Here is a 475,352-nt window from a genome sequence, read left to right as displayed (position 1 = left end):
TTTACCTTCCTTACTCTTTTTTTTTTCTTTTTTTTTTTGTATTTTTCTAAAGTTGGAAACGGGAAGGCAGTCAGACAGACTCCCGCATGCACCCGACTGGGATCCACCCAGCATGCCCACCAGGGGGGGGTGATGCTCTGCCCATCTGGGGCATCGCTCTGTTGCAACCAGAGCCATTCTAGCGCCTGAGGCAAAGGCCATGGAGCCATCCTCAGTGCCTGGGCCAACTTTGCTCCAATGGAGCCTTGGCTGCAGGAGGGGAAGAGAGAGACAGAGAGGAAAGAGAGGGGGAGGGGTGGAGAAGCAGATGGGCGCTTCTCCTGTGTGCCCTGGCCGGGAATCGAACCTGGGACTCCTGCACGCCAGGCCGAAGCTCTACCACTGAGCCAATGGCCAGGGCCTTCCTCACTCTTTTTTAACATCCATCTGTCTAACAGCATATTCTAAGTGCCTGTAGTAATGTTCATTCCATCCACAGATGGAAAAAAATTGATGGAACTGTGCTTGTAATATTTATTTTATAAAACTCATTATACCTTTGAAGAATTTTAATTCCCTCCTGTTTGTTACTTCAGTAAGCAAAAATAACGTGAAGAGAAAATGTACTAAACAACCAATTACTATAAGTTCAGCAGAAGCAGAAAGGGGTTTTTCAAAGATGAACATAGTATGTTCGGAGAAGAGAAGTCACCTGTTTCTAATATATCAAACACAATGACTGTTAGTCTAATCAGCCTGCCTCTAAAGCAGGGGTAGTCAACCTTTTTATACCTACCATCCACTTCTGTATCTCTGTTAGTAAAATTTTCTAACTGCCCACCGGCTCCACAGTAATGGTGATTTATAAATTAGGGAAGTAACTTTACTTTATAAAATTTATAAAGCAGAGTTACAGCAAGTTAAAGCATATAATAATAATTACTTACCAAGTACTTTATGTTGAATCTTCGCTAAGTTTGGCAGAATAAATCTTTATAAAACAACTTACTATAATTAAATCTGTCTTTTTATTTATACTTTGGTTACTCCGCTACCGCCCACCATGAAAGCTGGAATGCCCACTAGTGGGCGGTAGGGACCAGGTTGACTACCACTGCTCTAAAGGAATGGGATCCTACTCCTACAGTGAATAGATGGTTAAGAATAATCACACAGCCAATGATGCTCGGAGAAAAGCAAAGAAAATTGCAAGTGAGTGCCAAGACCAGCTTGACAATGGGTGTGCACGAAAGGAAGGTGCTGCAGGACCTAAGAAAAAGCACACAAGACACAACATAGAGAAAAGATAGGTACAGGGGCCTTCCAGCCTCTAGGACTGAGAGCCTCACTGTATTTATTTGTTTCTTTACTCATCAAGCAAATTAGCAGAGCCTGGGTCAAATTAGCTTAGAATAGATTCAAGTGCAGAGAAGGATGATTAATAACTTTCAGGTACGCAGGGAAAAGGCCATAGGGATCAGCTGTTTCCTTTAAACAATCTTATCAGTGCTCACTGGGTCAGTGTTCTGGCCCCGCAGGACTTGGCATTCCAAAGTCCGCACCAAAGACGTGTTTCAGGGCAGCATTCTGTGGCCATTTTCCTGCCAGTGAGGGTGCTAATCAAGAGGCAACATGGAAATATCTTAAATACTGGTAACAGTTTTATTGCTTTTTGTCAGGTATTATGTAATATTTTTTCATTAATATTTTAAAGCTTATAACCTAGTTTTGTGTACCTTTTTATTGTTATTATTTAAGTATTAAATGCATGAAATAATAAACTACTTTCGATATATTTTTTCTATACTTGAAACAGTTATTAGGTCAGAGAACCGGTTGTCAAATTATTTGAATCCCACGACTGGTTGCAGGCTTGAGTGTGGGCTCATCTGGCTTGAGTGTGGGCTCACCAGCTTCAGCGCAAAATTATTGTCTTGAGCACGGGATCGTTGACATAATCCCATTGTTGTTAGCTTGAAGCCCAAAATCACTGGCTTGAGACCAAGGTCACTGTATTGAGCAAGGGGGTCATGGACGAGCTGGAACCCCCCCCCCCAATCAAGGCACATATGAGAAGCCATCAGTGAACAACTAAAGGGCCACAACTACAAGTTGATACTTCTCATCTCTCTCCCTGTCTCTTTTTCTTTCTCTAAAAATAAATAAACCTAGAGAATTTATAAATAAACAACATCCTGATGTAAAAGGGGTTAGAACCATGTATAATGAGGATGTTTGAAAGAGGCATATTATAACTTTTTCTAATAAATTTGAAACTAACAAAATGGATAACTTTTAGAGAAATTTAAACTGCAAAAGTAGTTCAAGAAGAAATAGTAAGTACAAAGCCAGATGATTTTACCGAACATTTATAATAAAATTTAAGGAATACATCATTTTAATCTTACATAATTTTTTTGGATTGTAGAAACAGAAGGAACACTCCTTAAATCTTAGCATGAGGGTGAGATAATCTTCATATCAAAATCTGAAAAGGACAGAATGAGGAAGGAAAACAACATTCTCTCACGAACACAAACACAAAGACCTGAAAAGAAATGAGCAGACTGAACCCAATGATCTATAACAATGCATTATGACCAGTTGAGTGGGTCCCAAAATGCATGTTTGGTTTAATGTAAAAAAAAAACCCCCAAAAGATTTATGGAATTAATGGCTGTATTTCTAAGAGACATGGCAAGAAAGAGATGAAACATAATGGTTTTAACTGAAGATAATTTAAGTATTTAAAGAAGGATTAATGGAACCCACAAGGATAGTAGGACATTTGGAGACCACCAATAGCCAGAAATCTCTAGGCCTACAGGGCAAGGAGAGGAAATGCCCAGTGAGAGAAGGGTATGGAAATGGACTTACCTAGTAGTATTTGTAGCCACACGGGAATGTAACCTCTGCCAGAACTAGAACAAGTCAGAACTGTGACAACCATTGTCAAAATTGTGATGATCACTCTGGAAGCTGGAATGAGAATGAACTGAAGAGCAAGTAATGATGGACAAGTTACGAGGCTGTTGCAATAATTCAGGTGCTAGATGATCTTGGTATTGGGAGCAATGGAGATGGTGAGACATAGCATCATTTATGTTTTGAAGTCAAACAATTTGATGACATTGGATATGAGTTTAAAAGAAGAGGAAAGTCTATGATGACTAATCTTTTTAGGTTTACATAACTAGAAGGATAGAATCGATGCTGAGATGAGGGAGACTAGGAGGAGCAGGTTTGAAGAAAAAAGTTCAATTTTGAATATGTTGATTCTTAGATGCTTTTTATACATTCAAGAGGATCTGTTGAGTAGACATTTGGATACAAGTCAGGAGATCAGGAGATGTGAATTCAACATTAATTTATGCATGGTTCGGAACTCTCCAAAATAAAACTTGAATTCATATGTGTCCCTTTGGGGCAGCCAAGGCTTCTCCTTGCTGCAGAGATCCGCACTTACCGTTCACCTGCCATACTTCTTGTTCATCATTGCTGAGGCAGTGATCCAAAGCATCTGGTGATTGATTATACATGATCCTGGCATTATTTATACTACCTGGCAGAGCAAACAGATGCCCAGGCAAGCTTCCTGGCTTTATGAATGATAGCAGCAGAGCATTCCGCCCCTTTCCCCTTTTTGATTGATATAGCTGATGCTAACACCACATTGAAGAACTACAAATAATGCAGGCAACTTTTCAGAATCTCATTCTCATTTGCCAGTGGAAACTGAATGAGGCAAAACATTAGTAACCTGTTATTGTGCATCACATAATACTTTGGCTTTGCTAAGGAATTCTCAATCCAGTGTAATTTATTTAGAATTTCTGAGGTTGTTCCAAAATCACTTTCCTATTTTAACCTCGGTTTGCAATTTGAAAACTGAAGAGAGAAGAATTTCTTTTTTCCAGAATAAGAATTGAAAATGCTTTGGAACATCTTTGTTTTATTCTACCTCACAAACTTGAAGTGATTAACCTTGCATTGTCAAGTTTTCTTTGGATTCCTGTCAGTGAATAGTAGGACTTAAAAGTCTTAGCATTGTGCATAATTTTACTAAGATACCTAAATTTAGTGGTGTGATTCAAATAACTATTTCTCTGCCCTAATGACTGTTTTAAGAATAAAAAATGATATACCGTAATGTAGTTTATTTCATGCATTTAATACTTAAATAAGAACAATAAAAGAGGTATATGAAACTAGATTATGAGTTTTAAAATATCAATTAAAATATATAAAATATTAAATACCTGACAAAAAACAATAAAACTGTTATTTAAGATATTTCCATATTGCTTCTTTTTTTTTTTTTTAAAGACTTTATTCAATTTTCAGAGAGGAGGGGTGAGAGGGAGGGAGGGAGAGAGAGAGAGAGAGAAGGGGGAGGAGCCAGAAGCATCAACTCCCATATGTGCCTTGACCAGGCAAGCCCAGGGTTTTGAACTGGCGACCTCAGTGTTCCAGGTCGACGCTTTATCCCCCTGCTCCACCACAGGTCAGGCCCATATTGCTTCTTGATTGGTGTCCTCACTTGCAATTTTTTTCGTCTATGGATGGAATAAACGTTACTACAGGTGCTTAGAATACACTGTTGCACAGAGGAACGTTAAAAAAGAGTACGGAATGTAAATTTGTGATTTCCACATTGGGCAGCTGCCCAGGCACCCACCTTAGAGGGAACCCTGATTCCAAGTGTCATTTTAACAACTGTTCGCCGAACTCAACAAAAAATTAGGCACATCGGTTCTGCTGAACCAGTGTGAACCGGCTGAATCCCACTACCTAAATTATCTGGGCCATTGGGATACATGGCCTTGCTGAAGCAATATGCCATTTCAGTTCTCACAGAGGAGGAAGCTGTGTTTGGCTCCGGTGGTCAAGTTTTATTTAACTATGACAAACAACTGGAAGGTCTGTAATTGGGGAAGACAGTGGTCATTGAAGGCAGCAAAGAAGCAGATGGCTGAATGTTTGCTGTTCTCCCACACAAATCCAACTCCTCCCATAGCTAGCTTCACCTCTCTCCCTCCTGGGAGGCCTTCTGTTCTTTTGGTTTTGAATCTCACAGACTGAGGCTGCCTTGCTCAGGAAACTTAAATGAAGAGTACAGTGGTCCCTCCTCTATCACGGGGGTTAGGTTCCAGAACCCCTTGTGATAGGCGAAAATATGCAAAGTAGCGACCTTATATTTATTTTATTACTTAAATATACTTTAAGGCTTTATAAATCCTCCCCACACTCTTATAAACCTTTACCACACTGTTATTAACCTTTCTCACACTTATTTTACCGCAAAAATAATAAATATATAAAAATACCTATATACTGCAAAATCCTGTGATATAACAAAAAATCCACGATACAAAATTAGAAATATACAATTTTAAAATCCACAATACAGTGAGACCATGAAAAGTGAACCGTGATATGGCGAGGGACGACTGTAGATCCACCCCAATGGTGGAGTCGGGTTTATCCATGGCAAGAGGGTACCACCAGGCAGGGAGATTCTGCTGTGGGACACAGACTTCCACACACAACCAAACTGTTCCCTGAGGGAGGGGATAGCGCTGGCTTAAAGACACCACGTGCAGTGTGTTTTCACGGTGAAGCTGTGGAATCATCGGCAAGGCCCTTAGCAGGAATGGAATAGTTCAGTGTTTGAGGGAGCCAGGGTTCAGTTTGGAAGCCGTGCATGCATTTCTACATGACGCAGCTGTGATGGGACTTTTCAGGCTGTGGGGCTGGATGATGGTTTATCAGGCCTGAGAGTAGGGTTTTGTTTTTGTTTTCTTAAGAGTTGTATTGAGCCTGTCCAGGCGGTGGCGCAGTGGATAGAGCATCGGACTGGGATGTGGAGGACTCAGGTTCGAAACGCTGAGGTGGCTGGCTTGAGTGTGGGATCATCTGGTTTGAACACAGCTGACTAGCTGGAGACCAAGGTCGCTGGCTCGAGCAAGGGGTCTCTCAGTCTGCTGAAGCCCCCACCCCCCTGTCAAGGCACATATGAGAAAGCAATCAATGAACAACTAAGGAGCTGCAATGAAGAATTGATGCTTCTCATCTCTCTCCCTTCCTGTCTGTCTGTCCCTCCTTGTCCCTCTCTCTGTCACACACAGAGGCACACATAGTTTTATTGAGACAATTCACATACCATAGAACTCACTCATTTAAGGTGAAAATCAATAGTTTTAGTATTCACAGAGTTGTGATTTTAAGCATTTACTAGAGAAACTTCAATTGTAAGCAACTTGAAACCAGCTGCACTGAGGGGCAGGAGAGAGGGAAAGAGAGGAACTCCTGCCAGCTGCACTCTCCTATTTAGTAGCCTTGGTCTCCTTCCACCTGTTCCCACCATGCATCCACCTTTATGTAATCTTTCTTCAGAGCTGCTAGGTTCTCTGGGCCTTGGAGAACTCACAGTGCTTGTTCTGTGTATACGAAATCAAACTTAAATGGTCCAGGCAGGCCCAGGCCTCGGCGAGGACAGTCGTGTCACTTAGCACACAAATGGCTCTACTCCTTAGGTCTCCCTCGGAGACAATGCTGAGGGCTGGCAGTTAATGCCTACCTTAAATTCAGTCGGGCAACAATCCACAAACTTGATGGTGTACTTGGTCTTGGTGGTGACAAGGGCAACACTGCTGTCTTTTGGGGCCATGTTCCTTCTGCACAACATGCAGCAGGCCGTGTACTTGCCACATACACGGAAGTTCATGCTTGTGTGGCAGCAGTGCTAGGCTTGCTGGCTGGTTTACTGGCTGCAAGCCCTTTGCCTGATTAGTGTGAGCACATGGCAGCATCACGTATGTATGGTCTATGTATGGCTATGGGTGCTTGTGCTCAGGAGGATTGCAGATGGCGGATTGCCTACCTGCCACTGTGAGGGGCCATTTTGTGGTTTGCCTGAGAGGCAGTTTCCTCTGCCTGTGGGCTTGCCCGCCATTGTGAGACTTTATTAAACGAAATGGGCCAATGCTTTCTGGCTCCGCAGTTTCTCAACGGTCTGCCCGAATCCAATGTGCACCTGCCTGGCCTCGGCCAGTGGCATTACAGTCTGGAATTCCATCATGTCACATTCTGGGTCCTGTTGAATCACCTGGAGGCAGTGATGACCAATTTGATCTGCCCAGTTAGATGATTGATTTAGTTTACATGGGCCATTTGATATCCAGGTTGTGCTGACATCTGTCGTAGATGGCTTCATTGTCACCATGAAGGCATAGTCAGAACGTTCTAGGGTCACGTGGGTAGTCAGGTGGGAGCTGTAGGACTCCACTATGCTGTGGAAACAGGAGTGAGGACGGAGATGGGACTGGGTAAATGGCAAATTCGAGTTTGGACTTCGTGCCATATGTAATGCCAGTGGCCAAGGCCTGGCAGGTTCTTGTTGGATCTGGGCAGACGGTAGAGGAACCGAGGAGCCGGCAAGTGTCGAGCCATACCCGTTTATTGGAGGCTGGCGAAAATAGGCTAGCTAGTGAATAAACAAAAAAGAAAAAGAGCAAATAAACAAAGAAAAACCTGCCTTTCGCAGTGAAGGGCAAGGGAGCAGGAAAACTGCATCTTGCAGTGGTGGGAGAGCGATCTGGGAGAATCGCCCCTGAGGGAAAGCGCCCCTAACCTTCATAAACCATACACAGGTGGCGCTGCCATGTGCTCACGTGCTAATTGGGCAAAGTGCTTGCAGCCAGTAAACACACAAGCAAGCCGAACACAGCTGTTTTCCCCTCACCGTAGTCCACTGAGAGCAACTCTGTGAGCAGACAGGAACCCAGAGCCAGTGCTGCTTCCCAAGCGCCCCCATGTGCAGAACACTGTCCACGACTAGGTCAGTGATCTTGCAAATGGTATAATGGCGTCTGATTATTATTGGCCGCGTCTTTCTTCCCAGCAATCATCTCCTGGTGGAAGAGCTGTTTGTAGGTCGCTGTGCGCACTTCATCAACCACAGCTGCGCCAGGTCCACGAGCACTGTTCCGGGCACTTGCTTACCAGGCCCAGGCTTGCTGAACAATGTTTTGAACCAGTCATCCCACCGTCACTGGTTTTGCCATACTGGTATTTGACCATCCGGCTGATTTCCATGATCAAGATCATACAAGCCCCAACAGACAGGGCAGGCAGGATACTCACTTGCTCCATGTGGACAGATTCAGTGGCACACGGGGGTTCCTGCTGGGCTGCTCACCGCAGCCACCTCCTCTCAGTCCAGCAGGACTCACCCAACTCTTTATTTTTTTAAAGCCAAATCTAATTTAAATTTATTCCTTTTCTCAAATGGCACCAGATTAACAAAATACGCAAGTGATTTTGAATGGTAATGTTATTTTTGCCTCCTTAAGTGCTCATATTAAAGATGTAGCTAAACAACTTCATAACATTTTGTTCTCTGGTTAGAGAATAGTGACTCTCAGCAGAGAGGACATGGATACTATCAGTATCTGTATAACACCTGACATTCCAGATATTTTCAAGTATCTGGATGCTTGGCAGATATAGACATAAAAACTGGATGACTAGAAGCATTTTAAGTCATTCTTCTTGAATACAGAGCCATCATTCAATGAATAGCAGCACCTCTTTTATAAAGGCACAAATCCGTGCAAAGTTTTTTACTAAGTTTTACCACCAGATGTCAGGCATTCACTGCACTGGTAATAACCACACTGGAGAAATCTTTATGCGGGATCTATGTATAATAGATGTCTTTCATCTCTTCTTCCCTCCACCCATCTTTCACCCTTTCCTGCAATGACTGTCAGTCTGTCTAACCAATCAATCATCTATTGACCTATCATCTATTTATCTACTTGTAACGCCCATATCTAATCTATGTAAATAATGAAACAGTATTTTTAGGAAAATAACAAAGAGTTTAAGTATTTACATAAACTAATATCAAAATGACACTAAAATGTCTTCTAAGCTTTGATCTGGAATCCAGGATTTTTTAGGCTGGTAACCTTGGGACTAATGCAGTATAATCAGCCTTTGTTTCAGAGCAGACTTTCAACTGTCATCTGAACTTTTGCTTTTTGGAACTTTTATTAGATTCTTATTACTCTAGTATTATATTCTTTTTTAGAAGAGTATCCACAACATATTAAGAAAACTATGCAATACTTGTTTTTTTACAAAGGTTTTGGGGTGATTCAAAAGCTAAACTATTGGAAAACTATGCAAAGAGGATTTTTTTTTGCGTAGTTTCTATTATGCAATAGCTTCTATTTTAACTTTGTTCTATATCAGTGGTAGTTAGCCTGGTCCCTACCGCCCACTAGTGGACATTCCAGCTTTCATGGTGGGTGGTAGCAGAGCATCCAAAGTATAAATAAAAAGATAGATTTAACTATAGTAAGTTGTTTTTATAAAGGTTTATTCTACCAAACTTAGCAAAAATCCGATATAAAGTACTTGGTAAGTAATTATTATTATATGCATTAACTTGCTGTAACTCTGCTTTATAAATTTTATAAAGTAAAGTTACTTCCCTACTTTATAAATCACCATTACTGTGGAACTGATGGGAAGTTAGAAAATTTTACTACTAACAGAGATACAAAAGTGGGCGGTAGGAATAAAAAGGTTGACTACCCCTGCTCTATATAATGCCTTCTTGAACTTTAACTACCTTGCAGGATCCTTCACTCCAAACTTTGTCTGATGGCTGGCTCTGCTTCCATTACAGAATTCAACACAAGGAGTTTCTGCTTTCTTTCCTCTCTAGATTGTGAGTTATTTGAGGTTTGGGAGCTTAGCAGGTATCTATTGACAAAAGAATTTTATTCTTTAACCAAGACTGCAGTCCACCACTAGTGGCTTATTGGTTGACTTCTCAGTGACCATTTTCTTCTATTTTTCTTTCTATCTGAATTTTGTTTATGAGTCTAGCACTTCTCTAGTAGAACCATGGAACTTAAAGAAAGTTGATGCCACTTAAGCTTCATGCATGGATCTGAGTGGTCTAAAATACTCCCATTCCCTTTCCTAAGGATTAGCTCAGAAATGACCACGTGATGCATGTGAGAAAATTCTCTTAGAGGGTTCAAGGGAAACTTTCATCACTACTGAAAAAGTGAACTACAAGATGAACTAGTGGATAAATCTTTGCCAATCCATTGTCATTTATGAAAAAGAAAACACTAGGCCCTGGCCGGTTGGCTTAGTGGTAGAGCGTCTGCCCAGCGTGTAGAAGTCCTAGGTTCAATTCCCGGCCAGGGCACACAGAAGAAGCGCTCATCTGCTTCTTCACCCCACCCCCTCTCCTTTCTTTCTGTCTCTCCATTCTCCTCCCACAGCCAAAGCTCCATTGGAGCAAAAAGTTGGCCCGGGTGCTGAGGATGGCTGCATGGCCTCTGCCTCAGGTGCTAAAATGGCTTGTTACAAAGGAACAATGGCCCAGATGGGCAGAGCATCGCCCCCTCGTGGGCATGCTGGATGGATCCCGGTTGGGCACATGCCGGACTCTGTCTCTCTGCCTCCCTGCTTCTCACTTCAGAAAAATACAAAACAAAGAAACAAACAAAAAACCCAAAACACTATTGTTCAAGTGTTTCCACTTCCTTTTAGGGGTTTGATATAGATATGGGGAGGAGTAAGGGAGCCTCAAATTTACAGACCCCTACCAGAGGCATCTTTCATAGCACATAGAAGGAGCATGCTAGAGAATAAAACCAACATCGAGGAAAATAGCATTGGGGGAAAGAGAGAGCTGGCATTATCCTTTGTGTCACTAGCTCTTTTTTTTTTTATAAATAAATTTTTATTTTAATGGGATGACATCAATAAATCAGGGTACATATATTCAAAGAAAACATGTCCAGGTTATCTTGTGATTCAATTCTATTGCATATCCATCACCCAAAGTCAGATTGTCCTCCGTCACCTTCCATCTAGTTTTTTTTGTGCCCCTCCCCCTCTCCCTCCTTCCCTTCCCCCTACCCCCTGTAACCACCACACTCCTGTCCTTGTCTCTTATTCTCATTTTTATGTCCCACCAATGTATGGAATCCTGCAGTTCTTATTTTTTTCTGATTTACATATTTCACTCCATATAATGTTATCAAGATCCCACCATTTTGTTGTAAGTGATCCGATGTCATCATTTTTTATGGCTGAATAGTATACCGTGGTGTATATGTGCCACATCTTCTTTATCCAGTCTTCTATATATTTTTTTACAGTGATTAAAGCCTTTAAGCAAACTCTTGGCCAATACAGCAAGAATCCATAAAAGAGTAGTGTCCTTGACATGTGCACCAAGTCCAAGTTGGCCCCATCACCATGCCAAATCCCTGAGAAATGCAACCCAACCCCAGTTCAGTCTGTTAGGAGCTGTCACCAGGATCAGGAGTCCAGGAAAAATCCACATCCAGGAAAAGTCCACATGGCACTGGAATTGTTGTCACAATTCTATACTTTGCAGCTCACATCCAAGTCCCAATGACCGCTGCTTCTACCTGGTAATGATTCAAGTAGACTGGAAAAGCCATCTGCAGCATGTGTTGAGATGGAGCCTCTGTTCTCCTCTGCCTGGAGAGATGAGACCAGGTTGCTTTTCCCTGGAGCTCTGCGACTGTGGCTTGGTAAAGAGAACCTTGGGATACACTAAGCTGGGTGGCAGAGGTAGATTCATAATAGAAGTTGGCAAAAGAAGGAAAGAGAACTCTAAATTAGGAGTAGGTCCCAGCCTGAAATACAAGTGGGGCATTGAGGTAGGAGGAATAAAGGAAACACTATATATTAAACAAAGCAGCAGAAAATAGGACTATCAACACCCACAACAGAAATCTTCAAGGGAAGAATAAAAAACCTGACTATTCAGGCAAGATATAGTTTAAGTGGCCCTTGTGCAAATGAGATCAGTTTACCTGCTTCTTGGAAGAAATACCCTAGGCTCATCCACAGTGTCGTGGATGGGGCCGATGGCCCTGGGCACCTTCAGCCTTCAGTGGCAAACCCCAGCATTCTGGGCAAGGTTAGGTCATAGGTGGCTGGAGCAAGGCTGGAAGAGACTAAACCCTCCCTTAGAGGAGCGAGGGGGAAGCCTACCTTCCAGTGTCCCTGTTTCCTCACAGCAGAGGCATGTAAGTCTGGCAGGCTTTAGCTCAATGACCTTCCTTTCCACTATTGAAGCAGGACCCAGATGGCATCCTATGAGACCCCTTTGGGGCGTTGGAGCCTTTAAGGGCATATCCTAAAAGCTGGTAATTCCCCTGATCTCTATTGGGCTTTTTCTGCCTCTTGGTATCTTAAAGGCCATGCTCAGAAGATCTCGCTGAGGGGTTTGAGGATCCCATTCCGCCTATATAAATCTTTTCCATATATCTGGAGCTATTTGGATAAAGACAAAACAGTGTTATTAGCTGGATCAAATAAAGAAGGTAGTAGTTTGCAGGAGAAAAAGATTTGGCGTCTCCTGTTCATCAGCATTCAAAGAAATTTAAAAAATTTTTAAGTAAAAAGCATGATGTGGTAGACCCGTAGGAGTTCCATGACAGATTGAGCTGGGTACACTTTAATAATACCTTGACTTTAAAGATTGTAAGAATGACAAAATACAGTAAAGGCTTTTGCTCCATATGTAGGAGCATTGTCAGATTAACCAGTTTAGGAAATCCAATAATAGAACAATGCATATAGACAATGAGCTATAACATGCTTAGCAGCCTCTCCTGTTCTGACAGAGGTTACTATAAATCCAGAATAGGTATCCACTGTAACGTGGACATAGGACTATTTGCCAAATGAAGGTATATGAGTAACATCCATTTGCCAAAGTTGTCCTGGTAGGGGTCCTTGAGCGTTAACTCCAAATGAAGGGGCAGATTGTAGAATAGGACCCCTTGGACAGGATTTCCCAATCTGCCATGCTGCTTCCCAAGAAAGTTGAAACTGTTTACACAGGGCTGCAGCGTTCTGGTGATGAATAGTATGAGACTGAATTGCTCAATCTGTCATGGTTGCTCCAAATAATTTTCTTTTGGGTAGCTTGATCAATAAGGGCATTCCTAGTCCCTGTCCGGTTGGCTCAGTGGTAGAGCGTTGGCCTGGTGTGCAGGATTCCCGGGTTCGACTCCCGGCCAGAGCACACAGAAGAAGCGCCCATCTGCCTCTCCATCCCTCCCCCTCCCCTTCCTCTCTGTCTCTCTCTTCCCTCCTGCAGCCAAGGCTCCACCGGAGCAAAGCCGGCCAGGGCGCTAAGGATGGCCCCGTGGCCTCTGCCTCAGGTGCTAGAATGGCTCTGGTTGCAACAGAGCAACACCCCAGATGGGCAAAGCATCCCCCCCGGTAGGTGTGCTGGGTGGATCCCGGTCGGGCGCATGCAGGAGTCTGTCTGACTGCTTCCCCGTTTCCAACTTCAGAAAAATACAAAAAAAAAAAAAAAAAAAAAGGGCATTCCCTTGTGCTAAAGCTCCAGGGAGCATGGAGTGAGCTCGAGTATGTCCTATAAAACATGGAGCTCTATGTTGACTTACAAGTCTTTGAAGAAGGAGGAACTGCTGAAATAGTTTATCAGCATTTGTCCCTAAGACAGCAGTCTTTATAATGGAAACACCATAAGTAAATATTTGCTGTCTGTATATAGATTAAAGGGGGAATATGGCAAATGCTGAAAAGCCATGATCATGGCATATAATTCTAGTCTTTGAGCTGATTTATTTTATTTTTTTTATTTTATTAGAAGCTGAAAACGGGGAGAGACAGCCAGACAGACTCCCGCATGCGCCCGACCAGAATCCACCCGGCACGCCCACCACGGGCGAGGCTCTGCCCACCAGGGAGCCATGCTCTGCCCCTCCGGGGCGTCGCTCTGCCGCGACCAGAGCCACTCTAGTGCCTGGGGCAGAGGCCAAGGAGCCATCCCCAGAGCCCGGGCCATCCTTGCTCCAATGGAGCCCCGGTTGCGGGAGGGGAAGAGAGAGACAGAGAGGAAGGAGGGGGGGGGGTGTGGAGAAGCAAATGGGCGCTTCTCCTATGTGCCCTGGCCGGGAATCGAACCCAGGTTCCCCGCACTCCAGGCCGACGCTCTACTGCTGAGCCAACTGGCCAGGGCCGTCTTTGAGCTGATTTTAAGTTGACAGTTTCAGTATAAAGTTGTCTATTGATTTGCAGGAGCGATTTGCCATTTAGTGGAATTTTCCCAGAGCCATTGTTGTTGATCCTTTGAAAAAAAGAACAACAATAATTTTGAGGCTCAAAACCTATAAGCTGTAAGGGTCGTCTATGCCCCTTGATAATCCAGGAGGCAACAAGATCAAAATATGGAAGTGTATTCCATGGGCTATTAGATGGTTCAGTGTGCCCAAGCTGTAGCTGCTCTTGTACCAATTGAGCAGCTGCCCTAAGTTTCTCCTGAGAAAGGGGCCATTGGTCTATCCATACAGGATTATCCGATTTCCATGTAATTGGGTCTGCACAATGCATTATTGGGGTAGCAGGAGCTACCAAGGCCCCTATGCTAAATTTTGATATCCTAATCCACACCTTCTGGTATTGGGTGCCATTTCTATGGGGGTGAGAATTCCTTGCTGTTCTTTCCCTAGTCCCTTGGTGGGCAAAAATCCCCTATCAAGCATCTGAGTACTGACTGAGCCATTAGGACTGACAAGCAATGCTCCCATATTTTTCAAAACATCTCTACCCCATAAATTAAATTAACTGGCCATCCAGGGAGCACATAAGGCTTAAAAAATCCAGAATGACCTTGTTAATCTTACCAATGTAGAAAACTAGAACTTTGTTGAGATTTATTCTGCCCTATACCTTGTAATTCTGTACTAGCTCTTCTTTAGAATATTTTTGAGTCAGTAAGCCAATAAGTCTCTCTCTCTCACTTTACACTAATACAACCCAATGAGATGTGCGCTTTGATTGGGGAAGCCTATCTGAGCAACTGGAAAAATGTCCAGAAGCTGAGAGGACAGTAAGGGCATGGCATTTTAGAAGGAAACGTGCTATAGGTTCCTCATGGAGTGGGACGATGTGGAGAGCTGGGCTGAGGGCAGGCGTGGTAGGGGTGAGATAAGGCTATGGAATAAAGTCTTCTTGGTGTTCACTTCTGTTCTCTGAATTGAAACAGAAACCACAGAGCCTCACAGAAATTCTTACATTTCTGTGAATCTTTTTAAAAAATTTATTGATTTTTAGAGAGACAGTGGAAAGAAGAGAGGTAGAGAGACAGGAACTTAGATCTGTTCTTCCTGTATGTGCCCAACCAGGGCTTGGACCAGGAAACTTCTGTGCTTCAGGATGACACTCTAACCAACAGTATTATCTGGCCAGGGCAAGATTTTGGTGAATCTTATGACTGTTGGTAAATACACTGCTCACAAAATTTACGGGATATTTCAAAATAAATATAAAATAATAAAATATCCCCTAATTTTTGTGAGCAGTATATAATAGATTTTAACTTCACACCAAATTAAACCTTCCCTTTGAAAAACAAGGTTGAGGCCCTGGCCAGGTAGCTCAGTAGGTCAGAGTGTCGTCCCAATATGCCAAGATTGTGGGTTTGATTCCAGATCAGAGCACATATAGGAATCAAACAATGAATACATAAATAAGTGGCACAACAAATTGATGTTTTTCTTTCTCTCTTTACCTTTCTCTCTCTAAAATCAATAAATAAAAATTAAAATGAAAGATGAAAAACACGGTTGAGAGAATGAAAAGATAACTCACATGCTGGGGTAAAATATTTGCAAATTAAATATCTAAAAGAGGACTTTTACCCAATATATATAAAAAAAACAACACTCCATTTTCCTAAGAATTTGGACTACCTTGAGTTAGTCCATATATAATAATTATTTTTTGTCCTGTTTGATAAAGTCATTATTTTTACTTTGATTCGTAGACCTCAGTAAGTGTCTTATATATTAATATATATATAATATATATATATTTATATATCAGACGCAGTTAAATTCGAATTCCTCATCATGATTTTGAAACACTCCTTGTTGCGCTGACTGGGAGATCCAGCCCATCTAGAACTGCTCCTGTAAACTACCGAGTCGAGTCCTGTTGTTAGTCCCCTAATGTGACCAGTATTGTCCCTTAGCCCTCCCCTTCCTAACTCAAATATCACCTTCTTAATAAAACTCAGTGCTCTTCGATCAGGTTTTATAGCGTTTTGCATATGCGCACCTTATGCTTTATACTGCAATCATTTATAAGCTTATTTTAGCTCTCTTGCTAGATTACAAACCCTGGAGGGCAAGACTGTACCTTTTTTTTTAATCTTTGTATTTTGCACATCATGAAGCTCAGTCAATGTCTGTTGAATGAATCATTTGCTTTTCAATTTAATTTTTATTGGATTACTTGGGGATATATTTTATTACAGATGTGAAAATTGTAGTTTTTTATTTTAAGGAAAGAGCACTTTTTTTTTAATGGAACCAAACTAGACTCAGAACAAGGCTTGAGAAATGTGAAAGTCTTAAAGATTTGTGTGAATTGTATGGCATCTAGGAAATAGAAAAATGCAAGAGAAAAGAAACCAAAAAAATCTAAGTGCCAGAAATGAAATCAATGTAGAGAGGCATTGGGATTAGTATAACTAGACTAGTCAACTCCTTTTTTTGGCTATTACGTAAGAAAATCCATTAATGTATGTTATGGGGTACCCAGTCAGGCATTACATTTGTTTTCCTCTTCTTTAATAAATAAAAATGTACATACCACTAGAACATAAATCCTAGTAAAAATGGAGTATTTTCATTCAGCACTGTGTCCCCAGAACTTAAGAGTTTTTTGCTTGTTAGATATTCAGAAGTGTTTATTAAATGACAACCAGGTGTCAGAAATTACCTCTGAATCATGGAAGGACACTTCCCTGACTAGGTCAATTTGGAACACTTTGGACTCACTCACCAGGGACTCTCTCTTAGAAAGGGGTTGAGGGCAAACAGCCAGCCCCAGTCTCTGGTTAGGAAGGGCTAATGGATTATTCCTAATAGCCAGGAAGTGAAAACAATGTCTACTGACTGATGAAGAGATTTTAAAAAATGTGGCGTACACATATAAAGAATACTGTTCAGCCTTTAAAATGGAAATCCTGCCATATAAGACAACATAAATGAACCTGGAGTACATTATGTTAACTGAAGTAAGCGCATCACAGAAGGACAAATTCTGTATGATTTCACTTACATAAGGCGGGAGAGGGGAGTTGCTATTAAACAGGTATAAAGTTTCAGTTATACAAGATAAGTACTAGAGCTCTGCTGTACAGCATTGTGCCTATAGATAATATTGTATTGTACACTTAAAATTTTGAATAAAGATCTCATCCTGTGTTATTACCACAATTTAAAAAAGGGCAGATGGAACTCTGAGTTTTGAGGATTTAAGAGGAAAAACTCCTGATCTCTAGTGTGGATTATAGGGAGGGGAGGCAGGTGATGGTTCTGTGTCTATGAAGCACAGGTATGTGGATCAGCCCTGACCTAGGACTCCCGGGCCTATCAGTCCCAGAGAAGATGGCTGCGTGTGGGACCTGAGTTCCCAGCACTAAAACCTCCGGCCCTCAGAGGCTAGGGAAAGCACTCCGGGAGGGTGAGCTGGATTGGGGAACCCTCCAGGCAGCAGAGGAGCAAGAGCTTTCTTTTGGGTGCTTTCCAGAACAATCTTCAACAGCAAAATCATGAGGCAGCATGGATGAATCAGACTTGAATATGCCCCCAACATCTGCAAATGTGCTGATTCCATACCCCCATATTCTTTTGAGATCTGAGGTTTTTCTGACAATTTTAGAGAAGGAAAGGAGGGGGAAGCCAACAATCGAAAGGCTGGTAATTGACTCTTGCCAAAAAGAAGGGTAAAGACTTGAACAATTAGCTGGGAAAATTCAAGGTATTTGACTGTATTTGTACCATGAGTTTGAGGAGCATGCTATATTGCTTACAAATAAAATGAGGGACGTATTGCATGCCTTTAGTAGATGCTGCCAATATCTCTTGGGGTAAGAGTAAGACTCAGTCATTAACAGAAGAATGACAGCTAATGAAGGTGAAAGAATAGAATCAGAAATTTGTCATTATTTACATAATCACTACTGACGTGGTAAAAGGGGCATAAAGGAGTAGTCAGAGGACAAATGCATTCTTCTTTTGAGAAGGAAGATCACAGGAATTAAAAAAAGGTGAAATTTCTACTTGGGGAGGGCATCTAAGTGAAATTTTAATAAGACTGTAAAGTAAACATGGGAAGTGACAATTCTTTCAATCAGATTCTCTTTGGTATCAATTATAAAGGAAAAGAAATCTATGTTAAGTTAGATAGTTCTATATAACACAGCTGAAGGATATTTTTTTTGCAAAGTAGCCTGCATTGTTTGCATGATTAGTCAATCAAATCACTAATATCCCAAAAACTACGATGCCTGAATTAAAGCAAAAAAAAAAGATCAGCTTCTTACTAAATTGCATTGCTAGAATATGAAAAAGGTGTTTTAAAATTAATTTGCAGTCATTGTAAGAGATGACTAGTCCTATAAATACATGGGAATTTGAACACAACTTTATAAAAAAAGAAAACTATTGATCTGCACTAATGGATTCATTTATGTATATAGTTTGAGACAGTTTTCCTTTTAGCTCTGATCACCTTTTATTAAAATATTTACCTTCTGATTGGTAAATAGGCAAAACTCCTTTTGAATTTTAGAAGAAAGCCTGGTTTTACACATGTATGTAAACACTTAGGTTGCTTTTTAATTTGTCTTGGCTGCATAATAATACCATTTTAATTTTAATATAATACAACATTTCTACTGATTGAAGACATTGAGCAGATTTCACTGTATCTGTAGTTTGTGTAATATGCAAAAGTTGTATATACAACCCTGAAATATGCAAAAATTGCAAAATACACTCTGACAGCTAATGCTCTGAAAACACTTTATTACACAAATTACATTCAGATTCTGAAAATAGTGTTCTAACAGTGTAACCATCTAAAAATAAGACATCCCCAAAACACACCAACTGAAGAAGATTAAAAAAAAGAATTTAAATAGAGACTTTTTTTTTCTTTCCCTTGTTGCAATATAATGCTAGTGATTTTAAAAAAATAGAAGGAGATTTAGCAGCTTTGTCATCAGGCTGAGAACGCTGAACAGGAAAGGCACCAAAGAAAGACATTGGCAATGGAAGCGCTATTGGGAAAATACTGTGTTCAAGCAGGGAATGGGGTTATTTACATCTCCAGAAAAAGTCTCAGAAATGTGAATGAGCAAACCTTCCATCATAAATCAGTAGTGTGATGGAAGAAGAGGACTGTTTCTCTATTCTAGGTTCATACAGAAAGACAATGGCACTGTTATGAACTTTTAGGAAACTCAACTAGAAACAAACCAACTAAACTAAAGTGAAGTAAATAAAGTGTGTACAGTCTCACATAGACCAGTACAGTTTACAATTAAATACACAAACTCTAAACGTGCTAAAGGGAAAGGAATCGGGCATTCTTGGTAAATCTCATCACACTAATCGCAGGTTTTCAGGAGGAGGAAGGCGTGGGTGCGGGCAGAGGCGCCGAGTACTCCTCCTCCGATTCACTGCCGTCGTCCTCGTCTTTCTCCTGGTCGCTCCCCTCCGTGCTCAGGCGGTCAAACCCTTTTCGACTGTAGCCTTGATGGCTCGCGAAGAAATTTCCCAGGTTCAAGCCTCCACTTCCTTTTCCTGAGCAAAGCAAATGACAAAGACTTGAGATAAAGTTTACACAAATGATTTGCAGTTTCTTTGTAAATTCTTAAATGGCAAACAAAATTGGAAGGTGGGGATGGGAAAGGGTAGAAATTAGCAGAAGAGAAACAAAAAAGACGGACACACAAGAATGCCTATCTAGAGTCATAAAGATATTACTCCACATAATTATTGAAATACAAAAGAAAAAAAAACGAAGCGTCCCAGGATTCTGTATTTCTGCAGGATTATTTCAGATTCACTTTTCACCCCCTGCTTTTTCTAGCCTCTGGGGAACTGGCTTCCCACAAGCAGCTCTTCATTTCTATGACTTTATGAAAAGGTCACTTTCACAATGACAAGCACTGACATGCTGACAGGAGTGACAGAAAATTTGCTGAAGACAAATGAAGTCAGATAAAAGGCAGGGGAAGAGTACAGAATGGCAAGATGGAAAATGAAACTGAGAAATCTGCAGCCAGAGCCACACACTTTGGTGTAGATTATAGTTTGCATTCTGCATTGAATGCTAGGGTATGCTATGCTGCACACAAGGGTTTCGTGTTCAGAGAGAACATACAAATTATCTCCTTGCTCTTGAAAAGACATGAGCTGGTTGACGGTGAACCAGATGTGAAGGATTCTAAAAGGTCACAGGCATACCTCTAAGTTTTCCAAGCACTCTTCCTGAATTTGCCTCAAGTTTGTGTTCAGAATCTGCTAGAAAAAGATGGCATATTTCAAAATGAGTCTCAATCACCCTCCTCAAACCATGGGTTCAACTTTCAGTACTCAACTTACTAAATTTCAGTAAGGCACAAATGCCTGGTCTGTATGCAATTCCAAGGGAACAATGGGAGGTAACACTATTGTGATACACGCAAGGGATACAGATGGGTTTGTCTCTGCCTGTGTCTCTTACAAGCAGGAGTTACTTCTCTGAACTTCAGCTTTCTCTTCTGAGAAAAGAGAGACCAAGGACAATCTCTATCTATCTATAAAGTTTAGAGGGATACTGCATGCACTGTACTTAGAACAGTGCCTGGTAAGTATACAGAAAATGTTCGATAAATATTACTTATTTTTATTAGGACAAAAATAAATTACTAGTAATTTGTAAAACTTTGGAAATTTTCATTAGTACGACTTGGAAATATTTGTCCTAGGTTTTAGTCTTTCTATGAAGAACAGTACATGCCCTCATTCCTGTTTATATGACTTAAGTGAAAGCAAAAGACTTGAAACCCTCAGTATTTTCAATCATACAAGGTGACCCGGATGTTCCCCATGGGGCTGCCCATCTCTGTGAAAGATCAACTTTCTTTCCTTACAGGAAGCAGAACTCCAGCTGGACTTCATCTTTTCTGCTGCTGTGTATCTCCCTATACTCTCTGCCCTGGCCTCTACCCTCCTTCAGAGCTGTTAGGGAAGCAAGGCTCTGGTTCCCCTAGGAATTCTTAACCAGGAATGGAGGCAGCATTACGGAAAAAGTTGCAGGCAGATAACAGAGGGGAGGTAGCATAGTAGGTGGGGAAGGAAGTAGGTAAGAAGGAAAGAAGATCTAGTAAGACTGTTAGAAAGCCAGCACATTGGACTGTAAGTTCTACAAGGGTGCGGGACACTCCTTAGTTGGTTTTTCACCCCCCTGAGCCTACTACAGTGTCTGATGTGGAGTAACATAAAATAAAGGAGTGCTGAATAAATGGAAGGTCCTTTATGAGGGCTACTAAAAACCTTCATAGATTGGATAAGATCTATCGAGAATCAAATGTTGAAAAAAACGTGAGGCTGATTTCCTTTCAGGATTAAATGTGTCAGATTGAAACACATAAAACTGAAGTTTTTCTAAATAAAACATGATTGCACAATAGTAATTTCATCTGGTTCAACCTGGTCTCGCCGCCCAACATGCTCGTGTGAACTCGGCCTTCTGCAGCAGCGCCATGTCCCTATGCTTAACTGCAAGTAGGAGAGGCCAGACTTTCTTGACTTCCCACCCGTTCCTTCACCCAGTGCAGGGTTCTTACCTACAGTCCCACCACCGGCCCCATCGCCACATTTTGGATTTCTCTTGGTGAGTATTTATCACTGCACTTACCACCCTTGGTTATCAATTTTATATGTCGTCCCCTTTTTTATGCCATCTCTTTTTTATGTGTCATCTATTCTGTGAGCTCCATTTATTTCTCAGTCATTCTTCCAACAATTAGTTATTGAACCGTCAGTGCCAGGCACTGAGATTTGTCCTGGGGATCCATTAGCAAACAAGTAAATCCTTGTTTACTTGTTCTTTTGAAGGTACCACCTAACTCCACCAAGATAATGAATACGTTTATTTATTTTTGCCCCTGCTTACTAAATTCCCTCCCCATAAAAGGGGCTCAACAGATGTCTTTCTGAGGAAGAGTTAACTGTATTTGTGAAGAGCTTCACTGATTGTAGATGAAAAGTTAAAAAAAAAAAAGTCCTAGAAAAATTCCCTTTCACAACCCATTAAATCGAATCCTCTGGTTTTTGTTTCTGTGTCAGGGCTTTGCCACGGGCACTGAATTCCTGCCATGGCCACCTTGGCCTGAAATAGAATCAGATGCTGTCTCTCGATCAAATGCTGCCTCCCATCCTGGTCCATGGATTCCTTCCCAGACGTGGCTGTACCCTCTCGATTAGGACATGAGGGCCCAGCCAAGGGACTCGTCCGAGAGGTGAGAACCACAGGATGAATTATACTGGTTTGAAGATGTCCCAAAGGGAACTCAGCTCCTGGTTCTGTACTATGACAATTACTTATTAAAATACTGACTCCAGTTTTGGACCCTGTCTTTTATGGTCAGGAAGGACTGATCTGCTAAGGTATGATTATTAAAAAAACTGCCTGGTGGTTTGTTATAAAAATATAATAGTTGGTTTCCTGAGAATGCTCAGGTTTTAGACAAGTATATTTTTTGACTTCTCATGACTTTTCCTACTTTATTAGCAATGATTATTCTTCAATAACAAGCACTTACTAGGTACCAGGTACTGACATAAATGCTTTCTGTACATTGTTGCATTTAATCCTCACACAATCTGAGTTATTAATTCCCACTTTTACAAACGAGGAAACTGTGGCTTAGAGAGATTAAGTAACTTGCCCAAGGTCAAGGAGCTAACAGCTAGAGCCAGGACGGCAGGTGGGGAGAAATACAACTCCCAGATAACTGATCCCACTATTTTGAGGACTGGGTCTGTTTCTAACAGCAGTGATCTCCTCCTCCCTGACCTTTCAGCTAATTTACCATGTCTGTGCTTATCTATCTAGTATGGAGACATTAACTGAGCTTAAGCCAGTTGCTAGAAGTCAATATTAAAGGTTACATTTTAATCTAACAATCCAAATTTCTGAGGCTCCATATATATTTTCTGCTGTAATGGTAACTACAGACAATATCTGAAACAAAGACAGTAACGTCATAAAAGGCAAAGAACACTTAAAAGAAAAAAACACCTAAAAAAAATCACAATGGAACTTTGAGAATAGTAAAGCCAAGCACTTTTTCAAAAGTGGGTTCCAAGATCAAGGGGCTCATTTTACTTGCCTCCAAAGGCCCTTGATTTTTTCCACCGAATAAATACGGCAATGGCCAGCAGGAGGGCCACCGGAATGACCAGGAGGGTTGTAATGAGAACAACGGGCACTCCGGAGTCGGGCTCTTTGATCAGTTTCTGTTTCTCTTGCATCTTCTGCAATTCTGAGGAGGTGGGTTTGTTCTCCATTTTGTTTTCAACAACTGCCTCGGATTCTTCAGGGAAAGAAGAGTTCACAATATTCAACTGACTCAAAGATTCCAAAACCTTCCCACCCACCTGCACCCAGTCAAGTCAACAGCTGCTCACAAAGAACTAGTTCAGTCCAATGCGTGTGCAGTTCACGTTTCAGTGTCTGAAGCTACCAAGCTGGCAGCACATATTGTGATTAGCAATTTTCACGGAATGGTTTTTCACCTTTAAATTGGTTTTCTTTGGTTCTATGTTTTATTTCATCTTAGCTATAATTCCATATATATATCTCCTCCTTTTACATTTTTTCAAAGACAAAATTTTCAAGCAGCATGATGTAGGTGACAGAATTGGTGTATAAACTGGAGTCAAGTGAATCTGGCCTCCAATCCCAGGGGCCTGTGTAACTACCTGTGTAACTCTGGGCAAGTTACTTAAATGATCTGGGCCTTAGCAACCTCATGTGTAAAACTGTGATATGCTTCCTTTATAAAACTGCTGAATGTAAATGTTACCATAAAGAAGTGCCTTAATAAGAATTTGTTTCCTTGTGTCTTTAGTTTATGAATCTCTTTCATGTTCAATGAGTTATCTGTACATCATACATACAGTTGCACACATTAATTCCAGAACTGCAAACTGGAAAGAGGATGTGTGTCCTTATCAGTTTCTTTTCTATAATCCTCAGCAAACTGTGAGCGCACACAGTTGCACTGTATACCCTTTTGTTATTGATAAAAATGGCTTAAACAACTATTCTGTGATATTAGCAGGTGTTAGGCAGATATCAGACCTAAAGTACTGTTTGGGAAATTGATACAATAAAACTATATAAGCTGATGCAGAGATCTTAATAACTATTGCCTTGAAAATGAATTGAGCCTTGAGACATTCTTGCCCTTGAGAAGCACAGACGTTGGTACAGAAATGCTGCTGTGCAAAGGCTGGAAGATACAGCTACGTTTGCCAATGTTCACAGCGTCTTGGGGTGCCCTTCTACCCCATGAGACATAGTGAATCATACAGCCGTCTGGAAATTTTGACAAAATGGCAGGGATATGTAGTTTAACGTTGTCAGGAAAATCTTTGGTTAATGTTTAATATATGTAGACACAGCTTGGTAGCTTGCTGGACACTTTTCCAAGGAAGCATTTCTCAAATTACTTAAGAGACTGTAAACACAATTTATGATATGCACAAATAGTGGGTCCCAGCTTTGTGTTTCGATGATCTGAGCCAGCCTCCATGATACCTATTGAGCACTTAAAGCTGTATCAGGCATTGTTCTCATTTAATCATCACACCAAGCCTATGAGTAGGCACTATTATTATCACCATCCTACAAATGGCCTGTCATAGTCCTCATTTCCTTCCCTGTACTATGGTTAAGGAGAGGCCATTATTTCTCTTCTTTTGTCAAATGGAGTAGCTCTTGAAACTTCAACAGGAGACAAGGAAAGGGATTGGTTCATAAATCTGGATGGTTCAAATTTAACCTTTCTAAGTCTCAGTTTCCATGAGGAATATAAATGTGACTCTTAATCTTCCTCACCACTGTCTTGTATTTTTCTTTATTACTGTAGAGAAGGTATACTAGTTGTTCAATATTTAAGCTTATTCTAAATTTAAGCAGGAAAATAACCAAAAATAGACAATAGGATTTAAAAAACATAAGCCAAAGATGTAGATTGGCAAAAGAGAACTTGTTGTCTTGGAAGAAAGGTTTGTTTCTTTTTGAAGGTGACTGTAACCACAGAAATTACCTAGCATTCCACCAGCCATGAAGGATGGTTACCTACACTTAAGATGATGGCTGTGCCAGATCACATCTAGTTTCTTTTATTAGACAGAGCTAGGATTGGCTCCATTAGGAAGAAAGTTGGTGACAGCCTGAAAGAATTAGTTTAGGATTCAAAGAAAGTGTGCTGAGAATGATGTAATGAACTTGCTAAGATACACATATTGTACTTTAAAAATTCTTGATTTCCACCCCCCTTCGGGTGCTTTGAGTGTCATTATCTTTTACTGGGAGGCCGAGGAGGGGTAAAGGCCATACTTTTGGTGGGATACTGGCAAATCTGTTTTATTCCTGGTAACTTTATTTGAAAATTTAAATTCCTTTCTAAGTTTCTTATCATCACAGATTCTTTTATTCCCACAACTCCCTGAGAACACAGCACTGTTTCTGAAACTCTGCTCTGTGACCATTCACGTTTGGGATGAGTGTCACCAAAGGTTACTCATATTTGGAAATTGACAATAAACATGCATCTAAAGAGCTATGACATCTGGGATGGTGTTCCTCCCTCCCTTTTGTAAAGGGTGGTTTAAATTAGGCTTCTGTATTTTGATGAAAGACAAACTCTGGAGATCTAGCATGATTGATATTCTTTTTTGAAATAAAAAAATAATCTTGAAAAAGAAGTTTAATAAGAGTCATACAGGTTCAAAAAGAAACAGAACAACTTCATTTGAACTTGGGTATTCCTAAATATTAAAAAGGAACCGTCGTGACAAGACATTTCAATAAAATGTACTATTTGAGCTGCTGCATTCTGCCACAGGCTGGGAGGTTTTCCAATCAAATGGACTCAGCAGTGTACACCGAGGAGAGACCGAGTGAACCACAGAAGAGCACCGTTCATCCCTCACTGGCCAGCAAGATAAGATCAGTGTGGTTGGGCTGTTCTCAACAGGCCAACCAATAGCCAACCAGCACAATCTAGAATTTATTGGTGGGATCTATCTAAACAGAAATGCTATGAGGCCACTTTGAAATTCCAGAGGATTCAGAGAAATCTACAACCCTCTCCGACCTATACTTCTTGGAAGAATTTATGGTGAATGAGTTGGTAGTATTCATCTCTCCTCAGTAGTATAGTAACAGTGATTAAGAGCACAGGCTTTGGCTCCAAACGGACTTTGGTTCAAACCTAGCTTTACCACTTAGTGTAGTAATTCTTATCCTCACTCCCTCATATGTAAAATGGGGATAATGCCAATTCTCACATGCTTGGTGTACGGATTAAACTTGATAATTCTGTATAGCTCATTATTTGTGCTCCAAAATGGTAGCTATTATTAATAATGTCCTTTCAACTTATCTTTATTTCAGGGCAAACAGAACTTAGCAATAGTTCTATATATTAGGATAAAAATGTAGGGGATTAGGATCTTCTTTATTACATGAGTGTGGAATGAATGTCACTCAGGAGTGTCACCTGGGTAGAATCTCTACAAATGCCAAACAACTGCTATTTATTTATGTTATAATATTATCTTACCCCTTTCAACCTTGAGCCGGCTACATTTTCTTATCTGCCTATATAAAATCCCTAAACTCCCTCTTGGTTCTTGCTTCTTTTCATCTCCTTTTCACCTGCTTTCACGAGAAAGGAAAACAAGTAAACCTACCATTAAGTCTGAATATCTAGGTGAATCATTTGTAAAGCAACTAATAACAAAATCACCTTGCTACTGAAACTTAGGAACATCTCTAGTGAGGTACAGATATATAGTAGAAAATGTACTAATATATATTCATCCTAGGCAAGAGAGAAAATAATTTGACAGGAATTCCATATGGGCCAAATGGTTGCTTACCAGTAGCTTAATCCCATCTGCCCATCCCTGATACTATACACTAATGATACACTTATTTGTACATATGTATGTGTGTGTATATACACACTCTCCTTATAGGCTAGAAGTCCCCTGGAGTCAGGCACAGTTTCATTTCCCTTAAATCTCTTCTAGTGCCTTACATGCAGATGGCCCTCAGTAAATGTTGGGGAGCTGAATGGTACTAAGCTAGGAGCTTGGGAAGCAGCTAATCTTTTAGGCCCTTATAGTATTAACTATCAAAGGTATTTTTCACCCCTTTAACTGAGAGCCCACTAGAAGAGGCCTTTTCCAGTATGCTGAACAGTATTTTTCTGCTTGCCTGAGGTACATATACTTTTAAAAGTTATTGATGTTTTTTCTCTCTGAATGTTTCTGGCCCATTTGTTATAGATTTCTTACATCCTAAACCACTTTTCTTCAGCTAAAAGTAGTGGATTTGCTCATTATTACTATTCCATTCATCAGAAAAAGCAGTAGCAACATGTAGCTTTAAAGGTTCAGTACATAGTAGAAGTTTCAGATAATTTACCAGATTTTCTTTTTAGTTTAATTTTTAAAATGAAATAAAGAGCCATAAAATAATTCAACACAATTAGCCTTGGGTTTCACAGTCATAAGAGGAATCTGACCAACCTTTGATTTCCTGGACCTCAATGCCAGCCTTTTTAACTGATCGATGTTCCATTTCTGTAACACAGCACAGCAAAGAAACAGAATCAGAATCCCCTCAAAAAACATTGGAAAACTTAATTTTTATAATAATTTACTCAATAGAAAATATTTTCTTAATTCACCAAATTTGGTATCATATTAGAAAAGAATTTAATACAAACCACTAATACAGTGCCAGGTCTGTGAATCCTGGATCAAATCTCCTAGGGAAAACTGAAATAATATTTCTGGGTCTTCATACTTAAAATGAAATTTCCTTATGGAGTTCATAACCACTGTTTTATTTCTAAAATATCAAGTAGTTCTGTTTTCATGAGGATATCTTGGAGATAACTAGTTTGCCAGGTTTGATTACCAATCTTTTATCTGACATAATGGATTTGAGGAGTTAAATATTAGAATGCAAATACACAAGACACTTGTTTAGCCTCTGATGGCAGTCTTACTGTTCTAAAGGTACTACTTTCCCAATTTATTATTTGGCTACAATCTGAACTATGCCAAGAGCTTTTCTATTTCAAAGCTGAAAGCTGTATTGCAGTGCTTCTCAATCAGGGACTGTATCAAGACCACTTGGGAAACCTTTCCAAAATGCACACGTTATCATTCCTCTTCCTTCTATTGATCTCAAGTGGGGTCTGGCCCTGTATATTTTGAAAATCCTCCCCAGGTGACTAGGATATGCATCTCTGTTGAGTACCAACCACTAGGGTGGTATAAAGAGCCTACGACTGGAATCCTAATGAACTCAGGTATCATATTCCTACCTGTCAAGGGAAGATCCTGGCTAGATTTCGGAAAGTCTTTTACACTTTGAAAGGTATTTATTCATTTCTATTTTGAAAAACCTGGAGTTAGTCATGCAATTGGGAATCATCCATCTCTCTTTGCTTTCCTGTCTGCCCTCACATTCTGGTTTCTCTTCGAGAAGTCGGGTGGTACGGAACCACAGCTGCACAGGGGATGTGAAGTTAATGCTGGAATGGAACAGTCTATGGGCACCTCTGTGCACTCAAGCCTGCCTGGATCTTTATTACAAAGATAGCAAACGTTGCTCAAAGGATAATTCTGAAGACAGCAGTAATCAAATTTACTTAGGGGTCTCAGATCTCTCTGGTATCTGATGTCTTTGTTATAACTTGTATTTTTCCTTTGTTATAATTTGCATTTTTTCCTTGTTTTGGTTAGCATTTCCTATCTTCTTCAAGCCTACATATCCTTATTATTTCTCAGTCTAAAACTGCCTGTTGCAGTTTTTGATACTGCAAATTTATCATTTGTAATTCTTTTCCTTAACCCCATCTTCTCCTATTGTTTGGACCTTGCCATATTTTAGAAGCATTTCTGGACATTGAGGTTTGTGGTTTACTAAGCATTCAGTGCTCTTTAATTTAGAAAGCTTATGTTTTTTAGTCTATATCAGAGGCTAGGTTAGTGTACTTTTTAAGAACTTGAAATAATGTCTAAATTGCAATCAGAAGATCAAGCCCCATACTACCTGGCTTGATCTTGATAGGGGAACTCTTTTGAGTTACATGAAAATAGCAGTTCAGAGTTCTGAGTGAGTTGAAGCACAAAGGAAAAAGGCCGTGTGCGTTTTGTTTGGGACAACACCCGCCTGACATGGATGCTGGCATTCCTACATGCTCAGCAGCCGGGGAGAGCCGAAGAGCCACTTGGTAAGTGATGCCTGTGTGGAAACCAGGCAGCCCCTCTGTCTTGCCAAAACTATCTCCCTCCCTCTGGAACTGAGCTGGAATTAAGACTGGCTTTCAGTATAACAGACATTACTTCAGGCATCAAGAATTTCCTGTGGAATATCTGTGGAAACAAGGGGATAACTGCCAGTGGGGGGGAAGGGGGGAGAGTTTCTTTCCACTAAAAGAAAAAACAACTTAATTCCTGAAATGAATACAAACATATCTTTTAACAACTACCACTTAACCCTTTCTAGCTCCTATCAATGAAAAGAGAAGGAAACACATTTTTTTTGACATGTTATTTTTTTCAGCAATAACACTGAGGGGGAAAATATGCATCCTAATAATGTAAAAAGCATACTTTCGGTTGAGGTGAACTTCCATACAGTGTTGGTGTGAGCATCTCCAACGTACACAGTCCCATCTGCAGAGGCGGCGATGTCATGAGGCATGTCAAAGTGCTGCCCAAGGAGGAAGCACACGTTAGGGTCAAGCCTGTACTTGAATTCTCCATAAACGGGTGAAAAACAATAAGCATATTACTCAAATCATAAACAAAACCAAAAACAACCATGAATTCCCATCAGAACAACTCTAGGCCAACAAGAGCCACTCATGCATTCTTGGGCACTGACTCCGCCAGGCACAACCCTATGCATTGGGAAATGCCAAGAGACCCTACCACTGACTTTCAAGTCTTTAAAAAGTATATACAAGTAGGCCCTGGCTGGTTGGCTCAGCGGTAGAGCGTCGGCCTGGCGTGCGGGGGACCCAGGTTCGATTCCTGGCCAGGGCACGTAGGAGAAGCGCCCATTTGCTTCTCCACCCCCACCCCCTCCTTCCTCTCTGTCTCTCTCTTCCCCTCCCGCAGCCAAGGCTCCATTGGAGCAAAGATGGCCCGGGCGCTGGGGATGGCTCCTTGGCCTCTGCCCCAGGCGCTAGAGTGGCTCTGGTCGTGGCAGAGCGACGCCCCGGAGGGGCAGAGCATCGCCTCCTGGTGGGCAGAGCGTCGCCCCTGGTGGGCGTGCCGGGTGGATCCCGGTCGGGCGCATGCGGGAGTCTGTCTGACTCTCTCCCCGTTTCCAGCTTCAGAAAAATACAAAAAAAAAAAAAAAAAAAAAAGTATATACAAGTAGATGATTTGTTTTACAGTGTTGATTACTTGATGTTGCATTATCTACCTATTCATTTATATTTATTTTACTTTCATATTTCTTCTGCCTTTTAAAGATTATCAAATTTGCCTATTTCAATCTATACAAGTAAAAAAACTGGGTATTAATTTTAGTTATACCTATCAAGCTATCATGTACTACCTTAAAAATTAGTTATACATCACTGACAAGAGAAGTCATTTCAAAGATTCAGAGGATTCAGATTATTTCTAAAAGGCATTCCTGGAAATAGGCAGCACTGTGGGTTTTTTAATACCCTGAAGCCCAGTGCTTACAACATTTTCAGTCAACAAAGGAAACTCATTGAATGTTATCTCCAAGTAATTCTTCAGTTTAGCTGTTCTCTTATGTCTTTCTTCACAACATATTTCCATTTATTCATTACCATCTCAATCCGAGGACAGAGGAGGCAGGACAGCACTCGGTAAAAACCATACTCTCAGCTGTACTCAGGGTCACCACGCTGGTTCCTGAAGAACAGCCTAACATGCTGTGCTGCTGCCACTTCCGTCTGTCTCCTGAAGCCTGCAAAAGGGCCACGTGTCCACCAGCTGGCTAGGCACACGTGGGTGATGGCCTCACCGTGGAGCAAGGAGGCCACCCTGAGAACACAGTTCTCAAAAATACGTCCAGTGAGTATAAACAGGAGCATTATCCCGACTGTGGGCTTATCAACCAGCATCTGCCCACCTGGGTTTGCTGAGTGCAAAGGGCACTAAATGAGGCCAACTGTACTGCGTAGCTCACTTTCAGAGGTGTGGAATACATGCTTTGGAGGTATTATTCTGCTTTAAAAATCAGCAACAATGTGTAAATTTGCCACAATGAAAAGAAAAATGAGCCAGCAGTGCCAAGGAGGCTCAGTCTCTCATACTATCAAATGAGCTGTGACAAATGTGCATGAGAAGGACAGAGAGCCAGAAACCAAAACACTGCCTTGCTGAAATCTCGCAAGCCTGTCATTAAATGTTCATCTTTATTCTGGGTTCACTAATGGGTGGCAACTGGCTTGCAAATTATAGGCAGTTCCTATTCTATACCAAAATATGTTCCTAAAAACTGCTTTGCAAAACATATGGTTGTAAAGTGCTTCATTTTTCTTGATAGGAAAAATATTATAATAGGTTGGGGAATAAAGGTGAAGGAGGAGTGTGTAAATTGCAGTATGTCATCAGTTCAGGACTACAATAACAATAAGCCTCTATCCGTGGTTCTCAAACTGATACAGGCAGCGAAGGGTTCTGTTAGAAATACTCTGGGACCATTGGAAGGGGTCCCAGGAGGCTGAGTAGAGGGGACTTTGGGACCTCTATTACTACTGTACTCAGAAGCACTCAAAAGGTAACCTTTTCAATGAACTAGTCTATTGTTCTCCATCATCTGAAAGAGAAAATTATGTTGGAAGCTTTAGGTTTCAGAGTTGAAGAGATTTAAATATCTGCTGATAGAGGCTTTGTTAACCCTTCTTTTGAGGTACCCCCCCCCCAGCGAAATAAAATAGATAAGCATCCCCCTGGACCAGTTGGTGACACATAAATCTGCCCTCAAAATCTGTTATTTTGTCTTAAAAATTCCTAAGGATTTGTGTTCTCTATATCATAATTCGTTTGTTGAAACTTATTTGATATTAAGTAAAATAGATCTCTAAGAAGTTGCACCAAGCTTCCATTATGGCTGAAAACAGCCCTTGGCACACTAATAGATGCCTCAGGGTATTAGAGGTTAATCACATTTTACAGTCACAGGCTTGGGTCTGAGGTCCAGGTGTGCTAATTCCTGCGTAGCTTTGGGTAAGTAATTTAATTCATGTGACCCTTTCAGCTCCAATATTGCTAAAGATTGTAATTGTAATCTCTATCATTAAGCTTGGATAAGTCACATAAATCTGGGCCTCCTGGAGTGTTGTATGGAGGGGTGGGGTCCTTTTCCTCCTTTTCCACAGGAGCCGCCTTGCCGGAGAGAGAAGACAAAAGGGCAGCCCGAAGGGTGTGTGTGGAAGTAGACAATGAGAACCATAGTCTTCCTGTGATTATGGTGTTAAAGGGCAGTTTGGGGGACAACTATGTGCCTTTGCCCTCGTAGTTTTTGACACCATTTGATAGAACCATCTTCTTTATTATCCTACTGTCTCAGCTTCCCTGCTTAGACATAAAAAATGATCATACATTCAAGACAAAGATATTTCTAAAAACAATGTAATAGTAAAAGAGGGAGAACTGAAATATACGAGGAGGGAAGAAGCACAGAGATACACAGACATTATGCAAAACTTGACTTTTGCCCTGGCTGGTTGGCTCAGCAGTAGAGTGCCGGCCTAGCGTGTGGAAATCCTGGGTTCAATTCCCTGCCAGGGCACACAGGAGAAGCGCTCATCTGCTTCTCCACCCTTCCCCCTCTCCTTTCTCTCTACCTCTCTCTTCCCTTCCCACAGCCAAGGTTCCACTGGAGCAAAGTTGGCCCGGGGGTTGAGGATGGCTACATGGCCTCTGTTTCAGGTGCTAGAATGGCTCTGGCCACAATGGAGAAACGTCCCAGATGGGCTGAGCATCACCCCCTGGTGGACATGCCGGGTGGATCCCGGTCGGGCACATGTGGGAGTTGGTCTGACTGACTCTCACTTCTAACTTTGAAAAAATACAACCCCCCTAAAAACAAAAATACCTTGACTTTTGACTTGAAGGAATATTCTCTTACACAGGAGTCAATACACCTTATTACTTCCTTCACCCACACTTAATCTTTGTGATGATAATCTAATTAAATGAAAACTCTGAGGGATTCGGAAATTGATTTCAGTTTGCTGAGTGAATACAGAACAGATTTCTATGTTCCGGTATAATATCAAGCCTTCTTTATGAAAGGAAAAACAAATTGTACCGTGGAGTTAGACTCTCAAGTTTGCTGTACTGACCCATATACTATCATTCTTTCATCACTGAATGTCTGATGAATGCTGATGTTTAGGCCCAATGCTATCTGAAATTTTAATTCAGGGCTCTTCACATTTTTATGAGAGTAACACTCATTTAGAACTGAGCCTCTTGCTTACCATTTAGTTTTGATTTCTAGATGCTTATTTGAATTGAAAGTTAATATCCTGGTTGATATAACACATTATTGTTAAAGAAAAGTCAAGGTGCCTGACCAGGTGGTGGGACAGTGAACAGAGCGTTGGAGTGGGATGTAGAGGACCCAGGTTCAAAACCCTGAGCTCACCAGCTTGAGCACAGGCTCATCCAGCTTGAGCGCAGGCTTACCAGCTTGAGCAAAAGGTCGCTGGCTTGAGTGTAGGATATTAGACATGACCCCATCATTGCCACTTGAGCCCAAAGGTTACAGTAGGCTTCAAGCTCAAGGTCACTGGCTTGAACAAGGGATCACTGGCTCATCTGGAGTCCCCCGGTCAAGGCACATATGAGAAAGCAATCAATGAACAACTAAGGTGCTGCAACGAAGAACTGATGCTTCTCATCTCTCTCCCTCCCTGTCCGTCCCTATCCGTCCCTCTGTCTCTCTTGCTAAAAAAAAAAAAAGTCAAGGCAAAGTAATAGTGAAGACCTGAAAGAAAGTTAAGCTTCTCACTCTATTACTAGATAAGAAGAAGTTAGCTAAAGGGGCAAAGCAATGAAGATCGGATAATCAGTAAGGATCTGAAACATCAATGAAGTAAAATTTGTTATCACTGTAATTAATTACTTTCTGATGGGCTACTATGATTTGTTATTTGATTGTGTGTTGTTTTTCAGGTGAAATACTTCTGTGAAAAGTCTTATTTCTTATATATGAATAGAAACCCAAACAGGAACTTGTACTCAAATCTTTAGTTCAGATTCTTTTTTTTTTTTTAAATCAGATTCTATACCTTGCTAAACTCCACCTGAGGGAGAGGCCATGTTCTGGTTTGTTCACCAGCATATCTTAAGTATCTATCAGAATGCTTGACACAGAATACCTACTTATTATCTTGAGAATGAATTCTGATAAATTCCAGACTAGCTGTCAGTATTCTAATAAATAAATTTCTAAAATATTGAGGCATTTAAAAGTATCTGTTTAAACTCTAGCAAATTTGGTATCTTAAAGAATACTGTAAGAGTTATGAGTATGGAGATACAGTTTGTCTTGTGGCTTATGATAATTATATTTTGATCCAAGTAAGGCAATAAATCCTTACATGTTTTGAAAAATAACTCTTATTTGCAGCATTTTAGCAGGCTGCATCCTCTAAAATTGAGATACTGCGAGCACATTCAGGCAGTAAGTGTGAACATCCTGGTAATTATACTGCAGAGAAAGTAATTGAGAAGTTGGGCTGTGGGCACACTGGACCCTAGTCACTGTGCTTAGAAAAGGCACTGTTAGAATAAACAGTAGCAAACCATTTGTGAAGCCAAAACTAGCCTTATATCTCTTACCAAGAGCAAGTCTTTATTTAGGACTTGAATAAATTCTAGGAAGTGCTATTTTCAAGTCTTGTTGCTCAATGTAGTCATAGTATAAAAAAAGCAAAAAATATTAGTGTTGGATCTAAGAGAACTATAGAAATACAGTTTAACATATTGTGGTATCTTTCCTACTAGGCTGGAACCAGAAAAGACTAACGCTTTTGGTATTTTAACTGCAGTGCATTTATTTACACCCGCCATTGTATACAAAATCTACTAAGAACCTTAGAGCTAAATTCAAGGTTAATTTGCATCTGAAAAAACTGATCAGATGGAGGACATTTATTCAAAATAAAACATTCTTATAGAACATGCCCAGCAACCTACCTAAGAAAGTGATTACATCTCCTTAAAGTTTTTAAAAAATTATTCAAGTACAAATTAAATGCCACGGTTTGTATTTTAGTTTTTTCTCATGAAAACTGATGCCTAGACTTCATATATGAATACCTTGCGCACTGGCTTGAAGATGTCTATAATTTCTCCATTGGAAAAGTTCATCACAAATCCTTGTACAGGTTCTTGGTTCCCAAAGTAAGGCTTCCCATTCACTGCAAAGAGCAAACCTGTGACAAGATATTCAAGTTAACCTTTCTTTAAAATGTGGATAAGACTAGTTTTCAAATATATGCATGTACAGTTACACAAACAATAACATAGAGTCAATCTGGTCTCTACAATTGGTAACCAAAATAAGAATTAAAACACTTAGCAATGTCTCCTTCTGAGTAGTAAGATTGGGGCAAAGAGGTTAGGCCTTGTAATAGGAAAACCAGAAAGTGGTAGGCCTGTTCTACTTAGGAAGTCAACAGAAATCAGCAATACATAGCTAGATAAATATAGATATAGATAAAGAAGTGGATGATATAAGTATAACAATAGCAGTAGACATAGATATAGACACATTTAGATATAGATATAGATATAGATAGATATAGATATGGATATAGATATAGATATCATAGACATCCTAAATAGGTATTGGGAAGAGTCAAGTTATTTAAGCAAATCATTTGGGAGTATCAGATCTTTAAAAAAATTATGTATAATATTACCTGCTATAGTTAAGAGAAGAATCAGAGGATAATATACTAAGAAAGTAATTTATAGTATAGGTAGAAGAATGATCTGATTTTAAACAACTTAAGTTTGACAATGTGAGACATATTTCAGATTAACGAAGAAATATTTTTTCATAATTAAAAAACCAGACCATCTTATTTATATTAATTCCATGAATACTCTTTGTAAGAAAATTATATTCCTGAGTATGGTAGTGTTTATCCAAAATAATAGAAATTGTGATGTTTTGGTTAAATAAGTACTTCAGGTGACTGAATATTACATTTTCAAATATTTAAAACAAAATATACACAATGATAAACCATTATTGAAGATATTTTTATCTCTAAGTATTTCAGAATGGGGTCCTTTAGTATATCACAGTAAAAAACACAAACACTGTCAATTTTTAATTACTATTGTGCAACAGTGCAGTGAGAATTCCATTCCAATTATAATACACGTCATCTTTTGTTTAGATTGTTTTTAATCAGATTTCCTTTCATCTTCTCTTCTGATGTTTTTCTCTTCTTGATTTGTTTTTATTCACTATGAACTTTATCACCTTCTTTATTAGGTCAATGGTCTTGCCAAATTTATTCTTAAATATGAGGTAAAAACTAAATTAAGACTATCTCTTTTAAGAATATTAATGAGGGTTTTTTTTTTTATCACTTTTTAATTATCTATTCCCTTGGGGAAGCCAAACTTGCTCCTTAACCAGTCACCGAGTCCCTTATTCTAAGTCCTAAATAAACTGGAGGCTGCTTAGGAGGTAGTAGCCATGTGCAACTTTAAAAGCATAAAAAATATAAATGTTATAGTGATGCCTATGAATAGTCAATGCTACCTTAATATAGGTGTATTTAATAAAATGTATTATAAACAAATTTTAGAAATTAAATATATTTTCCATTGTTCAGTAAATTTTCATTATTATTATTATTTTTCTTTTCCAAGTGAGATGAAGGGAGATAGACAGACTCCCGCCTGCACCCCAACCAGGATCCACCTGGCAACCCCCATCTGGGGCTGATGCTCTGCCCATCTGGGGCCATGCTCCCAACTGAGTTATTTTTAGTGCCTCAGGCAGAGGCTTTGCAGAGCCATCCTCAGTACTGGGGCTGATGTGCTCAAATCACTAGAGCCATGGCTGTGAAAGGGAAAGAGAGAGAGAGAGAGAAGAAGGAGGAGGAGGAGGAGGAGGAAGAGGAGGAGGAAGAAGAGGAGAAGGGGTGGAAAAGCAGATGGTCACTTCTCTTGTGTACTCTAATGGGGAATCAAACCCGGAACATCTACATGCCTGGCTGATGCTCTACCATTGATCCAACTGACCAGGGCCGTATTCATTATTTAAAGAAACATTATGCTAAGTTATTTTGAAAAGTGAATCAAGTGTATTTTATTTTATGGGTTATCTTTCTGTTCTTCTCCAAGTCAAAAAAATATATTTTGAAAGTGAGAAAAAAAATCCAGATTTCACTGGTCATTCCTCCTGGCATTTAGACATAAGTTTCACTTATTGACCTTTAAAAAAACTTGACCACCCCTTTAAAAAAAATTTTTTTTCTAAACGTTAAACAGAGATATTTAAAATATTGGTTTTGTCAGGCATACACAATCTGTTGATGATGTGTGAAGCCATAATATTAATCATTTACTAACTAGAGCAGATGATCATGTTAAGGGACAATAAAAACCAATGTTTGGGAAAAATTTTTTAAGCCATTACAAAGAGTTGTTAAATCTTCAAGTTCTTCATTATTTCTGAATAAACAACAATAATTCTTCAGGTGAAACAGATTTACAATGCACTAACAGTTTTAAAGTTATTTTAAGATATGATATATAACATATCTTCAATCCCTTAATAAGAAATAAATTATAAAAAAGCATGTTAAAATAAGACAAATAATTTTTTTAAGGATGGAGTACAGTATGACAAAACACACAAAAATAAATTAAGATGAATTACCTGGTACATATGAAATTGCAAATACATTTCTTCCAAATGATGCATGCTTAATTTCTCGCACAAATTCTTTGGTGTCAGTTTGAAAACACTGGATCCGACCATTTTCCCTGTCTGCCACACATAATTGACCCAAATGAGGCACAAGGGCCAAGCTGTGAGGAACACTGAATTGGCCTGGCTTAGGATTGCTCCCTGAAGACTCTACAAAACAAAGAGAAACCTCAGATATATAATTTGTAATATCACTAAAAGCCTGACTCTTAAAAGTTTTCTTTTCCAGTCATGACAGTAAACCATTAAATATCTGGAACCAGGGGGAAAATAAGATAAAGCAGTATATACATTTATTCCATTAATATTTCTCACCCACAAACACATATTTACTCTCTATTTGGACATTGGGGAGTAGAAGCATCCTTTTCCTCTAACACAGCGGTTCTCAACCTGTGGGTGGTGACCCTGGCGGGGGTTGAATGACCAAAACACAGGGGTCGCCTAAAGCCATCGGAAAATATATATTTATTATACAATACATTTTTAAATAAAATATGTATTTACGATGGCTTTAGGTGACCCCTGTGTTTTGGTCATTCGACCCCTGCCAGGGTCGTAACCCACAGGTTGAGAACCGCTGCTCTAACAAGATGTGTGTGTGTGTGTGTGCGCGCGCGCGTGTGTGTGAACTAGCCAAGTGGACACATACAGAGACCCTGTGTTCCCCATTACAGGGGACAATTACATCCTAAAAGACATGAGGGATACCAATCTCCTGTTCCTGGTAAAACTGGCTAAAAATTACAATTAGATTCTTATTGAGTACCTTCTCCCCACTGTGTGATGAAATTTCCACTTGGTGAAAACTGCACAATCCGACTGTTGCAGTAACCATCTGATACATAGATGGCTCCAGTGTTTGGGTCCACAACCACATCAGTGGGTTGACAGAAGTGATTCTGATCACTGCCTGGTTGCATGCTCCTTCCTAGGATTAGTAGAGGGCCTTCTTTACCATTTGGATCCAGTTTGAACACCTTTATCAAAAAGAACAAAAGTCTTGCTTGCACGGTTATTATTTACACACACCCATGTGGCTAAGTACACTTGCATAGGCAATTACAGCGTAAGCTCCCAGAGACTTATTTAAAAGAAGATATTTTTTTAGAACCAGAAATTATCCAGTCTGAGTCCTTTATTTGATAAATGAGGTCTAAAGCCTGACCAGGCAGTGGCGCAGTGAATAGAGCATCTAACTGAGACGCAGAGGACCCAGGTTCGAAACCCCAAGGTCGCCAGCTTGAGCGTGGGCTCATCTGATTTGAGCAAGGCTCACCAGCTTGAGCCCAGGGTCACTGGCTTGAGCAAGGGGTCACTCAGTCTGCTGTTGCCTCTGGTCAGCAATCGATGAACAACTAAGGTGTCACAATGAGGAACTGATGCTGCTCATCTCTCTCCTTCCTGTCTGTCTGTTCCTCTCTCTGACTCTCTCTGTCCCTGTCACAAAAAAAAAGGACTAAAAAGATTAATTGATTTGCTCAAAGTCATCTGTAATAAGTGGTAAATGAGGACTATTACATGGATGTTCTATTCTATCCATACCTGTGTTTTCTTATTTTTCCTTAGCTAACAGTACAATGTCTTCCAAATAATACATGAACAATAAATATTTTTTGAAATAATGTTTGGAGACCTTTGTAGATATGTCTTCTGAGTTCTACCTTTCTTCTGCTAGTTTTCCTAGTTCTTTGCCACCTACTCTTAACATAGGTATCAAACATGAGCTTTGCTTTTGAGAGAAAGGCCGTATGACTATTCTGTGATTGAAATACAACTTCTTTTGAAAAGGACAAAAATTTTGATGTTTTATATATATACAAAAATGTAACAGAGACCTCACCTTCAATTTATTCAAGACTGAAAAAACAAAACATAAAATACAAGTGATGAAACAGAACTAAGACCTGGGGACAGAGAAAGGAGCAGCAAATGTGTAAAGCAAAGAAGGAGGTTGGCCCTAACATTCCCGCCAATTCAAAGAAGAAGGGCGACTTGATCATTTAAGTATTAGCTTTCCCTAAATGCTAAAGAAATACATGAGATGTGGCTATTGCTTTTTCTTGTTATAGACTGACTGGGTCACAGAAAAACACCCAGTTGACAGCAGAACATTTTGAAAGCATAATTTCATTAACTTGTAGTTGAATAACTGCCAAATGGAAGACTACCTGGTGCAGAGCCACGTCTGTGACCCAGTAATTTCCATCCTTATCTATACTCAAGCCGTGTGGCAAGTAAAACCTGCAAAATAAAAATAATTGTCTTAATATATATTTAGTCCCAAAGCAAACATAAGATGAATTTTTGGTAATTAATCTCTAAAGGCAATATAAATTAATAAATTGATAAATAGATACTTGCATTATCATAGAAAAGACCAGAATGAATTGTTAAATGAAAATACCTGTTATAAAAAGCGACCTCCTTTTGACAAATCTTAAGCAATATTTAACCATTTAAAAATCTATATATAAAACCTGCATATAAATTACAAATATTTATTATCAAGTATGGTATATTAAACAACACATATAACATCAGTTTAAAAATAAGTTCTAAGATCATAAATATAAACGTCATGGAAATGTGTATAAACAAACTTGTCTAAAGAAATATAAATTGACTTATATACTTTGAATCATTTAAATATATATATTGCAAGGTAGATGAGTGGATAAAAAAGCTGTGGTACATTTATACAATGGAATACGACCCGGCTGTAAAAAAGGAAATCTTACCCTTTGAGACAGCATGGATGGACATGGAGAGCATTACACTAAGTGAAATAAGCCAGGCAGAGAAAGCCAAGGGTCATATTATTTCACTTATATGTGGAATCTAATGAACAACACGAACTAGTAAGCAAAATTGAGACAGATTCAGGTAAACAGCAGGCTGACAGCTGTCAGGAGTGGGCCTGAGAATTGGGGTAGAGGGATTGATCCAAAAAGAAAAAAAAAATACAGACATGGTTAACGTGTGGTGACTGCTACAGGATAAAGGGTGGGAAGAGAAGGAGGAGGATTTAGGGGGATAAATAAATGGTGATGGAGGGAGATCTGACTTGGGGTGGTGAACACACAATACAGTGTACAGATGTGCAATGAATGTGTGCACCTGAAATCTGTGTAATTTTGTTAACTAACCAGTGTCATCCCAGTAAATTTAATAATAAAGTGAAAAATAAAATTAAAAATAAAGTTTTATTGGAACACACACACACTAAATAAATAAATATATTGCAAGGTAATATATTTCTGTATTAATATAAAATATCAAACATATTACTCAAAAGCTTTAACAGCGCTTACTAAAGATGGTGAAATCCAAAGAGAACACTCTCAGAAGACATGGGCCGTGCTCATCTAAGCAAGGTGAAGTGGCGCGCTGGATAATTATTAGAGAAGTCTATTTATTTAATAAATCAATTAGGATGACCTGGGTAAGACAATTGTAAACTAATGGAGACAGATGCTCACAGGCTCAAGGAACTCCTGGACAGAATTAACGAACACATGGACGACATCTTAACGTGGCTGTGGTCAAAAGACATCTGAATCTCCAAGGTCTGTTTGTCAGTGTCTAGTCTTAGCACCATGCTGGCATAACAGATTTGTTTCTTTTTTTTAAATTCATGAGCCAAGGCTGTGATCTTGACTAATTAACTGTACTAGATCTCTGTTTTTGTGATGGAATGTGAGAGTTATAATATGCTTTGGATAAAGACACCCCACTGTTGGCCAACTTGATTTAACAGCTGTTGCTCTGCCTTGCTCTTTGACTCCTTTCTAGAATAAGAATGTTTCTGACTAATGGGGTGGAGCGCTGAAGAGGGAGGTTCAAACTCACTGAATGGTACAGCTGGTATTAGAATTTGGCCCCTGACTCACCATCTTAGAATCCTATTTAAAAAAATCTAATTATTACTATCTTAATAAGCAGCTGCATTCAAAGTGGATGGTTCCCTGCCTTTCAAAGAACCTGGTTTTCCCTGTGCCCAAGCAGATGGAGTAGGTAGGGCACAGTTCCTAACAGGTTAAAATGGTTGAGGACACTCTGTAAGCAGGCACCCCTTTCTTTCAATGACCAGGAGTGTCAGCCAACTTGTTTTTGGCTGGCAAATGCCATCTAGGAATAAGACCAAATAATTAGGGCTTTCAGAGCCAAATTACTATGCCTATTAAGGAAAGATAAAAAGGACATTTGTTCAGTCTTTACTTTTAGATGGAAAGAGAAAAGCCTTTTTTCTTAACAGTGATTACTTAATCAGTTTGGTTAAATAACTCTTCTGCAGAAGAATGTTTAATCTTCATATCTAGATGACCACAACTCACCTCATTACGTCTGTGTATCCATGGCTCTCTCAAGCCTGACTACCTATTAGAATCATAAGGGGAGCTTTAAAAGTATTTTGATGCCTGGGCCTCATCTCAGATTAACTGTAAATCTACTTTTTCTGAAGCTTCCAGGTGATTTTAATATTGTCAGGGTTCAGAACTACCTACTTAGAAAATAAAAGATGAGATGGCCCAATTAGTTTCCTGCCTTCTTAAGCTACACATTCTCACCACTGCTATACAACACACTCTTTCCAAGACCAGACCCAATGATACACTTCACACCTAATACTGTAAGTAGAACGTGCCTTAATAACAACGTAAGTAATTTAACTTACAGATTTTTTCCACTGGATTGGATTACCGCAGCATTATTTGGATCTATGACAAGAATAGTATCTTCTTCAATTGGCCCAAGTCCTCTTTGCTGATAAACAAACATGCTGTCAAAAGAGCTAAAAAAAAAAATAAAAAAATAAAGCAAGTTAATGAACTTGAGAAATGCAAACAATTTACTTGAGATTTTACAGAATAAAGAAAAGAGCTCAGATATATCTGACTTCACCCTTTGTCCTTGATGATTCAGTGTGGATTTCACGCACACCATTAGCCTGCAGAACTGGGCTGCTCAGAATGGCCAGTGGAGCGGCAGCAAGAGAACACCTAGAGCTGCAAGGTCGCACATCCCCCTGAATCTGAACTTGCAGTTTCACAAGGTCCCTCAGTGATTCACACGCACGAGGGTAGTCTGAGGACTACTACCTAAAACTCTTAAATTACCTAATATTTTTAAAAGGTCCTCAAAATACTTTATAGCTACTTTCTTTTAAGCTACAAAAGAAAGCATAACTTATTTTCACTTTCTCTGTAATGATAAGGAAAGCATCAATGATAGCAGGAAGGGCAGTGACCAAACTCTGTTGCTTATTGTACTGTAAGATATTGAACAGAATGTCCAAAATCTGTCAAAAGTATACAATAGAAGGGATTCTGGAAGCAAATATATATTGAGAGACACAAAACCTTTTCCATGTTAACAGCTTTTCTGTAAGTACAAAATGAACTATCTAATAATGTAAAAACTAAAGCAAATGTGACTATTTCTGCCTTTAAACTCTGCATTTTCCAGGTTATTATAAAATATTTTGAACATACATGTTTATATATATCTTTTCATCTATATTTCTTTCTCTTTTTTTTGACAGAGATAGAGAGTCAGAGAGAGTGAAAGATAGAGACAGACAGACAGAAAGGGAAAGAGATGAGAAGCATCAATTCTTTGTTGTGGCACCTTAATTGTTCATTGATTGCTTTCTCATATGTGCCTTGACAGAAAGCTACAGCAGAGCGAGTGACCACTTGCTCAAGCCAGTGACTCTGCCTGCGCTCAAGCCGGGGTTTCAATCCTGGGTCCTCTGCATCCTTTTCTGATGCTCTAGCCACTGTGCCACCAACTAGTCAGGTTCCATCTATATTTCTATCTGCCTTGTTAGTTTAATAATATCTTTCCTTAAGTTGACAATTATTACAGACATTGTATTTATTTCAATTCCTGTTTGGGAAATTATTTGGGAAAAAGGACTTTTCTAATATAAGCTTATGTCACAGTGGTAAATATATTAAGCACCAAGAGGCCAAGTTATATTTTCAAGCACAAAGAATTGGATCAGCATATAGTTGAGATGTGCATGCATGTCTCTCTCTGTGTGTACATATAACAAATATGTATTTTTGCAAAATAAAAGTCAATGAATGATCAATGAATATTTCTATAAAATAAAATTTCCTTTATACACTCAGACAAGGCTGTAAAAACCCAATATTTTGCAGTTCAATTGTGTAAGAAAAAAAATTGGAATAACATATTTATGGAGATACATTTGCAATTTGAAAAGTCAACAGACTGCTCAGATCTGTCATATGCCTATTGATTAGTTGGCTCACATTTATATGGAACTTAGATAGAGTCAGAGTAGAACAAAAATTTCAAAATACATTTTCTTGCCATTAAAAATGTACATTACACGATTATTTGAGCTTCTTGACTGTTATAGTCTTTTGGGTATATTTTTCCTGAAAGATAACAATAAGTCCCTGAGGTAGTTCTTAATGATCCATTCAATTGAGAACAAAATATTGATTCAACGTTGTCAAGCTAAAAGTGAAGTAATATTGTTTACATATGTTATTAAGTGTAGTTAAAACCACACAGCAGCAGTATCTAGAAAAAAAAACACATAAGTTTATGAAATGGAAGTAGCATCACTAACAAAGCAGATTTTATAAGATATTCATAGGATCGTTATTAAATTGAAATGAGAAATTTTATTAGAACCAATGTAAGAGTATACAAGGTGTTATTAAGTCAGGGGAGACTGGTAAAGGAAAAATCTGAAGTCATTATTTTGACTACTGTGAAACACCAAAGAGTTTATGCTTTTGTCTGTAACTATTTTCAATATGAAATTTTTGTACTAAAAACATCATAGCTTATTTTCTAGAAAACAAAGGTACCAGATTCAACCATCAATGAGGTTTTCTTCCCAACTTGACTATGATATTGAATAATATAAGTTCAGCACATCTGAGACACAGAGTATGCTGTGTTTCACATAGGATGATATCTCTACATTTATAATCTCTTTTGTGGTATAAGCCTTATATTTCTCATTATTTAGAAACAGTTCAGTGCTTTGTAATGGTACAATGCAATCTAAATTATCTGAGAATTATGCTTTCCTTCACTGTATAAAGTTAAAAAAATATTCGCCCTTTTTCTTGAATTAAAATTTCAAGATAATTGTTGATTCACATGTAGTTGTAAGAAATAATAAAAGGCAATTCCTTCTGCATTTTTTTACCCTATAGTTACCTGATCCTGTACAGTTTTCCCTATAGTAGCTTTTTGTGCAACTATATAGTACAAGATGACCACGAGATCAATACTGATAAAGTCCATTGATCATATTTAGATTTCCCTTTTGTAGTTTCTAAATTTTTTTTTCTTGCAGTTTATTTGCTTGGGCATGGAATACACTAGTATGTTATTTCTCTACCTTGCCCCAACCTAGGGTTAGCAATATAGAAAGTTGCCATATTCTCATAATTCTACCATGTGTTATCTACTGCATCTGTGTATAGTGTTCTGATTCACTACTGACAGCTAATAGTAGTGGCAGTCCAATTGTATATCCTGACAAAACTGGAGTATATCAGACCTCAGCATATCTAATTTCATATCACCTCTTATTTGCAAAATGACAAACCAAACAAGAAGCTTCACATATTTGCCTGTTTATGGTTTCCTCCAGAAATGGTCTGCAGTAATTCTGGATGATAATTTGCCCTTTGGTCTGTCTTGTCATTCACTTAAGTATTCACCACTGGTCCTAAATCTCTGGTCCTACGGTCCTTCTATTTTAGGAAACACTACTGCTACTACTTAGAGATGGGGAGAAAGTAGAAAGGAGACACTCTCGCCCAGGAGCATATAATAACCTCTAACTTAATTAAGGCCTTTTTAAAAAAAATAGCTACAGCTTATTTCTCCAGGTCCTCAAATATTTCAAAATGTAAACTAACTTAAACTAACTCACTGGCAGCCATGTAAGCTCAGAATCAAGAACCTAAAATGTTGAACTTGGCTTCCGCAAATCAAGTTACGGTAAGGAAGAAATATAGGAGGAATATAAGTAACCCAGACCCATAATCATTATGTCAGTCAAATTGGATGAAAATGTTGTAGCTGATAACTAGGTAAGTGAAAAACATCCTTCATCAATGGTACTGTGCTGCATGGCTCACAAATATAAGGGAAAAATGTATCAGTTAGTTGAGCTTTGCTGTCACAAACACAATCTGTGTGCACATATATACCCTAAATCTAGAAATGTCAAATTCTAATGGTGCTAATAAATAGTAAAATTAATTAATATGACGATCATTCCCTTTCTTTTTATTCTTCACTTTTTGGTGGTGTTATAGTAAATTGTGAAGTAGCAAATGGAGCCAAAAGAAAAATAAGTAATAAAACTAAATAAGCTACAGAGTAAATCAGTCAGATATTTTAAATAAAAAATTGGATAAACAAAAAATATCAGATCTCTCAATTTATGGAGATAGCTTTCCAAGTATCATATTACAATGTAACAACAAATAATTTAGTTTGTTTTTTAGTTTCTTTTTTTTTGTATTTTTCTGAAGCTGGAAACAGGGAGAGACAGTCAGACAGACTCCCACATGCGCCCGACCGGGATCCACCCGGCACGCCTACCAGGGGTGACGCTCTGCCCACCAGGGGGCGATGCTCTGCCCCTCCGGGGCACCAGAGCAACTCTAGCGCCTGGGGCAGAGGCCAAGGAGCCATCCCCAGCACCCAGGCCATCTTTGCTCCAATGGAGCCTTGGCTGCGGGAGGGGAAGAGAGAGACAGAGAGGAAGGAGGCGGGGGGGTGGAGAAGAAAATGGGCGCTTCTCCTATGTGCCCTGGCCGGGAATCGAACCCGGGTCCCCTGCACGCCAGGCTGACACTCTACCGCTGAGCCAACCGGCCAGGGCCTTTTTAGTTTCTTTTTGCTGCCATAATTTACTCTCATGTCATTAAGTATGGAATGCATTAATGTGATGTTTAAGACTTGCCACTTCTTTTATAGTTTAAAGCTTTATGATTATTATTCACAGTATTGGTATAATTCCCCTGTATCCATTAAGGATCTTAGTGGTTAGACAAGTTCTTGAATTTACTGTTTAGAGAATCTGTGAACCATCACCTCTCAAAACAGAGAAAATAAATAAAGTAAACCTAACAAAACAAAAGCCAAAGATGACAATCTACTTATATCATCATGATTTTAACTATATCAATTTACTTCAAAAACATAAATAGCAAATAATAAAATTCTAGAATTCTTAGGAAAATTATAGCTTTAAAGGAATTAAACACACCACAATAGGCCTGACCAGTTACATTGAAAGCCTTTTGTGATTCCCTATAACAGATGGCTATATGTTTAAACTGGCAATGTCAAGGGACTGTTAGTCATTCAACTGATGGGTGGGCCTTTCACTTGAGATGGCTTGAGCTTCATGTAACCAGCACCTGGCCTCCAGTAGTTACACAGGGCAAGTAAGAAAAGAACTTGGTATTTTCTCTTAAATGGGAAAAATCACACACAGACACACAATTTGCCAAATAAACTAGTTTATAAACTCTTTTGTAATTCAAAGAAAGGTAACCCTTGAATAGCTCACAAATGGATGTCAGATTATGAAGCTGTATACACCGTTGCTATAGCAAACTGCTTATTTAGTGTTCTAAAGCAGCTGCCCTGCATTACAAGCTGCAGAGAGGTCTTTATTTCAACCACATTTAACTTTTTACAGGATATAATAACACCCTGCACGTTTCACACAGTGCCTGGAGCACCGCTGATCTTTGTTTGCTTCTTTGAAAAAGCACTCAGCCGAAATACTGAACTGCAGCCCACATGCCAGAATTCGTCAGCTCTTTATTTTCGCTGTTTGAATCCCCCAGTAATGATTTTGTACATTAGCAGCTAATCAAATAGTTTAGATAAGGCCAAGAAGAAACGGTTTGCTAGAGCCACATGAGAAAGAACTAGAGTAAGGAGAAAATAAATTTCTGTGCCATCAATCAAAATTAAGGAAATACAAAATAAATAATAGTAACTGAAGAGAGAAATAAAATATAATGTAATTATATAAATTAAGAAGCTGGAGAGAGAGCCATAGATTTTTAAGTGAGAAAATAAATGGAAATGTACTCTCAGTGTTTAGAAAGCAAAGACATACCATACAAAAGCCAGAGACTTTAAACGGGATATAATTTAATACTACGTTAAAAACACTTCTGAATATATACACATGGAGAAAAATCCCTGTGATAAAAAAAAGTGGGCAAAGAAAGAAGTATGAATATTTAGTGCCCTGATGGACCTACCACTAGAGACATCACAAACAGGAATTAAAAGAACAAAGAACTGGGTAACACAGCGCCAGACTCTGTTTGGCCAGTCAGGGCACTTGGGGACCAGTCACGTAACACTGGCTTTTGTTACTCAACAGAAGAAGGTACTTATTAAACCCTCACTTTTTGGAGTAGGAAACTGAGAGTTAGGGAGTTCAAATGTCCTGATGCAAGTCTCAAGGCTAGGAAAGGATAGCCAAGATTCAAACTCAGGTCTCCTGTCCTAAAAACAATAAAAAGAATATAATAATAATAATGATAATGATAATGTGGTTTTTTCTTACTGGAATGTGCTCACTAGACTGGAGAACCTCCCCAGCAGTTATCCAATTTAATGTGTCTATGTAGACGAAATGTAAGAATAGCCACATTACCAAGAAGAATGAGAGGAAATGGCATGAAATGGAAGAAGGTTGCTCAGTAAAATGGTAAATGGGAATATGAGAGAGAAGGGTAGAAAATGGAAACATTGCTTTTATAGAATTCTTCAGATATAAAGGTTCAAAGGGATCCCTCAGTAACTTTGAGGGATTTTCCAGGTGCAGTGAATTCTTAAGTTACGAAAGAATCTTCAGATATAGAAGCAGGACCTCAAGCAGATATAAATATATATTTAGTGAGAGAGACAGAGCCAGAGAGAAAGAGAGAGGGACAGACAGGGACAGAGAGACAGGAAGGGAGAGAGATGAGATACATCAATTCTTTGTTGAGGCACCTTAGTTGTTCATTGATTACTTCTCATATGTGCCCTGACTGGGGGGCTCCAGAAAGCATTTGACCCCTTGCTCAAGCCAGTGACCTTGGACTCAAGCCAGAGACCTCAGGGTTTCGAACCTGGGTCCTCTTCTCCCCAGACCGACACTCTATTCACTGCACCACTGCCTGGTCAAGCTCAAGCGGATATCATAAATGAGACTCCAGGTTACTAGTGAGGCAAATCTTGAATTGATTTTTCTGAAAGTAAGGAATTGGATAGATTTATGAAACAATAGGTCTTGGCAAAATTCCATGAAGCATTGATGAAGAGAAGGATTGTGAGCTATTTGGGGGACAAGCAGAAGAAGATTCCCAAAAGACTACACCTTTAAAAACAGAACTCGTCTAACTAATGATTTGATTATGTATACAAATTTTATAAACAGCATTTATGAAGAAATGAAAGCCATGCTCATCAAACAGCTCTGACACAACCAAGGCTGGGAAGGATAACTTATCCTCTGGTTAATTGAGAATAAAATGATATCTGAAAATTGAAGCAATGCTAAAATCTAATGAAGTGAAATGTAATCGGAATAAAGTCCTGAATTATAAAACACCACATGAGTATAAATTTCCAGTAAAACTTGAGCACAATTTATGAAATATATTTGGAGATCTTAGTATATTACAGATTCAACACAAGGCAACAAAGTGATGATACTGCTGAATAAAAGTGAATGTAATCTTATATTAATAGATATATAGATAATACATCAAGGAAAGTAATTGTGTTGCAGATCAGATAATACATGAGGTACTGTGGCCACTTCTCAACGAAACACTTTATAGGGCTCAGAAACCAGAGCACTTTCATATGAAAGTATCATGTCAGCATCAAGATTGGTTGAGGCCCTCGGGGATATTTAGCCTGTAGAAGATAAGGCTTTCTTCAAATAGGCAAATAACTGACATGGATAAATGGGAGTAAAATCATTCTGCATCAGGCTGTTAGGTGAAATTATGGACTCAGATCTGAGATGAACATAGTGAAGAACATTATAATATGTAGATGAATCCCACAATTGAAAAGTGTGTCTCATATCTAGGGAATTTCTTGGCACTGAAAGAATTCAAGCACTGGATAAGTGTAGAACATTTTGTAAAGAGATGTCTGCATTGAAGGGGGAGCTGGAGATGAGCTCTCTGGTGGACATTTGCTATTTTGGGTGCTCAATGTCTACTGCACTATTTTGTGCTAATGAAGCCTCAAGTTTTCTTTAGTGACCCAACATTTGAGCGCCTCTCTCAGCCCATTTATTCCCCGATGATGTCAACTTTACTACCACATTCAAGGAACAGGAAAAACAACAACAATTTAGGTTACGTCAAAGAGTTAGATAGATTTCATTCTTCTGCCCACAATGACTGGAGACGTGACTTGAATCAGGCTGTAGAATGCTAAAACAGTTTAAGGATTTTCTATTGACTTATCAGGGACAGAGACTATCTCTTCCATGAGACTAGTACGATAATGGATTCTGAAGCAGCAAGGGAGGAGGAGGATTAATCAGGGCCACAGAATGGAGTCAATCAGGAGCAAGCGTGCTAAGAAGTAGATCGTGGTGATGTAGTTTGGGCCAACATACTCCTGAGTAACAGACTAACAATTTTTCTCTTTTCCTAAGCCAGTGTGTGTCGAGTGTTCTCTCTGATTGGTAAAAGAAAGAATTGCATACTTCCAAGATCTCTTTCAACTCTACATGAAGAAATGATACAAGATCTAAGGAAACAACATTTCATTACTAAAAATTAGGGGTAAAACCCATAATTAGGTTTAGTAGGTATGTGATGTGAGTCCTGCATACTAGAACCTCGACCACAGCTGAGTTAAATAAAAGAAAGACAGAATAGTGTCTTTGACAGTAGTAGTGATTTTAAGATAGAGGCCCAGGAACAGCTGTTACTGAGCCAGGAGCTACCCAGCTCCTGCTGGGAAGTATTTAAACTTTAAAGAGCTCTATCTGCCATGCTGCCCTAAAACTAGGGTAGACAAGAGGCTCTTTAAAAATTTTATTACACCCTGCCGGTAGTAGGCCTTTCCTATTTCAGCTAGAAAAAGCTTCTTTAAGTAGCCATATTAAAGTAAGGGACAGAGAGGAAGAAAACGGAAATCAATTTGAGAAAGGGAGTAACCATCATCTTTCAGGAGGTAAAGTGTTTTATTATTATTATTAATCTTGGTTGCCATACTTATTAAGCATGGTTAAGTAGAAGAGTGAGGGCTGATCAGGGATATCAGGTAAGAATGAAGAGTAAATAGTACTTACAAAGACAGATGGTATGATGATGTCAAAGGACCTTTGGGTACTAAGTATAATTAGAGATTATTATTAATTACAAGCACAGTCTGCTACTTAAAGAATAATCATCTAAAAACTGGGGGATACAGAGTGCTTAGGTTTGATTTGGAGCAAGCCTTGGCCTCATGCAACCTACAATTTTGTGAACATGGAAAACATCAGGATAGGAAAGATTCCAAGAAAATTAATGCAGGATTTCTTACTACTCTAAGGAGTGGTAGCAACAAGAACGCAAAATTTTCATGAAATCTTTAAGTTTTTTCGTCTCTCACCAGCACATCACAAATGCTACAGCAGGAAGGTGCTTTTTCTTCATATAATCCTTGGATACTTAATGAGGGAGAAGAAAAACTATGACTTGACTTAGGTATGTAGGGAGGACGATCATGCACGACTGTTCAAAACACAACCCACAAACTCCAACCTATTTTTCTAAAAAAACAAAAAACAAAACAAAAAACCCAAAGCAACAGAGAAAGCCACTTCTAATTCTCTTAATGAATAATAAAACAGACAGTTGTTGATAGCAGAGATCTGAGCCCTTGAAAGGACTTTCCTCACACCCACGGATTGCCAAGGGTGCTAGAGGCCAACTGGCAATCCAGGAGATGCAGAAGGAAAGAGAGATAGCAAATATTCTTAATCTGAAAGATAAAGATGAACAAGAAAGAAGAAACAGAGATTTAGTAAGTTGAATCAGCACATCTGCTCTGAAGAATTCTTGCATTTTTAAAAACACCTCTTTGTTCCTGCTGTTTATCAGGGTAAACACCAGGGCTTTGGCAATGAACCTGGAATCTGTTTACATATGATACTGGTTATCTAGACGAAAGCTAGATGCCAGGAAAAAAAGCAGTTTTTCAGTTAGGACCATATAAGTCACAGAAAGGTTCTCATGTGACCCTTGTTTCAGAGTCTTCCATCATCTCCCACCTAGAGTTGCTGTTTACTGCCCCCTTTTTCTACTAAACTATTCTAGCCTCTGCTGTTTACTTGGAATAAATGTCACATTAAAAGGAAAATGAAAATGGGAGAAAATGATGCTGCAATTTTCTTGTCTGGTAAAATGAAGCTAGAAACTCATGTAGAAAATGTGGCAATATTCATTAAAATAAAGACTATGCTACAAAGAACAGTAATAGTCTGCTTTTAAAAGCACCTGTTAAAGTACCACTGGATGTTCAATAATGACTAAGACCATGTAACAGAGAGGTATAAATAGGAATATTGAGTTCGATTGTTTCTTTTGAACTCTGAAGTGATCTCTTTCTCCAATTCTGTTTTCAAGTATAACAACTGGAAAAGACAATTAAACAGGAACAAAGTACCAGTCTATTTGGGAATGCTGAGTTCCACTTCCAGCTGCAGGAAGGAAACTGTACTTATGTGTATGTGACAGAGCAGGTTTAGCATAAGTTTAATCAACATCTCCGAAAATGGAGGAAGAAAAACAATTGAACTATATAAGTAGACCCTCAATTTTCCAGATCTATAGCTGTATACTTGGAAGGGGAAGATAGACCACATTTAATTGATAAAGTATTTTAAAATTTACCTTCTTATGCAAATTTGTGCTAAAACAAATGAGTAAATGGACAGTCCTGGTAAGATTCTTAAGTCTTTGGGGCTCAATGAAAGAACACATTTGAGCAATAAAATTAATCTACATGAAAACATGAAGGCCAAGGTACTGATTATTTCTGCATGTGTGGTGGCCAAACTGCCCCACCCACAGTCTCCAGAAGGTTCCTTGTTCTCACTGCCATGGAGCAATGTAAAGAAAAGGACAAGGCCAACAGCCTTAGGTTAGTCTGCACCAGAACCTGAAAATCACAAAGTGGTTTGTGATAGTCAAATAATAACTTCTCGTGCACTTTCTTTGAAGTCTTAGAATTCCTCAGCTAATTTCTTGGCTGCCTTTAATGTTATTCTCCTTAGGAATGTGAAAGCTTGAAGGTAGCAAAATACGGTTTAAGTCAGCAGAATCATTGATTGTCATCTCTTCTTTTCATACACTAGTTGGTAAAACTACTGCTTTGTTTTAAAATGCACAAGACTTTTGCCTGACCAGGCAGTGGAAAGAGCATTGGACTGGGACGCAGAGGACCCAGGTTCAAAACCCCGAGGTCGCCAGCTTGAGTGCGGGCGCACCTGGCTTGAGAGCGAGGTTGCTGCCATCTTGGGCATGGGATCATAGACATGACTCCATAGTTGCTGGGTTGAAGCCCAAGGTCGCTGGTTTGAGCCCAAGGTCACTGGCTTGAGCAAGAGGTCACTTGTTCTGCTGTAGCCCCCTGGTCAAGGCACATATGAGAAAGCAATCAATGAACAACTAAGGTGCTGCAACGAAGAATTGATGCTTCTCATCTCTCTCCTTCCTGTCTGTCCCTCTCTCTGTCTCTCACTTAAAAAAAATGCACAAAACTTTCTCTCTGTTACCTGTCACAGTCATGCAATAAAAGAAAAAATATATTTTGCTACAAAAATCAAGTTCAAAAAGAACCTTGGTAGTGTTCTCACTACCATTCTTAGTTTAATAAAAAGTGATGCATGCGCCTTCCTCTCTGAAGAAAAGACGTTACTTACTTTCCATCCCAGACATGGTCTCCTCTGTGGAAAATCACCAGGTTATTCTTAGGGTCCAGAGCCACCCCAGAAACCTGGCCTGGTAGCAAGTACACTCCTGGCCAATCCAATGCCTCTTCTACATGGAAATCTAAAAGAGAAATCCATACATTTAGTATAAACAAGAAAGCTAATATAACCTGATAGAGATTCACATTGGTTATAAGAAACTCATGCAGTAATGTCACTAGATGCAAAGGGAAAAGCCGTGCTCTACATATGAAATACCACATGCACATGCCAAGTAGGTCCTTGAGCTATGAAATAAAGTAAGCGATTGTGAACTTGTTTGGGAATTACATGCTCTCCTTTCCTGTTGAAAGATGCCCATAAAACCAGCTTACCCTAAATCATTAAGGAAAATGTGAGACTATTTTCTTCTTAACAAAATTATTTTAAATTAGTATCTTTGGAAAATATGGCAACATGAATGGCATCATTTTAATATAAATTTTTTAAATGTAAATAAATATCAAGCATGGCCAATAAGCATCTCTCTCTCTCTCTCTCTCTCTCTCTCTCTCTCTCCCCCTCTCTCAATTAACTCTCCTGTGTAAATTCTCAATGTTCAATATGCATTAGATCCCTCCCACAATAAACCATCATTGATTATCCCTTGTACAAGGAATTATATGATACCAATTTCATTTTTCCTGACTTCAGTGTTCCTATAAAAAATGGGAGTAGGGAGACATTCTCTTTCACTGCTTATATTTCACTGCTTCCTAACAAAGGAGAAAGGAAAAAAAATATCAGGAACTCTATAACCAAATGACTTCCAAATCATTCTCATTTCTGATAAGAATGCATTTATAGGGAATAGCTGGGTTAGTTTGTGTTAATCTCTTTTATAAACAAGCTCACAAATAAAGAGGTGTGAGATATGGAGTAGCTACACTAAGGTAACAGGGTAGGGCAAAAGTAGGTTTACAGTTGTGAGTACAGGAAAGTTTATTCTTGTATTAGTATTTGTTAGTTATTGTGTTATTTTCCATACAAACAACTGTAAACCTACTTCGCCCCACCCTGTATAGTTATGAAGATACTAAGAAATATGTTGTATCAGTGTCAATATTTCTTCCCCTCTCAAATGCTTCAACAGAGAGGCTGAGAAGGAGAAAAGAAGCAACTGGAGTTTCACTTATCCTCCCCACCCTCTGGAGGACGTAGCCACACAGTAAAATCTCAAAGACAGGCATTAAAGAAGAGAAAGAAAGGGAAGCACAGGGTTTGTATAATTAGCTTCTGAAAATTTGAGAGGATACCAGTGTGAGAACAAATACTTGAAAGTAATTCTCTTAACTATACAAAAAAATAGTATAAAATGTTTCACTCAAAATGTTTTTACCTTTGCACAGTTACCTTCCTTTCTTTCATAAAAATCAATAAAATATAACACAATCAATAGGAGGCTAGATCAATTCTGCCTACAAGCTTTGCTGAAGTGTCTCTAACAAATATTCCCTAAGTGTATTGCCTAGGTTAGGCATTATGCTAGATTCTGGGAACACAAAGAAATGAAACATTGTTTTTGGCCTTGAGGAACTATGAAATGAGAAAAAACAGAAACCAATACTTATGGTACAATGTAGGGCAGAAATGTAGGAGAGAGCCTATATAATCCTTCCTGAGGCTTGGCTGGGAGAGGGTAGGATTAAGGTCAGACCTGGGAGGTTTCCCAGAGGAAGAAGCAATTGTGTTTGCACTTAAACTAGGTAAGTGGAGGGCTCACTGAGCATAGAAGCCTGCAGAGATGGAAAATGATTCGACTTTGGCTGATGGGGACACAATATAATCAACTGTTCAAATTCTATGGAGATATTTACCGGAAACCTATGTATTTTTGGTGATCAATGTCACCCTGTTTAATTTTCTACAAAAAAAATAAAATAAAATAAATTTTTAATTTTCTAAAAATTTAAATTAATTTTCTGAAAAAAAGACTGATTTGAATTTTCAAAGTAATCAAAAGTCACTTGTTTTAAAATCAGTTCTATAAGGTACATTATCAACTTTTATAACCTTTGTTATGAAACAAAGCAACACAAGAAGATGGGATTCTAAAGCAATTTGATTATTTTTCTGTGTGGTTCAGAGTATATTTAAGGTCACATGTATCAATACAATAAATATTTCTGTTTCCTAAAAAATAAAATAATCATTTATAGGTTAAAAAAATGAGTGGGCACAATATTTAGACCAGAAAGATCAAAAGAGAAGATATTTATAATCGCAAAATGCACTTCAAGATCTTCAAGAAATAGGGAAAAGATACTTGTGTATATCAGGTGGGGACAGGGGAGCAGAAGGCAGGATTAACAGACCCAGAGATCTAGTTTAGATTGGAAAATGTATTGTATACAACATGGAGGAGTATGGATTTAAAAATGAATGAATGTAGTTCTGAGCTGTGGTGTCTTACTCTATACTGTGATTAATTCTGAGGCATGCTGCAATACTCTACTAGTAGCAGTAAAGCAGAGTTTGGGAATAATTTTCTTTTGAAATACATTAGAGCACATGAGAATGTCATTCTCACTCATGTGGGCTTTGGTATGCCTTCTTGAGTTGGAGAGAAGCGGGGCAGGGTTACAGCTGGCATTTCTAAATTTGCAAACAATTCTGGGCACAGCAGTGGATGTGAAAAGGGCTGCTCGGATGAATAGCAGTCATCATCCATCACGCTTGTCATAATAGGAAAAAAGAACACAAATTGCTGCTACAGGCAATTGGGAACCTCTGAAGGTTTCTAAGCATGGGGTGACATAATTAAAACTGTGTTTATGAAACTGAACTATGAAAACGGGGCATAAGCATAATAATTAGAGATACCTAGATGGATGAACAGATGGATAAATCATCCCCCAAAGAAAATGGTTTGAATTATTTTAAAGTTGCTTGAATTTCAGGTTGAACTTCATTCATTTTTCATCTCAGTTACAGGTTGTCTGCTGTTTGGGGGTCATCGTTCTATACTCACTCACCAGCTCCTGAAGAGTCCGGATGAGCACCAAAGAAGCACGGACCTTGTGACAGTATACATATTTAGTTGCTTTCATCAGATTCTCAACGTCCAGAACTATGACAACTAGAGCAAATTTCTTGAGGGCAGGAATCATGTCTTATACAGTGTTTTGCTTGCACAGGGCCTGGCCCACTGCAATGGCCTAATTAATGCACCAACCTGAACTTTATGCTCTAGTCTTTCATCTTTTTGTTAACTAGCATTTAAATGACTTTATAATCTGTAATTAACTTGTACTACCTCTTTTTATCTTCAGCACTATGCTAAAGACACTGTGAATAGACTTAGTAAAAAATGCTAATTGGTTAATTTTTTTTCTTTAAATACAATATATACGTATTTTGGTTCCTGGAAGCTTTCTATTCGGTGAGTCACCAACTGGTATTGGAAGTTAGGTGCTCAGGAAGGTGCACAGATAGTAATTTTGTTATAAAATATGTGACATCCTAAATGAATACATTGCTCTGGGATCAAATGTGATTGTGATAAAATATTGGAAGTATTATGTAAACTCGAACCTAGCTATGAATGATGCCAATTATTATTGACCTTCGATAAGTGCTTGACAGTCTACAAAGATCACGGACTAACAAGCTATTTTGTCACCTACTTTCAAGAAGAAAACTCAATGTAAATATGTACTCATTTAGTAAAACATATATAAGGTCTACCGGAAAGTTCTGTCCGTTTCTATCACAAGTTTCGACACGTAAGCACGTTTATTTGGCACATATGTGCCTCTGTATTTTTATCACTTAATGTATACATACTGACGTAGCAAATTAACTAAAACAAAGTTGATTCACGTTAGTCTTATGTGTGAAGCGATAGTGTACCCATGGCTACTGATAAAATTCATTTACGCCACTGTAATTTTTACGAATTTCAACAAGGAAGAAATGCTACAGAAGCATGTCTGTTGCATCCACCATATTCCCCGGACTTAGCACCCTCCGACTATCACTTGTTTTTGTTCTTACAAAATTTTTTGAAGGGCAAAAAATTCAAAAATGAAGAAGATATCAAACAAGCACTGGTTCAATTTTTTGCATCAAAAGATAAAAACTTTTTCAAAAATGGGATATACAAATTGCCCTCACGCTGGCAAGAAATCATGAATAATAATGGCAATTATATAATTTAATAAAGTTTACTGACGGTAAGAAAAATTTGTATTTTGTTTTATTCCAAAAACGGACAGAACTTTCCGGCAGACCTTATACTTATGGTGAATTTTCAAAACAGTCAAGGTGACAGCTGAGGAAATACAGAGGGCTGACACTGAGAGAATGGCTCTTTAAGTACCGAGTCAATGCAAAAGAAAACAATTTTGTGCATGGCAAGAATGTCTGGAGAAATTATATTAAATTACTTTCACTTTCATTATAACATATAATTGCACATTTATTAAAATTCCCTAGCCAAGACCAAACCTTCAGGATCTAGGTCTCTGTGTTAACTAGAAATTCTAAGCTAGTTAAAGGAAATCTGAGTATGTGTTCTCTTCTGTGAACATTAGCTCAGTTAATTGATGTTTTTGTTTCCAGGGTTACCATCTTTCTCATGAGAGTAGGTAAAGGCTGTTTGCTTCGGAATTAATTGATCAAGAATCAAGGCAGTCATCGAGGACTAGTGGTGTATGTATATAGAGTTAACACTGATATTTTCCCAATCTCTGTCCATCTCTACATGAGAATCATAGAAGGTCTGAATATACAGGCTAGTCCCAGGTCATTCTTTTTATCTCATAGGGAATAAACTGTCGGTTTGAGCCAGACTTCAGGCATCAGTGTTAAGGATGTTCCTTTTTTAATAATTATCTATTAATAACGATTTTTCCAATGAAGGAAGATCTCAAATCTTTATTAAAGAAATTGTATGATAAAATATATTTGTGTTCTAACTTAAGTGTAACATTATCAAAGAGAAGTTAAAATTTTGAGTTCAGATTCCTCTTAGCTTTTACCTAACAAATGATTCAATACATGATTAATTACGTAGACTTACAGATTTAATTTGAAAATTAAATACAAATTTAATTATACATGACATTGGGAAGCCATTCCCAATTCCAAGTGTCAGCTGCTCTAAATTCAGATGTCAAATAATTGGATTATTTCAAAAGAAACTTTGCCTTATATTGCACCATATATTTAGGAAAAAAGTTACTACTTTCAGAAGAAAATTAAACATTACTCTTAAAATTGTATCAATAAATCACTAAAAGAATTAATGAATTATATCTTTCCAAGAAATGTAATGTTAATGATCAACGCTGCTTTCACATGAAATTATTAATAAGCTTTTAAAAGGGTATTCATTTACCTGTTACATAATGACTAACAGAATTAGATCAAGTTGAGAAAAGATAGAATTTTAAACCCAGAACTAAGACTTAACCTGAGCAAACCTAGGCTGTTATCATTTAATCTTGGGGGAAAGAGCCGATGAAATCACTAGAAGACCTCAACAAGAACCAAAGGTAGTGGTTGCTTTTTCTATACTTGCAAATTCTCAACCTAGTGAGGAAAAGATAACTTTTTTTGGTCAGGGATTGTTATTCATTGGAGGTGCCAGTAATAACTATAATGAACTAAAACTATAGGAGAAATACTTATACCCATGTCAGAAAAAAACCCAAGAGCTAATTATAATGTCTCATTTAACAGGAGTGAAGTGAGAGCGTTAAGACATAACTAGGGACTAAAAAGCATTAGTAGAATTTATTTTCCTTTTAAATGAGAAAACGAGATCATCTTTTTACAAATGATGGTCAATTTGTTTGGATAGTGATTGAGAAAGCATGACCAAAAGTAACACACAACCACAGTTACTTATAACTCTAGATGAGATAATGGAATGATTGGAAAAAAGCAGTCATCTATCTATCTACATTCCTACCTATCATTATTTTTATTTTATTGTGAGAGGCAGAATAGCAAAGTGATTAAAAACCAAGACTTAGAGCAAACCTGCCTGGCTTTGAATCTTGGTTCTTCAAGCTATAATCTTTCTATGCCTCAGTTTCTTCCCTTCTAGGGTGGTTATAAATAATGTTTTTGCTATGAGGATGGAATGAGTTAATGCATCTAAAACACTTAGACTGGCTCATAGTATGGGTAATGTATGTGCTTGTTTTTATTATTCTCCTCCCTTCCAGAGAGTAAAAAAAAAAAAATCAGCCAACTGAATGCCTTATTTTACTCTGGAAATACTGTACTACTTGAACCTAGAGGTAAGCATATGGCTGAAATATGTTAAAAGGATGGACTCTGAGTTAAGTAAAAGTTGTCCATAGAAATTAAATTAAATCTAAGTGTATCATATGACACTTAAAGACTCTGTGAGTTCTCTTATCTGATGGAAAGCTTCACACAAATACAAATGTATTTTTAGATGCCCAATGGTATGCAATATATGCTGAATCAGGCTTCTATATGCTAGTAAATAGTACTCCAATCAAATTTGTCAGATAGAATAGCTATTGTAGTTTTTAATGTATTGTTCAATGAGTCTAGTTTCCAGAAGGCAACTAGAATAAAGACACTGTCATTTTGTTTTATTCTATTAATGCTGTCTCAATACAGATAACAAACTAATGGTAGAAACCAAAACTATGTTAGGTGTAAGGAAGAGTGCATTTGCTTCTCAATTTACGCAGTTGAATATTTTCAAACTGTACACCGTATATCACAGGCACATATCAGGGCAGATCAATAGAACCAGAGATTTGAAAAGCCATAAGCTCCCATTATGATAGAACCCTGCCAAGTAATTTTCATAATTTATCAAATTAGAGTGCCAAACTTTGCAGCTTTCCTACACAGTGCAACAAAAGTCTCTCATAGATGCTGCTTAAGTTAAAGTAATTACTATTTAGTTCTATTACTTTGGTGTTTAAATTTTTGAAATTTTTATCCAACATGACATAAATGGCAGCAATAATCATAATTATTAACTTATTATAACATTTATTAAATGTCTTCTATGTGCCAGAAACTGTCCAAAGCACTTTCCATGTATTATTTGCCTAGGAACCACATAATAAATGGTATGGCAGGTATTCAAAGCCAGGTAGTCAGGCTCCTGTATCATATTACCTCCACGGAGTAGTTTTCAAATTTTATTTTAGACAAATGGAGAACTACTGGGGGGGGTACTGTATTACATGGTCATGTGCCTGTGTGGCGGGAGGCTGTGGCTACTCCTTCCCACTTGAGGAAGGCTCCATCCAACAATAGGTAGAAAACCTCAGTCTAGTCTAGCTGAGCCTGTCCAGAAAATTTTTGTTTCTGTTTTCACAATTGTTGGGAAGAGTTTTGAGAATAGACTCTGAACTTCACCGCAAGTCATGAAGATAAGACCTAAGAAAGAGGCGCCATCTTTGTGAATGTTGCATTCAGAGACACACTGAAGACACAGTATTAAACACCTTCTTTCTGGGAATGCCAAGGACCTTCTCAGCTCTGCAAGGCTAGAAGGTATCATCCTATGGTGCTCTTCATGAATTTTGGTGCCCACTGATACTCAACCCAAAATGAGGTGGAAAAAATCAACTTTAAAGGTGGTTTAGACCCTGGCTGGTTGGCTCAGTGGTAGAGTGTTGGCCCAGTGTGTGGAAGTCCCGGGTTTGATTTCCAGCCAGGGCACAGAGGAGAAGGAACTATCTGCTTCTCCACCCTTCCCCCTCTCCTTTCTCTCTGTCTCTCTCTTCCCCTCCCACAGCCAAGGCTCCATGGGAGAAAAGTTGGACCGGGCGCTGAGGATGGCTCCATGGCCTCTGCCTCAGGCCCTAGAATGGCTCTGGTTGCAACTGAGAAAGGCCCCAGATGGGCAGAGCATCGCCCCCAAGTGGGCATGCCGGGTGGATCCTGGTTGGGCACATGCAGGAGCCTGTCTCTCTGCCTCCCTGCTTCTCACTTCAGAAAAAAAAAAAGAAAAAAAAAAGTGGTTGCCAGGGTATAGAACCAAGTGAAATTTAGAACAATCTGCAGGTCCACAAAACAGTGTTGCCTTTGAAACATTTAGGTAGTCCTGGGCCTACCATACACAGTCAAATTCAGATTTTTGAGCTGATCTTCTGTCACCTTTAAACCCTCAAATCAGCTGGATGGGATCCATCATGACAATGCAGTTGCAAAATCTGGGCGGGTCAATGAATCTAAAGTGCTGCCTCTGAAAGTGCCACTGTATTGGGCTGTGCTAGTGCCATGTACTGGGGACATCAGAACAGGGTCCTGAGTGGAACAGCAGTGAGTATCCAGAGCCCCAGGGAGGTGCCTTTTAACTGGGCAAACAGGCCAGCCCCTCTTTGACTGAGCATCACTGTACTAAAGTGTAAAGAACTCCAAGGTGCACATTGGAAGTCATGAAGTCTAAGTTTTAATTTAGATTTGTGTTCTCATTCAAACTGGTTAACTTCTCTAGGTTTCCTTTCCTTCATGTGTATATTAATAATTGGTACCAAAGATACATGAAATGAGTATGAACTATATTATTAAGTAACACAATAATAGCCTTTACTTTTTTTAATTGAATTTTTGGGGTGACACTGGTTCATTTGTCTTAGTAATACTCTCATATGAAAAGCTGCTTTCTTCTTTGAAGCTAATATAATTCCTTATAGCAAAGTAGGCAATCAGGGAGACAGTTAATTCCTCTGGACCATTAGGGTCCCATTCTAAGCTTTGCCTGGAGTAAAGAAAGGATATGAGAAAAACAACAAAAGATTATCCATTAAATTTATTCTCCTTACTCATACCCTGCGGAATATACATGAATTAGACTGCTAATATATTTTACTAGGGCACTACATGCTAATAATTTCCTACTTTCTTTTTTGCAAATGAAAGCTTTTTAAGGATAGGTTTTATTCCGGCATACAAAAAGGAATTAAACATCTCTAATTAAAGTTAGATATTACATTGTGTTATGGTAAACAGTGAAAGAGAATTGAAAAGAAAAAGACTCTGGAAATAGGCTACCTAAATATGAGTTGATATTTTGCATTTAATTTTGAAAAGCTTTTTGAATCATAGTAGTGAAATAACACTAAAATAAATCACTTCACGAAGAAAACAGATGCACATTTCCTTTCTATAGTTAGGATTTGTGCTGTAGGTTACTACTTTATAAAACTCATTGTTTTATTTACTTCATTGAAATTCACCCACATATTTAAAGTGAAAGGAAACTTCCTAAACCAGATCATGGGGAATCATTTTTTTCCTGGACACTGCCATTTTGGCCACCCTGGAGAGTATGAAGAGATTTGAAAAGGAAATGTATTTATTTTGGTATTTTAACACGTTTCTTTTTTCTTTTATTCATTTGAGAGAAAGAGAGAGAGAGAGAAAGGGGATGGAGGAGCAGGAAGCATCACCTCCCACATGTGCCTTGGCTAGGCAAGCCCAGGGTTTTGAACCAGCGCCCTCAGCATTCCAGGTCAATGTTCTATCCACTGCGCCACCACAGGTCAGGCATATTTCTGGTATTTTAAGCGCACTTCTTTCTTAAGAAAACTAAGCAGGTTTTAGGAATATAATGTGTTAAGTCAAACTATGACTTTTTCATTGACACCTATGATGCCTATAAATGACGGTATTATTTCAAATTCAAGACTAACAAACACCTGTCATGGAAGAAAGCACGCTGCAACTCAAACATTTACCCTTGAATAGAATTGTATCCTCACCAAAGAGGCCCTTTTGCCTTTTATTTCCATGTTGTTTGGGTTACAATTTACTGTCCTTAATACAGAGGTTCAGACAGACACCCTATTCAGTTCATGAAATGGGAAGGGGCCTGACTTCCAGGCATCATACTCAAGAGATGTAATTCATTGTTCTTTGGTGGGATTCTGGAGTCTAGGTTTTTCAAAGCACCCCAGATGATGATGGAAGGAGGTTCAGGGACCACCTCTTGAGAAACACAGATTTATTAGATAAATTTAGAATGAGTTAGAGGAGGGCTAATGGTGTTTAAATATGAAAAAGTAAACATCTGGGTTCCAGCTAATATCTATCTCACAGTGAACATTGGGCCAGTCTCAGTGGACAACACTCAAAACTTCCATGTGAGAAAAAGACACTGCATGCTAATTATTTTCAGTTATAAATAAAAATCAGCTGGGTGCTGAATAATGAATGGCTTCCTGCAAAGCTGTATTGAAAACATCAAGCTGGCAGCCTGTGTCATTCCAACCCACGCACGGACAGCTGCTGTGCATGACCATCAGTTACTTTTTTGGAGATTATTTCCACATGCTCTATTGTCTGGCTTTCCACATTAGCAAGTAACATAAAACACAATCAATATCACAGAGGCTACAACACAATTAAAGATAAAAGTGAGGCATTCATTATTTGCTGGTACAGAAACCTGAAGGGAATAAGGTATTGTCTTCTAATTATAGAAGCCAATCATTGTTAGAAATATAGATAAATCTGATTGTTACTCACTTGCTGGACGTCCCTTCAGAAATAATTACTCAATTTTTCAATTAAGATACCAACTAATGATGGAACTCAAGAAATCAAAGTCATAAAAATACTATGTACAAGTCAATTGTATGAGAAGTATTAATTACTTTGAGAGTAAGGTAAATACCTTAAAAGAAGGTAGTGTGTAAATATTTCATAAAACTGGGAATTTTCATATCATGTTTTTGAATTTTTATTTTCTTACCATGGAGCAAAATGGAGAATATTATTATAATTAAAATGTGTTACCTTGAATATGCTACCATCCCAATAGGATCTAAGTACTATATTTTTGGGCCTGGTAATTCTGGCTCGCCAAATGAATGGAAATTGAATTTATTTAATATTAGACCAAAACACAAAGAAATACTCCTCAAACCAATGTGATATCTGATAACCCAAATCTGAGAAATACTTTTTCTAATGATAAGTCCTTTTATTGAAGAGCTTTTCACCCATTAATTTTTATTCCCTTCAGATTTTGCTAATGTGGATTGCAGCATTATTCTTCAAAAAAGCCCTACACGCACCTCCTGTGTGTTCTGATTCCCAGGTGCCTTCACCAGGTAGGGGCTGCTGTAATGAGAAAACTCTGCTCTCTGCTGGCCTCAAGGTAGATTCTAATCTGTGAAATTTGTGAATTCTGTCTCTGACCAGAATAGCATTGCCCCTTTCCTCATGTTCTGAACTCTCTCTTGCATCAGATCGACCAAGGTCCTTCTTTTGGACTACATTTGCAATCTCAGCTACCAGGTCTGACTCTGATTCTGCTTTTTCTGTGGGATTATATTTATGCACATGAACAACATCATCCCTTTCTCCTAGCAGCTTGGAAAGTAGTGAATAGAAATCACCTGTGAAAAAAAGAGAAGAGATAAGGGGTGGAGGGTTGATAAAATTGCAAAATGTACAAAATTTTGTGCCTTAAAAATAAGTGAAAGAGAAGGTTGCTCTCAAACTTTCAAGTGTGAAGGGAAAAAAGTAATGATTTTCCAGAAAATGAAAAAATAATATGCTTCACATTTCATTTTATACACCACCTATTTCTTCATTATCTCAGGAGCCAAGCACATTGGATAACCTTTATTAGCATTTTAGTAGAAACAAAATAATGCACATAGGATTGTATGACACTTTTCAATGAACGGTTTTCACAGTATAGTTAGATTAATTTGGAAGTTAGAGTTCATCAGATTTCTAAAAAAAATATCATCAATAGTCACATCAGAAAAGTTATACTTACAGATAAACCCATTAAGGTTGTATTTAAAAGCTTATTAAAGTATAATCGACAAGAAACTACATGTATGTTTTTGAGAGGGTGCTATAAAACACAAGAAATCAAACAATTATGAACCAACTTGACAAAAGAAAAATCAAAGTTATATTGTTATTATATTAGCAGTGTTACTATAAGTAGCTTCACTTGTTCATTTTAAACAAGAATTGAACAAATTCTAGTAAAATAGTTTTGTGAGAAAAAAATACTTTTTAAATCAGTTTCAAACAACAAAAAGGTTTTTAACACTAATATAACTGGAATGATTCATCATTAAAATGTACTCCAAGTCTTCCTACACTAAGGCGTAAACTTGGATAGGATAATCTAATTCCATTAAAATAAATTATTTATAAAATATTATGACAGACATAAAATATGACCATGGAAAATTCATGAAGCATTTTAATCCCATCATTTACATTTACGGCCTCAGATCCATTTATATCAGCTGTGCGAATGGGAAACATCTGTATGTTCTCCATAGAAACACAAATCTGCTTGCCTAAGCCAAATCCAAAGGTAACCCATGGCCCTTCCTTTTCTTACCCTATTCTAAGTCCTGATAATAACATTACAATGACTATGGAATCCTGCTGCTTGTTTTAATTACATTCACAACACTATCAGATAACATTTGTAAAATCTTTCTTATGACCTTTAGGAAATAAAATTGGAAACTAGTTTAGCCACGATACATTTTTCTAAAAGTATGTTACTGAGAAATTGATATGGCCCTGGCCTATTTGGCTCAGTGGTAGAGCGTCGGCCTGGCATGTGGAAGCCCTGGGTTCAATTCCCGGCCAGAGCACACATGAGAAACAACCATCAGCTTCTCCACCCCACCTCCATTGTTTTCTCTCATTTCCCCTCCCACAGTCATGGCTCAAATATTTGGCGCAAAGTTGGCTCTGGGTACTGAGGACGGCTCCATGGCCTCATTTCAGGCGCTAAAATAGCTCATTGCTGAGCAATAAAGCAATGCCCCAGATGGGCAGAGCATCACCCCCTAGTGGGCTTGCCAGGTAGATCCTGGTCAAGCACACGCAGGAGTCTGTCTCTGTGTCTCTGCCTCTTACTTAAATAAATAAATAAATAAATAAATAATGTGGTACAGGAGGATATGAAATCTTTTTAAAAATTTGCTAAAAGATCCTGTCATATTTATAAATATTCTTGGGTTAATGATTCAAAGTAGGTTTTCAGTTCTTGCCCATGAAAGCAGCTTATCCCAGGTGAAATCTTCAATCAGAAAATAATGATCAAATAATTGGGCCAATCTCAGTAGAATGAACAAAACAAATTACAACTCAACTAAATCTGTTAGGTCACAGTGGCATTCTGCCTCACAAAAGAGAAATTAGTCCATTACTACTAAATTCTTCTGCCCAGACTAAATATAAATATTTTTACATGCTATTGTACAGTGTACTTTATACAGAAAATAAAAGACAAGATTATTTCAGTAAAAGAAAAACAACATAATTTTAAAACTTGAGTCAATGTCATTAATAGGCTAATATTAGGCTCAAAACTATGTATACAGTCATTCATGCTTGTCAATAAAAATCTAAAACCTGTAGTAAAATACCAAGTACAGAGCACTCAGTTTCTTTGAAATCATCACTCACAATTATCATTGGATTAGGAAAACAAAAATTTAACAATGTAATGGGCGTGGCGGCAGACAGATTGCACTGGCTTTGAGAGAATACTTCAGAGAAGATCTCGATAAATACCTTGTTACAAGGGACAGAGGCCACTAGATGGCTGTCCCTTTTTTCTTATACACAAACCAGAAAAGTCTCCCCACCCCCTTTCTGGTCTACAAAATATATGGGATCTTGAAATTTAAGCATTTTTCTTGGTCATATCAAGATCCTGACTTAGGCTTTGGCGTGGCTGGTTGGAGTGTCATCCTGACACAGCAAGGTCGTGGGTGTGATCCCCAGTCAGGACAAACAGAAGACTAAACCAGTGAATGCATGGCTGGGTGGAACAACAAATCAATGTTTCTCTCTCTTGCTCTCTCTCCTCCGCCTTCCTCTCTCTAAAAATAAATCAATTAAAAAAATCTTTATTTCTTTAAAGGATCCTGATTTAGGAAATATATCTAACCTTGAGTGTAATGGTTGGGTAGAATATAAACAGAAAAGTTTTGTGGTCTCTACCTCAATCTCATCCTTCAATATTTCTCTCTTTCTTTCCAGGAATAAAGGAGTTTCAGTTCCTTGTATGTCTACTCTAATATGTTGTTTCTTCTTGGCCTGGCCTGTGGTGGAGCAGTAGATAAAGCATTGACTTGGACCACTTGAGGTCGCTGGTTCGAAACCCTGGGCTTGCCTGGCGAAGGCACATATGGGAGTTGATGCTTCCTGCTCCTCCCTCCCTTCTCTCTCTCTAAATCCTCTCTAAAAATAAATAAATAAAATCTTAAAAAAATTCAACTACCTAAGAGTCACACTCACGTTTCTCTTTCCAGCTGCAATGTTTACTTGCCCAGCAAAACACTTTTCAGATTTATTATTGTTACCAGGCTCTGTGTCTTTTATACTTTCAAAAATGTTCTTAACAGTTAGCATAGCAACCTAACCACTATTTATATCTGTAGGTAACAATCATCATAAGGGAATTTAAATATTGGAAAGAGATGTATTATGTTAAGTAACACATATATTAAATGCACCTGATTAGAGGGTCAAAAAAAAAATCTTAAAAAAAGAATGCTGTTTCTTCTTCCTGAGACATTCTCTCTCCAGTAGTCAGCTGTCTCCTCAACCTTCAGATGTTACTTTACTTGGGTACCACAGATCACAGAAACCTTCCTTGACTATCAAATCAGGGGTCTCTGCTACATGAGCCCACAGCACTCTGGTTTTCCCCCGTCCTGTTATTGGCCAGTGTCTGGTCTATATTTCACACTAGTGTTAGAACTCAACTCTGATGCTTAGTAGCTACTCTGTGCCTTTATGCAAGTTATTTAATCTTATAATGACAACTGCCTTTAAGAATTGTTTTGTGAATTTAAAGAAGATTGTTAATGTAATATGCCCGGTCCAACATATATCATAAAGTAGGTACTACTAAATTGTAGCTATAGTTACCAATGAAAGACATAAACTGTAGTTGCAACATGCATCTGCTTCAATCAATCTGTTGTTTACCTAAGATTTAAAAAATCGGTTCCTATTTCCTATTCAGGAATTGGAATTTTCATAAAGGAAAAAACCTTTAAGTTTCTAGCCCTCTATTTTCTCAAGTCTATGCTTGAGAAATGTGTTTCCTAGCTTTGCCAAAGAAGGTTGTATGTGTACTTTCTTTTTTAAAGTTAGTTTCTGCAGAAAGAACTATCTATACTCCAGGATTCTGGGTGCCAGCCCTCTCAGCATCCCCTAGAGCCTTTCCTATCTGCTTTCTTTTCTTTTCTAATCAACTTCTTTTGCCAGAGACTTGACTCATAGGCTATATACACACTTACTTTGCGCTTAGCTTGAGTGGTTGTGGAGGCAAGGAGACCCTTCTCTCCCACATTGTCTTTCATGCTTTCTCATCTTCCTTCTGCTTTTAACCAATTCCAACCTGTCTGGAAGAGTTTTCTGAACCTGACCGGTGGATAAAGCATTGACCTGGAGCGCTGAGGTCACTGGTTTGAAACCCTGGGCTTGTCCAGCCAAGGCACACACAAAAAGCAGCTACTATGAGTTGATGCTTCCTTCTTCTCCCTCCACTTTCTCTCTCTCTTTGTCTCTCTAAAATTCAATAAATAAAGTTTAAAAAAGATTTAAAAAATAAATGGAAATATTTTATACCTGCACTGCCCAACATTATAGCCACTGACACATGGGGCTATTGAGTACTTATCATGCAGCTAGTGTGACTGAGAAATTTAATCTTTAATTTTGTTTATTTTTATATTACCTTTTAATATTTGAATTTAAATAGCCATATGTGGCTAGTGTCTACAATATGGGAGAGTGCCAGGCTATGCACGGCTACATCCTTCCTTAAATCATCTTCCTTCCCTAAATCAAAGGCATCTACAATTTCTCCTCCTCACTTCCTCACAGTATTACTTCTGCATGAGCTGCTTAAGAGCTTCTACTTACCAAGCCCAAGAGACTCTTCATCTTGATCTACTGGTGGCAGGTTTCTCCTTATAACATTGTTCTTTTCAGATCTTCTCCACCTATCATCTTTGCTTTCCCTTATTCTGCTGCCTAACGTATGAAAATGGTGGTGTTCTCTGACGTCTGTTCCTGGCATACTTTTTTTTCTCTGGGCTCGGCCACTCCCAAGACTTAAGCTGCTATCTCTAGACAAACAACATTCAAATTTGGAGCTCTCCTAGTACCAAAATGATATACAAAACCACTTCTGAAAATTTCCCATTGAATGTCTGTTTCATAGTAATCTTGAACTCAACATGTCTAAAACTGAGTTCTTAACCTTTTCCTCATACTTTATTTTTAAACAGTATCTTGCTCAGTGATGAAACTGTGTTTTTGGGTCAGTCAACCCAGAAAACCAGATTCCTCCTTCTCTTACTCATGAATCACAAAGTCAACTGATTCATTCTGCTGATTTATCAACATAATTTTTTCCCTTCCAACCACCCTTACTCATTTGAGATTATCATCCTGATTGGCATGCTGAAGGTCTCTTCCCCTCTTTCCTTGGACTGACCCTCTTTTGATGTAAAAAATCTGTCTGGAATGGTATTAAACCTGCTCTACCTCTGTGGAGCTGACTTGTCACTGATGGTAGACTGCCACTTTTGGACACCCCTAAGTTATATGTAACCTTCCCCTCGGTTCTGTCAACCTATGTATTTCAGGGTAGTCTCTAATTTTATTCTGAGGCCAACAGCTGAGGTAAGCATATAATGTATTTTCCAGACTGGGACACATGTGAGAACAAAAGAGGTGTTATTAATATTTATTCTAGGCATACACTGAGGCAGTCCTGGAAAAACTGGGATGTGTTATTGCCCAACCTATTGTTGACAGTGATAATATATAAAAAAGCACTTTATAAACTACAAATGATAATAGTAAAAGCAGCTAGTATTGTTTGAGAGCTTAGCATGCCGAGTCACTTTGTTGAGTGCTTAATACAAGTTAACACATTTACTCTCCATGAGATACTTCCTGTCTTCATTTTAGATGAGGAAACTAACGGTACAGCACTAACCTGGCCAGCTGTTAGGAAGTTGAACGGGATTCAAAGGAAACAGCCTGACTGAGGGGCCTATTTTCTAACTGATCACTGTACTAAATCCTGGTTCCCCTCTCTTTTCTTTTTTTATTTTTTATTTTTTTTTCATTTTTCTGAAGCTGGAAACAGGGAGAGACAGTCAGACAGACTCCCGCATGCGCCCGACCGGGATCCACCCGGCACGCCCACCAGGGGCGACGCTCTGCCCACCAGGGGGCGATGCTCTGCCCATCCTGGGCGTCGCCATGTTGCGACCAGAGCCACTCTAGCGCCTGGGCCATCCCCAGCGCCCGGGCCATCTTTGCTCCAATGGAGCCTTGGCTGCGGGAGGGGAAGAGAGAGACAGAGAGGAAAGCGCGGCGGAGGGGTGGAGAAGCAAATGTGCGCTTCTCCTGTGTGCCCTGGCCGGGAATCGAACCCGGGTCCTCCGCACGCTAGGCCGACGCTCTACCGCTGAGCCAACCAGCCAGGGCTCCCCTCTCTTTTCTATACCAGCCAGTAAACTCTTGCCTGTGGATTCACCTCAAACCTGTCAATCTTACTATATTTAAATTAAAAAAAAATTGTTTTCTGAGTTGAGGTACTGGGTTTACTTTTTCACTGAACAAGTCTCATTTTGATCTGTCCTGGCTTGTCTTCTCCTTATTATAGCAAAAAATGTGGGTAAATTAGTCAATACATACTTAACATAGCAATTTGCACAAAACTGACCTAAAGAAGAATGATTGGTTTTCTTGGGTTTGAAAAAGTAGAAGAGTTTTCTGTTCTCTTTAGTACTTTCTACTCACCACTGGAAATATACCTTATACGTACTATAAAATTCTATACAATGTTCTAAAAATATTTTTTGCATATTGAAATTACCTGGGAAAGGACAGGGGCAAGATATAAATGTAGTTTTGTATTAAAAAATAAAAACTTCTCATTTCATAATTAATATATTTCCAGTGATTAGTCTGGAATAAACAATAATTTGTTAAAAAGTCACCCCTCGCTTCTGCATCAGAGAGATAAAAATATGTCCTTGATGATTTTAGTCTGCCCTTAAGTCTCATTTCTTTATTTTTCTCAGATTTTGACTTGTATGTTATGAAATGAAGAACTGCTTTAGGTCTTTTCAGTAATTTGAATGAGTGGGTATTGTGTTTGGAAAAACACAACTGATGAAGCAGCTAATGTGTTAGGAAAAAGGGCACAGCATAGTATAAGAGAGTCTAAAACAATACCAATCAAACTCCAAGATTGTAAACTGTATGCTTGCAGTAACCTTTCTGTCTCAACGGGTGGTTTTCCAATTAGTAGGAGTCATTCCCTATTCCCTGCTACCAGCACAGAAATTTCTCTGGCTTACTTTCAGGAATATGGTGAGCTTAAATTAAAATAGATGGAAACTTTCATTGACAAAGTTGCCCCGTGAGGTTTTTAAAAATAAATTAAGATTACCGGATTAAAAAAAATTACACATCACTACTTTTAGGCAGCATAAAATCTTAATTGTAGTGGGCATTTTTTATTTTATTTTAGTTATTCATTTTAGAGAGGAGAGAGAGAGAGAGGGAGAGACAGAGAGAGAGAGAGAGAGAGACAGGGGGGAGGAGCTGGAAGCATCAACCCCCATATGTGCCTTGACCAGGCAAGCCCAGGGTTTCGAACCGGCGACCTCAGCATTTCCAGGTCGATGCTTTATCCACTGCGCCACCACAGGTCAGGCTGTAGTGGGCATTTTTAATTTTAAAAATGATCAAGAACCTCTTGGTAATCTTTCAGAATATAAATTCCCATTTCCCACACAAATCACTAGCATTTCATTACCTAAAATAAGCAGCTCTTGTTACTCTTTATTGCTCTGTGAGTTCTATGGTACAAGGAGAGAAATAGGATGTTCATCAGTAGTTTAACCACTGACAAAGTATGCCAGTGGCCAAGCTAATGAGATTCCCATTTTGCAACACAACTGATTAACATGAGGGTGATGAAGAATAAAAAATAAAAATATTTCTTTTCAGATTTTTATGTTTTGCTTTATGACTCAGTCATAGCTGACCTTCCCTTGTGATTAAAGTCTACTCAGTTTATTGATTATTTACTTATCACTAACCCACATTTATCCTACTAGCCTTAGAGAAATAAAACATATGATCATAATGACCAGTTCAGGAATTAAAAATAAAGTGAATTTTTTCCCCCTCTTACAGGACTCATCTAATTGGAAAACAATAAAAAATGACTTTAAAAAAATTGAACAAATATAAAAAAGGAGAAATAAGAAGATAATGGCTTTTGCAACTACCATTCACACAGATTTATATTGGAAAGCCCAACCATGTGATAAATGATCATTCACATCTGCCTGTTCTGTTATTAGGAAACCAATTCAAAACAGCATTCACTCAGCTTCCCAGAGCCTTGGGGGATTTTTAGAATTGTGTTTGATAGATGAGTTCAATAAATAAAGACTTGTGAGCTGCTCATAAATCATAACAAACCAATAATTTTTTTTGAATGGGAATACAAACAAGAATTGTAACTTCTTTAAAATAGCGAAGTGGCATTGAGAGTACTTGGAATTACCTAAGAAGATGCTACTAAAATCACTGGTACTTTATCAAGAAATGAAGGGAGCATCCTATTTTGAACAAAGCAAAAAAATAGAAATTCTAGCTACTAAGTCTACCCTTTGTTTGACGGTTCCCATAGTTTACCAACTGTTACTTTAACAAGCTTTTAGAGTACACTACTGTCATTTTAACTTGCAGTCTTATTCCCCTATTATTGCTTATTTGATAAAAAATGCCAATAATTCATTTTTGTTAGCATAAAACCACTGTGAAGTAACTCTGTTTCACAGAAGGTGTCTGAAGACCTTTAACTATCTAGGGTCATAAAGTGGTTTCCCTCTGCAAATTGTATTTTTGTTATGTTCTTCCTGCCTTGGGAATACAGCAGCTCATGTTGACCTTTGAGTAGAAAGATTGATTATAAAAGGGCCCAAAGATTACAATGAGAAGAGTTTGGAGTAAATGGAATAAAATATATTAAAGGCCCTTCTGCAGAAAAAGAAATGCTGTCCAGAGTGTAATATACAATAACAAGGACATACTGGTATTATATTGATAGAATTTAACTTTCAATTCTGCCTTCAGTGTTTGTAATACACCGAATCTTCCCAACACAACTGACATAAATTTCAATGCTACAACTCTATTCTGAATTTTAAAGGAAAGAAACACTCAGATTCAGAACACTTAAATGCAGCCGACAAGCTTCTTAGTTTCAGCTCATATTTCTTGCCTAAAATATGTTGATACAAACTCATATATAAGAAATCATAATGGATAAAAAGGGAACATAGAAAACCTGCTTTAGTTTCCTAAAGTACTAGCCATGAACACATAATAAGTAAGGGAACTCTATGTGTGTCTGCCCTAGAAAACATCAACACCATAGTTCTCATTCTATAGAGTCTCCTAGGATTCATTTCTGCCACCCAGAATCACTATCTAATTCGGTTTTATTGTTTAGCTTACTGTACTTATTACACATGTAGGTAACTCTTCACTTACAATGTTTTAAAAGATGGGGACATTTCAGTTTTTAATATTCATTAGTGTTATTCTACAGAAAGGCAGGCATAATCAAGTCATTCACAGATAAGCTCACCTATAGACAAATAGGCTATTTTCAAAACAGTTTAGGCAGGGTTATTATGCAGCCACTAAAAATTGTGCTTGCCAACCTACTGAATGGAAGAAGATAATCGCCAATGTATAGGAGAAGGGGTTAATATCCAAAATTTAAAAAGAACTCATACCCAAAACCCCCCAAAAATCCAATTAAAAAGTGGACAGAGGACCTAAATAGACACTTCTCCCAAGGGGACATAAAAATGCCAGTAGACATATGAAAAGATGTTTAATGTTACTAATCAGAGAAATTTAAATCACAATGAGATATCACCTCATACCTGAATGAATGGTTATCATCAATAAATCAACAAACAAGTGCTGGCAAGGATGTGGAGAAAAGGGAACCCTACTGCATTGATGATGGGAATATAGATTGGTGCAGCCACTATGGAAAATAGTAGGGAAGGTCCTTAAAAAATTAAAAATGAAACTGCCTTATGACCTACCAAATCCATTTCTGGGTATATAGCTGATGAAACCCAAAACATTAATTAGAAAGAATACATGCACAATGTTCATTGAAGCTTTATTTACAAGAGCCAAGTGCATAAAAAAGTGGTGCTATATATATATACAATGGAATACTACTCAATCACAAAAAATGAATGAAATCTTACCATTTGTGACAGCATGGATGGACCTAGAGGGTATTATGCTAAGTGAAATAAGTCAGTCAGAGAAAGACAAGTAGCATACGATTTCGCTTACACGTGGAATCTAAAGAACAATACGAATGAACAAACAAAACAGAAACAGGCTCATAGATACAGAGAACAGACTGATGGTTGCTGGGGAGTAGTGGGGGTGGGGGACTGGGTAAAAAAGTCAAGGGGTTAAGAAATATAAACTGACAGTTACAAAAAGCCATGGGGATATAAAGTACAGCAAACAGAATATAGATAATAATAATAAATATGCATGGTGCTAGGTGGGTATTGAAAATATTTCAGGACCACTTTATAAAGTATATGATTATCTACCTACTGCACTGTATGCCTGAAACTAAATACAAAATAGTATTGAAAGTAGACTGTAATTGAAAAGTAAAATTAATAATTATAAATTTAAAAATTGTGCTTGCTAATAATTTTTACAGTAGGAGCAAATATTTTTAAAAAAAGACTGTTTAAAAAAGGATAAAACTGTGTACATATTATGATTTACATACTGTTGAAATAATGTGCATGTATGGATAATACATATTTCACACAAAGTAGTATGTATATACCCATATTTCTATAGATTATGTATGATTTTTATTTTCTTCTTCATACTCTTCTATAATTTCCATGTCTTCTAGAATTAATATCATTTTAAAAATCAGTCAAACATTATTTTTTTTTAAAACCTTGCAGGCTTAATTAAAGCCTCATTAAAATGTTTCCCATTGTTGCATTATTCAGACAACCAGATAGGCAAAGCTGTCATATAATTGGGTTCTTCAGTATCTCCACGATTACATCGTTTTAGATAGTCTGAGGTACATTTGCCTTACACCAATTTTGCTTTAGAAGGATCAGATGTAGATAAGGATCCTGCAGAAGGTTAATGTGTTGTGAGTCAGCACAGACTGAACTGCATGGATCTGTACAACTCAAACATTTCTTTCAAACTCTAGATAATTTCCAAAGAAAATTAATATTCTAGTAAAAATCAATAGCTAGCAATTTTGTGATAAGAATTTCAAATAAAATAAAATACTTCTATTATTCCTGGAGAAACAGAGTATTAGATAAACCAGTGTTAAGTACATCACTGGGTTGCTTTGAATTTTTTTCCTCTATGTTAAGGTACCTTCTACCTCCTGCCCATTTGAGGCACAACTACATTTCTTTTTTTTTTACTACCTTAATAAAATTTGATCCATCTTTCCAACATAATGTTTATTATATAGCTTTACTTTTATTCCTCCTCTCTGCTTTCCAATGTTTCAAAATATGAAGCAAAAAATATTGTTTGATTTATCCATGTAGAACTATGTCCATTACTAAGGCACTAATGGATACAGAGCTTGCCTTTGACTATTATGTTCTCTAATGTCTGGAGTCTTTTCCTTCTTGCATCTCAACTGTTCTTTTTCCAGCGGGGGGTTTGACATCTTCTGTGGGGCCCACATAGCTGCTGGGGCAACTGAAATAAGTCAAGGATTTCATTTACTGAGGATTTAAAATATATTTTTTTATAATTTTTATTTATTTATTTATTCATTTTAGGGGGGGAGAGAGAGAGAAGGGGGAGGAGCAGGAAGCATCAACTCCCATATGTGCCTTGACCAGGCAAGCCAGGGTTTTGAACCGGCAACCTCAGTGTTTCCAGGTTGACGCCTTATCCACTGCGCCACCACAGGTCAGGCGAGGATTTAAAATATTTAAAGAATCAGTACAACCTGGAAGAGTACTTGGAACAGAAATTGTTTTGGCCTGAACACCAAAAAAAAAAGGCAAAGGGTTAAGAGCTGACTTCAAAAATTCATATACATGGCATAATCTATATGAATAATTAGAGCCCTCCTATTAGCTACTTGGTCACTTCAACTCCTGAGGGAATGAATAAAAATAAATGTTTGTGCCCTGGCCGGTTGGCTCAGCGGTAGAGCGTCGGCCTAGCGTGCGGAGGACCCGGGTTCGATTCCCGGCCAGGGCACACAGGAGAAGCGCCCATTTGCTTCTCCACCCCTCCGCCGCGCTTTCCTCTCTGTCTCTCTCTTCCCCTCCCGCAGCCAAGGCTCCATTGGAGCAAAGATGGCCCCGGCGCTGGGCATGACTCTGTGGCCTCTGCCTCAGGCGCTAGAGTGGCTCTGGTCGCAATATGGCGACGTCCAGGATGGGCAGAGCATCGCCCCCTGGTGGGCAGAGCTTCGCCCCTGGTGGGCGTGCCGGGTGGATCCCGGTTGGGCGCATGCGGGAGTCTGTCTGACTGTCTCTCCCTGTTTCCAGCTTCAGAAAAAAAAAAAAAAAAAAAAAAAAAAAAAAAAAAAAATAAATGTTTGTGCAAACAAACTCTTCTAAGAAGAATAAGATACTATCTCAGTAATAAGTAGATTCGCCCTGTGTATTTGCAAGGAGATAAAGAGATCTCATTAGCAAATCAAATGGGCTCTGTGTACAAATTCATATTTGGTATATTTCTACATATCTCTTTAAATTCTAGACCAGTGGTCCCTAAAGACCAGTAGAATAATACGCAGGCTACACTGGCTTTACTTTTGGTGAGGTATTTGATTTCATATACTCTAGGAGATGACATTTTGATGGCCCCACTAATTTCAACATATGAATACCATGGCCTATTTTCTTCAGTATGAAACTGAGTGAAAATAATGCTTTCTTATTTCAAAGTGAAATCACTTTACAGCATTTTTATTCATAAGTAGAAGAAAAGATTCACTAGAGGAAAATCATTTCTTATGTGTTCATAGAATTCTTTTCTGGAACCATTAAGACTATGGGTACATTTAAACTTCTTAATACTATATATACGTTATCAAAGCCAAGGGATAAATAAATGAATGGCAAACTATAAAAGTGTTTTAAAGGATTTGGTTTGCAGACATATATGACACTCCCTAAATCCTATTATTTGGAAAGAACAGATTAAATCTAACAATTAAGATTCCTCTGCTAACAAAAACTCTGAATTTCTGATCTTTCAGAGGTTTCAATGCTTCCCTTGATCAACGCAACTAACTTCAGAAAGAAAACATAGTCCAGCTTCAATTTCCATAGAAATTTACTATTTGATAAGATTCATCTACTAAATGGTGGTCTCATTCCATACTGTACAACATAGTTGGTATTTAGAAATGTATTCTAAGATGACTCAAATTATTTTAAAAAATATACATTTCAAACATGTACAATGCCAAACTAATTCATGTATCTAAGTTTGATTAAATTTCAGTACAACTATAGTAAATACTGGTAATTCTACTTTATTTGGGCTGCAACTATTTCCTTTATTTGGGTTGCCTATTTCCTTACAAATATATAGACGGTGTTGATGAAGTTAGCTATTTTAAATCATACTCAACAGTTTAGTATAATAATTTAGTAGAAACTATTTACTATAAAATCATCTCTTTTTTTGATTTAACATAAAAATAGAAACAACTTTGAGCTAAGCTATATATTTTAAAAGGCCACTCGTTAGAATGAGATGTTATGAAATATACCTACATAATTTAAAAACTTTTATATTACAATTTACCCTGTACTCTTTTTAAAAGTACATTTTTTTCCCTTTTAATAGTCTGTATCTTTAATTTTGCAAATACTATTAGTGCAAGAGTGATAGTTTTTTTATTTAATAAAATACCTTTTGAAGAATTCCAACAGTGGGTTACAAAATCCAAAGAGTCAGAAATTTCTAAATGTTGCTAATGGAAAATTCCTGTCTATATCCTATATACTTTATGTTGCCAGTGGAAGTGTGTTTGTATTAACATTAAACTAATGTTTTAGAATACATCATATCTAGGCCAAAAACAACCTGAAACATTCTTCAACACCTAACACAAAGTACTATCTTCCAAACAACTGGCAATAATAAACCAAGATTCAGGAGAGCAATTTTTCAGTGCCAGCACATGCAGTATTTGACATCGTAAGTCTCCAGTGTTACTAATTCACATAAATAGAACACAGGAAGAATGATGTATTCTGAATTCATCAGATGGCATCTTAACAGAAAACTTCAAATACATAAAACAAGAATCTCTCCTACCTTAATGAAAGCAGAGAATGACTTAAGAGAAGCAAGATGTGAATTTAAGTCTTAATTTCTTTTTTTCCTTGAACCTTAAATATAGTTAATGAACACATCATACTCATAACATAGGACTTTAAATGGTAAAAGTAATTAGATTTCAAAAGTAGACCACTAGTTATTTCTAATGATTATATTCAGACCATATATAAAAGTTACAATATGAAATAAATGAAAACAAAGATAAAATCTAATGGGACTAAGTTACACTAATGAATTTTACTTGCAAATGCTAAAGTGCAATAATTGACCATTTTCTCATGAATTATGCACTACATAAAAACAGCAATATATAGGGTTGGAGGCTGATAAAGACCTAAAATATTTCAATAACTTTAAAACGTGGTTGCCTATTTGGAAAATGAATATTTTATAGGCCTAGTTACAGAATACATACCCTGTTCTAACACTTCTTCTTGTTTGGGCTGCTGGAGTAAAGAAGTCTTATCTTTGTTCTCTGTTTCTATAAAAGATCAAAGAAGCCAAGTATAAATGTGTAGTATATATTACATGCTTTAACTAGTTTATTGGAAATATGCCATCAACATAAAAATATTATTCAGGCTCTTATGTTTCATAAAAACAACAATATTAAGAATTTATACAATAGAAGTGCTCTAATTCACAAAAAAACTATAACATCACCAACAATGACCAGACTTCTGACTTAATAACTAATTCAACTACCCTTTTGATAATATATACATGATACAGAATTTTATACATGCAATAAAAAAACTGCTTATAGTTGATTTTTTAAATTGAATTTAATAATATTTTAAGGCTATGAAAATAATACTTTAAGGCACATTCTTTAAATATATCAGTATCTAAAAATATGACCTGATTGCTATGTTAACTTCTTTCATAAAATTTCCACTAGAAAAAATAAGTTTCTCTGGCATTTTAGGACTGAACTTGCAAAACTCAGTAAAGTCTCAACATACTTAATTCAATATAACAAAGTGTGGGGTTCATAATTTTAAACCAAAGAAATTACAATCAATATGACCATTCTGCAACAATTCTGAGAATGAAACCAAAAAGGCCAAGACTAATAATGCCTCATAAATCAAGAATTGTTCTGTGCTTGACAAGGCTCATTAAAACAGATGCAGATGATGTAGGTACAGTTGGAGATGATAACCATTTTCATTGGCAAATTGTAGCACTCTTCAGAACATGGTGCATAAATTTATAAAGTGCATGAGTCATTACTGGTTTTGGGAAAAATGAAATGGGGAAACTAGAACACATGAATTAAATGAAGAAAAATCTACATTTATGCAACTGGTCCCCAATCTAATCTCTTGCATCACTAGTGGAGATTTTTCACATTACTTGTTCTGATGGGGGCATGTCAGGAGGGAGGATAGGGTATGAAAAAGGGAAAAAAAGAAATCATATTATGGAGCACATGTGATTGACAGAAGAAGAATAATTTTAAAAATCGTACATTCAAGTTGGACACATAAGGAAATAGAAAATATAAAATCATGTTACTTTAAATTATACCAATTTTACCTTTGTGATGTCCATGCATCATAACCATATCAGACTTCACAGGAATTGGAATATTGGCCTCTGGGGGTATATTTCTAAACATATCTGGAGCTACATTCTGTGTACAGGTCATGAAAGAAACTGCATGCATAGCCTCCATGTAATACATAATGTATAAGTTGCACATTTCATCACTAGATGTGCCACTGAAAGTAGAAAAAATAGATACAACAAATCAGCCAGTCACATAAAACACATTTTAATGCAAGAGAAATGCAACCAGTAAATCTGCCAGCAATGGATTCAAGTTGGAAATATTGTGCATTTATTTTATGACTTTCATTAAAACCCATCACAGTCTTCAACACCAAAAGTATATTGTCAAAGGCACAGTTCTACTTAATAATGGAATATCCATTTGCAGTCACTCTGTGGATGTCACAAAAGACCACAGATTAGAAATGGCATTTAAGTAGCAGTGTGATAGCAGTCTTTCTTCCTCTAAATCCTTTTATTCTTTAGTCTTTCTTCCACCTGCTAAAACTCAGAGACTGGGCAAAGTACTCTTCTTACGGGAAAATATTATTTACTTAATAACAGTAAAATTCAGAACACTTCAAAAGAAATGTCATATATTATTTACAAGTCTTTAGAACTGTTTTTTCCATTTAAGCCTGAGAGTCTGAGAAGCTGTTTCTGGGTACTGCCTCCTGACTCAAGGTCAGCTGAACCACAAAGCATGTGTTGATGATACTAGGACCGTGATGGAAAACCTATGACACGCATGTCAACACTGACATGCGTAGCCATTTTTGATGACACACGGCTGCATACCAGAGAAGTATGGGGCTGCATTCCACAGCCAAGTGCAGTAGCCGAGGATAAAACCTTTGCTGTAGTGTAGACACTCTGTGCCGGAGGTCTGTAGGCCAAAACAACAGAACTCCGGCACAGAGCGTCTAGTTATAGGACTTCCGGTTAGACCATTAGGGGACCTTTGACCACACTTCTGGCCAGCAGAGCAGGGAACAGCAGAATGCCAAGGGGGATGAATCTCTGGGGGCCCTGTGATCGCCATTACCAGCAACCAACCACATAACCACAGCAACCATCATCCAATCTACTGACCATCATTACTGAGATAAGTGAGGGGGAGGCAGGGAGAAGCGAAGGCCTGTGCTATGGGTGCCGTTTCCTGCCATTAGAAATAGTGGTAGCCATCTTAATTTACATAAGATGCAACTTGCAGAATTTCAAGACAGCATCTGGGCTCAGGTGTTTGTTGACTTGAGGTCAAAGCTTGAGAATCTGGAAAGGTGCCACTTGGAGAATCAAGAGGAGTGCCACTACGAACAGGAAATTTGGAGTGCCTGGAACCGATTACCAGACACTTAGCACCCTGAAAAATATAGCAATGGCTTTACTCACAATTTTTCCAAGTACTTTTGTGAGACCTTATTCTCAGGGTTATATAATATCAAAACCAACAAAAGAAACAGATTGACAGATGAAGTTAGTAGAGCTTGCTTGGGCTTGAAGTGTACAAAATACCAACCTTCAATTGAAGATTTAGCTAATGAAATTCAGCAACAAAAAAGTCACTAATAGACAGGTTAGTTAAAGAATTCCCCCTCCCCCTCACTTATCTTAGTTTCACAGCACCCCACACAAGTTAAATAATATCAAGACCAACAAAAGAAACCGACTGACAGATGAACAAAGAAGTCACTAAGTAAGTAAGTTAAATAATTAGTTTTTGGTTTATTAAATACAGTTATATACTACAATTATACATTTTTTTAATTTAAACTATAAATATTGGAAAATTATGGTTTTTTTCTCAAAGTGACATACCACCTGAGTTATGTTTGTTTTTTTGGCGAAGTTTGACACACCAAGCTCAAAAGATTGCCCATCACTGTACGAGGACATCATAAATGTATCCCTGCTATCTCATTTGGCACCTTGGCTTCTACAGCAGAGACAAAAAAGAGTGCCTTACAGATGATACCAAAAGAAAACAGCCCTAAATCTCTTCTAAGGGCTCACACCTGAATGGGATCGTGCTGTCCAACTGAATGACTCAATGTTAAAAATAAATTTTACAACACTGGGATGGGAATTTCCAAGAAAAAAGTTCCCAGTGATATAAATAATGCCTAGTGGTTTATAAAACATGTTCGGCTCTTTCTCATTTCTAACGGGTTTACTATGTATTTCATTCTCTTCACTATTAGAAAGGAATTATTTAAGTGCACCACCAGAAAACCTTTATATACCAAGGTAGGCTGGGCAAAGGAACATTCCATTTTTGGTATTAAGACTGAGAATTTTTAGCAAGCCTATACTAATGAAAAACAAGTTATGAAGTGGGCTATTTGCTGTACAGAGACACGGCAGTGTTGATTTTTCCAGGAATGTCATGCCACACTCCCTTCCTCTCCATAGCAACAGCAGTGACATCAGCAAGGGAAGAAAAACAATAAAACTCTTTTTCCGAACAGGGATGTGGTTTCTCTCAGCTCTGAAAATGCAGAACCCCTGAGAGACCACAGGAATGAGACCTTACCACGGGAAGTTCTGTTTAGGCTTTAGAAATAATCTGGCTTGCCTCTCTCTAAATCTGATACCTGTCAGTATAATTGTCTCCCCTGTGAAATATAAACAAATGTGAAATGCAATCCCAAACAAACACCTGTTCGCTACACATATCTTTAGGTGTCAAAACACCATTCCTAAGAATGATGTTTTAACAGCTGCGAGGTTGGTTAGGAAATTATATGCTATAAAAAGAATAGCTGGTATGACTGACCAGGCGGTGGCACAGTGGATAGAGTGTTGACCTGGGATGCTGAGGACCCAGGTTCAAAACTCTAAGGTTGCCGGCTTCAGTGCAGACTCATCCAGCTTGAGTATGGGAGTTGCTGGCATAAATGTGGAATCATAGGTATGATCCCATGGTCGTTGGCTTGAGCCCAGAGATCACTGGCTTGAGCAAGGTCACTGGCTCAGCTGGAGCCCCCCAGTCAAAGCAATCTATGAACCACTAAAGTGCTGCAAGTATGAGTTGATGCTTCTCATCTCTCCCTCCCTGTCTTTCTCTTGCAATAAATAAATAAATAAATAAATAGATAAATAGATAAATAGATAAATAGATAAATAGATAAATAAATAAAGGAGTGGTTGGTATCAAAGTAGTAAGTCACAGTCCCCTGCCATATTATCCTCCCCACCCCTGTTCAAAATGAGGAAAATGTACAGATCAAGAGACAGAAATGAGAAAAAAAGAAATTTAAGTTGTGGTTCCTGATTAGAAAACCTTGAATTATCTAGCAGAGAAGAAAAGCAAAATCACCATATAAGCTTCTCAAATTAATGAAAGAAAAAAATTAATAAATTTATATAATAATAAATAAAATTTGCAATGAATCTATGGACAGATCCTCCACATTTTATCTGTTTGGGAAAAGCATGCCGTGTCTGCTCTAACCAAGTGACTTTAGGGTATCGCCCAATCAACTCAGCAATGGAGTTGATTTAAAGAACTGATTCTGATACAAAATTGAGTTGAACATAATCTAAGAATCTTTGCTATCACAAAGAGAATTTCATTAGAGCTGAAAAAAAGTCATTTTATTCCTTTCCATCTGTAATTAAACTTGTAGTCAGGGTAACTCTGAGCTCCTATCTGAGAAACTATTATACATACCCTAACATGTTCGAACTCAAATCATCTTTAATGTCATAGTTTGCTGATTTTATTTCACATTCATCTTTCTTTCACTCAAAAACAAAAACAAAAGCAAACACAACCCCTCCCCCACAAAAAAAAACCCCAAACCTGATTTTAGCCAGTCTAATAGCTTTTGGTAATCTGAAGGAAGAATTTTGACACATCTGTCCTTATTTTCCATAGGGAAAAACTATATAATTCAACTCTGTGAATCTGAATGACTATTAACATGAGAACATATGAAGGGAGATTGTGTTCATACATCTGCCCTGACTCCACTAAATGGCTCCTTGAACATTCCCTAATGCTAATGTGATTCTCTAAATGATGACCGCTGGCATCACCTATATTCCAAAATTACAGTGGTGCATTTCTTTCATCTTTTTGCATAATAAAGTATTTATGGGATAACTATTTCTTTATACCAGATAGCTTTAAATCTGACAAAGTGTGGTTTACTCAGAAATAGGAGCCTTCAATAAATATTTGTTGAATGAAGAATGAATAATTTACATTAATAAATGTTTACAAATTATTATGGCATAAACTGTTATCCCTGATATATACATATATATAATGCTGCCAAGTCAGGTCAATTTCGCAAACTCAATTGATATGGAGTTTTGAAAAATATTTCTATCTATCCATCTATCCTTCCTTCTATCTCTCTATCTAGTTTTTAATTGATCCATCATCCATCCATCCATGTTCAATGAAGGTTTCTATAAAAATAAATTATTTCATATTATAAAGATATATAAAATATATTTAAGAAAGTATCAAGTATTCTAAAATGTATCATTTAAAAAATATTATTGTATATACACCATGATCAAGTTTCAGACAGTGATACTCCAATTTGATGACCCAATCCCTAGCCCTGTCCCTTACACTCAACAGATGTGAAGACTAAAAAAAAAAACACCGCCTAACTAAGAGGTGGCGCAGTGAATAGAGCATTGGACTGGGATGTGGAGGACCCAGGTTCAAGACCCCGAGGTTGCCAGCTTGAGTGTGGGCTCATCTGGTGTGAGCAAAGCTCACCAGCTTAGACCCGAGGTCGCTGGCTTGAGCAAGGGGTAACTCAGTCTACTGTAGCCCCATAGTCAAGGCACGTATGAGAAGCAATCAATGAACAACTAAGGTGTCACAATGAAAAACTGATGACTGATGCTTCTCATCTCTCTCCGTTCCTGCCTGTCTGTCTGTATCTATCCCTCTCTCTGACTCTCACTCTGTCTCTGTAAAAACAAACAAACAAGCAAAAAAAAAAAACAACAAAAGAAAAACCAATGATGGGCACTACTAATTTTGGAAAGAAATATAAGAACTTTAAAGAAGTTATTTTATAAAACTTTTAATTGTTTTATAAGAGGTTTCATGGTACTTTAAAACTTCTATATTAAGGAGCTATTAATTATATGACTTTATCTTTGCATTTAAAACATTTTTAAATGCCGATTAAAGTGCTGTGCTTGGTATCTATAACTTTTCATTAGACATTCTTATATATACATGAAAAAGTTGGTTCCAAATAAATTATATGACAAACAAAACTGACCAATTCTTAAAAATCAATTTTAAATTTTAGCATACAAACTTTTAGGCAAATTAGGTCACTTAATTAGCTTAAAGTGCTGACAAACTCTTTCTTTGTTTGTTTAAACTTGGCTAAACATTTTAAATGAATTTAGGTGTCAGGTTGAATATAAAATATGTAATTCAGTCAGGCACAAAACATTGCTTCCATACAGATTAATTAATACTATGTTGTCAGTATATACATTGGTATAAGTTTTTCTAAGATATACTATTCATATTTATTATTTAAAAATATATCTGGATTAAAATGCTATCATTAAGCATATTTATTAATAAGTTTTATCTTAAATACACTTGTTTTTAATGACATTTTGAGATAAATCTCTGGAATGTAAAAAAGAGTCCTATTTTTTAAAGCACCTTTTACTAGTTAACTATAATTGTTCTAACTGAACAATATTTTCTCCAGTCCTAAAATTTCCAGTTGAATACAGAGCTTAGCTTGGATTGGGTAGAAGAATCACTCAACTGCAAATCTTCCTAGTAGGCCACTGATGATACAATTTTCTGTAAAACCCAGCTCCCAGGTGGCTGCAAAATAAGGTTAAAATTTGAAGCTGCTCGTTTGCCCAGTGCATAGAGGGGGCATCTACTGACCCCCTACCACCGTTAGATACGGAGGATTTGCACTTAAGTTGGCTTCATGTCCAGGGCTCTAACAGATGGGTTTGGACATAGCTGGGAAGAGAGAAGAGGGAGAAGAAATGTCCAGAGAATCATTTAATTTAATAGACATCATAATGTAATAGTTTTCTTTTTTACTGGTTACATTCTCACCATGATTCTCCAGTACCCAAATGGAAGTGATATCCACTACTATACCAAACAGAGATGCATTGCTGCTATTATCTTTCTAACACTAAAGAACATATTAAGTGCTACAGGAATGTTAGGAATTATTATGAGAATATAATTCATATTTACATTTATTCAAACTTGTCTTATTATCATATCATTCCACTGGAAGAAAACTGCTTCTTTAATATAAATATTCAGACTATGAATTTACCCCAAAACTAAATTTTCTATAATTTCTTTGTTTCATTTATCTTATAAAATGTCATTTCTTTTAGTATATATGAGATTTACAAAAAAAAAATTAGTATAGTCATTTTAGGGTATTATTTTAAAGCAAAATGCACATATAAAAAAGAATTATTCTAAATTCATGAACTGTGAGAAGCCTCCAGAGATCTCTTTGGCCTCTCATCTGGGCACTAATACAAGTTATTAATTTCTATGGTTGATATTGCTTCAAGAGGATATGCAAAGAATAGAATCAGACCAAAATTAGAAGATCCCCACTCCACCACCAAATTGTGAAAGTACCTCTAAGCAAACCATTTTACTAAGTCCACACTTATACTTGTAGACTAATATAGATTATGTTGAAAGAGTTATTTTTTTACTACTTAGTTTACCTATTATAAAGATTAATAAAATAACCAATGGTATTTAAGTAAAGTTTCTGGAGCTCTATATTAACATAAATCAGAGAACAACTTATCAGTACCCTCTGCATGATATTACTTTGTATATTTAAAGATTGTAGGCCCCAACTGGTTGGCACAGTGGTAGAGCGTCGGCCTGGTGTGTGGATGTCTCAGGTCCGATTCCCAGTCAGGGCACACAAAGTGACCATCTGCTTCTCCACCCCTTTTCTCTCTCTACCTCTCTCTTCTCCTCTTGCAGCCATGGCTTGGTTAGAGCAAGTTGGCCCCAGGCGCTGAAGATGGCTCCATGGCCTTGTCTCAGGGGCTAAGATAGCTTGGTTGCCTAGCAATAGTGCGACTCCCCAAATGGGCAGAGTATACCCAGTAGGGGGCTTGCAGGGTGGACCCCGGTGGGAAACATGTGGGAGTCTGTCTCTCTGCCTGCCTGCTTCTCACTTAAGAAAAAAAAAAGAAAAAGATTGTTAAGAAGTGAATTGTCAAACTATTCAAAATCTAATAATGTCTACATTGTCAACCCTTTTCATTTTTTTAAAAAAAATTTCTCATTGATTTTGAGATAGAGAGGGATGGAGAGAGGGAAAGAGAAAGGAAGAGAGAGAGAGAGAGAGAGAAAAGGAGAGAGAGAGAAAGGGAGAGAAAGAGAGAAGCATCAATTTGTTGTTCCACTTAGTTGTTCCATTTAGTGTGCAATTCATTGATTGCTTCTCATATGTGCCCTGACCAAGGGTTGAACCCGTGACCTCTGGCACCCCAGGATGATGCTTTATCCTGATGATGCCAGGGCCAACCCTTTTCTTACTGGTTATCATTTCATATAATTCAGTAATTATATAGCTTTCCTCAAGTCTCTTTTCCAAATCTATCAAATTTATCCAAAAGAAAAGGTATTGGAAGCTCCTTGTTTAATATAAATAATTTAAAATTTTTGTTTTATCTTTAGACCTAAGATTGGTGCTTTTAGAGAAACTTAAAAAATCCTATTCCATCATCTTGTATCTTTTATTCTTTTACCTGTATCAGTACCTTTTTCTTTCCTCCTGACAACCAAGAGCTAGTGCTGTCATTATTAAGAATTATCTTTAATATAGCTAATGCATATTTTCAGATGCCTATTTTTTCTAATTTCTCATCGATCAAAGATAAATGGTGATATGCCCTGACCGGCTGTCCCAGTGGTAGAGCATCAGCCCATCATGTGGATGTACTGGGTTCGATTCCTGGTCAGGGCACACAGGAGAAGCGACCATCTGCTTCTCCACCCCTTCCCCTTCTCTCTCTCATTCTCTTTCTCTTTCCTCCCACAGCCATGGCTTGACTGGTTCAAGCAAAGTTGGGCTCAGGCGCTAAAAAAAATTGCTCCATTGCTAAGCAATGGAGCAACGGCCCCAGATGGGCAGAGCATTGGGTAGATCCTAGTCAGGGCGTATGCAGGAATCTGTCTTGCTACCTCACCTCCTCTCACTAAAATAAAAATAAAAATAAAAAATGGTGAAAATTTCAGCTTCCAGGTGGCATTGGTAAATACATATTTTATAACCTAGTTTAACATGAAAAGGATGCTTCTTATTTTTATTCTAACGAAAAATGTAAGGCCTTAATCTTTCATTTTTAATTTTGGCAAAACATTTTTGAAAGAGTTCACAGTGCTTTGAAAATTTTAGTGTTATAAAATATACTTACTTTAAGGAGGCTCAATATTGTGAAAATTATTTAAAACTTTGACATTCTATTTTGCAAAGTGCTGAATGTCATTATTTTCATTTGGTAGACTCAACTGGAAAACACTGACTAGATGGAAGTTTTAACAGGAAGAAAAACATTGTGGTTCTAAGTAGTTACTGTACAGCACTGAGCGCAGAAAACAGATTTGCCTGAGTTTGAACATAGGACAAAAGGACACTTGAGGTAAAATAATTAATTAATTCATAATCATTATGCCTTTCTTTATTTAGACAAAATAAACTCTTGTGGTAACCATAGTATGTAGAGGTATGATAATGAAGGTCTTGAATAAATAGGAAGAAATGAAGCATAATAAAAGAAGCACATGTTCTAGAGTTTACCTAGCTCAATCAGTTCCAAAATGATAAAACAGTATCATTTGTTATAATTGTTCATGAGAATAAAATGCACAATTTATTCACACAGATAACTGCCACCTAAAATCGTACCTTGTCCCAATAAAAGTTTTTTAAATAGTGAAATCTGCAGAATCATACCCAATGTGTGTGGCTTCTGTCCTTCCTTCACCAGTGAATACACATCTTGCTGCCAATATGTCACCAAAACTAACATCTACTGGGTGCTCCACAGGGTAGAAAGCCTGTCAGAAAGTTGAACACAGAGATTCATTAAAATTACCAATAATGTCCAGAACCACATGTTTTAACAACATGAGGCTTAGAGTACCCTGTGTAGCAAGTATGAAGACAAACACATAGACATACACACACACACGCACATCCCCAACCACCATGACCACCACCATCGCCATCACCACCATGTTTAAAAATATTAAAAGAACTGATAAGAAAACTACCAAGTTGGAAGTGGTGAAAGAGTAAAAAATTATACATAGTAAAGTCAGAGTTACAGATGTTTTGATTATAGAAAAATTCACAAGGGTTCCATGAGAGCTTTCAAAATGACTGTCTGGTGTTTAATTTGTGGTTTTTTTCTCTCTCAGAATTAAATTAGAGTCTACACACCTGAGGCAGCTGAGGGCTCTGGCGTCCAATCAGCGTCCACTGTCCATTTCTTACTCTGTATCCACTTACTACCTGACCTGAAACGAACACAGACTGCCATCATATAATATAATAGGGTATTTGGAAAATAAAAGGCATCATTTGCTTTCCTATTTCAAAATAAAATCTGAATATTTTTAGAACCCCAAATGCTAGGTATTTTAATGAAAACAAATGGTGAAAAGGTATACAAAATTTCAAAGTATTGAGCAAAATCACTTTCACTGAAACAGATTTAATGTCAAACAATCTGCATTTTACATTTTTAGCATTAGCAAGCACAATGGTAAATATTTATAATTTAACATGTAGATTAAAGTTCTTACCTAAATGATGAGTGTGAACTCGATAGGCAAAGACATGCATTGGATATTTTTTATAATGACATGAAATGTCAGAATTCACCACTGTTAGAAATAAAAACAGAAAAAGTCACCATTCAGCTGGAAAATTATGTAATATTTGTTTTACATATCTATAGGGTATTCAAATGCTGCTAGGCATGGGGGTTTTCTTATAGTTAACACGAACTCCCAACTCAGCAGACATTAAGCACTTACATGCCAGCAACTTTACTAAGTTAAGTTACCCTTGTTCTCATGTTTTATATCATTCCTAAACAAAATAACTAGAACCAGATCAAACTATCTTCTTAGTGAAAATATTGCCTTAATTTCTTATCTTTACCATGCTATTTACACAACACAAAAGCATAAAAGTTGTTTTTTATTTTTCAAACAGAAGGATTTTTAAAAAATTGATTGCAAACACCTAAGAGAACTGGATTCACAGTTCGTATTGAGAAGGGACCATTTCATATACTTTTCCTTCTTTAACGTCTAACACACAGTAGCTATTCAATACATAGCCTTTTATAGTAAACAAGTGAACAGTTACAATGAAACCATAATTGTAATTAACCGACTTCCTAACCATGGGCCTCAATTCTTAGCATATCAAAAAAAATTATGGAAAATAATAAAGTACTGGGTTGGAATAATGTAAAAATCTACTTTAAATCAAAGGATAATAAAAAAATGGTTTATTTTATAGGGACTCGAAAATATTGGTTATTTTGAAAGTTTATAAAAACTATACACTAGATTCATTCTTATAGATTAAGTAATGAGATAATAGTACATACTAAAAGATCATTACTCACCTTTTTCTCCTGCTGGTATAACTGTGTCAACAGACATCAAAAGGTACATGCCAGCAATTAAGGGCTGTCTACAGAAAACAGTAACATTTATCTCAACTATTTGCAAAGTCAAAACTATTGTTTTGGAAAAATAAAATATACTTCAATGTACTGATCTATAAAATATTTGTGTGAAAATTAAAACAAAATAACATGAAAAAAGAGGTAGAGATTTTTTTCCATTAAAATAATTTCTTGGGCAAATAGCTTAATACACATTTTCTATGGTATGGTGAATAGGGAAGGCCATATCTAAAAGGCTCCTGTGATGGTTAATTGTGTCAACATGGCTAGGGTATAGTGACCAGTTGTTTGGTCAAGTAATAGTTTGAATGTTGCTATGAAGGTATTGTTTTAGATATGATTAATATTTAAATCATTGATTATGAGTAAAGCAGATTACCATCCACAATGTGGGTAGGTCTCTTAAGAGGAAAGATTGAGGTCCCTTGTAACGGAAAGAATTTTGCTTCTAGACTGCCTTTGGACCCAAGACCGCAACACTGACTCCTGCCAGAATGTCCAGCTTGTGAGTTAGCCTTTCGGGTTCCAGACTTGCCAGTCCCCACAATCATGTGAGCCAACTGCCTTCAAGTACTGTAAATCAATCTCAGTCTCCCTCATGTGTGTGTGTATGTATGTATGTATGCATAAACATTCTATTGGTTCATTTTCTCTGGAGAACACTGACTACTAATATACTTCTCAATGATTCCTTTTGTGACATTCATGCCCTTGTTTAATCCTCTTCTCTGTGTGTAGGCTGACTTAGTAACTAGACCCAGTAATTTATTTCTAACAAATAGAAAATGGCAAATATGATTTTATTTTTTATTTTTCCACAAAAGTCAGACTATGAAGATTTGTGGCCAGCTATTTTCTCATGAGATTAGACTATCAGAAAGACTGTGCCGCTGTGCACCTCCTCTCTTCCTTTCTCCGCTGCTGGCTGTGGTGGGCACCAGCTGCCATGTTGTGAGCTACGCTGTTTAGAGCCCACATAGCAAGGAAATGGGGGAGTCCTCCAGCCAACAGCCAGAGAGTAAATGAATCCTGTCGATAGCCATGTGAGTGCTTTTGGAAGCGTTTCTCCCACGTTCAGTCCCAGACACTGAAACACTGGCCAAGAGTGAGAACACCAGCCCCAGCTAAGTTGTGCCCAGATTTCTGACCCACAGGAGACAATAAGGAATTGTTGTTTGAAGCCACTAAGTTTAAGGAATTTTGTTAGACAACAATAGATGACTGATGCACTGTACTTCTCACTTTTAAGTTCTCAAAGCTTTCAAAAGTTGTCACTCAGCTAACATAACTAGAAGTACTTACGGCAGGCGTGTGAGGTGCAAGGACACACCAGAACAGTCTTTGTGATTATCTGTAACACACATACAAAATACACATCTTAAATATGAAAACATGCAAATGAATTTCAAAATAATAAATTTAAAATGATAATTCTGTAATTAAAATTATGTTTCACTTGTATCGTGTTTTATAATTTACAGAGTACTTTCATACTCATGAATTCATTTAGTCTCCAATGTATCACAACCACACCGAGAAAACTGTCATTTCAAGCACTTGGTGTTTTTTTTGACTTATCAAACTGACCAATAATCTGCTTTCCTGCAGATACACTAGATACTAATCATAAACTCACAGAAGGAAATTGTTGCTACTCTTTATGTATTATCTACATTGTTGAAATATCCAAAAAGTAGTCCATGGGACTCCAAACAGCTAGCTTGTCTACTTTTTAAAAGTAAAAACCACACAGAATCTTGTTTGATTCTTAAGAATTGCTCATCCCCACATTCGAAATAGAAACCTATTCATTCTTTTACACCTGACTTCCGTAGAAAGCCTCTAAGTATCTTTACCTTTGCTAAGGACATTTCAGAGACCTCTTACAAATCCTCATTCTTCTGTCTTCCTTTGCTTTCCCCAAGTAGAATAAAGTAAAAATTTACATTACTCATCCAAATCGTTATTGGTGTGGAACTTGCTGATACCTGACCAGAGACCATAAATAGTAAGTCATACCATTTCTGTATATATTAAATTCCTTCTACTTAGCATTTTATTCTAAGCAATTATAAAACTTTATATCTCAATTTTGAAAGTTGGTTTTAATAGAAATAACTATTGCATGTGTGTATATGTAAGATTGCTAGAATGCTAAATTAATACTAGAAATAAAGAAGTGAAGTGTGCTAATAAGTAACAGCAGATGAAATAGTTATTTTATGGGATTTTTTTTTTTTACCGGTAATTCTCATGAGAAAAGCAAAGGTAGGTAGCTTCATATAGAAATATATAACAGGTAATTTAACAAGATACACATTTTGATTTTGTGTGTGCGTGTGTGTGTATGTGTGTAAGTGACAGAGACAGAGAGAGGAACAGATAGGGACAGACAGGAATGGAGAGAGATGAGAAGCATCAGTTCTTCATTGTAGCTCCTTAGTTGTTCCTTGATTGCTTTCTCGTATGTGTCTTGAGCAGGTGCTACAGCAGAGCTAGTGACCCCTTGCTCAAGCCAGTGTCCTTGGGCTCAAACCAGTGACCTTGGGCTCAAGAGAATGACCATGGGGTCATGTCTATGATTCCATGCTCAAGCCAGTGACTTCAGGGTTTTGAACCTGGGTCCTCTGTGTCCTAGTCTGACGCTCTATCCATTGTGCAACCGCTTGGTCAGGCTACATTTTGATTTATCATAAATAAAGTTTAGAAAGTATAACAAATCATACTTAATACTTTGGTAATAAAACACAAAGGAAATTTCTCTGTACAGCATAGTAAGAAGCTTGATCTTACTATCTGAAAGATAATTCAGAAATAAATTTAATGACAAAAATTAATCAGTTGGGGAGGTATATTTTGTTTGTTTTTATCACTTTACAAAGGGAGCTATATCTAATCTCCTAAATGAATTTCAGTGAGGGGCTATTTTCAAAATAATTTCAGTGAGTCTTTTTTTTTAAAATTTGAAATGAACTTTAAAGAGATGGGAAAATAATAATAATAATAATAATAATAATAAATATTTGTGACCCCGGCTGGTTGGCTCAGTGGATAGAGCGTCGGCACAGCATGTGGACAGCCTGGATTTGATTCCCAGTCAGGACACACATGAGAGGTGACCATCTGCTTCTTCTCTCTCCTCCCTCTTCCCCTTCTCTCCTTTTTCCCTCTTACAACCACTGGCTCAATTTGTTGGAGCACCAGCCCCAGGCACTCAGGATAGCTCCACTAATTTGAGCATCGGCTCAAGATGGGGGGTGGGGTGGTGGGGTGGTGTGGGGGGGGTTGCCAGGTGGATCCCTGTTGCGGCACATGTGGGAGATAGTCTATCTCCCCTCCTCTCACTTCTTTATTATATGTGGCTTAAGTGTCTGTTTGTTGCCGATAGCTTATTGGTTGCTTGAGTAACTGTACTAGCCAATGGGGTGAAGTTGCCACGGCTGAATGCAAATTGAGCGGGTCAGGGGGAAGGTGAACATTTGTTTGCATTGACAATCATCTGCTTTTGAAACAATTTAAGGCTGAACGCAAATTGAGCAGGTCAGGGGGAAGGTGAACATTTGTTTGCATTGGCAATCATCTGTTTTACATAAAAACGACGTCTTAACGTAATTTCTTTTAAGAATGCCTCCTAGAAGATATAGCACTGAAGAGGAGAGAAAAGGAGCTAAAGCTGCACAAAAATGGCTTTCTCGACAAAAAGAAACCACTGAGCAGAGAAAGACAAGGCTTGCTTCAGTCGCAGAGCAAATGCGTCTTTCTCGGCAAAATGAGACTGATGAGCATAGAGAAACAAGGCTTGCCTCAGATGCAAGACAAAAAAGCCTGTCTCGACAAAATGAGTCCCTTGAACAAAGGCAGGAGAGAAATGCAAAAAAAAAAAATGACAGAGTAATGCTGACCGAAACGCAAAAAGGATTAAAACAGTTTCAAACAGAGAAACTTTAATTTTTGAGCATTCCTCTGGTGACATGAATATTAAATGTGAACACTGTCAGTCCTTAAACTTCAAGTTAGAAACTAATCGATTTGACCGTGGCAAGAAAGGATTTTCTCAATGTTGCAAGTACGGAAACATTGTAGTTCCACTAATTGAGAATTATCCACCACTCTTGAATAAATTATTGACTAATCAGCATCCAAATAGCAAACAGTACATAGATAGCATTTGATCCATTAATAGTTCGTTTGCTTTTGAGTCCATGCAAACAAACCAATTGACTTGTCTGGACCAGGACTTTATTGTTTTCGACTTCATGGTCAAGTTTACCATCAAACTGGAACTTTGCATCCTTCTGACGGGAAAAGAAAGTTTGCTCAATTATATATACCTGATCCCTCAGAAGCCAGTTCAGCACGTTTAGAATGGAATAAAAGAGTTCCTGAGACCTTACTTAATGAAATGGGGGAATTATTTCAAGACATTAACCCATTTGCTACTGCATATAAAATGATGCACGAAGTTGAAAAAAAGTTGGCCTCTAATGCTATAGCAAGCAATGAGCCAGCAATCAGCATTGCCATGGCCATTGTCTGTGATCGTAACTTAGATCAAAGGCGGTATAATGTCCAGCAAGCCACAAGACTAGAGGTTCTCCAATTGAAAAATAATGTCATAATAGCTAAGTCTTTGACTGGCTCCTCTAAAGGTAAAATACATGTCATTCCAAGAATTGATTTGGCTCCATCTCAAATAGGGTTGCCGTTTCAATTGAGACGTAGACAATTTCCTGTAAAACTTGCCTTTGCTATGACCATCAATAAGGTCTCAGGGCCAAACGCTTAAGCGTGTTGGCATATTTTTACCTGAGCCTGCATTTGGACATGGTCAACTTTATGTTGCCTGATCAAGTGTTCGTGAAAGAATGGACGTAAAATTAAAAATAATTGATGGTCCTCTGCAAGGCGAGCTTAAAAATGATGGAAAGATCTACACAAGAAATGTTGTGTACAAAGAGATCTTTGACATGTGAATTAACATTTTATTATTTAAATCACCTTTATTTCTTGAGCTAGCGGTGGCTCTTAAGAAATGTACTGCCAGTGGTTTCCTTCATTGCACTCTACTTTAAGCAATTAAGCAAGTAGAAGGGGGAAACCCCGTGGGGCACTAAGCAAAGGGGCGTCCTTGCCGCCTGCCCTAGGTAATTCAGTTTGAATTAGCAGACACCTTTGCACAAATCATTTTAATTACAATTTATAATATCTAGAACAGCGGTCATTTTGTATGACCGCCGGGCTTTCTAGTAAATAAATAAACAGTTTTATCTTAATTTTTGCCTATGCTTTTAAACACAGAAAGAATAAATAAGTACTGTTTTTAAATTTATTAAAATAAATTTTCTATTTTTGAGAACAAGTTACTAAATATACTGCATGAGATTTAGTAAATTTGCCTGGCCTGTACTACTTTCAAAATTACTTTACCCAGAATTATTTAAATATCTCCACTGATCAAAAGAAAATGGTAGAATGTATACCATTCATTTATACCAAATGAATTCTAAACCATAGAGACTCACCTAATTGGATCAGTTGATATCAGGTAACATTTCTCATGCATGGAAAAACATCATAACTATCTTAAAAGGTAATTTTGAGAAGTGGTAGTCATTCATTCATTCAAGTAATATTTGTTGAGCAATTGTAATTCTCAGGCATTGTTCTATAACCTACAGATACAGTGAAAAACAATATATTCAAGTTTCCTGCTCTCGTGGTACTTATCCTCTAATGGTAGTGGAGATACAGGGCAATGGGGCAAAAAGAATAGAGAAAAACAAAACACCAAATATATAAACAAAATAATGTCATACTGAGCTCAACGTTTTATCTACTGTAGTCCAAGAAGGATGGAGTGGCCACGAGACTGGGTACTGTAGGCCATGCAATGTATGTTAACAGTCTGGCTTTTATTTTCTGTCTGCAGAGAAGCCATTGGAAGATTTTCAACAATGGAGTTATGAGATTACTAGCACAGTATTAGTACTTACAAATTACTTACTAATTCCTGGATGTCAGGCAAGAGCTTGTTTCTTATACAATGCTCATCCAACAAAAAGGTAAATGGGAAATAAAAATTGTCACTTGGTTTTACATTACATCTTTGCATTGAATAAATCAAATGAATCACATTTTGATATCTAACTTGGCTGATATGCTTCACCATGACTTAAAAAAATTGGGAAAATTAATAAAACGCATTTCACAAACTATTAAAAAAAGTTTTCTTTAAAGATGAAATGTGTCACCAAATTAAGAATAGCAGAAATGTTACTATTGCCAGTAACAGTCCATCTTCCTGTTAGGTAATGCTCTGTATTATAATTGTCTAAATTTAGAGCTTTTTACTCAAGAAAAGAATAGCCATTGCTATATAAATGTTGTTTATTTGCTTCCTTCTAAAATTTTAAAAGTGAGACACTGTCTCACCATTCACTCCACTGAAAAGACACAGTACCCATTTGTCTTTTTTTTTCTTTTTGTAATTTTCCGAAGTTAGGAGTGGGGAGGCAGTCAGACAGACTCCCGCATGCACTTGACCAGGATTCACCCGGCATGCATACCAGGGGGCGATGCTCTGCCCATCTGGGGCATTGCTCCATCGTAACTGGAGCCATTCTAGTGCCTGAGGCAGAGGCCATGGAGCCATCCTCAACGCCCAGGCCAACTTTTTGCTCCAATGGAGCCTTGGCTGCAGGAGGGGAATAAAGAGAGAGAGGAAGGAGAGGGGACAGGTGGAGAAGCAGATGGGTGCTTCTCCTGTGTGCCCTGACCGGAAATCAAACCCAGGACTTCCACATGCTGGGCTGACACTCTAGCACTGAGCCACTGACCAGGAAACTGTTTGCCTTCTGATCCTACATATTTATCAACTACATGTCATATCCTATAAGAAAGTCAAGGATATCACACAACAATACAAAAATAGTTAAGAACTCAAGTAATCCAAGCCACAGTCGCAGAGCTCCAGGGAAAAGCAACCTGGTCTCATCTCTCCAGGCAGAGGAGAAGAGAGGCTCCATCTCCACACATGCTGCAGATGGCTTTTCCAGTCCACCTGAATCATTACCAGCTAGAAGCAGCGGTCATTGGGACGTGGACATGAGCTGCAAAGTATAGAATTGTGACAACAATTCCAGTACCATGCAGACTTTTCCTGGATGTGGACTTTTCCTGGATTCCTGCTCCTTGGGACAGCTCCTAACGGACTGAACTGGGGTTGGGTTGCATTTATCAGGGACTTAGCATGGTGTTGGGGCCAACTTGTATTTGGTGAACATGTTAAGGACACTACTCTTTTATGGATTCTTGCTGTATTGGCCAAGAGTTTGCTTAAAGGCTTTAATCACTGTAAAAAAATATATAGAAGAATGGATAAAGAAGATGTGGCACATATACACCATGGTATACTATTCAGCCATAAGAAATGATGACATCAGATCACTTACAACAAAATGGTGGGGTCTTGATAACATTATATGGAGTGAAATAAGTAAATCAGAAAAAAACAAGAACTGCAGGATTCCACACATTGGTGGGACATAAAAACGAGACTAAGAGACATGGACAAGAGTGTGGTGGTTACAGGGGGCGGGGGAGGGAAAGAGGGAGAGGGGGAGGGGCACAAAGACAACTAGATAGAAGGTGACAGAGGACAATCTGACTTTGGGTGATGGGTATGCAACATAATTTTTTTTTTAAATAAATTTTTATTAATGGTAATGGGATGACATTAATAAATCAGGGTACATATATTCAAAGAAAACATGTCTAGGTTATTTTGTCATTAAATTATGTTGCGTACCCCTCGCCCAAACTCAGATTGTCCTCCGCCACCCTCTATCTAGTTCTATGCCCCTCCCCCTCCCCCTAACTCTCTCCCTCCCTTCCTCCCATGTCCTCCCTCCCCCCACCCCTGGTAACCACCACACTCTTATCCATGTCTCTTAGTCTCATTTTTATGTTCCACCAATGTATGGAATCATGTAGTTCTTGTTTTTTTCTGATTTACTTATTTCACTCCTTATAATGTTATCAAGATCCCACCATTTTGCTGTAAATGATCTGATGTCATCATTTCTTATGGCTGAGTAGTATTCCATAGTGTATATGTGCCACATCTTCTTTATCCAGTCTTCTATTGAAGGGCTTTTTGGTTGTTTCCATGTCTTGGCCACTGTGAACAGTGCTGCAATGAACATGGGGCTACATGTGTCTTCACGTATCAATGTTTCTGAGGTTTTGGGGTATATACCCAGTAGAGGGATTGCTGGGTCATAAGGTAGTTCTATTTGCAGTTTTTTGAGGAACCACCATACTTTCCTCCATAATGGTTGTACTACTTTACAGTCCCACCAACAGTGAATGAGGGTTCCTTTTTCTCCACAGCCTCTCCAACATTTGCTATTACCCGTCTTGTTGATAATAGCTAATCTAACAGGGGTGAGGTGGTATCTCATTGTAGTTTTGATTTGCATTTCTCTAATAACTAATGAAGCTGAGCATCTTTACATATATCTGTTGGCCATTTGTATCTCTTCCTGGGAGAAGTGTCTGTTCATGTCCTCTTCCCATTTTTTTATGGGATTGTTTGTTTATTTGTTGTTGAGTTTTATGAGTTCTTTGTAAATTTTGGATATTAGGCCCTTATCTGAGCTGTAGTTTGAAAATATCATTTCCCATTTAGTTGGCTGTCTGTTTATTTTTATATCAGTTTCTCTTGCTGAGCAAAAACTTTTTATTCTGATGTAGTCCCATTCATTTATCTTTGCCTTCACTACTTTTGCCATTGGAGTCAAGTTCATAAAATGTTCTTTAAAACCCAGGTCCATGATTTTAGTACCTATGTCTTCTTCTATGTACTTTATTGTTTCAGGTCTTATATTTAGGTCTTTGATCCATTTTGAATTAATTTTAGTACACGGGGACAGGCTGTAGTGGAGTTTCATTCTTTTGCATGTGGCTTTCCAGTTTTCCCAACACCATTTGTTGAAGAGGCTTTCTTTTCTCCATTGTGTGTTGTTGGCCCCTTTATCAAAGATTATTTGACCATATATATGTGGTTTTATTTCTGGGCTTTCTATTCTGTTCCATTGGTCTGAGTGTCTATTTTTCTGCCAATACCATGCTGTTTTGATTATCATGGCCCTATAATATAGTTTAAAGTCAGGTATTGTAATGACCCCAGCTTCATTCTTTTTCCTTAGGATTGTTTTGGCTATTCGGGGTTTTTTATAGTTCCATATAAATCTGATGATTTTTTGTTCCATTTCTTTAAAAAATCTCATAGGGATTTTGATGGGAATTGCATTAAATTTGTATATTGCTTTGGGTAATATGGCCATTTTGATTATATTTATTCTTCCTATCCAAGAACAAGGAATATTTTTCCATCTCATTGTATCTTTTTCGATTTCCCTTAACAATGCTTTGTAATTTTCATTATATAGGTCCTTTACGTTCTTTGTTATGTTTATTCCTAGGTATTTTATTTTTTTTGTTGCAATCGTGAAGGGGATTATTTTTTTGAGTTCGTTTTCTAATATTTCATTGTTGGCATATAGAAAGGCTATGGACTTTTGTATGTTAATTTTGTATCCTGCGACCTTACTGTATTGGTTTATTGTTTCTAATAATCTTTTTGTGGAGTCCTTCGGGTTTTCGATGTATAGGATCATATCATCAGCAAAAAGTGATACCTTTACTTCTTCTTTTCCGATATGGATGCCTTTTATTTCTTTGTCTTGTCTGATTGCTCTGGCCAGAACTTCTAGCACCACGTTAAATAAGAGTGGAGAGAGTGGACAACCCTGTCTTGTTCCTGATTTAAGGTAGAAAGTCCTCAGTTTTATGCCGTTTAATAGGATGTTGGCTGATGGTTTATCATATATGGCCTTTATCATGTTGAGATATTTTCCTTCTATACCCATTTTGTTGAGAGTCTTAAACATAAAATTGTGTTGTATTTTATCAAAAGCCTTTTCTGCATCTATTGATAAGATCATGTGGTTTTTGTTCTTTGTTTTGTTGATATGGTGTATTATGTTAACCGTTTTGCGTATGTTGAACCATCCTTGAGATTCTGGGATGAATCCCACTTGATCATGATGTATTATTTTTTTAATATGTTGTTGTATTCGGTTTGCCAGTATTTTGTTTAGTATTTTAGCATCTGTATTCATTAGAGATATTGGTCTGTAGTTTTCTTTCTTTGTGCCATCCTTGCCTGGTTTTGGTATGAGGGTTATGTTGGCCTCATAAAATGTGTTTGGAAGTATTGCTTCTTCTTCAATTTTTTGGAAGACTGAGTAGAATAGGAACCAAGTCTTCTTTGAATGTTTGATAGAATTCACTAGTATAACCGTCTGGGCCTGGACTTTTATTTTTGGGGAGGTTTTTAATAGTTTTTTCTATTTCCTCCCTGCTGATTGGTCTGTTTAGGCTTTCTGCTTCTTCATGACTCAGTCTAGGAAGGTTGTATTGTTCTAGGAATTTATCCATTTCTTCTAGATTGTTGTATTTGGTGGCATATAATTTTTCATAGTATTCTACAATAATTCTTTGTGTATCTATGATGTCTGTGGTGATCTCTCCTCTTTCATTTTGGATTTTATTTATTTGAGTCCTGTGCCTTTTTTCCTTGGTGAGTCTTGCCAAGGGTTTGTCAATTTTGTTGATCTTTTCAAAGAACCAGCTCCTTGTTTTATTGATTTTTTCTATAGTTTTTCTGTTCTCTATTTCATTTATTTCTGCTCTGATTTTTATTATCTCCTTTCTTCGGCTGGTTTTGGGTTGTCTTTGTTCTTCTTTTTCTAGTTCCTTAAGGTGTGAAGTTAAGTGGTTTACTTCGGCTCTCTCTTGTTTGTTCATATAGGCCTGAAGTGATATGAACTTTCCTCTTATTACTGCTTTTGCTGCATCCCAGAGATTCTGATATGTCGTATTTTCATTTTCATTTGTCTGTATATATCTTTTGATCTCTGCGCTTATTTCTTCTTTGACCCATTCATTTTTTAGAAGTATGTTGTTTAGTTTCCACATTTTTGTGGGTTTTTCCCCCTCTTTTTTGCAGTTGAATTCTAGTTTCAAGGTTTTATGATCAGAAAATATGCTTGGTACAATTTCAATTTTTCTAAATTTGTTGATATTGTCTTTGTGGCCCAACATATGGTCAATTCTTGAGAATGTTCCATGTACACTAGAGAAAAATGTATACTCTGTCTATGCAACATAATTGAATGAGAAGATAACCTGGACATGTTTTCTTTGAATATATGTACCCTGATTTATTGATGTCACCCCATTAAAATTAATATAAATTTATTTCTTTTAAAAGAACTCAAATAATAATGAGACGATCAACACATATTTGGAAAAAATACACTGAACATCTGACTTACATAGTATAATACAATGACTTTAGACAAAACACTGGATTTTAGAGGCTCTAAGTTTTATCTTATAGAATGTCAATCTTACATGGATAGAGGGCTGGTGTATATAAAGATTCAAAGTGAAAATTTGGCCTGTTTTAAAAAAGCTCCAGAAAACAAAATATACAGAAGGAAAATTAGTGAAAGGATACACTTTATAAACCAAACTAGAGATTCCAAGATGGCAGTGAAGTAGGCAGATGTTCCAACTGCCACCTTCCACGTTCAAATTGGATTACAAGTTAATTTAAGAACAATCATCTTGAAAAACCAACTTTGGACTAAATGAAGAGGAGTTTATAACCAAGGATCACAAAAGAAGCCACATTGAGACTGGTAGGAAGGGCAGAGTTGCGGAAAGGGCTGCCCAGCTCCTGGGAGTGAGAGGCTGTGAAGGGTCCAGAGGGACTTTCCCTGTAGGGAGGTTCACCCTGAGAAGGGAGGACCCTAAGTCCCAGGCCCAGCAGCCCAGTCTAGAGCCCTGGAGCCTAGAAGAGGCACCCACATAGAATTTGGGGTGAAAAGAGCCAAGGTTTCTGACTGTGAAACAGAGAAAGACAGCTCTCAAAGACACAGGCTTCATTTGAAAGGGCCAGTGCAGAAAATTTCGTTCATAGCCAGTTACCCAGAGCTCTGACAGAGGGAGGGCTGTGAGGACTAGAGTTGTGTGAGGAGAGTGTGTAGTTGGTGGTCTAGGGAGAGACACTGCAGGGGACAGCCACTGGAACCCATGCTGAGTCAATCTCCAATACTGTAGTCGCCATGTTTCTTGGGTGAAGCAGTCCCCTTTTTGTGGCACTAGCCTGGGGCAACACAACTGCCTCCGGAATCTCTCCTTCCCCATACTGTGAAGACTGGGCCATTCTGAGAAGTCAGCCAGGAAGCAGTGGGTACATCAGTGACCCAGTTTTCTGGGGTTGAGGCTAGAGCTACCCCCAAACCATAGCACGCTCCCGAGTCTATGACTGGTTCTTCTGCCCCCCAGGGGACTCAGTAGAAACTGTCTGGACATCAGACAGACCACACAACTAGAAGTGGGTGGCAGAAAGCACCAACCCTTCTCTAAGCTATCTACACAAGCAGCATGCCCAGAGGAGGAGTCTAACAGGCACCGGACACTGTGGAGAATAAATATACCCAACAGGACAGACATTGCACAGTGTGTAATACACATAATCAAAGTTGACCCTTAGAGCTGGCCAGCCTGAAGGGATAACCATACCCATGAAAGGACCAACTGCATTCAATACTCACATACCATAGGAGGGAAAATACTTCCCTCAAGAAGCATTCCTAGAACAAGAAAAACAGGTGGTCTGAAAGTCAGTACCACTGAGCCCATCTTCCTCATCTAGAGACTATAAAAATTTCAAAGTCAAACAGGGCTTCCTAATATATAGACAAAATGAACAGACAAAGAAATGTGACCCAAATTAATCAACTAAATAAATCCCCAGAAAAAGAACTAAATGAAATGGAAGTAACCAAACTACCAGATACAGAGTTTAAAATAATGATTTTTAGGATGCTCAAGGATCTTAGAGCAACAGTGGATGATCACAATGAGAAATTAAAGAGACAGCAAGCATCAAAAAGGACATTAAAATCGTAAAAAAAGAACCAGTCATAAATGACAAATACAATATCATAAATGAAGACTACACTAGAAGGAATCAACAGCCGACTGGATGAAGTGGAGGATCGAATCAGAGATTTAGAAGACAAAATAAATGTAAGCATAGAAGCAGAGCAGAAAAAAGAAAGAGGTGCAAAAAGACGGAGGAAACTCTAAGAGACCTCTGTGACAACATGAAGAGAAACAACAACTGCATCATAGGGGTTCCTGAAGGAGAAGAGAACGAACAAGGGATAGGGAACGTATGTGAAGAAATCATAGCTTAAATTTTCCCTAATAGGATGAAGGAAAAAGTTTAAGAAACACAGAGTCCCATTAAAAATGAACTCAAGGAGGCCTACACCAAGATACATCATAATTAAAATGCCAACGTTAAGAGACAAAGAAGGAATACTAGAAGCTGAAAGAAAAAAGCATTTAATTACCTACAGAGGAGCCCCCATAAAGATGACATCTGACTTTTCAACAGAAACACTTGAGGCCAGAAGGGATTGGCAAGAAAGATTCAAAGTGAGTGAAAACAAGAACCTACAACCAAGACTACTTTATTCAGCAAGGCTATGATTTCAAATTGAAGGAGAAATAAAAAGCTTCCCAGACCAAAAAAAAAAAAAAAGATTCAAGGAATTCATTACAATGAAACCAGTACTGCAAGAAATGTTAAGGGGCCTGCTATAAAAAGAACAAAGGAAAAAAGAAATCGAGAGAAAGAGGAATGTAGGTTTAAAGAAGAAAATGGCAATAAATAAGTACATATCAATAATAACCTTAAATGTAAATGGATTAAATGCTCCAATCAAAAGACATAGAGTAGCTGCGTGGATAGGAAAACAGGACCCATATATATGCTGTCTGCAAGAGACCCACCTCAGAACAAAAGATACACATAGACTGAAAGTGAAGGAATGGAAAAAGTATTTCATGCATGTGGAGATGAAAAAAAAGCTAAGGTAGCAATACTTATATCTGAGAAAATAGCTTTTAAAACAAAGGCAATAGTAAGGGATAAAGAAGGTCACTATGTAATGATAAAGGGAGCAATCCAACAGGAGGATGTAACCATTGTAAATATTAATGCACGGAATATAGGAGCACCTAAATGTATAAGGCAGATTTTGTGGACATAAAGGATGAGATCAACAGCAATACTATAACAGTAGGGGATTTTAATACTCCACTAACATCAATGGATAGATCCTCCAGAAAGAAAATTAACAAAGAAACAGTGGCCATAAGGACACGCTAGATCAACTAAATTCAATTGATATCTTCAGAACATTTCATCCCCCCAAAAGCAGAAATACATTCTTTTCAAATGCTCATGGTACATTCTCTAGGATAGACTACATGTTAGAAAACAAAATAAGTCTCAGTAAATTTAAGAAGATTGAAATTATATCAAGCATCTTCTCTGATCACAATGGCATGAAACTAGAAATCAACCACAACAGAAAAACTGAAAGATACTCAAACACATGGAAACTAAATAGGATGTTATTAAATAAAGAATGGGTTAACAATGAGATCAAGGAAGAAATAAAAAATTTCCTCAAATCAAATGAAAATGAACATACAACAACCCCAAATCTATGGGACACAGTAAAAGCAGTCCTGAGAGACAAGGTCATAGCATTACAGGCATACCTTAAGAAGCAAGAAAAAGCTCAAATAAATATCCTAGCCCTGCACCTAAAAGAATTAGAAAAAGAACAACAAATAAAGCCCAGAGGAAGCAGAAGAAAGGAAATAATAAAGATCAGAGTGGAAACAAATGACATAGAGGCTTAAAAAAAAAAATACAAGAGATCAATGAAACCAAGAGCTGGTTCTTTGAAAAGGTAAATAATATTGACGAACCTTAAACCACACTCATCAAGAAAAGAAGAGAGAGGACCTAAATAAGTAAAATTAGAAATAATAGCAGAGAAGTAACAACTAACACTGCAGAAATACAAAGTATCATAAGAAAATACTATGAAGATATATATGTTAAAAAATTGAACAACCTAAGTGACATGGAAAAATTCTTAGAAACAAATGATCTTCCAAAACTCAATCTTGAATAATCAGAAAGCCTAAACAGACCAGTTACAACAAATGAAATTGAAATAGTTATCAAAAAACTCCCAGGCAACAAAAGTCCTGGACCAGATGACTTCACAGGTAAATTTTACCAAACATTCAAGAAGAACTAACACCTATCTTTTTCAAGCTATGCCAAAAATTTCAAGAGAAGGGAAGACTTCCAAGCTCACTTTATGAGGCAAGCATTATCGTCATTCCAAAACCAGACAAAGATACTACAGGCAAGCATTATCTCATTCTAAAACAAGGTAAAGATACTACAAAGAAAGAAAATTATAGGCCAATAACCCTGATGAGCATAGATGCTAAAATTCTCAACAAAATATTATCAAACTGGATCCAGCAATACATTAAAAAGGTCATACATCATGATCAAATGAGATTTATTCTGGGCAGGCAAAGCTGGTAAAATATCGTATTTTTCACTCCATAAAATGTACTTTTCCCCCAAAAAAAGTGGAGGGGAAAATGCCTGTGCATCTTATGGAGCGAAAAATATGGTATTTTATTAAATATTTTAAAACACCATTTGGGTCAGAATATTTTTTTTCTTGTTTTCCTCGTTAAAACCCTAGGTGTGTCTTATGGTCAAGTGCGTCTAATTGGGGTGAAAAATATGGTATTTGCAAATCAATAAGTGTGATTCATCATATAAACAACATGAAGAATAAAAATCATATGATTATATCAATAGATGCAGAAAAAGCATTTGATAAAATCCAGCACCCATTTATTATCAAAACTCTCAGCAAAGTGGGAATACAGGGAACATACCTCAACATGATAAAGGCCATCTATGACAAACCCACAGCCAACATCATACTCAACGGGCAAAAATTGAAAGCAATCCTCTAAGACCAGGAACAAGGCAGGGGTACCCCCTTTCAATACTCTTATTCAACATAGTTCTGGAAGTCCTAGCCACAGCAAACAGACAAGAAGAAGGAATAAAAGGTACTCAAATTAGAAAAGAAAACTGTTATTATTTGCTGATGAGATGATACTGCATATGGAAACCCCTAAAGTCTCATTCAAAAATTTACTAGACCTGATAAGTTAATTAGGCAAGTTGGCAGAATATAAAATTAATATTCAGAAATTAGTGGCATTTTTATACATTAACAATAAACTGTCAGAAAGAGAAATTAAGAAAACAATCCCCTTCAAGTTATTTTTTTTATTGTAACCAAAAAAATAAAGTTCCTAGGAGTAAATTTAACCAAGGAGGTTAAAGACTTGTACTCAGAAAATTATAAAACATTGATAAAAGAAATCAAGAAATATACAAACAAGTGGAAGCATATACCATGTTCATGGATAGGAAAAATAAACATCATTAAAATGTCTAAATTACCCAAAAGAATTTATAAATTCAATGCAATTTCTATTAAAATACCAATGGCATACTCTACAGATCTAGAACAGATATTCTAAAATTTTATATGGAAACAAAGAGAACCTGAATAGCCTAAGCAATCTTGAAAAGGAACAACAAAGTAGGAGGTATCACACTTTCTAAAATCAAAGCTATACTACATAAAGCCATTGTAATAAAAACAGCTTGGTACTGGCATAAGAACAGGCATATAGACCAATGGAACAGAACAGAGAACCCAGAAATAAACTCACACCTTTATGGACAATTGATATTTGACAAAGGAGGCAAGAGCATACAATGGAGTAAAGACAGACTCTTTAATAAATAGTGTTGAAAAAATTGGGTTGTTACATGCAAAAAAAATGAAACTAGACCACCAACTCACACCATTCAGAATAATAAACTCAAAATGGATAAAAGACTTGAATATAAGTTGTCAAACCATAAAAATCTTAAAAGAACACACAAGCAGTAAACTGTTATTTCTTGTAGCAACATTTTTGCCAATATATAGTATATCCACAGGCAAATGAAATAAAAGAGAAAATAAACAAATGATACTATATCAAATTAATAAGCTTTTGCACAGCAAAAGACACCATTAATAAAATAAAAAGACAATCCACACAATGAAAGAACATATTTGCCAATATGTCTGATAAGGAGTTAAGAACCAAAATTTATAAAGAACTTCTAAAATTCAATACCAGGAAGGTAAACAATCTAATTAAAAATGGATAAAGGAACTGAATAAACACATCTCCAAAAAGGACATACAGATGGACAATAGGCAGATGAAAAAATGTTCAACATCACTAATCATCAGAGAAATGCAAATTAAAACCACAATGAGATACCACCTCACACCTGTCAGAATGGTGCTCATTAACAAAACAACACACAAGTGCCGGTGAGGATGTGGAGAAAAGGGGACCCCCTGCACTGCTGGTGGGAATGCAGACTGGTGCAGACACTGTGGAAAACAGTATGGAGATTCCTCAAAAACTTAAAAATGGAACTGCCTTTTGACTCAGCTCTCCCACTTTTAGGAATATCCTAAGAATCCCAAAACACCAATTCAAAGGAAGATATACACCCTCATGTTATTGCAGCATTGTTTACAATAACCAAGATCTGGAAATAGCCCAAGTGTCCATTACTGGATGAATGTATAAAAAAGCTATGGTGCATATATACAATGAAATACTATGCGGCCTTGAAATAGAAGGAAGTCTTACCTTTTGCAATGGCATGGATAGACCTGGTGATTATTATGCTAAGTGAAATAAGACAGGCAGAGAAAGACAAATATCATATGATCTCACTTATATGTCGAATCTAATGAACATGGTGAACTGAGGAATGGAATAGAGGCAGAGGTGAGGTCATGGGGAGCAGAGGGACAGCAGTCAGAGGGAAGGGGGGTGAGAGGATGGGATCATAGAAGGTGAAGGGATTAGTGATATTATAAACACATAACACATAGATACAGATAACAGGACAGCAAATCCCAGAGGGAAGGGGGGGAGGGAGTCAGGGGGAGGGAGACAAAGAGGGTGTAATGGTGGGCATGTTTTTGGGGAGAGTGAGTGGGTTATATTGAGCTGAAGACTTGAATTCATGTTAACACAATAAATTAAAAATTTTAATTAAAAATACACTAGAGTTTTTAAGTCATGGCTGAAGGGAAATATTTATAGAAAATTTATCTGGTCAATATGATGCAGTAAATCAGCAAGAAATGAGGCATTTCTAAAAACTATGGTGTGTGTGAGTGTATGTGTATGTATGCGTGCGCGTGCATATAAGCATGCAAATATGGTTTAAATTATGGGTAGCACTTTAGATTATCATGAGTATTCAACCATGGGGTGATAGAATTACAATTCTAATTGTGGACTAAGAAATTCTGTTATTTAGTAATGTATAAATATGAAGTTAAACAATGACATTTTAGTTGAATGAATTTCTAGAAGTTATCCTCAAAGGAAACAAAAAGCATATTTACATGTGTTTTAGACATTATTAGAGTCAACTGCAATCATATATTCATTATTTCAAAATCAATTTTATTATTGTAAATGATTGTGACCTTTTCTAGTACAACTTTCTACAGTTTGACCTAAAGGGCCCATGTGCTTTCTTTTTTTTTTTTTTTTTTTTTTTATTTTTTATTTTATTTTATAATTTTATTTTTTAAATGGGGTGACATCAATAAATCAGGATACATATATTCAAAGATAACAAGTCCAGGTTATCTTTTCTTTCAATTATGTTGCATACCCACCACCCAAAGTCAGATTGTCCTCTGTCACCTTCTATCTTGTTTTCTTTGTGCCCCTCCCACCCCCTATCCCTCTCCCATTCCCCCCTCCCCCCCGTAACCACCACACTCTTATCAATGTCTCTTAGTTTCACTATTATGTCCCACCTACGTATGGAATAATACAGTTCCTGTTTTTTTCTGATTTACTTATTTCAATACACAGTGAGAAGTCCCAGCGGCAGCGACATAAACCCCGCAAACAGGGTGGTCTGGGCTCTGAAGGGCTCCTGGATACAAAGCGATAGCAAGTGGCAGCTTTGGAGCATAGCATATTTCAGACTCGTGTTTGGTAAGAAGATTCTGACCTTCTAACTCCAATGTGATCCTTGCACAGTGATGATTACTTCCATAACCTTGATACTGATCTTATTTCTGGTGAACTCAGAAACTTCAGCTAGTTTTGCATATTTTACTGATGATTTCCAGTGTGTCTGACTTTGTCTGCCCTTCTAGTGTAACAGTCCTTTAGCCAGATATGAAGCCTCTTAAGAATGAATCCCTTTAGGCCCTGGCCGGTTGGCTCAGTGGTAGAGCGTCAGCCTGGCGTGCGGGGGACCCGGGTTCGATTCCCGGCCAGGGCACATAGGAGAAGCGCCCATTTGCTTCTCCACCCCCCTTCCTTCCTCTCTGTCTCTCGCTTCCCCTCCAGCAGCCAAGGCTCCATTGGAGCAAAGATGGCCTGGGCGCTGGGGATGGCTCCTTGGCCTCTGCCCCAGGCGCTAGAGTGGCTCTGGTCGCGGCAGAGCGACACCCTGGAGGAGCAGAGCATCGCCTCCTGGTGGGCAGAGCTTCACCCCTGGTGGGCGTGCAGGGTGGATCCCGGTCGGGCGCATGAGGGAGTCTGTCTGACTGTCTCTCCCCGTTTCCAGCTTCAGAAAAATACAAAAAATAAATAAATAAATAAATGAATCCCTTTCCATTTACTAGGCCGTATATAAAATCTGTCTGACATGCATCATCATAAAAATGAATGACACTTAAAAGGTTTATTATCATAAATAAATACATCAGTGCTTTGGCTAATAGTTTACCACATAAGATGAAAAAACGAAATCATAACTTAGATAATGATGGAGGAGCCCCAAAGTGAGAAATTTGGCTTCAGTAATAAGATGCCTTTTGGTTGTGATAATGTAGGAGATATGTAAGGGTTAGGAAATAGTTAATGTGCTTGCTAGCTTCTCTTAATGGCTTTCTGGCCCTCACTTTGAAAGGTAGCAAAAAGTTTACTTTTGCAGAATGTCAGGGAAAGCTTACATGGGGAGGGAGACCTGCCAATTAGGGGAGTTTAAATCACAATCATTGTGGACCTGGCCAGTTGGATCAGTGGTAGAGTGTCAGCCCAGTGTGTGGATGTCGCAGGTTTGATTCCCAGTCAGGGGACACAGGAGAAGCGCCCATCTGCTTCTCCACCCCTCTCCATCTCGCTTTTCTCTCTCTCTCCCTCTTTCTCTTCCTCTCCTCCTGTAGCCATAGCTCTATTGGAGCAAGTTGGCCTCTGGCGTTCAGGATGGCTCCATGGCCTCTGCCTCAGGCACTAAACAATGGCTCTGGTTGCAAAGGAGCTACAGCCCCAGATGGGCAGAGCACTGCCCCCTAGTGGGCTTTCTGGGTAGATCCCAGTCAGCACACATGCAGGAGTATGTTTCTACCTCCCCACCTCTCACTAAAAAATAAAAAAAGTAAAAAGTAAAACAAACAAACAATAGTTGTTTGTAAAAGCCTAGCCACAGGGTTTACTGTGAAGAGTAAAGGCCTATAAATTAATTAAAAACTCAGTCCACCAATTTTAAATCTTTACTTGGTATGCTAAGAAACAGGGAGGTTTGATTATACAGATTAATTCCCAGAGGTGCCAGGTCCCGGATGTTCCTGGGAGACACCTGACCTCGGCTATCTTGAAGATTTACCAAGGACACCAGATAGGACCATGCTGACTAGGCCTGTGCGACACTAGAAGAACTTGCAGAGGAGATGCTTCCGCACCTGAACCCCTACCTCCTGAACACTGTTGCAGGACTAACTCCATGAACTTTTACTTTTTATTTCTTCTTCCCTGAACCCTATAAAAATTGCCAGCACCAGGAGAGTGTTAAGGCAACTTTGTGGACAGAACTCCCCTGCTTTCCAGGGTACTGGTATTTCTGAATTAAAAATGCTCCTATATACTCAGTTTGGTTCATCTCATTTGATTGGCTGTCTGTGACGAGCTGCCCCAAACCTGGCTTGTTCTGGTAACAATAGTTAAAAAAGGTACTGAAAATGAGCTCAGAATATCAAAATTGTTTGCTGGCTAAAATAAGGTATTTTGGAAGAATGGATTCTGTGACTAGAATGAAAGTAAATAGGAGAGAGGAGAGGGGAGGGGAGGGGAGAGGAGAGGAGGGCAAGGGGGGGGGGAATAGTTAGAAAAGTTAATGCAGGGAAGAGGACCACAGAAATGGATACCAGAGCTTAAAAAAGGATGGGAACAGTAATGAGTCAAATAGCTAAAATGGTCTGAAATTATAGAATCAAATTTGCCTGTATTCAAGGTAGACTAGGAATATTTGTTGCATGGTAATTTGGAATTAATCTGTGTATTTTAATCACACAGAATTACTTGACCATAGAGCTTTGTAAAATCTTCATTAATTTTCAGTAAGTTCCTTATTGAGTTCTTTCTGTCTAAAATATGTAGAATCTGGAAGGTTATCTATTTGATTATTGATAGAGTTGTACTCATGATCAATATTGATGCCACTAAGAAACCTTAGTCAATAAATGAAATAATCAATGCTAAAGTACAGTATTTTATTTGGAGCACAGGTAAAATCCAATAAATTTTAGTTACTAATAGCATTATTTTTTTTAATGGTAGTTGCCAAAAATTTTTAACACAGGGATATTTATTTGAAAAATTATATTTGTCATCGGTCTAGAATTACTTTAATTGAAGGAATTAAATAAAGCACATTAAATTTCTCCAACTAATAGTACAGGAATAGAAGAAGGGGGAAAGCAACCTAGGAATTCTAAATGAAAAAAGAGATGGTTAAAAAAAGAAATTATAATTGAAATGGTATGTTAAAGATATTGCATAAAATAGATATGCTCAAAATGGTAACAGAAATGCTGATTCAGAGGGTCTGAACTAGGTTCGACTAGTCACCAGTAAGATAAAGACATTTTAGTAAGAAATAAACACCCTGGTCTGGCTAAATCAAAAGTCTTAGATTAGGACCAGTAAGACTGTGAAGAGGTTGATAATGCATTGTTTCAAGGTACTTCCATGACTTTTACTAATAAAGCTCCCCTTTATCAGACACAAGACAATCTGCTTCTTTCTGAGTTCTGGGCTAGAAGAAGTCAACAGGATCCTATGTTTGCAGACAAGACAATGAGGCCGTTTTTAATACTGATTTTGAAATTGTTTTCATCTATATTTATTCACTTATCCTGCACAACCGTCATCATGCAAAAATCATGACAGCTCTTCTTTCCAGGGAGCTTCATTTATCTTATTTTAGTTTTCTTATTCCAAAGTGAAATCATTTTCTCCTTCACTGGATTGAGCTATAATAGGTTCACCCTCTCTCTAAGTTACACTGGTGAATACTTGACTTTTAGCTATTAATGTTCTGGATTTACAAAAGATTGAACCTAAGACATCCCTGTCAGAAGAATATCTCGTAATTGCTGTCCTCATTCAGGAAGACATCATTTTAGCCTAGTGGGTTTCTAGATACGGAGATGAAATTTCATTCACTAGATAGTTAAGTATCAGATGACATTAAGAGGTATATTTCATTATATGTCATTATATTTCATTACAATGGCATATGTATGTAGTAGCAGCTTTTGTAATGGTCAAAATATTAACAGTGGAAAAGTTAAAAGAATCATTTTAAAAAAGAAATGTAAAATAACAATATCTAATAATGCCTTAGAAGCATACCATGACATAGGACAATACTGCTGTACTGGTAGTTGAGTGGTAAGACTTCTAAGTAGTCAGATAATGAAAGAAACAAGTATCTCCAGACACTGGAGGACACTTGAAAATAGCATTCAATCAGAATCTAATCTTGAGCAAGATGAAAACTAGATGACCGCTCCACAAGGGTCGCAGCCGGGTTTTGATTTTTTTTTTTTTAGAAATTGCTTCTGTTTAGGCAGAGATGTATTACCACAGCAATGCATTTTATCAAATATACAGACTTATAGAATTTCAGAATTGAAAGGGACCCTGGCAATAATGGAGTTCAACTCTTGATAGAAAAAAAGAGGTTGCAGAGATTAAGAGTGTTAGTCAAAGTCTTTCAGCTAACTGGTGACACACCAGGGTATCAAAACTAATTTTCCAATGTTAATTTTTAGTCAACATTATTTATTTTAAAAGATAAAAAAAAGAGTTCTATTTATTAGAGACATTCAAGGCATTTTATCTATGATTAAGCATAAATGGATAAGGAACCAACATATTAAAAGAGATCCATTTAAGCAGGAAGTTCATTTTTCTTAATGGAAGGTAAATGCATGAAATATGAAGCTATCCATTCCAAACTATTTAGCTGGCTTTTGTAACAACAGCTTCATATTCCTGCTTGGATTGGTAGCTAAGCAGTAAAGTAAGTATATGGGATAATGCATGATAAAACCTATTACATCTTAGGCCTTTAGAAGTCTATTGGTATCTCCTAATTCTTCCCTCCAGAGATAGCCCTTACACTTCATGATCTCATCTTTTCCTGGTTGTTTCCTGCTTCAATAAAAGATAGGTTAACCATTGATCCTGAGGGAACCGATGTAGTGTTATGAACTACTTTTCACTAATTGGAAAAGTCCTTCAGAAAAACAGTCACAGAGTGGATTTCAATTCACTACACTCTGCTAAGAAGCTAATAGTAAAAGACCATTACCTACTATCCCAACCAGAGTTTTGGATAATGATCTCTTCTTTAAGGAAATCCCGGTAACTCTTACCTTGAACCATTTCCAAGTCTCATAAAAAACAAAGAAATAAACATCTTTTTTTTTTAATTTAATTTTATTTATTCATTTTTAGAGAGGAGACAGAGAGGGAGAGAGAGAGAAGGGGGAGGAGCAGGAAGCATCAACTCCCATATGTGCCTTGACCAGGCAAGCCCAGGGTTTCGAACCGGCGACCTCAGCATTTCTAGGTCGACGCTTTATCCACTGCGCCACCACAGGTCAGGCAAAATAAACATCTTTAATAATAAAAACATATTCTAGAAAATTTGTAAGCAAATCGTTCTAAATGTTATCATACCCTCCCATTTTCTCAATGCCCTGAACATAATTTAAAGGCTGCCTTCCTGTCTCCCAGTCTTGACTAAACAAACAAATATAAATCAAGGATATCACATCACAGTTCAGACCAATGATTTTGTAATAATATTTGTACATAGATATTGTAATAACTATTTCAATATTCAGCTGGTTTCATTTTTACATTATGGTTCTTGTTCTAAATTAACAACAATAAATTAATGGGATAGATGATGTTTTCTTAATATTAAATCATGGCTCCCAGGGTGACCAAGAATAGGAGATTACTTGGGGACTCATTTCTAAAATCAGGGAAAATTTCATATTGTCAAAATGACTTGGAAAATCCCTTAGGAGAGAGTAGAGAGTGGGGTCTCTTAACAGAGCCAGCAAAACCAGTTTCCTGGGCATTGGAAGAGATTGCTGCCAGGTGTGCCAGCTGGGCCATGTTGTTAAGAAACAAAAAAGTTATTTCTAAAGAGCTGGGTTGTGTTTTTATATAAAAAGGTTATTTCTGTCCATCTGAAACCGGCAGCAGCAGGAAGATGGGACATGAGCACAGAGGCAAATAGGACACAGCAGAGGGAACAGTGATCGGGTCTTTCTTGTGTTCACCTTGGACACGGGCACATTAAGTGGAACCCTGGATTTAATGAAGCTAAGACAGAGTTCCTTTATCGCTTTTTTGTTACCACCTGGATTTTAATGCAGGTCCTAAAGTCATGACAGTACTTAGTAAAAAGATGAACTCCCAATAAACCAGAAAATGCATATATTAAAGTCTTTCATTGGAGTTTCTTCAAAACAAAATCCAAGTTGCCAAAATTCTCCTGGGGAATTCATGGGTCCCTGAAAGCATACTCTCAGAATACCAAGACTCTCCAGTAGTAGATACATTGATATAAAATAGGCTCCATTCAAAAAAGCACTAACACCTTAAGATGTCAGGGCAAATGTATATCTGCTTAGCAAATGTAACTGAAATAGGACACTGTCCATACAGGGCACAAAGAGCACAGGTTGCCAGGAGGCTGTCGAAAGCTGACTTAGCAGACAAGCTTCAGTGCTAAATAAACCAACACTGTGGGGAAAAAATCTTCAAAAAAGAATCCCTTTTGAAGCTGTCACTGGAGTGAGTTAGCCTCTTCTGATTTTGTATTCCCTGCTATGGGACTGGAAATTACTAGCTTCCATTTGTTCTGTGGAAAGGAAGGGAAAATGCATTTAACTAGCCCTCCAGAAGATGACTTTCACAAATGATGGTCTCTGCTGTTCCCAAGAGAGATCAAATGGAAGGCAGGTAGGCAGGCTCACCAATGTGCTTTTATAACTCTGTGTATGGAGGACATTACGGCATGACTACTGTCAGAGTATGTTCCTCTTTCCATCTTTTATGAATGCAAAAAAAAAAAAAAGCTACAATAAAACTTATGATTTACACTATTTTTTCCCTCTGAATTATGAACCCATTTCAGAATCATACTTCTAATAAAATTAAAGGACAAAACCACAGGTAAATAAATACAGTATTTTTTTTAAAACATGGCTCTAAATTTTTAAGTTATGGATAGGTCTTTGAACTTTTGTTGAATTCTAATATACAGAAAAGTGCACTTATTAGAAGGTACTGCTTCAGGAATTTTAAGGAACTAACACATCTTTGTAAGCAGCATCCATAGACCCAGGAACAGAAGTCCTCCGCTTCCTGAGGCATCACATATTCAATTTTCATGTTTAGGTGCAGACAACATTTAAAGATGTCTTTCTGAAGGAGCTGTCTCTTGGCTAAAACTAGGCACATTTAACAGGCTTGTCCACTAGCTTCATGAGTTTTGGTGGGACAATTTTAAATATACCTAACACACACACACAATTTAGTGAGCAAGAGAGAGAGACAGACAGGAAGGGAGAGACAGACAGGAAGGGAGAGATACGTAGATACTATAATAACTATTTGAATATTCAGCTGGCTTCATATTTACCTTATGGTTCTTGTTCTAAATTAACAACAACAAATTAATGGGATAGACGATGTTTTCCTAATATTAACTCATTGTTGTGCCACTTTAGTTGTTCATTGATTGTTTTCTCATATGTGCCTTGGCCGGGGGGCTCCAGCCAACAAGTGACCCCTTGCTCAAGCCAGTGACCTTGGGCTTCAAGTCAGGGACCTTTGGGCTCAAACCAGCGACCACAGGGTCATGTCTATAACCCCACACTGAAGCTAGTGACCCCGTGCTCAAGCTGGTGAGCCCATGCTCAAGCCGGATGAGCCTGTGCTTAAGCCAGCAACCTCAGGGTTTTGAACCTAGATCCTCAGTGTCCTAGGCCGATACTCTATCCACTGCTCTACCACTTGGTCAGGTTGGCCCTAGCAAATATATTATATTTTAATTTCCCCTTTGTCTCAGTGAAAAGTCCTAACAACTACTTTTTACTTCCACACCTCTCTTTTTAATATATATTCATTTTAAAAATGATAATATAAAGTTTCTTTTCTATTCTTCCAATTATTATCTGTTCTTCCCACTGAGGGCAGAACGTACCTGCAAAAGTGTAAGACTGAAAAGAGACTTTGGAGGTATCACCAAATAAACATTTTTAAATTTAATTTGAAATGGAAAGCCTAGAAACATGTTTTTCATATAAAATCCTCTATTAGGAGTATCTTAGTTGTCTTAAAAGTATTACATATATATATGGTTTGCCTCCTTCTTTTCACACCTTTTTGAATTCTCAACTTTGTGCAATGTGTTCTTCTTCTTTTTTTTTTTTTTTTCATTTTTTTCTGAAGCTGGAAACAGGGAGAGACAGTCTGACAGACTCCCGCATGCGCCCGACTGGGATCCACCCGGCACGCCCACCAGGGGCGAGGCTCTGCCCACCAGGGGGCGATGCTCTGCCCATCCTGGGCGTCGCCATGTTGTGACCAGAGCCACTCCAGCACCTGAGGCAGAGGCCACAGAGCCATCCCCAGCGCCCGGGCCATCTTTGCTCCAATGGAGCCTCCGCTGCGGGAGGGGAAGAGAGAGACAGAGAGGAAAGCGCGGCGGAGGGGTGGAGAAGCAAATGGGCGCTTCTCCTGTGTGCCCTGGCCTGGAATCGAACCCGGGTCCTCCGCACGCTAGGCCGACGCTCTACCGCTGAGCCAACCGGCCAGGGCTCTTCTTCTTTTATTTAACTTAAACTTATAAATGCTCATCCATGATAAATAGAAGATAACCTAACAACACCACCATTTTATTTCATTTTGAAAATAGGAAGTTTATATTCTGCAAAAGTTATAACTTAACTGGAATCTAATTTTTGAAAGTCAACCTAATATCAGTGGCTACATTTTCAAATTAATTATCTTTGTAACTTAAACTACAATTTTGTATTGTCCTTTGGTTTTTCAATTAAAAAAATCCCAAAACAAAGCATCTAATTTACATATAATTATGCATACATGTAATCCTTGATATTAATTAGGAAATACACTTTGAGCATTATAGCTCATATATTTGATTTAGAATTAATTTGTAGTCATTCAATATGTTTATGTTGTATTGCAGAATATGGATTAATAAAAGAACACAAAGTACTTCTGAGTTGAGAAGTAGGATGAAATGTTAAGTATCATACTCTATGTTGGGCAAACAAGTGTGTTAGGCTTGCTCGCTTGTACTTTGCCTGATTGGTACATGAGCATGGGGCAGCACCACGTGTGTATAGTCTATGTAAGGTTGCAGTGCTTGCCCTCAGGGCAGCAAATTGTAAATTGTAGAATGCCTGCCGCCATTGGGAGGGGCCATTGTTTGTTATTGTTTGCCTGAGAAGGGTTCCTCTCCCCGCCTACATGCCTGTTTTCCTTGAGTCCTGAGAGGGAAAAGTGGTTTTTCCCTGCCTGCTTGCTCGTCTGCCGTTGTAAGACTCTAATAAACGGATGGACAACTATCCCCTGGTTCCACAGTTCCTTTACCATCTGCCCAAATCCAATGTGAACCTGCATAGCCTCAATCACCACCCTAACACTCTACTAATGGGAAAACACTGAAACCCCCAGGTGACCCACATTATTTCTCAAAATTCCCTCAGGCCTTCATTGTACTCAAAACAGCTTGGTACTGTCATAAGAACAGGCATATAAATCAATGGAACAGAACAGAGAACCCAGAAATAAACCCACACCTTTATGGACAACTGGTATTTGACAAAGGAGGTAAGAGCATACAATGGAGTAAAGACAGCCTCTTTAACAAATGGTGCTAGAAAAACTGGACAGCTACCTGCAAAAAAAATAAAACTAGACTACCAACTTACACTATTCACAAAAATAAACTCAAAATGGATAAAAGACTTAAATGTAAGTCATGAAACCATCAGCATCTTGGAAGAAAACATAGGCAGTAAGCTCTCCAATATCTCTTGCAGCAATATATTTGCTGATTTAGCTCCATGGGCAAGTGAAATAAAAGACAGGATAAACAAATGGGACTATATCAAACTAAAAAGCCTTTGCACAGCTAAAGACAATAAGAACAGAATAAAAAGGCAAACTACACAATGGGAGAACATATTTGACAATACGTCTTATAAGAGGTTAATAACCAAAATTTACAATGAACTTGTAAAACTCAACACCAGGAAGACAAACAATCCAATCAAAAAATGGGCAAAAGAAATGAATAGATACTTCTCCAAAGAGGACATACAGATGGCCAATAGGCACATGAAAAAATGCTCAACATCACTAATCATAAGAGAAATGCAAATTAAAACCACAATGAGATATCACCTCCCACCAGTCAGAATGGTGCTCATCAACAAAACAACACAGAGTAAGTGCTGGTGAGGATATGGAGAAAAGGGAACCCTCCTGCACTGCTGGTGGGAATGCAGACTAGTACAACCACTGTGGAAAACAGTATGGAGATTCCTCAAAAAATTAAAAATGCGGGCCCTGGCCGGTTGGCTAAGCAGTAGAGCGTCGGCCTGGCATGCGGGGGACCCGGGTTCGATTCCCGGCCAGGGCACATAGGGGAAGTGCCCATTTGCTTCTCCACCCCCCCCCCCTTCCTCTCTGTCTCTCTCTTCCCCTCCCGCAGCCAAGGCTCCATTGGAGCAAAGATGGCCCGGGCGCTGGGGATGGCTCCTTGGCCTCTGCCCCAGGCGCTAGAGTGGCTCAGGTCGTGGCAGAGCGACGCCCCGGAGCGACAGAGCATAGCCCCCTGGTGGGAAGAGCATTGCTCCCTGGTGGGCATGCCGGGTGGATCCTGGTCCGGCGCATGCGGGAGTCTTTCTGACTGTCTCTCCCCGTTTCCAGCTTCAGAAAAAATACAAAAAAAAAAAAAAATTAAAAATGGAAGTGCCGTTTGACCCAGCCATCCCACTTTTAGGAATATATTCCAAGAACACCATATTACTGACTCCAAAAAAGAAATGTACCCCCATGTTTATGGCAGCATTATTCACAATAGTGAAGATCTGGAAACAGCCCAAGTGTCCGACAGTGGACGAGTGGATTAAAAAGCTGTGGTACATATATACAATGGAATACTATGGGGCCATGAAAAAAGAAAAAAATTTTCCTTTTGCGACAACATGGATGGACCTGGAAACTGTTATGTTAAGTGAAATAAGCCAGGCAGAAAAAGAAAAATATCATATGACCTCACTCATCTGAGGAATCCAATGAACAATGTGAACTGAGGAACAGAACTGAGACAGAGGAGAGATCAAAGGAACCAGAGGAAAAGAGGACAGAGGGAAAGGCAATGATAGGATGGGTTAAACCTGAAGGGAAGGGGGAAGGGCATTATGGGGAGGAGGCAAGAGAGATATTGAGGGGAAAATAGGGGAGGGGGGATGCATTCGGGGCAACACCAGAATTTATGTAAACATAAAATCAATTAAAAAAATTCATAAGTCTAAAATAAAAAGAAATGCTGGACTGAAAATCAAGAAAAAAAAATCCCCCCGGCCTTAAGTGTCTATACTGTAATGTAGAAGGGCTGCTGTTACTAACTAGATTTTTCTCTCCTTTCAGTTATTAGTAATTATTAGTAGGTGGTGCCTTACAGTTAAGTCTGTTAAACAAGGAAAAGGAATACAGTACTTGCAAAGACATGGGACTAAAAAGCTGTGCAGGAGAACTATCCCTAAAAGAAGAAACACTCTTCAAAGTTTTCAAAGATAGAGAAAAGAAGAATTAATATATAATGAAAAGAAATGGAGAGAATGATCACAGGTTTCCAAATTGGATAAAGAAAAGAGTCATGTTTCTGTTGGCAGACATAGGGAGAATACAAGGGTCTCTTCTGGGCCTAGGAAAGGTTAAATTCTACCATATTAGTTTGTAAATTTCTCTATATTTCAATGGTTTTCATCAAGTGCTTTTTTGGTCATGTATTTACTTGCAGTGGTAGTCAACCTGGTCCCTACCGCCCACTAGTGGCGTTCCAGCTTTCATGGTGGGTGGTAGCAGAGCAACCAAAGTATAAATAAAAAGAGTTAACTATAGCAAGTTGTTTTATAAAGATTTAGTCTGCCAAACTTAGCAAAAATCCGACATAAAGTACTTGGTAAGTAATTATTATTATATGCTTTAACTTGTTGTAACTCTGCTTTATAAATTTTATAAAGTAAAGTTACTTCCCTACTTTATAAATCACCATTACTGTGGAACCGGTGGGCAGTTAGAAAATTTTACTACTAGCAGAGATACAGAAGTGGGCAGTAGGAATAAAAAGGTTGACTACCCCTGACTTAGGGTATCTCTTCCATTTTACAAGCAAGGCAGTTAATTAAGGTAAAAAGGAATTAATAGTAAATGGGAAGTGGAAGGTGTAAATCCTAGCATTTCTCTCTAATGACTTCCATCTTTTACTGGAGTTCCTACAATACATACGTGCTGGGAAGTGATGAAAGCAGTGAAGGACAGGGTGAGGGATAGAAAACCAGATGGAGGATGTGTGGAGTATGTGAAGAAAAAATGCTGTGGGTAGTGTTGCTAGTGCCCTGAATTAGATTTCCCAGACATCTCCTAATTTTTATGTGAGACAATGGGCAAGTAACTTTATTTATCCTCTTAATTTCTTTTAGTTAAAAATGACACACTATGTGCTATTAATTTAAATGGCATTAATTAGTTGAGAACTGTATAGCCCTGACCAGCTTCAAAAAAAGAATTTAACTATGAATGATTAAAAGAGCATGTGGTACAAAGGGACAAATGAAAATAAAAAACAAAGTATATAAAACTAAATGGTATTAGGGAGAATTTTTTTCCCTAAAACTCATTACTTAAGTAAATATTATATTGTTCAATGTTAAGTTGCTTTAAAAACACATTTTAAAATATAAAAACATTATGAATATATTCTTTAAAAAAATACTGAAGTTCTTTACATATCCTCTCATAACTAAATAAATAAAAATGTAATTCCTCATACTTAATGATCATATTTAGGGATTAAATTAAGCAGGTGTCCTATGGAATGAATGAGAATAAGGATCATTAGTTTTCCATTCTGAAGGTGATTAACAAAGTTGAAATGATTAGGATGCTCGTATTTATGTGAAGAGATTGGCAAGAGCAAAAAAATACTTCAGGATAACAGGCTCCTTTGGATCATAGTGAATAGTCTGAAAATCATTCCCATGATTCACATCAAGCTGCTTGTGTATAACGATGGTTAGAAAAGAACATGAAGAACATCGATTACAATTCTGAAATCAGTGGGTTTATCAAGCAACCAGGTTTAGAAATATCCTTACATAATAAGGGAAGTGGATTATTTCATACAGTAGAATGAAAAAGCATAAATGAGATGAGGTAAACGATTCCAATTTTTAATCACATTTATTGTATTTGCATGATTAAATTCATTCCTCTCCATTCCCAGTGGTTCCAAGGACTTGTAAAACCCTGACTCCATTACTTGTTTCATATGGTAAGGATATGAACTTTGGCACATATACAAACTAGAAATCTAACACAAATTAAATTCTTTTAGTTTTTAATAGCATTGGTCTAGTACAGCGGTTCTCAACCTGTGGGTTGCGACAGGAAATATGGCTTTAGGCGACCCCTGTGTTTTGGTCGTTCGACCCCCCCCCCCCGGGTCGTGACCCACAGGTTGAGAACCGCTGGTCTAGTAGCTATATCACCTTAGGCAAGTCACTTAACCTTTCTAAGCATCAATTTCCATTCTGTAAAATGCAAGGGTTGGGCTCCTTTCCAGACATATTTTCTTGTGCAATCTCCCTGAAGATTAAGTCTCTGGTACTAAAAACAAGTGCTTTCAAAACGAATTAGTTTAGGACAGCTAAGATCTATGGTTGTTACTCCTTTGTTTTCAGGAGAAAATAAAAGAAATAACATTGTTTCCTTCTCAACAATGCCTTCTCAGCCATGTTCCCATCTCTTCTCTATATTTAGAAAGGCCTAAGAGGCTGTGGAATTTCGTGCAAGTTGAATATTACCTTCTTGCCAATCATTTTTATCTCAGAGTTGGTCTCATGGTCTCTGCCTTTCACTTTCTAGTCTCTGCCACCCCATACATTTCACTTAAAAAGAAAAAAAATTGTAAAAAATAAGGGGATATAACTTATTATTTCTGCTCATTCTTCAAAAAGGTTTATCTAGCTTCAGTATAAAGGAGGAACATTTGCACACCTATATATAGGGAGGGAGGTGTCTAAGAAAGTCACATATGCATTGTAAGTAGCTTCTACTATTACAGCATTTTAAAATCCAAAGACCAAATTTTGTGAAAAAGTTAATAAAAATAAACTCTCCTTCAAATTTCAAAGTTAAATTAAAAAAGTGCTAGTATTACCAGACAGTAATTAAATGCATTTTCTTCTTTCAAAGCTCCCCCTTTCTTAAGAGAATTGAGATTTAATTATACTTATTTTGGTAAATGCCAATTATTCTGCTCCTGTCTCAAGCCTCAGATTGCCCTGACATATCTGTACTACAGGGAAAAAAATACAGAAGTAACTTCAATCCTTACTAGGACAGTTTGAGCCTCAGTTGTCAACCTTTGTTTTGCATAAATATCAACTGGGAAGCTTGTTAAAATTTCAGCATGCACTGGCTCTCTGAAAATATGCATATGTGTGTATCCATATATTTATTATATTTTTACTAATATAAAAGATGTATAGCACACAATTTATAAACAGTAAAATACATAATACTGTTTATTTTAAATTACATATAACCAATTGAATATAATTACTTAAAAATAATTTTCTGATGAGCTGATGAGTGAGAGGGTGAGACGAATGTCTGCCGATGGAAGCAAGGGCGTGTGCTGGAACGGCGCTGGCTCATCCACGAGGAGTACAGAATCTCGCTGTACTGGGTAACAGTTTCTACACACTGGAACAGTATTTCCTCATGCTTTTGGTTATTCATAATAATCTGCATTACTAACATTTTTCCATCACTTTCTTATATCTAAACAACCTACAAAATCATTTATTACGCACTAATTTGCAGCATTTGCCAATTTCCATGGTGTCAATTTTCCTACCCGGGTGATTTCAAGTTACCAAAGTGACATCACTGAACAATGAGTTGGGAAGAGTTGAACAATTAACATAGCATTGTATAATATTTCCACTGTACAGGTACAATAGATACAAATATCCTCAAGAGCATAGATAACAGTGAAATGTAGTAAAATAACTAGATAATGATTTTTGAGTATTCATTGCCTTTATTTTTAACAATGTGTACATTAACAATCAGCTCATAAAGGATTTAAAATTAACAGTTGGCTCTTGTGAGTTAATAAGAGCCAGCTCCAGCAACCACTGCCTAGACTCTATATAATGCAGCAGGTCTGGTTGGAACCAGCAATTTTTCTCTTTAAAAGAACCTCAAGGAGGTTCTGGTGCAGGCAGTTCAGATCAGATTTTGAGAAATCCTGACCCAGACTATGTATTCCAGAGGTAATTCTATAGACCTTCCAGCTAATTAATTCAGATCCTTTAATGAAACAATAAAAAGAGTTCCTCTGTTTAAGTAAATGCTGGGTAAGAAAAAAAAAAATCAAATGTGGCTTGATCAGGCAGTGGTGCAGTGGATTGAGCACTGGACTGGGACGCGGAGGACCCAGGTTTGAAACCCTGAGGTCATTGGCTTGAGAGCAGGCTCACCAGTTTGAGTGCGGGGATCGTACATATGACCTCATGGTCGCTGGCCTGAGCCCAAAGGTCGCTGGCTGCCTTGAAGCCCAAGGTTGCTGGCTTGAGCAAGAGCTCAGTCACTTGCTCTGATGTAGCCCCCCTCCCCTCAGTCAAGGTACATATTAGAAAGCAGTCAACGAATAATTAAGGTGCCGCAACGAAGAATTGATACTTCTCATCTCTCCCCCTTCCTGTCCATCTGTCCCCATCTGTCCCTCTGACTCTCTCTCTGTCTCTGTCCAAAATAAAAATCAAGTGTGAAAACATCTAGTACAGGTAAGACTATGGGGCTTGCTCATTCACCGTAGATTGAAAAAACTGTCTTGCTGGGTTTGGTGAAATCTGTTACGATTTAAACACTCCATGACCCAAAAATCCAATTTCTAGAAATCTACCCTGCAGTGGCAACACACGGTTACCTAAAACATTTCTAACATTAACATTCACTGCACCATTATTTGTAATAGCGAAACACTGAGAACCTTAGCATCTTTAATAGGGAACAGGATACTATAATTTTAAAGTATATCAACACAACAAACAGAGTACTGGGCAGCCATTATAAATAATGAAAGCTTTACATGTTCTTGCTGCCTTAGAAATATGCCCAGGATGCATTATTAAATTAAAAACAACAGCAGATGCAGATCTGTAAGAGTGTGATGTGATTTTTTTTTAAATATATATATATATATATATATATATATTTATTTATTTATTTTTTTGTATTTTTCTGAAGCTGGAAACGGGGAGAGACAGACAGACTCCCGCATGCGCCCGACCGGGATCAACCCGGCACGCCCACCAGGGGCGATGCTCTGCCCACCAGGGGGCGATGCTCTGCCCCTCCGGGGAGTCGCTCTGCTGCGACCAGAGCCACTCTAGCGCCTGGGGCAGAGGCCAAGGAGCCATCCCCAGCGCCCGGGCCATCTTTGCTCCAATGAAGCCTTGGCTGCGGGAGGGGAAGAGAGAGACAGAGAGGAAGGGGGGGAGTGGAGAAGCAAATGGGCGCTTCTCCTATGTGCCCTGGCCGGGAATCGAACCCGGGTCCCTGCACGCCAGGCCGACGCTCTACTGCTGAGCCAACCGGCCAGGGCCGTGATCTTTGTCCAAAGAGAGAAAGTGCCTGGATACATGCTGTGGTTTCTGTGTGTATGGAGGAATGTTGGGAGATGCATATGAAGAGTTGGCAGACATAAATAGGTGGGAATGGGAGGTAGGGTTGAAGAGGGTATTGAAAGTTTTTTCTTTTTAATCTATATACCTTTTCTCCAATACTGTTATTGAGATATAATTCACATGCCATACAATTCACCTCCTTAAAGTTTACAATTTAACGGGTTTTAGTATATTCACAGACATGTGCAACCATCACCTTATATTCTAGATTTTTTAAATAGTAAGGTGTTGTAAGTGGCTTTTTTAACTTTTATTTTTAATGTTTTTCTGTATTTTCCAAAAGATGAAAAATAAAGTTTAAGAGATATTATTTTAATGGCAAAATACTCAAATTTATCCAGAGCTCTCCAATTTGTGTTAGTATTTTAACTGATAACTCATATATTAAGGATTAGGTTTCTTGGTTCTTACACTAAAATTTTTTGCAATTCTGAAATCTGAAAACCCTAAAGTTTTTTCATAATGTTTGACAGCAAAAGCTGATCTCAATGAATATGATGCTATTTGTGGTCTTTATTTATTTGTTAGAGTGTGACCATTTGAACATTTTGCTATAGGAATGTTATTAGTGTACTTCATTAGAGATGGTGCTTCAGACCCCCAAACGTGATATAATATAATATACAAATTATGCACTTGAGTACCTTTCATAAAGGTTATACGTTCTTAATATTAAACCACATCTGCCTGAAGTATTTAAATAAAAGTTTGTACCCCTATCCTAAGGAATATTAGAGAAACAGGAAGTGGGAGGAAAGGAAGGAAGAAAGGAGACTTGCTGAATGGCACGGTGTCATAAGAATGGCCCTGGGAGAGCACAGGGAAACAGGTCTGTTTACTGAGGATGAGGCTTGTTTAAGCAGGTGGCTGGCTGTCCCTGGTGTTGAGGACTTGGAAACATTATGTATGCCCTTGAATGAAAGATCATGGTGAGAGCTAACTTGCCACATTCTGGAAGAAGGGGAAGGAGATGGGCTTGCGGGACCGTGCACATGTCAGGGTCCTGTTCAGAGAGGGCCAGGCTGAGGAAGAGAAAGGTGCCACCCATGCACTCCTGTCAGTGTAGAGACTCACTGGCTTTCGGGCATCATCCTGGGGGTACGGAGATATTAACAACACCCTCCATGTTTGCAATTTCAAAAAAAATTCTTAAATATAGAAAGTAATCCAGAATGTTAGAAAACACATGGGTTTAAATGTCTTGATTCACAGTATCCTTCAGTTTACAGAAGAGTAAGGAAAGCAGGCTTGTATGTTCTTGCTAAAAGCATGCAGGGGAAGCTACCAGGACAGATTTAGAGAAGACAACAGCAGAAGCAATGGGAAGCAATCTTTCACTCAGTTTTCCACTATCTCAGCAATCAGGTAGCAAGGAGCCGAGAGCACGCTAATGATCAGCCTGAAGTTACAGTAGTCTACTTTATCCTGGAATGAAGTAATTTTATGTATAGTTGCCCTGCCAGTGATCTATGCTCCACCTTGTTAAAAAAATGCATTAGCAAGAGATTTTTCCTGGCCTCACCATTTCAAAGCTTTTTCTAATAGCTTTGTGGCTGTAGTCTTGTAAGGCAGAGACACAGTAGAATCAGAATTGCTCTGGAATCCTGTTTTCCCTTCTACTTGCCATTGTTTCCCCCAAGTGTTCAGTTGTGGAGCAATAGGAACTCCTGCCGTGTGTGTGTGTGTGTGTGTGTGTGTGTGTTTGTGTGTGTGTGTGTGTGTGTGAATGTGAGTGTGGAGTATGCTGCATGAAAGCATGCTCTCTGTCTAGTAACACCCACCTGTCTGGAACTAAGCTCCCGAGAAGCCATGCCTAGACGAACACAGCCAGGATGGAAGAACACCAAGAGGACAAGGAGACTTAAAATCTGAGAGTCACCAAGTCCAGGCGCTGCTGCTCCCAAGAGTTTATTCTAAAAGTTCCCTTTTAGGGCTTCAATTCGGACTCTTGTTTATTTTAAATTTAAGAACAATGATAAGAAATTTAGATTCCGGATCAGTTTAGAAAAGGGAAGAAGGATACCTGTAGGAAATTAATCTGGCAACAGGAAACCTCTTTCTGAACTTGGGGAGGGGAGTCTTGCTGCCTTTCAACCCCCTCTCTTATTGTCCTGAGTTTGTACTGGTTTGTGTGGTGACAGTTCCTGGTTTATTTGCTCCCATCGGACCATGAGCTACAGAAGGTGGAATCTGTTCTTAGTCCTCTTTGCCTCCCTCCATGCCGTGCTCTGTTTGAATTAAAAGGAGTTGAAATGGTAGCTTGACAACAGAGGAAGAACCAGAAAATACAGAAAAGGAGATAGAAAAAGGCAGCAAGTCCAGTGTCATGGAAAGACCACCTACTCCTAAAATGTTGTGGGGAATCATTGCGCAGTAGTTGGTATTCAGAATGACACCCCAAAAGTGAAGAGAAGGGGATAGGGGATAAGAGGATGGCTAACATTTACTGCCAGTCTGCTCTATGTCAGGCACAGATGTAGGCATTTAACACTGTGGACACAAAAGGGGCCACACTGAACTTGACAAGCTCAGGGGAGATCTGCATGGCAGCCTTGCAAAGTCAGAGGCTGAAAGTAGCCACACGGGATGGTCTGAAAATAAAACTTTCTAACTAAAAGCAGGTCGTGGCAGGTAGCCATGTCCTAGGCCAGTGTGTTCCCTGACAAAGGCCAATCTTTACCGTAACTAAGCCAGTCTGCTACCTTTTTGAATCTAGTGTGACATGCCTTTGAAATGTCAGGGTCATTTTCTTTCCCCCCCAGACCCCTTCAGGGCACATCTCCCACCAGAGGAGAGACCACAGTCTCCTACTGTTATTGTTATCATGTTAATTCTTGACTGCTAACTATCCTATACCCACAAATGTAAAAGAAGTATATGTCTATTCCTTTTGTTTTTTATCTAATCCCAGAGATTTCCCTATTTTGCTTTCTCCTGCTGCCCGCCAGTGGCTGGCAAACTCATTAGTCAACAGAACCAAATATCTACAGTACAATGATTGAAATTTTTTTTGAGAACCAAGTTTTTTTTGTTTTTTTGTTTTTTTTTTGAGAACCAAGTTTTTAAAACTTAAACTATATAGGTAGGAACATTGTTATTAACTTAATTAGGGTACTCCTAAACTGGCCAAAGAGTCGCACTCAAGGGGCCAAAGAGCCGCATGTGGCTCATGAGCCGTGGTTTACCGACCACTGCCAGTGAATTTCAAGTAATCCCTTTATGTCTTCTCTTTGATTTTGATGTATAAAATAAGAGTGGCCATGGCAGGTTAGCTCAGTGGTAGAGTGTTGGTCCGGCGTGTGGAAGTCCCAGGTTCAAGTCCTGGCCAGGGCACACAGGAGAAGCGCCCATCTGCTTCTCCACCCTTCCCCCTCTCCTTCCTCTCTGTCTCTCTCTTCCCCTCCTGCAGCCAAGGCTCCATTGGAGCAAAGTTGTCCTGGGTGCTGAGGATGGCTCTGGGCCTCTGCCCCAGGCGCTAGAATAGCTCCAGCTGCAATGGAGCGATGCCCCAGATGGGCAGAGCAAATCCCCCTGGTGGGCATGCCAGGTGGATCCCAGTTGGGTGCACGTGGGAGTCTCTCTCTCTGCCTCCCCACTTCTCACTCCAGAAAAAGACTAAAAAAAAAAGTGGTAACTGCCCTTTTCTGAAGCATTTTCTAATCTGTTGAGATTCTGCTTCCTGGTAATTGTCAGTTTGGCTCAAATAAACTCATAAAAATTCTTTACAGGTTTGGACGGTTCTTATGTTGACAACATACACCAACTATTTTAGTTTCATAAAGCACATACTATATTTGGGAAAGATTTCTGCTCATAATGTTTTAATATTATGATATTTAGAGTCAAAACCTTAGCTTTCTGGAAAACTTGGCTATTAAAAATGATTCATTTTTCTAAGAGTGCTAACTGGAATTTCATCATGTGATTTTACTAATATAACCCCAGGAATTTGGAGATGAAACTGCATAAAACTCACATAACAGAGTTGAAAAAAGTCCCCCATAGGTATCATTTATCTTATTTAGAATATAAGTATGAAACACCAAATCTAAGGAAAACAAATCTTGCAGCATATACTCCTAGGAGGATGCTAATATAGGTGTGTGTGTGGGGTCTGTATCCATCCTGAGGAATATCTGCTAGTTTTCCTATGTGCAACCAGGGGTGGGATTCAGCTGGTTTGCCCTGGTTCAGCAGAACTGACACTTAATTTTTTAAGTTCGGAGAACTGGTTGTTAAAATGGCACATGTAACGAGAGTTCTCTCTAAGGTGGGCACCTGGGCAGCTGCCCAATGTGGAAATCACAAATTTACATTCCTTACTCTCTTTTAACCTTCATCTTTGCAATGGAATGTTTTAAGCATTCGTAGTAATGTGCATTTCGTCCATAGGTTAAAAAAGATTGATGGAACTATGCTTATAATATTTATTTATTCATTTCACAAAACTCATTATACCTTTAATGAAATACTACATTTTAATCTCTTCACGTTTGTTACTGCAGTAAACAAACATATATAACATAAAGAGAAAAACTGCCAAATAACCAGGGGGTGACAACTTGTATTGTTTTTTGTCATGTATTACTTAATATTCTTTCATTAATATTTTAAAACTCTTTCTTATAACATAATCTCGTTTTGTGTACCTCTTTTATTGTTCTTATTTAAGTATTAAATGCATAAAATAAATGACCTTTTGGTATATCATTTTTTATACTTAAAACAGTCATTTAGAGCAGAGAACAAGTTGTTAAATTATTTGAATTCCACCACTGTATGTAACCAAGAGCTTAAGAACATTAAGCAGCTTGGAAATTTTACCAACCCCAAAGAGAGTCACAGCTTATGCACGTGGGAAGAAATCCTTTCCTCCATTTTAGGAGTATCAATTCCAACTTCAGTTGGTGGGTACAGGGGTTTTCCTGTCTGAGATTTACTGTTAGAGACTAGTAAGCTAATGCCAGGCACTCTTCAAAGGAGAGGCAAGTTTTCTTAAGATTCCCCTGGGCTAAACATCGCAAAAAAATATGACAAATTCTTGCAGCAATCTCAAGAGAATTTTCTCTTTGGAACAAGATTTTATTGAAAAAAAATAGAAAGAAAATAAAAGGGCCAGGAGGAATCTCTGATTCCCACTATTCTAATATTAAGTACAAGGATTTAATCTTGTAGTTTCATTGTATAACTGAGCTACAAACAACCAAAACTGCTGTGGAGAACAGGGCACAGACCATAACTAGGAAACTTCTACTGACAATGTGACGGATGTCAACACAGTTCTGTGTCTAAACATTAGAAATTACAACACCCTTGAAAAGTAACCACTGCACTCCTTATGTTATGGGCAACTATGACAACTATGCATTTAGGGGAATTTATGGCTCCTTAAGCCCTTTTACAGGGACTATAATGATACTAGTTAACATTTATTGAGTACTTACCAGGTACCTTCATATGAACTATTAGGATCCCATTCTACAGATGAGGTGGGTCGGGAGGTTTAGAAATTGGTGAGGGTAACAAAACAAGCAAGTGCCACTGTCATGCCATCTGGTCTTAGAGATTGATGGCCTAATCCCTGCACTGTGCGATTGCCTATATGGGACTTTCATTTCTAATTAGAGTACATTCTGTTTTCTACAGAATATTAATTTATAGAAAGCCTAGAGTTGAAAAAAAAAAAGAAGAGCTGACGCTGGGCTCCCAGAACCCCAAGCCAGGCTCACCTGGTCTCCGAGAGCCCCAGGGCACCTCCGTGCCCTCACGCCCAGGCTGAAGTAAGAGTCTGAGCAGGTCATTGTTTGGTTAATAAGTATGCTGAGTGCCTTCTGAATAACGTCCTAACAAGAATCTCTATGGTCCCTTTTACTTCTCTTCTCATTCTTGCCGTTGCTCCCCTTGCATTTCACACTCCAGTAATGCCAAGTGACCATGAGCTCCTTGCGGACACGAGGCTTTCACTCCCCTGTGCCCATGCACGTGCTCTGACCTTTCTCAGGATTGTGTCTTCCCGTTCCCCGTGTCTATGTGGGGGCTCCTGATCACCATTCAAATCCTTGCTCTGGTTCCTTCCTCTAAGAAGCCTTGCACAGACAATGTCCCCCTCCCCTTCCAGGCAGACCTGTCCACACGGCCTTTCTACAGCCTCCTGTACCTAGAATGTATTTCTGTCATTGCCTATAAATGCCCTGTTTTTGTTTTTTTTTCTCCTGCTAGAATACAGTAAATGCCCACAGGCAGGAAGATTAGTTTGTCCGGCACAGGTCTGACACTATGATTGACATGGCATTTAATAAAGCTGGCTGTTTATAAGTAATGCTTTTACAGCTCCACATTCTATGCAATTTCCAAAACAAACAAAAACCAAAACAAAACAAACATTGCATGTTATCCCACAGAACTCACACCCAATTTTTTCCTACTTATAGAGATCGCAGTTTAAGCATACCCAGTTGGTTTTAGGTGATAGTCTCTCTGATACTTTATCACATTCTAACACATTTTAAAAGGTATTTTACCTTTACTGTTAGTGCTTCATTAAATGAAAGTCCTAGGTATCTCACCTCTCTAAAACCTGCCCTGGCTAGAAAATGCTCATACCCTACGCCAAACAGTTCCCACTTTTCAGAAGAGTGTAGTAATTTCCTTAGAGTCTCAGTCTGCTTCTGATTTACAATTTATATACTTAAGGTACCGTCAGTAGTTTTTTTTTAAGCACTTTTATTTTTGGACATTTTTAGATTTTATTTATTCATTTTTAGAGAGAGAGGAGAGAGAGAGAAAAAAGGGGGGAGGAGCAGGAAGCATCAACTCCCATATGGGCCTTGACCAGGCAAGTGCAGGGTTTTGAAATGGTGACCTCAGCGTTCCAGGTTGACACTTTATCCACTGCGCAACCACAGGTCAGACTCCATCAGTAGTTTTAGTAACATTCAGTTCAAATATTCATTGACACTAATATGATTATATACAGGTGAATATATATATCACATATGACATAGATATATAACCTACTTTTAATCATCAGACAATATGATGATATACTTATTTTCCACTTCTAGGTGCTTTATTTAGAGGTTAAGTGTACAATCACAGTATGAGAACTTTTTGTTTGTTTCTTTGTATTTTTCTGAAGTTGGAAACGGGGAGACAGTCAGACAGACTCCCACATGTGCCCGACTGGGATCCACCCGGCACGCCCACCAGGGGGCGATGCTCCACCCATCTGGGGCATTTCTCTGTTGCAACCAGAGCCATTCTAGCGCCTGAGGCAGAGGCCATGGAGCCATCCTCAGTGCCTGGGCCAACTTTGCTCCAATGGAGCCTTGGCTGCGGGAGGGGAAGAGAGAGACAGAGAGGAAGGAGAGGGGGAGGGGTGGAGAAGCAGATGGGCGCTTCTCCTGTGTGCCCTGGCCTGGAATCGAACCCGGGACTCCTGCATGCCAGGCCGATGCTCTACCTCTGAGCCAACCGGCTAGGGCCACAGTATGAGAACTTTTTAAAGAACAGTCACTCCTTACAGTAAATCGAACCAGGCATGTAGAGACTTACCTGCACTCTTCTTTGTCAGGAGAGTGAGTGGGAATGTGGCATATTAACTGGCACGTACTGAAGGACTTACCACAGTGTTTCTACTTGTGGAATTTAATATAATATTTTGACATTCTAAAGGGGAAAAAAAATTCACACAACCCTGCCTTTCATGCTTATTGGCTGTTTCCTATTTTTTTCTTGTTACTTATAATCCTCGAAAACATACAAGCATACATATAGTTTTATGTAGTCTATATAAAATTTTATGCACAGCTATTTTTGTTGTTAAAACATTTATTTAACTAGTCCTGTATTAAGGGTTGTTTGTTAACTTCTAATTTTTCACATTACTAGCTAATGGTACATAAATAACTGTGGATAGGTAGGTCATTTTTTAAAAAGAAAAGAAAATCTTTTTTTTTCTTTCTTTTTTTTTTTTTTTTACAGAGACAGAGAGAGAGTCAGAGAGAGGGATAGATAGGGACAGACAGGAACAGAGAGAGAGATGAGAAGCACCAATCACTAGTTTTTCATTGCGACACCTTAGTTGTTTATTGATTGCTTTCTCATATGTGCCTTGACTGTGGGGATACAGCAGACTGAGTAACCCTTTGCTCAAGCCAGCAACCTCAGGTCCAAGCTGGTGAGCTTTGCTCAAACCAGATGAGTCCATGCTCAAGCTGGCGACCTCGGGGTCTTGAACCTGGGTCCTCTGCATCCTAGTCCAATGCTCTATCCACTGCACCACCACCTGGTCAGGCAAAAAATCTCTTTCTTTAAAATAAAAGCCTAAAGCAAGATTTTAACATTCTATATAAAATAATGTAATATATAGTAAAGCTGCATTCTAGAAAACTGCACTAATTTATAAAGCTCTGCACACTGAACCAGATTCATCCAAACCCTGGCAGTCCTGGGTTTTAGAATTCAATTGCCACTCACCCCCAATTTAATAAAACGTAAAATAATCTCTCATTGTTTTAGTGAGATTTGATATTTTCCCACATGTTTATTTACTCTTCTAAGCCACATACAGCTTAAGGCGCAAGATAATATACTATTGAATAAATCACATGAACACAACTTTTGTATTTTCATTATATTTCAATAAGGTTTATGAATTACAGCACTGGAAATTTTTCTACCTCATACCTCTTATATAACTTCTTTCCTAGAAATGAATCTCAAAAAAGCAAAAAATGAAAAATTAATGATTCTCATCAATCTTTTACATATATTTATATATTAACTATCAATACTTTTTAATTACTGCTCAATTAAACAAAATACAAATTCCTCAACTGTTATATATTTTAAGAACTAGTACAATATATATCATTCATATCTGTTAGGAGGTATTAGTAAGTGAAGAGGAATTAGGTTGAAAAGTTAGGTCTAGGGGTTCTATGGAGGGATACAGAGTGGGGAGGGGAGTACGCATGGGTGTGACCAGCTACTTAACTGTGGGAGACAGGGGAAGCTGTCGTTGGCTTTTTGAAAAATTACAGTACTATCAATGCTTTGAAAGTCAGCAGTCCAGAATCTGCCTGTTCCACTGATACTAACATAGTCAATTTTTAAAGCAGATAATTTCTGTCTCTATTCCTTAAACACAAACATTAATTATTCCTTTGTTTTCAATAAACCTTGTCTTAGCACTACAGATAGTTAACAACTTTAAGATCAGGCTCTGTTCCAAAAATAAAAAGCAATTTTTATATAGCCCAAAGCATGTTTTTAATATCAAAACAAGTTTTATTTGGATTGAGGGATTGGTTCACAGGAACTTGTTTAATTGATAATATATCTGACTGAAGTACTAATGATAATGTTTCAGTTACATAAAATTATTCTTTCTGACATTTTTTTTCCAGAGAAAGATGCATTTATTATCCTTAGTCCTGAGTGCTGAGAAGCTATGAACATCTCAGCACACGGGCTACTCTGACCAGAGGACATTTCCTAGGTAGAGAGAGACATGCACTTCTAGATTCAGTTGTGGGATAGAAAGCTAATATGTCTACAAAGAAAAATGTATCAGGTTAGTCAACAGAAGTATGATGTTAAGTTAGAGAATTTGGGGGAATATGTGCAAGTCAGTAAGGCCGTATGAACGCTGACACACCGAGGAGGGGACCGCAGAACACCCCCACTCCCATGAACACAGGAGCGCAAGCGTCAACACAAAGGAAGCAGGAATAAACACCAGTCACAGTTGCCTTGGGAACAGGGTCCCTTCCTCATGTTAATGATTCTATAATAAGAAAAGGAACATTTATGAAGCGCATCAGAATTCTGGGTAGAACAATAGGTGTCTGGCGTAGTGCTCAGTAGCAGGTGTGTATGGGGTGGGTGGTTTTTGCATTAGTGCAGTGGACAACGGATGAGTTCATGAAGTGGAAAGTGTGGACTGTAGATGAAGAACTGACATGAGCCTGAGTGGTTCAGAACCTTGTTGGTATTGTAAACCTTGCTGGCTCTCCCAAGTGCTTGTTTACAGAATTAAATGATTTAGTAGTCCCTACACTTTCTAACAATGCTGCTTAGAAAGAATCCTCTAATAAAAACAGGTAGATAAGGTAATACATTGGAAAGACATAGAATCCTAAAGTCAGCATAAGAAAAAGCACAAAAGGATGCAAAAAGAGTATATGCCCTTCAAAATAAAAGTCATTTCACTGTAGTCCCAAATTAAAAAAACAAAAGTAATTGTTTCCTAGTGGGCAGAGGGTCCTCATTTTATTATGTGGATAAAAACACATATCTTTTAAACCAGTGGTCCCCAACCTTTTTTGGGCCACAGACTGCTTTAAAGTCAGAAAATATTTTCACTGACCGGCCTTTAGGGTGGGACGGATAAATGAATCACGTGACCGAGACAGGCGGCAAGAGTGAGTGTTAGACGGATGTAACAGAGGAAATCTGGTCATTTTTTAAAAAATAAAACATCGTTCAGACAAATATAAATAAAACGGAAATAATGTAAGTTATTTATTTTTTCTCCAAGTACCAGTACTAAATGGCCCACAGACCGGTACCGGTCCATGGCACGGGGATTGGGGACCACTGTTTTAAACAATATCGTACTGAAAGTTGTGCTTTCAAAACTTACCTCTAAATGCACTAATATCCCCATAGTGTACTTGCAGTACAAAGTATTTACTCCCAGTCTCTCCTCCAACTCTGAATCCAACACCTAAAGAATTACAACAGATGATAAATTAATATTTTGGAAAGGGAAGTCCATAATGGAGCTAATCTCAGGTTGCTGATCTGTGCAATTCAAAGAGAAATAAAACAGCATATCACATATGAAATTACATTATATGAAAATGAAAGTAAACTAGGCCTTTATTGAAAATTCCTAATATAATCTATCAATCCTTTTCAAAGCTCTGATAGAGTTCTATACACAGTTCCCACTTCAGAAGCAAAATCATCACTTACACTTTAAGAGGCCAATTCACTCATTTTGAAAGAAACAGAATAAAGCAAAGCAGAATTCTGCCCTTGATTATGTAACAGACATACATAAACCTATTCCCTTATTTTATTTTGTTTATATTAATATTCATTCTTATTTTCTGATTGAATATAGGTAATAGACTTCTTAGGAGCATCGCAGAAGAATTACTTTTCTTTCCATATGAAGGCAGGTCTCTGCAAAAATATTACTGAGAAAACTATTACCAATCAGATTACAAAGTCTAGTATGCCCATAAGTTTTTAGACTCCGAAAGGTTCCTAATAGTCTTACATTTAATAGAGTTTGCTAGTATGATAAAAATTATCTACAGAGAAAAGATACTGACAGGTGGAGAAATTTATTTTCTATCTGCTCTACCAATGTATCTTTAAAATGTCAACACGTTTACGACAGGCCCCCTTATTACTTTCCAAACTTGCTTGGGAGTGGCGGCCTGGTAAACTAGAGAGGATTCTTAAGTTCATTTGAAGCAAAGTAAAGCAGACGTCAGTTAGAGCTGACATGAATTGGGGAGGCAAGAGAGGAGTGTGCATGCCACAAGACGCCGTCCCCCGAACCATGGCAGACTTACTCTGTGACAGAACTGCACAGTCACTTTGATATTGAGAAACATTCAGGCAATACAAGAGTCTAGTAACTCACCACACATTGGAAGCTATGAACAGTTTAGAGGTAAAGTCAGAAAGCCAGCTGGGGTTTGGCATCACATTAAATACCCAGGTTCCAGGACTATTAAAAAAAATCTGTTTGCTGAAACAGCAGTTTATTTAATTCCTAGCTATGTTGGCTCATGAAATGCTACTGCTGTCAAGAACCAATGTGCCTTAGGCCAAAGGTGGTTTGAGGTAAACTTGGTTGTTTTCTATCCAAATTGTCATGTGGGCAAATTATTTACCACAGAGAAGCAGAGAAGGAGCATGTAACTACCTAAATGAGACCTTTTCAACACAAAGTAGGTGACACAGGTACTTTCTTAGTGAGAAATTGCAGAACAGAAGATGGTCAACAATGGTTGGAAAGGACAGATAGTGCAAAGTACTCTGGAATCAGAAATCATGCAGCTTAATGTAAGACTATTCAAGATGTACCTTTGGGGAGTCTGGTCGGGGGAGCATTTCTTGCCCAGGCATACAGAATGTTGGCTTTATCTGCACAGGTGCCTTCATCACAAAACCTGAAAGAAAAACAAAGTAGCCATAAATGAAGATTCAAATAGTAAACCGCATAAATCACTCACCATGGGGAGGGGGATAGGGGAAAATACATGAAAACAAAGTAAAATATTGCATCGATATACATACTATTATTGTAGTCATACCAGCTTTAAGATTCCAATAAAGACTAGAGCAAAAAATAGTTGCAATGTGGAAAAAAGCACATATAAAAAGAGAGAGTTTGTTACTCAATGTAAAGCAATCCTGTGAGAATTATATACGATTTCTAATTCAGTATGTTCATATGTAGGGTGTATAGTATATATAATCTTGTGGAAAAATAGGCATTACATAGAAAGTCTGAAAACACCAAAGCTAACGCAGAGGGAATTTAGAAGTGGACTAAAAAGAACATCACACCTTTCTCTTTTGGGATCAGTGTTGTCAATAAGTCTGGCTACTGCAACCAACATAGTGCCTATACTCAGTACAAGTATGCCCCACTTGCCGGGTTTTTGGTGTTATTCAAATATAATTTTTTTTTAAGTTTATGAATATTAGTTGTGTCACAAGTTGTTTTCTGTTGTGCAAATAACTGTATCTTACTGAAGTTCAGTTTTCTCTTTTGTTAAAGAGGTAGTTATACTTCAGAGAGTTATTCAGTAAGTCAAATGAGATACAAGTGAAAGCACGTTGTAACCTCAAAGCATATTACTGGGGTAAGGCATTATTTAACAAAACGTTTATGTTATCTAAAGACTCATGGCTGAGAAACAGGGTTAGATATGGAAAGAGCACCGGCAGAAAGACAGATCTGGAGCTGAGTTCTAGAACCTCATTTAACAGCTGTGTACCCTGAGCATGTCCATCAGCCCTAGAACGCCTGTATGGGAACCACTCTGGTAGGGCTGCAGTACTGTTGTGCACAAGGAGCCCGGCATGGTAACTAGCACATTGGGGCCTTCACTGGTAGATCCAACTGTATAAATGGTAGGCTGTCTGACTCCAAACCACACAATTTTGCTTGTTTGTTTGTCCCCCCCATTACACTATATCTCTTTGTTCTGTTATAGAATTGGATTTGTTCAAAACACTGTCAGGTACCATTTGTATGCTGCTTTTATAAATTTGTGTTTTGAGATGTTAGTACCAAGCAAGGTCAGACTTGGGAGTTTAGGCAGATCGGAAGGTTTGAGCACTATCAACAACAAGGACAGACACAGCTTCGTAAACAGGAAGTTGACTCACATAGGAGAAATTGTGCACTGCCCTTGGCCTGGTGGGGAACAAAGGGCAGACCGTGGCGGCTTCTGACAGAGGTTAGAAACTGAGGCTAGACTCCTGGAGAACAGCCAGGCCACAAATAAGAAAACCACTGGTGAGAAGTACCTGCTAGACCAGGGGTCTCCAAACTTTTTACACAGGGGGCCAGTTCACTGTCCCTCAGACCATTGGAGGGCTGCCAAATACAGTGGTTCTCTCAATGACCACCAATGAAAGAGGTGCCCCTTCCAGAAGTGCAGTGGGGGCTGGATAAATGGCCTCAGGGGGCCGCATTGCGGCCCGCGGGCCATAGTTTGGGGACGCCTGACTTAGAGGAGAGACTCCTCACGTTTCCTGCTTACCGCCAGAAACGGGATGAGAGGATAGGCAGTAAGTGCAGACAGCTGTTACCTGACCGGAGAAAGGGGTGAGGAGCCAGGGACCAGAAGGGCCCCATAAGGTTATGTTCAGCACATATTCTTGCTTCTATAAATCAGGCTGTAGAAAGAAACTAGTGTTTTCTTACTGTTCACTCTCAGCCTGTCGTTTCTTACTGTTCACTGTCAAGAACAATATACCTATGGTGAAGGATCATTACCATGTGAGACTTGTGCACTGGAACAATGTCTGTAACATCTTGTGCCAAGTGTGCTAAAAGGCTTAGAGTACTGGACAATGCCCAAAAGCAAAATTTTCCTTCTTGGCCTCATGCTATAATAGTTTAAAAAATGAGATTGTCAGATGTGATGAACTTTGTATCTCACTGCTGTCAGCTACTAAAATTTAAAGATCTGCATGACAATTTTCATAGCTTTCAACAAAGACCATAAATACACAGTGCCTAACATCAGTGTGGTGACAGTCTTACGTTAAACAAGATAATTATTTCCTCTGATATGGAAGTCAATTCAGTGTATGACTAGTAAGAACCAGAATGAAATATAATAGAGAAAACCAGTTTAGTAAATTTTTCTAAGAGACAAATTTGATTTATGTCACTCACTGGAAAAAAATCTTTCAAGAATGACATCAAAATAAAACCCAAGCATTGTAGCATAAGGTCTTTCATGATTTGGGACCTTATTATATCTTTAGAAAAAAATTTTTTTCGTCATGGCAAGTGGCTGCCAGTTTTTTTTTGTTGTTGTTGTTTGTTTTTTTAATTTGGTGAGAGGAAGGGAGGCAGAGACAGACTCCAGCATGTGTCCCAACTAGAATCCACCCGGCAAGCCCACTAGGGAGTGATGCTCTGCCCATCTGGGACACTGCTCCATTACTCAGCAACCAAGCCCTTTTTAGCGCCTGAGGCAATGGCCATGGAGCCATTCTCAGAACCTAGGGCTAACTCACTCCAATCGAGACATAGCTGCAGGAGGGGGAGAGAGAGGAAGGGAAAGGGAGAAAGAGAGAGAAGTGAGAGGAGAAGTAGATGGTCACTTGTCCTGTGTTCCCTGACCGGTAATTGAACCTGGGACATCCATACGCCAGGCCAATGCTCTACCACTGAGCCAACCAGCCACGGCCAGCTGCCAGTTTTGAAACTTTCTCTTCTCCATTGTTTCCTTTGCCTGGAAAACACCTTCCCCAACTCTTGGCCTGACAAACTTGTCCTTGTCCTACTCACCTTCTCCTTGAAGATTCTGCTCAAGTCTTTCTCCTTTAGGAAGCTTTCTCTGATCCCTGCTCCATCTAACTTCCTTTTTTTATATATATATAGTGAGAGGAGGAGAGGCAGAGAGACAGACTCCCACATGCTCCCAGACCAGGATCCACCCAACAAGGCCACTGCGGGGGATGCTCTGCCTATCTGGGGCTGACACTCTGTTGCAACCAGATCTTTTGCACCTGAGGTGGAGGCCATGGAGCCATCCTCAGCTTCTGAGGCCAACTTGCTCGAGCCAATCAAGCCATGGCTGCAAGAGGAGAAGAGAGAGAGAGAGAGAGAGAGAGAGAGAGAGAGAGAGAGAGAGAGAAAGAAGTGGGAGGGGCAGGTTTGGAAAAGCAGATGGGCACTTCTCCTGTGTTCCCTGACTGGGAATTGAATTGAACCCAGGACATCCATGTGCCGGCCCAACACTCTACCACTGAGCCAACAGGCCAGAACCCCAACTACCATTCTTTAACCATAGTATTCATGCTAAGTATCAGTCATTTGTCTCTTCTTCAACTAGGCTGTGCACACTTAAGTTTAGGGTCATATCTTTCACCCTATACTCCTAACACTTACAACCCTGCCTAGTATTTAGTAAATATTTAAGAAATGTTTGGTGACGTTAACTGCTGAGGATGCTTTTAACTTTTCATATAAAAATACTTAACAAATAGAATTGGCCTAAATTTTATTGTATTGTCAAGTATAAAATTTTGTCTTAATTTAGTTACTGTATTTCCCTATGTATTAGATGCTTCCATGTATAAGATGCACCTTAATTTGGGGACCCGAAATTTGAAAAAAAAAGTATTACATAATGTTATTGAACTCAAGAAGTTTTATTCATCATAAAATTCATACAACTCCTCATCACTGTCAAAACTCCCGTCCTCTGTGTCTAATGACAAATTACTGTCTTCATATATTACCTCGTCCTCAGTTACATCTATGGTATTTAAAATGCCACATTTCTACAACCACTGTATAAGACGCACCCAGTTTTTAGACCCCAATTTTTTTTAAAGGTGCATCTTATACATGGGGAAATGTGGTAAGAAATTTTAATAAAAATATTAAATAACAATGAATTTGAATTATTATTTGTTTGGTATTGTGTACAAACTTATATTCATTCTCACCAGAAAATTGCAAGTAGATTATAGTTTACAGCTGAATAAACTCAGAGACTTTGAGTAGCTGCCGAAGGTCACAGACTCAAACCAGGCTTCAAAGCTCTGGCTGTCACACTTCCTTCTATCTTGATATATAAGGATGACTTAGAGGCAGAGAACAATATTATATGAAGAGAAGCTTTGATAACTACTATCATATCTGAACTGCATTGCAATTTGTATATGAAATTCTTTTTTTTTAATAAATTTTTATTAATGTTAATGGGATGACATTAATAAATCAGGGTACATATATTCAAAGAAAACATGTCTCGGTTATTTTGTCATCAAATTATGTTACATACCCCTCGCCCAGAGTCAGATTGTCCTCTGTCACCCTCTATCTAGTTTTCTCTGTGCCCCTCCTCCTCCCCCTAACTCTCTCCCTCCCTCCCTCCTGCGTCCTCCCTCCCTCCACCCCTGGTAACCACCACACTCTTGTCCATGTCTCTTAGTCTCGTTTTTATGTTCCACCAATGTATGGAATCATGTAGTTCTTGTTTTTTTCTGATTTACTTATTTTACTCCGTATAATGTTATCAAGATCCCACCATTTTGCTGTAAATGATCTGATGTCATCATTTCTTATGGCTGAGTAGTATTCCATAGTGTATATGTGCCATATCTTCTTTATCCAGTCTTCTATTGAAGGGTTTTTTGGTTGTTTCCATGTCTTGGCCACTGTGAACAGTGCTGCAATGAACATGGAGCTACATGTGTCTTTACGTATCAATGTTTCTGAGGTTTTGGGGTATATACCCAGTAGAAGGATTGCTGGGTCATAAGGTAGTTCTATTTTCAGTTTTTTGAGGAACCACCATACTTTCCTCCATAATGGTTGTACTATTTACAGTCCCACCAACAGTGGATGAGAGTTCCCTTTTCTCCGCAGCCTCTCCAACATTTGCTATTACCCGTCTTGTTGATAATAGCTAATCTAACAGGGGTGAGGTGGTATCTCATTGTAGTTTTGATTTGCATTTCTCTAATAACTAATGAAGCTGAGCATCTTTTCATATATCTGTTGGCCATTTGTATTTCTTCCTGGGAGAAGTGTCTGTTCATGTCCTCTTCCCATTTTTTTATTGGGTTGTTTGTTTGTTTGTTGTTGAGTTTTATGAGTTCTTTGTAAATTTTGGATATTAGGCCCTTATCTGAGCTGTTGTTTGAAAATATCATTTCCCATTAAGTTGGCTGTCTGTTTATTTTGATATCAGTTTCTCTTGCTGAGCAAAAACTTTTTATTCTGATGTAGTCCCATTCATTTATCTTTGCCTTCACTTCTCTTGCCATTGGAGTCAAGTTCATAAAGTGTTCTTTAAAACCCAGGTCCATGATTTTAGTACCTATGTCTTCTTCTATGTACTTTATTGTTTCAGGTCTTATATTTAGGTCTTTGATCCATTTTGAATTAATTTTAGTACACGGGGACAGGCTGTAGTTGTATATGAAATTCTAAAATCAAATTCTACCTATTTTTTTCAGACTTATCTGCAAAAAGACAATAATTTTATATTTAATTCTCTTACCAGTTCTGGTAAAAGAAGAGATTCAAAAGGAAATCACTGTTTGATTTTTAATATCTTATTTTATGATTAAAAAAAAAATGTACTCAACTCAAGGCTGAGTAAAGAATAACTCCCATGAGAGCGCGGGGATATTGAAACTCACACTAAAACTTAATGAGTGAGAAGACTAAGTGAAGTGGGAAAACAAGAGGCCAAGAGAACGGATCCTAATGAATGAAACAAGAGAGTGGCAAAGAGCACTGGGATAAAACCCCTGAACCGCTTCATTTTCAGTTTTCCATTGCTCATTTTAAATGAAAATAGCATCATATTTTCTCCACATGAAAAGACTGTCAGGATATAGTTGACCTTGTATATTTTGGCTTTCCAAAATGGGTCCTTGTACTATTTTGGGCTTACCAAAATAGTATTTTTACTGTCTTTATTAATAAGAAGAGCCTTAAAGTTAGGAAGCGATGCAACCAACCCTTGATCAATGGCTGTTGTAATTTCAAGCCTCATCAACCAGGTTCCTTATTCTTATAGCAACTTCTCCTAAAGGCTTCTCCAGATTAAGCCAATTAATTATGAAAAGATTCACATAGCTCCCTTGTGATTTCTTAGTATTCATTGCAAAAATGATGAGAATTAACATTTGAAAATAAAACTATTCTCGATTCTTAAACCCTTGCTGTAGAACCTTTTCACCTCTAATCCACAGGGAAACCATTCAGATGGCATGAATATTTTCAGACTCTGCCAAGAACTGAAAAGGGCCAGCCTGTCATTTTGAATTATCCAAATAAAGCACGACTGACTGCTAAAGTACTCTCTAGTCATATCTGTTAAAGGCTCTTTAAAATCCAAGATTATTCAGGGAAGATCAGAACTGATAACTCATCTCTTCCTTTGGCTAAAAAATATAAAAAAGAAAATAAAAATTTTAGGCCCTCAAGTTAAGTTTGTATGACTTTCAATTCCAATTTCAAAGCACTAAATCTTTAAGAGTACCACAGGCAAATGAATCCAAAGTGAGAATGTTTCCTTAAGAAACATAACATAGGCCCTGGCCGGTTGGCTCAGTGGTAGAGCGTCGGCCTGGCGTGTAGAAGTCCCGGGTTCGATTCCCGGCCAGGGCACACAGGAGAGGCGCCCATTTGCTTCTCCACCCCTCCCCCTCTCCTTCCTCTCTGTCTCTCTCTTCCCCTCCCGCAGCCGAGGCTCCATTGGAGCAAAGATGGCCCGGATGCTGGGGATGGCTCTTTGGCCTCTGCCCCGGTGCTAGAGTGGCTCTGGTCTTGGCAGAGCTACGCCCCGGAGGGGCAGAGCATCGCCCCCTAGTGGGCAGAGCGTCGCCCCCTGGTAGGCGTGCCGGGTGGATCCTGGTCGGGCACATGTGGGAGTCTGTCTGACTGTCTCTCCCGATTTCTAGCTTCAGAAAAATACAAAAAAAAAAAAAAAAAAAAAGAAACATAACATAAAATCAATGGCATATGTGGACTGTCCTTCCCTTTCAAAATTGCATCCAGTGAGTCGGGTATTTAAATTTCATTAATTGTTTATATTGCATATTTTCCATAGAACATATTTCCCAATTCAGACAAACCCTATGTGAATATCAATGCAATGAATATGCCTTAACATAGTAATTATCAGGATACTTAATAGGAGAGCTACACAAGAGCAGTGATTCACAAGCATCAGCCTGATAAACAGTGCCACAAATCCATAACCTACCATGAGATCAGAGAAGCAATAAGATCCGTAAGAACACAGTGTATCTGTTTTGTCCACACCAAACTCTTCATGCCTAACAAAATACTTGCACATAGTGGGTAGTTATTCATTTATTAACAAATGAATAAAGATAATAGCCACCACTTCCTCAGTACTTCCACGTGCCAGGCATTGCGCTAAGCACATTACTTACATCTCCTCACTCTTCATAACGGCCCAATTAGGCAGGATTAATATCCCCATTTTACAGATGAGGAAAGAGCCTAACACAGGTTAAATAATATGAACAATATTTATTACAACTATCAAGTAGTAGAGCTGAGATTTGAACCAAGAATGTTCTGATTTCAAAATTCTGGCTCTATGTTAAATGTTAAACGTGAGAGCACAGTGCTATAATATTACTATTCTGTTTAACATAAGTACTAGTTCTGTGAGGAAAAAGTGAATGTTCAAATTTCTGTAAAGTTTATTTCTGCGGAAACTGTCAAAACAGTTACAACCATGACATTCTATCTTATTAAAGTTGACACTAGTCTACTAGGAATTGGTCAGTTGCTAAGGAACTCCTATCAATACCTCTAATCCAGGCACCTAAATATCAGCCAAGAAATATGATTATTGGTGACTAGAAGTTAGAACAGGCCGCCAAGTGCATTTTCATGACAATCATTTATACTATCCTGATAGGCACTACAATATGAATCTATTACAATATTAAAATAAAATAAGGAAATGAATACAACTAATTTTAGCCTAGCAAAAATTTATGTCTAAACTTTGCTACTACCCTCAAAGATATATTTTTACAGTGCTTAGAACAGGAAAAGGGTAGATACTGGAGATTGTATTATTTTTACTTATGCTGACAAGGATGTTATAGATATGTTTAACTTTAGAAGTTTGTTATGGCAGAAACAAAGAGTGGGCTGCAGAAGGCACAGTGAGTGTTGCTGCGAGTACACAGATGACAGGTAGCTAGGATATGGAGACGTGCATGAAGGCAGTGCATACAAATACCATTCTCAAACAAAGGATTGTTATTAGTGCGTGGGAGGCAAGGAAGCTTCAGTAACATCACCCTAAAAAAAGTCACTTAGTAACCAAGCAGGGTGTTTCACATACAGGCTTCTCTCTCTCTCTCTCTCTCTCTCTCTCTCTCTCTATATATATATATATATATATATATATATACACACACACACACACACATATATATATTTATGTGTATGTTTTAGCTATTTTCTCTTTCCCATCATCAGCATCTGTAACCCTGAGGAGATAGTCACATTTAAAAAGACACAGCAGGTGGTTAATAAATAGAAGCAGTTAAAAGGAATTTAAGCTAAAGCTTTATAGGACTGTAAAGCGCTACTGCTTTAGCTGGAGAATGAGTCCAAGTTAGAGCAGCTAGGAACAGCCTCATTTAATCATTTGGAGTTCTTTTTCAAAAAGATCAAACAACTTATAGAAGCCATATTTGGCTTGTAAAGAGTCGTTGGTCATAAAAAGCATCATTAGAGATGGTTTTCAAATCAAATATTAACTGCTAAGGCTAAACATAATTTTAGCTCTGCATAGAAGATCACACCAGAGTACAAAGCAGGATAAATCAGAAACCGGTTTGCTTTAATCATGGAATAAATCTTGGGATGGCCAGTCATACACTGCTTTAAGCCTTAAGTCCTGTGCTCAGCAGAATAAAGGTGCGCAAGCCTATACAATCTCATGTTACAAAAAGACAGTGCTCCAGTATGACCGGGAATGCCAAGATGATTTATATGAAGAAAATACCATGACTCCAAATCCTGGAACTCTCTGTAGCTAACTACTCATTATTTTAATAAGAATTTTATTGTTAGAGTGAAAAAAGTAGAGAAAATATTCATAGAAAGAAAAATGCAGTATTTCAAATGTCCAAGATTTCCTAAAATTTTCCATTTTTTTTTTAGTGGAGAGCAGTAATAAAACTTTTATATCTATCTAAATGACTTAGTTTTCACGACCTCATTTCCTTACTGACCCTAAAAAGCATCTGCTCGCTTATGGCTCCTATTTAGCCAACAAATTTGAGGGACTTAGTATGCTACGTTTTGAATTAAGTCTGCAAAGCAAAAATATTGTAAAGCCCAACAAATTATGCCATTGCCATGCTTGCTCCAGTCTTGTTGCAAGATGTTTTGTTTCCTTGAGAAGTCTGGGAAAGAAGGTACGAGGGATACACTAAAAAGGTACCATTGCCTTCTTTTTTTTTTTTTTAATTATTTTTATTTTATTTATTCATTTCAGAAAAGAGAGAGAGAGAGAGAGAAGGTGGGGAGGAGCAGGAAGCATCAACCCCCATATATGCCTTGACCAGGCAAGCCCAGGACTTCAAACCAGCGACCTCAGCGTTCCAGGTCAAGGCTCCATCCACTGTGCCACCACAGGTCAGGCCCGTTGCCTTCTTTACACGGGCCAGCAGTGCTGCTGCTTTTCCACCAGCTGGTCCTTATTTGCATCCTCGAGAGGTATGTAAATTCGGAACTGAGCACCAGGCCCACTCTAACTATAAAGGGACTGCTCCACAGTATATTAAAAGGCTCACATCAATGGATGCAATTTAAATGCACATGCATATAATTAACTAGACATATTACCAACGTGAGCTGCTAATTTGGAATGAGACACGAAAGACTAGGACATACATAGAGGAAAAAAAAACTTTAAAATTAAAATGACTACATAATGAAAACTGCTTCCTGCTGTGTCTACTAGATTCCTGTAAACTTAATATAACTGTAAATATATTTTAATGAAGAGTAGAAAGAGGCAATTACAAAGAGCAAAGGAGGGCAGCACAACAGTGGAACATCATCAGAATAGCTCTTCGCCTTCATATTAAAAGTGCTGCCTGTAGACAGGGGATGAATTATAACTTCATAATTTCAAGGAGAAATGTTTACTTTATTAGAGACACAGACATATTTGCCAATTTGCTGACAACGAAAACAGAACAGTCAAGTAAAAACGGGGAAGAACCATCTAACCAACAGTAAAGAGAGGAAATCCTAGCTTGATGTGTTGGTGTTAAAATAATCCTAGTGCTAACTTTCTTTCCCTACAACAGCTTTGTATTCCTATAAAGGTTTCCCTAGAGCATGAATGGGTTCTTGATATTCTTAAGCATCAAAAACCATTATAGGTATAATAACCAAAAGTAAATGTGTAAGTTTGGAAATCTTTTTAGTACTGTCTATTCTTAGAGCAACTGAAGAATAGATTTGCATCTGTGAAATGAGTGTATAAATTTCACAGCTTAAATATTTTAGAAAAATAATGCAGGCCTTTTGACACTGATACATTTTTGTTATTAGTATTATAATTCAGGTGGGACAGATAAAAGGCTAAGCAGCTGGAAAACATCCGCTGACTGTTTCCAGGGCTGAGTCTGTGTAGCATTGTGGGTAGGGAGCGGAGAATGTTTTGTGAAGCACTGTAAAGTTCAGCCAGTGAAATATTCTGTGAGCTCTAATTCTTGAAGACCAACGAGTTTTGTTAAATGTTGAAGGATAAAAAGTCTATTCCATTGTTATATTAAGAGTAGGGCTGGATTGTGGAAGCCAGAGTCACTACAACAGTTTTACTGAATGCATATCTCCCAGTTGGCATTTTGAACAGACAACATATAGATTGTCCTTTTAAGTGATAGTTGAACACTTTGGGCCTGTTTTTTGTTTGTTTGTTTTGTTTTGTATTTTTTTCTGAAGTGAGAAGCAGGGAGGCAGAGAGACAGACTTTCGTATGCACCCAACCGGGATCCACCCAGCATGCCCACCAGGGGGCGATGCTCTGCCCATCTGGGGCATTGCTCCTTTGCAACCGGAGGCATTCTAGCACCTGAGGCGGAGGCCACGGAGCCATCCACAGTGCCTGGGCCAACTTTGCTCCAATGGAGCCTTGGTTGCGGGAAGGGAAAAGAGATACAGAGAGAAAGGAGAGGGGGAAGTGTGGAGAAGCAAATGGGTGCTTCTCCTGTGTGCCTGGCTGGGAATCGAACCCAGGACATCCACAAACCAGGCTGATGCTCTACCACTGAGCTAGCTGGCCAGGGCTTTGGGCCTTTTTAAAAAAAGATGAATAACAGCATCAATTACTGTCCTTGTTTTATGGTTATAAAGTCAATTATAACAAGCCTATAGGGTAAGTGGGAATATGGGCTGCCAGAAAGATTTTTAAAATCTAAAATATGGGTATAACGTCATTAAGAATTCTAAATACGTAATGATGCTACTGAATGGCGAAATGCAGTTGATTGCCTGCTTGCGGTGATTCAACCAGTGCATACATCTCCAACTCCTCATAATGATGCCTTTCCAATCTGACTCAGCATTTGCATGCAACTGATATTCATAGACTGAAATTTTAGAGCATAGAGGGGTTCTATTCAATATAATGAGCTAGCGAGAGTCTCTTGATAAAATGAAGCAACAGGGGCCAGCCCACATGGGATAGGCAACATACTCAGGGAGTCCAGTCAGTGAGCTCACTACTCTTTCACTTTAATATGTTTCCTTTCCAGTAATAATTTTAGCAAAAATAGTATGTGTAGCAATTATATTACTCAAAATTACTGTTTTCATTTTTACTTACATTTTTCTTTGAATTCTCTTTCCTCAACTTAGAAGTCCTTTGGATAGACTCAATATCAAAATAGTATACTGAAGAATATAAATTAATATTTTAGAGAGCTAAAATAATGTGTTTTCTCTGGTATTCCCTTAATATGAGAATACTGAACCAGCCTTAGTTCATTTGATATATTTTTCCTTAATAATTAGAACATTTAAGTGACAGTTGATTTTTTCACCAATTCTCTTTAACCAAGGTGATGCTAAAGCAGATGTTTAAAGATCACATCCCTTTTAGCTGTTTTAACTCATTTTAATCCAAAGGTAAATTTTGCTAATTTCAGAAGAAATATTTTTAAAACTTGAAAACCAATGGATGTGATTTGCTGAATCAGATTCAGAAAAGTTGTCAGAGAATACTTTTAATCCCAAAATTTTATTTACAAAAAATTACTGAAGAGCAAAAACTGGAATGAGGATATAAGAGGTTATTAACTGTGATTTGCTGGTTCCATTTTTACATAAACCCAGTCATGTGAGTGAAGTTACTATGTGATATGCCCCTTTCATCAAAGAACTTAAGCTTATTAATAATTGCTATGATGTTACTTGGTCCATGGAGATTTCCTCTAATTGTCCTGTGCTTTTAACAGCTCCAAATACATATAACAATTGTTTATTATGAAAATGGCTAGAGAGCAGTTGCTGCATGCCTCATATCAGTCTAATAAATATTAGGATGCACAAAACCAGTTCTATCAGTCTATGTGATTATGCAGAAACAGGATCACAAAACAGATCCTTTCCTAATGTCAAAGGAGACACATTGGTCATTCTTCACTGTTAAATATGTAACAGTGATTCTGATTTTTGGTGCAAAATATGAAGCTTTTAATGTACAGCTATTTTCAAAGTTCACTGAACTTACCAAAAACAAAATGAAAGGGAAGATGTCAAGCTAAAATGACACTGTAAGCTTCCAGAGGTGGAAAACATATCTATTTATCTTAGACCCTCCCACAGCACTGCTGCACTCTGACATATAACAAGCATTTAATAGATGTTTATTGATCGTTCATGACATGATATTAAGGCTCATCACAGTGATTAAAATAAATTCTAAAACTGTAATAGTTACATGAATAAATGAGACACAGGTGAGGTGAAAGAGAAATAACTGGATTTGAAACCAGACAACCTAGGGTTCAATCCTGGTCTGACACTAACCAGCTGTGTTATCTTGAGCAGGTTACTGAACCTCTGAGCTTCAGGCTCCTTGTCTGTAAAGCGAAATAATAAATAATATCTGCTGTGCAGAGATATTAGGATAACATAAAGTGGGTGTAAAGATCACCTAGCTTGGTGTCTGGGATAAGAGTGCTCAGTGAATACAGCCATGGTGCTCTTTGGGTGAATCATGAACTTAAAAAAAAATAGACATCAGAGTATCCATTACCTAAATTTTCAGTCTTTCTTTCAGAGCTGAATGCACCTTGGCACATTATGCCAACAGATATATATTTATTAAGTCAATGTCAAATACTGATGGATGTGTTCTAGAGTAGACTGAATACTGTGACAACCAAAACATAATAACTACTTGATGTTCTTTTCTAAAAAGGAAATATTCTGCTTACTTACTAGTCAGTTGTAAAATACTTGCAGAGATGCACTTTGTACTTATAAAAAGTCATTTTCTAAATCCCCTGAACTATGAGCCCAATACCCCTTACCAGTAACTTCCAGTGGACGAAGGCATATTGCATCCAAACAGTAACATATGATGGACGGTATCCATACTGGCACGTGGTCTGAAGTCAACTGTGAAGAGAAAAGAACACGTGATGTGAACACAAGTTACACTTCTGTGCACAAATGTCAGAAGAGACTATTCAACAGTTCAAATGGCTGAATAAAAACATTTTGATACTCTTAGGATAAATAGATTGCCCTGGTTGTATAAATTGTCTTATTACTTTAGATGAGCATAATTTGATAATTTCATTTAGTATGACAGTAAACTATTACATAACAAAAAATAATTAATTAGTAGGCTAAAACTACACGTATACCCCACAGGCACTTTTTAATGGAAGACCTCTTTTAAAGTGATGGGAGCATTATGTGGGTATAAAAATGAAAGCTCCAAGCTATGTGTTCACAATATGTTTCCTTCCAGATTCTAGCAGAGTGATGAAGACCATAAAATACTGCACACCACTGTACGAACCAGAAACTACAGTGAGTGTTCAAAACATGAGCAAAGTACTCATAATACAAGTTTATTAGCTTCTTAAAGTAACACTAGTCACTAGAATGTGATCTGGAGAAACAGTTTACTATAAAAGTAGAAAGTATGTCTTAACAAAATAACAAATTACTGTTCTGGATAAGCACTGTGCACCTGTTAAAGGGACACTGAACTTTACCCAATGTCATTTCTCTTTCCCTCCTAATAATAGTGGTTGAAAGACTTTAAAGGAAACAAATATCAGTTCAGAGGTAAAACAAAGAAAAAAATCAAAGCTAAGTATACTGTTATGTATGATCATTATTGAGCACCAGCTCCCTTTCCTGATTTGGGTTTGGCTTATCTCCTTTCGTCTGCATTCAAAATCTGTCCTAAAGGGCAGTTTACAAGTCACGTTTACACATAAAAGTGCTAAATAGCCTAAAATGATCTTAAGCGTTAAATGTGTGTAAAACTGCATCTTTTAGCTTTTTTTTTGTCTGGTAAAATTAATTCAAGCATCATTTATTCCCAGAATATGTATCTGAGACATGAATATTCATAAAATAAAAAGTGTTCTATAATAGCGCCATGCCTTGCAAAGTGTGGTTGATTAGAAACACAGGGCACCTACTCTGAGACATCCTGACTCATAACTTTCAGGGAAAATAAAAAGCCTTTCATTTATTGCACGGATAATATGAATTTAAAACCTAAAACCCCTGCCCACACACACACACATCTTGAGATTTTTATACAACCATTATAAAACTAACAGAGGAGGCTAGACAATGGACTTGATATAACCTGAGGCCCTGTTTTCTATTATAAAGAACACAGTAAGCCTAGGGAACTGGAGAGGGTACTTGGAAGTAAAAAATCAATGGAAGTTACTACAGTATTCAAATCACAGAAAATCATATTGTTACCAACCCTTAATTTGTTAGCAAGGAAAACAGAAGAAAGAAGAGGGATTCTATCTCCACAAACACTCTTAAGTTGGGGGCAGGCTCATAATCCTCTCAAGGTATCATTCTTGGCAGAAGGGAAACTAAAGAAGCCCTGAGGTAGGAGTAGCTGGTCTTTATTTGTCATTTACTCACTTTAAATTTATTTTCATATGTAATACAAAATATCTTATATTCAACTTTATCGAATGGCTTATAGACATCTATAACATTTTGTTCTGACTATACCTGCCTTCCACTCTTTATTTATCTATTTATTTTTTTAATCTCTGCCAGCCCATCTGGGGTTTGTCAAACAAGAGGTGGACCCCTCTGCTTTTTCCGAACCTATGTAGATGATCATACAGTTCCCTTAGATTCTTTTATTATGAGTGGATTATACTAATAGATTACCTAAAATTGAATCATTCTGGGAATTTCTTTTTTGAACCAACATGGCCAAGTGCATTTTTATCAAGAATTAAATGCATAAAGATATATGCACCCCTATGATTACCGCACCATTATTTACAATAGCCAAGCCATGGACACAGCCTAACCGACAGATGCCCACTGACAGATGACTGGATAAAAAAGATACGGCGTTTGTGTATAAAGAGATAGATAGGTAGATAGATAGATAGATAGATAGAAAGAAATGTAGGTACATACATACATACATACATATATACATGTAACAGAATACTATTTAGCCCTAAAAAGATGAAATATTGCTATTTGTGACAATATGAATGGATATGGAGAATATTATGCCAAGTGAAATAAGTCAGATAGAAAAGGACAAAACTGTATTTTTTCTTTTTTCCCCTCAAAACTGTATTATTTCACTTACATGTGGAATATGTAACAAAACAAATTAATTGAAACAGACAACAGAATGGTGGTTAGCAGAGGTGAAGGGAGTTCCGAGGGTGAAATGGGTCAAGGGGGCCAAATAGTAGTGACAGGAAGACACTAGCCTTCAGGTATAACAAGTAACTGAGTACACAGATGTTAAATTATAATCTTGTAGAGTTGAAAATTATATAATGTTATTAGCCAATGTTACCACAACAGATTCAATTTAAAAAAAAGCCTTTCGGATGCAAGTGTGTTTGAGGTGTCAGCCAAAATCCTAGGTGGAAATATCCCGCAGAGTATTAAAATTATGTGACTTATTCAAGAAAGAGGTCAGAGTATTACATGTTTGGGAATTACTCAAAAATTAAACTTGAAGCCAGGCGGGTGGACAAAAGCACCAAAGATGAATGTAAGAACCACAGAAAAGGCTCAAGACAAGTTGTAGAGAAAGTCCTGAGCTGTCAGCATCTGTCAGCATCTCAACAGTCCTTTTTATATTAATGTACTGTGTGTACTACTGAAAAACAAGGCAAACAAAACCTTGGGAAAAGAGTGGGCTACCAGCTTGACCAGGCGGTGGCACAGTGGATAGAGCGCTGGACTGGGATGCATAGGACCCAGGTTCAAGACCCCGAGGTCGCCAGCTTGAGCAGGGGTCATCTGGTTTAAGCAGGGCTCACCAGCTTGAGCCAAAGGTTGCTGACTCGGTCTGCTGGAGCCCCCCAGTCAAGGCACATATGAAAAAGCAATCGATGAACAACTAAGGTGCCCCAACAAAAAACTGATGTTTCTCATCTCTCTCCCTTCCTATCTGTCCCTCTCTCTGTTTCTCTGTCTCTGTCACAAAAAAAAAAAAAAAAAAAAAAAAAAAAAAAAAAAAAAAGACTGGGTTATCATTACATTGATGAAAGAAAATCTTAATAAGCAGACAGTCTCTGTGGCTTTTTATTCAGAAGGAAAGGTAAACATTTTGCCTGAGCTCCTGCCTATACATGGGATCTTCTAATTGTCCTTTGTAAAGTAAAGAGCAAAAATCATTCAAAATATAACTTCTGTAGCCATATTCTGACATACTATTTTAGGACTCTCTTACTAGTTATAAATTTTAGTTTCTGTAGCCATATTCTGACACACTATTTTAGGAATCACTTACTAGTTATAAATTTTAGTTTCTTTAATGAGAAATATAGGGGTTCAGAAAGAGCCACCCTAAGATCTGCCTCAGTGATATGGGGATTGTTTTGAGCTAAAGGCAACTTGAGATCCTTCAGGATCAAATAAACTCGTACTCCTTTCCCTTAACGATCTATAATATTATAGAATAATTTAAATTAGGAGCCTGGCACAGGATGAGTTATAACCAGAAATGATTTTTTACCTGTTTCCATGGCAGGGAAAACCTCTAATTACTGAACACATGCTCTCCCTGCAAAGACTTTCTAAAGCCCCATGCTGCATTACCTTAATGCTAGCTCAGAATGTCTTATAGAGCTAGCTAATTTCCCTTTCTGTCTCTGTATGTAACCTCACATGTATGTAAGGTCTCCGAGTTTCATATATGAGGTTCTCAAATATATGTATGTAATTGAATTTGATTATTTCCTGTTGTTAATGTTCTTATATCTATTAGATTATTATATCATCCAAAAAACAAAAAAACATTGAAGGTAGAGGCAAATGTCTTCTTTCCCTCACAGAAATAGATTAATATCTTCAAGTGGTAATAAAAGGAAATTCCCATGTTCCCTCTCATAGATACTCTCACTGACTCACACATTCTCAGAAACTCCATATCTAATTTAACTGCTAAGAAAATTATTAGTACAGAGTAAAAACAAGCAACTGACCAACTTTTCTATATCTTAAAGAAAGAATATTTTTGAAGTATTTGTATTGTTTGGCTCAAAGTACAACTCATTGCAAGCTGAAAGGAAAAATGTCTCCAGCAAAAAGAATGTCATATCAAACTGTAGATCTAAAATAATGTAGATTCCATAAAATATGGCAGGACTTGGACAATTTCACTGAAGGGTTTGTTACCAGTGGTGGGGAGGAGTCAACTGGGAAAAGACTGTCTGACAGGTCATACCCTGGGTTTGCTCCATTAGCACTCATTAGCCTGGATGTGCAAAACAAGACCCCACCCCTTGTAAATAACAGTGAGGTCCACTGAGTAAGCTGGAGATGTCAACACCACACCAAACAGAATATGAAAAAATATTTTAAAATCACATCTTAAAAGAAATTCCCCCTTCTTTTTTCATCATATACCAAAGAAATAAAGAATCCAAGGGAAGAAGAACTAGAGGCTAATAATAAAAACAACTGCATTTAAATGTGAGATTCTGACAGGCAGAATAAACAAAGACAGCCTTGGGATGGTGACAAACTGGTCAAAACACAGCCTGTGAGAACACAAGGGAATGTTACATATGATAAGATGAATAGTGTCACTGAATCTTCTAACTCAATAATAAGATGACCGTTGTATAAGCAGAAGCAGACACGGTGCTTCCATCTCAGTGGATGTTAACAGTTCAGACTGCCTGATGTATAAGATCAGGGAAAATTTTTATAGGCAAATAAGTGTGAATCAGTCCTGGGACCCAAATAATTCTGAAGGACTCAGGCTCTAGAAATAGTGACTCATGTACATTAATTAAGAGAAATATGATGACACACAGTGCACAGGTTGAAGGATTTCTCAAAGGATAATGCCATCTAAGACATGAAAGTATGTGTGTGGGTGAGATATTGAGCAAAGAGATAACCAGGTCTATTTTCTATTTTCTGGAGTTCTAAGCAAAATTTGTTCTATCTACATGAGGTTGTTAGAGATTTATGGCCTCTTTTAGCTAACATCAGACTACAGTGAGGGCCAGAAAATACACTAATAATATGACCTAAAACAATTACATTAAGCAACTGGCTTTTTATTTTTCCTTTGCAAAAGGATATCCACGTCTGCATGTAAAATTTTGATATATCTGCCTGACTTAGGACATAGAAAGAGTACGAAGAACACATAACCGAGTGGAGAAACAAGAGATTAAGGAGATAGCCATGTACACACAACCAGCCCTGAATCACCACTGAACTAGTGGTGGGATTCAGCTGGTTCGCACTAGTTTGGCAGAACTGATACTTAATTTTTGTTGAGTTCGGCGAATGGTTGTCAAAATGGCACTTGTAATCAGGGTTCTCTTTAAGGTGGGCTCCTGGGCAGTTGCCCAATGTGGAAATCACAAATTTACATACATTCCTTACTCTTTTTTAATCTTCATCTGTGCAATAGCGTATTCTAAGCATGGTAGTAATGTTAATTCCGTCCATAGGTTAAAAAAATTGCAATCAAGAAGCAATGTGGAAATATCTAAACAGTTTTATTGTTTTTGTCAGGTATTATTTAATATTTTTTATTAATATTTTAAAACTCTTAGAATCAAATTTTGTATACCTCTTTTATTGTTCTTATTTAAGTATTAAATGCATGAAATAACACATTTCGGCATATCATTTTCTTATACTTAAAACGGCATTAGGGCAGAGAACTGGTTGTTAAATTATTTGAATCCCATCACTGGGAGGTACACCCTCTTAGGTAATGATATGCAGTAGAGGAATACTCTAGGTCAGTGGTCCTCAACCTTTTTGGGCCACGAACCGGTTTAATGTCAGAAAATATTTTCATGGACTGGCCTTTAGGGTGGGACGGATAAATGTATCACGTGACCGAGACAAGCGTCAAGAGTGAGTCTTAGACGGATGTAACAGAGGGAATCTGGTCATTTTTTAAAAATAAAACATCATTCAGACTTAAATATAAACAAAACAGAAATAATGTAAGTTATTTATTCTTTCTCTGAGGACCCAAATGGCCCATGGACCGGTACCAGTCCATGGCCCGGGGGTTGGGGACCACTGCTCTAGACTATGGATAATAAGCTATTGAATAAAAAACCTGATTTTCAAATGCAAGTTTGGATCTCCAGGACTTAGGCATTCTAGAGTTGCTGTCTGTATATATCGTTAAATTATACATCATTACTGTTAACTCTGTTTCTTTTTTCCTCCATGTGGAATCAAACCCAATAAACAGTTTATTTTACAGACTGTGAATATTTTTACATGTTACTAGGACTGTTTTCGTCAACAGTACTTTTCATTTGGTTCTGTGAATCAGTATTACCTATGGAGCTTGTTCAAAATGCAGGTGCACAGGGTCAATGTTAGAGCAGTCCTGCCCCATTCCTCATCACTATTTCATTCAAGTCTCCAGAGGTCACTCCAGGCAAGTGTATCTTTGAAAAGTCTCATGAATGAATAACAGGTGACTCTGACTACATTCAACATTTTTAGTGGCTGAATATATTGTATTATGTGAGCAGACTAAGTTTAGTTAATTTGTCTTAGTTAATTTGGACTGCCTTGCTCTTTTAAATGGACACATAGCCTGACCAGGAGGTGGCGCAGTGGATAGAGCGTCAAACTGGGATGCGAGGACCCAGGTTCGAGACCTGGAGGTCACCAGCTTGAGCGCGGGCTCATCTGGCTTGAGCAAAAGCTCACCAGCTTAGACCCAAGGTTGCTGGCTCCAGCAAGGGGTTACTTGGTCTGCTGAAGGGCTGCGTTCAAGGCACATATGAGAAAGCAATCAATGAACAACTAAGGTGTCACAACGAAAAACTGATGATTGATGCTTCTCATCTCTCTCTCTGTTCCTGTCTGTCCCTATCTATCCCTCTCTCTGACTCTATCTCTGTTCCTATAAAAAATAAATACATAAAAAATTTTGACCCTGGCCGGTTGGCTCAGTGGTAGAGCATCGGCCTGGCGTGCAGAAGTCCCGGGTTCGATTTCCGGCCAGGGCACACAGGAGAAGCGCCCATCTGCTTCTCCACCCCTCCCCCTCTCCTTCCTCTCTGTCTCTCTCTTCCCCTCCCGCAGTCAACGCTCCATTGGAGCAAAGATGGCCTGGGCGCTGGGGATGGCTCTGTGGCCTCTGCCTCAGGCGCTAGAATGGCTCTGGTCGGGACAGAGCTATGCCCCGGAGGGGCAGAGCCTCGCCCCCTGGTGGGCAGAGCATCGCCCCCTGGTGGGCGTGCCGGATGGATCCCGGTTGGGCGCATGTGGGAGTCTGTCTGTCTGTCTCCCCGTTTCCAGCTTCAGAAAAGCACTAAATAAATAAATAAATAAATAAATGTATAAGACACATAATAAAGTCCAGGTTTCTTTTAAAAAATATATAAAAGGAGTTTCTGAGGGTAAAAATCAGTTGATCCTTTAGAGTTGTTTCAATATTGAGAGATTATAGAGATATAAGTTTCATAAAATAATAATAGAGTCGTCATAATTTAAAAAAAATTACAGACTCCCAAATTTTAGTGCCCTTTCCATAAACATTTCTGTATTTCCAAAAAATAAACATTATACTTCAAAAACCATTCACAAGAACGGAAGATAATGTTCTAAATTGTAATTTAAGTGTAGAATATGATCAACCTTAATGTTCATCATCTTGCAATTTAGCCAAAAGGTTTAGAAAAATGTAAAGCTCACAGCAGTCCAGTCCATTTGGCAGCATGTTAAAAACCCGCAGCAATGGCATATCATATTATCTTCTGCCAGCTTCCCGCATAACCATAAAGCAGTCCTACACTAAAATAAAGACCTTTTGCTTGAATATTTTAATCAAAAAATTTAATAGAGAAAATTTCATGAACTTTCACTAGCATAGAATGATGTTCAATTTAGAAAGCATCTTTAATGTAGTTTACAAGGATTTTAAGCTATTGTTGCCAAATTATCTAAGAAATAAGACACCCGAACAAGTCTATAAAATGGACACAAATCAAAAATGAAATAATCCTTACCTCTGAATAAAGGTATTTTATTTTGGGGGGGGGGTCATTCTCTATTAATTAAAAATTTTTTATGGAATACGTTGGGTGACACTGATTGAAAGTATTGTAGGTTTCAGATGCACAGTTCCACAACCGTCATCTGTGCCTTGCACTGTGTGTTCACCACCCTGAGTCTCCTTCCACCACCATTTATCTCCTGTACTCTCTTCTATCTCCCTCCATTCCTCTTTCCCTCTTGTAATTCTCCATACTTTTTCACCCAACACCCCAATCCCAAACCCCCCTAGGAATTTCAGCACCAAAAAGAATTAAACTTCTAGATGATGTATCTTTTAAAACTGAACTTTTTGGTATATGCTAGAACCAACTAAATGATCAATAAATACACTTTATCAGCCAGGCTATGCAAGATAAAATAGCATAAGCTTCATTAAGCTCAGTTTTTGTTATGTCACTCCTATAAGAGTCTCCTATTAATTTCCTTCAAAATCAAATCCACATCCTCCTCTTGCCTGTGCAGGTCATGCATAATATTGTACCAGTCTCCTAGCCCATAACGTTTCTAATGTAACAGCCCCCAACCTCTATTCTGCACTCTCATCAGGCAGCCCACCTCACTTAACAGCCATAACCACTGACCTTTACTGTGGGCTTCCTCTATGCCAGGCTCATTTACTTCTCACAACCACCACAGGAGTCTGCTCTCTTTTCCCTCACACAGATGAGCCTGAGGAGAGACTTGTCCATGGCCATGCAGCTAGCAAGCAGTGAGGCTCACACTATACCACTGTGCTCTTTTATTGCTCATGCCATTTACTGGCCACTGGAATATTCTCCTCCCCTCCGCAGATCCAAAGAGACCACCATCCCAGATCCCATTCAAATCCTGCTATTTTTTTCATGGAATTTTCTCTGACTAGAAAAATTCATGTTGATCTTTATAAATGTCACCCCCACTGAAACAGCTTAAATGGCTACATCAGTATGGCTGTCAAAGTAGCATAAACCCCTTGCCACTGAAGGACATTTACACAATTCCCATTCAAAACCAGGTTTTCTGAAGTAGCCATTTACTGGGGGTGGGGTGGTGATGGCATTTTGACATGACTGCAATAAAACAACTATGTCCATATGTCAGGGTTTTTTTGTATTTATACATTTATTTATTTATTGAGGTATAATTGACAGATAACATTTTAATTGTTTCAGGTGTACAACATAATAATCTGCCATTTGTACATATTGTGAAATCATTACCACACAATATATTTAGTTAACATCTATCAGTTACGTTTCAATAATCTTTAGATGTACCTAATTAAAGACATTCCTAAATCTCAGCTTTATAAAATATAATGATTCCTAATCCTCTCCCCTCACTTTTTTATTACCCGAGAAAGCCCTGAGGTTTGTTGGGGTATGTTAGAAACATGGGTATTTGCGTGGCTGAAGGATAGAGGACATTTAAGGGATATTCTGAAACCGGATCCATAGCAGCAGCTTCTCCTTCATAACTGTGACCAAGAAAATGAGGTTCTGTCCACTCATTAGAGACACTAGTATAGTGTCTCAGCTCTCACTAAGTACGTAGCTTTTACTAGATAGAAACCAGAGCAGCTTCCTAGCGTGCCTACTGGAAGGCACCCAATGGTCATGTGGGAGACAGACATGATTCATGTTGGAGAAAATCCTAGATGAGAAAGGAAAAGGTATGCAGTCAACTAACTGGAAGCAAAAAGATTGCATGGGGATAGGGATTTACACACATGTACACTCGCACCCTTTATTTACTGCTGTCAAAGCCATAAAACATGGATATATGAGCATTGTAACTGTGTCAGACCTTGATGTTTATAGTCATACTATGTAGTAGCCCATAAACATGATTAAAATTAGGTTGTTCCTGCAGTTTTTGAAGTATCCTAAAATCACCTTAACATGTGCTTTGTTTAAGAAAGGCCACATTTGGAAATATTCAAGTCTAACTGTGCAATTCTGCCATAGAAATTGTTCCTCATTCAAAAGAGAAGCCCAAGAAAATGAAAAGCAATAAATCATTAGATTAATTTCAGCTATTTCTATATTCAAAGGTTTCTATCTCATTTGTATAGTGCAATTTGATAGATAGGGACCTGCCATCATTCACTAAGGAAAAGACACATTTATTTACTGGTCATCCATGTGAGGGAAAGCAAGTGGATGAAGATGACAGTCAAATTTCTTGGCTGAACGGGCTGCTGTCAGAGCCAATTCCTCTGAGTGTCTGTAAAACACCTTTTAGACAGCATCACAGTTCAGTGGTCAAATGCAGATTTTATCATACCTTCACCCATTCCAATTCTGGGATTTCTTATTAAAACAACAAGCAAAAGCAATACTCTAGGGAGAGCTATGATTTTTTCCAAAATATAAAAATTATACTTATCTTCATTCCAGTATTTCCCCCAAACACCTACTTTAATTTGCATTTAATAATTCAATAGACAAATAAACACATCAAATGTTGTGTATGATTATATGTAAATACGACAGGCATATGCACATATAAATTTCATGACAACTTGTGATGGTGTTTTCTCAATATTAAGAAGTATGTTTATCTAAAATGAGTTACCTAATTGGTCAAACAAGCACAAAGCCCAATTTATGATTTATTCAAATGCAACTTTAGCTTTTAACACCATCAAGTGTTAAAGTCCTAATAAGCAATCTGGATTGTATTCTTTCTTTTGTGATGTATGTTCAGAAATCTGAAAGTAATATGAAAGGACAAAGGTTTTTTTTTTTATGCAGTATTCTTAAGGTCTATAAAATCCATGATATATTAACATTAGGCCCCTTTATTTAAGAAGCTTTTTCAGAAATTTAAAAATGCAGTAAACTGTCAAAAAATATTTGATCTCTTGTTTCTTTTTTATTTTTTCAGTTTTGAAAATATTTGTTTTATTTATTTTTTTATTTATTTTAATTTACTGTGTTTACATAGATTCTAGTGTTGCCCTGAATGCATCTCCCCTCCCTTGTATTAGGACGAAGTCTTTTTTGTGGGCTCTAGCATTTGCAGTCTTGTCATCTAGAATTCTACCAGGCTGTGATCTTCTTGAATTTGTAGCATATACCACATTCCCATTGCCCTAAGCCCAATAACTGGCACAGAATGGAATTTTAAGTTTGCTGAATTTATGAACAAGTAACTTTTCTTAAACATTTATTCCCTTATATTCAAAGGGTATAATTTAAAGCAAAAGGTAAATTGGTTACTCTTCAATATGTTGCCTTAGAAAATGGCCAAACAAACAAAACACTTTTTTAGCGTTCAGTCATGGATTCAGCAAGCTATTATTGGGTCCCTATTTATCCTGTAGCAAAACAGCCTCCTGGCATTCAAAAATTTTAAAGGCATAGATAATAAAAGCAGAAGTTATCACATGATAAAAGTGTCTTAAGAAAAGACTAAACTAACTATTAGAGGTCTTTACAAGTCTTCGTTTCCAACCATATCTAATCTTATGATAAGGTACTGTGCAACCGAGAACTTGGGGCCAAGCGCCAAGAGGCTTCCTTCCTGGAAAAGCTTTGGTTATCACTGCCGAGCTCTCACTTTGGGAGTCTGGAAAAACAACGTACGATCTATCCTTTCTACATACAACCTAGACAGCCAGCCCTTTTCCTTTTATAGATCTTTAAAATCTCATGTGCACTGGGTTTTCTTTTGCAACATGGTTTGAGGTTTACTTACTTTTTGGCAAAACTGCCCAGTATATTCCAGTCAGAAGTGAGGGTGAGGGAATGAAAGAGTAACTATATTTGATGTGAGGAAGACAGAGATGTGCTATTCCGTATTTGAGCTCCATCTATCTACTTGATAACTTCTGTCCTTTCTTCTCTGTACCATTATCTTCACACCAGATCCATTAGGATTTAAATGGCATACAAGTAGGGTATCACATAGCTAGTAAAAAGCTTGGGCATGTTTCTGAATCTCTCAGACTCTTTGTTTCCTCTTTGGTAAAATGCTTTTAGTATGCTGAGCTTTCAATAGCTTAGTGTCTGGCAGACCCTTGGTAAATGATGGCTGGTTGTGGGCTGAGTATATGAGCAAGGATTCCATGCAAACTCGTGTCCTAGCATGCCACTAAATCAAAGACACTTAGGTTCCTGTTTCTGTGTCTCTAACTATGAAAGGTGACTAACTTCAAAATTGTCCTAAGAATTAATAAAATAATACAGGTAAAATTTCCTTAACCCCTTATATAAATCATTTTTGGTACTTCTCTTTGGTTTTCAGTTTTCCAGTTCTAATTTATCCTACACCTCAATTTCTGTTGTTGCTTGATTATGCAAATAATGGTAACTACAAATCACCTGAGGGTAGTAGACTAAAGGACTCACACTGACAGGGAAACATCTGCTTGGAAAAGGTGACAAAATCTTTAGCATTCACACAATCCTCCCAGCAATAAAGAGAAGAAATACTGAAATTAGTTATCAATCTTATAAGATCCTTTAAGGACCTTAGAACTGGGAACAGTTTAATTTTAGAAGAGAGTGGCCTAAGAAAATGCAGAAATGTTTAGCGCCCTGGTTCTAATAGGGCCCTTTATGTGTCTCTTGTGAATACTTTTCTTGACTGAATATATTCACTTGTACTTTTCAGTTTTAAATCATATGAAAGTAAACGCACTTATATTTAGAGAGCAGTAACACATTCCAGGATATATATTTATAGTTTTTATAGTCACCAGCTATGAAATTATATGCTACCACCAACATCCAGAAACAAACCTGTAGTACTGTTGGGAGACAACATATTACCTTCATATTAATACAGATCTGCAGAGTGGCTTTCTACTTAAGGCAAATGTGAAACAGGAAGAAACCAGACTATCTCTGAATTTGCACAAAGAAAACATAAAATTAGTAAGAACACTCTTGTAAAATTCTTTTTATGAGTAATTATTATTTTCTCCTATGTTGCCAAACATATGGATATGAAATTGGGGAAATCTTTAACGCTGAAATTTAATGATGAATTTACATTCTAAATCACATTTGGTGTTGCTCAAAATACTACAGTTAGGACCTTAAATTATTTTTTTGTCTTTAAAGTTAAAGTTCAGGACCTGGGCCAGTACTGTCCTTTCTAACATTTTTCTTGGTAATGTTCAATTATTACACAAAGTAACAGCCATCAGGCAATGCTCAACTTCTCAAGGTACAACTTTCATCTTTGGAAATTAACTGTGGAGGGAATTCTGTTCATAGAATATTGTTATAGGCGTATTTTCTGTTGTAGCTACCACCAAAGTGTGTGAAAACAAGAATAAATGCACATTGCTCTGGCTTTGCAGATCTATAATGTATATTCCTGTAGGGAGTAAGTACCTCATGAAAATTCAGCCTCAGATGGCCCCAAGGCTATTGTACACACTGTACAATCCACATAATAGCTGTTTCAGAGAGCCCACTTGAAGATTAGTGTCAAGGGACCAAAGTACAATTCTCATTATCATCACTTTCTCTCCAAAATCAACACGTCAAACCAGAAAAATGAAGCAGGAGAAAAAACAAATCCATGAATAATTTGCCAATCACACCACTTCCCTAAACAGTTAAAAGTCTGCCATAAGGGAGATTTAAATGAAAACAACCTAGATGAGAACAGATGGCACTTTGCCACTTTTCCTATCTGATTCAAAGATCCACTTAGGGAAGGGCCTGTCATTTAAGAGTCATCCTCTTCTGTAATATAGACAACAAAAACAATGTTTCTTTCGTCCTCACACCATCCCTCCTTCTCTTCTCGCAGTTTCTCTTTCCTTCCTTCCTATACATCTACCTGTCTGACAAGTAAAATATTACATCCTCCAACATTGATTCTAAGTGCATTCGATTTACAGCATGACCCAGCAAGTAAATAAACAGTCTGTTGAGTGGAGCGGAATTAAGCACCCAGCCACAGACAGAAAGCCAATACTATACAAATGGGACCATGTGGTATTGGCAGCCATTGACATCTGCATGCAACTCCTTAACTACTATTACTCATGAATCTCTCCAGATACTGTTTGCAATCTTATCTCTCAGTGGCTCTCTCCAGTTTGTTTCTGCATTTAGGCATGATAAATGCATTTTAGAAACTGACAGTAAAAGATTAATATGCTCATAACCATCAAAGAAAACCTTTCACTGATTTCAAATAGCTTGTCCTCCCTTCAACTGCCAACCACCCACACCCTGCCCCATCCAGTTTTTATTACTTACTCACGAAGGCTTCCTCATCCGTTGGCAAACGCATTGACATGCAGAAGTATGTATCAGACTATTAAAGAAAGAAAGAAAGAAAGATACAAAACTCCAATTAAATTGCTGCTAGTAAAGTAGAAATAAAAATTAGTCAAAGAATGGGCTATGTGACTGAAAAAGAACTACTGGGCTAGTCAGGTCAAGTGGCCTACCATACACTCGGTACACCAAGTTGATGGAGAAGCTAAATCTAAGACTTTTCCTAAGACTCTTTAAATCCTACTTATAAAACCAATGATTGTAATATTTCTAGTATGTCACAGTTAAAAGGCAACATTTTTGATGTTTGTATGAAGACTGAAACAATTTAATGCATTTGATCTTAAAATGGTCGAAATCGGTTATGAACGTATTTGCGCTTGGCATAATTAAGGGTTTTATTTCCTGAATCATTTACAATTGCCCAGAATGTTAACTGGAGGAATACAATGAGTAAAAGCTGGTCTTATAATATTATATTTGGTTGTTCTTTTAAAAAAAATTTATGTAGGTTATTGAAGAAATCAACATGAACTCAATTATTCTTTCTTTTCCAGTTATTGGTCTCTTGTATAAATGGCTATTTTTTCACTATCAAATATATTAACATCAAGAATTTTTAGTGATAACAATTGTAACTTAAAGAAAATGAGCTTCTGTTGATCTATGCATTCCACTTCTTTAATGAAAATCCATATTTAGTAAAGTATATGCTATGGTTGATAATATACCCAATACAAACAGAGACTGACTTATTCAATAATTCATACTTCATGGCTTGTTATTGCACAGTGCTGGATCAAGAGACTACACGAACACGAATACAGATCATTTGGGCTTCTCTGAACCTACTGGTTAGCACCAAAATGCCTCTTATTTTAATTGTGTTGAGATTCAAGGAAGTCCAATACACATCAACCAAGGATATTATAATTTTAAAAGTTACAGAAATATGATTCAGTCGTCTACTTTTGTATATGCCATTTTTTCTCATTTGAGCAAACTATTTTATTTCTTAAAAGGTTTAATAATTATTTTGATTCACTCTTATTTTCCTAAGAAGGAAATATACTGGGAAATCTTCAAGGTTTCACAGTAAGGAGGTTAAGTTACATAAATGCTGGAGATGTGAACTGTGTATCCAAAACCCAAGAAAAATATTGGCAAAATAATGTTCAAAGATCTCAAAATCATGTACAAGATTGGTCATAAACACTTTTCCAACCTGAGTTACTAATTGACAAAATATTCCTACTCTGTTCTAAAAAATAATATGCTCAAGATTCTTTTTTATTTGCTCATCCACAACTATGAGTAAATCACTAATGGAAGATGTTCACTGGCTACTACATCTGCTACTATTACTGTTTCTGGCCAACAGTGATAGAATGCTTATAATGTGCTAAGCATAGCTCTCAATTTTACTTGTATTATATCATTTAATAAATAAAATAATCCAATGTGGTAGACAGATACTACTATGAACTCTTTTTTTTTTTTTTTTACATTGACAGAGAGTCAGAGAGAGGAATAGATAGGGATAGACAGACAGGAATGAAGAGAGATGAGAAGCATCAATCATCAGATTTTCATTGCAACACTAGTTGTTCATTGATTGCTTTCTCATATGTGCCTTGACCATGGGCCTTCAGCAGACCGAGTAACCCCTTGCTCAAGCCAGCAACCTTGGGTCCAAGCTGGTGAGCTTTGCTCAAATCAGAAGAGCCCACGCTCAAGCTGGCGACCTGAGGGGTCTCGAACCTGGGTCCTCTGCATCCCAGTCCGACGCCCTATCCACTGCACCACCGCCTGGTCAGGCTGAACTCCATTTTAAAGACATTCAGAATAATGACATTAATTGAAAACCTAGTATGTGCCGACACTATTTTAAGCACTTTGCATGTATTAACTCTTTTAATCTTCAAACACATTCCTATGATATAGGTAATATTATCACCCCTATTTTAGAGATGAGAAAACTGACACAAACCAAGGTTAAGTAACTTTACTGTTTGTTCTAACCAAAGCCTGACAAGAAACAGATAGGCTTCTGAACTCCGTTCTTGGCACAGTTACTTAAGAAAGCTTGCAACTAATCTTTTCTCTGTTTCTGAGATCTAAAGCTTGCACTACTAAGAACTGTCTCTCACATTCAAGGATGTTATACTGCTCTGATTCTCAGCCAGTGAATGCCTTGATCTAACTTACATCACTGCTTCTTGCTATAAAGATACATTTGTTTTTCCTCTGGTTACATACGAATCAACAAAACCAGATGGCCTAGTCACAAGGACAATCCCCCCCTAACATCCCTCAGTGCCTTTCTTTTAACACCTGTAGCCTTTAAAAGGTCTCCCACCTTTTGTTTCAGCAAAGTTGAGTGTAGTTTGCACTGAATCCCTTCCCTACTGCAATAGTTAGTATTGAAGAAATCTGTTCTTACCACTTTAACTAGTGTTCACCTAGTTTATCTTTGCCACTAACAAGCGCAGGAGTTGGGATCTGAACATTAACAGTGTGATTAATGCATTACAGATCAATCATTCAAAGCAATGTGAACAATTAATGACTTACAGGCAAATGTTTTTAAAAAGTAAAATTAAAGTAGCTAAGTACATACTTAGAATACGAAAGGGTCCTAAGGTGTCAATGTAATGCAAAACAAACAGAAGTTCTTTTATATTTGGCCTAATAGTTTTGGGTTTTATTATATCTTTGATTTTATTATAGCCACCTCAATTTGTTTTTGGAATAAAAATGTTATAGGCATAAATAGAAATATGAAATTCAGCAAGTTGGTTCTTTTGATAAAAGATGGAAACAACTAAGCATCCTAGTGGTTACATACACAAAATAAAAGAAACTTTTTATATTGAAAATTTATCTGATCCATATTGTTTTTCGTTCTCTGATCATCAGCTGAGAAATTTAAAATGACAGAATAACTTGGGCATGTGTTTCTTCTAATGATTTGTATTTCTTGGTCTGTAACTTCTCTATTAATGCACATGTATTCAGATTTCAATGGTTTACTTCCTATTTATGTGGAAGCCTGTTTTAAGAAAAAAAAGAAGAGAAAAAAGAAGAAATAAAAGAGATCCTCTGCAGAATAACCGCTATCCTGCAAAATCATTTTGGGAGAGCAAAGTCTATATTAGGCATTGCAGCAATGGTCTACCATGTACCCTCACGACTTAGGATTTTACTTATGACCCATTTTTCAAGATAAGGAATAATTCTGTTAGAAGAAACAAGTGTGAAACTTTTTCTCTAAAAATAAACACATTAAAAAATATAGTGTGTTTCAAATCAATAATAAACCTTCAGCTGAAAGTTCTAAAGACCACAGTTCAATAGAATAGAGAATAGCTAAGGTAATTTATTCTTCTCTGCAACTGTGAAAGGTAGCAGGGATGTTGGTTTGTAGTATTCTGGTACCAGAGTTTGGTTTCTAGAGTTAGGTTGAGAGCTCAAAATCCATGAGCTCAAGATCCATGAAAAGAAGAAACAACCCGAAGTGTTGTTTATGTGGTACAACTGGAGAAGCCAACGGTGAGGGCCAGGTCTGCCTCCCGCAGGCTGGCGAGTACGAGCAGGTGCTCTTGTTCATTTTCTTCTTCCAATGATTCTGTGAGTAGATCTAACCAGCACTACATTCTTTTTTACAGAAATGGGAATTAATTCACAGAAAGGTTTTTTTTTATCTACCCAAGGCAACCAGGTAGGTGGTGTCAGAGTTAGGAATAGAATTCTTCAAGTTTAGACTATCAGAGATACATCTTTACGACTATCAGAGATAATTATGTATCTTTTTTTTTTACCACTTTCTTGCCATTAACTTATTATTTAAAATTTTCAATGACAGTTGATAGTCCATAAAATATCAATAATAATGATATTCAATCTTATATTACAGGGGTCGGGAACCTATGGCTCGCGAGCCAGATGTGGCTCTTTTGATGGCTGCATCTGGTTCACAGACAAATCTTTAATAAAAAAATAATAACATTAAAAATATAAAACATTCTCATGTATTACAATCCATTCATTTCCTACCGCTCATGTTCATGGCTGCGGGTGGCTGGAGCCGATCACAGCTGTCCTCCGGGACAACACCAAATTTTTATTGGATAATGCGCAACATACACAGGTCGTTGTTGTATGGCTCTCATGGAATTGCATTTTAAAATATGTTGCGTTCATGGCTCTCTCAGCCAAAAAGTTTCCCGACCCCTGTTATATTAGTTTCAAGTTTTAATCTAGTTAAATTGTGATATGGAGAGTCCACCTTCATACCTCTGTTTCTCTAACTGTTGAACTAAACCCTAAATTTTACATAAAATTTAAGGTTCTTCATAAGTAAACGAACAACTTATTTTTTTTAACAAGATGTGTATGTAGCTCATTGAAGAATAGATAGAACAATGGCCTGTGCCAAACTACTATAAGCTCATCAATACAGATTAATTTCTGCAGCAGGTCACCATGAATAGATACTTCAAATTTAAATTCCATGTTGGGATCAATAGTCAGTTTAAGTATTTAAAATGATAATCATGTGTAATACATAGTTCATTTATTACTAACAATCCTGGGATTGAGAACACATTAAAAAAAACAACAACCTCCTGAGGCAACATTAAGAAAACTAGAACAATACATTTTTCAAAGTAATAAAATCATTATATCACTAATATGTGTAAGTAATCAGTTGTATTTTTCTTTTTTGTAAGATGAACACCAGGAACACTATTTAACAATGCCCTGATTAGGTAAATGACACCCACAATGTTTGTCATTCAACAATACAAAAAAATTCAAATGATTTCAGCATATGATCAGTACTTAGCATATGATACCTTGTAAAAGGAAGAACATTGTGCCTCTTACTTCATTCTAGAAGATTTCCATCACAGTTATTTCCCATGATAATTTCACCTGGTAGGTATTCAGCTACTCTTTTTTAAAGATGGAAAAACTTAAATTCAATAAGGCAAATAACTTGTTTGTGATTAAAAAAAAATCTAGAAACTGATTAAATGGTTTTTGAACCCAGTTCACTAAAGCACTTCTCTTTCCACTATGGATAGATATTAAAACGGAAGTGGAGGAACAGAGCAAAAAATGACAAAAAACAAAACAAAAACCTCACAGACAACAATGTGGTGACTGCGGGGGGAGGGGACTGGAAGAGGGTCTGGGGAGGATAAATGGTGATGGATAAAGACACGACTTGGAGGGGGGTGAACACACAATATGGTGTGCAGAGATGTGTTGTAGAACTGGGCACCTGAAACCTGTATAATGTTAACCAGTGTCACCCGAATAAAATTCAATCTTAGAAAAGGTGATTTTTCACACCCCTTTAATATTTGAAAAGAATTGAATTGTCAGTTCTTAGATATAATTTTGGCTGTTTACTTGATTAATGAGAGAAATAAAGGAATCAAAGACATGTAAAATTTAACAAAAAGTTTAGTTCAAGTCCTCTAAATTTTCAATGGCACCTGAAAACATTTCATGAAACTTTGCTGACGAACTGTGAAAGGCTAGATTGGAGCCACAGATGTCTGATTCTGTCATTATTTTGATTCTGCAAAGTAAAGCTATATGAAAACATACACATAACTCAGATCAATGTTTTCCTCTAAAACATTCTGAAGACATAAAAATGGCACCTTACTGCCCATTATAGTAGTTCCTTCATTTGAACACACTGTCCTAGAAAGGATGCTTCTATAATTCAACCCAAACTACCAGCACAACCTTTCACAATTTTCCATACAGTATCATCATGAACCATTTTTTTCTCTCTGGGAAGAACACTGTGTCTGAGCTTGGCGCCAGGGGACTATCTATAAAATACCACAGATGCAACCTGCTAACATAATGCTTGGATGCACAAAGAGAGACATATAATGTGACTCTACAGAGCCATGTCTCCTGGTGCTACCTGCTTTGGCACATGAGTCAGATCTGAGGCAAGAGGGATGTGATGTTGCTGATGCCTCTTTCCTGCTGCTGTTGGGAACTATCCAAAAAAAGCACATTTTTCTGACAAAGAAGATAACATGCTAGAAACAAAAGTGCCTATCTAAAGAACCCTACTATATTCTGTTAGTACCCAATTTAAACTGAGTTCTCATGCAGACAGTAAAAGTAAAACCTTGTTTACTCTATTTAATAAAAGAGTGCTCTTTATTTTGATTTAGTCATTGGTGAGACAGAGATACAGTGGTTTCTAAGGAATCAGTAGTTAATAACATCAACTGCTTATTTAAATCAACATGAGACAAACAAAGCCATCTGTACACTGTTCCATGTGTAAACTGTTCACATGAAACCAGTAATTTTTGTTTTGGGAAACCAGAGGTACCATTCAGAGTCTAGTGTTGTGTGCTATGATTTGATCCTGACTGGATAACATTCTCACTGCCCTTTTATTGTTCAGGCTTAAAAATCCCTGCAGACTACCTTTCTTACAAAGACTATTCAATGTAACGACACAAATAGATGTACAAATAGACAACATGACCCAAATTGACCTGGATATGGCCCTTTTGCTTATTTCTATGGCTATTGGCAAATTGGTTGTTCTCTGTAAATAGGCCATAAGCCATAGAAATATTATATTGTGTACAGTATGGTGTCTGGTAACTTTTCTCTTGTTAAATAACCAGAGCAGTGGAACCATTTCATGGTGGTAACTGTGACTTTGTGCCTGTTTAAAATGTAGGTAGCCACCTCCCTACTGACCCAGATCGTACACATTTTACATCCAATCCAGAAAACCCATAAAGGATCCATGAAGCCCTACACATTCACATAATACTCACTCGGCATTTACATAACTTGAGTTCTGCAAAGACTGGTAGATATCTCAGGACTGACAGTGGTTCTGCCAGACCGACAAGAGAAAAGTAAAGAAAGTGTTCACTCCTCTTTGCGAGAATTTGAGTTATAATGAGAGGAAGAAAACAATTGAAAAATTATTTTTTGAAGATTTTTAAAAAATTGATCCAGATAGAAAATAGAATCAAATTGCTATTTCCCAAAGTAATTTAAATACACGCATGTTAAGCTCAGTGGTCTTTGTACTTTCAACCTCATCCTAGTGTAAAAGGAAGTTAGAGCAAAGAAAAACTATACCAAAGCATAGATGATTTCTTAGAGCATAAAACTCAGGTTGAAAAATTTTCTCTCTGAAACCAGAAATTAAGACACTTATTACAGATAAAATACCTTAAGCTGTCACTTTCATAGGAAGTCTATCTTAACTTTCTTTTTCCTATTGTCTTTCTCTTACTATATAAATTAAAGCATGTATATTTATATTTATTAGGCTTTGGAAGAAATAGCTACAGTGAAGATTTTCTGTTAAAACATTCTTAAATGACTATAAACAAGCATTCTCCAGAATGCTACACTCTTGTCCCTACCATTAAGCTAAGCTCCCTTCCCAACAATCTTTTGGATGTTTATGCTAACTGAAATGCAATGTCGTTATAAGAATGTCTGCAGGCATCCTACGCATTTGGAATAATATCTGGCACACAGTAGGAGCTCTATAAATATTGCTGACTTTTGCATATACCACCTTCTTCCTTTGTTGGCATTAAACTCAGTGAAAGAAAGGCTGAACTGAAACCTGTATTATGGATGCTGCCTAATAAGGGGTTTACACAGCATCACCTTTTCACATGAATGTTATCCTTCAGTTGACTCATTCCAGAATCCCATTTGCATTTTTAAACTATAATCACATTGTGGCTGATGATGACAAGCTTCTCAATGCCAAATAGCTGAAATGGAAACTACTTTCCTGGCAAGGGCTCTTCTTTGGGAATTATCAATGTGTACTAGCAAATGATGAAGAAAAACGTATTTTGGTGAGGGAACATCTCTGTCTTAGAGCTTTCACACACTTTCATTTAAGAGGGAAAAATAGGAGCAGAATAATAATAGTCTACAATCAATTACCTAGGCACAGCAGGTGGTAATCGTGGTGGGACTCTCCTTGGCTTCCTGGTTGCACAGGGAGTTAAGTGAAGGGTAACTGTACTGTTCTACACAGGGAGCTGCTGGTGATCCCCTGAGCTTAGGCCAGTGGTTCATGCTTTTGATCAAGTTTCCCTGAATATGGAAGCAGTCAGTTTTCTGAACATTGTGTCAACATTAGTCATGCCTATGTCCTTCACACAGCTGACTGGAAACTGACTGTATTTATCAATCCATTCAGCCCGCCTGACCACCTTGAGGGAAATAAGAGATGGAAAGCCAATTCAAATGTAGGTTAAATGAAGACAACTGTGACTTCTGAAAAAAAAATGATACTCATTCTTGAAAAGAAGAGGTGAAGAAGATGTACAACAGGCATGAAGTACTTATGTTTAGGGCTGAAGTCATACATTTAACTATGATGATCAAGGGCAAAGTCATTCTGTTTCTCTTCAACTCCCTCTCAGTGATTCCATGACCTATTCATTTTCCTTAAACTTGCAATTCATAATAAACAAACAAACAAACAAAAAACATTGTAACAGATTTGCACCTGTTGCCTTGAACTTCTAAGAATTATAAAACGTGAAAGCAAAGAATGGGACTACATCAGACTAAGAAGCTTTTGCACAGCAAGAGAAACTAACAACAAAACAGACAGACAGCCAACTAAGTGGGAGATGATATTTTCAAACAACAGCTCAGATAAGGGCTTAAAATCCAAAATATACAAAGAACTCATAAAACTCAATAACAAACAAACAAACAATCCAATAAAAAATGGGAAGAGGACATGAACAGACACTTCTACCAGGAAGAAATACAAATGGCCAACAGATATATGAAAAGATGCTCATCTTCATTAGCTATTAGAGAAATGCAAATCAAAACTACAATGAGATACCACCTCACATCTGCTATTACCAACAACACAGGTAATAACAAGTGTTGGAGAGGCTGTGGAGAAAAAGGAACCCTCATTCACTGTTGGTGGGAATGCAAAGTAATACAACCATTATGGAAGAAAGTATGGTGGTTCCTCAAAAAACTGAAAATAGAACTGCCATATGACCCAGCAATACCTCTCCTGGGTATATACCCACATAACTCAAAAGCACTGGTACGTAAAGACACATGCAGCCCCATGTTTATTGCAGCATTGTTCACAGTGGCCAAGACATGAAAACAACCAAAAAGCCCTTCAATAGATGACTGGATAAAGAAGATGTGGTTCATATATACTATGGAATACTACTCAGCCATAAGAAATGATGACATTGGATCATTTACAACAAAATGGATGGATCTTGATAACATTATATGGAGTAAAATAAGTAAATCAGAAAAAACTAAGAACTGCATGATTCCATACATAGGTGGGACATAAAAACGAGACTAAGAGACATGGACAGGAGTGTGGTGGTTACTAGGGGGGAGGAGGGAGGGGAGGCGCACAAAGAAAACCAGATAGAAGGTGACAGAGGATAATTTGACTTTGGGTGATGGGTATGCAACATAATTGAATGACAAGATAACATGGAGATGTTTTCTTTGAACATATATACCCTGATTTATTAATGTCACCACATTAAAATTAAGAAAAAAAAGAAAGCACAGAGACTAGCTATAGAATGAGAGAAAATATTCACAAATAATATATGTGATAAAAAACTCAAATGTAGACTATATCGAGTCTTTACATCTCAACAATAAAAGGACAAATAAGCCAATCCAAAGCAGTCAAAAAATTTGCTAAGATATTTCTGTAAAGAAGATTTATGAATAGTCAATTAGCAAATGAAAATATGCTTAACCTTATTAATATATAAAATATGAATCAAAACCACAATACAATACATACTCATAAAAAAACTATAAAACCAAATATAAAAATATTCTTTGAACCTCTCTTTGCTGTTCTTTGTAGGTCTCTGTTTCAACATTAGGCATTACAATAAAGCTCCTTTGTTTCCTAGTCTGTTTCCTACTATTGGACTGTGTTATGAGAGCTGAAGCCTTGACGTATTCTTGTTTGTATTCCTAAAGATCACTTGCCATACGAACTGGGTATGCAGTGAATGTTGGTTGAATTAGTCTGTTGAATTCTGTTATGCTACATGACTAAAAACTTTTCATAAAGGGCCTATTTCTACCAGAATAGCTCGAGAGCATTGAGTCATTTTTTCCTTTAAGGATTTTATTTATGCTTTATAAAAAGCTATCAAACCAAATTTATTTCACTGTAATTTTCACAACTTCCACTGAAAGACAATATTCATAATTCAAGGAAAGGAACAACTCTAAAAAGGTTGTCTTCTCTTTGTAGCTAAACTCCCAGGGGTAGGTACTTGTCAGGTAGTTAATGGAGTTATGATCATGAACAAAATAGTTATAGAAACTGCAAGTGCCCATTTTCCAGACATGCTTTACTTGTCATCAGTTCATTTCGCATTATAAACATAAGCAGCGCTTCAGTGCATGGGATTCTTCTTTAAGCCAGATTGGAAAATTCCTGATATTAAATATAAACTAAATTTAACAGTGATCAAATAGTTTATGGAGAAAGGTCCTTTCTATGGAAGTATTTCCACTGATAAATTCAGGAGAAATGACAATTAAAATATACACCAAAAGCAACTTCTAATGAATCTAGGCAATAATAATTAGCCATGGCTGCTAAAACCAATAGGTAAAAAATGATAGAAACTTTATACTGGATTAATTAATCTCACAATTCCTAATTTAATAAGTTTACTATCCTAAGAAGAGAGACAATCAGACATTAGATGCTTCTTGCTGGTACCACATTACATCACCTATGAAATATCCTTGCCCAAAGCCTGAACCTAAATCTGATCAAGCCAATAGATATTCCAGCACAGGAAATACAAGGGACAGAGGGACATGTTAAATGGTACTACCAGATGCAATCAGTAAAACTTAGAAAGCAGAAAACACTTGAGAACAAATACCGTTTTCTTCACAAATAAATACAAGGAAAAAAGAGACAAAAGCAACCTCAAGATTCTTAAAAGAGACACATCAACATTTACTATGTGGACTAGGCTTAGATGCCAATGCAAACAAACCAGCATTTAAAAAATATAACAGAAAAGTCTAATACTGACTAGACAGTTGATGATATAATGGTAATAACATGGATTGTGGTTACCTTTAAAAAGAAAGTACTTTTCAAAATACATACTGAAATACTATTAAATAAGATGAAGTGATGTGCAGTAGATATCCCAAAATAATATAGTACATATTGATAAGACTGAACAAGAGTCAATAATCACTGATGGGTATGTGAGTTTCTTATATAAGTTTTCAATTTTTTTGTAATAAAAGTTTTCCATTAAAATGTTTAAAACATAAAAAGATACAGTTTGCCCCTAATACTCTTTGATCTAAACTTAAGACCAACTAGTGCAACAACCAAAAAACCAAACAACAAATAAATATTGTATATATATTTTGCTTCTGGGATATGAAAAATCATCTTCCTTCAGAAACTTTAGAGGTGTTAAGTGTTCAGCTCTGTGTCAAGGACTGAAAGAGTGACAGTTCAGAGCAGGGAGAGATCCGGAAGGGCTGTCTGGGTCTCAGATAGGATCTGTTAGGATGCAGGGAAGGAGGCCAAGTTGGCTGCACCTGACATTCAGACCAACTTTTCTTCTAACAAGATTACACAGAGAGTTAGAGACATAGGCAAAACTAAAAAAAGATAATACAACTTCCAACTTGTGTGCAGAACCCACCATTTGCAATTCACAGATTCAATACAGTTTACAAATCCTGAAATTTTCTTATGAATGGCACTATATATTTTCCTGTAACATAAAGTATTAATTTGCTATATTTAAAATATATGTCAAAGTTCCCTTAGCAAAAAGGGTTCAAATAAAGGGGGTAATTAAGGAGGGTTCAACCAAGTAACCCAGGACAAAGCTGTGGGCGAGGTTAAGGGAAGTGTGTCTGGGATGTTGAAAATACCAGGAGTATTTGTATAAGGATCATGTGATCTGACTCCCGTTTTTTTTTTTGTTGTTGTTTTTTTATTTTTCTGAAGCTGGAAACGGGGAAAGACAGTCAGACAGACTCCCGCATGCGCCCGACCGGGTCCACCCGGCACGCCCACCAGGGGGCGACACTCTGCCCACCAGGGGGCGATGCTCTGCCCCTCCGGGGCGTCGCTCGCTGCGACCAGAGCCACTCTAGCGCCTGGGGCAGAGGCCAAGAAGCCATCCCCAGCACCCGGGCCATCTTTGCTCCAATGGAGCCTCGGCTGCAGGAGGGGAAGAGAGAAACAGAGAGGAAGGAGAGGGGGAGGGGTGGAGAAGCAGATGGGCGCTTCTCCTGTGTGCCCTGGCTGGGAATCGAACCCGGGACTTCCGCACGCCAGGCCGACACTCTACCACTGAGCCAACCGGTCAGGGCCCTGACTCCCGTTTTTATCAGATCCCTCTGGTTGCAGCTTGGAGCACAGGCTTAAGAGATAGCTAATATTTTCTAGAAAATCACCCATTTCCTCCATAACAGAGTGATTCACAGGTTTGCTAATTTCTTTCTCTGCAAATTTCTTAAATATTATATAATAAATATATTTCGAAGATTAAAATGAATGCAAGGAAACTTTTGAATTCATATATTTGTAACGTTACTTTGGACAACTGATGTTTTTGGTTCTTGGAAAATACATGTTGAGAAAAAGGAGTATTTCTGGGGAAGTAGGTGATACACAGTCTTCTCATAAACTTGGAGTCTTCCAACAGCAGCAGACTTGAATGCATTAAGAGAGTGCTAAATTTGGCTTCTATTTGCTTCAGTGGTACTTTAAATCTCTTCGGTTACTGTAGGTTTTCAAGTCATCACAAACCAAAGTTGAAAAGGGAGCATTGTGAGCAGTAACTATATTAAATTCCTTATTTATTTCAGCTTACTCCTACCATAATTGACAGAAGTACTAAAGTCCCCTTACACCTAATAGCTGTGGGTTTCTAGACCCAAGTTTAATGGTTCTGATTAAATAGATGACAGAGGGTAGAAGACGGAATGCCGGCAGAGTCTGAGCATTCATGTTTAGTAAGAGAACTTTCTACTCTCAGCTCAGAACTATTTAAGGTACGAACTTAATTTCCTCACCCCTGAGCACAATTTTCTCCATTTTGTTTTATGGGTAGTTATGACAGTAGAAAAACAATATAAACTATTTGTTAACCTCTAACTTGTTTGACCTCACTACAGTCACCCTTTTAATACTTGCAACGGCCACACCGCCAACCTGCTTTCTTTTTCACATCCACTGTGTGTCTCTGCCTTCAAAGTCTGAGGCAAGTATTTGAAATCACAACAGTAAAATAGCTGTCAATAGTGTCTTAGTTTTTATAAAAAATACATTAAGGACAAAAAAATTATTTTCCACATGTCCAAAAGGAAGAAGATAAATATTATAAAAAATAACATCAATTGCAGAAATAGTGATGTAAACAGAGAATTTGCATTTTTATAAAAGCAAAATTTCAGTTTGAAACAAGTCATTTACCTATAGTTCAGTACAGCTTACCGTATAAAAATTTTTATTTCCATAATTGGTGAAAGGCTAAAATATTTTAGTGATATTTTTCTGCTTGTATTTAATTCGATGTCAGTTTTTGTTATGAGTTTGTTGTTTAGTTTTGGATTCTATTTCCAAATTGAAACAATTTAAAAATAATCAAGTAAAGCTTTGTCACTTAAATATAACACTATGAAATAAGGGTGGTAAAGTGTTAACTGTGTGCACATCTGATATCTATGAAAGGAAATACTGCAATCTCTCAGAAACATCATTTGCCCTTTGTAAATCGATGTTGCCATGGCAAATGTTTTCATTTAATACTGGATTAGCTGAGGGTGGGAGAATGACACAACGTACAGTGGCAATGTACTCACTATTTTATATACATACCTTTCTCTTTAAAAACGCTCTCAGGTTTGTTAGGTCAGGTGACTTGCACGCTAAGTCACAGCTATTCCTTTAATGTGTATATCAGATTTGTCCCTTTATACATGATTAAATAGAATACATTATCTGTGTAAAGCCATCAGTGCCTTGAAAGAGTGTGTTCTGCATTTTTCCTTAAAAAAATGCAACATGCATGTGGCATAGTTCCAAAAGTTCCTGTTGAATAGGCTATTTGAGAAATGAAATCAGTTCTGGAAGATGGCATGTTTGCAGGAACTTATCCACTACATTCAGGTAGTCCAATTTGTTAGTATATAGTTGTCCATAATAATTTCTTACAATCCTTTGTATTTCTTTGGGGTCAGTTGTTACTATACCTCATTTATTTCTGATTTTATTTATTTGGGTCCTCTTTATTCATTTCTTGATGAGTTTGGTTAAAGGTTTGTCGACCTTGTTTTTCTTTTCAAAGAACCAGTTCTTGGTGACTGATCTTTAGTATTGTGGTTGTGGTTGTTTTTTTAAGATTTTATTTATTATAGAGAAGGGGAGGAGCAGGAAGCATCAACTCCCATATGTGCTTTGACCAGGCAAGCCCAAGGTTTTGAACCAGCAACCTCAGTATTTCGAAGTTGACGCTTTATCCACTGCACCACCACAGGTCAGGCTGTTTTTTTAAAAACTCTATTTCAATTATTTCTGCTCTGATCTTTCTATTTTATGTATTTTTAAATTCTTTTTAGAAAATTAATTTGAACATGGTGACATTGATCAATGAGTACATAGGTTTCAGGTAAACATTTCTATAGCATTTGAACTGTTGATTGTGTTGTATACCCATCACCTAAAGTCAAATCATTTACCATCACCTTATATTTGTCCCTCTTTACACCTTTCCCCTCACTTCCTCCCATCCCCCTCCCCCACACCCCCTTTCCCCTGGTAACTACTTCACTTTTACCTATGTCCATGAGTCTCAGATTTATATCCTACCTATGTGTGAACTAATACAGTTCTAGCTTTTTCTGATTTATTTCACTCAGTATAACGTTCTCAAGGTCCATCCATGTTGTCATAAATGTCACTATGTCATCATTTATTATGGTCGAGTAGTATTCTATTGTATACATGTACCACCTCTTCTTTATCCAATCCTCTATCAAGGGACACTTTGGTTGTTTCCATGTCTTGGCCACTGTGAATAATGCTGCGATGAACATGGGAGTCGATATGACTTTATATACCAGTGTTTTTGAGTTTTAGGGGTAGATACCCAGTAGAGTTATTGCTGGGTCACATAGTAATACCATTCTTAATTTTTTGAGGAACCACTATACTTTCTTCCATAACGGTTGTACCTAATTTGCATTCCCACCAGCAATGTATCAGGGTTCTTTTTCTTCAACATTTGTTATTACCTGTTTTGTTGATAATAGCCAACCTAACAGGTGTCAGGTGGTATCACATTATAATTTTGATGTGCATTTTTCAAATAGCTAGGGAAGATGAGCATCTTTTTGTATATCTGTTGGCTTTTTGTATGTCCTCTTGGGACAACTGTCTATTCAGGTCCTCTCCCTATTTTTTAATTGGATTGTTTGTGCTTGTTTCTTGCTGAGCTTTGTGAGTTCTTTAGATATTTTGGATATTAAACCCTTACTGATAAGCTGTTGTTTGCAAATATCATCTCCTATTTAGTTGGCTGCCTATTTGTTTTGTTGTCAGTTTCTTTAGCTGTGCAGATGCCCTTTAGTTTGATATGGTCCCATTCATTTATTTTTGCCTTTACTTCCCTTGCCTTTGGGGTCAAATCCATAAAATGTCCTATATGGTCAAGGTCCATGAGCTTAGTACCTATGTTTTCTTTTATGTAATTTATTGTTTCAGATCTTATATTTAGGTCTTTGATCCATTTTGAATTAGTTTTTGTGCAGCGGGACAAACTGTAGTCAAGTTTCATTCTTTTGCATGTGGCTTTCCAATGATCCCAGCACCATTTATTGACGAGGCTTTCTTTTTTCATTGTGTGTTTTTGGCTCCTTTGTCGGAGATGATTTGTCCATATATTTGTAGTTTTATTTCTGGGTTCTCAATTCTGTTTCATTAGTCTGTATGTCTCTTTTTCTGCCAATACCATGCTGTTTAGATTATAATGGCTCTGTAGTATAATTTGAAGTCAGGTAGTGTGATACCTCCAGCTTCATTCTTTTTCCTCAGGATTGTTTTGGCTATTTGGAGTATTTTATTGTCCCATACAAACCTAGTGATTTTTTGTTCTATTTCTTTAAAAAATGATGTTGGGATTTTGATGGGGATTGCACAAAATCTGTATATTGCTTTGGGTAATATGGCCATTTTAACTATGTTGATTCTTCTAATTCATGAACATGGAATTTTTTCCATTTCATTGTGTTTTTTTCTATTTCTTTCAATAATGCTTTATAGTTTTCAGTATATAGGTCCTTCACATCCTTTGTTAAGTTTATTCCTAGGTATTTTATTTTTTTCTTGCAATTGTAAAAGGAATTGGTTTTTTTATTGAGTTCATCTTCTCATGTTTTATCATTGGTATATAAAAAAGCAATGGACTTTTGCATATTGATTTTGTATCCTGAGACTTCACTGTATTAGTTTATTGTTTCCAAAAGATTTTTAGTGAAGTCCTTGGAGTTTTCTATGTACAGGATAATGTCATCTGCAAAAAGTGATACCTTTACTTTTTCTTTCCCGATATGGATACCTTCTATTTCTTTCTCTTGCCTGATTGCTCTAGCTAAGAATTCCAGAACTACAGTGAATAACAGTGGAAAGAGTGGGCAGCCTTGGATTGTTCCTGATTGTAGAGGATAAAGCTTCATTTTTTCATCATTTAGTATGATATTATCTGATGGTTTGTCATATATGGCCTTTATTATGTTGAGGTACTTTCCTTCTATTTCGGTTTTATTGAGGGTTTTAAACATAAAGGGATGTTGTATCTTATCAAATGCCTTTTCTGCATCTATTGATAAGATCACATGGTTTTTGTTCTTTGCTTGTTGATGTAGTGTATTATGTTGATCGATTTCCATATGTTGAACCATCCTTGTGCTCCTTGAATGGTTCCCACTTGATCGTGATGCATTATTTTTTTTAATGTGTTGTTGTATTTAATGTGCTAGTATTTTGCTTTGGATTTTTGCATTTGTATTCATTAGAGATATTGGTCCATAGTTTTCTTTTTTTGTGTTCTCCTTGACAGGTTTTGGTATGAGGGTTATTATGTTGGCCTCATAAAATGTGTTGGGGAGTATTGCTGCTTCTATTTTTTGGAAGACTTTGAGAAGAATAGGTACCAAACCATTTTTGAATGTTTAGTAGAATTCACCAGTGTGGCCATCTGGTCTTTGAATTTTCTTGGGGGGTAGGTTTATAATAGTTGTTCCTATTTCTTCCCTGCTTATGGGTCTGTTTAGGCTTTCCACTTCTTTGTAACTCATTCTAGGAAGATTGTATAGTTCTAGGAATTTATTGATTTCCTCTAGATTGTTGAATTTGGTGGCATATAATCTTTCATAATATCCAACTATGATCCTTTGTATATCTATGATGTCTGTGGTAATTTCTCTTCTTTCATATCAGATTTTGATTATATAAGTCCTTCTTCTTTTTTCCTTAGTGAGTCTAGTCAGTGGTTTGTCAATTTTATTGATCTTCTCAAAGAACCAGCTCTTTGTTGTATAAATCCTTTCTACAAGTTTTTCTTCTCTATTTCATTTAGTTCTGCTCTAATTTTCACTATTTCCTTTCCTCTGCTGACTTTGAGTGGCCTTTGTTCTTTTTTTTCTAGTTCCTTAAGGTGTGATGTAAGGTTGTTTACTTGAGATGTCTCTTGTTTCTTGATAAAAGCCTGTAATTATATAAATTTCCCTCTTAGTACTACTTTTGCTGTATCCCAGAAATTTTGATATTTTATGTTGTCATTTTTGTTAGTCTGTATATATCTTTTGATCTCTGCTTTTATTTATTTTTTGACCCAGCCATTTCTTAGAAATACGTTGTTTAACTTCCACATTTTTGTCAGTTTCTGTACTTCCCTTTTACAGGTGATTTCTAATTTTAAAGCTTTATTATCAGAAAATATGCTTGGTATAATTTCAATATTCCTGAATTTTCTATTAATTTTGTAGCCCAACATATGGTTTATCCTTGAGAATGTTCCATGCACACTGGAAAAGAATGTATAATCTGAAGTTTTGGGATGAAATATCCCATAATCTATTATGTCCATTTAATGGTGATATTTCTTTATTAATTTTCTCTTTGGATGATCTATCTAAAACTGACAATGGTGTGTTGAAATCTCCAAGTATGATTTTGTTTTTGTCTGCTTCTATTTTTAGGCCAGTTAGTAGATGTTTTATATATTTTGATGCTCCCTGGTTTGATGCATATATATTTAGAAGTGTTATGTCTTCTTGATACAATGCCCCATTTATGGTTATGAAATGTCCATCTTTGTCTCTGGTTATCTTTGTTGTCTTAAGGTTAGCGGTGTCAGATATGAGTATGGTTACACCTGCTTTTCTTTGGATATTATTTGCTTGGAGAATCGTTTCCCAACCTTTCACTTTGAATCTACTTTTGTCCTTGCAGCTTAGAAGTGTCTCTTGAAGGCAGCATATGGTTTGATTTTCCTTTTTGATCCAATCTGCTACTCTGTGCCTCTTTATTGGTAAGTTCAGTCCATTTACATTTAGGGTAAATATTGACACTTGAAGATTTCCTATAGCCTTTTTATGTTTTGTTTTCAGGTAGCTCTGTGTCTTGTTTGGTTCTTCTCTTCTGGTTTCTGTCAGTTGTTTTTGTTTGGTGGTATTCCATACTTCTTTCCCATTTCTTCTTCTTTTTTTAAGGTGTATATTTCAGTAGTGGCTTTTTTGTGGGTGGTTACCATTAAGTTATTAAGGGAAAACTCTTCATATTTATAACAGTCCTTTGTCTTATGACTGCTTCTGTACTCTGTCCTCTTTTGCTACTGCAGATCTTTATTCTTTCCCTTTTATGTTATTGTTGTCACAGATTACCCTTGTTTTTATTGTGACCTTGCTGGATTTTTTACTTATAGTTTTGATTTGTTTTGTTCTTTGTATCTGGTCAAATAACTGTCCTGAGTATTTCCTGCAGTGGAGGTTTTCTGATGATAAATTCCTTCAACTGCTGTATACCTATAAAAGTTTTTATTTTTCCTACATATTTGAAGGATAACTTTGGTGGACATAATATTTTTGGCTGGTAATTCCTCTCTTTCAGTACTGTAAATGTTTGAGTCCACTCTCTTCTGGCTTGTAGAGTTTCTGTTGAGAAGTCTGATGATAACTTAATTGGCTTTCTTTATATGTTATATTCTTCTATTCCCTTGCTGCTTTGAGGATTCTTTTTATGTCATTGATTTTTGACTGTTTTATTACAATGTGCCTTGGAGTAGGTCTGTTTGGGTTGTGATAACTCAGTGTTCTGTTTGCTTATTTGATTCAAGGCTCTACCTCTTTCCACAGGCTTGGGAAATTCTCATCAATTATTTGTTTGAATAGGCTTTCCATTCCTTTCTCCCTCTCTTCTTCTCATATACTCATTATTCTTATATTGCTTTTTCTGATGGAGTCAGACAATTCTTGTAGAGCTCTCTCAGTTTTTTTAGTTAGTGAGTCTCTCGCCTCTTCTCTCTGTAGCATCTCTAGTTGCTTGTCTTCAATGTCACTGATTCTTTCCTCTATCGGGCTTGTTCTATTAGCTAAATTGCTACCTCAGTTTTCAATTCATGTATTGAATTCTTCATCTCTGTTTTTAAAGTTTCAGTCTCCTTGCTGAAGTATTTATTTTGTTCATTAATTTGTTTTTTATTAAGTTTCCCATTGGTGTCATCTCGCATCTCATTAAGTATTTTCAGAACTTCAATATTGAATTCTCTATCATTTAACTCCAAGGTTTCCATGTGGTTGAAATTATTTTCTGGAGATTTTTAATTTTTTTCTGAACTACGTCTCTGTCTTATGTAGCTATGGTATTTGATTTCTTCTTCCTTGATGGCATTTGAAAGCGATATTGTTAAGAACGCTAACAAAAAAGAACTAAAGAAATGAAAAATTAAAATAAAGATACAATAAAAATTTAAAAAATTATGACAAAGAAACGACAGAAAAAAAGATAAAAAGCAAAAAATAAAAATCAAAACACCACAATAAATAAGAAAATATAAAATTTAAAGAATATTAAATTTAAAAAAATATATAGAAAAAGAGAATAAGATGGAAAAAAGGGATAAATTAAAAAAGGAAAAATAAATTGTGGTTTTGAGAGGTTTCTTCCAATAGGTGTCGCTGTATTACAACTTTTAGTTCTGTGAAGTCCTGGGCTGTCCACCACTGAGATGTTGCTGTGAAATGATCTAGTCAGGGCTGCAGCTGCATTGGTTGGTGGGGTATGTTGTGAGGGCTTTATGGCTTCGGCTTTACGGATTCAGTTTTCCAGCTTTATGGCTCTAGCAATGGCAATATCAAGCTTCCAGCGCTCCCTCCCACATCTCAACAGACCTGGGGACAGTACATGGAGGACCTCTGTTCTTCCAGGGGAGAGAGTGGCTCTGGAGACCTAGCTGTGGGGGTTGTCTCTGCCACTGTCTGTACCGCAAGGTGAGGGTGGCAGGATTTGGGAGGATTGGGGGCTGCACGTTAACTTTCTCTGTCTCTGCTGAGCGCAGGCTACAGGCAGACTGCGGGAACACTGGCTGTGACCTCGCACTCTGTCCACTTTGGTTTATCTCACTGTTTGCCCCTCTATATCACCGCTCCTCCCGGCAGGAGACCCAGTCACTCTGAGTTTCCCTCTCCATACCCCTCAGGCAAAATACAGAGAGCCTGAGCTTCCTTCTTCTCCACAGTCCAGCAAAGAAAAATAAAAAACTCAGTCACTCCAGGTTTCTCCTCTCCAAAGCCCACAGCAAATGCATTTTATCTTCCACCCCCCTCTTCACCCCATCCCATCTTTAGTCCATTTAATGCATGGATCTTTCAGGTGCACCTGGAAGCTCAGCTGGGGTTCCTTCACTGCATTATAGTTGTCAAGTTCTTGAAATTTCAAGGGGAGAGATCTGGAGTATCTCTCATACTGCCATTTCTCTCAAAAAGATTGATCTTTATTATTTCCTTTCTTCTACTCATTTTGGAGATTTTTTTTGTCCTTTTCTAGTTATTTTCTGGGTAAAATCAAGATAGTTTATTTCAGACTTTTTAAAAATTTCTTGAGGAAGGCATGGAACGCTATGGATTTCCTTCCCTATTAGGACTACTTTCACTGTTTTCCATAGATTTTAGGTTATTTTGTTCTCTTTTTCATTTGTATCAATGTACTTTTTGATTTCTTCCTTGATCTCATTGTTAACCCACTCATTGCTAAATAACATGTTATTTAGCCTCCATATTTTTTTAAATCTTTTTCAGGTTTTTTTTCTTTGTGATTGATTACTAGTTTCATACCATTATGAAATGGTATGAAGCTTTTGCTAAAGGAACAGAGAGGATGCTTGATATGATTTCAATCTTCTTAAATTTACTAAGACTTGTTTTGTGTCCTAACATGTGGTCTATCCTAGAAAACGTTCCATGTGCACTTGAAAGAATGTATATTCTGCTACTTTGAGGTGAAAATGCTCTGAACTTATCAATTAAAGCCATCTGATCTAGTGTGTCATTCCTAGAAACATGTAATCTTATAAAACTGAATCAGGAAGAATCAGAAAAACTGAGTAGACAGACTGTAACTAATGAAATTGAAGCAGTAATCAAAACACTTCCAATAAACAAAAGTCCTGGACCGAATGCCTCCAGAGTTGAATTTCACCAAACATTCAAAGAACTAACACCTATCTTTCTCAAACTATTCCAAAAACTTCAAGCAGATAAAAGACTCCCAAGTTCATTTTATGAGGTCAGCATTAACCTCATTCCAAAATCAGATAAAGACACTAAAAAGAAAGAATATTATAGGTCAATATCCCTGATGAATATGGATGCTAAAATCCTCAACAAAATATTAGCAAATCAGATCCAGCAATGTATTAAAAATATCATATACCATAATCAAGTGGAATTTATTCTGGGTATGCAAGTTTGGTATAATATATGCAAATTAATAAATATGATACACCACAGAAACAAAATGAGGGATAAAAATCACATGATCATATCAATAGATGCAAAAAACATGTGTGATAAAATCCAGCAACCATTTATGATCAAAACTCTCAGCAAAGTGGGAATACAGGGAACATATCTCAATATAATAAAGGCCATATATGACAAAACACAGCCAGCATACTCAATAGGCAAAAACTACAATCATTTCCTTTAAGATTGGAAACAAGACAGGTATGTCTGCTTTTAGGACTCTTATTCAGCATAGCACTGGAAGGCCTACCCACAGCAATCAGATATAAAGAGAAAAGAAAAGGCATCCAAATTGAAAAGAAAGAAGTATAACTGTCATTATTTGCAGAAGACAGGACTATATATATACAGAACCCTAAAGATTCCAACAAAAAAACCACTAGAACTGATAAATGAATCAGTAAAGTAGCAGAATATAAAATAAATATTCAGACATAAGTTGCATTTATATAATCCAATAAAAAACTATTAGAAAAGAAACTAAGAAAACAATTGCACTTAAAACTGCATCAAGGCCTGACCTGTGGTGGCGCATTGGATAAAGCGTCGACCTGGAAATGCTGAGGTTGCCGGTTCAAAACCCTGGGCTTGCCTGGTCAAGGCACATATGGGAGTTGATGCTTCCAGCTCCTCCCCCCTGTCTCTCTCTCTCCTCTCTCTCTTCTCTCTAAAAATGAATAAACTAAAAAACAATTAAATTAAAAAAAATTAAATTAAATTAAAAAAAAAAACTTTTAAAAACTGCATCAAAAAGAAAATCTAGGATGCTGAGGTCGCCGGTTCAAAACCCTGGGCTTGCCTGGTCGAGGCACATATGGGAGTTGATGCTTCCAGCTCCTCCCACCCTTCTCTCTATCTCTCCTCTCTCTCTCTCTCTCTCTCCGTCTCTCTCATCTCTAAAATTAATAAATAAATAAATTAATTAATTTAAAAAAAAAGAAAATCTAGGAATAAATTTAACCAAGGATGTAAAAGACTTTTTTTTTTTACTCAGAAAATTATAAAGACACTGAGGAAAGAAACTGAAGAAGATACAAACAAGTGGAAGCATATACCATGTTCATGGATAAGAAGAATTAAAATCATTAAAATGTCCACATTAGCTAAAGCAATCTATAGACTCAATACAATTGCTATCAAGATGCCAATGGTGTGTTTCAAAGATTTAGAACAAATATTTGAAAATTTTATATGGAACCACAAAAAAATCCAAATAGCCACAGTAATACTGATAAAGAAGAATAAAGTTGGAGGAATCATGCTATCTGATATCAAACTATACTACAAGGCCATAGTATTCAAAACAGCATGGTACTGGCATAAAAACAGGCATATAAGTCAATAGAACAAAATAAAAAGCCCAGAAATAAATATATGCCTTTATAGTGCATTAATTATTGACAAAGGATGCTAAACATACAATGGGTAAAGACAGTCTATCCAATAAACGGTGTGGGGAAAATAGTATCGATACATGCAAAAAACAAAAAATGAAAATAGACAACCTTCTTATACTATACACAGGAATAAATTCAAAATGGATTAAAGACTTAAATTTTATACTCAAAAAAACCTAGGCAGTAAAATTGCAGGCATTTCTCATAGCAATATTATTTCTGATATATCTCCCCAAAAGAAACAAAAATAAATAAACAAATAGGACTACAAAGTAAAAATTATTGTATGGCAAAGGAAACTACCAACAAAATGAAAGGCCAACCTACTGATAGGAAGAACATATTCACCAATGATATATCTGATAAGGAGTTAATACCCAAAATTTATAAAGAACTTATAAAACTCAACACACAAAATAAGTCTAATTAAAAATGGGAAAAGGACCTGAATAGATATTTCCCCAAAGAGGACATACAGATGGCAAATAGACATATAAAAAAGTGCTCAACTTCACTAATTATCAAATAAGTGCAAATTAAAAATATAATGAGATATCACCTCTCACCTACCAGAGTGGTTACTATCAATAAATCAACAAACAAGTGTTGGTGAGAACATGAAGAAACGGGAATCTTTGTGCACTACTGGTGGGAATGTAGAATGGTGCAGCCACTGTGCAAAGCAGTATAAAGGAACCTCAAAAATTAAAAATAGAACCACTTTATGAAACAGTGATTCTACTTCTGAGACTATATCCAAACAAACTTAAAACAATAATTTGAAAGAATATATGTACCCCTATGTTCACTGAAGCATTATTTACAAAAACCAAAATTTGGAAGCAGACCAAGTACTCATCAATAAATGAGTGGATAAAAAGCCATGATTCATTTATACAATGGAATACTACCTTCCCATAAAAAAAAGAAATCTTACCTTTCACAACAGCATGGATGGATCTAGAGATGATTATGCTGACTGAAATAAGCCAGTTAGAGAAAGATAAGTATAATATGATTTCACTTATATGTAGATTCTAGTGAACAAAATATACTAACAAACAAAATAGAAACAAAGACTCATAGAAACAGAACAGACTGATGGATGTTCTCAAATGGTTGTGAGTTTGGGGGACTGGATGAAAAAAGGTGATGGGATTGAGCAAGAAAAATCAAACTCACTCACTGCTAGTGGGAATGCAACTTAGTACAGTCATTATGGAAGAAAGTATGGTGGCTCCTCAAAAAATTAAGAATAGAATTACCATGTAACTGAGCATTCCCTCTACTGCAGCGGTTCTCAACCTGTGGGTCGTGACCCGATGGCTTTAGGCGATCGTTGTGTTTTGGTCGTTCGACCCCCGCTGGGGTGGCGACCCACAGGTTGAGAACCGCTGCTCTACTGGGTATCTACTCCCAAAACTCAAAAACATTGGTACATAAAGACACGTGCACCCTCATGTTAATTGCAGCATTATTCACAGTGGCCAAGTCATGGAAACAACCAAAGTGTTTCTCGACAGATTAGATAAGAAGATGTGGTAGATATATATAATGGAATACTACTCAGTCATAAGAAATGATGACATAGTGACATTTATAACAATAAGGATGGACCTTGAGGATGTTACACTGAGTGAAATAAGTGAATTAGAAAAAGCTAAGAACTGGATGATTTCACACACAGGTGGGACATAAAACTGAGACTCATGGACATAGATAAGTGGTTACCAGGGGAGGGGGATGTAGAGGAGGGGAATAGGGAAGGGTGTAAAGAGGGACAAATATAAGGTGATGGAAAATGATTTGACTTTGGGTGATGGGTATACAACATAATCAACAGTTCAAATGCTACAGAAATGTCTACCTGAAACCTATGTACTCTTATTGATCAATGTCACCTTGTTAATTTTCTAAATAAAAATTTAAAATTAAAAGAAAACAAAAAACAAACAAAAAACATTACTAAGGAACACTGTAAAATAAATGCATAAAATTATTATGTAAATATTTTTAAACATTTAATATATTCTCAACACAAAGTAAATAACAAAACTGCTATTAGCTACCGCAGAGAGTTTGATATTTTCACATAAAATAAGGAGAAGAAGAGGGCTAAACTAATGATCCAGTGTAGAAGATACAGAACAAAAAATACAAGGACAAAAATATCTAAAAATAAAAACAAAACTAAACTAAATAGGAGCTGTTCAACAATTAAGCCCTGGCAAAGCTATGAAGGTATAAATAGAGGCTACAAAATTACAAAGTGAAAAAAACTAGTCTGATTCTATTTACATGCCATTGTTAAAAAGGATAGTAAACAGATTAGTGGTTGCACAGAGTTTAGAGGGGAGAGAAGGATAAATAGATGACCCACAGAGGACTTTTAAGGGCAGGGAACGATTCTGAATAGTATAATTATAAATAAAGACACTTTGTATTATTCAAAACCCATATAACTGTACAGCATAAAGAATGAATTTGAATTTATGTAATTTAAAAAATCATTTAAGATGTCAGAGGATACCAGGAAGGAATGTAGACTATGACTAACTAATCTAATTGTATTACAAATATAATAACCTCATTGAATGAAGTTAAGGGGAAAACTGCAAACCTAAGTAATTTTAGAAATGAGTTGAGACTGTAAGGCTAAGTGCAAAAGGAACTGTGCATACACACTGCACTTTAGTTGGTCAATTTTATAAACATCAAGTACGGGTTAATACTTTGAACCCAATATTCAGACGTCCTGGGATTACACAATTAAGTAAATGGATGGCAAATGCTGGAAGACAAGTTTCTCATTATTGGTGTGGTGATTACAAAGAAGTAAAGGAATTCTCACATGATTCATGTAGTACTAGATAAAAGTTGGAGATACCAGTATAAACTTAACATAGATAAAGATTGATGAAGATGCAAATATGTATAGATGTGTCTATATGCCCAGGTTAATATACACACATATCTCATTCCTCTGTCAGTTGAGAGGTCTTAGAAGCAAGGACTCTGCAGTAGCAAAAAGCAACTCATCACACAGATCTTGATTTCTAATACTATTCTCCAAGAAAGAAAGAAGGTCTCTTCGGAGAAATGGAAAGAACTGATTCTAGGGCTGGGACAGGGAAAAAACAAGATGAGCTTGGAGTATTTTATAGTATCAGAAACCAAGGAAGTGATAAACAAGTAAAAGAAAAATTTAAAAAGAAAAGAAATCTGAAAGGAATAAGGTGTCAACTAAAAAACTTTCAATAGCCTAGAGGGAAGAGTTTGAGCAACAACAACAAAAATAATGTAGTGTTGATTAACAAAAGGTTAAATATCCAGGAGTCCACACTGATATAAATGAATGATCAAAATGTCCAACTCATAGACACAGACAATAGCCTGGAGATTATCAGGGGGTGGGGCCAATACAGGAGGGTCTGGGGATGAGGCAGAACAGGGTAAGAGGATGAGAGGAGACTTGCTTGACCAGGCATTGGCGCAGTGGATAGAGCATTGGCCTGAGACACTGAAGACCCAGGTTTGAAACCCCAAGGTCATTGGCTTGAATGTGGGATCACAGACATGACCCAAAGGTTGCTGGCTTGAGCAAGGGGTCACTGGCTCGGCTGGAGCCCCCATCCCACTCCATCAAGGCACATATGATAAAACAATCAATGAACAACTAAGGTGCCATAACTATGCTTCTCATTGCCTTCCCTTCCTATCTGTCTGTCTGTCCCACTCCATTCTTGCTGAAAAAAAAAAGAGAGAGAGACTTGACTTGTTGAGGTGAAAACACAATACAATATACAGATGATGTATTATAAAACTATATATCTGAAACCTATATCATTTATTAACCAATGTCACCCCTACAAATTCAATAAAAGAAAACCACTCTGAATTAAAAAAATATCATTTCAGACTACATAAATCTGAAAATAAGTGAAACAAAGAGAGTTTTTCTGGTGGCTAATAAGTCCAAAGGGAAACACTTTTCTTGCTATTGTGAAAACATATGCATGATTGACATCCCCAAGTATCTTCGGACCAACAGTATCAGAAGAATGACGCTCTGCAAATCTGGCTCTATTTGTTTCTAAACATGTCTAAATTTTCTAAATTCTTCAATTAATGAGGATCTCTTAATAGCATTGCTGCAATGCAGATGAATAGGAATTAAAAATTTATCAGAGACAGTGTATGAAAAACCCCTCTAGAGATTTGTAGAATACGTATTAGGGGTTTATATCAGAAAGGTAGAAGATACTTTGTGTTGGTACTCTTTTTGTTAGTGATATTGTTTATTTCTTTACTAATTTTTAACAATTATAAAGTAATAGAAAATTTTTGATGATAAAACATACACACACACACATGTATCAATATATCTATTGTCACTCTTTTCCATTGCTACCATTCCAAGCGAACAGTGTTTACAGCTTAATGTGCCTCTCTCCAACTTCATAGAAAAATACATAACCAAAGAGGGACAGAGGGGTAGGCATTTTGTTATTATTTATTTTTATAAAGGTGGGATCACACTCTTAACATAACTCTGCAGTATGCTGCTATCAATTAATACACAGTGACAATACTTCCAGGACAAGGTATGTAAACCTAGCTCAGTCTCACTTTTTACATTTTATTCTTTAGAATAATCCCCCACAACTTTAAAGATATGAGTATTTTTACTTTAAAAGACAATTCCAGATAACTTTCCTAAACAGCTTGTGGCAATGTATCCACTCACCAACAATGTCTAAGACTATGGCTTTTCATCCTTAAAAATTCTGTGTATTATAGTTTTTTTAATTTATTTTTTGCCAAATTAATGGGTGAAAAAATATAGTATCTCTTTTTTCTTTAATTTAAATTTCTATTATTGTGATGTCAGGGAAATGGCGCAGTGAGGAGCGCTCCTGATACTTCTCCCCAAAATTTCAACCTCTTCAACAAGTGACAGAAAAATCTATCCTTGGAGCATCTGGAAGTCCTACACACTGAACACAAAGGTATGATTGAGCAAAAAATTGACTAAATATATAAACAACCCTGTAGGAGATAAGATGGAGAAAGGAACATTCCGCCTTCCTCACTAACCTAAGCAAAGGCTGCTTTCACTTGGAACTGAGATAGAATGAGGGCTGAGGGTGTGGAGGGAACCGGGCTGTGGCAGAGATGTCCAAGCTGAGGAGCGAGTGTGCCTGCGGTGACTCAGCACACGTGAGCTAATGCCCACGCCGGACCTGGCAAAGACGGTGAGCAGCGGCCACCATTACCCCGATATCCTGGTCAGCGAGCATGGATAGTGTACGAGAGGTTCCTCCTAGCTCCCCGGGAGTGGGCGTTCGTGTTCCTGGACAGAGGGGCAGGGTCAGAGGCCTCTGCGTGGGCTGTGACCAGAGTCTCGGTGTGGTCCCTGTACTCTGAACAGCGGTGCGCAGGGAGTGCACGAAAGCGAACTTCATTACACCCGAAGTTCTCCGGGTGGGTGGGGCGCCTCAACCAGCCATTCAGGCTAACATCCCGGGGAAGAAAAATACGGAAGCGTTAGGGGGAGGGGCAAGCAAACAGCTTGCAGTCTGTCTCTGGAGCAGATCTGCAGATCCAATCGCTGAAATTAGCTTAACCCACAGTCTGCTCACTTCCCAACTGACCTACGTGGCTCTAACTGACAAGATCTCTCTCAGGTCAGCAATCTAAGACAAGAAGCGTGATATTTTTTAGTGCCTCTTGTTCTACACATAGTGGCTGGGGCAACTTCCTGTCAGCCAATACAGAGTGAAACACACATTCCAAAGGAACAAACCTCAGAGAACACTGCAGACGTTGTATAGGCTAGGCTGTAGGCTTTTTAACAAGGAAGAAGCTGCAGAAAGCAATCCCATGGAACACTAAGGCAAACTTAACTAGATATAACTGGGGAATTGAACAGAAGTCAACATGCCCCCCTACCTGATTAAGTTGGTGGCTCTGATTGGCAGAGCTTTCATACTCAGGGCTATATGTTAAAAAGAGGGACTTGGCAGCTTTTAAGACCTCCTGTTCTGCAGGCAGCAACTAGGGCATCTTCTTCTCAGCCAAAACAGGTTACAAAGTGCAAAAAGCCTGGGGAGAGTGGTCCCACAGAGTGCTGAGGCATACTGGACATGCCTGGAGGCTCATAGAAAGGCACCTTGAGAGCAACTGGCTCCCAGTCCTGCCTGATTATGCTGGCGGCTCTGACTGACAGAGCCTTACCCAGAACCCTGCGCTGATTGGGGATACAGTGGGGATGTGCCAGCTCTTTGGGCCTCTTACTCTCCAGGCAGAGGCAGCGGCAACCTCATAGCTGGATCATCATACTGCTAATAAAGGAAGGAGAGACTAGGAGAGAGGCTCTGGGAAAATGGACTCTTATTGTTGGAGCCTGCAAATGCTAAGAAGCCCCAACTACCAACGAGACTGAAGCCTAATATATGACATCGCCATAGAGACTTATCAACTGCAAACTACCTAAGCAACTACCTAAGCGTGCCATAGGAGCAGAAATTGAGGTACAAAGCCACCAACCAGGAAGAGGGACAGGAAAGAGAAAGGAAGAAGCCAACCTCTCAAAGTCAAAAACAATCCACAGACTTTATAACTTTTTCCACTTTTTCTTTCTGTCATCTTCTTGTCTTTATTATTATTTTTTCTTCCCCCTTGGTCCTCTTATTCTCTGCCCATATTATTCTTTTCTCTTCTTGAACTACATTACCCATGAATGTTACATTTCCCATTTTCTTTCTTTTCTTCTTCCTTTCTCTCTATGAGGGTTACATTCCAAAACCCTTAACTCTCTTTCTCCTTTTTTTTTCTTTTTTCTTCTTTTCTTTTTTCCCTTTGTCTTTTTTTTCTCTATTAGTTTCTTCTTTTCTCCTTTACTTTTCCTCTCATTCAATCCTCACACACAAACAAATTAATTTATTTGGGACTCAAATTTTTTTCTTTGTGGCATTTGGGTGCTTTTTACTTTGCTTTTTAATTCATTAGCATCCCCACCCAACCCCGGCTCTCAATTCTATCTAGTTTTGTTCCACTTAATACAATAGTAATTTTTTTTCTTTTTCCTGTTTCCCTCTTATCCTTCTCATTATATCTCTCAGTCGACCATCACTTACAAGCAAATCATTTTATTCTTGATCCAAATTTTTTCCTTTTTGGCATTTTGAGGGAACCTACTTCCTTTTTGCCCCTTTATAACTTCTTCTCAACTCAGGTCCTCCATTATACATAGTTTTTGTTCCATTAAGCACAATATAATTCACAGTTTATCATGGTATTTTCTCAAGGAGGAAGGGAAGGGAGGAAAAAAAATAATTATTTCCCTTTTTTTCTTTTTATGCTTTATTAATTCTCATTAGTGCTATTAACAAAACACCCTCAGATGCCATTAAGGAAAGGGAAATCAAATATCATGGATACAAAAGACAGAGATGTAGCACAGATAGATGAGGAAAAATCTATGGAGAAAAAATTTAATATATTGGAAACCTTGGAATTAAAAGAAAGAGAATTTAAAATAGAAATCCTAAAAATACTCAGAGATATACAAGAAAACACAGAAAGGCATTTTAGGGAGCTCAGAAAACAACTCAACGAACACAAAGAATATATTACCAAGGAAATTGAAACTATAAAAACAAATCAAACAGACATGAAAAACTCAATTCATGAACTGAAAAACGAGGTTACAAGCTTAGTTAATAAAATAGGCCAGATAGAAGGTAGGATTAGTGACATAGAAGACAAGCAACTTGAGGCACAACAAGGAGAAGAAGAGAGAGACTCAAAAATTTTAAAAATGAGGAAGCCCTACAAGAATTGTCTGATTCCATCAAAAGGACTAACATAAGAATAGGTATATCAGAAAGAGAAAGAGAGAAAATGGAATGGAGAACATATTCAAACAAATAATAGATGAGAACTTCTTAAGCCTGTGGAAAGAACTAAAACCTCAAATTCAAGAAGCAAACAGAACACCGAGTTTTCTTAACCCCAACAAACCTATTCCAAGGCACATCATAATGAGATTGGCACAAACCAATGACAAACAAAAAATTCTCAAGGCAGCCAGAGAAAAGAAGGATATAACATATAAGGAAGGCCTATTAGATTATCATCAGTTTTCTCAGCAGAAACTCTACAAGCTAGAAGACAGTGGACCCCAATATTTAAAGTTCTGAAAGAAAGGAACTTTCAGCCAAGAATACTATACCCATCAAAGCTATCCTTCAAATACAAAGGAGAAATAAAAACATTCACAGATACAGAAAAGATTAGGGAATTTATCATCAGAAAACCCCCACTCCAGGAAATACTAATGGGGGTTTTCCAATCAGATATAAAGAACAAAACAAAACAAAAGTAAAAGTAAAAGCTCCAACTAGAACACAATAAAACCAAATTTAAACTGTGACAACAAAAACAAAACAAAGAAAAGAGGAGGGGATGGAGATTAATAGTAGCAAAGGATGATAGAGTGCAGAAACACTCATAAGATAGTGTACTACAATGAACATGGTAGGTACCCTTTTCATTACTTAATGGTAACCACCCCTGAAAAAATCACCACAAAAGCATATGACTTAAAAAGGTAGCAACAGAGAAAAGAAGTATGGATTACAACCAAACAAAAACAGATGATAGAAAAACAAAAAAGAAGACTCAAACAAGATACAAAACTAACAGAAAGCAATTTATAAAATGGCAATAGGAAACCCACAAGTGTCAATAATTACATTAAATGTAAATGGATTAAACTCACCAATAAAAAGACAGAGTGGAGCAGAATGGATTAAAAAAGAAAATCCAACTGTATGCTGCCTACAAGAAACACATCTAAGCAACAAGGATAAAAACAAATTCAAAGTGAAAGGCTGGAAAACAATACTCCAAGGAAATAACATCCAAAAAAAGCAGGTGTAGTAATATTCATATCTAATAATTCTGACTACAAGACAGCAAAACTAATCAAGAGACAAAAATGGTCATTTCATTTTCATAATGATTAAGGGGACACTGAATCAAGAAGACATAACAATTCTTAATATATATGCACCAAACCAAGGAGCACCAAAATATATAAGACAGCTACTGATTGACCTAAAAACAAAAACTGACAAAAATACAATCATACTTGGAGACCTCAGTACACCGCTGACGGCTCTAGATCGTTCATCCAAACAGAAAATCAATAAAGATATATTGGCCTTAAACAAAACACTAGAGCAATTGGATATGATAGATATCTACAGGAAATTTCATCCCTAAGTGACAGAGTACACATTTTACTCCAGTATACATGCAACATTTTTAAGAATTGACCATATGTTGGGCCACAAAAATAACATAAGCAAAATCAGAAAAACTGAAGTTGAACCAAGCATATTTTCTGATCATAAAGCCTTGAAACTAGAATTCAACTGCAAAAAAGAGGGAAAAAAATCCCACAAAAATGTGGAAACTAAACAATATACTTTTAAAAAGTGAGTGGGTCAAAGAAGAAATAAGCACAGAGATCAAAAGATATATACAGACAAATGAAAATGACAATATGACATATCAGAATCTATGGGATGCAGCAAAAGCAGTAATAAGAGGGAAGTTCATATCACTTCAGGCCTACATGAACAAACAAGAGAGAGTCCAAGTAAACCACTTAACTTCACACCTTAAGGAACTAGAAGAAGAAGAACAAAGACAACCCAAAACCAGCTGAAGAAAGAAAATAATAAAAATCAGAGCAGAAATAAATGAAATAGAGAACAAAAAAACTATAGAAAAAAAATCAATAAAACAAGGAACTGATTCTTTGAAAAGATCAACAAAATTGACAAATTCTTGGCAAGACTCACCAAGGAAAAAAGAGAAAGGACTTATATAAACAAAATCCAAAATGAAAGAGGAGAGATCACCACAGACATCATAGATATACAAAGAATTATTGTAGAATACTATGAAAAATTATATGCCACCAAATTCAACAATCTAGAAGAAATGGATAAATTCCTAGAACAATACAACCTTCCTAGACTGAGTCATGAGGAAGTAGAAAGCCTAAACAGACCAATTAGCAGGGAGGAAATAGAAAAACTATTAAAAACCTCCCCAAAAATAAAAGTCCAGGCCCAGAAGGCTATACTAGTGAATTCTATCGAACATTCAAAGAAGACTTGGTTCCTATTCTACTCAAAATCTTTCAAAAAATTGAAGAAGAAGCAATATTTCCAAACACATTTTATGAGGCCAATATAACCGTCATACCAAAACCAGGCAAGGATGGCACAAAGAAAGAAAACTACAGACCAATATCTCTAATGAATACAGATGCTAAAATAGTAAACAAAGTACTGGCAAATCGAATACAACAACATATTAAAAAAAAATAACATATCATGATCAAGTGGGATTCATCCCAGAATCTCAAGAATGGTTCAACATACTAAAACAGTTAACGTAATACACCTTAACAACAAATCAAAGAACAAAAGCCACATGATCTTAGCAATAGATGCAGAAAAGGCATTCGATAAAATACAACACAACTTTATGTTTAAGACACTCAACAAAATGGGTATAGAAAGAAAATATCTCAACATGATAAATGCCATGTATGACAAACTATCAGCTAACATCATATTAAATGGCATAAAACTGAGGACTTCCCCCTTAAATCAGGAACAAGGCAGGGTTGTCCACTCTTTCCACTCTTATTTAATGTGGTGTTAGAAGTTCTAGCCCGAACAATCAGAGAAGATAAAGAAATAAAAGGCATCCATTTTGGAAAAGAAGTAGTAAAGGTTTCACTTTCTGCAGATGTTATGATCCTATACATCGAAAACCCCAAAGACTCCACAAAAAGATTACTAGAAACAATAAACCAATACAGTAAGGTCACAGGATACAAAATTAATATACAAAAGTACATAGCCTTTTGCCCTGGCCGGTTGGCTCAGTGATAGAGCGTTGGCCTGGCGTGCAGAAGTCCAGGGTTCGATTCCCGACCAGGGCACACAGGAGAAGCGCCCATCTGCTTCTCCACCCCTCCCCCTCTCCTTCCTCTCTGTCTCTCTCTTCCCCTCCCACAGCCGAGGCTCCATTGGAGCAAAGATGGCACGGGCACTGGGGATGGCTCCTTGGCCTCTGCCCCAGGCGCTAGAGTGGCTCTGGTCACGGCAGAGCGACGCCCCGGAGGGGCAAAGCATCGCCCCCTGGTGGGCGTGCCGGGCGGATCCTGGTCGGGCGCATGCGGGAGTCTGTCTGACTGTCTCTCCCCGTTTCTATCTTCAGAAAAAAAAAAAAAAAGTACATAGCCTTTCTATATGCTAACAATGAAACATTAGAAAACGAACTCAAAAAAATAATCCCCTTCACGATTGCACGATTGCACACAAAAAAATAAAATACCTAAGAATAAACATAGCAAAGAATGTAAAGGACTTATATAATGAAAACTACAAAGCATTGTTAAGGGAAATCGAAAAAGATACAATGAAATGGAAAAATATTCCTTGTTCTCGGATAGGAAGAATAAATATAATCAAAATGGCCACATTACTCAAAGCAATATACAAATTTAACGCAATTCCCATCAAAATTCCAATGATATTTTTTAAAGAAATGGAACAAAAAATCATCAGATTTGTATGGAACTATAAAAAAAACCAAATAGCCAAAGCAATCCTAAGGAAAAAGAATCAAGCTGGGGGCATTATAATACCTGACTTCAAATTATATTATAGAGCCATGACAATCAAAACAGCATAGTATTGGCAGAAAAATAGACACTCAGAGGAACGGAACAGAATAGTAAGTCCAGAAATGAAACCACATATATGTGGTCGAAAGCCACATGCAAAAGAATGAAACTCGACTACAGTTTGCCCCCTTGTACTAAAATTAATTCAAAATGGATCAAAGACCTAAATATAAGACCTGAAACAATAAAGTACATAGAAGAAAACATAGGTACTAAACTCATGGACCTTGGTTTTAAAGAGCATTTTATGAATTTGACTCCAAAGGCAAGAGAAGTGAAGGCAAAGATAAATGAATGGGACTACATCAGACTAAGAAGTTTTTGCTCAGCAAGAGAAACTGACAACAAAATAAACAGACATCCCACTGAATGGGAAATGATATTTTCAAACAACAGCTCAGATAAGGGCTTAATATCCAAAATATACAAAGAACTCATAAAACTCAACAACAAACAAACAATCCAATAAAAAAAATGGGAAGAGGATATGAACAGACACTTCTCCCAGGAAGAAATACAAATGGCCAACAGACATATGAAAAGATGCTCATCTTCAATAGTTATTAGAGAAATGCAAATCAACACTACAATGAGATACCACCTCACACCTGTTAGATTAGCTATTATCAACAAGACAGGTAACAGCAAGTGTTGGAGAGGCTGTGGAGAAAAAGGAACCCTCATTATTCACTGTTGGTGGGAATGTAAAGTAGTACAACCATTATGGAAGAAAGTAAGGTGGTTCCTCAAAAAATTGAAAATAGATCTACCTTATGACCCAGCAATCCCTCTACTGGGTATATACCTCAAAACTCAGAGACATTGATACGTAAAGACACATGTAGTCCCATGTTCACTGCAGCATTGTTCACAGTGGCCAAGGCATGGAAACAACCAAAAAGCCCTTCAATAGATGACTGAATAAAGAAGGTGTGGCACATATACACTATGGAATACTACTCAGCCATAAGAAATGATGACATCGGATTCTTTACAACAAAATGGTTGGATCTTGATAACATTATACGGAGTGAACTAAGTAAATCAGAAAAAACTAAGAACTGCATGATTCCATACATAGGTGGGACATAAAAACGAGACTAAGAGACATGGACAAGAGTGTGGTGGTTATGGGGGGGGTAGAGGGGAGGAGAGGGAGGGAGAGGGGAAGGGAAGGGGGAGGGGCACAAAGAAAACCAGATAGAAGGTGATGGAGGACATTCTGACTTTGGGTGATGGGTATGCAACATAATTGATTGACAAAGATAACCTGGAGATGTTTTCTTTGAACATATGTACCCTGATTTATTAATGTCACCCTATTAAAATTAATAAAAATTTATAAAAAAATAAATTTCTATTATTAATGGGGCTGACCCTTTTTTATGTTAATTTAACATAAATATTCTTCGTTTGTTTTTCTTTTGATTTGTCTTCTCAGTCTGTGGGACTTCTTTTCATACATGGTATATTAGCCCTTTTTCTGTTACGTGTTCTAACAAATTGTAAAATAATGCTCACCTTTAAAAGTTTGTGTACGTGCATGTATGTGTGTGTGTGTTTGTATACATATAAAATCATTTTACCCTTCCAGTGTCTTCTATAGTTAGTGGTCTGTTCAGTTCTTAGGTAAACTTAGCTTAGTATTTTCTAGAAAATCACCCATTTTTTCAAGATTATAAAATTTAATGACATAGAGTTGTATACAATGGTGTCTAAATTTTTTCTTTACACTTTCTAATACTTAATAATGTATAGTTTGCTGCACTTTATCCTTAGTAAGGCTTGTCATGAGTTTATCCATTTTAATGGATGTTTCAAAGAAATGATTTATTTTGTTTATACTTGCTTTTAAACCTACTTTTAATCTTAGTTTTTATCTCTATTCTTCCTTTTCATTGACTTGATTCCTCATTTACTAAGTTGAATGTTTATATAAATTTACTTTAATTCTGGTTTTCATTAAAAAAGAATTTTCAATGAATTCTCTGAGTACTGCTTTAGCTAGTTTTCATGGGTTTTGTTAGGAAGTATTTTCCTTACTATTACACTTTAGATAATTTATAATGTCAATTTTTTACTTTCTCCTTATTTCAGAAGGTGCGTAAAAGAATTATCCTTAGTATTTAAGTAGTTTCCCATGACATTTCTTCATGGTCTACTTCTAGTTTTACTGGATTATTATCAGAGGATGAAAGCTATACAACTTTATTGTTGTACATTGAAGTTTTTTAATGGTTAGCTATGTAAGTTTTATAAATGTTCTATATGCATTCAAAAAGCATATTCTGTTCCTAAAATGTAATATTTTATATCCACATAGCTATTAAATTATATTTACTATGTTAAATAAATATTAAGTTATTCTGTTGATTGATGTCTTCATATGCTTTATATACTTCTCTTTTGAAGTCTATTTGATATAACAAATATCCATAATTGTATTTTAACCAACTTTACTTTGAGTTTTTCTTTCACATGTTTGGCCGGTAAAGAAACTAAAGCTCACTTAAATTTAAATATCTTGCCTAAGATTTTGTAGCCAACAAGTGGTAGAACTAGAGTCCTGAATTGTTTTACACCTATGAGTGCTAAGAGAAATGAAGGATGAGAGACACAGGATTGGGAAAAGAGTGCAGATTAAAAAAAGGGGCTTTGGAAGACGCTATGAAGTGTTTGGTTTTAATGGAGTATTGATAGAAGGGTGATGTGATCCGACTTCTGTTTGTAGGGGATCCTTGAAGCTGCTGCATGGACTCCAGGGAGGCAAGGGTATAAGGGAGACCAGTTAGAAAAGCTACTCTAATAATCCAGGAAAAGAGAGGTGCTTGGGCCAGAGTGGGAAAGATGGTTACGGTGAGAAAAGACTGAATTCTGGATATATTTGGAAGGTAGAAACAATAGGATTTGCTGACATATTGTTGATGGGGTGTGAGAAAGAGGAGCTAAGAATCCCTCCAGTATATTTGGCCTACTGGAACTAGAATACAGGAATTACCATTTAGTGAGATGGACTAGTTAGAAATACAATATTCTAAATAAGAAACCTCTTATGAAAATAGAATAGGTAACTAAGGAACAAAGATCAAAGTAGTGTTAACCTTTCACGGGTATTTTTATTTTCTATGTTCTATAAATCAGAAAACAGTTCAGGAGTGGCCAAAGGTTAAATCCATTTATTTATTTATTTCTGTCTGTATGTATGTATTTACGTATTTATGTTTTTTTTAAATTTATTTATATGTTTTTACTAAATGAGTGGCGGGGAGTCAGAGAGAGACTCCCTGCATGTGCCTTGACCAGGATCCACCTGGCAAGCCCCCTACCAGGCAATGCTTTGCCCAGCTGGGCCACAGCTCTGTTGCTCAGCAACCAAGCTATTTTAGTGCCTGAGGTGAGTCCATGGAGCCATCCTCAGTGCCGTGGTCAACTTGCTCGAACCATTGGAATCATGGTTGTGGGAGGGGAAGAGAAACAGAAAGGGAGGGGGGGGAGAGGTGAAGAAGCAGATGGTCATTTCTCTTGTGTGCCCTGACTGGGAATCAAATCCATGATTTCCATACACCAGAACAATGCTCTACCACTAAGCCAACTGGCCAGGGCTAAATAAAATTCTTTATTGGAACACAACCAAGTTATTTATTACTATATCATCTGTGGCTGCTTTCTAACTGCAGCAGTTACAACTGGGACCACATGGCTCTCAAGCCACAAATATTTACTATCTGAAAATTTAAGAAACAATTTACTAATCCCTGATTTAGATTTAGACAGAAACAATTCAACATTGTGTTGAATTAAACTAGGTTGATTATGAGGTATCTTTTAATGCCCATATGATCAGAAGTATCTTACCAGAAATAATATTATAGCATTTCTTCCTGGATGAACATGAAACAAATTTAAGAAAAAAAGTTATTCAAGAATTTAGGATGGAGCCAGTAATCCTAATTTTGGTTGATTAACAAAAGAAAGCTTTTATTTTACAACATATGTGTTGAAAAAAAATTTATTAGTGTTTACATATCCCTCACAGTTAAAGCCAAATACAACATGCATACATAAAAATATATATAGTACCATTCTCTAGAAACACAAAGGCCATTAACAGATTGGTAGCACAGAATTATAAAATGAGTGTGGGCTTCAGATTCAAATAAATATGTATTTAAATATTCATTCTTCTATTTACAGCTATTTGGTTGTAGCCATGTTATTTATCTCCTTGAGTGTCAATAATAAATGGAAATAACAGTACCTTGAACAATAAATGAGACAATTATATAGAAAGTGCCTAATACAGTAATGTTATATAATAAGAACTCAATAAATATATTTTCTCCTTAAAAATTTTACTAGAAAAAAACAACAAAAGGACTCTCTTATTGAGAAAATATATAGGTGATCATAAGGGAGTATCTTGTACTAGAGTTACTATCAAAACTTAATTGGAAATAAAAAGTCTTTTTTATGTTTCTTATTTTTTAAAGAATTTTAGGCCCTGGCTGGTTGGCTCAGAGGTAGAGTGTCAGCCTGGCATGTGGATGTCCCAGGTTCAATTCCCAATCAGGGCACATAGGAGATGCATCCATCTGCTTCTCCACCTCTCTCTCTCTCTCTCTTTCTCTTTCTCTCTCTCCCCCTCCTGCAGCCATGGCTTGATTGGAGTGAGTTGGCCCCAGCCACTGAGAAGAACTCAGTTGCTGAGCAAACAGAACAACATCCCAAATGGGCAGAGCATTGTGCCCTAGTTGGATTGCCAGGTGGATCCTGGTTGGGGTGCCTGTGGAGTCTGTCTCTCTGCCTCCTCTCCTCTCACTGTATAATTTTAAAAAAATAGTATTTTATTTTGACAAATTGGTTTGTTTTTCTTTGAATTTGTTTTAAACACTGTAACTAATTTTGTTATCATGGCTCTTTTTGCTGATTCTGTCAACGGGGAACTTTCCTTGTTATACACCTTTTGTTTCAGCCCTGATCAAAAACTTCAGTTATGGGAAAAACCTACTGGGTCATTGTAGGTATCTTCTTCAGTCCCCTGACATGTATTATAATTGTCAAAGCCAGCCAAAAGACCCGGTCATTGTTCCATGCATAAACTTTCCTTTGGATAGCATGCTTTTCTAATATAATAGAAAATATACTTGCCAATTAGCTAAAAAAACACATAATTATAACACATAGATACGGACAACAGAGTGTGGCATTTGCTAAACAGAGAGGGAGGGTGGAGGGAAGGGGAAGAGGCAAAGGGGGGTGAATGGGGTTGGGGAGAGACTTTGTTTGAGGAGGCATGAGATGGTGTGTAGATGGTGTTATGTATTCAGTTGTACATTTGAAACCTGTATAGGTTGGCATACCAAGTCAACTCAATAAATTAAAAAAAAGGCCCTGGCCAGTTGGCTCAGTGGTAGAGTGTCGGCCTGGCGTGCAGAAGTCCCGGGTTTGATTCCCGGCCAGGGCACACAGGAGAAGCGCCCATCTGCTTCTCCACCCCTCCCCCTCTCCTTCCTTTCTGTCTCTCTCTTCCCCTCCCTCAACGAGGCTCCATTGGAGCAAGGATGGCCCGGGCGCTGGGGATGGCTCGGGTGCTGGGGATGGCTCCTTGGCCTCTGCCCCAGGCGCTAGAGTGGCTCTAGCTGCAACAGAGCCACTCCCCGGAGGGGTAGAGCATCGCCCCCTGGTGGGCAGAGCGTCGCCCCCTGGTGGGCGTGCCAGGTGGATCCCGGTCGGGCGCATGCAGGAGTCTGTCTGACTGTCTCTCCCCGTTTCCAGCTTCAGAAAAATACAATAAATAAATAAATAAATAAATAAATTTTAAAAATCAATGAAAAAAACAGTATTTTTCTTTATCTAAAGTTGGAAACCTGTGGCCGCAGAGGGTATTGTTCTATGTCATTTTGTTTGTTTTCTTTCTTTTATTTTTCTTCTGTGTATCATTTTATATAAGGGACTTGAGCATTCACAGATTTTGGTGTCCACAAGGGGTCCTAGAAGCAATCCCTTGTGGATACTGAGGGACAACTATAGTTAAGTATTAGGAAAGTAAAAAATTATGTTCCTTATTTTTAATAAAGAAAAGCAAAGGTCAGTGTGTATTTGCAGTACTGAACCCAGCTATGTGACATGTTTAGATTTTTCTCAGAAGAAAACACTCTTAATAGTTCAATCAGATTGTGCCTAAGTGGATATTGAATAGGTTTTAGTAAAAAATAAAGGAAAAGTATCATAATTTAAACTTAAACAATTAGTAATGAACTACATGCAACTTTAATTTGCTGTTTATAAAATTCATCTAACATTTTTCTATTTAATTTGTAGCATTGAACCTGGCTGATGAAGCAAAGGGAGAATTATACAAATAAATACAAGTTGAGAATTTGACATGTGGAATCTTAACTGACAAATCCTAAGCTTTCAAATTATAAAGTGGAAAACTCAACTGAATGATGCGAGAGTGATAAGTAAACAAAAAAGGGCCTGGTCGCTGTCTTTTCTAATAATCAGCTTTTCCATTCATAAAATAGATATTAGTTCCTTGGCTTGTGGAAAGACTGGGTATAGCATTTTAATCTCTTGTGTTGCTTTTTTCCAAACTTTGGAATTTTATACGCATTACCCAAGTCTTTTTAAATAAAAAGCAAATGCTAGTCCAAAATTAGCATATTCCTTGATTTTCCTTCTTCACTTTAACAAGATCACCATGCCTCTTTCCTTTCTTTGTGAAGGCAGAAAAAAACTAAGAATGGAGGAAAAAGAAACAGTAAAGGCCATGAGTCATGATCATTTTTAGACAATGACTTAATGCAATCAATCTTCAGCCATGGCCTATTTTTTTCTAAGCAATGGAAGTGCACTAATGCAGGACTGGCTACCGAAGTCCCCAATTTTGTCGTTCATACTCAGGACCTCACAATTCTGAACATTTCCCAGCAACTGCTCTCAATCAAATGGACTTGTGTCAAAAAGAAAACCCATCTGCCATGTTTGTCCCAGTGTACAAACTGAATTTGTGTACAACTAACACAAGAGTAGTCAGGGAATCCACAGGCGTTCCAAGGACAGCCGTTCTGGAGTAGGTGCAGAGCTTCTCTCGGCATTTCCAGCAACCACCCAGCTGCTTTGGGAAGGACCTGGATCCATTCTCTTGGATGAGTATAACAGATAACCTACCACTAGAGCTCAGAAGGCTACTGGTGCCCACAGATGAACTGTCTCCCCTTATGTAATGAGGCTTAGTCTAAAAGTCAAGTTAGCCTGTGAGGTGGGAAACAAAAAAATGGGTAGTATGGACTATCTCCCTTCCTCTTAATCTTGCTCTCAAAACAACACGTGGCAGTAGTTTTTCAAAATGCAACTATAATATACTAATAACTAAAGAGAAAGAGACAAGGAAATCAGAAGCCTCAAAGAATTAAAAATTATTCTACTAAAGCATCTTTTTTTCTGGAGTCCTTTTTAATATTGTCCTGAATTTTAAGCACTGACTGAGGATACTTTATTTTTTTCATAATGACTGAATTGAAATATATGGATTTAACATAGTGTAATATCCTCAAAATCAGCCAAAAGCCAAACTTCTATTCAACTAAGTGACTTTACACAAAAAAGTCTAATTTAATCAGCAGTCTAAACTTAAGGAAAATAAGGTACCACAGCAATTCTGCACTTACTTGTTTATTACTTCTTTGATAAACATATCATATAAGTGATGTTATGATTATGGCTTGATATTTTAAAATATATTTCTTAAACAGTGCATTAAAAAAACCTGCAAGTGCTAGGTTCTTATCACATGATTATATATGTACTACTGAGGCAAGGGGGAATCTCTTCCATCCTCTGTTAGAAAATTAAAAAGTTAAAATATGTTAGTAAACACTGTAAAATTATTGTTCATTTTATTTTATTTTTTTAGTGAGAGGCGAGGAGGCAGAGAGACAGACTCCTGCATGCGCCCCAACCGGGATCCACCCAGCAAGCCCACTAGGGGGTGATGCTCTGCCCATCTGGGGCTGTTGCTCCATTGAAATCAAAGTCATTTTTTAGCCCTGACGTGAAAGCCATGGAGCCATCCCCAGCACTGGAAGCCAACTTGCGTGAGCCAATCGAGCCATGGCTGAGGGAGGGGAAAAGAGAAAGAAAGAGAGTGGAAGAGAGAGAGAGAGAGAGAGAGAGAGAGAGAGAAGGAGGGATGGAGAAGCAAATAGGTGCTTCTCTTGTGTGCACTGACCAGGAATTGAACCCAGGACATCCACACCCTGGGCCAATGCTCTACCACTGAGCCAACTGGCCAAGGCAATTATTGTTCATTTTTAAGAAAAAAGCAGAGATAAACATTGGGAGAAGATTTTGAAAAAATGTTTGCAGGAGCATTTTGTTTATTCTGATTTTATTTCAGTGACTAAATTATTTCATATTATTTTAAAATAAGTGATAAGTTAAGACTCTACTATAAGGTTTTTCAGTTTGCTGCTCTGGGTTATCTGATATGGTCTTTAAACTCGGAATTGCTTCATTTCCTGGTGTTTCTGGTGATAGATATTTGTGCTCAGGAACAGAGGGGAAGGCTGATTTCTGATTTCAAAGCATGATCGATGACTCTTCAAAAAACAAATAAAGAGCGAGACAAGTATTTGCAAGAGGTTCGGAATGTAAAAAGTGTATCCCTCCATAGTTTTCAAACTGCTCCCGAAATAAGAGAGGAAAATGACTACACCGATGAGTCTAATATATCCTCATGAAAAAAAATTCAATAACATGGTTTCAAGTTATTACATTCAAAGAAAATATTTAATTTTATAAATTGTGTTTTTAAGAAATTAATTTGCATTTATATAAGTTTGTAAGCCAAAATTACAGAGGAGCTAAGTTGAATAACAAATAAATAAAATTATATGTAAACTTGGGATTTGAAAGGACTTACATTAAAAAGAGTAATTTTTTAAGAAGGTCAATGTACAAAGTCTTTTTAGCAAAGTGAAAAAAATCTAAGCTGATTTCAAACTGATATAAAAAAAGTTAAGGCTTCATACTAATGTGACTGCTTTTGAGAACTTCTTTTCTAAGCAGTATCAAAGACATAAAAACTTTGAGTAAAACATATCTATTTCTCAGTGTCCTTTCATTCTCTGATCGTAAGGGAGATTTAAAGGCAATAACTACCTAAAAATAAGAACACTAAAAGACTTACTTCCTTTCTTACTTTCTCCAGGTTTCTCTTGCCCAGGTTTGTATTTCCTATTTTTCCTTCATCTGGCTGCCTTTCCTCTCCTTTAAAATTATTACGATGTCTTACTTTCTCCATGAAGTCATTATTTAAAGCAAAGTACAGGGATTGGCAATTTCTTTCTCATCTTAAAGCTCTTTCACATTTTCCTCCATGCATATAATGAAAATAATGAGTTCACTTTTTCTGAGAACTTGCCACGTGAAGAGCAACTGTCATGTGACGCTGGTCTTACCTTGCTTAGTCCCCAGAATAATCCTGGAAAGGTACACCATTACCCTGTCTACAAGTGAAGGAGCAGGACTTCCTGGCTGAGAAACTGCCCTGGGTTGACACAACAAGAGCTGAGACAAGAATGCTTTCAGCCTGGCCCCAAAGCCTACATTCTAACCCACTAGATTTAGCTTAGATTTAGACAATAACCTCATAATAATATTGTAATTATGCCTCATTTATTTTATTTAAAAATCAACTACCTGTGGAACAGTGAATATATCAAACTGATAATACTTTACTATGACCATGAACTGGCAGTTTGTCAAATTGTTAGGTTTGTTGATATGAGAATTGGTGACAGCAAAAGCCTACAGGGTCCCTGGTGAGAAAGGGAACCAAAGAAGGAAGAAAAGTACTAAAAGAAGAGTCTCAAGATACCACCACTTCAAGGCTCTGCAGGATACAAAGTCAATGCCATTAGGACACTAGATTCTACCCTGGGCTACTTAAAAACTGTTTACTCTTCTCCTTAATATTTCCAAAGCCTGGAAAAAAAACAATGATTAAAGAGAAATTTATGAAAGAAGACAAAAATTTGTTTTCAAATTTCAAGTCAGAGAAGAAAAAGAATGAGCTCACTTTGATTAGAAAATTAATATTGCAACAGATAACTACGTTCCCCAGACTCTCTGGAACTGGAATAATGGGAACAATTTTTAAAGGCTGCTCTGAAGTCTATGAAACAGCAAAAATGACTACAACTCAGAGGCCTGACATGATTTGATAATCTTTGATAAGACACTAACCTAGACTTGTATTTCATCAGCAAAATTATAGTAGTTAATTGTACTATCTATATTATAGATGAGGCTCTCTCTGCCTCTATTCTGTATCTGCTGTTATAGAACCAAGACTACCTCAACAATCTCAAGTTTCCTAAAAAAAGGACTCACATCAGATTCATTGATGTATCTTTCATTCTTGTTGAAACTTAAGCTGTGTTTTATAAAAATATCTATTGAGTGAATACATCTCTTTAATCAACTTAGTCTGCCTCAATTACCAACTCAATTTCTGGCTCTTCAGTCCCTCCTTTCTTTCAATTTTGTGGTTCTTCTTGATATTATGTTGTTAAAACAAACCAACAAACCAACCAATAACCATTTTAACTCCTCAAAGCCTTCCTTGTTTCTATGATTTCCTTACTCCTTTTTTAATATATAACTTTTTAACTGTTCTGTTCTTCATGTTATAGTTATTCTTGATTTCTTTTTCCCTTTATTTTTGTTCTTGATCATTCTATTCTGTTGTATTTCTTTTCTTTTCTTTTGGCCCACTCTTCTTATTCCCTTCTATCTTTTATTTCTTTCCTTTAATACTTTTTCATTTTCTTTCCCTGCATTTTTATCTCCATTCCTCTTAAGGATCTGTGTTATATTTGTTTCACCTACATTTTTAAGAATACTTTCTTCATCAAAAGTACTCACACAAAAATATAGCTCATTGTCTTCCTCACCAAGAACACAAAGTTCAGGAGGAAAGAGGTATGGAGTTTCTTTATCCACTTCTTTCTGACAATACTCAGTTGACCATTTCTCATGAGGGTTATAATGTGTATAACCTGTATGTCGGCAGAGCAAGTCAGTAACTACTTATGGCATATGGTCAATAGAGAATGATGAGGGGGAAGTGGCAGAAACTTTCAGCAACCTGTTCTGAGCTGATCAGGCAGAACAAGTCAATCATTTATCCAGTTAGGTAGTTTCACTTACAAGTCAGAGAAAATCCAACTCAATCTGGTTGAAACAATTGAAAATGCCCTAGGTAGCAACACTACCAAAAACCTATATTCTTTCAGTCTCTCCGCATTGCCATCTATGGTATTAGTTTTATGCCAGGCATGGCTCCTCTCATTAACTTAGCCGATCCTAGGACTATATGACTTTGGCTCACACGCAATAGAAAAATGAGTTCCCAGCAAAAGTCCTAAGATTTGATTGGACTGGTGTAGGCCATACACTTTCTTCTTAACCAATTGCTATGAAACCGGAGGTAACAGGTAATGATCTGCTAATCCTAGCCCATGTGCTCTACCTACATCTAGGTCCTATATAGACAACTTCTGGGAACCATATGGTCTCAAGAGAAGGTGCAACAAAGAATTATATATTGGGAAGGGAACCAGTATATCTCTACTGCATGAGGTCAAGCTGAATGCAGATAGTACAAAATAACAAACCCATAATTTATTAAATATATGTTTTTTCTATGGAGTTATTCTGATAATTATAAGATTATAAAAATGAGTAAATACATTTTATTTTATAAAAATGGAGCTCCTCCACATTCTCTTACAATGAAGTCCTCTAGGAACTCTTCCTTAGCATACTGACCCCAACATAGTTCCCTACTATTGTTAAATAATTTAAATGTTATTACTGTAAAGTAATGAGAAGAAAAACTAACAGAATAATGAACCACAACAAATGACTATTTGAGAAAACAATGATGTTCCTGCAGGGAAAAAAGTGCCAAAGATCACTTAGTGAATTTTCTTCATAAGAAGTAATGTTAAGTCACTTTAAGCAGATATAGGAGGAAAATAACTTTTAAAAGTGAGCAGAAAACAGGAACATTGATTTTAGGGAGAGAGGAAGAGAGAGAGAGACAGAAATATCGATCTGTTCCTGTATGTGCCCTGACTGGGGATCAAACCCGCAACTTGTGCGTATCAGCTGAGCTTCTAGCCAGGGCAAGAATGAAAAGAGACAAGAAGCAGCACACTTCACAAGTGAGCTACTGTCATTTTCTCCTTTTCCCAATCTCATTATACCTCGTCTGACTAAATATTATATAAAGACCGTATGGATTAAAGGCCAACACATAACTGAACATACAGAAGGGTGACCTGTCTGGTCATTCGAGGATGGGCTGGGCTGGGGGAGCGAGGTTAATTTTCACAGTAGTAAAAGTAGTTAATTATAGATAGATAGAGCATATATAGGTGTTTAAATAAGTGAATGTCAATCCTTAGTTCCCCCAAAGAGGACTATGTATATTTTCTGGAGTTACAGAATGTCAATTTCAAAGGAATTCTCTCCAGTAAGTAGAATATTATTATTTTCTCAGTATTTAAAAAAAAAGAAGAAGAAAAATACAGAATGTTCTTTGCAACAATGAGCCATCAGCACTGCAGTTCTACAACAGTCAGGTCTTCCCCTGTTGCTGCATCCCTTAAAAAGGAGAGGGATATCTTTTAATGACCCACATAAATCCCTGCACTGCCTGGCTGCAAAGCATAATTAATTCTGGCCTTTTTATGTTTAATGAAACACCTTACACACACGAGAGAAGTGAATTTGAGCTTCTAATGTACACCTGAAATAGGGAAAGCCTAGCAACAACCTAGTTCTACTCAAAATGCTCTGACATATTTGTATGAGTTCTGCAATCGTTTCCGCAAAATATATCTCTCATATCAAGAAAATTGTACCCAACAAAACTTAGCATCAGCTACCTGTATGAACAGTTCTCTTAACTTTTTAAAAGTGTGAAGTGTTTAGTTTTTCAAATTCTTGGCAGTAAACCCATGGTTTTTATCCCACAACTTGTGGCTACAATCGAACGGTATTTGAACAAAGTAATCTCTTAGATGTAGCTGCTCTATATCATTTCCTTTTATTAGAATAATTTTTCATATTTCAATATATACTTACATGTTGCCTTACAGAGGCTATTCCTCCGTAGAGAATTTCAAAACATAAATTTTGAAGGTTCCATTTCAAAACACAAATAACAATATGAGTAAATTATTTTTAAAAGAAGTTTAACTGAAAGATTTACCTTGAAAGATTTACTCCTCTTTTAAAATATTCAAATATTCTAGCCCTGAGGAATCTTGAAAGCAAATGCCTAATTTAAAAGAAAAATTATGACTGCTATAAATGCAGTTTCTTTGCTTTAATTATAAACTGTACCTAGAACAAGTGAATAATGAAATGTAGAACTCCTCTCACCTGTTTAGGTGTAACCCCAGGCATTCGAATATCCAATGCAAAATCAGATGAATCAATAGGAGTTACTGGTCGGGTGGTACCAAGACATTCATTGGAAAATGATCTGGTAGTTTCTTTAAACCTTAAAAAAACAAAAAAGAAAAAAAAAGATAAATGCAATATCCTGGAACATAATAAAATCTTAACTTGACATGAGAAGAAAAAAAATTCAGGAATTCTAAGACTGTAAAATGAAAGATTATTGATTCAGACCCAATGAAAAGATGGGATAACTATATAATATTCTAAAATATTCTCAGAATTGTAATTTTTAGTCCACAGCAATAAATGGACAACTTGTAAACAAAATATAATCAAAGCAAACAAGCAGGTTACATTTAAAACTCAGTTCAATAAAAACTTGTCAAAATACTTGTTTCTAGTTAATGAAACTACCACATTAATAAATTAGAAATTATCACAGGCCTGATGATTTTCCAATGCAAGAAATATTAACTATAACCCAGTAAAATTTTTGTAACTATTTTATGAGTGCCCGGTATCACTAGTCAGAAACAAAAACCAACCATAATAAATGCTAGGAGGCAGAGCTGTATTGGGGGAGGGGGGGAGAGACTGCGCCGTGACTTACAAATGTACAAGTGCATAAATATTTAACATGGTAATGATGAGGACTGTGTATAAAGCTCAATGTTTTCTTGTGAGCTATTACAGTCCATGATATGCTTCTCTCCACCACTTACCTATATTGATATTTTATTCTTCCAGCTATTACAAAACAAGGAGGCATTTAAGTCTAAATGACTATATGTAGTTTAAGAGGGAGCGATTTGTATTGGAAATCGCAACTTCTAATTGAAGTTTTGAAAGCCAGTGCAGCTTGGCTACCTACCGTGGGGTTTTTCAGGAAGGCGGACTTCACAAGAAGTTACTGTGCTAAAATTCCAAGTCGGTTCAGCCCAGTAAATCAGCCTGTGTATTTATTTCTCCAACGCTCTGGTCCGTAAAAGTGATCACAATTTTCGACAGCGTGCACAGAAATCACCCAAACATTCCGCCCGTTTTTTAAAACCCACCGACCCACCCACACACACCCACACACATCCACACCCACCTCTTAAAGACAGAAAGTGGGCTTCTGAACCCCCAACAGCCGCTTTGGAAAACGAGGAGGAGAAGTAGCAGGCTGCGAACGCCAGCCATGGCCACGCCGCTCCGGCCCCGCCGGGAAAGACCCGGCGGCGCGGCGCTGGGCTGGGGCCGGCGGTACAGCAGCGGCGCCGCGAGCAGCCGCTACTTCATGGCCCGGGCGCGGCGGGCGTCCTGCGGCGGCCACACACCATCTGCCTGCCGGAGCCGCGAGCTGGACTGGCGAGGTGTCTGGATGCCTAGCTTCAGGCAGAAAGCCGTGGGAAGGCGGCACTTTTGTCCGGTCCACAAGCGGAAGTCTTCCTTCTTCCAGAGCTGCTTTTTTTACCCCCTGGTGCTGGGGCTAGTTTTGCGCGTCCCTTATCACTAGGGAATGACAGGGACTGTGAGGGCTATCACACAAACCCGCGTCAGTCATCATTCAGGACCTGCAAAAATAGAAGCAGATAATGGATGACTAACACATTACAGCATTTGTCCTCAGCAAATCCCAGTTGAGGTTCTTTAACACATTCGTAGTTTCACAAGCTTGAGCCCAAGCCTGGGGAAAATACTGGTCTGCTGGTTTCCCTCCCCCTACCCCCCAACCAGCCCCAAGATTTCACAAGCCCCCATAGCCCGTTTGCTCTTGCTTCCTCCCTCACACTCATTCTCTCCTTCCCCCCCCCCTGCTTCTTTACCCCCCTTTTCTTATCCACCCTACTTTCCGCATTTCTTCTCCTTCCTTAATCACTCCCCTCTATCATCAAAGATCGACTTAATACCTCTGCTGAATGTAAAAAACCTCAAAAAACAAAACAGAAAAACTTATTCACACAAATGACAGGCTAAGGGTAAAAAGAAAAAAAAAAAAAAACTAAGAGAAGTAGAGACAAAACAAAGCACTTGGATACAGTAGTAATCAGATAGAAAAAGATTTTGAGAACAAAGGCATGTTTACATATATGAACCCCAGGGCTACAGATCTAAGGAGAAAGGATACCCCCTACCAAGAATGATCACCACAGAAGCAATGGCTGAAGTTCTCAAGATTATTTCAAAACCAACCAAAAATGATATATGAAATGTAAATGCCTACTTAAAAATTTCCATCTAATATACAAAGTAATAATCTCTTACTTGTACGTAATGCATGCTTCCCAAAACATATTCTTTCCTGAATAAAGTTTGTAAATTTGCAATGCAGTGCATTTAGAAACAACAGGGAGAATCTCAGCTGGCCCCCAAATGAATTTCTCTACAACGGGTATGATCAAGAACTTAAGAGTAATATAAAAAAGAGGCCATGCAGAACTAGTACAACGTCTCAACATTTTATGAATAGACTCAGCTAGGCTACATTTTGAAATCTGCATACTTTGACTTCACTGTTGTCCTGGTTTCAGACTATGTGTCAAGTTTGTAAATTATAGTCAGAAATTATTTTCAAATCTATCATTCAAAATATAAAAATATCTCCAAAGAAAAAAAACTTCTTAGATTTTAATTTTAATCACTGATTATTAACATAGTTTGGGAAATCTCAAATCCAATGGCTAGATGAATAACAGTAAAAAACAAAAATCAGTAAGATCATATAGAAGTGCTCCGCAATACTACATTAGCCTCTCAATTATCCTCTGGAAATCACAAGACAGTAAAGCCAATCTAAAAAACAAAGAAACAGACAAAACTCAATACTAAAACAAAAGAGCATGAACCAAAATTAAATGTGAAGACTTCATGGTCATAGCTTTCTGAAGACCACCAAATATAAATAAAACATGATAGAATATCCAACCAATCCAAAGATGCTTGGGGCTCATCAGCACCGAAGGACCACAGCTAATTTACATAAGCAATGATATTTTTAAAAGACTGATGATATTTGTTTGAACTTTCTCTTTGGCTTGCTGTTAGAGCTTTCAGCGACAGAAAACCTTCAGCTTTGTCCCAGCAGTCCCTGGGTAAAGGAAAGATTCTTTTATGGGGAATAGAAACAATTGGCCTGAAGGCTATGCTATTGCCTTTGCTGGCAACAAAGTATAATCCTGTCCAACGACAATACTTAACATTCCCTAAAGTTCTCTCTTTTAAAAAATATATGTGGAGAAGGGATAATATTTTATTATTTCATGCAGAACAGAATTCAAGGACAGTCCTTCCAGGTGTCAGGGAGATTTGATATTACACAAACACTTGAAAACACATTTAGTATTAAAATTATTTAATAGGAACACATCCTTAAGTACTACCCTTTGAATAAAAATTCCACTTATCTCTTTTATTGATTTTATTACCTTTGATGTACCTAAACCACCCAACAAAAGAAAAGGGAGCTGAAGTTGTGGGCGGAGGCAAAGCTGATGTTTGCAGCCATGAGCAAAACACAGTCTTACAGAAATAAAAAAAGCTAATTATGCTTCTTGGTTCTTGGTGCCTTGCAAACTAGAGACAGAATACAAATCAGATGAAAAAAAAATCATGTGTAACCATTTTATTTGCTATTTTACAATTTCTGATAATTTTAGAATATATATTATTAAAAAGGTTTTAGTAGTCTTCTGATTTAGGATTTTTATTTATTTTTTTATTTTTTGACAGAGATGGAGAGAGAGTCAGAGAGAGGGATAGATAGGGACTGAGAGACAGGAAAGAAGAGAGATGAGAAGCATCAGTTCTTTGCTGCAGCTCCTTAGTTGTTCAGTGATTACTTCCTCATATGTGCCTTGACCAGGAGGCTACAGCAGAATCAATGACCCCTTGCTCAAGCCAGTAACCTTAGGCTCAAGCTAGTGACCATGGGGTCATGTCTATAATCCCATGCTCAAGCCAGCCACCCCTGCGCTCAAGCTGATGAGCCCATGCTCAAGCTGGATGAGCCTGTGCTCAAGCCAGCAACCTCAGGGTTTTGAACCTAGGTCCTCCATATCCCAGTCCGACGTTCTATCCACTGCGCCACCGCCAGGTCAAGCTGATTTTGAATTTAAAATTTTTAAATATCTTTCTTTGAGCTCATTTATTCCCTCATTAAAACACACAATTTCATATTTTGTGCAAAATATTGTAATATGCTGGGGTTTTATAAAAATTAATGAAACTAAAAGGATATAGCCTATTATAGGAGATGGCACAATTAATATGTTATGTTGACTATAAAAAGAACTCAGGGAATTTTGAGATAGGCAAAATCATTTCATCCTTCCACAGGGGGTTAGACAGAACAAAATGGTAAAGCAGTATTTAAAGGAAGAGGTGAGTACTGAAGAAGAGCTTGGAGAACGGCCGAGTTCTCACTGAGGGCGATGGATGCGGGCCCTCCGGGCACAGAAAAGGGCACGGGACCCAGGCGGAGAGCAGAGGGTATCTTTCCAAAACAAGGAATTAGGTTCTGCCTCCTTGACTTCAGCTATAGGTCCAGATTTACTATTTAATTTGTAATAAAAAGCAAATAATGTATTTTACACAACCATAAATTCTTCGTAAGAATAATTTATAGTATATACCTGTGTGAATATTGATTCCAGTAACAGTACCATAACATAGAGAAGTCCAGCCTGGTAGAGATGATTATATAACGAATCTGGCTTTTACAAAGTTAGCAGTCCATTCCTTTCAATTTTCATTTGAAAAAGAAAAGTTAAAATTTGTAATTGGTCAAAGAATCAAATAAATATATTGATCACTTATTCACTGATTTATTCAACAAGAGAACCAATATAGCCCCAGTCAGGTTGTTCAATTGCTTAGAACATTGTCTTAATACACCAAGGTTGCAGGTTCCATCCCTGGTCAGGACACATACAAGAATCAACCAATGAATACATAAATAAAGGGTATAAGCCCCTGGCCGGTTGGCTCAGCGGTAGAGCCTCAGCCTGGCGTGCGGGGGAACCGGGTTCGATTCCCGGCCAGGGCACATAGGAGAAGCGCCCATTTGCTTCTCCACCTCCCTCTCCTTCCTCTCTGTCTCTCTCTTCCCCTCCCGCAGCCAAGGCTCCATTGGAGCAAAGATGGCCCGGGCGCTGGGGATGGCTCCTTGGCCTCTGCCCCAGGCGCTAGAGTGGCTCTGGTGGCGGCAGAGCGACGCCCCGGAGGGGCAGGGCATCGCCCCCTGGTGGGCAGAGCATCACCTCTGGTGGGCGTGCCGGGTGGATCCCAGTCGGGCGCATGCGGGAGTCTGTCTGACTGTCTCTCCCCGTTTCCAGCTTCAGAAAAATACAAAAAAATAAAATAAAATAAAAAATAAAGGGTACAACAAATCTCTCTCTTTCTCTCCCTCTGTAAAATCAATAAATAAAAATTTTAAAAAGAGACAGAGAGCTAGTAGATCACAGTGACTAAAAGCTTGTAAACTGAAGAAAAACTATGAGGACTCCTGGCTCCATCATTTACTAGCCTTGTGAAACTAAGTATGTAGCCTCTTTTTGACTCAGTTTCCTCATTTGAAAAATGGAAATAATCCTACTACTTATCTCATAGGGTTGTTACAAGGAGTAAACAAATTTATATTTTTAGAAGAGTTCTAGACATATAATAAATGTATGCTATTATTGTTGTTGCTAAAATATTTACTGAGTGCTTCATACTGTCTTAATGCTGGGGAATGGTAATAATTGAGACAGATAAAGTTACTACTCTTAAAAATATTACTTTCCAGTGGGAGAAATATAAATGAAAATGACTAGCAAATTATAAATTTCATTTTATTTCAAGGAGATTGTGAGTGGTTTCCTACAATGACTTATGATTAAATGGATTAAAGGATGCATATCCAGTCAAAATAGCAATTTGTTTCCAGGGATATATTCTTGAGCAAAAATTGAACAGGAGCACAAACACGTTGATAAGAATATTTACTAACATTATTTGTAATAATAAAGAACTGGATGTTTATAACAGCAAAGAACTAGAATCAATATAAATGCCCATCAATAAAAGATTGGTAAAAGAAATATTTTTTTGAAAGAAAACTTGAATACTATACATCCTATTAAAAAAGCATTAGTGGACATATTATCTTTGAATGTATGTATCTTGATTTACTGATGTCACCCCATTAAAAATAAATACAATAAAAAAAAAGAAAAAAAAAAGAAAAAAAAAGCATTAATGGGTCTATTTTTATAGGCAAGGTCATATTTGAAAATTTTTTTGTATACTTTTAAAAAATGTTTTGAAAACCTCAATCTTAACAGAAGTATTGTAAGTACATCACAAAGAACTTTTTTCTTGACTTATCTTAAACTCCTTACCTAATGATGCCTCATCACTTCTGAATACTTTAGTGTATATTTTCTAAAGTACATCCTACTACATAACCACAATATAGAATCAGAATAAAAATATTCACATTGCCTGACCAGGTGGTGGTGCAGTGGATAGATCGTCAGACTGGGATGAGGAGGAGGACCCAGGTTTGAAACCCCGAAGTCACCAGCTTGAGCGCAGGGTTGCTGGCTTGAGCATGGAATCAGACATGACCCCATGGTTGCTGGCTTGAGCCCAAGGTCACTGGCTTGAGCCCAAGGTCGCTGACTTGAGCAAGGGGTCATTTGCTTTGCTGTAGCCTCCCCCCATCAAGGCATGTATGAAAAAGCAGTCAATGAACAAATAAGGTGGCACAACAAAGAATTGATGCTTTTCATCTTTTTCTCTTCCTGTCTCTCTATCCCTATCTGTCCCTCTCTCTGTCTCTCTATCACAAAAAATTTTTTTTCACATTGATATATTTCTATTATCTAATTCTCAATCTCCAAACTGTCCCAATAATATTTCTTATATCAGAAGAATCCAGTTCAGAATCCAGCACTGCATGCATTGTCATGTCTGTAGTCTCCTTCATTCCAAGATAGTCTCTCAGTTTGCCTTTAACTTTTATGACCTTGAGTCCATTGAAGACTGCAGGCCAGTTATTTTTCAGAATGTTTCTCAATTAGTGTTTTTTTCTCTTACATCAGGAGTGGATTCAGGCTGTGCATCTCTGGCAGAAATATCACAAGTGATGCTGTATCTCACTGCATCTGTGTTAGTGTCCATTACTACATATTAAAGTACTCAAAATACTGTAATATTATGCATAGTTTGTGTGCATTAAAGAAACAAGCAACTTAGCTGGGTTGTTCTCTAATGAAGGTACAATCAAGATGTAGGCAAGGACTATAATCATCTGAAGGCTTGACTGAGGCTGAAGTATTTGCTTGTAAGGTGACTCACTCATATGGCTAATAAGTTAGTGGTAGTGATTGGCAGAAACATCTCCTCACTATATGGCTTTCTCTGTAGGACTGCTTGAGTGTCCTTTCAATATGGCAGCGGGCTACCCCAAGAGTGAGCAATGTTTTTTAGGACCTAATATTAGAAGTCACATAGCATAATTTATGTAATATCATATTGGTTACCCAGGTCAACCCCACTCACTGTGGACAGATTACCCAAGGGCTTGAATACTAGAACATGAGGATCATCATCTTGGAAGCCGGCTACCACAGCGTCTTATAGGTGGCACACAAGTTTGAATTGTCTCATTACTGACAATGTTATTTTGATAATTTGATTAAGGTAGTATATTCCAGACATTTCCACTGTAAAGTTACCATTTTTCCCTTTGTAATTAATATTTTTTGGTGGAGAGGTTATTTTTTATATTATAAATACTCCATTTCTCATCCCTTTCATTTTACTCATTTACTGATTATATCCTAGTGGACTCACGGTTTCTTATTTTATTCAAGTGTTAATCTTTTACTAACTTTATTTATATTACTTTGATATTAAAATTGTCTCAGTTGTGGTTCCTTTTAGCTGACTCCTGTTCCATTTCACATGTCCTATGATCCTTTGAGCACATCCTTGCTTTTTGCCCTCTCCCACCTGGCCCCGAGACCCTGCACTAGCACTTTCTTTCCTACTCTTCATCCCTCTTGGCCTTTGCTGAAACCCTACACTGAGCTGCCCACATAAATGGATGCCCTCTTCCCTGTCTGGGCTGTGCCACCCATTCCAGACCACCACGCCCACCACACTGATACCTTCCCTACCCTAGATTGACTCTACACCCTGGGCCAGGTTTCTATTCCCGAGGCCTGCCTTATTCTGTCCTACATAATAGCTTTAGGACTGAACTGTTTAGTAAGAGTAAAGACATTAATTTTTAAAAATGAATATAGAATAGTACACACGTATTTAAAATTTTAAGTAATATAACCTAATTATATTTCCAATGGTTTTATATGGGAATAACTGGGGGGGAAAGGCAGACTTTCACTTTATATGTTTTTGTTGTCTTTAAACTTTCACAAACTTATATTACTTTTGTAACCAGTAGAAAGTAGGATTTTATATATAAGGTCTACCGGAAAGTTCTGTCCGTTTTTGTAATAAAACAAAATACAAATTTTTCTTACCGTCAATAAACTTTATTAAATAATATAATTGCATTATTAATGATTTCTTGCCAGCGTGAGGGCAATTTGTATATCCCATTTTTGAAAAATCTTTTATCTTTTGATGCAAAAAATTGAACCAGTGCTTGTTTGATATCTTCTTCATTTTTTAATTTTTTGCCCTTCAAAAAATTTTGTAAGGACAAAAACAAGTGATAGTCGGAGGGTGCTAAGTCCAGGGAATATGGTGGATGCGACAGACATGCTTCTGTAGCATTTCTTCCTTGTTGAAATTCGTAAAAATTACAGTGGCATAAATGAACTTTATCAGTAGCCATGGGTACACTATCGCTTCACACATAAGACTAACGTGAATCAACTTTGCTTTAGTTAATTTGCTATGTCAGTATGTGTACATTAAGTGATAAAAATAGAGAGGCAGGCCCTGTCCGGTTGGCTCAGTGGTAGAGCGTCGGCCTGGCGTGCGGAAGTCCCGGGTTCGATTCCCGGCCAGGGCACACAGGAGAAGCGCCCATCTGCTTCTCCACCCCTCCCCCTCTCCTTCCTCTCTGTCTCTCTCTTCCCCTCCTGCAGCCAAGGCTCCACTGGAGCATAGATGGCCCGGGCGCTGGGGATAGCTCCATGGCCTCTGCCTCAGGCGCTAGAGTGGCTCTGGTCACAACAGAGCGACGCCCCGGATGGGCAGAGCATCACCCCCTGGTGGGCATGCTGGGTGGATCCTGGTCGGGCGCATGCGGGAGTCTAACTACCTCCCCGTTTCCAGCTTCAGAAAAATACAAAAAAAAAAAAAAAAAATAGAGAGGCACACATGAGCCAAATAAACATGTGCTTACATGTTGAAACTTGTTGTGATAGAAACGAACAGAGCTTTCCGGTATATTATACCTTATATATTATATATTTACATTTTAAAATATTTTATTAAATGTGATTCTACAGATTTTAATTTACATGTTAATGTCTAATTAGGTGATGTTTTGAAAAAGAAATAACCCTTTTTTTTGCTTGGTAAGAACTTTACAAACTAAATTTGGTGGTGGTTGTGTAGCTGTAATGCCAGCTTTTTCAGGCTCAGCATTAGCTGCGTTTTGGACTTAATAATTCCCTGCTGTAAGGGATTGTCCTGTGTATCACAGACTGTTAAGCAGTATTTCAGAACTCTACCCATTAGATTCCAGTTGTGGAATCCCTTTAGCTGTGACAACCAAAAATGTCTCCAGACATTGCCAAAAATGTCTTCTGGAAGGTAAAATCACCCTGGTTGAGTGCCACTGTTGCAATACTGTTCATTAAGTTGAAGCTTAATCTATAAATCAGATGTGATGTATGTAATTCTCTTCAAATACGTGTAATGAGATTTGGAACTTAAAACATGGAACTTCTAAAGAATGAGGGGAAAATCATTACAAGTAACATCTATTGACTATATGCCAGGTTTTGACTTTATGCATATTATCTCACTGAGTTCTTACGACTTTGAAATACAGGTTATTATTCCCATTTTACAGAGGAGAAATGTAAGGTTTAGAAAAATTAGGTGGCTTCTTCTGGTTACATTGCAATAGAGCAAGGATTCAAATACTGGCTTGCGGACACTAGACTCTATCCTCTTAAGTCAAATTATTTTTTAAATTTATTTTTAGAATAAATTTATTTTTAATTTTTAAAATTCCTTTTTACAGAGAGCAGAGAGAGAGAGAGAAAAAAAGAAGAGCAAAAAAAGGGAGGAAGAGCAGGATGCATCAACTCCCACATGGGCCTTGACCAGGCAAGCCCAGGGTTTTGAGCCGGTAACCTCAGAGTTCCAGATTGATGCTTTATCCACTGCGCCACCACAGGTCAGGCAAAATTCTTCAACACAGAACAGACTCACTGCAATGGCAGTGGGTATTTCCGTCAAGTACAAAAAAAGGCAAATCCTCTGACTGATTTTATTGTACAAACAATAATTGACAATGTTTATCAAGCAATTATGACCAAGCTCTGTATACATATTAGCTCATCTGAATCCTGACAAAACTGTATGACATTTGTACTATTATCATTCCCATTTTACTAAACTGAAAACTGGACACAGAGTGACTTGGTAACTTGCTCAAGGTACATAGCCAGGATATAAACAGGCAATAATGATGCCACATTTAAACCCCTTAGCTATAAATGTAACCGTCTTTTTTCTTTTTCACTCACATTTTAAGCATTAACATTTACTCTACAACCTTATCAACATTACTTATTTAGATAAGTTGGAAAGAATAAATTGAAAATCTATGACTAGGGTCTAAATCTAATCAAAAGTAGTTCTGGTTTGGTTTGCAAGAATTGTTTCCAACGCCTCCCCTGAATTTGAATTCTAAGTAAACATTTCAAAATAAGATTTCATATGAAACACAGATTTCCACTCTCCCTTGCAGAGCTGTAAAATCTGGCACCTCTGGACCCACATTTCCATATGGTGACAATTAGCTGAGCCAAGTGTCCTCCTTTGTAGACAGGGCCAGCAGTCAGCAGATCTCCAGTCTGCACCACTCTCTATTGGCTTCCAGATCCTGAGCCCAGGGTAGTTATTTGAATAGCCACTCAACACTGAGGTGCAGTATCCTAAAATCATTTGTGTTGTGATCCCAGTGGTACATCGTTCTTTATGTGAGGTCAGCTTTGCCCTTTATATAGCATAGAGTCTGCCACACTTAGATACACTATGTTGCTGCTTCTTTTCTTTTTTCTTTTAAGGCTCTGTTCATCTTCATTAGCAAGGCACATTAAATTGAACAGCATTTTCTGCACATGGATTTGTTTAGAGCAGTGATTTTCAACCTGTTTCATCTCATGGCACACATAATTACTAAAATTCTGTGGGACACCAAAAAAATATATTTTTTGCCGATCTGACAACAAAATATGTATAATTTTGATTCATCCACACTGAATGGCTATTCTTGTGTTGGCTGTTGTCATTTTTTAATTTGACAATCTAAGAGAAAAGAGGTCAGTGCCCCTTGACTAAACAGTCAGGAATTGCATGTTTAAAAATGCCTGTGGCACACTGGTTGAAAATCATTGGTTTAGACTTACCTCCTCTAACATGTAACCAATTTGAAATATCCTTTTCTTGCAAATCAAAACCTCCTGGGCAGCTAATAGAATATATAGGATACCATTCAGTGTAAGATTCTACTGCAAGAAAAGATCTTGCCAACAGTAACAAACTTTATTTATTTTTGTTTCCATAGTCAATAAGTAGCAGATGCCCTTTAAATGTGTCCATTAGTCATCAGATCACTCCACCTTGTACAAACTTGCATGGGGAAAAAAGCAAAAGACACTATTCTTCATAAAATTTCTCTAGATCCCTGTGTTCCAATCAGCACAAATCTTTTAGTTCTAAGGACTGCACTGTGAAGTCCTCAGGAGACTGGTGCACTGCCCTAAAAATCATTAACCATTACTGATGACCTCAGAGAGGGAGAATGGCTCCTTTGTATGCTGTTCATTTATCCACCAGGTTATCTTATTTATTTATGAGCTAAGAATGTCACATAGGCTTTAGTTTCAGAAAAGCACAGAGCAATTCTGCAGCTAACACTTCTTTTCTCCTTTAAAAATTCTTGCGTGTGTGTGGTGGGGGTTGGGGGTGAGGGTACAGCTATCAGCCTTATCTTGCAGAGTCATTTAGCAAGGTGGAAGTCCTCACTGATTTTTCTCCTAACTCATGGTTAAGTCAGCGCTGAAGGCCTACACTTATAGGCTATCACCACAATATGCCACTTCAAAAATTAAGTTCTGTTCCTCCTCTGCAGTGAAGTTTTTGAGAAATAAGTTTGAAACTAATACCCAAGATCTGATTAAATTTCAAATGTCTGGGTTTTGGTTTTTTTTTTTAAATAAAGTATCAATTATGGAATGACTCACTGATTTCGGCATTGAAAGATCTTTTGCATTATCTTTGTAGTGCTTCCTTTGCAGGTCTCTGCATTATTATTCGCTTCTATTTTTAAGAGGAAGTTAGTGTAGCATGGAGGGCAGGAGGTACTGCATTTAAGTTTAAGTCAGCGCCAGGCACTGGGCGTGGATGGATGTGGTCTGAAGGTAGGGATCTGCCTTTCCTTCTGTCTTTCTTGCAGTTAATCAACACATTTTTTTATGAGAGTCTCTTAAACAGGAATTTTTTTCCTGTTTATGAGTCTACATCCTTAGGCATAGTTATTCCTAAATCATTTTAATACATATTTTGTTAAATGCCTCCGGATGACTTCAGAGGCAGGAACTATTAACTACACAGGGAGCCTGTCCCTGTGCCAGAACATGCAATTACCAAATGAGATTTTTCTTGATAAGTAAAAAAAATACTGTAGAAAATGTTTACATTTTTACTCAAAAATAGCACAACTTATTGTTGTTCTTGTGTCACTTACACAGAAGCACTTTCTCTTAAAGTGGAATCATATTTTCAAATGATATTTATCTTCTGATTTCAAATGTTCAAATCTTTACAATAAAATGCCCATAAATATACCTTTCTTTTATAAAAGTTCTGCTATTCTTTCCTTTAAGTTTCTCAGCTGTATAAGTAGAGTACTTAGACTGGAATCTATAATCATATATTACAATTACTATTACATATTTGAATAACTTATGGGAATTTTTATTTAAGATCATGAAAGAATGTCAAAACATTCTCTAATTTATATAACCCGCTTAACTGAGTTTACAGTAACACAGAAGGATCTTATAAAAGATACACTACACATTGCCGCTTCATTCCATCTCACCTGTATGTATAATGTCAAAGTCATTAACGAAAGGAACATACTTGCTTAAAAACATCTTAATGTCTTTTATTTGGGGGAACAATATAATTTAAGCTACAATAAAATTTAACTTAATCATAAAAAGACCATTTGAATTTTTAAATATACAATTCACCACTGAATGAAGTACAATGCGCTAAAGTAGTTTATATTCAGATATTTTAATTTCTAGTGTACAGTAATAATAGTTTTTCTTTGATCAGTGTCCCGAAACTCTCCATGAACTATCAATGAATAGCTTCATAGTTTTCTTCTGGCTGAAGAAGACCAAGCATTCTTATGTCTGCCAGAACTCTTTGATACTGCTGCACATACAGATGTTGAGATTATTTCATTGCTATTCAATTGTTTCTTGCTGTCTTGAGTCTAGGAAGAAGTGGTTTATTTTAACAAGGTGCTTATAGACTGGCTTGCTCTTCCCTACAAAGTCTCCCAATAGTGCTTTGTGCTAAAGCTGGAACTGAAAGTGGGAGCTGAGAAAAAGCTAGACTGAGAATCCTGCAAGCCTGAGAGGACACGCTGGGTTCAGTCCCAGGGGGAGAGCTCGCGGGAGTGAGGGGTGAGGATGTCCCACTGGCCTATTTGTCTTCTCTCTCCATTTTTTAAGTTACATGCCCTAACCTTGAGTTACATCCTAACTAAAAGCTGAGTTTCTAAATCACAAAATGTGAAATATTCCAGTTGTTTTTGCCAATGTTAACCAAAATAAAGAGGCCCATGGGCAATATAGTATGAAGAATTGGTTCCTATCTTTGAAGTATAAAAATCCCTTTTTAAAATCACATTTCATGGACACTACGATACTGATATTACTAATAATGAAAATAATATTTAACGATTATAGAGTATTTGCTATATGCCAGGCAGCATTTTAAACACTTTTTCATGTATTATTTCATTTAATTATCATAAGATCCTAAAAGCAATAATATTATCTCTGTTTTACAGATGAGAAAATAGAGACACAGAGAGGTTAAGAAACTAGCTTGACGTTGACTTTGACTGATTTCTGAGGCAGGAGCTATTACCCGCCAGGCGACATCTGATGAAAGCAATACATCTGATATCTGGTTATTAAGAAAATATTAAAGGATAAATAAACTATCATTGACTCAGTAACACTTTTAAACGAATCTGTGTTTCATTCCACATATAACTGAAATCAGGTGCGCACATAAGACAGGTTTCATATCACACAGCGCGGGCCTCCAGCCAGTGACGCAGGCTCCCTGCTCCAGGGGGTTCTGAGCCCACAGGGTGAAACTGCAAAATGGAGAGTGCAGACTTGCGCTCGAAATCAGAAATCCTGGTTCCAAGTCCCAATTAGGGATTTAGTTCACATTTCTGAATTTTGGTTTCCTTCCTGTGTAAACAGGGGATATTGATAAACAAAATAATCTGAGCTAATTATGGAGTGAGTTAAGCGCCACAGAGATATAAATTGTTATTAGTGTTTCCTATTCAGCTTCATTGTAACATCCTAGAAACTTCATTTTGTTAACATGACCTTTTCTCCTTTCTTTCGTTTTGATCCAGACTGGCCTCATCCAGCACGGACTCATCAGCCACCTCCTCCCGTGCACAGCCACTCGCTGAATCATTAAGTCCTCGGACAGGGAGGCTCTGGTCAGCATCAAGTCATTTTAGGAATAAAACCTGCGGTCTGTTGACCCAGCGATCGAATTTCCATCAAACTCAAGATAACAGCTAGGCCTCAGTTGTTTTCTTTTTCTTCCTTTCTTTTTCTTTTCTTTTTTCCTTTCTTTCTTTTACTTTTTATTGATTTGAGAGACAGAGAGAGGGGAAGAGAAAGAAAGAAACATTGCCTTGTTGTTCCACTTAGTTGTGCACTATTTGGTTGCTTCTTGTATGTGCCCAACGGGATCAGACCCGTAACCTTGGTGCACTGGGACAATGCTCTAACTAAGCTACCTGGTCAGAGCCCTCAGCTGTGCTTCAACTCCAGGGCCCAAAGAGCTGTAAAACCCGGTGAAGCGACACCATGGCTAACATCAGGACTGGATGCCCTGATCAGTCAGTACACACTGGACCCTAACTCCCTTAGCCACCACGAGTAATCCATCCCCTGGAAGCCGTCAGGAAGCCAGGTCTTTGAGCAGGAGATCGCCTATGACTGCAGGAGTGTGCCACTTCCTGAAAGTAAGCCCTATTTTCTCTCCTGTTCTTGTCCTATTGGGCTTTGATGTGTACAGGTACACAGACACCTGTAATTTGGTAACATTATCAATGGATGCATTTTAAAATCTTCTATTTTTTTAATTTTGCACTGCTCATTCAGAATCTATTTATAACTCTTCTTGGAGTAAAGTTTCAGAGTACCATACCTTCAATGACAAACACTGAACATTTATTACTGAACAGTCAGAATAAAATCAGGGCTGAAAGATCCAAATTTAAACATTCTTCCTGATACTAAAAATAAAAGCAAAAACAGTAACTCTATCATTCGGCAAAAAATGTAACTAATATCTTAACCTAAACCATTTGAAATGGGCTTTAGTAATCATGAAAAACAATTTCTATTTCAAGGAAATTAGGAATATTATGTCAAGATGATTAGGAAGTATTTCTTGGGTACTGGCACTGACAGGTACTGTCTGTCCTAGCCTGAAATTTGTTTGCACGGCTGAAACTATAGAGAGGCAGGCTCACAGAACCAAGTACCCACAGAAACCAGTGGTGAAGGTAAATAATATGCATTATATTCCAGAGCAGTTAGATATTTTCTAGAAACAAATAAATATAAAATGCTAGACCCAAATAGGTGCTTGTGGTTTAAATGAGACAAATAGATTCTTTTTAGTACTACCTACCTATCTTTTTATAGGTGTATTGACAAAAAAATGTAACTTAGAGTTGCTAAAGCATTTTAGAGATAAAGGTGCTATATGATTACTAAGTATTACACAAATACAAAATGCTATATGAATATTCAAGTTTATAACTATTTACTTAATTATATTAAACTGAATATTTATTCCTAAAAAAGAGGGATTATAGAATTATCTTGCTGGAAGGTGGTTCTTTTGAAGTGTCATGCTTTCTCAGCTTTTCAAATAAAACTTTAAAAAGCCATATATATATATATATATATATATAAATTTATTTTTTAATTTATTTCCCATTATAATGAATTTCTATTATCGCAAGGTTAACTCTCTCTTTCAAATGGTGAATAAATCGGGTAGATAAAGAAACTTGGCCTGGCCTGTGGTGGTGCAGTGGATAAAGCGTCGACCTGGAATACTTAGGTTACCAGGTCAAAACCCTAGACTTGCAGGTCAAGGCACAAACGACAAGCAACAAGAACAACTAAAGTGAATCAACTATATTCCCCACTCCCCCCACCCCTCCACTCTCTGTAAAATCAATAAATAAAATCATTTAAAAAATAAGCTTTAAAAAATAAAAGAATCTTGGATCATGACACAACTAACTCGTGACAATATGTAAAACTCCCAACAATGTCCTTCCAGTCTAATAATTCTACCAAAGGCTGTTACCTCTTTTCAAATGGCATATTCCTAAAGACTGCATAAAATAGAAAACAAATAGAAGAAATATGACCTTAAGCTATAAATATACAGTTAATAAAGTTACAGTAATTATCTATTTAGAGTGATCCTATGTATTGTTATTTTAAAATACATGAAGGTCATCGTCAAATCTTTTCCAATTCCATTGACAAAACAAAACTATTAAATAATCAGTGGTTCCCAAAATCAACCCTGAGGTATATCAGAATGTACTTAAAAGAAGCTGAACATTTTATCTATCAATAGGACTTTCAGAAAAATTTATGTCTCTGTCAATACATTCAAATTTAATAGCCCATGCTAGACCAAGAGGTCATTTTTACTAGCATGTCGGGGGGCAAATGATCATCAGTTTGTTAATTCAAGGATGGATACTAACTAGAAAGGCAGCTTCTAGATTGGGAATGTTGGTATACAACTAGGAAAATATGGTACCGATTACTGCTTTTTTTGGCAAGGTAGAATTTGTGTTTTATTTGATAATATCTTCCTATATAATTAAAGAAAAGATAAAGTGAATGACAGAAGAAGAATAATATTGTTAAAAACGAATAGAATTCATTCAAATATAATATTCTATCAATTAAGTTAAGGTGAAGGAAAAAGTGAAAGTTATTCTCCCATAGATAATATAACATAGCATTAAAATGCTCTTTGTCTTGAACTGAAGACTGCAGGGTTGTCTTAATAAAAAATACTATTAATTATTTCATTCTGTTTAAGCCAAATTAACATTTTGGATGGCCTACTTCATTTCTGGTTCCTGAGACTTGGTAATTTTCTCATTATCTTTTCATAAAATATCAAAATTTTTCTTGCTATCAAAGATGTCAGAGGTCAACATCTTTTATTACTAAGTTTTATCTTAAGGAAACACTAATTTTAAAATAAAAAAACTAAATGGATTAAGCAGTATTAATTTGCCTAAAAGAGAATAAGACTGTGACAAATATTCCCTTTCATTTTAATATTTCAATCACTATTGGTATACCATTGTAATGAGATAAAGATTTCTTAAAACAGCCTTTGTTAAGTAAAAACAAAACACTAGAGGGGAAATTCTTTCATGAGTTACAATTAACTTCCAAGAATATAGCAAATGAGTATCATTAAAATATTTAAGTCTAATTATGCAACATGTTTCAATACATAATCAAAATACATATGCACAGACCTAAGTACTTCATCCACTCCTGAAACTTCCTGAATTTTTCTCCTAAAGATATTAACCAAATTATAGAAAAATTTTAAAGAGAAGCAATCACACTTTTACACACATAAAATATTACTTTCTAAATTAAGGGAAGAGTCCACTGACTACTGAGCCAAGTTCTCCTCACACATTCCGTTTCAGATTCTCTTCATCGGACAGTCCTGCTTCCACCTTGACCAATTAGTACATTCATTATTCTGCTTTTTGCTTTCCCAAAACGGAACCTGCTGATAGGAGTTTCTGTTTTCTTCTACGTACTTACCCCACAAATTCATTTATTTGAATTTGAGACCTAATGGTAGTGTAATTAAAAAAGGGACCACCTACTAAATCTAACAGGCTCATAGGAGGCCTGCATAGTGGGTCTTACAAACTCAGAGACAAAAGATAGTCTGAACTTAAAAATGCCTAACTAAAAGCAAGTCATAAGACGAGTGACGTCACGGAAATGGCGCCGTGAGAAGCGCGACCGACAGCTCTCCCCTAAATCACAACAAATTTATCAACTAGAAACAGAAAAATTTATCCTCGGAGCATTCCGGAGTTCCACACAAACTGAAAGCAAAAGGACTGTTATCACTTGAATCTGAGAGACGAGGGTGTGGAGGAAGCTACCGCAGCGACGCTCATTCAAACCGCCAGGGAGTGCGCCCGCGGTGAGTCAGCCCATATACTTGGGAACCGCAAGCCGCCGCGAGCGGCCGACACGAACCACCTCGCGCGCGCCCGGTCCGGTTGAGCACCGCTGACGTTCCCAGCGGCCGCACACTGCGAGTGGGGGTCGCCGGCCACCGGTGCCCGGAGCACCCCATTTGCGTGCGTGCCTTGGGCATTCCACGCGCCCAGGGCGCCCTACTGGCCCGCACACCCAGGGGACTCCATTATCCTGCGCCTGGTGCGGTCCAGCCGCCAGCGGCGGGGCGAGCGGGAGAGGCTTGGGAGATTCTCTCCGTGGGCGGGGCACCTCACCCAGCCATTCAAGCTAACAATCAAGCGTTGGGGGAGGGGCGCGCGCAGGCAGCCTAAAATACCTTCGGAAACACAGCTGCGACCCAATCACTGAAATTAGCTTAACCCATAAAATCTGCGCACCCTCGGTTCTAATTGATAAGATCTCTCTCAGTTCAGCGATCCAAGACAAGAGGCGTGATATTTTTTAGTGCCTCTCGCTAAAGGGGCGGGGCAACTTCTGATTGATAGAGCCTCCATATTCAGGGATAAACGCTAACAAGAAGGACTTGGCAGATAATAAGGTCTATACTACACTAGTCATAAGCAGAGACTAGTGCCTCTTCTTCCCTGCAAAAACAGGCTACAAAGTATGGAAAGCCTGGGTTGAGAGGTCCAACTAAATGATAGGCGCTGAACAGTCACCTTGACAACAATTGACTCCCACCCCCGCCTGATTACACTGGAGGCCCTGACTCTCAGAGCCTTTCCCAAAGCCTTGCACTGAGTGGGGATAGAGTGGGGATTTCCCAGCTCTTTGAGCCTCTTACTCCCCAGGCAGAAGCAGTTGCAGCCTTATAGCTGGATCACCAGGCTGCTAATTCAGAAAGGGGGGACTAGGAGAGAGAATCCAGGAAAGCAAACTCTCTCATCGTTGGACCCTGCAAACGCCAACAAGCCTTTACTTCCAGCAAGACTAAAGCCAATTATATGACATTGCCATAGAATCCCATCAACTGCAAATCCCTACCTAAGAGTGACACAGGGGCAGAGCCTGGGGTACAGAGTCACCGACTAGGAAGAGGGAGAGAAAAGAAAAAGGAAGAAGTTAACCTCTCAAAATCAAAAAAACCCCACAGACTTTACAACTTGATCCATTAATTTTTTTTTGTTGTTGTTGTTGTTGTTGTTTGTTTCTTCTATCTTTTTGCCTTTATTTCCTCCACCTCGGTCCTTCTATTCTCTGCCCATCTTATGCTTCCCCTTTCTTGAACTACACTACCCATGAGTGTTGCATTTTATTTTTCTTCTTCATCCTCACCCTCCTTTAAGGTTATACTCCAAAACACTTAACTCTCACTCTCCCCTCTTTTGTTTTTTTTTTGTCTTGCTTTATTTTCTTTTTTTCTCCTCCTATTTTATTTCTTCCTTCGTTTTTCTCTTTTTCTTATTTTTTCCTTTCTATTCGTTTTTTCTTTTCTCATTTTACTTTCCTCCCATATAATCCTCAATCACGAACAAATTAGTTAATTTGGGACTCAAGGCTTTTTTTTGGCTTTATTTCTCTTTTTTGCTTTTGTTTTTATTTTATTTTTCTCGTTTGTTTATTTTTGTGGCATTTTGGGTCCTCCCAACCCAAGGTCTCCATTGTATTTAGTCTTTGCTCCACTTAATACAACAGATTTTTACTTATTATTTTTATTTCTTCTTCTTTATTATTCTTTTTTGGTCCTTTTTTCTGATTCCCTCTTATCCCTCTCATTATATCTCTTAGTTGACCATCACTTACAAGCAAATCATCTTATGCTTGTCTAAGATTTTCTTCTTTTTTTTTTTTTTTTTGCATTTAGTAGGTCCCTACTCCCTTTTTTTGCCCCTTGAACTCTTCACCCCAAATCAGGCCCTCCATTATAGGCACGATATTTCCCTGAGGAGGGGACAGGAGGGAAAGAGAAGAGAGAAAAAAAGGGGGAAATAATAAATTATTACTGTTTTTTTTGTGGGGTGTTTTACCCTTTTTTTTTTTTTCTTTTTACTCTTTATTAACTCTAATTAGTGCTATCAATAAGACCACCCTCAGATGCCGATAAGAGGAAATCAAATATTATGGATACAAAAGAAAGAGAGGTAACACAAATAGATGTGGAAAAATCTATGGAGAAAAGACTTAACATATTGGAAGCCTTGGAGCTAAATGACAGAGAATTTAAAATAGAAATCTTAAAAATACTCAGAGATATACAAGAAAACACAGAAAGGCAATATAGGGAGATCAGAAAACAACTCAATGAACACAAAGAATATATTACCAAGGAAATTGAAACTATAAAAACAAATCAAACAGAAATGAAAAACTCAATTCACGAGCTGAAAAACGAGGTAACAAGCTTAGCTAACAGAACAGCCCAGATTGAAGATAGGATTAGTGAAATAGAAGACAAACAACTTGAGGCACAACAGAGAGAAGAAAAAAGAGACTCAAAAATAATAAAAAATGAGAAAGCCCTACAGGAATTGTCTGACTCCATCAGAAAGAATAACATAAGAATAATAGGTATATCAGAGGGAGAAGAGAAAGAAAATGGAATGGAGAATATACTCAAACAAATAATAGACGAGAACTTCCCAAGCCTGTGGAAGGAACTAAAGCCTCAAATTCAAGAAGCAAACAGAACACCAAGTTTTCTTAACCCCAACAAACCCACTCCAAGGCACATCATAATAAAGATGACACAAACCAATGACAAAGAAAAAATTCTCAAGGCAGCCAGGGAAAAGAAGAGTACAACATATAAAGGAAGGCCTATTAGATTATCATCAGATTTCTCAGCAGAAACTCTACAAGCTAGAAGAGAGTGGACCCCAATATTTAAAGCCCTGAAAGAGAGGAACTTTCAGCCACGAATACTATACCCATCAAAGCTATCCTTCAAGTATGAAGGAGATATAAAAACATTCACAAATACAGAAAAGATGAGAGAATTTATCAACAGAAAGCCCCCACTCCAGGAAATACTAAGGGGGGTTTTCCAACCAGATTCAAAGAACAAAAGAAAACAACACCACAAGTAACAGCTCCACCAAGAACACAATAAAACCAAACTTAAACTGTGACAACAAAGGAAAAAAAGGGGGGAGAGGATGGAGATTAACAGTAGCAAAGGATGATGAAGTGCAGAAATACTTATAAGATAGGGTACTACAATGAATATGGTAGGTACCCTTTTCATTACTTAATGGTAACCACCCTTAAAAAAATCACCACAAAAACACTTGACTTAAAAAAGGTAGCAACAGAGGAAAGAAGTATGGAACACAAACAAACAAAAACAAATGATAGAAAAACAAAAGAGAAGAATCAAACTAGATACAAAACTAACAGAAAGCAATTTATAAAATGGCAGTAGGGAACCCACAAGTGTCAATAATTACACTAAATGTAAATGGATTAAACTTACCAATAAAAAGACACAGAGTAGCAGAATGGATTAAAAAAGAAAATCCAACTATATGCTGCCTACAAGAAACACATCTAAGCAACAAGGATAAAAACAAATTCAAAGTGAAAGGCTGGAAAACAATACTCCAAGCAAACAACACCCAAAAAAAAGCAGGCGTAGCAATACTCATATCTAATAATGCTGACTACAAGACAGAAAAAGTACTCAGAGACAAAAATGGTCATTTCATAATGATTAAGGGGAAGTTGAATCAAGAAGACATAACAATCCTTAATATATATGCACCAAACCAAGGAGCACCAAAATATATAAGACAGCTACTTATTGACCTTAAAACAAAAACTAACAAAAATACAATCATACTTGGAGACCTCAATACACCGCTGACGGCTCTAGATCGGTCATCCAAACAGAGAATCAATAAAGATATAGTGGCCTTAAACGAAATACTAGAACACCTGGATATGATAGACATCTACAGGACACTTCATCCCAAAGCGACAGAGTATACATTTTTCTCTAGTGTACATGGAACATTCTCAAGAATTGACCATATGTTGGGCCACAAAGACAATATCAGCAAATTTAGAAAAATTGAAATTGTACCAAGCATATTTTCTGATCATAAAGCCTTGAAACTAGAATTCAACTGCAAAAAAGAGGGGGAAAAACCCACAAAAATGTGGAAACTAAACAACATACTTCTAAAAAATGAATGGGTCAAAGAAGAAATAAGTGCAGAAATCAAAAGATATATACAGACAAATGAAAATGAAAATACGACATATCAGAATCTCTGGGATGCAGCAAAAGCAGCAATAAGAGGAAAGTTGATATCACTTCAGGCCTATATGAACAAACAAGAGAGAGCCGAAGTAAACCACTTAACTTCACACCTTAAGGAACTAGAAAAAGAAGAACAAAGACAACCCAAAACCAGCCGAAGAAAGGAGATAATAAAAATCAGAGCAGAAATAAATGAAATAGAGAACAGAAAAACTATAGAAAAAATCAATAAAACAAGGAGCTGGTTCTTTGAAAAGATCAACAAAATTGACAAACCCTTGGCAAGACTCACCAAGGAAAAAAGACACAGGACTCAAATAAATAAAATCCAAAATGAAAGAGGAGAGATCACCACAGACATCATAGAAATACAAAGAATTATTGTAGAATACTATGAAAAATTATATGCCACCAAATACAACAATCTAGAAGAAATGGATAAATTCCTAGAACAATACAACCTTCCTAGACTGAGTCATGAAGAAGCAGAAAGCCTAAACAGACCAATCAGCAGGGAGGAAATAGAAAAAACTATTAAAAAATCTCCCCAAAAATAAAAGTCCAGGCCCAGACGGTTATACTAGTGAATTCTATCAAACATTCAAAGAAGACTTGGTTCCTATTCTACTCAAAGTCTTCCAAAAAATTGAAGAAGAAGCAATACTTCCAAACACATTTTATGAGGCCAACATAACCCTCATACCAAAACCTGGCAAGGATGGCACAAAGAAAGAAAACTACAGACCAATATCTCTAATGAATACAGATGCTAAAATACTAAACAAAATACTGGCAAACCGAATACAACAACATATTAAAAAAATAATACATCATGATCAAATGGGATTCATCCCAGAATCTCAAGGATGGTTCAACATACGCAAAACGGTTAACGTAATACACCATATCAACAAAACAAAGAACAAAAACCACATGATCTTATCAATAGATGCAGAAAAGGCTTTTGATAAAATACAACACAATTTTATGTTTAAGACTCTCAACAAAATGGGTATAGAAGGAAAATATCTCAACATGATAAAGGCCATATATGATAAACCATCAGCCAACATCCTATTAAACGGCATAAAACTGAGGACTTTCTACCTTAAATCAGGAACAAGACAGGGTTGTCCACTCTCTCCACTCTTATTCAACGTGGTGCTAGAAGTTCTGGCCAGAGCAATCAGACAAGACAAAGAAATAAAAGGCATCCATATCGGAAAAGAAGAAGTAAAGCTATCACTTTTTGCTGATGATATGATCCTATACATCGAAAACCCGAAGGACTCCACAAAAAGATTATTAGAAACAATAGACCAATACAGTAAGGTTGCAGGATACAAAATTAACATACAAAAGTCCATAGCCTTTCTATATGCCAACAATGAAATATTAGAAAATGAACTCAAAAAAATAATCCCCTTCACGATTGCAACAAAAAACATAAAATACCTAGGAATAAACATAACAAAGAACGTAAAGGACCTATATAATGAAAATTACAAAGCATTGTTAAGGGAAATCGAAAAAGATACAATGAGATGGAAAAATATTCCTTGTTCTTGGATAGGAAGAATAAATATAATCAAAATGGCCATATTACCCAAAGCAATATACAAATTTAATGCAATTCCCATCAAAATCCCTATGAGATTTTTTAAAGAAATGGAACAAAAAATCATCAGATTTATATGGAACTATAAAAAACCCCGAATAGCCAAAACAATCCTAAGGAAAAAGAATGAAGCTGGGGGCATTACAATACCTGACTTTAAACTATATTATAGGGCCACGATAATCAAAACAGCATGGTATTGGCAGAAAAATAGACACTCAGACCAATGGAACAGAATAGAAAGCCCAGAAATAAAACCACATATATATGGTCAAATAATCTTTGATAAAGGGGCCAACAACACACAATGGAGAAAAGAAAGCCTCTTCAACAAATGGTGTTGGGAAAACTGGAAAGCCACATGCAAAAGAATGAAACTTGACTACAGCCTGTCCCCGTGTAGTAAAATTAATTCAAAATGGATCAAAGACCTAAATATAAGACCTGAAACAATAAAGTACATAGAAGAAGACATAGGTACTAAAATCATGGACCTGGGTTTTAAAGAACATTTTATGAACTTGACTCCAATGGCAAGAGAAGTGAAGGCAAAGATAAATGAATGGGACTACATCAGAATTAAAAGTTTTTGCTCAGCAAGAGAAACTGATATCAAAATAAACAGACAGCCAACTATATGAGAACTGATATTTTCAAACGACAGCTCAGATAAGGGCCTAATATCCAAAATTTACAAAGAACTCATAAAACTCAACAACAAACAAACAAACAATCCAATAAAAAAATGGGAAGAGGACATGAACAGACACTTCTCCCAGGAAGAGATACAAATGGCCAACAGATATATGAAAAGATGCTCAGCTTCATTAGTTATTAGAGAAATGCAAATCAAAACTACAATGAGATACCACCTCACTCCTGTTAGATTAGCTATTATCAACAAGACGGGTAATAGCAAATGTTGGAGAGGCTGTGGAGAAAAAGGAACCCTCATTCACTGTTGGTGGGACTGTAAAGTAGTACAACCATTATGGAGGAAAGTATGGTGGTTCCTCAAAAAACTGCAAATAGAACTACCTTATGACCCAGCAATCCCTCTACTGGGTATATACCCCAAAACCTCAGAAACATTGATACGTGAAGACACATATAGCCCCATGTTCATTGCAGCACAGTTCACAGTGGCCAAGACATGGAAACAACCAAAAAGCCCTTCAATAGAAGACTGGATAAAGAAGATGTGGCACATATACACTATGGAATACTACTCAGCCATAAGAAATGATGACATCAGATCATTTACAGCAAAATGGTGGGATCTTGATAACATTATAAGGAGTGAAATAAGCAAATCAGAAAAAAAAAAGAACTACATGATTCCATACATTGGTGGAACATAAAAATGAGACTAAGAGACATGGACAAGAGTGTGGTGGTTACCAAGGGTGGGGGGGAGGGAGGACATGGGAGGGAGGGAGGGAGAGAGTTAGGGGGAGGGGGAGGGGCACAGAGAACTAGATAAAGGGTGACGGAGGACAATCTGACTTTGGGCGAGGGGTTTGCAACATAATTTGATGACAAAATAACCTAGACATGTTTTCTTTTAATATATGTACCCTGATTTATTAATGTCATGCCATTACCATTAATAAAAATTTATTAAAAAAAAAGCAAGTCATAGCTGGTAGTCACATCCTAGACCTATAGGTTCTTTGACAGAAGTCAATCTTTACCTTAAATAAGCCTGTCTATTGTCTTTTTTGCATCTAAGATAACATACCTTGGAATGTCAGAATAACCTTTCCAGAACCCTCAGAGTACACCCACCACATCAGAGCAAGAGACCACATCAAACCCCTCACTGTTGTCTATCCGTCCCTCCCTCCCTCCCTCCCTTCCTTTCTTTTGAGAGACAGAACAAGAGGGACAGACAGGAAGGGAGAGAGATGAGAAGCATCAACTAACTAGCAGTTGCAGCCCTTTAGTTGTTCATTGATTGTTTCCTCATATGTGCCTTCACGGGGGGTCTCCAGCTGACCCAGTGTCCCCTTGCTCAAGCCAGTGACCTTGGGCTTCAAGCCAGTAACCTTTGGGCTCAAGTCAGCGACCATGGCGTCATGTCTATAATCCCACGCTCAAGCTAGTGACCCTGTGCTCAAGCCAGAGATCTCAGGGTTTCAAAACTGTCCTATATCCACCAATGTAAAAGGAGTATTTTTCTCTCCATTTTACTCTTTATCCAATCTCAGAGATTTCCTCGCTTTGCTTTCTCCTGCATCCCTAATCCACCACCAATGGATTTTATGAAACCACCCTTACATCTTCTCCTTTGATTCTAATGTAGAAAATAAGCTGTAAAACTGCCATTCTCTAGAGCATTTTCTCAATCTGTTCAGATTTTGCTTCCTGGTAATTGTCAATTTGGCTGAAATAAACTCATAAAAATTCTCTACAGGTTTGGGCATTTCTTACATCAACACTCAATGGCTATTTTTCTTTCTCCCCCTACATTTATTTCTTTTATCTCTATTCTTCATATCAAAATTTTCCATGAACCTGCTTTTTGTAGGGCACCGTCTCTGTTGTAAAGGAGACAGCTCAGTTTCCCCACAGCTGGATAGCTTCTGACCTAGCTGGGTAGGGGAGTCAGGAGTACTGTCTACCAAACGGGTATGTGACTTTCTTTAACTCATGAAAGGGGAACAGAACTCAAATATCTTGATGCAAGCTGAAGTTTTAAAAGCCATCACCATAAGTCACCACACTGGTTCCCTTTTTTCCTTCTATGCCACCTACAGAAATACTCCCAACTCCTTTACTCAGTGCCCAGTGATGCGCAGAGGAAGCCGGCTCATTAATTTGAACCCATACACTCTCTGAAGAAGGTAGAAGGCAAGAGAAGAAACAGTTGTAACCACGTAGAAACTTCATTTCTTTAACATGATCTTTTATCCTTCTTTTTTATTCAAATCGGCCTCACCCAGCACCTGACTGCCTGCCACCTCCTCTTTCGCATGATCACTCCCTTAATCCTTAAGCCCTCAGGACAATGAGCTTCTGACCAGCACCAAACTTTATAAAGAAAGTCTCAGGTCTATTGACCAGAGACAGAGTTTCAATCAAAGTAGAGACAACATCTAGGCCACAGTTGTGCTTCAGCTCCAGGGCCAGAAAAGCTGTGAAACAGATGAAGAGATATCTTGGCTGATATCAGGACCAGGTACACTGATCAACCACCCCTACCCTAGCAGCAACCAATCAGAAGAATCATGACTCTAACTCCCTTAGTCATCATGATTGATGATTTCCCCGGTATAATAGGTCTTTGAGCATTATTAGCTGTAACTCAGGGTGTGGACTACTGTACTTCCTAAAAATAAACCGTTACTTTCTTTGCTGTGGGCTCCTATTCTTGTCTTACTAGGCTTTGATGCATGCATGTTACCTTTAGTCTGGTAACAAAGCTCTCTGATAAGCACTTAAATTTAGAAATTATCCAAAATTTGCACTGGCCAGATAGCTCAGTTGGTTAGAGCATCCTCCCAAAGTGAAGAGGTTGCTGGTTCAATCCCAGGTCAGGGCACATACAGGAACAGATATCTCCCTATTCTTCCTTCCTTTCTTCTCTCTCTCAAATCAATAAAATAAACATTAAAAAAAAAAAGAAAAAAAATTACTCAAAATTTACATGAAAAGAGAGGTTTAAACAGAAAAACCAGGTAACTCTAATGGGCAAATTTACTTATCTTCCCGGTAATTAACCTAGCAGGATGGGGAGTTCTGCAGAAAGAGTGTGAGTTTCCATACACACTCCCACCCCTTCCTCTACCCAATACACTGTTTGCTAAAGCCTCAAGCTCACCTCCAGTTAGAAAAAAACGTTTTTTGTTTTTTAATCTGGTGAGACTAGAGCAGTGATTTTCAACCTTTTTCGTCTCATGGCACACATAAACTAATTACTAAAATTTAGTGGAACAACAAAAATATATATTTTTTGCCAATCTGACAAAAAATAGTTATGATTTTGGTTCATTCACACGAGATGGCTATTGTTGTATTGGCTGTTGTCATTTTTTTATTTGACAATGAAAGAGAAAAGAAGTCAGTGCCTCTGACTAAATACTCAGGTATTATATATTTTAAAAATTCTCTTAGCACACCAGTGTGCTGTAGTACACCAGCTGAAAATTGCTGGACTAGAGCGTCATCCCATTTGCTTCAACATTAACATATTCAATAAATGTTACAAAAATGAATGAAAGCAAAAAATAAATGAGAACAAAGAAATAGCATCACACAATTCTCCACCATCTCACAGCAACGTTTAAGAAACATTATACATACCAACTTTGAATATATAGCAAGTTTTAGAAATACAAAATATGCCTGACTAGGAGGTGGCACAGTGGACAGAGTGTCAGTCTGGGACACAGAGGACCCAGGTATGAAACCCCGAGGTTGCCAGCTTGAGCGCAGGCTTATCAGATTGAGTGTTGGGTTGCTAGCTTGAATGTGGGATTATAGACATGACCCCATGGTTGCTGGCTTGTAGCTCAAGGTTGCTGGCTTGAGCAAAGGGTCACTGGGTCAGCTGGAGACCCCAAATGAAGGCACAGATGAGAAAGCAATCAATGAACAACTAAGGTGCCGCAACTATGAGTTGATGCTTCTCAACTCTCTCCCTTCCATTTCCTGTCTGTTCCTATCCATCTCTCTCTCTAGAAAAAAAAGAAATACAAAGTATTTTTTTAAATGATTTTTAAAACCAAAGTAGTATATACATATAGTTAAAAGTCAAATAGCCCTAGCCAGATAGCTCCGTTGGTTAGAGCATCTTCCCAATAGGTCAAAGTTAAGGGTTCTATCCCAGGTCAGGGCGCATACAAGAATCAACCAATGAATGTATAAGTAAGTGGAACAACAAATCAATGTTTCTCTCTCTCTCTCTCTGATCAATAAGTAGTTTTTTTTTTAAGTCAAATAGTACTAAAATCTTACAATAAAAATAGCAGTCCTCTGCCCAACTACCCAAATTCCAGTTCTGCAGATGCAATTCTACACCACTCTTTTAGCAGAGTATTCTGGTATTTACCTTCATTTTTCCCAAACGTGTTGACGTTCCAATTTCCAGATTCACAGTTCTATTCATTATCTATTGACTTCTTACTTTGAAAGAGTAGGATTTAAGTCTCCTATGCCCCCTTTCATTCCTACCAGCTTTCCAATAGATATGTCACAACTTTTAGTAAAATCAATATTTAAATTGCTGAAGTTATATACCCAGTGTTTTCCATTGAGCCAAGTAATTGGTTGTTACATTTCCTGTACACCTTTTTCTTTTTACTAGGGTTCAGAAATGATAGCATAATACCTGAAACATGTTTGGAATGACTTTATTTTAGCTTCACGTTTCATTTTATTTGGCTTTATATAGTTATAAGATGACAATCATTTCTTCTAAGAATTTTAAAGGTATTACTCCACTATCCTCTTTCTTATAATTCTTGTTGAGAAGTCAGATGCCATTCTGATTTTTGAAAATTTATCTGTGATCTCACTCAATATCTCTCTTCCTTCACTCTCACTCTGGAGGCTTTTAAAATTTTTTCTTTAGCTTCTTGCTCTGAATTTTTACTGATGTGTACTGATAGGAGTCTTTTCTCATTCATTCTCCTGAGCATTTCTCATTTATCTTGCTGTGCTATTTTAATGTGAAGACTTATGAACTACTCTATTAATACATACTCCTATATCTTTCCTTGCTAATTTTTCTTCAAATATCTCTGTTATCTTTTTTAGAACTATACTTGGATGTTGGATCTGCTGGGATGATCCTCAAAATTTCCTTTCTATTGTCTCTCTGTTTTGTTTTTATTCATTTTTTAGAGATTTCCTCAACATTAACTTTCAACATTTTCTAGTTTCAGCTTTCTATTTTCTATCCCTTTCTACAGTTTATTCCAACTGAGTTCCTTTTTATTTTTTCTCTCTTCCTTTTTGCATTCTCCCTTTCAAGTCAGATACCTCTCTAAATCCCCCTTTCACCCCAAGGGCTTTTTCAACTCACTTAGAGAAGAATTCATCTCCTGGATGGGCAAAATATGCTGCCAAAGTTCTGAAAGGAAGGCAGGAAGAGGAGGTTGGAGCAGACTCTCACATTAATCCCTGGTTTTAGCCCCATAAAACACCTCTACTTTCCATAGTACTGACACCAGCCAGGCTCAAAGCTTTCATATGGTCTTTGAGGCCAATCAGCTTGTTTCTCGTGGGACTTGAATCTCAGGGGCACTTGGTTGAAAAGCTATAGTAAATCTGTTATCAATACTCTATTTTCCACTTTCCAAATATGTATTAATTTCTTACTTGCTGTGGAATCTCTCATCTTTTCTCTTTATCTTTGCAGGTTTGTAACTATTATTTTATAGCAGTGAACCTATGGCTCGTGAGCCAGATGTGGCTCTTTTGATGGCTGCATCTGGCTCGCAGACAAATCTTTAATAAAAAAATAATAACATTAAAAATATAAAACATTCTCATGTATTACAATCCATTCATTTCCTACCGCTCATGTTCATGGTTGCAGGTGGCTGGAGCTAATCACAGCTGTCCTCCGGGACAACACCAAATTTTTATTGGATAATGCGTAATGTACATGGGTTGTTGTATGGCTCTTACGGAATTACATTTTAAAATATGTGGCGTTCACGGCTCTCTCAGCCAAAAAGTTTCCTGACCCCTGTTTTACAGGTATTTTATTTTAATACATTTTTAAAATTTTATTTTTTCCTTTTTATTGAATTTATTGGGGTGACACTAGTAAACGAAATGATACAGGTTTCTGGTTTACAATTCTATAACACATCATATGTACACTGTATTGTATATTCACTACCCCATGTCAAGTTTCTGTCCATCACCATTTATTCCCCCCATACCCTCCTCTACCTCCTTCCACCCCTCCTCCCAGAAGTCATCACACTGTTGTCCATACCCAGGAGTTTTGTGGGGTTTTTGATCAGTTTCTCTATCCCCCTCACGTAGTTCCCTCCTGTAACAGCTGTCAGCCTGCTCTCTGTGAGTCTGTCCCTGTTCACTTGTTAGTTTATCTTGTTCATTAGATTCCACATATGAGTGAAATCATATGGTACTTGTCTTCTCTGACTGACTCATTTCACTTAGCATAATGTTCTCTGGGTCCATCCAAACCGTTGCAAACTTTTCTTTTTTAACCCAAAATACTAATTCAAAAGATTATATGTGCCCCAAAGTTCACTGCAGTGTTATTTACAATAGCCAAGATTTGGAAGTAGCCCAAGTGCCCATCAGTAGATGAGCAGATAAAAAAGCTATGGTATATATACACAATGGAATACTGCTCAACTGTAAAAAAAAAAAAGAAGAAAGAAGGTTGTAACTTTTAAAATTCTTTTTCCATCCATTTTAGAGGGAGTTGGGGAAGCAAAGAAGATAAAACAATCATGTATGCAAGCTACCACACCAAACATGAAGTCCCAGAAATACAACTTTAGAGTAGATTGTCTGGAGATTATCTAGTTCATTCCCTTATTTAAAGAAATAAACAAAGGTTTATTTTTGCTCTGCTCAGAATTCCATCTTGAAGGTCAGAACGAAACCAGGGACAAAATGTCTCCTGTGTCTTAGTCCAGAGTTTCATCAACTCCCAACATAATGTTTTTACAAGAAGAGTATTTCATTGACCTTCTGGATGAAGGATAAGAAATATACACTGAACCATTCATTAATTACATAATTACAAAAGAAAATAGTAACAAGGGGAGCATACACTGAATTCTGTATGTGAAAAACAGTAAGCATCAAGATGTTGAGAGAAAGGGAGATCCCTTAGGACTAGGACAGGTCTAAAGGCTCCATGAAGCAGCTGAGATTTGCGTTACATCTTGTGATGGGAATTCCGGGGAAAGAGTGAGCAGGGGCAGGGTTTTGGCAGAGGGGCTATATCAAGAGCAGTGAGGGTTGTGTGTTTCACAGACTTCCATCGAGGCCACTCTCATGCAAGGTCCCTTTCTCATCCATATTCTGACAAGTGCTGAGGACACGCAAACCACCAGAATCACTGCTTGCTCCTCTGGACTCTTCATCTGTCACAGGACACATGACAACAGGCTTTTGTTGACTTTTACTTTCCGTAGTTTGTATTGTGGAATCAATGGATAATTTTGCATTTTTTATTATAGTTACATATCTGATGGCCACTTTTAAACTATACATCCTGACACAGCTTCAATATTTCTGCGTTAAGACTCTGTGTTCAAGAACTCAAACAGTAATCATAGTACGAAAATATGGCTGAGAGAAAAACCTTAAAAATTGAACAAAATAACACCAAAAACATCCAAAAATTTTGACTTATCTTTCTATGTCAAATTTTAAAAGAAATCTGAGAGGATAAAGAAACACTTCTCAATAATCAATAAAAACTTAAAATAATATAGAATGTGGGGCAGAGGCAGATTTTGTTCGTGTGGAAAATAATACAATAATTAATAGGTAATAACACAAGAATAAACTCTTATGTTTTACATACAACTGTAAACCTACTTTTGCCTCACCTTGCATTTCAAAACTTATCTTTCTTAGGAAGACAACCAAATCCTTAACTCTACACAGGAACAGTGGTACAAACGCAGCAGCACTGACTTTCGTTGTTGTTGGTATTTCAAGGCAGTTTTTATAGCTAAAATATCACTAAGCCTCCACTATTCTACGACCTTAGCATTTTCACTGCCTCTTTCAATGGAAAAGGGCTAGTTTCCATTTAATTTTGTCAACCTAAGTATGAATGCATAACTGGATATTTCAAAATAAACACTTTTAATTAATGAGGCATAAACAAAAAGCCCTTAATTTGTGGCAAAAACATTTCCATATGCTTCCTTTTTTTTCTTATCTAATTCCATTGAAACTGTAGAAATATTTAGAAATTTAAAATATGTGTGCTTTAGCTGTTCAGGATTGTGGTGAGAATCCCACTACTTAGAATGCAATTAGACTCTATCTTGATGAAACCATAACTTAATTGAGGGGAGGTTGTAAAAAGGTAGATTATTCAAATCCCTTTAGATTTAGTAATAGCAATAGATCCAAGTATTCCACAACTGTGGATTTATTAATGATCAAGAAACATTCCTGCATTTGCTCTTGAAGCAAGCCAGTTCATGTCCGTAAATCATGTCCAAGCTTGCTCTGCCACAGACGCCTCAGCACTCACGCTAATTACAAGTATTTCAAGGAGAACAACAAAAGCTAGTCTTGGCGTTTTTACCTCATAGGGATTCTAGGAGGACAAAGAAAGACAATAACCATGAAAGGGCTCTGCATATATTACTTTCAAAAAATGTATTCTATGAGGATCAGTCAGGAAGATAGGCACTGCCAATATATTCTAGCATCAGTCTTGTGGTATCCAAGTCTGGTCTATGTCCACCTGCTGAGATAGTCAAAGTACTTCTGAAAAGTCAAAACACCAACTAGGAGAAAGGACTATCTTTAGGCCTGAAGCCTGTTTTTGAGGCGATTAGAGTAGATAAGTGAAGTTATAAGCTTGCTTGGCCCAAGAATCTTCTGACTATAGGCTGTGTGTGTGTGTGTGTGTGTATTTTTTTAGTTTTTTTTATTGATTCTAATTTATTGTGTTTAGATTCTAGTGATGCCCCAAATGCATCCTTCCTCCCCGTATTCCCCTCAACATCTCCCTTGCCCTCTTTCCCTAAAGCACCCTCCCCCCTTCCCTTCAGCTTTATCCCATCCTATCATCCCCTTTCCCTCTGTCCTCTTTTCCTCTGGTCCCTTTGATCCCTCCTCTGTCTCAGTTCCGTTCCTCAGTTCACATTGTTTCTTGGATTCCTCAAATGAGTGAGGTCACATGATATTTTTCTTTTTCTGCCTGGCTTATTTCACTTAACATAATAGTTTCCAGGTCCCTCCATGTTGTCACAAAAGGGAAGATTTCCTTCTTTTTCATGGTCCCATAGTATTCCATTGTATATATGTACCACTGCTTTTTTTAAATTAATTTTAACACGGTGACATTGATAAATCAAAATATATATATGTGTGTGTGTGTGTGTGTGTGTGTGTGTGTGTATGTTTCAATGCTTAAACCCAGACTTGAGTCAGAACTTCTGATGGTGGGCAAAGCATGTGTAATTTCAAAAAACTCTTCATGTAAAAACATCTACACACCTGCCTGACCTGTGGTGGCGCAGTGGATAAAGCGTCGACCTGGAAATGCTGAGGTTGCCGGTTCAAAACCCTGGGCTTGCCTGGTCAAGGCACATATGGGAGTTGATGCTTCCAGCTCCTCCCCCCTTCTCTCTCTCTCTGTCTCTCTCCCTCTCTCTCTCCTCTCTAAAAAAATGAATAAATAAAATAAAAATTAAAAAAACAACAACAACAACAAAAAAAAAATCTACACTCCAGGTCGATGTTGTTCTCAATAAAACCTATCTGCTCAGGTCGTCTAGATGGGCCAGGTCAGAGGTGAAATCAGGAAGCTGTTTCCAGCACAAAGTCTTTGAGATTAGGTCATGTTTAAATCTTCCAAAATCTGAGTTTAATTCCTGCAACCCATAACACAACATTTAAACTCTAGAATCACCCAGGGAACTTAAATTCAGGTTCCATAATCTGCATTTACTGATTGAGATTCAGGAGCTCTGGATAAGACCCTAGAATGTATTTTCTGATGCAGGTGGGGAAGTACCAATTTTGAAAGCCGCAGCCTAGGAGTTTTGACTCTGTAAAAGGCAGGGCATTCCTGGTTTTTGCAGATCATCTTAAATTTGATGCATAACACATCCTACTGTTAAAGATCCCCCAAACCACAGGAACTCCACGAGGCCATTTGAGACCAAAGTCTGACTATTATTTCCACACATCTCTCCCTTCTTGACCTTTATTACTAGGGTCTACACGTTCTTGGGTCAACCACATCTAAACTGCTCTATAATACATTGTTCACTGAAGAACCATTCTACTTACACATAAATCCAAATATAACTTAACTTATGATAGTTGACAAACACAGAAGAGACAACTGTCCAAAGGACTTGCTAATTGAAAGCTAATTTACATATGTCTACTCTAAAGGAAATAATTGTTTTCTGAAAAATATTGTGTACATTAATGGCTTTTATTTAATTTAAAAAAGTGTTTAAATTTCTATTCAAAACTTAAACTATTTTGCCTGACCAGGCGGTGGTGCAGTGGATAGAGTATCGGACTGGGATGCAGAGGACCCAGGTTCGAGACCTTGAGGTCACCAGCTTGAGCGCGGGTTCATTTGGTTTGAGCAAAGCTCACCAGCTTGGACCCAAGGTCGCTGGCTTGAGCAAGGGGTTACTCGGTCTGCTGTAGCCCCACGGTCAAGGCATTTACGAGAAAGCAATCAATGAACAACTAAGGTGTCACAACAAAAAACTGATGATTGATGCTTCTCATCTCTCTCTGTTCCTGTCTGTCTGTCCCTATCTATCCCTCTCTCTGACTTTCTCTCTGTAAAAGAAAAAACAAACAAATAAACAAAAAACAAAAAAAAAATGAAACTATATTAAGGTGAGGAAAACTATTTCTTAAAATAAATGGTTAAAAATATTAATAGAACCAAAATGAGAATTCTCATTCGTGAAGAGATATTTTGCCCTACATTATCAATAAATTGTACAAATAGCACTAATTGTCACAAAAGCTTATGGGGCTAATTCATAGCTTTGGGATTTTGGAAAATGTCACACATTTGTGCTCAAGAACAATGCCTCTAAATGGTCTTTCTCTTTCTACCCTCTTAAAGTTGCTACTGCTATTACTAGGCCTGGTTTTCTTATCTATTTCAGTCACCATACACTTCCACAAGGACTCTGGCTTTTTGGTATGTTAGCAAAATCCTTATACATGGTTTTGGTATGCTACAAATGTCATGTATATATAGATGGTTTGGCAAAATAAATAAGCAATAGACTAGAAACAAAACAATCAGGATCATAATCTACTAATAGCTTAATCTCGATAGTAATAAACTGGTTGTTGGCCAAATGTGGCTAATTTAATTAGATGCCTGATGATAATGAAGTTAAAAGGATACATTCTTACTCCTGCCCTCTCCTTCATCTTGTGTTCTGCCTTCAAAACAAACATATGCACAGAACGTGGGCCTGTTAAGTTTACTATGCCCCCTGGCCAGTGCGTGTAAGTCTAACCACCACTGAAACATTAGCCTTGGCTCACAAAAGGAATTTAATAGGAGCATGTGCCTGGGTAAGACACCTTCGATCAATCAGCACTTCTAGCAAAATACAGTGGTGCACACTCACTGTGCATCAACAGCTACCAACTGTGTACACAGCAGTATCAACAACATCCCCAGAAGCCCTGGGGCTCCTTCTAGCTAAGGCCTACAATTTTCATTCTGTGGCTCCAGTCAAACAATTAAAGTTTTAGTAATTTATATCTGTGTCATGGTAACAAGATATAAATTAGACAACAGGGCTGGCAGGCCTTTTATTACAGCATAGTAAAGATTTCCATTTCCTGAGCTGTACTATGTGATGGTGTTCTGCTTCTTCCTTTTCACTGCTACCTCCCTAGCAGCCAGATCAATGCCTGACAGATAGCAAGTGCTCAAAAGTACTCATTGAATGAATGAATGATGAGTGCTTTAGTGCCTCCCAACAATTCTATAAGTTAGATTTTATTATCCTTATTGTATAAGTAAGAAAACTGATGTTAATGAGGTAAAGTGACATGTTCCAGGTTACTCAGCTATTAAACAGGAAAACCAATCCTGACCAGGCGGTGGCACAGTGGATAGAGCTTTGGACTGGGACGCAGAGGACCCAGGTCTGAAGCCCCGAGGTCACCAGCTTGAGCACGGGCTCATCTGGTTTGAGCAAGGCTCACCAGCTTGAGCCCGGGCTTATCTGGTTTGAGCAAGGCTCACCAGCTTGAGCCCAAGGTCGCTGGCTTGAGCAGGGGGTTACTCGGTCTGCTGAAGCACCTGGTCAGGGCACATATGAGAAAGCAATCAATGAACAACTAATGTGCCGTGATGAAGAACTGATGCTTCTCATCTCTCTCCCTTCCTGTCTGTCTCTCCCTATCTTTCCCTCTCTCTGTCTCTGTCTCTGTCACAAAAAAAAATAAAATAAAATAAAATAGGAAAGCCAGGATTTGAAACCAAGTTTGATAAGATGCTAGAGCCAGCCCGTTAACACCATCCACCACTAACCTCCGGGCAAACATACACATCACCTCTCATAGTGACAGGCCAATACAGGGAACACCTGTCCTCTCCTTTCCAAATGGAGACAAGCTCTTCCTCCTATGGCACTGAAGTACCAGGATACTTTATTTGTACTTCCCTTAGGATTCTAATCAACCTCTTCCTTGTTTTATTGAGAAGAAAGGAACCATTTATTAAACACCTATCATGTTCAAAGCACCACGTAGGTACTTTCAGGAATGTTCCCTTATTCATACTTTGTCACAATCTATTGGGTAGGCATTTTGTTTAATCCTCCATTTAATGAAGGAAAAAGAGAGTGAAATCTTCTGTCAGTATTTCCCAAACTTACCCAATAACAAGAATCTTGGGTACTCAAAACAGTAGCAGGCCATACTCCAAATCTTTTGACTCAGAGTATTGAGGCAAAGAGCCTGAGTTGCCTGACCCTCAAGCTAAGTGTTAACTAATCTGTTATGGCAGGGATTTTATAGATAAGAAATGCACAGCAAGTTTTATGGCTCCTGGTTTTAAAAAGGGGGGGGGGGGGAAGAAGGTAATAAAGGGAAAGAGAACAGATTGGAAAATTCAAAAACAATCTGCCCAATTCTTCTTTTCGGGGATCCCCTCCTTCTGACACCCACAGGAGAAAATCACGCTTTTATTCTGCAGAATCTGGCGTGAAGCAAGAGGTTTGTCAAAATGATCATGCAAGGTATTTGGAATAGGTTCCTCAAAAACAACAAAAAACAAACAAATAGTATATTTTTCATTTATAATAATTGATAAAATCATTACCATGGTTTTATTTTCCTTATTACAGAACTGGTTCTGTATAAGATAAATTCTCAAAATAGGGCATCATGGAAGAATTTATAGAATGTGGAATGTATTTTTTAAAAAAACTCTATAATTCTCTGACCAATTTCAGCTTTAATTGAGTTTCTTTAGGATATTTCCACTTAAATAAGTTTTCCGAGAAAAATTTTGCCCCTTATCATCCAAAGCACTCTCCCTGGAATATCCGTCAAAAGTGGTTTAGAGAGCTGAATGATATTAACCTAAATGTAATTTTACTATCTTTAGCTCACTCAGGTAGATAAATTTTCACAGCAGAAGTGATTTTAAAAATCTTACTTTTTTTTTTTTTTTACATTTTTGCAATATTTTTGTTCTCAAATAAAGAAAGAGTGGAGTCCCTGGACCAACCAAAATGAAAAAAATAAATAAATAAATGATTTTCATAATAATTCCAGTGACAGCATATCTAGTCAAAAAATTGAACTAGCTCTTCTTACTTGGCAAGGAAACCTCGACAGGAAAAACCACCTCAGAATTTGCAGAATAATTTCTTAATAAGAAATGAGATGCTACACACCTAGAGTCTGAGTACCTCGTACCCTTTGAGTGAAGGGTAACTGAAACTGTGTGAGCAGGAGCACAGTAAAGAGGGACCTGAGAGAAAGCAGAGGGCATCTACCTCTAAGCCAGGGGTCCCCACACTACGGCCCACAGGCCGCATGCGGCCCCCTGAGGCCATTTATCCGGCCCCCGCCGCACTTCCGGAAGAAGCACCTCTTTCATTGGTGGTCAGTGAGAGGAGCATAGTTCCCATTGAAATACTGGTCAGTTTGTTGATTTAAATTTACTTGTTCTTTATTTTAAATATTGTATTTGTTTCCATTTTGTTTTTTTACTTTAATATAAGATATGTTAGGGATTTGTTACATAGTTTTTTTTATAGTCCGGCCCTCCAACAGTCTGAGGGACAGTGAACTGGCCCCCTGTGTAAAAAGTTTGGGGACCCCTGCTCTAAGCAGTGGAATCAGAGCAGTATCATCAGACACACACTTTCAGCCCTGAAAGCTGTATCCCATTGTAGGGTCTGACCTCAATCTTCAGCCGTACTAACCGACCACTTGACTTAATTGAGCCATTCCAAATATCACTCTCTGGGAATCTGAAATTGTGAAAATGAGATATTAGTTGATCTGAAAATTTGTGTAGAACTTGGACCAAGCTGACATCAGGGTAAGCCAAAGTGAAGCCATGAGCACACGGAAGTGACACAAGAGTAGTGAAGCCAAAATATCTCTTTGCAAATCAAAAGAGAAGAATGAAGCGGAGAGGAGTGATAGGAATCAGGAACACTGTGGAGGCACTGTGTTTCCTGACCGTCCTCTTCTAGCCCCAGTGTCTTAGTACATTGCCTGTCCTATTTGGGAATTTCCATGAAGTGGCCTGCTCTTTCATTTACACAAACATTTTTACTTGTGATAATCTGAATGGGTTTCTATTCCTTATAACCAAACAGCCTTGACTAAGACAGGCAGCTTCACAGAGGAAGTAATGATCTGAGCTAAGCAGCAGGTGTTCGCCAGTGGCCAGTGGAGAAAGAGCATCTCAAACATAGGAAACAGCCTATCGGTCAACCCTGAGGCAGGAGAGAGCAAGCTGAATTCTAAGAACAACAAGTAAAGTCCAGACAGAGCCAAGGAACACTGGGAGGTGAGGGGTGGTGAAAGAAGGCTGAAGAGAAGGGCAGATGCCAGTGCAGAAAGGACCTTCTGATATACGCAGTTAGTATTTACCCTGTGGTTGACGAGACCAGAGGTGTTCTGTATGAGATCACTCTGGCTATGGCGTGGAGGCTGAAGCAGAGGAGGACGGAGCAAGACTGGAGGCAGAACAATGAGAAACAGAGTTTCTCAAGGGTGCCTTGTATGCCATTATTACTTCCACCAGGAGGGACTATTCTAAGGGAGAAGGAAAAGGAAAAAAGCATCAACTTGGTTCTAAGAAGAAAGTCAGCAAAATATTTTGTAGAATAAGTCTTGTCGCTTGGCCAATGGTAGAAGTTGTACAAGTTTCCACTTTTTAGACCTGTTGTTTTAAAAAAAACTACTACTTCTTAAGTCCTTGGTGACCCATGAGCACAATCAGATGTGACCTAGTATATGATACAAATACAGATCACAAAAGAAACTCACCCTTGGAAATACCAATCGATTTCACACTTCATTTCCTCCGTTCTCATAGTCATTTATTAATTTCCCGTAATAACATACAGCCACATCAAGGTTTCGTTACCTCAGGAAACCTGGCACCTTTCATAAAGCCTGATAAAAGCATTAATAATTAAAGACTGACTTTGAAAGAAGGGCATCTTAAATTCTTTGGCACAATGTTTTTGTGCTGTTCAGTAATACAAAAGGAAAACATGAGTACCCCTGAATAAATGGAAGCTATGGTTGTTCTGATCCTAATTAGTTTAGATAACAGCACAAATCAAATCCCCAAATACTTAAATGAATGGAAACGGAGCCGTCAGCTTTGATGTCAGTCTAGGCTGTGGACAAAATAAGCTTATTACCTTATCAGTAATTTCTCTTACACGTGAACATAGAAAGCAGACATTACATTTACAACAAACAGCTGACCACAAAGCACCACTTTAACATTATGCTTCGACTCGAGTTTGTCTCTTTTCCCCACTCAGAGGGTCTTGTCAACTGCCTTCACTTTACAAGCGGTTACTCAAGCTTAAAATACACCCTGACAATGGTCTCCTCCCTTTCTTATCCCATGTGCCACTGGAGTGCAATAACCTGACCACATCTGAAATGCTGTTTGTTGTGAGGTATTCTTTAAGTCACCTTCATTACAAACAGCCATAATAGAGATTCCTTTTATTCTTGCTGCACAGTGAGTAATCCAACGACAGCTTGAGCATCACCTGGGAGCTTATTAGAAATAGAGAGTTTCAGGCCCCACCCAGGACTGCCTGCAATCTGTGCTTAAGAGCATCCCCAGGGGAACTTACGATGTCTGAGAAGCACTGCCAGACAGTTTTGGAAAACACAGATAAGGGGAGTTTGACTAAAACCTAAAATCTGATCTCAGTTTTCCTTGCTAGTCTGGAGAAATGGCTTCTAAGTCCTGTATGCAAAAAGTACTGCTATTTACCTTGAACAAAAGTTGCCAGGAAGATGGCATGTGCTGTGGAAACACAGACACACTTTAAAGCCAGAGAAAGTGCAGTTCAAATCCAAGCGCTGCTCTTCATACGCAGTGGAACCTGGGTAAGTTACTTAACCACACTGTTAAGCCTTTTGTCTCTTTTTCCCTTGAGTTGAAGGGGCCGTTTGTTTTATTTTATTTTATTTTAATTTTTTTAGATCACTGTAGACTCAGGCAGCTGGAAAAAATAATACAGAGAGCTCTCATATCCCTTCAACCAGTTTCCCTCTGTGGTAACATCTTACACTAGTACAAGAGCACAAGGAGGAAATCTGTTCTCTCGTTTAAGTCTGTCATTTCGAGAAAGTTATACAAGCAGAATCGTACAGTGGGTATTCTGAAATTGGCTTTTTCACTCAGCGTGATTCCCTTGAGATCCATCCAAGTTGATGCATGTGTCAACAGTTCATTCCTTTTTACTGTTGAATCCTGCTTCATGGTAGAGATGTACCACAGCTCAACTGTTCACCTTCTAAAGGACATTTAGATGTTTCCAGTTTTTGGCTTCTACAAATAGTGCTGCTATGAACAGGCATGTACAGGATTCTATGTGAACATAAATTTCTATTTCTCTGGGATAAGTGCTCAAGAATCTAATTGCTGGGTTATATGGTCATTTAGTGAGAAACTGTCATACTCTTTTCCAGAGTGGCTATGCCATTTAGATTCCCACTAGCAATGTATGAATGAGCCAGTTCTATAGATCCTTGACATCATTTAGTGTTAATACTTACTAAATCAAATAATTACGAATGTGAGAAAAAGCAAATAATTAATGTACAGGTTGTTGCTATTTTATAATCTTAGCTTGTATGAAAAGTAAGTAGTGATATCTCACTGTGCTTTTAATTTGCATTTCCCTAGTGGGTGAAGATGTTGAGCATCGTTCCATGTGCTTATTTGCCATCCATATATCTTTTTCAGTGAAATGTCTATTTATGTCTTCTGTCCGTTTTCTAATTGCCTTTTTACTGCTGAATTTGGAGAGTTTGTTAAATATCTTAGACACAAGGCCTTTGTAAGATAAGTGATTTGCAAATACTTCTTCACTCTGTAGCTTGTCTTTATATTCTCTTCACAAGGTCTTTTGTGGAGCAAATGTTTTAGTTTTGATGAGGTGCATATTTATCAATTTTTCCTGTTATGGACTGTGTTCTTAATATTAAGTCTAAGAACTTTTCATCTAGCCCTAGGTCTTGAAGATTTTCTATGTTTTTGTTCTAAAAGTTTTATAATCTATGTTTTACATTTAGCTCTGTAATACATTTTGGGTTAGTTTTTTGTATAAGCTGTGAGGTGTACACTGATGTTCTTTTTTTCCCTTTGACTGTCTATTTACCTGTGCCATCAATCTTGACCTGCACCCCAAACTAAATAGAACTTTTCAAGGAGAAAAAATATATCGAGTCATTACGCTAAATATAGGAAGCTACACTTCTAAAAACATTAAAATGTTTTGCCATAACTAGGTCACATTTGCTGATGCATTTGCTCACAGGTTAGCAAGCCCTTAAACTGTAGTGTTTCTTTAAAATACCAAGCCTGAGGGTAGAACACTGTTCAACAATACCACTGACCAAGCTGTAAGACTCTTCCTCTTCACATGGTATTGTGCTGACTTGCTTCTTAGGACTATATTAATGAATTTTTTATCTTCCTCTTCCTCCGCTTCAACTAGCCCCGATGGCTGAATGTTTCTAGATTCTGGAACTACCCAAATCCTATTATCATTGTGCATATTCAATGGAGAAATGTCTGGCTCAAAGTCTTCTCATAAGAGTCACTCAAAAGAAGCCTGTGCATTAATTGTTTGCTTTTTCTCACATTCACAACTGTATTAATTTAATAAATAATGCATTGACTCATTATAGTTTTGTTGTTCAAGACTTAAAATTACTTATCAGTATTCAGAATAAATTGTGATAAAACTACACCATATCAATCCATATCAATTCTATTTCTTTAAATAAAGTAAGTTCTGTTAACAGTTTGCATGTATTCATCAGTCTCTTTTCTACACATTTATATGTACAATAAATCCTCACTTAACTTCCTGGTCAGGTTCTTTGACTTTAAGTGAAATGATGTAAAATGAAACCAATTTTGCCATAGGCTAACTGATATAAACAAAAGTTAAGTTCTTTGGGCAATTCATCAACATTATAACAAAATGACACTGACTATAACAACGTTATTAGAGGACTTGCTATATGTGGATATACATACCTAGATTTAGGTTGTATTTTGTAAAATCAAAAGATTAACATTTTTCCTTGGTGTTTGTCCCTCATCTTTAAGTCCTTAAGCAACCCTGAGATTAGTTGAGTCATGGTTTCATCTTTGTGAATAACGTTTGACTCCATTTGTAATATATTTTTGTATATGGCCATATTAAATCCTATCTAGACAGATTTTTAACTTCATAGTGATACCTTTTGACATGTGACAAGTCAAATTCTTTTTGCTGCATTTGTTAATATTTTGTTGGCTACTATTATCTCCAGCTTAGTTTTCAAGATAATTAACAAATCTGTATTTTCAAGTTAAAAAAAAAAGTCCTAGTGAGATTCTGAATATGATCAAATTTATATAGACTTTTAAAGAGTGTTCTATATTTTTGCAACTATTCATTTATGTCCTTTAGTAAAGTTATAAAATGCAGATTGAGAGAAATGATTGAGAATTCTCTCTAAACTTACTTGAAACAGCAAGTTTCACCCTTCTTTTTTAACCTTTCAAGGTCTTTAGGTCTTTCTGCACACACAATAAAACTGCCACAATCTTCAAAGAACAGAGAAACCCAGACTGTACATGTTCTGGTAACTACTTAGTTTGATTTTTTTAATAATGAGGAAATAACGATCCTTATGCTACAAAGTAAAGAAACAATCATCTCCATGTGTGTTGTTTTGTAGGAATTTGAGAGTGAGCACATGGAGATGGTAGAAAAGTCAAGGCTTGACTCTGGGTCCTAGAATAATATAAAGAGAATATATACATAAAGTGTGCTATTGTTCCAAGTACAGGGGACAACTGCTGTAAGAAAAGCAAGTCAAAAATATTTAATCTGGAAAAGAGATAGTATTAACCCAGCAATTATGCTAAGTGCAATTTGTCAGCATGAGTTTCCTAAAAGAATTAGGCAACTTCACTCTAAATACCCAAATTTTAATGAAGCTTATTAGGGGTGTTAACTATTCACAATGACAAATTGCCTTAAAAAAAAACAACAGCTCAATGACACACTATTCCTCTACTGAAAAGGACAGGTAAAATTAAATAGAGTATGTTTCCTCTAATCTTCCAACAATTAACTGGCATTATTATTAAGTAAAAATATACACCTGTAACAGAGACAGAGACGGCCAGCTTTACAATACGGGGGTCCTTGGGTTACGACAGTCTCGACGTACGATGTTTCAAGTTTACGGTGCTTACTCCCATATAAACTTTAAAGAATTGAGACACGAATGTTTCGGTTTACACTGTTACAATCACACTTACGACCAACCACATGGGCGAACTGGTTTGGTTGCGTATAGTGGAAGACTAGGCAGTGACACGGAGGTTTGTGTTTTTTGTTCTAGGTTATGGCTTTACAACTGTTTTAGGATAGGTTAGTGACTTAGGCTAGGGTGTGTTTCCACTTACACCAAAATTAGGATTACATCACTGTCATAGGAATGAAACTGTGTCGTAACCTGAGGAGCCCTGTATCCCTTCTCCTGTTTCATCTTCATAAGAATTTAGCTGGCCATATTGCTGCTCAATTCATAGACGACAATGCCCATCTTTAGCTGCAGATAGATTGGTAAAGCCACATGGCAAAGCTTTGTCTGTGCATCCTCGTCAGCCCCTTTTATCCTGCTGGCTAGAGGGGCATGTGACAGCTAGAGGTTTAACAGCTACTGGACCATGAGGACAAGGGTTATATCATAAAGATGGAAAAGTGGTTGAGCTGAAAGGAGCCTGGATCCCTGAGTAATATATGGAAAAACCATACCATCTCATCTCCAAAGCAAATGAATCTCTTTCATTTGTGACAGAAATTAACTTCTATCATATTGAAGATATTTTCATCTGTTTTGTTTTATGTATCTGAACCCAACCCCAAATTCTATAACACTACTGACCAGTAAGATAAAAATTTGTGGGACCCGGTGTATTAAACCACTTTCTTTGTGTGTGTGTGTGTGTATTTTTCTGAAGCTAGAAACAGGGAGAGACAGTCAGACATACTCCCACATGCGCCTGACCGGGATTCCCCCCCCCCCCCCCCCCCGGCACACCCCCCCCCCCCCCCCGGCACACCCACCAGGGGGCGACGCTCTGCCCACTAGGGGGCGATGCTCTGCCGCTACCAGAGCCACTCTAGCGCCTGGGGCAGAGGCCAAGGAGCCATCCCCAGCGCCCGGGCCATCTTTGCTCCAATGGAGCCTTGGCTGCGGGAGGGGAAGAAAGAGACAGAGAGGAAGGAGAGGGGGAGGGGTGGAGAAGCAGATGGGCCCCTCTCCTGTGTGCCCTGGCCGGTAATCGAACCCGGGACTTCTGCACACCAGGCCGACGCTCTACCACCGAGCCAACCGGCCAGGGCCTTAAACCACTTTTATACAGAAACTTTGAGTATATTATTATTATTATAAATATTTGCTATGTCCAAGTCAATACATTTTAATTAAAGAATTTTTCTAGTTGAATGTTGGTGGGGTGACACTGGTTAACATAATTACACAGGTGTCAGGTGCCCAGTTCTACGTGTCCCTGTACACTGTACTGTGTGTTCACCCCGCCAGGTCAAATCTTTACCCATCATCATTTATCCCCCTTCTCTCCTCCTCCACTTCTGTCAAAAATTTCCAGGACAAAATAGAAAATTACTACTTTCTGGTTTTTTTCCATCAACATGAACATTTCTGAGTAGAAACAAAGTATGTTTATAAAAATCATAAGCAACAAAAAAATGATAATCCAATTTTCTTCCTTTTTAAAGGTATCATCATTAAAAATGAGTTTGGGTCAGTGTTGTTTCAAATAAAGGACCATATATTAATTTTAATACATTAATTTTGTGAATAAAATTATATGCACTATAAATTATTAATTTTAATTTTATGTGTATATAATATTCAAATTTTAACTTTTGTTTTACTGCTATGGTTATGACCTCTCATACAATGGTGAATAGAAGCAGTTAGAGTAGAAACACACCTTATTTTTTATCATAAAGGGGGAAATTCTAATGCTTCCGCATCAAATATGACATTTACTGTGGGTCTTGGTAGACATCCTTTACTCAGGATGTCTATCAATATGAAAATTATTTTCTATTTCCAATTTGCTATGAGTTTGTATTTTGACAAGATACTAGATTTTATCAAACACCTTCTGGAAATCATTAAGAAAATAATATTTTCTTCTCCTCTAATCTATTATTGTGGAGAATTGCCTTAGCATATTTTCTGATATCAAGCCCACTGATTAACTAGGTGGATAAAACTTCTTCGGTCACAACATATGTTTTAAATACATGGCTGGATTAGTTTTCACTCTTATTTAGGATTTTTGCATCTAATTTTACAAGTGATATTTGCCTTTAATTTTTTGTTATTATACTCCCTTCTCTCATTTTAATATCAAGGTTATCCAAGCCTTAGAACAGCCCAAATGTTCATCAGTGGACGAGTGGATTAAAAAGCTGTGGTACATATATACTATGGAATACCATGCGGCCACGTAAAAGAAGGAAATCTTACCTTTTGCGATAGCATGGATGGACCTGGAGATCATTATGCTAAGTGAAATAAGCCAGGCAGAGAAAGAAAAATATCACATGATCTCACCTGTGGAATCTAATGAACTGAGGAACAGAATAGAGGCAGAGGCAGGGTCACAGGGAGCAGAGGGACAGCAGTCAAAGGGAAGGGGGATGAAGGGATGGGATCAGAGAAGGTGAAGGGATTAGTGAAACTATATATCAGGGGCCCCCAAACTTTTTACACAGGGGGCCTGTTCACTGTCCCTCAGACCGTTGGAGGGCTGGACTATAAAAAAAAAAAACTATGAACAAATCCCTATGCACACTGCACATATCTTATTTTAAAGTAAAAAAACAAAACAGGGACAAATACAATATTTAAAATAAAGAACAAGTAAATTTAAATCAACAAATTGACCAGTATTTCAATGGGAACTATGCTCCTCTCACTGACCACCAATGAAAGAGGTGCCCCTTCCGGAAGTGCGGCGGGGTGGATAAATGGCCTCAGGGGGCCGCATGTGGCCCACGGGCTGTGGTTTGGGGACCCCTGCTATATATACATAACACAGAGATATAGATAACAGGACAGCAAATACCAGAGGTAAGGGGGGAGGGAGTGAGGGGGAGGGGGACAAAGGGGGACAAAAGGGGTATAATGGGAGACACGGGGTAGGGGGGGCGAGGATGTTATATTGAGTGAGACATTTCAATCCATGTTAGCACAATAAGTTAAAATTAATAAAAAAATTTAAAAAGAAATAAACATTGTTTTATCTCTAAATCAGTTTATATAAGATTAAAATTGTTCATAGAACTTTCCTGTAAAAATGTTTAAGCCTTTTTGGATTTCTGGTAAATAAGTTTTTAATAACTGATTGAACCTCTTTAATGATTATAGACAATTTTGATTTTCTATTTCTTCTTGAGATCTGTTGAAGTATTTTCTCAAGACTATGTACATGTTGACAGTTTTACTGATTATTTCCATGTAGTAAAAGGAGCAGTGAATTTAAAGGGCTCTGATTAAACTCCCAGTTCCATCATTTACCAGGCATTTTGTTCCAGGCAAGCCAACACAAACTCTGACTCTGCCTCCTCATACATAAACCAGACATAATCATTCCCAGCTCAGAGTTCTTGGGCATATACTTAATTGTTTGATAGTGTATTGCAAGCACTGTAGATTATACGACATTATACTCGTAATGTATTACTCTACAACACAACTAAATAATAAAATAATTATGATATCCCACCACTATTGCTTTTGGTAGTAGTGTGAGGGAGTAGGAATTCTAATTGTAGACTCTTAGAGAAAGAAGATCAAATAGTTTAAGAATCTATCATTATCCACCTGTATAGAACATCTAAAGCAGTGGTCCCCAACCCCCGGCCTGTGGACCGGTACCGGTCCGTGGGCCATTTGGTACCGGTCGCAGAGAAAGAATAAATAACTTACATTATTTCCGTTTTATTTATATTTAAGTCTGAACGATGTTTTATTTTTTTTTAAATGACCAGATTCCCTCTGTTACATCAGTCTAAGGCTCACTCTTGACGCTTGTCTCGGTCATGTGATACATTTATCCGTCCCATCCTAAAGGCCGGAAATTGAAAATATTTTCTGACATTAAACCGGTCCGTGGCCCAAAAAAGGTTGGGGACCACTGGTCTAAAGGACCAAAGGTCCACTACTTCACAAGGCAGCCCACTCTGTCTTCAGAGAGCGGAACTACTCTAAGTTCTTTATGCTGAGCCAGAAGGTCCTACTCCCAACAGCCCAATTTGATCTACTTTTCTTTTTTCTGCTTGGAGAAAAATCAAATCTTTGCTATGTAAACCTTAAAATATTTAAAGTCTATTATAATCGTCTTGCCAATAGTGAAAAGAATATGGATTTAGAACTAAGACAGGTAGTTTTGCCATGTGAGGATTAGTGTTCTTACCAGAGACCTTGGAGAGCTCCCTCCCCTTCCCTCCCTGTGAGAGTGAGTGCAAAGTGAAGATGCCCATCTATGAATCAGAAAGTGAGTCTCCACCAAAAAACAAACCTGCTGATATTTGATCTTAGACTCCTCAGCTTCCAGAACCGTGCTAAATAAGTTTCTGTTCTTTATAAGCTACCCAATCTATGGTATTCTGTTCCGGCAGCCCAAGTGCATTCAGACAAGAGGATTACGATCTATTCTCGTCTCTGATACTAATCAGCTTTTATCCTGAGATTCTCATTCCTCACTCCCAACTATAGATAAAGTAATGAAGAAATCAAGAAGGATACTAAATCTAGATTTAAAAAAAAACCAGGGTACATTGCAAGACTTTTAAAGTAACATTTGACTAAGACTCACAGGTGGTCAGGGAGTGAGCCAAGTGGGTGTCAGTAGATGTCCCCAGGAAGATGACAGAGCTGGGGCTAAACAGCCACAGGAGGCAAATGTGGGTGAAGCGAGTTGAGGGAGTAGGTCAGGCAGGTAATGGAGAACGGATCTGCAGGGCCCTGAGGTCAGTGCAAAAGACTGGCTTGTGCTCTGTGTCAAATGGAAAGTCATACAGAGTCTGAGAAGAATGACATAATTGGATTTCCATTATAAAAGGATCACTTTCGCTCCTTTATTGAGAATGAACTGAGGGGAACAGAAGAACAAGAGTAGAAGCAAAGAAATATTATTATTTTCTGCTTTCATCCAGGTGGTTCTGTGCAAGGTGGTTGAAATCATAAGAGCGGTAGTCATCCCTTATCCACAGAGAATACATTCCAAGAAAATTCCTGACACTGCATTGCACCAAACACTGTATTTACTGTTTTTTCCTAAACATGAAGTTTGACTTATACATTAGGCAAAGTAAGAGATTAATAACAATATGTATAATAATAAAACAACAACTATAACAATATAATAAAAGCTATGTGAATGTGGTCTTTCTCTCTTTAGTAACTGAACCGATAACCTAGATGACCACCACAGGAAGTAAGAGGCAGGTAGCACACAGTCGGCGTGAACATGCTGGAAAAGAGATGCTTCACGTCTCAAGTGGCACAGGACAGGACAGCTTGAGATCGCTTCCTGTTACTGAGAACAGCACACAATTTAAAACCTGTGAAGTGTTTTTATTTCTGGAATTTCCCATCTAATATGTTTGAAGTGGGTTGGCAGTGGGTAACTTAAACCATGGATAAGTGTAAAGTGAGGGGCTACTATAGTTGGATTCTGGAAGTATCCTGAAGGTAGAGAAAACAGAATATCCTCATGGATTGTGTACGAGATGTGAGAGACTTAAACTAGAAGAGATCTCAGAGAGAAAACATGAAGGAGAGACAAGAAACAAATAATGGGGTTGTAAGACACCTAGGGAGAGAACTGGGGCAGAATATTGATCAGTTCTTGTTCTTTAATCCAGCTAGAGGTAACAAAAACTGTGACCCTTTAACACATTAAAGAATATATTCCAACAAGAAAACAGAACATTTTATTTAGGAATGCCTCTGAAGCCAGACAAGGTGTTCCAAAATTGATACCGAGGTGAATCCCTTTGGTTTTCTTTTCAAAATGTAAAGAAGAAGAGGCAAAAAATACGGTAATAAAATACAGCGTAAACCTTGAAGATTGATATCATCCAAAGCTACTGGCTAAAGATGCTTTGTATGGTGATTTCTTTTTTACAATAGCATCTATGTTTTATAGGTCAAAATAAAGACCTGTCCTGTCTTACACCATATTTAATGTCTTGGAATGCCAAAATCTCTTTCTTTGTGAACTGTCACATCTCTGCTAATGGCAGCTTTGCCCTGGCAGCAACCATTATTAGGCAGAGCATCAAAGTGAGCAACGAGGACAGGGTAGAATGAGAATAAAGCATGAAGTGGCGGCACTCATATTAAACCCGATACGGGGACTATGTATTACATTCTTTAATTATAATAAAGAACTACATCAAACCCGATCATTAATTTTTTTCTTTTTTAGAATAAAAAATATATGTAGACTTCTGTATGGCTAATTCAATTTTCCTCCATTTATTCTTTCTGTTCCAGTAATCTCACTGCAGACTGTTATACAGTGCCTACAGCTCTCCCAGGAGAGAAGAAGAAAAAAAAAAAACCCTGCCAAAAACAGCACCCATCTGCTCCTTCACCACTGGCACCGCCTCAGTGATGTTTATGATTCTTTTTACAGTAATGAAGTATGTGCTCAGTGGTTAATAACTCAAAATATAGTAAGACGAAACCAAACAAATGGACCCATGTAAGAAATCAGTATAAGAAATAAGTTTGGACATTAGGCAGTATCGGTCAAAATGAAGAAAAGCAACATGTTTTATGGAAAGAGCACTGAGTTCTATATTTAAAAATCTAGTATCTAGTCAAGAATGGCAGTGGACATCTCTTCTTCTGAAAAATTTGACTATGCTAAATGTTTGATGTCTTATCAAAAATTGCCTCCTAGTAGCGGCCTTCTACCCTGCTATTTGCACAAGTATTGAAGCTCTACTGGATCTGTTACATCGTCATGAAAGACGAATTTAACTGGAGTAAATCCAAGACTCTCTTCTCAACCTATCCATCCAAACTTCCGTAACTTTTCCTCTCATACCTCTGTATTTCCAAGATGGAAAGAAGGATGCTGCTCACAGCTTATTCACCAAATGCATCAACTGGCACAATAACCTAAGTAACACATTTTTTACTTTCAGCCACTAAATGAATTTCAAATGTCCCAGGAATGGTTTCTATGGAGTCTTACTCTTTCCAATAAGTCCCTAAAATTCTGGAGAAGGGAAACAATGATTCCTTGAATATAATTTTTGAAAACAACTGGGACCTGTTTTGATAGACAGTAAATGAAATTTCACACGGAAACACTTCTGGGATACTGGCAAGGTTCTATTTCTTGACCTGGGTGGTGGTTCTATAGAGTATTCTTTACACCATGTAAGCTCTAGACATGCATCTGTATTACAATATAGTTGGCCTCCAAGTCCACTGCATTTGCTTCTATGGACTCAATCCACCGCTGATTGAAAATATTAGAAAAATTATCTCAGAAACTTCTAAAAAACAAAAATTAATTTTTCCACATACCAAGTACTACACTGAATCCACACGAATGAGATAATGTTAGGTACACCCTGCTATAGCCTGTAAGCAAATATAGCTTATATGCAAATATGACTCCCTTTGACATAAGGACTTGAGCATCCATCCGCACATTTTGGTATCCTCAGGGGTCCTGGGTCCAATCACCCCACTGATAGACATGACTGTGCATCACATTTAAAAAGTAATAAAATTTTCTTTAAAGATCTTTAAGAATTCAAATACGTAGGTGTGCTTCTACTGAGATTCAGGGTATTTCAAGGTATATTTCAGACCTCTGATTCTATATTTATGACATTTTAGTCACTCCATCACTGTCAGTTATTCATATTAAAAAATATTTCAAGGTAAAAAACTAGAAGCTCTTCAATCTTAATCAAGACTTTAAAGCAAGAATTAAAATTATTCATGGTATGTGTTATTACTAATGAATTTGACTATATAATACAGGAGCTGCAAAATTGCCCTTTCCACACTATTTTCTTATTTTTATTTACTGATGATAAACAGAACCTCATTAAGAAAAAACTATCCCCTTTGAACTCATAATAAATTAAAAACAAAATGAAAGCAGATATATACCTTTAGAGTACAACACGATAATGCTACATTTTCCTTTTAAATGATAAGAATTATCATTCAAGTAAAACCTTAGAAGTTTAAACAAGTTTCTCTGCCACACACAAAGAAAAAGTTTAAAAAAATACCAAATCATATTCTTATCTTTTCTTCCCTTCTTTCCATCATATTCAGCTGAATTTATCTCTTACTGTCTAGTGCAGCAATTTTCAACCTTTTTCATCTTGTGGCACACATAAACTAATTACTAAAATTCTGTGGCACTCCATAGAATATATATTTTTCCAATCTGACATAAAAATAGGTATAATTTTGATTCTTCACATCAGATGGCTATTGCTGTGTTGGCTGTATTCATTTTTAAATACAACAATGTTAGGAAAAATAAGGTCAGTGTCCCTGACTAAATAGCCATTATTTCTTTCTTTTTAATTTAATGATGAAAGAGAGATAGAGAGAGAGAGATAGAGATATTGTTTTATTGTTCTACTTATTTATGCATTCATTGGTTGATGCTTGTATGTGCCCTGACTGGGAATTGAACACACAACCTTGGTGTATTCAATGCTCTAACCAACTGAGGCTACCCAGCCAGGGCCATAATGGCCATTCTTTTAAGACTGGTATAATTAAAATGAGTGAAATCATATATAGATTTCTTTTTAAAAATTACTTCCATGGACTAGAGAGAGAGAGGAAGGCAGCACGCATGAGCCCACAAGAGAAAGTAAGAAAGAGAGAGAAACATCAGCTTGTTGTTTCACTTAGTTGATCTATTTAGTTGTGTATTCATTAATTGCTGTCTCATATGTGCCCTGACTGGGAGTCAACCCATGACCTCTGCACACTGGGTTGATGTTTTATCCATTGAACCACCTGGTCAGGGCTAATATGAAGACTTTAAAGGCTTTACCAAAAATAATAAAAAATGCTATGATATTTAAAGGCAATGACTGTTAATCTGTAAATTGATGATAATTAATTATTTCTTTAAAAAGCAAATGGAGGCCCTGGCCGGTTGGCTCAGTGGTAGGGCGTCGGCCTGACGTGCAGAAGTCCCGGGTTCAATTTCCGGCCAGGGCACACAGGAGAAGTGCCCATTTGCTTCTCCACCCCTCCCCCTCTCCTTCCTCTCTGTCTCTCTCTTCCCCTCCCGCAGCCGAGGCTCCATTGGAGCAAAGATGGCCCGGGTGCTAGGGATGGCTTCTTGGCCTCTGCCCCAGGAGCTAGAGTGGCTCTGGTCGCAACAGACCGACGCCCCAGAGGGGCAGAGCATCGCCCCATGGTGGGCAGAGCTTCGCCCCTGGTGGGCGTGCCGGATGGATCCCGGTTGGGCGCATGCGGGAGTCTGTCTGACTGTCTCTCCCCGTTTCCAGCTTCAGAAAAATACAAAAAAAAAAAAAAAGCAAATGGAAAATTATGGCACATAGTTTTAAAATATAAGGATGAACTCACTATCATCAATTTCTGTGCTAGGAGTGGGCAAACAAAAGCATGTGTAACTAAATATTCAAAATGTAATTTTTTTTTAAATGTTGCTTTAAAATGTTTAAAAATTTTTTCATGAAAAACTATAAATACTTATACTGATTCCTATAAACGCATGATGACCTCATCCACATAAAGTACTTCTTCAGGCCGTGGAATTTTCTCAGTGTTACATTATAATTTAAGGTAAGCCACATAATGTGTTGCATTATAATGAGTGATATAGATCTTCAAATGACTTATCTAATTTTTTTTTGCAGTCTAAAAGCACATATATAATTATGTTGTTTCTCTACACGTCTCTTAAATTTGTTCTGATTAATTCTAAATGTGGTTGAGCATCCTGCTCTCTTTGGCTGAAAAAATATATAAATAGTAGAAGATGAGAAACATTATTAATATACCTTTCACATTTCACTGAATTGACAAGAATGCACTAAGTTATTTAAAATAATCTATTATATTACATTTTATGCTTTCATTTTATCACTTAGGTATTTGAAAGGAAAGGAGTATATTTGTGGGTTGAAGTTAGCATAAGAGCAAGCACTGGCCTGACCAGGCAGTGGCTCAGTGAATAGAGCATTGGACTGGGATGTGGAGGACCCAGGTTCGAGACCCCGAGGTCGCCAGCTTAAGCATGGGATCATCTGGCTTGAGCAAAAAGCTCACCAGCTTGGACCCAAGGTTGCTGGTTCGAGCAAGGAGTCACTTGGTCTGCTGAAGGCCCATGGTCAAGGCACATATGAGAAAGCAATCAATGAACAACTAAGGTGTCGCAATGAAAAACTAATGATTGATGCTTCTCATCTCTCTCCGTTCCTGCCTGTCTGTCCCTATCTATCCCTCTCTCTGACTCTCTCTCTGTCTCTGTAAAAAAAAAAAAAAAAAGAGCAAGCACTGTAAGACTGAACAATTTATTAATTTGGTTTAAAATTAACATAGTTATTAAAACTGATTTGCTTCAGACACTGTGTTATCCTCTGGAAAAACAAAGATGAATAGAAATGATGTTTACCTGGATTTCATTGGAGCAAGTGATGGTGACATTTTAGAAAGGGAAAACAAATATTGCAAGGCAATACTGCAAAGCTTATAACAGAAGCAAGTACAACATGTCATGTGGTTATGAAGAAGATAAAGAAGGAGCAGTGAAAGGCTCAAAAAAGTCCTCTAAAATACATAATAATTAGTGAATTCTTAATAGGAAGTAAGAAAGTGAAAGCATATTAGGGAATGCTGCTCCATCTGTTGTGTGGCATATCCCTAGAAATGGAGAAGAATATAGTATGACACTGGCTTCAACTCTGGATAAATACTATGGAAGGCTGTGAGTGCCCCCGGCTGGTAAGAATCTGTGGGCTAGAATGAAGGGGGAAAAGGCACAAGAAGAACAAAATGGCTGGCTCTTTCCTATCATTTAGGTTTCAGCTTCCCTGGGAAGTGAATGGCCTCCCCCCCACAATACAATAGTGCAGTGCTGGTCAACCTGGTCCCTACCGCCCACTAGTGGGCATTCCAGCTTTCATGGTAGGCGGTAGCAGAGCAACCAAAGTATAAATAAAAAGATAGATTTAACTATAGTAAGTTGTTTTACAAAGATTTATTCTGCCAAACTTAGCGAAAATCCGACATAAAGTACTTGGTAAGTAATTATATTATATGCTTTAATTTGCAGTAACTCTGCTTTATAAATTTTATAAAGTAAAGTTACTTCCCTACTTTATAAATTACCATTACTGTGGAACCAGTGGGCAGTTAGAAAATTTTACTACTAACAGATACAAAAGTGGGTGGTAGGTATAAAAAGGTTGACTACCCCTGCAATAGTGCATTGTTCTCTCACTATTCCCTGTCTTGGACTATTCACAGTGAATATTTTCATTTGTTTTAAGTTGTTTATCATTTATCTTCCTCATAAGATGACAAGTTTCAAGAGAGCAGGGAGCTGCATTTCTAGCCCCTAGAACAACACCAGGCATATAAAATATGCCACTCGATAATATTTTTCAATGGGGAAACTAAATCAGCAAGAAAAAAAGAAAGGAACCCTGGCCAGCTGGCTCAGTGGTAGAGTGTAGGCCCACTATGGATGTCCCAGAATATTCCTGGTCAGGGCACACAGAAGAAGCCCCTATCTGCTTCTCCATCCCTCTGCTGCTTCTCTCTTTTTCTCTTCCCCTCCTGCAGCCATGGCTCAATTGGAGTGAGCTGGCCCCAGGAACTGAGGATGGCACCAAGGCCTCTGCCTCAGGCTCTAAGAAGAGCTCCATGGCTGAGCAACAGAGCAACAACCTAGGTAGGCAGATCATTGCACCCTAGTGGGCTTGCCGGGTAGATCCTGGTTGGGGCATGTGAGGAGTCTATCTCTCTGCCTCCCCTCCTCTCACTATAAAAAAAAAAAAAAAGGAAAAAAAGAAAGGAAAAAGAAAGAGGAACAATGTATAGAGTAATTCACATAAAAAAAAGGCAGGTATAGTGAACTATGAACTAAAAAGCACCATCTCTGACCCAAAGTCAGCGAGGGGACCAATCCCTCACTTGCCCCAGAAATAATCCTATACCAGAAAGTTCAAAAAGAACATTTTTAAAGGACTATGCTTACCACATATTCTACATATTGCAAAAGCTTGTCAGATTGAAGGCAGAACATCAACTGCATTTTACACATATTCCTTTCTCAACCAAAAAGTTTAAAAAAAGATGTATTTGTAATGAGGATATTATAATTAAAGTTTATTCAAATAAGTAGGTTTTCAACATAAAATATTAATCTGTTCAATAATCATATTTGTAAGAAAAAAAATGGAGTATTATTGTGTGAGCCATAAGTTCAAATTCCTATCCAGAGTACTTAAGTATTTTTTTTTACAAACATCACTATATTAATCTGCCTATTTTGTATTTTACTGCTGCTAATATACAAAAATTCAATCTCCTAGACAAATGGCAATTCAAGAACACATTCACATTCCAGTAATATATTATTCCCTTTGACTACAAAGGTATATTTGCCCATTCAGATTTTTTAATTCAAATTTTGCAACAGTTGTTACATGATATATTTCTGAATACAAAATACTCTACTTTCTCAACTACTATAACATATAGCAATTTCTACAATTCCTCATCCTTTCTCTGAAACTTAAGCTGTATTTTAAATTTAAACTAAACCACACAGAAAAGTTATTTATGCTATTTCCTTTGATATAACTTGAATATTTTAATTTATTCAATGTATCTTGTAGGTTAAAAGTAAAATGTCATGAACCTTATTATTTAAATTCCATATAGGAAAACCATCTTCGTCTGAAATATCTGATGTATACAAGCAACACTCTACCTAGTAGTACTGCTCTGCAAAAATTAAATATTTTTTGTTTTTATAGTTTTCACCACACTAGGGGGAGTTCTTCCAGTTGTAATACACTTTTTTTCTACTCTTTAGATACATGAATCCAGCAAAAAGAAGAGATGAACTTATAAGGAGAAAACCAGAGCCACTCTAGCACCTGAGGCAGGGGCCAAGGAGCCATCCCCAGCGCCCGGGCCATCTTTTGCTCCAATGGAGCCTGGGCTGCGAGAGGGGAAGAGAGAGACAGAGAGGAAGGAGAGGGGGAGGGGTGGAGAAGCAAATGGACGCCTCTCCTGTGTGCCCTGGCCGGGAATCTAACCTGGGACCTCCGCACGCCAGGCCGACGCTCTACCACTGAACCAACCGGCCAGGGCCCAAATAAAAACTTTTTAAAACAAAATATGGGAACCACTGAATGTAAAACACATTCAATAATTAAATTAATCATACGTACCTTTGATTCTGCTCTATGTGAAATCAAGATTGCCACAAAAACAAATAAGAAAAAAACAAAAAACAAATAGGAGATTCCAGTACTTCTGATTTTGCTCCCACAAACACACAAAAATAAAGTTTGTATTTTGGCCATTATACTCTAACAGCTTACTGAACAATCACAAATAGCTCAATGTAGAATCTTTGCTCAGAAAATGTGGGCTCCTGGCAATAGGGGTGGGGAACCCCGCATCTTTACCTGGGTAATTCTGGGCTCCACTCATTGGAATGTGAAGAAATCTGGTCTCTAGCTACCTTTCAAGTATTGATGGCAAATGAATTGAATACTTAAAACAAATAAAAGAATTTATTTCTTCTAGGAAAAAAAAACCTTGCAAATGAGATCTGGCAAAATATTGGCTTTTACAGTAGCTATTTCAGGATTAAGCTTATTGAGAACTGGAGTCAAACATATTTTTATGCCATTTTATCTCAATAGCCACATCAAAACAGAGAAGTGCAACTGTCAGTCATACAGTGTTTGATCTCCACAACGTGTTCCTTCCCTTCCCTAATGACCTTTGGCTCTGATGCCCTTTGTGAAAAAGGTTTGGTACTTGCCCTGTTGCTTGCATATCCATATTGTTTCTGCACAAGAGCCCGGTGAAGGCAGAAACACTCAATTAGCAAATACTCAATTTGATGAGGATAAATCCCTGTTTATAATATTATCAAAGAAAAACTAGCACAGAGATTTATAAAACATGGGAAGCAGAGCTGCTGTGATATAACCAGTCAGGGCCCCCACCTTTCCTCAAGGCAAATAACTGGAGGAAGGTGCAGTGCGTGTGTAACAGGCAGAGAGAAGGAAAGAGAGGGAGAGACTAATTCCTATACAAAATGTCAATACAGACTGCCACAAAATTCCTTTAGCATCTTAATATATTTTAAAAATTGTACCATATTAGCAGAGAAATAAATGTTTTTCTATTAAGAAGAATAAAACATAGGGAGGCCATTATTTAGGTATTGACTGTATGCCAAGAAGGTTACTCAGGGAGATACAGGAACTACACCCACTGGGCTTCAAAACCTTATGAAATATAGTTGTACAATATATTACATCATGACAAAAAACAATTACTCTTAGATATTGATAAACATATTTTTAATCCACACACATAGATAAATGCATGTTTGGATAATTACCTATAAAAAACTCAAGCTAATTTCCTTGAAGATTTAATCCACGTGGAAATGTGTCCTGTCAAAAGCTGAAAGCATACTTGGCAGAAGAGCTCAGTAAGGAAGGGTCATACTTTAAAGATATGCATATGAAGGTACACTTCTCTTTCACACATCCTTTCTGCATTTTCAAACTTGAATAGCATGGTATTTTTTAAATAGTTTTATTTAGACAATCAACTTTAAGCCTGACCTGTGGTGGCGCAGTGGATAAAGCGTTGACCTGGAATGCTGAGGTTGCCGGTTCAAAACCCTGGGCTTGCCCGATCAAGGCACATATGGGAGTTGAAGCTTCCTGCTCCTCCCCCCTTCTCTCTCTCTCTCAATCTCTCTCTCTCTCTCCTCTAAAATGAATAAATAAAAAATTAAAAAAAAAAAAAAAGGAAATCCATTAGACAATCAACTTTAACGAGGTGACACTGGTCAACTAGAGCACATAGATTTAAAGAAAACATCTCCAGATCATTTTGACATTTGATTATGTTGTATACTCATCACCCAAAGTCAAATCGTCCTCCTTCACCCTTCATTTGGTTTTCTTTAAAGCATGGTATTTTTAACAAGATAATTTTCACTTTCTTTGCATATAATAAAAATGTCAGAATCTTAATTCTTTATGCTTATGTAATAGATTACAAGGTAAAAATTTATTCAGTGTAAAAGTTTCCATGAGTTTTATAATAAAATAACTAAGATAAATGAAAATGAGATTAGAAACCCAAAGACGTGGTTTCTAATCCAAACTCTGCCACAGATTAGCTGTGTAATCTCAATCTAAAGACATTGAAGAAGGTCAAATCTATGGCTTTCAAGTAGCAGAAATCTCAACAAACCAGAGCTGACATAGAAGTTGAAAATTATTCATTCCTGGAATAGTAGCTTAACGTCTACACCCGTATCTGAACTATTATTGAGAGCGTTGGCTTCTGAGTTACCTTGCAACCCTGAGATTTATAAAACCAAAAAGCCAGAGGCAGCGAGCTAATATCTGATAAAGGCAGTGTTACTATAAAATTTTTGAGACTCCTTTCAGCCCTCCACTGCTTTTCAAAGCAAAATTGCTTAAAGTGCCATGTACACTGTTCTTAATTAATAACAGACAAGTGTTGTTCAGCAGTATAGACAGTGCACGGGGAAAGAGGCATGGGCCCCATTCTTGGCAACTTGCACATTTGATGGTGTCGAATCACTGGTTAGGATGCTAATTGACTAAGATGATATAAATTCTCCTTATGGTGGTGAATCTGATTTCTAATATTATCGAGTCTCCAACAAAAACTTCTACCACTCAAGCTTTAGTCATCAAAAATTTCTAGGATATACTGTCACCAGAAGAAGTTCAGGTAATAGGAGAGTCATGTAGAGGCGCAGATAAGCAGTATGAGTTCTATACCTAAAAACACTATGAAAAAATCAATAAACAATGATGAAGATGATGCAACAGTGCACGTCAGTGGTGAGGCACCATGCAATGTGTAAAGTACTGAGATACATACAGTATAGTGACAAACTGAGCCGCGACTCAGTGGATATTGTTCTTCTACAGAAGAGCTAGCCAATGGTAGAAACCATCTCAGTCTAATGATTTCAATCTATGTTGTTAGATCAGGAGATATTGACCCACTACCTGGACTAGTATCAGGTCCCAGAAACAGGGACTAAGTAAATTATTTCCAGATTCTGAGATTTTTTTAAAGGTAACACACACAAAACCTGTATAAATTTGGATAAGAGAAAAGGTATATTCAGAATTACAGTTGGTCCTTCAACAACATGGATTTGAATGGTATGGTCCACTAATATACAGATTTTTTTTCCAATAGATACTATAAATATATTTTCTCTTCCTTATGATTTCTTAACATTTATCCTCTAACTTACTTAATCATAAGAATATTGCATATAACACATATAACATACAAAATATATGTTAATCAACTCTTTATGTTGTCAATAAAGTCACCAGCAGGCTATGAGTAGTTAAGTCTTTCAAGAATCAAGTTATACACAGATTTTTGACTGCACAGGTTAGGAATGAGGATCGGTGACCTTAACCCATGTTGTTCAAGAGTGAACTATAATTCTTACAAGTACCATTTTCTAAAATCAAAGCTCTTATCTGCTGATTTTTTACTTTTTAACTTAATGACTACATATTAAAGATCCAAAAGAGGCAGTTGTTTATATGAACACAATTCTCAAAAAGTTTAGCAAGTTTAATTGTAATTATAACTTTTTAAAGCTTAGCCTAAAAAAAAGAATGAAAAATTTAAAATAAGCCTAAATTGGCATACCTAGAAAACATTTTGTACATTATGACTGAGCCAAAATTTGGAGAACCCAACCTCTATCACAAATGTCTCATCATTATATTAACAATAACTTACTTTTACTAATAAACTCTTTAAGTTGTTATATAGCTAAGTCTTTAAAACAATGCTATGAAGTAGGAACTTTTTATCTGCAAATGCAGTTGATTAAGTCATATATTTTTAGCTTTGGCTGAGAGCCATATCATACTACCTTGGAGATTACATAGTTTCATTCCTTTTTGTATGCTTTGTTTTTTATTAAAAAAAAAAGATCAATCAAACAAATGATTAAGGCCATAGCTGATAATAGCATATATTCCATTTCAAAGCCAAACAGAAATCCAAACCCAAACTCAAACATTTGCATGTCCATTTCTATCTACCTTGAACTAGGAAACTAAATTTATTGAGCATCATCTATATGCCAAATATTTTCAGGTGCAGTTCAATTTTGTGTAATGCTCACCACTGCACTAGATGTGCATTACTAGCCCATTTTACAGATGAAATAACAGAAGCTCAGAGAAGCTAAGTAACTTATACTAGGCGGCTGGAAAATGAGTAGTAGACTGGGGCTCTGATGCCAAACTCAGTGTTCCCTAGGGTATACCCTGTGGTTTCTACAGAAGAGACACAACCAATATTCAAAGTTATAACCAGAAGCCATCAAAATCAGGTAAATGTATATGTAGTCAATATAATACATCCAAAAGAAAAATAAGGAAAATGTTTTAGAAAAATATTAAAACGTTTCACAAGAAAAAAATAAATATCAGTTTTACTATGAATATTTGTTTTCACCTAAATTATCCAATATAGCCTGACCAGGTAGTGGTGCAGTGGATACAGCATTGACCTGGACACTAAGGACCCAGGTTTGAAACCCTGAGGTCGCCAGGTGAGTGCAGGTTCACCAGTTAGAGCATGGGATCGCCAGCTTGAGCATGGGATCATAGACTCCATCCATGGTCGCTGGCTAAGTCCAAAGGTTGAGGGGTTGAAGCTAAGGTAGCTGACTTGAGCAAGAGGTCACTGGCTCAGCTAGAGACCCCGGGTAAAGGCACATATGAGAAAGCAATCAGTAAATAACTAAGATGCCGCAACCAAGAACTGCTGCTTCTCATCTCTCTCCCTTCCTGTCTGTTTTGTTTGTCCCTGTCTGTCCTTCTCTCTCTCTTTCTCTTGCTCTATCACTATAAATAAATAAATAAATAAGTAAATAAATAAAAAATTCATTTTAGTACAAGAGTAATTTTTATGTTAAACTCTTAGTGATCTTCAAAAGATATTATACTTTAAATATTACATTCTATTGGAATCCTAGCTATAAAAAATGTGTCATGAAAACAGATTTGAGATATTTCAAATACATAGACATTTTCTGAAAGTAATATTTACTTATAACATTTAGTCATTCATATTAGGATATAATTAAAAATTAAAATATTAAAATATGACCAGGATTCTTTTATGAATCATCTTTACTAAGATTTGTATCTTTTTTCATTTTCTAAGAACCTTAATGTCTTACATACATACCTGTACTGTTCCTCTGAGGAAGGAACAGATGGCTTATTGAAAGAGAATAGAAAAGTGAGGAATCAAACAGTTCCTTGACTTTTATTACTTTTATATTAAATTCCATCAAAACTAACTGCCTCAGATGTTTTTAATTATCAAGCAATATGCTTGCACTGAAAATATTTCTTAGTATAGCATTTTTTTTAAGTAGTACAAATTAAGGACATTAAAAGGAAATTTTTCTACATACAGTTGACTGGCGTATTAAAACATCTATATGCTGCTGTATTCTAAATGTAGGTTACCCACACATTCCTTCAATGATGCCATCATTGAAGAACAAAGAAGGTCAGCAAGTAATTTTAACTTTCTCTTAGACTACTTTCCATTCAAGTCTTTTGAGTTTCCTAATGCAGCAGACAGAAAGAGATCTACCTTTTCCATTCCAAGAGTGTCAGTTACATTGTAAAACCTGTCAAAGAGCATAGCATTACTAGCTAGAACATTTAGAAACAAATTTGTCTCCTTAAGGACTGCAGTCCCTGCAGAGTGCTAATCCCATTACCTCAGGAAAGGTTCGAGGTGACTCTAAATGGATTGCCAGAGGTAGGCAGTTCCTGCTGCATCTCAAATGCCTTCTCCCCAGGAGGGCACTAGCAGCTCAGCGTCCTCAAATGATTGCTCCTCTCAAATCAAAAATAAAATTTACTTAGATGTATAGACTCATACAGCTTCTCTTGTTTTATACCAAATCCACAAACAAAACGATTTAAATTGTTACTAATTATGGCAAACTATGAACAATGAGAGAATTATAGAGATCTGCTCCTCCTTAAGTCCCTGTGTCAGAAAGCTAAAACACTATATACAGTGCGTCCATAAAGTCATGGTGCACTTTTGACCGGTCATAGGAAAACAACAAAAGACGATAGAAATGTGAAATCTGCACCAAATAAAAGGAAAACTCTCCCAGTTTCATACCTATTCAGTGCATTTCGATGTGGGCTCATGCACATTTTTTTTAGGGCTCCTTAGGTAACTATCCCGTATAGCCTCTACAGACTCGTCACTGACTGATGGCTACCAGAATGGGGTTTCTCCACCACTGCCGGTTTCCTTCAACTGCTTATCCCACCGAGTATTGTTATTCCTATGTGGTGGCGCTTCGTTATAAACACACGTTGCACTTTGGTCATGGATTCAAATTTAGCGAGCCACAGAACACACTGAACTTTCCTCTGTACTGTCCACATCTCGACTGGCATGGCCGTGGGCTGCTCCGCTGTATACACAGTGTTACGTCATCATCTGCGCATGCACACAGACTGCCACATCATCCTACAGAAACTGGGAGGGTTTTCCTTTTATTTGGTGCAGATTTCACATTTCTATCATCTTTTGTTGCTTTTCTGTGACCCGTCAAAAGTGCACCATGACTTTACAGACACACTGTACAGAAGGAACATTACCTGTTTAGGAAGAAAATTTCTGTCTGCATAAATACTAAGCTTAAAAGTTATTATTTATAAGGAAGTGTGTGAAATAAGTTTTCAAGTAAAAGTAAATATATACTGGAATAGGTGTTAAATAACTTCAAAAAATAAATTTTATTACATTACTTTAAATATCCAGATAACAATACATTTACAGAGAATTAGTAAAAATAGTGGTAAGAGCAACTAACATTTTTGAGATCTTACTCTGTAGCAATCAGTTTGCAAACAATATATTCTTATGCTTAAATAGTGAAAAAGAAGAATTTACTGGCTTAATTTATCCAAGATTACAATGCCAAAAAAAAATGGTCGAACCAAAATTCAAACACAGGTTTTACAATGCATGAATCACTGTCATAAACAATCTCATTTATTTTTCATAATGCTCTAGAAAGTAGTAATATTTCTTATATATACTTTTATTAGCTGTGGTGAAATTGTGACTCAAAGAGGTTCAATGACTTGGCTGAATTCACACAGACTGATGACTGCACATTAAATGGTATTTCCAGCATAGCATGCTGACATTAAAATCTGGCACTCAGTATTAGATCTCACACACAAAGAGTAAATGGCCAGGTTCTTATTAAAATTGTACATGATTCTCTTCTGAGTCTATTCTCCTGAACTAATATAGTTGAGTAGTATTTCATCTCTCACCCAAAGCTTAGATCTAAAATTTGCAATGTCCCTTCACCTTCTTTCATCCAGTCAAAAAAACTTATATACATAACACATATGTACAAACAACAGGGTGGCAAAAGCCAGAGGGAAAGGGGGCATGGATGTGGGGCGAGGTGGGCAAGCGGGGGTGGGAATGGGGATGGAAAGAGACTCTGCTTGTGGCACTGGGTACACAATGCGGAGTGTAGATGGTGTTATATTAAGTTGTAATCTTGAAACCTGGATGGTTTGGTGTTGGTCAAATGAGTTTGTAAAGTCTGTATTTTCTGAGTTTGTTCGCTTTTATTGTTAAAAATGACGCTGCCCATGTGAATGGCCCTGCCCAGGTGCAACTGTTAATTACCTTCCTGTTTGAGATGGGACTGTTATGCTAATGTGTGCTGGAGGAGGGGTCTTTGTGGGCCCAGGTAACTTTTTAGAAGGAGGAAGAAGGAGAAGAGGAAGAGGAAGCCAGGATGGCCGGGAAAGAGACAGAAGCCAGTTTTGCAGAGTAAGAAGCCATGTTGGCAGATGGGGAACCGGAGGTGACTTAGACTGGTGGGGGCCTTTGATTCTGGGAAAAACTGGAAAAGATTCTCCTGGTTGTGGAACAAGAGAATGTGTAGGTGGGTTTTGGTGCCCTGTGTGTTTTTACTCGCTGGCTGGTTATGAGGCTAGAATAAAGGAATAACCCACCATTTTTTGGCTCTGTTTCTTTACAATCTGTCCAAATCTAATGGGAACCTGCAAGTGAATGGCAGCCACGATGGTCACAACTACTGACTATACATTTCGCAACACATGTCATGCCAATAAATTTAAAAAACGAATGCCAAGAACATATGAATGTTAGAACACTCTACTGCCTCGCACAATAGGCTTTGGGAAAAGGTCCTAATATTTGGCTACCTGACCTCTGACTTCATCCCAACAGGGTTTCACCTATTTTCAGTCATATTAGGCCTGTATGGGGGAAAAAAAAACAAACTTTTTCCTGGGGCAGCTGCAGAAAATATATAAAAAAATAAAAACATTTAAAAAAATGTACAATGTTGAGACCTGAAGATGGCAGCAGAGTAGGCAGACGCACAGACTCCCAGCTCACACCACCAAATTGGATTATAAACTAATTTATAAACAATCAGCATGAAAAACCAAATCTGGACTACAAGAACAGCTTTCAAAAACCAAGGAGAAAGAAGAAGTCACAACAAACCTGGTAGGGAGCACCTGAATCTCCCCCGCTTACAGGAATGGGGGGGGGGGGCGAAGGGGTTAGGCTGGCTCTCACTCCAAGGAAAAGAGCAGTAAATACTGCTCACAGACACTTGCCTGGAGACCAGGGAACAAGGTGTGTTGAAAGGGCCACCTGTCTTCCAAAAAGAAAGGAGAGAGTGAGAGGGATGGTGAGGGGGAGAGGAATACAGGTGATGACATGAAAAGCTGACTCATTCAGTGCTGGAGGCCACAACTGGGGGAGGGGCTGATCCTTCCACAAAGCAAAATACAAAAGTACTTCCAGGTCACAGAGATACAGACATCTCTCCAGCTCCAATCAGCGCAACAAGACACAGCTAAAAACAGGAAGTGGGGAGAAGTGGCAGTAACTCAGGTCTCCATGGAGATCTGAGACACACCTCCCCCTACTGAAGCTGAGAAAGCAACCCTCCACCAGAGAGATTAACTGGCAGAGCTCAGGTTACACCCCCTGTATTCCTGGATACAGTTTCAAATAAGCCCCATGCTGAGATCAGCAAATAAGACAATCACCTGTTAAGAAAACAAACAAATCAGGACTTCAAAGCAGCCCAAATCCAAAAGTGGATTACAAATAAAAGCTGATGCCAACATAAGAAGACCTAGAAACAACACAAGTGAAAACTGGAGGCAGACAACACCAAACCTAGACTCAACCAGCTCTACAAAGAAAACACCCAAACACACAATGAGAAGACAGAGAAGTGCAATCCAAATGAAACCACAAGAGAAACATTCAGGAGATGAACTGAGTGATATGGAAATAATCCAACTTCTGGATGCGGAGTTTAAAATAATGATTGTAAGGATGCTTAGGGATCTTAGAATAACAATGGATGGTCATCATGAACACCTAAATAAAGAAATAGCAAGTATAAAAAAGGATATTGAAATATTAAAAAAGAATCAGTCGGAGATGACAAATACAATATCAGAAATGAAGACCACAATGGAAGAAATTAAAAACAGAATGGAGAGAGCTGATGATTGAATCAGCGAATTGGAGGACAACTGGAATGAAGGCATAAAAGCAGAGAAGAAAAAAGAAAAGAGACTCAAAAAGTCTGAGGAAACTCTTAGAGAGCTCTGTGACAACATAAAGAGAAATAACATCCACATCACAGGGGTTCCTGAAGAAGAAGAGAAAGAACAAGAAATAGAGGCTTTGTTCAATCATATCATAGCTGAAAACTTCCCTAAATTAATGCAGGAGAAACTCTCACAAATTCAAGAAGCACACAGAACTCCACTAAAAAAAAACCCAAAGAAACCTACACCAATACACATCATAATTAAAATACCAAAGCTAAGTGATAAAGAGAAAATATTAAAAGCTGCGAGAGAAAAAAAAGGCTATCACCTACAAAGGAGCCCCCATAAGGATAACATCAGACTTCTCAACAGAAACACTTGAAGCCAGAAGGGAATGGTAAGAAATATTCAAAGTAATGCAGAACAAGAATCTACAACCAAGACTACTTTATCCAGTAAGGCTATCATTTAAAATTGAAGGAGAAATAAAAAGTTTCCCAGACAAAAAAAAAAAAACCTCAAGGAATTCATTACAACCAAACCAACACTGCAGGAAATGTTAAGGGCATGGTATAAACAGATCAAAGTGGTAAAATAATATAGCAAAAGAGGAATACAGCTTTAAAGAATAAAACAGCAATAAACAACTACATATCAATAATAACCTTAAATGTAAATGAATTAAATGATCCAATCAAAAGACATAGGGTAGCTGCATGGATAAGAAAAAAGCACCCGTACATATGCTGTCTACAAGAGACACACCTTAAAACAAAAGATGCACATAGGTTGAAGGTAAAAGGATGGAAAAAAAACATTTCATGCAAATGGAAATGAAAAAAAAGCTGGGGTAGCAATACTTATATCAGACAAATTGGACTTTAAAACAAAGGATATAGTAAGAGATAAAGAAGGCCACTACATAATGATAAAGGGAGTAATCCAACAGGAAGATATAACTATTATAAATATCTATGCACCTAATATAGGAGCACCTAAATATATAAAGCAGACTTTGATGGATATAAAGAGCGAGATCAACAGCAACACTATAATAGTAGGGGATTTTAATACCCCACTAACATCACTAGATAGATCCTCAAGAAAGAAAATTAACAAAGAAACAGCAGACTTAAAGGACACACTAGATCAACCTGATTAAATAGATATCTTCAGAACCTTTCACCATAAAGCAGCAGAATATACATTCTTTTCAAGTGCTCATGGTACATTCTCTAGGATCCACCACATGTTAGGGCACAAAAGTGGTCTCAACAAATTTAAGAAGATTGAAATCATATCAAGCACTTTCTCTGATCACAATGGCATAAAACTAGATATCAACCACAACAGAAAAGCTCAAACATTCTCAAACACATGGAAACTAAGTAGCAAGTTGTTAAATAATGAATGGATTAAGAATGAGATCAAAGAAGAAATAAAAAATTCCTAGAAACAAATGATAATGAGTATACAACAACTCAAAATTTATGGGACACAGCAAAAGCTGTACTGAGAGGGCAGTTCATAGTACTACAGGCACATTTTAAGAAGTTAGAAAAAGCTCAAATAAACAACTTAACCCTGCATCTAAAAGAACTAGAAAAAGAACAGCAAGTAAAGCCTAAATGTAGTAGAAGGAAGGAAATAATAAAGATCAGAGCAGAAATAAATGACATAGAGACTAAAGAAACAATACAGAGGATCAATGAAACTAGGAGCTGATTTTTTGAAAAAGTAAACAAGATTAATGAACCTTTAACTAGACTCACCAAGAAAAAGAGAAAGAGAACTCAAGGAAAATTAAAAATGAGAAGGGAGAAATAACAACTGACACAACAGAAATACAAAGGACTGTAAGAAAATACTATGAAGAACTGTATGCGGCCCTGGCCAGTTGGCTCCGTGGTAGAGCGTCAGCCTGGCGTGTGGAAGTCCCGGGTTCGATTCCCGGCCAGGGCACACAGGAGAGGCACCCATCTGCTTCTCCACCCTTCCCCCTCTCCTTCCTGTCTCTCTCTTCCCCTCCCGCAGCCGAGGCTCCATTGGAGCAAAAGATGGCCCGGGCGCTGGAGATGGCTCCTTGGCCTCTGCCCCAGGCGCTAGAGTGGCTCTGGTCACGACAGAGCGATGCCCCGGATGAGCAGAGCATCGCCCCCTGGTGGGCATGCCCGGTGGATCCCAGTCAGGTGCATGCAGGAGTCTGTCGGATTGCCTCCCCGTTTCCAGCTTAGGAAAAAAAAAAAAAACTGTATCCCAAAATACTAGACAACCTAGATGAATAGGACAAATTCCTTGAAACATACAATCTTCCAAAAATCAATCTGGAAGAATCAGATAACCTAAACAGACCGATTACACCAATAAGATCGAAACAATTACCAAAAAACTCCCAACAAAGAAAAGTCCTGGGCCTGATGGCTTCACAAGTGAATTTTACCAAATATTCAAAGAAGAACTAACTCCTATCCTTCTCAAGCTATTTCAAAAAATTCAAGAAGAAGGAAGACTTCCAAGCTCCTTTTATGAGGTGAGCATAATTTTGATTCCAAAACCAGGCAAAGACAATACAAAGAAAGAAAATTATAGGCCAGTATCCCTGATGAATATAGATGCTAAAATCCTCAACAAACTATTAGCAAACCGGATCCAACAATATATGGAAAAAAATCATACACCATGATCAAGTGGGATTTATTCTTGGGAGGCAAGGCTGGTACAATATTTTCAAATCTATCGATGTTATTCATTACATAAACAAAAGGAAGGAGAAAAACCATATGATAATTTCAATAGATGCAGAAAAACCATTTGATAAAATCCAGGAACCATTCATGATCAAAACTCTTAACAAAGTGGGAATACAGGGAACATAACTCAATATGATAAAAGCCATCTATGACAAACCCACAGCCAACATCATACTCAATGGGCAAAAATTAAAAGCAATCCCCTTAAGATCAGGAACAAGGCAGGGCTTCCCCCTTTCACCACTCTTATTCAACATAGTCCTGGAAGTCCTAGCCACAGCAATCAGACAAGAAGAAGAAATAAAAGGCATTCAAGTTGGAAAAGAAGAAGTAAAGCTATCATTATTTACAGATGATATGATATTGTATATAGAAAATCCTAAAGTCTCAGTCAAAAAACTACTGGACCTGATAAATGAATTCAGCAAGGTGGCAGGATATAAAATTAATACACAGAAATCAGAGGCATTTTTATACACCAACAATGAACAGTCAGAAAGAGAAATTAAGGAAACAATCCCCTTCACTATTACAACCAAAAAAATAAAGTACCTAGGAGTACATTTAACCAAGGAGACTAAAGACTTGTACTCGGAAAATTATAAAACATTGATAAAAGAAATCAAGGAAGATACAAACAAGTGGAAGCATATACCATGCTCATGGTTAGGAAGAATAATCATCATTAAAATGTCTATATTACCCAAAGTAATTTATAAATTCAATGCAATACCAATTAAAATACCAATGACATACTTTAAAGATATAGATCACATATTCCAAAAATTTATATGGAACCAAAAGAGAACACGAATAGCCTCAGCAATCTTAAAAAAGAAGAATAAAGGGGGAAGTATCACACTTCCTGATATCAAGTTATACTACAAGGCCATTGTACTCAAAACAGCCTGGTACTGGCATAAGAGCAGGCACATAGATCAATGGAACAGAACGGAGAACCCAGAAATAAACCCACAGCTCTATGGACAACTGATATTTGACAAAGGAGGTAAGGGCATACAATGGAGTAAAGACAGCCTCTTCAACAAATGGTGTTGGGAAAATTGGACAGCAACCTGCAAGAAAATGAAACTAGACCACCAACTTACACCATTCACAAAAATAAACTCAAAATGGATAAAAGACTTAAATGTAAGCTGTGAAACCATAAGCATCTTAGAAGAAAACATAGGCAGTAAGCTCTCCGACATCTCGCGTAGTGATATATTTGCTGATTTATCTCCACGGGCAAAGGAAATAAAATACAGGATAAACAAATGGGACTATATCAAACTAAAAAGCTTTTGCACAGCCAAAGACAAACTACACAATGGGAGAACATATTTGACAGTATGTCTGATAAGGGGTTAATAACCAAAATTTATAAAGAACTTATAAATCTCAACACCAGAAAGACAAACAATCCAATCAAAAAATGGGCAAAAGAAATGAATAGACACTTCTCCAAAGAGGACATACAGATGGCCAATAGGCATATGAAAAAATGCTCAACATCACTAATCATTAGAGAAATGCAAATTAAAACCACAATGAGATATCACCTCACACCAGTCAGAATGGCGCTCATCAACAAAACAACATAGAATAAGTGCTGGCAAGGATGTGGAGAAAAGGGAACCCTCCTGCACTGCTGGTGGGAATGCAGACTGGTGCAGCCACTGTGGGAAACAGTATGGAGATTCCTCAAAAAATTGAAAATCGAACTGCCTTTTGACCCAGCCATCCCACTTTTAGGAATATACCCCAAGAACACCATAGAACGGTTCCAGAAGAAGAAATGCACCCCCCATGTTTATAGCAGCATTGTTCACAATAGCGAAGATCTGGAAATAGCCCAAGTGTCCGTCAGAGGACAAGTGGATTAAAAAGCTTTGGTACATATATACTATGGAATACTACTCAACCATAAGAAATGATGACATCGGATCATTTACAATAACATGGATGGACCTTGATAACATTATACGGAGTGAAATAAGTAAATCAGAAAAAGCTAAGAACTATATGAACCCATGCATAGATGAGACATAAAAATGAGACTCAGAGACATGGACAAGAATGTGATGGTAACAGGGAGTGGGGTGGAGGGGTGGGGAGGGGGCGAGGAAGGAGAGGGAGGGGTAGGGGGAGGGTAGGGGCACAAAGAAAACCAGAAAGAAGGTGACAGAAGACAATTTGACTTTGGGTGAGGGGTATGCAGCATAATTAAAGGTCAAAATAATCTGGAGATGTTTTCTCGGAACATATATACCCTGATTTATCAATGTCACTGCATTAAAATTAATAAAAAGATTAAAAAATGTGCAATGTTGAAGATAACAGAATTACAGAATCTAAAATCACCTCTATTTAGGGAGATCCATTATCCAAGGGTTCTTCTCAGAAGTTCTCTAAAAAAATGTTTGATTTAAAAAATAAAACTATTAGCCATTTAATTCATATATTTGGAAATGGCTTGAACTAGATTCATCCTTTTTCTCTCTTCTTACACCACAGGTGCCATGTTCCAGGTAAGGCACCTACAGGGCTCTCAGAGGACCAAGGCTGAGGCAGGAAGGTACACGTCCTCTCCAGCTGCTGGCTCTCTGGGATCCTAAGAAGCCCACACAAGTCTCTCATCAAATCAGTACCTGTATCACCAGTGGTTAATTTCCTATTTCCTTACAAGTCTCATTTGGCATCTAGACACAGGCTTTTCGACCTAGCAACAATATGCTAACTATGGATTATCACACAAATGTTGAGAGTGAGTCTGTATTCTGTAGAGTTTACATTTCTTAATCAAAAAAACATAGGTCAAGAGAGCTCATGAATTTTTAAGTGATTTATTCTACTCTCATAAAACTAATTAGGAAACCTGTCGCTTGTACTTCACACTGCTTTAAAGCCGTCTTTTTTTCCTCACTGGAAAAAGAAAACAAACTAGCTTGTATTAGCAGAAAGCATAAAACCTCACAAATAAACTGATCATCACAAAACAGTAAACTAAATAACAGGAAAAGTCACCAGATGCTGGCTATCACAGTCCTAATTAATTATATCCAGCCTTTTAATGTTGTAAGTGTTGGGAAATATTTAAAGACAAAAGCTTGGAAATTCTGTATTTGGTGTGAGGGAGTTTAAATACACAATAACTATTTATTCCAGTGACTATTACAAATGGTAACTTCTATCTGTACAGAGAATAAATAAAACAACACAGCTATAAAGTTTTTGCTGGATTCATTATAAAATTCTATTTTCCATAGGTTTATTAAAATGTTATATGAATAAATACTACCAAGATAGAAATGCTAGGGGAACCCTTCTCCTATGGAATATCAATTTGGTTTCATACAACTCCTGTATTCATGAACACTTGTTCCGAATGTTCCTGAATATTTATAAATAACTTTGTCCTTAACTCAACAGCATTTTTCTTGGCATAGCTCTTCTTCCAGATGCTGAATCAATTTGGTCTTGAATTAAGGATCAAGTAGCATCCTTAATGCTGCTTCCCTAAACCATCTGCTACTTTTGCGGATTTTTAATAAACCAAATGTCATTTTGAATGTTTCCGTTTCCAATTGCTCCTAACAACAATAAAATAAAAGTGTTATGTTAAATTAACTTACTGCTTAATAAACTAGAAACACACAAGGAAAAGATAAAATAATGAAAGTGTACGTATTTTTTAACTAAATAAAGAAGGGGGCAAACTACTATCTTTTTCACAGTCTATTTGAGATACAGTTAGTTCCCTTTCGGTGACTGGATCATCACAAGTTTGGACTCCGCTTTCTAAAGTATACATGAGATTAGGTCTATTAACAGTTCACCTGTCAGCATGAAATGTAAAGGTTTATAGAAAATTTAAACTCAGGACCACTAGAGGTGAGAGTTGGATTTTGTATCATTTCCTATTTCTTTCCTTATGTCCATCGTTGGAGAAAAAAATGCCAAACTCCAATTCTTAGTCCAGTGTGCTACAATCACATGGACTTAATTACGAACCCTGACTCGAGTTTGACATCCGCACCAGAGTTCCTTCCAGAAATCAAACCGCAGATGCAAGAAAGCCTGAGTCACCAGCTGTTTAGTCTTTCATGTCTAATTATTTTCCATACCAAGTTCTATATCATGGCCACATACTTAAAACATTTTAAGGAGAAATAAATTATTTTGTTTTGACTTAAATCTTTTTACAAATTGGGGTATCACATAGCATTAATTCCTTTTCATGTTTTTAAAAATATTTTTAATTGTAACACTCTTGCCTAAATTTTAGTAAGATTTTATTGAAACATATGACTATTTCAACTCAATGCTGTGATATACATTTTGTTATTTTATTCTATTCTGCTACAACTTCTGATACTTTTCAAACTCTCTGCTGTGGTAATAAAAATGATAAATGTAAGGGATAGAATTCTGAAGTAGCTAACTTATTTTTTATATTTCTCTATCTTTTCTATGACTCTATACTCTTCATTCACCCTCCTCCTCCCACACCAACATTTTCTATTTCAAAGAAACAACTTTTGAGAAATTTTTTGGTTCTCAATATTATACAACAAATTCTTTAAAATAACCTCTATCACCTCCATTTGGAAGAATTTAAATATTCATAATTCAGAAATTATGGAAGGTTGGCAGTGGGAAAAACAAGAGAGCAATTTGGCTAGCTAAAGACCCTTGAATTTGAACTTCTAATGTTATCCTCAAATTACATTACATATTCAGCCATTGCGTTTTCTGGGTGCATTAAGAAGCACTGAACAAATAAAATGGAAACATTATAGTATGCTACAATTTTTGTGACCTAATTTTGGCGTTTAGATTTTCATAGTCCAGAAAGAAACCTTAAAAAAAAAAAAAAAAAAGGAAGTGATGCTTCCTTTTCCAGAGAAGCCTTGTTTGGTCTTCATGCCCAATTGGGGATTCATTATCAAACCCCGGTGGGGTTTAAACTCTCATTGAACTATAGCATAAAGAATCAACATTTTTGAGATTTGGAGAGTGTACCCTAAAAACATTTTTATCTCCAGAGACATGGACAAGAATGTGATGTTAACCTGGGGGGGGGCACAAAGAAAACCAGATAGAAGGTGACGGAAGACAATCATCTGACTTTGGGTGAGGGGTATGCAACATAATCAAATGTCAAAATAATCTGGAAATGTTTTCTCTGAACATATGTATCCTGATTTATCAATGTTACCCCATTACAATTAATTTTTAAAAAAGGAAAAAAAATAGAGGAACTACTGGAAGAAAAAATTTTATCTCTTCATAAATTTTTCTAATTCCATCCCTTTACTCTCATGATTTCAGACACTGCCACTGCTCATAACCTATTCTTGTTCCACAAAACTCTTAGATTGAACACCTTTAGATATCCAAACCAAGTCAAATGAAACTTCTTGGCCAGTTGTAGTTAGCTCTCCTGCAAGCCAGGGCCATAATCATGTAAGTTATTAGGTCCAAACCCTCTTCCCTTCCCATCTGCCTGAGCATGTGGGTCCAGCATGAATTCATGTGTTGGGGGTGGGCAGTGAGGGGCCACACTCCCACGCCAAACCTCACTCACACACTCTTGGCTTGCGTCTCTTGTCCACCTCAATTTTACCTGCCACACTCCAATAACTGATGCCTATGCCACCATTTCTTTTTCTATTGTTACCCTCACTTCCTAGGGTCAGTTTTAATTTTTGAGTTTTGGAAACAAGTAACACTGAGCATGGACTTTAAGAGCTTAGGGCACTAAGTAAAAGACCAAAAACAGCCAATACTAAATCAGCAATGGTCCAGAATTCAAACCAGCAAAACTCTAGATTGCCTAACTTCGTGGAGGAAATTGGGATAGTGAAGAATGGAAGCAACATCAGGAGCTTGATCCTTATCTGCTGCTTTTTTCCATACTTCCCGCATCACCTTTTACACTGAGCATTTTACATTGAGCGTCATTCCAACCTCTTTCATCTACTCCTTCTCCTTCAATTTTCCCATCCTGTTTAATGTAAGACATTTCAGTATAATACATTTTTAATCATATTATCTTTTAACACTGTTGTCATCTAACACAGCAATCATGCATTGCCAACAACTTGTTTTGACTTTCAGACCGGACAGAAAAAAAGAACCCATTTCAATCAACATCACTACTAAAATATGCTGTTTGCATATCTGGATAGGTTAATTGACCACCAGAGTGAAAGGAGGCAGTGAAATAATAGTTTAAGATTTTAACCAAAGGTAAGAATTTGAATTAAGATACAAAGAAAAATTTTTAAAGGAATAGTCAAAAGTATACAAACATGTCATCTGCTTATAAAAAATGGGTGCGAATGGATGGAAGTATAATTTAATAGGTTAAAAAGGAAAATCTGTAGCATAATAGTGACATAACTCAACAGTTCTGTATGACTACTATTTATGAAGTGTTAACTATGTGCCAAGAACTGTCTAGCTGTGTGAGCCTCACACAGTAACGGCCAGATTTTTAAAAAGAAAGAAAGATTATTTGAAGAAATAATAGCAGTTAATTTTTAAAAAGGTAATGCAATTTTTTTCTTCTTTTCCAAGTGAGAGGACGGGAGATAGACAGACAGACTACTGCATGCATCCCAACAGGGATCCACCCTGCAACTGCCATCTTGGGGCCTATGTTCTGCCCATCTGAGGCCACGCTTACAACTGACCTATTCTTAGTGCCTGAGGCCAAGATTCCACAGACCCATCCTCAGTTCCCGGGGCTAATGTGCCTGAACCAATAGAGCCATGGCTGCAGGAGGGGAAAAAAGAGAAAGAGAGAGAAGGGGGAGGGGTGGAGAAGCAGACAGTTACTTTTCCTGTGTGTCCTGACCAGGAATTAAACCCAGGACATCCATGTGCTGGGCTGACACTCTACTACTGAACCAACAGGCCAGGGCCCAAAATGTAATGCAATTGTAAAAAGACCAGGAAGAAGAAAAAAATCAAATTGTCTCATAAATATTTCAAGAAATAAAAATAATGACGAGAAGCAAAGTAATACAGTAGTTTATCATACATACAAAAGGCGGAATGTTATTGGGCTATGTTAGACCACCTTCCTAACATAGCACACATCTCTAGAATCTACAGAATCCTTACTTGGAGTTTGTCATTTTGAACCTCTACATATTTGATTTGAGATCAATTTTAACATGCATCATTACATTACTTAACATTTTTTTCCTTTGCTATGTGTTTGAATGAAATGTACATCTTAAACGTATAAGTCAATGAATTTTAACAAATTATACATCTGTATAAGCATCATAAAAGTAGGCAACTTGCACTCCAATCAATCCCAACATCCCCATGGACAACCTCTATTCTCATTTCTTTCACTATTTATGTCTTCCCTGCATTTAACTTTTTATACACATCTTCACATAATTTTTAATGTCAATTCTGGTAGACTGTAAGCCCCTTATACCACAAACTGACCAGGCAATGGCACAGTAGATAGTGTCGGACTGGGATGCTGAGGATGCAGGTTGGAACCCTGAGGTTTAAGTGTGGGATCAAAGACATGACCCCATGCTCACTGGCTTGACTCCAAAGTCACTGGCTTGATCAAGGGGTCACTGGAGCAGCTGGAGCCCCCCCCCACCATCAAGTCACGTATGAGAAAACAATCAATAAACTAAGGTGCCACAACTATGAGTTAATGCTTCTCATCTCTCTCCCTTCATGTCTGTTTGTCCCTGTCTGTCCTCTCTCTTTCTCTCTCACATAAATAAATAAATAAATAAATAAATAAATAAATAAATGTGACACAGAAAGAAGAAACAGGCTAGGAAAGAAGACAGTGCAGATTAAAGGAACCTGAGTGAATGAGTATGTGTTCATGTGACCTAGGCTCCTCTTAATTTGGGAACTTCCTTCTCTGAATTCCACAGCTCTGTTTATGGTACTTATGCTAGTTTATTGTACTGAAATTATTTACATCTTTCCCCGTATAAGATAGGTTCCTCGAGATAAATGTTTACCACATAAACTAAAATGCATTTAAAATAATTAAATTTTCTTTCTTCCTACTCCCACTCTTTACCTTGAAAAATTCTAAACTTGAACAGAGGTGATTATATAGTCAAACATAATGAGAGGATAATTCAAAGCTTATCTTTAAAGGTTTCTGGTAATTGAAAATGATAAAATCCTATAAAGTCATAATTATTTTCCTTTTTTTTCTGTTGGTTCACCTCCAAAACTCATTATATTTTTCACTCCAGCTGTGAAGTGGTTAGCTTTATGAATTTAAGCTTCAAATTCTTGGCAAAGTCCAATTCAAAGTCACTCTTACCCCTTACCAGAGTAGGTTTCCACAGGAACATAACTGACAAAGTCCAATTCAAAGTCACTCTTACCCCTTACCAGAGTAGGTTTCCACAGGAACATAACTGAGTGCATTCCAGGGTTTTTCAGAATTTTTTCAACCTGATTCCTTTATTCTTCATTTTAACATTCTGTGAACAATACACTGATTCATTTGGTATCTCCCTTAAGTACTAGATAACATGTTTTTCATCTTGGCAATCAAAATGTATCCATTTGGACAGGAAAGGGGAAACTCAAATCAGTTTTCCATGATTTATGTACAGATTCATGTTATTATGTATAATACATGAGTATTCTTTACAAATCTAGACTATATGTTAGCACAGGGGTTCCCAAACTACGGCCCGCGGGCAGCATGTGGCCCCCTGAGGCCATTTATCCGACCCCTGCCGCACTTCCGGAAGGGGCACCTCTTCCATTGGTGGTCAGTAAAAGGACCACATTGACCATCTCATTAGCCAAAAGCAGGCCCATAGTTCCCATTGAAATACTGGTCAGTTTGTTGATTTAAATTTACTTATTCTTTATTTTAAATATTGTATTTGTTCCCGTTTTGTTTTGTTTCTTTAAAATAAGATATGTGCAGTGTGCATAGGGATTTGTTCATAGTTTTTTTTAATAGTCCGGCCCTCCAACGGTCTGAGGGACAGTGAACTGGCCCCCTGTGTAAATAGTTTGGGGACCCCTGTGTTAGCACAAGTATATACTTCAATGTATAGTTCTAAGACAATGAAATAATTATTGTTTCCTTTTTTCAAAAATAGCATTCTTTTCTCTTTCCAATGTCTTAAATATTTTTCAACATAATAACCAACCCACATTTATTATCTCCATCGAAATTAGATGAACATAAATTTCTATCCATTTCCTATCCTAACATTTCAATATAAAAGTACCTTTATCATAATCTATTTCTAACAGTTATAAATACACAAAATTTTAAATTAGCATATTCTTCTAAAGCGTTTTAGTGTTGGGTTTAGGAGATAGCATACTAAAGTATTTTTACTTGTAACTAATGCTTGTACTAATGGTTCAAAACACATGACCCTGATTTGAAATCATCTCACTAAAACTTCTATTCAATTTATTTAGAAACTACCTTTTCAAGATATAGTGATTTTGTTATGCTGTAAATATTTTAATCAAAGAAAAGGAGTGGTGGATCTCAAAAAATACTTAATGAATATTCCATTAAGTTGAAAACCAACTGTCATGAAAACCCTTATTTATTATATGTAATATGCTCTATTTAAACTGGCTCACTGGTGATCAGGAAATTCCACTGCGACCATCCCCTCCAATTGGACTGAAGGCAGATGGTACCAATGTGTTCAGCTGAGAGAAGTGTTGATCACAGAGTATCTGCCAATCAAACACGGGAAAGAAATAAGCTCCATCTGTGTTTTAATTACTACAGCAAAACTATCCAGTGTAACTGCCAGAGCTACATATTTTCATAGAGTACATGAGACAATATGTACTTTCTTTCACAAATGAAAATAAAAATTGCCTTATACAGTACTGGCAAAATAAATAAATAAATAAATAAACAAACAAATAAATAGCACTGTCAATTAAAAATGCAATCTAAAAAAATGCAATCTAGTGATGGTACAACTATCCTCTCAAAAATATTTATATTTATTTCTATTTTACTGCAGCTCCATGTATTATATACTTTCTGTAAGGTAATGCTACTGTATATGAAAGAATTATATATGTAAAAGTAAAGAGGTAAGATCTGAAAAGTAAATTATTATCCAAAAATTTTGGACACTTGAGAGTAATCGTATTAAAATTCAATAAAGTGAAAAAAATTAAAAATGTACATATTGATATTTTATATCATTATATTTGTTAATATATTCTTATATTCATATTATAAAATTTTATTTTATTAAATGAAATATCAGAAGTTTCAGAACTTTTCTAACAAGTGATATACTTCATTTCCACCCAAATGATATTATGTTCTTTGTTCAATTTTGTTTTCTGTTTGCTATTACTTTTACAAATGAAATTTATTCTGTGATGTACCTTATTTCATTACTGTGTGAACAGAAAATAGGAAAGTACAGATATAACTTAAAGTTGTCCCTTCTACCCTGGAGTTTGCATTTCAGGAGCTCTCTATATCCGGGACAGGCAAGCAGACACAAAGGAATACAGGGAGGGACTAGAGGGACAGAACTCTCCTTCGTCTTTCCACTTTGCAGTCTCCCCACTCAGTCTTCCCTTGGACCCTTTCATAAGCACCAAATATTTGGCATCAAGGATTAGAGAGTAAGTGTAAATTCAGAGATTTATCAGAATTTCAAAGTTTCAGTTATGATTTGAAATTTGACAAGGGGTATGAGCACTCACAAATATTGACAATGAAAATGTTTCTAAACCCTTAATGTGCACCATAACAAATGCATTCATCCTATAAGCACTTCCAAAGTGTTTATTATATGTTGAGAGGTGAAGTATAAAGATGAATAAAGATGGTCTCTCCCCTAAATGATCTCAGAATCTAGCTAAGTGACCAATGCCTTAAATAACTGAATACAAAACTAAGACACACATAAAATAAGATGTATGAACAAAGTACATGACTCGTGACAGAGAGGAGGGAAGAATTAATCTTGCTGGGATTCATAGAAACTTTCAGAGACATAAGTGGGCTTTTACTGGAACAAGTAAGGCAGAAGGAAAGAACAAACTAGAGAGATTGTGGCATGTGAAAGGAAGGGCCACTTCACAATTCATAATGCCTCCTCATGCCTACTTATCTCTAGGGAATGGTGATCTACAGGACCAGATGCTACCAAGAGATTATTTGGGAAAAGGTTTGCAAAGTGCATATTACATTTAGTCATTTGATAGTTATTGGTGACTTTCTACAGATTAGTTCCAAGTTTGAAACCAGTTGGAATGAATTGATGAGCAGTGATGAAGAGGGTAGCAGTCTGAATGAATGAGAAGTAGGTAGCATTTTGACAGTGAAAGGAGAAAGGAAAAAGGTGAAGGGGAAAGAGTAGGAGAAAAAGGGAAAGGGAGAGGGAAATGAGTGAGTATCTTAAAGATACAGGGTAGAAAGAAGGTTTAAGATTTGAACATGTTAAAATGTGACAGAAATGGCTGCTCTTAGTGACACTGTAGTAGAAGTATGGTTTATTTTTATAATTAATTGAAGAACTATGTTTCTTTTTATATTGAATAATCAGAAAGCTTATACAATTAATAGAAAATACTTCCAGCTAGGCCCTGGCCGGTTGGCTCAGCGGTAGAGCGTCGGCCTAGCGTGCGGAGGACCCGGGTTCGATCCCGGCCAGGGCACATAGGAGAAGCGCCCATTTGCTTCTCCACCCCTCTGCCGCGCTTTCCTCTCTGTCTCTCTCTTCCCCTCCCGCAGCCAAGGCTCCATTGGAGCAAAGATGGCCCGGGCGCTGGGCATGGCTCTGTGGCCTCTGCCTCAGGCGCTAGAGTGGCTCTGGTCGCAATATGGCGACGCCCAGGATGGGCAGAGCATCGCCCCCTGGGGGGCAGAGCACCGCCCCTGGTGGGCGTGCCAGGTGGATCCCGGTCGGGCGCATGCGGGAGTCTGTCTGACTGTCTCTCCCTGTTTCCAGCTTCAGAAAAATGAAAAAAAAAAAAAAAAAAAAAAAAAAAGAAAATACTTCCAGCTAAAACAATCTAGTTTATTTTTTTCATAACCAAATTATCTCCTACACATAAAGCTACCTACCCTCTCATAATTTTATTTCTCCTGTGTATCCCAGAATAAGTAGTGACGAGACAGTGTATGTTTCCTTTTCATTGCATTGGTAAAGACTTGGTCTTGCCTTGAGTTGATTTTCATGTTTACTATGGAATTCAGGAATCAATTTATTATCAGACTTCTGTAAGCATGGATAATTCAGAATTCAATGTATTAAGAGAAAAATTCTCAAAATGTTCTAAAAACACAAAACTTTAGAAATAGGTTTCAAAGATAACCCTAAAACCACCACAATTTTATAATTATCAGAACCCTGACCCTCAGTTAAATGCTACTTCATCCACCTGTCAGAGTAACTAGGTAACCAGTCTAATACTGACAACGAAATTTTCAATAGCTAGTATTCTTCTTTCCTTCCTTCCTTCCCTCCCTCCCTCCCTCCCTCCTTCCTTGCTTCCTTTTCCTTCCTTCCTTCCTTCCTTCCTTCCTTCCTTCCTTCCTTCCTTCCTTCCTTCCTCCCTCCCTCCCTTCCTTCCTTCCTTCCTCCCTTCCCTCCCTCCCTTTCCCTCCCTTCTTTCCTTCTTTCCTTCTTCTCTTCTTCCTTTTTTTACTTTAAATTTTTACAAGACTAGAAGTCTTATCACCTGGTTCCTTTCCTCTGCTCCAACAAATTGTAATTATTTTTTAAAGAAAATGTGTTCTGCATATAACAGGTTATTTATTAGACCCAATTACTAAATCTGGTATAGAATATAATAATATATTAAATTCATTTTTATATTGCTACATTAAAGGTTTATTGCCCCACACAAGTAAATGTACATAGGACTTGACAGATTTATAACTGCAGCCAATATTTCAATTAAATAAAATGGTGAAAATGCAGCTATAATCCACTACAGCAATGAATAAAAATTTTGAACATAATAGATTCTTTCCATGGGAGAAGGGGGGACTGTAAATTAAGAATAAAAAGAAAGGGATCCTGGAGAATAACAGGTGAGTGAAAGTAAAGTCTTTGACATTCATAACCTTGGGAACTAAACACTGACTCAAGGCTACCAAAGTCAGACAGACCTAACTATTTCATACTTCACTGAAGACAGTCAACAACTATCACACAAGGCTTCTAATACGCTATACAGATACTCTGCCCTGTCAACGTTCAGGCCAAAAAAACTGTAGTCATCCTTAGATTTCCATTGGCAAATAAAAGCAGTGTCCTCTTCCTATTGTCTTTCCCAGAAGACCTCCAGAGCATAAACTCAGAGGCAGCAAGCTCCCAAGCTTGGTCAAATGTACACTAATTGTTGAAGGGACTTGAAATGCACATGAAAACATTGCAGGATTCAGACAACACTTCTCTTCAAACTAGACTTCCCAAGACTAAAATTATCAACTTTCCTCGAAACTTGCCTCCTTCAGGTTTCTTCATTTCTTCTTATCTCTCAATCAGCTCTGTCACTGAGGATTAGCAAAGTCATCTTTAACTACTTGTTCCTCCATAACCACATGCAATCAGTTACCAGACCCTATACGTTCAAACAGCGGATGGTTTCATCCACTGTTCGCTTTTTCATTGCTTTCACAGCTATCAAGTCCTTAGATCTCAACCACATGAATACATTATTATCCATTCAACTGGTCTTCTTGTTTCTGGTCCCTTCCATGATCTGAGCAATTATTCTTTTATGCATAGTTACCAACTCTCTCCACTTACGTATTCTCTCAGCTACAAAATTAAAGTGAACCTCAATATGGTGTGTTTCTGCTTAAAGAATTTCAATGGCTCCTATCTCCAACTGATTAAATATAAACCCCTCAGCCTAGGGCTGAAGGCCCTCTCTAACAATGCCCCGCCCTGGCCACCCAGTCTTACCTCCTTTTAGTTAATTTTAGTATAGGAAGCAGCAGTACTCTTATCTTCAGAAATACCTGTAGTCATTCTCTTCAAGTCCCTGGAGCACTTGTGGTACTAATAAATTCATTTCCTCACCCCTTCAACAAATGATTACCTATCGCCTAATATATTCTAATAAGCATGGTTCTCAGAGCTGGTGATATAGCAGTGAATAAAACAAAAATTCCTGCCTTCATGAGACTTATGTTCTGGTAGGGAAAAACAGAAAAGAAATTCAGTCAATACAAATATATATATATATATATATATATATATATATATATATATATATATATATATATATTATGTTGGGCATTCACAGTACTAAGAAGAATAAAAGCAAGAAAGGAAGTGAACTGCCGGAGTGCAGTTGGGTGGGGGAAACTCGAAATGAGGTGTTCAATACAGGTTTTCACAAAGAAGCACAGACCTGAAGGAGGTGAAGGAGGCACGGGCGCTACAGACATCTGGAGGAACAGGCTCCGTGCTGGGAAAGAGCAATACTGTAAACCCAAGGTGGGAAACATGTTTGGTTTATGACAGGGATGTGTACAAATAAAATCCAAGGGATAGATGGGCATCAGCTTTTTTAGGACTTGACTTTTAATCTGAATAAGATATGAAGCCATAGGAGGGTTTTGAAGAGAAACATGATCAGACATATTTTCAAAGAATCACTTGGACTACTATATTGAGATTAGGCGGCAGAAGCCTCAAGACAAGTCAAACGGCTGCTGTAAGCCTGACCAGTGGTGGCGCAGTGAATAGAGTGTCAACCTGGGATGCTGAAGTCCCAAGTTCAAAACCTGAGGTCTCAGGCTTGAATGTAAACTCACCAGCTTGAGCACAGGGTTGCTGACTTGAGCACAAACATCACTGACTTGAAGCCCAAAGTTGCTGGGGGAGCCAAAGGTAGCTGTCTTGAGCAAGGGTCACTGGCCCAGCTGAAGCATCCAGGTCAAGGCACGTATGAAAAGCAATCAATGAACAACTAAGGTGTGGCAACTATGAGTCGATGCTTCTCATCTCTCTCCCTTCCTGTCTGCTCCACCTCCTATTTTTTTTAGTGCATATGTGCTAAAAAAAAAAAAAAAAAAAAGATGTTGTAAGAAGCTAAGCAAGAGCAGATGATGGCTTGGGCCTGAGTGGGAGTAGTGCCCAGATTCAGGCTATGGAATAAATAGGGAGAGTGGAGGAAAGTATCACTCCAAGATTTTTGAGCTGAGCAACTAAAACAGTGCTGCACAATAAAAACATAATGTGAGCCACCACACATACAGTTTTTAATTTTCATATAGTTACATTTAAAAAAGTAAAAGGACAAAGATGAAATCAACTTTTAAAATATTCTTATTTAGCCCAATTAACAAAACATTATCTCAACAAGTAATCAATATAAAATTATTAATAAGACATTTGTGGAACTAAGTCTTTTAAATCTGGTATGTATTTTTACATTTACAGCACATCTTCATTTGAACTAGTCATGTCTGAGTGCTCAATAGCCACATGTGTGTAGGAGCTATCACACTGGGACAGTGCAAAACTAGAATGATGAAGCGTTTATTTTCTTTCTTTTTTGTAATGGGAATATTAGTCATAGTTTATATTATAATAGTAAGTCATGGGAGCAATTCAATATTTACTAATCAGGGTAGTTAATAAATTATAGTACTGTATTACCAAGTAGCTACTAAATGCTAGGTTCCCAAAGAATAGTTAAGGGCATACAAAACATGTCAGTAAATGGCGGGGGGTGGCAGGGTGAGAGAAAATAGTGCACACAAAATGAGAGTGGTGGTGAGAAATAAACACACGTACCCACATGAGCCTGGAAACACATATGCCAAAATGCTTCCACTGCTTATTTCTGGGATACTTGATATAGGAAAGAGTGTAGAAAGAGCAGTTTCGGCACACGGGACAATCAGGAGTTTGGGACATACTATGTTTAGAATGTCTTTTAGATATACTTTTAAGCTGTCTGGAGTTCGAGAGAGAGGTTCAGGTCAGGAATACATACTTGGAAACTGTCAGTGTACCGATGGAATGTAAAGCTAAAAGACTACGAGATCACCAAGAGAGTGAGTTTCAACAGCGGAGAAACCAAGAGCAAGGACTGCATCCTCAGCTGTTCTGGTATTTAGGGTCAGGAAGATGATGAAGACCCAGCAAACAAGACAGGGAAGAAGAGCAAGTCAAACTGAAGGGAAACTAGAAGAAGGTGGTACTTGTAGGAGTAGAACATGATCAACTGTTCAAATGATTCAGTGTTTCAATTCCGAGGACTGAGAGCTGACCACAGCAATGACCTGACAGTCCTGATCATGACACAGCAATTCTGGAGAAGGGGTGGGTTCTGAAAGGACCAAATTCAAGGAGAACCAGAGGAACTGTACCGCAGACAAAGGCATGGACCACACTTGAGCAGTTTTGCTGTAAAGGGGACAAAAAAACTGGAGTGTTTGCATCAGTGTGCTATCATATTGCTTGTGTCCTCATCTCATCCGTCCCACAAGTTCCTTGAAGCAGGAAACACCTTAATTCTCTGAGCTCAATATTGCTTTTCTGGCAAAGAATTCAAAATGTGTGTTTAGCAGTAATATAGTAATTTTACATGGGCTGGCAAACTGATTTTTGAGGTAAATTACTAAATTAACATGAGAGTTAATTTATGATTCAGATCAATAGGGAAAAAACCTCAACTCAGGGTAAACACTTCTGAAAAGTAACCCATCGGATAATTACTAGCTGTCAGGAAGCTTAAGTATAAGTTTCTGGATAATTTAGTGAAAGCTTTCATCAAGAATGATCTTTCTTTTTGCCAAATCTCAAGGTTAAAAACCACCAACTCCTACATTTCTTTGACATTACTGAAAAGACGAAAAATTCTTCAGAAAGATAACTAGTGAAATAAGTGTTACACACTTAAAGATCACAGGCTGAAATCAAATCAATACAGGAGATTGTTACAGTGAAGAACACACTGACCAGAAAATCATTATTCTTCAAATTTTCAATATTTTACTAATTCTGGATGAATTTTAAACTATTATTTCTGTACAGTCTTTTGACAATGGTTAAATGTTAAGTGGAAAATCCTCATAGAGTTAATGTGTTAGGGGGTAATTCTAGATAATTATCAAGTCTAATATATGTTGATTGTTGGCATAAGAGCACCTTCCTCTTTAAGTTTCATTTATAAAACAGAAGTTGTTTCTTAAAAAAAAATGTAGGGATTTCACTTTAAAAGTTTAGCAGCCAAGAATGAGAAGTGGTGGCCAGAATCTCAGCAGGATAGAGAGAAAGAATGGCAGTAAAGTAAAAGAAATGTAAGGTTTTGAGGTTTTTAAATGTGAGTATTAACTAGTTGAAAAGGATAAAATGATAATTTAGTGCAGATGTTTCAATGAGTAATTATGGCAATCTATTTTGCTCACTATAAATTCCTAATAAAACACACAAAATAATTCAGCTGGTGCTGCTTCTTTACCTTGTCCTATGGATTTAACAAGACTCCAATTTCCCAGCACAATTTCAGTGCTGTTTCAGTTCCCCTTTCCTGGTCTGCAAATTATAGCTTCAATTTCTTCTCTCTATAACCAACCATGTCCCTTCCCTCTGCCCGCTCTCTCCTTTAATGTCACCTACCATGTACCCATCAGAAGGAAATACTAATAACTACACTCAAGGGTTTGCAATGGGAAAAAATGAGGGGTAGAGGCCTCAGTGTGCAGCAAGATGCTTTACACACAGTAGGCGTTCAATACTCAGGAACTGGGTTGCTTAAAATGTTAAAGGCAGATGGAAACAAGAGTAAAGAGAAGGACTAGGAAAGGAATCATTTGTCATAAAGTAACTCTGTGTAAGTGAGTGTATGCACCCTGTGTGTTTCAAAAAAAAAAAAAGAAAGAAAGACACATTTATGAGAACACACAAGAAAAAGAAATGTGACAGTTCTGGCTGGCTGGCTCAGTGGTAGAGCATCGGCCTGGCATGTGAAAGTCTGGGGTTCGATTCCCAGCCAGGGCACACAGGAGAAGCACTCATCTGCTTCTCTACCCTTCCCCCTTTCTCTCTACCTCTCTCTTCCCCTCCCGCAGCCAAGGCTCATTGGAGCAATGTTGGCCCCAGCGCTGAGGATGGCTCCATGGCCTCAGCCTTAGGCGCTAGAATGGCTCTGGTTGTAATGGAGCAACGCCCCAGATGGGCAGAGCATCAACCCCTAGTGGGCTTTGCCAGGTGGATCTTGGTTGGGCACAACAGGAGTCTATCTATCTCTCTGCCTCCCGGCTTCTCCCTCAGAAAAATAAACAAACAAACAAATAAATAAATAAAAAGGAAATAAACGTGAGTTTTAAAGTCAGGCGAATGGAACTAAGAGAGGTGTGGCGATAAAAGGCAGTGGTAGGTCTGCTACCAAGAAAACACATCAGTTCATTTAGAATTTTAGGATAAATTTACTTTTTAGTCAAATGCAAATAAAATGAATTTATTAAATCCCAACTGGAATTTGCCACTTAGCTAAAATTACCATGAAAATAAAATAATAGTTATTCAATATGAAGTTATTCTCCTTATATAGTTCTGTTCTTATCTGCAACTCCTTGAAACCTAAGGTTGTACTGTTCTTTGATTAATTCTGCATTGTGCTTAGCAAACTGTCATGTACATGAGGGCATTCAATAGTAATTACTGAGATTGAATTTTGATTGAAGAAGACAAGACTGACCTTTGCTGGTAAGAAACACAATGCTGCAGGACTCCTGAACATTCCCATTGGTGAATTAGATGCCTCTATCATCTTCTCTCCTATAACTCTGGGGAAATTCTTGAGCTTAAATTAGTGGTATGTATTTGTCATTGGGTGGTTTGCATTTATAAAAAGCTTTATGGCTGGTGAGCTCATTCCCTTATTTAATGAATATTGAAGGGTGCCTGATGGTCTTGAATTGCTTCCCCTCCTTGTACCCTGTCATGGAGAAAAAGCATGGAGACCCAGGAACCGGTCTCCAGCCCCAAACACAGACTTACGTTTTTTGTAAAGTCATCTAGGACAGACAGTAAGCACTAGGCATGGGGCACAGTCCCCCCTAATCTTTCCCCATCTCCTGGACAGTCCTACAAAGCAGGGGTCACAGCAAATGCCACTCAGAAGACAGCAAGCATCTGTCCCATGCCTTCATGTTCTTCAAGGTATTGCTGCTCAAGCTCTCTTTTCCCTAACCGCTCCAGGTCGTAGATATCACTTGCAGAACAGGTACCCTTTATTTCCATTCATCCTCACTCCAATGTCAGCCATCTTACAGGCACGGATGGGGTGGGCGGGTCCCCTTGCAGACTCGCATCTATCAGAAACCGACAGAAATAGGGCAGGCCACAAATTGAAATTAGAACTTTTTTATTAAATAATTGGGGGGTTTTTTTTGCAAGTCTCACCCATTTTAAAGATGTAAGTCAAAGTAAAGCAACAATAAGTGAAAGGAAATCCACTTGAATGCAAGGTCAGTGAGGAAAATGAGGGGTTTTCAGTGGTTGTTGGATCTGCAAAGCATCTGGAGCAGGAAAATGGGATTACTTCCTAGTTCCTTAGCAGACTTGCTGACTGCCTTCAGTTCCGTTCTGAGGAAATCCCCCTCGACCTAACATCTCTGAGCCAGTTTTCAAAACAGTCAATTAGAAATCATAACAGTCTTTGAAGTTTTTGATTTTGAAGTCTCCTTCCATCTTATCAAATACCACTGACCAAATACATTTCAAAACCTCAAAACTGTCCTCTCCATTAGTTCCTTTATCTCTGACTTCTCTCAAAGATAAACTTTTAAGATAATTTTTAACAAAGTAAAAGGATCAGTAAAGCAACTGAGCCAGTTCAAAATGATTTAAAGATTAAACAGTCTCTTTTATCACAGAGAAGGCAGTTGCTTGGTGAAGTTTTTTTTCCTTCTCTCTCTCTTCTTTTAAAGAAACAGAGATTTGATCTCTACTCACTCTAATTTGCCATAGCTGGGGAAATTCAATATTAAGTTGAAAATTCTGTATAACTTTAAAAAAATGTTTAAAGGTGTTTGGGTACTATTTATTTATATTATCACTTGAAATGGTACTTACTATTGATAGATAAAAGAAACTATACAATGAAGTGAGTTTAAGATATGCATAAAGACACTCTTTCAACTAAATATATATATTTTTATTTATAGAGATATTTTCTACAGATGCACTGCTATTCTGTCATTTATTAAACTGTGTAACTAGCTGATATTAATTTTCAACTTCATTGTCAAATAGCATCTTTTCTTTTAATGACAATATTTTATTGACAAATAAATCCCCTGATGGCATAAAATCAGATTTTGTTTTTATATAGAATCCTAAGGTTGTTATACTCCTCTAGAACCAACAAGAATCAGTGTCAAAATAATTACTTCTTGCGAAGAAACGTGCCCTTCCGCAAGCCCTTGTCTTCTAAGCAAAAGCCCTACAGTACCATTCCATTGTCCTCCAGAAAATGATTCTAAAAATAAAAAGAAATACAAGCAGGAAAACAGCTGGTTTTCCTTCTTCCTCCTTTTCCTTGAGACAACCAGAGCAAAATGTAATTTTAGGCTTTCTGTCCAAAAGTAATATGCTCAAGTTTCTCTTCTGCATCATTCACCACTGTTGTTTTGCAAATAAAGTTTAAAAACTACTATTAGATATAAATTATCTTATGCTTAGTATGATGGACCCATGTGCCATGAAGTGACTCAAATTTATGATAAACACAGGATGTGAACAATAAAAAAAACTGTTTTTGCAGCTGTTGGCCTCAAGTCTAGCATTATTTATTATGATAATACATTGTGCCTTCTCTAGGAACCTGTGTAGGGCAGACCTGCCAGATTCATGTACTGGGTACAGTGACTCACACGGCTTAATGCCAGATCAGTGAACGACAGTGTTACTCAAAACTCAGGGTTACCAGACCTCGCATTTTGGTCTCTAGTGGCCCAGCCATTACCATTCTGTTTCTTAAGAAACCAGGCTCACCCACATAGGAGTTAGCTAATGAAATTTTTGCAATCCCAAATCAGTTTTGTTTAATTAACTTCATCTGATGTGAGCGTCTCACTAAAAATATTAAACTGAGAACACTGTCACTTTTAGAAGGCTCACTCTGTACCTCAGAGTTTTGAATATTTGAGTTGGTGAAACATCTCTTTCTAATCTTATTGTCCCTCGTTAACAATCTTGAGGCATCTTAACATCCTTGAAAAAGACTGCATCCACTAAATTAGATCAAAATTTCATGGTCTCTTTTGTCAATCACCAGTTTAAACTTATATTTGCCAATAAAAAGATGTGATTTGTGAATTTAATATTGATAGAAGCAGCTACGTATTTTGTAATCTTTCTGTGGTGGGCAAAGTGATGGTCCCCGAGGATGTCTGTGTCCTAATCCCCAGAACCTGTGAATATGTTACTTTACATGACAGAAAGAACTTTGCTGATGTGATTAAAGATCTTAAAATGGGAAGATTATCCCAGGTTATCCAAGGGGGCCCAGTCTACTTACCCAAGTCCCTTAATGTGGAGAACCTGTCTCAGCTGTGCAGAACCAGAGAGAGAGTTGTATAAGGATCTGGTCTGCACTTTCTAGCAGTGAAGATTAAGGAGAGTGCCCATAAGCCAAGGAATGGAGGTGGCCCATAAAAGCTGGAAAAGACAGGAAAACGCATTCTCCCCTAGGGCCTCCAGAAAGGAATGTAGCCAGGCTGACACCTTGATCTTGTAGTGCACTGAGACCTGTGTCAGACTTCTAACCTACAGAGCTGTAAGATAATAAATCTGTAAACTTTAAACAACCAAGTTTGCAAATCTTTTGCTACAGCAGCAAAAGAAAACGAATATACTTTCCTAGCTATTACATTGTTTTAATCACATCTGGTATGGGAGAAAAGCTGCCTAGGGAAAAAGTCCTCAATTCCGGCCAAAGAGTGTGCGGCCATGCAAGGGGAGCCTGCCTCTGGGCGTCAGGATCCCAGTGCCGGTCCGGCTCTGCCACTGAGTGAACCTAGACACTGGGCAGAGCATGCAACCCATACCTCAGCTTGAGTTTCCCTCCTACTCTGGACAAAATGTTTATGTACAGGTCCGTGTTTCCTATACAGCTTCTTCTAGTCTAATTCCTCTGGGTACTGGTTTGTTTTCCCTTATCTTCCAGAGAGATCCAAAGTGAGCTTCTTTCTGCCATGTGTCCTCATTGTCTCCTGCCTTACCAAGTCTACAGACCTGGCATTTCCACATTTCAGCAGGAATATGTTTAAATATCTGTAAAACTTAGACCTTTTTTTATCACGACATAAAAATAAAATTAAAACTCGGCTGAACCGATGTTTAAAGTCAGCCTGCCTATAACTGCTTGGAAACATTCCTGACTGAAGCATGAAGAAAGCTGTCATCTTCACAGCGCGCCACATAAACTGCTACTTGTCGTGGTAAGCGACAGGAAAGCATTTTCATGGGTATCTTAAGGGTTCAAAGCTGCATAACTATTTTTTTTTATTGCAGAGATAGCTACTCAATAGATTAAAGTCCATCACCCAAACATTAATACAACAAAGAGCAAAGCCCTGGTATAATATCGCCTGAAATATCGTAGTCTCCTTTTTAGTATAAGCATTATGAAAGTGTTTCAATAAAAGAGTTTTTAAAAGTATGTAAACAGTTTATACAGATTCCATTTCTTTAATACTTAACCTGATATAACCTAAATTAGACAGTATCATAAGTGATATCTACTTTTCAGGATTTTTTTTAGATAGCAACTAACTAGCAAATTTTCAAACACAAAAACAGGATTAAGTATGATTATAGAAAAGAAAGTCAAAGTCAAGGCATTTAGAATGTTTCATTAGAATGTTTTCTAATTCAGAATTAGAAAGAGATTCACAAAATAAGAGAGCTGTCCTCGCATACAAGAAACTAAAATATTAACCTTTTATGTACCTTCTCTCACAACAGTATTTCTCACTGAGTCTTTAGAACAAGGTGAATAAAGAGTCCACTAATATAATCTCATACAAAAGCAAAGTTAGAGAGCCAGGTATATTCCAGAGGACTCCAAAAATACACGAAACAAAATGCCAAGTTTAATCAATGTCTCTCTAGAAATGGGCAGTCTAACCCATTTACCAACATTTCAAAAAAGCCATCTGTCTACCTCCTACACAGAATGAAGATGCAGCTACAGAAAGAAATGGGAGCGTTCCCCATCCCATCCACTCCATTCTCATTTTTTTTCTCTTGCAAATCCATCTATTTAATTAATTAGAAAGTGCCTTTACCTATGACCTCCATTTAAACACAGTATTACATTCTTCACAGAATATCCTGAAACGGTCCCTTCGGAAGCAGAACAGATTTAATGCACGACTAACATTGTCTATCAACAGACCTCTCAGAATGGAGAGATTCAGAGTAGGAAGACAGCTGTCATGAGGGCCTCATTTATTGTCTATTCCTGAGGCACACTGAGTAAGAAAACTGAAACAGAAAACTAACTTTTCAAGGAAAATATTCGTTCATGGCTCCTCTATATGAATGGTGTGATATTCTACATTATTCTTTTCATAACGCTGAAACAGCTGGCTTCTCCTTAAAAAGCCTAGCTGTGTTCTATGGAAAACTTTTATGAAGCACTAATTTCATTTATCACAAAACAGAAGAAGCATTGTTTTTACTATCAAATTTGAGATTTTCTAAAAAAACATTAAAAGTATAAAGTATGTATGCAATAGTGATTATTAATATACTTGAAACTTCATAATCACCCCATAACTAAATCTTTATCCAACAATGTAAGTTTCAGTTTCTCTAACATAAAAATTCTCAACCTAATTTGGCCCTTCTTTCTAATAATATCTTCCAATATTATCTTAGGCTTTTCAAATGCTAATATTGCTTAAGCTGGATAAAAAATATAAAACATCAATAAAAATAAGTAATTCACACACTTAAAACTATAGCCCCACTTGTGCTCTGACGCCTGTCAAAATACTTTAAAACAATGTATGTAATTCAAATAGTTTGAAGTTAAAGCTCTATTGTGTTTGCTATTGCTGCTAACCAAGGAGAGCTGGACGTTTCATTGTGCATTCAATTACTTTTATGTCTGTCCCACGTGTGCGCACACACACACACACACACACACAAACAAACCCTAAGTACAAACTGTGTCTGTCCTAGGTAATGGGCTTGAAATGCTCCAGGACATTATAATTTCAGTCAGTAGTATATCCTGGAAAGCTTGAAACCATTCACACACCTGAAACAGAATAACAGAGGTATTTAGTAATTCTCTGATACGCAAAAGAAGGCACTTACCTTCCATTTCTAGGGACATCTGAAATTGCACTGGAAACCCAGCAACGAGAGAGGGGCTTTATTGCTGAGTGAATCATCTCCACGTAGATGCTCTGAACAACCCCTGTATGCATACTGACATCATCAGGAGAGACTTGGAGGCAGAGGATACTATGGTAACCAAGCAATGTGCTGGGAGACAGAAGCCTTTAATTGCTTTAACAACTTCCTGGGGCTGGAGCTACCAGGCTTGGATTTGCTAAATAGGAAATGAAGGTTGTCACAGAAGCGGTGAGTGTGACACAGAGCAAGGGGACTCAATGAATTGTGAATCTATTCATTGCGATGTGACTTTTTAATGACAAATGTCATTACAAGATTCCATTAACAATATTCCTCTAACAGCTGAAGCTCTGACGAAGACACAGGTCAATAAATAATGTTCACAGGTAGCAATAGCGTAAGTGTTCACAGATGGCCTTTCTCATTTAACAAACATTAGTATTATTGCATTAAAAACATCCTTTTCCTTGAGGGTGAATACTTGATTCCCTCTGAAAAGAAAGCTCACATCTGTGCCTTCGGAGGTCAGTGTACTGATAACAATGAAAACTGATTCTCTCTATTTACTTCTCCGGGAGACGGTAGCTACCCGTTCATTTATCTCCAAGCTCCAGCAAAGCCTTGCCAATACATCACTTATTTAGAAAACACCTCCAGCAAAATGCCTAATTATGACACCCAGATAAAAATCATAAGAAATCTGCCATCTTAATGCTACGGAGTCTTCTTGATTGAGTCTCTCCTATCACAGGCAGGATTACTCCGACTTCTAACGCTCCCCAAAACCACGCATAATTTAAATCTTCCCTTTGAACTATTTGCCCTGCCTTGCATCTGTCATGCATGTTCACAGGAATACAACCTCTCTTTAAAATATCGGGTTTAAAGTAATTGCTTAAAATTACAATATTTCAACATCAAACTTAGTCTGTAATAATATATCATGCTTATTTAATCAGAGGCAATGCTTTATTATGTATATAATTTATCATCTGTACCTACGAAAACTTGTTTTTTTCTCCATGAATGTTGGATTGACATGTTTTTAAACAATACCGTGCTCTAATTTTTCTACCGCAAATACTGTAATTGTAAAGATAAGCAAGTAACTTAGCATATCCTTTTTTTTTTTTTCCGCAAGAGAGACAGAGAGTGGAGTAGGGACAGACAGACAGGAAGAGAGATAAGAAACATCAATTCTTTGTAGTGGCACCTTAGTTTTTCCTTGATCGCTTTCTCATACATGCTTTGATTGGGGGGCTCCAGCAGAGCAGTGAACCCCTTGCTCAAGCTAGTGACCTTAGGCTTCAAGCCAGTGACATTTGGGCTCACGCCAGCGACCATGGGTTCATGTCTATGATCCCACGCTCAAGTCAGTGACCCATGGCAGTCCTTTTTAAGAGTCATAACACTAAAAAATGAAGGTTGTCATTCTGTGCTGTGTACTTAGATATAAGCTACTTCAAATAAACTATTATTATCTCTACTTCGATGTGGATGAAGCTAGGCCCACTTTTAATGTTTCCCTTGTGAGAAAAAAAAATGTATTCAGATAAATCGCAAAAATAGTAAAATGGAATAAAACTGCTCCACTATACAATCTGGAAAATTATATAGAATTTAAACTTTATTGACAATATAAAGTTTTTACTACTGTAGAGGTTAGGGAGCATTCTGAAAGAATCAAGTCTGCCTCACAAAACCACAATAATTTGGTTTCCCTTAACATAGGTAAAGCAAAAAAAATTTACAACAAAAATGGGATCATTTCTATCCTTTCACTTGATCTTCTGAGACTGAGTTTGAGAACCAAACATGCAAATTTTATAAGTGAATATAATACACATGCTATATTTGCCATATAAGTGAAAATAGTATCTATACACTCATAGACATATACTCATATAAATGATTCAAATTTTAAAATAAACGTATTTGTTTATTTAAACATGTATTGAAAAATGTCTAGAAGATACACACCCAATTGCTAGGGATGTTTATTTCTGGCTGTTTCAGTTACAGTTTGAGAGAGTCCTCTAATTTTTATGTGGTGTATCTTTAAACTTTGAAAGGTTTTTTAACCATGGATAAAAATTATTATTTATTTTAAATATTGAAATTCATCTCAATGTAACTTGAACTTGCAATCCTGGTCTATCTGCTCTCAGAGAAGACCAGGGACAGGTTCAGGGGACTAGGTCTTAACATACCTGCCAGACTATTTCAAGGTTGTTTCCAACAGCTTACTAGGAAGATGATCCACCTGTCTCAACGGAATTAAGATGAGTGAATAAAATAAAGGTTATCTATATCACACACATACACACACACACAAGAGAACAGGTTTATCGACTTTTCCAGTGATGGGATGATCATAAAGAGTCCAACAGTAAGCTGGTTTGTTAGATTTTCTTTTAAAGGTACCATTTTAAAACAAGCCTATCCAAAAATAAGACCACAACCAGAGGTCTCTGACCACTGCGAAGGCTGAAGGGAATAAAGACCACCAGCAGGAATAGAAATCGCATGTCAGTGAGACAAATGGCACAGGTTGCTAAATTAGATGTTCTGTGAAAGATGCTTGCTTTAGGAGAAAAAAGGACTCTAATTTCCCCAACTTTCATTTCGTTTTTATTCCCGTCTTAATCTACAAAAACAGCTTAATGTGTCATGTTCTCATCAGTGTTCTATTTCCTCTTGACACTGCACTAAATTTTCTGATCAGTGCGACCTCACCACCTTCTCAGAGATCATAAACTCTTTCTTAAACTGATAACTTAACACAAAAATCACCACCTCTTTTCCCTGGATTCCCAAGTATAGCACAGAGAGGCCCTGTGAAGCACACACCCACAGGGGGCCACTCATAGCACAGAGCTGGAAGCAGCCACAAAATCTACCCAGTAACAGCACTAGCTCCATCAAGACCTGATATTTTTCCTGGGTAACTCTATACTCCCTTTTATCTGTCCTGAACTTCAGAAAATCTACTTCTGATTTCCCAGTGGATCTGAAGGCTTAATAGACATCCAAACAATATTATAACGTCACAACTGAAAGAAAACAAAGCTAGAAGGTCAAAATATTCTTTTGCAGGGGGAAAAAAAAAGACATAGCACATTCTCCAAAGAAATATAACCCCTTGACTGTCAAAGTATTAGAAATCTCATCAACTCCCATGCAACCACCTTCATTTTTAAATTGAAGCTCAGAGTTCAACAAGGCCCTGAGCTTAATTTGTTATAAGCTAAAGTAAAATCATGTTGGCAAGTGCCATTCAGAAGCAAATGAGGATTAGAGGGCTACTTCTGAGGGGGTATTTGGACAGAATTTCTAAAGCTTTGACTAGTCAGCTAGAGTGGCCAGACTGCCTCCTCTCCCAAATCACTTTCTGATGATAAGGCAAAAACACTTTTCATCCTAAACCAGTTCTGCCTCTTAATTTATTTTGAACTTCCTCCTAGCCCAGATAAGCAACATTCTTGGCTCTCTGGTCTAGATCCAACACTCTTCCTAATTCCAGTTAAGCATATTATAAGAACTGGGGAAAACAAAACAAACAAAAAAGAGTGGTATTTTGGATTTTATGATTAGTATTTGGGTTTAAATTTGTTAATTAAAAGAAATGCATACTGATTTAATGAAAAAGTTACAGGACTTCCCACTGCAAAAGATAACTCTCCATCACCCTTAAATCCAGTCAGTGGCCAAATATCACTGATTTATCTCCTCTTTGTTCCAGTCCCATAGTGCCCCCCTCTAGCCCAGATCTTCTCTAACAGTTATCTCATAATGTGCTGGTCTCCTTGACCTTAGTGTCTCACTTCTTTAATCAGTCTATGTATCACTCTGTCCTTGATGAGTCTTTACAACCACTGCCTTACCAGATTACCACGAAGCTACAAAATCCTAACAGGCTCCCTGTAGGTCACTGAATTAAGTATGATTGCACAGTTTCAACATAAACCTGTCCCTCTCAGAATGGGCATCTTGACCTACAGGCAAGTAGACAATGTGATACACTAATATGTTACTGTACTTTCCCTCCTTCAAGGACTTTGCTCTTACTGCTTCCTCCTCCTGTAATCCCACACATACCCACCCATCCCTCCCACCACACTCCTTCTGTCTCTGCTTCCACCAACCTAAATCCTACCAGTCCTTTAAGACTCTTTCGTAGAGAATAGGGTGCTGCTCAGAAAGTCCAGTGTTCTCTATGTCAGTGGTCCCCAACCCCGGGCCGCGGACCAGTACCGGTCCGTGGGCCATTTGATACCAGTCCGCAAAGAAAGAATAAATAACTTACATTATTTCTGTTTTATTTATATGTAAGTCTGAAAGAGGTTTTATTTTTTTTAAATGACCAGATTGCCTCTGTTACATCCGTCTAAGACTCACTATTGACGCTTGTCTCGTAAGTTCGACAATTATATTTAAAAATACTACAGTTTTTACGTCAGTCGCATAATTTTATTTTGTGCATTTATCCGTCCCACACTAAAGGCCGGTCCGTGAAAATATTTTCTGACATTAAACCGGTCCGTGGCCCAAAAATGGTTGGGGACCACTGCTCTACGTTACAAATTGCATTTCAAACATTCTATTGCCTAGTCATTACCATGTATCTTATTTTCCCACTTATTTTAATCTTCTGAGAAGTAGAGACAGTCTGTATTTGCTCCTTATTCTCTACAGAGCACTACCATGCCTTACATTTGGCATTCACTCAATAAATATTTATTGAGTACATGAACAAAAATTTTATGTCCTAATTATTTTCATTTTCCAAAGTATTTAAGACTAAATCATTTCACTGAATCTTTGAAATAACACTATGTGGTAGGATAAAAGAGAAATGAGAATTTCACTTTTTAAAATAAAAATAAACAGGGGCTCAAAATAATGCTGTGATTTCTCTTGTGTCACATAGCGTCTAGGTCCCCTGATTGTCCAATTCATTTCTCACCTAGACAGCTGACTGCTAATGGCAGCAAGAAAGGAGTTGCTCATATTCCCTTACAGTGAATCCATTGCATCTAAAAAAGAAAGGCCAAAATGGCCTTAATCTTTTCTTTCTTACAAATAACCCACAGAAAACTCATTCACCATCACTTTCTCAACTCAATTTACAAGGCTGGGAGAAACAACTCTTGCTACACATGTCTTTTCCCTGTATCTAGCTAATAATATCCTAAAGAAGCTGCTTCCTCTGCTCCATCCTACCATCTCAGAGTAACTGATACTCTGAGCAAATCCCCGACTTTTCTAAACGTCAGTTTCTAATTTTCAAAAATAGAGGCACAATGCCTACTACTGTAGTTATAAAGACAAAGATAATGCATAAGTACTGGCACATCACAATCCCTTAAAACAGTAGTTATTAAAATTAATGATGATGAACAAAACTACAGAGAATGGGATTACACCACCTTCTCTAAGGGCTTCATTCGTATTCTGGAAGAGTGTTGTAATTGGGTAATAAAGAAGCAGAAATTGGCCATCTAAGGGCCTTTAAGAGCTTGAATAATCCAGTGGGGGTGGCCTTAGGTGTTTTGCTGTTTAAGATAAGGGTGTTGGTCTTTTCCAATCTAACATTTCTATGTGCTATGAAGCACTGTGTAGCAATTTTCTAAATTTCTCCTACACAAATACCTGCCCTCTTCTGCACTATGCCCAGCAGAGTGACCAATGTGTGTATTCTTTGCCCGATTCAGATTTTAATAGACTGAAGTTATTCAAAGTTTTATCCTTAAAGAATTTTAACCTTGCTTTCATTTTAAAATCCAGGAACTAGATCCTTATACTACTCTGAATTCACCCACAAGACAATTAATTTTAATGTCTTCCCAAAACTATACATGGATTATCAACTCTTCAATGTTTTTAATCAAAAAGTCAGGCCCTGGCCGGTTGGCTCAGCGGTAGAGCGTCGGCCTGGCGTGCAGGGGACCCGGGTTCAATTCCCGGCCAGGGCACATAGGAGAAGCGCCCATTTGCTTCTCCACCCCCCCTTCTTCCTCTCTGTCTCTCTCTTCCCCTCCTGCAGCCAAGGCTCCACTGGAGCAAAGATGGCCCGGGCGCTGGGGATGGCTCCTTGGCCTCTGCCCCAGGCGCTAGAGTGGCTCTGGTTGCGACAGAGCGATGCCCCGGAGGGGCAGAACATCGCCCCCTGGTGGGTGTGCCGGGTGGATCGCGGTCGGGCGCATGCGGGAGTCTGTCTGACTGTCTCTCCCCGTTTCCAGCTTCAGAAAAATACAAAAAAAAAAAAAAAAAAGTCAAAGGTGCCCCGGCTGGTTGGCTCAGTGGTAGAGCGTCGGCCTAGTGTGCAAGAGTCCCACATTCGATTCCCGGCCAGGGCACACAGGAGAGGCGCCCATCTGCTTCTCCACCACCCCTCTCCTTCCTCTCTGTCTCTCTCTTCCCCTCCCGCAGCCAAGGCTCCATTGGAGCAAAGTTGGCCCGGGCGCTGAGGATAGCTCTGTGGCTTCTGCCTCAGGCACTAGAATGGCTCTGGTTGCAACAGAGCAATGCCCTGGATGGGCAGAGCATCGCCCCCTGGTGGGTGTGCCGGGTGGATCCCGGTTGGGCGCATGCGGGAGTCTGTCTGACTGCCTCCCTGTTTCCAGCTTCAGAAAAATACAAAAAAAATTTTTTTTTAATTAAAAGTCAAAGGTATTACAGATGATGGCTTACTAAATACCAAAAACTTATTTCAACATTTTGTGATTCTAATTTTGATTATAATTCCCAGAGGAAGTGCTGGATTAAGTTCTACTATTTCTAAAGGAGCCAGTTTTAGATAAGTTCCCATTTTAGTCTCTCAATTAGAACTTTAAAATACCTTTTCCCTAGGACACAAGAAAGAACTTAGAGCGAAAAGTAGAGCATTTGTATGAATCTAAGAATAGATATTGTTGTCATGAAATAAAAGGAAGCATAAAAGGGGTTAAAGATGCTGCTTGCAGCCTGCGAAGACCAACAGAGATGAAAGTGTCTGTCAGCAAGATGTGGGTTATAATGCTTCTGAATGAAATCCTTTTGTGCAAGGGCCCCGCAGAGGGCATCCAGGCGGGACTGTGTGTGTTTGGATTTAAATTAATCAAGTCAGATCCACAATGCTACGATTTCTTCAGTTTAACTGGGTAAGGCACGTGTACTGACAGTTCCCAAATGATGTCAATAGCTTCTAAAAGGTCAAATGCAGCAAAGCACACCAAATGTCCTAAGTAAAAAGCACCAGGAAATTCTCCCTCTAATCTTCTGGGTGTGATTTATTATGCAGTGGATTATCCCATTTTAATCAACTGCCCTGGTTTTCTTCTTTTCATTTTTCCCAAAAAGTTAAAACATATTTATACATTTTACCGATATACATTATATACATTATTATAAGACTGTCTGTTTGATTCTACAGTATGCCTAGCTAAAAACAATATAAATCGTCCAGCTGTGGTGCCAGGGTTTGCACTGGGGGTGGGTGATGAGATGGAAAGGCATGGAGGTGGAACTATTTCAGTCCATAGGGGCCAAGTACAACCAAAGCATTATTAACACAAACTCGCAAAAAGAAAGCGATTGCTATAATAAATGCTATTGTCAAGTGACAGATACTCAGAAAATAGCATGTATATAAAAAAGAAAGAACCAAAACCAGGTGGAAAATTCCATCTGGGTTCAAAACCATAAATTCTAGGCCTTTTGGAGCTTCTTTAAAATCCCGTGTTTCATCGTTTTTCCCAAGCAGTAAGGGATTAAAAGCATTCTTGTAAAATATTAACCATGTGTGTCTTGGGCACTGAGTCAAAAGGAAAAGGGAAGAAAGATAAGCCAAGGACAGTGGAGTATAAAGTGGTCGGACCCGCTCTTCCCTGACAATGCTGGAGAAACAATCAGAGATTCAGAGGAAGTTCTGTGCACTCCGCACAGCCCCCTCCCTCCTATTAATGTCCCTGATCTTCAATTATATTGTGGCACGGGTTTTTAGAGTGCAGCATTGGGTCTGTATCCCAGCTCAGCCCCTCCAATTCCTGTGATCCTCAGCAAGCTACTACACCTCCTTGCGCCTCACTTCTGTGTCACCTACAGAATTAAGAAAATAATAACCACACCTCTGAGACTTGTTGAGCCAGGTATGATTTTAGGAGTATAGTACTGGACAAACCACACAAGGCCACTGCTCTGAGAGAACCTGAATTCTGGGCTGGGAGATAAAACAAAAAACAATTAAATCAATATAATTTTATATATATGGAAAAGAGTTCTTATTTTTTGTATGTGACAGAGACACAGAGAGAGACAGAGAGAGGGACAGATAGGAACAAACAGACAGGAAGGGAGAGAGATGAGAAGAATCAATTCTTCATTGTGACACCTTAGTTGTTCATTGATTGCTTTCTCATATGTGCCTTGATCCTGGGGCTATAGCAGACCGAGTAACCCCTTGCTCAAGCCAGCAACTTTGGGCTCAAGCTGGTGAGCCTTGCTCAAACCAGATGAGCCCGCGCTCAAGCAGGCGACCTCGGGGTTTCGAACCTGGGTCCTCTGCTCTATCCACTTTGCCGCTGACTGGTCAGGCTGGAAAAGAGTTCTGAAGAAACATATAAGATGGTGAGATAAGAAACTGACTAGATGGGAGAATGACTTAATGAAGTTGTCAGAGAGAAACCTCAGTCTCAGAAGAAATGACATTTGAATTAGGAGAAGCAGCAAGATGCATAAAATAAAATGGAGGAGGCTTTCAGACACAGAAATTAGCAAAAACAAAAGTCCAAGGGAGAAATGAACTCAGAATGTGCAAGGAAGATAAAGAAGTCCAGTTGGCTGAAGGATAGTGAACAGTGAGCAATAAGTTTAGACACTTATTAGACAATTAAGTGAGAGAGCCAAATAATAAATGAATTCATCAATGAAGCCTTACAGGTTAGAGGATGAAACTGGAAACACACATTTAGGAATCACCTACTTAACACAAATCTCTGCAAAATACTCAACACTTATGATCACTGATAACCAGTCTTACATTCCCACTTTTCCAAATAACCGAGTTGATATTTGCATCAGGGAGACTGTTAGCAAAATAGAAAGAAGACAGGTAAAGTTAGATTACTCAGAGAGAACAACTGTTTCATATTGACTGCCAACTCTACAAAATGAAACTCCCTGGCGTTCTGTGTTGAGAAGGATTCTGAGGCCAAATATGAGCCCATGTAATGATGTATCCCATTACTTGCAAATATATAAATGGTGATACATTACCCAGGCTCTGTAATTAGCAGTTTTTGTTCACTATAAGTTTCATTTAATTTTTTAATATTTGGTTATTATTTTCATAATAAAAATATAAATTAGATACCATTACTATCCCTATTTTATAATTAAGAAATCTGAGGCTCAGAGAGAATAATTTATAATATTTGCCCTAGGTAACCAGCCTTCAAATAGTTAAAATCTGGGTGTCTCTAACTATGAGATTATCATCCTACCCACTGTGTCATGTACATGTAAATTTGCTAAATTACCTCCTTATTTGTATTCCCCCTAACTGTACTTCACGGGTCTTTCCTGCTGAGCCTAGTATCTGGTTCCAGTATGGAATGTTATGTACAATTATCAGTCTAATTCTGGCATGTCCTCTGTTTTCTAAATTCACATTACTTTCTGTAGAAAGCATCCAGGCACAACTCTTTTCTGTACTGATTGTTAGTGGAAAACATCCTAGTCCTTAAAATGCCAAATCCTATTTCTTTAGTGATTAGGTAATCTTGTAAAGAGAATCACTTGATTTTAGCAACTGTCATAATTCTGTTGTTTTAGCAATCACCTCCATATTCTTCATCACCTCCCTTATTCTTCAACTGGTAGACCCCCATCTACCTGCACTTAAAAACATATACATACCGCCTGACCTGTGGTGGCGCAGTGGATAAAGCGTCGACCTGGAAATGCTGAGGTCATTGGTTCAAAACCCTGGGCTTGCCTGGTCAAGGCACATATGGGAGTTGATGCTTCCAGCTCCTCCCCCCTTCTCTCTCTCTGTCTCTCTCTCTCCTCTCTCTCCCTCTCTGTCTCTCTCTCCTCTCTAAAAATGAATAAGTAAATTAAAAAAAATTAAAAAAAAGATGCCTGAAAAACATATACATACCTAATTTATCCCATTAAGTTCTTGCCATTGTTGTTATTGTTGCCTCATCAACAAAACAGCAGAATCATATACTTTGACTAAAGAATAGGAATTTTTAGGAATTTTGTCCTAAGGAACAGGAACTTCAAGGACTGGAGGGGAGTGAGAAGTAAAAAATCTTGTACAAGTTATAGACTAACCACAACATAGGCAAAAAAGCTAAACTACATTTAACCCTGAATAGCTTTGTCCTAAATCTCCCCACCCCATGATGTTTTTTCCAACCTATTTTTCTGTGAGAGGGCTTTATAACAGGAAAAAAATATACCATAAACTACATTGATTTGATTCCAGCAAACTAATCAGAATTTGAATTATTAACACGAGCCATAGGCAAAAGCAATAATACACTCTACCTATCAGTGGTTAGCTTTATTCATGAACCCATGCTGGGTTAAGAAGAAAAATATGAGAAAAAAGCTAACTTCAAAGCATTACTGAGAGATGATTAACTCTTTAGCCACAAATGAGAATCACAAAGTACTTTGATGTGTGAATATTTTTAGTGCCTAAATTTAAAAAAAGGACATCTACCATACAAGTTTAATCATTAAAAAAAAAAACCAATGATACACTTCTTTTGCATCTTAAAAACAGGTAATTACCAGAGGAAATAAACAAAATTGGAACTCAGCCTCAGAAATTAAGCCTTAAATGCAAAGCATATAAACAATATTCTTCCCTCATCATACAGTTCAGTGGCGAAATGCCATCTCTGGTATAATCAGTATAGGAAATATAGTTCTTTATATTGTCATTTTTTCACAGTTGCCAACTCCGCAAGGTACTGTGGGCATTAATCAAGCTGCATACACATCTTCATCTCAAAAATTTAGCTAAGCTTAACTCGAAGTGTTACTCAATATACAAACCAGGTGGAACATGATCTCAAAGACTACAGTTGTACAAATGCTTGTGCCAGTAGTTAATTTGAAAATAAGCATTGACAATGATCTAAAATGGCTAATTTTGAAGCCCTGAGCAACCTCTATCATTTATAGAGAGTATGCCATGGTCTATTTTCACACAAAAATTGAAAATTATTCAGTATGTATAATAATAATAACTATTATTATTATTATTTATATTAATTATTTTAGCAAGAGAGGAGGGGAAGGAGTGAGACAGGAACATCAATCTGTCCTGTATGTGCCCTGACCAGGGATCGAACCGGCAACCTGTGCGTTTCAGGACAAAGCTCTAACCAACCATGCTATCTTGCCAGGGCAAGTATAATTCTTAAAGGTTGTGTAAAAACAGGCCATGGAATGCACTATATAAATTTCCAGAGAAGATAAAAATTATTAAAAAGAAAAGTGAGTGGATTAAAATATGTGATTTTTTATAACAATAGCCAAAGACATGGGACAGAAAAGGCTGATAACATGTATTTTAAATCTTTTAACATGTAAATATATCAAATATAATATTTGTTAAAATACTTGTATTTACCAGTCTGAATATATTTAAATATTCTTAAGACCTAAACACATAATATTATAATTTTCTCTTCTCTCTCCTACCAAACTGACACATCTCTATCAATAACTACTTGGAAAAATATGCAAGGCAATCTCAAAAAAGAATTATTGTACTTCATTATACCAGATGAAAATGCAGATTTTAAAACATATTCTGTCTGACATTCAGCTCTGTATGCTGGTACAGCAGGTCAAAAGCCATTAGCCACCTGCTGAAAATTCATTAGAAAATAAAATGTCCTTCAAAATTATTTTGCATACGGTATCCTCAAAATGAGTGAGGCTCTATTCTAAATGTTTAAAAATGTGAGGCCTCAAAAAGAAATATAATAACTATGCCAAAAATCAATTTATAAATAAGACTTAATGACAGTCATATAATTTAGAACATTCACATTAGATAAAGAAAGCACCATATCTGTTATGAGAGAAGTTAATACATAAAAGAACCAACCAGCTCTACACTATACGGATATTGTTGTCTTCTTTTCCAATAAAAGTAACAAATTCAATATGATTCCTAGGATTCTTAGGACTTTCTCTCTTATCATTCAATAATCTTTTAGTCTATTTTAGTCTATTTAGACTATTTAGCAACAGTGCTTTTCTATCTTTAAGACCTTCTATAAGTGTATTCATGTAGAAAAGAAAAATACCAGCCCCTGTCTTGTCACACATAAAGAATCCACAACTCTATCTTATTTAACATTTTGACACTTGCTCTGGCTGGTTGGCTGAGTGGTAGAGCGTCGGCCTAGTATATGGATGTCCCAGGTTCAATTCCCGGTAAGGGCACACAGGAGAAGCACCTATCTGCTTCTCCATCCCTCTCTTTCTTTCTCTCTGTCTCTGTCTCTGTCTCTCTCTCTCTCCTCCTCCTCCTCCTCCTCCAGCCATGGCTCAATTGGAGCAAGCTGGCCCCGGGTGCTGAGGATAGCTCATGGCCTCGCCTCAGGATAAGGAAAGCTCAGTTGCTCAGCAGCAGAGCAAAGCCTCAGTGGGGGAGCATATCGCCCCCTAGTGGGCTTGCTGGGTGGATGCTGGTAAGGGCAAATGCAGGAGTCTGTCTCTCTGCCTTACCTCCTCTCGCTGATTTAAGAAAAACATTTTGACACTTGACAATGAAGCACATGGCTCTCAATCATTATTCTATTAATAGGTTCTATTAGTAAGTATTAGATAACTAGTCACTCAGCACTTTGTAAAACCAGGTACTAAGCTAAGTGCTTAACACGTCTTAATTTAATCCTCTTAACACTTTATGATATAGGTAATAACCTTATTGCCATTTTACAAATAAAATCAAGGTACAAGGAGGTTAAATAACATGCTCACAGTATACAATATACAAACACAAGTGGCTACATTTCAATGAGGAGAGCTTATATTTTTCTAGAATGTGAGGTCCCGAATGTGATGGGTAACCAAGGGAAAGAAAATGAAGGAAGCAAAAGTGCAAAGGAGGTCAAACAGAAGGATAGAGACAAATAACTTCTCTTTCATTATTCCCTCTAATCTTATCTGGCTGATTGTGGTGTGCTTAATAAATAAAACGAGATAACAGAATTGTAACCAGGTTTGTGAGAGTGAAGATGACTCCTACATAAACACTAGGAAGCTCACATTCTCTTGCTTTACTGACAAGATGGATTTCTGCTGTGTGGAACTACAAATACCCAATCTCACTGCCCAAGTTCTGCGATGACATCTGATAAACACACATTTTGGTACCACGTCCGATTCATGGGCTTGTAGAGGCACAGGTGGGTGTATGCGAGTCCTAGACTACTTGCCCATAAACCTGGGTCTTACATGAGATGGAGGACACCCGGGGAGACTGACTTCATGGAGAGTCAGTGGCGTGCCTGTACTGTTAGAGTTTCCAGCTCTACCAGTGTTTCCCTCATTCACTTGATCCAGTCTGAGCTTGTTTGTAAGAAATCTTAAACTGGCTCCCACTATAAAAGCCCAGTGTCCGCTCCAGGGGCTCTTACCTAAAATCCATAATCAGATCATGAGGGGGGATGGGTTGTGTTGATGCCATTGGGTATCTGGATTTTCTTTGATTATTTAATAAAAAAATATTTCTCCTTTAAATACAGTATTGTAGGCCTCTAAGTCTTTAAATATAAATGAAGCAAAATAACACTTGGTTAATAAAATATGAATTCAAACAAAATGCTCCTGTCAAAATGGAGATTCTAAAATATTTCAGGAAAAAAATTCACAAAACCCTCTGATAATAAGGTTGGAAAAAAGTTCCTTTACCACACCCAAAACAAAGGAAATTGAATCCCTGCTTTAACTAGAGACTGTTACTATTTGTTTTATGGATAAAGGCCAAATTATTCATATTTTTGTGATGTCAGTGAATAATCAAGGTCAATCACCAGATTTTCTCCCACAACAATACAGCAACCACATGAATAGATGTTTCTCACCTTTTTCACCATAATCTTTAGCATTTGGTTTTTCCTCTCAGAGCAGCTAAGATTTCTTTGTTTGTTAAAAGGGTAGCCATTAAGAAAATCACTTAGTTAATAAACATGGAAATTAGCTAGCAAGTCTGATACAAAACAGATAGTAACAACACTATCAACAATCTGTACACACAAATTAAGGTAGTAAAGAGTTGCTCTGATAAGAACTTTTATTTTTATTTATTTATTTATTTATTTATTTTGTATTTTTCTGAAGCTGGAAACAGGGAGGCAGTCAGACAGACTCCCGCATGCGCCCGACCAGGATCCATCTGGCATGCCCACCAGGGGGCGATGCTCTGCCCATTGGGGCGTCGCTCTGTCGCGACCAGAGCCACTCTAGTGCCTGGGGCAGAGGCCAAGGAGCCATCCCCAGCGCCTGGGCCATCTTTTGCTCCAATGGAGCCTCGGCTGCGGGAGGGGAAGAGAGAGACAGAGAGGAAGGAGAGGGGGAGGGGTGGAGAAGCAGATGGGCGCCTCTCCTGTGTGCCCTGGCCGGGAATCGAACCCAGGACTTCCGCATGCCAAACCGACACTCTACCACTGAGCCAAGCGGCCAGGGCCTGATAAGAACTTTTAAACTGTTCCTGGTACTTAAAATCTCAGCATCACTAGTATTAGGGTAGACAACAGTTCTAAATTTTTCTTCTTTCACTTGGCTCCCACAAAGATCTCAAAAACAACTTTTGAGTTTTATCTAAGGATGTGCAGAGATAGTGGCAGAAAGAGGAAACAGAAAAAGGATCAGGCAAGGGTAACTCACCTGCCTTTCCAACCACTTTTCTGTATCTTTTTATTCATCACTGTTTGGAGGAACCATCGAACACTTGCTCAGTTTTTAAAAAGCCTCATAACCTAAGTAAACAACACAATATAAATAGGATTTCTTAATACTATGAAAAATGATGACAGATTTTGAAGTACATGGTTATCAAGCAAAAAATTAATATCAGAATTTTCAGTTACATTTTGAATGTTTAACAGATATATATTTTTACAGCCAAATCTTTAATTTATATAATTTTTTGATGAGGAATAACATAATGAAATAACTTTACATTTCACATTTAAACAAAGTATCTTCAGTTTTCTACAAAATTTTATTTTTCCTAGATTTTATTTAAAAATCATACAGGTTCTTGGCCAGTTTCTCAGTGGCTAGAGCATCAGCCCAGCATATGGACACCCTGGATTTGATGCCGTCAGAACACACATGAGAAGCAACCATCTCCCCTGCCTTTCCTTTCTTTCCCTCTTTCCCTTTCACAGCCAGTGGCTTGATTGGTCTGAGCGCTGGCTCCAGGCACTGAGCATAGCTCGACTGATTCAAGCATCGGCTCCAGATGGGGTTGCCGGGTGGATCCCAGTTGGGGTACATGCAGGAAGGAGTCAGTCTGTCTCCCCTCCTCTCACTTAAAAAAATCATACAGATTAACCCTTTGAGTAGTACAAATGTTCATGTATGTCCTTGTGCCTCCTGACCATCCAGAGTATGATCGATTTCTTTTAAAAATGTGTAAGGCAACATTAAAAAAGGCAAATGTATGTTCTTCTTGTTTCCATAAATTGGTTATCAAACAAACATGATTTTAAGTTAATAAAACTGTAATTGGAACTAATATTTTTTGAAAAAAACTTACTCCCAGGGGTCAGCAAGCATGAAAAAAACTCACTATTCAAAGAGTAAGAAGAATCTTCTAATTTGATAATACTAATAACTTCTGACTATTGCTGCTAATTCATTCCAGGAAAATTCTTTCCACCTGCTGAAATCATACCTTTGCTTTGCTCCAGGTTGAGGCCATCCTGGCCTTCACTGAGAATAATGTCCTGACCCCTCCCCATTTTAGTGGGACCTAGTCATCATGGTCAGTGCTGTATTACACTGATCTTCAGTATAAGAGAAATGTAAGATAGCCAGTAACAGTAATTTATGTTTCAATAATCATTTACAAAACAGATTCTCAATTGGTAGCTGGTGAAGAATAAATAAACCACTTCAAGCACATTATAAATTCAAAAGTATTAAATAAGTAATGAATTTTATTTAAAATTCACCACCAAAAAAAACAATGGGTAGATTTGTTCAATGAATTTTTTAAAATAAAGAAACGTAGACTGACCAGGCAGTGGCACAGTGGATAGAAAGTCAGACTGGGACGCGGAGGACCCAGGTTCTAAACCCTGAGGTTGTCAGCTTGAGCACGGGCTCATCTGGTTTGAGCACAGCTCACCAGCTTGAGCCCAAAGTCACTGGCTAGAGCAAGGGGTCACTCAGTCTGCTGTAGCCCCCTGGTCAAGGCACATATGAGAAAGCAATCAATGAACAACTAAGGTGCTGCAACGAAGAACTGATGCTTCTCATCTCATTCCCTTCCTGTCTGTCTGTCCCTAGCTGTCCCTTTCTTTTGTATCTCTCTGTGTCTACCACAAAAAAAGAGAGAAAGAAATGTACATTTAATTTGTTAAACCAGAAATTCTTAGATAAATATAAAACAATATATTCAATACGTTTCACATATTGCTGATTTAAAACTTTTTAATTTTAAATGTAAGAATAACATGTTTTAACTTTAATAACTTTACAAAACTGATAAATTAGTTATGTACATAAAAACCTAGAATAAAAGTGTTGGCTATAATTATATTTAATGTTCTCAAAATTCTTTTAAAAATATTTTCCTAGTTCCATTTTTTAAATGAGAAAGTATATTACCATATCATTGTTGAGCTTTAAAATAAAACCAGTACTTTCCATACTTATTATACTTAGGTATATCAATATTTAGGTATATAATATACTTAAAATACTGAAGTTAACTAACAGCTGTTATAATTAAAGTTTCCAATAGTTTCAAAAATTATTAAATTTCCATTTATAAGAGTTTTGATGTAAACATTAAAAACAGAAATTCCTGCCCTGGCCGGTTGGTTCAGCGGTAGAGCATTGGCCTGGCGTGTGGAAGTTCCAGGTTCAATTCCCAGCCAGGACACACAGGACAAGCGCACAACTGCTTCTCCACCCTTCCCCCTCTCCTTCCTTTCTATCTCTCTCTTTTCCTACCACAGCCAAGGCTCCACTGGAGCAAAGTTGTCAAGCAGTGAAAAAATGAGTGACCATGTATCATGTTTTTGACAACTTAAAGAAACTGAATACCAAGTGTCCCTAATGAAACCAAAGAGAATTCAACAATCGCTTGATAAATAAAGAAAAAGGCTTGTACAATTGCCAAGTGTTCTTTATGCAAATATGTATATTCATCTCCCAGAACTTGGTATTTGTTTTGAAAGTAATCTTATAGCCTGACCAGGCAGTGGTGCAGTGGCTAGAGCATCAATTGGGACTCAGAGGACCCAGGTTCAAAACCCAGAGGTCACCGGCTTGAGCATGGGTCATTCGGCTTGAATGTAGGCTCACCAGCTTGAGCACAAGGTCACTGGCTTGAGCATGGGATCACAGACATGACCCCAAGGTCACTGGTTTGAAGCCAAAGGTCACTGGTTTGAGCAAGGGGTCATTTGCACTACTGTAGCCCCCCGGTCAAGGCACAGATGAGAAAGCAATCCATGAACAACTAAGATGCCGCAGCAAAAAATTGATGCTTTTTTATCTCTTTCCCTTCCTGTCTGTCCTTATCTGTCCCTCTCTCTGTGTCTGTCACATACACACAAAAAATAAAGTAACCATATAGTCTTGTCAGATGCTCCTTATCATGACTGGATTGGAGAGCAGTTTGACTATAAATATTTCATATACTCTTAATATTTTTCTCAATATTATGATTTTGGCATTATTTTTATCACTCCTATTCCCTCCAACATATACATAAAACCACATATACACAAACATCAATGTTAAGCTTCATATATCTGAAGTGAGTTTCCTAAATTCCATTCATACCATGTTTAAATATAAATGATATTCCCAAAATAAAATGGTTATTTCTATTCATAGAAAAAACAATTGAAGAGTTAATCAAACACTCTGCTGTAAGAAACACAATTCTATTCAATAGTCAATTTATTGTCTTCCTTATTAGTAGGGGTACAACTTCTCTCAATGTTTGTATACTGTCCCACTAAAAATGACAATTGCTATTGTATTTCAAAAATACTTGGAGCAGCCCTGGCCAGTTGGTTCAGTGGTAGAGCGTCAGCCTGACGTGCAGAAGTCCCGGGTTCGATTCCCGGCCAGGGCACACAGGAGAAGCGCCCATCTACTTCTCCACCCCTCCCCCTCTCCTTCCTCTCTGTCTCTCTCTTCCCCTCCCGCAGCCGAGGCTCCACTGGAGCAAAGATGGCCCGGGCGCTGGGAATGGCTCCCCGGCCTCTGCCCCAGGCGCTAGAGTGGCTCTGGTCGCAACAGAGCGACGCTCCCTGGTGGGCAGAGTGTCGCCCCCTGGTGGGCGTGCCAGGTGGATCCTGGTCCGGCGCATGCGGGAGTCTGTCTGACTGTCTCTCCTCGTTTCCAGCTTCAGAAAAATACAGAAAAAAAAAAAAAAACTTGGAGCAGACCCAAATGAAAATGTTCTTTAAACAATACTATCCTTCAAGAAACACCTACCATGTTATAAATAAAACCCTACAAACAAGCTATTTGAAGTTATCTGGAGATATTTATATACATACTGCTTACAAAAATTAGGGGGTATTTTGTTGCTTCATATTCATTTTGAAATAGCCCCTAATTTTTGCGAGCAGTTATATATATGTAAAATAAGACTGAATGTTTTACAGCTAAGTAACGGTAAATTTTTCTCACCTAGTGGAAGAAAGGAAATTTACCATATCTATCTTACATTCAGAAACAAACCCCATATACAGTTAAGCAATCTACCTAAAAGGTTTTTTGTGTTTTATTTTATTATTTTCCTTGGCAACATTTGGCAAAACATTGAAAATAGAAAAATCCACTGGAGAAAAAATACAGCAGGTCCTTGAATAAAGTCGCTTTCTTATAATGTTGGTAAGAAAAAAAATAGATTCCCAGCCAAGGCAACCGTCTGGGTAGTATGTACATGTTCTCCCCACGCCTGCTCAGGTTTTCTCTGGGTCTTCTACTTTCCTCCCACATCAGAGACACGCACGTCAGGGGAACTGGCGAGTCTACACTGTCCCAGCCTGACTGAGTGTGGCTGTGGCTGTGAACGCACCCTGTGATGGAAGGGTGTCCTGTGTCTAGGATGAGTGTCTGCCTTCTGCCCTGTGCTTCCAGGAGAGGCTTTAACCACCTGCAACCTGAACTGGAAAAAACAGGTTGATAAAGAATTCTCTTACTTATTTTTATTCACTTTTCTTAAATATACATGTAACTCACATTTATTTCAATGTTTAATATTAGAAAGGTTTGGGGTCTTTATTTAGATCTTAGGTGATGTTTTTGTGACCAGAAATATGCCACAGGATATATCAATTAGCCTATGGCAAAACTGGATTTTTGAAGTATTGTTTCACTTAGAGCCACAGTTTCCAAGATCTAGTGACAACAGTGAGTGAGTACTTACTGTAGGTGCACAAGAAACAACACAAGCAGGCTAATATGTTGACACAGAAATCAGTCTTCCAAACAGAAAAGAGGAACACATCAGAATAACCATGACATGTATAAATACATATGCTCAACAATCATATAAAAAATGCTCAAGTCACCAATGCAAATTAAATGATTAGGAGTCTTCACTTCTCCAATGAGCTTTCAAAAATAAAAACCTAATTCTAGGAGGGGCAATGGGTGTTCTCATATAAACTGTTATCTGTTATAGAAATATAAAACTGCAGTCTTACTGAAGAACAATTTGGCACATTATCTAATAAATGCTTTTTAAATGTTTATACCCTTTTATTTGCTTTTATTTCTGGGGATATATTTTAAGGAAATAAATACAGATAGGCGTAAGATTAATCTAAAAGTATTTTCATCATAGAGCCATTTATAAAAACCAAAAAAAAATCTCAAATTTCAATAACAGAGGTTGGTACAGGCAGAAGCATAAAATAAAAGGCAATACAGCTACTTAGAAAGCAGCTGTAAAAACAGTATTTAGTGACATGAGAAAATGTTCATTATTTACTGCTCAATGAAAAAAATCACAGGCTGTAAAATAGAATGATCACTACGATCCAAACTTTATGTATCCCTGTTTTGTATTTGTTTGTTCATGTTGTGCATTTATGGATAGACAAAACAGTAGAATTTGCGATATGCAAACAAATGATATCAGTGTTAATCTCTGAGTAGTACAATAATGAGTAATTTTTAAAATACTGTTATTTTTGTGTTTTAGCATTTGTCAATATTCCACAATGAACAAATGTAACTCAAAAAACAATGCAGGGAAAGTATAATTACTCAGGAAAATAAATGTGTAACTTCTCATACAGTTGATACTCAGTTTCTGATAACTAAAATAACATTGCTCAGAATAATAAAAATAATATCCTTATAACAGACTAAAATTGACTATTTGCCCACAGAAACGAAGAGAGTGGCATCACTTTACCACCTGGCAAAATCAGCCATATGAAGCAGCATTATATAACCTAATATTATACAATTTAAGAGGTTTCCCACCCCTTCACTTAGATCTATTCTAAAATTTACATGGAACCATAAAAGCAACTCTGAGAAAGAAGTAAAGTTGAAAGTATCACACTACATGATATCAAACTATACTACAAAGCTGTAACAATCAAAACATCAAGGTATAGGGATAAAAACAAACACTACTATATGATAGCTCAATGGAACAAAATAGAGAACCCAGAAATAACTCATATCTATAGGGTCAACTAATTTATGATGAAGAAGGCAAAGATATACAATGGGGTGAAGACAGTTTCTTTAATAAATGCTGTTGGTAAAACTAGACATACACATGCAAAAGAATAAAACTGGTTCACTTTCTCACTTGATACACAAGAATAAGTCCAAATTGGATTAAAGACTTAAATCGGATTAAGACCTAAAACTATGAAACTCCTAGAAGAAAACATAGGCAGTAAACAATTTGACATCGTTCTTAGTAATATTTGTTTGGATATGTATCCTTGGGCAAGGGAAACAAAAGAAAAATAAACAAATGGGACTATATCAAACCAAAGTTTTTGCACAGCAAAGGAGACCATCAACAAAACCAAAAGACAATTTACTGAACGGTAGAAGATATTTGCCAATAATACATCAGATAAAGGGTTAATATCCAAAATATATAAGGGACTCATACAACTTAACACTAAAAAAATTTTTTTTATTAAAAAATGCGCCCTGGCCGGTTGGCTCAGCGGTAGAGCGTCGGCCTAGCGTGTGGAGGACCCGGGTTCGATTCCCGGCCAGGGCACACAGGAGAAGCGCCCATTTGCTTCTCCACCCCTCCGCCGCGCTTTCCTCTCTGTCTCTCTCTTCCCCTCCCGCAGCCAAGGCTCCATTGGAGCAAAGATGGCCCGGGCGCTGGGGATGGCTCTGTGGCCTCTGCCTCAGGCGCTAGAGTGGCTCTGGTTGCAATATGGCGACGCCCAGGATGGGCAGAGCATCGCCCCCTGGTGGGCAGAGCGTCGCCCCTGGTGGGCGTGCCGGGTGGATCCCGGTCGGGCGCATGCGGGAGTCTGTCTGACTGTCTCTCCCTGTTTCCAGCTTCAGAAAAATGGAAAAAAAAAAAAAAATGCACAGAGAAACTGAATAGACATTTCTCTAAAGAATACATACAGATGGCCAATAGACATATGAAAAGATGTTCAACATCACTAATCATCAAGGAAATGCAAATTAAAACTATAATGAGATCACCTCACACTTGTCAGAACAGCTATCATCAATAAATCAACAAGTATTGGTGAAGATGTGGAGAAAATGGAACCCTCATTCACTGTTGATGTGACTGTTAACTGGTGCAGCCACTATGAAAAACAGTATGAAGGTAGGTACCTCAAAAAAATTAAAAATAGAACTACCATATGACTCAGCAACCCCACTTCTGGGTACTTATCTGAAGAAATCCAAAACAATAGTTTGAAAAGACATACCATATGTACCCCCATGTTTATTGTGGCATATATACAATAGCTAAGATATAGAAGCAAATTGTCTATCAATAAATGAATAAAAATGTGGTACGTATATACAATGAAATATTACTCAACCATAAAAGAATGAAGTTGTGTCATTTATGACAACATGAATGGACTTAAAGGGATCACGCTAAGTAAATAAGTCAGACAGAAAAACGATAAAACCATTTGATTTAACTTTTATGTGGAATCTAAAAAATAAATAAAATAAAACAGAAACAAAGTCATAGTTACAGAGGACATGTTGATGGTTGCCAGAGGAGAGGGAGGTTGGGAGCACAGGTGAAAAAAGGGAAAGGATTAAAAGGTACAAATTGCCAGTTATAAGAATATTCATGGGTGTGGAAAGTACAGCATAGGGAAGATAGTCAGTAATATTTTAATAACAATGTATGGTGTCAGATAGGTACTAGAATTATGGGGATGATCACTTTTTAAGTTATTAAATGTCTAATCAGTATGTTATATAACTAAAACTAATATATTATATATTAACTGTAATTTAAATTTTTTTTACATATTTTTAAAAAAGAACCAGAGACTTACATGAAGCTACTGTTACAGTAAAATAAGCACCCAAGTGGCCACAACCCATGGTGATCTTTCTGATTGTATAAAATAAGGATAACGGCTCCATTAATCCTAAAGACAGTCTTCCAGACAAATAACTGTCTGATTATTATTTTTCAAAATAATATTAGCATTGTTTTATAAGTAAGATATATTAGTTTCCATTATCTAGTATACAAAACATTGCATTTTGATTGTTTATTTACTTATTTTTTTAGGGAGACAGAAACACACACAGATTTGTTGTTCCTCTTATGCATTCATTGGTTGATTCTTGTATGTGTCCTGACTGGGGACTGAACCTGCAACCTTGGTATTTCAGGAGGGCACTCTGACTAACTGAGCTACAAGACCAGGGTGTTTGTATTTCAAAGGTTTTATTTTTGGCCCTGACCGGGAGGCTCAGTAAATAGTGTCAACCTGGTAGGTCAGAGTTCATGGGCTTTAGGGAACCTACGAGAAGCAAACAATGAGAACAAAACTAAATGGGACAACTAAGTGAAATAAGAGTTGATGCTTCTGTTTCTCTCCCTTCCCCTCTCTCCCTCAAAATAAATGGAAAAATAATTTTTAAAAGGTTGTATTTTCTACCTGTTCTCTGAGTCATTTAGGTAGGCTTAACAAGTTACAGTTAAGGTTATTATAATATTTTGTACATGAAGCTGTGACAATTTTCTGAATTAACAAATTTCAATCAACAAATATTGAGCATCTTCTGTGTTCTAGAATTATGTCAAGTACTGAAAGAAAATATTTTTAAGTATGGACAAATTATTCCCAAGACCTATACAAGAACAATATTTTCCCAAAATTTAGTCTAATGATGACTACTGAATATTTATGAATATGAACAATTGGCTAACCCTTATATTTATCTTCTTGGCTTGTTCTCTAACTGGAAGTATTTTGTTACTTTATAATACCATTTCACTGTTTTGTTTTTATATTGTAGTAAAACATACAGAACATACAACTTATCTTTTTAACCACATTTAGATATACAATTCAGTTGCATTAAATTATCTTTGCATTGTTGCGCAACCTCACCTTCATCCATCTCCAGAACTTTTTCATCTTCTCAAATTTCATCTTCCTAAACATTATTCGCCATTCTCTACCCCTATGTACCCAACCTTTGGCAATCACCAATCTATTTCTATACCTATGAATGTGACCAATTTAAGTACCTCATGTTAGTAAAATCAAACAATATTTGCCCTTTTGTGTCTGGCTTATTTCACTTAGCATAATATCCTCAGAATTCATCGATGTTGTAGTATGTGTCAGAATTTCACTCCTTTTTATTACTGAGTGATACTTCATTGGATGTGTATACCATACTTTATCCATTCACCCATTGATGAACATAAGGGTTATTTCTAGCTTTTGACTATTGTGAAAAACACTACTATTAACATTGGCATATATTTATTCAAGTTTTTGTTTTCAAATCTTTTGAGAATATACCAGAAGTGAAATTGTTGTATAGGTTTTTCTCTTAAAAATTCCAATTTTCATTTGTATTTATCTAATAGCTAGTGAAGTTGAAAATTTTTTTATATCTCTGTTAGCCATTTATATGTCTTCTTGGGAGAAATGTCTGTTCAGGTCTTTTGCCTACTATGGAAAACAGTAGGGAGTTTCCTCAAAAAGTTAACAGTTAACCATATGACCTAGCAACCCCTCTTCTGGTTATCTACCTCCCAAAATTGGAAAAAAATTCATTCATTACAACATTATTCACAGTGGCAAGACATGGAAACAGCAGAAGTGTCCTTCGATGGGTACATATATTTAATGGAATATTATTCAGCTGTTAAGAAAAGATAAAATACTGTCATTTGCAACAACATGGATGGACTTTGAAAAATCATGCTAAGTGAAGTAAGAGAAAAAGTTTAGAACCAAATTATTTCATTCCTATGTGGGATATAAAACAAAAAGCAACGAATAAACAAGAAAAACAAATAAACAAAAACTAATAGACACAGACAATAGTATGGTAGTTACCAGAGGGAAGGGGGATGAAGGAGCAGCAAAGGGTTAAATACATGGTGAGAAAGGATGATTTGACTTTGGGTAGTAAACACACAATGCAATATGCAGATCATGTAACACAGAAATGTGCACTTCAAACCTACATAATCTTATTAACCATTGTCACCTCAATAAATTTAATTTAAAAATTCCAACTTTCAATAAACATGCCTTTTGATTAAAAAATCATTATCATCAAATTCAGTCTCTAGACTGATTTAACAGCAAACAGCTACTTTATTCCCTTTCATTGTATGCTTTAAAGACAAAGTTAAAATAGCCTGACCAGGCGGTGGCACAGTGGATAGAGCATCGGATTGGGATATGGAGGACCCAGGTTCAAAACCCCAAGCTCGCCGGCTTGAGCAAGGGCTCATCTGGTTTGAGCAAGGCTCACCAGCTTGAGCCCAAGGTTGCTGGCTCGAGTAAGGGGTCACTCCATCTGCTGTAGCCCCCGGTCAAGGCACATACCAGAAAGCAATCAATGAACAACTAAAGTGCTGCAACAAAGAATTGATGCTTCTCATCTCTCTCCCTTCCTGTCTGTCTGTCCTTATCAGTCCCTCTCTCTGACTCTCTCTGTCTCTGTAACAAAAAAAAAGTTAAAATAAAAGTACTTTTCATACTTATGATTTAAAGGTATGTCCCCCAATAATGCCAGAGTTAGACAACTTTTCTCTAGGAAAGTGCACCTCTCTTTGGTAATGTCATCTATAAATAATCTTCCCGTTTTCTCACACCTTCTAGCCATTGCCCTTGAGTGTCAACCATCAGAGCACTTAACCACCAAACCATTCTGTTCTTGTAGCTGATACATTTCCCTCCAACTATTAACACACTCTTATCTCCCACTTCTAGATAACACACACATATTTTAATAATTACACCGCAGCCAGCGCTGTAACTTTGCTGTTAAACTCATAGTTACTAAAGAGGAAGAATTCCAGCCAAATGGAATAAGAACAAAGTAATATGTTTCAAATAAAATTATAACTCTCCCCCAACACAATATTTAATTTCACACCATAATAAAAGTCAGATATAACACAGTTGACATGTAATACAGATATTACCATTTCTGTAATTAGTTTACTCAGTGGTGTTACAAAAGGATACCACTGTATTTTAAAAAATTAATAGTGAGAATTCTACTCATATTAATATGTGAGTTTTTTAATTATGTACATTTAAGCAAGGCATTTCAGTGCTGTTGTGGGTGGAAATATAATCTAGAGGCACAGAGTCACCATTCTGAATTCCTAACTGTGAATTACTGACCATCTGAGAAGAGAAATGTAGTTTCTATCAAAAAGAAATAGTTATTATGCCTTGCATACAATCCATAACTTTAAGATACCAGTGGCATGATAAAGTTATTAAAGTCTTCTTAAAAAGTAAAGACCATAATAATTCACTGCCATCTTTATCAAAGCTGGTGAGTTATGGAGTATATAAAGAATAATTACCCCTCAAGTAAAGTATGTGGGCAGGTTCTTATTATGAATTTTTATTTTCAATACATAAATTGTCACACTTTGTTAACAAACAATTGAAAGGCTGAATTATATGATCAAATTATAATAGAAAATTACTTCATTAACTGTTCATTTTTCAGCCAAATATATGATTTCTGTTATTAAGGTCCAGTGATTAGTACTGAAGTTAATTGGAGCTGGGGAAGTACAAATTAACTGAAATAGAACTTTCCTCAGATATTTTTTACAATGAGGAAGAGCAAAAAATGTTTCACTAATGTGAAACAATTTTTTTCTTAAATCTAAAGCTAATTAATCAATTTTGCCAACTCTATCAACAATGACAGTAACACCCTTGAAATATCTGTAATATATGTATCATTTTTTTAAATCCCAACTCAATGCTCTTACTATACATGACTTGGAGAACTCCAATTCCTTATATGAAAAGCTATAAATAAATATTGGAAATACCCAAGGTTTCTTGAGAATATCAAACGTTAGTTTTTATCTCTGTGAAGCCAGGTATATTTCTATTTATTCACCAAGAAATCCACTTTGAAAAAAGTTACTGACCTGCAAAAGTATCATGAAATATGGATTTCCCTGCTGAGGGTTACACAAAAGTTCCCTTCTAGGAGAAAAGCTGATCAAAGTCTTGTCCAGGCTGAGTTTAAGCACTGGGACCATACAGTGGAGTACTTTCAATACCTTTTACTGAGCATAGGAAGTTTGTCCCAACCATGGGTCACTCCCAGGACACAAGAACTCCAAGTAGAACAGTATAGCATTAGCTATATTTAGAACCTGCCTGGAAATTTGCCCAAGTCACAAGAGCTGTGTGGGTCTATAACAGGCTAGACGTACAAATACCCAGGACTACATCTATTCCTCATCTGCCAGCTCCCCACCACAACTGAAATAGGTTGGAAAATATGGACTGCAACGCTGTTTTGAGGAGGCTGAGCAAAATGCTAAAGATGAAGCATTTCTCCCTGGCCTTTACACCTGCGTAATGATTTCTAAACTAAGGGAAGATGTGAAGTAAAATTCAGAACATAATAATTGAGGAGTGGTAATGAACAGCCTTAATTTACAAATCTCAGATGAAAGCACAAGATCGTTTTCCGCTTCCCGAGCTGCTACCTCCTTCTCACTGCTCTGTAAGGGTCAAGTGGAACAGCTATGAATTATCATTATTATTACTAATTATAATCACACTTTGCTTGGGTAGCTTTTTTATATATAACTCTTGATGTAGAAATTATTATGATATACTCTTGACCTTTATACTATGGATCAAAGAGTAGTAATTTACTTATTCCTGTTCAGAGTAATGACGACTTGCTACTGATTGAGGATTATGAAAAAAAAAATGTAATTGTAAGGAATATGGAGCCTAGTTCCTTCGGACCCCAATTTTGCACTAAAAAGTTTGAATGTGTCTAAATTGAAAGCTAAGTTTTTATTTCTATACATTTAGAAATAGACTATGTTTTGGTACCTTGCTCCATTTTCTCCATGAATGATTCAGAATTTAATTCCTAGAAATTCTCTGGTATGCAATCATTCCCTTCAGTGTTCAGAAATTCATAAATAGACATAAACAACGAAGACACAAAAACTGTTGATGGCAGCAATTTAGAAAATAAGACTAAGTAGAAAGTGAGAAGAACAGTTTTCTGTACGAATACAAGCTTACATTTAATGACTGATAACTAAATGTTGAGCACTTCTCATAATACTTCAAACATGCATTAACTCATCCAGTTCTTACAAAAATCCTATAAAATGGATAACATCAATTTAGCCATTTTGCAGGTAAGGAGCCGAAGTAAAATATCGAATGTCACATCTGCTGTAAGTGGGTGGAAATCAGTCTGGCTCCAGAAACCTGTAGATTTGATCATGACACACAACCGCCTCCTTTATCAGCTGCAAGGAGAATTTTATTCTTGTTTTCCCTATCTCAGTTTTTTCTCTGAAAATAAATGTGTTTGTTTTTTGTTTGACTCAAGAATGGAATAGTAAGTTTATAAAAAGTAACTTTTGTTCTATAATTTTGCTAACATTCTACCGATTCTATTTATAACTAAAAATAACTTTATATAAATGATCAAATATATGAGATTATAGATTGTTTCAAGCTCATCTTTATCTTAATATGAAAGTAACATATTTTAAAATAAATTATTTAATGCATATATATATATAACCATTTGAATAAGTGATTTTAAAAATGTAATTATTGTGGTGAGAAATCCCAGAACTACACCCCAGTTCCCATTTGCTTTCAAAGTTCTAGATCCAAATTCTCAACAAGGCAAGACATCTCTTAGATACTTAAGGGTGCCTCATAGTCAGCATCTTTATTGCTTCCCCTAGCTTACACTTGGTAGGGTCATTTCTGCCTTGTTTAATGACTACACTCTTTAATCACCCAGAAAGAAACTTCATATTCTTTTGACCTGGCTCTTTCCTTCAACGCCCTCAATTCATTCAGTTACAAAATTTCACCAATTCTGTTTCTGAAACCTCTCCTGAATCTATCATCTACCTTTATTCTTATATACACTGCTCTATTCTTCACCCTATTTTCTTAACCCCATGATCCTACACAGGTAACAGCTTCTTTATGATCCTGTACAAGTTGCCTTAGCCTCTGATTTGTTCATCAGTCCCCTACGTATCTATCAGAATTCTCTTCTAAAACACAAAGCTTTAAAAGCTTTTAAGAGCTTAAAATTATTTATAGTGGAAGTTCCAAACTTTAAAATGTAGTAGAATCACCTGGAGGGTTTGTTAAAATAAACATCGATTTCTGGGGTGATGTCCCCAACATTCTGATTCAACAGGATTATGATGGGGCCCAAGAATCTGCGTTTCCTGCCAGTTCTTAGGTGGTGCTACCACTGCTGGGGCAGTGACCACTCTGGAGTTTCCCAACCAGTGCGGCACATTAAATCTCCTTGGACAGTTTTATAAATGTCCTGCTGAACCCTAAAGCAATTACATGCAGGCACTGAATTTTTTTTAATCTTAGAGGTGATTCTGATTTGCGGGCAGTATTATATATTTGAAAATTATTAAGTGATTTCCCCCACACACACAAAAAAAATGGTAACAATATGAGGAGACGGCAATGTTAATTAGCTTGACTGTGGTAATCATTTTATAATATAGCAAAATATCACATTGTATACCTTAAATATATACAATTTTATTTGTAAATTATATGTCAATAAAGTGGAAAAAAATTAGCTATGTGCCCTTTATTTTTATTTACAAAATCTGGCAACCTTCTCAACATTATTTTTTTTTTAATTTAAAAATATGTATTTTATTAACATGTATTTTTATTTAACATGTTAATGTATGTTTTTTTTATAAATTTTTATTAATGTTAATGGGATGACATTAATAATTCAGGGTGCATATATTCAAAGAAAACATGTCTAGGTTATCTTGTCATTAAATTATGTTGCATACCCCTCGCCCAGAGTCAGATTGTCCTCCGTCACCCTCTATCTAGTTTTCTCTGTGCCCCTCCCCCTCCCCCTAACTCTCTCCCTCCCTCCCTCCTGCATCCTCCCTTCCCCCCACCCCTGGTAACCACCACACTCTTGTCCATGTCTCTTAGTCTCGTTTTTATACCAACATTATTTCTAACTGGGCCCTATAAATTATGTAACTGATCCTGATCATAAAAACAAATTTAAAAATTTATTTCATAAGGCAAATGGATGAACTGAGTAATATACGACACTGGCTGAACTCATACTGAGTGAGAACTTTCTTACTTTTTACTTGAGCATCTTTATTTCCTGTTCTCAAACCCCCCCCCCCCCATAAACACAACTTTCCTGCCAAGTTGAGAGAAGGTGTAAAAATGGTGCTGCCACCAGGGAAATTAAAAATGTGGAAACGGGTGCTCATTAGAGATTCGGTTACAACCAACAATATGGAGAATAAAACAGCAAGAAAGAAAACTTAAAAAGGATTTTTCACAATAGCACAATTTCTTTAAAAAAACAATAACTAAATGGAAAAAGAAGCCAACATGTTGCCTGTACCACTATATCCTGGTAATAAATAAAAGGAGACAGAGAGTGAAAGAGAAAATAGAGCAAGTACTAGGAACATAGAACTTAATTGATTCTGCCTTTTCTACTACCCGGAACTTAAAAACCTAATATTGACTTTGGAAATATTTCTAAAGCCTGTGATGCTATTTTAATTCTTACATATTATGTTCGAAATGTTTGCATACACTTCTCAATAAGTATAGGGACGTTTTTTCAAGTGCCTTTCTGAAATACGGATTGGAGTCTTTTCTTCTTTTCTTATAGTTGTCAATCAAATATATTATTTGCATCTACTTCAAACTCATTTTGCAACAAAGGATTTCAAATTTTCTGTTTCTTCTGGGGGAATAAGTAAGGGTGAAACAAACAAGGAAAACAAACAAGGAAGATGACTTTATATAATCTTTTCATTTCAGATCCTGGTTCCTTCCTGCTATGAACTTAATGCCCAAGTGCAGCTTCACTGTGCTCCCGATATGGACAAGATAAAAGAAGTGCTTATAGCCTATAAAGAGCAAGTGCACCTTGGGTGCAAATCTTGAAAAAGGGCAAAGACTGATTTAATCTTTAAAGAAAATATAATGCGCTTTGAAACATTCAGGTTTGAAATTCTTCAAATGTCGACCTCCTAGGAGTACCAGTTTCACAAGCAGGACATAACAGCAGTTTCTCCTTAAGGCCTGAAGCAAGTAGACTGGAGTAGGTAGTGGGGCAGAGCATGGACAAGGGCAGCAGAAGGCCTGTCTTCTGATCCCAACTCAGTCACTTATGAACCCTATGACCTTGAGCAAACTTTTTAGGCTCTTGGTACTTCATCTACATAAGGGGGATAAATGATAATAACAGGACCTGTTCTATAGGGTTGGTGTAAGCCTTAAAAAGGTACTAGAACAATGCCTGGTCCATAAAAGCACCATGAAAGTGTTGTCACTACATGAGCATTAAAAATATTTCTGTGTTTAATCTACGAAAGCAAGTCTTGGTCAATAATAGCTAACCTTTTCACTTATTCTTCCTGGCATGCATAATGGAGATCAAGGTTTTAAAGAAAAGTGTTATTTTTGTCTTTTATTTCTAATCCAGAGTCAGAGCTTGTAGAAAGCTAACACTACTTTAAAGCAGAACCCGGCTGCCAGGCACTGTGATGCACAAAGAGCAGTGTGGGAGACTCTGGAGACGTGGATTAAGGTCCTGGGTCAGCTACGCTGTAACTGCACTTCAGCATTCTGTTCTGTTCTCATCTGTAAAAGAAGAAGGTACCCATTGAATTTCTAATATTTCTTCCAGAACTAAAATTCTGATTTTGTAACCTTTAATTTTAATGTCAATTTGTCAAAAAGAAATTCAGTGAACTTCTACTCACCAAAGGGCCTTCTTGTGGTCATTTTTCCTGAAGTTCTCATATTCTATGCTCTCATACTAGGGTGTGTATCATCCTATACTGTACATACTTTTCACTCCTCAAAGCCAGACAATTAAATAATGCCAAAGCTAAAAGTTTCCATTACTAGCTCAGCCTGGCAGAAAAAATAATAATATCTATTAGTGCTGTATGCAACATTTTTATCTACATTAATAAATACTATATTATACTAAAGACAGATTACTGCTCTCAAAGTAGTGCTTCTTAATCTGACACAATTTTACTTACTCCCCAGGAGACATCTGGCAATGTCTAGAGTCATTTTATATCATCACAACTTAGGGGTGTGTTCTTGTGTGGAGTGGGTAGAAGCCAGTGATGCTGTTAAATATCCTCCAACCCCTAATCCAAAATGTTAAAAGTGCTAAGGTTGAGAAATCCTACCCTAAAGCAATGGGTTTCCACGGGGGCAGAACTGCCCTCTAGAGAGCAATTCAGAAATCTGGTCATCAGGGTTGGTGTGGGGAGAGGGCCACTGGGCAAGCAATATTAACAGGTAGGGTTTCAGAGGTCATCCTGCAATGTGCAATACAATCAATCCTTCTTAATGAAGTACGGTACCACATCCTACTCGCCTTTTAAATGTTCCACGTAGGTCATAAACCGGTTTATGATTATCTAAGCCTAGAACTTCATCCCATTTTACATACAAAACCAAGGAAATTTCTGCACAGTTTAAAAACTTCTTTGGTTAGACAATGGAACTATGTAAATAAAAAGAACATGGTATTTTGTCTGATTTGGAACTTTGCCAAGAACAGCTCATGAGTCTGGAAAACTAACATCACTAACCAGACTGCCATTCATAGCCTGACCAGGCGGCGGTGCAGTGAATAGAGCGTCCGACTGGGACGTGGAGGACCTGGGTTCGAGTCCTCAAAGTCGCCAGCTTGAGTGCGAGCTCATTGGGTTTGAGCAAGGCTCACCAGCTTGATCCCAAGGTCGCTGGCTCAAGCAAGAGGTCAGTTGGTCTGCTGTAGCCCCCCACCCCCGTCAGGGCACATATGAGAATCAATGGACAACTAAGGAACCGCAACGAAGAATTGATGTTTCTAATCTCTCTCCCTTCCTGTCTGTCTGTCCCTATCTGTTCCTCTCTCTGACTCTGTCTCTGCCACAAAAAAATAGAATGCCATTCAAAAAAAATTGAATGCCATTCATAGTTTTTCAAATGGCCAATACAACATCCATCTGCATTTGTAGCCATCACATATACTGTTTGGCTTCTAAATATACTTCATTACACCTTCCTGTGTGATCATAACTAAGCATTTACATATTAAAATACCTATTAACTACTTGATTTGTATTGCTCTTATGTTACAATTAGGGATTATATTTTTTTATTTAACATGTAAGCAGGTTATATTATATATGAATTTCATTTCATGGTAGTAAAAAGAGCACTACAAAACATATGCTATAAAAAGAAGCATTAGATCCAATAGGGTTGAGAATCTGTGCTTACAGATGATCTCATTCAACCCCTTCATTTTATGGAAACCAAGGGTCCTAAAGGGCAAGCCCAGGTGGTTTCCACACAGATCTTTCTCTTCTATTCTGATCTTAGATCCATGCTATGAACAGACCTCTGAGTACTAGTGACTGCCCGATTCAAATTCACACAAAGAATTCCCCCAAACACACAGTTTAACCTAACCTATACCACATCAACATATAAAATATTACCTTGGGGTCCATGACAAGGACAAACTGAGAAAATTGTCCTCATCAACCCATCGAAAAACTAAGCTTCATTCATTTGGTTGTCTATGTAATTTTCCATGTAAAAAACAAAGTGAATGAAAATGAGAATGACTCATTTCAGAGGTTTCTAATTTGGCAAGATTAAATCACCAGAGGTCTAAAATTTCCTCTGGAACAAAATGCCACAGACCCAGGTTTTGGAAGAAAACAATAAGAATAATCTATTCGAGCAGTCTGACAACTCATTTTATCCATTCATATGGGGTTCAGTTTTCATTTCATTCTAAATGCCAGGGAGACCACATGCCTGTTTTGATAACTCTGACTCCTTAATATGATTTTGGGTAACATTACAATCTCCTTCCTGAAACCTTAATTTTCCCTCTTGGTTACCTGTGAGGCAAACATTAATTGAGTGCTTCTCATTTAAAACACTGTACATAATCCTCCAGGGAATTATGAGACAGAAGACAAACTGTCTGCCTTTGACAATGTTACCACCTAAAAGAGGAGACAGAATATAAACATATAAACACAAGTACAGAGCAAAATCAAGGAGACTGCAAAAGAGCAATATGCAAGTATTAAAGGGAAAGGCAATCAATTCTTAAAGAACAAAAACATATGGGGAGCTGAGAAGCTGAAAGGCAATCCTCCCACATCTCCTTTTTAAAGTGTCTGTGATGCAGCCTTCGTGTGTGTGTGTGTGTGTGTGTGTGTGTGTGTGTGTGTGTGTTAGGGGGCAGGCAAGGGAAGGATTGAAGAGGCGCTCATGGGTATCTAGTCTGCTCACCCCAATATGGCACAATGCCATTCAGGTCTTAAGTCGCAATGAACAAAGTTCTGTCTGCAGAAGAAGTGACCACAGGTCTCTCAAGGGCAGAGAAATGTGGCAGATGACCTTTCATTCTCAGCAGCACAGAAGAAATAAACAGAACTGTATCATAGGAATCTCTAATTTAGCCAAACAACTTTTCTCTCTCTTTTTAACTTCCCTCTATCAAAACGGAGGGATAACTTCAATCATCTCTGTTTTGAAGGTTAAATTTAAAAAGAGGTTTAACCACCAGTTTCTATTTTTAAGGGACAATAAAAGGCCTCTACATAGTAAACAGAGCCCTGGGAACAAACAGCAACAACATTCCCTGTTCCTCATATATTCAAATATAAATCACTTATGTCTTAGATGAAAGGAGGTTTTCATTATGTGCATTTTGCCCACAGGTTCATTCTAGGAAGAAAAAGTCTCATTTGGGCTAGTTTTTAAATTTTCTAGTAGAATCAGATCTCTTACCCTTACTATTAGGTCTCTATTTTCAGAAACCCACTTACATACTTGATGTTTTCCCCATCTAAAATTTCATTCATTCTATTAAAATTTATGGAACACTTGCTCTGTTCCACTGCTATGTTTGTGTCCTAAAAATCCCAGCCCAACGAAGCTTCAATTCTAATGGAGACAGACAATAAGGGGGAAACTTCTCAGGAATTAATGCCCTGGGTTCAAATATGATAAAAGGGAAAAAATCACAAACCAATGGAAAAGAAAGAGACTGTTCTCCAAGTTGTTTTTAAGTGAGGAGGGGATCAAATTTTAATTATTCCTCACACTTCCCATACAGACACACACACAAATACTCACACAACCAGGTAGATTGAAAACAACAGAGGGAAAGAGAGGGTACAGAGACGGAGTAAAAAAAATTACTGAAGGCCCTGGCCGGTTCGCTCAGTGGTGGAGCGTCGGCCTGGCGTGCAGAAGTCCCGGGTTCGATTCCCAGCCAGGGCACACAGGAGAGGCGCCCATCTGCTTCTCCACCCCTCCCCCTCTCCTTCCTCTCTGTCTCTCTCTCTTCCCCTCCCGCAGCCAAGGCTCCATTGGAGCAAAGATGGCCCGGGCGCTGGGGATGGCTCCTTGGCCTCTGCCCCAGGTGCTGGAGTGGCTCTGGTCGCAACAGAGCGAGGCCCCGGAGGGGCAGAGCGTCGCCCCCTGGTGGGCGTGCCGGGTGGATGCCGGTGGGCGCATGTGGGAGTCTGTCTGACTGTCTCTCCCCGTTTCCAGCTTCAGAAAAAAAAGAAAAAAAAATTACTGAAAAAGTAGAAGAAAATTTAGGTCAGTTTTACCAGATCATTTTAAAGGAGTAAAAAGAAGCAACAGCAATGGACCCACAAATTAAATTAGAATATGAACAGTGAGTAAATAGATGAGAAATTAAAAAACAGTAAACACAGTATGACTTTATTCTATATTTATCAACACATCCATATTTATGAGGAAATAAAGTCAAATGTTAACAGTAATCAACTATGGCTGATATTTTTTTTCTTATTTTGTGTTTAGTTTCTTGATGTTAGATAATGAATTTGTATCACACTTTAATTTTCTAATATCTATTTTTCAAAGCTATTTAATTAATTTGTTCACTAATTTTTTTTCACATGATTGTAATTTGGGCACATAATGGGATAGGTTTATAACTCTTCATGTGTTCTTTAGTGTTCTGTTCATCTTAAAAAATGTTTTCCCCTAATGCTATTTCTTATTGATTTTCAGCTGCTGAAAACTGCTGCTCTGACAGATAATTATTTTTTAAAGCTAGAGTAATTATGTGCAATAATAAATGTCCAATCATAGCAACAGGTGTGATGATGATTAAGTATTCATAAAAGGGATATACTAGAGCATCTGGTCTATAGGTGATGACCAGATTCGGCACTCAGCCTGATACACATAGCAGACTTGATAAGAAACTTCAATAAATGAGCCAGAATAGGGTTGTCAAACAGTGAAAGGTCCTATCATAAAAGATCAGCAGAAACAATCTGAATGTCCAAAACAGAATTCTTAAAACATTTTCCTACAAAAAAATATGCACACTCTTTAAGATAAATCTGAAAGCTGAAACGTATAAAGACATCCATATGCCATCTGATCAGACACTAGATTTAAAAACAATCTATTTTATACAGAATTGGCATGACATTAAAGAAAGAAAAAGGTCCTGGCCAGTTGGCTCAGCGTGTGATGTACTGGGTTCAATTCCTGGTCAGGGCACACAGAAGAAGCGACCATTTGCTTCTTCCCTCTTCCCCGTCTCTCTCTCTCTCTCTCTCTCTCTCTCTCTCTTTCTCTCTCTTCTCCTTCCGCAGCCATGGCTTGATTGGTACGAGGACATCAGCCTCGGTGCTGAGGACCCTCGGCCTCAGGTGCTAAAATGCTTGGTTGCGAGCATGGCCCAAGATGGGCAAAGCAGTGGCCCCAGATGGATCCAGGTTGGGGCACATGTGGGAGTCTATCTCCCCTCTACTACCTTGTAAAAAGGGAAGGAAGGGGGAGGGAGGGAGGGAGGGAGGGAGGGAGGGAGGGAGGGAAGAAGGAGGGAGAGAGGAAGAAAGAAAGAATAATTTTTTTTTAAGTTCTAAGTGAAAAATGCCAGTCACAAAAAGACAAATACTATATGATTCCAATTATATGAGGTACCTAAAATAAGGAAATTCATAGAAACATAATATAAAATGATAGTTACCAGGATTAGGGTGAGGAGGAAGTAGAAAATTGTTATCTAATAGGTAGAGTTTCAGTTTTGCAAAATAAAAAAGCTCTGGAGATCTGTTGCACAAGAATGTAAACATACTTAACATTACTGAACTGTACACTTAAAAGTAGTTAAGATAACAAACTATGTGATGTTTTTATCACAATGAAAAGATAGATAGCCCTGGCCAGATAGCTCAGTTGGTTAGAGCATTGTCCTGATATGGAAAAGGTTACAGGTTCAATCCCTGGTCAGGACATATCCAGGAACAGATCGATGTCTGTCTTTCTCTCTCCCCCTTTCTCTCTCTCTCAAGTCAATAAAATTTTCTTAACTAGATAAAAAAAATTTTAAAGTAATACAGAATGCTTCATATGATACCAAATTACTAATACTGAAGACCAGAGGAAGGTGTCATATCAACAATATCAACAGCATTGTTTCAAAATTTTTTCTTCAGGCAAAATTCCACTCAAATTATGTAGAGTCTGATAAAGTGGCATTTTAAATCATTTGGGGGGAAAATAATTATTCAATTAATGATGCGGAATTAACCTGTATAATTTATATAAAAATATACATTTAGATATTTATGTCATACATAAAATTAAATTCCAGAATTAAATAGTTAAGTATGAAATGTAAAATTACAAAACTAGACTAAAAATATAGGTAAATATCTTATCCTAGATTGAGAATATATTTTTAAAAATAAAAACAATTGGGGCCCTGGCCGGTCGGCTCAGCGGTAGAGCGTCGGCCTGGCGTGCAGGGGACCCGGTTCGATTCCCGGCAAGGGCACATAGGAGAAGCGCCCATCTGCTTCTGCACCCCCCCCCCCTTCCTCTCTGTCTCTCTCTTCCCCTCCCGCAGCCAAGGCTCCCTTGGAGCAAAGATGGCCCGGGCGCTGGGGATGGCTCCTTGGCCTCTGCCCCAGGCGCTAGAGTGGCTCTGATCGCGGCAGAGCGACGCCCAGGAGGGGCAGAGCATCGCCCCCTGGTGGGCAGAGTGTCGCCCCTGGTGGGCGTGCCGGGTGGATCCCGGTCGGGCGCATGCGGGAGTCTGTCTGACTGTCTCTCCCCGTTTCCAGCTTCAGAAAAATACAAAAAAAAATAATAATAAAAATAAATAAAAACAATTGGGAAGATAAATGTCTGACATTTATCTTCAATAACTGAAATAAGTATCTTCAATAATTGAAATACAAAAATTGAAAAAGATCATATCTTTTTTTTTTAAACAAAAACCACCACATATAAAAACAGAAGGGAAACAGAAAATTGACTTGGATAATATCTGACAATGAATTAACCTTAATGTATACATAGGTATTATAAAGAACAAAAAATAGATATAAATGTAGAAGTGACAAAAAAACCCTTTAGACATTTTAAGCACAAGATAAACTAACAACTTTAATAGTAATTATAGAAATAACAAGAGCTAAAGCTATGAGCTACTTCTCAGTGTTGTATGTTATACATCCAATCTCATCTCATCTCCCACAACTATCTGAGATACAAAGAAAAATCTTCTGCTATTTTCTAGATGAGAGAACCAAGTCACAAACAGGTCACATTCCAAGAAAGAGAAGGTAGTGTCATTTTCGAGCAACTGTCTTAATTACTACACTCTACTGCTTCCATAAATAAAAGCCAAAAAGGGATACCTTTTTACTCTATCAAATGTCATCTAGGGCAGGCGTCAAGAAACCAGACCTCAAATCAAAGTCCTGCCACCTGGTTTTTGCACGGCCTGCAAACTAAGTGTAAACTGGTTCATACATTTTTAATTGTTGAAAAAAAATAAAAATAACATTTGGTCATGTAAAATTATATATGACATTTAAATTAAATAAAGCTTTATGGATTGTCTATGGCTGCTTTCATGCCACAAGGGCAGAGCTGAGCAGTTGCAACAAAGACCCTGTGAGAACCCTGCAAAGCCTGGAATTTCTACCCCATTTAGCCCTTCACAGAAAATGCTGGCCAACTCCCGATCTGGGATGTGGTCAGCTGGGCCCTCTTCCACGCTGTGACTGGAAATGGTAGATGTAACAAAAAGCAAGAACTTCATATCGTTATACTTATGGACCCCAAAATTTTAGTTTATTACAAATAAATGTAAAATTCAAAGATTTTTTTATGGAAAACATTTTTTTCAGCAGTGTGAATCCAGGAAATCTGACTCCTGGTCCATAGTTCAGGGACAGTAGAATGAGTTCTATACTTAAAGACTTACTCCAGGTCTGACCTGTGGTGCTGCAGTAGATAAAGCATTGACCTGGAATGCTGAGGTCAGTGGTTCAAAGGCCTGGGCTTACCTGGTCAAGGCCCATATGGGAGTTGGTGCTTCCTGATCCTCCAACCTTCCTCTCTTTTTTCCCCTTCTCTAAAATGAATAAAATCTAAAAAAAAAAAAAGAAAGAAAGAAAGAAAAAAAGACTAACTCCAAAGGGGAACAAACCACTCTTCAAATTTATCAAGCATCACCCATTAAACTGGTATTCCTAAAGTCCTATGACTCTGAACTATCAAAAAAACCTTGAAATTATTGCTACCAAGTTATATAACATATTTATTTATGAAGACTTCTTTTTGGTTGAACCACATTAAACTACAGATGCTAATGATACATTAATATCATGAACTCTAAAGATAGACAAGATTAAATAAAATCCATCTTGAGTATGAGTAAACTCAAAACTGACATTTACTTTCAGCAAAATAACATTATCACATAAATTAATACAATTACTTAAATCTGGTTTTATAGTTTTGTTGGCATTTAGGTTGCAAATTTGTCTTATTTTATAACTACATAAGTGCTATAAACTAAGACATTTACTTCACCTTGGAATATGTTTACATAACATTATGATAAATATAATTAAGTCAAAGTGGAAGTGAGGATGTTTTCCTTTGAAAAGGGCCAATATACATTTCACAAGTTCGAGAACACTGTGCGTATCTCTTGAATTGCATAAGCATCCTAGTCCATGAATTTGAGAAAAGACTGGTCGCACTCCCCTTCTGCTGTCTCACATGTTTGGTTACTGACCGGCAACCGCCATCAGGATGAGAAGGATTGCAATAGAAAGACGAGTACCACATGCCTTCACATTCAAAAACAAAGTGCCTTATTTTTGTGGACCTCAATTTTCTGTAAAAGAGGGCCAATGGTTTTCACTGCAGCATTATAGATAGCTTTAGAATATTCCAGGTAAGGTATACAACACATAATAATAAGAAGAATTAACAATAAATACCTAATATTTAGGTACTAAGCAACTAACCATGTACCAGGCATTTTGTATGCATTTTATATGCATCACCTCAAAGAATTACAACCACCACACTATATGAAATAAGTACTAGCACGTCCCTGTTTTAAAGATGACAAAGCTGAGGCACTGAGAGGGTCAGTAATTTGCCTAAGGTGGTATAGTTAGTAAGAGGCAGAGCCAAGAATGGACCCAAATGTCTAATGCCAGGAAGCTGCTTTTCTTCTACTCTATAAAACACTACCTCAATAAATGGAAGCAATTATTTGATACTGACATCCATATTTTACCAGAATCGGAACACACTAACATTTCTTCTTTTAGACCCAGCTACAGACCTTCCAGCACACCTTAGCCTCCGAGGGGGTCCTCTGAGCCACTCGGGTCATAAACCATTCCACAATTCTGTTTTTCAATTGGCTCAGGCTTCTCTTTATCTAATCTGGGGCATACAGTGTAACTTTATTTTTGAAAGGCTTCAAAATTCTAACTGACAGCAGTGTAAACATCAATTTCCTCTTCTTCTCAGGATGCTAATGGATCCCTCCCCCAGCCTTTCCTCCCTTTGTGTCTGAGTTGGAAACTCTAGACCAGGGGTCCCCAAACATTTTACACAGGGGGCCAGTTCACTGTCCCTCAGGCCATTGGAGGGCCAGACTATAAAAAAAACTATGAACGAATCCCTATGCACACTGCACAGATCTTATTTTAAAGTAAAAAAAACAAACAAAACGGGAACAAATACAATATTTAAAATAAAGAACAAGTAAATTTAAATCAACCAACTGACCAGTATTTCAATGGGAACTATGCTCCTCTCACTGACCACCAATGAAAGAGGTGCCCCTTCTGGAAGTGCGGCGGGGGCTGGATAAATGGCCTCAGGGGGCTGCATGTGGCCCACGGGCCGTAGTTTGGGGACCCCTGCTCTAGACCAAGCCACCATGCAGGTGTACACAGCTCTTACAGGAAGAAGGCAGAAACAGCATCACCACCAGTTTCGCTGTACAGATGAAAATATGCTTTAACATTACAAAGTTGGTGAGTTTAAAACCCCAGAAAGATTATGCTGTACAAAATAAAACTACTTTCTTCTCATCAGCTATGTTTCCTCTGCTTAAGAGTGTGGCACCAATGACAAAGGTTTTCTATTTTATTTCATCTGGCAAATGGGTTTGTTTTCATTTTAAAAGGCATCCTAAATGATCATTATAACAGAATTTTAATATTTAGAAATGGAAAAAATATTTTACTGGGTGTTATAGTTCCCAACCACCCCTAACTGAACCCCCTGGGATGGAGCACCATTAGTTCCCTCTTATCCATGGGGAACAGATCCAAAGCACCGGGAGACGCCTAAAACTAAGGATAATAATGAACCCTGTATAGAAAATGTTTTTTCCTATGCACACATACAGATGATAAAATTTAAGTTATCACATAGGCACAATAAGAGTTTAACAACAATAACTGATAAGAAAACTAAAAATTATGACATACTGTAATAAAAGTTATATGAATGTGGTTTCTCTCTTTCTCAAAATATCTTACTGTACTTGCCCTTCTTGTGATGTGAGGCAATAGAGGGCCTCCATGGTGAGACGCAATGAGGTGAATGATGTAGGCATTGAGACACAGCATCAGACTCCTATAAGGGTAACTTAAACCATGACGTGACAATTGATCTGATAACCCAGACAGGTAGTAAGTGCCTAAGGGGCAGGAGCATATACAGCATGGACATACTGGACAAAGGGGCAATTCACATCTAGCATGGGACAGTGACAGATTGCATCACGCTACTCAGTACAGCAGGGAATTTTTAGCTTACAAATTGTTTATTTCTGTAATTTTCCATGTAATATTTTGGAGTGCAGTTGAATGTCAGTAACTGACATCAGAAGCAAAACAATGAATAAGGAGGATTACTGTATACATTGTACTAAAAAATAAAGGTTTTTAATTGCTGCAAGGCCTAACTTCTTTGGAGAGAATCTAAAATGCCACTAGGAGTTTATAACTCCCCAAAAGCTTAACAAAAACCCTGTGGATTATTTTTTATTCTGCACAGCTGCAACCTTCAAATGGTTTCACTGCACAAAATGCTTTAATATGCTCAAATATTAGGTTTGAAAACAAATATAAACCCCTCTGAGAACCAATGCAAGTGTTACCACCTTGGGAAAAATAAATGAGAAAAAGATAGTATTAAAGCCATTTTTCAGGGTCTATAGAGAACATTTGGGAAAATGATTAGCTATTATTAAACCTGGTTAAGTATGAGTCAGAGTGGACAGTATGAACATAGTCATAGTAATCATCACTATCATGTAGTTGTATCAGTACTGGCAGTGAGGAGAGACAGCTGACTAAGGCCTTGTGTCCATTCTAAGTGCATTAAGTGATCATCTCACTTATTCCAAGTATGACACAAGCCCCCCAAGCCAAAATCTGTGGATTCAAATCCTGGCCCACTACTTAATACCTATGTGCTTTTGGGCAAACTACTGTAACCTCTGTCACCTAACTTCCCTTATTTGTAAACAGAAATAATAGTTAACTACCTTACAGGGTTATTTTGAGGGTTAAATGTGTTTAAAATATCTGACATGCTTAGAAAAGTGTCTGGTGCATAATAAATACCATAAGGGCTAGCTGTTATTATTTTTACTTAATTTCAGAGATGAGGAAACTGAGGCATAAAGAGTTAAAGTCACTTTCTAAAGTTAGACAGCTGGTCAATGTCAGGCTTAAGGTGACTCAAGCCTGTGGACTCTCAAATCCAGACCCTGACCACCTCAAAAAGCCCCTATATGTTTCAAATATATGCATTTTTATATTTATATCTCAGGAAGGATGTAAGGAAATCATCAAATAGGACAACTGGTATCAATGAGGTTATGATTTCCCTGGAACACAGTGGTTTAGCATTCCTGGGTCAAATATCTCTACTGGATGCTGAGATTACACAAAACACCAGATGATCCCAGGTGTGGCCTGAAGTTCATGTTTTTGGAGAAAAAAAAATATGGAAGACTAAAATAAAAACAGAAAAATGGCCAGAAACAAGATCTTTCCTGATTCCAATAACAAAAATTGCTTTAAAATGTCCTACTCTACCCACCCCCAACCCACTCCACCTCACCCCCAACAGCTCCACCGTTAGCATAAGAAATTTCCTATCCAACACATTCTCTCTTCAACACATTTTTTGGATTATGGTCTCACTGCAGGAACTGTTTTGACCTTCTGGTATTTACTTTAGAAGAGAAATATTTGTCAAAAACTTTACTTAAGAACAAGGAAAAATCAAAATTCTCAGATAATGAAGATTAAAGTAGTAATAAATTTAATTTCCTGTTCATCATTTTATCCTTTTCATATAACTCTTTCACTTTTTTATAGTTTCAGAAGGAAGGTATTCTATTAAATTTTGAAGATTAAGATCAAAACTCTTTTTCTCCAGGTAACATCTACTTGAAATGATACTAGAAGAAATTTATTTCTACAATAACAGTAAAATCTAAAATTTATTGTTTTTTTTTCTTTAAAAATTTTTTACAAAAAACAAGCAGGAATAAACAACCTAAAGATATTTTTCCTTTAGTAGAGAAATCTTGAAGCAGCAATAATAATGAGACAGAATAATGAAATAACAATGAAAATTTTTCACCATCACATAGCAGGAGCTGTGCTAAGAAAGCCCTCTGGTCAACAAAATAAATGCCCATTTTACTAAGGAAAGGTCAGGTATGCAATTTCTATTCACTAAGTCTGAATGACTCCCCACAGTAGGCTTCTCAGATGTGATCTATGTGACAAACAGTTAGAAAATAAAAAACGGTTAAACTTTTAAACTGGTCAGCAAAGTAAAGAGGAAAATACCACATCAGCTTCAAGTATCTTCCTCAATGTTCCTAAGGCAAAGGTTGTCCTAAATACTAGAATAAGAGCCATTTGAAGATAAATGCAGGCTCACCCAGTTAAAATGGAACATCGCAATGACAAGTCTGATAAAACCCCATAAGATGTACTTAGGTATTCTCCAACATCAGTAGGCAAAAGTGCATCAAACACTTCCCTACACAAACAAAAAATAACAAAACAAAATTAATACAAATAAACTGATGAGAAAAAAAAATCAACGAAATTTTTAAGTCTAAGAGAAGAATGTATTTTTGGCCAACCAAGGCTGGGTATCTAATAAGATGAAAACCACAGACCCCTCCTGGGTATTTAGTAAAGAGGTCAGTCTGTGTCATAGGACCACAGGTGTTGTTTGAGAAAGTCAAAGGGAATCAGCCTGGACCAAAAAGCCAACTGAGTCAGTAAAATTTTTCACACGCAAAAAATCCACATCCAGATTATATGAATAGGCACATGGGTTGCATATATTTTCCATCCACATCAGTACAATAACTAAATGTACTATTAAAATTTGGAAGAGGGCTTTATTTCTTCTTTTGGCCCTCTCTGCTCTAATTTATAACAATCTTAAATTAACAGGACTTGCAAAAGTATAAAATATATGTATAAACATTCAGAATTTCATATGTAACTTTAACCAAGTACTTCCCGTATTTTGCCTGTTATCATACAGGAAATGCGCTCACATACTTCATTCATCTCTATGGATTATTCTAGTAATACAGCACAAATTCACCATGCCTGTGATTATCTGTCCCTGTATGCATTTTGAATCATAGTGATACAGGTTGAATTTTGTGCCTTAAAAAAATCTTAAAGATTGTCATTATAAGAAGGTGAAACTTGGACACAGAGACTCAGAGACACACAGGAAAGGCATTGTGAAGACCCAGGAAGAATATCATCTACAAGCCAAGGAACCTGGGGCTAAAAAAGAGGAATGGAACAAATTTGCCCTCATAGCCCTCAGAGGGAACCACTGATCTCAGAGCCTCCCAAACTAGGACAGAAAATGAATTTCTCTTGTTGAAGCCATACAGGTTGTGGTATTTTATTACAGCAGCCTCAGGAAACTAATACATATGCTGTGGATGAGTTGTGTGAAGCTCACATAACATGGCTAAAAGCTCAAGATGCCTCATAGAATTCCTGCAGCATGCACATGACTCCACGGTGCATGAATTAGTGCGAAACACCCACAGTTTAGATGAGGATGACATATGACCATCAAAAACAGTGGTAGTCAACCTGGTCCCTACCACCCACTAGCGGGCATTCCAGCTCTCATGGTGGGCAGTAGTGGAGCAACCAAAGTATAAATAAACATAGATTTAACTATAGTAAGTTGTTTTATAAAGATTTATTCTGCCAAACTTAGTAAAAATCTGACATAAAGTACTTGGTAAGTAATTATTATTATATGCTTTAACTTGCTGTAACTCTGCTTTATAAATTTTATAAAGTAAAGTTACTTCCCTACTTTATAAATCACCATTACTGTGGAACCGATGGGCAGTTAGAAAATTTTACTACTAACAGAGGTACAAAAGTGGGCAGTAGGTATAAAAAGGTTGACTACCCCTGATCTAAAATATTCAATACAATGTCTTGTATATGTTGAAAACATGTTTTCTATATTTTACTTCATTACTTCTCACAACCACACCATACCTGAAATAAGACTTATTATCTTCATCTTACCAACAAGGAACCTGAACTCTGAGAGAGCAGAATGTTTCGGTCAATGCCACATAAACACATGGCGGAGCTAGAATTGGTGCCAGATCTCTTTTAGGAAGAAAAATGTAATCATAAATACTTTAACGTGGACCAACATTGGACCTTAAAATAGTACCTCTTCAAGTGACAAAGGAAGAAAGAAAAAATAATATCCCACAGACTGAGTAGGCTGAGGTGATCCAGTAATCCAGGAATAAATCAGAAAAAAAGCTGGTAGACAAGGTAACTCATAACCTGTGAACCCAGCCTTGATGGAAGAGATGGATGGACACAGCCTAATAAGAAGGAAAGAGGTACCACGATGAATAAATGCAACACCAAGGAGAAAAGCAATAAATTATGTAGAGGGCCTATACAAACATTTCAGAAAGGCGTTCAACTGACTGACTGGAGAAGTCCACAAAGGACTGTAATGGCAAATGCAGTTAAAATAATGGAAGGGCTCTTCCTCCGAGCAGATCAAAGGGTCATCACTGACCTGATGGATATGCGGTTATCACTGTCCGTTCTTTAGCAGGGTGTGATGAGATGAAGGAAGCTGTTCCAGTTACAGTGTTAAAAAAGTTTAATGGCAACCTGGGATTGTGGTTGATGCACTGTGTAGCTCTGAAAAACTTATTTGGCCCTGACCAGATAGCTCGGTTGGTTAGAGCCTCATCCCAAAGTGCAGAGGTTCGATCCCTGGTCAGTGTGCATACAGGGACAGATGTTCCTGTCTCTCTCCTGCTCCCTCTCTTCCTCTCTCTAAAATCAATAAAAATAAGCATTTTGAAACAAGGAAAATGTATTACGACTAAAGAGAATATAATGGATTTATTTAGATTTTTTAAGCTTCAAATAAGGGAAGGAAGGCATCCTTGAGATCTGTTTTTCCCTTCTTTCCGTATCTGTAGGCATACTAGCATCTTGGTATTCTTTGAGGGTAAGGTGTCTTTGTTCCTACCTCAAGACCTTACACTTGTTCTCTGTCCCTTATTCATTGGACCTTTGCTCATGCCATCTCTTCAGAAAGGTCTCTGTTGACTACCCTACATAAGAGGACATGCCACGGTCATTCTCCATTCCCTCCTATGGCTTCACCTTTCTTTATAGGACTTATTTTTACCTGAAACTATATTTTTTTACTCCCATTACCATGTAAACCAGGGGTCCCCAAACTACGGTCTGCAGGCCACATGTGGCCCCCTGAGGTCAATTATCTGGCCCCCGCCACACTTCTGGAAGGGGCACCTCTTTCATTGGTGGTCAGCATCCATATCCTGTGCTCCTGGAGTACTGTATGTAGCAGCGTCGCTCACGTACAGGGCTACTTCCGGTGACGCGGGATGCACACCTCACGTCTCCGGAAGCGAGTCATATCACTTGTTACGGCTAGCAGTGACAAATATGGAACCGGACATTGACCATCTCATTAGCCAAAAGCAGGCCCATAGTTTCCATTGAAATACTGGTCAGTTTGTTGATTTAAATTTACTTGTTCTTTATTTTAAATATTGTATTTGTCCCCGTTTTGTTTTTTTACTTTAAAATAAGATATATGCAGTGTGCATAGGGATTTGTTCATAGTTTTTTTTTTTATAGTCTAGCCCTCCAACAGTCTTGAGGGACAGTGAACTGGCCTTCTGTGTAAAAAGTTTGGGGACCCCTGATGTAAACTCCACACATACAGAAATCATATAAGACGTCTTGTTCAAAGGTGTAGTCCCAGAGCCTGGCATTAAGTTATCATTCACTAAATATTTGTTGAATGAATAAAAGAAAACTTCCATCTCATTTACAAGTACAATTGATGTAGTCCTTAAAACACATTTTAATCCACCTTCACTTCCACTTCCCAGCACATACAACAGTCCTAGCACATCCTGCCGCTTCTACTTGGATTAATGCAGCAGCTACTCTTCATCTCCCCACCCACAACCCTGGCTGCCTATCTCCCCACCCAAGCCATTCCCCCACAGATGATCTTATCAAAACACAAATCTCATGGAGCCACCAGCTCCTACTTAAAACATTCCCCATGGTCCCTGGGATAAAGAGCAAATTCTCTTTTTTCTCTTTATTTTTTAAAGTGGGAGGAGGGGAGATAGTGAGACAGACTTCCACATGCGCCCCAACCAGGATCCACCCAGCAACCCTGACTAGGGCCGATGCTCAAATTAACCAAGTTATACTCAGTGCCTGAAGGTGACACTCGGACCAACTGAGCCTTTGGCTTGGGAGGGGAAGAGGAAGAAAAGGGGGAGAGGTAGGGAGAGAAACAAATGGTCATTTCTCCTGTGCACCCTGACAGGTAATCGAACCCGAAATGTCCATATGCTGGGCTGACACTCTACCCACTAAGCCAACCAGCCAGCGCCAAGATCAAGTTCTTAATGTGGTCTGTAAAACCCTGTATTCTCTGGCCCTAGCCTAGGTGTCTAGCCTCATCTCACTCCACTCTCCCCATACTTCTCAGGTACTTGATTTCGCTCTGTTCCCTTCTGTTGCAAGGCCTGTGCACAAATTTCCCTCTACTCCCTCTCCTTCCCACCCTCTCTCAAATTCTCCTACTCGCCCTTCAGATAACAATCAAATATTACTTCCTAGGGCTCCTGTTATACAAGCCCAGAAAACCATATTGCTCTATTCAGATCATTTACTTTTTTTTGTCATTATGTTATTATTAATTATTGGGATTTTTAAAAAAAATTAACGATTTTCTTCATCTTGGACTCCTTGCTCTATGACAGCAGAAACCATGAATTATTTTGCTCACTATTCAATTTCTAGGGTCCAGAAGAGTGCTTGGTACATGGCTGGCACGGAATTATTTGCTGAATAAGTGAAAGACGGCGCCCTATTAGGAACCAAATAGCTAGAAGTCAATAGCAAATACACGGATATAAAAATTTTCCACAAATACTGAAGAAAAGCTGCACACAAAGACATCAGTAAAAATCTGTAAGAATATCATGATGAGCTGCTATTAAAACAGAAGGAAAGAGGGGAAGTTTAGGGCAATGCAAACTTTGAAACAGCACTGATGACAGACTGGAAAGAAGGGGACCAAGAGAGTCTGTTTCATTAAAAAACTAGGCAAGAGCCAGTTCAAACAATTTGCTAAAACTATATAGTTATGAGTTAGGTAATGACAGTAACTAGGTGAAAGGTTACATTTACATATCCTATTAACAACTCCTTGACTCATCAGTCTCTCTGGAAACATTTATCTATGCAAGGAAACCACTCAAAACTTTCTTTCGTGGCATTTTCCTTTATAAAAAGTCTCTAGCCTGACCTGTGGTGGCACAGTGGGTAAAGTGTTGACTTGGAAATGCTGAGGTCGCTGGTTTGAAACCCTGGGCTTGCCTGGTCAAGGCACATATGGGAGTTGATGCTTCCAGCTCCTCCCCCCCTTCTGTCTCTCCTCTGTCTCTCCCTCTCCTCTCTAAAATGAATTAAAAAATAAAAATAAAAAATAAAAAGATTTTTTTAAAATGCTGGTTTTTCAATCCTTGGTTCTCAGCTTATTTAAAAAAAAAAAGTCTCTAAAAAGTCCTTAGTCCCTAGAAATTGTTTTAAAGACATTTCACTGTGGTCGATTAGGCATACAGTAATAGCTCAGTGAGGCAAGGGCCATGGAGAAAATGGCATATAATAGAAAGAACTCACTTTGCTCCTGATTAAAGTCACTCATGTGCAACTTGAGGAAATCTACACACTGAAAAATTCTGAGCACAACAGGAAATCACAGGTTAAAGGACAAGGTCCAAAATGTAACCCTCATTGTTACTGTTTTAATCCCCTAACAATGGAATCCAGATAATTCTAAATTCTCTGGAGGAAAGAACTTATTAGTTTATTTTTATTTCTCTATCTCAGGCTTCTTTTGAAATCAGATGTAACACTGGCATTCATGAAAAGCAACCCAGTATCATTTGCTTTCATTTGAACTCATCAGTGACTCATGCAATAAACAGCAAGTCTCCTGGGTTTGTTTCTGAGGTCACACCAACAATTTCAACTGCATCCTCCAGTTTTACTGGAGTCAGTTTTCCAAAGGTGATTTGCTATATACCCTGCCTGAGAAAGGACTGCATGAAAGTGGTTATAATTCAGACGTTCAGAAATACAATAGATAGTGAATATTTCCAATTTCATGTTTGTTTGTATGAAGAGAATGAAGACACAAGGAAAGAACTGTGCCAAACAAAATGAAAGCAGGCTGAACACCTGAAGTTACCAGATTTTTTTTTTTGGGGGGGGGAGCAGACAAGGGAACTTTTTTCTCCCCTACAGAAATAAGACTTTAAAATTCACAATAAAAAAATAGGCGAGACATTTACCAAAGTAGTGTTGAAGTACTAAACAGAGTAAAACTTCACTAATTGAGAAGGCTACGCAAGGGACTCTACTTGGTTCAAATTCTAACAGCACATGACCTTGGCTCTCCCAGAATTTACTGAAAGTTGAGAAGCATCTGTGAAAATAGTGTTTTGATGATGCAATTAGTAGAGCAAACAAGAGTATATATGTTTAATCTTAATGAGGTTTCTTTAAACAGTATAGAAACCTCCTGTTCCATGAAAACAATATCATGCTACTTCAGAATGAACATATCTCTTTTCAAAAGTTTTCTTCAAGAGTTTTAAAAGGTAACAACATCCTTAGCAGGGTCTGGGGTATATATGTTAGCACTTAAAAATAATAAATTCACCTTTTAAAATATGCTAAAAATTCAATTTTTAAAAACCTCTAATAATGTTTTCATATAAATATGTTTTTATTGTACCACAAATAAGTACCACTTTTAAGCAAATTTCTTTGGCATAGTTAAATAAAATTCTTAATATCTGAAATTCTCGATAAGGCATTTTAACCATGGAAATAGCAGGTCACTGTAACAATTCTTCTAAAAGGGCCTCCATCCTCACTTTTAAAAATCTCTACCACTGTCCTTTGTTTTGTTTATGTTATAACTATGTGACTACGCAGTCAACTGCACATTCAATGCAGGTAAAAAAAGCTGTCCCCTGTGGCTGCGGCTGCTGTTGGCTGGACCTATGAAATGGAGATGATAGAAATGATGATAGAAAGAAGGTTGTACTTTCACTTTCCAGGACTCATGGTCCAAGCTCTCCTCAAAACAGGCTTCCCGCATCAGACAGGGAAATGGATCTGCTGCTTTTCTTGTTTCCTGGTATTGTCCCCCAGCTCTGCCATGTCACAAAAAATTGTGCTTTCGAGTACTACTTTTTATTTTCTTTTTGAGTCCAGTTCCCTCTCATTTCAAAGCTGCCCTCTTCAACGCCCTAAAACAAGAGCCGTTTGGAAACCTTGTCTCTGTCCAGGCAGCACAGCTGGGCTGCAGCAGGCACTGTGGGTGCCGCCGTACTGGCCGTGTTCCGTCCAGGCAGCACAGCTGGGCTGCAGCAGGCGCTGTGGGTGCCGCCGTACTGGCCGTGTTCCGTCCAGGCAGCACAGCTGGGCTGCAGCAGGCGCTGTGGGTGCCGCCGTACTGGCCGTGTTCCGTCCAGGCAGCATAGCTGGGCTGCAGCAGGCGCTGTGGGTGCCGCCGTACTGGCCGAGTCCCGGGTTCTTGCTGGGAATGCCTTGCTCACGTCCTTTAATGTTAAGCACGGCTAGCAGATGAGCTGAAGACAGTGTTCAGAAGTTCGAGCTCCTCTGGGTATAGATCCTATTCTCACATCACACATGATTTTGAGGAAAACCACATATATGTAGCACTTCTACTGCCACCTGGTCCCAGTCTGCTTAGTCTCCAAACTGCTACTGGAGATAATTTTCTATACCCCCCCCCCCCCAAACAGGCTTGAACTAAATACAGAACTGTACTGATTAACCAAACTGAAATATTTTCCTTATGGAAAGGAACTCCTGTGAACCTAACACAAAAACAAGCATCATTTTTATGGTGTCAAAATCAACAACTTACACCACCTATACTCATCCCAAGCACATACTCAGAAACACTAACCTTTGTCCAGCAGCATCTGACAGAACTTCCTGCAGTAAGGGAAGTGTTCTGTGTTGCTTTGCTGCTACAGTAGCCAGTAGCCCCATGTAGCTATTAGGTACATGCAATGTGGCTTGGGTGCCTGAAGAATGAACATTTTTTATTTTAATTCATTTAAACATTGTGGCTAGTGGCTGTAAAGAACTGTAAAAGATATTAGAGTTTACCCTACTTGCAGTTGAACAAATGAGCATGCCACAGTTTTGTGGATGCTGGGAGAAGACATGAGATTCCTGGGGCCATGACCAAGGACTGTGTCATTCAGACTTAGAGGAGTATTGGCATCGTTGTGCCAATTGTCTGAAGCCTAATTCCCATAGTATGATGGGAAGATGGGTAGGTGATACCCATACATTAAGTGATTTACACTGCAGAAGGGGAACCAGGCTTAGAGTACCCAATCTTTTACACTAGACAGAAACTCTACCTGCCCTTTGCTCCCGAGGAAAAGACTACCTCCAGTTTCCAAGGCTATCTGCTGTCTAACTGTGTTTGAATAGATAGTTTAGAATGAAAGCAGTCAGTGCATCTGCTTACAGAAACCTGAATGACTAATAGAGAAGTATCTTCAACAGGAGAGTCATCACACACATTTCTGAAATTTACCCATCTTGCCCTATTCTGCTTGAATACCTGCCTTTTAGTCATATCTATTTCTTGCACAGACCATTACAATAGCTTCCTAAATGGTTATAACTACATTCTGATCCCAGGCATTCTCCATACAGTAACCACAATGTAACCAGTAAACACAAATCTAATTATATCACTCTTTATTCAGTCTTTGATGTTACCCACTGCTTTTAGGATTAAGTCAATCCTCCTAAGCAAGTTTCACAGGACCTGAATGATACAGCCCTGCCTATACCTGTGGGCACTTCCCTTGCCTCTCCTTCTAAGAAGCATTCCTTTAGCCACATTAAACCTTTTTTATTCCCTCAAATGCAGAGATCACAAAGCGGCGACCCCGGGTTGGATTCCAACCACAGATGTGTCTGGTTTGGCTCACACAATCATTTACAAAGCATTCAGGCCATTTCACATTTTGGGAGATTTTACATTTATAAAATATAACTTTTAAGCTCCTCTATAAAAAATCATGGCACCTGGCAACACCAGGCCTGTATCCCAACCTGACAATACTTGGCTGGAACTGTGTACATACTGTTCTTTTAGACAAAGCCTGGGTTCTTCAGCTTGCCACACTGCTCTTCCCTACTCTCAATTATTTATTCTTTACATTATCTACTTGATGTCCATCCTAATGCACCATGTTCTGTTCCCCTTGGTCTGGAACCCTCTTCAATCGCCCACTTTTTCACCTGCTACCACTTATTCTTCAGGTCTGAGTGTGTTCATGTTAACTTTCCCCTGAGCACCACCAACCCCAATTAGGATGAGGTGAGGCACTCATCCTAATATAACAGCCACCCACCCAGGGACCAAACATACCATACAACAGCAATTTTCTGTCCCCTCTCCAGACCTTTAGTTCAAAAGAGAGTGACTAAAACCATCTTGTACACCACCGTATGCCAGTGCATAGAAAGAGGCCCATAGCCCTGGCCGGTTGGCTCAGCGGTACAGTGTCAGCCTAGCATGCGGAGGACCCGAGTTCGATTCCCGGCCAGGGCACACAGGAGAAGCGCCCATTTGCTTCTCCACCCCTCCGCTGCGCTTTCCTCTCTGTCTCTCTCTTCCCCTCCCGCAGCCAAGGCTCCATTGGAGCAAAGATGGCCCGGGCGCTGGGGATGGCTCTGTGGCCTCTGCCTCAGGCGCTAGAGTGGCTCTGGTCGCAACATGGCGACGCCCAGGATGGGCAGAGCATCGCCCCCCGGATGGGCAGAGCATCGCCCCTGGTGGGCGTGCCGGGTGGATCCCGGTCGGGCGCATGCGAGAGTCTGTCTGACTGTCTCTCCCTGTTTCCAGCTTCAGAAAAATGAAAAAAAAAAAAAAAAAAGAAAGAGGCCCACAACACACGGAAGCTCAATAAACACTTACTGAATAAATAAATGAAACAAAAGTTAGCTGAGCAATTGCTAATTCAAAATATTCAGGGAGTGTGTGTGTGTTTATGTTTTTATGTATTTTTTTTAAAATTTGGACCTTTAAAATGTCATCTTGCTTCCCTCAAGAAACTGAAATAACTACTTGAGTAGTAAATATATATAATAAGCAACCAGCAATGTGCTAAGCACTTCACATCAATTATCTCATTTAATCATTGCAACAGTTCTTTGTGCTAAGTACTTCCATTATTCCCATTTTGGAGATGAGAAAAACTGAGGACTTGGGAGGTTATGTAACTTACCAAGGGTTATTATATAACTAATAAATGCCTGGGTAGGACTCCAACCCAGGCCCATCAGAATCCAAAGCCAGTATTTTAGCCATACACATTTATAAATGTGAAATTTTAAGTGTGTCCTGGATAAGTGACACACTGAATAAGGAGAAACCAGAGAACTATTTATCAGGCAACCGAAATTATTCTACTTCTGCCACTAACTCGCTAGTTGTTCAACTTTGGATAAGATGAAGGTCTTATTCTCAAATCAGTACAGTAACTTGCAGAAGATAAAGATGACCTAAACTTCTCTCAGGAGACTTCAGAGTACATGACACCACCACCTACTTTATTCAGAGCCCTTTAAAAAATCTATTTGTATGGGGTTTTAACAATTATTGTTTACTGGCTAAGGGAGTTAAAGGGGTGAAGAGTGTTCTCACATATTTTCTGGCTTCAGAGTCTTGACCATTCATTATACCAAATCACAGATTCCAAGGCAGTGACAGTATCTCTATCTCATTTCACAAATAGGAGAACGGAGATACAGAGTAGTAGGCCAAGTGTAAAATTAACTTCACATCCTTCAGGCTGCCCCTCGAACTGCCTGGTCTCACTGTGTGAGCTGAATCAAAGTTCTCAAAGTCCAGTACTAATACGAAAGACTGAGAAATTCTACACATATTCAGTAGATGGATGAATTCTTCCCAGAGCAGGAAAAGAATCAGAGATGTCATTGAGACACACCAAATACAATCTAATCTAGTCAATCTTTTACAGGTGGTAATCTTGCCTATCCTTTTGACATGCCAGATTTTGTTTTTAATATTTAAAAATAAAACAAAACAAAACACTCTAAGAATCATGCAACTTTTCAAAGTCAAATTTCCTGAGTCAACCCAGAACCCATTAGGCCATTAAGTGTGCAAGTTTCATCTTATTAAAAATATTACATTCAACCTCTGTATTTTTTTCTAGGCATTATAATATAATTTCATGTCTCAAGGAGTGGAGAAAAATTGCATATGGGCCCCATAAACTGATTTATTAACTTAAATCAGAATAGAATTTCTACAGCTTTCAACAATTTGTTACCACATCATACATGAATGTGTTTCTGAGCTTTCATTCTAAAAATAAAGAATTCATTCTATTTCCAAGTATGCTTCCCATTTGATGTATAGAAGCATGTGAATTTTATTTCAGAAAACATTAGCTTAGTTAAGCTGATTATTCCACTCTATTAAGTCGATTCACTAAATAATGATTCGAAAGAGCCTTCAGTAATGTAATGTGTTCCTGACATCATTCTACTTCCATATTTAGTCATTATAATATACTTAATGTTCATAAAAAAGTGAAATAAAACTATTAGTCTCTTAGTTAGATTGGAAGCCCCTTTAGAGCAAAGAACATATGGATTTATCTTTAAAAGTACATAGCACAACACATTGCACAATACAGGAACTCATGAACTGTATCAAATCAGGAAGGCATGAATGAAAGGACTTAACTATTTAATATCAAGTCTAAAGCTGACTTTAGTAGGCCACTTACTTGTTCTCTTCATAAAATAATTAGAATAGTGCTAACAATGCTTGTGCCTGTGATTTTAAATTAGAAAATTTACAAATGATAGAACACATGTTGTTTGAGTAAATGTTTTAAGTTTACTAACATAAAGGTCTATTTCCTCAGTTGTTAAAAATGAAAAGCAAATGCAAATTTAAATTTGCACTTAAAATGTAAAGAGATGGCAAAGATTGGTAAACACCAGAAGCAAACAGTTTGCTTATTTCCAAAGATGGGGGCCAATAGTGACCTGCTACTTAAATCCCTATGACATAGAAAGATGCAAGGTGGGGAATAGACAGTTTCAACACTAATGTCCATAATCCAGAAACAGGAGTCTTCAACAAAGCTACTGACCAAATCACTAGAGACATAATCCCATCTAAAACGAAGGATGTGAACTCAAACGATTAGAACACAAGACCTGCCATCAGGCAGCTTGATAAAAACCAGAGACCGTGGTCAAAACAAAATCAAGTAATAATACACCAAAGTCATCCCACTGGCTGGTTAAAATGACCCTCAACGATGGGTAGACCAGGCACACATTTTGCAGCCGAGAACACAGAGGGGCCAAAAGGCTATATTAATAAAAAGGCGACTAAACCCGGGCAGAAATCCCAATATAACTCAAAGTGGTTGGTACTTTTCATCCCGCCTCTGCGATCACCCTTCGCCGGCGCAATACAAACACTACACAGCTGGTAAAACGGCAGGAAGGAGAGCAGAGCTGGAGAGGAGCAGAGGTGGAGGACAGGAGGGGAGGGTCACCCCTCACGAACTGGCCAAGGCCGTGATGGTGGTGAGCGGGGTCAGGCAGAGGTTTACGGATTGCGAGGAAGGCTCAGGTCGCGGCGCTGGATTCCCCACAATCCGAGCAGCCCAAGAAGAAATCAACAACCGCCTCTGGCCCCGGAGCCGTGGGAGAAGAGGCAGCAGGATCCCCGTCCCGGTCCAGCATCTGCCCAACTTGCCGAACCCCTTCCACGCTCCTACCCTCGCCCTGCCCGCCCCGCGGCGGCGGCGGCGACACCAACCTGCGCAGCCACGGGCATAGTCCGGGACGGAAGCCCGAGCCTGCGGGCGGCGGGGCGGCGGGGCGGCGGGCGGAGTTGGTTGGGAGGCTCGGGTCCCTGGGCGGGGACAAGCGGAGCACGCGGCGGCCGCGGCGGCCCCTCCTCCTTCCTCTCTCTCGCGCGCGCTCGGGGCCCAGCCCTGCCCGCCGCCCGCCCTCCACCCGCGGGGACCGCTCCCAGCCCCTCCTCCGGGGCGGCTCCGCTGTGTCCCGCTGCCCCTGAGCCCGCCCCGCGCTGGCCGCCACCGCTCCGCCCCTGCCACCTCGGGCCCGGTGGCCGCGGGGTTTGCGAGCGAGGTCCCCGCACCGTCACGTCCTAGTCGCCTGCAGCTCCCTGAGGTTTCCCTGCGGAGATGACTTGTCCTGAGTGTTTGGACTCACGTGCGGTTACTGAACTCTCGCCCGTGAGCCGAGGAGGGGGCGAAGGACGGGCCTGAAAGTCTGTCTCCCTTCGCTCCGCCCCATCCCGCGTCCCGAAAATAAGCCTTGCGAGGTGGCCACTCCGGCTGCCCTGAGAGGCCGGGAAAGATGACTCTCCCTCTGCCTAGCTCGGGGTTGGGAGGACAGTTCCCGTGAGAACCAAGGGTCCCTCCCCCCTGCTCCAGCCCCCAGTTGGGGACTTCGGGCAAAGAAAGTGTGCAGAACTGGTAGACGCAGCACCAGAATGCAATTTACATCCACACACGCACTCCGCCGGGTCCCTGGATGTAGGCCACTTGGCTCAGGTCTTCGCAGTACTTCACTGCTGGCACCCCTGGCCTGGGGGGACCCTCCCTCTCCCGGCTTGCATTCCCACCTCGGTCTGCATATCCTTTTTTGCGAAAACCTTTTAAATCCGCGCTGCGCCCAGAGCGCACACTCGCCCTCTTTCCCCCCAATTGCAGACGAGGAACCCAGGAGCCAACCCCTTCTCCGCCTCACCCCAAAGCAGGAAAAAACAGGGAACTTCCAACAAGATTTTTTATACCCAAGTGCTTTAATGCTGTGTTACTGCCCCCCCCCTACACACACAAATTGATACGCGTTTGATTCGAAGGCAGGTGTTTGTCATTGTCTTGCGTGTCCTCACCGCGCTTTTTCCCTCTCCAACTCCATTTGCGTTTTATGTCTCGAGGTCCCATCCTCCTTTTCCCCAACCTCTCACATCTCAGCTCCTGGCAAGAATCCCCAGCGCACTGTCTAGGCACAGGGACCTCCGAAGAGTCTCGGTGGAGGGATGGAGGCGAGGAGCAGGCTGGGAGAGGGGATCTTGAAGATGAAAAAGCCAGTGGTCTGAGGACAAGGGAGGGAAGTGGAACACAACGCGCACGCGGTAGACAGGCTGTAATAAAGGGGGCAAAGCCCTCCAGCCACAAGGGAACGCTCAGAAAAGAAATCTCTAGGGAAAGCACCGATGTTTGCAGTGGGTCGGTTAGAAAATCTGGACCGCCTCTCAAGAGAATTCCCAGCAAGCAGCGGAGGGTCAATATAAACCTCAAGAACTAGACTAGAGCATGCCTTTACCCGCCCACTTCCGAACCTAAATTCCAAGGAAGGCTGGTGACTTCAAGCTCTTGACAAGTGATGAGAAATTCATTCTGGAAAGTGCGGATCACTGACAAGCTGCAAGAAAGCATTGCTGGGTTAGTTATCATCTTGCTGGGCTGTCCTGTTTCAGTCATCCCCTCAGTCGTTTATCCCTCTCTCCCAACCCGGGTTATTAACTGAAGCAAACACTTGGGACCCTCCCTTAAATAATAAAGTCACTTTTGGTAAGAGGAGAAGGAGACAGGGAGGAACAGGAGTATTAAGGCTGTAGTGGTTGTTGTTTTTAAGCTCTTTTCAGGGCATATTTATGTCAAGATAATTTTCCTGTTCAGTGAGTGAGCACATGTTTATCTTAAAATGTGGGAGAATGGCTAGGACAGTAATTTGAATGTTACCTGATGGCAACCCTTTCTCACACCCTAGAAGTCCTGATGGGTACAGCTACAGCTTCACCTGCGTTGATGAAGCAAGTGTTGTTGAGGAAGCCACCACCAAGCCCAGTTCAGACTTTATAGCCTCGGGGTGTTTCAGGCTGTGGGTAGTCCAGCCACTGAGCTCACAAACTTAATGTGTACTTAAGGGATAGAGCCAACCACCCCCACTTCGTGGGTGAGAAGACTCCTTTTTCCTGGCTGCAGGCCACTACTTCACCTGAGGTTGTTCTGCACTCTAGAGCTGTCATCACAAAACCAGTCCTTGGTGTCCTGGTCTTATTTTTGTGAAGGTTACCTCCAATTTAATTATAAAATATCCTTTTATCCCTTTATTTCCTCTAGTGCACAAAAAGCTAAGCCATTGCCAGTCAAGAGACTAGAAGAGACCAGCTTGAAAAAAAGGTATCTCCTTTTCTTCTCATTAAAAGAAAATCATCTCTGAAATGGAACCTTATTAAACTTACATTCTTTCTGGATATGGCAATCCCTCCGTATCTATTAATTATTTTAACTTTATGTTAATGGTACAATCATATTGCAAAAAGTGTCCAGTCAGCTAAGAGGGATAAAGGGTCCAGTCCTCACCGCCCCAGAAAAGTTCTTGTAGTCAAAAAGAATGGGAGAATATATATATTTATTTACAGGCAGCAGAATTGGCCTCATGCAGTGTTACAAATAGATACGGATGGACATTCCTCCATATCTTCCCTTTTTTTCAATTTGCCTTTGCAGCAGCCCTATCCACCTACTATTGCCAGTTCTCCAAGCCAATCCACCTCATACAGAAGTGTTAGGGAGTCCAGATACTGTTGTCCGTGAGTGTTTGTCTTGGAAAAGAGTGACGTTTTGAGTAGAAGTAAAGGAAGATCCATGGAGAAGCTTTCCTATACTTTTTAATTTTAGACCTTTTTAGTAGTCATTTTGTTTTAAAGATGGTTCCAATGGACATAATTAATCTTGGCCAACGTGCAGAATGTGCAGGCCTCTCTGAAGAGAAATAAAAGTGCACCTTTCCTCATTCTCCAGCATTTCCAATAAGATCTAAGAGCACCCATCATTGATTGAGGACAGCAGTTACATTCTAATAATAGAATATGTTTCAAATGGGTGATATCAAACAGTCAAAATTGCTTGTACATATTCAGAAAACAAGAGAAAATATTAATTTCAATTTACAAGTCATCAAAAAGCACCTTGTGGGCCACATAATGAATAGCCCTATATATGTTTGTTCTAATATGTGTTTGTTTCACAAATAAATTTTTCTCTGAAATATAGACATCTGTCATGGAATCAATTATCTTGCACAGCATGTGCTATAAAAGCACATAAAAGAAATAATATACTACATTGCTTATTTGAAAGTAATCAGAAATACTCAGCTGCATGCTGGCATGTCTTTAATTTCATGGTGTTAAGAAAAAACTATAGGAGTATGAAACAGTAAACCCTTTCCTACTGGAGTACTAATTCAATTGCCTATCATGATATATATATGGGAGGAAAATTTTTCCTCAATAACTAGCAGAAACACTATGGGACTGTTTTCCTGTCTTCCTCTACTAACCCCTGTAGGGAGAATGTGAACATGAAATTTCCTTTGAAAACAAACGGATCACCACACTCTGATCAGCTCCATGGGTGTGCAGAAGAACAAGGCTAAAAATGGCATTCTAAAGACATAAATTATCATTTAAATGAGGCTAGACTCTCAGGAAATTTATGCATCAAACAGACCTCAAGAATTGAAAAGTGCACTAAAAGGTAGTTAGACCAAGTCAAATTTCCTTGATGTAATGCAAATGTGAAGCTTCTTTCCTTCTTTCTTTTCTGAGGCAAACTCCCATTCTCCCCTCTTTCGCTATATGACGCACACATAAATAAAATATCAAAATATTTTGCAGAAAGCTCTGCCCGATTAAGTACACAGGGTCTTCTTGAAAAGCTCATATAACTTTCTCTTTTGCCACTTTAAAGTAGGCTTGGAAAAAGTTCTTGAGGGGAATATTTTAATAGCTTCCCAGAGAGTAGAATGCATTATCATTACGGTACAAAGGGCATCATTCATTTTTAATTCTTGGCTCCACAGGTGTTCTCTACCCAGACTGTGGTTGACACTTAGAGGGCTTAATTATGATTCATATATTCCGCATTATCCAGGAATTTGTCCTTCTAATTTCACACAATCTTTTTATTCAGATGAGAAAAATACATTTCAGTCCTAGTGGCTACACATAGTGCTTCTCAATCCTGATTGCAGGATTTAAATCAGATGGGGAGCTTTACAAATCCTGATGCCTCAACCCTGCCTCAGGCCATAATCCAGACTCTCTGGCTATGGGGCATGAGGATAGGTGTTCATTTAATTCACTAAATGGATTTCTATGTCCAATCAGGGCAGCCTTTGGTAAAATACAAACACCTAACACATAAAAACAATATATTTTTTTAATTTACTCATTTTTAGAGAGGAGAGGGAGAGACAGAGAGAGAGAGAGAGGAGAGACAGAGAGAGAGAAGGGGGGAGGAGCTGGAAGCATCAACTCCCATATGAGCCTTGACCAGGCAAGTCCAGGGTTTCGAACTGGTGACCTCAGCATTTCCAGGTTGACGCTTTATCCACTGTGCCACCACAGGTCAGGCCAAAACAATATTTTTTTAATACACTATTTAATATGAACTGATATACCTATGAGGTACAGTTTTTAACTTTTTGTTTTTAATCAAAAAAAGTGTTAATTTGGTTTAGCAAGTTAAGTTTTCCATACCAAATTATGTTTTACTATCCAGCTTTCTATCTAAGATAGAAATACCAGTCCATGGCCTACCTCATTTTGGTGGATTTGTTACTGAAATCAAAGCCATAGATCACCACAGAAAAACAGACTTGGGGAATACTGAATCTTTTAAGTCTTAAAATCACAAAAGTAATTTCCTTGAGCTGTTAAACCAATTTGACTCTAATTTAGGAGTCAAAAAACAGATACACGCCATAATTAATTCATTCTATGAAGTCCAACGTTTAGAAACAAAATAATTGTAAGAACAACAGGGATCATCAATTTTATGTAGATTCAGTGCTAAAGAAGAATCAAATATTTGATTCTGAAAAAGGGGTTTTAAGTACTTGCAGCAATTTCACGTAAGTAGTTAATAATTTAAATGTGCTTGTAGAATAAAAATAGTCTAATCCCCAAAAGAATACATGATAGGTTTTTAATATACTATCAAAAACTTTACCCACACAATATTTAATATGATAGAATAAAGATTGAGGTGAAATAGGGGGATTTAAGAAGGAAATCAATTGATAGGAAATGGATATATTGGAGAAGCTGAATAGGCTAATAGTATTTGACTGGAAAGTAGTAATTACAAGGTAAGGAAAGCCTACGTAAATTCTGCTTTTCTTCATTGCCTTATTGGAGAGGTTACTAGCAGTATAAGAAGCTGGTAAGTATGGCAGAGATGAAGGCCAGCATAGCCACTGAATGTGGAAATTAATGTCTCCAACATTGCTTCACAAGCTTTAATTGTAAAAAATAAATAAATAAATTCAGTTAATTTCTTGCCAGATGAACTAATTTCCTAATAAATAATGGGAATCCCACATTTTTTCAACAGTACAAAGATTTATTGGTACATTTAAGTAATATTAGAAGTACTTCTATATTCTTTGAAAATATTTGAGTATATTATCTCAGTTTTGTTGAATTGGCCTTAAAAGCTATATTATGCAGTAGTACCTTCTGTTGTCTGTGGTTTTGCTTTTTGTGGTTTCAGTTACCTTCAGCCAACCACGGTCTAAAGAAAATGCCAGAAACAATTCATACGTTTTCAACTGCACGTTGTTCTGAGTAGCAGGATGAAATCTCGCGGTGTCTGGCACTGCCCCCTGGGATGTAAAAACCCCTGCATCTGGGTATTATATGTGTTCTATTAATCACTGAGCAGCCATCTGAATTATCAGATCCACTGTTGGTATCACAGTGCTGGTGTTCAAGTAACCCTTATTTCATTTAACAATGGCCCCAAATACAATTTAGATATGCCAAAGAGAAGATGTAAAGTGCTTCCTTTAAATCAAAAGGTAAAAGTTCTCCACTTAGTAAGGAAAGAAAAAAAATCATATGCTGAGGTTGCTAAGATGTATGGTAAGGATGAATCTTCTCTTCTTAAAATTTTGAAGAAAAAAGAAAGAAATACATGATAGTATTGTTGTCGCACCTCATACTTCAAAAGTTACTTTCACACTGAACAATAGGTGTTTAGTTAAGATGGAAAAAATGTTATCTTTGTGGGTAGAAGACATGGAGAGAAAATGTATTCCCATTGATGACAATGCTTTGCGCTAGAAAATGTTGAGAGGATACAAAGACTTCAGCAAGGTATCCTGACATGAGTGACAGCAGGCCATTTCCTGTGGGTAATGAATGGCTACACAGTTCAGGAATAGGTTTGAACAGAAAAATATAATTACTAGAATGGCTTCATCTGCTGATGAAGATGCTACTGCCACATTCCCAGCAGAGTGGAGGAAGTTGATTAAGGAGAAAGATACCATACAAAGCAAGTCTTCAGTGGCCGTGACACTGGGACCCCTGGGATATGATGCCAAATAGAACCTACATTCATAAAGTGCAAAGGAGGCACTTGACTAGAACATAAAACGTGGAAGAACAGATTAACTCTGGAGCTATGTAGCAATGCTGCAGGGCACATGATAAAGCCAGGGTATTATATAGCAAGGAACCCAGAGGCTGTCAAAAATAAAAATATGGCCTGATCTGTGGTGGTGCAGTGGATAAAGCATCGACCTAGAAATGCTGAGGTTGCCGGTTCGAAACCCTGGGCTTGCCTGGTCAAGGCACATATGGGAGTTGATGCTTCCAGCTCCTCCCCCCCCCTTCTCTCTCTCTCTGTCTCTCCCTCTCCTCTCTAAAATGAGTAAATAAATAAAAAACTAAGCTTAAAAAAATAAAAATAAAATTTATCTTCCAGTGTTCTGGCAACATTATCAGGAAGCCTTGGTGACAACCATTATGTTTATTAAATGGATCCATCACGAGGAGAAAAAGGGAGAGTACAGTACCATAAGATATTTTGAGAGAAAGAGAACATATTCACATAACTTTTATCACAGTATATTGCTACAGTTTGATTTTATTATTCTTGTTGTTAATCTTCTACTAAGCCTAATTTATAAATTAAAATTTAACATAGGTATTTATGTATAGGAACAAACATAGTATATCTGGGATTCAGTCCTATCTGTGGTTTTAGGCATACACAGGCGGTCTTGTAATGTATACCCTTTGGATGAGGGGAGGACTACTCTGGATTTTCCAAAATAAACATGTAATATATTATCACTAGAAAATGATCAATGTTATTTTCAAAAGGCATAATCTGCATCCTTTGTCATAGCATTCTGTTTCTTTTCAGTGACTTGAAAACCGAAAATGAAGTATATATTTTCACAAGTAGTTTTCTTTCTCATCATATTTGTATGTTCTTTTCATTTTGCAGCTGTAGCTTTGAGTCTCTATTTTAGGTTCTTACTGGGATGGCATTGGAGATTTGGTTTCAACAAGAAAAATTCCCAGATGTATAAAGAATGACATAGATTTTCCAGTCTTATTTAGCAGCAAAAGAAAACCACATAAGGGTGCTGAAAATCTGTTTTTATCATGCATAGGAAAAAAAAATCTTTTCAAAGTAGCCTAGAGGAAGTCAGAATACCAGATTCTTATTAACATGCATTTATTGCTAATGAGTTGTGTGACATGCACATCACTACTCATCTCTGGTCTTAGTTTTTCCAATACCCAGTGAGGGATCGGCCTAGAGGACTGCAAATACTCTTCAAAAAATAACATGAGATTATGCTATTAAGAAATGCAAAAATTAATGCAAGGGAGTGCTTTGTGATTAGACCCCTTTGTACTAAAATACTGATGGCTCCTGAAAAAACTATTTTTTTAATTAATTAATTTTTAAAAAGACTTTATTCATTTTTAAAAAGGAGAGAGGGAAAAGGGGAGAGGAACAGGAAGTATCAACTCCCATATGTGCCTTGACCAGGCAAGTCCAGGCTTTTGAACCACAACCTCAGTGTCCCAGGTCGGCACTTTATCCACTGTGCCACCACAAGTGAGGCTGAAAATCTATTTTTAAATACCAGCATTTTCTTGATGCTTGAGCAGCCAGGTACTATGTTGTGACCCTTTGTAAGGGGGTGTTGTGCTAGATCAGGGGTCCCCAAACTTTTTACACAGGAGGCCAGTTCACTGTCCCTCAGACCATTGGAGGGCTGGACTATAAAAAAACTATGAACAAATCCCTATGCACACTGCACATATCTTATTTTAAAGTAAAAAAACAAAATGGGAACAAATACAATATTTAAAATAAAGAACAAGTAAATTTAAATCAACAAACTGACCAGTATTTCAATGGGAACTATGGGCCTGCTTTTAGCTAATGATGGTCAATGTGCTCCTCTCACTGACCATCAATGAAAGAGGTGCCCCTTCCGGAAGTGCTGTGGGGGCCGGATAAATGGTCTCAGGGGGCTGCATGCTGCCCACTGGCCAAAGTTTGGGGACCCCTGAGCTAGATGGATGCACCAGTGAGACAGAGGTCTAAACTTCCTCAGGAAAAGAAACCTGAGACATTAAATGCCTGAATACCTGAAGCAGGTATGAAGGGATTGGTCAAAGTGTGCTCTGGTCAGTGGCAGTCACACTGGTCCCAGCAGCAGAACAATCAGAGAGAGGTGATCAGTGAGAAGATTGTTGTGTAGGGGTATGAGTAATGAACTCTATGAACAGCAATAATGAATATCCAAGTCTAAATTTCCGTGTCTGCATTGTATTCATTTTCTCAACCCTGTATACTAACTTCACTGAGTTTTGGAGAATAAAGAAAGGGTGTGGTCAGCGCTTAGAGAAAAACTCTCAGAGACATCTGCAACATCTGCAGCAGTGGGAGAACTATACTGTGACCTCCAGAGCAGTCCCGAGTAGCAGTGCTGAGAGTGAGGCAAGGGGGAAATGGCAGAACTAACTATTTTTATAATTTTTTATTAATTTTAATTCCTTGTGTTAGCATGGATTCAAGTGTCCCACTCAATATATCGTAACTCCCTCACCCCCACGCCCTTGTCCCCCCTGATGTCTCCTTTGCCCCCCTCCCCTAACTCCTTCCATTTTAGATTTCCTGTGCTGTCATCTGCATCTCTGTGTTATGTGTGTGTGTGTATATATATTCACTAATCCCTTCACCTTCTCTGATTCCATCCCTTCATCCCCCTTCCTTCTGACCCCTCTGGTCCCTGTGACCCCGCCTCTGCCTCTATTCCATTCCTCAGTTCACTTTGTTCATTAAATTCCACATATTAATGAGATTGTAATGATATTTGTCTTTCTCTTCCTGGCTTACTTCACTTAACATAATAATCAGGTCCATCCATGCCATCGCAAAAGGTAAGATTTCCTTCTTTTTCACAGCCGCGTATTATTCCATTGTGTATATGTACCACTGCTTTTTAATCTATTCGTCCACTGATGGACACTCGGGATGTTTCCAGATCTTGGTTATTGTGAACAATGCTGCCATAAACATGGGGATGCATTTCTTCGTTTCAAACAGTGCTATGGGGTTTGGGGGGTATATTCCTAAAAGTGGGATAGCTGGGTCAAATGGCAGTTCAATTTTTAATTTTTTGAGGAAACCCCATACAGTTCTCCACAGTGGCTGCACCAGTCTGCATTCCCACCAGCAGTTCAGGAGGGTTCCCTTTTCTCTACACCCTCATTAGTACTTATTGTGTGTTATTTTGTTAATGTGACAGGTGTAAGGTTAGGTATCTCATTGTGGTTTTAATTTGCATTTCTCTGATGATTAATGACGTTGAACATTTTATCATATGCCTGTTGGCCATCTGTATGTCCTCATTGGAGAAGTATCTATTCATTTCTTTTGCCCATTTTTTGATTGGATTGTTTACCTTTCTGGTGTTGAGTTTTAGAGTTTTTTAATAAATTTTGGTAATTAATCCCTTATCATACATATTGGCAAATATGTTCTCCCATTGTGTGGGTTGTCTTTTTGTTTTTTTCATAGTGTCTTTTGCTATGCAAAAGCTTTTTAGTTTTTTATATTGTACCATTTGTTTATTTTGTCCTTTATTGCACTTGCCCGTGGAGATAAATCGGCAAAAATATTGCTACGACAGATATCGGAGAGTGTACTGCCTATGTTTTCTTCCAAGATGATTATGGTTTCAGGACTTACATTGAAGTATTTATCCATTTTGAGTTTATTTTTGCAAATGGTGTAGGTTAGTGGTATAGTTTGTTTGCTTTTTTGCATGTACCTGTCCAATTTTCCCAACATAGGCTGTCTTTACCCAACTGTATGCTCTTACCTCCTTTGTCAAATATCAATTGACCATAAGGATGTGGGTTTATTTCTGGGTTCTCTGTTCTATAACATTGATCTGTATGCCTGTTCTTATGCTGGTACCAAGCTGTTTTGATTACTGTGGCCTTGTAGTATAACTTGATATCAGGAAGTGTGATACCTCCCACTTTACTCTTCGTTTTCAGGATTGCTGAGGCTATTCATGTTCTTTTTGGTTCCATATAAATTTTGGAATATTTGTTCTATATCTTTGAAGTATGCCATTGGTATTTGAATAGGAATTGCATTGAATCTATAAATTGCTTTGGGTAAAATAGACATTTTAATGATGTTTATTCTTCCTATCCATGAACATGGCATATGCTTCCACTTGTTTGTATCTTTCTTGATTTCTTTTTCCAATGTCTTATAATTTTCTGTGTACAAGTCATTTTTACCTCCTTGGTTAAATTTACTCCTAGGCACCATTTTCTTGCTGTTGCAATAGTGAATGGGATTGTTTCCTTAATTTCTCTTTCAGACAGTTTATTGTTGCTGTATAAAAATGTGACTGATTTCTGAATATTAATTTATATACTGCCACCTTGCCAAATTCATTTATCAGGTCTAGTAGGTTTTTGACTGAGACTTTAGGGTTTTCTATGCACAGTATCATGTCATCAGCAAATAATGATAGTTTTACTTCTACTTTTTTTTTCCATTTGGATGTCTTTTATTTTTTATTCTTGTCTGATTGTTGTGGTTAGGACTTCTAGAACTATGTTGACTAAGTGGTGAAAGGGGGCACCCTTGCCCTGTTCCTGATCTCTAGAGGATTGCTTTTAATTTTTGTCCATTGAGTATGATGTTGGCTGTTGATTAGTCATAGATGGCCTTTATCATGTTGAGGTATGTTCTCTTTATTTCCACTTTGCTGACAGTTTTGATCATAAATGGGTTCTGGATTTTATCAAATGCTTTTTCTGCATCTATTAATATAATCATATGATTTTTATCGTTCCCCTTTTTATGTAATGAATCACATTGATTGATTTGAAAATATTGTACCAGCCTTGCCTCCACAGAAAAAAATCCCACTTGATCATGATCTATGACTTTTTAAATGTACTGCTGGATCTGGTTTGCTAATATTTTGTTGAAAAGTTTAGCATCTAAGTTTATCAGGAATATTGGTCTATAGTTTTTTTTTGCAGTGTCTTTACTTGGTTTTGGAATGAGGATAATGTTTATCTCATTAAAGGAGATTGAAAGTCTTCCCTCCTCTTGATATTTTTGAAATAGCTTGAGAGAGATAGGTAGTTCTTTGAATATTTGGTAAAATTTGCCTGTGTAGCCTCCTGGTCCAGGACTTTTGTTTTCTTGGAATTTTTTATAACTGTTTCAATTTCTTTTGTTGCAATGATTCTGTTTAGGTTTTTTGATTCTTCCAGATTGAGTTTTTGAAGAGTGTATGTTTCTAGGAATTTATCCATTTCACCTAGGTTGTCCAGTGTTTTGGTATATAGATCTTCATAGTATTTTCTTACAATCCTTCATATTTCTGCAGTGTTAGTTGTTACTTCTCCATTTTCATTTCTAATTTTATTTATTTGAGTCCTCTCTCTTTTTTTTCTTGACAAGTCTTGTTAAAGGTTCTTCAATCTTGTTTACCTTTTCAAAGAACCAGCTCTTGGTTTTATGGACTTTTGTATTGTTATTTTAGTCTCTATGTCATTTATTTCCACTCTGATCTTTATTATTTCCTTCCTTCTACTTCCTCTGGACTTTATTGGTTGTTCTTTTTCTAGTTCTTTTGGATGCAGGGTTAAGTTGTTTATTTGAGCTTTTTCTTGCTTCTTAGGGTATGCATGTAGTGCTATGAACTTCTCTCTCAGGACTGCTTTTGCTGTGTCCCATAAATTTTGAGTTGTTGTATGTTCATTTTCATTTGCTTCAAGGAAATTTTTTCTTTCTTCCTAGATCTCATTGTTAACCCATTTGTTATTTAATAAGATGCTATTTAGCCTCCAAGTATTTGAATGTTTTTCAGTTTTTCTAATGTAGTTGATTTCTAGTTTCACGCCATTATGATCAGAGAACATGCCTCATAGGATTTTTTCAATCTTCTTAAATTTATTGAGACTTGTTTGTGTCCTAACATGTGGTCTATCCTAGAGAACGTACCATGAGCATTTGAAAAGAATGTATATTCTGTTGCTTTGGCATGAAAGATTCTGAAGATATCTATTAAATCTTGTTCATCTAGTGTGTTATTTAAAGCCACTCTTTCTTTGTTAATTTTCTGTCTGGAGGATCTATCCATTGATGTTAGTGGGGTATTAAAATCTCCTATTATAGTATTACTGTTGATCTTGCCCTTTATCTCCATCAAAATCTGCTTTATATATTTAGGTTCTCCTATATTAGGTGCATAAGTATTTACAATGGTTATATCCTCTTGTTAGATTGCTCCCTTTATCATTGTAAGTAACCTTCTTAATTCCTTACTATAGCCTTTGTTTTAAAGTCTGTTTTGTCGATATAAGTATTGCTACCCCAGCTTTCTTCTCATTTCCATTTGCATGAAATACTTTTTTCCATCCCTTCACTTTCAGTCTTTGTGTATATCTTTTGTTCTGAGGTGGGTCTCTTGTAGACAGCATATGTACGGGTCCTATTTTCTTATCCACACAGCTACCCTATGTCTTTTATTTTTATTTTTTGTATATTTCCAAAGTGAGAAGCAAGGGGCGGCAGACAGACTCCGGCATGCACCTGACTGGGATCTACTCAGCATGCCTACCAGGGGGCGATGATTGGCCCATTTGGGACATTGCTCAACTACAACTGGATCCATTCTAGTGCCTGAGGTAGAGGCCATGGAGACATCCTCAGTGCCCAGGCCAAGTTTTCTCCCATGGAGCCTTGGCTGCAGGAGGGCTAGAGAGAGTTAGAGAGAAAGGAGAAGGGGAAGGGTGGAGAAGCAGATGGGCACTTCTCCTGTGTGCCCTGGTCGGGAATTGAACCCGGGACTTGCACATGCTGGGCCAACACTCTACAGCTGAGCCAACTGTCCAGGGCCAACCCTATGTCTTTTGATTGGAGCATTTAATCCATTTATATTTAAGGTTATTATTGATATGTAGTTATTTATTTCCATTTTATTCTTTAATTCTACAACCCTCTTTTTCTTGATTTCTTTTTTTCCAGCAGGCCCTTAACTTTCTTGCAATACTGCTTTGGTTTTAATGAATTACTTGTTTTTTTTGTTTTGTTTTGCTTTGTCTAGGAAGCTTTTTATTTCTCCTTCAATTTTAAACAATAGCCTTGCTGGGTAAAGAAGTCTTTGTAGGCTTTGTAGGCTCTTGCTTTGCATCACTTTGTATATGTCTTGCCATCCCTTCGGGCCTCAAGTGTTCCCATTCAGAAGTTGGATGTCATCCTTATGGAGGCTCTTATGTAGGTAATTAATTGATTTTCCCCTGCAGCTTTTAGTATTCTTTCTTTGTCTCTTAACTTTGGCACTTTAATTATAATGTGTCTTACTGTAAGCCTCCTTGGATTTCTCTTCAGTGGGACTCAGTGCTTCTTGAACTTGTGTGACTTTTTTCTTTATCAATTTAGGGAAATTTTCAGCTATGATTTCTTCAAACAGTTTCTCTATCCTTTGTTCGTTCTCTTCTCCTTCACGAACCCCTATGATGTGGATGTTGTTTCTCTTCATGTTGTCGCAGAGCTCTCTGAGAGTTCCCTCAGTCTTTTTTGAGCCTCTTTTCTTTTTACTTCAATGCTTCCATTTTTTCATTTATCTTGTCCTCCAAATCGCTGATTCAATCCTCTGTTTCATCCAACCTGATGTTGATCCCTTCTAGTGCAGTCTTCATTTCTGATATTGTGTTTGTAATTTCTGACTGGTCCTTTTTTATGATTTCAATGTCCTTTTTGATGCTTGCTATTTCTTCATTTAGGTGCTCATTATGTCCATCCATTGTTGTTCTAAGATCCTTGAGCATCCTAAAAATCATTATTTTAAACTGTGAATCTGGTAGTTTGGTTACTTCCATCTCATTCAGTTCTTTTTCTGGAGATTTCTCTTGTTGATTCATTTGGGTCACATTTCTCTGTCTGCCCATTTTGTCTATTAGGTAGCGCTGTCTGACTTTGAAATTTTTGTGGTGTCTTTATGAAGAAGATTGGCTCTATGATACTGACCTCCAGGCCATCTGTTTTCCTTGTTCTAGGAATGCTTCTTGAGGGTACTATTTTCTTCTTATTGTACGTGAGTATTAAATGCAGTTGGTCCTTTCATGGGTATAATTATCCCTTCAGGCTGGCTGGTTCTAAGGGTCAACCTTGATCATGTGTATTACACACTGTGCAATGTCTGTCCTGTTGGGCGTATTTATTCTCCACAGTGTTTGGTGCCTGCTAACTGCACCTTTGGGTGTGCTGCTTGTGTAGGTAGCTGAGTCTAAGGTTGGTGCTGTATGCCACCCACTACCAGTTTTGTTGCCTCTAGATCTTCTTGGGTTGGTGTCAGCTGTTGTTTGTAACCCACTGTGTGCTACCAGTCTGCAGCTATTGTACTTTTTGATGTTTGTGTCTGCATTTTCTGTGCCTGGGTACAGTGGGAGGTGACAACCTTTGTATAAGGATCAGTTTCCTCCTGCTTAGAGATAACAACAGCTCTGTAAAAGCCCCAAGCTCTGTAAGATTTGTCTTCACTTTTCAGCTGCTTCTCCTCCTCTTGTAGCTGCCTAGTCTTCTCACAGAGTCTTCTGTAGTAAGACTATAGTGTGTGCTTAGACTGGCCTCATCTAACCAACCCCTCTACAGTTTGCATGCTTGGAGGGTTAGGGAAGCTGAGGTTGTGAATATGTTAGTGGGACCCCTTATTTCATGGGTCTCTTGATCAGGAGCTCATTACAGGGAATGTGGTCCTTATTCCAGAGTTTAATCTCTCAGCCACTGCTGGATACTCAAAGTTTATTTCTTCCCAATAAGGTGAGCAGCAGACTTAGTGTGGTCCACAGTCTCCTCTGTAGAAGTTCTTTCAGCTGGTGAGACCCTGGTCTCAGGGAGGAAGACAGAAATAGTCCTGTCCTAGGCCTGATTGTGCCCCCCCAAAGTGGCTAAGCCCCTCGACCAGACCCAACAATAGACTCACAGGGACCCACTTACTAAATGTCCATTCTCCAAGCCTCTCTCCCTTCCCCCTGTGGAATCTAGCCCTGCGGGGCAGGTTATCTAGCACCCAGGGTGGCTGTCTCTGAAGCTCCACCCTATCCAATGCACATGAGCTGCTGTGTAGGTGTTAATCCCAGAGAGTGAAACTTGTCTCAGTTGGGCCAGGTGTGAGGAGCCTTTCCTTAGGATACCACTCTAGCAAGGGTTCTTAGGTTCTGAATCAATGCTTTCTGCAGCTGGCTCTGGATGTGCTAGCCCTGGGCCTCCCTAGCAGGAACCCAGCACAGACCAGTGGGAAACACTGCCCATGACAGGCCCTCAGCAACCTTCTTGGAGCTATAAGCAATCCAGAGTGTGTGGCTATCTCTGCTAGGCCCAGTTGCTCATGGAAATACCAAGTTGCATTTCTAGGATGGCTTTTGCCCACAGTGGGCCTGGGGGAAGGTCCACTTAAAAGGCCAAGTTTCCCTGAGTCCTGCCTCCTGCAGCCTCTGTCTGCTGGCTGCTTGTTGGGCTCAGCTGCTGAAAAAACCTCTGCTAGAATCTAGCGCCTGCAGCAGTTCAGGGATTAGAAAGGGTGGTGGGTGTGGCTCAGCCCCTCAGCCCCAGGTATTAGTGCAGACTTTTTTCATAGACCTCAGTATGATGTTGCCCCAGGAGTTCAGTAGGTGTGGCCACTGAGATCCAGAATTGTGGTCTGCCCATTCTCTGGACAGTTTCCACTGAGTATCCCCTGAGGTGGAAGCACCAGCCCTAAAGTCAGGAGCGTGTGTGGGAAAGCTCTGTCCTCAAAACCAGAAAGCTAAGTCACTGACATGCCCCCTACTTCCTGGCCTCTCAGAACAACCCCTCATTATGACCGTGGTAGAAAAGATTCCTGAGGGCCAAGCAGTTGCTTTTCCCCAGTATGGTGCAGCACAGAGGGGATGCTCCGCCCAAGAAAGATGGCGACTGCAGTCTGGAGAATGATTCAGCACAGGGGTTCCAGTGACCGTTCCCCACAATGTCTCTCCCTGGGCCTCCAACTTTACACTCTTCTCGAGCAACTCCAGTTGTCTCAGCTCTCCCTCCCCTGGAGCCCCAGGTAAGCGACCGTGAACGAGGTTTTCTGCTCAGGCCCTTTAAGACGGAGCCTGTGTCTACGAGAGCTCAGTCTCTTTCTCGCAGACAGAAACCCTGCTCTTTTCACAGCCGAATGCTGTTTGGGCACCTTTTCTAGGCTCTCTGGCTCTAGGCTGGGTCTCCAGGCCTGGGCTGAGCACCCATACCTCTCAGGGATACCCTCCCTGCAGTGAGAGTCCCTTTGAACCCTCAGCCACTCCTGGCAACCCATTCTGTGTCTCTGTCCTTCCTACCAGTCTTGGTGTGGCTTATTCTGTGATCCTTGGTTATAGACTCCTCTTCCTTTAGTCCAAAGTTGGTTTTTCAAGAAGATTGTTCTTAAATTAAGTTGTAATCCAATTTGGTCCTTGGAGGTGTAAGTTGGAACATCTGCCTACTTCATTGCCATCTTAGAATCTGGCAGAACTAATTTGTGGAATGTGTAATAATTCTTCAATTTCCTGGGTTGTGGAACATGATAAAAGGCTGCCTTTCTTATCAACCCAGTTTGAATACATATTGATGAAGAAAGAAAGATAAAAAAGGAGGGAGGAAGAGAGAGACTATTTTAGGTTCCTGGACCCCAATTCCAGTGTGTGTTTGTCTTCCCCACACCAACACGCAATTCTAAAACATCAGCAAGGTGTCTGAAAATTCAACTCAATTCAAATACTACTTACTCAAAGGTAATAGATTCCACAGGCAAAGGACTTGGCCCTAATCAAATGCCAGTTGCAAGTCCAGGTTGCTACCTGTGTTTCTCAACAACTGGCTATAAATTGGAAGTTCAAAAAACGCCTCCAACTCAGGATGCTAATCACAAGTTCAGGTTGTTACCTGTATTCCTGACTGACTGACTATAAGTAGAGGTTCCCAAGACCCCTTCCTTATGTTCAATTAATTTGCTAGAACAGCTCACAGAACTCAGAAAACCCATTTACTCACTAGATAACTGGCTTATTACAAAGGATGCAAATCAACAAATGAAGAGATACATAGGGTGTTTGTTTATTTTTTTTAAAGACTCATAGGTACAGAGAACAAACTGATGGTTGATAGATGGGAGGGAGCTTGAGGACTGGGGGAAAATGATGAGGGGAGTAAGTACAAATTGGCAGTTACAAAATAGTCATAAGGATATAAAGTATAGTGTAGGGAATAAAGCGAATAATATTGTTATAACTACATATGGTGCCAGGTGGGTACTAGACTAATTGGGAGAATTACTTTTTTTTTTTTTTAATTTTTTTTACAGAGTCAGAGAGAGGAATAGATAGGGACAGACAGACAGGAACGGAGAGAGATGAGAAGCATCAATCATCAGTTTTTCATTGTGACACCTTAGTTGTTCATTGATTGCTTTCTCATATGTGCCTTGACCGTGGTTTTTCGGCAGACCAAGTAACCCCTTGTTCAAGCCAGCAGCCTTGGGTCCAAGCTGGTGAGTTTTTTGCTCAAGCCAGATGAGCCTATGCTCAAGCTGGTGACCTCGGGGTCTCGACCCTGGGTCCTTCCGCATCCCAGTCCGATGCTCTATCCACTGCGCCACCGCCTGGTCAGGCTTGGGAGAATTACTTTGTAATAACTGTCTAACTACTATGCTGTATGCCTGAAATGAATATAATTTTGAGTGTCAACTATAATAGAAAAACATACATAATAAAATAATGAGGGTGAAAAATAGTATTTTTCTTCTTTTCCAAGTGAGAGGTGGAGAGATGGAGAGACAGACTCCTGCATGCGCCCGACCGTGATCCGACTGGCAACCCCTGTCTGGAGCCAGTGCTCAGCCTATCTGAGGCTATGCTCACAAGGGAGCTGTTTTTAGTGCCTGAAGCAGAGGCTCAATGGAGCCATCCTCAGCTCCTGGGGATGATGCGCTTGAACCAATCAAGCCATGGTTGCAGGAGGGGAAGAGAGAGAAAGAAAAGGGGGAGAGAGATGGGGTGGAGAAGCAGATGGTCACTTCTCCTGTGTTCCCTGACCAGGAATCAAACCTGGGACATCCACATGCTGAGCCAATGCTCTACCCCTGAGCCAACTGGCCAGGGCCAAAAAAATATATGTTTTTTAAGATTTAATTTATTCATTTTAGAGAGGAGAGAGAGAGAAGAGGAAGGAGTAGGAAGCATCAACTCCCATATGTGCCTTGACCTGGCAAGCCCAGGGTTTTAAACTGGTGACCTCAGCATTCCAGGTTGATGCTTTATCCTCTGCACCAACACAGGTCAGGCTGAAAAATGTCTTTAATCATTAAAAATATAGTAAAATGCATTTATTTAAAAATAATAGAGATATATAGGATGAGGTCCCCAACAACAGAGCTTCTATCTCACGGAGCTTGGGGCCCAGCATGCTGGAACACGGAAGCATTCTGGTTCACCAACCTGGAAGCCCTCTGAGTTCCATTCATTTTGGGTTTTTATGGAGGCTTCATTACGTTGGCATGATTGATTAACTCATTGACTATTGGTGATTGATTCAACTTTTATGTCCTCTCCCTTCCCTGGAAATTAAAGATTGGGACTGAAAGTTCCAACCCTCTAGCCCATGTTTGGTTGGTCCCAGTCCTTAGGTGCTCTCTAAAAGTCATCTTTGATAACAGAAACCTAGTTGTAGGGCAAAGGGCTTGTAATGAACAAGAAGACACCCATTTCACCTTTACGGTTCTGAACTATTTGTTTTCAGGAAATGAGAACATGAGACTAAATATTGTAACAAATAAGTTTCCCATTGCTCTTATCACTCAGGAAATTCCACGTGTTTGGGAGCTGTGAGCCAGAAACTGTAGATAAAGACCAAATATGTATGAGAAATATAGTGATCTGAATAACTACATATATATTTCTTATTATAAATCACAATATCACAGGAGACATAATTCTCTCCATTTTCCATAAATATTTTTGGAAAAGTGAACGAAATTGTATAACTAGTCAGGGATTCAATGGAAGAGAAGTAGAATGGAAGGTCCACCTGTTTCAGCAAATGTTTGGAGAGCCCGATTGCATCATACTTGTGAATAGATAAAAGGGTTCTAGCATGCATGTCTCAACAGTTTGTCTTCTATTCCATCTATCATGCCACCCTTTGTCAAAAGGTCTTTTGGCAAAAAACTTTTAGAATTATTATTCTTTCATTCCAAAACAAAGTAATAGATTGAAAGCATTGTTGATTTGCATAGTTTATCTTCTGCCCTAGTATTGCTAGTACAAGATTAACTCTTGTAATCTGGCTCAAATGAATCATGAACCTGACCACACATGCATTTTCTTACATAGCTATTATGATCACCCTAGATTAAGTCCTTGTTATTTGTTTTCTAATTTTCAACTTGTGAAATACATCACAACTACTGAAGGGTACATAAAATGTACCTATACAGTTAAATAACATCAAATTAATCTCAGATATACACACCCATGTTAAGAAATAAAATATTTCCAGAATTTCAGAAAGGCTGTATGTGTCCTTCCTTGGTCATACACTCCTCCTTTTCCCAGAGGTAAATGATATTCTGAACTTTATTATTATTCCCTTACCATTCCTTATAGATTTTTTTTATTTGTATATATTCTTGAACAAAAATATAGTTGTTTTATATGTTCTAAAAATTTATGGAACTGAAATAAGCTGTCAAAACAATTCACAAGAGGACTTGTGTATGTATACACACAAAAATATATTTAAATTTATATATAATTAATAAAGTAATATGTACATTTTTCCTGTGAATTTCTTTTCCCAATGAACATTTATGTTCTTAGATGTTGATGGGGCTATCGTTCACTCCTTATCATTGCTCTATATGAATATGCTACAATGTATTTTATTCTTAATGAATATTTGAGAGCATTCCAGGATTTTACTGATACAAATAATATTGAGTAAACATTCATATACATCCTTTCTGGTGCATATCTGAAGAGACCATATTGGAGCAGAATTGCTGGGCCATGGAGCTTTACAAAGTGATGCCATTGTATTCCAAGATGGTTGCAATAATTTCATTCTTATTACTTTTTCTAATTAAAAGTACTTTTAAGTGGTGTTTCTGTCTCAGGTTTTTCTCTAAATTAATCTATTCTGTCCACTACCATTATTCTGGTGTTTCTAAAATGCTACTTTCAGCATATGTTTTCCTTACATCCTGAATTTTTTTCTTTTTTTAAAAATTTTTATTGATTTTAATGGAGTGACATCAATAAATCAGGGTACATATGTTCAAAGAAAACATGTCCAGGTTATCTTGTCAATTATGTTGCATACCCATCACTCAAAGTCAGATTGTCCTCCAACACCTTCTATCTAGTTTTCTTTCTGATTTACTTATTTCACTCCTATAATGTTATCAAGATCCCACCATTTTGTTGTAAATGATCTGATGTCATCATTTCTTATGGTTGAGTAGTACTGAATGCTCATTTTACTCAAGATCCTACTATAGTATGAGGGAACAGAGTTTTGCCATCCAAAATATTTTTGGGAGCTATTGATTATTTTAAGCTGGTTATTTTTAAGAAAAGAAAAAATTCAAGAAGAGCCTTTACTTCACCCTTAACTGCCTAAAAGAATTCAGATAGAAAAACCTGCTTAAAGGGAGCTATCACCTTAGCTTAATATGAACTAAGTATGGCAGACAGGGAGGAACCTAGCAAAGCTTGTTTGTTAGACTCTCATCTGTGTCCATTGTTTCTGGGTGGCCTGACAAGAATTTGTTTATCAAATGTTTACTCTTTCTTCTAAGGGTGGATTGACTACTTTTCCTTTGAAGTCCCAGACCTTTACCTCCCTTTCCTTCATACAGAATGGCACATAAACCTCAACTCCCTGACTTGTCCTCAGGTCCCATATCCGTACACAACCTCCATGTTTACATATATAACAAATTTGGTTATTTTCTCTGGTTAATCTGTCTCATGTCAGTCTGATTATTAGACCAATCAGAAGAATTTAGAAGGGCAGAAGAAATATTATTTTTCTCCCCCCACAAAAGCAACTTATTATCTACATCAGCAAATCCAACCTCTGCTGACATCTTTTCAAAATTCCATAGTTATCACTTCTCATTGAAAACTTTTGGTACCAAATAGGCTGAGTTTTGTAGTCTTTCCTCCCTATGCATGTTCTTTTTGCCTTCGAGCTTTTGCTCCTAAAATTTCCCCACCCAGGATCCATCTCTTTCCTCTCTGCTTCCTAAGTGCTACCCATTGTTCAAAGGGTGTTGAGTTCTCCTTTTCTATAATGCCTTCCCTGGCTATTTCCATTTGCATTCTCTTCAGTCTCCTAGCAGTAAGAGTACGTCATTCAGTCATTTATTAGAACACAATTTGGATGTTTATATTCTGAGAATTATTATGTATGCAAGGAGAAAAGGCCAGGGTTTTAAGATAGTAAGGAGTTTGCTTTCCGAACAATATGCCCATCAGTTATGCATCATTCTTCAAGCAAGTTTAGAAGTCAATTTGTCATGAGTACTTGAGGGAACAAGGTTACCTGGTAAGTTGGACCTGATCATCACCACTGTCCCTTTCCATGTATGATGTTTATGGGTGGATGACTTGCATTGAGAGATCTGGTATGGCTACACCTCTACAGTCTGATCCCAGCCTTTCTTTCTTCCTTTATCTCTCACCAGGCACTGACAGGACCCTTGGTTCTAGTCCAGTTGGTCTTCTTTGTTCACGTGATCTTAGCCAAAAGACCAAGTAGCAACAGTTGGTCTTTATATTTTCTAAACTCACTTTTCCTCCCTTTCTCCAAGTCTCTGCTTGGGCAACTCTCTATGTAAAGGACCTCAACACTCCACCCTGCTGAACTAAATGCTCTCCATCCCTCAAGAACTTTAGAAAGCCTTTCCAGACCATCTTAGCTTACTCTAATCCTCTTCTCTCAAAGAATTTTTGGTGCTCATCTGTATTGCCTTCTAAAGTTAGCTATCTCTTTATGTATAAACATCATAATCAGGAACCATGACTTAAACTCAGCTGAGCACAGTGTTTTGAACAGTGGTGTTATTCAAAGACTAGTTCTTGATTGACAGATGATGGATGCTGCTGAGCTAATTCTGATTTTGGTTTCTATTTTGGTTTTGTGGATGGCAGATACATTTGGCATTCAAAGATTTATTTCCTATGCTGGGTTTTACTTTCATCAGCAAGATTTATGCTTGAATTCTTAACTGGAATATTATTTTGTGATGGCTATTTTTGTTTTGTTTTGTTTTGTTCTTTATTTTGCCACTTTATTAGTAATAAGTACAAAATGAAAATTAGTATTTGGGAAACATATCACCTATGGATGTTGCCAGAATTCTATGTGTATCCACAGTAGTGATATTTGACATTTGTTATATTTCAGTATGATGTAGAACCCCAATTTCTGACCTAATCTTTAAGCTTTTTGAACATTTTCTATTGTTCTTTCTGTGTTAGATCGAAGGAAGACCTGCTTCTGATTCAAGATGATTTGACCTAGAATTTCGGAAAAGATTGTATCTTAGTTTTCAAATCTTAATTTTTTGACACACAAATATTCTTTTAAGCCTAGCCTCATTTAAATGCTAATGTCTGTTTTCATGCAGCCAGTTTCTTGTTCTACTCTACATATCCTTAGAGCTGATCTGAGTGTGAAGATTCCATTACCTTCAAAAGAAACTTTATGCTTGGATCCTCTCCACAGGGGTGCTCAGACTAAGACAAGAAATGATCCCTATAGCTGCCCCCCATTCCTGCATTTGTAAGGAAAATAAAAGAAAAAGAAAATTCCCCAATGCATTTATTCTAAGTAATTGAATCAGTACTGAACACTGGAGCATACATTTACTATATTGCTGGTTCATAGTCCTAGAGAGCCTTTTCCATGGTAGCACATTAAAGGCATGCCGGTACGGTAGAATATATTAGTGTACCTATTACTTTCAAACAAACAATGTTCTATTTTATTATTCTCATGTGTATATGTTGGGAATGTTCTCATGCTGTGGGAGATAATTGACTACATGATAGATATAGTTTACATGCAAAAATATTTTAAAGGCAGTACAAAATATAATATTAATGTGGTCATATAGAGTAGCTAGCTATTAAATGTCTAACAGGTGATTTTTCAGTGGTTTGTATACTGAAATTAAAGCTTTTTTCATCTAAATATAATTCATTTAGATCTTAAATTTCTTTTTTCTGTTTCTTTTTGTATGATTTACAATTCATCAGTTTGAAGATATGAAAAGATTATTTAAAGTGCCAGTCCTCTTTATTCTAAAAATTAAGAGGCATTTTTCATATAATAATAATTAAGAACTTTTTCCCAATATTGCTATGACTTAAGAAGTTTCCTTAGGTATAACTAATTTGAATTGAAAAAATAGTAATTAATAATACTATCAGTTGACTTTTTCCCTTAAAATTTATAAGCCACATTCACATTCATTACTTCATTGGAAACTCACAAAAACTTTTAAATAAAATTAATTTTATGATCTCCCTTTTATACATAAGGGATTAAAGGCTAGATAAATCAATAACTCACCCAGGTACTTACAGAGCTGGAAAGAAGCGAAGCTGTAATTCCAAACATGATTTTGTTCCTTCTAACCCCAAATTCCTGACTATCCACTGCTGCCTGTGAATGGTTGATGGGACATTAAAAGGAGGCTTTGAATCTTGCTGTTTATTCTAATAACTACTTGTGTAACTAAAAGATTTTCTTTTCCCTTGTTTTAGGTGAGGCAGTATGTTTTATAATTATATATATTATATTGTTGTTATATATATATGAACAGTTTATTAAAGAATAAAATCTAATGCACAGAGTATTGTCTACTGGCATTTAATCTGTAACAAATACAGGTAATCTTAATAACTATATTTGATGTTTGGGTAATAATGTTCTGGGCATTTTTTTTCTTTCTCTACCAGAATAATCTGGTTTAATTGATTCTTATACAGTAATTACAAATTAAAGCCCACATTTTTATAATAAATTTATCATCTGAGTCATCTTTATAATAAAAGTGTTACTACTATTTATTTTGGACTTATATGGAAGTTTGAGATAAGAAAGAGCCTAGCATTTCTATAATGCCTTATAAATATTATGTTTTAAAAGTAAAGCTCATATTTAATATTATAATCATTTCAAGTGTCCATTGTCATGGTTAGACAGTTATATAATTTATGAAATAATTGCCCTCAATAAGTCTAGTACCTCTGGACACCATACAAAGTTATAAAAGGTTATTACAATACCATTAATTATATTCCATAAGCTGTACTGCATATCTCAGAGACTATTTTGTAACCGCCAATTTATATTTCTTAATTCCTTCACCTTTTTCACCCATTTCCCAAAACTTTCCATCTGGCAACAATTAGTTTGTTCTCTATATTTATGAGTTTGTTTCTGTTTTGTGTTGTTTATTTATTTTCTTGTTTAGATTCCACACATAAGTGAAATTATATGATATTCTCTTTCTCTGTGTGACTTATTTATTTTTTTCTGTGTGACTTATTTCATTTAGTATAATGCCTTCTAGGTCCATTGCTATTTCACAAATGATAAGACTTCATTCTTTATTAAGGCCTAGTAATATTCCATTGTATATACCACTTTTTTATCCAATCATCTACTCATAGACACAGGCTGCTTCCCTATCTTGGTTACTATAAATAATGCTGCAATGAAAATAAGGATGCGGCCCTGGCTGATTGGCTCAGTGAATGGAACGTTGGCCCAGTGTGTGAACATCCCAGGTTTGTTTCCTGGTCAGGGAAACATGGAAAGCGACCATTTTCTTCTCTCCTCCTTCGTCTCCCCCTTCCCTCCTTCTTCCCCTCTCCGAGCCAGTGGCTCAGTTGGTTTGAGCATCAGCCATGGGCACTGAATATAACTTGGTTGATTCGAACATCAGCCACAGACGGCGGTTGCCGGATAGTTCGTGGTTGGAGCATATGCAGGAGTCTGTTTATCTATCTCCCCTACTCTCACTTAAAAAAAAAAAAAATTCTGAATTTGCTGATGTTGTTTTTGTGGCCCAACATATGGTCAATTCTTGAGAATGATCCATGTACACTGGAGAAAAATGTATACTCAGTCACTTTGGGATGAAATGTCCTGTAGATGTCTATCATATCCAGGTGCTCTAGTGTTTTGTTTAAGGCCACTATATCTTTGTTGATTCTCTGTTTGGATGACCGATCTAGAGCCATCAGTGGTTATTCCATACGTAGGTGGGACATAAAAGTGAAACTAAGAGACATTGATAAGAGTGTGGTGGTTATGGGGGGAGGGGGGAGAGGGAGAGGGAAAGGGGGAGGGGGAGGGGCACAAAGAAAACTAGATAGAAGGTGACAGAGGACAATCTGACTTTGGGTGATGGGTATGCAACATAAGTGAACGACAAGATAACCTGGACTTGTTATCTTTGAATATATGTATCCTGATTTATTGATGTCACCCCATTAAAAATAAAATTATTAAAAAAAAAAAGAAAAAAAAATAGCCTGACCTGCAGTTGCACAGTGGGTAAACCATCGACCTGGAATGCTGAGGTCACCGGTTCGAAACCTCAGGCTTGCCCGGTCAAGGCACATATGGGAGTTGATGCTTTCTGCTCCTCCCCCTCTCCTCTCTCTCTCTCTCTCTCTCTCTCTCTCTGTCTCCTCTATCTAAAAAATGAATAAACTAAAAAAAAAAAAAGATTGAAAAAAAAAATAAATAAAATAAAAAATAAAAAAAAGAAAAAGAAAATAGGGATGTGTATATCTTTTTGAGTTAGTGTTTTAGAAGTGGTCATATGGTAGTTTTATTTTTAATTTATTGAGGACCTACCAGACTCTTTTCCATAGTAGCTATACCAATCTGCATTCCCACCAACAACAGTGCATCGAAAGTTCTCTTTCTCCCCATCCTCACCAACACTTGTCTGTCAATTTATTGACGATAGCCTTTCTGAAAGTTGTGAGGTGAAATCTTGTTGTGGTTTTAATGGCTTTAATTTACATTTCCTTGGTGACTAATGATATTGAGCATCTTTTCATATGTTTAGTACTCTTTAGAGAAATGTCTATCCAGGTCCTGTGACCATTTTTAATTGGATTTTTTGTCTTTTTGGTGCAAAATTGTATGACTTCTTTATATATTTTGAATATTAACCCTCTATCACATGTATCATTAGCAAATATTTTCTCCCACTCACTAGATTGTCTTTTTTATTTATTGATAACTTACTTTGCTGTACAAAACTTTTTAATATTATGTAATCCCATGTGTTCGTTTTTCATCTGTTTCCCATGCCCAAGGAGACATATTTAAAAAAATCATTATTAAGAGCAGTGTCGTACTGCCTATGTTTTCTTTTAGGAATGCTTTGGTTTCGGGTCTTTATCACCTTGTAGTATAGTGCGATATACTAAAACTTTGTTCAAGATTGCTTTGGCTATTTGGGGTCTTTTGTAGTTTTATATAAATTTTAGGATAATATTTCTTTTCTCTGAAAAGTGCCATTAATATTCTGATGGGGATTAAAATGAATCTATAGGTTACTTTAGGTAGTATTAACACTTTAACAGTGTTAATTCTTTCTACCCATGAGCATGTTATATCTTTACATTTGTATATTCTATTTCTTTTTTCAATGTCTTATAGTTTTTTATAGCACAGGTCTTTTACCTCCTTGGTTAAATTTATTTCTAAGTGTTTTAATTTTTTTGAGGCAATTATAATGAAATTTTTTTAAAAAAAATTCTGTTTCTGATAATTTGTTATTGGTGTATCAAAATGCAATTGATTTCTGAATACTAATTTTGTATCCTGCTACTTTACTGAATTCATGTAACAGTTCTAATAGTTTTTTGGTGTAATTTTTTAGGGTTATCTCTATATAGTATCATGTCATCTGCAAATAATAAAAATTTTACTTCTTGCTTTCCAATATGGATGCCTGAATATCTCTGTTTTATATTAATATTATATATATTCCTTTATTTTCATCTGACTTTATATACTAGACCACAAACTAGAACTATTTTTTCATGGATTAGTCACCATTAAATAAGGTGAATTTACTAATTTGTGGGTAAAATATTTGTCTTTGTACATTTCTAGAGAGGTAAAGAAATTTTAACCAATTAGCCCACATGTCTAATTTATTCATTCATTCATTCTTTATCCAACAGTTATGTAGGGAAAAACCACTATGTGCTAATTATTATTCTAGTAGCTTGGAAATATACTAGTTTAATAAAGAAACAAAAGATTTTTTTTTAACAGAGCAGTTGCTGTTAAAAATGTGATCCCTGGAAACTTGAGGTTCTCTTACACCTTCAGGGGGTTCATGAAGTCAAAACTACTTTAATAATAATATAAATTTGTCCTTTTCACTGTGATGTTATCTACAATGATGGTGCAAAAGAAATGAAGGATAAAACTGCTGGTGCCTTAACATGAATCAAGCCAGTGGCACCAAATTATATTAATAATCATTGTATTTTTTATAGCCATAGACTCACATTAAAAACTTTTATTTCCATTTTAACTTAAGAATATCATAGATGTGACAGTAGAAATAACTTTATTACACTTGATGCTTGATCTCCTTTCTTCATGTTCTTTGTGACCAAATGCAAAGTACTTCTACCAAATGAAGTACTTCTGCATACTCAAGTACTATTGTCATGAGAAACAGCATTTGTGCAATTGGAGTTGTGAGCTAAAATAGCTGCTTTTTCTAAGCAATAACATTTTCATTTGGAAAATTATTGGAAGAGAAAAATGCAGTTATTTAAACTTAAGTATTTGGGAGATAGTTTCTAGAAAATGAACAATATAGGTCTGTGAGATTGAGGAAAATAACAGTATGTGTTGTCAATGACAAATACAAAAGTTTGAAACAAAAATTAGAATTGTGGAGAACTTGTATTTGCTAATACTTAAAGATTTTTTCTAAAGATCAGTGAGGATATTAACAAAAGTAATTTTTAAATATTGTATAATGAAATGTGTCAGCATCTGGAAGATATTCATAACTCAATGAAACAATATTTTTCAAGTGATCACTCATGATGATACTGGATCATTCTTGGGTAAAAGATTCATTTATAATGCAAGGTAAATCAGGCAATTGTTATGTAAAGAGTTATGTGGAATGTTTTTTAAATGCTCATTAGATATTGGTGACTAAATTGTGCTGTTGAGTTCTTGTCTGTTCACACTGTTTTTTTTTGTCTAGTTCATCTACTGTTTAAAGAAAGGTGTTGAAGTCTCTAGCTATCACTGTGTTTATTTCTCCTTCAACATTTCTCTTTTGTTCTGACTATTTTACATCCCTTCCACATCTTTAAGTCAGTAAATTATTTTATGCCAGCTTCAGTTACATTCTACCACTTAGCAACAAATTTGATATTAATCTTAGATGGTGGAGAAGGTCCAATCAGTCATTCCATGATAACATTGTTTCTCAAACTAGGGTCTATAGAAATATTTTTAGAATGTCCTGTAAACTATATACAGATTTTAAAATGTTCATTTTTATTTTAAATCTAACTTAAAATAATTAATGTAAAAATAGTCTAATTTATCAGAATGGTTACCTTATTAATTGTTGGCTTCCATGTGATATCATTGCTTTTGTTTGTTACAAGTAATTTTTTGTGAGCTATAGAGAAAGAAATAATGGTGGTTGTAATTAGTGAGCAAGTTCTGGAACCTGCCTGGGTTTGAATCCTGGCAGTATCTCTTATAATTTATTCTATTCTTTGCTTGCCAGTGTTCTTGTCTGTAAAACGAGAAAATAATAGTACCAATTTTATAAATTTCATATATATATATATATATATATATATATATATATATATATACACACACACACACACAGACAGAGAGAGAGTCAGAGAGAGGGACAGACAGACAGGAAGGAAGAGAAATGAGAAGCATCAATTCTTTGTTTCAGCACCTTAGTTGTTCATTGATTACTTTCTCATATGTGCCTTGACCTGGGTGCTATAGCAGACCGAGTGACCCCTTGCTCAAGCCAATGACTTGGGACTCAAGCCAGTGACCCTGTGCTCAAACTGGTGAGCCTGTGCTCAAGCCAGATGAGCCTGCACTCAACCAGGTGACCTCAGGCTTTCGAACCTGGGTCCTCTGCATACCAGTCTGATGCTCTTTCCACTGGCCATCGCCTGGTTAGGCTCGTATGAATATTAAGAGTTGATACATGTTGAGATCTCAGAAAAGTGTCTGCCTATAGTAAATATTCAATAATGTTGTCTTCCTTTTATTACATAAATAATGTTTTGGAGCCAAGTGAAGGGCATGTAATGTCACATATACTATAAGGCTTTACTGTAGTTTGAATAGGAAAATATGGTAGAAAAAATGACTTACTGATTTTACACATGTACAATAGGAAATGTAAGAATGTTCAAAGCAGCCCTATTTGCTGAATAGTCACACAACAGAATATTACACAGTAGTTAAAGTGAGTGAAGTGCTGCACCATGCAGCAATATCATAAGAGTAGGTATCAGCAATATGATATTAAAGCAAAAATAAATCTCCAAATATTGTATACCATATTACTCTTTTATGAAGTTGGAACAATAAAAATAAAAATACACTTTTTAGAAATATGTATGCCTGTTAAGGCATAGATACAACTATGTATATGAAAGAAAACTATGTTTTATAAAGCAAATAGGATGGTAAATACAGAATTCAGAATGATAGTTCCATTGGTGAGAATAGCCCAGGGAACAGGAGTACTGTATTGTTAGAGTAAATTATTGTCAAGATTCTAAGTTTTATTTTGAATGGTGGGTTTGCTGTTGTTTATAACATGGAGAAAATTAGCTAACTAAAAAAAAGAGGACCATGAATGGATCAATGATGAGAATGTGTGCTGAACTAAAGATTATGATTTACTGTATTTTTCACTCCTAAGACACACTTCCCTCCCTCCCCAAAGTGGAGGGGGAAATGCCTGTGCTTCTTAGGGAGCCAAAAATACGGTATTTTATTAAATATTTAAACACACCATTTGGTTCAGAATATTTTTTTTCTTATTTTCCTCCTTAAAACCCTAGGTGTGTCTTATGGTCAGGTGCATCTTATGGAGCGAAAAATACAGTATTCAATTTCATGCACCTGAGTTCCAGTGCGAGCAATAGGGGGAGAGAGAGAGAGACAGAGACAGAGAGAGAGACATGTTATACGTTGCACATGATTGTACAAACCTGTTGATGAACCTTGTGACTAGAGTAGTGAGTACAGTGGCGGGATTCAGCCAATTTGCACTGGTTTAGCAGAACTGATACCTAATTTTTTGTTAAGTTTGGCGAACTGGTTGTTAAAATGGCACTTGTAATCAGAGTTCTCTCTAAGGTGGGTGTAATCAGAGTTCTCTCTAAGGTGGGTACCTGGGCAGCCGCCTAATGTGGGAATCACAAATTTATATTCCTTACACTTTAAAAAAAAAATTTTTTTTATTTATTCATTTTTAGAGAGGAGAGAGAGAGGGAGAGAGAGAGACAGAGAGACAGAGAGAGAGAGAGAAGGGGGGAGGAGCTGGAAGCATCAACTCCCATATGTGCCTTGACCAGGCAAGCCCAGGGTTTCGAACCGGTGACCTCAGCATTTCCAGGTCGATGCTTTATCCACTGCGCCACCACAGGTCGGGCCTCCTTACACTTTTTTAACACTCATCTGTGCAACAGCGTATTCTAAGTGATTTTATTAATGTTCATTCTGCCCATAGGTGAGAAAAGTTCCAAGTGAGGACACCAATCAAGAGGCAATATGGAAATATCTTAAATAAGTTTTATTGTTCTTTGTCAGGTATTATTTCATATTTTTTCATTAATATTTTAAAACTTTCTTATAAATCTAGTTTTGTGTACCTCTTTTATTGTTCTTACTTAAGTATTAAATGCATAAAATAATAAACTACATTTGCATATATTGTGTTTTTATACTTAAAACGGTCATTAGGGCAGAGGAGAACAAGTTGTTAAATTATTTGAATCCCACCACTGAGTGTGTAGTATTTTTGTGTTTGAAGGGACAATTTTGTTTCAGAAAAAATCACTGATCACATAAAGACAATGTTAAGAATTTGAGTTTATGCTTTGTTTATATTTACTTTATAATTTTAAATTTCAATGTAATAGCTGTTTAAGTACTTATGCAATGGTATTTCTACCTTGTTTTTAGTTTATACTTATATTATTTTGGAGGTAATCATGGGGAGTCCATGAAATTTATTTTTACTTCAAAAGGATTCTGTTCTTTAGGAGACAACTTCACTGTACTCTCCATGGTTCCTTTGTCAAATTCCTTTATTTCAGAGAAGCTCAAGATGAAATCCAGGGCTGGCTAAGGGTGCTGGGATGCTTTCAGGGTTATATGACAGAGAGTATAAGAGACCCCACAATAAGTGGGCTTAAACATTAAAATAAGAGTTATTTGCCTTCTTTACTCTCCCTCACAAGTATACAGTGGAGTTTTCTAGAAACTGTAAGATATGTGATCTCATAATAGATTAGCTGTAGAAAAAGATAAGAGAGGCTAGAATCTACATTTTTGTCTGGCTATTAAGTCAGACTTTAAAGAGACCTGCCAACATGTAAGTAATCACATTCTTCTCATTAAATTTTTTTCATTGTGGGAAATATAGGGTATTTTTTTCATAAATACATTATTAGTGTTATCATGTAATGAGTTTATGATTTTTTAAATTAATACATAAATATTTAAAAATTTCTGTTATAATACAATAAATATCAATGGATATTATTCACATAAACAAGAGATTTTTGTGGCCCTAAATAATTTCTTTTTTTTTTAGTGAGAGAGACAGAGACAGAGGAGAAAAACAGAGAGGGACAGACAGGGACAGACAGATAGGAAAGGAAAGAGATGAGAAGCAATCAATTCTTTATTGCAACAACTTCATTGTTCATTGATTGCTTTCTTATACATGCCTTGACTGGGGGGCTCCAGCAGAGCAAGTGACCCCTTGCTCAAGCCAGTGACCTTTGGGCTCAAGCCAGCAACCATGGGGTCACTTCTATGATCCCAAGCTCAAGCCAACAACCCTGTGCTCAAGCCAGCAAGCCTGTGCTCAAGCCGATGAGTCCACACTCAAGCCAATGACCTTGGGATTTTGAACCTAGGTCCTCTGCGTCTCAGTCCAATGCTCTATCTACTGTGCCACCACCTGGTCAGGCACCTCAATAATTTTTTAAGGTCATTAAAGGATACAGAGACCAAACCCTTTGAGAACTGCTGCTTTAATCTACTTTCCCCTATTTTTATATTCTAATTAGGACTACACTGAAATTCATAATACATGAAATACTGTCATGTCTCACACTGTATTGAGTAGCTAGGAATTTATATATAACCGAGGGAAAAAAGGATAAGCACAGAAGGTTGTCAAGGTGACAGGCTCATGAGAGGACTCTATGGCAGACTCTTGATTGAGAGGAAGTAGGTGAGCAGGTGTACACCATTGAATAGGTAGATGTTTAAAATCTGTGAATTTTCTGGAAGAATAAGCTCATAATTTTCACATGAATAATATAAAAGAACACCAAAGACATAACGGGAGGGAAGAAATGAGGATGTCATCACAGGCCTCTGCCCTTCATTTGGCAAGTCATTGTGCTTCACATGGCCTGACATGGCCTGCTGAGTAATGTCGAGTAGAGGGGTTCTGTCAGTTTTCTTGGACATCCAGGAGATTGAAAGCAAGATGGCATTTTTGTTTAAAATATGTGGAAGTGTATATACACACACACACACACATACATATACATATACACAGAACAAAGGGGCCCAGATCACTTCCCATAAGCTTCTAGAAAAAAAATGCATTTATTAGATAATTTCTATTTCAATATTTGATGAAAAATATGTCTGGCTGTTTGGGTTTTTTTGGAGGGCTATTCACTTCATTTTAGTGAGAAGGGCCATATTTTAGATGTTAATAATTTTTTTTCAGCTTTTGTTTAAATGCCATGGAAACAAATATGAATAATAAACTCAACAAGAAACAAATTTTTAAAGAAAATTGTACTATGTAGAAGATTGGATAATAAGATCTGTAATATATATATAATTAGTTGAAAGCATTTTATTTCATGAAACTAGTTAGAAACATCATCATTCCATGCTCAGCTTCTTGGTTCCTCAACTTTGTTGTTTCTTAAGAAAAAATAGCCCTGGCCGGTTGGCTCAGTGGTAGAGCGTCGGCCTAGCGTGCGGAGGACCTGGGTTCGATTCCCGGCCAGGGCACACAGGAGAAGCGCCCATTTGCTTCTCCACCCCTCCGCCGCGCTTTCCTCTCTGTCTCTTTCTTCCCCTCCCGCAGCCAAGGCTCCATTGGAGCAAAGATAGCCCGGGCGCTGGGGATGGCTCTGTGGCCTCTGCCTCAGGCGCTAGAGTGGCTCTGGTCGCAACATGGCGACGCCCAGGATGGGCAGAGCATCGCCCCCTGGTGGGCAGAGCGTGGCCCCTGGTGGGCGTGCCGGGTGGATCCCGGTCGGGCGCATGCGGGAGTCTGTCTGTCTCTCCCTGTTTCCAGCTTCAGAAAAATGAAAAAAAAAATAGACACCGTTTTATGAAGACTTGTAATATTTTTACACCCATGCACCATTCTTCATGTAACTGAAATTATTCCTAACTGAAGATTTTTTTTTAATTTTTTTTAATTTTTATTTATTCATTTTTAGAGAGGAGAGGGGGAGAGAGAGAGAGAGAGAGAGAGAGAGAGAGAGAGAGAGAGAGAGAAGGGGGGGGAGGAGCTGGAAGCATCAACTCCCATATGTGCCTTGACCAGGCAAGCCCAGGGTTTCGAACCCGCGACCTCAGCATTTCCAGGTCGACGCTTTATCCACTGCGCCACCACAGGTCAGGCTTGAAGATATTTTTAAAAGAAATTCTGCTCTCTTAGGTACTTAGTGAGATAACGCCAGCCACCTTTATCATGTTTGATGTTATTGTTTCACACAGATATTTGTTTGAAGCATATAAACACCACCCATATAACCTAATATGTGACAGGATGTCTGAGGCCATGGCATGTGCAAAGCTTGCCAGTTTGCCACTTCTTTCTGCCTTAACTCAGGCTGTCGTTCTGTTTGGCTTGGTATCTTGAAAAGAATGTGCCAACATTGATTTTTTTCCCTCTCGTTCTTTTGAGGTATGCAACTACAGAAATTATCTCATTTCAACAGGAAACACTGCTGGCAACAGAAAAGCATGAAAATCTTTAACGATCTCTCTCTCTTTTTTAAATTATGTGAGAGGCAGAGAGACAGACTTCTGCATGTACTCCGACCAGGATCCACCTGGCAAGCCCTCTATGGGGTGATGCTCTGCCCATCTGGGGCCATTGCTCCATTGCTCAGCAACTGAGCCATTCTAGTGCCTGAGGCAAGGCCATGTGCCATCCTCAGTGCCAGGGGCCAACTTGCTTTAATGAGCCATGGCTGTGGGGAGGGGGGAGAGAGAGAGACAGAAAGAGTAGGGAAAAGGATGGAGAAGCAGATGGTTGCTTCTCCTGTGTGCCCTGACCCGTAATTGAACCCAGGACTTCCAAACCTGGGCCAACACTCTACTGCTGAGCCAACTGGCCAGGGCCTAAAGATCTCTTTTAAAGATGGAAATTATTCCATAAATTTCTGCAGGCTTAAGAACCCTTCATGATATTTCTCTGGCAATTCCTTACCCTTACCTTTCACTTCCCACACCCTCCTAATTTTTCATCTTACATTTTATTGCTTCTAATAGAAAGAGAACCCTGTTGAGATCCAGATTCTCTATCCATCAGGGCACAGTTCTCTTAAATTGATGTGCTGAGCCACTGATAATAAAAACAGGAACAAATTGTTTAAAAAGTCAAGAGTATAAAGCCTATAAATTCAAAAGCAGTGTTTAGGATTTCTACAGTCTATGGCATTTTTCTCTCTGCGCAAGTAAGGCACTGCAGAAAAAGTTGAGTGGTGTTGGAATGAGCTAGAGGGTGCGATAATTCTCATCTCTTTAATCTACCATAAACAGTTGAAACAAAAATCTTTTTCTGTATAGCAGCTAATATGGTAGTATTCACAATTTTAGTTTTGCTTTTAATGCACTCAGAGGAAAAGAAAAACAATTATATGGAAACAATTTGGAAAATGAGAAGATATTTAAAAACATTTGATATTGAATTATAATTGCTTATCCAATAAAATGCTTTACTTTTGCCTCTTGTTTATATATATTTCTACATTCTAGTCTCATAATCTCAATTTAAGTGGATGGTCTTGGTAGCTATTGTCTTGATATTATTCTTTTTTCAAACTGAGAAAAAAATGCTTTCATTTAGACAAAAATTTCAATTCATCTTGGACTCTATGTTCAAAAATCATTGAGCACTTCATCAGCAACTTGTTCCAACCTGGGTCCAATTCTTCACACATTGTCTACCAAAAATAATATGAGTCATCTTTTACTTACATTAAGAAAGTTCAAGTGTATCTTGTATTAGCCAACATTGTGTGGCATTCATCAAGAATTCCACACAAGAGGTGATTCATTTCAAAGGCATAGACCTAAACTAACTTAAGAATTTGAAAAGTAAAATACTGTGGATAGCATTACTGTTTACCGATTATGTTAAATGTAATTGTGACTTGTTATGGTAACATATTCTAATCAGAAACATGTTAATATTAAGTTAGTTGTAGATGAATGTGTGTGTGTGTGTGTGTTTATGTAATAAAAATGTAAGTGGCCTTTGGTGGTATCTAAGTTTTTATTCATTAATTATTTTTTTACAAAATGTTTTATACTGAGTTAATAACACATATCCCAATATTCTTTTTTTCTGATATTCTACATAAATCAAAACTATGTTTTTTTCCCCTGCAAATTGTATTTGTTGAGGTCTTAGAATTGTGATGGGCTTTTTGATATACTTTGTTATTTAAAGTCTGTTTTTTATATTTGGGGGATATATTGAAAGATAAGACTTATCTTGGTTTAAATAGAAGAGCCAATTCAATTCCAAGGTCCACTATAATTTTTGGAGTGCGTAAGTAAAAGAGATCTCTGTAGGGCTTGAGGAGGGGCCAAGAGCAGGGGCACTGGGTTGGATCCCTGCACATAAAGCCTCCGTCCTTATCATATGTCTACATTTGGACAACTTATTGAGCCTGTCTGTTTCACTATATTTTCTCAGAGCTAATAACAGAAACTACTTCTTAAGGTTGTGGTAAAGATGAAAGGAAATAATGCATTTAAAGTGCTTAGCAGCAGCAAGAGAAACTGATATCAAAATAAACAGACAGCCAACTATATGGGAACTGATATTTTCAAACGACAGCTCAGATAAGGGCCTAATATCCAAAATTTACAAAGAACTCATAAAACTCAACAACAAACAAACAAACAATCCAATAAAAAAATGGGAAGAGGACATGAACAGACACTTCTCCCAGGAAGAGATACAAATGGCCAACAGATATATGAAAAGATGCTCAGCTTCATTAGTTATTAGAGAAATGCAAATCAAAACTACAATGAGATACCACCTCACTCCTGTTAGATTAGCTATTATCAACAAGACGGGTAATAGCAAATGTTGGAGAGGCTGTGGAGAAAAAGGAACCCTCATTCACTGTTGGTGGGACTGTAAAGTAGTACAACCATTATGGAGGAAAGTATGGTGGTTCCTCAAAAAACTGCAAATAGAACTACCTTATGACCCAGCAATCCCTCTACTGGGTATATACCCCAAAACCTCAGAAACATTGATACGTGAAGACACATGTAGCCCCATGTTCATTGCAGCACTGTTCACAGTGGCCAAGACATGGAAACAACCAAAAAGCCCTTCAATAGAAGACTGGATAAAGAAGATGTGGCACATATACACTATGGAATACTACTCAGCCATAAGAAATGATGACATCAGATCATTTACAGCAAAATGGTGGGATCTTGATAACATTATAAGGAGTGAAATAAGCAAATCAGAAAAAAACAAGAACTACATGATTCCATACATTGGTGGAACATAAAAATGAGACTAAGAGACATGGACAAGAGTGTGGTGGTTACCAAGGGTGGGGGGGGAGGGAGGACATGGGAGGGAGGGAGGGAGAGAGTTAGGGGGAGGGGGAGGGGCACAGAGAACTAGATAGAGGGTGACAGAGGACAATCTGACTTTGGGCGAGGGGTTTGCAACATAATTTGATGACAAAATAACCTAGACATGTTTTCTTTGAATATATGTACCCTGATTTATTAATGTCATCCCATTACCATTAATAAAAATTTATTAAAAAAATAAATAAATAAAGTGCTTAGCAGACTATCTAGCACAGAAGAGTCTGGTGTGCCATAGACTAAATGTTTGTGTCCTCCCAAAATTCATATGTTGAAAACCAGTCCTCAGTGTGATGGTATCTGGAGTTGAGGCCTTTGGGAGGTAATTAAGTCTTGTGGGCACTAATGAGATTAGTGCTTTTATAAAAATACCTCAGAGAGCTCCCTTGCTCCTCCTTCTAGGTACAGACATAGTATGGAAGTCCTCACCAGACACTGAACCTACTGGCCCCTTAATCTTGGGATTTTCAGCTTCCAGACCTGTGAAAATAAGTTTCTGTTTGCAACCCACCCAGTTTATGGTATTTTTGTGTAAGCAGCATGAAGGGCCCAAGACAAATATAAATTTTAATAAGTTATATAGAATTGTTAACATTATATGAAAAAGACAGAATTCGTACCATCCAAGACTTTAATCCAGTTAAAGGAGCAGCCAAATACACAACTAACTAATATCATATCAACCATTAATCACCCACATTAGAGGGAGAACAAATAGATGCAATTAGAGGTTGTGAGGAGGAAATAAAAATGTGCTTGAATAATGGGTAGATTAAGGACAGAAAAAGAAGCAGAGAAAATATATTCCAGGAAGAAAGACTACAAATCAGGATAAGGAAGGTATTTATAGAAATTGAGCAAAAAAAAAAAAATCATCTCTAGGACACACAGTGATTGTCATGGTAGAGTGGATATTCCTAGTGTCAGTCCAGAGAAGAAAAGAAAGAAATACTCTGAAATTGATCCCTGAGGAGGTAAGAGAAGAAACTTTTCTCTCTCTTTGTATTCCACCGTCTTGGCCTCTTCCTGAGGAGGACACCCATGCACATGTGTGCTCCTGTATGCTTTTTCTTCCACATGGGTGGTCTAGAAAACTAGGAATACAGTTGTCCTGAAGTGGGCCATATTGAACATGAGTCAATTGTGTTACAGATTAGATCCTCCAATACATAGATTTCATTAGAATTATCTCTTATTTCCCCCTGTAATGCCAGTGGCTGAGGCCAAGCAGGCTCACGTTGGATTCGGGCAGACAGTTGAGAAACTGTGGAGATAGAAAGCGTTGGACCATTCTGTTTAACAGAGTCTTACAACGGTGGATGAGCACACAGGCAAGGGAAAACTGCTTCTTAGGCAAATGAACTGCAAAAATGGCCCCAGTGGCCAGCAGGCAATCTGTCACCCGCAATCCACCAGCACAAGCACCCATAGCCTTCTATAGGCCATATACATGTAGCACAGGCACGTGCTCATGCACCCATCAGGCAAAATGCTTGCAGCCAGTAAACCAGTGAGCAAGTCTCACACAGCTGTTCTACACCCTTTCATCTCCCATCCAGTCAGGGTTATACATTTCAGCCTTGTTTCTGGGGTAGCTATGGAGTGTAAAGTAGGATCTACTTGTTTTTGTGAGGAGCATGTTACAGGTGAAGCAGTGCTCCTTTCCATGTAGTGGAAGAATTAGTCTTAGAAAGGAATGACAGTCCTGCCTTAAGCTCACAAGAGAATTAAAAAGAATTAGTTCCTGAGAAAACCTGAAATGAAAGGCAAATACCAGAATAGGAATTTGCTTCAGAGGGTTTTGGTCTTTTTTGTAATTTAGGTGGATGACAAAGTCATTTACTGAGAATAAGGACAACAACTGTGGGTTAGGAGCCTTAAGATGCATTTTCAAACAGTTGTGGCAAGTGCAATAGTGAATCAATTACAGAGTTAAAGAAAAGAATTGCTGAGTAGCACTTGGAGCCCAGCTGAGGAATCTAATCCAATGCAATTTGAGAGAGAGCATGACCATTCTATTCTTTACATTTCCAATAAAGAAGGTGGAGATATAAGAGTGGCTTTTCTGGAGGAGCTCAGTGTGAAGCCTACAAAAAGGAAAATGTTATCATCAATTATCAAGGATGATGCGGAAGAGGTATAATATCAGGGTACGCTTCCCAGTTGAGATCAAAGAGAGGAGTTCACAAGTTGGACATACATATAAGTGAATTTTAAACTAGCTCAGGATAATCTAAAATAAACTGGCAAAGCCCAATGAACAAACAATTTAGGTATTTAATGGTATGTGCCTATGTTTAATTGGCTAATTTCAGAATATACTCTATTGTAGGTTATAAGAAATTTTAAGAGGATAATAAGCCTGGTTTGTGGTGTTAGCAGTAGATGAAGTCTTTACCTGGAATTCTGAGGTCACCAGTTTGAAATCCTGGGCTTGCCTGATCAAGGCAAACATGAGAAGAACAAGTTGATATTTCCTGCTCCTTCCCTCACCCCCACTGTTGGGAAACAGCTGTGTTAGGCTTGCTCACTGGTGTACCAGCTGCAAGCACTTTTCCTGACTAGTGCATGAGCACATGGCAGGCACATTGCATAGCCTATGTAAGGCTATAGGTGCTTGCGCCGGGGAAAGATTGGGGATTGCGGATGGCAGATTGCCTGCTTGCCACAGTGAGGAGCCATTTTTGCTGTTTCTTTGCCTGAGAAGCAGTTTTTCCTGCCTGTTCACTCCACTGCAGTTGTGAGACTCTATTAAACGAAATGGCCCAATGCTTTCTGGCTCCACAGTTTCTCTACTGTCTGCTCGAATCCAGTGTGAACCTGCCTGGCCTCGGCCACTGGCATTACTCTCATCTTTCTCTCTCTTTCTTCTCTCTAAAATCAATACATAAAATCTTAAGAAAAAGATTAAGAGGATAATAGATACAATAAAGTAAATATCAGGAATATGAACAAAAATTAAATATAATTAACCAATTGAGATATAAGCATGATAATTAAAATAAGTTATTTAAAAGTGGGATAAACATTTTCTATCTTATTCCTATTATGTGTTTTACTTTTCATAAAATTTCAGAAGCAGTGCTGTGGACTATGAGCATAACTGTGAATAAAAAGACATAGAAATAATCAGAAAACAATAGGTTACTTTATAGTTCCTATGTGATTTCATTTATTAAATGGATAGCAGGAGCTGTGGACCACGTATAGGCTGCAGTGCTAACCTGATGAACAGATTTTAGAAGCAAGCCTGGCTTCATTTTTCAGAAATTCAGAAATAGCTACATCACTTTGTAGGTCTTGAAACTCTGCCATCATTTATTCATTCATTATAGGCTCTGAAGGCACAAAAACTTTTTAAGAAAAGCCTGCTAAAATGAAACCATCTTGGTAAAGAACAACCTGAGTATAAGGAAGAAAACATGTTCATTTTCCAACTCTGATGTAGAGCCAATCCCTTTGTACATAAATTTAGATAGAGAGGAAGAGTGGGTGCTGGTGAAGACAAGAGAAGATAATCAAAGGTGATGTTGTTCTTCATTATTTTTCTTAAGATTGGGAAACATTGCCTTACCTGTGGTGGTGCAGTGGATAAAGCGTCTACTTAGAATGCTGAGGTTGGTGATTCAAAAATCCTGCTCTTGCCCAGTAAAGTCATATGTGGGAAGCAACTACTATGAGTTGATGTTTTCAACTTCTCCCCCCTCTTTCTCTCTCTCTCCCACTCTAAAACTCAATACAATAAATTTAAAAAAAAAGAGTGAGAAATTATAAGTTTGTCTTAAAATTCTTTTGCTAACATGAATATCAACAAGCAGCCTGACTGGTGGTGGTGCAATAGATAGTGTTGACCCTGGACACTGAGTCTCTGGTTTGAAACCCTGAGATCACTGGCTTCAGTGCAGGTTTGTAGGCTTGAGCATGGAATCATTGATATGATCCTTAAGTTGCTGGCTTAAACCCAAACACTGGCTTGAAGTCCAAGGTTGCTGGCTTGAGCAAGGGGTCACTGGCTCAGCATGAGCCCTCCTTCATCCCTGTCCCCGTGAAGGCTGTACAAGAAGCAATCAATGAACAACTAAAGTGAAGCAACTATGAGTTGATGCTTCTCATCTCTCTCTCCCCCTTCTCCCTTTTCTCTTTCTCACTGTCTCTCTCTCATTGGTTAAAAAAAAATGTCAAAGTGTATATCTTTCAATACACATTGTTAAATTCTTCATATGATTTATCTTTGCATCTTAAAAGTCATTACTTAGCAGAAAAAAATATTTTGTGTGTGTGTGTGTGAGAGACAGAGACAGAGAGAAAGAGACAGAAAGAGGGACAGATAGGGACAGACAGAAAGGGAGAGAGATGAGAAGCATTAATTCTTTGTTGCAGCTCCTTAGTTGTTCAGTGATTGTTTTCTCATATGTGCCTTGGCCAGCGGCCTACAGTAGAGCGAGTATCTCCTTGCTCAAGCCAGTGAGTGACCTTTGGGCTCAAGCCAGCTACATCATGCTCAAGCTGGTGAGCCTGCACTAAAACCAATGAGCCCATGCTCAAGCCAGTGACCTTGGGGTTTTGAACCTGGATACTCTGCATCCTAATCTGACACTCTATCCACTGTGCCGCCACCTGGTCAGGTGAAATCATATTCTTAATGAAGGAAAAGAACAATGTTTTTCATTCAGGTTTTCTACTTTGTATATAAAAAAACATCATATAGCTAAAAATTAATTCTAATATAAAAATTATAATTTACCCAATTACACAATAATATTTATGCAGAATTTTATATTTTTAGAGAGTCAGTTGGTCAAAAGCTAATTTTTTAAAAGAGTGGCATCATTTATATTTTAAGACTGTCAAATATGCATTATTTCCCCTTCCAATATTTTATTTAAAAAAATTTTAAATATAGGAAAGTTGAAAGAAACCATATACAGTGAGCACCCATACCTATTTTCTAGATTCTATAATTAACATGCTCCTATTTTTGCTTTGTTATATACATACTCATGTATATCTTCCATCCATCCATAACTTCATTTTATTAAGGCTTGCTTCTTTTTAAAAATAAGATAGAATTACTCGTATGTGCATATATTTTGAGACCAACCGGAAGGATTGCAAAAAATATTTTGTATTTTTTAGAGGATGTTTCTTAGAAAGGATTTTATTAGTCTCCTAGTGCTTCTATATAAAAAAACCCCCAAAACAACATAAACCTACAGGTCTGGCTTAACCTGTAGTGGCACAGTGGATAAAGCATCGACCTGGAACCCTGAGATTGCTGGTTCAAAACCCTAGGCTTACCCAGTCAAAGCACATATGGGAGATGATGTTTCCTGCTCCTCTCCCCTCTGTCTCTCTCTCTTTCTCTCTCCTCTCTCTAAAGTGAATAAATGAAATCTTAAAAAACCCACATGCACTCAAATTTAAAAAAGACACAAAAACCTACAGGTTTAAAACAACACTAATTTATTTCTCTTATAGTTCTAAATGTCAGAATTCTGAACTGGGTCTTAAAGGCTAAAATCAAGGTGTCAGCAGAGTTACATTTCTTCTAAAAACTTTAGAGGAAAATTGGTTTACTTTCTTTTTCCATCTTCTAAAGCAGGGGTAAGTCATCCTTTTTATACCTACCACCCACTTTTGTATCTCTGTTAGTAGTAAAATTTTCTAACCGCTCACCAGTTCCACAGTAATGGTGATTTATAAAGTAGAGAAGTAACTTTACTTTATAAAATTTATAAAGCAGAGTTACAGCAAGTTAAAGCATATAATAATAATTACTTACCAAGAACTTTATGTTGGATCTTCACTAAGTTTGGCAGAATAAATCTTTATAAAACAACTTACTATAATTAAATCTATCTTTTTATTTATACTTTGGTTGCTCCGCTACCACCTACCATGAAAGCTGGAATGCCCACTAGTGGGTGGTAGGAACCAAGTTGACTACCACTCTTCTGAAGGATAACTTCACTCCTTGGCTCATGGCCCCTTCCACCAACTTCATAGTACATCAATCCAACACTTTCTTCAATCCTTAAATGCTCTCTGCCTCTAATCTTTCTCGCTCCCTGTTATAAAGACCTTTGAGCTTACTTTGGCCCCACTTAGATAATCCAGGGTAATATCCATTTGAGGCCCTTAATTTAATCACACCTGCAAAAATCCCCTTCTTCATGAAAAAATTACACAGTAACAGATTCTACGGATCAGAACATGAACATCATTAGGAAGCCATTATTCAGATTATCACAGGATATTGTGTTGTTGTCTTTACTGTGTGTTTTGCTATTAGTATCCCTTAATACTGGGGAAAACATAAATGATGAATTTAACTCTTTACTTGTTTGGTACATTTCATGAAATAGGTATTGCTCTCTTATGAAGAGCTCTTACCTTATGAGACAACAAAAGCATCAGTAATTTACCACACTTCACAATCACAAAGATGCACTGTTATTTTATACAACAATAAAAAATAACATACTCACTACCTAACGTTAGATGCAGTCTGATTTGATACATGTTAAAATGTAATAAAATGTATCTTAAAATAAATAAAGTATTAAATATAGTGGTTTCATTAGATTACATGGTACATAAATAGGCCAAGAAGTTCCTTTTTTTCATGAACAATATGACTATTACAAAGTTCCTATTTCAGATAGTACAATCTGGTTCTGTTAAAATACAGCATTGAAAGAAATACCCGAACAAACAACAGTTGATGCCAACCCAAGAAGACCTAGAAATCACACAGCTAAAAATTGGAGGCAGACAACACTAACCCTTGACTTAACCAGCTCTACAAACAACACACCCAAATGAGGAGGGTATACACAGACAAAATGGGAAGACAGAGAAGTGCAATCCAAATGAACCAACAAGAGAAACCTCCAGAAAATGAACTGAGTGAGATGGAAACTACTGGATGCACAGTTTAAAATAATAATAGTTAGAATGCTGAAAGATCTTAGAATAACAATGAATGGACACAATGAGCACATAAATAAAGAGATAACAAGCATCAAAAAGGACATTGAAATAATGAAGAAGAACCAGTCAGAAATAACAAATACAATATCAGATGTGAAAACTACACTAGAAGCAATTAAAAGCAGGCTGAATGAAGAAGAGGATCAAATCAGTGATGTAGATGACAATATAAATGAAAACAGGGAAGTGGAGCAGCAAAAAGAGAAGATGCTGAAAAAAATCTGAGGAAACTCTAAGAGAGCTCTATGACAACCTAAAGAGAAACAACATCCACATCATAGGGGTTCCTGAAGAAGAAGAGAAAGAACAAAGGATAGAGACTTTGTTCAATGAAATCATAGCTGAAAACTTCCCTAAATTGAAGCAGGAAAAAGTCACACAAGTTCAAGAAGCACAGAGAACTCCATTAAAGACAAACCCCCAAAAAGCTACACTGAGACACATCATAATTAAAATACCAAAGCTAAGAGATAAAGAGAAAATATTAAAAGCTGCTAGAGAAAAAAAAAGTCTATCATCTACAAAGGAGCCCCCATAAAGATGATATTCTACTTCTCAACAGAAAAACTTGAGGACAGAAGGGAATGGCAAGAAATATTCAAAGTAATGCAGAACAACAGTCTACCACCAAGACTTCCTTATCCAGCAAGGCTATCATTTAAAATTGAAGGAGAAATATAAAGCTTCTCAGACAAAAAAAAAAAAAACCCTCAAGGAATTCATTACAACCAAACCAATGCTGGAAGAAATGGTAAGGGGCCTGCTGTAAACAGAACAAAAAGGGAAAAAATATAGTAAAGAGGAATATAGCTTTAAAGAATAAAATGGCAATAAACAACTACATATCAATAATAACTTTAAGTGTAAATGGATTAATTGATCCAATCAAAAGACATAGGGTAGCTGAGTGGATAAGTAAACAGGACCCATACATATGCTGTCTACAAGAGATACACCTTAAAACAAAAGATACACATAGACTTAAGGTAAAAGGATGAAAAAAAATATTTCATGCAAATAAAAATGAAAAAAAAAAAAGCTGGGATAGCAATACTATATCACACAAAATGGACTTTAAAACAAATCCTATAGTAAGGGATAAAGAAGGTCACTACATAATGATAAAGGGAGCAATCCAATAGGAAGATATAACCATTATAAATATCTATGCACCTAATATAGGAATACCTAAATATATAAAGCAGACTTTGTTGAATATTAAGGGCAAAATCAACAGCAATACTATAATAGTAGGGGATTTCAATACCCCATGAACATCACTAGCCAGATCCTCAAGAAAGAAAATTAACAAAGAAACAGCAGACTTAAAGGACACATGAGATCAACTGGATTTAATAGATATCTTCAGAACCTTTCACCCTAAAGCAGCAAAACATACATTCTTTTCAAGTGCTCATGGTACATTCTAGGATAGACCACATGTTAGGGCACAAAAGTGGTCTCAAAAAATTTAAGAAGAGGCCCTGGCCAGTTGCTCAGTGGTAGAGCGTCGGCCTGGCGTTCAGGGGACCCAGGTTCGATTCCCGGCCAGGGCACACAGGAGAAGCACCCATTTGCTTCTCCACCCCTCCCCCTCTTCTTCCTCTCTGTCTCTCTCTTCCCCTCCCGCAGCAAGGCTCCATTGGAGCAAGGATAGCCCGGGCACTGGGGATGGCTCCTTGGCCTCTGCCCCAGGTGCTAGAGTGGCTCTGGTCATGACAGAGCGATGCCCCGGAGGGGCAGAGCATTGTCCCCTGGTGGGCAGAGCGTTGCCCCCTGGTGGGTGTGCCGGGTGGATCCTGGTCGGGTACATGTGGGAGTCTGTCTGACTGTCTCTCCCCATTTCCAGCTTCAGAAAAATGAAAAAAAAAATTTAAGAAGATTAAAATCATATTGAGCACTTTCTCTGATCACAATGGCATGAAACTAGAACTCAACCACAACAGATAAACTGAAAAATACTCAAAGACATAAAAACTAAATAGCACATTATTAAATAACAAATGGGCTAACAATGAGATCAAAGAAGAAATAAAAAATTCCTAGAAACAAATGATAATGAGCATACAACAACTCAAAATTTATGGGACACAGCAAAAGCAATTCTGAGAGGGAAGTTCATAGTATACAAGCATACCTTAAGATGCTAGTAAAAGCTCAAATGAACAATTTAACCCTGCATCCAAAAAAACTAGAAAAAGAACAGCAAGTAAAGCCCAGAGGTAGTAGAAGGATAAAAGTAATTAAGATCAGAGCAGAAATAAATGACATAGAGGCTAAAGAAACAGTACAGAGGATCAATGAACCCAAGAACTGGTTCTTTGAAATGGTAAACAAGATCGATGAACCTTTAACCAGACTCACCAAGAAAAAAAGAGAGAGGACACAAATAAATAAAATTAGAAATGAGAGTGGAGAAATAACAACTGACACAACAGAAACACAAAATATTGTAAGAAAATACTTTGTAGAACTGTATGCCAAAAAATTAAACAACCTAGGTAAAATGGAGAAATTCCTTGAAACATATAATCTTTCAAATATTAATCTGGAAGAATGAGAAAATCTAAACCAGCAGTTGTCAACCTGTGGGTCGTGACCCCGGCGGGGATCGAAAGACCAAAACACAAGGGTCGCCTAAAGCCATCGGAAATACATATTTGATTTAAAAATGTATTGATTTAAAAATGTATTGACCCCGCTGGGGTCGTGACCCATAGGTTGAGAACCGCTAATCTAAACAGACTGATTACAACAAATGATATTGAAACAGTTATCAAAAAACTCTCCACAAACAAAAGCCTTGGACCAGATGGCTTCACAGGTGAATTCTACCAAATATTCAAAGAAGAACTAACTCCTATCCTTCTCTAGCTATTTCAAAAAATTCAAGAGAAAGAAAGACTTCCAAGCTCCTTTTATGAGGCAAGCATAATGCTCATTCCAAAACCAGGCAAAGGTATGAAAAAGAAAGAATAATATAGGCCAATATCCCTGATGAATTTAGATGCTAAAATCCTCAACAAAATATTAGCAAACTGGATCTAGCAATATATGAAAAAAATCATACATCATGATTTGATTAAGTGTGATTTATTCTGGGGAGGCAAGGATGGTACAATATTCGTAAAAAAAATTAATGTGATTCATCACATAAACAAAAAGAAGCAGAAAAAGCACATGATAATTTCAATAGATGCAAAAAAAGCACTTGATAAAATCCAGCACCCATTTATGATCAAAACTCTCAGCAAAGTGGGAATACAGGGAACATACTTCAACATGATAAAGGCCATCTATGACAAACTCAAAGCCAATATCATAATTAATGGGCAAAAATTAAAAGCAATCCCCTTAAGATCATCAGGACCAAGGCAGGGGTGCCCCTTTTCACCACACTTATTTCACATAGTACTGGAAGTCCTAGCTACAGCAATCAGACAAAAATAAGAAATAAAAGGCATGCAAATTGGAAAAGAAGAAGTAAAACTATCATTATTTGCAGATGATATAATACTGTATATAGAAAACCCTAAATTCTCAGTGAAAAAGCTACTGGACCTGATAAAGGAATTCAGCAAGGTGGCAGGATATAATATTAATACACAGAAATCAGAGGCATTTTTATACACCAGAAAGAGAAATTAAGAAAACAATTCCCGGCCCTGGCCGGTTGGCTCAGTGGTAGAGCGTCGGCCTGGCGTGCAGGAGTCCCACGTTCGATTCCCGGCCAGGGCACATAGGAGAAACGCCCATCTGCTTCTCCACCCCTCCCCCTCTCCTTCCTCTCTGTCTCTCTCTTCCCCTCCCACAGCCAAGGCTCCACTGGAGCAAAGTTTGCCTGGGCGCTGAGGATGGCTCTGTGGCCTCTGCCTCCGGTGCTAGAATGGCTCTGATTGCGGCAGAGCGACGCCCCAAGATGGGCAGAACATCGCCCTCTGGTAGGCATGCCGGGTAGATCCTGGTCGGGCGCATGCGGGAGTTTGTCTGACTGCCTCCTCGTTTCGAGGTTCGGAAAAATACAAAAAAAAAAGAAAAAGAAAAGAAAACAGTTTCCTTCACTATTGCAACCAAAAGAATGAAGTACCTAGGAGTAAATTTAACCAAAAAGATTAAAGCCTTTTACCCGGAACATTATAAAACATTGATAAAAGAAATCAAGGCAGATACAGACAAGTGGAAGCATATACCATGTTCATGGATAGGAAGAATAAACATCATTAAAATGTCTATATTACCCAAATCAATTTATAAATTCAATGCAATACCAATTAAAATACCAATGACATACTTCAAAGATATAAAACACATATTCCAAAAATTTATATGGAACCAAAAAAAGAATTCGAATAGGCTCAGCAATCTTGAAAAAGAAGAATAATGTGGGGGTTATCACACTTTCTGATATTAAGTTATACTACAGGGCTATCGTACTCAAAACAGCTTGGTACTGGCATAAGAACAGGCATATAAATCAATAGAACAGAATAGAGAACCAGAAATAAATGCACACCTTCAAGGACAATTGATATTTGACATAGGAGGTAAGAGCATACAATGGAGTAAAGACTGTCTCTTTAACAAATGGTGTTGGGAAAATTGGACAGCTACCTGCAAAATATGAAACTAGACCACCAACTTACACCATTCACAAAAATTAACTCAAAATGGATAAAAGACTTAAATGTAAGTCGAGAAACCATAAGCACCTTAGAAGAAAACATAGGCAGTAAGCTCACCGACATCTCTCACAGCAATATTTTTGCTGATTTATCTCCACGTGCAAGTAAAATAAAAGACAAGATAAACAAATGAGACTGTATAAAACTAAAAAGCTTTTGTGCAGCTAAAGACAATATGAATAGAATAAAAAGACAAACCACACAATGGGAGAACATATTCAACAATACGTCTGATAAGGGGTTAATAACCAAAATTTATAAAGAACTTGTAAAACTCAACACCAGGAAGACAAACAATCCAATCAAAAAATGCGCAAAAGAAATGAATAGACACATCTTCAAAGAGGACATACAGATGTCCAATAGACAGAACAAAAAATGTTCAACATCACTAATCATTAGAGAAATGCAAATTAAAACCACAATGAGATATCACCTCACACAAGTCAGATTGGCGCTCATTAACAAAACAACACATGATAGGTGCTGGTGAGAATGTGGAGAAAAGGGAACCCTTCTGCACTGCTGGTGGGAATGCAGACTAGTACAACCACTGTGGAAAACAGTATGGAGATTCCTCAAAAAATTAAAAATGGAAGTGCCGTTGGACCCAGCCATCCCACTTTTAGGAATATATCCCGAGAACACCATATTACTGACTCCAAAAAAGAAACGCACCCCCATGTTTATGGCAGCATTGTTCACAATAGCGAAGATCTGGAAACAGCCCAAGTGTCTGTCAGTAAACGAGTGGATTAAAAAGCAGTGATACATATACACACACACACACACAGACACACACACACAATGGAATACTATGGGGCCATGAAAAAGAAGGAAATATTACTTTTTCCGACAACATAGATGGACCTGGAAACTATTATGTTAAGTGAAATAAGCCAGGCAGAGGAAGAAAAGTATCATATGACCTCACTCATTTGAGAAATCCAAGAAACAATGTGATCTGAGGAACGGAATTTGGACATAGGAGGAATCAAAGGGACCATAGGAAAAGAGGACTGAGGGAAATGGGATGATAGGATGGGAGAAACCAGAAGGGAAGGGGGAGGGAGATGTTGGGAAGGGGGCAAGGGAGATGTTGAGGGGAATACAGAGGAGGGATGCATTCGGGATGACACTATAATCTATGTAAACACAATAATTAAATTTAAAAAAAGCAGTGGTACATATACACAATGGAATAATAAGCAGCTGTGAAAAAGAAGGAAACCTTACCTTTTGTGACAGCATGGATGGACCTGGGGATTATTATGTTAAGTGAAATAAGCCAGGCAGAAAAGAAAAATATCATATGATCTCACGTATATGTGGAATCTAATGAACAAAGTGAACTGAAGAATGAAATAGAGGCAGAGGTGGGTCACAGGGACTAGAAGGACAGCTCTCAGAGGGAAGGGGGATGAGAGGATGGGATCAGAGAAGGTAGAGGGATTAGTGAAACTATATATACATAACACAGAGATATAGATAACAGGACAGCAAATCCCAGAGGGAAGGGGGAGGGAGTTAGGAGGAGAAGGGCAAAGGGGTATAAAAAGGACACAGGGGTGGTGGGTGAGGGAGTTATACTCGGTGGAACACTTGAATCCATGTAAACACAATAAATTAAAAATTAATAAAAATAAATAAATAAAATGCTTACTAGCATTCTTACTGTGGAAGTCTTCCCATCAGTGAAGAGAAGTGTCACACAGTTCCACCCTAACTCCCAGGTCCCCAGGTCCTACTTGTCAACAGCAGCCATATATTTGCTCACCCACCTTTGAAATACATAATGAAAGTGAAATTAAAAAACAAAAACACTTGTGTTTTATCCCACCAGGATCATCTTTCTTTTTCCATCCAAATTTTAAAAACAAATTTAAGAGGAGAACTTTTGCCCTAAATAAATGCTCTCCAGAAACATAAAATAGAATAAAAAACAATAAGGAGGAGTAAATCAATTTGGAGCAATTCTGCTTTTATTCTATTACATTTAAACAATTTTTTCTACTTGTTATTATTCATTCAGTTCAGTTTTTATTAAAAAAAAAAAAGGAAAGAAATACCCAAGTGATTTAGTGCTTGCAATGACTAAATGCATGCACATTTCCATTTTAAGTTATATTTAACGGATTCCTTTATTCTGGTACTCTGGATGCTAAAAGTAAAAACACTAGTCCTGCTAAGATGGCATCTTTAAAGATAGACCTATTATTTTGTACCTCCCAGTGATAAAATGACAGTGCAATCATCTATAGCATGAATCAGATACCTAAAGGGCACCAAAGTAATTAAGTCTACATTACATAACTGGAGCTTCCAGATCTCTGAGTTGACAGTTACTTCTAGCTAGCATGGATAGAAATGAAACAGAAGCACAATTTTCTTTAAATTAAAAAACCAAAAAAAAAAGAAGAAGAAGAAGCAAACAGGCTTCGTCTTGACCATCCTTATCTGCATTCCACCTTTACTGTCTCAGGAGCAATTCTTCCAGCACACAGCTTAGGCCCTAGTGTTTTCATTAATTTCTACCAAAAATCTCTCTCTTTTTCCTGGGAGAAATATCTAAAGTTAATAAAGATAAAACTTTAATAGAGATAAAACCTATTCGCTTCCAGCTGTGTTTTTTCTCAGATTTTTCAATATTCAATTAAGAAAGGGCAAAAGTTACAGACCACCTTAAAGGAACAGTATAGGCTTTCCCTGATTTTTCTCCCTCATAATGGCATTTTTCAACTTGGATTATGAAACTTTATATTGCTCAATGAGGCTATGAAACAACGATAATGATTCTGAATTCCAGAAAAACTTGGAACAAAAATAAGATTTTCATTTCTCAGAGCTCTGTACTGCGGAGAGCTCCCTTGTGTTCGGAATGTGTTTCTTAAAATTCTTCTTGTCAGGAAGTACAGTAAGCCTTGTATTTTCTTGCCTATTGCAACGAGTAGCACGATGGAAATGATACTCTCATGAGGAAAAACTACCTGAAAATGTAGTTTTGTTTCCTAGCCCAACCAAGAAGAAGAGAATCATAGAATGTTTAAGCTAGTGAGAGGTATAGAGTTAATCTAGTTACAAATTCTTAATTTTACAGATTAAGGATCCATATCAGAACTGGTGCTATATTTTCCACTTGAAAAGGGTAAATTCTCACTTATTTACTATATAATTTCTTTTAAGTTTTAAATATACAGAGCTAAGCTAATGTGTAACTCTAAATTAAACCTACTACCTGGAATTTAAGCTACCAGACATAGTGAAGCAGGGCTTGTTTATTTAAAATGCAAAAGCATTTTTTTTTTGTATTTTTCTGAAGCTGGAAACGGGGAGGCAGTCAGACTCCCGCATGCGCCCCACCGGGATCCACCCCGCACACCCACCAGGGGGGACGCTCTGCCCATCCAGGGCATCGCTCCGTCTCGACCAGAGCCATTCTAGCACCTGGGGCAGAGGCCAAGGAGCCATCCCCAGCGCCCGGGCCATCTTTTGCTCCAATGGAGCCTCAGCTGTGGGAGGGGAAGAGAAAGACAGAGAGGAAGGAGAGGGGGAGGGGTGGAGAAGCAGATGGGCGCCCCTCCTGTGTGCCCTGGCCGGGAATCAAACCCGGTACTTCCGCACGCCAGGCCGACGCTCTACCACTGAGCCAACTGGCCAGGGCCGCAAAAGCATTTTTAAGAGGACAGTATCTGCTGCAGGAATTTCACCAGCTGAGAGCTGTGTGCAGTAGAATTGAAAGCACTTATTCTTTGGGATTGACATATAAATGATTCCTTTGAAAAAAATGATGTTTCTCTCTCCCTCAATTTATTTGGATGTAAGACTAAAAAAAAATATTTTGTTTGTGGAACTTTATGGTTTCAAAAGTAAATATCCTTTTTCTTATTGAATATCAAAATATATTTCTAAGGACTTTGACCTTTGGGTCCATGAAGTTCAGGACCTGAGCAAAAGGCACCTGGGGCAGAGAGGTCCTTCTTGGGTCCAAGGTAAAGTGTTAGTGAGCACTTGTACTACCCCTTTTTGTGGTAGAAATTTCTAGGAATTTTCTCTCACACTGTAAAAGGTATAATAGGAATAACTTATAATTTGTAGATTGAACTTTTTAAAATTTATTTTTATTTTATTTTATTCTTTTTGTGAAAACCTGAAAGCATTTGCTAAAATTGTTGCCCTCTGTAAAAAAAAAAATAGGACCATAATATTTGCATGTGAGTCATATTCCCAAAGTGTGTCCAGTTTATAGGCTGCCCTACAGCCAACAAAAGCCGAAAGTATGGTATCCCCAAAATCCTAGCAAGCATTTTAATTCCTTGACTTTCTCTCCTAGTCAAGAAAGCACACTGAATATTAAGTGCATGAGAGTATTGGGAAAAACATTGGCTCTACTACAATTTAATTTTTTAAACTATTCTTAACTTTTGATATTTTTATTATAGAGAATAGTTTGTATCTGATAGAGACAAAATGGTTCAGAACATTATGGCTGAGAATATGGGCAGCATTCACTATTTTTGTCATGAAAATGGTTAGGTGTGCAAAAATAGATTTTGTTTCATTTTTTTTTAGTGGTCTTAGTTTTTAAATAGCGATCATGGTTATATTATGTAAAATCAAAATTATGTAAGAGGATATACACTGAGAAGTCTAATCTTGTATCTGTTCTCATTGAAACCCTTTCCCTTTCTTTTCCCTTTTGATAGGTTCTTACTTGTGTTTTTTCATACAAATACAAACTCACACAAATATATTCTTACTTTACACCCTCCTTTCACAAACGAAAGCTACTATATTTATTGTTCTGCACAATGTTCTTTTTGAAATATAACAATCTATTCTCACGTACTCTAAACCATATACTGTGATAATAAATCACTACACGAGTATAGAGGGTGGGGACAAGTAGGTTTACTGTTGTAAGTGTGCAAAACACAAAGTTTATTATTATATTAGTTATTAATTATTATATAATTTTCCATACAAACAACTGTAAACTTACTTTTGCCCCACCCTGTAGGTGTATGTGTGTATATATAAATATATATATATATATTTACAGCTACATGGTCCATATCATAAATTATTTAATCAATCCAATATTGATGGGCACAAGATAATTCTAAACTTTTGCTATTATAAAAATAATAAATGACCTTATATATGTGTTATTTTGGGTAAGTGATATAAATATCTTTTCATTAAAAAACAAGAAGTGTTGGGCCCTGGCCAGTTGGCTCACTGGATAGGGTGTCGGCCTGGCATATAAACATCCCAGGTTTGATTCCTGGTCAAAGTACAAAAGAGAAGCAAATATCTGATTCTCTCCCCTCCCCTCTTCCCCTTCTCTCCCTCTTGCCCTCCCATAGCTCCTCCATTGGTCTGAGCGTTGTCCTTGGGCACTGAGGATAGCTCAGTGGATCTAAGCTTGTCAGTGTCAGGTGCTAAAACTTGCTTAATTGATTCAAGCATCGCCCTAGAAAGGGGTTGCCAGGTGGATCCCGGTAGGGACGCATGAGGGAGTCTATCTCAATATCTCCCCTCCTCTTACTTAAAGAAATAAAAAAATAAAAACAAGAAGTGTTTTAAATGACAGGGGATTTGGGGTATAAGAAGTTCAGACTCAGAAAAAAAAATAAATTTTGACAACTTAACCCTTCTTGGTTTCAGGATAGGATAAACTCCCAGAAGTAAGATTTCTGATTTAAAGGGTATATAAATTTATAATTTGTGTTATTGCAAAATTTCCTTCCTTAAGGTTGTAACAGTAACTTAGAAGTTCAAAGTTGTCAAATATTTTTATTTTTTGCCAACCTGATGAGTGAAAAACATTATCTCTGTATACTTCTTATTTGTGTATCCCTTGTTGTAAGGTTAAGTACCTTCTTATATGGTGGTTTAAGAGCCGGTTATATTTGCTCTCCTGTGAACTATCTGTCTGTTCATATCATATGCCTATTTTTATTGATTGTTGGTCAAATTTTATAGAGTTCCAGGAGTTCTATATTTATTTATTTAATTAATTTTTTTTTACAGAGACAGAGAGAGAGAGTCAGAGAGAGGGATAGATAGGGACAGACAGACAGGAACGAAGAGAGATGAGAAGCATCAATCATCAGTTTTTTGTTGCGATTGATTGATTTCTCATATGTGCCTTGACTGCGGGCCTTCAGCAGACTGAGTAACCTCTTGCTGGAGCCAGCGACCTTGGTTCCAAGCTGGTGAGCTGTGCTCAAATCAGATGAGCCCGCGCTCGAGCTGGCGACCTCGGAGTCTCGAACCTGGGTCCTCCGCATCCCAGTCCGAGGCTCTGTCCACTGCGCCAGCACTTGGTCAGGCCAGGAGTTCTATATTTATTGGGGAGATTAACTCTTTGTAATATAAAAGTAAAAATATCCTTTTCCAATAAATTTGTTTGTTTAATTATGTAGCTTATGAAATAATTTATCCACATTTAATTCAAAGGATCTTCTTTGCAGGGACTGCAGTTTTTCTAATTTTTCCACCTTTGCTTTGGACCCTGTGATCACCACCCTCCTACATTAGCCACCTCATTTCTTCTCCTCACATCTCTCCCTTGTTACTGGAAGTTACTGAGGGACTCTCAGGACAAAAATATATTTTCATATTACCAATCTTAAAAAAATAAAATACTTTTCTTTTATCTTATATTGCCCTTCTATACTTTACCCTTTGTAGCCAAATTTCTTGAGAAGAAAGTTTTCACTCTGTGTCTCCACTGTTTCTTTTCACAGTCTGGGCCCAATTCTATGACTTTACAAAATAGCTTCTAGTTTTAAAAAGGTTGTGCACTTTCCCCTCTCATCCTACTCATCTCATTCTTCACTTTCTCATCTCATTCTTCATCTCTCCTGCCGAATCTAGTGTTTCAATCCTCTTTCTTGACATCTTTTCCTTCTTTGGCTGTTTTCATTATAATTTCCCCTTCACGTTCTTTAAGTATTATATTCACCCCATCTTAATGTTCCTTGTGGTCCTCTTCATACACGTTCAAGCATTTGACTACTAAGTAAGTGAAGGACTCCTAAATCCATGGCTGTAACCCAGAGTCCTGGCTTCCAAGATCTAGATATACATATCCAAATACTTCACAATGGATGGCCCCGACACCTTTCTCTTTCTCCTCCACCTCTCTGCACATACTCACTTTTGTTCTCTGATAACTGATCAAGTTAACACCTTGATGTTACACACTTTTGCATCTCAATTTACTAATATTTAAAGTGGGGTCTGTAATGTTATCTACCTTATAAAGTTATAAGACTTAAATGAAAAAAGAAACACAGAACACTGGCAATTAGTAATTCCTATGTTTCCCCTTTTTCTTTTCCTCATCTTTCTTAATATTTTAATTATTAATAATATTATAATTACTGTTAGTGGTTTTTAAAATTTTGTTTAAGTATCTTCTTCTCTGGAAAATTTTCACTCACAAAGACACTGCTGATACCGATTTTGCATTCAGGTAATACAAGTCTAGTTGGAAAAACATAAGAGAATAAATCATTCTCGTAATTTGTGAAAAGTATTAGGTTAGAGGTAAATTATGCATTGCTAAGGTTAGAAATGTGTCTGGCACATAGTAGGTGTTCAAGAAATATCTATGGAAGGAGTGTGTATAAGCTGGCAACTACTATAATAATATATGTCAAAAGAGTATAATATACTTAAAATGAAGCAGCAAATTAGAAACCTATTTAATTTCCATGATAGTAAGATGTGTTTATACTGGGCTTTACTACCATTTCATTCTAGTGTTTGTGGGGGATATAACAGAGGCCTCTTTTTGTTGAATTAAAAAAATTCTATTCACTAGAGTTAGAACATTTTGGTTTGTAATAAATGATGACAAGAACATTTTTTATATCAGTTTTTAAATTTTTTTATTAGTCCAGGAATTAGTGTCAAAAATTAATTCTGGCCCTGACCAGTTGGCTCAGTGGTAGAGTGTTGGTTGGGCATGTGGGAGTCCCAGGTCTGATTCCAGGTCAAGGCACACCGGAGAAGCAGCCACCTGCTTCTCCACCCCTACCCCTCTCTCTACTCCTTCTCTTTCTTCCCCTCCCACAGCCATGACTCAAATGGTTCCAGTGCATTGGCCCTGGGCGCTGAGGATTGCTCCAGGGACCTGCCTCGGGTGCTAAAAGATTTCAGTTGCCAATAATGGAGCAGCAGCTTCAGTTGGGCAGAGCATCTCCTGGTAGGGGGTTTGCCGGGTGGATCCTGGTCAGGGCACATGTGGGAGTCTGTCTCTCTGCTTCCCTGCCTTACACTTAAAAAAAACACCACAAAATTAATTCTGTAATTTGCTTGAGCAAGACATTTTATACTATCTTGAATGAATAGCATTTCTTTTCCTCCTCACCATATCCTTTATATTTGTCTACTTTTTATGTCACTAGATTAAGACCCAAAAGGCTCTTTCCAGCAAAGGCTTTCAGAATATCCCATAAAGAGGATCTCAAAACCAAATAAATTGGAACAGAAAAAAGAGACAGAGATATAAATGCTCTAAAGCTGTCTGAATTTCTCTTTAAGTCTTAGGGTTTATTTTCATAGCTATAAAATAATATGAATAGAAAAATATGATTTTACAACCATTACCTTATTGTTAGTCTACATTTATCAATACTAGGAACATAATCTATGTGTTGGTAATGTACCTTTGCAGTATAAATCATTCAATATTTTCAAGGTAGAAGTGATATGGTTTAGAGTAACAAGAAAATCTTATTAGCATTTTATCTTTTCTTATTTTTTTTTTATTCAGTGAGAGGAGGGGAGGCAGAGAGACAGACTCCTGCATGTACCTAGACCAAAATCCACCCAGCAAGCCCACTAGGGGGGTAATGCTCTGCCCATATGAGGCCATTACTCTGTTGCTCAGCAACTGAACTCTTAGCACCTAAGGTGGAGGCCATGGAGCCATCCTCAGCTTCCAGGACCACCTACTCCAATTGAATCATGGCTGCAGGAGGGGAAGAGAGAGAGAGAGAGAGAGAGAGAGAGAGAAGCAAGAGTGGGAGGGGTGGAGAAGCAGATGGACACTTCTGTGAGTCCTGACCGGGAATCAAACCCAGAACATCCAAATGCTGGCTGACACTCTACCAATGAGTCAACTGGTCAGGGCCACACTTTATCATTATAATGAACAACTGAGGTTTATGATTCCACTGACCTATGAAGACATTCAGAAAATTAATGTACTGTACTTCATGTGTTACATACATGTATAAATATTCTGAAAAATTACTCATTTAGTTAGCTGGATTGTTTAACAAATTTAGCAATAATAATTATTTTAGCAAATATTTGTTAATAATGGCTAAATGTTTGTTTAGGTCTTCATTAAATATATATGTAATTTGTGTCCAGTGGTATCTATGTGAAAAAATTTTAAGGCAATCATATTTCTGTAAAAAGTAATTATAGCTCCAGTTTCTGGTATACATGAAATAATTTCTATCTCCCTTAACCTCTAAGATTCCATTAAATATTTTTACCCAGAGCTAAAATCAAATATGATGCCTAGAACTGTATCATTTTTAATGTTGGACTGTAGTTCAGACATTAATTATACCCTTGGCTTGAAGTTCAAGTGATAGTTTTCTTTCTAAGACTTAATGTGATCAAGTCGAGGAAACCAATATTCCAAGAAAAGTGAACTCTCTTCCTTAATTTTTTTTCATGTAGCTTTCACAAGTTATTTTCATATTGCTAAGGAGTATTTAAAATTAAAAATAAAGTGGAATTATGTGGTATTTTAAGTCAAATTTTTATTAATTCCCAAATTTATGATACAGTCATGTTGCCTTAGAATTTTTACTACTCATCATCTAATTAACTGATAGCCCAGACACCATTTCAGTGAATATTATTTGACAGCATTTTAGCTTTTCTCCATAGCATACATCAAAGGAGAGAGCACTCTATATAGCACAGGTGAGGCACTGAGCTCCTTGATGGTAGGAACATATCTACTTCCCTTTCTTCTGAAATGTAAAAAGTTTCATGGTTTCACCAAATTGCTCCAGAGCTCTCTATACCATGTACATTCAGTAAATAACTTGGATATAGTTCATCTGAGTACAGAAGATAAAAGTGATAGAATCTGTTTTCTATAATCAATTCTTACTATAAAGATGGAAGGCTATGGGATAGCCTTATAAAAACTTACTTTTTTTGGTCTTTTTCTGAGGAAATTTTGCAAGTTTTCTATGTGATCACTAAAATGGTGTTCATGTTCAGTAGCAGAAACAGTAAATAATTCTTCTGAGTGCAACTTTTCCTTACGCTCATAGCAGCCTGGATTGGCATAATCAGTGGGGCCTTGGCATTCACCACATTCATAGTGCCATTAGTCTAACTCAATCCTGGAACCATTGACAATTGGGCCCATAGAATGTTTTAGCTGTGAGGCATTGTAATATGTTTAGCAGTATCCCTGGCCTTTACACAATGAGTGCCATCAACACTATTTCAGTTGTGATCATCAAAGTGTGTCCAGACATTGCCAATTGTATCCAGAAGGTAAAATACCCCAGTTGAGAACTATTGCTCTAACTGATTAGTTGGATGATAATTTATATTTTGAATGGTTTTATTGTCAAATATGTAGGTGACCTCTTCGTGGGCCTGTGTTTCTTTAGTCATATGTGTAAGATAATTCTGGCCTTATATATCTTCACAGGGCTGCCAATCCATCCCAGTAAAGATGCAGATCTAGTATTACAGTCTCTTAGTAAAAATGTGTTATGTCTATATTGGGGTCAGAAAATATCTTTCCTTGTTTACACAAGGAGTGAGATTCAAGACTCTCAGCAAAGTACACAGAGACTTGCACATAAAAAATGACTAAATTACAGCTACTTTTGTTGTTGTACTTCCATTATTAATAAATTGTAATTGTACATTCTCTTCATTCATAATATCTAGAGTATTACATACTTGGGAATTACGTGGAATAGCAATTGTCTCTTTGTCGGGTGTTCTTTGGCTTACCTACAGACATTGAAGTGTTGTAACCAGCTGACTCACTAATGAAGTTAAATTGCTTTTTCTCCACCCAGAGACAAATAGAAGGTGAAAGAATTTCCATTAAGAATATAATAAATGGAGTTTTTCTTCTAGAGCCACAATAATCATTTCATAACTTCACTAGACTTAAGAGTAGAGACCTCAGCTCTTCAGGGATAGTTTCTAATTTCTTAGTCTGATTAAAGGTGGCCTTAGAACTATTGTTAATAACCCAAACGCAGAGGCAACTAGATGTTTTCATTGGTTGTGCTTAACTTATAGTAAGGGTTCAAAAAATATTTCCAGGTGTATGAATGATGAAATGTTCTGTACTTTATTTAATTTCAAAAATTTCATAACAACTAATGATAGATGTAATATTTTTATTATTTTTCTCTATGTCAGAGCATTTATTTCAGGCTGGGTGCCAGAGGCAGGGTAAAAAAAAATTCATGTTCATGGGCTTTCTTTGACCTTGTTGCCTTTTTGCTTTAATTTATGTCATAATAATGCAGTGGTTCTCAAAGTGTGCGCCAGGACACACTGGTGCACCCTAGAAGATTTCCAGGTGTATCCTATGGCAGTGGTCCCCAACCCCCCGGCCATGGACTGGTACTGGTCTGTGGGCCATTTGGTACTGGTCCACAGAGAAAGAATAAATAACTTACATTATTTCTGTTTTATTTATATTTAAGTCTGAACGATGTTTTATTTTTTAAAAATGACCAGATTCCCTCTGTTACATCCATCTAAGACTCACTCTTAATGCTTGTCTTGGTCACGTGATACATTTATCCATCCCACTCTAAAGGCCGGTCCATTAAAATATTTTCTGACATTAAACTGGTCCATTGCCCAAAAAAGGTTGGGGACCACTGTCCTATGGTATTCCAGAGAAATATGTGCCTGTTGGGGACCAACAAACCAACAGGGTTTTTGGAGTTTAGATTTTTGGGGGACAGAGGTGTGGGGAATTGGCTGTAAGCTGACAGACTGCCCAACCTCCCACCTCACTTGACTGATTAGGTTGCAAAAGGCTGTTAAGCTGTGTTGCTGGACTGTTTACACTACCCCCCCCCCCCAATGTTCTCCGGAAAGACTGGAGGCAAATTTCTTCTATCCTTTGTTTGGTGTAAAGTTAAGATGATATGTGTGGTGAGAGTTTTCTGTACTCAACACAATTAAGAGTAAAAAGGGAGAAATTCTTCAATGTATTGATGAGAAAATGAGAGTTTGCCTTTCAAATATATGCCCAAACATTGAAGAAATTGTTAGGACACATCAGGTTCATTTTCTCATATACACAAGAATGAAAAAACTTAACACATTCGTGCTGGGACCTGCCGAATTTACTAAATCTTACTAAGAATGTATCTCTATATAAAAAGATAACTATTTTTTGTTCTTTTTATTTTTTAACCTCTCTTTTTTATGAATTCTTAAAAGCATAACTCAAAAAATGTAACATAAGAATGTTTTTTTAATGTCAGAATAAATTTAATTTTGTCATATTTATTTCATTTAATTACCATAAAAGCATGCTTGGACTTTATATTTTTTCTTTAATATTTGACTTAGTTATTATAAGATATTTCTCAGACATTTGTGTATATAGTGTGCCTACAATTATTTGGAGGATTTTAAATGCTCCCTCACTTCAAAAAGTTTGAGAACCACTGTAATAACATATATGAGACACTGTTGAGAGTGGGGCAGGCGGTAGTATATACAGAAGCTAGTAACTTCTGGATTAAGGTTTATTGTTAGTTTATTTCTAAGCACAGGTGAAAGCAAATGTACTACATACCAAGTTTTGGCAACAATTAAGTTGCCAAAGTTAAGTTGATGGCAACTACTTAACTTTTTAAAGAAACAATGAAAGTGTGAAGGATGTCCACTCTGTCAGGCAATATATATAAGTGTATGGGACTACTTGAGACCATCTCACATAGATAAGAAGTACACATAAAATGTTTATCCCGGGAAAGCATATTTCATGGAAGTAATCTAAGGTGTTCTCTAATTGAAAATGTATTTTAGATGTTTTCTTAAATGTTTTAACACTTTCACTTATATCTCATTTTTTGACAAAAGTCAAATGCCAAAATTTATACTCTGTATGTGAATGTGTGTGCCTGTGTGTATATGTATATTCTGGGGTTTCTCTCTTTCTCTAAATTTCATTTTCTTCTTTACTCGTTGCCACCAGCTAAACTAAATTGATATGAATGAACATGGTAGGAGGCTCACTAACAACTATCCCACAAGATAGTTGTAAGGGTTAAATAATTTTTTTTCTTTTTGGTAAAGGGCATAGCACAATATCCAGCACATAATTTGAGTTTAGTACATATTAATAGCAGGCCACTGTAGCCCTGCCCTTACACTGTGACTGGGCCTCCTCGATGGTTTAGTGCTTTCTTTGGAGAGAATATTGAAAACAAATCCAAGGCGTTTGACTCTGTTTATCTGTGCAAAGAGGAAGCACAGTTTTAAAAATTTGAACTCTGTCCTAGCTTAAAGTCTTCTGTCCAATAGAATATAGGAACAAGAAAGCATAAAAAGCCTCTACTTTTACTAAATATACTTTTATCTCACTACATAAAACATAATAGAAAAACCAATAATGAAAATAAATTAAGAGTAAGGAGAACAGTCGGTGTGCCTCTGCACGGCCCCCAACCTGTGGTCCCAGGTGTGGCAGGCACTCCCTTGCGTGGGTACGGTTGTCCACATCAGCCGACTCGAGAGGATCACACTGTAGTTTTCACTTAGTTAGAGATGGCTCACATATTAGGTCTGTAGACACAATAGGAGTTAAAAACAAGAACCATTTTTTTTTTTACTAATTGCTGATAAGAAGTTTAATATAAAATGAATTTTCATAGATAGCTTTTCATGCTTCTATTTCTGGACTTTGATAGTTCTTTATAGCTTCCCCTCCCCCCTTCTGTTAAGCACAGGTGACCAGGGAAGGCTAAGACCTAGCCCTGACTGATTTGGCAGGCAGAGACAATTAGCCATTTTTAGATTTATAGAGTTTATTACTTACATAAACTGCAGAAGGAAAAATAACTAAAGATACCAGCTGACAGGCCTTTTTCCAACACACAAAAAGGGATGCCACCAAAACCAAAGGGACTGAATAACAGCAGTGTACATGTTGAGACATCCTATCACTGAGCAGCCCATGCTATACCACACCGAAGTGGTTTTACAGTCTGCCATTGTACCCTGGAGGACATGAGGCAGAAATCCTTATACATCTTCAGAAGTGATGAGAAACCATCTCATGGCAGCCTCCCAGGGGAGATAGAAAGGGTGGTGGGAGACGGTCCCAAGGTAGTACCTCAACAGCCTCCCATTTGCCTGTGTTCTGGGAGGATCACAGGGTACCCTGCCATGACCCGCAGGGGCTACGGTATAGTCCTTTGCCCCTGTGGCTAATGGGTCTGCCCATGTTGCCATGTACTGTGAAAGAGCCATTCCCTAACATTTCCTAATTTTTTTGCTCCAAACTTTTCCCCACTATCTGTCAAAAGGCTTCTTTCCTTATACGTACACACAGCTGAACAATATTCTTTTTTTTAGAACAATGTTCTTAGTCTATGATGGTTGTGGGTGTAAATTTTGCCAAGTTCAAAATGTAATGAAAAAAATTTCACTATCTTTCATTTTTTAACAACAAACTATATCTGAGTAGAAAGTCCCCATTCTTCAGTTATCGCTAGAAATTCAGTCTCAGTCATTAATGTGCCTCCCTTTCCTTGAAGGTCTTGCTAAAGCATGAGAGTTTGAAGCAATTCCACAGAGGACAGAGGATATTCTCAAATGTGTTCTACCCTGGTCAATGTGGATACACTCACTGTCTAAGTCTCCATGACAAGTGTTTGGTTATTTCTTGCTACTTGTACATGGGATGTGGGATGAGGTTGTAAGTTTTAACCTAGTTTGCAGCTCCTCTGAGGGGTTAAAGTGGATATTCAGTTATTATTCAGGGCCCTGCCAATTACCTGGGTTCAATCTTTGCTACTTCCCTAAACCCACCACACCACTCTCCTAATGAATTAATCAATACAACCGCTCCTGAAAGAAATTTCAGGAACACCTTACACTCCTTTTAAGAGTAGCTGTGAATAACTGCAAGCTAAAACCAATAAGTATTCTTCTTACTGACTCACCCTGTTAAACATGTTCAATCAACAGATGACATGGAACAGGAATGACATGCTTACAGAGTTGATCTCATCCCTGGAGTTCTTGATATTTCCCAGCTTTTGCTAAATAGTTATGTATTTCTAGAGCTCAAACGTTATTATCATAAGTCATTTTTAGAGGTGTGCCAATGAGTCATGGAAATATTTAGCCCACTGTTTTTTATCTCCACATTTTTCTACTCTTCTCCTATTTCTTAATAAGAAAATGTCTATTATGGCATTTTCAAGCAAGGCCTTGCCCTAATTTATTGTTATTTACAGATCATTGTGTTAGTTCAGGGGTTACACTAGATATCTAATCATATTTATGTTGAGAGTGGGGTCAATATAGGTATGGGATAATAGCTGGGGTTGAGATAATGGATAAAATTATATGAAATGTCTACTAAAATGTGTGTATAGATACAGTCAGGACTCTCTAATTAAAATATGTAATACATTTCAACTTGTAGAGTGGTGATGAAGAACCAAGAATAAGGAGACAAAGGAAAGACAATATTTATGGGTCTGAAAAGGTTTAGGAACAAATTCCTGCCAGATGCCAGTCTTGCCCTTCGAGACCTTGCTCAGCAGCATTCATTAAGGGCCGCAGACAGTTTCCAACCACCTGGTTCCTGGGCTCTCCTGGCTCAGCCTGCCAAAGTGTACAATAGGATGCTTCTACCTCCCACAAGTGGAGGTTTGGAATGTATCTTGCTTCTGTAAGTTGGGGGTCCCTGAGACAAGCCTCTAGGTATCTCTGCCTGATTACCATATTGCAGCTTCCTTCTCAACCTACAATGTGATATACTCAGCTAATTAGATGCTCTGTTTATATTACAAATACCCAACTGGAATAGAGCCCTAATACCAGCACACTTATTTGAGACCTGAATGTCTTGGTTGTCTCTTAATATTCTTGCTCCCTGCACATTTGGTTACAGGTTCAGATCTTTCTCTCAACTAGAATAAACACCCACAGCATAGAAACTCTTGTCCTTTATGTCACTTGCCTGTTAGTTGTTGGTTCTGGTCTGAATGGAGCCAGAGTTCACCCCGACAGTTTGGAAACTGTGGTTCAGAGCACTGGTCATACTTTAAGTCATGAACTCTGGTCCTCCCTGTATCTATCTCTTAATTCCCTTTCCCCAGAAGCCATTAACTAAAGTCCTAGCATGTCTAATGGCTAAGCTCACAAAGACCATGTACCCATAATTCACTGTTTGGCTACTTACCATTCTACGTGTCTTCCAATTTGTGCTGGGTACACGTACAAGTTTTCTTCAAAATTCTTCAGAGCGCCTTCTGAATAAACCTAAATTCAGGAATCACACTGACAGAATTAACCTGTTACAGTTTGTGCAGAAATAGAGAATTTCAATTAAAAAAAGAATTGCTGTTCACAAAACCTCCCATCACAAACACTTTTTAAAGAGATTATTTTAGGGGGAGATTTAAAAATATTTCTGCGCTGAGATAATTCATTGTTTTTCACAATGAAGAAAGATCAGGACAAGGACAAGACTCACTGATTCTCAGCTTCCTCTTACACTCTCCTGAAAACACCAATAACCTAAAATAAAGATCTAAGGATGGTCTCCAAGATGCAGCCACAGATTGAAACTACTGCTCTGAAGTGACTCCAGTGTTTGTGGTGAACTCTAGGATGTGGAGACATCTACAGTATTAGGGGTTTTAGAGGCATGGGTTTTGTTTTAAGGACATTGGGATTCTCACTTGCATATGTGTTCAGACTGAGTTATCTGTTGAATTTTCACCAGGTCTGGCTGGTACAGATGTTTCCCTTGTACTGGCAGCATCACCAGCAGTTATCAAAGTGTCTTAGCTCATGAATCTCTACTACCACTCACACTGACAAGTTGGAGAGAAAAAGCTGCCTGCAGATGGTGTTTCAAGTATACACAAGGCAGTGAATTCCAAATACATGGAGGCTTTGTTTGCCAAAACTCACTGTGCTCTCATACATAGTGGAATGCATCTGATAAAAAGAGACCAATTTATAAGCAGTGTTTTATCATTAGAGGGGAAAATATTGGCTTTCTTGGCTAAGGAGAAAATTTAAACTGAGCCCTATGGAGAAGAGAGAAGGAGAGAGCTCCTAATTTTAAAGAAGCAACTTGCTCCAGAGTCTCCTTTTTGGTACTTTATTTCACAAGTATAGGTGGCCTTGCTGGTGTGGCTGTGTCTGATCCCAATTAATTGTGATTATGGACAACTGGCAGCAAAGGCCTTGAGGTCCCCAAACTTTTTACACAGGGGGCCAGTTCACTGTCCCTCAGACCGTTGGAGGGCTGCCACATACAGTGCTCCTCTCATTGACCACCAATGAAAGAGGTGCCCCTTCCAGAAGTGCGGCAGGGGAGGGGCACGATAAATGGCCTTAGGGGACCGCATGTGGCCCACAGGGCCGTAGTTTGGGGACGCCTGCAACTGCAGTGGTTCCCTGTTCCCTTTAACTTGCTGCATGCTTCTCACTAGTCACAGCAATTGTTCTCTTTTCACCTGCAAAAGGACAAATATTAACTTCCCTGTTGAATGAGGGGCTCAGTGTTGGAACATAGATTTATAAAACACAATTTTGTTTCAAAGACTTGTTTTGAGTAAGGACTATGATAAATTTTGAGGATGTCTGGGCAAGCAGAAATTTCCGTTTGGGGGGAAAAGTAAATATTCCTAGTTTCTCTGTAAAACTAAGAGCTCCTCAGATACATTTCTTGTGTTTAGGACAGTGCTTCCCTTGTACAGTAGTAGGCACACAATAAATGTTTGACAGTATAAATAAAAAAGTGAATGGCATTGCCTAGCACACTGAATTTAGAATACATGTATCTTACCTTTCTTCACTAATATTCTCTTTGAACATACAGCTATGAAAGTAAAATAGAAAATTTTAGAATGAGCAGGAATGAGATGACCATTCAGACTGATTCTCTTATTTTAGAGATTTTCATGATGATGTTTATCACGCCAGGCATTATGTTTAAGACACATCTCATTTAATCCTCACAACTACTGTAAATAGATGCTAGCCCATTTTATAGATAAGGAAATTGAGGCATAGACATGTCATATAGCTAGTAAACGAGGAAGCAGGATGAAACCCAGGTCTTCTGACTCAATCTTCCTCACTTGCTACTTTGGTTGTTGTTCAACCTCAAAGAAGTTGAATGACATATCCAAGGCTAAGACAGGATGGGGTCTCAAACTTTGTCTCACGCTTTCCTATCCCATACTTTGTCTCCTCTCATACATTTTTTAAAGTAAAAAAAAAACCTTTTATGTAACACATACACCTCAAACTACAACAAAAATCAGAGATAACTTGTGAACTGGTGGTGGCATTGTGGTGCATAACTTAGGATGTTGTCAACAGCAAGTAATTAGAAATACTGAATCAGTTGGCTTAAACACCAAATAAAATGCAACATTCTCAAAGCATGCAACCCAAGTTTGGGTCATATTGCAAAATAAGCTGAGCACACAAATGCTCTTTTATTTATTATACTAAACATTTATTAGTAAGCAAATGAGTAAAAAGAGTTCATATAATCTGTTTTCTAGGCTTCAGGAAGTTCTAACTCCCTACCCATTTAGCATCTCAGATAATCACCTTGTATAGAAGGGTCTCTGAAGGTAATTACTGAGATTCCTGACTCAAGGTTTGTCCATCTTTCCTGGTCAGAAAACAAAACAAAACAGAATTCTAGATTCCATGACTAATGACTATCTTGTTTAGGAATTTAGCTTGAAGCCAAATCCCATGGAACCTATTTTCTATTTGAGCAAGAATAGCAAGTGTCTGTAAAATAATTTTAGCTAATGCATCAAACTTGAATACCTTTAATTTCACCAGTGAGAGCACAGTTTTAACATTCATCACACTAGTCAACAGGTTTCTATTTTATCACTAAAAGACCTTTTTTAACATTTAGTATGCTAATTAGTTAAAGTGTGGGTTACTGCGTAAGATATAGGTAGCAGAAGTGCTTGTAATAGCCCATCTGGAGTATAAACTTCCTGATGAGAATGCCAGCAGATCATTCCTGAATTCATAATTGCCACATTCATTGACCACTCCTGGACAGGGAATCTTTGATTAGAATCTTTAAGGGCAATGTTCATCTTAATTTGACCCTTTATCCGTCTTTTCCCCTACCCAGCTTTCTTTGTTTCTTTCATGGTTGATTTGTTTTTGCACCTGCTGTAGTCCTATTCACTGAGTCTTCAGTTAGTACCCCAGCATCTTGAATTAGGGGAAGAAAGTTACAGCTTTAAAGGACATTTCTAGCTTTGATTGTTAACCTAGAGTCATTACAGGCTCCCTCATGCATTTTCATCTTGGTACATGCTCTTTATCATTTAAATCTGATATGAATTCTTCAGGGAATGCTCCTGATTTGAGAATATAGAAGCCAAAGAAGAAAGACTGGCCAGGGCATTATAGTCTCTGAACTCACCCCTTAAGAACGCTGTTGGCAGGCCCTCTGATTCCTTTTCCTGTACAGCCAGAATCTCACTCAAAGTAAGTGATTTGACATTTTTCAAAAATGATGTTTGATTTCAAATGATCACCTCCAACTTCTTCCTCTCCCCCTGGCTAGTTTTAAGATGAACAAAATTACAGTGTATTTTAAAATCAGACTAGAGAGCCTGTGTCAGAGTATAAGGCAGTGGTTCTCAAACTTTTTGAAGTCGAAGCATTTAAAATCCTACAAATAACTGTAGGCACACTATATACAAATTTCTGAGAAATATGTTAAATAATTAAATCAAATATTAAAGGAAAAAAGTAAAGTCCAAGCATGCTTTTATGGTAATTAAACAAAATAAATATGACAAAATTAAATTTTATGGTAATTAAACAAAATTAATATGACAAAATTAAATTTTATGGTAATTAAACAAAATTAATATGACAAAATTAAATTTATTCTGACATTAAAAAACTTTTATGTTACATTTTTTGAGTTGTGCTTTTTAGGATTCATAAAAAAGAGGGGTTAAAAAATAGAAAATCGACAAAAAGTTATCTTTTTATATATAGATACATTCTTAGTAAGATTTAGTATATTTGGCAGGTCCTGGCACGAATGTGTTAAGTTTGTTCATTCTTGTGTTTATGAGAAACATGAGCCTGATGTGTCCTAGTGATTTCTTCAATGTTTTGGCATATATTTGAAAGGCAAACTCTCATTTCCTCATCAATACATTGAAGAATTCCTCTCTTGAAGAATTACTCTTAATTGTGTTGAGTGCAGAAAACTCTCTCCATACATATAATCTTAACTTTACACCAAACAAAGGATAGAAGAAACTCACCTCCAGTCTTTCTGGGGAACATGAGGGATAGTGTAAACAGTCCAGCACCACAGCTTAACAGCTTTTTGCAACTTAATCAGGCAAGTGAGGTGGGAGGTTGGGCAGACTATAAGCTTACAGCCAATTCCTTACACCTCTGTCCCCCAAAAATCTAAACTCCAAAAACTCTATTGGTTTTTTGGTCCCCAACAGGCACATATTTCTCTAGAGTACCATAGGGCGCACCTGGAAATCTTCTAGGGTGCACAAGTGTGCCCTGGTGCACACTTTGAGAACCACTGGTATAAGGGCATATTCACTAAATATTTACTTTTCCAAAGTCTTTAGAGAAAAGAAAGTAGCAAGTCAAGAACGGGCTTTCTAGAAATGGCAGAAAATGAATAAAACCTTATACATATTATAGAAACGTTTTTAAAAATTTAGGATTATTTAATGCAAAAAAGCATCAGGTTTAGTTGGTAAGGGTTCAAGATTATTAAGAAGTATTTTATTAAAGTGCAGTCAGTAAAAAAAGGTAGATAAAATTGATATTCATCTTATAAGTTTGATTCAGAGTTAGTGAATAAAAAACAAAAATAACATTTAAAAAATTCTAGCCCTGGCCGGTTGGTTCAGTGGTAGAGCATCAGGCCAGCATATGGAAATCCCGGGTTCGATTCCCGGCCAGGGCACACAGGAAAAGTGCCCATCTGCTTCTCCACTCTTCCCTTTCTCTTTTCTCTCTCTCTCTAACTTCTCCTCCTACAGCCAAGGCTCCATTGGAGCAAAGTTGGCCCCAGTGCTGAGGATGGCTCCATGGCTTCCCCCTCAGGCCCTAAAATGGCTGTTTGCTACAGAGCAACACCCCAGGTGGGCAGAGCATCGCTCCTGGTGGGCATGCTGGGTGGCTCCTGGTTGGGCACATGTAGGAGTCTGTCTCTCTGTCTCTCCACTTCTCACTTAAGAAAAATATAATAAATAAATAAATAAATAAATAAATAAAATAAAAAATTCTAAATATACTATAAATTGTATCTCAACAGTCACACCTTGCAGAAGGTTGTCATTCTAACTTCATTACCCAATTCTTTCCCATCATGCATTTATTTTCTTTCTGTTAAGAGGTCATTCTTCATTCTTTGTTGCGTCCCCATTCCTCCACTTAGATACACAAAGCAAATACACAGTACAAACATGCTTCCCTTCTGTGATATCTAGCTTCATCAATAGTATCAATATTCTAAGTTCTCAGTCTTGAAAATGTTTTTCTTTTCTTTTCTTTCAATATTCACAACCAATTATTGGAAAGTCCTGTGGATTCTACTCCAAAACATTTCTTGCTTCAATTCCTCATATTTTCCTTTATTACTTCCTTCATTTCCACTGCTGTTATACTCGGAATTTTGCCATAAACTCTCAGTGGGATTCTTTGCCTCTGGCTTGTCTCCTTGTATCTTTCGCAGCTACTGCCAAACATATTTCCTATAGTGCAACTTTATACTTGAAGACTTCTCCAGTTGCCCCTCTTTGCCTGAAGAATTTTAACCTCTCACTGTGGCATGCATGCTCTATTCATTGACTATATTTACAAGCTCACCTCCTTTTATAATTCTTTCAAACATTCTAGTCTCAAGCCACTAGTCACTATTTTTACTGTTTGCCTTCCTCCTCTTACCATAAACACTTATCCCCATGATCTCTCATGTCAAGGTGCTTTCCATCTTTCAAGGTCTTGTTCAGGTGTCACTTCTTCCATGATGCCTTTTCCTCTGACCTTCTGTGTCTCTGTAATAACTTCTGCAAATGCCCCCCAAGAACTTTATCGGCATTTTTTTTAGTGAGCAAGAAGGACAGACAGACAGGGACAGACCGACAGGAAGGGAGAAAGATGAGAAGCATCAACTCATAGTTATGACACCTTAGTTGTTCATTGATTGCTTTCTCATATTTGCCTTGACCGGGGACTCAAGCTGAGCCAGTGACCCCTTGCTCAATCCAGTGACCTTGGACTCAAGACAGTGACCATGAGGTCATATCTATGATCCCACACTCAAGCCAGCTACACTGTGCTCAAGCTGGTGAGCCCGTGCTAAAGCCAGAAACCTCGGGGTTTCAAACCTTAGTGTCCCAGGATGATACTTTATCCACTATGACACACCCTGGTCAGGCTATCAGCATTTTTAATATAGTGCTTATTATGATCTATTTTGAATTGTAGTTGTTTATGAATTTGTTTGCACCAGTTACTTACAGCAATGCCTCACAAATAGCTTGGTTGTTGCATTGGGTTGACTTTGGGAGCAAACATTCCATTCCAGTAGCTTATTTAATGAAGAACCCAATAAAATGTAGTCTTTTAATTTCCTTAGAGCCCCAGGATTAGGGGAAAGCCCAGTGCAGAATAAAAGTTATAACATTTTCTCTTAAACCCTGCTGTGATTTTCTACATGCATAATGACAAGAACACCCTCCACACCCTACCCTAATTATTTCTTTTCCCTCCTATATGCTTTCTGCATTTCCTAAGCTAACTTTATTACCCGAGTTCCCTTCACCAATATTTTATGATTTCTATTTCTCTCTCTGCTTATTTATGCACCCATTTCTATGCTGAGGTGAACAACTTTGACTTTTGCTTTTCCAGTATTCTTTTTTTCTTCATTTAGTAACAGAAACTGATTTTTCTTGAAAGATGATTAGTACTGGGCATAAGCACATGGCCTACACATGCTACAATGATGGTCTTGGGCCCAATTTGATGGACATGGATCCAGTGAAACTCCAACATGGTAATATGACTTTGATGATTGGAATGGAAAAGTTCTCTTTTTGATGGGATTGCTAAAGTGTTAAGATCTAAGCCTGGACTGTGGTAGACTTTCTCCAGTTCTCCTAGAAGAGCTGACCTGAATGAAACCATCACAGAAGAAAGCAGACAAAAACATGAAGAGAGACCAAATGCTGAGGTCATCGTTTGAGCCCTAAGATCTCAGTTTTAGTTTATACAAGACAATAAACTTCCATTTTAAATAAGCTTATTTGAGCTGGATTTTCTTCCCATGTAGCCATCAGTCCCTACTCGTACATATACCACAGATAATCTTGCTCTCCAGGGCTACTCTTCTTAGCTTTTCTCTTTTCCATTCATCTTATAACCCCCCCCCCCACCAAACTCAAGCCTTTTATGAAAGATGTTTAAAAAAAGATAATAATATCCATATTATATGGCTTTTCTGAGGGTCAAATAAATGTAAAATACTTGAAATGGTGCCTGGCATATTGTACCATGTTAAAGTTAAATATTATCATCCTTATTTTCATCATTATCATTTTTGTGTTACTCATCATAGTGATCAGATCACATAGCTGGACACTTAAATCCACTGAAACTTTAATTTCTAGCAACATTTATTTGTGAATTAACTTTCATTTGGCCAGGATATCACCTGTTGGCATTTTCTACACTGTTATTTTCCTGACCAACTTTCTATATGTTTAGCAGAGCATTTTATTTTTAAAGATATAAGGATTGCGCTTATCAACTCTGTTCTTGGGAGATGCATGCCAAGAAACATATCACAGAATATACTCGTGACTATTTTTGGCCCATAATATTTGTACTATGAATTTGTATATCTCTTTAAGATGGTTGAGAATACCATTTCTTTCATTTTTCAGATTAAAAAAAAGTATAACAAAAGGCATATGATTTCTCAGTGGTAATCTATTAATGGGGACAGAACATTGGCCTCTAGATTTTTATTCTAAGACATGAGTAATTGCCTCTTAAGACGTTTCCGTATGATCTTTTTAGTACAGCATTGTTTTGATTTGGAGTGAAGTTCCTTGTGTTCTAGTTTCTTCTCTGGCATCAATTAACTGAGTAATTCTGAACAGCCATGGAATCTCTGTTGACCAGTTTCCTCATCTGTAAAATGAAGTTTAAATTCTACATTCAGTGTGCATTCCAACTTGAAAATTCTCTAAATTCTTTTCAAATGAATATTTATCATGAACACATTAGAACCACTGATATCCACAGGAAAAGGGACGACAGAGAGAGGCACTAAAAGTCTTCCCTGAAGTATGCAGATGATATTCATTTTGTAAGGTTCAGTTGGAAGAAATAAAGTGGAGAAGAGGCTATAATGCAAAAGAGTTTGAATCAATTTAAAGTGAGAGCTTAAAGATGGCAAGTTCAGTTCATTCTAATAAAACAATGATAATTAATGTGAGAGCTAAGACCCAAATTGGGAACAAAGATGAGGAACTATACTATCTACCACACAGCAGTTAGGAAAAGGGTTTGGCAAATAGGACAGAGGTCAACGAAATTATCATCAGAGGAAGGTGAGGAGATGCACATTTACTTCTACTAAGAATTACTACTGGTGTGTTCTAGGCATTGCACACTTGTCCAGAACTGGTAAGAGCTCTGAGACAGACTGGGATTTTTGCTTGACTCTTCCTCCTGGTGTACCCAAGCTAAATAACTTGGCAGCTATTCAGGGTCAGAGCTCTTTCCACCAAATTAGCTCTTGGACAAGCACATAAAAGATTTATTTCTTTGGGGTCCATGTTAATTAAATGCAGTCAATGTGAAATCAATTCCCCCTCAGAGTGAGAAGCTTGCTGCCTATCAAAAGAGCTGCAACAATTAATTTAAAGCATTCCCCCCCCCCACTGGGTTTACCTGTAGCCAGATGTTTAGTAGATGAGTAGATAAATTTAGATTTATAGAAATGCTCCAGATAGATATAAATGTATATGCTATGGGCCTATACATTGCTGTGGGCTGAGTTGTGCCCCCTTAAAATTCATGTGTTAAAGTCCTAACCCCCAATATGTCTACATTTGGAGATAAGAACTTCAGGTGTGTGTGTGTGTGTGTGTGTGTGTGTGTGTGTGTGTAATTAAGGTTAAATGATGTGATAAGGATGGGGCTCGAATCTGAAAGACTGGTGCCTTTATAAAGAGCAGAAGACACACCACAAATCTCTCTCTCAGTACAGATACAGATAAGATAGCATGTGAAAACACAGTGAGAAGGCAGTTCTATGCAAGATATAAATAGACCTCTCAGTTGGAACCAGCCATCACCCTGGCTGGTGGCTCAGTAGATAGGGTGTTTGCCTGGTGTATGGATGTCCTGGGTTTGATTCTTAGTCAGACATACAGAAGAAGCAATTATTTGCTTCTTTCTACTTCCCTACCCCCTTCTCTTCCTCTTCCACTCCTGCAGCTGGTGTCTTGACTGGTTTGAGTGTGGCCTCAGGTGCTGAAGATAGCTTGATTGGGCTGAGCACGTCAGCCTTAGGCACTAAAAATAGCTTGCTACTCTAGCATCGGACCTAGGTGGAGTTGCCAGGTGGATCCTATTGGGGTGGATGCAGGAGTCTGCCTCACTATCTCCCCTCCTCTCACCTAAAAAAAGAAAGGAAGGAAGGAAGGAAGGAAGGGAGAAAGAAAGAAAGAAAGAAAGAGAGAGAAAAAGAAAGAAAGAAAGAAAGAAAGAAATTGCAAAGGCACCTGGATTTCTAGCCTTCAGAACTGAAAAAATAAATGTTTAAGCCATTCAGTCCATGTGTCTTGTATGACTAATTATCTATCATTTATCTATCATCTATCTATCTATCAATCATCTATCATCTATCTCTTTCTTTCTTTCTTTCTTTCTTTCTTTCTTTCTTTCTTTCTTTCTTTCTTATCATCTATCTATCTACACCTATCCATCTATCTATATATCTAATTACATTTTCTTATGTAATAGAAAGCTCTACTCAACCTATTTCTTTGCCTGTTTTCTTTCCAGTTTTTCTATATTTAACATCTCATGGAAGGAAATAACTATACACTAATCTTTAATTCTGAAGTGAGGAACACAAGTCCCAAAAGAATATGCTATAATTCAATGTATTTTTACTATGGAGAGGGGTTCTCAACCTAAGTACTAACGTTAGAATCACCCAAGAAGTGTTTTCAAGCTTTAAACAACATGCTCTCTTTGGAGGTTTACCAGAAACTTCAGAGAAGAAATGTAATATGAATTATTTGAAAACAACTCACCTGTGAGTATGTGCCCAGGGTGTCTTTTCTCTTTCTCTCTCTCTCTAATTTAAGATGGAGAAAAACTTGCCAAGCTGTTAGAATTCCTAAATTACAATCTTTGAGAGTTTATTATGTTGCACTTAAACATAGGGTCTGTCTCCCAAATCAAATTTCTTAAGTTTAGGTATATGGCTTCAATTTTTTTATTTGTGGTACCTAGACCAATGCATTAGAAGGTAGTGGGTGTGAAATAAACTCTTTAGGCTATCCTGACATTTTGTAGTCCAGGGACACAACAGAATGATCCTGGGTCAAGAGGTTTAACAGTGAGTGCCACAACAGTGCTTTTCAGATTCACTCACATGGTCGTGTCATCTGAATTTTCATCTACTGTCAGTTTATTATTTTTAGTAGAATACATCTCCTCAGATTTTCCTAGCAGGCACATTATATCTTATTGGGCCCAAAGAGAGTACATTGTAGTTCATCTTAATAGATTTTGACACCCACTTGCAAGTTTATTATATTACCAGTCTTCAGTCTTTCAAAATTCAAGGGTTTCATTCCAATTACTAGGCAATTTGATTCTCTTGCTTGGAACAACGACTAACCCTTATCTGGCTTGTTTTTATTGTCCAATTGATCAATCAATCTTAATTACATTGAGCTGTCTGACTCTTTCTAGGTGTTTGTTTTACAAGGTACAACATTAGAAATATAATTAGACCCTAAGAAATTAAAAATAGGAGGCCTGGGAAATTGAAGCAATGTTGATGAATTCATTTGGAATAAAGGTGAGTAGAAAAGTGTCTATTCAGATTTCTTGCCCATTTTTAAATTGAATTTTTTGGTGTTAAGTTTTATAAATTCTTTATAAGTTTTCAATATTAATCCCTTATCAGATATACTGGTGAATATGTTCTCCCATTCAGTGGGTTGTCTATCTTTTCTCTTGTTTCCATTGACCAAGGAAATATATCAGAAAAAAATATTGGTATGAGAAATGTCTGAGATTTTACTACCTTTGTTTTCTTCTAGGAATTTTATAGTTTGTGTCTAATATTTAAGTCTTTAATCTGTTTTGAGTTTATTCTTGTGTATGTTATAAGAAGGTGGTTTAGATTTATTATTTATTTATTTGCATGTATCTGTCCAATTTTCCCAACACCATTTATTGAATAAATTGCTTTTATTCCATTGTGTGTTCTTGCCTCCTTTGTCAAATATTTATTGATGCCCTGGCTGGGTTGGTCTGTGGCAAGCTAAGGTTGTGGGTTTAATCCCTGGTCAGGAAATGTACAAGAAGCAATCAATGAGTACAAAACTAAATGGAACAACTAAATGGATCAATGAGTTGAAGCTTCTCTCCTTCCCTTTCCTTCCTTTCCCTTCCCTTCCCCTTCTCTTTCTCTCTCTCTCTCAAATTAACACAAAAATAAAAAAAATATCAATTGACCATATCAATTAAAAAATGGGCAAAAGATGCCTGACCTGTGGTGGCACAGTGGATAAAGTGTTGACCTGGAACACTGAGGTCACCGGTTCAAAACCCCGGGCTTGCCTGGTCAAGGCACATATGGGAGTTGATGCTTCCTGCTCCGCCCTCTTCTCTCTATCCTCTCTCTCTAAAAATGAATAAATAGAGTGACGTCACGAAAATGGCGCCGTGAGCAGCGCGTCCGACAGCTCTCCCCTAAATCACAACAAATATATCAACTAGAAACAGAAAAATTTATCCTTGGAGCATTCCGGAGTTCCACACAAACTGATAGCGAAAGGACTGTTATCACTTGAATCTGAGAGACGAGGGTGTGGAGGAAGCTACCACAGGGACGTTCTTTCAAACCGCAAGGAAGTGCGCCTGTGGTGAGTCAGCCCATATTTGGGAACCGCGAGCCGCCACCGCGAGCCGCCACGAGCCGCCGCCGCGAGCCGCCGCGAGCAGCCGCGCGTGCGCTCGGTCCGGTTGAGTACCGCTGACGTTCCCAGCAGCCCGCACACTGCGAGTGGGGGTCGCCGGCCACCGGTGCCCGCAGCGCCCCATTCGCGCGCGTGCCTTGGGCATTCCATGCACCCAGGGCGCCCTGCTGGCCCGCACACCCAGGGGGCTCCATTATCCTGCGCCTGGTGCGGTCCAGCCGCCAGCGGCGGGGCGAGCGGGAGAGGCTTGGGAGATTCTCTCCGTGGGCGGGGCACCTCACCCAGCCATTCAAGCTAACAATCAAGCATTGGGGGAGGGGCGCGCGCAGGCAGCCTAAAATACCTTCGGAAGCACAGCTGCGACCCAATCACTGAAATTAGCTTAACCCATGAAATCTGCGCACCCTCGGTTCTAATTGATAAGATCTCTCTCAGTTCAGCGATCCAAGACAAGAGGCGTGATATTTTTTAGTGCCTCTCGCTAAAGGGGCGGGGGCAACTTCTGATTGATAGAGCCTCCATATTCAGGGATAAACGCTAACAAGAAGGACTTGGCAGATAATAAGGTCTATACTACACTAGTCGCAAGCAGAGACTAGTGCCTCTTCTTCCCTGCAAAAACAGGCTACAAAATGTGGAAAGCCTGGGTTGAGAGGTCCAACTAAATGATAGGCGCTGAACAGTCACCTTGACAACAATTGACTCCCACCCCCGCCTGATTACACTGGAGGCCCTGACTCTCAGAGCCTTTCCCAAAGCCTTGCACTGAGTGGGGATAGAGTGGGGATTTCCCAGCTCTTTGAGCCTCTTACTCCCCAGGCAGAAGCAGTTGCAGCCTTATAGCTGGATCACCAGGCTGCTAATTCAGAAAGGGGGGACTAGGAGAGAGAATCCAGGAAAGCAAACTCTCTCATCGTTGGACCCTGCAAACGCCAACAAGCCTTGACCTCCAGCAAGACTAAAGCCAATTATATGACATTGCCATAGAATCCCATCAACTGCAAATCCCTACCTAAGAGTGACACAGGGGCAGAGCCTGGGGTACAGAGTCACCGACCAGGAAGAGGGAGAGAAAAGAAAAAGGAAGAAGTTAACCTCTCAAAATCAAGAAAAATCCACAGACTTTACAACTTGATCCACTAATTTTTTTGTTGTTGTTGTTTGTTTCTTCTATCTTATTGCCTTTATTTCCTCCACCTCGGTCCTTCTATTCTCTGCCCATCTTATGCTTCCCCTTTCTTGAACTACACTACCCATGAGTGTTGCATTTTATTTCTCTTCTTCATCCTCACCCTCCTTTAAGGTTATACTCCAAAACACTTAACTCTCACTCTCTCCTCTTTTGTTTTTTTTTTGTCTTGCTTTATTTTGTTTTTTTCTCTTCCTATTTTATTTCTTCCTTCGTTTTTCTCTTTTTCTTATTTTTTCCTTTCTATTCGTTTTTTCTTTTCTCATTTTACTTTCCTCCCATATAACCCTCAATCACGAACAAATTAGTTAATTTGGGACTCAAGGCTTTTTTTTGGCTTTATTTCTCTTTTTTGCTTTTTTTTTTTTTTTTTCTTGTTTGTTTATTTTTGTGGCATTTTGGGTCCTCCCAACCCAAGGTCTCCATTGTATTTAGTCTTCGCTCCTTTTTTTTACTTTTTACTCTTTAGTAATTCTAATTAGTGCTATCAACAAGACCACCCTCAGATGCCGATAAGAAAGAGGAAATCGAATATTCTGGATACAAAAGAAAGAGAGGTAACACAAATAGATGTGGAAAAATCTATGGAGAAAAGACTTAACATATTGGAAGCCTTGGAGCTAAATGACAGAGAATTTAAAATAGAAATCTTAAAAATACTCAGAGATATACAAGAAAACACAGAAAGGCAATATAGGGAGATCAGAAAACAACTCAATGAACACAAAGAATATATTACCAAGGAAATTGAAACTATAAAAACAAATCAAACAGAAATGAAAAACTCAATTCACGAGCTGAAAAACGAGGGTAACAAGCTTAGCTAACAGAACAGCCCAGATTGAAGATAGGATTAGTGAAATAGAAGACAAACAACTTGAGGCACAACAGAGAGAAGAAGAAAGAGACTCAAAAATAATAAAAAACAAGAAAGCCCTACAGGAATTGTCTGACTCCATCAGAAAGAATAACATAAGAATAATAGGTATATCAGAGGGAGAAGAGAAAGAAAATGGAATGGAGAATATACTCAAACAAATAATAGACGAGAACTTCCCAAGCCTGTGGAAGGAACTAAAGCCTCAAATTCAAGAAGCAAACAGAACACCAGGTTTTCTTAACCCCAACAAACCCACTCCAAGGCACATCATAATAAAGATGACACAAACCAATGACAAAGAAAAAATTCTCAAGGCAGCCCGGGAAAAGAAGAGTACAACATATAAAGGAAGGCCTATTAGATTATCATCAGATTTCTCAGCAGAAACTCTACAAGCTAGAAGAGAGTGGACCCCAATATTTAAAGCCCTGAAAGAGAGGAACTTTCAGCCAAGAATACTATACCCATCAAAGCTATCCTTCAAGTATGAAGGAGATATAAAAACATTCACAAATACAGAAAAGATGAGAGAATTTATCAACAGAAAGCCCCCACTCCAGGAAATACTAAAGGGGGTTTTCCAACCAGATTCAAAGAACAAAAGAAAACAACAACACAAGTAACAGCTCCACCAAGAACACAATAAAACCAAACTTAAACTGTGACAACAAAGGAAAAAAAGGGGGGAGAGGATGGAGATTAACAGTAGCAAAGGATGATGAAGTGCAGAAATACTTATAAGATAGGGTACTACAATGAATATGGTAGGTACCCTTTTCATTACTTAATGGTAACCACCCTTAAAAAAACCACCATAAAAATGAATAAATAAAAACATTTAAAAAATGGGCAAAAGACCTGAATAGACACTTTTCTAAAGAGGAAATACAGATGTAAAGGTACTCAACATCACTAATCATCAGAGAAGTGCAAATTAAAACACAATGAGATATCACCTCACATCTGTCAGAATGGCTATCATAAAAAATAAATCAACAAAGTGTTGGTGAGGGTGTGGAGAAAGGGGAACCCTCATGCACTGTTGGTGGGAATGTAGATTGGTATAGCTGTTGTGGAAAGCAATATGGAGTTACCCCCAAAAAACTTAAAAATGGAATTGTCTTTTAACCCAGCAATCCCATTTTTGGAAATATATCCTAAGAAGCCTGAAACACTAATGCAAAAGAACATATGCATCTCTGTGTTCATTGCAGTGTTATTTACAATAGCGAAGATCTGGAAACAGCCCAAGTGTCTATCAGTAGTTGAGTGAATAAAAAAGCTGAGGTTCATTTACATAATGGATACATGTGCATAAAAAAGAAGAAAATGTTATCTTTTGTGACAGCATGGATGGACCTGGTGATCATTAATCTAAGTAAAATAAGCCAGTAGAGAAAGCCAAGTACCATTTCATTTCACTCATATGTGGAATCTAGTAAACAAATGAATTAACAAGCAAAATAAAGACAAGCTTTTACACAGAGAGCAGGCTGACAGCTATTGGGGGTAGTGATGAGGGAGATGGAGGGATAGAGCAACAAAAGGAGATAAAAAACCTCATGGATACTGACAACAGTGTGCTGATTGCTGGAAGGGGGGGAGTTGGGGGAGGCTATGGGGGCATAAATGGTGGTGGACTTGGAGTGAGGAACATACAATGAGTATACAGAGATATGCTGTAGAATCAGATACCTGAAAGCTGTATAATCATGCTAACTAGTGTCACCCTAATAAATTCAATGAAAAAATAAAATAAAATAAAAAATGAAGAACTTATGACATTAAAAAATGAGAGTGAAGGACATTATAGAAAAGAAAAAAAGTAATGGAACTGATTTTCACTCATTTTAGTCAATACCAATGTTAACTTAAATAGAAATTGCCATTTAGAAGGGTAAAATTACTGCAAGTACATACCCCCCCCCCCAATAAATCCTGTTAGTAAATGCAGTTTGAGCAAGACATTTTGATGGTATCAAATAGAAAGAAACTGCATGGTAAGAAGAGGTCTATGTAGATTTATTAAATGCCCCTTCTAAAAAATTATAGTTTCATTGTAAATGTTTAAAGATATAGGCTGTAGTAGAAATGACCAAAACTCCAATATGTTGCTTTTACTTACCAGCATTATAGGCACATCTTTTTTTAAGTTAGAGAAGGGGAGATAGAGAGATAGACTCCCACATGCTTCCTGACCAGGACCCACCTGGCAACCCTTATCTGGGGTTGACAATTGAATCCACAAGATTATCCTCAGTGCCTGGGGCCAACATTTGAACCAACTGAGCCACTAGCTGCAGGGGGGGAAGAGAGAGAGAAGGAAGAAAGGGAGGGGAAGAGAGAGAGAAGGAGGAAAGGGAGGGGAAGAGAAGATGGCCGTTTCTCATGTGTGCCTTGACCGAGGATTGAACTCTGGATGTCCACACGCCTGATCGACGTCCTCTCCACTGACAGGCACATATTTTTGAGTGATTACACAACTATCACTGCAATAGCTAACTATTTGAAAAGTATTTAATACTGTTATTGAAATAAAATAAGTATAGATTAAATATAAATTATAGAGTCAATTACATCAGATGAGATCCCATTCTTTCCCATCACAAGTAATGTATTTTGTGCTAGAATAGCAAAACAAAATCAGAACTCCTTATCAATAACAATGACTATATATTCTACATAGAAATGATCAAGTTCTGATAAAAACCATCACAATAGCATAACATATTTTAAGGTATCTATCTAAACCACATTTGAGGTTATTACCTTACTTGTCTGTCTAGCATCCCTCTCTCTGCCTACATTTGTAAAACTTCTCTCTTTCCCCATGCTCCCATCCCAACTATCACCCCGCAGTCTGAGTTGGGGCTTCCTTTCTTCCTAGCAGAATTGCCTGCCTGGCTTTAGGAATGAATTGGAGGCCAGTACTTGAATTGTCTGTCTTAGAGAGGTTTCATACTAACAAAGTTAGGAATGGTGGGAAATTATTTTTTTACGGTAAATCTGGGATGATTTGAACCCAAAACTTCCTACCCTAGGAGAAATTAAGCAGTGACTGATTAATTTACAGGAGGAAAAAAGAGATCAAAATGTGTGACTCCTTTGTTCCAGCTGCCCTTGCCCTTTCCTGTGTTACTATGTCTGTTTCTGCCCAAGTTAATGCAAGACAAGTTTCTTCACTTGCTGTTGAGACCTAATACATATCCTGAACTTCTATCTAGAAATGGTGCGAGTATGTGTATGTGTGTGTGGACATCTAAGTTTTTCCAAATAGGAGAATTATTAATACAAGTTGAGTCTCTTTACTACCTTGAAAATTTCAGTAAAATTTTAGGCAATTATGAGTGGCTTAAAAAACCCTGCGTATAAAGAGATCCAGCATAAGACGTGATAACAAAATAGTGTTTTTCTTTTACAAAAAACCAACCAACCAACAAACAATCAAAAACATAGTTCCAATTTTTTTTGTGACAGAGACAGAGAGAGGGACAGATAAGGACAGACAGGCAGGAAGGGAGAGAGATGAGAAGCATCAATTCTTCATTGCGGCTCCTTAGTCTCTTCAGTTCATTGATTGCTTTCTCATATGTGCCTTGACTTGGAGCGGAGGGGCTACAGCAGACCAAGTGACCCCTTGCTCAAGCCAGTGACCTCACGTCCAAGCTGGTGAGCCCCTGCTTAGCTGGATGAGCCCGCGCTCAAGCTGGTGACCTCGGGGTTTCGAACCTGGGTCCTCTGCGTTCCAGTCCGACACTCTATCCACTGTGGCACTGCCTGGTCAGGCCAGAGTTCCTATCTTTAGTCAGTGACTTACTTATCAAAAGTCTAAAAATAACAAGATAATTTGGATGATAACTATGTTCTTTACAATGGAATTTGATCTATTTCTCTTTCCATGGAATAACTGGTAAAAAGTTCTCCCTTATTTTCTCTGCTGGTATGCCTAAAAAATTTCCTTCCAGTTTACATAAATGAAAGTCTCATAAGTAATATTTGAAACAGGTCTTGATCCCTCACTTACAGGCTGTTATAGTAGCTCTTTGAGTGCATGCCCTGTCATGCATGAGAGCAACGACTGTGTAGTTTTACATTGTATAGACATAGGCCCTAAAACACTATGCTATGGGCTTTGCACTATGTACTAGAAATTAGTAAAAAATAAATAAATGAATGGAAGATTGGCAGATGCCAGATACTCATTTTCTCAAAAAAGAATTTTAATTCTCTCATCCTACTGCCTCTAACTGCATTTATAATTCCTTCTTTAGGAGGCTCACTTACTATGCAGTTTATAATTGGTACATTATCTGTTTTCTGTGCAGCTTCCTTCTTGCTATGAAAAAACAAACAATAAAGCAAGAAGGAAAAAGGAAAGAAAGATAGATAGATAAAGGAAAAAGAAAGGCTGTGGTCTGCACTGTGGGTTTATTTACAGTCTCTGTTAGCTGAAAGAAGACAGAACCTCGTGGGATTGATGGATTGGTGAGATCTGGTGCCAGATGTTGACCATGACAGGTGCATAATAAGAACACCCTTTGTGGTTTTCTCTCAGAATTCTAAATATATTTAAAAATAAGGGCAACATCTGCTTGTTATTTCTTTCATTGGCAGGCTGCTATAGCTTTCTGAACTGTGATGTGTTTTAATTGAGGGCATTATTTTTGTGGCATTGTAAGTGGTCCAGCTAAATGTTCTTCACAAGCAAAATTCTAGCATGTTTTGATGCCATTTCACTTACTAAGTGACTACATTGTTTCTTACATTCCTGCTCATTTGTCTTTTGGTTCAGAGCAAAGTCATGTATGCTTAATAAAAATGAAAAAACCCTACTTATTGTGATATGAAGATTGTAAAGTTGTGCTGCAGTCAGAGTCACCATGCGGTTAGCACTCTTATTTCTACAGCCTGGCCTGTGCTTATCATGGCTGTGACAGCCTGTGACAAAGTTCTTGGTGCTAGTTAAAGCTTTGTATAAGAGCCATATAAAAAATAATATATTTGGAATCAGTGGCTTCATCATAACCTTTGCTGTACTCCCTAGACAAGCCCATGACCTGATCTGCAAAGGTTGAATACTTTATTTCTCAATCTATTCAGTTTTGAATCCCTAAAGAAGACCATATAGTAAGAAGTTAGCAGCAACTTCTAAGGGCATAGGCGTTCAGATTGTCCAATGGGATAATGGAGATCTTTCTCAGAATTTGTAGTGTACAGACAAATGCAAAAGAGTAAGTCACTTGTCCCTCATGAATGGCAGTACTTTGTCAAGTCCTGACTGAGTGTGGGCTGAAGTGGGGAAAAAAGGTAAAAAGGCTCATGATGAGAAGATTAGTTCCCATTGTACCTAAAAGAAGAAACGCTGATGCTTCTTTTGTATTACCAAGACAATTAATACTCTTATAATCCCCAAATCTAATGCTATACTCCCTTTCTTTAGCTTCATTGGAATGTGTTACATGTGATCAAGAACCAATTTTATCCTACATTTGGGAGCATATGAAATGAGTGTTGAGTTGTGGGAGGTGCATACTGTTTAACATTTCAAATCATTAGTTCTTAACCTAAAGATAGTGTGGAAAGGACTGGGACATTTCCAGGTTAGTAGAATAGGGTCTACATTAGTAGAGGTAAGTCTACTAATTAGCAATTAGAATAGTTTAAATTGGCCTTAAGATTTTTAAATCTTTTTCTATATTGTTCTTTTTTAAAAAAATAATTTTATTTTTTTGATGGGGCGACATCAATAAATTAGGATACATATATTCAAAAATAACATATCCAGGTTATCTTGTCGTACAATTATGTTGCATATCTATCACCCAAAGTCAGATTGTCCTCTGTCACCTTCTATCTAGTTTTCTTTGTGCCCCTCCCCTCCCCCTTTCCCTCTCCCTCCCCCCCTCCACCCATAACCACCACACTCTTATCAATGTCTCTTAGTCTCACTTTTATGTCCCACCTATGTATGGAATAATGCAGTTCCTGTTTTTTCTGATTTACTTATTTCACATCGTATCATGTTATCAAGATCCCACCATTTTGCTGTAAATGACCCGATGTCATCATTTCTTATGGCTGAGTAGTAGTCCATAGTGTATATGTGCCACATCTTCTATATCCAGTCATCTATTGATGGGCTTTTTAATTGTTTCCATGTCCTGGCCACTGTGAACAATGCTGCAATGAACATGGAGCTGCATGTGTCTTTACGTATCAATGTTTCTGAGTTTTGGGGGTATATATCCAGTAGAGGGATTGCTGGGTCATAAGGTAGTTCTATTTTCAGTTTTTTGAGGAACCACCATACTTTCTTCCATAATGGTTGTACTACTTTACATTCCCACCAACAGTGTATGAGGGTTCCTTTTTCTCCACAGCCTCTCCAACATTTGCTATTACCTGTCTTGTTAATAATAGCTAATCTAACAGGTGTGAGGTGGTATCTCATTGCAGTTTTGATTTGCATTTCTCTAATAACTAACGAAGATGGCATCTTTTCATATATTTGTTGGCCATTTGTATTTCTTCCTGGGAGAAGTGTCTGTTCATGTCCTCTTCCCATTTTTTTATTGGATTGTTTGTTTGTTGTTGAGTTTTATGAGTTCTTTGTATATTTTGGTATTAGGCCCTTATCTGAGCTGTTGTTTGAAAATATCATTTCCCATTTAGTTGGCTGTCTGTTTATTTTGTTGTCAGTTTCTCTTGCTGAGCAAAAACTTTTTAGTCTGATGTAGTCCCATTCATTAATGTTTGCCTTCATTTCTCTTGCCTTTGGAGTCAAATTCATAAAATGCTCTTTAAAACCCAGGTCCATGAGTTTAGTACCTATGTCTTCTATGTACTTTATTGTTTCACGTCTTATGGTTAGATCTTTGATCCATTTTGAGTTAATTTTAGTACAGGGGGACAAACTGTAGTCGAGTTTCATTCTTTTGCATGTGGCTTTCCAGTTTTCCCAGCACCTTTTATTGAAGAGGCTTTCTTTTCTCCATTGTGTGTTGTTGGCCCCTTTATCAAAAATTATTTGACTATATATATGTGGTTTTATTTCTGGGTTTTCAATTCTGTTCCATTGGTCTGAGTGTCTATTTTTCTGCCAATACCATGCTGTTTTGATTGTCTTGGCCCTATAATATAGTTTGAAGTCAGGTATTGTAATGCCTCCAGCTTCATTCTTTTTCTTTAGGATTGCTTTGGCTATTCATAGTTTTTTATAGTTCCATATAAATCTGATGATTTTTTGATCCTTTTCTTTAAAAAATGTCATTGGAAGTTTGATGGGAATTGCATTAAATTTGTATATTGCTTTGGCTAATATGGCCATCTTGATTATATTTATTCTTCCTAACCAAGAACAAGAAATATTCTTCCATCTCATTATATCTTTTTTGATTTCCCTTAACAATGGTTTATAGTTTTCATTATATAAGTCCTTTACATTCTTTGTTATGTTTATTCCTAAGTATTTTATTTTTTTTGTTGCAATCGTGAAGGGGATTATTCTTTTGAGTTCATTCTCAAATGTTTCATTGTTGGCATATAGAAAGGCTATTGACTTCTGTATGTTAATTTTGTATCCTGCGACCTTACTGTATTGGCTTATTGTTTCTAGTAGTATCTTTGTGGATTCTTTGGGGTTTTCAATGTATAGGATCATGTCATCTGCAAAAAGTGATACCTTTACTTCTTCTTTTCCGATATGGATGGCTTTTATTACTTTGTCTTGTCTGATTGCTCTGGCTAGAACCTCTAGTACCACATTAAATAAGAGTGGAGAGAGTGGACAACCCTGTCTTGTTCCTGATTTAAGAGGGAAAGCCTTCAGTTTAGTGCCATTTAATATGATGTTAGCTGATGGTTTATCATATATAGGCTTTATCATGTTGAGATATTTTCCTTCTATACCCATTTTGTTGAGAGTCTTAAACATAAAATTGTGTTGTATTTTATTGAATGCCTTTTCTGCGTCTATTGATTAGATCATGTGGTTTTTGTTCTTTGTTTTGTTGATATGGTGTATTACGTTAACCGTTTTACGTATGTTGAACCATCCTTGAGATTCTGGGACGAATCCCACTTGAACATGATGTATTATTTTTTTAATATGTTGTTGTATTCGATTTGCTAGTATTTTGTTTAGTATTTTAGCATCTGTATTCATTAGAAATATTTGTCTGTAGTTTTCTTTTTTTGTGCCATCCTTGCCTGGTTTTGGTATGAGGGTTATGTTGGCCTCATAAAATGTGTTTGGAAGTATTGCTTCTTCTTCAATTTTTTGGAAGACTTTCAGTAGAATAGGAACCAAGTCTTCTTTGAATATTTGATAAAATTCGCTGGTATAGCCATCAGGGCCTGGACTTTTATTTTTGGGGAGGTTTTTAATGGTTTTTTCTATTTCTTCTCTACTAATAGGTCTCTTTAGGCTTTCTGCTTCTTCTTGACTCAGTCTAGGAAAGTTGTATTGTTCTAGGAATTTCCCTCTTATCACTGCTTTTGCTGCATCCCAGAGATTTTGATATGTTGTATTGTCATTTTCATTTATCTGTATATATCTTTTGATCTCTTCACTTATTTCTTCTTTGACCCATTCATTTTTTAAAAGTATGTTGTTTAGTTTCCACATTTTTGTGGGATTTTTTCCCTCTTTTTTGCAGTTGAATTCTAGTTTCAAGGCTTTATGATCAGAAAATATGCTTGGTACAACTTCGATTTTTCTGAATTTGCTGATGTTGTTTTTGTGGCCCAACATATGGTCAATTCTTGAGAATGATCCAGGTACACTGGAGAAAAATGTATACTCAGTCACTTTGGGATGAAATGTCCTGTAGATGTCTATCATATCCAGGTGCTCTAGTGTTTTATTTAAGGCCACTATATCTTTGTTGATTCTCTGTTTGGATGACCAATCTAGAGCCGTCAGCAGTGTATTGAGGTCTCCAAGTATGATTGTATTTTTGTCAGTTTTTGTTTTAAGGTCAATAAGTAGCTGTCTTATATATTTTGGTGCTCCTTGGTTTGGTGCATATATATTAAGAATTGTTATGTCTTCTTGATTCAATGTCCCCTTAGCCATTATGAAATGGCCATTTTTGTCTCTGAGTACTTTTGCTGTCTTATAGTCAGCATTATCAGATATGAGTATTGCTATGCCTGCTTTTTTTGGGATATTATTTGCTTGGAGTATTGTTTTCCAGCCTTTCACTTTGAATTTGTTTTTATCCTTGTTTCTTAGATGAGTTTCTTGTAGGCAGCATACAGTTGGATTTTCTTTTTTAATCCATTCGGCTACTCTGTGCCTTTTTATTGGTGAGTTTAATCCGTTTACATTTATTGTAATTATTGATACTTGTGAGTTCCCTATTGCCATTTTATATCTTGCTTTCTGTTAGTTTTGTGTCTTGTTTGATCCTTCTCTTTCGTTTTTGTATCTTTTGTTTTTATTTGGTTGTATTCCATACATCTTTCCTCCGTTGCTATCTTTTTTAAATTATGTGCTTCTGTGGTGGTTTTTTCAATGGTGGTTACCTTTAAGTAATGAAAAGGGTTCCTACCCTGTTCATTGTAGTGCACTATTTTGTGAGTACTTTTGCACTCTATCGTCCCTTGCTACTATTAATCTCCATCCTCTCCCCCCCTTTCTTTTTGTTGTTGTCATAGTTTAAATTTGGTTTTATTGGGTTCTTCTTGGAGCTTTTACTTGTGGCTTTGTTTTTTTTTGTTCTTTGTATCTGATTGGAGAACCCCCTTTAGTAATTCCTGGAGTGGGGGTTTTCTGATGATAAATTCCCTCATCTTTTCTGTATCTGTGAATGTTTTCATTTCTCCTTCATATTTGAAGGATAGCTTTGATGGGTATAGTATTCATGGCTGAAAGTTTCTCTCTTTCAGGACTTTAAATATTGGGATTCACTCTCTTCTAGCTTGTAGAGTTTCTGTTGAGAAATCGGATGATTATCTAATGGACCTTTCTTTATATGTTGTATTCTTCTTTTCCCTGGCTGCCTTGAGAATTTTTTTTTTTTTTTTTGCCCTTGGTTTGTGCCAATTTCATTATGATGTGCCTTGGAGTAGGTTTGTTGGAGTTAAGAGAACTCGGAGTCCTGTTTGCTTCTTGAATTTGAGGCTTTAGTTCCTTCCACAGGCTTGGGAAATTCTCATCTATTATTTGTTTGAGTATGTTGTCCATTCCATTTTCTCTCTCTTCTCCCTCTGATATACCTATTATTCTTATGTTATTCTTTCTGATGGTGTCAGATAATTCCTGTAGGGCTATCTCATTTTTTAAAATTTTTGAATCTCTTACTTCTTCTCTCTGTTGTGCCTCAAGTTGCTTGTCTTCTATTTCACTAATCCTACCTTCTATCTGGCCTGTTCTATTAGCTAAGCTTGTTACCTTGTTTTTCAGCTCGTGAATTGAGTTTTTCATCTCTGTTTGATTTGTTTTTATAGTTTCAATTTCCTTGGAAATATATTCTTTGTGTTCATTGAGTTGTTTTCTGAGCTCCCTAAATTGCCTTTCTGTGTTTTCTTGTATATCTCTGAGTATTTTTAGGATTTCTATTTTAAATTCTCTCGTTTAACTCCAAGTTTTCCAATACATTAAATTTTTTCTCCATAGATTTTTTTCTCATCTATCTGTGTTACCTCTCTTTCTTTTGTATCTATGATATTTTATTTTCTGTTTCTTAATGGCATCTGAGGGTGGTTTTGTTGATAGTATTAATAAGAATTTATAAAGAATAAAAAGTTAAAAAAATAAAAAATTGAAAAGAGTTGTCTTTTTTAAAAAATTAATAATGAAATAAAGAAAAATAAAATAAAATAAAAATAAAAAAGGAAATTATTCCCCCGCTCCTTTTTTCCTCTCCTCTCCTCTCCACTCTTTCTTGAGAAAATCTTGTGGTGAACTGAGAATTATATTGTACTAAATAGAACAAACAATGCCTGTAATGGAGGGCCTGAATTGGGGAGAAGTAATAAAGGGAAAAACAAATAAGAAAAAAAAGGTGGGGTTATGGACCCACAAAAAGCAAATAAGGAAAAAATTTGGGTCAAGAATAAAATGATTTGCTTTTAGGTGTTGGCTGACTAAGAGTTATGATGAAAGGAATAAGAGGGAAACAGGAAAATGGGAGGACAAATTAAAAAATTACTATTGTATTTTGTGGAACCAGAACTAGATGAAATGGAGAGCCAGGGATGGGAGCACTGCTAGTGAGTTAAAAAGGTGAAGTAAAAACTCCCCAGAATGCCACAAACATAAGTTTGAGTCCCAGATAAGATAATTTGTTCATTATTGAGGTTTGAATGAGAGGAGATGTAAAGGAGAAAGGAAGAAACTAATATAGAGGGAGAAAAGAAAGAGAGAGAGAAAAAAAGAGGGAACCACTAAAAGAAGAAAAAAGAAAAAAGAGGATAGAGAGAGAGAGAGAGAGTTAAGGGTTTTGGAGTGCAACCCTCATAGAGAGAAAGGAAGAGGAAAGAAAAGATAATGAGAGATGTAACACTTATGGGTAGTGTAGTTCAAGGAGAGGAGAGAGTAAGACTGGCAGAGAGTTAAACAACCAAATTGGAGGAGGGAAAAAAAATCAAGAATGAAGATAAGAGAAACAAATGAACAAATATAATAAAATGGGATAGGTTATAAAGTCTGCGTATTATTCTTGATTTTGAGAGGTTATCTTCTTGCTTTTTCTTTTCTCTCCCTCTTCCTGGTCGGTGACTCTGTACCCTGGGTTCTGCCCCTTTGGCACACTCAGGTAGAAGTTTGCAGTTGATAAGTCTCTATGGCGATGTCATGTATTGTGCATCAGTCTCATTGGCAGTCGAGGCTCATTAGCATTTATAGGCTCCGCCAGTGAGAGAGTCCATGTTCCTGGAGCGTCTTTCTTAGTCTTTCCTTCCTCAATTAGTAGCCTGATAATCCAGCTATGGGGTTTCTGCTGCCTCTGCCTGGATAGTAAGAGGCTCAAAGAGCTGGCAACTCCCCACTCTATTCCCACTCAGCACAGGGCTCTGGGTAAGGCTCAGTCAGTCAGAGCTGCTAGCATAATCAGGCGGGTCTTTCACCCACTCAAAGACCTCTGGCTCTGCCACTCTGTCCAGTAACACAGGCAGGCGCCCACTCCCGGGGTGCTTGGAGAAAACTCTCGCTTACTATCTGTGCGCACAGACCAGGATATCAGGCCGGCAGTCTCACACTCTGAGTGAAACCCCCGCCCGCACAGAAAAGTTCCATTGTTGGAGTTGGCTCTCACCTCCTCCCCGTGCACAGTTTTTTCAGGGCGCTGGGGTGTCCTGGAGATTCTGCTTTTGGCCCATACAGAGGCCTCTGACTCTGCCCCTCTGTGGGTTAACACGGGCTCCCACTTCTGAGGTGCTGGGAGGAAGCTCTTGCCCACTCTCTGTGCGCACAGACCAGGATATCAGGCCAGCCACCTCAAACTCTGAGTGAAACCCCCGCCAGCACAGAAAAGTTCCAGCGGTGGAATTGACTCTCGTTCCCTCCCCATGTGCGGCTTTTTCAGGGTGCTGGGGCTGCCCAGAGATTCCACTTTTGGTCCACACAAAGGCCTCTGACTCTGCCTCTCTGTGGGGTAACACGGGTGCCCACTCCCGGGGATTTTGAAGGAATCTCTCGCCCACTTTCTGCGCATGCCGACCAGGAGATCGGGGAAAATGGCTGCCCCACTGTCTTTCTTTGTCTGGGTTTGGCGCAAATGTTAGCTTGTATTGCCTAGGTTACCACAGGCACAGTTTTTCCTCAGCTTGGATCTTCATGCCACAGCCTGGTTCGGCCGTTTGTGCTGCGGCCTGGATCTATTCACCCCCTTTGCCCGCCTTAGTTTCTATATTCTCAGTTCCCAGTGAAAGCAGCCCTATTGAGGTTAGTGAGGAAGGCGGAGCATTTCTTACTCCCTATTTCCTTCGGGGTTTGATTATATATTTAGCCAATTTTTTGCTCGACCATACCTTCGGGTGTATTGTGAAACATCTGGAGGCTCCAAGGATAGGTTTCTGTTTCTGGTTGAAGATCTTGTTGGGTTTTGGGGGAGATTTATAGGTATTGCTTCCTACTGCGCCATTACTCTGATGTCATCTCTCTATATTATTCTTTACTGCAAAATTCTTGGGTTGCCCTCATTGGTCCCCAGCCAGGGATCCTTGAGCTAAAATATGCCACTGGGGCAGGAGAAGCAAGGGTTTGATACACAGAATATCAAGAAATTAGGCTTTGCCAAACTCAATGGATGCAGGCAGAGCTGTAAGAGGCAGGCAGGTAAAGCTAAGAGTATGGACTGCCTCACACTTCCATAATGAAAGACAGGATAATTGGCTGTCATCATGTGGAATACAGAAACTGTAGATGGGTTAGGAATGAGTGAAATAGTCAGATCTCCCTTTATCACCAGTGAGGAGAACAAAGAGGAAACAGGGGCAGGATTTTTCACCTGGATACCCATTTATCAGCCAATATTCTTTGCAGAATCTTTTAATTAACTTATTCTTTTTTCCTTTCTTGTCTTTCCCTGCCTTTTGTTTCTATAATCCAATAGGGAGATCAGAATTTAATAACTAAATGCAGTAACTTATGATAGCTTCTGCCACTTGATTCTTTTTTCAATCTTTCTTCTGTATGTTTAATGTGATTTAGTCAAGCTTTCATTTTATACTTATGTCTCAGTGAGTCTCATTCTCTGGCTAGCCTTGGAGACCTGAATCACATAAACATAGGGGTCCTGGGCTTTACCAAATATTCTGTTGGAACTCTCTCAGAAATGGAATAAGAATCCCTAATCCCAAATCTAAATCTTTTCTGTATTGCTTGCAGTAAAGCCAGGAGAAATATTAGAGCCAAAGAACTTAGGAGAGTAATGTGGGAAGATAAGAAAAAGAATCTGGCCTTCATGAACAGAAAGCTTGTATTTCCTGGAGTGGAGAGGATGAAGTGGGCTAATTTAAACATCAAGTTCATAGTGAGTTCGAGTTCAATTAGGGTCTAGACTGTCTTCTTTGATTATACAAGGGTCAAACATGAAAACTCACTCATTCCCCTTGCACAGCTCATTTCTGTATGGAGAAGCAGAAGTTCTCAAGGAGGATAATCAGCACCATCAAAACCAGCTCTGGGATGATAAAGATGGTGACAGAGTAGGTGGATGGTCTAACTGCCACCTCCCAGGACCAAATTTGATTATAACTTAATTTAAGAATAAGCATCTTGGAGGAAGGACAAAGATGGCGATGGAGTAGGCAGATGTACTAACTTCTACCTCACAGAACCAAAGTGGATTGCAACTTAATTTTAAGAACCATACTCTGGAAAAACCAACTGGGACTAAACTAAGAGGACTCTTTAACCAAGGATCACTGAAGAAGCCACACTGAGACTGGCAGAAAAAGTGGAAATGTGGAGAGGGCTGCCCAGCTCCCGAGAGTGAACGGCAGCCTGGAGGTACTTGTGTGGTGGAAAGTGAGTTTAGCAGAGAGGGGAGGGCCCTGGGCCCCAGGACTGAAGCCCCAGCCTGCAGCCTCAGAGCCTAGAAGAGGCTTATGCACAGTATTTAGCTGCAAAACAAGCCAGGATACTGTTTGTAAGAAAGAGACAGATTTCTCAGACCCAGGATTCTTCTTAAAAGGACTGTGCAGAAAACCTCTTTCATAACTACTCACCTGGGACTCTGGGGGATAGGAAGAGATGAAAGGACCAAAGTAGCAGGAAAGGAGTGTAATCCAGGAGGCGCTGGGAGAAACACTTTGAAGGACAGCCATCCTAACCCCTAGGCTGAGTCACTCCCCAAATCTAAAGTGAATATTTCCCTGGAACCAGCAATACCAGTAAAGGAAAACAGGACACCAGACAAACAGAAGCTCTCCTGCGGCACTCAGAGCAGAGTCACTTAGAAGGAGGGAGCCATTAGGGATACAGCATTGAGTGCTAAGGTCTGAGCTGCATTGCTCCCACCCACACTGCTGAGTGCTAGCTGGAGGGTGGACAACGGCGGGACAGAGAAGCTCTGTCCCATTGGCGGGAGTGAAGATGGGGCTGGCCACAGCTGAAACCTGGCATGAGCTCTGGCCTGCCCAGCAGGGTTGGAGGCTGAGGGTGGCCATGGGGGCAGAAATAGTGTGTGAAAGTGGTCCGACCCAGCTGTGGGTCAAGTGAGCAGGAGTGGTCCGGCCTGATATCCAGCCAGCAGGGGCAAGGTGAAAGTTGGGGAACAGGTGGAGACCCGCTGCTGAGCACGGGTATCAGCCCTGCCCATGGAGCCAGGGCTTGAGGCCTGGTGCACAACTGCAGCTCTGCCCACAGGGGTAAGGTGAAAGTAGGGGAACAGGCAGATACCTGCACTGGAGCATAGGAGTGCAGACCTGCAAGCATTGCCTAGGATTGTGGCCCCAGAACTGGGCACAAGAGAAGCCCCACCAGTGGGGATGGAGTGAAGGCCAAGGCCAGCCATGGCTTATAGTCCAAGCAAGTGAACACAGCCCTACCTATGGGGAAAAGGCAGAAACCGCAGTGATTGCCACAGTGAGCTAGCACCAGCAATGTTCATTCCCAAATGCCCAAGGCAGCGGCAGAGGGGTGGAGGGCCTTCAGACAGACCACACCTAGGGAACACAAAGATGTGAACCCATTGGACTCCTGTGGCCACACCCTTCTTATAAACAGACAAAATGGGAAGGCAGAGTAATGCAACCCAAATGAAGCAAGAGAAATCCCCAGTAAAGGACTGGAATGAGTCAGACATAACCAAATTACTGGATGCAGAGTTTAAAATAATGATTGTTATGATGCTCAAAGATCTTAAAACATAATGGATGGACATAACAAGCACCATAATAAAGAGATAGCAAGTATAAAAAAAACACTAAAATAATAAAAAAGAATCAGTCAGAAATGACAAATACAATATCAGAAATGAAGACCACAATGGAAGAAATTAAAAGCACGATGGATGAAGCTGAGGATCAAATCAGTGAGTTAGACAAGATAAACGAAGGCACGGAAGCAGAGCAACAACAACAAAAAAGAGACTCAAAAAGTCTGAGGAAACTCTAAGAGAGCTCTGTGACAACATGAAGAAAAATAACATCCACATCATAGGGGTTCCTGAAGAAGAAGAGAAAGAACAAGGAATATAGACCTTGTTTGAAGAAATCATAGCTAAAAACTTCCCTAAATTGATGCAGGAAAAAGGCCACACAAGTTCAAGAAGCACAGAGTATTTCATTACAAAAACATCCAGAGAAATTTACACCGAGACACATCATAATTAAAATATCAAAGCTAAGAGATAAATAAAGAATGTAAGAGAAAAGCAGTCTATTACCTACAGAGGAGCCTCCATAAGAATGACATCTGACTTCTCAACAGAAACACTTGAGGCCAGAAGAGAATGGCAAGAAATATTCAAAGTAATTTAAAACAAAAGCTTACAACCGAGACTTCTTTATCCAGCAAGGCTATCATTTAAAATTGAAGTAGAACTAAAAGGCTTCCCAGACAAAAAAAAAAAAAAATCAAGGAATTTATTACAACCAAACCAATGCTGCAAGAAATATTAAGGGGCCTGTTGTAAACAGAACAAAGGCAGTAAAAGAGGAATGTAGCTTTAAAGAATAAAATGGCAATAAACAACTACATATTAATAATAACCTTAAATGTAAATGTATTAAATGATCCAATCAAAAACATAGGATAGCTGCATGGAGAAGAAAACAGGACATGTACATATGCTGTCTACAAGAAACACATCTCAAAACAGAAGATACACATAGACTGAAAGTAAAAGGTTCAAAAAAAAGATTTCATGCAAATGGAAATGAAAAACAACAACAACAACCTGGGGTAGCAATGCTTATATCTGACAAAATAGACTTTAAAACAAAGGCTATAGTAAAAGATAAAGATGATCACTACATAATGATAAAGGGAGCAATCCAACAGGAAGATATAACCTTTTTAAATATCTATACACCTAATATAGGAACACCTAAATATATAAAGCAGACTCTGGTGGATATAAAGGGCAAGATCAACAGCAGTACTATAACAGTAGGGGATTTCAGTACTTCACTAACATCACTAGATTTATCCTCAAGAAAGAAAATTAACAAAGAAACAGCAGACTTAAAGGACACACTAGATCAAGTGAATTTAATAGATCTTTAGATTCTTTCACCCTAAAGCAACAGAATATACATTCTTTTCAAGTACTCATGATACATTCTCTAGGATAGACCACATGATAGGGCATAAAATGGGACTCAACGAACTTAAGAAGATGGAAATCATACCAAGCATCTTCTCTGACCACAATGGCATGAAACTAGAAATCAACCACAACAGAAAAGCTAAATAATACTCAAACATTTGGAAACTAAATAGCATGTTATTAAATAAAGAATAGGTTAACAATGAGATCAAAGAAGTAATAAAAAATTTTCTAGAAACAAATGATAATGAGCATACAACAACTCAAAATCTATGGGACACAGCAAAAGCAATACTGAGTGGGAATTTCATGGCATTACAGGCATACCTTAAGAAGCTAGAAAACACTCAAATAAACAACTTAACTCTGCATCTAAAAGAACTAGAAAAAGAACATAAGTAAAGCCCAGAGGTAGTAGAAGGAAGGAAATAATAAAGATCAGAGCAGAAATAAATGACATAGAGGCTAAAAAAACAATTCAGAGGATTAATGAAGCCAAGAGCTGGTTCTTGAAAAGGTAAACAAGATCAATGAACATTTATAAGACTCACCAAGAAAAAAAGAGAGAGGGCTCAAATAAATAAAATTAGAAATGAGAATAGAGAAATAACTGACACAACAGAAACACAAAGGATTGTAAGAAAATACTATGAAGAACTGTATGCCAAAAAATTAGACAACTTAGGTGAATAGGACAAATTCCTTGAAATATATAACCTTTCAAAACTCAATCTGGAGGAATGAGAAAACCTAAACAGACCGATTAAAACAAATGAGATCGAAATAGTTATCAAAAAACTCCCAACAAACAAAAGCCCTGGGCCAGATGGCTTCACAGGTAAATTCTACCAAATATTCAGAGAAGAACTAACTCCTATTCTTAAGCTATTTTTAAAAATTCAAGAAGAAGGAGGACTCCCAAAAACCATTTATGAGGCAAGCCATAATTCTGATTCCAAAAACAGACAAAGACAATACTAAGAAAGAAAATTATAGGCCAATATCCCTGATGAATATAGATTCTAAAATCCTCAATAAAATATTAGCAAACTGGATCCAGCAATATATGAAAAAAAATCATACACCATGATCAAGTGGGATTTATTCTGAGGAGGCAAGGATGGTACAATATTATCAAATCAATCAATGTGATTCATCACATAAACAAAAGGAAAGCGAAAAATCACATGATAATTCTAATAGATGGAGAAAAAGCATTTGATAAAATCTAGCACCCATTCATGATCAAGTCTCAGTGAAGTGGGAATACAGAGAACATATCTCAACATGATAAAGGCCATTTATGACAAACCCGCAGCCAACATCATACTCAATGTGCAAAAATTAAAAGGAATCCCCTAAAGATCAAGAACAAGGCAGGGGCGCCCCCTTTCACCACTCTTATTCAACTTGGTTCTGGAAGTCCTAGCAACAGCAATCAGACAAGAAGGAGAAATAAAAGGCATGCAAATTGGAAAAGAAGAAGTAAAACTACCATTATTTGAAGATGATATGATACTATATATAGAAAACCCTAAAGTCTCAGGGATAAAACTACTAAACCTGATAAGTGAATTCAGCAAGGTGGCAGGATATAAAAGTTAATATTCAGACATCAGAGACATATTTATACACCAACAATAAACTGTCAGAAAGAGAAATGAAGGAAACAATAGTCTTCACTATTGCAACAAAAAATAAATAAAGTACCTAGGAGTAAATTTAACCAAGGAGATTAAAGACTTATACTCAGAAAATTATAAAACATTGATAGAAGAAATCAAGGAAGATATAAAAAAGTAGAAGCAAATACTGTGTTTATGGATAGGAAGAATAAACATCATTAAAATGTCTATATTACCCAAAGCAATTTATAAATTCAATGGAATGCCAATTAAAATACCAATGACATACTTCAAAGATATACAACACATATTCCAAGAACTTGTATGGAACCTTAAAAGAACATGAATAGTCTCAGCAATCTTGAAAAAGAAGAATAAAGTGGGAGGTATCACACTTTCTGATATCAAGTTATACTACACGGCTATTGTACTCAGAACAGCTTAGTACTGGCTTAAGAACAGGCATACAGATCAATGAAACAGAACAGAGAACCCAGAAATAAACCCACACTTTTATAGACAATTGATATTTGACAGAGGAGGTAAGAGCATCCAATGGAGTAAGACAGCCTCTTTAACAAATGGTGCTGGGAAAATTGGACAGCTACCTTCAAAAAAATGAAAATAGACCACCAACTTACACCATTTACAAAAGTAAACTCAAAATGGATAAAAGACTTAAATGTAAGTCATGAAACCATAAGCATCCTAGAAGAAAACATAGGCAGTAAGCTCTCCGACATCTCTCGCAGCAATATATTTGCTGATTTATCTCCACAGGCAAGTGAAATAAAGGAAAGGTTAAATAAATGGGACTGTGTCAAACTAAAAAGCTTTTGCACAGCTAAAGACAATGTGGATAGAATAAAAAGACAAACTACACAATGAAAGAAGATATTTGACAATACCTCTGGTAAGCGGTTAATAACTAAAATTTATAAAGAACTTGTAAAACTCAACAGCAGGAAGATAAATAATCCAATCAAAAATGGACAAAAGAAATGAATAGACACTTCTCCAAAGAGGACATACAGATGGCCAATAGATAGATGAAAAAATGTTCAACATCACTAATCATTAGAGAAATTCAAATTAAAACCACAATGAGATATCACCTTACACAAGTCAGAATGGTGCACATTAACAAAACAACACATAATAAGTGCTGGTGAGGATGTGGAGAAAAGGGAACCCTCCTATACTGCTGGTGGGAATGCAGACTGGTGCAGCCACTGTGGAAAACAGTATAAAGATTCCTCAAAAAATTAAAAATGGAAGTGCCATTTGACCCAGCCATCCCAGTTTTAGGAATATATCCCAAGAACACCATATCTCTCATTCAAAAGAAGAAGTGCACCCCCATGTTTATGGCAGCATTGTTCACAATAGCAAAGATCTGGAAGCAGCCCAAGTGTCCATCAGTGGACAAGTGCATTGAAACACAGTGGTACATATACACAATGGAATACTATGGGGTCATGAAAAAGAAGGAAGGAAATCTTACCTTTTGCCACAACATGGATGGACCTGGAATGTATTATGTTATGTGAAATAAGACAGGAAGAAAAAATATGTCATGACCTCACTCGTTTGAGGGATCCAATGAACAGTGTGAACCGAGGAACAGAATTGAGACAGAGGAGGGATCAAAGGGACCAGAGAAAAAGAGGACAGAGGAAAAGGGGATGATAGGATGGGATAAACCTAAAGGGAAGGGGGGAGGGTGCTACGGAGAGGGGTGAAAGGGAGATGTTGAGGGGAATACGGAGGGGGATGCATTTGGGGTGACACTAGAATCTATGTAAACACAATAAATTAAAATAATAATTATAAAAAAGAACAATCATCTCGAAAAGCCAACTTTGGACTAAACAAAGAGGAGTCTATAACCAAGAATCACCTAAAAAGCCACACCGAGACTGGTAGGTGGGATGGAAACACTGAAAGGGCTGCTTCGCTCCCAAGAGTTAGCAGTGGCTGAGAGACTGGGGAGACTCTTACTGCTGGTGCGGGGTAGCCCTGAGATCTGTGGGTGCTCAGCTCCAAGATCTGAGCCCCAGCCTACAGTCCCAGAGCCTAGAAGAGTTGCCCAGACAGCATTCAGCTGTAAAAACAGCTGGGTTTCTGTCTGCGAGAAAGAGATAGAGTTCTCAGCTCCATCTTAAGGGGCCCATGCAGAAAACCTTGTTCAGAGCCACTTACGTGGGCTCCGGTGAAGGGAGAGCTGAGAGGACAGGAGTTGCGTGAGGACAGCATAAAGTTAGAGGCCCAGGGAGAGACACTGTGGGGGATGAAAACGGGACTCCTGGGCTGAGTCATTCTCCAATACTGCAATTTCCATCTTTCTTGGGTGGAGCAATCCCTTCTGTGTGGCATCAGCCTGGGGAAAAGCAGCTGCCCAGCCCTCGAAAGTCTCTCCTAGCCCAGTCATGGTGATGGGTCGTTCTGAGAGGGCAGGAAGCAGGGGGCATGTTGGTCAAATAAGTTTGTAAATATAATATATATGTTTGCTCACTTATAGTTTGCATTGGGTGTGGGGGACAGGCTGCAAGCAAGCAGGGTCCTTATAGCCTAAGGCTTAGTTTTAAGACTAAGCTTTTCCCCACACCCTTGACTGTTGCATAATAGGGGATGGTGCACTCTCGTGAGGAATCCCACTATGCTCAGATAAGTAACTGTATATCAGAGACTTCCTTGTTTGTATATTGGATTAAAGGTTTTGATTGCTACACTATAAAATGAGGCAGACCGGGAGTTTGCTCTCTCTTGGTTCCTGAGATTAGCATTAGAGAGGAGAGCAGAGAAAGGCCACATGGAGGAAAGGAGAAGCAGCCAAGATGGTGGAGTGCTAAAGGAGAAGCCAGTTTGTGTAGAGTTTGTGCAGAGAGGAGATGGGGAACAAAGGTGAATAAGGCTGGTGAGGTAGAAACCTTTTATTCTATGAAACTTGAATCAGTCAGTGGCTTTGGTAGCCCTGAATGGAAAGGGAAGTGTTTTCCCATTGTGTGTATTTCTTGCCCACCGGATGCAAGCTAGGATTAAATGTAATGGCCCACCAGTTCTTGGCTTCGTTGTTTCATTATTGTCTCTCCGAATCAAATGCAAACTGGCATGGGCCAGGCGGCTGTGATGGTGGCCATGGCTACTAGCTTTACAGTGCATCTCAGTGACTCAGTTTTTTGGTGTTGAGACCGGAGCTCCCTCCCATATTCTCCCGAGTCTATGACTGATGTTTCCACCTCAGCAGAGACTTAGTTGAATCTGTCCAGATAGCAGGCAGACCATACCTCTGGGTTTCAGATACCACACCCACTAGACTCCTGGGGCCACACCATACTGAAGTCTGTGAAAAAAGTCTGGACAGACTGACATCTGGGGTTGAGGGGTGGAGGCACACCTATCACCCTTCCTAATCGCTGAATTCCCTCAGGCTCTAGACTCTAGCAGAGGTTTTTCCAGTGGCTGAGCCTAACAGGCAGCTAGCCGACAGAGGCTGCAAGAGGCAGGACTCAGGGAAACTTGGTTGTTTGAGTGGACCTTACCCCCAGACCAGAGTGGGTAAAAGCCAGCCTAGGAGTGCAGCTTGATATTTCCATGTACACCTGGGCCCAGCAGAGGCAGCTACAAACTCTGAATTGCTTGTAGCTCCAAGAATGTTTCTGAGGGTCAGTCACAGGAAATATCTCCCACTGGTCTGTGCTGGGTTCCTGCTAGGGAGGCCCAGGGCTAGCACATCCAGAAGCCAGCTGCAGAGAGCATTGGTTCAGGACATAAAAACCCTTGCTAGAATGGTATACTAAAGAAAAGCACCTCACACATGGCCCAGCTGAGGCAAGTTCCACTCTCTGTGATCAGCACCGGCACCATGGCTCATGAACATCACATAGGGAGGATCTTCACAGCCAGCCAGCCTGGGCAGTGGATATCTATCCAGATAGGCTAGATTCCACAGGGAGAATGGAGAGAGGCATGGAGCATGGACATTTAATGTGTGGGTCCCTGCGTGTCTATTGTTGGGTCTGGTAAAAAGGCTTTTTTGCCTTTGGGAAGGGCACAGTCAACTCCAGGAGAGGACTCTCTCAGTCTTCCTCCCTGAGATGAGGGTTGCACCAGCTGAAAGAAGTTTTGCAGAGGGAACTGTTGGACACACTTGGTCTGAACCTGTGGCTCACCTTGTTGGGGAGAAATAAAATTTGAGTATCCAGCAGTGGCTAAGGGATCAAGCTATGGAGTAGGGGTTATATTCCTCATACTGAGCTCCTGACCATGATACTCCTGAAGTGGTGTGTCCCACAAACGTTCTATTCACAACCTCAGCTGCTCTAACCCACCAAAAATGCAACCTGTAGAGGGGTTGGTTGAGTGAGGCCAATTTCAGCCCACACTACAGTCTTACTACAGAACACTCTGTGGGAAGACCAGGCAGCTACAAGAGAAAGAGGAGCAGCTGAAAAGTGAAGAGAAACCTTACAGAGCTTGGGGCTTTCGTAGAGCTGCTGTCATCTCTAAGCAGGAGGAAGCTGATCCTTATACAAAGCTTGGCCCCTCCCACACTAATCAGTCACAGAATATGCAGACACAAACAGCAAAAAGTGCAGTATCTGCAGATAGGTTGCCCACAGTGGGTTACAAAAAACAGCTGATGCCAACCAAAGAAGAAATAGAGCCAACACTACTGGTAATGGGTGGCAGATGCACCAACCTTAGACTCAACTACATACACAAGCAGCACATTCAAAGTAGGAGTGTAGCAGGCACCAGACACTGTGAAGAACAAATATGCCCAACAGGACAGACATCACACAGTGTGTAATAGACATGATCAAGGTTGATCCTTAGAGTCAGCCAGCCTGAAGGGATAACCATACCCATGAAAAGACCAACTGCATCTAATAATCACATACAACAAGAGGGGAAAAAATAGTACCCTTAAGAAGCATTCCTAGAACAAGGAAAACAAGCAGCCTGGAGGACAATACTACTGAGCCCATTTTTTTCATAAAGACCCCACAAAAATTTTAAAATCAGACAGTGCTACCTAATACATGGACAAAATGGGCAAGAAGAGAAATGTGACTCAAATGAATAAATAAGAGAAATCCCCAGAAAAATAACTGAATGTGATGAAAGTAACCATACTACCAGATATAGAGTTTAAAACAATGATTTTTAGGATACTCAAGGATCTTAGAGCAACAATGGATGGACATAATGCGCACCTAAATAAAGAGAAAGCAAGCATCAAAGAGGACATTAAAATTATAAAAGAACCAGTCAGAAATGACAAATAGAATATCAGAAATGAAAACTGCACTAGAAGGGATCAACAGCAGGCTGGATGAAGCAGAGGATCAAAACAGCGATTTAGAGGACAAGATAAATGAAAGCATGGAAGCAGAGCAGCAAAAAGAAAAGAGGCTCAAAAAGTCTGAGAAAACTCTAAGAGAGCTCTTTGACAACATGAAGAGAAACAACATTCACATCATAGGGGTTCCTAAAGGAGAAGGGAATAAAAGAAGGGATAGAGAACTTGTTTGAAGAAATCATAGCTAAAAACTTCCCATAATTGATGAAGAAAAAAGTCACACAAGTTCAAGAAGCACAGAGAATTCCATTACAGAGAAATCCAAGGAAACCTACATCCAGACACATCATAATTAAAGTTCCAAAGTTAAGAGACAAAGAAAGAATACTAAAAACTGCAAGAGAAAAGCAGTGTAGCCATCTGGTCCTGGACTTTTATTTATGAGGAGGTTTTTGATAGTTGTTTTTATTTCCTCCCTGCTTATGGGTCTGTTTAGGCTTTCCACTTCTTTGTAACTCAGTCTAGGAAGATTGTAGAGTTCTATTAATTTATCCATTTGCTCTAAATTGTTAAATTTGGTGCCATATAATTATTTATACTATTCTAAAATGATCTTTGTATATCTATGATATCTGTGGTAATCTCTTCTCTTTCACTTTGAATTTTTTATATCAGTTCTTTCTCTTTTTTCCTTAGTGAGTCTAATTAAGGGTTTATCAATTTTATTGATCTTTTCAAAGAACCAGCTCTTTGTTGTATTAATTTTTTCTATACATTTTCTGTTCTCTCTTTTATTTATTTCTGCTTTAATTTTTACTATTTCTTTTCTTCTGCTGATTTTGGATTGCCTTTGTTCTTTATTTTCTAGTTACTTAAAATGTGATGTTATTTACTTGGGATCTCTCTTGTTTCTTGATATAAGCCTGTAATAATATGAACTTTCTTCTTATTACTGCTTTTGCTGCATCCCAGAAAATATGTCATATTGTCATTTTTGTTAGTTTGTATATATCCTTTAATCTCTGCTTTTATTTCTTTGACCCAGTCATATTTTAGAAGTATGTTGTTTAATTTCCACATTTTTGTGGATTTTTAAACTTTTTTTTGCTGTTGAATTCTCATTTTAAAGCTCTATGGTCAAAGAATATGCTTGGTACAATTTCAATCTTCCTGAGTTTGTGGATGTTAGCTTTTTGACCCAACATATGGTCTATTCTTGCAAATGTTACATATTTATTTGAGAAAAATGTGTACCCTGAAGTCCGGGGATGAAATGTCCTGTTAAAATGTCTGTTATGTCCATTTGGTCTAGTGTATAACTTAAGGCTGATATTTCTCTATTGATTTTGTTTGGAAGATTGATCTAGAGCAATCAATGTTGTATTGAGATCTTCAAGTATAAATATGTTTTTGTCTGCTTCTATTTTTAGATCAGTTAATAGATGTCTTATATATTTTAGTGCTCCCTGCATATATATTAAGAAGTGTTATGTCTTCTTGATAAATGTTTCCTTTATCATTATGAAATGACCATCTTTGTCTCTGGCTACCTTTGTGTGTTGAAGTCAGCATTGTCAGATATAAGTATGGCTCCACCTGTTCTTTGGGTATTATTTGTTTGGAGATTCATTTTTCAACCTTTCACTTTGAGTCTACTTTTGTCCTTGCAGCTTAGATGTGTCTCTTGAAGGCAGCATATGATTGGGTTTTGCTTTTTGATTCAATCTGCTACTCTGTGCCTTTTTTTATGTAATGTTTTCTGATAGGTCTGTGTCTCATTAGGTTATTCTCTTTTGTTTTTCTGTCTAGTTTTTGTTTGGTAGTATTCTATACTTTTTCTCCTTGTTTATTTTTAAGCTACATGTTTCACTAGTGACATTTTTGTAGGTCAGCGGTTCTCAATCTGTGGGTCGCGACCCCAGCAGGGGTCGAACGACCAAAACACAGGGGTCGCCTAAAGCCATTGGAAATACATATTTTATTTAAAAATGTATTGTATAATAAATATGTATTTTATTTTATTTGCTGATGACATGATTCTGTACATAGAAAACCCTAAAGTCTCAGTCAAAAAGTTACTAGACCTAATAAATGTAATTCAGCCAGGTGACAGGATATAAAATTAATATTCAGAACTCAGTCTCATTTTTATATACCAACAATAAGCTGTCTGAAAGAGAAATTAAGAAAAAAACCCTTTACTATTGCAATAGAAAAAAGTACCTAGGAGTAAATATAACCAAGGAGGTAAAGGACTTGTATTTGGAAAATTACAAAAGATTGATAAAAGAAGTCAAGGAAGATACAAACAAGTGGAAACATATACTTGTTCATTGATAGGAAGACTAAACATCATTAAAATGCCTATATTACCCAAAGCAATCTATAAATTCAATGAAATTCCTATTTAAATACCAATGGCATACTTCAAAGATATAGAACAAATATCCCAAAAATTTACTGAATATATGGAACCAAAAAAG

At 37.9% G+C, this 475,352-nt stretch overlaps 1 protein-coding gene and 1 non-coding gene across 17 annotated transcripts; one reads left to right on the top strand and one right to left on the bottom strand.

Annotated features, from left to right (window-relative positions):
• Positions 1–18,885: 18,885 nt before the first annotated feature.
• PAM (peptidylglycine alpha-amidating monooxygenase) lies at positions 18,886–368,774 on the bottom strand. Of its 16 annotated transcripts, none has more exons than XM_066273907.1 (28): positions 368,611–368,730; positions 351,072–351,155; positions 326,615–326,706; positions 217,568–218,030; positions 216,454–216,574; positions 167,647–167,704; positions 153,214–153,301; positions 139,474–139,559; positions 138,011–138,094; positions 93,173–93,221; positions 91,808–91,875; positions 90,972–91,052; positions 90,607–90,683; positions 90,118–90,221; positions 81,131–81,315; positions 80,004–80,069; positions 65,194–65,517; positions 54,119–54,248; positions 42,827–42,943; positions 40,320–40,392; positions 38,918–39,128; positions 38,098–38,298; positions 35,511–35,626; positions 29,802–29,901; positions 27,702–27,755; positions 23,264–23,467; positions 20,352–20,408; positions 18,886–19,685 (listed from the first exon to the last, which is right to left on the bottom strand). In XM_066273907.1, the coding sequence occupies exons 4-28, from the start codon at positions 217,654–217,656 to the stop codon at positions 19,504–19,506; spliced, it is 2,925 nt and encodes a 974-aa protein (XP_066130004.1). In that variant the 5' UTR covers positions 217,657–218,030; positions 326,615–326,706; positions 351,072–351,155; positions 368,611–368,730; the 3' UTR covers positions 18,886–19,503. The 16 variants fall into 16 exon arrangements, with proteins under 16 accessions (XP_066130004.1, XP_066130010.1, XP_066130012.1 ...); XM_066273913.1 differs by having other exon boundaries at positions 20,352–20,405; XM_066273915.1 differs by lacking the exon at positions 23,264–23,467 and having other exon boundaries at positions 368,611–368,731.
• TRNAV-GAC (transfer RNA valine (anticodon GAC)) lies at positions 329,975–330,050 on the top strand. The gene has a single exon. It is a non-coding gene; the product is annotated as a tRNA-Val (tRNA).
• Positions 368,775–475,352: the final 106,578 nt, after the last annotated feature.

Source organism: Saccopteryx bilineata, chromosome 4 (assembly GCF_036850765.1).
Source record: "Saccopteryx bilineata isolate mSacBil1 chromosome 4, mSacBil1_pri_phased_curated, whole genome shotgun sequence".
Taxonomy (NCBI): Eukaryota; Metazoa; Chordata; class Mammalia; order Chiroptera; family Emballonuridae; genus Saccopteryx; species Saccopteryx bilineata.
The sequence above is the reverse complement of the archived record's forward strand: the minus strand, read 5'-3'. Positions and strand labels throughout refer to the sequence as shown.

Bases quoted from the DNA above. Each gene is read 5' to 3' on its own strand.
- PAM (XM_066273910.1), bottom strand. From the start codon at position 217,656: ATGGCTGGCGTTCGCAGCCTGCTACTTCTCCTCCTCGTTTTCCAAAGC. The intron at 139,560-153,213 runs GTAAGGGGTATT...TTTTTCTTTCAG, and splicing joins TCGTCCACTGGAAGTTACTG to GTTTTGTGATGAAGGCACCT. The intron at 29,902-35,510 runs GTATTCATATAT...CTCCTTGGGCAG, and splicing joins TCTTCAAGCCAGTGCGCAAG to CACTTTGACATGCCTCATGA.